This window comes from Stenella coeruleoalba (assembly GCF_951394435.1).
Source record: "Stenella coeruleoalba genome assembly, chromosome: 17".
NCBI classification, from domain to species: Eukaryota; Metazoa; Chordata; class Mammalia; order Artiodactyla; family Delphinidae; genus Stenella; species Stenella coeruleoalba.
This window is the reverse complement of record NC_137163.1, coordinates 72,266,051-72,810,879: the sequence shown is the minus strand read 5'-3', so window position 1 is coordinate 72,810,879 and position 544,829 is coordinate 72,266,051. Positions and strand designations below refer to the sequence as shown.

The window sequence follows — 544,829 nt, the reverse complement described above, 5'->3', positions numbered from 1 at the left end:
AATGAACATATGAAGAATGAGGCAGAGCAGCATGAAACCATTTGTTTGGGCTTTATAGATTTTCTAATAAAAATGTCAAGGTTTTTTCACACCATTTCGAAAATGTCATCAAATGCAAAACAGTTCTCCTTATGCCAATGATAAAGGCTGCATTTCCAATGGTAAATTCCAGCCCGAGATGCAATAACAAAGTTTCTCAGGTTGCCTCCAAGTCAAACCAGGGGTCAGGGTCGGTCCAGGACCCTTCGGGGTGACTCTTCACAGTAACTGACCCCTCCCAATAGAGCCCAGAACTCTCCTGACTGTGAAGTACTGGGGGAGTAAGGCTTAGTTAGCCCAGCGGGAACATCCCTGAGAACAGGGAGCCATGTTTGGAGAGTAAAGTATGTATCTCTGAGCCTCTGACTCAGGCTTTGTCTGCGGTAGCCGTTAGAGAACCTCTCCGTGGATTTTCTTGTCTCTAGACTCTCCTTGCAACCTGCCTCACACACATCCTCAAAGTCCTTCTTCTTATTAATTGTTATTATTTTAATGCATCTTTAATCAGGTAGCAGCCCAGCTCAAAGACCTTCAATGGCTCCTCCTTGCCTTTTTTTGGTCTTCATTTTTCATAACATTTTAACGTAACCCAAGAAATCCAAGATATTATCGTTACAAAGTATGATCCACATCAGAATAAGGAATAAGATGTTTTATATCCTATGTTTGTACTGAGCTTCAAATCCAGTGTGTGTTGCATAGTTACAGCCCGTCTCAATTTTAAAGTTAAATTTTATCAGTTATACTTCATCTTGCGTTTAGCTTTCGTAAGATTACATTTCTAAGAGAAGATTCACAAACCAAGTTGTCCAAACATACCTTAAACATTGCCAATAACTGAATAGAACATCAGGTTTTAGAGCTGACTTTACACTAGTTAAATTTGAATCAAATTTTAAAAATCTCATTCTCATTGCAGAGTACCATCCCACCGTAGGGCTGGACCATTCACTCCCCTTTGTCTTTCATATTAAGTGCAAACTCTTTTGACTGGTATTCTACCCCCTAATTCCTTTACAGCCTTATCTTCTGCAATTCCTGGGCATGGACCTCATACTCCAGCCAAACTCATCCAGCCTCTGTCCCCACCTTTCACATTTCCTGTTCTCCACTGCAGGGCCTTTGTCACCCCCTTCATCCAGGGCATTTTCCCTTCACACCGTCTTTGCCTATTAAGATCCTGTTGCTCCTTCCGGATTTATTTCAGAAGTCACTTCTTCCATGAAGTCTTCCCTGATTTTCTGAACTGTGATTCTGTCAACGGTTATCTCTCCTTCCTTTTTATCCTTCAAAGCACGTCGGTGCCTCCAATGAATCCCCTTTGACCTGTGTTCTAGTCTAATCCGGGATGCTCATCTCCTTGAAATTGAAGTAGAAGCGGCCTCCCACACTTTCCAGCCCCCTACACGCCATCAGCTGCACTAAAGCGTTCTCAGGTTGCCTCCTTGTGGGCCACCAGGATTAGGGAAGAGTGAAAGCTTTCCATTTAGAGTCAGTTTTCTTTTGGGGTTCATCTCTGTTAAGTTGACTGGCTAAAAGGACCATACGTGGAAAAAAGAAAAGAAACGCAGGGAGAGCAGCTGGGTTTTGACCTTGGTCTGGTCTAGCACATCAGATCTGCTGCCCCACATTTGACTTTGGTAGATGTCTCTTTCCTGGGCCCAGAGGCAGAGGCCAGGAAGGGACTTGCAAATATGCTGTCTTCCGTCCCTGGCGGGTTCTCTGCAGCTCAGAGGAAAACACTTAAAGGACAAAAAAAGAGAGGGGGTTTCTGAAGGGACTCTGTTTCACGTGTGGGACTTCTAGGGGGGCTTCTAGTGGACCAGGACTCTAGGGGGTCCTGGTCCAAACACTTCCTCTTGGATCCGCTGAGCGTGAGGGATTTTAAACACCGGAAGGGCTTACTTCCATGATCCAGGCAAACACCGGAATTACAGTCTTTGACTTAAAAAAATGTATGGATCTGGGGAGTGGCCAGCAGGAAGGCAGTAAGTTCTATATGTACTGTCTGGAAGGCATAGGGGTCAGCTCAACAGGCCTGCCACCTTCTGCATCCCAGGAGCGATGGAGTGTTGGTGGTTGGATTAGCGACGTCTAGGCAAGAGTTTTGCAGTGTGCAGGAGGAAAACTTGGAGAAGCGTAATAAAACAGCTCCCGGACAGGATTCCCGGGGGCAGGAAGCCACTGCTAGGATAACTGACGATAGCTTAGTCTGTTAGCCCAGAATTTGATGGTCTAGTCCTAGATCGACCAGTGTTTTATGGTAGAATCCTGAACATGTCCACCTCATGCCCGAGTTCTCCATATATAGATGGGGTTGTTGCCTGACATTTCTGGCAACCTGGCCAAACATTATGACTGATTTAGCTTCGAGCTTGAACGCCTTGCACCCCCTTCCTCCCTCCCCCCTCCTCCCTCCCTCCCTCCCTCCCTCTCTTCCTTCTTTCCTTCCTTCCACAGATATTTATTAAATGCCTGCCAATGACCGGGAGGATACAGCAGTGATCAAAATAGTCAAACTTCCTAACACATGCTAGCAACAACTAGACAAGAAAAAAAAAATTTTTTTAATAATAAAAAAATAAAATACTTATTTTATATATATAATAATTCTTGGGTATTGGTGTATAACACTTTTTGGGTAGTGATAAATGCTCCAAAGATAAATAAAGATGGGTGAAGGGACAGGGAGTTCTATTTGGGACTGAACAATGTAAAGAAGATTCATCTGTGGGGTGGCATTTGGGCAGAGCCCTGGAGGAGACTCGGGTGTCATTGGGGGAAGCGCAGTGGGACCTGCAGAGGGAAGATTTGAGTCAGGCAGTGTGCTGCCAGCTGTGTGACCCTGGGCAAGATGATAACTTCTGTGAACCTTGTTTCCAAGGTTTAAAATAAAGCTAATGACGCCTGCGGGAGATTAAAATGCCAGGAGGCCTGGAAAGGCTTGGCCTGCAGTACAAACTGGACCAGGGTGCATGCTGTCAGGCTAGCAGCCTGCAGCCCGGGTGAGCAGATTGCTAATCACCCCACTCTTCCTCAGGACCAAGTCAACCCTCAGTCTCTCTGGGCCTCTTTCTCAATCAATACAAACGGGAAACAACCCTTGGCCCCTCCTCAAAAGAATGCAAAAGGGCAGGTGAGGTAGCAAATGCAAAAATGCTTTGAACCAGCTCTTCGGATAAAGGTCTGCAGAGGATCAGAGCACGTGGGAGAGGCCGGCCCTCACCCCGCGGGACTTGGCGGCAAGGACTCCAGCACCAGGACGGGTCCTTTAAAAACGTGGGGTTTAGACCGAGACGGAGGGAGACAGATTTGCTAGCACAAGAGAGAGCTGGGAAGAGAGCCAGTCCCGGGGCGGAGGCGCAGCAGAAGGGCGGCTCCGGATGGCCGCCAGGAAGCAACAAAGCGGCAACACAAACAGGAAGCAGGACCGCTGGTGACAGGATGGGGCCCTGCAAGAGCCGGGAAGAGCCCGGAGAGGCGGCGGGGCCGCCGGGATGCTGGGGGAGCAGGCGGCCTAGGGCAGGAAGGGGCTGCCTCTCCGCGCGGGGAATCCCAAGTGAAATTGACGTCTCCATCTAAGCACGGAATAATGCACCCTCTTACACTTTTCTTAAAAATGCAACAGAAAGCTGCCTACTCTGCAACTCTCTTCCCGCCACCTCTGTCGGGAAAGGGTTTTTCTGCTTCCCTTTTACCCACTTACGTATCCACCTCCTCTTTAGTGAAATAGCATCGCACCCCGGGCCTGCCACCACCCTCTGCTGATTTCAGAGGCTCGGGGGAACCAGAGCCTACCTTATTATGGGAACCTGCCGGTAGGGGCATCTAGCAGATGATTGACTCCCAATGAGAACAGGATCTGCGTCTAGAATAATATGAGTAGATTGCAGATTGATTCATGGGACCAAGCACGGAGCAGCCCAAACTCCATTCTTTCTTCCGTTCCATCTCCGACCTCCTGTCAGTCTCAAAATTGATAGAACAGCCTGAAGCCATTGAACAGAGTTATGTGGGCAATCATCTTTCTAATTCTTGCATATAGGTGCCAATATGTCAAGAGGACCCAGGCGAGGGGACACCAGGGTGGCTTTATTTAACATGATGACAAGCAAACGCTTGAATAGCAAGGAGCTCATGAGCTTTGCAGCAGCAGGAAAAAAAAAAAAAGGCCCCTGCATGGATGCCTGCCTGCACTCCAGTAGCCCTGCACGGTGCAAAAAAGAGATTGCTAACAAAAAGGTTATGCAGCGGCTCCCCGAACAAATCCAAAGGTAACAAGTATGGATGGAGCAGATGTCAGGAGACTGAGCGCTATTTTGGAAAACTGCCGAGATATTTAGAAACAGCGCTTTCTTATTAACCCAAGCATAATGCTGAAGGTCCTTTAAGATAAAACTTCCCAGAGGCCACCTGTATTTGACATGGCGATAGGATGAATGCCTGAGTGTCCACTGATACTGGAAATGCTTTTAAGAACCAGCCTCAACGGATGGTTCTGGCACAAACAAATCACGAACTAATTTATGTATTCCTGCAGCTGCACCCCGGCCGAGGCGCACAGGCCGATTCACAGCTGACTGGCGCTGCCTCATTCTTTGCAGATTTGGCATTTAACTGTAATTAAGATTTATTGTTCACTAGCTTGCAGGTCAGGGCGAGCATGACAGTATGGGTAACTTTTCTGTTTACTAGTAAAATGTCTGGTAGGAGGAAGCCTCAAACCTTCCAAGCAGAACTTGACGGAAATAAATAGCACCTCTTCACTCCAGGACTGGCGCATGACCGATTTTAATCAGACACGAGGGTTCTCTTTAAAGGAGGGCAGGGAGACATCAGAAAGAGCTAGTGAACTGTACTGTTGCTTTTGCCCCAGAAGGGGACGGGCCAGAAGCCAAATCAATTACTGCTGATCTTCTGGATTTGGGGAAGGGATTGTATGCTTGGTGTGGGAGGGAGGCGCGGATGGAGACCTCGATGCCGACGAAGGTTCTGCAGAGGCTGGGACCTGTGAGCCTTCACGGCCCCTTCTTGCCACCGAGAGGAGCATCATTCCTCATCTCTCTGCGCTCTCAAGGATGCCCTTGGACCAAATCAGATGGCCGGAGGGGGAGGGAGGCAGGGGTTCAGCAGTCAGCGGCCGCTCATCTGCTTTTACAGTCTGTCTGCTGAGGTCCTGTGCAGGTGACCCACGACACAGTGGGTGTGAATGAACAAACGGTCTGTAAGCAGACAGATGAAGAAGGACATCTCATCCCTCCTGGTTGATTAGAAGGCAGAAATGCTGAAGCATAATGTCCTTCAATTTTCTAGCATCTATAATTTATTATCTATTATTGTTTGTCCTCCTTGGGGTCTTTTTGTCAGTGCCTACGTGAAATAAAACATTACTCACACGAACCAGAGATTTAGACCCTGATCTTGTTCTGTTTCTCTTGTTTCCTGACAGAGGACGGGAAAGGAAGAAAAATCCTCTGCTCTACGGTAGCACTGTTGACTCCAGAATATAATTTTATATGATCTTGTAAACTTATCTCTTTGTATCTCACCCTAAACTGTACATCATTCAAACTGTGGCTTACAAAAACGCACACAACACTTCAGGAAAAAATTAAGGGTAAATGAGTGAAAAATTGTGTGATTCCTGGCATTTTCTTGTTTCATGTTGTCTATTAATATTTGAGCTACCAGTTCATGGAAGTTAGAGAGGGTTAACTGTGGTCTGCAGTGACCCAATACTTCCCCGATTGCCTTAATTAGAGCACATTTGTTTTCCTCTTTACCAGAAAAGGATCTCAAGATTCTAAGAAGTATAAGAGATCTTTTGTTTTGACATTAAGAGGAGGCTGTAAAAGCAAGCATCTTTCCCAAAGGTAAAAGGGGGAAAATGGGTGTGAAATTCATTTTAACGGTGGAGAGAGACAAAATCTGAAAAAGGACTTAAAAGAAAACTTCCTAAATATTTTACCAACTGAAGGTGTTTTATAGTCCTAGATACCAGATTTCTAGTCTTGTGGAATTCAGTTCAATTACAGCGATGCTGAATCACAGAAGAGGAAAATACAATTGCAGGAGGGTAGATCTGAATATTTAGATCCACTTGTTAGTGGTGTTCTAACCATTTAAAGGAAAGCCAGACCTCCGTTTCACTGAAGTCACTATCATTCGTTTGATTTTCAGATCTTGCCAGTTTAAGTCAGCATTACTGTATCCCAGGGACACTGAGACAGGCACAGAGAGGTTCGAGAAGTCTCAACTTGACCATAAATGCGAGCCTAGTGTGCCGAGCCCCAGGACTCTGGTCCTTGGTGATGCCCTGCAAGGTGATCTCAGAGAACACAAATGTCGCTCCACAGCGTCCCGAGTTGCTGATCTAAGCAAAGCATGTTGATAAACTCGGGCTCCGGCTTCTCTGGATGCAGACGGGCACAGGAAAGGACGTGGAGGATGCTGCAGCCATTTAGTGGACAGGACGCTGTAGAGCCCGATGCTGTTCAGTCCAGACAACGGGAGGGGGAGAGAGGGAGCCGCCGTGGCTCCAAACAGGTGGGCAGCTGGAGGAGAGTCACTCTGCTCTCAGCTGGGGGCGGTTTGTGGAGGAGGGAGGTCTCAGGAGCTGGTAGAATGATTTCAGGAGACAGCTTGACGAGATGGGACAGGGCAGGATTCCAGGCTCAGGGACTCCTGCCCTGAACGAAGGAAATCTTGAAGGAGGGAAGATGCTTAGCTGAAGGGGCAGTGGGAAAAATTCCAAAGAAGGAAAAGGAGGACTTAGCAGAGCTGCTTAGATTCTCAGCGTGTAGGAGATCCTCACCCACTCAACACAATCACTGTTTCCCCATCTTTGCTGAAAACGTAATTACTTTGTTACATGGCTCGGGCATTTATGCTTTGTTTTTTAAGAATAATACTGTGCCCACATAGGTCGCCTCATTCTTAATGGAATGTTAAAGAATGAGACATGATTCATCAAAGAATGCCCGGAATAGAGAGAAAATGGGTCAGAACCCAGGGAAAATAACTCCATTGTTTGAAAATTTAAAAAATGTGTTTGGGGGGGGGCGCCCACGGAATAATTCTTATTTCCTGAGACACTAAGCATTGGGAATTTCCTTTTACAAGGAGGAGAATAAGCAATATCTTCAAGGAAGGAACATAGAGCCGTCAGAGATTTTAGGGCGCTTTAAATAGATACTGTGGAATTATCCCTTAAAAATGCTGTAGGAATGTTGACACCTACCAGTAGTGTGTGAGACTGGCTATTTCCCAATGTCCTGCCCAGGAGTAGAAGTTATCAGTACTTATGACATCATAGGCCAAGAGCTGGTGTCGTGTTTTATCCTGACCTTCTCTGATCGTGAGGACGAGTTCTATCCTAAATCAAAATCACCATCCAGACTGAAATCTCTCTCATCTATCTTGACCACTTGTAACTCTTCTGTGAATTGCCTGTTCAATCCCTTTGCCCATTTTTCTCCTGGGTTCTTTGTCATTTATTATTTTGCAGAAGTTCTTTGTATATTAGGGACACAAGATTCATGCAAAAGAATGCTCACACCATTGTACCCTGGGCTGCATTCAGTAGAACTACCTTTCTTTTTAAATTTTTGTTTTATATTGAAATAGAGTTGATTAACAATGTTGTGTTAGTTTCAGGTGTACAGCAAAGTGACTCCATTATACATGTACATGTATCTATTCTTTTTCAAATTCTTTTCTCATTTAGGTTATTGAGTATTGAGCAGAGTTCCCTGTGCCCTATAGTAGGTCCTTGTTGGTTATCTATTTTAAATATAGCAGTGTGTACATGTCAATCCCAAACTCCCAGTCTGGCCCTCCCCCAATCCTTCCCCCCGGTAACTGTAAATTTGTTCTTTAAGTCTGTGAGTCCAGAACTGCTTTTCTTTCTTTTTTTTAAAAATAAATTTTATTTATTTATTTTTGGCTGAGTTGGGCCTTTGTTGCTGCACGTGGGCTTTCTCCAGTTGCGGTGAGCGGGAGCTACTCTTCGTTGCAGTGCACGGGCCTCTCACTGCAGCAGCCTCTCCTGCTGCGGAGCACAGGCTCCAGGCGCGTGGGCTTCAGCAGTTGTGGTGCGTGGGCTCAGTAGCTGTGGCTCGTGGGCTCTAGAGCGCAGGCTCAGTAGCTGTGGCGCACGGGCCTGGTTGCTCCGCAGCACGTGGGATCTTCCCGGACCAGGGAATGAACCCGCGTCCCCTGCATCGGCAGGCGGATTCTTAACCACGGCGCCACCAGGGAAGCCCCTGGAACTGCTTTTCTTAATTTGCCAATTTAACAGTCTAAAAAGGCCATTTCAATGTTTGTGTCTATATTTGTTTGCTTATTAATGAGATTAAACATTTTTCATATGTTTATTAGAAATTTATATTTCTTTTGCAAATATCCCCTTGCCCATTTTTGGGGGGGAGGTGCTGACAGTGTTTTTCTTACTGGTTTGTAGGATATGAACCCAGGGCCTATTATTTGTGGTAAATAATTTGTCATTCAAATTTTAGGTACTTAGGTGTCCGTGAGCTTTGTTCGCAGGGGGACTTCTGGCTCTGTGGACTGACTGGGGAGAAGGTGTATGTTTCAACACTGGCTGTATTCTCCTTAAATTTGCAAATCAAACACAATTCACCATCCTGACGATTAATTTCCTTTTGAAGAACACCCAGTCTGGTCTATATAAGAAATGGTATTTCTTCTTGTAATGTGGCTTTGACCATGTACCACATAACATAGTAACTCTGGCCTTCTTGTGCGAAAGGTACATTTGCTTGTATTTATTACCATTGAGCTGATGAATTACAACGCCTCTGCCTTCTCCTCTGTCCACAGGAGCTGGGGGCTAGGGCAGGGTGGGCAGGGAGTAGGGATCGGCAAGTAGAAAGCAGAATAACCCCCTGCGGGGCAGGCAGGGAAGAGGCGTGAACTTGGCCTCGGATGCCGTCAGCATCTTGTTCCCTTTGTCTCTGCCTCTTGCTGACTTCTGACTTCTGTCCTCGTCTCATTCTCGCCCTTGGTTGGTTGGCCTTCTTCATGTGTCAGACAACATCTTGAACTTTTAGCCCCTGGAAAGAGGGAGACTCTGTTCTCTTTTCATTGAATCCTGCAGAAAGCACTCTCTTGAGGGCCCAGTTTGGGTCAGGAGGAGGGATATGCCAGATAAAGTAGAGGATGGCCAAGCAGATGAGAATTTCAGAGAAACAGCTCATTCTTTTTTAGTTATAAGTATCTCCCCAAAGTTGCATGGGCTATACTTATACTACAGAGTTATTAATTGATTGTCTAAGATTCAAGTTTAACAGGACATCCTGTATCTTTATTTGCCGAGTTTGGCAACTCTAGTCAGGAGTCTGCTTCTGGAACAGTCAGCTCAGAGCCAGGGAGCTGGGGCTCTGTCCACCCTCACGTCGGTTACCAGTGTCCAGTGGGCATGTCCTCGCTGCTGCCCACTTGCCAGTGGTGGGGTGTGGTGTTCCCTAGACAACCCAGTGGGTGTCTGCCACACCCACCCTACCTCGACTGGCTGTCTCTCTGTGCGGCTGGCCTTTCTGCCAGCTCCCTCCCGTGACTCTGACTGCCTGACCGCACCCCTTCTCACTAGCACTGTGCTCTGTCATTCGCTGTCACTGTGAACCCTCTCGGCCTCTGGTCCCCATGATGTGATGTAAGCCACATGAAGAGCAGGGTCTGTGTGTGTGTAGGGGGGGCTTCTTTAACGCCCCCTGACATTTCCTTATGGTGCCAATGCACACCTGGTTGTAATGAATTCAGCCCAAGGTCCCTGAATCTGGGACATCATTTTCCTGCCATCCCTGTCCCTGGACACCAACCTTACAGGAGACCCAGCACTTCTCCCCAGAGGCCACATCTCAGCACTTACAACCTGCTCACAAGGACACGTGTGTGCTTGCCCTTTCTGCTTGTCCAGCTGTGGCCTGTGCGGACACACACTTAGCTTTGGCACTTTCCATCCCAGACAGGTCACCACCAAGCCTCACGCGCATGCAGGGTAGCTAGTGTGTCAAGGTGACCCCACCAGCATGAGAATCCTGTCAGGACCATCAGAGACAGGCATGAGCTCATCCAGGGAAGCTGGATCCAGGATGCTCCAGGGTGGTCTGTTAACAGATGCTCCCACAGGGCGAGGTATCCAGGCCCCCTCCCCCATGCTCTCCTCCACTCCCCGCGGCTAGCTCGTGCTGACTCTCCCTCGCTTCCCTTCCTTTGCAAGAGCACTTACTATATATTGGGCACCTTGCGTACTTTTTCTTTTCATTTTAACAACCCCACAGCATAGCCATTTGTGTTTAAAAGCGAAGCCATTAGGAAATGAGAAACATTAAGGAAGCCCGGCCAGGGTGCCGGCAGTGGGCTTTGACCCCAGGTCTTCGGGCGGCAAAGTCTGCATGTGGAAGCACCGTGGGGTGCCAGCCCTCCGCAGATGCAGGGCAGGTACCGGGGTGGGTGGGGAGGGCAGAGCTTCGGGGTCGGTGTCCTGGGCAGGACTGCGCGGCCCGACTTGGCACCGCCTGTGCTGCCTCTTCCCATCCACGCCAGCACACCCCCCAATCCGGCAAGTCACCGCCTGTCTTCACGCTGTCCTTTGTTTTTCATTCATTACGCTGTAGGTTCACTGCCGCATCCCCACATCCAGGGAGGCATCCTGACTTTGCAAACCGAACCTGTCCCGCTTGCTCTGGAAGACCGTCGTCTGGAGAGGTTGCCCGCAGACTGCCGCGCTCCTCGCGGCTCAGGGCTCTTGGCAACTGCGGTCCCAGAGGTGGCGCTCCCTGCCGGGGAGGAACCTCGGCTTCTCCCTGACCTCCGTCTTCTTTTCCCTCGCCGTCTGTCTTGGGATCCCTCTCCCATTTGCATCGAGGGTCTTGTCCTGCCTACCTCAGGACGCCCCCACCCTGGGCAGGGAGAAAGCAGCGTGGCTTGGAGGAGGTAGGGGACAGACAGGCAGTGCAGGGTGGGCCGTGTTCCCGCCTCAGGCCTCACTCATCCCAGCCTGAGCCTCCCCGGAATCACCGAAGGCCGTAGGCTGGCAACCTTCCTCAGCTCCAGTGGCCAGTTACATCAGCCAATAAATACAGGTGGAAAGAGCAGAGGTTCCTTCCTGGCCCCTTTCTAGAACCTTCCTTGAACCACACGATTCCAATCCGCAGCTGCAGCTGGGAGTGTGTTTCAGGGACTTCATTTCAGACAACAGCCCCTCCTTGCTCAGCTCCAAACTGCATTCTGCATCTCTCTCTCTCTCTCTCTCTCTCTCTCTCTCTCTCTCTCTGGGTCCCTCGGTCATCCTCTTTCCAGGCTTCAAAAAGGGGCAGGGTTTGGGAAGCAAATCCAAACTCTGATTTTGTGTAGGGAGAAGGCTTTCACATGAAGAAATAAAAGAATATGCATTAATAGCTCAGAAAACAATGGTAATATTTAATTAACCTTTTGGAATGGCTTCTCTGCAAATCTGCACGTGTCAGCTCGTCTTCCGAACAGAGGGACTGTGTGTACCTCTGCCAAAATCAACATGCTGGGTCCGTGCTTTTCTTCTGTGGGGATTTCACAAGGGGGTGGGGTGGGGAGTAAGATGCCCCCTGCCCCTCCCCCCCCAAATCCGTTGTTTTACTTTAAAAATTCATGCGATCCAGCTGCCCTCGTCAGGGCTGGATGTGGCCTGCGGTGCTGCACAGCTGAGGACCCCAAGTCACAGCCTGGCTCTCTCTCCTGTCATTGCAGCAGACAGGCCGCGGGCTCCTAGGGGAGTGCGGGTCAGGTCTGATGACAGCAGAAATCAACTCCTCGCACTTGGGGCTCTCGAGCATCGTGCATGTCCACAGGACAAAGGGAATTCAACTCATCTGCAAGTGTCAACGCTCTGGCTTTTTTAGTGATCTTTTTTCTTTTAAAGGTGGTGTGCCCCTCTCATGGTGTGACATGAGGCATCATGTCATCCAGGGAGCACTGGGGTTGGCTCATTAAAATATCACCTGGTTGAAGTAAATCGGTGTGGATGGGATTGTTTAAGGTATTCCCCTCGTGGAGCTGGTGTGTCAGGCTGAGCACACTTGTTACTCCCATCACAGGCTAAATGGAAACACCTCCTTTCTTGCTCTGCACCCCATACCTGCTTTAATGAGCAGGTCTCACAATGTAATTAGAAGCCTGGGTTGATGGGTGGTAACTAATATATTTCATTTTCCGTTATCAACAACAGTAGCAGAAAGAATTGGGAAGGGGGATATTTTGCTCTTTGGGACTTCCAGAAATTAAAGAGTGTGCACATCAAGAAAACGGATGTGGAACAGTTGATTTGTATCCATCAATGAAGCAATAAGATGCATTTTGAAATGTTAAAAAGATTGCTGTAACTTATTTTTTAAAAAAACGGCTTTTTGCTGTTGCTTTTATTTGTTTTGAACCATCAAGGAAAAAAGTTGGGGGATTTTAAGAAACATGGCAAATCTGCCCAGCTTTGGGTAGAAAGGTTCAAAGCCCATGAAGACTTGATCAAGGTGGAAGATACACAGGTGATCAGATGAAGCAATTATTTGATTGCTAAGCTCCCTCCTTTCCTGATTGGAAGGACATAGCACAGTTGGGTACAACAATTGCAAAATGAGCTTATCTCTGTCACTCTAGCAAGATCAAAAGGTGTAGGGATCAAGAAATTAGGCTTGACTATTTACAAGAGCCAAGACATGGAAGCAACCTAAATGTCCGTCAACAGATGAATGGATAAAGAAGATGTGGCACATATATACAGTGGCATATTACTCAGCCATGAAAAGTGAAACAATACCATTTGCAGCAACACGGATGGACCTGGAGATTATCATACTAAGTGAAGCAAGTCAGATAGAGAAAGGCAAATACCATATGATATCACGTGTGGGATCTAAAATATGATACAAATGAACTTACTTACAAAACAGAAACAGACTCACAGACATAGAAAACAAACTTATGGTCACCAAAGGGGAAAGGGGGGGAGGAATAAATCGGGTATTTGGGATTAACAGATACACACTACTATATATAAAACAGAAAAACAACAAGGACCTACTGTATAGCCCAGGGAATGGTATTCAATATCTTGTGATAACCTATAATGGAAAAGAATCTGAAAAAGAATATATATATATTCTTTGCTGTACACCAGCACACTTTGCTGTATACCAGAAACTAGCACAACGTTGTAAATCAACTATACATCAATAAAAAAATAAAATAAAAACACAAGTAGTAGAATACTAAAAATAAAACAAGAAATTATGTTCGAATGTGTGAGATCTTCCCTGAGATGATGAGGACAGTGCCTTTCCAGAAGAAAAAGTAGCTCATCAGTGAGGGTCCCGCGTGGAGCAAGATGTGACCATCAGTGACTCACCTCACACAGCAAAAGGATGAGAGCATCTCAGGGACCATAATGAGCCAGAAGTGTTACAAATATCACGTCTTCTGGTAACAATTGCTGGGTCAAGAGCCAAGGACTTTTTAGTCCCTAAAAGCGTGGAAGGTAATAGGAAGTAAGCTTTCCTGGAGGTAAAAAGAAAATTCACGGTTTGTTTACCAGCCTACACTTAGAGACTGCTTAGCGTATTCACGCTTGTTCTCAGCACGTTACAGGCCTTATCTCATTCGATCCACGTAACAAACCTATGAGGTATTTACTGCTGTTAGCCTGACTTTACAGGTGGGGCCTCTGAGGCACAGAAGGGTTAAGAAACTTGCCCAGGGTCACACAGGAGCTACTGATCTGAGTAACAGTTGAAGAGCCGAGTTGAAGAGGAAGGTATCCATTGTATCCACTGGTCTATATCCATGGCTTTCTCTGTTTTATCTTGTCTTCATTGTGTTTAGTAATCGGCCTCGGCTGCTCAGCCTGACTTTCACAGACTCTGGTAGTGCTGAGTGTCTCCGATGTCAGGCTCTTCTGAGAAGCCAGCCCCACTCCTGCATCCACCCCAGGATGTGAGGCAGAAACAGGACAGATCTTAGATTTCGGGGAGAGCATATCCCACTCAGGGACAAAACCCAGCCAAACTGAGAAATGAGAGTGAGGAGGGCAAGGGGTTCTGTGTGTGTGTGTAATATCCCCTCCCCCTCCCCTCCCCTCCCCTCCCCTCCCCCTCCCCTCCCCTCCCCTCCCCTCCCCCCTCCCCCTCCCCTCCCTTCCTCTCTCCCTCCCCTCTCCCTCCCCTCCCTCCCCCTCCCCCTTCCCTCCCCTCCCCCTTCCCTCCCCTCCCCCTCCCCTCCGCCTCCCCCTCCTCCTCCCCTCCCCTCCTCTCCCTTCCTCTCTCCCTCCCCTCCCTCCCCCTCCCCCTTCCCTCCCCTCCCCCTCCCCTCCGCCTCCCCCTCCTCCTCCCCTCCCCTCCCTTCCTCTCTCCCTCCCCTCCCCTCCCCCTTCCCTCCCCTTCCCCTCCCCTCCCCCTCCCCCTCCCCTCCGCCTCCCCCCTCCTCCCCCCTCCTCTCCCCCTCCCCTCCCCTCTCTCTCCCCTCCCCTCTCTCCCCTCCCCCTCCCCTCCCCTCCCCTCCCCCTCCCCTCCCCCTCCCCTCCCCTCCCTCCCCTCCCCTCCCCTCCCCTCCCCTCTCTCCCCTCCCCCTCCCCTCCCCTCCCTCCCCTCCCCTCCCTCCCCTCCCCTCCCTCCTCCCCTCCCCTCCCCTCCCCCCTCCCCCTGACAAGGGAAGCTCAGCTTCAGGAGGGAATTAGAAAGGGAGGCAGGATGGCAAACCAACAGGGACACTTACTGGTAGACAAATGAGCACGGCTGCCATACTGGACTTGCACCATGTGGCCCAGTGCTCCATCAACCACTTTAGTCTGCAGACTTGAGTGCATGTAAGTAACTTAAGTAGTCCTGAGAACTGGGAAGGACCTTAACACAGGACCTGCGAGAAGGACCTGATTTCTAGCCTGGGCATGTTTCAGCTATCCAGAGTTCACACACAATATGGCGAGCTGGGCAATTTCTCAATGAGGAATAGCACATGGATGTAATTCTATGGGGTCCTGCAACCCAAAGTGTCTTATGTATGGGCCATGAACGCAAAGCGGCTTCATTCATCTCTCAGGAGGTTGATTTGGGGCCAGGGAGTAGCCTCTTCACCAAGGGCTCTTTCTGACGTTGAAAACCAGAGGCCACCAAAGGGCAATGTGAATAGCGAAGTCATCGGTGACTGCAGATGGTGGAACTCACCACCACACCAAGGGAATTCTTTGGTGTCCCAGGTATTCAAGCCTGTTAATTCCCCGAGCTGCTAAACGATCACATTTAGTGATTAGCACTCTTGGAAAATCTAAGTTGACTCCCAAGACGTGGAGGAAGAAAACTGTATGTGCATACAGAACAGTGGAGACTCTGTGTGTGTGTGTGTGTGTGTGTGCACTTGTGTGCGCGTGCACACGCATTTGTGCAGGCAAGTGGTGAGAAGCTGAGGGTTTGAGCAGTTTTCCGAGATTCCCCAGAATATGGAAGGCTTGTGATGCATATGCGAGAGCTGACAAGTACACCAGAAGGTGAGGAAATGGCTGGAAGCAACGCTAACGCCGCTCCATCTGGAAGGAGGGATACTGTTTAGTGCGTCTGGAAAGCATTATTTCTGCAAATAGCTCAACCTCTATCAACTTTCAGGCAGGGATCCCGATCTGCTGCCAAAGTGAGATCTCCCTGACGGCTCTGTGGTGGGAGCAGCTGAGCGAATGAATGGACAGCAGAAAGCAGGAACTCTGCGGAGATGGCGGCCGTGAAGGTACCACACGGCAAGCACCTGCCTCTCTCCAAAAGCACAGCCGGGGCTTCACATCACATTAGGCCAGGGCTGTGCTCGGGGAGGGCTGAGCCTGGTGGGATTTCTGGGCTCAGCAGCCATCTCCCTCAATTTCTCACCATTTCTGGGCTCAGAAAAGCCCCCAGTGTAGTTAGCCAAATGGCTTTCCTGCATTGATTTTGATACCCCTGGGTATCTTGGAGGAAATTAAGTCCATGTGTTTCTGATTCCGTTGCCATTAGCACATGAAAACGCTGTTTTGTGAGACTTATGGGATGCCGTGGGTGCCTTCGCACGGTGCTGCTAAATGCCGTAAAACCGTCTAGCCAGACACGAAGGTGCAAGAAGCCGGGTGCGTCTGTTGCCGCCATTTCCCTGCCTCTCCAGAAGGCGATGTGTTTTTGCATCCTTTCTGAGTGTAGCACAACACGTTTTCTCATGCCTGTTAACCATCTATCATCTCCAATTTGAATGAAGCCTTATTTGTGTGGATGATGAGAAATTGAACTTAACCACTAAGAGCTGGACAGGATTCCTACTAAAGCAGCCACCAGACTAGTACTGGTCTCCAAGTCCATGGGCAGAAAGGCTGGCGAAAATGCACCCCCAGAGAGGCCTGCTCAGGCTCTGGTCTGCAACCCTGAAAAGCAGTGAGTATGTGCTGGTGGGGAGAAAGTGGGAGAGTCCTGGTCTGCAAGCACGAGAGAAGGGCCCTGCGGCTTTCCGTCTCTGAACTTCCTCCATGATAATCATCTGGTCAAATGCCATGGGTTTAGGGCCCTCTCTAGGCCTGGCATTCTGTGATTAAAAACTGGCCCCTGTTTGCCCTTAGTTATCATATTCATTGCCTGATTTCATGTATTAAATCCTTAGTGTGTTCAATTCAATATTGAGGACACAATGATGAAAAGCGTGCTTTTGCCTTTGGAGGGAGGAGAAAGGGGCGGGGACTAATTTGTCGAGCACTGGCTATGAGTCAGACCTAGCACTAGGGGCTTTATTTGCCAATCTCATGTGATCTTCACAAGAATACTCTAAAGCAGGCATTATTGGCCCCATTTTGTAGATGGAATTGCAGGAAGGATGAGGAAGATTAGATAATTCGCTCAAGGACACAGTTTGTAAATGGAGGAGTTGGGAGATACAGTCTCTTATCTCTGACACCAAAGCTCTTGTTATTTTCTCTCCTCCTTACTGTTTCTTGCAGTTTAATGTGATCAATGTTAATACTGTGATCAGGTGTATAAAATGTAATATTTTATACCTGGAATCACAGAGGAGGGAGTCCCTAATTCCATTGAGGAAGTAATAGGAGATTTCACTTGAGAAGATATTTGTGTTGGGTTTTGAAGGATGAGCAGGAGTTGGCCAAGTGGAGATGGAACACGGGTTGGGGAATGGCAGAGGGAATGGTGTGTGCAAAGATACAGGGTGAAAAGGAGAGCAAGGTGTTTCGGGTACTGAAAATATAACACTCAACTCATTTCTGCAACAATGATGAATGCTTAAACTGCTGAAACGGTTCTGGTCATATTTCTCCTGTGGACCCACTTAAATCTTGAGTGTGCATTTTCTTATCAGAAAGATAAGACCTCCGGTCTTCTTCGACTTCCAGTCCAGGCTCATTACTTCACCTATTGGGCTAGGCAGGATGCCATCTTTGAGAGCAGATGACTTCTCTTCAAGTGCTGGGGTTGGCTTTGACTTGAGTCAGGCTTGACAAACTCTTGGTGCAGAAGGGGTTCCCTAAATTTTTCTCCACTTACGTTATCCTCAAAGATGCTTTGCTCTTCAGTTGCAATGGAGAAAGTTGAAAGCACAGCTGGTGGCAATTTTGCTTTGAATTTGGAGGTTGTGGAGCAAACGGGAAATTTCACGCTGCAGCCGTGGGGGAGGTCCACCGAGCTTTAGTAACTTACACGGTGTGTCCACAACCTGCTTCCCATGAAATTGCCTATCAGCTCAGGGGAGCAACTGGAGAGTGGCCATTGAGCTGCTTGTCTAGAAGGCTCTCTGGATTTTATAACTAGGCTGACTCCAGCACTTCATAAAACCACATTCTCCTGTGCTTGGACAGGTCGAACTTGGCCTGTACCCCCTTCCCACAGTCCCTTTGCTTTCTGAAGCAGTGTAATCGGCGGTCCACGAAGAGTGGTCTGATCCCATCATAAGGATTTCAGGAGGTCTCTCAACGTCTGGCAAGGGGTGTGCTGTGCTCCTGACTGAACACACTTGCTTACCTTGATCTAGAATTTAACCTGTGGCTGGAGTGCCTTTGGTGATGTGTCTGTGCTTTTAATAACGTCTAAACCGATCCTTTGGGTGCTGGTGTCAGCCAGTTGTGAGAATCCAGCCCTCCATTTAGACCTAGGGGACCTACTTCTAGTCCAGAATCTTGCCCTAAAAAATAAACTTCATCGTCTGTCAAGTGAAGAGTTCAGACTAGATAATCGCCAAGGACTGTCCAGCTCTCAAATGCCCCAAATTTCTCTTGTTCTAGCTGTACCAGAGGTTGAGAACCACTGCTTCCTCTCAAGGACAGGCTCACTCTCCCAGTATCATTCTGAAGCCAGTTACAGGTCCCACAGCCCCATTCTACCTTTCCCTCTTTGCTCCATTCAAACAAATCTTCATGTCCTTGGCTGTTTCTCAGAAGGATACTTTTCCCAAACATATCCTCACCCACATGGACATGAAACTCTCTGGAACCGTCTCCGTGGTCCTCGCATAACCCTCCAGTTGCACCTTCCAAACAGAATGCCAGTGTGGGCTTGACTACACTGCGGCTGTGTGGCTGGCTGGGTGTGGACGGTCAGGTTCTGCCCTTCCAAACCTTTCGCGAGAGCTAAGCCACGTCGGGGAGCTTGCAGCCCGCTCTCTCCTCCAGTGGGCATCGTTGGGAGTATGGGCAGCGTTAAATATGTTACAAACATGGAGGCTAACAACGACTGTCCTGGACCCATTCCCCTCCTGGCTCGCGCAGAGAGAGACCGGTCAGGTGGTGTGGAAATGTTGTTGGCAGGAAGCATCACTCCCTCGATTTGGGAATGAAGGACCATAAATTGTGGCTGCCTTCCAAACTGCCAATAAATAAGTAAATATAGAGAGTGTTGACATTGGTCTGCCTGCCAAACTCCAGGTTGTTTCTGTCCTCATATTGTGGAGCTATTGAACAGGCTGTTGAGAAGTAGCCTCCGTTCTACTTGGACTCTCTCCTGTTGGAGACCTGTCAGTCGGCTTTCTGGTCCTTCTTGGAGAGTGAGACAATCTGTCCAGCATGAGTTTATTCATAATGATGATCAGCAACGGGGTGAAATGGAGCCATTTCTAAGGCCACAGATACTTAAGCTATAGTTTGGAATAACCGCTGAGCTCCTGAGAGGGTGCTCGTTCAGCGTGCCGTGATCAGGAGAGATGGACTCAATTTCCTCTTGGTCCACAGACTCACAAGGGTTTTCACCTCTGCCTCCTGAGTTAGAGGATTTTGTGCACTGACTGAGTGTGAATTCAGACAAGATGGTGGCCGTGTTCCACGTAAGAAAGGCATTGAGAAGAAGCAGCTAGTTTACGTTCACGTGCCTAGTGCTTAATGGGTACCTGTCACATGAGAGGTGCTTAATTAATATTTGTGGCACCAATGAGTTAGTTTGGAGACGCACTGCTTCCTCTCTGCTGTGATCTACGCTCTCAGGCTGTTCCTGATTCTGAATTACTCCAGAGCTGTTCTTCCAGGATGTCTTAAAGCTTGAGATTTGTTTCTTTCAGAGGTTTCTCTTGCTACCTACTCACGTCCAGCCTTCTCCTTTGGGTCTTCGCCACCAGCATCCTGCAGGGCTCCCCATAAAGGTGGTTCCAGCCCACGCTGCACTCATCCTTTTCCTGTCCTGAAGCAAGGAAGGTCTCGAAAGTTTTCAAGGAAAAGGGAAAAAGGAAGGGGAAAGCAGTGAAACAATTTAAAAAGAAGAGAAGGGAGAAAACACATGCCTACAAATCCCATGTACTTCCTCCCTTCTTTTTCTTTTTTAATTGTTTCACTGCTTCCCTGTTCCTTTTTCCCTTTTCCTTGAACAATTTCAAGACCCTCCCATGACAAACAACTCACAAAATCTAACTGAGAAACTGAGGGAAGAGAAGGCAAAGGAAAGAGAAAGCAAAGAGGAATGAATAGCACAATAACTTCTCTTTTCTTAACACCCAACGGGGTTTTCTCCCTTGCTGCCTGGTCTCCGGAGCAGAGCCTAGAGCCTTAAAGGGCCATGCACACTTCAGTTTTCCACTATTGTTTTGACAGCTGAAGAGCAAAGGAATTAACCCTTTGAATCAAAGTCTTCTGTAGTTTGTTTGGTTACTGCGTTCCTTCAAAGTGTGATTTATCATCAGCCTATTAAGGTATGGTGTGAGGACACACACACACATATTGAATGGTACTGGGTTTTTGACTAGTTTAGAAATTACTGCATTCTTTTCACAGTCTCATGGCATCTGAGCTACCCAAAAGTTCCCATTAATGGTTTTGAGACAAGACTTTCAGGTAATTAGGGAGATTCTAGTTTCCAAGAAAGGCTCATCTCTTCAGAACCCCAGTTCCAAAGAATTGTGGATTATTGGTATCAAAGCTCAAGGGACAGCCTTCAATTGGGGGCTGCTATAGTTCATGGGCAGCTCATGCCACACCATAACAGTAAAGTTACATAAATGTGCCCCTTACCTGTTTCACATTTTAAAGAATATAATAAGCATGTTTGTGTCTATAAAGAGACGTAAGCCCCATGATGGTTGTGTTTTTTGTCCATTAGGGTCTTGAATATACTTGCACTATTTGTATTTTTAATGGTGCGAAAGTACCCAGAGGGTTAGTGGCAAAGGAAGAGAGTTGTAAAAATGGAATAAATAAATAAATTTGAATTTAAAAAATCTGAGTTTAGTGATGTCTGACTTCCTCTATTCATGCCATCGCTACTCTTGTTGCTTTTTGATTTTTGTTTTGCTTCTTGACTGTTGTTGTTTTCCACCAAAGCTGTCATTTATCGTGAGAACAAGAGCAGCCATGTGTTGATTTTTCTGGATCCTTTTTGGACACTGTCCCAGTGCTAATGAAGGCCCTTCCAAAGTGCTAAAGCGCTGGTGCCAAAATCAGTTATGCTGAAAACAATAGAGGAGAGGGGTACACAGACAGCGTGTGTATCCCCCCATGCATGTGTACACGCCAGGAGATATGTATATATTTTGTGATTTTTGAAGTTGCCTTTATTTATTTATTTATTTTTCACACTCGGAGATATCTGAACCGATACGTGTGTATGTGCACGCAGACACACATGCGTGTTTGCGCGCACAGAACGTGTGCCTTGGAGCTACACGGAGGGGAAGGCGGGGGCTGAACTTTTACCAAAGGACTTGTTTGCGTCTGCTTGCAGAAAATGCTCGTGGATCAAAAGATGAACAGAATCTCTGAGTTTTACGGTGTCCTCCTTTGTGGGTTTAGAAGCTATTAGAGATGCATATTCACCAACTTAAAAAAATTTAGACGTGAATGTAAATATTGTTGTAGATCTTATTTGTTTTATTAAGAGATGAGGATCCTACTTCGAGAAGCGCCTAGGAAGCCCTTAGCTTAGGCTCAGCTGCTGTGCTTATATTGAGAAGGTCTCCAACACTGGCCTTGGGGTACTTCTGAGGTGGTGTATTGCCCGAAAAAGGGGGAGATTTTGTTACTGGGCTCTCTCTCCCCTCCATACATTTCCCCCTGCCTTTTTCCCAACGTGTAATTATTCTTTCCTCGATTTGTTTACAGGGCTTGGAGATGGGGACAGAGTTCTCTGGCGACCATGCAACTGAGCAATCGCCCTAAAGAGGAGCATTTAGAAGCTATAAAACCTAAATGCCCTGCCATGCATCATCACACTGCAGTTATTCAGATTTAGTAAATTAAATTAAATAATCTCAAATTACTTGATTTCGGGGCTTTAAAAATTCATCTCTATGGTGCCCAGTAGTCAATTTCCTTTATTATTATTGTTCATCAAGTAGAATTTATGTTTTTGATGAATCAAAATCCTTGCTCGTTTCGCCGGCCCAAGCCGAGTAGGCTGTGTCGGAGGCTCGGTGCGCCATCTACCGGCCGGTTCGGGCACGACCGCCGTCTCCGGAGCTCCGGGAGCGGCGCCGAAGGCCGGTGTGGCCGCTTCGCACTCGTCACTGTAAACATCCTAGGCAGGACCGAGCTCTCAGCGAGTGTGTTAACTGCTCCCTTGGGCTTTGCCGTTGTGGGTCAACTTGAAGTCGCGGGGACAACCCAGGGAGATTTGCTGTCGAGGCCGGAGGAGGGTTTTCTGTTCCCGCTGCAAAGCCAGCACGGTTTGGTCTGCTAGCAGCTCTGCTGCTCCCATTCTTCTTTATTAAAGGCCAGATGATCTAATCAAACTGCTGTTTACCCGGCTGATCTGGGAAGCCATTCCTTCATTACCAAACGCCAGTCTCTGCTCTTGCACGACACTGTTTAAAGAGAACATTGATGCACAGAGACGGTGACTGCCGATATGCCAAGAGCATGATTTCCCAGATAGAGACAACGCTGAATCTTGCCATGTGCGATGTTTTAAAAAGTATTTTATTCCCAGGGAAATTTTTTCCCTTCAACACTCTAAGACAGAGTCGAATTCTGGCTTGGTCAGGGCAACTGCAAACCATCCATTGTTGTAGAGGTTGGTTTAAACTGTGTTCAATGTAGTCATCCCGTTTAGCAAATAAACAACCATCAAGTGATAATTCTATGTGTTTTAGGAGGGAAATCCCTTCAAAGCAGCGTTAACATGTTCCTTACTTCAAACTTCTCTGACACCTTTGCTTAATCTACGTTGCTTCACTAGAGTTCCGTAAATGTGCCACTCACGTGCTTTCACAGTTTTTTAAGAACATAGTAATCCACTTGTCCCAACGAGGGTCCCAAGCAGAGGACTCAGAGTAGGTATTTATGTGCGAGCCTTCTAATTTGTCAGCCACCTCCTTTCCCAGTCAAATGGTTCAACATAGCAACAGATGGTGTTCTGGGCTTTTTTTTGCTGAGTTTGGGATGGTCTATTTTGTGCTTTCTCAGGGAGATTTTCACTGTTATTAATCAATTCAAATGAGATGCTAGAACCGCCTCTTAAAAGTTAAGTTCACCTCACCAAGCCCCACAGTTCAGAGAATGTTTTTCTCATCCTCCAAAGGAACTCTCCTTCCCTCTCCTTAAAAGGAAGCCTCTCTCCCCACAGCACCATTCCCCACAGTTTCCAAGCATTTTCTTCAGATGTTTGTACAGGAAAGAAGTGTAAGGAAGCAGTTGCCGGGTTGGGAACAAAAGCACACAATTTATAGTTCTTCTGCACGTGTGAAGTTACAGATCTCTGGAGATTGTGCGACCACTTTATTTTCCAGGCAAGCGTCAAAACTAAGTAACAGCCTTCATTTGGTTCAAGCAAAGCAGACGGAACGGTGCTAGATGGGTTTGTTACTGAGCTTGCATTTAATGCAGAAAATCCCATTCTTAAAGGACGCAGGGCCTGAGAGCCTCCCTCCTTGCTACTCAGAAGAAAAATCAAAGACTCTTTGGTCGGGTCGTTAACGTTCAAGGTGGAATCACCTTTGCTTCATCTGATGACTGAAGGCAAACTCTTCTAAGTGTCTTGACCGTGCACTTCACGTTGTGTTGGTAGTATTACCAGGAGGATCCATTTGGGGACAGTTATGTCACGGTCCTGCTTTCGTGCAAGTTCCCCAAGGCTTCTCCAACCAGCCAGCACGCAGTCCGTGTGCCGTGGCCTGGAGTCACCCTCTTGCATCCTGGTCTACCTGCCTTAGCATTATGGCTTTCTAGCTCCTGTCTAATATAATAATTTGTTTCATGGGTTTTTTCCTCTACTGAATATAAAGGAGTTGGCAAAGAAACACGGGTATGCATTAGCTCCCCCAAACTCAGTCTTTAATCTGTTTGGCTTATTCTTTTATGGAGAAAACCAGAAACAAAGTGTCTAAAGGTTGTGCTATCTGACACCAGATTCCCTGTAGGAAGGAGGTATGGGCTGAATTGTGTCCCCTCCAAATTCACGTGTTGAAATTCTAACCCCCTAGTACCTCAATATGTGGCCTTATTTGGAGACAGCGTCTGTACAGAGGTAATCAAGTTAAATGAGGTCATTAGGGCGGGCCCTCATCCAATATGGCTGGTGTCCTTATAAGAAGGGAAGATTAGGACACAGACACACACAGAGGGAAGACCACGTGAGGACACAGAAGATGGCCATTTACACACCAAGGGGAAAGGCGCTTCTCTCAGGGCCCCCAGAAGGAACTAATTCTGCTGACACCTTGATCTCATATTTCTCACCTCCAGAACTGTGAGACGATACATTTCTGCTGTTTCCTAGTCTATGATTCTTCGTGACGGCAACCCTTGCAAACTCACACAGAAGGTGAGAAAGTTAATGCAGCTGTCGGTATATTCTGGTATTCCAAAACGACTTCTCTTATTTCGAAGAGTGGGAGGCTTATCTTCCCTGCGGGGAAATTGGTGTGTGATGGTGGTGGCGGTGGTGGCGGCGGTGGCGGCGGCGGTGGTGGTGGTGGTGGCGGTGGCAGTGGTGGTGGTGATGATGGTGGTGGTGATGGTGGTGGTGGGGAGTGTGTGTGTGTGTGCGCGTGTGTGTGTGGAGGGGGGTTGACAGTTCACTAAACGAGGCCTCAGGAGGTCTCCAGCCTGGCCCTGACCTAACCGCTGAATCCTGGGTAAAGCATGACACAGCACTGAAGTCTGTGCGGCATTACTGTCGTGTGCACAGTGTGGTTACTAGTGCATGTAGCTGTCTTCTATTTCGCTTCACACATCTGGACACAAAAAATTTTTCACGCTGACAGATCAGGCACTTCAAAACATAGTGCTTTATGCACCTTTTTTGCAGACCCTTAATATGATTTTGAACAGAGTTAAGCTCTATGGACCCGCAAACTGCATGCTAAGGTACCGTGGTCCCTCGGTATCCGAGGGGGATTGATTCCAGGACCCCTCATGGATGCCAGAATCTGAGGATGCCCAAATCCCTTATATAAAACGGCGTAGTGTTCAAATATAACCTGCGCACACCCTCCCGTATACGTTAAATCATCTCTAGGTTACTTGTAATACCTAATACAGTGTAAATGCTATGTAAATAGTTGACAGCACGGCAAATTCAAGTTTGGCTTTTTGGAATTTTCTGGAATTGTTTTTGAATACTTTCCATCTACTGTTGGTTGAATTTGCAGATGCAGGACCGGCGTATACAAATGGCTGACTGTCCTGATGTGCCCGTGTGTGGTGTCCAGACAGAAGGCTCAGGTGAGAGCTTTTGCTGGTGCTCTGAAAGGTGAGGCCTCTTCAGTAAATACTCCTTAGGGACTTGCCTGGTTCATCTTTTCAGTTTTTCATCGATGCAGCTGTTTTTCCCAGGGAGTACTTGGTCAGAGGCTTCGTTCTTTGCTGGACGCCGTGGGCGTTGAGTTTATCCTATACGGGGTTTGTAGTAACCTTCCAGAAGCTAACTTGTCTTGGTATCTGTAGAACACCACGAGCACAGCCACCACTCGGTACACGTGTTGAATTCGGGTTAGTGTCAGTAGATATGAGGAAACAACTACAACTGTAGGCTGGATTTGGTTTTTCTTTTCATGTTAGTAAATAAACATTTCAAAACCAAGTCAGATCATGAGAATTCAATTTCACTCGAGTGTAGAGCATTTTTGGACCTCCCTGGCGGTCCGGCGGTTAAGACTCTGCGCTGCCACTGCAGGGGGCGAGGGTTTGATCCCTGGTCGGGGAACTAAGATCCCGCATGCCCCATGGTGCAGACAAAAAAAAAAAAGAGAGTATAGAGCATTTTTATTTTTATTTTCTTTAGTGCACCTCACTACATAACATTGACTTATTAAAGACGTCCTGAAGTGTTTTTTTGTGGAAAAGTGGATACAACTCAAAATGGTTCTTAAAAGGGATGGGAAGGTAGTGGACAAGTGGAGCAAAGAAACACCTTTCAAGTGGGCTTTTACTAAAATTCAGGAGAGTCTTCTTTTTTAAATCAAATACTGTTACTAGTGTCCCTTTAAGAACCTGTGAGGTGACTAATGGATACAGGTGATGGTGACAGCCTTAAATAAACCTCCAGTAATAAACAAATCTTGCAGAGTTTTTGTAAGATTACCACCATCCCACGCCTGGTCCAATAGGGCAAGGAGTGCAGGAAGGAAATGAACGTGATCATATCCATCACACCGTCACGCCCACGGGCGAGACAATGTTTCAAGGAGACTCACCCTGTCTCCCAATAAAAGCCAACAAGGCTGTGCGTTAATATGGATCTTGTACTTTACAAACAACGATTCCCTTCCCTGCCTTACGTTGTGTTTTACACACACACGCACACACACAAACTATGGAATTGAAAAGGATTCGGTAGACATTAGGCATCTGCTCTAGGGGTTTGGAAACTGGATACTAAGCGGGGCTAATCAAATGTCAAAAGTTGGAGTGGAATGAATAAAATAGGTAAAATGAGTGTCTAACTCAAGATTCTATGTGTGTCACCTTTGCTTTGGGTCCGTATCACCACATAAATTTATAGTTTGACCCACTTAAAAATAACTCTCTTTTGCTGTTGAGATCTTTAAGGTCAAGTTCAAAAAGTGTCAGCACCACCGTGATTTACCATTTTGCGTTTCTTTCCTGAATATTTTCTCTAGTGTTGTTGTGTTTGTCTCTCTGCGCGTTCCCATTTGCACCAGAGAACTGATGGGCTGTGTGTTTAGAATACCCAGCGTCTGGTTGGAATATGACAAATATCTGCATGGTTGTCCATTTTTCACTTGGCATCAGCATGTTTGAGGTGATACACTAAATATGCTCATATGAAGTCATCTGACTTACAATATCGTTCCCCTCGAAGTCATCTGATTCTAACGTTCACATTCTAAAACACGATCTTGGTTAGCGGTGAATCAACCATTCTGTGATAAGCAGTCAAGAGAATATTTTCGGGGTATAATAGAAAAGTATTGATGGGCTAAGCTGCGAGCCCAAGATGACACCTTTAAAAACAATTTTTTTTTGGCTGCGTTGTCTCTTCGTTGCAGTGCGCGGGCTTCTCATGGCGATGGCTTCCCTTGTTGCGGAGCATGGGCTCTAGGTGCATGGGCTTCAGTAGTTGCGGCAGGCAGGCTTCAGCAGTTGTGGCAGGCAGGCTTCAGTAGTTGTGGCTCGCGGGTTCTAGAGCGCAGGCTCAGTAGTCGTGGTGCACGGGCTTAGTTGCTCCGTGGTATGTGGGATCTTCCCGGACCAGGGCTCAAACCCGTGTCCCCTGAATGGGCAGGTGGATTCTTAACCACGGCGCCACCGGGGAAGCACCCCAAGGTGACATCTTTAAAGATTAAGACATGGAGGTATTGATTGGACAAATCTGTTTGGCACGAGCAGATGTATAGATAGGGGCGCCGGGTGTTGGGAGAAGTCTGTGAATGCACGTATTAGAGAATAACTCACACAGTTCATAAATAATCATAGTTACAGTAAAGGCTCTGCCAGTGGCTTAGGGATCCAGGAAATGTGACTTGATGTTAACATTTCACTTTAAGGCTAGTTTAATTAATGCTGAATCATACAGTTATTCTTGTGAAAGTCCTGTACACATGACACTCCAAATTCATACCAAATGAATTTGTTCCAAGTGGGGTCATCACAGTCCACACCCAGTAACTAGTGACGACACGGCATTTAGGAGTCCAGGCGTTACAGTACTGAAGGTAGCAATTCCTGGCCACTCTGAGGTGTTAGGTCGTGTCAAGCCCAATTCTGGAGGTTCCCCGGCATTTCAACGTGACTTTCCCGGGTTCCAGATTTCTCTGCTGGCCACTTTGCCTCTGCTGGGCCAGATATGCTGAGAGCCTTGGGTCGTGGTCCCTTGCTCTTCTAAGGGTGCTGGCTGCTCAAGGAACCTCCTAAGTAAACTGTTACCAAAGAAATGACGATGAGCTGAAGCAAATCACGAAGTCCTATTTAACAGAGAACTTTCGAAGATTCCGGAACGGAGGGCTCCGTTCTTTGGTTGGTCTTTCTGATCCTCCCTTCCTGCTGCCTAAGCTTGTTGCATCCCGCAGCTTGCTCCGGCCTTCAGGGGGCTCCTGTAGCATCCTTCCCCTCTGCGTGGACTCACGCTGAGGCTCAGAGACCTGGAGGGTCTTCCCCAAGAGCACACATCTGTGAACCCCCAGACCAGGTTCTCATTTCTGGCTGCCAGCAGGGCACCTTGACCAAGCAGTGATCTGGAGTCAAATGGGGGGAAATGCAAACGTGTCTATTATATCAGAGGCCCCGTGTGATAAGCCACGAGATCAGAGACGCTTCACGGGAGTTAATTTCCTTCCTAGAGGAAGGGCGCCTGCATAGAGTTCTGGGCTTTCTAGGTCTGCTTACAAAACTCAGAATTGTTTCTACTTTGCTAAAAACAAAGACCTGAGGCCCTTGGAGCTGGTCCGTCGTGCATTCATTTGATAATTCACCAGTTACTGAGAAGAACAACTACGAGGTCTAAATACCAAATAGGTTTACCCTTCTCCCAGCATCTAAGCAGGACCCTTTTTGAGGAGCTCAGAGAGTTTAAATTACTTTGCATGAGAAGAGACCAGGAGTTGAGAAGACCTCCAGAGAAAGGCAGGTGAGAGGGCGAGGAACTTGGGGCAGCTGCACCGAGAATGGAACCTTCTGGGGAGAGACTCTTGCTGTGCGCTGTGATGTAAACCCCTCACCCCGGCCGCCGCCACTTCGTCAAGGAATCTTGACTAAAGACTTGCATCATTGTTCAATGCTTTTGGAGGCAGTGTGGCTTTGAATATGATTCTACAGAGAGCTTGATCTCAGGGTAAGCTAGCTTCGTGTGGTCCACCTTTAATGAAGCTTTTCTATTTCCTAACAAGCACTGTGTTAGGACCTAAGGCTGGAGAGTGCCTAAGACCCCATTTCTCCTTCACATTTGGGGCCACGGGAGAGGGGGCGCCCTGGACTTCCATGATTAGCTATTTAATGAACGTCGATCTCTCTCACCAGACTTAGCTTTACGAAGCCAAGACCCAAATCTGTTTTGTTCCCAATACCTGGAGGATAGTCCATGCTCAGTCATATTTGTTAAATGCAGGAGGGCTGTCTTAGTGCTCTAGGGCTGCTGTAAAAACCCCACAAACTAGGTGGTTTAAAACAACAGGACTGGGGCTTCCCTGGTGGCGCAGTGGTTGAGAGTCCGCCTGCCGATGCAGGGGACGCGGGTTCGTGCCCCGGTCCGGGAGGATCCCGCGTGCCGCGGAGCGGCTGGGCCCGTGAGCCATGGCCGCTGAGCCTGCGCGTCCGGAGCCTGTGCTCCGCAACGGGAGAGGCCACAGCAGTGAGAGACCCGCGTACCGCGAAAAAAACCAAAAACAAACACAACAGGACTTTATCCTCTCACAGCTCTGGAGTCTGTCAGCAGGGTTAGCTCCTGCTTGGGGGCACAGAGGGGGATTCCCTTCATCCCCGCACCGCCAGCGGCTGGCAGTGACCATCAGCCCTTGGTGTTCCTTGGATGGCAGGGCAGCACTCCAGTCTCTGCTGCTGTGGTCTCCTGGCTGTCCTCCTTCTTCCTCTGTCGTGTCACGTGGCTTTTCCCCCTCTGTGTGTGCCTGTCCCTGTGTCTCTTCTTATAAGGACGTCGGTCACAGTGGGTTAAGGGCCCACCCGACTCCACCGTGGCTTCATCTTAACTTACATGTGGAAAGACTCTATTTTCCATTAAGGTCACTTCCACCTCTGCCAGGAGTTAGGACGTCAACCTATCTTCTTGGGGGGACAGAGCTCAACCCACGTGGTGAATAACAGTGTGTTTCTGAGATGCGTACTTGGGAGAATCATGACCTGGAACCTAGCGTAGACAAGGGTAATTTCCAAGACCCACAGCTGTTCTCTGAGAAGTGGTCAGGCGATGGGCTGGGAGACACCGAGGGCCCATATCCCTCTCGGGTCCTCCCTGCTGCCCCCACTCCTCATTCGGACTCCCCGCCAGCCCTCACATGCTGCCCCTGGCTCTCCCTCCCTCTGTCCGGCCCCTCTCCTCTGTTACACCCACATGCATCCCTGCCCTGGCCCTTCCTTCCTGCCTCCGCTTCTGCTTCAACTCCTCCTCCAGATGTGTGGACTCCAAGGAGGGTGAAGAAGGGACAGGGGGCGCACCCCGCTCCCCAGTCCGGATGCGTGCCATGCAGATGGTTCCAGTGGCCATGAGCAGATGTCACCGGGTCTGGGGACCTTGCTCTGGCCTCTGCAGTCTGACCAGGAGATGACAGCAAATACGATCGCTCACACTTATTAAGCACTTCACGTGAACCAAAGGGGGTGCTGAACACTTTACGTGTCGCTTGATCCCCAAGTGAAGTAACTGGCTCGAGGTTACCTCGCATGTTAGAGATAAGTTGGGACTTTAACCCGGCTTTATTTGCCACCAGCGTTTGAGTCCCCCACCTGGCGCCGGTGAGGGTGTGGTCTCCCCCTGAGTGTCTGGTTTACTGTGAGGCCCCTGCAGCTCCCAGGAAACTGGGTCAACGGTGGAGGGAGCACAGAGGGAGGGAGGCGGGGCAGGGAGAGCAGCCACTGGAACGTGAGTGGAAGTGAAACCTGTCACTTCTGGGCTGAGGTTTTGAAGAATCAGGGACGACTTTACCACTCTCTTTCCCCTCGTCTGTCAGGAGATAGTGGAATCATGAGATGAACCAACCCAGCCCACGGGGAGCCCTTGTGTTGGGCTGTTACCTGGGTGAGAAATACATTTTGATTGTGTTAAGCCACAGAAATGTTGGTACTTATTCTTTCCCTTAACTAACATAGGGTGTAAAACAGGACAGAAGGTCCAGGGTGATTTTAGTTCCCACGCGGCTCAGCCAGTCTCACTGTCCAACTCCTACGAGCCACGTTAAGGTCCACGACAGTTTCCTGGGACAGAGGACACTCCGACACCGCTCCCCTGCGTTGGAACGTGTGTTTGCATCTAAGGTCTCTTTGCCATAATCACAGAAACCACTGGAGAGCTCAGTGAAGCTCTGGCTCCGCCTGGCCCCTGGATGCCCCCGTGGGCTGCCCGCTTGGTGGCAGGTGGCCTGGGCCTGCCTGGGCAGCCCTGTGCCGATCTCACGAGACCCGCGGGTCTGCCTCCGTTCAGGATTTACTGCTAACAGGGCCATAGTCTCCTCCAAACATTTCATTCAGAAATAGTTTCGGCCTTAGAGTAGAAATGTTCCTCTCCCCAGAACTTAGATCATCTTGGGGAAGAAGGAAGTGACAAGGCGCGGGCAGCAAACTATGAATTGACTAAGCATTTACCTGAAAGGGACTGAAAAGAAATCTCGAATTGACTGAATCATCATGAACTAGCAAGGCTACATTTTCCAACATCAGTGGGAAGGAGGAGCTTCAGAGGGAGTGAAGTTTAGTTTTGGAGAAGTGAAGGTCCTACGTGTTTGCACAGTTAAGAGCTCTTTACACACTCACACTTATCCTCCCACAGATGTAGCCGCTGGGAGTTGCTGGGCCAAGGCCTGGGCTCCTCTGGAAGACCTCGACGAAGCAACCTCGGGGCAGGATTCTGCCCAGGGATGGAGAAGGTGGCTGTCGACAAGACGCCCCTTTGTTTGTCCAATATTCATTGAGCACAAACTGTGTGCCAGGCGCCAGGCTTTCCAGGGTGCTGGGGAAGCCCCTCCCTAGAAGGACGGCTCCTCCACCCCCTAAAGTCCTCACATCCCTGAGCTGCACCCGCCTGAAGACTTCGGCCAGGTTGGCCGCCATGAAGGAGAGGTGCCGAGCAGTGGGGAGAGGCCAGTTTGGGGGTCAAGCTGCTGGGTGCAGATCTCAGCGGGGTTTGTAACTCTGGGCGAGTTACGAACCCTTAGGGCTTCTGCTTCTTCCTTTGTAAGAGGAAGATGCTAGTAACGCCTGCTTCGTTGTGGGGTTGCTGCGAAGATTAAATGAGATACTTTATTCAAAGCTCCGGAATATGTTTGCTCCAAGTCTGTCAAGTTCTGAACAACCCAGTAGACGGTAGCTACCAGAGTGGATAGAGAGGAATTTTGGTGAGAGCAAGGACAGAAAGTTTCTTCAAGGAGAACAGAACTGTATGGAATGGCGGCCCTCAGGGGAAGACCGAAGGCCCGGGGAGGGTGGGCCGTGGGCCGCAGGGTCGCAGGAAGAGGATAGAAGATGCGCGCCCTCTTCGCTTCTCTGGACCTGCTGCCCGGCGAGGCTCCCGGTCATCGGGACAAACACTTGGCGTTTGCTGGGCCCTTAGCACGGGCTTCTGGTGCCGTCTTCCTCACCCGGGGGCTACTCACCCGCCTTCTGGATTCCCCTCCTCCATCCGTCTCCACGTCAGGTTCATCCAAAGCCAGATGCTGAAAGGGCCAATTCTGTGGTTCTTTCAGAGCGAAGAGGCACCAGCATAATTCAAAAGGTCCCAGATTCTCTCTGTGCCTTTAAAGAAAAATCCCCATTTTCCGCCTCTGGGTTTCACACTGTTACTCCCTCGTTATTCTGGGTTTGGAGTAGTAAACGAACACAGGACTGCACAGCAGAGGAAATGAACCAAACGAATGACAAAGTTCCTGGCTATCGAGGAACTTGAAGTCTAGCAGCGTGAGTGGCATCAATAATTCAGTGCGGAACAGGTCCAAGGTGATTAGCAGCTTTTGCTGATGAAACCCTTTGTGGGACAGGTGGGGGTTTCAGGAGGAGCTAAAGCAAGAAAACACGAACTGGCGTCTGTTCTAAAGGAAAGGAAGAAATGAGGGGAAAGATACAAAATTAAGATGTGATGACCGAGAAGACAGAAGACTGAAGGTCTTCTGGATTTGCATAGAAGGATTCAAGGAAACAAAACAAAATCAAATAAGGGGGGAAATGCACTGGTGGGAGGTTTTAGTCTTCAGACAAAGATATTTGATCTTCACAGAGGTTCAGAGGCATCGTGTGTTCAGATTGGGGTGTGGGGAGCAGGTGTGCAGCCAGCCAGGAAGAGTTGGCCCGGAACGCAGAGCCTGGGCCTAGGGAGCACGTGTAGCATCGAGGGTGACGTACTCTGCTGTCGGTAAGACCTTCTTCCCTCCCGAGAGGTGAGACCATGACCTGGGGGGCGGGAAGGACATCAGGGTGACAGAACAGGCAGGGGGCTGAGGCATGTGTTAAAACATTCCTGCCCCTGTGGTCTTCATCATTCGAGCACCTACCGGCGCTCTCTTTTCTCAGACCAAGTGGAAGCCAGAACACGGACAGGGGCTGCTGCCTCTCTAGGGCTTTGCTATCTCACCTTCCACCACCGCCGTGTGTCAGAATCTCTTTCTGAAGCACTTCCTGTCACCCTCTGTGGGTAACACGTGTGCTGCAGCCCGACAGTAAGACGGTGCTGGCCGAGCGCTGATGACCGTCAACAGATGTCAATGACCAATTAGTTCTTGGGGGGGTCCAGGCACCCCCCCTCCAAGATTGCAGGCCTTTGGGCCGTAAAGAAAAACTGAATGAAGGGAGCTGGAGGATGGTTACCCTCTGCAGAAGCCCCTCCTCCATTTACGTGAGGTCTAGGAAGGGGGACCCCTGAGGAAGGGCTGAGAATAAGGGAAAGCCTACTTTTCCTTCTCCCAGTGCCTCTGGCTCTGAGGCCTCTTCTATCCTTAAGCAAAACTGCGGTGCAGTAGTCAATACGGGCCCCAGTGGGGAAACCTGACAGGACGTATTCCTTAACTGTGGCCTCGAAATACTATCGAACAAAGTTTCTCCAAACGCAGCTGCTTGAAACAGCAACCGTTTATCAGGCCTTACAAGTCTGAGGGTCTGGGCTCCAGGCGGAAAGGCTTCCGGCCGGAGTGTCTCCTGTCCTCCTCCTGGGACAGTAGACCAGCCCTGGCCCGTCCTCCTGATGATGGCAGAATTGCAAGAGAGCCGCCACTCCCCAAACCTCTGCCTGCATGACGTCTGCTGTCACGGCATTGCCCAGAGCTAGTGGCACGGCTGAGCCCAGCGTGGAGACGAGGGACGCGCACCCCGCCCGGGGCGGGGGGGGGGGGGGGGGGGAGGGGAATCGCATAGGGTGGGCCGCGGGGACTCCAGCTCCGCCGAAGAGGATGGTGATTCTACTGCTGTCTGTCACGTGCAACAGAAAGAGCTCCTGTCCTTTCTCCCTAATTTGGGAGGGACATCCCTGTCTCCAGGGTGTCAGTCACCCCCGGGGACTTTCTCCACCGGCCGTGATCTGAACAGCCTGAGGGTTTTCCGGCCAGAGAGCTCAGAGGAGACCCCTGCTGCACAGTGTAACCCCCGCTGCTGCTCAGCAAGGAGCTGCCTTAGGCTGGTGAAAGAGAGTCAGCTTTTCTGCTGCAAGTCGGCCTGGACCGACCTTGACAGAGGAACCCAGCCATAGAACCACCAGCCTTTCTGTTGGTGAGCAAGATGGACTGAAGTTTAAAGTCAGGAGTAAACAGCAAGACCCTGCGCACACCACGGTCTCAGAGCCTCGGGCGGCTCAAGAGGTTGGCGACGCAGCCCTTCACCTGCTCCTCTGGCAGGTCAGCTCCACCAGGCCCTCTCCTTCATCCCCAAGTTCAAGTGCAGAGGTTAGAGCCAGGGTCACATCAGGTTTCACCTCGGGCCCACAGCTCAAGGGTCAGAAGCCAACAGTTCTTGACTCAGAGCTGAGAAACCAGGAATGACCTTCCCACAGTCGGGATGCCCGAGAGTCGTTGGTTAAGAAGTTTTACCGATTCTCTGACCATCGCTCCCTCTTATGTCATCTTGGGAGCTGCTTCATCAACATTGTTGCCAGACAGGTGTAACTCTGAGTAAAACTTTCAGTGCGACTTTATTCTACCCACGATTGTTCTCTGGGGAAGTTGTGTTAATGATTCCTGCAGGAACCCAGTACAGTGTTTTCAAAAAAAGAAGCAGAGGTTTTGGAAAAAGAGAGGTAAATATAGGAGGTCCCCAAACTCAGGATACATCTGATAAACGTACAATAAGTACACAACTTGCCCTGAATTTCCAGATGTTTTAGACAATAGACAGTCTACTTTTGCAGACTAGTAATTGGACCTAATGCTTTAAGTTTAGAGGTGCTTCGTCGGAAAAGGAGTCTGGAAGTTAAAGATGAGCACTGAGCGTATTATTTGAAAATGTACATACGTATTTTTTTCAGAGTTGAACATGGCTTCTTTTCTTTTTTTTTTAACCGCGAGGTACGCGGGCCTCTCACTGTTGTGGCCTCTCCCGTTGCGGAGCACAGGCTCCGGACGCGCAGGCTCAGCGGCCACGGCTCACGGGCCCAGCCGCTCCGCGGCACGTGGGATCTTCCCAGACCGGGGCACGAACCCGTGTCCCCCGCATCGGCAGGCGGACTCTCAACCACTGTGCCACCAGGGAAGCCCTATTTTCTTTTTTTATTAAAGTATAATCAACATAAAACATTATATTAGTTTCAGGTGAACAATGTAATGATTCAATATTTTTATATATTGCAAAATGATCACCATAAGTCTAGTTAACCTCTGTCACCATATGTAGTTACACAATATTTTTTCTCGTGATGAAGTCTTTTAAGAGCCACTCTCTTAGCAACTTTCAAATATACAGTACAATATTATTAACTATAGTCATTAGCTGTACCGTATATCCCCATGACTAATTTATTTTATAATTGGAAGTTTGTACCTTTGGCTGCCTTTCCCTGTTTCACCCAGCCTCTACCGCCCACCTCTGGAAACCACTATCTGTTCTTTGTATCTATGAGCCTGGGTGTGTATTTGAAGATTCCACATACAAGTGAGATTATACAGTATTTGTCTTTCTCTGTCTGACTTATTTCACTCAACATAATGCCCTCAAAGTCCATCCATGTAGTCGCAAGTGTCGAGATGTCATTTTTTTGTGTGTGTGGTATGCGAGCCTCTCACTGTTGTGGCCTCTCCCATTGCGGAGCACAGGCTCCGGACACGCAGGCTCAGCGGCCATGGCTCACAGGCCCAGCCGCTCCGCGGCATGTGGGATCTTCCCAGACCGGGGCACAAACCCATGTCCCCTGCATCGGCAGGCGGACTCTCAACCACTGCGCCACCAGGGAAGCCCCAGATGTCATTTTTAATGGCTGAATAATATTCCGTTGTATATATACCACATCCTTTTTACCCTTTCATCTGTTGATGAATACTTAGTTTGCTTCCATATCTTGGCTCTTGTAGGTAATGCTGCAGTGCACATGGGGGTACATACGGCTTTTTGTGAAAATGTATATTTTAAAAAAATTAGCAAGCAAATAGTATCAAGCGAAAAAGCAAGCAAACAAACAAAACCCCCGAAATTCTTGGTCTTTAGTCTTTTCTTTTGAGGAGATCAGCACGTTTCCTACCCAGACCTCACTAGGATGATGAAGTGGGTGGGGGAGGGGAAAGTCTGAAATTCCTTCTTCACCGAAGCTGCACTTTTCTTGAGAGCTCAAAAATCATAGTGTCTCCGTCATTTCCTTCTTTTGTTTGCATTTTCCAGTCGGAAGTTCTATGTTTTTTGTTTTTTTATTCTTTACAAAGTCAACTGATCAAATAAGGGCAAGACACCCAAGAGTAATTTTACGATTTCTCAGCCTCACCGCTGGGAGAGAGATTGCCGACACTTGGATCCTGAAGAATAGGTGTGCAACGGCCTGGGCCCCTGTGACCGGCCCCGGGGTCCGACCTCTCTTACTATTACTGAGAACTGGTCTGCATTGTCAGGGGCTGGCCAGAATTCTGAGAGGGGAAAAAGGAAGGTCTGTTCAGTGTAATCTCTAGGAGATGCAGGTGTCTGCCCAGACTAACTCAGATATCATTTCCCTAAGGCACAGGAAGCCCTCCTCAGACTTGTTTAAAGGATAAAGACCAGGCAGAAACCCCAGCAATGATGATAAATGACTGCTCAAGGAGAAGAGTACTAGTAAACACAGACCATCCCCTCCCTCAAATTCTTGTCTTTTTTTTAAAATTACTGTTTATAAATATTGTCTTTATGTATAAACTGGTTTAACTTGACATCAATCATAAAAACATTTATTAGAATAAATTCTAATTCAATGACACTTTTTTTTTGCGGTACGCGGGCCTCTCACTGTTGTGGCCTCTCCCGTTGCGGAGCACAGGCTCCGGACGCGCAGGCTCAGCGGCCATGGCTCACGGGCCCAGCCGCTCCGCGGCATGTGGGATCTTCCCGGACCGGGGCACGAACCCGTGTCCCCTGCATCGGCAGGCGGACTCTCAACCACTGCGCCGCCGGGGAAGCCCCACTGAGTGCCCCTGATAAAATTTTTTGCGGGTAGGTTGGTATCATCTAGACCCAGTATCACGGACTTTCTCGGACTTTCTTCGTAAGGCTCCTCCCTCTGTGATTCCCCCTCATTCCCGCCCCGCCTCTGCTCCTTCCACAGCACGCCGAGGTTGTGCTCCTGTGGCGGTAAAGCGTCGTCACGGAGGATATCGGTGATTAACCACTTTCAGTGTATTTCGTAAGGTCCCTCAGGAGCCGGTGAACCAGAGCAAAGGAGGATGGAAGGGCTTACGTTGTTCCCCTGCTTGCCTGGGAATGGGAAAGGACGGCCAGAGGAAATGAGGTCTTTTGGAACTCCAAAATGGGAATTTGAGAACAATGCAGCCTCCCGGAAACTGTGGAGTGTCTTAAGGGAAGTTATCTCCTGTTACAGGAAGAGTGAGCGAGGCGCTGGATGTTGTAGGATCCCTGGCCAGGCTCTCAGGGCAGCTGCAGGGGCCACCATCCTGGGAAACGAGAGACTTCGTTTGGCAAGACTCAGACTTGGACTGGAGGTGGGCTTGGGGTTCACAGAAGCCCCACTCTAAGGTGTTTGTATTAAAATGTGAGCATTAAATTAGACCAGGTAGTTGATTATGACTTGGCTTTTAAATTTTAAGAAGCTGAACTAAAAGGTCTTTCCTTTCCTGTCCCTTCTCCCTCCCTCCCGTCCCCCTTCCTTCCTATCTTTCTTTCTTTAAGAGGAAGAGCTGGTAGAACTTTTGGTTCACGAGACGGGCTCTAGCTTGTACCCCGGCTCTGTCACTTTCTTGTCACGTGCTCTTAAGCAGGGTCCTTATCTCTCTCTGCTCCAATGATCTTTCCTGTAAAATGTGGCTGATAAAAAATGGCTGGGCTTCCCTGGTGGTGCAGTGGTTGGAAGTCCGCCTGCCGATGCGGGGGGCGCGGGTTTGTGCCCCGGTCCGGGAGGGTCCCACGTGCCGCGGAGCGGCTGGGCCCGTGAGCCATGGCCGCTGGGCCTGCGCGTCCGGAGCCTATGCTCCGCAACGGGAGAGGCCGCAGCGGTGAAAGGCCCGCGTACCGAAAAAAAAAAAAAAAAAAAAAGGCTAACTTGTAAATGTTAAAATGAGGATTATAATTTTTTTTGAATCTTTGGGAATGAAACTCTTCTTTCAGAAAGAGTGTCATACAATTTCAAATTCTGCCTTTCTTATTTAAGATTCCCCTCAAATTTGATTATTTAAAAATATCTATCATTTATATACCTTTCATTAGAAAAGGGAATGAAGTGATTTGAGGACATAGGTGTCACAACTACCAAAATCTAGGATATGAATTCTAGTTTCTATAACATACTTTAGAACAACTTCTTTTATCATGGACATCCTTTTATTTGTCTCCCCACTTGTCTGTTCACCCTTGCATCCTATCGGACCTCCAGCAGCCGTACAATGAGTATTTCTAAGCTCCCACCGTGTGTCCGACACTGAGCTTGACACTGGGCCTCTCCAGGTAGAAAAGGCGGGGGATGAAAGCCCCAGCAGAATCACAGCCAGAACACAAAACTTGCATTAATAGAGGGCCGACATTTTCAGTATTTTTAACATTTATACGAAATATGCCCTATACTGCCATAACACCAAAAACATGCATCTGAGTAGCAATAAACACTTAACATTTAAAAATATTTTTAAAATTTTATTTTTTATAATACCCATAACATAAAGTCTACCATCATAACCATTTCTATTTTTATTTATTTATTTATTTATTTTATTTTTTAACATCTTTATTGGAGTATAACTGCTTTACAATGGTGTGTTAGTTTCTGCTTTATAACAAAGTGAATCAGTTATACATACACATATGTTCCCATATCTCTTCCCTCTTGCGTCTCCCTCCCTCCCACCCTCCCTATCCCAGCCCTCTAGGTGGTCACAAAGCACTGGGCTGATCTCCCTGTGCTATGCGGCTGCTTCCCACTAGCTGTTTTACGTTTGGTGGTGTATATATGTCCATGCCTCTCTCTCGCTTTGTCACAGCTCACCCTTCCCCCTCCCCATATCCTCAAGTCCGTTTTCTAGTAGGTCTGTGTCTTTATTCCCATCTTACCCCTAGGTTCTTCATGACTTTTTTTTTTCTTAGATTCCATATATATGTGTTAGCGTGTGGTATTTGGTTTTCTCTTTCTGACTTACTTCACTCTGTATGACAGACTCTAGGTCCATCCACCTCACTACAAATAACTCAATTTCATTTCTTTTTATGGCTGAGTAATATTCCATTGTATATATGTGCCACATCTTCTTTATCCATTCATCCGATGATGGACACTTAGGTTGCTTCCATGTCCTGGCTATTGTAAATAGAGCTGCAATGAACATTTTGGTATATGACTCTTTTTGAATTATGGTTTTCTTAGGGTATATGCCTAGTAGTGGGATTGCTGGGTCGTATGCTAGTTCTATTTGTAGTTTTTTAAGGAACCTTCATACTGTTTTCCATAGTGGCTGTATGAATTTACATTCCCACCAGCAGTACAAGAATGTTCCCTTTTCTCCACACCCTCTCCAGCATTTATTGTTTCTAGATTTTTTGATGATGGCCATTCTGACCAGTGTGAGATAATATCTCATTGTAGTATTGATTTGCATTTCCCTAATGATTAATGATGTTGAGCATTCTTTCATGTGTTTGTTGGCAATCTGTATATCTTCTTTGGAGAAATGTCTATTTAGGTCTTCTGCCCATTTTTGGATTGGGTTGTTTGTTTTTTTGATATTGAGCTGCATGAGCTGCTTGTATATTTTGGAGATTAATCCATTGTCAGTTGCTTCGTTTGCAAATATTTTCTCTGATTCTAAGGGTTGTCTTTTTGTCTTGTTTATGGTTTCCTTTGCTGTGCAAAAGCTGTTAAGTTTCATTAGATCCCATTTGTTTATTTTTGTTTTAATTTCCATTTCTCTAGGATGTGGGTCAGAAAGGATCTTGCTGTGATTTATGTCATAGAGTGTTCTGCCTATGTTTTCCTCTAAGAGTAACCATTTTAAACTGTGCAATTTGCCGGCATTAACTACATGCAACCATGTAGTTTTTTGTGTAACCATAATTACCATCCATCTCCAGAACTTTTTCACCTTTCCCAAGTGTAACTCTGTACCAGTTAAACATTAAATCCTCATCCCTCCCTGCCCTCAGCCCCTGGTAACCACCGTTTTACTTTCTGTCTCTATGAATGTGGCTACTCCAGGTGCCTCATATTAAGTAGAATTACACGGTCTTTGTCCTTTTGTGATTGGATTATTTCACTTAACATACTGTCTTTAAGATTCCTTCATGGTGCAGCCTGTGCCAACATGTCGTTCCCTTTCATGGTTGAATAATTTTCCACTGTACGTATAGACCATACTTGTCATCTGTCGACGGACACTTGGGTTGCTTCCATCTTTTGGCTATTGCGAACATTGCTACTAGGAACACGAGTGTACGTTAAACACTTAATATTTTGATACTAGTGATTATCTCTTCTAAACTTGATAGCAAACCAACTGCTTAATGGTAAATAACAGGTAGTGAAATTTCAATTTCATAAAGGGAACTCATTTGCTCTTTCAACAAACATTCACTATCTTGGAGTGCTGGGTGCCGGGGGCCGCGTATTGGGTGTCCAGGGTGAACCCCACAGGCTGTTGTAGAGCCTCTGGTAACCTGAGGAGGCAGGTGGTAAACATATGAACATACCGGTCAGCATATAATTATTCTTTGTGATCAGCTCTGTGAAGGAAGTGAGGCACTGAGAGCGCATTGATGGGTGACCTGGCTCAGGTGGGTGGTCAGGGAGGGGCTTTCCAACAAGGTGACATTTGTGTTGCAGTCTGAGGATGAGAAGCAGCCAGACCAGCACAGAGTGGGAGGGAAGAGACTCCTGGGTGAGGACACGGTGCAGGCAAGTTCTGGGCGAAACTCCTCAACTGATTTTCCAGCTCCCCGTTTGCAATCAGTTCTGGCTGTGTTTCCGGTTGTCCAGTGTGACTCAAGTTCCTGACATTCCAGCAGCTCAGTTTTGGTTTATGAACCAAGCATAAAACTATGGCTATTGACATGCTTGAGACTTTGGAACTGCAGCATCTCAGTGGTAGATAGAAGCATGACTATCCTTCTTCTCCAGGCTGCACACATCCCAGCCCTGTTTGAGGCCTTGGGGCCCCCGGGGAGTCCCTAACAAGGATCTTTGCTTCCCATATGGGAGGCAGTGATAAGCAGGGTGAGGCTCTCAGGACCCTTTGGGAAGGAAAGTGTGAAGCATGACTCATATAGAGCCCTTCCTGGATGAAAAGTGCTTTGAAAAACTATCCATTTTTCCTTTTCATTTTATACTTTTGTTGACCTATAGTGGGAGAATTCTCAAATCAGGAGAGTTACTGTTGTGCAATGGATTGCGACAGAAGAAATCCTGGATTTCTTGGTGGCCAACATAAGGATTGGTGCTGATCAGTCCTTTAAGCAGCATTGGCAAGCATCTCAAGTCCACGTCAGCCTCCTCTGCCCTTGTGGTTGGTGTGTCGCTCCCCCGCTCAGGCCTGTGTATCAAAGCCACTTCCTCAGACCCACTTTGTGGAGAAGTGAGTGCTCAGCATGTATGCGTGGTGTTGGAGGTGGTCCTTTTGTGATGTGGAGTGACTCTGGACATGCACAAACACCTGTCTGTCTTAGATGACCCTGAGAGAGGGTGACGATCAAAGAACGTTTAAAAGCATTAAGCTCTTTTTGTTGTTATTGCTGTTACCTGTGTTATTTTTCATTAATGTGACCCCTTAGGGTACAGAAACATCTGTAGCTATATCAGTCTCAGATAGCTATAGCAGTCTTGGAAACACTTCTGTTTTGGTCATTCACTTTTCTCTTGATGTCATGCTAACTCGGTGCCCCTTGGTTGGAGGCTGGCTTGATTTGTTTGTTGAAGTATTATATTCTTTTGTATGTTCAATGCAGTCTTTTCCAGTTTTTTTGACCACAGTAAGAAATACATTTTGCTTCATCCAAAGTAACAGAACTTCACAAAACAATACTTATTCTTCCTACAAGAGATACAATTTTGGGTTGAAACCTGCAATTTGAGAAACACTGCACAATGAGGCCGTTGAGCCTTCTGTGGTTCATTTCTGGCGCACTGCATCCAAGTTCATCCCCAAAGGCTTGCAAGTTCCTTCAGTACAGGATGGTGGTTACTTTTCTCAGGACTCAGTCGATGGTGGTGTTTCCAATGGATAATGGTTGAATTAGGTGACTTAATCTCTCAGGTTTTGAATTCCTTGTACTTCCCAGATTGGTTTGAATCATATGAGAAGAAAGTTGTTTAGATGGGTACTCTCTGTTTGTGAGTTAAGATTTCCAGAGGATTTGACTTCCTCTAGTCAAAATTCCAACCAGCTTGAATCCCTGTTTTGCTTTTGATCTCCCTCATATGAACTGAGAATTCTTTCTCATATTCATCTCTCCTATTCCTTCATAAACAACTTTCAGGGGAGAGGTTGAGCCTTGGCCGCTTCACACGCCAAGAGCCACTGCAGTAAGAAGTGCTCAACAGCTAAACAGATAGGATGACTTGGCCAGCTGATGTTAACCTCCACCCTTGGCTTCCCCAGTGTGTGAGCAACGGGCTCATGAACGCAGTAAGCATGAAGGCAGAGAAGGAGGCTCTGCATGGGCCCCAAAGCATGGGCTTCCTCTCACCAAGGCTAATTTAGCAACTGTGCTGCTGGAAGTCAGATCTCTTAGCTAAGCAAAGCCGAGCCCCTTGAGCAGACCAGAATGGCGCTTGTGGTAAGTCTGTCACAAAGGTTCCCTCCCATTCTGGACGGAGCCATGATTCACACTCACTGGGATTGATGCACATTCTGGACATGGGTTGGTCTTTTCTGCCCACAGGACCTTGGTCATTAGACTGTGCGAGGGCTTACCGAGAGTCCATGACCCAGGATCACACACAACATCTCCTTAGACCAAAGGCTCGCTCTGTGGCAAAGGAGGTGTGGCAGTGGGTGCATGACCGTGAGATCATTCATTCGACCCTCTACCCCACCATTCAGAAGTTGCTAACATGACACAATAGTGGAAGAGCCTTTAAACAGAGCATCTGGGTCACACCTAGAGTGTGACCGCATGAAGGTCACACTCCGTGTGGATGAGGCACTGTTTCAGGATGCAGTCGATTTCTTAGGATGAGAGGTCAAAACCTGGCTCCGGGAAGCAGTTGTGGCTTTCTTCACCATCATTTCCAGCATCATGACTGACTTGGGTAATTTGTGTTTTCCGTCCACACAGTTGTAGATATCTTGGTTCCCAGAGGTGGATGGTTCCCAGAGGTGGATGCTTCCCCAAATCATTTCCCTCCGCTGACGGGAACAGCCTTGTCAAGAAAACTTTCACTGCCCTCCAGGTTGGGGGGCCCGTAGGCAATGACTGACGGATAAAAGGGTACACAAGGCGGGATCATTTGCATCACGGTCGGGGGAGTAACTCTGCAGTTCTGTCCCTGCCCTGGGGCTCCTTCCACCCCCCACCATGGGTCGGGCAGAGCTGGACTTCCTCCAAGACAACAGCCTTACTCTGCTCTTCTCTCTCCCTGCCGCGCTTGACTCCCTCCCTCCCCTCACCAGTTTTTCCCATAAGGCGCTCCCTCAACGAACCCTGAACACCTGGATCTCTGACCAAGGCTCTGATATTCTCCCTCCTTTGGTCCTTGGGCCTAGGGAGAAGGCATTCTGTTCATTATCCCATGAACAAAAATAAGAACCCTGGTGAGTGGACTGCTAATGGCAGAATTTTTAGAACTGAAGGACAAAATTTATTCAAGACCACCTCTTATTTTTACTTTAAAAAATTTTTTAATTTTAAATTGAAGTATTCAGTATAATTAATTTACAGTGTTGTGTTAATTTCAGGTATACAAGGTATCACAGACTCTTCTATAACTCAGCCCAGAAATAACCATCATGCTTCCATTGTCATGTATAGGCTAGAACTTGGGACATGGCCCACCTATAAGTGGAGGGGAGAACTGGATGTGGGTAAGATTATGAATTTCTACAGCAACGAACACACATCTGGCAAAGTCATCTTTTTTTCCCACTGAGTTTTCTTGGGTATATCAATTTCTCTCTTTTCCTCCACTTTTGGTGGCTAGCTCAAACCATCCTGACCCGATATAGAGAAGAGGAGAGATGGTGCCTTCACTACGTTCGTTCCAATTATAAATTCTGAAGCACTTGATTGATTTGATTTTGGCTAAATATCGCTAAATGATAGCAAAATCACCTGGACTACAATTTGAGGTTCAATTTGAAACAAAATGGTAGCTAACCAACATTCTACTAGGCAACTCTTCTGCAACAGCCTGCAATAAATTTTGCCTATGGTCAGAGGCTCTAAGGGCCCATGATTACACCAAAAGAGGTGCACCATTTAGAGAATCACTGATGACACCAGGAAAAATGTAAAAATAATTACAGATCCTTTGATATTAATGCACATTGTCGTAATGACTGCCATGACTGGCTCTGGGGCCGCATTCCACAATGAGCCTTTTGTGGGCCTGAGTATTGCATAGAGATGCTAGAGATGCCGTTTCTGTTAATGAACGTGTAGCTCTAAGCTGTGACAATGGCAATACTGTATTCTTCTGTGAGCGACTTCTGCTGAATTCACAGACAGGTGACACTGTGTGGGCACTAATGTATGTGGAGCTCTCTGTTGTAAGAAGTCTGCTATTATCTTTAACACAGTAACACTGAACGAGCCCTGGACTTACCAGTGGGTGCTGTTAGCTAAGACCGGACTTAACTCTTTTTTTTTTTTTCGCGGTACGCGGGCCTCTCACTGTTGTGCCTCTCCCGTTGCAGAGCACAGGCTCCGGGCACGCAGGCTCAGCGGCCATGGCTCACAGGCCTAGCCACTCCGCGGCATGTGGGATCTTCCCAGACCGGGGCACGAACCCATGTCCCCTGAATCGGCAGGCAGACTCTCAACCACTGCGCCGCCAGGGAGGCCCTCATTAAGGTTTTATTTTGCATTTCCCTGCTGACTAATTACGTTGATGAGCCCTCGTGCTTACTTGGCATTTGTTTGTTTTGTTTGTTTGTTTGTTGTTGTTGTTTTTTGCGGTACGCGGGCCTCTCACTGTTGTGGCCTCTCCCGTTGCAGAGCACAGGCTCCGGACACGCAGGCTCAGCGGCCATGGCTCACGGGCCTAGCCGCTCCGCGGCATGTGGGATCTTCCCAGACCGGGGCACGAACCCATGTCCCCTGCATCAGCAGGCGGACTCTCAACCACTGCGCCACCAGGGAAGCCCCAGACTTAACTCTTTGCCATCTGCTTTCGGCTGTTCCTTACAGCGCTGTGGGTGATTTCCAACCTTAGAAACTCCCATTCTTGTTTTTGATTCTATTTTATTTTTTACTGTGTTCACGCTCTCCTCCTTTCCTTGTGTGTTTCTATAACGACCCCCTTTTGCATCCAAATTCTTCTTTATTTGAAAATGCATATTTTGCCCATTGGAGGAAATTGCTGACTTCGTCTACATCCATGGAGTCTGAGGGAGATGCATTCTTGTGCTTTGCCTGCATCTCCCATCCCATCCCCCAGCCTCCAAGGGCTCCATGTGGCAGGATCATTTCTCCCAACATAATGCATTCTCTAAGGCGCGGTGACTGCTCTGGGCAGAAAAGGGACATTAAACATCGCCACTGATTGGACTTGGACACAGTTTGCTGGTCCCACAGAGGGGCCTGGGAGGCAGGAGAAACGCCCTGGTTCTCGGTGGCCTGATCACATGTGGCACACAAATGAGACACTTTCCGTGCACAGAGGGGAGAAGGCAGGTGCAAAGGCCCTGAGGCACAGTTGTGCTCAGTGAGCCAGAAGACCGGTAAGGGAGCTGGCGTGAGTGAGGGACAAGCTAGGGCGGCAGAGCATATCAGAAAGGAGATGGGGAGGGTGGGGTGAGGGGCTCTGCGGACAGCTGTATGAGTTTTACTCTGAGTGAGTTGAGTGCCGCTTCGGGTGCTGACCCGAGGAAGTCATCATCTGACTACCTTCACGGGTTCATTCTGATGGCTGAGACGAGAGGATGCCAAAGAGGACCAAGGGGGAGACGGCGCCCAGGTGAGGGGCTGTGACCATACTGGTGAGACGTGACATGACTCGGCCCAGACTGGCCAAGGCAGACGAGGTGAGAAACGGAGCTCAGACAGCGGTCGAACAGCCTGCACGTGGTGTGGGACCGAAAGAGTGGAGACAAAGACGTGGGGTGGGATTTTTCGCCTGAAGGACAGTGAGAATGGGGGGCAAGGAGAGGGCTGGAGGGCTGGAGTGGGCAATGGGCTGGGTGTTCTCCAGATGCCTGTCGGTCACCGCAGTGGAAGAGTGAAGTCTGGAGCCCACGAGAGGACAGCTCTCCAGAGAGAAACTTGGTGCCCGTGGCACAGAGATGGCTTTCGAGTTCACAGGCAGAAGAAGGTTACCATTGGGGGTGGGGGAGGTGCGGACGAGATAGGAGAGAGGTCAAGGCCTAAGCTTGGGGGCCTCCAGCATGAGGAGGCCAGGGCACTGAGAAAGGCCCGTTAAGGGGGAGACTGGGACCATGGGGTGAGCAGCTCGGTGTTTTGGGTGGTCCGTGACAATGAAGATAAGGCCTACAGATGACGGCTGCTGCCAGCAAAGGGGAGGCCACTGTTGAGCCCGATTCTGTGTAAAGAAAACCTGTCAATACACTTCAGCTGTGGCTCCGGCCCCTACCTTAGCCTCAGGGGGGGCTTGTGGACCCAGGTCTGGCCGACCACGGGGATCCCTTCCTCTGGCCTCGGTGACCAGTGCAGAGTGGAGCACACGGCCCAGGCTGGCCGGTTAGACCGCTCTCTGGCCATTTCCTCCTGGAGCTGTCAGGACAGACGGGCCCTTCCCCTGGGGTTGCTAAGCATTGCGGTGCAAGTCCCGGCCTCTAGCAGACGTCCTGCCTGTCGGGTGGACTCCCTGCTTCTGAGACGGAGAGAGACAGGTCCTGACAAGAGCATCTGGACCAGCTCTGGATGTAGCTCTGCCTGAAGCCCACTGCATCCTTGGACTCAGTGTCACTTCCCAGCCAGTAGCCTCTGTTTTAAGCTCACTGGAATCGGCCTCTGTCCCTTGCATCCAAGGGGATTTCTCTGACGCCCACTCCTTGGTGGTGGGAGACAGTGTGAGGGAGGGTGTGCTGCAGAGCCCCTGGCCAGGCAGAGGCCGACCAGACGGGTCTTTGAGCCCCTGGGCAAAGACACAGACAGTCCTCGCGGGGCAGGCCTCTGAATGAAGCCTTCCTAGGCAACCCCTGGATTCAGGACTCTCAGCTGCCTGGAATTGCATGGTGGAGGCTGGGCTGGGCAGGACCAGACAAGGTCACCTCCCCCCTCTTCGTGTGGCAGCCTCTGACGCAGGTCTGAAATCTGGGGCAGATAGGGTTGCAACCAGAGAAGCTGGGTGAGGGCATCGGGTTCCACCTGTGACCCAGGAGGTGGCGTCCTGCGGGGCACAGGGCTCGTACCGGTACTGGGAGTTCCCTGGGAGATTACGAAAGCCACGAGGGGAACTGCCACCAGCCTGGGGGCGGACAGGGCCAGCATCTGGGGAATGCAGATGAAGTAATGGGAGACCAGGGCACGGGAAGCAGTTGCTAAAACAAACTAGTTCTGCTGGCTGAGGTTTCTCCGGCTTGGAACTGTTTTTAAAGGGCCAGCCGCACACACATTGTAGCGTCTTAAAGACGCCAGGAGCAGAGTGTAATCCATGGGTGCTGGCTTTCAGCTCTGAAGATCCAGTGCCTCTTCTCCATGTTTTTACCCTTCTTCCAGGTCTTGGTGCAGATGAGTTGTTCAGTCCGTCTCATTGCTCTTCCCTGCAAGGGCAGATGCATGAGTCAGCCCTGGGAGAGCCCTGATCTTCTCCTCTGCACCCTGACCAGGTAAACGATGCTCCAGTGGTAATCCCTGGTTACCTAGGCTGAAGGCAGGACTTCGGAGAGCCCTGCGATATCTGCGCACCCAGGGTCTTGGTCTAAGTCCTGTGCATCTAAAATCACTGCCTCCTTGCTTGCTCCTGTTTCAGGATTTCTTATGTCCTTGGAGAAGACTTATCTTTCACACCAACCCTTTCGTCATCTAACGATGTTGAGCCTTCCTTCCAATAGTATACTTTACTCCCATCGTGCAATATGAAGGAGACCGACTCAACAAACCTCATTAAACGTAGTGCCACCCATTTGGAAGCTGTAGCATTTGACAGATGCTGAAATGAAATCTACTTGTTGCTCAGATAGTGCACGTTACCAGACTAAACACATTTGCAGGAAGGGTGAATTTAAAGTGTTTAAGAGAAAAACTGTCTCAAACAACCTCAAGCACTTTAAACCATCGTATTGCGCTCAAACAGTGGTTGCCAGGTCCACGTAAATCGTCTGGCTTCACACAAGCAGGTTTTTGAGGATTTCTGGAGGCTGCGGGCTTTCAGCTTACTGTTTATTTTCTGCAATAAAACTACCTAAATACCCTGTCATTCACCCTGATCGCTAATTTCCTTTGACCTTCTCCCACAATTGGTCTGAAAAAGAATGTTTTACTTTAAGACTTTACTCTCCAATAAGGTATATATATTGTTGGTGCCGTAATTGGACGCTGCTTTTCTAAACCAGATAAAGACAAGGTTTTCCAGAAAGTCTTTCCCCACTTCCTGTAGTTGGGACATGAAGTGCAGGAGAGGAAAGTCCTGAGGTTCGGAAGTCCATAGGTCTTTTTTTTTTTTTCTGGAAGAGTGGTTTTCATTCTCCCAGGTCTGGCTTTTAGGTTCCCATCTTGATCCTGGGAAGGTGAGCAGACCCGGCCTTCGGAAGTGCGAGCTGCTGTAACAGAAAAATCCCCGCATGGTAGCTGCCTTACGTGCCGCAAGTCTGTGTCCTGATCTCAGGACGGTCCGAGGCTGACACTTCCGGTCAGGCAGCTCTCCTCCACGATGTGACTGGAAGAAGCAGCTCCTCTCCTCTGTGACTCCACCAGGTTCGGTGTGTGGCTCTCAAGACAGTTCCCAGAGTCCGATCATTCCAGTGGCTGGAAGAGAAAAGCCCGTGGAGGGTCACAGGTGATGTGTGATCCAGACCCGGGATTGGGGTGGATCAATTCTGCTCATTTTCAACTGACCAGATCAGGACAGATGCTGGACCATGGCCACATCACCCTGCGAAGAGGCTGGGGGGTGCAGTTTAGCTGTGTGCCAGCCTGAACATGTAATGACGGTGTGGCCCTTCTGTGGCCACAGGCAAGAGGTTTTTGACCCTGGCAGTGGTCAGACTGTCCCTCCAAAGGATGTGGGATACTTGCTAGGGTGGGCCTCAAGAGAGGGCAGTAAATTAATTGCCTTGGTTTGCTACTGAGTTTCGCTTATCTCATAGCCTTCTAGATTGGAATTTAACATCTTAAAATCTCGGTCTGTAATAACATAGGGGAAAAAAAAAACAGCCAAAAAGGAGAGGGTCTATAGCAAAAGCAGTCTGCCTGACCTTGTTCTTTTTAGAAATCGTCTGAAAATTAGAGGCTCTGCGTCAACATGGCCTGAGGCAAACAGGATAGAGATCTCTCTCTCACTCTCTCTGTCTCTACCTCTGTCTGTGAGATCTGGGTATCATTTAGCACTGAGTACCTGTTTCAGGACGTCAAGCCTTGCCCAGACCCCCAGCTTCTTGACCCCCGCAGGTGAGTCAACTCCCACCTTCGGGCAGGTGTGGGAAAAGTTCTCCAGCCCATCACGTAGTAGCTGTGAAGTTTGGGCAACTTATTTAACCTCCTAGGTTAAATTATTCTGTAAATTATTTTCCTCGGTCCTTTATTCTGTGAAGATGGGGTTAATAGTTCCCATCTCATGGGACGCTGTAAGGGTTATGGCATATATTGAAGGAGAAATCACCTACCGCAGTGCCTGCCGTCCTGGACAGCCCATCACCACCAGCTTCCTTCCTGCCTGTCTCACGTGGGGAGAGGTAAACCACCAGGGCCTTTGTCAGGACGGTGGAGCGCCTCTCCTTCCCCGCCCTCCACACCTCCCCAAGACCTAATCGCAGCAAGAGTTCTTTCCATTCAGGCAGAAATCAGAGGGTCTGAGGGCGAGGAGGGAGTAGGAGCCAGACAAAGGCGCAATTACCCCCACATGACTGCCTATCAAGAATTCTGGCTGGAGAAAGGCTCTCCTGCAGTTTGTTTTGGATAATTCTGCTCCAAGAACCCAAGAGGGAAGGCCTTCGGTCAACAGGACCGCCGCGATCTCATTGTCCCAGTGAAATTCAACTTAGTCAACCTCTGGCATTTCCTATGCTCCGTCTCTTCTCTCACGTATCTCCTTGATTCATCAGCAGCTATTTACTCCAGCTAGCACCATTTCCGTTGATCTAGCCCTGCTCACACTAGCATCCTTCACACGCACACACACACACACACACCCCTCCAAGAAAAATCTCACCTCTAAAGGGAGGGTGGGTGGTACGCTGTGTTTCTCATGTAAGGCCTGAGTACATGATGGAGGAAGATGGAAATCACTCCCCCTGCAACCCTGCTCCTCCCCAACTAAGTTTATGAGAATCAATTATAATCCTTAAATCTTCTCATTCTTACATAGGCTTATTTCTTACTTAGCTCTGGTATCCCACTTTGAGCCAGTCAGAGGAAAAAAAAACTTTGCCTCCGTGATACCTCCCCACTATGCTCCCACAAGGATGATATTCTGGGATAAATCAGCAAAAGCCTTGGCTGTTTCCATAGTAATCCCAAAGATCAACAGAAGAAATTGCTTGAAGTGGATGGATAAAACTGTTAGAATAATCCTGCCCAAGCCCTCTAGAATTCTTTTATGATGCCTTTATATATCTCAGCCTTCTACCTGGGACGATTCCAAAGTGTTACCAAAACGAATGTGCTGTGCAGTTGGGAAGGAGCATGGTGGCTGCAAAAGGGGTTAGACTTGAAGACATCTTTTGGAAGAGTATTGAGAGAAAAAGTCCCATTGATGCTAACTGGAATTCTGGGGAAAGGTTTTAGGTGAGCTTCAATGGGGTGCAGATACAGTCACTTTTCTCACTCTGTTGAAAGTGTCAGGGAAAGAAAAATCACCCCATTGGCCAGGTCAGCATCCACCTGGCTAGAACTTTGTCCAGTGGGCTGAACTGGAGTGGGGCCTGGGGCCAGCAGGTTACAGTGAAAGGTGTGGTCTGGCAGGCAGGCTGAGGCTGGGGTGCAAAGTCTCTGGCAGTTGGCACTGTGGACTGGTAGTGGGTGGGAGAGTTTCATGGAATTGTGCCGGATGGGATGTGTTCACTGCAAAGAATCAAGACCAGAGAAGGAAGCTTGGTCGATGCTTGAGAAGCGCGTGAGCTCGAGGCAGGGACAAGAGCTGTAGATAAATCTCCTGAGTCTTGTTTCCCAACAGAAATCTTCCTCCCATAGTCTCCCTTCTTGTGGTCCAGAATATCCCAGAACTTGATAGTGACGTGACGAAAAGAAACTAGATGTGGAGGATACTTCCGATTGACCACCAAGTTCTGTTCTCCTCATTATCCATTAAAAAAGGCACATACTTTTAAAATTGAGGTAGAATTAACATACATTAAACTGCAAATCCTAAAAGTGTACAAGTCACTAATTTTGGCATATGTCTACAGCCATGAAAACATCACCACAATCAAGACAGAGAATATATCTATGACTCCAAAAAGTTTCCTTGTATCCCTTTGCAATTCCCCCATCTCTGTCCCTCTCTGCCTTATCCCCTTTTCCCCAGGTAACCGCTAATCTGCTTTTTGTTACAATATATTAATTTGCATTTTCTAGAATTATATATAAATGGAATCATATAGTATACACTCTTTTTAGTCTGCCTTCTTTCACTCAGTGAAATTATTTTGAGGTTCCTCCACGCTGTTTGTGTATTTCAAGAGTTCATTCACTTTTATTGGTAAGCAGTATTTCATCAGACAGGTATTATACAATTTGTTTATTCACTCAACTTTCGCTGGACATTTGGTTGTTTCCAGGTTTGGGATATTACAAATAAGGCTGCAGTGAATATTCATGTGTGAGTCTGTGTATGGACATACGCTTTCTTTTTTGTTGGCTAAATATCTAGGGATAGAAAGGATGGGTCATACAGTAGGTATACATCTAACTTTCTAAGAAAATGACAAACTGTTTTCACTTGCTTGTACCATTTTAGAGTCATATACTAGCCATGTATGAGAGTTCTAGTTCCTCCGTATCTTCACTGATAATCGATAACATCTATTTTTGCAATTTTAGGCATTCTAACAGATGTGTTGTGGTATCTTGCATGTCCCTAATGACTAATGATGTTGAGCACGTTTTCATGTGCTTATTTGCCATCTGTCCATATTCTTTAGTGTCTTTTCAGATATTTTGTTCACTGTCTTTGAGTTGTTGGTTTTCTAATTATTGTGTTGAGAGTCTTTATATGTTCATGATGCAAGACGTTTATCAGATACGTGCCCTGCAGGTATCATGCAACTTGTCTTTAATCCTCTTTAACACGGATGTGCATGCATTCTGCAGGCTCTCTTGTGGCTGGGTGTGGCCACGTGACTGAGTTGCCACTTGTGGAATGTGAGTAGAAGTGAAGTGTGCTACTTCTGGGTTCAGTCCTTAAAATAATGTGTGTGCTTCTCTGGACTCTTTTTTATGATCAGCTTTGATCACGCTGGTGAGAACAGTGCCCTGGGGATCAGAATGACCTGGTGCAGCAGGATCACTCACCTTTGCACTGTTGCATGGTGGAGAAATGAACTTCTTTTTTTTTTTAATTTTTATTTATTTAGTTTTGGCTGCATTGGGTCTTCGTTGCTGTGCACAGGCTTTCTCTAGTTGCGGTGAGCTGGGGCTACGCTTCGTTGCGGTATGCAGGCTTCTCATTGTGGTGGCTTCTCTTGCTGCAGAGCACAGGCTCCAGGCACCCGGGCTTCAGTAGTTGTGGCACGTGGGCTCAGAAGTTGTGGCTCGTGGGCTCTAGAGCGCAGGCTCCGTAGTTGTGGCGCACGGGCTTAGTTGCTCCTCGGCATGTGGGATCTTCCCAGACCAGGGATCAAACCCATGTCCCCTGCATTGACAGGCGGATTCTTAAGCACTGCACCACCAGGGAAGTCCCGAGAAATGAACTTCTATCTGCTTTTTTAAAATATTTATTTATTTTTAAAACACTCTATTTTAAAATTTTGGTTACAGTTTCATTTTTGTTTCCTTAACAAGTCTACTGTTTAATCTCTCAGGATTAAAAAACAATTATTAATCTTCTAAAGAACTGAACAACAAAGGAATGTCAAGGGGAAGGGCACAACTGCCCCATTCTCTGGGGGTATAGTAGCTACTCCAGTTTAACACCTAGCTTCAAAACAAAATGAATTTTTACATTTTCTAAACGAAATAATGTACAACCACCATCTTCATCTGAGCTTATTATAACTTTCAAACACAAAGCTTCATTTTAAGCTTGGTAAAAAACTTTTAACAGGAATGATGGCTGACCTTAGTATGTAGTGTGTATCTTACAGGAAATGTTTTTTAACAGTCACAACACAGTAATAATGCCATTAACGAAGTCCTCAATTTAGAATCTGGAACATTCTTCCATCAAGGCGGGGAGGGGGAAATTCAGTCCAATGAGTCTGTCTCAAGATCTTCCTCTCTTGTTTGCTCCACTTGTATTCTCTTTTCAGTAACTGGATTAATGCTTTGAGCCCCAAATGCGCTATATTTTTTATTACTGTAGATTACATGTTGTTTGCTGCTCAGTTTCCATTTGTTCCGCTTGCTTGCATTTTCTATCTGCTGCTTCTTTCTCATGTTGGCCTTTCAGCATATTCCTTCTATGTGCAGTCTGAAAGTTTCTTCCACCTTTTCTCTTCTTTTCACCTTCTTGATCATCTCCTTTCTCTTCAGAATCAGAGGTTGATGTAAGCCCTGTTTTAGCTAAATTTTTCCTTTTTTTTTTTTTTTTTTTTGCTGTACGCGGGCTTCTCACTGCTGTGGCCTCTCCCGCCGCAGAGCACAGGCTCCGGACGCGCAGGCTCAGCAGCCATGGCTCACGGTCCCAGCCGCTCCACGGCATGTGGGATCTTCCCGGACCGGGGCACGAACCCGTGTCCCCTGCATTGGCAGGTGGACTCTCAACCACTGTGCCACCAGGGAAGCCCAATTTTTCCTTTTTTTTTTTTTCTTCCAATTTTTCCTTTTTGATTCAACTTCTTTTTCCCCCTTTTTTTTTATCTGGCTCTTTTCTTGGTTATCTTCTTCCTTCTGGCCCTCCTCATCCATTTTAAGCTGCTTTTTAGGTTGTTTTTCCTCTTGCCCCTTTTTCTTACTTTTGTCTTCTTCAGGTACCATCACTCTCCGAAGGACAGGGCTGTTTTACCATTTTGGGTCTGCCTCTTGGTTTTGGAATCTTGACTTCTGTAGCGGCAGGTCATCCTCTTTCAGGACTCACTTTTAGATTAACAGATGCTGTTGCTGTAGTCACTACGCCTGCCTCCTCGGTTTCTACTTGTTTTTCTTCCTTTCTCTTTCTCCCTCTTCTGGCAGCTTTTGGAGTGGTTATGTCAACTGCTTTAGTCACGTCCTCGTTGCTGGCTTTTTCTTCATGGTCAGTATCTTCCTTTGAAACACTAGTTTCTTTTTCTTCAACTTCAACATCAGATGACGCATTTGATTGTTTAGTTGATGCCTGTTGACTTGAAAATTTCACTTTCGGATTGTTATCTATCTCCCATAAACCTTCATTAAAGCCTTTTCGCTTACTTGGTTTGCCGTACTTTTCCTTATTTTCTGAGTAAGGAAATATGTCCTTTGGACCTAAAAGAGCAGTCTCATGAGTTCCAAAAAAGAAAATGGGGAGTTTGTGGGTGGTTTTGCAGCTCCATCAGGAACTTCATCTACCTGCCGGGGCCGTGGGCACTGGGGCTGCGGTGGCGGGCCAGCCGCCTCTGCCCACGTCCACGCGAGCCACCTGTGCCACCAGCTGCCGCAGAGGCGTCTCAACGGCTCCGAATAGCAACCACCGCCGACACTGCCGCTGCCGTCACTGCGCCGCTCCCTATCTGCTTTTAAACCACTGGAATTTGGGGTTTCTTTATTAGCCCTTAGCAGCTTAGCTCTTACCCTAACTAATACACCAAGAGAGTCTCCCTTCCTTCCTGCCTTCCCCCCTCCCTCCCTCCCTTCCTTCCTTCCATCCTTCCTAGCTTCTTTGAGCACATTCCAACAGAAGTTTAGGTTGGCTGGTCTGAGAATGAATTCATTTTCTTAGATAAGAGAATAAAAATTTCTTGAGCAACCCGTAAGGTGCCGTGCTATGTATCTGGCCTAAAAAGAGGAATAAAACCCAATTCTTATACTTGGGAATACTTGAGAAACTGATGGTCCAATGAAAGTCTTTTGACTTGGTTTTGTCTCTAGCCAGTCTGGAATTATAGAGCTGTTCAGCGGTTTAGGGACAAGATTTTGCTGAGCTTCGAAGAAGCCAGAAAAATGCAGAAATTTCGTGGCAAATTGGTGTTTTTCTCTTGATATTCTGCAGAAAATCACAGTAAGAAGAAACTGAACTTTGCCCCCTCTGCCTGACAAATGAGAAGAAGGTATTCCTGTCTCAGTACCTGCAGTCCTGTATTTGATCCAAGTGTCCCCAGAGTAACTGAAATCGTGTTGTTGCCATTTATTTGGGTTCTTACGATGGGCCGTACACTCTTGATGTAATTCAACCACTTACTTCTCTCAAGAACGTAACTGATGTTTACAGATGAGGAAATACATTCAGAGAGGATAACTAACTTCTCTGTCACCATGGAGACAGTGGGGGATGGAGGCAAGTTTGAAACCCGTCCTGGTACCCAGAAGCCAGGGGCCCTCCTGAAAGCTCTGTTGCCTTCCATGGGAGCAGCTTTGCACTTAGATTATTCAGAGTCCTGCTTCGGGCTTTTGCTTTTCACGGGAGAAATAACCTCACAGACTCTGGGTCTGCTCCCGCTGCCTCCTCGGCCCCAGGCTGGAGACGAGCCTCTATTACTCAGAAGAACTTATGAAACTCCGTAGTTCTTTACATTCAAGCATCAGCACGTCTGACTTTTGTTTTCAATCCAGAACCTGCCCTGTTTTCACAGAACAAAAATCCAGATTCATTCTGAAAATGAAATGACGGTTGGTCCTTGGAAAACAACCCAGATCCCAGGTCCCCACTTTAGCACAATCCCGTCAAGGTTTTCTGGTTGGGTGATTCCAGGCCCTATCACACTGATAAGGGCTTTCAGACATACCAAAGCAGGGGAAAATGAAAGAGACCCTTTCTTTTTCTTGTTGTTCCAGATCAGATAACACTGCCTGATTAGTTCCTCCACCGTGAATTCACACCGCATGTACCCACACGCCAGCCCTCTGCGAAAAGGCCATCTGCTATATTGCTTCCTGCACAATAATTCGCATTTTGCCTCATGCTTTCCCTTCTCCACCTCTGTTTCCGGCTCCTCCCCCTGAAGTAGCAAAGTGCCCGCAAAGAAAATGTGTCAACAGGTGAAATTTATAGGAGTTTCTTGGCCCACACAGAAATGTGAACCACAGGTATCCCCAAAGGAGAGATTTTCTTACCCAGACACTTACCCTCTTGAATATGCCCTGATTCTATTCACATGTGGGTTCTCTAGAGACACCAGTTATCTCTTGGATGGAATCAGAGTGTGGAGCTCCCGTTTGGGAAGAGTGGCTTTGATGAAGGCCAGTTGGGATTATTTAGTTGCGGTTACAGAAAAGCCCAACCCAAACTGGCTTAGTCCAAAAGGGAATTTATTGACTCAAAAGCTGAAAGAGGATGCTACCTACAGACAGGACTCAATTCAGGGCTCAGGCTTACCATTGGCACCTGCCAGCTTTTAAAAACTTTATTCCTTTGTTCTGCCTTCCACTGCGTTGACTTTAGCCTTGGGTTTTGTGGGTACCAGAAAGGTCCCTGCTAACCCACTCATTCTCTTACGTCTTAGGTCAAAGGTTTTGAGTGAGTCTCTTCCCCAGAAGGTGCAGTGAAAATGTCATTGCATTTCATTGACTGCCTAGGTCACATATGACCCACGAAGATCAAAGGATGGGGAAGTGAGATAGCTGATGACTTAGGCCTTGGTCACAGGCTCCACTCCTGGGGCTCGGTGTGGAGTCCGCTTTAATGGGACTGCATGGAAATCGGGTACAGTCACCTGGAGGACTCCGGCACTGTTCCCTGCAGTGTGTCTTGCCTTAGAAGAAACGGTGCATAAGCGTCACATAATGTTTTGTGTCCACTGCATGAGCCAGCTCCATACCTTGAAAATAGCCAGCATCTGCTTACGCAAAATAAGAATTTACGGGCGTCCCTGGTGGCGCAGTGGTTGAGAGTCCGCCTGTCGATGCAGGGGACGTGGGTTCGTGCCCCGGTCCGGGAAGCTCCCACGTGCCGCGGAGTGGCTGGGCCCGTGAGCCATGGCCGCTGAGCCTGCGCGTCCGGAGCCTGTGCTCCGCAACAGGAGAGGCACAACAGTGAGAGGCCCGCGTACCGCAAATAAATAAATAAATAAATAAAATAAAATAAGAATTTACACCCAAAGCCAAGCTGATTGGAGAAAAGGTTACTTACTGGTTTAAATTCCAGGAGTCAGGCTAGTTTGCCAAAATTCTGATGCAAGTGGGTCAGTATAGACAACACTCAAAAATTCCTCAACGTCTACATCAGGACTGCCTTGTATTCTTCAAAGCATGAAGAGCCTCCACTGGTTCGGTATTGAAGACTGTGGCAATGAGCCTTTCTTATCGGTTTCATTGAGTTTTTGTTTTCTAAGAAGACTCTGATATTTTAGTGTATCTGTGGGGAGGAAGGTGATCTCCGTGTCTTACTCTTCCGCCATCTTCCCCTCGTTCCGACTCTGATATTTTAGTTATAAAGACCTCTGTAGCCTGATCAGCCTGGTTCTGGAGGGAGTGGAAGAGTTTATGGCAGAAACGTGGGAGGTTGTTGGAAGTATGTTGACTATATTATGATACACACTGCAAAAGATGTTCTCCTCTAATGCTCTTTCTTCTAGTCATTCGTCTTTCTAAATAAACATCTGGAATTAGGTTATTTATTCTTCTTGTCAACTCTCAACGTTAAATATTCATCCTTTTAGCCACTGAACAATTGTTATTGGTTATGAACCTCCTTTCTTCAAACACTTCATTGTTGATTGTGCATCGGGCCCTCTCTAAGCACGTCACATGCATTATTTCATTTATGCTTCATAACTACTGTATGACATAGAGACTATTATTATTATTCAAATTGTATGGAAGGTGAAACAGATCTAGAAGAGGTTAAATATCTTGCCCAAGGTCACCCCATTGGAGCCAAAGATTTTAAAACCATAGTATGCAAATAAAACAGAGATTTTGCCCCTGCTGCCACCAAGGTAGGGCACAGGAAGACAGACCTATAAATAAACAAGTGCATTTAATGTTGTGTTTGCTGTGATAATGAGCTACACAAGGGAAAGTGGGAGAGAGAGAGAGAGAGAGAGAGAGAGAGAGAGAGCGCAGTCATTTCTCTGGCCGGGGCTGCAAGATTTGAAATGGGTGTTGGGAAAAGTTCCCTTGAGGAGGCTAAGCTGAGGTGCACCTTTCCAGCTAGAAGGTGGGGGATGAGAAGAGCATCCCAGAGATCAGAACCCATGCAGGCAAAACACAGATGCATGATGGGGGAAACACAAGCTATCTGGCCTGGATGGAGCCTGGGGTTCAGGAAGGACAGACATAGGAGTTGCCAAGCGGGACCCAGTCCATGAAGGGCCTGGTTGGGATTTGGTCAGGAGAGAATGGGGAACTGTTGAAGGACTTTGAGGAAAAGGTGACAGTTATTCATACCTAGTTTTTTTGTTTTCTATTTTCTAAATTCCCAAGCTTAAATCTTTTTTGGGGGGGGGATTTTTTATTGTGTAAAATCAACATAACAAAACTTACCATTTTAATTGTACAATTCAGTGGCATTAAGTACATTCACAACATTGTACAACCATCTCCACTATCCATTTCTAGAAAATTTTCATTATCCCAGAGGGAAACTCTGTACCCATTGAACAATCATTCCCCCATTTTCCCGACGACCTGCTGGATCAATGGAAGTTGCGCTGAAAAACAAGAGGAAATAAACATATAGGTCCTCGATGTATGTTAGCACAAAGAACACTGCGCTTTGTGCTTTTTTAAAAGGAAAAGCATCAATGACGCTGCATTTTGGGCTGAGAGTTCACGCAGTGTCTGGGGTGAGCTGTTCCTGCCAAATCAGCCAGTCAACGGCGACGTTCCGTTACCACCAAGATGTCCCTCTGCGGTTTCTCATAAAGAAAGGCAGTGGGTGCCCCACGTGGCTGTCATGACTAAAACTGCTGGTGAACACCCCATGGCATCAGGTTAGCCAGCAGACACACATTGAGCACCTGCTGTGTGCACGGGGGTCAGGAGTCAGGTGCCGTAAACAGAGAGGAGTAGGCAGCGATCCACAGCTTTCGAAGGAATCGTAATGTAGTCGGGGAGAAGGACGAGGACACGGCAGCCTGTGACCTCAGGTGCGGCGGAACCACCTGACCTGTGCTGATTTACCTTTTCACTGCACTCGGTAGAGCTCTTTACAGCACTGAGCACGTTGTCATTTTACATCAGTTTGACCCTCTTCTTGTCGTAACCATCAGACTGTTCACCCTATAATGGCAGATGCTTCATCTATTTTTGTTCAGTATTGTCTCTTCGGAATCTAGCGTCGTTCTTGGCACGTAGAATGTGCTCGACAAATGCATATTGAATAAATGGTTGCTGTAATTATATATATGTGTGTCTATACACGCATACATACATATATAATACACATATATGTGCATACCTACATACATATACACACATATATGAATGCTACAACACATTGTATATGTATACTTTCACTGAACATATAAATATATATACATTCAAGGTATGGATAGATATGTACAAGTCATATTTTTTGACAAAAATGACTATCATTTATTGAGCACTTTAATTTTTATAAACGGAAACTTTTTTCAGTGTTTTACATATATCATTTTATTGAATTGTCACAAGAATCCTATGAGGATTAATTAGGTTGTTTACTTTTTCCAAAAGAGGCAAAGGAAGCACAGAGACGTTAAGAAACTTTCCGAAGGCCACACTATTTCAGTTAGCATCAAGCCATATGTTTTGAAAGCACAAGCAAAAAATTGACAATGATCCATTTTTTTAAAAAGCTGCCACTTTGGAATCAATAGCTTCTTCCAGGCCTCAGTGCTGTTCAAATATGGCCGAGACCCTGCGGCTGCAAAGCTCCACGAGCTGGGTATGTTAACTGCACATCTGGCACACGCAGCAGTGGGTGCAGAGCTGGGTTTGTGGCCCCCAGTAAGAGGTCACCATGAGGCCCCCAGTGCGCCCAGACAGACCCACAGTCTCCCTCCGCAGTCTAATTAGTTAGAAGACTATTTATAGACCTCAGCGCTCCTCTCAAGACAGACTCCCTCTCAGTTCCTACGCCCCCTGCTCTCAGCAGACTTCACCTCGTGAGTCACTGAGAAAATTGAGGGCATGCGCGTGCTTTCTGGTAACTTCTCACCCTCTACCTACAATTTACCTACACCCACGTCCGTCCTCCCAGCCTGCTCTCCAGCCGGCAAAGGTAAGGTGGCTTCCTCTCCCAGCCGTGTGAGCCTCTCCCAGGGTCCGTGTCCTACCCCCGCCCTTCTGGGTTCATCTCTCATCCCTTCCCGTCCCAGGAGGCTCTCCAATCTTTAGGTCCGTTTCCACGATGATGCCCGCTCTGCCTGTGAAGAGGCTGCGCTCTCACCGCCTTCCTGGATTCCTGCAGCGGCCTCCTAACCTGCCCTGCATTTCCATTTTGCCTCTTCTGCAGCGCGGTCACATGGAATCTTTTACAATGCAGGGTCACAGGCAATTCCCAGCGCACTAGCTCCAACTCATCTGCGCCTCACTATTTCCAGGAATCGTATCAGGATATGAGTAACTAAGGGTGATATTAGAGCCTCTCTACTTTTCCCTTCCTTCCCTCCCTCCCTTTGAAAGTAAGTCATTTGCATACATGAGTAGTTATTAATAGTAACACAGCTCTCCGGGTGCACCTTACAGCGGACTTCTTGACTCAGTCACCAGGCTTTGGCTCAAGCGCCTCTCACGCACCTCCACGTCATCCCCGCCGCTCCCTGGCTCTGCTCCCAGCACCCCTAGAACAGCAGGGTCACTGGGACCTCCTCGCTGCCGCTGATCTTTGTTCAGTCTTTACATCCGGCTTTTGACAGCGTCCACCCTGCTTGTTTTCAGACTTCCCCGCATGCTCCCCGTTTTCCTCACAGCGCTGGCGTGGTTCCTTTTTCCTCCGTGGATGCCTCTTGCTCGGCCTGACCCTTGAGGGCCGTGTCCGTGGGGTTCTGAGCAGAGCCTCCCTGTCCTAGCTCTCTGAGTTTTCTGTAGGGGGCTTTACCCCCTGGCATATTTTGTGTGCATTCCTTATGCATGTTACCCTTATCATTTTAGTTTCATTCGCTAGGTCTTTGAGAGCTTTAGCTGATCATTGTTGAGGTTTGCTTACTAGGATGTAGGTATTGATCCAAGAAGAATTATAGCTTGATTCTTCTAAAATCCTTCTTTTTTTTTTTTTTTTTTTTTTTGCGGTACGCGGGCCTCTCACTGCTGTGGCCTCTCCCGTTCTACAGTGTCAGTGTTTGTGTTTAACTTCATGGAAAAACCATCATGCCAATATTATGTCCTCTTTCAGCCTGTTGAAAGAGAGCCCCTATGAGGACATGTACACCCGTCAGGGGAGTTGTCCAGGTGTCCAGGTGTTGGGCTCACTCAGGTGCCAGTAATGACACTGGCTTCTCTCCAGTCTCCAAAACTCCAAAGCCCAGAGTGAAAGATGCCCCCCACCCACTGTTCCACTGACTGCACACCCCCAATCACCCCCTACTTCCCTGCCTTGTTCCTTGGTTTCCTCAGTTTTGCCCACTGCCCTCAACGCCCAGCTGGAGATATTTCCATTAAGATTCTATCCTTTAAGGACTGCCTCCCTCCTTCATGAATTTCTTCTTTGGTAATCTTACCCACTCCCATGACTGCAACTCTCAACTGTGGGGAGGAATTCCAGACCTATGTCCCTAATGGAAAACACTAAACATAAAGTATTTCTTTGATAGTTTCTCAAGTGCCTCTACTATTTCTTTTGGTTTAAGATGTTTTAATGATTATGTTTTAATTTGCCGAGGTTATATATTTTAATGACCCACATTGACTGAATATTTGGTATGGTAGGTGCTCTTATAAACATACATATAAAATAAACTGTACTTAATGTAGTCAGGTTATCTGATTCACTTAAAAAAGGAGAAAAACCCAGAAAGACACATCCAAAATTGTGGCAAGTTACATTAGCAAAAACTTGATTTAGAGTATTAAAGTTTAGAATGGAGATTTAAACACAGCTAATGGGACCATGGTCCATCCATTGCTTCCCAAATATAGCACCAAAGGGGTTTTGAATATGGTGCCCCTGCAATAAATAAAATCACATTTCTCAGCTCACATCTTAGCACAAAATAAAATAATACCATGCACTATAAGTATATGTTTGCTAATAAACATTTTATCTTCCAAAGGGAACTGTTAAGCTATCGTCTTTAGGTCAAATCTCTGAAACCTCTAGGAAAATCAAGCTTAGTGAAAAGGAACAATAAACTACAAAGTGAAATGATAAGGTTTTCCTTTATGGAAGTCTATATATTTTTGGTATTTGGCTATCATTTTTAACTGATAATATTATATTAATAATATGTTTTTATTGATAATATTATATTGATAATATAATATTTGATAATATATTAATAATATTATATTTTGGTATTTGGCTATCTTTTTTATTGATAATTTTATATTAGTTTTTAGCATTTCCTCTGAGCTGCATTCCTTTCATCTGATTTTTATATTTATTATATTTGTGGTGGTAGTGGAGGTGGGGTGGATAATAATAGTTGCTTTGTAGGTTTGTTTGTAAAAACAAATATGCATTTAAAGTGCCTGGCACTTAGTAGGCATTTACCAAGTGTTAAATGAATAAATAGTGGGTGTTCAGACAAAGGAACTATTATTCCCAGTTTGGCTCAACAAAGAGAGCTCCTATCAGGCTGTTTGATCTACGAGAATCAGGGGCAGGGCGGGGGGCAACTTTTGAAACAGAAAATCACATCCTCCCTTTAAAAATGCTCTTCTATGTCTTTTTCCTCTTGTTCAAGTGGGCACACGTGGTTTCTATGATCACGCTGTAGTCCTTACTTACACCTCTTCCAAAGTAAGCACTTAATCAATGGCCCAGCTCGTGGGGAAGGATTCTCAAGTACTTAAGGAATGGGAGGCACCACCAGCTGCTCAAGCAGCAGGGCATGGATTGATGGATTGATGCCAGACGGCGGCAGGTGGCTGTTTTCACATAGCAGCCCCAGGCAAATGAAAGAGGTGTGTGCAGATCATTCTCCCCAGAGGGTGTTCCTTTCTCTACAGCTGAAAGGGCAATGAATTGATCCAAAACAGGACCAACAGTTTGAAAGAATTATGACAGATCAGTCAAGCACCCCTAAGTTTATCTGGATCGAGATGCATAAGCACCCTCCAGGTGTGACCCCTGTAGAGGCTGAAAGGGGGGGAGCTGAGCGAACAGGACCATCACGTTCCTTAGGTGCAGGAAATAGATCCAAATTAAGATGAAATAACGTTTGCATGGGTCACATCTTTCTAACCTTAAACTATGATTGAAACTACTCTGAGTATGATGCAAACAAAAGTATCTCCCAAGTTATAAACACCTAATTTATGATGGCCCATAAGTATCAGTGATTGGTTGGGTACTAGTTTCCCTCAAATATCCTTGCTCCCCTCTTCACACATGCTCTTCTCAGAAAACACCCGGGGTGTCCTGGGCCACTGACTAACCATTGCCGCCTTGATTACAAATGGAGTATGGCGGACTCAGTGGCTTGGACAACAATGCTTCCTTCCCCTCCCTCTTTTTACAGCTCAGTCAATTCAAGCTTGGTTAAACCTGATCTCATATCCTATTTAACTTCCTTCTTTCCCTAAATCTTCCAATTCCTGCCAAATTAGGTAAGAAAAAAGTTTAATATTAGATTTTCTACCAAGAGTTTGAGGCTATGGAATTAAACAAAGAATAGTACCGTGTCTGGCCCTAACTGAGTTTAATATCTATCGTAGAAAATCATTTCTCTCTATGGACATCTATCTATCTATATACTCAACATGAAATGAAACAAAGTGGGGTAATGCTGATCTGACTCAAAAGAAAGTTATAAGGAAAAGTCAGTTTTACACATCTTTCATTTATTTGTTCTCTCTCTCTTCCTCCACCTCCCTCTCTCTCTCTCTCTCTCTCTCTCTCTTTCTGCACCATTTTACAGCAACTGGTCTGTTGATCCGCTTTTGCCTTATTTATATGACTCTGTTCTATTTTCTAGTTACACACTGGGATGGAAAATGCGTGCATGCTGGGTGGCGGCCTCTTTGTCTCCCATTTGCCTTTTCCCCTTCCCTGTGAAATGAGATATCCACAAGAAAGGGCTAAAATCACAGCACGTGTTAGCGAATGCACAGAGTGGCCTGTAATCTCGCTCTCCTTCTGTGCTTCCATTTCCTGACTATGGAACATATCAGCGAGCGTTTTTTTCTGCAGCGCTGGCAGGATCAAAAGTCAGGCAGAGACGGCCCAGGTTCCATTTCTATTACGAAATAATTGTCGTATCTGCATGATAATACACACATATATGCCTGCGGACTTATCTGCCTGCTAAGCATCCATTCACGCCCCGGAGATGATGAACGTGCCGGATGCGTCCCGGTTGCGGTGAGCTCACGAGACGGGCGGAGCGGGGCAGCTCGCCAGCTGTTTGGGTGGCTCTGTCAGCAGAATGCGTCATCTCAGCGACTCCTGCCGTACCAGCCCTGATACCAGGTCTAACCGTCCCGCTGGAAGAAGGCCAGAGGCCCTGCACTAAGATTTAGGCCCATTTTTCATCTTCAGGCAACAGTGCATTTCCTCTCTTACGCCCTCATCCAGCCAGGCCGTTACTGTGTCTCCCCAGGAGTGCTACTGCTGTTCTGCGGCTAGGGCTCCTGTTTTATACTTTACATTTGGTCCTTGAAATATTTACCAAAACGTGTTACTGGCCTCGGGCCAGGTCTTAGCCTAGAAACCAGATAATCTACTTTCCCCAGAATGAATAGCATTCAGCTATTCCTGAGCTCCCGAAAGCCAGCAGGCCCTCCAAAATTAAACACTCGCAAAGCTTTTTGCCAGCAAACCGGGGTTTGAAATCGGCGCGGGAGGGGGAGGGGAATGAGAGGAAACGCTCCGCTCTGGGGCGAGCAGTGTGCACGTCCTCGCTCCCGTGCAGCAGCGGGCAGAGCACCGGCGGCCTCAGTGGACCCCAGACCACGCCGGAGCCACGTGACGAGGCCCGGGGTGGCGGGTGGCGGGTGGCTAGGAGTCTGCGCGGCTGGCGTTGCCAGGCAGTGGCCAGCGCGGACGCTGGGCCCCTCCTTCAGCAGCCTTTGTGTCCTTGCGCTAGACTGAGCTGCCTTAGACTCGGGATCAGACCGCCCCCGCTGTCCTATTGTCTTAACAAGCAGTGCTGGGGCCGGGTCGGGGGAGCCGAGGGGAGTGCTGATCTGAAGTTTTCCATAGAACCCCCATCCAGGCTTTCCCGGGATGGATCCCAGACAGCATCGTGCCCAGTCTACCCGAAGGGGCTGCCTGTCTAAGGGGCGCACCAGGCAGCTGATAAAAGAAGCTGCGTGGTACAGGAAGGAGGGAGGTGTATTTGTTTTGCATTCTGCAGTGTGGCTTATGTTAACTGTCTGGGGGCCCAAGGCACACACACCACAGTTGCTCCCTTGTGCTGTGTCATGAGGCCCAAGTGATGAATTTTTTTCGCTAACGTGGCCTGATTTGGATTAGGACACCTGGGTGTGTGTTTGTGTGTTTATCTGCCACCTCTGGCAGTCGGCTCAGGGCAGGGCACCAGGCCACGGCGAGAGGCAGTGTCTTGGTCAGAGGGTGGAAGTTTCTAGTTTCAGCTTATATCTGTTTTTATGGCCATCTTGATTTGTGTTACTGGCTGGGCTTTCTACGAGCCTGAAATGCATGCAACCCGTCAGTGAAACCTCAGAAAGATTGAATCTAATTCATTCTGAAACTGGTTGCATTTTTCACTCTAACAATAAATCTAACAAATTCAAGGACACTTTCTGAATTCAAGAATTTTCCTTCCCTCTTTTTTGATGCTGGTCGACGAAACCCCCCATCGTAGAGACCTCAGGCATTTTTATGTATATTGGGCCATTCCTTCTATCTTCGTTTGCTAACCCTATTGGGCTAACGTTCCCCCAAATGTTTCCTAAAGAACTGGGTATCATTAGGTCAAAAGAGTCGTCTACAGGCACACCTCGCTTTATCGCACTTCGCAGCTATTGCCTTTTTACAAGTTGAATGTTTGTGGCAGCCTTGAGTGGGACAAGTCTATAGGTGCCCGTTTTCCAAGGGTGTTTGCTTACTACGTGTCTGTGTCACATTTTGATAATTCGCAAAATATTTCAAACCTTTTCATTATGTTTGTGATGGTGATCAGTGATCTTGGATGTTATTACTACAGATCTCTGAAGGCTCAGGTAATGGTTAGCGTTTTTTAGCAATAAAGTATTTTTAAACAAAAGTATGTCCATGATCTTTTTTAGACATAATGTTATTGCACACTTAGTAGACCATAGGGTAATGTAAACGTAACTTTTATATGCACTGGAAACCAACAGATTCATGAGACTCACTTTCTTGCCATATTTGCTTTATTGTGGTGGTCTGGAACTGAACCTGCAATATCTCTGAGATAGGCCTGTAAATGCATTTTTCTCATTAAATTCCAAGTTTTCCAAAACCAATACCTTATTATATGATAAACATTAAATGTTGAGATGAACAGCTGCAAATGCAAATTAGCCCAGTTAGGGGATATTTACGTTTAGAATTGTATGAAAACAACATCTGTGAAGGCTGAGGAAAAAGTAGGTAAGAATAATTGACCTAAGATCAAAAACATGCCAAAGACTAAAGCATTATTTCTCTGAAAGAAGTTATTTGGAAAAACTCAAAACATCTGGTTTATATTAGAAAATATAAGCATAGAAAGAGTAGCGGTCTTTGAGACATCAACTTTTATATTTCTGGAATTTTATAATCGCTCTGTCCCTATTTCTTTAAAAATAAAATGAAACTTCTGTTTTACTGTTTATGTTTGTTTCAGCTGGGGAGGGGCAGTGGCGTGAGGCTGGCAGGGGGTGGTCATGCCACAGATGATATTAAAGGAGACCCATATGATTGCTTTCTTTACTTTTCATATCTCAATTCCCTGGCTGTTCAATTTAGTTCCTGAGGTGCTGACAGCTGGTAATACGCTAAACTGCAATCCACCTTCCCCAAGTTATTGATATTTCCTAACTGAGGTTTAATGGTGTGACTTGGCTTAGGTGAAAACGTGCCAAGGTCTTGGGTCTCCTGTGTTTCATCCAGGTTTGTTATAGTTCCAGAAACATACCGCCAGGGGCTAGAAACCACGTTGCTGCCTGGTCCTTGCAAGGCAAATGGATATCAATTACCTATGACTTTCAGAATACCTCTACACAGACCAACAAAGGGACCCAGCAGTGATTCTTTCTTTGGGGCTGTTTATTTGTCCTGTTGACAAAAGCTGGTGAGTCTAAGAGACTGAAAATATCCAGTTCTGCAAAATGAATAGTGCTTACATTATAGAAGATAGTTCTAATTTATTTTAGCAAAAAGCCATTAGGAAAAGAAAAAAAAAGCCAGTGTATCTGGTACCAGATAGTAGTGATGGTTGCACGACAATGTGAATGTACTAAGTGTCACTAATTGTGAATTTCATGTTATGTGTATTTTACCAAAATCAAAATAGAGTCAGTAGAAAAAGTTTACCTTACTCTAGTGGCTGAGAGTGTTAATGTTGACTATCACTGTAGCTATGTGATTTCCAGTGGGGTGGCGGGAGCAGCAAGGGTGTAATATTCCAGACCTGGAGCTCTTTATTGCTGGCACTACATTTTATCAATGGCAAGTGGTAGATGATTTGAACATTCTTCTTAGTCTAGTAGTTTCTTAGCAATAAGGATTTAACAGTTGCGGTGATCACCGTCTGTAAGAAAAACAGCATAAGGTCTATAGTTTATAGTCATTTGTCATTTTGGGGAGATAAAAAAACCCAACAACGCAAATTGCCAGGCTCATTGGCTGCCAGTATCCCTCCTGGTTACCTGCTCCCAACACACGTACAGTAACGTTCATGAAGTGATTCAAAACTTTGTTCCTTTGAATGAAATGATCATTAAGTAAGAGAAAACGTTAAGTAAAGATAGAAAATGTAGTTAATCCGTGGAGAGTTGGTCAACACGTAGCTATGGACAGAGATGCAATGGAGGAGGAATTAAGAGGTGGATGAACATTTCTGAGTTCTACCATTTGGGATTCCTCTGGTTCCCCGTCCTTCTTCCCCTTGTGACTATCAGGGATATCGTATCATCTATTTTATCCAGTACATCAGAACCATAACGAATGAGCTGAAAACCATGGATTGCCTTCCTAAAATAACATGGTTTCATTTAAATTAAAGATATGTTTGTTGAGCGTGTACTGTCTGCAAGGCATTGTGTTAGATATTATGGGGGAATGTGGAGATGAGTATGGCACGGACTCTGTCCTCAGAAAACTAGAAATACCATAGAAAAGACAGGCGCCCGAAGGACAATCACACTCTAATAAAAGCGAGTGTTAAATGCTGAAAGTGAAAGTGGCCTGGAGATTCACAAAGGAGAGAGAAAGTGCGGCAAGAGCTAGCTATTTGTTGTGAAGTTGTGGTGTGTGTGTTTGGTCCTTTTATAAAGGATGTGGTTTGGGAAGAATGGGTAAGAATTTAGCAAACTGAGAAAGCATTTTAGGTGGCAGAATTGAAATAAGGCCAAGGCACAGAGTAGGAAATGCCCAGGTGTTGGGAAAATGCTATAATTTTAGTTTGGCTGGAAGTAGGTTGTCTGTAGGAGATCAGTAAGAGTTAAGATTAGAAATGTAGATTGGTCCTAAATGTCAGGACGAGGCATGTTGTATTTAATCCAGAAAGCACTGGGAAGACACTGACAGTTCCTGAGGAGGCAGCGAAATGATCCAAGTCATGCTTCACTGATAGTGGGGACTGAACTGGGATGGTTGGGAAGAGACCTGCAGGGTGGAAGCTGGTAGAATGCCCTGTGAAGAAGAGAGAACAGAAGGAGTGGGGACCCGGGCCAGGCCAGTGGCAACAGGGAAAGAAAGAGAAGAGGCAGGATCTACATTTGGTTTGGCAGCGAATCGGGTACAGGTGGATTGAAGAGAGTTCTGGAAAGATGGCAACCTGAGTGTGTCCAGGCTTCGTCTCCTGAGCCAAGGCTTGCAGAAGCCAGCAGGCATGCCAGGCTGGAGGGTGTGAGGACGGCCCCATCTCTGGCGAATTCCGAGGTTGATGGAGGATTTCTCCTCTGTGTGCTTGACAAGAGCCTGGAATTAGTGGGAAGAGCCTACGTGAGGCAAATAGAGTAAATTGTATCTTGGTCTGCAGAGATGAGAGTGTCTTGTTGTTGGTATAAACAAAAGGGAGGACTTCCAGCTTTCAGGCTGGCTTGTAAAAAGTTTGGAAGTCATTACTCCCATCTTCACAGCAAGAGAAAGACTTCAGAAACTGAAAAGCAACAACTCTTAACTAGATTCATCAGAGACCGAGGTCACAGGGCAAACCACTGCCCCCCAAATTAGAGATACAGATAGGCAGATACAGAGAATCACAGTTTATTGGAGTAGAGGTACCAGAGCAGAAACCTCCATGGGAATCAGTACCGGGTTCCTTTCACCCAGTACATCATACCCAGCTTTCAGCAAAAAATTACAAGACATACCAAAAGACACGAAGCAAAGTTTGAGGAGAGAGAAAGCATCAGAACCAGTCTCAGATATGGCAGACATACTGGAATTATCAGACTGGGAATTTAAAACAACTATGATTAATAGGCTAAGGGCTCTAATTCAAAAAGTGGACAACGTGCAAGAAGAGATGGATAATATAAACTGGGAGATGGAAACTCTAAGAACCAAAAGGAAGGCTAGTGATAAAAAAAAACCTCTGTATGGGGCTTCCCTGGTGGCGCAGTAGTTGGGAGTCCGCCTGCTGATGCGGGGGACACGGGTTCAGGCCCTGGTCTGGGAGGATCCCACATGCCGCAGAGCAACTAGGCCCGTGAGCCACAACTACTGAGCCTGTGCTCTAGAGCCCACGAGCCACAACTACTGAGCCCGCGTGCCACAACTACTGAAGCTTGCACTCTAGAGCCTGTGCTCTGCAACAAGAGAAGCCACCGCAGTGAGAAGCCCGTGCTCCACAACAAGAGAAGCCACTGCAATGAGAAGCCCGTGCACCGCAACGAAGAGTAGCCCCTGCTCACCGCAACTAGAGAAAGCCCACGCACAGCAACAAAGACCCAACGCAGCCAAAAATAAATAAATAAATAAATGACGTTGGGAGAATTTTTTAGTTTTATCTTGAGTCTGGTTTATACTCTAAAACTATGCAATATGTTGAAATTATTCATCTGCATAATAAAATGAACCCTCGTGAACCCACCATTTGACCCAAGAAATAGAACATGCCTCAAATCCTGAAGTTCCCTGTAGACCCCTGCTGCCCCACCCCCAGTCCGTCCTTCACTCTGCTACCAGTTGATCAATACCCTGATATTTGGTTTATTTTCATGACTTTCTTTTCCTTACAATTGTGTCATATGTGAGTATTCTATAATGTGTTGCTTGATTTGAACTTTATTAAATGGTATCGAACTATATGTATGTATTTTTCTATGACTTACTTATTTCACCTGCTACTCAGCTACTAAGCTTCATCCACATTGAAGCACGTAGCTATAATTTCTTCACGTTCGCTGCTGTACGGTAGTCCATGGTGTGAATACGTAACAACGTATTTATCGATTCTCCTGTCAAGAGATGCGTGGCTTCTTGGCATTTTTGCCATGATATACTACACTGTCTTAAACATGTTTAAAGGGGCCCATTTGCAAGCGTTCACTTAGGATATATACGTAGGAGTGGGATTGCTGGGCTGTATGGTATCACTTTTTAATTTTTACCAAACTGTTTTCCAAAGTAGTTGATTGCTGCTTTTTCAGTGTCCACCTTGCCAGCAGTGGGGGCCTAACTCAGGGAAGAAAGTCCTTGATGCCATTAATTTCAAAAGAAATTGTTAAAAATTTTCCAGGAAGCAGATTCCACAGCTTCATAAACCTTCCTGATGCTCATTTGGGGTCCTATGAGGAAGTTGTCCCTAATACCTCCTGCTGTAATTTGAGCACCTCCTTCCTTTTAAAATTATTCTCTATTTATTAGTCATGAGCATCGTCTGGACAGTCCAGTTTTTACTTTTTAGCACTCATTCTGACTTTTCCTGTAAGGAGATATAGCACAGTTGAAAGGTCTTTCGGATAATATCGTGTTCTAGTGTATAACTTGAGACTTAAAGACCTGACATACCTTAAATCCACATTTAAGAGCGGTGAATGATTGCATTCTGTGTGTGTGGTGCTTTATAACGTAGGTAGCCAAACACATCCTTCAGAAGTCACGTTTTCCTCCCTGTATTAATTATCCTGTCTGAGCAATCTGTGGCAGGCTGAATAATGGCCCATAGGTTTTTGAGAATGTCACTCCAGCAGAAACACTGACACTTGGATGGAAAGGGACAGAAAGAAGATGAAATAAAATAAGGCTGGTGGGCTCCCCAAATTCCACAGGTAGGAGACAGGCTGATAAAAGTACTCAGCCGCAAACATGCAGTACCCTTCAAGAAAAAGGATGAGGGACTTCCCTGGTGGTCTAGTGGGTAAGACTCTGCACTCCCAATGCAGGGGCCCCGGGTTCGATCCCTGGTCGGGGAACTAGATCCCGCCTGCTGCAACTAAGACCCGGCACTGCATACATAAATAAATATAAGGGAGGAAGGAAGGGAGGGAGGGAGGGAGGGAGGGAGGAAAGAAGGAAAAGAATGGCTTCGAGGGTGAAGCTGTGGGCTGAGCCAGAGACTCATTCCTGGGTCCCAAAATGTAATGGAGTTTGCCTCGTTGCATACTGGTTGAGACCCACATGCTCCCTTTCTCCTTTCAGTTCCACCCTTTCTGAATGGCATGCCTATAACTTATCCTGTGCATGTCCCATCATTGTTTCTTTGGAACATGTAACTCATTTTCTAATTTCACTAGTCCGCAGGAAGAGAGAACTTCTGCTTTAGGATGGATTATATGCAGAGACTCACCTGTACCTGATTTGTATTTCCTAGATGAGATTTGGGAGCTGCTGAGACTTGGATGAGATTTTGGACTTGAAACAGTGATGGGTTAAGACCGTTGGGAACCTTGGGATGGGGTTAATGCAGTTTGCATGTGGGATGCGTGTGAATCTTTGGGGGCCAGAGGGTGGACTGTGAAAGCCTGAGTAATGACCCCCTAAATATGTTCAGGCCCTCATCCCCAAAACCTGTGACTGTTACTCTACCTGGCAAAAGCACCTTTGCAGATGTGATTTGCTTAAGGATCTTGACATGGGAGATTATCCTGGATTATCCAAGTGGGCCTGATAATCACAAACATCCTTATAAGAGGGATGTAGGAGGCGTCAGAGACAGAGGAAAAGGCCACGTGAAGCAGATTGGATTGGATGTGGCCATTAGCCAAGGAATGTCAGCAGCCTCTGAGACAGGCTAGGACCTGGGACTTGGGACCCTTTGCTGCAGTGCTTGCACCTGGACAAATGTCTCCTCCGGCAATAGAATACAAAGAAACTGTAAGGGACTAAAAATAACCGTGTACGTGCACAGTAGGGGCAAATTATGGGCAACAAGATACAAAAAGAAGAGCCTGGAGCAAAAGCCGGGTACTGCTCACACCTGCTGCACACAACACCACCAAAGGGGTGAGCAAACCACCTAAGCCCCCCTCCGGCTGACCCTGGACTTGCCCCTATATAAGGAACCAGCTTGCCACTGCCTCGGGGAGAGAGCGAGTGAGCAGGGGAATGTGCTGCTTGTTCTCGCTCCCCGCTGCTGCAGCAGGAGCCCCAGTAAAGCCTTGCCTGAATTTCTTGTCTGGCCTCTGATCAATTTCTGTTGATTAAGGAGGTCAAGAACTCTGGTCGGTAACACCTCTAGAAGGTAAAAGAGGGAAGGAACAGATTCTCCTCTGGAGTCTCCGGAAATAACCAGCTTCTGCTGACACCTTGATTTAGACCCCATGAGACTCATTTTACTCTTCTGACCTCCAGAACTGAAAGTAATACATGTGTGTTGTTTTAAGGCATGAAGTTTGTGGGAATTTGTTATGGAGCCGCAGTAGGAAACTAATACACTCTCTGTTGGGCCAGGGTCCTTCAGTGCTCTTGTAAATGCAAGAATGTTAGCAAGAGCAGTTGTATGAAAAGGAGTGAGGGAGGGGACATTTTTCCTAGGAGGACTGTTTATTTCATTATACTTGGTGAATTTTCTTTTTCTCAAACAAAACCACATCTTTAAATGCACTACAAAGAAGCAACTAAATTATTAAGTCTTTCATAAAACAAAAGTTCTATAATTTAGCAGCTACTACCTGGGGTACAATACTTCCGCTTTTACTAAATATCTGAACTAATTCCATTTTTAAAATCCTCTCTCTAGAAGACCTAAGGCCTCTTAGGAAAGAAACTAACAATAACGTATAACATTATTTTTGCCAAAATGAAAGCAAGATCACATTATTGATATTCTTATGAAATCCTAATAGGGGAAAATGCCATGGTTAAAGCTCGCGGGGTGTTTTTGATGGTACTGGTTATTTAGGACAGGTTTGGGCAGATCTGGCAAAACATTGAAGTAAAATGAATGTGCTTTCGATTTTAGGAAGAACATTCTTTAGACTGAGGTCTTTGTTCCCATGTGTACTTGCTTCTTTTGACTGATCAGAGATGCACGCATACAACATTTAATCCATTTACATTTAATGTATGGACGCAGATTCTTTCACTAGAAAAGATTTGCAGATGGAGAAGTTTGAAGATTCTCTTTAGACAGCTAGCTTATTAGGTGGCATTTTTTTCTCTTAGCATTTGAGCTTTTTTGACTAAGTACCAGTTTGCTCTGATGGTACCTATATCAGTCACAGACCAGTCAGGAAACCGGATGTGTGGGTTACGCATGTGATGAAAGATCTGAGATCTAGTCAAGGGCAGTGGGGAGACCCACTGGTCTGCAAGAGTAGGCGGCTACCCCTGCCTTAGTTCCAGAGGCCAAGGGGCAGGCGTGGTGGATAGTTTCTGCTGCTGCTCCTGTAACAAATTCCCCTACGCTAAATGGCTATGATGACACAGATTTATTGCCTTGCAGTTCTGTAATTCAGAGGTCCACAGTGGGTCTCCGTGGGCTAAAATCAAGGTGTCACCAGGGCCTTCCTGGAGGCTCTGGAGGAGAACCTGTTTCCTGGAGGCTGCCCACATTCCTTGGATACTGAGTCCCACCCTCCATCTTCAAAGCCAGCAATGGCAGGTTGGTTCTTCTCCCATCACCTCACTCAAACATCACTTTTCTGCCGCCTCTTCCACATTTAAGGACCCTTGTGATTACACTGGGTCCACCTAGACAATCCAGGATAATTTCCCTATTTGAGATCAGCTGACTGACAACCTTAATTCCTCTTGGCCTTCTGCTGTAACATAGTCACAATTGGGGGAAATTGGGACATGAACATCTTTGGAAGCCATTATTTTGCTTTCCCCAAGGGGTATTACTGGGGCTGGCAGCCAGGGCGATACTGTGGGAGCTGGACCACCGCACGAGCTATGATCGTGGATGGAGAGGCGTGGGCAAGACACATCCCTCACAGTGTGAGGCGGGGAGAAAGAAATCCCTTGTCTCCTCCCTGCAAAATGGGAAGTTTTCCCCAAGTAAGCGTCTTGTACTGGACATCCAACTTCTCGTTTTTCCTTTCCTTTTCTTTTTCTTTTTTTAATGTGGAATCTCAGAAACCTTTTTATTAGGAGCAAGAGAGTATATCGTTCTTCTGTTTATACTTTACTGTGTATGTGACAACTATACACAACTTTCTGCAGTGCACCAGTGTGATGGAAAAAAGGCTAATCCTATTGAAGTCGCCATACTGACCCCATACAAATCCTTTCCTTAAGTCAGGGTCTGAGTTGTTTGTGTGGGAAAAATCATGTGATTAGAGCCAGTGTCCGTTGGCGTTTTTCATAACAATGGATAGTGCGATGATTTGTAATCCAGCCTCTATTCCTGTAGAATTCTTCCTGGGCACAGGCCGAGCGAGGTGAGTTTGGGTGAGTTAGCTTATTCAAGTTGCCCCAAATACTGGAAAAAAATAGCTCGTTATACTGTGCTCACTAATTTCAAAACAAGTCTTTTTTATGTCACTCTGCAGAAATCTACAGCAAATGGGATTCAAAGGATTACTGCATGAAGGAAACGTCAATGCTAAATCTATGGACAGTCTCTTTAGTACCGCGTGTCGCAAATTAAAAGCACGCACCAGGGAGAAGGTGAAGGAAGAAATAGTGAGGCACCTGGCCTATCCCTGTTTACCTTTCTTTCTGGAACACACTTGCTTGGTTGCTCTTTTCTTGGGGCCCTTTCCCCTCCAGCAAGAAATCACCGCGTTTATCTGCCATGGTTTGGTTTTCTCGGGCTACCTTAGCAATGCTGTTTCAGCAGCTGGCTGCTATGCCAGCATCAGGTGTCACAGCCACTGAGGTGACTGGGTGAATGGCCGTGCGTTTTCCCTGGAGAAGGAGGGACAGACAGGCCAGCTTTTGTCTCTGCCAGGAGAGCTCTGCTTGTGAAACTCCATCCCAGTCGGTGTGCCTGGGAGCATGGGGTGCCGGCCATTTGGCCATCGCTTCTTCTCTGCTTGGCCACCCACTCTGTGCACGGCCAGACACTTCTTTGAGGGAAGGAAAATGCATCTTTCTTTTCTTGTTTTCCTTCTGAACCCATGTTTGGTTTGAATTCTAGAGTCAGAACTTTTTTAAAAATAAATTTATTTATTTATTTATTTTTGGCTGCGTTTGGGTCTTCGTTGCTGCGCGTGGGCTTTTCTCTAGTTGCGGTGAGCAGGGCTCCTCTTTGTTGTGGTGCGCGGGCTTCTCATCGTGGTAGCTTCTCTTGTTGCAGAGCACGGGCTCTAGGCGCTTGGGCTTCAGTAGTTGTGGCGTGTGGGCTCAGTAGTTGTGGCTCGCGGGCTCTAGAGCGCAGGCTCAGTAGTTGTGGCGCATGGGCTTAGTTGCTCCACGGCATTTGGGAGCTTCCCGGACCAGGGCTCGAACCCGTGTCCCCTGCATTGTCAGGCAGATTCTTAACCACTGTGTCACCAGGGAAGCCGAGAAGTCAGAACTTTAAATAGATCCTCCTCTGCTGGAATTTCCTGTGGGTCCAGCAATCTTCTGCTCTGAGATATCTGTGTCAGAAGTGGGAGAGGGGAGTGAATTAGGGTGGACCTTAATCCAACATGACTGGTGTCTTTATAAGAAGAGGAGATTAGACACAGACACAGAGGGAGGACCATGTGAGGACGCAGGGTGAGGGCGGCCAACTGCAAGCAAAAGAGAGAGGCCTCAGAAGAAGACAACCCTGCTGACACCTTGATCTCAGACTTCCAGCCTCCAGAACCATGAGGAAGTAGATTTCTGTCGTTTTAATCCCCCAGCCTGTGGTATTTTGTTATGGCAGCCTTAGCAAAGCAATACAGTAACTTTCCCAAGGCTATACACGGGGCAAACCTGACTACAGAACCCACATTTTCAGTGTAAACCTCATAATTTTTCTATAAGTTCCAAGTAATACATTTAAGCATTAGTTAATATTCTGGAAGGACATGTTTTAAAATACTAGCTATGTCTCTCTGTTCCTATTTATAACGTACTTACCAAATTTTGGAAGTCGTCTCTCCCAAATCTGACTCTGTGCTGCCCTGGTGTCCAGTTATGTCTAAGTGAGCCGTGAAAATTTCAAAACAACACTTACTCAATTTTTCTTTAATTAAAGGGAAAGAAACAACTATGCAAAACAGCTTTTGGTTTTTAGGGGCAGAAGACAGGTTTCAGGAAATCAAACAAACAATAAGGTTTGGAAATTCCCCAAAGAGTGGGGCTTTCTGACTCCAGAGCAGGGGCGGGCGGCCTCTCCAGAAGTGGAACACTTTTTATTTTCCCAAAGGATCGAGAGCCTGGGCATGGGGGAGGGCTGAGGGGTTGGGGGGAGTCTCCCCAGGGGAGGCCTCTGAGGTGTGGGCCTGCGTGGTGTCTTTTTCCCAACAGGAAGCCTGGGATAAAAATGGGATGAGCAGACGGGGTGTGGACAGCCCTGACCTGGCCACCCCCCTGAGGAGCTAGGTGACCCTACTGGTTGATCCTGATCTACTGGTTGGAAATGTTTGCCCTAGAGGATCTTACACAACAGAGTATTTTGAGTTTTCCAAAAGACTGACCATAATGGCAGTCGGAGACCTGCTCTCCCCATGCTCTCTGGCTTACTCTGGGGCTTTGCAGTAATATATCAACACAGAGACCCCAGGCACAGGGAGCGGAATGTTTGGTGTTTCAAGCAAGGCACATCTGGCTTTTCATTTTTAATACTTCAAGAAGTTTATTCCATTCCATATATGTATTTAAAATATGTATAATATTTAAAAATATAACTTTAAAATATAATTGTATACTTTATTTATTTATTTTTATAAAAAGCAACGCTAGCCCACTTCCCTGGTTTCAGCTGTAGACAGTTCACGGCCTTTCTGAATTTTCACTGGGTTAGTAGGCTACTTCTTCACTGGTTTCTTTCTGAAATCTACGTGGGAAGGACAAGAGAACAGTAAACAACAGTTTTTGTTGCATTCATGTAGATTTGAGCAGAGGAAAAATAAAGGATTCAATACGTGGTCCAGGTAAAAAAATGTGACAGTGGTGGCTTGAGCTGTGACCTTGCATAGAATCAATACGCTGCTTCCCTTTCTGTCAGGCAGAGCCTACTTCTATGCTTCTTTCTTTCTTTCCTTCAGTAAAGGCAGTTACCTAATGATATTAAAATTTTAATTGATTATGCTGGATGTTCTGGAAATTGAAGCAGCCGGACTCAAACTCGCTCAACCCAGTTGCCCTCCAGCCGCCATTGAAGGTAAATGCGACAGCTGTAAACAGATGCTGCCACCTACAGGACAGAGCGGGGACGTGCGCAGCCACAGTCGCCCATCCTCAGCCATTAATCTGTATGACTTTTTCTTCTACCCACTTCCCAGTGTCATTCAAGAGATCAGAATCTTTTAAATTTTCTTTTAGCATACAAAGCGAAACCTCATATTCTGTAGGAAAAATTCTTCTTTATAATGAATCTTCAAATTCTGTAACACATTTATAATGAAGAGGATATAAATATTGAAAGAGGAGCCTTGAGAGAAGGATTTGTTCGACACAGTGTCTGAACCGGTAAGGCAGCCATTTCAAATTTTTCTTTATTTTTTCCCCCTCTTATATCAGAAGTGACTCAATAATGCTTTTCACTGTAAAATGTCATTTAAAAAGACTTAAATCATGGTTGGGACTTCCCTGGCGGTCCAGTGGTTAAGACTCTGTGCTTCCACTTCAGGGGGCATGGGTTCAACCCCTGGTGGGGGAACTGATATCCCACATGCTGCGGCCAAATAAATAAATAGACAAATAGATCTCTTAAAAAAAGATTTATTAAAAAATAAATGCAGTAGCCTTTGCTTGAGTTCAGGAAGTGGTCAGTGGCCAGCTAACTCCATCTCGGGTCAGTGCTATTAGAAAGCATGTCCTTCTATTGGATTAAACTGTGTTCGCCTCTTGAGCCTGGTCCCGTGCTTTGGAACGCCACAGAGAGAGCGGATTTTCTCTCTTCGCACGTATGAAGACGTCATCCCAGCTCCCTGGGCTTATCCTTCAGGCTGAAGACCTGCCTTCAGAGCCTTGATCCCTACGCCCTCCGCCCGCCCCCCGACCACCTGCTCCTCTGGCTGTGCCTGCTCGTCGCTGGTCCTGCCTGGATTGCTGTACTTGAGCATCCGCGGCAAACCCCTGTGAAGCTGATGGACAGCATCACCTCCACTCTGCAAACCCTGCTTCCTATTCTGTCCAACTCAGACATCAACTTGACCAGCAAAGAGAGCACTTTGCGCAGCTGGAGCGCTCCGAGGCCGCTAGGTGGCCATTTGGGAGAAGTGTGAGCGGGGTGATGTTTGACGAGCTCTCACAGTACGCTGCCTTTTCACCCTCAGAAACTAGCAAGGACGGCGCTGGTTGCTATTTCCCGGCCCAGGGTTTCTAGCGCACGTGGCTTGTGCGTTTCCCTGGGTGGTGTGAGAGGAGGCCGTGCTCTGGAGGAAGATGAGAGGGTCCTCTGTGTGCAGTCTGTGCTCTGGGTGAAGCTGGAAGGGAGGCTGTGACTGTCTCAGGCATCCGAGTCTCTCCTTTTGCACCCAGCCCCTATATTTCGGAGAAACTCATCTTCATGCCTGAACTCAAGGTCATTTGTTCTCTCTTCTCTGTGGAAACCTGCGCTAGGTGGAGGGTGGGGTCTGCTATCGTTTATGTCATCCGGTGGACGTAATTCACAGGCTAAGTGCTCTCCTCTACTACCGGCAGTAGTTGTATTTTAAGTTTCCTCTCTAATTTGCAAAGGGTTTTGTCTTCTTCTTAAAGGAACTTCGAGAATCCATGACCACGTGGGAGGATGGTTTGGGAGCAGTGGATCTCCCTGATCTACCCCTAAGAGTTCTTCAAAAAGAGTCTTAAAAGAGCTCACAGTGTGGGGGTGAGAGTTGCCCTCTTGGTGGGCGGTAGTGCACAGTCGGGGCAATAACCAACGCCTCGGGGTAGGAATGGAATCAGGCATTTACCCACGGTCATGATGAGCCCCCTGCTCGTGAGACAAGCTAGTTTGGTATAATCATGCAATCAGATTAAAGTCCCCTTTTAAGTTTTAAAATTTAAAAATGATTTGTATTTGAGTACTGGTCCTATGGTATGTCTGAGTTGTGGTTATTGTGGTATTGGGGGTCAACTCAGACCAGCGTTTCTGCTGGAGCTTTTCATTATGCATAATAACCCTCCTACTTTGTTCTTCTGTATCTTTCATCCAAAGCTCACATGCTCTCCAAACATCATTAACTCATTAATACTTGCAACCCTCCGGGGAGGTGGATCGGAGGCAAGGTGATTAGCCCATGTTCCAGACAGGGCCACGGAGGCACAGAGGATTTCAGTAACTTCCCCAAGGTCGCAGGAGTCAGAGCCGTGTAGTGTTCCAACCCCAGTCTGCCTCTTCTCAGGAGCAAAAGCCAATAACAGCTGGATCTCGGGAATTGTCTCTACCTGCTTTTGAATATCAGTGTGGAGCAACACACCGAACATCTTGCCAAAAACAAAGCCAGAATATTTTTTTCCTTGAAATGTAAAACCTGTGCTCCTTAAGGAAAAGAGATGTGTACATTAATCACCAAAATAAAATTGGGTATCACTTAGATAGAGCCCCAAAGTCCTCCAAGTCTTCTAATATAGACCCTTAAACTTTTCTTACATAGAATCAGGAAATGCCATTTGGCCAAGCAGAAATGAAACTTGAACTTCACAAGAGTTAGGATTCAGTTTGAAACTGAGAAGTACTGACATCTGTCTTTTGAGTGTGACAGACAACCTTTTCTCCTTGGTGTCACTTGAAGGCAGGCTGGTTTCACGTGGACTTCATTGTAGTTTCAGTGGAGCCAGAAGAGGGGGCCACCGTGTGATCTGGGTGGGCACCAAAGGTGCTAGTTAATGTCAAGAGAGCCACTGAAAGCCTGGAACCTGGGGTCAAAGGGCTCCAGAGACTGGCTTGAAAGGCAGAGCAGCAGATTCAGTGGGAAACCATGAGCCTTCTTGGGCCATTGTCTTTATTTATGGTTTATTTATTTATTCAACAAACATTCATCGCGTATCTGTTGTATGCCAGTTGTCGTCTGGGTGCAAGCGGTTCTAAGATGAATAAGACATAATGCTCATATTGCAGGAGTTTGCAGTCAAGGAGCAAAGATAAACAAGCAACAGATAATTATTATATAAAATAGTAAGTAATTGTAGAGACATTTACAAAGTCCGACTAAGGAAAATTAGCTTGAATGGCTCAGAGAAATCTTCCAAGAGGCGTTTCTTTCTTTTTTTTTTTTTTCCCCCAGTACGCGGGCCTCTCACTGTTGTGGCCTCTCCCGTTGCGGAGCACAGGCTCCGGACACGCAGGCTCAGCGGCCATGGCTCACGGGCCCAGCCGCTCCGCGGCGTGTGGGATCTTCCCGGACCGGGGCACGAACCCGCGTCCCCTGCATCGGCAGGCGGACTCTCAACCACTGCGCCACCAGGGAAGCCCCAAGAGGCGTTTCTTGACCATAAAGAGGATGTGTCTGAAGGATGAAGTTTGCTGAGGGCAGCAACGGAGCTAAACTTTCCAGGGTTATCCATTTGCTGAAGGTCTGTGATTAGGAGTGACAGCATCATTTACAGCAGCAGCAAGTGGTCACCGAATTCCTGATATACACAAGCCACACTCCTGGACTCCTGGGGAAGCAAAGACACTAGAAATGATTCTTGACCTCAGGCAAATTACAATCTGTTTGAGGAAACAGGAGATATGTTAGAGACAAGTAGCAATAGAATGCGATGTCTAGTTAGTCCCACTTGAGGACTCAGACAATACGCACAGTAGAAATCCAGAGAAAAGAGGGTGAATGTTGAAATGCTAGAATTAAGGATACTTATGGGGGAGATGGAAACTAAGTTGGGGCTAGGATGAGAACCTCTGATATTTAGTGAGAGGCATAGGAGAGATTTTAGGCAGAGGAAATAAAACGAAAATGATTGCGGTGGGGATAGGTGGGGGCATATTGAGTGGACCAAACACAGGCCATTTGGTGAGGAGGCAGGAGAGATGGGACCCAAGCATAGACAGGTGGGGCAGGGCTTTCATGCTCATTGACTGTGACGCCGGCAGTGCCCCCTACCCCTCATGGTGCCAACACGCCCAGCCACCACTGGAGCCCTTTACTTCAAGCTGTACCGTCAGACCTCACTTCCGGACTAGGAGGGGTGGGCTTTGATTTTGGAGAACAGAGCATCCAGAGGCTCTTGGGCAGGCAGGTCTAACGGGTGGGTTTAGGTTTGGCCGCCAGGGACTGAACACTCCAAGCAGAAGTGGCTTAAACAAGAAACACATTTCGTCCCCTCTCATGTCAAAGGCTGGCAGCAGATTCTCCAGGAACGGCATCCCGACCCCCCAGTCCCGCTCTCTCATCCCTCCACCTTGCAAAGCTCCCATTGCTGAGACCAGGTTTTGTCTCTGTTTTTGTAGTTTTTGTGGGTTTTTTTCCCCTCAAACTCCAAAGATTGTGTTTTTAATGAATATAGACATTGCTTGGGGTATAACTTTTCTAGTCCAGGAAACGCATTAAAAACATCCTCGTGTTTTCTATGATCACATCACCTGTATTTGGCTCCAGTTTTCTTGTTTCATTTGGATTAGGCTAGGCTGTGCTGCAGTAACAAATGAGACCATTTTTAACAAATAACATTCTTTTAGTGCTGCACTTAGGTATCGGAATGGGTTTACCTGATCGCAATGGCTGGCAGATCACCCTGGAGACTTACACACAGGCAATTACTTAATTGTTTTAAACTCAAAATGATAAATATCACTTTTAGTGACATTTCACAGTCAAGGCAAATCACATGGCCAAGCCAGATGTCAAGGGGTGAGGAATCATAACCCTCCACTGCATCTGGAAGGAGAGAACAAGCTGTCAGTGGACGGTGGTAGTGTCTCCACAAATCCAAGTTTTGACCAAGATCAAGTGTTAAGTGGTTTAAGTGGGTGCTGGAGGAGAAGCCGTATGTCCATTCCCCTGCCACCAGGGAGCAAGTAGGTGGGAAAAAGGTGCAGGCCACCCTTGAAGGAAAGGTTTTGCAAACTGCATACCCCACTCCTGCTTCTCTCCCATTTCCCAGAACTTGGTCATGTGACCACACCTAGCTACAGGGGAGGGTGGGAAGTGTTGTGTTTACCAGGCATCCACGTCCACAGCTGCCTAAGGAAGAACAGGAAAGTGTGTATTCAGGGACATACAGCAGTCTTTTTTCACCATGAGTAAAAGGACATTTTAAAAGAGATGATAAATGTTGTGTTTTTGAAAACACAGTACTTTGGTGGATTGAATGCTATTAATTATTCATGAGCCTCCAGTTTAGCTCAGGGCAACAGGAAAGCTAAGCCTGAAACACGGGAGTCGCCCTCTGCTACCCCCTTTTACTCTCCGAAGTTCTTAGTCACCTTGAATCCCACTGCAGGTGTGCGGATGACAAAGGACAAGTCTATTTCATTCCTGACCAAAGGGGTCTCTTCTGAAGTGTTTCCTTAGAGTGACAGAATTTAACTGGAATGATTGATAGACTTTTGAATAGTTTCATTAAGCAGGACAAGGACCTAAGGACCACGACAGTGACTACCATTGACAATGATCAGGACTCACAATGCATTGTGAGGGACTGATCTGTTGAATTGTTCATCGCTATTTCATTAATTGCTATTTTATTAGCCACTATTTTATGGCATAGGCAAAAATGATACAAGTTAAGCAAATGACTGGTCTAAATTCGTGAGTAAATTCCAGCACTAGAAATTACACCAGAACTTCAAATAGTATCCTAAAATTTTTTAGTATTTTGGAGAATTTACTTTGACTTTTCCACAAAAGCTTTAAATTTCAAGCCATGACTTATTTCTTTTAAATTGTTTTTTTTTCTTTTTTTTCAGAAACAGAAAATTGTAATTCATATAATATACAATTCACCCATTTAAGTGTACGATCAATGGCTTTTAGTGTATTCACAGAGTTGTGCATCCATTATGACAATCAATCTTAGAACATTTTCACCAGCCCCAAAGGAAACCTTATGTTCCTTAGCCATCACTCCCAATCTCCCATATGCTACCCCCTCCTCCAGCCTTAGGGAACCACCAAACTAAACTCTGTGATTTGCCTATTTTGAACATTTAATATAGACACATGGTCCTTTTTGACTGGATTCTTTCACTTAACATAATGTTTTCAAGGCTCATCCACGTTGTCGCCTGTATCTGTACTTCATTTCTTTTTATTGTGGAATAATATTTTATTGTATGTATATATCACATTCTGTTTGTCCATTTGTCAGTTGATAACCATGTGAGTTTTTCCATGTTTTGGCTATTACGAATGATACTTCTATGAACATTTGTGTACAAATATTCGTGCGCACATATGTTTTCATGTCTCTTCAACATATACCTAAGGAGTGGAATCGCTGGGTCACACGGTAGCATGACCGTATGTTTAAACATTTGAGGAACTGCCAGATTGTTTTCCGAAGTGGCTGCACCATTTTGCATGTAGAGTATGAGGGTTCCAATTTCTACATATCTTCACCAACACTTTTTGATTCTTGCCATCCTAGTGCATGTAAAGTGGAATCTCACTGTGGTTTTGATTTGCATTTCCCTGATGGCTAATACTGTTCATAGTCTTTTTATGTGCTTATTAGCCATTTGCATATCTTCTTTGGAAAAATGTCTATCTGGATCCTTTGCCAACTTTTAAACAACTGGGTTACCTTTTTATTAGTGAGTTGTAATAATTCTTATGTATATTTTTTCAATACAAATCCCTTATCTGATATATTATTTTCAAAAATTTTATCTCATTCTGTGGGTTCAATTTTTTTATCCCATTCTTGTCAATTTCTGCAAAGAAGTCAGCTGGGGTTTTGATAGAGATTACTTCAAATCTGTAGATCAATTTGGGGAGTACTGTCATTTTAACAATAGCCTTAAGTATTCCAAACCATGAACATGAGATGCTTTTCCATTTAGTTAGTTCTTCTTTAACTTCTGTCAACAATATCTTATAGGTTTCAGAGTATTAGTTTTACACTTATTTTGTTAAATTTATTTCTAAGTATTTTTTTTGTTGATGCTATTATAAACAGAACTGTTTTCTTAATTTCTTTTCTATTTTTCTCATTGCCACTGTATCAAAATACAATTGATTTTTGTATATTTTTCTTGTATCCTGCAACCTCACTGAACTTGTTTATTAGTTCTAGTAGTTTTTTAGTGGGTTCCTTGGGATTTTCTATACATCAGATCATGTCATCTGCAAATAGAGTTAGTCTTACTTTCTCCTTTCCAATCTGTATGCCTGTTATTTAAGATTCTTGCCTAATTGACTTGGTTAGAAATTATAACTTCTGGAGAGAATATCATGGATCATAGTGACAAGCTCCGTGCCTCTCCAAAGCTCTTTATTCCTAAATGCCATTACTGGGCTGAGCTGTCATCTGGGATTTACTACTAGGTCCCTAGGGAAGAAATATCTTAGGAAAATAGGAAAAGGGGAAAAGGAGAGGGAAAAGGAGAAGTGAGTGAAGGGAGAGAAACAGGAAGGAGGTAATGAAGGAGGAGGAGAAGGAAAAGAACAGAAAAAAAGAGTTGGCTCTGGGGCTGAAGTTTTCCTCTCTGAGCTCTGTGTAGGCAGTCGCGCCAGCAGTGATGCTGTTGGTTTTTGTGTACTGCCTGATCACCAGCAGGAAAGGCAGGCAGTGGTGCTCTAGCTTAGTAGAGGCTTTCATTTTCTTTGTGTAAAGCAAATGCAGGATGGGCAGTTTTAGGGAAAATAGCGTCAAGATGGCAAATGATGCAATGCAGGTTTCTGTGTAGAAAGCGGTGATTCTGTCCTTGTCAGTGACTTTGAGCCAGGAATGGAAGGGTAAGCCTCGGTTGTGTTGCTGCTCTTCCTTGCCCACTGGTGACCATCTGGTTGTAGGTGAGGGGTAACAGTGAAGAAATAGCCAAGGGGAGTGCATTTCAACCCAATGGCCCTACTCCAAATGTGGTTCTTTGCCAAGGACCAAAGGTAACCATGAGGATTATTGACTTGTGATTAATTCATTCAGTCTCTGGGTTGCGGGTGCTTGTTTTAATTTGGATAATCTGAAGGCAGCTGGATCCAGAAAAAGATTGGTATCTGAAAGGAGTATGCTTTTTCAGAGGCTTTGGGGTTATAAGGAAATATCCTTGGAGTATGTGAGATTCTAAAGAGAATTAATCAGAAAATGTGCACATCAGAATGTAGGCAGCACAAGGCTGTGAACGGTGCCACTTCTGGAATAACAAAAGGCAAACGGGATCCTTAAGGAAACGGGCTGGCTTAGAATTATGAATCACTGGCCCATTTCTTATAGTGATTAATGATGAGTCACTGTTTTAACTTTGGATGAAATAATAGGCTGCCTCCGAGGCGCTCCATTAATCATCATAAGAATTAGGCTTCTGCCAATTCATTACTGCAGGGTCGACATGTGCTGAACAGTTGACTTGAATTTCAGGAAGGGGTGAACTTTAGGCAAGGGCTGGCTTAAAGAATGGAAATGTTAGGGCTCTATTCTCTCCTGGATGGGTGGGAATTTATGAGTGGAGAATAGATGCTATTATATCGTCCCTCCACCAGACCCCTCTTCTAGAAGCCTAACAAAACTCCAACTAAGTCTTTTAGCTTTTTAGTATTCAGGGGCACAATACAATAGGTAGCCAACATAGATCATAAAACCTGGTTTTTTTTCTCTGCGTGTTTCATGTATTCAGAAAGTGATTAACAATCTATTAGACACTGGGATTTCGGAAGGCATGAAAGTAAGCAAATTGAGCCCATTGCTCTTTGAAGCACAAACTCAGCCTTGCAAAATTTCTGCTTTTCTAAAAACTTCTTGCTATAGATAATGAAAACTTGAGTTACAGGCAGCAGAAGGAAGAAACTTGGTCCATATAAACCAGGAGTCAGGCTGGATTCATCATTTGGTCAACTTCAGAGCTCTTGAGCGAATGGGAGGTTAAACAGTTGTTTCAGCAGATTAAAATTAATGTGCTTGAAAGGTATAGAGAAAGTGTGGCTATCTCTATTTTTGTGGTTGGCAGTGACGGGAAATCCAAGAGAAATTCATGTAGTCCTTGACTCCAGTGATTTGGATGGAGTGGAAGAAAAACTCACCCAAGTTACAAAAGCGATCTATTGCTACATCTTATTGTTATTAGCTGTAGTGACCTGTAAGAATATGAAACACATTCAAATCATCATTTGGACACTTGGTTTATTCTATATAATACAGATTTTTTCAGTTTTTTTTTTTTTTTGGTCAAATCAAAAGCATATGTGTTTTTTGAAGAAAACCCAAGAATTGGATCAGAATGTTTAAATTTATTTTAAGAGACATTTTTAAATACAGATTTTCTTAAGGTAGCTTTCATCAGTATTTATAGGAAGAAAAAACAATAAAAGGAATTTGAAAAACAAACTTGAATCAATTAGATGTACATAGAGAGCTTTTGTGCATACCTTACACACACACACACACACACACACACACACACACACACACACACACATGCAATTTTGCATAAAGCTTCTATCTTTGAAATCTAATAGCTTCTCAACTGATTTCTCTGACCCCAGGTTCTTCCTCATTCATTTCATTTTTCATAACTACCAGAGAGAACTTCTTATGATAGAGAATGTATCTGATACCTGCCTGACTTAAAACTCCAATGAGGAGGGCTTCCCTGGTGGCTCAGTGGTTAAGAATCCGCCTGCCAACGCAGGGGACATGGGTTCGAGCCCTGGTCCAGGAAGATCCCACATGCCATGGAGCAACTAAGCCCGTGTGCCACAACTACTGAGCCTGCATTGTAGAGCCCACGAGCCACAACTACTGAGGCCGCGTGCCACAACTACTGAAGCCCGCGTGCCTAGAGCCCGTGCTCTGCAACAAGAGAAGCCACCACAATGAGAAGCCCATGCACCACAACGAAGGGTAGCCCCCGCTCACCTCAACTGGAGGACAAGGACACTGGCAGTGGAAGTTCTGGGAAGTACTCCTTGCTGTGAGCCCTCCCAGAGTCTGCCATTGGCCCCACCAAAGAGCCTGGTAAGCACCAGTGCTGGGTCGCCTCAGGCCAAACAACCAACAGGGAGGGAACCCAGCCCCACCCATCAGCAGACAAGTGGATTAAAATTTTACTGAGCTCTGCCCACCAGAGCAACACCCAGCTCTACTCACCACCAGTCCCTCCCATCAGGAAGCTTGCACAAGCCTCTTAGATAGCCTCATCCACCAGAGGGCAGACAGCAGAAGCAAGAAGAGCTACAATTCTGCAGCCTGTGGAAGGAAAAGCAGACAAAATGCACCACATTCACAGAAAGACAGACAAGATGAAAAGGCAGAGGACTTTGTACCAGATAAAGGAACAAGGTAAAACCTGAGAAAAACAACTGAATGAAGTGGAGATAAGCAACCTTCCAGAAAAAGAATTCAGAAGTTCTTTAGAAGAAGTGAAGATGACCCAGGACCTCAGAAAAAGAATGGAGGCAAAGATCGAGAAGACGCAAGAAATGTTTAACAAAGACCTAGAAGAATTAAAGAACACCTAGAAGAATTAAAGAACAAACAAACAGATATGAACAATACGATAACTGAAATGAAAAACACAATAGAAGGAATCAATAGCAGAATAACTGAGGCAGAAGAATGGGTAAGTGACCTGGAAGACAGAATGGTGGAATTCACTGCCGTGAAACAGAATAAAGAAAAAAGAATGAAAAGAAATGAAGACAGCCAAAGACCTCTGGGACAACATTAAACACAACAACCTTTGCATTATAGGGGTCCCAGAAGGAGAAGAGAGAGAGAAAGGACCTGAGAAAATATTTGAAGAAATTATAATCGAAAACTTCCCTAACGCGGGAAAGGAAATAGCCACCCAAGTCCAGGAAGCGCAGAGAGTCCCATACAGGATAAACCCAAGGAGAAACACGCCGAGACACATAGTAATCAAATTGGCAAAAATTAAAGACACAGAAAAATTATTGAAAGAAACAAGAGAAAAATGACAAATAACATGCAAGGGGAACTCCCATAAGGTTAACAGCTGATTTCTCAGCAGAAACTCTACAAGGCAGAAGGGAGTGGCACAATATATTGAAAGTAATGAAAGGGAAGAAACTACAACCAAGATTACTCTACCCAGCAAGGATCTCATTCAGATTCGATGGGGAAATCAAAAGCTTTACAGACAAGCAAAAGCTAAGAGAATTCAGCACCACCAAACCAGCTTTACAACAAATGCTAAGGGAACTTCTCTAAGTGGGAAATACAAGAGAAGAAAAGGACCTACAAAAACAAAACCATAACAATTAAGAAAATGGTATTAGGGGGCTTCCCTGGTGGCGCAGTGGTTGAGAGTCCGCCTGCTGATGCAGGGGACACGGGTTCGTGCCCCAGTCTGGGAGGATCCCACATGCTGCGGAGCGGCTGGGCCCATGAGCCATGGCCTCTGAGTCTGTGCGTTCGGAGCCTGTGCTCTGCGACGGGAGAGGCCACAGCAGTGAGAGGCCTGCGTACTGCAAAAAAAAAAAAAAAAAAAGAAAATGGTATTAGGAACACACATATTGATAATTACCTTAAACATGAATGGATTAAATGCGCCACCCAAAAGACACAGGCTCCTGAATGGATACAAAAACAAGATCCATATATATGCTGTCTACAAGAGACCCACTTCAGACCTAGGGTCACATACAGACTGAAAGTGAAGGGATGGAAAAAGATATTCCATGCAAATGGAAATCAAAAGAAAGCTGCAATAGCAATACTCATATCAGATAAAATAGACTTTAAAATAAAGAATGTTACAAGAGACAAGAAAGGACACTACATAATGATCAAGGGATCAATCCAAGAGGAAGATATAACAATTATAAATATATATGCACCCAACATAGGAGCACCTCAGTATATAAGGCAACTGCTAACAGCTATAAAAGAGGAAATCGACAGTACACAATCATAGTGGGGGACTTTAACACCTCACTTACACCAATGGACAGATCATCCAGACAGAAAATTAATAAGGAAACAGAAGCTTTAAATGACACAATAGACCAGAGAGATTTAATTGATATTTATAGGACATTCCATCCAAAAACAGCAGATTACACTTTCTTCTCAAGTGCACATGGAACATTCTCCAGGATAGCTCACATCTTGGGTCACAAATCAAGTCTCGGTAAATTTAAGAAAATTGAAATCATATCAAGCATCTTTTCCGATCACAACGCTATGAGATTAGAAATCAATTACAGGGAAAAAAACGTAAAAAACACAAACACATGGAGGCTAAACAATATGTTACTAAATAACCAAGAGATCACTGAAGAAATCAAAGAGGAAATCAAAAAATACATAGAGACAAATTACAACGAAAACACAATGATCCAAAACCTATGGCATGCAGCAAAAGCAGTTCTAAGAGGGAAGTTTATAGCAATACAAGCCTACCACAAGAAACAAGAAACGTCTCAAATAAACAATCTAACCTTACACCTAAAGGAACTAGAAAAAGAGGAACAAACAAAACACAAAGTTAGTAGAAGGAAAGAAATCATAAAGATCAGAGCAGAAATAAATGGAATAGAAACAAAGAAAACAGTAGCAAAGATCAATAAAACTAAAAGCTCGTTCTTTGAGAAGATAAACAAAACTGATAAACCTTTAGCCAGACTCATCAAGAAAAAGAGGGAGAGGACTCAAATCAATAAAATTAGAAATGAAAAAGGAGAAGTTACAAAGGACACCACAGAAATACAAAGCATCATAAGAGACTACTACAAGCAACTCTATGCCAATAAAATGGACAACCTGGAAGAAATGAACAAATTCTTAGAAAGGTATAACCTTCTAAGACTGAACCAGGAAGAAATAGAAAATATGAATAGATAAATCACAAGTAATGAAATTGAAACTGTGATTAAAAATCTTCCAACAAAGAAAAGTCCAGGACCAGATGGCTTTACAGGTGAATTCTATTAAACATTTCGAGAAGAGCTAACACCCATCCTTCTCAAACTCTTCCAAAAGATTGCAGAGGAAGGAACACTCCCAAACTCATTCTATGAGGCCACCATCACCCTGATACCAAAACCAGACAAAGATACTACAAAAAAAGAAAATTACAGACCAATATCACTGGTGAATATAGATGCAAAAATCCTCAACAAAATACTAGCAAATAGAATCCAACAACACATTAAAAGGATCATGCACCATGATCAAGTGGGATTTATCCCAGGGATGCAAGGATTCTTCAATATATGCAAATCAATCAGTGTGATACACCATATTAACAAATTGAAGAATAAAAACCATATGATCATCCCAATAGATGCAGAAAAAGCTTTTGACAAAATTCAACACCCATTTATGATAAAAACTCTCCAGAAAGTGGGCATAGAGGCAATGTACTTCACCATAATAAAGACCATATATGACAAACCCACAGCAAACATCATTCTCGATGGTGAGAAACTGAAAGCATTTCCTGTAAGATCAGGAGCAAGACAAGGTTGCCCACTCTCGCCACTATTATTCAACATAGTTTTGGAAGTTTTAGCCACGGCAATCAGAGAAGAAAAAGAAATAAAAGGAATACAAACTGGAAAAGAAGAAGTAAAACTGTCACTGTTTGCAGATGGCATGATACTATACATAGACAATTGTAAAGATGCTACCAGAAAACTACTAGAGCTCATCAATGAATTTAGTAAAGTTGCAGGATACAAAATTAATGCACAGAAATCTCTTACATTCCTATAGACTAACAACAAAAATTCAGAAAGAGAACTTAAGGAAACAATCCCATTCACCATTGCAATAAAAAGAATAAAATACCTAGGAATAAACCTACCTAGGGAGACAAAAGACCTGTACTCAGAAAACTATAAGACACAGATGAAAGAACTTAAAGATGACACAAACAGACGGAGAGATATACCATGTACTTGGATTGGAAGAATCAATATTGTGAAAATGACTATACTACCCAAAGCAATCTACAGAGTCAATGCAATCCTTATCAAATTACCAGTAGCATTTTTTACAGAACTAGAAAAATCTTAAAATTTGTATGGAGACACAAAAGACCCAAATTGCCAAAGCAGTCTTGAGGGAAAAAAACAGAGCTGGAGGAATCAGACTCTCTGACTTCATACTATACTACAAAGGGAACCCTCTTGCACTGTTGGTGGGAATGTAAATTGATACAGCCACTATGGAGAACAGTATGGAGGTTCCTTAGAAAACTAAAAATAGAATTACCATATGACCCAGCAATCCCACTACTGGGCGTAAACCCTGAGAAAACCATAATTCAAAAAGACACATACACCCCAATGTTCATTGCAGCACTATTTACAATAGCCAGGACATGGAAGCAACCTAACTGCCCATTGACAGGCGAATGGGTAAAGAAGATGTGGTACATATATACAATGGAATATTACTCAGCCATAAAAAGGAATGGAATTGGGTCATTTGTAGAGACGTGGATGGATCTAGAGACTGTCATACAGAGTGAAGTAAGTCAGAAAGAGAAAAACAAATGTCATATATTAACACATATATGTGGAACCTAGAAAAATGGTACAGGTGAACGGGTTTGCAGGGCAGAAATAGAGACACAGATGTAGAGAACAAACGTATGGACCCAAGGGGGGAAAGCGGAGGGGGTGGTGGTGGTGGTGGTGGGATGAATTGGGAGATTGGGATTGACATGTATACACTAATATGTATAAAGTAGATAACTAATAAGAACCTGCTGTATAAAAAAAAAAATCCAAAATTCCTAAAAAATAAAAAAGATTTAGAGTGAAGGCTAAAGACGTTTGGGGAGCCAAACAGAAAAACAATGCTTGGAACAGGCTCTTCAACCAGACTGGGCGTAGGGGAGACACACAATGATGGTGGGAGGATTAGAGGTTAAGAAAAGGAGCGCGAGCCCGGGCCTGCTGCAGGCCCCGCGGAACGAGCTGCTGGCCTCTTGGCGGCGGATGGTGCTGGGGCGTCGCAGCCCCTGGCATGTTGACAAGCAGCCCAGATGCAGGCTGCCTGCCTGGACGGGCTGCTTGGAGGCACTTGGCCTTGTGGAGATGCCTGATTTTGTTCCCGGCACCCAGAGGAGACACAGCTATTGAAACCTTACTGGGTACACTCCCAGGTACTGTGAAGTTCATAGATAAGAATCAGACCAAGTCAGGTTTTTTTTTTTTTTTTTTTTTTGCGGTACGCGGGCCTCTCACTGTTGTGGCCTCTCCTATTGCGGAGCACAGGCTCCGGAGGCGCAGGCTCAGCGGCAATGGCTCACGGGCCCAGCCGCTCCGCGGCATGTGGGATCCTCCCGGACTGGGGCACGAACCCGTGCCCCCTGCATTGGCAGGCGGACTCTCAACCACTGCGCCACCAGGGAAGCCCCCAAGTCAGCTTTAAGGGATGTACCATGACATTGAGAAGAAAAGACCAGGCTTCTTATCTCTGGATGCCTAGAGGTAAGCGGAGGGCCAGGTACTCAGTGCTGATGGAATGAATGAATGAATGAGAAAATGGACACAGCTTCATGGTTGCATGTGACAGCGTGCCTGACGGAGGCAGTCCCGAATCTTTGAGAAGGCCGTCTCAGAAGGATGGACGGAGGCCGGCCGAACGCCACCCTCCCTCACTCCCCCATTTGATTATCCTCATGGATTTTGGACATTTTGATCATCTACGTCCCTGTTACCCTAACTGAGGAAGCAGAACATAAAAACTAGGTGGACAGTTTGAAACCGTAAGGGCTGGTCTGCACATTAGAGAGTGAGAAATTATCTAAAGATCAGTCAGAATTCAGGACAGAAGCCTTCCTTTGCTCTGCGGAGCCCAGTGTAGTGAGATTCTCCACCTGTGAGGACCAACCGGGAGCCGCGGATGGTCCCCTGTGAAGTCGACTATTGCAGGATCTTCATCTGCATCTCCCTCTGCTCAGCGGGACATCAATTAGCACAGAAACGTGTTGTCTGGATTGAACTGAAATGTCGTTGGAGGTGCTTTGGAAATATTTCCACCATTCTTTGCAATTTCCAGAGTTCAAGAGATCACCTTTTCCTTTGGATTGGGTGGAATTGTGAACCGACATCTTTCTATGTTCTCTGGTTATTTATAAGCTGAAATGTAATTCATTCAATCAATGTTTATGGAGTGCTTGTTCTATACTAGGCTCTGCTCCAGCACTTGGGATTCATCAGAGAACAAAACAGACAGGAATTTCTGCTCTTTGGGGTCTTATATTAAGTGTAATAAAAATCTGCAATGTTAGTTACAAACATACAGTAATGGCTACATTTCTCCTTTATATCAAAAGGAGTGACACTTGCTTCGTACTTTTCTGTGCCATTCATGGGTCATTGTTGACTACGTAGTTGATCTGTAATTCTGGTATCCAAAAGCTCTGAATGGATCTCTAGTTTAGTCTATTCCAAGTTCTCACACTTTCTCTGTGTCTGTCTCTTTCTCTGTGTGTGTATCTCTTTCTCTGTATATACTCATACTCAGATAATATGTGCATCCCTAAGAACATTTGGAAGAAAGGATGAAAGGGACACCTATTATTATACTTACATGTGTGAGCCTGGGTCAGACTATTAGAACTTCCAAGAAATCTTCTACGACCCAACCAGGCTAAATACAGTGAGTCCTAATCCAGGGGTTGTATTTTCCCCTGACTTTGTTTTTCCTTTCCACTTACAACCCTCTCGGCTGTACATGTCCTGCCTGTTGTTGCAAAGCTCAGCCCCGAGTCTGGAGCTCACTGTTCAGAAGGCTCTGTTTTCTTTAGTGGGCCAGGCAGCCCTGTTGATTCAGAGGCCTGCGGGCGTTTCCAGCTCTGTATTCTAGTTTGCTCATCTCTCTCGGTTCTGAGCCACGTTGCCTTGAGCAGGGGAACAGCCTTTCCTGTGAGAGCAGAGAGCATTTTCCTTAGCAAGATGCCTGGTTGGAGCGAAGGGGGTGAGCAGGGATTTTTCCCATCTATTTTAGGATTCACTAAGCAGTTTTCTCCTTGGGGTTTCTCCCCGCCTTGGCTAAGCGCTGGCCCGAGGACCTGGTGTGAGGGGGCGTAAGAGTGACTGCAGGGGGTCCCTTTGAGTGGCTGGTGGAGGCTGATGTCCTCAGGCTGGGGAGTCATACTGGGTCCACATTCTGCTTCTTCCAGTGATTTCTGTAACTTTCCTTATTCACACTATAAGGAAAATACTACTACTCTTAAAGTCTAAAGGAAGTAATTTCCATAAAAGAGCCTGGTACCTATGTGCTACTGGGGGGACGTGGTGTTGGGCCCCCCCTAGGGTTGCCAAATTAAGCAACTGAAAACAGGGTGCCCAGTTAAGGTGGAATTTCACATTGGCTGCTGAAGGCTCCCCAGTTGCCCCTTTGGCTGAGCAGAGCCGCCTCACCTGGGAAATTAAGGCTCCGCCATCCCCTCTCCCTGAAATGGGAGCAGCCTGTGGCTCTGACTGACTGGCAGTGGGCACAAAAGACCAGCCCCCCTTTCTCAAGGAGGGACCCCTCAGTGCAGTTTGCAGCCAGGCTCCAGAAGAGACCCCGTCCTGCATCTTCTTTCCCCTGCTCCCTCCCTCTGTCCCCTCTGGAGAACTGTTTCTTAATTTCCCAAGAATCCTTGTCTCAAGCCCTGTCTTAGGTGGAAAATAAATCTAAGACAGCTACCCATGAATGTGGACATTTTCCCCTTCCTATAATTAAAAAACTGTGAAGATGTATAAAAATAAGCAGGATTTTTTCTGAAGAAAATGCAATGATGCTTAAGAGAACATATTCAGGTATTAATATTCAGCTTTTGCTGTGCGAAAAACTAGAAAACTCGTGAACAGAAAGATCATAAATATTTGTCAGATTATTAAAATTCTCTACGTAATGACGGTTCATCACAGAAACAAGATGCTCTTCTTTCCCCAAAAGGCACTGTCACTTTTCCCAAGAGAAGGATGGTGGCTCAGTATTTTCTTTATCTTCTTGGAATTTACTTTTGGTGAAGATAGATGTGTTCGATGTGTATTATCCTTCGAATGTAGCATGAAAGAATTGGGAGTGGAAAAGAAACACAAGCAGGGTCCATTTGTGGTTTTATCTTTCACATTTAAACTTTAATTCAATTGAAATTCCTTTAAGATAACAAGTTCTAGCTATATTTATTGATCCTTTCCATGTTGATTTGAATGTTACTGTTATAACCTATTTGTTTATATATGGGCTCATTTCGGGTCTACTCTGTTCTGTAAATCTTTCTGCCGAGTTCTTTGCTGTTAGTACACTTTTTAATTACTGTGGCTTTAGAACATGTTTTAGTATATGGGAAAATGAGTCTTCCTTCTTTTCTGTTGTCTTTTTTAAAACTATTGGCTGTCACATATTCATTCTATCAAATAAGTCCAAAAATCATTTTTATAGGTTTCAAAATATTTCCTTGAAATTTCTATTGAAATTATATTGAATTTATAGATTATTTTGCAGAGACTTGGCATTTATTTTTGCCATAAAATCTGTCTAATTAGTAGAGTCTTCTCTTAGTAATCTCAGGAAAGTTTTTTTAAATGAGTCCTGCAGATTTCTTGCTAAATCTCACCTAGGCATTTTTGTTTTTGTTTTTTTTTCTATTATGAATAAGATCTTTTCCTCATTATATTTCAAATGGCTTTACAGAGAAGAAAAAGGAAGAAAAAACCAGAATCTATAAGCCCACCACCTATGTGAGCACCGTTATTATTTTGGTGTAACGTTCTCCATGCTAAACACACACACACACACACACACACACATGCACTCGTGCACACACATAAAGAGGTTCATATGTTTTTTTCCTCTGACCATTCCTGAATTCTTAGAATAAAACCTACTTGATCATGGTGTATTAATCTCGATAATATAAGCTTGATTAAATTTGCTAATGCTTAGTGTAGAATTTCATGCATTTCTATCGTAGTTAAGAATTGTTCAATCATTTTCTCTTTTTCAGTGCTATCTTTGTAAGATTTTATATCAGATCTCAGCTATGTTGATCAAATAATTGCAAAGTTTCCCATCTTTAAAACTTTGAAATAATTTGAATAGGCAGAGAGAGAAGTCTTTCCTTAAAGCCTTGAAATAACTAGCCAATTAAAGCCTTGCAGGTCAATACTACATGTGTATTTCTATAAAAGATTAGAAATAAGATGCTAGCGGCCTCACTCTTTCCAAAGATTTGGAACAGAGAAAAGTAAGAGAGGGGGGCTTCCCTGGTGGCGCAGTGGTTGGGAGTCCGTCTGCCGTTGCGGGGGACGTGGGTTCGTGCCCCGGTCCGGGAGGATCCCGCGTGCCGCGGAGCGCCTGGGCCCGTGAGCCATGGCCGCTGAGCCTGCGCGTCCGGAGCCTGTGCTCCGCAACGGGAGAGGCCACAACAGTGAGAGACCCGCATACCGCAAAAAAAAAAAAAAAAAGGATGACAATCAATTGTTAAAAAGTCACTTTAGTAAAATACCCATGTGTTTCAGAGGATCAATGTTCCTCAGTGGTTATACTTTCAGGTTAAAACCTTTGCAGACGAAAAACCCTCCAAAATTCACCATCCCTGAGTGGGTTTTAAAACAACGATTTGAATGAAAGCAACGAATACATAACCAAAGGACAAGATTTAGGAGGTCTTAAAAAAACAGGCCAGTACTTCATATGAGATTCCATGGTTAGTGACTGATCCCTGGAAGGAGATGAATCATTCCCAGTCATCGCGTGTTTGACAGCGCTGGAGTGGGTCGCTTTGTTTTAAAGGTGGTGTGTGCGTGTCTGGACAAGGCCTTCATTTCTTATAAAGGGAGCATGTTATTGTCATATGTTTGATCCAAATTCGTTATTTTTAACAGCCCCTTTATCTTGTCCCCTTTCTAGTCAAGCTTGTCTAGTTTTCTAGGACATGAAACTGCAGCGTGTCACTGTGGGTCCTGCAGACCCTTTAATGAAAGCACCAGACGGGCACTCACTGGTCTGTGATCTCGAGGAAGCCGCTTAGGACGGCTGAGCCTCCAGTTCTTCATGTTAGAATTCATCCACTCATTCCTTTAAATTCAGGGAATGGCCACTAGATGTTGGGTGTCAGACACACAAGGACAATAAGATACAGGCTTACTATTATTAACCTCGTGAGTTACGCTGTGGTGCAGAGACGCACATGTTCATGTCATGTGTGCCCTGAGCTCTTGGAAGTGTCCCTACACCAAGTGAGGGTGGGAAGTGGTGGTGATCGGTTCTCCTTGGGGACGAGAGGAGCAGGGGACATCAGAGTCAGAGGAGAGTGAATGTCTGGGAAAGTCCTCGGGTACAGTAATAGCAAACAATCACCTAGCACTTACTACGCGCATGTCCCGGACCCGGGTGTTGCAGGCACTTTTCATCTCTCTCCACACACCTCTTTGCCGGTTCCTATTATTATCTCTCAACTGAAGAGGAAACGGAGGCCCACAGAGATTAGCAACTTGACAAGGTCATGCAATCAGCATGACAACTTCAAGATTCTCCTCCAGGCAATGAACCTCAGAGTCTGCCTTTAAATGCTAACCCTTGCTGTCTTCCCGTTTCTCGGCTTTGGTGCTGCAAACACAGAGTGGGTCTATCTCCCCCATGGTGGCAACTGCATCCACAAGTGCGACAGTGTCCCGGGAGGGGGTGAGGGCTGGATGGGGGACAGGTTATGCCACAGCACAGCCGGCCTAGGGGAGTCAGGTTTTACCCGGAAGGGGTTACTCAAAACTAAAACTAAAACTAAAGCAATTACGTGCATTCAGTTCCTCATTTTGGTTTGTCTCTTCCAGATCTTATTTCTTTCCTCACTTAGTTCAAACTGACTGAAAAAGACATGAGTGATTTTTTTTTTCTTCCTTTAAAACACGAGATTAAAAGAACACATGATAGAGGCACATGGAATCATTCTTGGGAGAGTTAAAATAAACAAACAGGCAACAAACTTTCAACTATTGTTTAAATTCAGTCCAAAGGGATTTTCTAATCTAAAGAAGTCCATTGTTTTTTTTTTTCCAGGGTCAGGACAATGTCCTACTTAGTACCAGGAAGGTTTTCTGGGAGGGAATTTTAAAAAGCGATATGCAAATATCCCAGGGAGATTAATAGGAAGACACAGCTCTGAGACACACGCAATGAAAAACTATGACAGATAATATATTTTAGTTTGATTTTTCAACATTACATAAATGTTCTTAATTAATATTAAAACAACAATTAATGAGAAATAGCCTTGCTGGTTTGATAAATGGAGTAGAGTCTTTTTCAAGGACATTTTTTTTTTTTTTGGTCTGATTCCAAATGTAATATAGTTTATTGTGGAAGGTTTGGAAATGGATGGTAAGTACCCAAAGGAATGGAAATCACTAAGGTCTCGAGGCTTCCTCAGAGCCCCACATGAACTTTGTGGAGGTCTGTCCTGCCAGGCTAGCTGGCCCTGTACCATGGTCTCACGTCTCTCTTTCTCTTTATACATATATGTACACATAATAAGTGGGCAAAACTGTGTGCTATTGTCATAACTAGAATTATTTCTTACATTGTTATTTTACAAAATTGGAATATTTTGTACATCCAAATTTTGTGTATTCTGATGTACATAAAATATATAATTTTTGTATCCAGTGGAACTGACGGCTCTAAAGAAATATTAAAATAACCACCTAAGTTGTATTAATCAGGGGTTTTTGCACTGCAGGAACCAGAAGCCCTGACTGATTTAATTGAGGTCTAGGGAAAATTTCTCACTTTTGCACAGCTGGATCCAAGGGTTTAAACAACACTGTCGTCACTTTCTCTCTTCCTCTCATTTTTCAGAGCAGCTTTTTCCTGTTTTTTGTTTGTATGTCAGGTTTACTCTCTTCCTGATTCATACTTTTCTTTAAATTGCTGGAAAGTCTTGAGTTGACATTCCTACCATTCACGATCCCCAAACGGAAAGGGGAGTCTTTCCTTCTGAAGCCAAGAGGTGGCACAGAGGACTCTACACTTAGGTCGCATGTACATCCTGAACCAATCACTGGGCCCTGGGGGTATGTTCCGGGTTGGCCTGGGATCTCTTCCCCTCCTGCGGGCAGGTCCAAGTGGGCCTGCTGGGGGGCTTGAAATGAGCGTGGTGATTTCACCCCTGTACAGGCCCACAGGAATGGGGGAGGAGCTTGCCAAAAGAACCTCCAAGAAGAGGGTTGCAGGGGCTTCCCTGGTGGCGCAGTGGTTGAGAGTCCACCTGCCGATGCAGGGGACCCAGGTTCGTGCCCCGGTACGGGAAGATCCCACATGCCGCGGAGCGGCTGGGCCCGTGAGCCATGGCCGCTGAGCCTACGCGTCCGGAGCCTGTGGTCCGCAACGGGAGACGCCACAGCAGTGAGAGGCCCGCGTACCACAAAAAAAAAAAAAAAAAAAGAGGGTTGCAGACAAAAACTTCAGCAACAAGAGTTGTCTTTTATTTATTTATTTATTTTTAATATTGATTCAGTTTATAATTAAGCCTCAGATGTATGCGTTCTGGGATAAAAAAAGTATCTATAAAGTGGAGGAAACATACAATGATTTTTTTATAGTTTTGATTAATTTTTAACTGGAATATGCCTAATGAGCTCATAGAATATTCTATCTACCCTTGATAGCACACTGAGTATTTTAAGCCAAATTGATTAATCTTTGAGATAAACTACACTTTAAGATTATATACTTTTCTTTCATTGTGCATTCCAATCGGATATTCAATATCAAACAGCATCCTTGTGAAGTCAAAAAAGAATCCCCTCCCCTCATTCTTTTTCGAGATGTACAGTCTGTTCTACAAACCATGTGAAATAAACACTGTTAACCATTCTTTGTAATAAACACAACCGTCACTATTAGAGGACCATCCCAATGGGAGATGGTTTTAAATACACATAGAAGATCTAGGAAGCAACAACAGTGGGGAAAAAAAGAGTTATTTTGAAAACTCATTAACCAGCTGCTGTGGAGTGTTCAGTTGACTGATTTTATTATTTTTTTTAAACTAGCTTTTTGGGATCAGTATAATCAAATATCTGATTTTTTGAGTTCTTGCTGTATATGACCACCTAGATCTAAAGCTATTTCTTAGTAGTGGTACCTGATCTGTGCACAGATACACGCAGTCCTGAAAGAATTACTGTGCTCTAACTTCCTCTGGGAACTCATTTAGGCACCTGAGGGGGTAAGGCCTGAATTACTCCACAGGCACGTGGGTTAGATATTACTCTTCTTGATCTGTTAGATGCTTTCAAAGAAATTCCTTCCTGATCCCTCACAGTCAGAACTAGCCACAGAATTGGGTGTTTGGTTGTCTTTATCATCTGCTTTTTTTTTCCTGGACTCTTTTCCTCCATCTGTAGGGTGCCTTCCTCTAGATTCTTTTTTTCTAACTATTGTTCCATCTTCTTAATGGTCGCAGGCTCCTGCAATAGGAAGCCCTGATTTGGTGTGTTATGTAACATGGTATGAACTCCCGAACCCAGAGGAGAAAGAGGCAGAGGATTCGTGCCAGGGCAGCCACCAAGCGTGGCCTCCATCTGTGCTCTTTTGTCTCCACTCTGGGGCTTCTCAACCTGTCCCAGTGTTTCGTTCGGCCTCGACTTTCAATAGCTTCACTGACACGTGAATACACTCTGGCTTTCTGCCGTCTGTACCTTCCTTCTCACTCTCTAGCCCAAACCCCTAAAAAGCACGCTGCTGAATAGCTACTTCTCATATCAACCCACTTAGGAGACCCGTTTTTTTCTTTGTTGTTTTTGAGCGCACAGCTTGTGGGATCTTAGTTCCCTGACCAGGGATTGAACGTGGACCCTCAGCAGGGAGAGTGTGGAGTCCTAACCACTGGACTGCCAGGGAATTCCCAGAAGACCCATTTCTTTACCATCAAGAGTTGACCTTGCCCCAATTTGTTGGAGGAATAGATAATAAGCTCACAGTCCTACTGTTTCTTTGCTTGCTCTTAGGACAGAGCAGTTCCACTGCGCCCCTGTTAGTTTTTCTAAGTTGTTTGGGGGATTTCTGATTGATTAGTGACTGATTCTGTTTTTGTTGCCTTAGATACTGTTCAGCCTTTTCCAGGGTAAAGTTCAGTGAGTCCTGTTTCTACACCAAGAAGATCGAGATTCTGAAGCCCATCCAGTTTTGTTAGAATGCTAACCCTCAGCTGATTCATTTGTTGCAAGGTAGGCCCCAGGCAAGCCACAGAGAGAGATGGAATTGTTTGTAGCTAAATGGAACAGAGATAGTAACTCATGGTTGCTGGTGACCAGACAATTTCACATTCGTTATCTGTTTCAGAAAAGAAGAGGCACAGTGGAAGCTTTGCCTGTGGATGAATGAAATTTGGCCATTTTAGTTGTGTAGCAATTAGAGGACTTTGATTTGAGCACCTGTGACACAGCTATTAAGTGGAGGAAAAACTGCGTCTGGTTCTGTGTCCTGCCACTGCAGGGATTCTGACATTTACACTTTGGCTAAACCTGTGGTTACTGCTTTTTCCTTTAACTCTGTCTCCTTTTAAAATGCAAGCAAGTTGGAGTCGCTATCTATGAATAATCTTTTTAGAGTCAAGTATGGCTAGAGAAGCCCAATGTTACTTAAGGGCACGTGAAACATTAACGACTCAGAGAAATAACCGGTCAAATATAAGAAGAGAGAGGTGGTTTGTCTTGTTGAAGTTAATAGGAAATACTTTCTGGACCATTCCTAATGAGAGCAGTGGAAATGCATATTGAAAACCTTCCCTTTCCTCCTGTATCACTCGTCTGTTGCTGGGTAAGAAGCCAGTCCCAGGATTAATGGTATCTTTCAACAGTAATCATTTTATAATCAATCACGGTTTCTGAGGGTCAGCGATTCAGGAAGACTCCTCCAGGCTGACCTGCCTCTGGGTCTACCGAACGGTGCCGTCAGCCAGTAGCTGGAGCTGAAACAGTAGGAGGCTGGAGGCTTGTGCCGGCATACACCTCTCTCTCTCCCCATGTCGTCGCGAGGCCTCCTGTGGGGTCCTTCTACGCAGGCCAGCTTGGGCCTCATAGAATGGCATCCTCTCCGTGGTAGAACTTCCTAGCAGAGACTTAGGGCTTCCGTGTGAATGTTCCAGAGACCCAGGTAAAAACCACCTTGCTTTTATGACACAGTCTCAGAAGTCCTGTAGCACCATGACTGCCAAACTCGTTGGTCAGCCAGTGACTACGTTTGGGCTGGGTTCAAAGGGAGGGCATACAGACTGCTAGCTCTCCGTGGCAGGACTGTCAAACCACTTGCAGACATATTTTCAAAGCAGCACACCTCTCTAAGACAATGTTAATATATTCTTTGGTGTGACTCTAAACACATGCTTTTTTTAAATGCTCCTGATTGAACAATTCGTTTAAAGAGTGTGAAAGCACATGTATATTGCAAAGCTCCACTGTAGATCAGGGCATTTCACAAGATATCGTGAACAGTACGGCGCCTTTGTGTATATCCAGTTGGCCCAATTCATGCCGAGCGTCCTGTGGTTAGTGAATAAAGAGTTGCGGAGTGAACGGATGAACATATAATGCGTTAGTTCACGTATCTGTCATCAATCAAAAAAACTCTTACGCCAAATAGATTAGATGCCAACAGAATGAATAATAACGTGGCATCCTGGGTGAGGAAACATGTTTCTAAATTATAATTAGTATCGCATTTGTTTTTCTTTGTTTTCTTTGTACATATGAACGCGTTAAAAGGTAGTTACATATATTCACAATAATGCCTGATGGGGTGAAGGAAGGCAGAGGAAGACAACATTTTCTGAAGAGTTTTAAGAGGCTCCAGGGCAAGGGTTTGAAATGTACAGGCTGCAGGGCCCCCCTCCCTGACTTCACTGCTGATGGAAGGAACATTGGGATTCTCTCAGAAGCCTGGAAGCTAGTTGCCATGGGGCTCCTTGGTGATCCCCCTGGGCCTCTACCTTTCTCTGCAAAATTGATGCCAGGGCAGAGGCCTAAGACGTTTCCAAAATTCCAGGTGCATCAAATCATAATAATTTCACTATTCGTGAGGTTAGAAGGAGTTCTGGCTCAGGGCTTGTTTCAGGCCTGAATGTTCTGAACCCTTCTCTACTTCTAGGTTAGCCCTGGGTGTGCCCACCTGCGTACCTGGGGATTGTTCTACACAAGGGTCACGTGCCTAATCCCCAGGCAGGGGTCCCCGCGATGACTACTCCCCACTCTATGTCCCCCTCTGATGACCCAGTGTTTTTCTCTGGGGAGGTAATTTCCGTCTGTGGCTCTGCGCTGAGGTGTTATCACAGCAACGGTGTGCACATACCGCTTGACACCAGAGCTTTTTCACCTGAGCGTGTTTGCATTTGAGGAGGTTCCCTCTGGTAGCAGAAGGGAGAGTGATTCAAGACAGGAATAAAGACACAGACCTACTAGAGCATGGACTTGAGGACACAGGGAGTGGGAAGGGTGAGCTGTGACAAAGCGAGAGAGAGGCATGGACATATACACACTACCAAACGTAAGGTAGATAGCTAGTGGGAAGCAGCCGCATAGCACAGGGAGATCAGCTTGGTGCTTTGTGACCACCTGCAGGGGTGGCATAGGGAGGGTGGGAGGGAGGGAGCCGAAAGAGGGAGGGGATATGGGAACATATGTATATGTGTAACTGATTCACCTTGTTATAAAGCAGAAACTAACACACCACTGTGGAGCAATTACACTCCAATAAAGATGTAAAAAAAAAGAAAAGAAAGAAAGAAAGAACTGTGCTTGCTGCTGACTCCTGGTAGGCACCTGCATCGGGCAAGGGTCAGGCTAGAGCTTCAAATGCTTTCGTCCTTAGGACCCTGTGATTCTTTCACTCGTGGGGAGATTTCGTGTGTCCTTCTTTGCGGTAAGTGAAACCACAGTGTGAGAAACCAGCCCTAAATTGGCCCAGTCTTCTGGCCTGGGAGCCCTTTGGGAGGGATCTGGGCAGCTGGGCTGGGATCGGCTGCTGGTGGTGATGAAAAGTGACACAGGTGTTGTGGGCAGGTCAGGAGCGAGAGCCTGGAACCAAAGACACTCTGGCCAGGCCCAGAAAGGTGTTCCCGGAAAGCTCTGGAAGCTGGAGACGCACCGGCTGAGGGCGACTCAGTCATGTGAGGGGGGCTGAGACTGGTGGGACGGGGCTGGCGTTTGGCGCAGGTGGATCCCTGCCCCCAAGAAGCAGTTGCCCCAGTTTTCACAAAAGAGAAGAGAGAACCCTTGTCGGTGTCCTTCCTTCCATCAGAGACACTGCATCTTGTAGCACCTGCCCTTCTGTGCGGCAGAGCCCCGCCTACTTGTCAGTTTTTCTCACGGGATCGACCTGTCCATGGGCGTACTTAGTGGCGAGACTCCCGGGGCTGATCCAGGGCTGTTACCCCCAGGCTAGCGGCTGCTCAGCCAACTGGACGCCTCCGATGCCCTGGGAGCGGGCTGGGGTTCGCTCCTGTGATGGGGCCTCCAGTGTCCCTGCTGGGACTCGATGCCCGACTCCCATGATGCCGGAGGGGGTGGCTTTGGGTGCACGCAGCATGTCATTAGCGCAGCGTGACGCAGGGCACGTGGTTTCATCCTCCACGGGGGATGCATGACCCTCCTGTTGCCACTTAGCCAAGCACGAGATGCAGCTTTTGTGGGGTGCGCCTCACACAGGACACTCTTCCCTTTCAGAAAGGCCTGAGCAGCGTGGCTCTTTTTATGGAAATCAGTGAGATTCTGAATTGGAAGAGTGATAACTGCCAGCATCCAAGTCCTGCGAGAACCAGCGTCCTTCTACTGCACCGTGGGGGGGTCTCGTGTCAGCCTGGAGGTTAGAGCTTTTATGCACGTGAAGCATCAACTGAGGGCCAGGTGCTGTGCTTGGTCCCGGAGACACCAAGAGAGATTGCCCTCGAAGACCTAGTAGCCTATGGGGAAGGCAGACCGGAAAGCAAATAATTTCGATGGAGTTAAATACATGCCAGAGAGACAGATGTAAAAAGATACAGAGGTGGAATGGAGAGGAATCACATCAGTTCTGCACAGGAGGCAGCGCTAAGGAAATCTCCCCAGCAGACGTGGGTGCTGAGTGAGTATAAATCAGCCATGTGGACAAAGGGGCACGAATCCAGGAAGAAGACACGGCACGTGCAGAGGCGTGACAGCACAGAACAGCATGTTTCTTGATGTTGCAAGTCGTTCTTTGTGACTCGTAATCAGCGTGGCTGGGGGCGGGGGGTGGGCAGCAGCATGTAGACAGTCAGGCAGGGGGCAGGTCACGGGGACCTTTCTCCCTGCAGTGAAGCAACATCTTGGAGGGCTTTGGGTCTGGGAGTCACAGAGTGACTCTGCTAAAGAGTTTGGAGGTCACTCTGGCAAAATACGTTGGAAGGATTGCAAGAGGCGAGACTGGAGTTTGCTAGCCCAGGTGTAGGAGGCCTTTGTGATGCAGAGTCCTAGGGATGGAGGCTGGGGAAGGCACCAGCTAGGGGGACAGTTCAAGGGCGCTGTTGGGTGGCAAGGGTGGACACCACAGGCTCTCACGGCCAGCTGCAGAATATGAGGGAGAGAAGGGGAGAATGATGTTCTCGAGGTCTGAATTGGGCGACCAGGTGCATCGTGGTGCTGACAAGCCGGGAGAGATGTCTAGAAGTGGCTTGTTTCCGGTTGAGGTGGTCAAGTGTGTGGGGCAGGGAGAAAAAGTAGAGATAATGAGTTCAGTGGAGCTTAGCTTTGGACACGGTGCCCGTGAGGTGTTTATGGGTGTTCAGGGGCAGCGTCCAGCAGGCAGCTGGGTACACGTCATTAGCATATGTAGTGTATGGAAATCCAACTGCACCCAGCACATAGATACAGAGATAGGGAGGCCCAGGGAGAGGAGACACTAGTTTAAAAAGTGTTGTTTGTGCCACTCTGCTCACGAGCATATGCCCAGTGGGAAGCAGCCGGTGCAGGCATTATCCGTCCGTTTTCTCAGTGGAGCCAGGGGCCTTTCAGAGTGTGAGGGTCGGCCTGATGGTATTCTGGGGCAGGGGTTTAATGGTTCTAGGAATTCCCTGGCCGTCCAGTGGTTAAGACTCCACGCTCTCGCTGCCAAGGGCCCGGGGTCAAGCCAGGGTCGGGGAACTAAGATTCCACAAGCAGCGTGGCTAAAAATTTTTTTTAGAAAGAATATTTCATGACATGTGAAAATTATATGAAATTCAAATTTCAGGGTTTATAAGTAAACTTTTAGGGGACTGCAGCAACACTCTTTTTGCTTGGTGAGTTATCTATGGCCACTTTCACGATATACTAGCAAAGTTAAGAAAGAGACAGTTTTGCTCCCAAAGATTTTTACTATTTTGCTTTCTACAGATGAAGCGTGATGATCCCTGCTCTAGGGACTAAAGACACATTGCTTTAGTAACATACCACTAAGCACAAGCCAAACTCAGTATGCATTTGTACACATATGTTACTGTACATGCATGTATAGAAAAATCCTTGTATATTTTGTGAATGATTTAAGGAATTCTCAAGGGTATTTTTAGTTAGATGCAATTTTGCCACATATGCTGGCTTCAAAACATCTTTGCCATGTAAAGTATCTGGGATGGAGATATCTGAGAATCAATAGACTAAAATCTGTGTTAGTTTCCTATTGCTACCATAACTAATTGGCACAAACTTCATGGCTTAAAATGATACAACTTTATGCGCTTCCAGTTCTGGAGGTCAGAATTCCAAAACAGGTCTCACTAGGCTAAAATCAAGGTGTTGTCAGGGCTTTTCTGGGGTCCTAGGTAACACACATGACAACACATTTTCTTGCTTTTCCCACTTTTAGTGGTTGCCCAAATTCCTTGGCTTGTGGCCCCTTCTCCATCTTCGAAGCAGCAACCACAGTGGAGTCTTTGTCACATCACACCAGTCTGGCACTGACTCTTCTGTCTCACCCTTTTACTTATAGGACATTGGGTCCACTGGATAATCCAGGATATCCTTCCTATCTCAAGGTCAGCTGATTAGCAACTGTAATCCCCCTTTGCCATGTGATGTAACACGGCCACAGGTTATGGAAGTTAGGATGTAGACATCCTTGGAGGACCATTATTCTGCCATATTCCATGAATGGAGATATACATTTGGGAATCAACTGCCTTGGGGTGGTATTTAGAAGCAAGAGCGTGGATGGCATCCTGGAAAGTACATAAAACAAAAAGAGCCCTAAGGAAAAATCCTTGATGTACACCTGGATTTAAGTGGCACAAGAAGATGATCCTGAAAGGCAGACTGAAGTTGGAGGAGGGCAAGGAAAGTATGTAATCAAGAAAGCCAGGAGAAAAGTGGTCCAAGGAGGGGGGCAAATGCTCCCTTGAAGATTCAGATGGAAGAGTGCCCATTAGATTTGGCAGTTAGCAGTGGCAGTGTTGCCTGATGGCCTGGGGAGGCCCATAGTCCATGCACCTGAACCCTTCCAAACGCCTGCGATCTGTCTGGGGGTGAAGAGTGGAGTACGCCATGTCAGCCTAACGTGAATTGCCATTTTCCCGTTCGGTTCAGCGCGAGGGCTTGATTCAATTTGTGTCCATGAGAAGCGATCACAGGAATGCAATTTTGGCTGGGAATCCTGGGAAAGATTTTAATGTAAGAATTTGCCAGGCCTTTAGCCTCAGTAGCCTTCTTTAGACCCCGGTGAAAAGGACTCATGGTAACGGAGACTATGCGAAGGAGAAAGGGAGAGAGGAGACAGAGCACGAGAAAGGAGGGTCTGAGAAAGAGAAATTGGTCCTGGTGACATCATTCGAGCCCTGATCAAGCCAGGTTTAGACTTCTCGCTTTTGGAACCAATATATTTGTTTTTATCTTGCAATGTATTTGTGTTTATTTCAACTGGAGCCAGGCTTCCTGTCACTTAAACCAAATGAGCCCTAACACACCTAGAGGCCTCTGGAGTTTTTTGCACGTGCAGAGTCGGTGAGTAGAGGCGTAAAAATGCATTTCACGGGCTTCCCTGGTGGCGCAGTGGTTGAGAGTCCGCCTGCCGATGCAGGGGACGCGGGTTCGTGGCCCGGTCCGGGAGGATCCCACATGCCGCAGAGCGGCTGGGCCCGTGAGCCATGGCCGCTGAGCCTGCGCGTCCGGAGCCTGTGCTCCGCAACGGGAGAGACCACAACAGTGAGAGGCCCGCGTAACGCAAAAAAAAAAAAAAAAAAAAAAGCATTTCACAACAGAAAAGTAACTCTACTAGAGGTTACATGCCTTGGGGACCACTGTAAGTTAAGGATGAAGCCACTGGGGTTGCTCAGGGGGCGCTCCAGTGCCGGTCCTTACTCTTCTGGGCTCTCCCGCTGACTCTGGCTACAACTGCTCGGGGGCAGCGGTACTCCAAGTACGAGCTCCACACCAACAGCATCCGCATCCCTTGGCAACTGGTTAGAAACCAAAATTCTTGATCTCCCCAGTCCTACTGAATCAGGAACTCCAGGGATTTCGAGCCACAGTTGTCTGCATTTTAATGACCCTCCAAGTGATTGTGATGGACACCGAAGTTTGAGAACCACTGCTCTCAGGCTGCTATTTCTGACTCTTGCCAGGTATGGTATCACCGGAGGGTCATGTGGGATGCGTGTGGAGTTCAGTGGATGTTGATGTCGAAGACTTGAGATTTGATTTCCCCTGCTGACACTGTAACAGGGAAGGGCCAAATCTGATTATACGTTGGATCTGTTTCTTTCGCTTTAACCTTTGCTCTCTGCTGCTTTTGTTCAGGAAAAGGATACTGTCTCTACATAATGGCCTGCCTCGGGGCACCCTGCCCCTCTGCCTGAAAGCTAAACCAAAGTGCCTTTGTTCAGGGAAACCCTGTCCACCTGTGGATGGCTGCAACAAAGAAGAAATTAACACATCCCCTCCCCGAGGCTGGCCATTCCCAGCGATATTTGCAAAACTTATGGTTTTTACTTTACTTCCTCATCTCCTCCCCCTCTCTGTGCTATAAAAGAAACTGGCATCCAAACCCCGATAAGATGATTGTTTTGAGACTTTAGTCCGCCATCTTCTCGGTCTGCCGGCTTAACGAATAAAGTCGTCTTCCTTGCCTCAATTGATTGGCCTGTCGTGTGGCGGGCGAGCAGAGCGAACTTGGACTCGGTAAAAACGTGGCTCAGATTCTTAGCTCTAAGCTCCTGGTTCACTGCAGCACCATTTTGTGAAATAAAGTTGAGACACAAGTCTGGGTTTCCCTGAAACACCAAAGTACACAGATTTGTGAGCTTGGGTTCCTTCTCTAAAGACTGTAATAGTCGATTAGATCTCTTTAATCACCGCTGTTTAATCCTACTGATGCCTAAGGAAGTGTGACACAGGGACGGAACGTGATGAATGAAGTAGCATCTCAAATTTCCTAGTAACGTGGGGTATATGAAAGTGGACCTCACCTATATAAGATGGGAAATGAGACTCTTCAATTACTGTTCCCCATCAGACCTAGGACTTACCCAGACTGGGAGCTATGAAGGGGTCTGAATTATAGGTGACCCTTAATATTCAAGGGGGCCTGTTTCAGAGGTGGAGAAATCCACCGGTACTCCCAAGATGGAGAGGAGAATGATCGTTAGACGGGCTAGACCACTTCACTCAGAGGTGGGAGGTTAGTTCCTGCTTGTGCCAGGTGCTTTGGCCTTTCTTCTCAAAGCAGAGCAAACGTTAACGTAATGCGAAAATATAGGCTTAAAGTCATGGAGCCCGGCTCTGAATCTTAGGGCTGTCACTTAGTTGCTGTGTGACCTCAGGTATGGAACCAAATCTATCTGAGCCTCAATTTCCCATTGAGAAAATGGGGAGCGTGATCTCCTGTGGTTGGCATGGGGTTCAGCAGTGATGTGAACGGCACTTGGCACGTACAAGGGACTCAGGCAATTTTCCTCTCTCTAAGCCCCTCTGCGGAGCTCCCACACTCTCTTCTTTCCTTGTGTGCCTAGTGTCCTAATAGCTCTCTCCTGGGTCTCAATTCTTGTACTCCTGCCAGACCTGTCCTCTGCCAAGTTCCCACGTCTCCAGAACCTCTCTCTCCTCTCCTCCAAAAATCACTTCCCTTTTCACAGGTGGCTAGGCTTGGAGTGGCCAGCATCATCTAATTTAAAAAGTTGAAGGTCCAGGTGAACTGGACTGGCCTAAGCCTCCCAGGAGGTGACGCGGTGTCCTTCCCAACCACCACAGGAGCAGATTAAGTCATAAGGCTCTCAGCTGGCAGGCACAAGGAGATGGATGGGGCAGGTAGGTGCTTCTGGGACCCCTCTGGTGTGTGCATTCTTTCCTGCCTTCATTCATTCACTCATGCAATGAACATCTGGTGAGTCTCAAGTGTCTCCAGGTACTGTGCAGGCTGTACGGGATGGAAAGATGACTCAGTCCTGGAATTCAAGAAGCTCATACACAGAGGGCAGACAGACTCCTAAGCAGACACTTAGGAAACTCCTGAAGGAGAAGAGGCCTTCCGGAAGGCTTGAGTCTGGATAAATAAACAGATGAAGGGGCCAGGAGAGGGTCTAGTAGGTAAAGGGATTAGCACTACCACTGGCAGAAATCAGACACAGGGTGTGCACGGGAGAGCCCCAGGGGTTCCATCGCTGGTTTGTGAAGCTTGAGAAGATGCTTGAAGAGGAAGCAGAGAGCTGGGCAGAGGCCTGCTGACGTACCTAGGGAGCCCCTTGAAGCATTCACTGGGCAGGAAGTGGCTGATCAGAGAGAACTAAATTTCTATCTAACATTTCTGGAGTCCTTACCCCATGCCTAGCACTGTACGAAGAGCTTTATGTTAATTGAGTCATTTAATGTAGATTTCCTTGGGTTGAGTGGAGGATGGACTTGGGGAGGAGAGAGCTGGCGGGGGAGAGGCAAGTTGGGGTGTCTGACGGGGAATAGTGCCAGGAACGCAGCCTGAAGGGCGGGGACAGCAGCCGGCCAGGCGGGCGGGGCTGGGTCCCCTCAGGGAGTGCTCCTTGGCGGGGATGGTGGTTCCCAGCTGGGGTGAATGTGTGGTTTATCACTGGACCCTGAATCTGGAAATTTTGTATATAGGCCCCAGGTGTTTTTTCGCTCTTTCCTAGTAGCAACCCTTCCCCACGCCCCCAACTCACACGTATCTTCGTTCCACAAGCAAATCTCTTTCAGGCAGGAAAGTCCTCGGCGGCAGTGGCTTTCTTCATCTGTGTACTGACAGCCTGGGAGCGGGTGGCAGCGGCCACGCGGCGGAAAGAAAGAGCAGCTGAGCATCCATCCGGTGAGGTCCGATGCCCTCGAAGGCGGTGGATTTCTGCTGTGCCCCCTTGTATGCAGCTACACACCCCTTGGCGCCGTCTCCCTTCCCGCGTAGGTGACCCCTCTCCGTTCAGCCGCTCGGTGGCTGCGGGCCTCCGCCCAGCAGAGGGCAGCGTTGAGACACCGACGGCGCCGGCGCCCGGGGGCCACGCCAGAAAGCCGAGCGTCAGGACCCACGCTCGCTGCAGGCGCCAAGCTTTCAAGCAATTCCCCGGGAGCCCTTCCAGCCGCGTGACGGTGCCCCGAAAAGGAGCTGGTGACAGGAATGAAATATTCAACAAATCTGTTCCGCAGAATGAAAATGAGTTGTCGTTTAGCATTTTATCATCTGGTGACACACTCTTCCCGCTTAAGGTTGGTGCAGGAGCCGGTGAACGTCGGCCGCGGGCCCCCAGCCCCTCTCCCCAGCGCCAAGCACCCTCTCTGGGGCCGCTGCCAGCGGCGGACAAGGGGCAGCGGACCCGGGACCCGGGCGGGCGGGAAGGCAGGCGGCTGCATTAAGGAGCCTGAGGATGCAGGCACATTTCCAGAGGCTGTGCTCTAGAAGGCAGCAAAGCGTCACAGCCTGATGAAGGGAGAGAAGCAGAAAGTGAGGGGAGACAGGCAGCCTTGATCTTTGCATTGGCGACAGGTGTCTCCTCTCATACTGATTCCGTTGATTAGCAGAGAGAAACGTTTAGCAGTTTCTTTGTCCTTCATCATCTCCATTGACTTGCCGTTCTTCACCCCTGCTTGTGACTGTGCTGCAGCAGATTCCTGGGCACACCTTCGAGGCTGAAAGTGACCCTGAATCCTCCCCTATTTGGCCAGAAGGGTGAGACTCATTCTGTGTCCATTTTCTGCCTTTTACTAATTTCATCATTTCACTTATTTGAGCTCATCAGAGCTCCCGTTTTCTCAGATGCAAAATGGGGTAATAATAAGAGTTGTTTCGTCATGTGTGCACATGTACATAAAGTACAACGAGGTGTCAAAAACACCTGCAGCATAGTAGGTCCTCCGAAATATCAGCCCTCCCCCTACTCCTCTGCTTCCTCTTTTCGGTCTCCTTCTTTTCTTCAAATAACCTCATCTAAACATGGAGACAAGTGGAACTTTTACTCTATGACCTCAGTTGTATTTCAACTCACTTAAGAACAATCGCAGCATTCAGAAAATAGCATGTATATGATACATATTTCTAATATTTTATTTCTGTATTTATCTATTTGTTGAATACTGGTGTATTAACCAGTATTTTGACTATATATATATATATCATCAACATGACTGTAGGGTCTTTATAAAGCCCCGAGTTAAAAGCATACTTTATATATTGTTTGGGGGACATACCTAATTAGGTAGGCGCAACCCATATTTGAGTTCCTTTCCTGGTGATGGGATGGATCATAAGATCATCAGCCCTTGCAAAAAGGTGACTGAAACAGGACTTCCTCCTTTTGAGAATGTCCCCTTCACAAGATGGAAGGTTTCTCAGTCAAGCTTAAAGGAGAAGGGGCGTTGCTTGTCCGTGTGGAATCCCCCCCCCCTCCTCCCCGGCCTGAGGCAGGAAGTGAATCACGTGTTCCCGATAAAAACCCTAAGACAGGCTTAGGGGAAAGAGCGAATCACAAGCGAGGGCTGGAAATAACCGGACTTCGGCTGGACCCCTCACTCAGTGAAAACAGAGCTGCCGATAGATTTTCCACTTGTTTTGGCGACAGTTCTATTTCTAGGAAGTTAAAAGAAGCAACAATGGCTATTGCTGCTGTGGAATTATTTCAGATCGAAGAGGGAATACTTTGTAATTATAAAAACCTTGGGTGTGAAAGAGAATGTCATCTGAAGCTTAAAGAAATTTCTTACCATAGTGCTTAGACCAGGCACATATGAATTTAGAAATTTAATTTTCAAAATATCCTAAAAAGATAGGTGTAAAATCTCATTTTTTTCTTTTTTAAAGATTTTTAAAATTGCAGTAACATCGGCTTATAACATGATGTAAGTTTCATGTGTAAAACATTATATGTCTATTTCTGTATACCCACCAAAAATTTAGTTTCCATCCATCACCATACAGTTGACCCCCTTTACGCATTTCGCCCACCCCCCTGCCCCTTCCCCTCTGGCAACCACTACTCTGTTCTCTGTGTCTATGTGTTTGTTTTCATTTGGTTTGGTTCACTTTTTTTTTAATATTCCGCATATGAGTGCCATTGTGCGGTATTTGTCTTTCATTTATTTCTTATATAGGTTTCCTTTCTATCACTTTCCACTTTACTCTTGGGGAACTTCTCTATATCCTCAAATAAAAGGTATGAACAAGAAAAACGATACACGAAAAGCAATAAATGGAGAAGTGTTCAATTCCTTTTTTCTACCTCAATTTTTTTTAGGGATGAGAATCTTACTGGAAATGGGGGAACTGATGACCATAAAAGGAACCCAACATTAGATCAATGATTGTAAAAGCGAGGCTGTTATGGGTTCTAAGTTTCTAAGTCTCTGGCCCCAAATGGATTGCACCTTAGGACATTGAGAAAAACCCTTCATTTCCCACTGCAGCAGCACTGTCAGCAACCTCTGGGGGATCCTGGAACATGATCCAGGGATTAAAGTTGGAATTTTCAAGGGGAAAATAAAAATATGTGTTCCATAAACTGGTGAGCCCATATGTAGAACAGCAAGATTCTAGAACACGTATTTAGAACAGAGTTTCAGAAGGAGAGTTTTTGAGAATTCAGATTCAAGACTCAGCACCGGTTTAATACCACAATGGCCTTCTTTCTTTGTTCGCTGGGTCTTGAATGAATGTATAAGTGTATTTGGATTTCAGCAAGTGTCTTGCATATTTCTCTTTTCTGTGGACTGGCTCATTATATTTTAGTTGGGTTGATACTGCTTGACTGTCCACAGTCCTTCCCTGTCCCCTCCTGGGAGATGTTTATATCATGAGTTGGATCTGAATGTTGGTGTCATGCTTATCAAATCTGAGAGTGAAATGTAGGACAGTTAAAATCCTAATGACAATATCTGCACTAAAAAAAAAAAGAAAATATCGGGCTTCCCTGGTGGCGCAGTAGTTGAGAGTCCACCTGCTGATGCAGGGGACACGGGTTCGTGCCCCGGTCTGGGAAGATCCCACATGCCGTGGAGCGGCTCGGCCTGTGAGCCGTGGCTGCTGAGCCTGCGCGTCTGGAGCCTGTGGTCCGCAATGGGAGAGGCCACAACGGTGAGAGGCACGCGTACCACAAAAAAAAAAAAAAAAAAAGAAAAGAAAATATTAATCAGGTAGCAAAATGGCTTTAACAGAAAAAGGGTGAGACCCAGGTCCTCCTCTTGACTACCCCTCCCCACCCAAAATGACAAAGTGACAGGATACTAGTGATGACACTCGGCAACAGCGCATGTGCTAGACTTCCTGTACTTAGTTGGCTGAGGGCTTAATGGGAGGACTAATGAATACAGGTTGTCAAAGCCGATGGCCACTTTGGCACCCCAATGTCTGGAAGCACAGAAGTCTAGTTAATGGTAGGATGGAGTCCAGAACAAGAGAGTGAGTGCATGGACCCACCCCTCCTGTATCTGTCAGACCAAATTTAAAGTGGACTCTCCAGTTTTGAACACTATATTTTAAGAGCAACACTGAGGGACAGATTTGTACGTTTGAAATGATAGAGGAATATCGATGTTTAACCAAGAGGAAAGAAGACAGCTGTGTCTGCGTGCGTGAGTGTCATGGTATCTGTCTTCAAATTTGAGCAGAGGCCGAGGCAAGAGGGCTGGAAATATGCTGTGTGATTCCAGGAACATTCACGTTGCAGGTCATATGTCGCCTTAGCCCTTCATAACCCCTCACAGAAAGCCCCTCCTCCCGGGCCCACACTATCTCATCATCCTGTTTCATTTCCTCTATAAGGCTTAGCACGAGTTGAAATTTTTGTTCATTTGTTTTCTTTTTTTTTTTTCTCTTTATCCATCAAACTGTAATCCCCGTGACGCAAGGGCCCTTCTCTCCTCTTCAATGCTGTGTCCTGGTGCTCAAGCCAATTTAAACAGCACAGAGTAGATTCTTAATCAGTAATAGCTGGAAGATAGAAAGGAAGGAAGAAAACATGAATGGATTCCAATGGGCAAAAATAGACGTAGTGCATAGAGTTAGGAAGAGACTAATCTAACTTAATAAGACATGGGATGTTCCAACGATTGCTGGTGTCTGGTCTTGGAACCAGTGTTTTCTGGGGATGGTTCCCTGTGCCTTGATATATTCAAAGAAAACATTGCAGGCCAGGACTAGAGTGAGAAATGGATTCAATGGCCTCTACAAGCGGGTGAGATTAAGCTAAAAATATTTTTTTATATTTAAAATTTCTCCTCCTCTTTAGGAATCCAGCGTTGTGTGGACTTACCAGCTTAAACCATGTGGATTTAGACCTCCGGCTGCGAAGGCGCACTCACGGCCGCCGGAGAGGAGAAGAGGTGAGTTGGTGGCCATGTTCAGAATCTGTGACCGTCACGCTACTGGAAATCCCACTTCCTGGGAACGCTTTGAACTTTCTGTTTCGGTTTTTTCAGTTGGGGAAGGTGAATAATAATACCTTCCTTACAGACATGTTGTGACCTAATTAAATATCTCAAAAGTATTCCTATGATGCCCAGATAAAAGGCATCTAGTAAAGGCCAAACAACGCTCTTGTTCTCTCTGCAGACACTTCCCTGTAACTGTCCTCACCACAGCACCTGGCGTGTGTGTGTGTGTGTGTGTGTGTGTGTGTGTCCTGGGAGCAGATAAATGTAAGGCCGGAAGTGCTTTGTCAGTGTGATGGGAACCGTTGAAAGACTTGACTTAGCTGCCGTGTTCCAGTTTCACTCTTCTTCATTTCTGGTCCAGCAAGACAAAGCTCTGAGCCACACAGAGGGTCAAGGTCATGGCGCTTAGTACTTCCTGCATTCGACCAGGTGCTCGAGTGGCCCTGGGTAGCTCTGCTGTTCCTTTCCACACTTTTCTAAGCTTGATCTCCTGAGGCCAGATGCTGGGGAAACCTGCCTTGTCCCATTCTGTGACCCGAAGTTTCTGTGGATTACATAGAAAGCCTGGTTTGGATTCTACCCCTACCCCCAAGGGAGGTTCAGGTGGGGAGCCCGCCCCTGACTCCCATTACAGACCCCAGTCGGGCCGGGCTTCGTCTGATGCTCCAGGGGTAGGGCCCTGGGTCGCTGGGCCCAGGATCCTTGGCTGCAGCGGGCATGTGCCCTCCAGAATGTCATGACGACCCTCTCTTGCCCTGAGGTTCCACCAGAAGCCCCAGCCACTGTGATCTGCCTGTCCCCTCAGTTGTACAAAGATGTAACTCTCACAGGGCCAGTTGGGCAAATCCCTGGAGTTGGTGTGCAGGCACTGTGGGTGATGCATCCTCTTTTCATGGAGGTCGATACCCTGGGAGGATGAGATTCCGGGGCCGCAGAAAGCCATCTTTCCCACCCATCAGACAAGCCATCTGCAGCAGGAGAGGAGGCTGCTCCACAAAGGAAAGCAGAATGAGAAATGGAGCCAGAGAGAGCTGGGTGGCATTACAGGGCCCTGGATAAGCCAGGACATAAGTTCTCGGTGGTGGGAATCAATGCGCTTCCAGACCATGTTTGAAAAATTAGATTTCTGTCTCTTGCAATGAAAAAATCCTGTCTAGTACACTGGCTGCCAGGGTTAGAGGAACACAAACTCTTGTACCTACGTGCATGTAACAGGAAGTCGATGTCGAGGTGAAGAGAAGAGCTGGGCTTCTGCGGTGTTAGTACAGCAGCTTGGGTGAATTAGGAAGGTAGGTTTTCAAGTCTGGTGCTGTTCAGAGGATTTTGGAATAAACCAGAAAATGGAAAGGGGCCAGAATGAGGAAACTAATATTTACTGAACATTTACTGGCTTTGGACCCTGGGCTATGTTCTTTGCTATGTTATCTTGTTAATTTTCATGATAATCCTATGAAGTAGATATTCTCCCCATTTTACTGATGAGAAAACTGAGGTGTAGTGGAGTTAAGTTGCTCTTTCAAGCACCCACAGCTACAGAGAGGCAGAGCTTTTACTGAAGTCAAGATCAGTCTGATTTTGAAGTTGTTGCTCTTTCTAGAACCCCCGAGGGCTTCTTAAAGTGAGAGATTTTGGCCTCAAAGAGGGCTGTGGTTCCTGTGGAAAGATGGGAAAGTGTGAGGGGATGGTGGGGAGCAGGGCACGAGGGGGGCCTGTCACGTGACCTCTCACAGGGCCAGGCACATATCAAGTGGTTCACAAATATTTCCTGGAAGGAGTACCTTCCAGTTCTTGCATTTTTCTCCCCCAGGAAGGGTGATCCACTTGGATGCAAGCCCCTTCCTTGCAGATTTTCAGATCTGAAATCCTTGAGGTCCTGGTTTATTAAAGTTGAAAGGATGAGACCAGGCGCTTGCAGAGGAGGCCGGGGGAGGGGAGGGGAGGGGAGGGGAGTGTTCAGCTGCCCCTCCCTGTGCCTCATGGACCCGCGTGGGGTAGGGGCGAGATTTCACTGAATGTCCCCCACACTGTCTTTCCTCTTCTATTTCTTCTTCTTCTTGGCTGCTGCGAGGCTCAGATTCTCTGTAAGTATCTGAAAAAGGTGACTATGAAAGTGAAGAATAACGAATGCTACCCACCAGAGTGTTTTCCTAGGGGTGGTGCACGCGAATTTTCAAAAATTGGTGAACACTGTTAGCAGAAGAGAGTCTGGAGACCCCTTCTCCCACGGGCCTTGGTTCTTGGTAAGGACGCAAAGAAGAATCTGAGGTCTTACCCGTTGCAAGAGAGTTTACTGAAGTTAAGGAGAGAACAGAGAGAACACCTCAAAAGAGAGGTGGGCCAGGCCAAGGAAGGCAATGGCCCCCAAGGACTGGGGTGTAGAGCTTTTTAGGCAAGGTTTTTGCGTAATCCAGGAGGTCGTTGATTGATAGTCTTAATTGACGGCTGCAGGTTATATAACAAGAGGCTCTGCTGTGCATGTTCTTCCCATAATGCAGTCTGTTATAATTAGATGTATGTATTCATAGAATATTTATGAACATTTAATGAGCCCAAAGGTTATCTAAGGACGTGATAGCTTGAGATGTGCGCATGTGCCAGAGTGAGGACCGTCCCTCCAGTCAGCCGGCGGGGGTGGGGTGGTGGTGGTTGTTTCGGTCCCCTGACCATTTTGGAGGACGGATGGGGTCGTGTTTGGGGCGGGGTTGGCAAAATAGCTTGGCGGGATTAGGTGGCTGTTGGACATTCCGCCGAGGGGCCCACCTCTCGTTGCTCATGGCTAACTTGCTGCCTAACAAAACCAGTGCAGTTGTCGGACAACCCTGCGGAAGCGCTTGAAACGGGTAGATTTGCGTTTTAGAAATGCCATTTCAAACGCTCACTTACGGACTTTTTTTTTTTTTTTTGGTACGCGGGCCTCTCACTGTTGTGGCCTCTCCCGTTGCGGAGCACAGGCTCCGGACGCGCAGGCTCAGCGGCCCTGGCTCACGGGCCCAGCCGCTCCGCGGCATGTGGGATCCTCCCGGACCGGGGCACGAACCCGTGTCCCCTGCATCGGCGGGTGGACTCTCAACCACTGCGCCACCAGGGAAGCCCACTTATGGACTTTTGATGTCCAATCAAGGGGCTGCAGTTGAAATCTGAAATCCCAGTGTTTGCGGGAAAGCGGTTGCGTGGCTGGGCAAGCGGCTGCCTTTCAGAGGCCTGTTGGAAACGTTTGCACGCGGATGAAAGGAGCAGTCTCGCAGACGGTGGCTGCAGGTGGGGTTTGCTCCAGGGGCAGGTGTGTGGAGACAGTCGGAAGCGCTGTTGTGGTTTGTTCTCTGCGGCTGGCAAGGTAGACATAAAAATAAAGTCCTCCAATAACGAGGATAAAGTAAACGAGAGAGGAGGTTTGTGCCTCCGGGCGGGGGGAGAGCCTTGAGGGGGACGGGTCGCTCCTGGAGGAGGGTGGCGGCCTCGGGGTTCAGGGAGGAGGAGGGTGCTGCCCACGGGACCCCTGCCTCGCGTCTGCATGCAGCTGTCCCTAAAACATCGTGGGTCCGGCTTGTCCTGGGTTTCCGGGTGCTTCCAGGATACTGAGGGAAAGGATGAATGTCGGCCACCTGGCGGGCTCCTGAACCCGGTGTCCTGGGGGCATTTCCAGGTAAAATTGCACCAGTACGGTTAGATGGAGTTCAGATGTGCAAAAAACAAAAAAAAACCTAGTCCTTTCAAGATGCTTTACAAGGCATTTTAAGCTAGATCCCTAGGCTTTTAAGAGTGACTCTCTGGGCAGCTGGAAAAAAAAAAGTCTGCAAATCAGAATTTTTTTCTTCTCCACAAAGAAAGCAAAAAAGGAAACCCCAAACAGCAATGACAAGAGGCTCAGCTCCATCCCTGCTTTTGTCGTTGTTCAGAATAATAACACGGAACCTGAGATCTTTTTTCTTCCCCCCGGTGGAGCACGTTACTTTATTTTTTACGTAAGCAGAAATTGATTTTTGTCTGTTCTGAATGAAGCTGAAATGAAAGAGGCTGTATTCAACAACACCATCAGATTCAACAGAGGAAATAGCGTTTCTTTGCCAAACATTCCAACTGAAAAATCAGAAACAACCATGTCATCATTCTGGCCTGAGAAATGGTAGCTGCCATAAGCGTATGAGGGCACCGTATCACTTTGGGGGGGGCGGGTGGTTGTAACACACAGCTTGATCTGGCAAAAAATAAAACAAATGAACCCAGAGCAACACAGAGGAAGGTAGCCTACATCGTGGGTAGGAACAGGCATTGAAGCTTGACAGTCCTCTGTTCAAACTCAGGATCAATTAGCTCTGTGTCCACAAGCAAGTGGTTGAATCTCGCTGCGTCTCTGCTTCGTTATCTCGAAAAAAATAATGAGGAAACCTCCCTTGTACCGTGGTTGTGATCATTAAAGGAGGTGCTGCCTCTGAAGAGCTTAGCACAGTGCACGGCACAGTCAGTGCCCAGCAAATTCCTTTCCTGCCCGTCTCCAAGCACTCAATATACTTACAAGGCCCCTACACTAAGACTTTGACAACCATAGCTGGAAGGAAGGCTTTCCACCAGAACTTCAAAGAGACCTATCTGCCATGGATGTAAAAAAAATTACTATTCTTAAAATGTCAGCTTCCCTATGATAAGAATCACTTTAGAATTTATGAGGAGGAAATAGGAAAGTGAAAATTGGTCAGGCTACTTACTCCTTAATTCTGATTTAGAGCAGCCGTAAAACTCTAAATATATCTGCTCAGTGCCCTAGCACTGAGGAGGTTTCCAGGCAGTTTTCTAGAAATGAGAGTAAATGACTGTGTTTTGGATCAAGAAGCCCCACACGGCAGAGCTTCATGAAGAACCTGGGACCATTCCTCTTTCAGTGGGGATGGAAAACAACAAACTGGGACTCTGTCCTTTGCAAATGCCAACAGCTCTTTTGATTGATTTTCCCTCTCTCTCTCATCATCAGAGAGCTTGAGAAGCTAACGTGAGAATCAGGCCTCAGGTAGAAATGCCCCCTGGTTTGTGCCAATCACCTCCCCAGCTTGAAGGCTCCTGGGTTTCATTCACTGTTGGTTTCTTCTCTTCGAGGACAGGGCAGCTCCTGCTCCGGAGGGTTCACAGCAGACCTGGTATAGTCCTTGTACAGATGAGAATCAATTTCTCTGTGCCCTTCCCTTCCTCCTGGTAGGAAGGGGCTCTTTTTCACATAAACATATTAAAGTAATGGTAAGTCCACATAAAAGCATTCAAATGATTTTTAACCTGGGCACCAAAGCCATTTAATGGAGAGAAGAAAATCTCTTCAACTGGCAGTGCTGGGGTAGCTGTGCATCTGTTTGGAAAAATAAAGAACCTTGTTCCATCTCACACCGCACACAAAAATCAACTGAAGCTGGATCACAGATCTACGTGAGAAAGCAAAAATGATAAACCTCCTAGAATAAAACACAGACATATCTTTACAACCTTGAGGTGGGTATATATTTTCTAGAGAGGACATAAAAACCACAGACCATAAAAGGATCAACATTAATAAATTAGACTATCAAAATTAAAAATTCCTGTGGGTTAAAAAACACCACCAAGAAAATTGATAGGCAATTCACAGACTGGGAAAAATAATGCCCAACACATACATATGACAGATGACTTGTATCCAGTATATCAAGAACTCCTGCAACTCATTAATAAAAGAGACCACCAAATAAAAACTGGACAAAAGACTTAAGTATTTCACAAAAGATGATAATGAAATGGCAGTAAGCACATGAAAAAGCACACACGATCCTTCAGGAACGCAAGTGAAAATCACGAGATACTGCTGCACACCCCCTAGAACGGATAAAATGAGAGAACATGCCGCAAGCAGAGCTTTCGTATATTGCTAGCAGGAGCCTAAAGTGGTACATCCTGTTCGACAGTGTTTTAAAAGTTAAACTTACAACTACCCTATGACCTAAGTATTTATCCAAGAGAGATGAAAACAACATGTGCAAGCATGTTTATAGCAGCTTTCTGTATAACAGCCCCAAACTAGAAGTATCCTGCTTGCCCATCAATAGAGTGGATAAGCAAACTGTGGTACATCTAAGCAAAAGGTACCTCAAAGCAAAAGGAACAAACTTATGGTATACGCAGCAAGATAGATGCACCTCAAAAACATTTTCCTAGTGAAAGAAGCCAGACCTCCTCACCAGCCAAAACCTAAACGTATGATTCTACTTACATAAAATTCTAAGTAAAGCAAACTATGTTATGGTGATGGAAATCTGATCAGTGATTACTTCCAGGGAGCGAGAATTGAGTGCGGAAGGGCAGACAGACTTTTTTTGGGAGCAACATCAATGTTCTGTGCTTTGATGCACATTCGTTAAGACTGAGTGGACAGTACACTTAAGATCTGGGCATTTCACTGTGCATAAATTAAACCTCAATTTAAAAACGAAAGTTATCAGGGGAAGGTGGTCCAAAGGTACAAACGTTCAGTTAGAAGATAAATAAGTACCAAGGATATAAAGTACCACATGATGACTATAGTTAACTCTGCAGGGTGATATATAGGAAGGTTATTAGAAGACTAGACCCTAAGAGTTCTCATTACAAAGAAAAAAATATATTTTTTCTTATTTTGGTTTTTCTTTTCATTGTATCTATGTGAGATGATGGAGGCAAACTAAATTTATTGTGATAAACATTTCATACTATATGTAAATCAAACCGTTAGGCTGAATGCCTTAAACCTATCCAGTGATGTATGTCAACTATAGCTCGATGAAACTGGAAAAAAAGTTCAAGCCACAGCCAATTGGTCATGGGTTGCAAAAGAGAGCTTTGTTCGTCTGGCAAGTGCTTCCTGCAGAAGACAGAGCAGTGCATAATGAGGGGCTGGACAGCCTGGGCTCTGAGGGCAGAGCTCCCCTCACAGGTCTAACCTAAAGGGGCGGCAGCAAAATGAGTCTAGGTCAGAGGGTGGGCGAGGGTAGGAAAGAAAGGGGTCAAGAGAAAGACCTCATTGGCCTATCTGCCATGGCTTCTGAAAGGTTGGAAGATGAAGGTAGGAATCATAAAGAAATACGCTGCAGTAGCATCTGGACCCGATTGGCTACTAGTAAAATTGCTTCCTTTGTGCTCTCAGCCTGTGCTTACAAATGACTTCACTGGGCCGAGTCCCGGGCCTAGGAGATGCTCAGTAAATACTTCTCGAATGTGTGTTCTTCTGGAGGGGCCTTCTTCCCCACCTGAACCTACCTTACATACTTTAGTACCTTAAACGCTTCTTCCTGGCTCACCTGCTAGTCCCGGGGCAGGCAGGAGAAAGGCTGGGGTGCAAAGGCAGGCCCAAGGAGACAAGGCTGGGCGAGCTTGTGGAAATGGCTCATGGCTGTCTGAGTCTGCTCGGGCTGCCATGACAACACGCCATGGACACAGCACTCAAACAGCAGACATTCCTGTCTCACAGCTCTGGAGGCAGAAGTCCAAGATCAAGATACAGGCTGAATTGGTTTCTGGTGAGGTCTCTGTTTCTGGCTTGTAGAGAGAGAGAGAGAGAGAGAGAGAGAGAGAGAGAGAGAGAGAGAGCTCAAGCAAGCGAGTTCTGGTGTCTCTTCCTTTTCTTATGAGAACACTAATCTTATTAGATCAGAGCCGTACGCTTATGCCCTCACTTAACCTTCATTACTTCCAAAGGCTCTATCTTCAAATTACAGTCACATTAAGGGGATGAGGCTTCAGAGTATGAATTTTGGAGGGACACAATGTTCAGTTCACAGCAAGTCCAGAGGAGTGACCTTTGCAAAGACTCCCGGGTATGGGGGAGATTTGCTCCTTCTCTGCTGGTGAATGGCTTTTAGACAATAGCCTCTTGTCTCCATTAACCAAATGGGATTTGAATCAGAGAAAAGCACTTTTATTTCCTCAGCCTCCTGAGCTATCTAGTCTTTCCACCGGGACAGCTCCTCTCCAGGCATCCAATCATTTATCAGAAATGAAAAAGCTTGCTGAGAATGGAAAACGCTGTAAGACAAGGCATGGATCTGAGTCCATAAGAGGAAGTCAAGGCTTCGTGCATTTAACTGATTGCCAGGAGGAGAAAGAATGGCTGGTGTGACAGTCCTCTGGGGCTTTGTCACATGAGCAACAGAAAGAAAAGTGGGCTGTGTCCTGAACAGAGCCCAGAGGGGAGGAGTAAGCCGACATTGAACCATTGTCTACACTCGGAAAAGGAATTCAGAGCAATTGGAAGCAGCTTGATTTTCCTGAACATTCTCCAAGAATTCTTTATAGCTCCTTTCCGCCTAGACTTAGGTTTCTTGCTGACACCGTAAGTGACTGACACTTCCCCAGGCTGGACTTTTTATCTCACTGTTCGCTGTCCGTGGAGCTGAGGCTGGTGTGTTTCCATTTCTTCTCTGGCCTGACTGGTTCTGGAAGGAACTGAAAGTCTCCTGCAGAAGCAGAGCACAGATTGGGCTTCAGAGGAGGCTGGGAAGGCCCTACTCGAACGATTCTTGGATTCAGAGTCGTTCAACCTTGAATTTTAAGAAATGCATATTGATGACAAGAATTAATTGCAGTGGATTTTAACCTTAAATTTTAAGAAACGCATATTGATGACAAGAATTAATTGCAGTGTCTCTAAAATCAGTATCAATAGTATGTCAATAAGCCATTAAAAATATCTAAAATCAGGGCTTCCCTGGTGGCACAGTGGTTGGGGGTCTGCCTGCCGATGCAGGGGACGCGGGTTCGTGCCCCGGTCCGGGAAGATCCCACATGCCGCGGAGCAGCTGGGCCCGTGAGCCGTGGCCGCTGAGCCTGCGCATCCGGAGCCTGTGCTCCGCAACGGGAGAGGCCACAACAGTGAGAGGCCCGCGTACCGCAAAAAAAAAAAAAAAAAACAAAAAAGAAAAGAAAAGAATCAATGTCATATAACAAAACAAATGTGAAGTACCACATGTCACTTTGTTTAGCTACTTGTCTATTAAAGCAGTTTCCACTGTATGTGGGAATCCAGCTTCATTAGGCTTCCATGAGGCCAAGTTATCCCACGAATAGATGACCTAATGGACTTAGCGTATTTTATTTGTTTTCTCCAAGAGTTCTTCGCCACTAAAAAAATCCAAAACCAAACCAAACAAAAGCAAAATGGGAGTAGCTTATGGATGTCAAGTTTGTAAACTACAATTTAAGGATGTATCTGTTTCAGTAACTGCTAAGCCAGAGGAAATGGTTGAACTTTCCATAAAGAATAACTGCTTAGGAAAGAAATTTTGGAGGTAGATAGAATTGTTCATTTGGTTGAAAGAACTAGAAAATCTGCCAAGTTTCATGAATTCATACATCACGAGGAAATTACTTAAGCTTAATGAGGATAGTGCTTTTTTAAAAAATTAAAACATTAAAAAAATTGTAGTTGAATATACATAACATAAAATTTCTTATTTTAACTATTTTAAAGCATTCGGTTCTGTGGCATTAAGGTCATTCACATTTTTGTGCCACCATCACCACCATCCAAATTCAGAACTTTTTCATCCTCCCCAACTGAAACTCTGTACTCCTTAAGCCATAATTTTGCATTCTCCTCTCCCCCAGTCCCTGGTTACCATAATCTTTATTTAAAAAAAAATTATTGGAGTATAGTTGGTTTACAGTGCTGTGCTAGTTTCTGCTGTACAGCAAAGCGAATCAGCCATACATATACATATATCCACTCTTTTTAAGATTCTATTCCCATGTAGGTCATTGCAAAGTATTGAGTGGAGTTCCCTGTGCTGTATAGCAGGTTCTTATTAGTCACCTATTTTATATATAGTAGTGCGTATATGTTAATCCCAATCTCCCAATTTATCCTTGCCCCCTTTCCTCCTTGGTAAATGTAAGTTTGTTTCCTACATCTCTGACTCTATTTCTGTTTTGTAAATGGTTCATTAGTACCATGTTTTTAGGTTCCATGTATAAGTGATATCATATGATATTTGTCTTTCTCTGTCTGACTTACTTCACCCAGTATGACAGTCTCCAGGTCTATCCATGTTGCTGCACATGGCATTAATTCATTCTTTTTTATGGCTGAGTAGTATTCCCTTGTATATACCTTCTGTATATATTCTGTATACCTTCTCTATACATTTTGTATACTTTCTGTATACATTCTGTATACCTTCTGTATATATTCTGTACACCTTCTTTATACATTCTGTATACCTTCTGTATATATTCTGTATATATTTTGTATACCTTCTGTATATATTCTGCATATACCTTCTGTATATATTCTGTATACATTCTGTATATATTCTGTATATCTTCTGTATATATTCTGTATACCTTCTGTATATATTCTGTATACCTTCTGTATATCTTCTGTATATATTCTGTATACCTTCTGTATACCTTCTGTATATATTCTGTATACCTTCTGTATATCTTCTGTATACCTTCTGTATATATTCAGTATACATTCCATATACCTTCTGTATACATTCTGTATACTTTCTGTATATATTCTGTATACCTTCTGTATACCTTCTCTATATAGTCTGTATACAATCTGTATATATTCTGTATACCTTCTGTATACCTTCTGTATATATTCTGTATACATTCTGTATACCTTCTGTATACCTTCTCTATATAGTCTGTATACAATCTGTATATATTCTGTATACCTTCTTTATACCTTCTCTATATAGTCTGTATACATTCTGTATATATTCTGTATACCTTCTGTATATATTCTGTGTACCTTCTGTATACTTTATATATTCTGTATACATTCTATATACCTTCTGTGTATATTCTGTGTACGTTCTGCCTCTCTCTATGAATTCAATTACTCTAACTACCTCATAGTTTTAAAATTGAGGTATAGTTGATTTACAATGTGTGTCTGTTTCAGGTGTACAGCAGACTGATTGGGTTATATATATCCCTCATATATTATTTGTTGAGCAACTTCTGGGAGCTGTGAGACCCATACTGTCTCATGCTCCATCCCCAGAGCAGCTGACATCTCAGGTGGAAGAGTCCTGCTTTGCTCTTCTGATAAACTGTCGGGAGGTGGTGTGATTCAGAGCTGGCCTCAAGTTGCACACACATCACGTTTGCCAGGAGATAGCATTAAAATACAGACCACGGGGCTCCCAGGGCTCTGGTACCAGGCTCTAAAAGACTCTCAGGGATTCTGATATACACTCAGGTCTGAAAGCTACTGAAAAAGACAGAGAGACCTGAGCTCACGGTCTGGCTCTGTCACTGGCCAGTTGTACGACCTCCAGTGATTGACCTGCCGACTCAGCCTCAGTTTCCCAACTGTATATTGGATTTTGGTGAGGAGGAAGTGATTGTGAAGTACTTGGCTCATAATTCGACACCATTTTTATCCACATAGAATGTGTGAGGGAAGAGGTTAGTTATGTTTATCAATCATGATTCTCAGCTCTAACTCTGTTCACAGGGAGGGCGGGTGGAGACAAATCACTCAGCCCCTTGGCTTTCCAGGCAGCCTGTCTACCTGGTCTTGCAGTTCCAGCTTTCTGCCACTGGAGGGCCTTGGAAAGATGCTGACATTGCTCAGGGAGTTAGGCGAGCACAGGCTGGCGGTGGGAGGGGACACACCCTGGTTATCGCAGGTGGATGGAAGCCGGGGGAGAGCGGTGGGCTCAGGTCTACAGGAAACTCAGATTCGTCCCTGTAACCTTTCATCTGGGTTCTCGGTCCTTCAACAAAACTATAAATGAGAGCTCAGAAATTAGCAATGCCTTCAGATAGTTTGTTGCATACAGATAGATCAAGTGACTTTGTGATCCATTACCAGTACATTTGCTAAGGAGGGATATTTACTGGCTTCACAAAATGATGGGTTTTTTCCAGACACACATGCTGATGTAGTTTCAACTGTGCGGCAGAATTCTGTAAAGAGCCTATCTTTCATATATTTTGGAGCAAGGCATCCAGGTCATTAATTCTGAAGAAAGGGTTCTGACAAAATATGAGATACATCAGAACAGTATTACATCTTACTCTTTCCTGGCAAGAGCTGCAGTCGTTTCAGAAATTAGCCCACATTTTTCACATCAATGACTAAGGGTATTTTGGAGTGTTTGAACAGGAAAATCAACAAAATATAAAAGTTATCAGAACATATCTACCAGATATGAAAAATAATTTAGCAAATTGACTGCTCACCCTTTTCTAAAGGGATTGGAGAAATTTTCTCACACATCCTCTTTGATTTCTAAGAGACAGCTGTGGGCAGGTGTATGGTCCCATTAAAAATAGGGTGGATGAGGCTGAGTGCTTCTTGTAAGATTATCCAGCTTACAAGATAGGTAGGGTGGTGCAAGACCCTATATCAATCAGCCATAAAAAGAAATGAAATTGAATTGTTTGTAGTGAGGTGGGTGGACCTAGAATCTGTCATACACAGTGAAGTCAGTCAGAAAGAGGAAAACAAATACCGTATGCTAACACATATATATGGAATCTAAAAAAAAAATAAATGGTACTGATGAACCTAGGGGCAGACCAGGAATAAAGACGCAGACGTAGAGAATGGACTTGAGGACACGGGGAGGGGGGAAGGGTAAGCTGGGACGAAGTGAGAGAGTGGCATGGACATATATACACTACCAAATGTAAAATAGATAGCTAGTGGGAAGCAGCCGCGTAGCACAGGGAGATCAGCTCGGTGCTTTGTGACCGCCTAGAGGGGTGGGCTAGGGAGGTGGCAGGGTGACGCAAGAGGGAGGAGATATGGGGATGTATGTATATATATAGCTGATTCACTTTGTTATGAAGCAGAATCTAACACACCATTGCAAAGCAGTTCTACTCCAATAAAGATGTTTAAAAAAAAAGACCCTATGCCAGTTCTCCTAAATGGGGGGTTATCTTAATAAACTTCTCCGTCACTAAGGTAACAGCATCCATTTCTACAGGCACTGACCATATTTTCAACCGGGTAACTCTCAGGGAGACACACAATGAATAGACTGAATGACAGTTGTGTGGACCAGGCTCGAGGGGCCCCTCAGTATCCAGGGCTGGCCTCGGAGCCCAGCAGCCAGCTGTGAGGCTAAGCTTGTTCTCTGGGTGTGGAGGTTGCTGTCTTGACTGCCCAGCCTAACTGCCTCAAGCTTAGAAAGTTTTATCCCATCCTCATAGAAAATACTTACTGTCACATTTCTATAGTCCTTCAAAAAAGCTGCAAAAGAAGATAGACTCAACTATGATAGAACATTGGCTATCATGTGGCTTCGGGTGGGCAAGCCATAAGCGTGAGGACCTGCTTAACGACTTCAAGACTGGCTTCAAGTGCAGTCGTCTAGGGACGGGAAGACCACTGCCTGACTAAGGCAGAGGCAGTGGAGATGGAAGAGGGAGATGAGTCCCACTTCCGGCTGTCTGAGTGGGAGTGGTGAGAAGGAATGAGGAGTGAACGGTGACTGCCATGTTTTTGGACCTGAGTGACTGGGTTAATGTTAACTGAGCTTTGCAAGAGAGGAGGAAGGGCAAGCGTTGAGGAAAAGATTATTTACTTTTGGACATATTTTGTCGGTACCTGTGTTGTCTAAGATAAAGATATTTGGGAGGCAATTGGATAGATGATTTGAAGGTCAGTGTCATAGACCGAATTCGGAGAGGATTCCCAATGACTCATGGCCTTGAATAACCTCTTCTTTGGAGTGTGCGTGTATGGGGTGACCTGTAACTTGCTTCTGTGACCAAGGTGATGGGATGTGGCTTCTGTGGTTATGTTACATCCAAGTCTCAGGTGATGCCAACGCCTCTGCAGATCTTTCAGAGTGGTTTGTGGGTGGTACACGATCCTGTTTAAACATCTCACCCTGACCTTCTAGCACATCTGGCCCCAGTGAAACGTCTACCATCATTAATGGTCCCTTTGTGTCACTCTGTGACTTTTTTCTCTCCTGTGGCTTTGAAAGTTTTTACCTTTATTCTTGGTATTCTGCATTTTACTATGTGGATTCTCCTTGTGGCTTTTCTTTGTTTTACTCACCCTCTGAGGCCTTCTGTACGCACTCTGCTGTGGACAGCTCTGAGCCGTTACCCATTTCATTCACCCCTCTGCCCTCCCATCCAGTCTTCTGAACAGAGTTCCTGTTAGAAGCACGAGGAAGCTTCTGCACCCTCCTGTATGTCTCTTAAACTCTCATGCGTGCTTTTTAGCTTCATCTCTCTCTCTGTACAGCGTTCTAGGCAAATTACTTCATATCACATCCTTTCTTCCTTTAACTTTGCCCTGTCATAGGCTTATCCAGTTTGTTAACTTTGTAAAAGTTAATTTCCATGTCAACATATATTATTATTTCCAGGGGGCAATTGGCTAATCTGCTCAGTTTTTTTTTTCATACTTTTATGGTTTGATTAAATGAGTGTTATTTCTTCCTTTATCTCTTTGAGGTCCTAAAACATACTTATGTTAAAGTCATTTCAGATTGGTCTCTTAAGTATTCCATTTTGCTGGGAGCAGGGTTATTTGTCAGACTTAGTAAAAGCCAAAAAGCAAAACCCAGTTTTCTTCTGGCTGGTCATTTTTCAGATTACCAGTTAAATCTGAATTTTAGATAAACAATGAATAACTATTTTTAGTATGAGTGTGTCCCATGCAATATTTGAGACGTACCTATGCTAAGAGATTTTCATTGACCTGCATCGTATCTGGCAACTCTGCGCCTGTCCTGGCACCTTTGGGGATCTGTGATCTATATTTTTAACACTATGCCCTGGTGATTGTGATGTGTATCAAACTTGAGAATGACAGGTCTGCACTATACTATCTCTCTAGTTGGGTGGAAGCTGGTTTGTTGGTTATCTTTCTTAGTGTTTAATTTTTCTCATGTGGTTTGAAATGATGGTTTGCAGTTGCGTCAAAATAGGTTACTTTCAAAGTTTTTCCTCTGTTTTTCCTTCCTTGTCTGGTGGCCTTAAAGTTGAGTCCATCTGGTCTCCTGAGATTCCCTGTCCAGAAGCAGCTCTTACACTATTGGCTGGACCCTCATGGTGAAGCTGGGTTTATGGCATATCCGGTTCTCAAGCCAGTGGGCACTTTGACCCAGAACCAGTCGGCAGTTTTAGTTTCATTTATAGCTGTGCCCATTTCTGATCTATGTATTGTTTCTTCTGTTTTTAACTGCACTCAAGTTATTCAAATTACGTGTGTGTGTGTGATGTCACTAATGTGTTTAAAACAAAGTGGGGAGCTTATAGTGTTAAATCAACAGCATCTTTACAAGAACGCTTTATGACTATATTCTAATTCTTTAATCAATGGCTTAGTGGCAACCGAAATGTATAATGAAGAATTTTGAGATATGGTTGCTTTCCGTGAGTTAAACTAATGAAACCCACTAGGTGAATGGGTTTGGCCATTTGTGGAAAAGAATAAGAGAATAAGTCATACATAAGAAATGTGTGACTCAGGAGTTAGGGAACAGCCCAAATCCAAGGAAGCTGCCAGTCGAGAGAGGCAAGATTGAAATAAAAATGCAACCCAGGAAGGTTAGATCTAATCGCTTGAAAGATACTCTGAAGGAAAATTGCAACACTGGTGGGACTGTCATCCCTGAACTCGAATGGGGATCCCGTGGGCCAAGAACTGGTGTTTCCAGTGCTGTCAGGCAGAGTACCCTGAAGAGACCCCGCAACTGCACATCCTCACGGTGGGCTCACCTTGCAATGAGGATGGATGTACCAAGCTATGAAAATGTTGGTGAACTAGCCTTGAAGTCATCCATTGGTAGGGGTTGAATTGTGTCCCTCCAAAATTCCTGTGGTGAAGCCCTAACTCCCAGGACCTCAGAATGGAACTGTAATTGGAGATAAGGTCTTTAAAGAGGTAATTAAGGTACAATGAAGTTGTATGGGTAGACCCTATTCCAGTCTAACTGGTGTCCTTTAAGAAGAGGAGATTTGGACACAGACATATAGAGGGAAAACCATGTGAGGACACAGGGGGGATACGGCCACCCACAAGCTAAGGAGAAAGGCCTCAGAAGAAACCAACTGTGCTGACACCGTGATCTTGGACTTCTAGCCTCCAGAACTGTGAGAAGATAAATTCCTGTTATTGAAGCCAACTAGTCTGTGGCATTTTGTTAGGGCAGAATTGGAAAACTAATATATCCGTCCAACTCTTCGCACCCTGATTTCCAACTCCTGGAGTAACTTTCTGGCTATAATCTGCCCTCCCTTGCAACTATGATAATGGGGAAAGAATTCACTAACCGGACCTCATGAGAATCCCAGCCCACTTCTCAGCTCTATCGCCCACCGTGAATTAGTTGACCGGCTTTCTGGTTAATGCAGCAGTTTGACAAGTATGTTTATGATGGTTCAGTCTTTGAATCCTTCTTTTCCTTGTGAATGCTGTAAAATTGAGTTTCTGGGCCCACAGAGCCGTTTTCACACTGGAAATGTTTTGACCGTGTTTCCTATTGTGTGACATAAAGTAAATATTCAGCTTTTGCAAAAGCTTTTTTTTTTTTCCCTAAGAAATGTGCCCCATCTCTTACCTCCTGAAGCTTTGTGGTCCAAGATGAGATGGAGAAATGGGATACGGTTTGGGTACAGAAGTCAGGTATTCAAAGGACATAGTTTAAAAAAAACCTTAAAGGTTAGAAGTTCGTTTTTAGACTGCATTAAATAGCCTAGCAGTCGCTTTAAATTGGCTATATACAAATAGTAGCATCAAAACTTTTGCTGTAGCAAGGCTGTGTGGCACACAGATCGGGGGAACAGACATTAAAAACAGCCGAGGGACTTCCCCGGTGGCGCAGTGGTTGGGAACCCGCCTGCCAATACAGGGGACACGAGTTCGATTCCCTGGTCCGGGAGGATCCCACGTGCCGCGGAGCAACTAAGCCCGTGTGCCACAACTACTGAGCCTGTGCTCTAAAGCCCACTAGCCACCTAGTGGCTCTGCCGAGCACCTACCAAGCCTGCGTGCTGCAACTACTGAGGCCCGTGCGCCTAGAGCCTGAGCTCGGCAAAAAGAGAAGCCACCGCAGTGAGAAGCCCGCACACCGCACCGAAGAGCAGCCCCCACTCGCCGCAACTAGAGAAAGCCCACGTGCAGCAATGAAGACCTAACAAAGCCAAAAAAAAAAAAAAAAAAAATTAAAAAACAGTTGAAGAGGTGAAAAACTGTACCAAAGTCACACTGTGCTCCTGAACTTGACAGTCTATGAGTTAAAACTCATTATATTGGGCCAGCCTCATGAGCTAGCTTGTTTACCAATGATCAAAGGTAAAGTTTAGTCAAGGTCTTTTTTTAAAAAAACTATGATTATGGAGAAGAATCACTTGGCTTTTCGTTTACCTGCAGGAGCCTAGCCAGAAGAGGCTTGGAAACCTCATATCCCCCCCTTTTTCCCAATGATGCTGAACTCATAGCATTGAAATTGAAAGTGCTTGTGTGCGTGTGTGTTTCTGAGTGCCATCCTCCTCACTTGCTTAAAAGTTTCCAAGTCACTGCTAAGAGAGGTGGAATTCAATTGACAATGGGAGAGCTCAGTTGTCCTCCAACTTTAAAAAATTGTACACGCCTTCAGAATGACGGTTATGACTTGGTCAAGGGAAATCGAGGCTGACCTGGGGAAGGAACTAGCTCCCATGGCTGTGCCACTGGGGAGAGGAATGTGAGTGCTGTTTCTACCCAGGGAGCTGACCTGGGGTCAACAGATCGCGCTCTCCTCCTGCCTCGGCGTCATTCCACCCCCTGTTCACTCCACTTCTTGGGTCCTTCCCAGGTGCGTGAACATGTAAACTGGGTAGTGGACACTCAGTCCGAGTTTGTGAATCAGATTCCAGCACAGGAGGATTTGGGGGACATAGAACATATCCCCTTGGCCTTTACTTTCCCCTTGGTAGGCCTGCCCTGGGGCTTGGTAGTCCTTTACCATCACGCTGAATTTCGAGTCCTGCTAATGGAGAGCACCCCTAACTGGAGGGTGTACTGGCTTGTCTCACAGGGCTGTAGATTAAATGTTAGCACTGGCTCCTTACTGTTTCAATTCATTAGGATCTCATGGTCACATGACAAAAACTGGGTGTCAAGGGAATATGATTGCGAGTCTAGAATCCTTAGGACTAGCTTGGAAGATCCCCCCAAGAGCCTTTGCCTCGCTGGCCACAAACGTGCGCTGGAAGCCAGTCTGCTCTCTAAATATACCTGCCTGGCCTTTCCACCCTCTGGTCTGTTTGGAGGATGGAATTGAGCAGACCATGCTAGCATCCGCCTTACAGCTTCCCCACAAAGACAGCGATGCTGCCTTAGGAGCTGGGCTCTGGGCCACAAACACTCTAACATTAATGTGCTTAAATAGAGAAAAGAGGCTGATTTGTGGGGATCAAGATGGGGAAACCAGATTGATTTTATCACCCCTCAAAACAGGATTACAAGATGGACGTTCAGAAATAGCATTTTACCCAAGGGAGTTTGACAAATGTTGTAGACGTAATGAGGATTTGAATCCAGTTTTCTGTCTCCACTGGGACGTGCACAAAGCAGCCAGCCTCTGCCCTGACATAGGCCCTGGCTTGGGTGCTGGCATTCTAGCATCCACGTCCTGTGACATTAGGGCAAGGTTCTCATTGGCATTCTTCTGTGATGTCAGGACACAACCTTTAGAAACATGTACTTTCCACCTCCAGGCTATTCTAAATATGTTTTAACTCAAAACAAAAGCACAGATTTAAGCATCTTTAACCTTCCTTAATTGTCCATCACGCAAAAATGTCTGCTCATCGCTTGTCTGGATCTAGATTTTCCCGCCTTCTCTTTTCTCAAATACTATCCTAATTAATCTCAAGTTCTTGAAATCTCAGCTCCTCTAGAGCTTTTCATTACCTTTTCTGAGGCTTTTCTACCATTTTCTATCCCTTTTCCAAGAGTTGTGTTAAATAGCATCTCATCAGTGTAGGTGGATTTGATCTTGATTTGCAGAAAGTCCCTCATAGTTACAGATTGGAGAGTTGGGGTTTCAGATGTTTCTAGTTCACCAAAGTATGTATGCCCCACGAATCACAAGAAAGTCACGGCAGGGGCCAAATGAAGGGGGCTACAATGCCATTTGCCCCCCTTTATATTTCCTAACAGACTGGTGGATTTTTTTAAAAAAAATTTTATTGGAGTAGAGTTGCTTTACAATATTGTGTTAGTTTCTACTGTACAGCAAAATGAATCAGCTATACCTATACATATCTCCCCTCTTTTTTGGATTTCCTTCTCATTTGGGTCACCACGGAGCATCGAGTAGAGTTCCCTGTGCTCTGCAGTAGGTTCTCATGAGTTATCTATTTTATACACAGTATCAATAGTGCAGACTATTTGGTGTTGAAGGGAGAAAAGTAACACCAAATGGTGGAAGGAAGTAGCCTGTGAGAAATGCTCAAGTACGTTTCCTCTTCTAAAGTATAAATGCTGCGAGTACTGCATTTTGGATCAAAATTATGCCTCAAGTCACCATTTAGCTTCTCTGTTAGAATATGGTTGACTATATTAGCCTCGTGGTTCAGTGCTTTAATTAAGCACCTATTACTTGCCCAGGCACTAGATGGTATACAAACAAACAAGAGACAGCGGCTGAGCTCAGGAGCTCACAGTCTTTGTAGGTGGGAGAGATGAACAAGTAAACAGAGCACCTCTCTCGATGTGGTTAATTCATGTTCAGTGGGGTCACAGGACGGGGTCAGGGCACGGGGAGATGGGAGGAGATGGTCCTTAACCAGACTGCAGGGCATTTGCTTTCTAATCCTCTGTAAATGCACCGTGAATCCTCATCTATAACTTTGGGAGAAATACATATTTGTGTTTTACCAGAGTAATTTTATAGTTTTGAAAACAGAAGCTTAAAAAACATGAAACCTTCATGCCCAGTAATTATGAACTAGGATCGACCATCATTTATACTTGTCAAATCCTGAGAAACGAGTTAAAAAATATCACACATTGTTATTGGTAAGTGAAATCTTTGGCACTCTCGTTCCAATGTGCTGAACATGTTGGGATTTGAAAGCGAGATGTTTCCACTGGATTCTCAAATCCTGGTAAGGCAGTTTCAACTCTGAAGGGATTCTTCTAAACTCATATCACAGTTCCCTTTACAGTTTTACAGGTATTGAACCACTAGGATGAAACCTGAACCAGAAGAAAAAAAAAATCCTATTTTGGCTGGAGGGGAATGAATTTTGTAAGTCAGTGTGTGTATTTCAGGCTATTTGCACGCGCTACAAATAGTCAGAGCTACTTATCTGGACAGCACATCCTAGGGCAAAATGACTAGTTGGAATTAATGGAATTTTGTCATCAACTCAGTCCCTTGGCAACCCCTGGGCTATCATTAATCCCCAGGATGCATTTGCCTGTCCTGGTAGTGCTTCCTCCTGGGTAGCAATTGCTAAATGTAATGCACAGGAAAATGTCATGTCCACTATTTCCAATTATACCATGAGAGATGGTGTAACCAATTGGGTTTCTAATACTATCCCTAAAAGGCCATCTTTGCTTAGTTCTCAAGACATTTCCTGTAAGCCTTTTAATAAGGAGAATCATGAATTTCCCATTTGAGATACATGGGTGATAACTACTGACGTTGACTACAGTGCAGATAATCTCTAGGTTTGTTTTGGCCTCACAAGTGTTGCACTGGAGCAGAGATGCTTACTGAAGTAAGATTAATATGTTCCAGAAATGAAAAAACTGGTCAAATAGTTTTTTAAAAACCTGTGGCTCTTTTCAAGATGGCTAAATCAATTAGTGAAGAATAGATGTTACTTTTAAAAGGAAAATCAGCCCACAATTTATTGTTCAACGGTACTATTAGAAGTTGTTTTTTTTTTTTTTTCCGGTACGAGGGCCTCTCACTGTTGTGGCCTCTCCTGTTGCGGAGCACAGGCTCCGGACGCGCAGGCTCAGCGGCCATGGCTCACGGGCCCAGCCGCTTTGCGGCATGTGGGATCTTCCCGGACCGGGGCACGAACCCGTGTCCCCTGCATCGGCGGGCGGACTCTCAACCACTGCGCCACCAGGGAAGCCCAGAAGTTGTGTTTTTGAAGAGTGACTACATTCTTGACTTGGAACATATAAGACACTCAAAATGTTTTATTTTTAAAATGAAAACAAAATGTCCATACCCTTAAGATCATTGAAGCTTTTCAACTTGAGCCTTGGCCCTTAAAACTGGAAGACAGTTTTCACATGCAGCACTTTATTTTTGTTCATAGCTGGTGTTGTTTTAACCTGATCAGAGTGAATGGGTGAAGAAATACCAAGTTCTCCATCTCTTCGGCATGCATCTTGATGTCTTCTTGTAACAGGATTTGAGGCAGAACTCAGTTTGCCCTTAAAATCAGTAAAATTTAGAGTGAAGAATAATTTTGGAGTGTTCCTCATGTGGACTTTCTAGATCAAAATCACCTCCTCTTCACTGGCGATCATGCAGGCCATACTGTGGCGCCTTCTCATTTAAACGCTAGGCCTGGGGAGGGAAGAGGCTCAAATAGGTGGGGATATGGGGGGAAGGTAACTGGTTCTATTTGCAATCGTTGGTCTGGTGTCAGAAAATGAGGATTAATGTCCGTCTAGTGAGGACATCAGAAGGTACTGCGGTCTAAAGATGGCACAGCTGAGGTAATGCGTTTCTCTTTGGAAAGTATTTAGAATGAATGAGAGTTCGTTGTTTTTTTTTTTTTTTGATTAATTTTTATTGGAGTATAGTTGCTTTATAATGTTGAGTTAGTTTCTGCTGCACAGCAAACTGAATCAGTTATACATATACATATATCCACTCTTTTTTAGGTTTCCTTCCCATTTAGGTCACCACAGAGCGTTGAGTAGAGTTCCCTGTGCTATACAGCAGGTTCTCATTAGTTATCTATTTTGTATATAGTAGTGTATATATGTCAATCCCAATCTCCCAGTTCATCCCACCCTCCCTTCCCCACCTTGGTAGCCATAAGTTTGTTTTCTGCATCCATTTCTGCTTTGCAAATAAGTTCACCATTTTTCTAGATTCTACATATGAGTGATAGTATATATTTTTCTTTCTCTTTCTGACTTACTTCACTCTGTATGACAATCTCTAGCTGCATCCATGTTGCTGCAAATGGCATTATTTTGTTCCTTTTTATGGCTGAGTAATATTCCATTGTCTACATGTACCACAGCTTCCTTATCCATTCCTCTGTTGATGGACATTTAGGTTGCTTCCACGTCCTGGCTATTGTAAATAGTGCTGCAGTGAACAGCAGGGTGCACGCGGCCTTTCAGATTATGGCTCTCTCTGGGTGTATGTCTAGGACTGGGGTTGCTGGCTCCTATGGTAGCTCTATTTTTAGTTTTTAAAGGAGCCTTCATACTGTTCTCCATAGTGAGGGTTCCTTTCTGATGACCTGGGCTTCTAGAATTACAGGAGTCCCCCCTTATCTGTGGTTTTGCTTTCCATGGTTTCAGTTACTTTGGGTCATCCACGGCCTAAAAATATTGCGTGGAAAATACCAGAAATAAACAATTTATAAGTTTTAAATTGTGCGCTGTCCTGAGTAGCGTGATGAAATCTCGCTCAGTTCCGCCTGGGACGTGAATCATTGCTTTGCCCAGCGATTCCTCTCCTTGAGGCACTTAGTAGCCAGTAAGATTGACTGACACAGTGTGGCAGTGCTTGTGTTCACGTAACCCTTATTTTACTTAACATTGGCCCCGAAGTGCAAGAGTAGTGATGCTGGAAGTTTGCATATTCTCTCACTCTGCCTACTTTATAAACTAAACTTTATCATAGGTATTATCTGTAGGGAACAACATGGTATATTTAGGGTTTGGTACCATCCACGGTTTCAGGCATCCCCTGGAGTCTTGGAATGTACTGGCTGCGGATGAGGGGGTGACTACCGTACATGAAGAACACCTGTCATATTATGAAAACTTGTTTTTCCTTGCTCAGCTCCCATGTTAAATTTAGCCTTTCAGGAGCAGTTCTATATTACAGCAACACCTGGTTCTAATAAATAAGTTCTGATAGTAGTTGAAAGGCATACTACAAAACGAAGTGTTACCAGTAGGCCCATGACATCCATGTGTGTCCGGAGCTGTGTACTAATAGATGAACATCCAGGCAGATTGCCTTATAAAACAAGATTCTATCATAGACCAGTGCCATATTGAACGAATTCTCATTAACAATGAAGTCCACTTGGCTGTGAGGAACTAGCCCTTTAAGGATTCAGTGAGAACTGCTATTCCTTTCTTGTGTGAGCGATTTTACAATCTTTCTCATCAGGCCCACAGCTGTAGAATCTGATTCTGGCAAAGTGTGTAATCGCATTTCCAGCAAACCTTTGATGTACCCTGAGCTGAAACCACACCATTACATTTTCATGAGAACTTGATGCTCTTTGCTTCATTCTAAGCATTTTCTCACATTTCCTTCTGTTTAAATAATCTAACTTAAAGAAAAATACCTTGAAGGGATATGCGTCATTCTTTTTATATTAATTCCTGTTTTGGCTTTTGCCAAAAAATTAGTATTTATTTTCCATAAATATGACACATTCATTCTCGTGTTTACCTTTTTCCCGTCGTGATTGTATCCAAAACAAGACACTGAGAGGGAAGGCATATGTTGTTCGTTGACAAAGGTCAGGTGCAGAGGAATGAGTTATTTTGAGACATTTTATATTACAATGCGTGGTACCCAAATGTTAAGCTTTTACAGTTCAAAGATATCTGGGTGCCAAGGAGGGTGATGTGAGAGAGGTTTTCTTGAACACAGGACTATTGGTACTAAAACTGTGAAATGCTTGGCCAACCAAGGCTGTTGTCCAACCTGTGCTAAGACAGTGACTAGACTAATGAGACAGGAAGGATCAAGACAGAGAAATCCTGTTTGAAGAGGTGTTTCCTGTTTGGAAAGAAAATACACAGAAATCGAATACCAGAAGTGGTGGGAAGATAAAAAACTGGTACCCTGACAGACTGAGGTCTGTGGGATTCTGTGTTTAGTACCAAAGGGAAGTGACTTTTCTGAGAAACAGCTGTTTCTGGTTTCCCTGAATTTCAATGAGTGAGTTAAAACCAACAGTTAAGTGGTTTGTCTTATCCACTCACTCATTAATTTATTCAAAAACATTTATTAAGTATCTTTTTCCTATGCAAGACATTGTCAACAGAAATACCGTCATCCCTTGGTACCCACAGGGGATTGGTTCTAGGACCCGCCATGGTTACCAAAATCCGCGGATGCTCAAGTCCCAGAGTCAGTCCCTGTATCTGCGCTTCTGCATCTGCGGATTCAACCAACCTAGGATGGTACAGTCCGGTATTCACTATTGAAAAAAATTCTGCATATAAGAAGACCAGCCCAGTTCAAGGTCGACTGTAAACCAGAGAAGGAACAGCATGCGTCCTGTGGTGAGGTGTACACTCACCACGCTGGCTCTTACCTCATGCTGAGTACCCACCTGTGTTCTCCTTTATTCCCCATAATAACTCTAATTACTGAATTCCATTGTTAGTTCACTTTCTAGGTAGAGAAACAGAGGCTCAGAGACAAAGGAGCTTGCTCAAGGCAGAACGGTGGGATTTAAGCCACTAGAGTCTGAAATGAAGCCCCCGTGACACCATGCCCCTTGAAGCAAAACCCGGGATTCAGTGCACCGCTGAGCGGCGGAGCATTTGTGTGGTACCAGGCACGTTTCTAACAGCCTTCACGTGGGTCCTCTTATCTGATGTTTACATCAGCAAGGAGAATGCTGGGCCATGCGAAAAGGGCATTTTTCTCTAAGATCTGGGAAGCTCTGTAACAGGAATAAACTAAAGGGGGGGCCAGTGACAGATGAAGTTCTCAAAGGCTGTGTGCTAACCCCGGACAGGAACTACTGTGTAGCCAGTTTCTGCTTTGCTTTTCTGGGTGAATAGGTTAAGTATTCCAAATGTCAGTATTAGCAGATGGGCAGCATGTAGCACAGTGGTTGATCACACAGACCACCTCGGTCTAGATCCCAGCTCTCCACTCCCTGGCTGTGTGGCCTTGGGCCTGTGACTAACCTCTCTGAGCGTCAACAATCTCATCTGGAAAAGGATCATGAGAAAGACAGCATCCTCCTTAGAAGTTATTAGGAGGAATCCTTTAGGTAATAGTTAAAGCGTAGGATAGTCTCTGGAATACAGTAAGTATTGCTTAAGTATTAGCTATAAGTATCCAAGTTCGTTCAAAGTGTACTGTAAGGCAGATATCATCACTACTATTTAATCTTAATTGTGTACTTTGTAATTTGCTATTTTTGTTCACCTTCTCTTTTTCCTGTTCATCTACTCAGACCTTCCACTTGGGTTGAGCAGAATTAGCCACGTGGCTTAGTACGCAAAACTGGACAATGCCGTTTACCTGGAGATCCAGGACCCGGAAAAGCTATCTTCCCTAAAAGCTATCTGAATCCATAGGGCCAGCTGGACCAGGCCCCCTGTTAGAGTCCACTGGGTCCCTTGCTTCCACTAAAAAGGGCATTAGAATCTCTGGGGGAGTTTGAAAAATACTGATGCCCAGGCCTCCCCAGAACAATGAAATTAGCATCTCTTGAGAGTAGGGGCTGGGTCTCAGTTTTTTTCTTTTTTTTAGAGAGCCCCAGGTGGTCAATGCTGAGACCCACTGCTCTAAAGTAAATCGACCCCCGTAACTCCCCTACCCCCTTGGCACACAGAGAGTTTTCATTTCTTGAGTGTAGCGAACGCTTTTTGAATTCACCTATTGTACTATTTAAAGTGCAGTGGAGGCAAGTGACAGGAAACCGGGGAGCATCCAGGTCGCCTGAAAACTCGCTGGAAATACAGATTCTCAGGCCCCACTCCAGACAACTGAATCCGAAACTGGGAATGCACACTGTTTGCACAAGCTCTCTAGGTGCCGACGCTTGTGCACACTAAGGTTTGAGAACCTGGCTTAGACCAGTAGGGACCCATACCTAGAAATGAGGGCAGGGCCACTTCATTCAACACAGGGATGGGTGTGTGCGAGGGCAGATATGGGAGAGGCAGTCATAGCGACCTCCTGTATGTCTTTTGCTGCCGTAGTTAGATGCTTCCCGACCCTTGTGGTCGACGGAGCAACCAAAGAAGGAGCCCTGAGAAAAGTCTTAGGATCATTTTAAAAGTATAGTTTGCATCGGGGACCTCCAGGCATCTATATGGAAGAGGTCTGTCTATTAGGGTCAGCCACATCTGGGGCTCTTGTGGATACGGAAAGCTTTTGGACCTTTTAAGAATGAGAAGCTTGGGTCAAAAAGAAGTCTTATTTAACCCTCACGTTTTCCCAGACTAGCTTCCTTCATTTGAAAGGTTCGTTCCCCATAGAAAGTCTACTAACTGGGAGCTGCAACCCAGATCTGCAGTGTTGGGTTGGTTTTTGGACGCCACCATGATGTAATCCGTAGTCTCTTTACTGTGTGAATATCCATGGATCTAGAAACTTTCTTAGTGAGAGCCTCCCCAAACCCCAGTATCAATCTTGGGCTATCCTTACCCCTGGACTTTCTGACCCAACATCAAAAACATAGCAGTTACCATGGCAACTACCTGGCCATATTTTCACATCTCCCCCTATGATAAGTAGGGCCTCTTGAGCAAAGCATAACAGCATGAATTATATTATTTATTGAGAGGTTGCATTAAAATAAACCACATTTGATCATGTCTTTAGCTCTTCGCTTAATTTTGCGGATTCTTTTCATTTTTAGTCTTGGCTTCCTAGAATCTTTGGAAAGTAAAATAATATATAAAAATTATATAACCCCATAAAGCTTTAACAGAGGGTAAAATACGTTGGTTATTTTCTAGCATGTCTGAAGAAGATAGTAATTGTTTAATATCTTTGATTAATAAACCATTGCTTATTAATCAACTAATATTAATTAATCAAACAACTTAGCAGTCATTTGAACATGTAAAGGTTTGAACCTTTATAAGGAAATCACTAAAGAGGGAATTATGGACATGTTTCTCTCTTTCTGCTAAGTGAAAAAATTAGGAAGTAGGAGATATTAGTGTATCTACCAGACAAATTATGCTAGAGTTTGTCATTTTATACTTCAAAAGGCTAAATGAGAATTTACGGAGTGTCTACATATTATGAATCCGTTTGCATTGTGAGGTATTCAGGACTGCTAGATATCTGTCATTTACATGTATGAGATTTTGTGGAGGACAGACATGGAAAGGACTTATTTTCTTATTTTTCTCCCCATCGTTTCTGTCGGCCGTTCTCCATCAACCATTTCTCATTTCTTCATGAAGTCTCAGGAAGAACCCATAGCTTTTTACAACTTTCGGTTATTTAAAAATCTAGGTTGGTATCGTCTAGTTTAAAACTTCAGACTCAGTTCTGGCTTAATGCTGATCCCTTTCCCTTCTCCCAGAACCAGACCTCTTCCAAGCCTGCCACCAGCGCTGCCTGTCCCGGCTGAGGACCCCCAATCTCTCATAGCCGGGGTCTCCTCTCCTGGCAGCCTGTCCCCTTGGCTGGGGAAAGGACCTGCTTCATCCACGGGGTCCATTCAACCTGGGTAAAACACGCCCATCCCCCCTCCACCCTGGCCCCGCCCTCACTCCGGTCTTTGCGTGGCCGTGGCCAGTGGAGCAGTCTGTTGCCCAGGGCTACGCATGGCTGACATCCACTCGCAGAACGAGATGCCAGCCCCTTCTCTCTGCACACCCAGTGCTTGGTAGGGTTTTCTTGGAGACTTTCTCTCCCTTTCTTTTTGAGAAGATTCCCCCAAAGAGAGAGCGAGGAAATGGTTGGAAGTGTGAGTCTTGCACTGGGGGTAAGTGATACTCTTTTCTTCCCTGCGTACCCAACTCAGGAAGGGGAGAGGAAAGGGGTAGCGGTTGGATGGATAGCAGAGCTGATGGCTTGCTTCTTAGTCCAGGATCTCACCTCAGGCCCCCGGCACCAGGGAATTATTGACCCTAGTGCAGAAGTCTCTCTCAGCCAGGGAGTGGGGAAGCAGGGTGGCTGGATCCTGTCCCTGGTTGGCTGGAGGGACAGGGCCTGGTCTGACGAGCCCTGTCATCCTTTGTCCTGCCCTTGCTGCTGGAGTGTCAGCGTGGCTCGGGGTCCCTAGGTCTGTGCATAAGTAACTGTAGATAATTACTCCAAAGGAAGAGGTGAATTATCCCTGCTGGGCCCGCCTGTATCGACAGAGCATGGACATGCCTTCTATCTGAGTCCAGGCAGGCGGGGGCCCAAAGCACATTGGAGCTTTGCTCTCATTCAGCTGCTCCAGCAGGAGGGAGAGTGTGCCTCCCTGGCAGTCCCACACAGGATGGGAGTGCGTGGGTGGAGTTCGGGGATCCTGGCATTTTAGGAAGAACTCTTTCGCGTCAATGACAGGCCATACTAACTGCTCACTGTAGGCTGCCTCCGCTCCCGCAGTGGAGAGAACAGCCTTTCACTCTTCCCCAGAATAGCAAGGCAGTGTCTGAGCCCTCGGGGCCACAGGCATAACCTTCACAAACAGAAATCAATGAGAATCAGGTGGGAAGTGGTATCCTCAACACATTTCTGATGAATAATAATTGTTTATATTTGCAGGGGCTTTTTATATGCTAGATTTGGGGCTAGGAGTTCAGGGTAGGCAGCGTGTAGACACATGACCCTGTTCCCAAGTTGTGGACAAGTAGAAATGTATCTCCAGTCCCCCTAAGCCAGGGGGAGTCGAACAAGATGGGGCGTATACATTAAGAGTTTCTGTCACTTTATACACACCATCTCATTTAATCCTCACAACCACCCTGCGTGATTGGATACTTTGATTCTCCTCAGTTTCTTCAGATGAGAAAGCTGAAGCTTAGAAGTATACATAACTTGCCCCAGATCACACGGGTGGACAAGGACAAGCCAGGGGTCAGTCCCTGGTCTCTGGCCTTGGATGTAAACTTCTAACGCTTGTGACACTGCCCAAGTCTTTACCAGCTTAGCAGACGTGGGTCTCGGCAGGAAAACGGGGGTGTTCAGAGCTCACAGACTTCAGCATAAATGGTGCAATTTTTGCTAGTTTTTATAGTTAGGTCTTTAAAAAAAAAAATCAGAGCCGATAGAATAGCTGCTGTGGTTCTCTTCCACCCTAGATCTCTAAGGAGCAGGTGGTTTTCTCTGCATGGGACACGCCATTCTAGGTCACTTCAGAATAATCATTGTTACCCTAAATGGAGTAAGCTGAGTGTTGTTTTTAAAATGACCAATCTAATTGCAGCTCATAGATGGATCTGGTAGCCACTTAAATAGCAAGTCTAAGGAGCTGGGTAGAGGGAAGCACTAAAAGAATTTGTGGAAAGAGCATCTCAATGACTCGACTGTCCTGTAAGCAATTACTGTTTAGATTGCAGAGTAAAGGTTTCAAAGGTTAAAATCCAAGCACATGAGCAGAACACAAAAATGTTCCAGTTGCTGGAGGATCTGTGGCAGCCCCCAAACTGAACAGAGAAACGACCCACAGATAGAGGATCCCAACAGAAGCCCAGCAGAGCTGCATTGAAATGCCCTCTGCCTTCTTTTTTAATGGTCTCAAGAGGCAAGAATTTCAAATCACAGATGCATTTACCTAGTTCTGTGTTATTATCAATAACTATGATTAAAGCTCAAGAAAATGGAACTCGAGTGGACACACTTTGTAGTTTTTGTTTTGTTTTATTCAAATTTAGCAAAACTCACCATTTTATTTTCTCAAAGCTTCTGAACATGTCTTTCAATGAAAAGCAGCAATTATAAATTTTGAGGGCAAGATTTTGTAGAAAGTAGAGAGGAGGAGCGTGGGGGGAAAGGAGAGTTTTTGGTTTGTCTACGCACAATTCCTCTTCCCAGGCTGGTCTCCACCAGCGGTGTCCAGAGACAGCCTGCATTTGTAAGGATGTCGGAACCCACAAATATCAGGTGATTTGACTTGAAGGTTAATATAGGACTGCCTTGTTCTCTGGCACATTCTGTGTCCTGAAGCTGAAACAGAATGTACCAACCACTTCTTGTGGCTAGGAATGGAGACCATTGGGGCCAGGATCTTTGGAGACTTTCCTTCTTTGTTTACAGTCAACATGGCGATGTGCCCTCTGGCACGCGGTCAGCGGGGCCTGGCACTCCCAGCAGTCAGGTTTCCGACCGGTGAAATCAGAGGCTGGGGTCCGATCTGCTGAGTTGTGCTATTGCTGTCAGGATCTTCTGTGAGGCTCCTGGACCACTTTCCATGGTCGGTGAGGAAGCAAAACCGGTCGGGAATGAGTTGGCTGTGGCATAAGTCCCGGTACCTGAGCCAAGCTCCCCTCCGTTCATCTCGGCTGTGCTGACGCAGGGTTGACATGAGGCAATGTGCCGCCAGGGCCAAGGGCAGGGAGAGAACAGTCGGCCAAGGGCACGAGAGCGGGGAAGGGACCGTCCTCAAGCCTGAGGGAGAAAGGGTGAGAGAGAGCCGCGAAGTCTGCCTGAGGAGTGTTTACAGGGAGGCAGTCGACATGGCGACAGCAGGCAATTAGGGATTCCCGAGTGAGAGCGGGTAGAGGACCTCCTTCTGAGATGTGGCCTGCGGGGGCGCGATGTCCCCCGCCCCTGCCACTTGCTCAGACATCCCTCTGGGACCCAGAAATCCAACCAAGCACAGACCTCTGGAGTCGAGAGTAAAATTTCACAAATGCAGCCCTGGCATTGTTCCTTGGCGGACGGCTTTTTCTTTTCGTGAAATCCCATCTCTTCTCTCAGCGTTCAGCACCTGCTCTGTTCCTTAATAGCTCCCCAGGGCCTAGATCCAGCTGGGCTTCACTTACAAAAACGAGAAGGATTACAGGCTTCTAAACAGAAAGGATGGTAGAGATCATCTAGTTCACTGACCTTATTTTACAAATGAGGAAATGGTGGCCAAGAGAGGCTGAGTTACTTCCCTGGGGTCACACAGCTTGTGCAGGGGGCAGAGGGGGGATATCAGCTCAAACGGATGAGCCCTCACTTAGCCTGTGAGGGGTCAGCGGAGCCGAAACCTGCCTCCTCGACACTGTTCTCTCCACACTGGTGGGTGGAGGACCATTAATTAAGGAACACAGTATAAGTAAATGTTATTAATGTGGCCAGAGGACCCAGAAACTCTCAGATCCTGCCTTCAAGTAATCATTCCTTTATATGAAGTCCCTAAGAGAAATATATCCATGGGCCAAATGATCAGTAAGGCAAAAGGGAATATTTTTAGTTAGCCCAGGCTCTGTGCCAGACGTAAGAGGGTTCTATCAGATTAAAGTCAGAGCTGGCCTAGGCAGCAAGCCCCCGGCCAGAACGATGCAGTCCATTTTTAGGAGGTTGTTTGGAAATGCCAGTAGGGAGCGTGGAAGAGCAAGGCGGCCCATGGAGACGGAAGTTCTCCTCTGTTCTGAAAATCTTGATGGCACTGAGCTGGACACCAAAATGGCCCCGGGGGCCATTTTTTCAAACTTGTTCAATTAGTAATTTAAGAGCTGAGGGTGCTGAGGTCTAGAGAGGTAAAGTGACTCCTCTCCCAGCTTTGACAAAACTCTGGGAACCTTCGGACAGACCATGGTGGAGCAGCCTGTCCAGGGGGCGGTGGTTTGATGGGATCCTTTAGAAAACTGAGAAGCTGCTGGAGGGCCCGAAGGGGAGCGAGACCCGCGGTCACACCTAAGCAGCTCAACACTCAGAGACATCCCGACTCGAGACAAAAGGCAGAACCAGGTCCTTCCCCTCTCCAAAGGCAGATGGACTCAAAGACAGGTGAGGCCCGGAGGCTATGCGGCTGACCTTCCGGGAGCATCAGGATAGATGATGGGACCTGATGGCAGGCAGTCCTGGGAGTCGGACAGAACTCCGAAGCGCTGAGTGTTTACCTGGGTCATTCGGGCAGAGACTGGATGAGTTAAAGAGGCACTTTAATGACTGGTTTGATCTGACAGATCCTAACTTGTAGGGTTCTTCCTATCCCGTCCCACACGACTTCCTGACCGAGCAGGGGGTCCTAGAGATCTGAGCGGGTGTAATGAAGAAGCTATGAGATCATCCGAGACTGTGCCGTGCATATAAAAAAAGGGAATCAACAGTTTCCTGTAATTCTAACGCTCAGAAAGGCCCTACCGTGAACATTTGTGTCCCTCCTTTCCTCTCTTTTTCTTCTTTCTTTCCTTCCTTCTCTTTTCCCCACAAAGAGATGCTTCATTAAGAGGCTATAGCTTGGCTCCTAGAGCAAAGGTGACAGCTGTTGCCGGGCCCCAGCAGCAGACTCGAGCTGGGGGTAACCCAGAAAGGCTCTGCTTTGGTTCTCCCCGCAGCTGTGTTCCAGCCAGTTCTCTGGGTAGGTGGGTTTTCTCTGTTTCTCGGTGCAGTGGTGGGCCACCCACCATCATGTGCTCCTGTGTGCTTCCTGACACTCAGCCTCTCAACTGGAGTCACGCTGCACATAGTTTAAAAAAAAATCTTTGTTTTACTTAATATTAAATTGTGTGTAATTTCTCACGTAATTAGCTTTTTTTTTAAAGGGAACGCTATTTATTTATTTATTTTTTTGTCTGCGTTGGGTGTTCGTTTCTGTGCGAGGGCTTTCTCTAGTTGCGGCGAGCGGGGGCCACTCTTCATCGCGGTGTGCGGGCCTCTCACTATCGCGGCCTCTCCCGTTGCGGAGCGCGGGCTCCAGACGCGCAGGCTCAGTAGTTGTGGCTCATGGGCCCAGTTGCTCCGCGGCATGTGGGATCTTCCCAGACCGGGGCTCGAACCCGTGTCCCCTGCATCAGCAGGCGGACTCTCAACCACTGCGCCACCAGGGAAGCCCGATTAGGTATTTTTAAAGAATATTATTGCAAATGAAGATAGCATGATTTATTGACTCAATCTGCTGTTGTGGCTGTTGAAGCAGTTTCTAATTTTTCACCCTGATTTGTATTTTTATACATCAGTCTTGGTGGATAAGTATGATTCTGTACGGTAAACTCCGATGTTCTTAGAAGGGACATGTTTAAGGACAGAAGTCTCATGTTTAAGGATACCCATATTTTAGTGGTCTTAATACATTCGGCCAGATTTCTTTTTGGAAGGAGCAAGCCAATTCACACTTCACACTGCCAGACACTGACAGGGTCTCCATCTCACTGCAATTTCTTCAGCATTTTACCTTTGCCATTTTGACAGCTGGAAAATTTGTTCTTTTTATTTTAAGAACTCTTCTTTTTTTTAAAATTTGGGTGCACCGAGAGGCCTGTGGGATCTTAGCTGCCCAACCAGGGACTGAACCAGGGCCCCCCAGTGAAATCGCCAAGCCCTAACCACTGTATCGCCAGGGAATTCCCTAGAACTTTTTAAATAGCATGGTATTGGCTGCTATATTTGTTTCATTTTTAAACCCAGCTTATTTTAGATTTTATTTTAATGTGATCATTTAATAAGGATGTACTGTTGCTCGTTGTTCCCTGGGATTGTAGAGCATAAAATGTAGACAACTGGATATATCAGCCCTAAAATATTTCTAAATTTTGTTAAAATCACCTGTGGAATTTGCATATATTTCCTTTATTGTTAGTGTGTGTAGAAAAACAGGCCTTATCCAGAGATCAGTTATGTTCTAATACATGTATTTTTCAGTCTTTTAAGACAGGGGTCCCCAACCCCCAGATCCACAGCCTGTTAGGAACCAGGTCTCACAGCAGGAGGTGAGCGGCTGGCGAGTGAATGAAGCTTCAGCTGCCGCTCCCCATTGCTCCCCATTGCTCCCCATCGCCTGCATTACCACCTAGGCCATCTCCCCCCACCCCACCCCCATCCGTGAAAAAAATGTCTTCCACGAAACCGGTCCTTGGTGCCAAAAAGGTTGGGGACGGCTGTTTTAAGATACAGCTTTTATGATACTAAAGCTAATTGTGAAAGTACCTCCTCTGTGTCACTCCTTATCCAAGCTTTCATGGAAGATTTAATTTCACATGCAAATCAATCCTGCAAAACGGATACCCTTATTATCTCCTTGTCTAGAAAGTGAAGGCACTGAGACTTGCAGGGGTTAAGTGACATGCCTACATCACTAGCCATCGAGTTACAGAGCCAAGGCCCTCTGGCCAGTGACAGGGCTTTTCCCCAGGAAGCAACGCAGTTTTAGCAGGGGAAGACTAGACCAGCCAACACTGAAAAGCAGAGATGAGATAAAGATGGACAGGGTCTAGCGTGCTCCTTTCTGCTTAAATGACTTCACACCCGTGTTAGAATAAAACCAGACTCCTCCACGTGTAGGATCAGGCCCCTGCTTTCCTCCTGTCTGACCTCCATCCCACCCCCCCCCCCAAACTTTATTCAACTCACATCGACCTTTTTCCTGTTTCTTTAACAGGCCAAGTTCATTTCTGATTTAGGGCCTTGGCCTGACCATGGTAAAGTGATCATTTACCATTTTTAGTACTCTTGTCTTGACATTCACATTATCTAATAAATATTTGCTACGAATTTTTGTAGTTTTTTTTTTTTTTTCTTTTAGGGAGGAGTTGGACCATTCTGGGAATTCAACTTCTATGATACGATGCTTCCCTTTCTAGGGCCTTAGGGAAGACAGGATGAGATCACAGAATAGTGCAGCTGGAAGAAACTTGGATTTCCTTCCATAAACAAGGATATAGGTTCCCAGAGAGTTGGGGGATGTGCCTGAGACTGCGCAACTAAATTAACAGTGTGCCAAAAAATTACTAGGAATGTGATCTTTTGACGGGATTCTGGTACCTTCAAATTCCCAGACTTCTCATCAATTTTCTCCATTTATTCATTCTTTAAGCAAATGGTTATCAATCAGTTAATATGTTCCAGGAACCACACAAGGTGCTTAGGGTGTAGTAGGGAGCTTTACAGACAAAACCTCAGTACGTACAGAAGTCAAATTCTTGTTTGTGTGTGTGGAGCAGTGAAGGCGATAGAAAATAACAAACAGAGGTACAATATAATTTCAGGTCTTGATCAGTGCTATTCTAGCTCCTTTATAAGCTTCTCCTTACAATCATTTACATTCTACAGGTAGATCTCCACCTGTCTTCTCTTAGGTGTGGAATGGTATGATGTTTGGTTTCAGGGGCATCTTTTCAAGTAAGACAACAGAGCAGGAGTAGAGGTCAAATAAATCTCTAAGGAAGCACCTTGTATACTATCTGTCAAAAATAACAGAAAGATTTGCCACTGAAGTGTTCATAATTTTTAAAAAACTCTGAAAGTTGACCTTGCTATAAGAAAATAGACCCTGCTGAATAGAAGGGAGATATATACTTTGGAAATCTAAGTACCGTCTTTCACTTAAGGAATACATCATTCAACTTCCTTTCACACCAGTTACTTATTATTGCTTTGAGAATAAGGTAGCTAAAATGTGAATTTTTTAGTTTTATTTTTTATTGTGGTAAAACATACATAACAACATTTACAGTTTTAACCATTTTTGAGCGTACAGCTCTATGGTGTTAAATACATTCACATTGTTATACAACTATCACCACCATCCATCTCCAGAACTGTCGATCACCCTGAACTGAAACTATACTCGTAAAACAAAACCTCGCCATTTACCCTGCCCCCAGCCCCTGCTAACCACCATTCTACTTTCTGTCTCTACGAATTTGTCTAGTACCTCATGTCAGTGGAATCATACACTATTTTAAAATATTATTTTTAAAACTGACCTACTCTATATAGGAATCAAATAGTAAATTACTAGCACAAGTTAACTCTGTTCTGACCATTGTCACTGATTGTGGTTTTTATGCATTTTGCTTATTAAATCTGTGAGGTGGTGTTAGTGAAGGAGATGATTTCAGGTCATTTTGACAAAATAAGTCACTAGAGCCCTCTCATGACATACAGGGCTTCTAAGTGAATTGAAGAAGGCAAGTTTCAGACCAAGATCAACTTAACTACTTATGTGTTATGGTTATTGATTTCCTAATTGGAAATATAAGGTTTTTTTTTCTTGGCCATGCAACTTGCAGGAGCTCAGTTCCCCAACCAGGGATTGAACCCGGGCCCCGGCAGTGAAAGCCGGGAATCCTAACCACTAGGCCACGATGGCACACCCAGGAAATATAATTTTATAAGAGCTTTAGGTCCTACATCGTGTGCGTTCGAGGTGATGCTTCTGGTGCCAATAAAAAAATTTCTCTGATGTTCAGAATTATTTTCTTTCCTGAAATAGCACTAAAAATGGTTTTGAGGGCTTCCCTGGTGGCGCAGTGGTTGAGAGTCCGCCTGCTGATGCAGGGGACGTGGGTTCATGTCCTGGTCCGGGAAGATCCCACATGCCGCGGAGCGGCTGGGCCTGTGAGCCATGGCCACTGAGCCTGCGTGTCTGGAGCCTGTGCTCCGCAACGGGAGAGGCTGCAACAGTGAGAGGCCCGCGTACCACAAAAAAAAAAAAAAAAAAAAAAATGGTTTTGATTGATCATAACACATGCATTTTAAAATGGGCTAAAATTGATTACAGCGTACTATTTGATTTAAACAAAACCCAGATTGTAGGGATAACTCCAACAAAGGCATTAGCAACATCGCTTTCATTTCCTGTGTCTGTGCTAATTGAGTAGACAGATTTTTCCTTTTAGCAAACATACTGATAAAACATCTTTAGCTGCTTTGCCACCATTAATTGATGGCAGGCAGGCCTTCAATGCCTATAAATTTGATGTATGTTCAGCAAAGCCACACATTTTAAATCTTGACTTTTAAGATTTTATAAGTGTTAAATATGTTTTAACTCACGACGAGAAGTGCTTAAATTACATATTACTCAAGCAAACTTGAAGAGGTTAGGGAAATCGTTTTGGATGCTTTCAATTTTCTGTCCTCTAATTGAATTAACTTTGGAAACGCTCCTGTCTGCTCACAAAGTTGAAGCGAGTGGATTTTGTACCCACCAGTGCAGGTCGCAGGCTACAAACCCAGTAAGATTTGTACCCGTGTTCCAAGAGTGCTTACTGAGTATTTTCCAGCAACTTAAAGGGCTGGGAGACTGGAATTTAGAAAATAGATATGCTTGTGTGCCACTTACTGGCTCATACTAACCTGAATTACTATGTGTTCACGTGTTCTGTTTCTCTTCTGGAGGAGACTCGCTATTCATTGCTATTTTATTAAATATGTTATTTATGGTTGTCAGTGGTGATGGTGATGGTGGTGATGAGGATGATGATGACTTTTACCGAGAAAGCCAAGGACAGGAGAAAAGACCAGATGGGAGGAAATAAGGGCATGAAGAAAAGCAAGGGGCAGAATTTCTGGGCGAGCCAGCCAGTCCTGTCACTCTGCTCTGCTCGCACGGGCCATGTTTCAGTTTTGCAGGCACTCTTGCCTCTTTCTTTAGATGGAAACAAATCTCATTTTAATTGTAAAAGCCTTCATTTACAGTGAATTTAACAATGAACAAGAAATAGATAACTAATAAGTACCTACTTATAGCACAGAGAACTCTACTCAGTACTCTGGAATGACCTATATGGGAAAGAATCTAAAACAGAGTGGACGTATGTATATGTATAACTGATTCACTTTGCCGTACACCTGAATCTAACAAACACGACATTGTAAATCAACTCTATTCCAATAATTTTTTTAAAAAAGAAGTAGACTTGCTGGTGAAGATGTGGAGGAAAGGGACCCTTCCTACACTGTTGGTGGGAATGTAAACTGGTGCAGCCAATATGGAAAACAATATGGAGGTGCCTCAAAAAATTAAACATAGAACTACCGTATGATCCAGCAAGTCCACTTCTGGGTATCTAAAGGAAATGAAACCATTATCTTGAAGAGATAGCTATACCCCCATTTTCATTGCAGCATTAAATAGCCGAGGTAGGGAAACAACCAAATGTCTGTCAACCGATGGATGAATGGATCAAGAAAATGTATATATATATATATATATATATATATATAGACAATGGAATAATATTCAGCCTTTAAAAGGGAAGGAAATCCTATCATTTGCAGCAACATGGTGGAACTGGAGGGCATTATGCTAAGTGAAATAAGCCAGACAGAGAATGATGGAGTGGCATCACTTATTTGTGGAATCTAAAAGAAAAAAAAATAGTCAAACTTATAGAAGCAGAGCTTTGAAAAGTGGATGCCAGGGGCTGAGGTTGGGGAAAATAGCGAGAGGTCTGTAAAGAGTAAAAATCTTTCCGTTATAAGATGAATAAAGTCTGAGGACATAGCATATAATGTGGTGACCACAGTTGATAACACTGTACTGTGTGAATGAAATTTGCTAAGAGAGTAGAACTTAGATGTTCTCACCAAAAATAAAAAAGGGGGGGTAAATATGTGAGGTGATGGGTGTGTTAATTAATGGGGGAATCCTTTCACAATATACACGTATATCTAATTATCGAATTGGTACACTTTAACTATCTTATAATTTTACATGTCAATTTTACCTCAGTAAAGCTAGGAAAAGAGAAGTGAATTTGCAGATTTTTAATTAACCAAATGCAAAGAAAAAAAATCTTGGTATTTGAGTAGTCAACATAAGAACATTCAGCAAGAACACAGCCCAACTCAGTTTTCCAAAGAATTGATTATTTTATATTTTAAAAGATTTCTTTTCTCCTACATCCTAGAAAGTCCAAAGCAGTGTCATGCACCTGGCAAGGAGAGGAGAAGAAAATGTTGTCTCATATTATTGAACAAGTGCGTACACACCAGGAGGACCACTTTGAATCAGGTTTGAGCCAAATCATACTTAACAAAGGTGGCCCGGGGAAGGGGTGGGCACCAAGAGACAGAAGCATCCCATGAAGCACAAGCCCAGCAGAATCAGTTCTCACCCCTGTGACCCAGGCATTATACCCGCGACGCCAGCACAGACACAGCTGTTACTTACTGCTGTCCTTGCCTGGAGCAGCTGAATGGCTTTCACCTAAACCATAGAGAACATCCTTGGTAAGTGCATTCAAAATCGCCACTGTGTTTATGTCATAAAAGGGAGGTATAAGGAGACATTACTTAGATTAGAATTGCTCTTTGCTTGTCTACTGAAATTATTACATAATTAACATTCTTGTTCCCGTAAGAGTTTATTCTGCACAATAGAATGTTTTGAAGAAAAGCAATGCCGAACTTTGGTTTCATTTGACACATGCCAAAGCTCTAGTGTAAACCTAGAGTAGGAGAGCAACGCAGAGTCCCTAACTCTGGGGCGCAGCAGGTACAAAACATTTAAAAACTTCCAATGTCTGAAAAATTGCATATTAAAGATTCCTAAGCCAGGCGTAGTCAAGAATTCTACAGCCAGACTATTTACAGTAAGTCCCCTACATACGTGTGAGTTCGGTTCCGAGAGTGGGTTTGTCCAATTCGTTCGTAAGTCCAACAAAGTTAGCCTAGGTAGCCAACTAACACAATTGGCTATATAGTACTGTACTGTAATAGGTTTATAATACTTTTCACATAAATAATACATAAAAACAAACAAAAAATAAACATTTCTTAATCTTACAGTGTAGTACCTTGAAAAGTACAGTAGTACAGTACAACAGCTGGCACACAGGGGCTGGCATCGAGTGAACAGGCAAGAAGAGTTACTGACTGGGGGAGGGAGAGGAGGCGGGAGACGGTAGAGCTGAAGGGTCATCAGCAATAGCAGACGGAGGGCGAGGTTTAATTTCACTCAGGCCTGATGGTGAGGGAATGCACGGTCGCATCTTTGAAAGTTCACAACTTGAAGGTTCGTATGTAGGGGACTTACTGTACAGCATTTTAGTCAATGTCTGTGTTTAAAAAAATCATTCATAAAGTGATTTAATATATCATCTCTGCTTAAAAACTGCAGCATATCATTAGTGAATAACTTCGGAGTGCACTGAAAATGAAAACTTCATTTTCAATTTTAAGAATGAAATACAATACCAATTTAACTATTGCTTAACTACCTGGAAAGTCAAACTGTCTTTCCTAGGCAGGTTTTCCATTTGGGCGAAACCGCGCACATGAGAGGTAGCGTCACCCACAGAGGGACTATTTTATGGCAATCATAGCACTAAAGCACAGTGGCTGGTATATACTGTATACGTCACAACGTCAGAGGGGTTCCTGACCTTGGCATACTGGAAGTCCCCAAAACACAGCAGATCGGGTAACCCTGAAGTGCAAAGATAATTCTCTATAGGAAGGAATCGCTATCGTGGTGTCTTCCTTGATGGGAACATTGGTGGAAGGCAGTTATCACGTGCACTCCTGGGTGGGGTTGGGTTAAACTTGACAGAAACGGCAGCAGAGGTGCTGAGGGCAAAACCAGAGATGTGGTAACAGAAGAGCGAGACAGTGCAGGCAGCATGTGGTCACAGCCATCCCGAGGAGAGAGATTCCAATAGCCTGCCTCAGGAAGCATCGCCTGTGCATTCGTCTTCTAGCTTAGCCTTTGTGAACACACACTCACGGGGCTCCAGAGAGCACTCGGCACCGTGCGCAGCTGCACGGGTGTTGACGGTGAACAGCAGATGTGAGCAGGCCGGTGCCGGTGCCGCAGGCAGCCCGGGCTGCAGCCGTCGGCACGGCGCTGCATCGCTGCATGCAGGGGTGCTCTGGCTCCAGCTCCCCAGCTGCAGCACCAGGCTTACAGGAGGGGCTGCGGTATCGTCGCCTTGGCGGGGTGGCCGAGGTGCAGCTCTGCAGTAACTCTACGCCCACCTGATCCCTCCCTTCACACGAATGTGGTCTCTGCCCAGAGCACACGATCGAGCCCCCTTTTCTGCTTTCTCCTCCTCCTTGTGCTGTCAGCGTGACTGGCACCTCTCCCCTGCCCCCTCGCCCGGCTAAACTGGGGCGGCAGATCCCTGTTTTTAATCATTATCTGTGCACTTAGGTGCTAGACCTTACTTATTAGGGTGTCCAACCCCTGCCTTTTATAAAGGCTATGAATAGCCAGAGAGTTAGGAAAGTGCTTAGAATTGCTTCCTTAGGTTAACTGTGGCGCCCTGGGCTGTGTCTGTAACGTCTGAAAGGTCAGGGACATCTGAGAGCCCACGTGCCTGTAAGCAAATCTGACTATTTATTAGGTGAAAAAGCCAACGCACTGTCCAAAGGAAGGAACCAGACCGCGTTCTGCCTTTCCTTCAGCTTCCAGCAAGCAGCTGCTCTCCGGGCCTCTTCTTCCCATACGCCAGCTGAGTGGGAAGAAGTATTTTTACCCCTCTCTCTCCTTCCCACTTCGCCATGCCAGGGATGCGTCATTTCTTTCTTTACCCCTCCGGTGAAGCTGTTGGTTAATAAGAGCTGGGGGACGGGTGGGAGTTCTGATCTTCAGGGCCCTCGGGTCTTGTGTGGAAAGTGAGGGGTCCTTTCCGGTCCAGCTCAAACGTACCGACAGCCTCTGAGCACCCAAGTTCTGCGTTTAGTTCTGCTGAGTCTTTTTTCTTTCTTCTCTCTTCTACTATCTTAATGTGGAAGTGCTAGCTCCCCAGAGGAAACGCCCCAGCCAGGAAGTGGATACGGGAGAGAAGTAAGGGATGCTGGGGAGGAAGTAAGGGTGATGAGAATGGAGACACCAAACACAGAGGTTTGCAGCCTTAACCCGCATGAAGACGACACGAGGAGCTTGCATAAATTCAGATCCCCAGATCTCCCCGCCTACTTGAATTTGGATTCAGTAGCTCTAGGATGGAAGTACTGGACCCCAGAATCTACATGCTGGCACCCTGATAATATCATAAAAGTGAGTCTTGCATGTTTTCCTGTCCTACAAGAATCAAGTACCTGTGGCTTGAGCTCCCTGATCTAAGTCAGTGCTTCCAAGTGATGTGTGCTCAGATACTGCTTCCCAGGGGGTGGCCCAGGGACCCTTGGCCAGCCTCGTCCATTTCCCTTGCTGTGTTTTCCAAATACTGTCATTTGTTCTGAGTGTGCTGATGTGAAAGAGGTTGTGAGGCAGTGGCTAAGCCGTACTGTTTTAGAATCCCATACAGGCTAACTATCCCTTGAGTAATAAAGTTAATTTCAGAGGAATTATAAGTAAACTGAACGAGGAGAGTAGAAAGGATATAGTTTGGGGCCAGGTTGGGGTTCAGGAGAGGTCTCTGCACAACGTCCTTGTCCACTGCACCAATCCAGAGAGACAGAAAGCCCTGGCGAAAGGGAGGATGCCACAGTTCACATTTTTCAGACAAGGGATGCTCTCTTGTTGTGTCTAATCACTGCTTCTTCTCTTTCTTTCACCTTTTGACAGCGGTTCTCACTGCCTTGCGTTTTTAAAGCATGTCGTAGGATGCTGCTTGACTGTCCAGGAAGATAGTACTCACCCATCAGCTGTACGGGTTCACAGGCACGTCTGGTGAGAATTCAGAGGGATTTTGTTCTTTGTTTTGAGGTCAGAGGATGGCATCATTGTCAGTGACAGCACATCTGCTGAACTTGTCTTTGACATCAGCATCTGGAAAGATAGAGATCAGGTGGCCTTCCTCTGCCAACCAGAGCCCATGCCGCGTTCAGACAAGTTCCCCCTCGTATATGATTTTCAGCCTCCCAGGCTGCAGGCAGTGTCGGGTGACAGGGTGGCCAGTGTTCCGGGTACTCTCACCCTCCGGTTCCTTGTCCTTGACTTGTCCTTTCCTGACTAGTGTCTGCCAGAGGGTTCAGGGCAACGGTAGCAAAGAACACTTGTTGCTCTGAAAGCCCGTCACACCTGCTCCGGCTGGAGGTGCTGCAAGGGGTGGAGGTGGAGGTACCAGTAATTTAAGATGGTCTTATTGGCAATTTAGTTAAACCTGCTGTGCTGTACTGTCTCAAAGCAGGAAGGTAAACGAACGTTCTAGTGACTGAATCAGCTGGCACTTGAAAGGGGGGGGACAAGAGAGAGACACCTCCCCGGAAATCTTGACAGGTGAAAAATGACCCAGAAGAATCCTTTGTTAAAGAGTCAGCTTGGCTGGCACAGGTACTAAAAACCAACTGATATTTGCTATAATTTGCTTAAGATTTCTGCTAAAGTCCCTGCCCATTTCACCAGCACACAGAGGACAGGGGATGGGTTTTACATATTGTTGTTTTCTACCTACATGCTTTTCTTTGACTATCAACTCTCAATTATTTGTAATATCGCAAATACACAATTATGGTTTAAAAAAACCCACAGATTATTTTTGGTTGACTTTTACACGTCGTTTTATATTTACATATGGAAATGGGTGTGCTGCATGCTTGGAGAATTCATGTTTAACAAAGTAATGAAGCCCGACTGGGCCGATCGCCCTCTGCAGGTGTTGGCCGTCTGCCCAGTTCCTGTCGGACTCCTTTTATGGGCTCTTATCTATAACCCATGATGTCCTGGGATTCAATATTAGCAACCCTTGGACATTTGGGCTAGGAGGAGAGATGAAGTTAAATGTTTGCGTTTCTACCTTTGTCTTTTGACAGAATGAATGGGAGTTGCAAATGTAGTGAAGCACACTGGCCGTGCTGAGCAGGCTTGGTGCCGCTGAAGGGGGCAAAGGATTTGGTAGCACATGATGTGGGTCTGAATCCCAGTTCTGCTACTCAACAGTATAGCCCTAAGCAAGTAATTTCGTCTCTCAAACATCAGACGCTCACCAGCTAAGGGTCATCATCATCAGTGGCCTGCTTACCTCCTGGGGGGTGTGTGAAGGTCAAAGAGGATGGGAGATAGGAAACCATTTAGTAAACTGCAACTCGGTCTTTTATATTTCAAACAAACAGTCTAGGGCTCCAGTGCTAGTAGGTCTCCTACACGTTAACAAAGTGGTATCTTAGCTTGAGCAAGCGGTCATTCTCATAGTGATCAAGAATGAGATTTTCTATACACAGAGAGATAGTCCGCCCCCAATAAATTGCAAATTAACTTCCAGCTTACTTCAGAGTTTCTTTTCAAGCTGCAAGAGTATGAGAAGGAGGCATCAGAACAGATATCCTCATGCCGAAATCAGGAAAACTCGAATAGAGGCTCGAAGCCAGTGGTGTAGCTTCTACACCTCTGACCTGCCCAGGGTGCAGATCTTGGCTTTTTCTCCTCTCCCACCCCCAAACCCTGAGGTGATCTCATTTAACCCTGTGGTGTTGAATGCCATCTATATGCTGAAGATGCTGGAAGTTACAGCTCCAAATTGAAACTTTCCCCGAGCTCCAAACATATACCCAGTTAAATTTTCAATACTGTCACTTGGTTATCTAACAGGTACTAGAAAATTAACATGGCCTATACTGAGCCATTGATCTCCTCTTCAAGTCAAGTCCACTTCCCATCGAGCCTTAAATATTTCAAGCAATGGCAGGACCAATAGCTCAGATCAAAATTACAGGAATCATGCATGCTAGACTCTGCCCTGGAGCCTACCAGGGTTCAAATCTCAGCTCTGCCGCTTATTAGCTCTGTGACTTTGGATAAATTACTTTATCGTTCTGTGCCTCAGTTTCCTTATCTGAAAATGGGAACCATACAGTACCTATCTCTTCATGTTTTTTGGTGAAGATAAAACATATGTTAGTACACATCAAGCACTCACAATGGTGCCTAGAGCGTTGTAGGTTCTATGGAAGGGTTTGCTGTTGTTATCATTTCCTCATGCCTTATCTAAATTTCATTAGCTCTACTTCCAAAGCATACCTTAAACTGGATGACTTTTCACTATCCCAGTACCACAACCCCAGTCCAGACCATCATTCCAGCTCTGCAGAATTCCCGGGCCCTTCCTACTCGCCTCCCTGTCTTTGCTCTCCCTCTGCTCTGTCCATCCTCGGCAGAGCAACCAGAGTCTGGGCTCCTTACCTGCAAGTCCCACCTGTTCTAGTCCTGCTTTCCTTTCCAATCTCATTCCTGTTCCCTACCTCATTCAGGATGGTCTAGCTGCCATGATGGCTCATCTGCATCACTTAATTCTCAGCTCAAATGGCATGTCTTCTAGGAGACCTTCTCTTGTCTCCACCATCAGAGGCCTCCTCTACCAGTCACTGCCCACCATCGTCATATCCTCCTCTTTTCTTCATAGGCTTAGCAGGATCTGAAACGACCATATTAATGGACAGGCCTAGAGGTCCCTGTTCATTTCATCCCATGGAATCTCAGGTCCTTGACTGCGAGGACCCACTTTGTCTACTTTGTTGCCATCTGACAGTGCTAAACTTTACCTGATGCTTGAGAGCCTGGAAAACAGTAAAGTCTAAGAAATCCCCCCATCCTTTGTATTTGAGAAATGATTTGCTTGCAAAGAACCATCCTTCATCATACACCATGATCAAGTGGGGTTTATCCCAGGAATGGAAGGATTCTTCAATATATGCAAATCAATCAATGTGATACACCATATTAACAAATTGAAGGATAAAAACCGTATGATAATCTCAATAGATGCAGAAAAAGCTTTTGACAAAATTCAACACCCATTTTTGAAAAAACTCTCCAGAAAGTAGGCATAGAGGGAACTTACCTCAACATAATAAAGGCCATATATGACAAACCCACAGCCAACATCATTCTCAATGGTGAAAAACTGAAACCATTTCCACTAAAATCAGGAACAAGACAAGGTTGACCACTCTCACCGCTATTATTCAACATAGTTTTGGAAGTTTTAGCCACAGCAATCACAGAAGAAAAAGAAAGAAAAGGAATCCAAATCGGAAAAGAAAAAAGTAAAACTGTCATCGTTTGCAGATGACATGATACTATACATATGGAATCCTAAAGATGCTACCAGAAAACTACTAGAGCTAATCAATGAATTTGGTAAAGTAGCAAGATACAAACTAATGCACAGAAATCTCTTGCATTCCTATATGCTAATGATGAAATATCTGTAAAAGGAATTAAGGAAACACTCCCATTTACCATTGCAACAAAAGAAATAAAATACCTAAGAATAAACCTACCTAAGGAGACAAAAGACCTGTATGCAGAAAACTCTTAAGACACTGATGAAAGAAATTAAAGATGATACAAACAGATGGAGAGATATACCATGTTCTTGATTGGAAGAATCAACATTGTGAAAATGACTCTACTACCCAAAGCAATCTGCAGATTCATTGCAATCCTTATCAAACTACCAATGGCATTTTTCACAGAATTAGAACAAAAAATTCACAATTTTTATGGAAACAGAAAGACCCCAAATAGCCAAAGGAATCTTGAGAAAGAAAAATGGAGTTGGAGGAATCAGGCTCCCAGACTTCAGACTATACTACTAAGCTACAGTAATCAGGACATTGTGAAACTGGCACAAAAACAGAAATATAGATCAATGGAACAAGATAGAAAGCCCAGAGATAAACCCACGCACATATGGTCACCTTATCTTTGACAAAGGAGGCAAGAATATACAATGGAGAAAAGACAGCCTCTTCAGTAAGGGGTGCTGGGAAAACTGGACAGTTGCATGTAAAAGAATGAAATTAGAACAAGCCCTAACACCATATACAAAAATAAACTCAAAATGGATTAAAGACCTAAATGTAAGGCCAGACACTATGAAAATCTTAGAGGAAAACATAGGCAGAACACTCTCTGACATAAATCACAGCAAGATCCTTTTTGACCCACGTCCTAAAGAAACGGAAATAAAAACAAAAATAAACAAATGGGACCTAATGAAACTTAATAGCTTTTGCACAGCAAAGGAAACCATAAACAAAACCAAAAGACAGCCCTCAGAATGGGAGAAAATATTTGCAAATGAAGCAACTGACAAAAGATTAATCTCCAAAATATACAAGCAGCTCCTGCAGCTCAATATCAAAAAAAACCAAACCACCCAATCCAAAAATGGGCAGAAGACCTAAACAGACATTTCTCCAGAGAAGATATACAGACTGCCAACAAACACATGAAAGAATGCTCAACATCACTAATCATTAGAGAAATGCAAATCAAAACTACAATGAGATATCACTTCACACCAGTCAGAATGGCCATCATCAAAAAATCTACAAGCAAAAAATGCTGGAGAGGGTGTGGAGAAAAAGGAACCCCCCCTTGCACTGTTGGTGGGAATGTAAATTGATACAGCCACTATGGAGAACAGTATGGAGGGTCCTTAAAAAGCTGAAAATAGAACTACCATATGACCCAGCAATGCCACTACTGGGCGTATACCCTGAGAAAACCATAATTCAAAAAGAGTCATGTACCACAATGTTCACTGCAGCACTATTTACAATAGCCAGGACAGGGAAGCAACCTAAGCAACCTGTCAACCTTTATCCATCGACAGATGAATGGATAAAGAAGATGTGGCACATATATACAATGGAATATTACTCAGCCATTGAAAGAAATGAAATTGAGTTATTTGTAGTGAGGTGGATTGACCTAGAGTCTGTCATACAGAGTGAAGTAAGTCAGAAAGAGAAAAGCAAATACCGTACGCTAACACATATATGTGGAATCTAAAAAAACCCAACCAAACAAAAAATGGTTCTGAAGAACCTAGGGGCAGGACAGGAATAAAGACGCAGATGTAGAGAATGGACTTGAGGACACGGGCAGGGGGAAGGATAAGCTGGGACGAAGTGAGAGAGAGGCATGGACATATATACACTACCAAACGTAAGGTAGATAGCTAGTGGGAAGCAGCCGCATAGCACAGGGAGATCGGCTCGGTGCTTTGTGACCACCCAGAGGGGTGGAATAGGGAGAGTGGGAGACAGACGCAAGAGGGAGGGGATATGGAGATATATGTGTACGTATAGCTGATTCACTTTGTTATAAAACAGAAACTAACACACCATTGTAAAGAAATTATACTCCAAAAAAGATGTTATTAAAAAAAAAGAACCATCCTTCCCCAAAATGACTTAGTTCATGGATGCTAAGACACAGACCTTCCAAGTTTCTATTCTTTGCCTTATAAATGACTAGCTGAACTACTTGTCTCTACTGAGCAATTGGATCGAAATATTTATTAACCAAACTTTGGTTAATACTCTCTCCTTCCCCGAGACCACGGAACTGTAGCCACCCTCATCCTGAGCCAGCAGGCGGGTGAGAAGACGTTGGCTGCAGGGCAAACTGTTCTCTGATCTACTGTCTGATCAGACCACTCCTTCACCCCACTCTCCCACACAGATGCTTTCGAGCCTTTTCACTCCTCCCTGTAAAAGGAAAACCCTTGTTTAACCGTTGAGGTATTCACAGATCTTATGGCCACAGCTTCCTTTCTATTGTAATATTCCTCTTCTCCTACTGCAATAATTCTTTTCCTCCCTTGCCATAATCTTTCTGAATAGGCTCTCTTAAATAAATCTGGAATTGTTTTTTTATTTGACAGTTTCTGGTGTCTGAAAGGTGCCTGGACCATCGTAAGTGCTTAATGGATATCTATTATGGAATAAAAATAGAGTGTCATTTGGGATTCTAGTCAAAATACTGCAGCTTCTGTATGGCAGCCCTGTGCACGGTGGATCTGTTAGGGAACCGCTGACCAAAACCGCCCGCCTTGGCCAGGCACGATGGTAACCACTTGCCTGGGCTGTCTCACAACAGGAGGTCCCGATAAGGAACACGGTGCTTGCACGGTGCTACCACCGAAAACTAACCGGGAGAATTCGAGAGGGGTGGAAAGGAGGGAGGAGATGCCAGCCCATAACATATCCTACCAACCTCCCAGAATCCTTCTTGCTGGAATCCATCTTGGCTGAGAGAGGCGCATGCCACCCGGAAGGATGCTGAGTCAGACCAGATAGGGGCAACAAGCAAGATGACTGGCCAGAGACAACCCGGAAACTAACCCCATGACCATAAAACCTGAGACTGTGAGCCACGTGCCAGAGCAGTTCTCCTGGGTTCCTTACCCCACGATCTCCGCCCAGGCGCCCCTTCCTAGTAAAGTCTTTTGCTTTGTCAGTACGTGTGTCTCCTCAGACAATTCATTTCTGAGTGTTAAGACAAGAGCCCACTCTTGGGCCCTGGAAGGGGTCCCCCTTCCTGCAACAAATCTAATGCTCATTGCTTAATACCCCCTCCCACCACCAACTGCTATGAAGCACACAGACAAGGCATTCAGGCCAAGAGTAGGTGGCTGATGGTAGAAATGGAATTGCCATTTACCCAGCCACTTCTTTCATTCTTATTCACTTGCAGAGAAAATGCCTGCCCTGGTCGTCTCCAGAGTTTAGTTCCCTCATTCTCCACTCTAGCCTTCATTGTGTACCACCTGGACTGGGATGCTGGATAAAGTTGCTGAATAAAGATGGGTCTGTCTTTGTATCTGCAGGAGGCGAACTACCCATGTAACCCAGGGCTATTATTATAAATAAAATTTCCCACTTTTCAAGCAGATATTTAGCATCTTATAACTTTTGTATCAAATTTGTGTTGTATTCTTGGTTACATTTAAAAATTAAAACCAACAGAAACAAAACAGAGTAAAATAAAATACTCACTAAGCCCTAAATACTGCCACCCCAACACACACACACAATCTTCCATTATTTTTACATTTTTCTTTGCTTTAGATCACCCGTGCTTAGTCTCAGTCTGACTATAATTTTACGGGAAAAATTATCTTCAGCCTTGAAAGATAGAGCAACTCCTATATTTTCCATATACTGTTTAAACAGCTATGATTTAAAAAAGCCAAACTTTCCACACCAGTTTAGTTTTTCCTCTTCTCGTGACTAACCTAAGCATCCTTCTTAGTTGCAAATATATTAAATGATAATCATGACTGAGGTACATAGCTAATTTGCGTTTATTGCCTTCTTACATGCATAACAAACGAGCTTTGCAAGTTGGTATGATTATGTTTCAAGACCCATAAACTATTCATTTTATCGTAACTGTATTGTCAATTTTGAGTTAATTTATTTAAGAAAATTCTGCTCAGTGCTCTTAAGGAATCTATCTCAGGACTGGGCATGGAAGAGGGCGTCAATTAACTCTTTATTGGTGGGTTGATCATGGAAAGAGACTCTGCCATTCATGGGCCCTGGTGGTTACTCAGCACAATAAAAAATGCTGACACCAGCTGTTCTGGTGATAAGAGAGTCATTCTGAACTTGTAAGAATTAGAAATGGCTAATTATTCCGGATGAAAAATTTTAAAAGCAACATTCGGTTTATTTTAAACATTTCACATGTCAGGCAATCAGGTAATTTGTTGAGTACCCTCATCATGCTTGGTGTTGCACTAACAGCCAATGGGTGATTAAAAAAATGGCATAAGAGCTCTTCTTTCAACACTGTTTTAAAGAATCTATTTTTATTTTGTTGCCATTTGCTTGGATTAGTTTAAACATTCTTTGAATTTATTTTCCTTACATTACTGATGTGTTCCTTTATTCCAGCTGAAATTGGCTCTATTTCCCAGAGTTTAAATCTTCTTGACAGTTATTGATAATGCCATTTCTCTACCCAGTGAATCACTTCACCCAGGACATACTTAATTCCTTTAAGCTTTTCTCTTCTTGCTTTCTTCTCCTCCTCCATCTTAACCAAATTCTGATTACTGAGCTCATTACAGTTTGTTTCCAGGTGTGTTTTAACATGTAGCGAATCTGAAATGTTTTCATTGAAGCAGGGAAATTGCTACCTTCCTCATTCATCCCACTGCTACCAATTTTCAAGCCCTAAGAATTTATCTCCATTTTGAAGATACATCATGGCAAAGGAGGACACAATCACTGATTCTTTTTAAGTTTGGATGGCTTAAAACTAGCTTAAAACACATCCTTTTTCTCCAGATAAACTTAAAATTTGGCACTACTTTCTTCAATTGATTCACACTTGTAGTGTCTTATGTCTTCAAAATTCATATTATAGACTCTGTTCAATTCTCCAAGTACGAATAAGGTTGTCAGGCAGCTTCAAGACTGCAATCAATGAGTAATACATACAGAGTGCAACGAATAAGTTAATTTATGGAAGGGCTCTCTGGTGATGAAAAGAATTAATGAAGTTTCCAAAGGTGCCCAATTTGTAATCTGGGGAGAATCTGATGCTGAGAGATCTTGACTTCAAGCCAAAGAAACAAAGACTACAGGCCTACGAAAACCGGAGAGGGAGAGAATTATTATCTAACTCAGAGATTGCAAACAGCAGAACTCCAAACTTCGTCTGGCCTACAGATTGTTTTTATTTCTTTAACTTTGGTTTTGAATGCTTTTAGGAAAGGCAAGCTGATATGTCCACCACACTTCCCACCATCAACACTGCCCGACCCCTGAGCCCATTCACACATTTGTATTACCCGCCTGGCACCTCAAGGCATTTCAGTCTGTGACCCAGTTTTCACAGTAAGGAAATGAGAAAACTGGAGGTGAGTGATTTGTTCAAGGTAACTGATGAGCAATGTGTTTCATACGCGGGTTACTTCACCCACATCCTGACTGTCCATCTAGAATCCTTTGTACTTCAGCCTTGGTTATATTAGTCTGAGATTAAAGTCAGAACCAACTAAAAATCTATGAATGAAATCACAAAAGTAGTTTAGAAGAAGGAGTTATGAAAAGGAAGCTTAGTTCAGGAGGTGGAGTAATTTAACCAAGCTGAAGGAGAAAGCTGGGTTTTGTGTCTTATACTCAACACCCTCCCCTACACACACACACACAGGGTTTATTGCTTATTTTGCAAAATGAAGGGAACAGCCTGTGAAAGGTGATTAAGTTATGGCATTTCTTTCTGTAAGCAAAGAGTCAAAATTTCCAAATAAATTTGTAGAAGGTGCTTGCCTTTAAAATGCCATTGGTCCTTCAAAAGAACAACCCAGTAGATTAACATACATTAGTAAAATCTTACGGCACGCTCAGAAATTATTTCCTCATAGCTATCATATTACTCATGCAAGATTTCCTTATGTCAGTACGTCTTCATTTCAAAAAGATCATTGGGGTAGGTGAAAGAGGCAACTGTGCGTCTTAACCAGTCATGCCATTAATGCAGTAAGCAAGCTCCACGATTACATAATAGGAACATAAAAGGGAACAGAGAAGGGTTTAGTTTGGGGAATTCTGGGCTCCTTGCACTTTCTGACTCAGAGCTAAACATTCGTTAAGAGAACAATGCTTCTGGTGGTTTTCTAAGACATTTAGAATAAGCCATTAACAATTAGGGCAGGTGACCACAGAATGAAGGGCAAGGTTCAGGTTGGTAATTAAAATACACTGCAGCAACATGGATGGACCTAGAGAGTATCATACTAAGTGAAGTAAGCCAAACAGAGAAAGACAAATATCATATGATATCCCTTATACGTGGAATCTAAAAAAATGATACAAATGAACTTATTGACAAAACAGAAAGAGACTCACAGACAGAAAACAAACTTATGGTTACCAAAGGGGAAAGGTGGAGGGAGGGATAAATTAGGAGTTTGAGATTAAAATACACGCGCACTACTATATATAAAATAGAAAACCAACAAGGATCTACTGTATAGCACAGGGGACGATACTCAGCATCTTGTAATAACCTATAATGGAAGACAGTGTAAAGAGTACATATATATATTTACACATATGTGTATGATTGAACCACTTTGCTGTACATCTGAAACTATCACATTATAACAAACCCTAATCAACTATATTTCAATAAAAATTTTAAAATGTATTAAAAAATACCTTTCTCTTCTTTTTTGTTTACTCCTTTTTTGTCTTCTGAGGGGTCATCCCAAAGAGTCCCAGCAGGAGATCTATATGAGTGAGAAAGATTGCTTGAAAAACTCTTGCATTTATGCACCAGTAAAGTTTTCTTTCTGGCAATATTCTCTTCTGCTTTTAGATTTTGATTAAGCTAGACTCTTAGTTCTAAGCCATCCCCGTACTCTACAGCATTTTTTCCTGTCTCTATCCAGCTCTATGCACTATAACCGTTTGCTCACATATTCAGCTCCCTCATCTGCCTCTTCTCACCTCAAGGACAAGGAATTATGCCTTAATCAGTTTTGTACTCCTGGCACCTAACACAGTATATGTGATGTTATTAAAAGAAAAAGAAAAAAATGAATGAGCAAAACCACACCAGATAATAACTGTCTGTGAAGGAGCCTGCTTTCTTTTTTTTTTTTTTTGGCTGTACACAGGCCTCTCACTGTTGTGGCCTCTCCCGTTGCGGAGCACAGGCTCCGGACGCGCAGGCTCAGTGGCCATGGCTCACGGGCCCAGCCGCTCCACGGCATGTGGGATCTTCCCGGACCAGGGCACGAACCCGTGTCCCCGTCATCGGCAGGCGGACTCTCAACCACTGCGCCACCAGGGAAGCCCAGGAGCCTGCTTTCTTAAAACTCCACGTTTTAGTTAATACATTGAAACATAGAAAAGAGACGCAATGGTTGAGCTGCAAGAATCGGGGAGGCCACCTTATGGAGGGAATGGTGCCCTCAGGGGAAGGGAAGTCGGCTTAGACCCATGACCCAAGCATATCAGGGGGCTGAGTGGCTCCCATTGACCTCTGATGTCTTCTCTGTCCCCTACCAAGTTGTCCCCTTCCTCTGGTGTCTTGTTCCTTACCTTTGCCACCTCTTTGATGCTTGAGTGATCTGTGGCCATACTGATTTGTCTTGTAGATCCTCCTTTTTTAATTCCACCATAACAGACTAAACTCCTCGCTACCCATATTTTTACTTTGTATCTGTCAGTCTCTTCAATCTGATTGAAGTCTGGTCTTGCTGGCTCAGGAGTCCCTCTGTCTCTCTGACTTTCTCTTTCTCTCTCTCACTCAATCTCTTGCTCTCCATCTCTCTCCCTCCTTCTCCCCACTGATAGAGCATTTACTATGTACCAGGTGTGTTCTAGAAGCACCAACATTGCCCGTAGATCTGGGTAATGGGAGCTTTTGCCCTGGTCATGTGCATAGCATCCCCGTGGGATGAAATGCTCATTGGTGCCCAGGGACATGTCCACCCAGAGTCTGCACCCACCCCCCCTCCATGTCCCAAGTACCTGTAATGAAAGAATCCCCTGCCCCAATGGCCCCAAAGCTGCACCTGGGGCTTGTGTGGACCTGTTGCAAAGGCCCTCCTTCCTGAGCATGCCCGTGCTGTTGGTCGCGGGGTGAGGCTGGACGAGCTTTGCTGTGTGGGATACCCACATATGTGTCCATGAGGCCCCTCATGATACAGAACCCAGCCCGGGGTGTATGTACAAGGGGGTGATCTGTGGGTGGGGGGATGCCTCTTCTTTTATTTGATTCCCACTTTCAGCTCCCATAAATGTTAGCTCCTGCTATGTGCTTTACATATATTGCTTCATTTGTTCTTCACAACAGCTCCATGTGGGGGGAATCAAGCTCTTACGGGGAATTAGAGGGAATTTACAAGGTCTTAGGTAAACTCATTTATCCAACAAGTATTTATTGATCGACACAGTGGTGTGCAAAAACAAATGGCCTCTCCTCTCATGAATCTTCTTATGTCCACTGAACAAACCAATAAAGACAGCCCAGTAAGCAAAGACTGTGTCATTGTACACTTACTAAATAGCAATCACGTGGACTGTTGCACTAACCCAGTCTTGCGTTCCTAGAAGACATTTAGGCTCAACCTCCACTACGATTTCAAAAAGGTCCTTGTAAATTTGTCTTCTTTTTGTGAACATTTTTTTCGTATGTCCTGTCTTCAAAGCAGATGTTCAAAATGTCTCTGCTTTTATAACCTAGAAGTGTTGGACACAACTTTCCAAGTTCTCTGGTAGTGTTAGTACCACAGACTACTTTGGTTATCTGTGGTGCTGGATGTCATCAGAGATTTTACATATGTACATATTTATATCTATCTCTATCTATCTACCTATATATCTACGTATATACACGCATATACATATATACAGGAGCCTTGAAATCACTGAAGGCAACTTCCCTCCTCCAGCTCCCACAAGCTTAGGACTGGGCCCCTTGGAATGACTTAGAGGGTCTCCCTCAGAAGAGGAGATCATCTTGGAATCACTAAAGGTGCCTTTTCCCTGGACCACCAGGGTGCTTGTCTCCAGCCTAATCCCATGCTCCTGGGGCCTGTGGGTCAGGCCGGTGCTGCGCAGTGGAGCACAGGCAGCCCTGCTTGGGACAGAGGCCACAGCGATGGGTCAGGCACCCTCCCTGACTTGCGCCACTGGTGTAGTAACTGGTTCCCAGAGATAGAATATGGCTGTGAGAAACACGCCCGGGCAGCCAGTCAAACTGCGCCATAACTCTTGGGGTGGGGTGGGCCGGGGCCAGCACCATCCCTTCGGACTGGGTTAACCTGGGGGAAGCGGGGACTTCCTGCTGGCAAGGTTTTGGGAGACATATTTAAGTAACATAGGAGACTGGTGACCCTATTACATTTAGAATTTGTGATGCAGGTCATATAGGTTACATTTGGGATGAAGAAAAGTGGGGCTTAAAAAACCTGAATTGTGTTTCCTAACCCCCATCTCCTTCCTTCTTACAACACAGCTCTGCCCACAGGACTTCTTATTCAAAGCCATCTCCTCTTCTGCAGCCCACCTCCAGCTTTTGGCCCAGATGTGCCTTAGTTTCCTCATTTCTCCCAAGTCTTCATGCAAAAACTCTGCTCCTTTCTACCTTTCCCTTTGCTTCTTTCCTATTCTCAAGGACCAGTTCTCTTTTTCCTTATGGTCTTCCCAAAGAATGACTTGCAAATTTAGAAACCAAACTCTTGTGGTTGCTGAAAAGATCTGCAGAAATCATTCCGCAGCTATTCCAATTTTGCAGAAAGGGGAACTCACAGTGGCTGGAATCCATTTAGAGCCGATTTGTAGCACTAATTTCCCAAACCATAACTCTAAGATATCCACTGAAACCCTTGAGGAACTGGAAGGATGTAAACCGTAACTGTATCACAAGGATATAAATTTGAAATATCAGTCCAATAAGATATACATATGTAAGTTGAATGTTTGGTTGATTATTTATTTATGATATGTGTCTATAATATATATGTTAAACACAGTGAGTTTAGGACCCAGTGGATACTTAACCCACTTTCTGAGTCTCAATAAAATTTTTGGTAAGGTTACTGTGAATTTCAGAAATAATACTAATAACTTTGAAATTGCTTAATTTTTATTAGAAGAAATGAAGCCTCATCTAGCATGATAGTATTTGTCATGAAGGCATAAAATTACATGAATAGAAGACAAAAGTGAATTTTAAATATCTTATTTTAAATAGGATAAGAAGTCAACATACTTAAATATTTTCTGTACATATTATTAATCATCTTATTCAAAGCATGGGGCAAAAGGATTAATTTTTAAATTAAATGGATAGTTTCAATATGCTAAATAAATAACGAACCCAATTAAATACACACTTGCTTAAGTTTATCCCTTGTATTAGAATTTTTCTTTTGGAACTCAAAATGATATCCAGTTTCTGCTGAATCCAATTAAAAAAATCATATTGTTGACTTTTGGTATTGAAGAGCTATTTTATCATGAGTTTTATATTAAAATGTTTTATATTAAAATAGAAACAAAAATAAATGAACATAGTAAGATCATTAAATATCTGCATTAATGAATATCACATTTTAAAGTAAAAATACTTTACTTTAAGGTATTTCTTTTTTTTTTTTTAAGGTATTTCTTAAAGACACGAGGGATGAATTTCCCTGCACCTTCACTAATGGCAACAAAGCCCCTTATTTGCAAATATAAGAGTTCAAAAAATAGAGGTTCTGGAGTAATTTTTATCACATACTTTAAAATACGCTTGCCTCATAAGCAGTTATTTATGACCAACATGCACATGTACATTTCAGTCTTCTTTCATTAAACCTCGCTTGAGACATGCATGTGCTTTTCAGTCTTGGAGACAACTAGAAAGGCTCCCCAGACTAAACCCAGAGACTTGGATTTGTCCATTTATTCTAAACAGTGTCTTTCTCTTGAGCAGAATAAACGGCATCGTTACAAAAAATTTCTAGAAAACATCAAAGAAATGTGGTTCTTCCTTCACTCCTGAAATAAGGCATGAATTGTTGGACTGTGTAAGAATGAGTAGGGTGAGTGCAGGGCTGGTCATGACCCAAAGGGAAAGGGAAAGAGTCTGGGGGTGTTACCAACCGAACTGTATCTCCCCCTAAATTCATATGTTGACGCTCTACCCGCCTATGATTGTACTGAAGATAGAGCCTTCATGGAGATAGTGTTAAATGAGGTCATAAGGATAGGGTTCTAATCCGGCAGGCCTGGGGTCCTTATAAGAAGAGAAAGAGACTACAAATGTGCATGGAAGTAGTGAGAAGGCAGTTGTCTGCAGCCAAGGAGAGAGGCCTCACCAGAAACCAACCCTGCAGGCATCTTGATCTCAGACTTCCAGCCTCCAGAACTGTGGGACAATGAATGTCTGTTGTTTAAGCTACCCAGTCTGGGATACCCTGTTATTAGCCCCAGCAGACTAATGCAAGGGTGTCCTTCCATTTACTGGTTCATCCCTTTCTGCGTGTCTGCCGTACTTCCAACCCCATCCCACTGGATATTCAAGGTCCTCTTGCTGCATCCTGTCTCTCCAAGGCATCCGCTGATCCCCTGTAATTCCCACCTGCTCTCCTGACTCCAGACATTTATGGTATTCCACTCCTAAAAACATACTGATCCTACATCTCAAACCCTGAGAAACTTGCCAAATAAGTGACTGGTTTGCCTATTTTTTAGTTATTAAAACTTGCAAAGATGTACACGAACGTGTAGCAACAAATAACTAATAAGCCATGAAGTTCTGAACACCTTTCATGTTCTCCTTTGAGAAGAGTATCTATGTGTGTTCCATTACAATTATGTCACCCGCTATCACCCTGGCCACAACCAATTAGAACAGGGCTGGTCCTGAGCAAAAGGTGGCTAGCAATGGGACAGCTTATCATGCTGCCTCTGAAAGGATTTTACCTGAGAGGACACTCCTCAATTGATAATGACTAAATAAGCCAATCAGATTGTGGTTCTATGAAAGCTTGAATGCAACACACAGACAAAATCTCAGTAGGCATAAAGTATAAGTAGCAGAAGTCATGAGATAAAAAGGAGAAGAGAGAAAGAAGCAACTGGTAGAAGCAGAGGGAGTGGATGGAGAAGCCAAGAGAGAAGCCGCCTAAGAGACCACAAGGGCGACACTGAGATATGACACTTTTTAGTTCCCCAAGAGGCCCCATCCCCCAATTCTTGTGGGATTCACATAGTACCATAGAAGAGTGGTTAAGAGCATTGGGCTTGGGAACAGACATGGATTATGCCCCCAGCTGCCCAAATAATTCAACCATGTACTTAAACTCTCTGTGACTCAGTTTCCCTGGTAAAAAGAGGGCAATAAAGTACCCCCGTCATGGGATTGCTATGAGGATTCAGTGACATATTGCTTGTAAACTCCTTACTGTATTGCTTATATAGAGTAAAAGCTTAATAAATTTTAGCTATTATTATTATTATTATAAACTGTGTATACTTATAATAAGCTCCCACCTGATGAAGTAAATGAAGTGTGGATCTATTCCTTGCAATGCGAAAGACACTAAGTTATTATGACACAATGAATAACCTCTCTCTAAAAGACACTTACATTTTGCAGAGGTTTGGTGGGGATTAAGCTGTATAATTTCTAATACTCAACTGCTTATTTTTGCCCTAACAAAGAGGAGACGTGTGTGGAGAAGTTTGGGATTCCCCAAAGTAATCTGGCTAAATGGTAAGAAGTCTCACAGGCAAATCCTAGTATGGGTAATGCCAGTTAAACTCACTAGTACTTCTTATTTTCTCCTCCTAAGGTTGGGCATTCACTACGGGGGCCAATTTTCAGGGAAGCAGACATTTCTCATAGGACCAGGTTTCATAGAGAAATTATGGTCTGAGTAGTAAGGTCTCCTCAGACTCTTTCAAAGAAATCAGTAGGATTAACCAGAACTACTTAATAGCAAAGATGAAAATTCAAATTCCATTCAAATGAACTTGATGGGCTAGTTCATGTGGCTCAAACAGTTGAGGGAAGAGTTTTGGGAATCAAAACCTTGGAACAGGAAATGCGGCCCATAGGACTCTCTTTCCACAGGTTTTCTTTTTTTTCTTAAATATAAATTTTTATTTAGAATTACAGCAAATACTTCAGTATCACAAAAATAGTATAAAACTTCGAGAAATATACCACTAGTTTGGAGTGAGCATTTATTTGCCCAATTACAACATGCAGACAAACACAGAAAACATGCGCAAGTGTGACATTTCCATCCCCAGAGCAGCAGTTGGTTACACCACCCCGGACAAAGAGTCACATCGTCAGGGACTGAGGTCAAGGGCTCCGGCAGTGGTGAAGTAGGAGGGGTGTGGACGTGCATTGCCCCCACTCTTGCTCAGCCAAAGGCCGCGAAGTATACGTATAGAGATAGAGACAGAGATAGATATATAGATATAGATACAGATGTAAGTATGTATGTGTGTATATATATGTATAACCTATTGGTAATGTTGCTCTGGAGAACCCTGACTAATACAGAAGGAGTTACCAGCCCAGTAGTCATTTCCTTCTGAATTCTGAATCTGGATCTCCTCCTCCTTTCCTCAATCTCATAATTAAACATTCTACTTAAATGAGAGGTACTTGCTGGGGAAATGCCACCTTACAGCCCAGCCTGACAGACTTAACCATGACTTCCACTAGAAGCTGAGCATCGACTCTCCATTGCTTTTTACGCTTTTTCTTTGAGAATCCAAGCCATCTTTCAGTGACACCTGACTAACTCCCTGGTGTGACTCAGGGAGTGAGTGGTCCATGGAACGTCATGTGAAGTTCCCTACAGCAGGGTACTTTCTGCTTTAAAATTGGCACCATCGTCTGATGGGATATGGTCAGTGAAACCAATATAAAACACAGGCCAACTAACAGTCCTTGAATACGATTCCCGCATCTGTAGTGCACACGGGATTGGCAGTGTCATCCTCAGAAAAGGATTCAAAAGCAGTCCACACGCAGTGGTAAGCTTGAGAAAAGGGCGCAGCAGCAAGTCTGGTACGTCTGCCTGTGAAATCCAGGGATCCTCTTTCATTTCTACTCTGCTGTCATAGCTGGCACCCTGGGCACCTTTCCAAACATTCTCAGCCTCATATGCTGGTGTAAAGTCATGGGAAGCTTTAGGCTGCTTTGTGGCAACATGGACAACATATATTACTACCGGAGCCCCATGAAGGCAAGGAGGCTCTGATGACATGGATGCAAGCGTCTGCAGAAAGCATTAATATAGATGCCACTCTATTCCAGGCCATCCTTTTTTTTTAAAATTAATTAATTAATTTATATTTTTGGCTGTGTTGGGTCTTCGTTGCTGCATACGGGCTTTCTCTAGTTGTGGCGAGTGGGGGCTACTCTTCATTGAGGTGTGCGGGCTTCTCATTGCGGTGACTTCCCTTGTTGCGGAGCATGGGCTCTAGGCATGTAGGCTTCAGTAGTTGTGGCTCGCGGGCTCTAGAGCGCAGGCTCAGTACTTGTGGCGCACGGGCTTAGTTGCTCCGCGGCATGTGGGATCTTCCTGGACCAGGGCTCGAACCCGTGTCCCCTACACCGGCAGGCTGATTCTTAACCACTGTGCCACCAGGAAAGTCCCCAAGCCATTCTTATGTACAAGAAACTCCATAACCATCATGATACTGTTTGTGCAGTTCATTAATCTGGGAACTGCTCAGCCGGGTGATTCTGGCCCAGGGCGTCCCATGAGGCTACGGCCGAGACGTCACCAGGGCCACAGTCATCAGAAGTGACTGGAGCTGGAAGATCTGCTTCCAAGGTGGTGCAGTCACAGGCTGGGAAGGTGGTGCTTGTAGCTCATGGGAGGCCTCAGTTTCTTCCCACACGGGCCTCTCCAGAGGCTGCCTGAGTGTCCTCATGACTCTCTGGATGACTTCTCCCTGTGCCAGGTGCCTTGGGAAACAAAGATGAATTCGACATCCATTTTGACCCCAAGGAGCAGACAGTCCTGAGACAGTCTGAAGTCACCAAACTGTGCCTTTCCTGCTTGAGCTCCTTTCCCTCTGGAAGACAATAAATGGTCTCAAGATATTGCCTCTCAGGTTAGACCTTTCTTCTCTGAGTCTTCCCAGTACTTAAAAGGACTACAACCAGAGTCATGGCCCCGTCCACCCAGCGCACGGCAATGGCGGGAGCCCGGTCTCCGGCGAAGCTTTGTGGAAGAGACGGGCTTGGAAGGATGAAGAGGATCTAAAACATTGTTGAGGGCGAACGGGAAGAGGGGCGGGGGGGCGGGGGCAGGACATCTGCCGCCAGCGACGCCACAAGATGATATACTCTCCAGAGGTTTTCAAACTCTCATGGGCTTCATTTCCTCCTACTTCGTTTACCCATTGTGGCACTCTACAGCAACAATTAATCAAATTGTCACGTGTCCGCCCACGTCATGGTCTGGACAGGAATTTCAGATAGTGGGGGGAGAGGAGTTTCTACAAAGGTATATAGTCCAGACAGAAAACCTGTGTTTACTATAGTAATTCGCCTGAGATCCCACAGCTAGTAAGAAGCAGAGACTTGAACCAAAGCCTTTGAACTCCAAATCTCATGCTCTTTCTTCAATCACACTGATGTTGATTACTGAGTTCTTTTGTTTTCCAGTCATAGAAAGTAATAATTCTGATAGCAGTGGTTATGCTTCCTTGTTTGAAACATAGTAGACATTCTCTACAGGTTGAATGACTTTACTCTTTCTGTCAAGAATGTCCAACCTCGAGCACTTCCTACTGTTTGATCCTGCGTGATGATTCCCTCCGATGAGTATCAGAGTATAATGGTGCCTTGTTAGGTCTTTGTTTTTAGTCTCTCAAGCATGGACATGAGCTTAGGTTTGCACTTCCCTATTAAATCCTACTGCACATCAACTACTGTCTCCCGTGTTCCCAGCTCCATGCATTCAAGTAGGAGCAGACAACTTATTCTGGTCCATGGGCTATGAGTAGAAATGATACATGTCACTTCTAGGTCAGAGCAGGAAGAGTAAATGTGAATTCTCATGGACTCGTTCTTCCTGTCATGATGGCTTTCCAGATGATGGGACTTCCCTAAGTCTGACTTTGAGGAGCAGAGCCCTTCAATCTCCCCTGCATCCCGTCTGCCTGTCAACCAGCCCTGAGCCTCCAGCATGAGAAATAAGCTTTTGTTGTGTGAAGACTCTGAGATCTTTGGATTTACTTATCACTGAAGCATAGCCTACCATCTCCTGGAAGTGAAGTGCTGTATTAAAAAATAAATTGTGTAGTGTTGACTTAATGGTTGGCAATATGTGGTTAGGAGTCTGATATCAAAGGTAAGGAACATAGTCCGTGTTATGCAGTGGTAAAACATTTGGCAAAACTGTCACCTGCAATAACTTAGTAAGTTTGCATATTTAAAGAACTCAAATTTCTAGGGGAAAGTGAGTGAAAAACAAAGTGTGGTAGAATGTCTTGGTTATTATTTGTTGTGTTTTACAAGATAGTAAAGAGAGAAAGAAAAGGATGACTGGTTTTATAAGTAGAAATACAAGGAAATAGAGACTTCTAGAAATCCAACACTTTACCATGTTGGAATAGCTGACTGATTTTTACTCCCAAAGAAAGAGTTAAAATTAAGAAAGAACTTGAGGAAAAGTCCATTAAAACAGATATTTTTGGCAAGAATAAGATTAAGGATGTTACTTCGTGGTTACTTAAAACCTCTCAATGGTTTAGACTTTTTCCCGAAAAAGATCAGATAAAGGATCTGGCTTTACCACTTACTACTCCAGAGAGGCTCAAATATACTGAGAGGTAAAAAATGTATTGAGGGAGTAAAAAAGCAAATAAATATAGCAGCTCTGAAGTCTATGTCTCCAAAGAACTATACTGTGGATATTATAATATGAAACCGATTAAGCCAGACAGACAATGCACCTCTAAAGTATTCAGAGAATGATACTTTCAAAAAACCTATGAACTTGGAATAAAAAATTCATGAGCCTTAGAGAACTGAAATAACTTGTGTGCCCCCCTCATACCCCTATGGAAGGTAATGGTCTGAAAAACTGTATCCCCTAAGGAGATTGAAGTATATATCTTCCAAAATATTGTAAAGGATGCCTCATCTTGTTTGTAACCACTTGCTCACACCTGCCTTACATGCAAAATTGACTAGACGTGAACTTAATTTGATCTTAAGTTTTCCCACGTCACTCCAAAGGAAATGGGATACTTTGATGAGCATATGGTCACCTTGCCCAGGACAGATTAGAATACAATGATCTATGAACACTCCAGTTTAAGGATGCAACACTGAATGTTGTAACCTTGAATCAATGGAATGTGAGGTATATCGATACCGTCCAGGTCCCAGTTGGAAGATACACCCGACCTGCCACAGCAGTGATGGAGCAACCTGTGACATTGGTTCCCTGAATCTCTCCAAGAACCCTTGAAATGACAACAAGCAGAAGATATCTGGTAGTGGTCAAGACAGAGAAAAACTGACCAATTCAGAGACACAGTTTGTAAACCACTTTACCACCTTTTTAGCTTGCTTACTCATTTAGACTTTGGAGGAAATAAAGGCTGGAATTTATAAATGTTTAACTATGTGGTCGTGTGGTTTCTTGAGCGCATACTGCTACTCAAAGAACTGGATGTTTGCTGTGACCCAAGTGAAATAGAAATTGAAACTAAAATTGGAAATTCAATTTCAACTAAGGGCATATTCTGTAATTCCCATTTTGGATGCGGCCAAGGTGTATAATGGAAAAAACAGCAATCTTTCAGATGTGGTGCCAGGCGTCACAGAGAACAAAGGAATAAGAAGCTTTTCCCAGAGACCAGAGTAAGACTCTAATCAAAAAAACCCTCTAACCCCCGGTGTAGGAGGTCTTGGCCGCACCCGTTCAGTGTGAATTCAGAATTACTGGGCTCAGTGACTGCCAGGTATCCTCCCATCCTTCCCCTTCTAAACGGGAGTGTTTGTTGTGGTTACCCTGTCCCTCTCTTACTGTTATATGTTGGGTATGTTGGCAGATGGGTTGCAAATTATTTGCATTTTAATACATCTTTAGGACAGAGGATCACATCTGGATAAGACAACTCCTTAAAACCTAGAGATCTGAAACTTGGAGCTAGATGTAGTGAATAAATTAATCTTTGGAGATGGGTTGAGCATGTTCTATGTGTGTTAAGACATTTTTGGTAACCACAAGGGTAGACTGTTGTATAAATATTGACGCTCATCAAATATCCCTGCGCTTGCACACATTTCCCAGCTCCCTTTTATATAGGCAGGGCCACGTGACTTGTTCTGGCCAATGGGCTGTGAGCAGAAAAGATGTGTGTTACTTTCAAGCAGGTCTAAGTTCTCCATGCATGGTTCTTCCCTGCTGTGCCAATTCCTCACCTGGCCCTTAGGTGACTAGACGGAACACAGCTCCTCTTCCCCCCAGCCCCCAAACAAGTATAAACAAGGAAGAAGACACTGCTGTGGAAAGCCACTGGCAGTGTAGAGTTAATTTGTTCTTTCAGCATTACCTAGCCTATCCAGACTAATACAAACTCTAAAACTTCAACATTGGCATGCATGTTAGATAGTAAAAATATCAGTGACAATCTCTTATAATAATAAATTGAGGGCTTCCCTGGTGGCGCAGTGGTTAAGTATCCACCTGCCAATGCAGGAGACATGGGTTCGAGCCCTGGTCTGGGAAGATCCTACATGCCGCGGAGCAACGAAGCCAGTGCACCACAACTACTGAGCCTGCGCTCTAGAGCCTTCGAGCCACAACTACTGAAGCCCGTGTGCCTAGAGCCCGTGCTCTGCAACAAGAGAAGCCACCGCAATGAGATGCCCGCGCACCAAAACGAAGAGTAGCCCCTGCTCGCCGCAACTAGAGAAAACCCGTGTGCTGCAACGAAGACCCAGTGCAGCCATAAATAAATAAATAAATTTATAAAAATAAATAAATAAATAAATTGAGATGTACATTACAAAACATACATAAGGAGAATGAATTATCCTTATGGCTAAGTAAAATATTTTTACTTTTGCAATTTGACCTTAGTCTTTATACATTGCCCAGTCCTTAAACATCCAATTGTCTAGAAATGTGCTATTTTACCATTGTAATATCATCCTAACATCCCTCTTATAAATATCAAGATTTCTCTGGGTATTATCCCATCTGCCTGGACTCTTAAGACTTTAGTGCACTCCCACCTGGATACAACGTTCATCGGTCACTAGCCAACCACAGAAAGCACCTTCCCATTAACCGAACCTAGACCACAGCAAATCCAACATTAACAGGGTCCTTTAAGGCAGTACAGAAATGAGTTAACTAACTTAGGAATGTCAGGCATGAGGTCAGGGACCAGGAAAGATGCTTGTGAGCAGATGAGCAGACTACACTTGAACCCTTGGCATTAGCTGCTTATACACAAATGAGATATGGAGGAACCCTGCAAACAAATATGTAGGCAGCTGAGAAATACAAGAAGCTGAAATGGAGGGTAAGTAGAGCGTGCCAAGTATCAGAACAATATCAATCAGGGTGAGGAAAGAAAAGAAACCCATCACAGAAGCCTCTGGTTAACAGTTATCAAGCAAAGGCTCTGAGCAAAGATAATCTGGATCCTGGAAACAAAAAGATCCAACACAGTGAAGACACATCTACTCGGTAAAGGGCAGTTCTTCTTACACAGAAATTTTAAGCAGTGTAGAATGGTATTATGATAAACAATACAAGGATAATATCCTTAAATACAAAGTGAAATGGTATACTTTCACTGGCACTTTGGGAAGAAGTAAATCTTGTAATATAGTGAATATACCTGTTCTAATCATAAATAAAAGTGAGGTTTTTTAAAAAACAACTATTTTTTTTCACTCTGATCAGTGCAAGTAAATTTTAAAACTGTTTTTTAAAACTTTCAGAATATAAGACTATATACTGGCAGCCAGTAGCTTTCGTGGTTACTCTGCCCATCTCTGTAGGTCCTATCACTCCATCAGGCAGGAACACTCTGGGTTTATGTCTCAGCCTCATACAAGTGGGGAGAGTTTTCTTCTATAAAGATTTCTCGGGAAGGAGAGTACACACACCACACACACACATATATGATTTTTGTTTCTACAAATACAACTTGGCTAGATTATCACTGATGTCATTCAAAAGTCACAATGGACAGTGGAAAAAAAAACTGAAAGAGAACAGAGGCTGAGCAAAGGTAGCCAAATTCATTTGAAACTTTGAAAAAGTCTTCTTATATCATAGGCTAATGAAACACTTATGTCTTGGTCTTGGTTTATATTTCTATTAGTGGTTATAAAATTGATGAAAGGAGGAAGAGAAGCAGAATAATTAACATTAACATCTGAGAAGAAAGGGAAGTCTACAAAGCTTTTAAAGGGGTCATGATCAAGAAGAAGTGAACAGTATTAGACTGCAAATTATTAGAGAAAACTTTTCTCTCCTAAAAAGTTCCCATTTAGTGCTACTTTGCAAGTCATGTCCATGATTAGTTATACTTTTGAAGATGTCCCTTTAAGCTGATATGTGATGGAAACTCAGTGGCAACCTCACGTCGTTTTGGTGTACTATACCTTTTTGGATAACTTTTTATATGAAATTCATAGCTTTATAAAATGTTTTAAAAAATATCGGTATGTGGGGGGGTTATGTCATTCATTCATTCATTCATTCATTTTTCTATTTCTCAAATATTTATTGAACTTCTATGACATTCAGGCATTCTTCTAGGTGATTGGGAAGCAGTCCTGAACAGAAGAGACAAATTTTCTACCACGTGGCGCTTACATTCTATTGGAGAGATAATATACAGATAAGTAAATAAACACATAATGCTATGTCAGCGTTGGAAGAATTCTGACAATTGTAAAGGCTGTGTGAAATACATGATAAAAAGACTGCATTAAAATATTTAATGTTTCTTTTTTTATTAGTAAATGTGAAAACTTTATAATGGGGGTACTGTACCTGCTATCTTGCTTTTTCTTCACTTACCATTTTGTGAGCATGTTTCTTTGTCTATAGTAGTCTTCAAAAATATGTTTTTAATAGCTGCAAATATTATAGGCTATATACAAAAATGTGATTCTTTCATTATTTTTGACAGTTTCTATGGTCCTATAAATTAAATTTATGTACATAAATCCTTATCTGCATATCTGATTCTATCCCCAGGATAAGGTGCATAAAGTGGAATTATTGGGTCTAAATGTATGTATATTATGACTCAATGTATGTTGCAAAATAGATTTATAGAAAGGTTACACTTCCTCACCGTTATCTCAACAACATGAGATATTAAGTAGATTTAAACCCTCAGCCAAAATCCACTATTTTAAATTACATATCTCTTTACAGGAGAGGTTGATTAAAAAAAAAATAGGTTTATAACGCATTCACCTTTCTTTAGTGAATTCTTTGTCATGTGCTTGTCCTTTTTTTTTCCCCTTGGGCTGATAGTGTATTTCTTTTGATATATGAGATATTCTATGTATGAATCATATATTTGTTGCAATTTTTTCCAAGTGGTCGTTGATATTTACATTGTTAACGACATTTTTACATTCAGAAGTATTCTTATGCACTCAAACTTATTGCCCTTTTTTCTTTATGATTGCTTCTATCCCTCTGGTGCTTAGAAAGCCTTCCCTATGCTGAAATCAGTAACCATATTTCTTATGTTCTTCTAGTTGTTTTTCTAAATTTTATTTTACTTTCTTATTTAGCTCTTTAATCTAGGTGGAATTAATTTGGTACGATGGGGCTTTAATTTGAGGCTTTTCCAAATCGTTCATTTTCTTACCACCATTTGTTAATGAAATAATCCCATCCTTTCCCCTATAGCTTTGTAATACTTTCTCATCTGTTAAATTTACACACACACACACACACACACACACACACACACACACACACGTCTTGTTTCAGCGCTTGCATTAATCTGTTTAAAAGGTTTTCTTTTTAAAATGTGTCTGTCGGGGGGTAATGGTAAGTAAATACTTTTTGTCCCAGATGTTACAAAATTACAATAATTCTTAGTATTGTCTTGACGGAACCGAGGAAACCCAACGTTGCGGAGGCATTTAGGACCCAGGGGAAAGCCAGGCTCCATATAGAAGGACAGAGTCTCGGGCGCACACGCCTCCTACCAAAATCACAGCCCCTAAGAGCCAGGGCTCTCATTCACAGCTTTCTAGAGAAATCTGAGCCCGAACCTGCCAGAATAGGGGATCTCACCCACTCAGCTCAGCAACGAGGACACCTGCAGAAACACATTCCCAAAGCAAGGCTGGGCGGCCGTGTGAAGGTATTTGTTGCCTTTTTTCTCCCTTCTATATTTGCAGCGCCTCCCCGCCTTTCTCCGCTCTTGTGATGCCATGGCTGCGGCGTTTCAGCACTTCGGTGCGTGGACAGCTCCCATCTGCAATCCCTGCTCACTCCATCCCTCTCGCACCCCACTCTCCACCGCCTCCGTGGTCCATCCTCCCCCCCGGCGCCCGCTCAGCCTGCGCTCCTTACACCATCAGCCCCCCATCTCCACCATCACCGTCATGATCTCCACCATCACCAGCGTCGTAACTACAGTCAACACAACTGTGCCTTGTCACTTAGACAAAGCCGCAGGTCCGCAGGATAGAGGAAAAGAGCCCAAGTTTTCAGGCATAGAAAGGAAAGTTCAGGTGGACTACACCCCTGAAAACAAAGAGAGACGCCTGCTTGAGAGAACGGGAAAGTGAAGACAGTAGAGAGAGACCCTGGGCAGGGGGACAGATGGGGCACTTGCCAGACACCAGCAGTTAGCCAGCTGCCTTTCAGCAGATTAGGGACTGTTTAGTTCAGGAAATTAACATGGCCTGCGGTACAGTATTATTCCGGTGAAATAGCTGTATAAACTCAATCCATGTTTCTGGTTTTCCAGTGGAGAATCACCAGGAAGCGGCGGAGGGGGGGTGACTGATGACTCATATTCACCCACATGCTGGTTTTCCTTCCTAAGCATTTATTGCAGAAACTCTGGAATTAAGTTTTTTACTGAAATGTTTTGTAAAATGGAGACCCCAAAGGTTAACTCTGTGTCCAGAATGAAAATTAAAATGATCATGATGATAAGGACCTAACAAATAGGGCTCTCTTTGGAAAGTGTTATTGTCCAAATGTCTCTTCCTGTCTACTTATTTAATTTCAATTTTCCAATCTAAAACCTCTCTTTGAAGCAGAGAAGATAGATCCCTTGCCCAAATGGCCAAAGTAGTAATGATATTCAGAGCAGATGGCCAGGCTTTGTTCATCCTAGTCAAGGACTGACTCGGATTTGGAAGGCGAGATTTCTGTGTGCTTTCTCAGTAATCAGGCGATAACACCATTTTCCTATAATAGTAAAGGGTAATAGAGTGGGGAAAAAAATGGAAAAGGCATTTTATGTAACTGTGTTCTACCAGGTTCTGCTTTTAGAGTGCTAAGATTTTCTATCGTAGCTGAAAGGAAGTTAGGGTCTTCAAATGTCTTGAGGGTACAAACACAAGTCATAGCACCCCTTTGATTTAGCCAGGATCATCTGTTTATAAGAGCTAACAAACCTCAGAAAATAAGTGCCTGAGCCTGTCATAAATAAAAACCTTTTCGTGGGTACTCATTTAATCAATTGTTACCAGACAGCAAAATGCTGGCGTTTTTAGCAAAATGTTTTTCATAAAATCAACATCTTTAGTAAAAATGAGATGGATTATAATTTCATATGGGAATAATGTCAGTCACATGTAACAACCAAGTTTAAACCAAAGCACAGAAAAGGTTGATTAAAAAATCCCCGTTGTACATTTATTCTGCCTCTTTAAAAAGAAAAAGAAGCAAGTTTTGTCTAAATCAGCTTGCTCATTATCAGAGGCATTGTCCAAAAAAAAAATAGTCACAAACAAGGAACTGCTGGAAGAAGTTTTGAGGAAAAATTCACATCAAATACTCTTCTTGAATGAGGAATAGTAGCATTTTGTCAAAAGTTATTTACTGCTATGAATTAATTCTATCTGCATCTTAAATACACTCACTTTTGAATTCAAACCAAGAAAACTAGTGAAAATACCTGGTGAAATGGATTTTAGAGAGGAAGGAAATCTGGTTATCTATATATTGTCCTTAGATTGGTAATATCCACAGTAAACTGGACTTCTCAAGTCCCCAAGCAACCAGATTCTTAAAACTCCCTTATCTGTCTGCAAAGAACGGTTCAGCCCAGACAATTTTTAAAAATGTATATACTGCCAGTTCTAGCTGCTTGAACTAGAAACTCAGGCCAGGAATGTAGTGCCTTCAATGCTACGTCTTCCTGTGCCTCATACGATTTCCTGTGGCTGGGGAAATTTCAAAACAATGCTGCTTCCATGAGATTTCCAGGCATCTGTCTCAGAAGCAATGCTTTTCTTTGACTAAGATATTATACTGAGCTCATTAATTTTTCTAAAGTGCCACTATCCTGGCTTCCCCTTTTGTTTTTTTTATTAAGGGATATTTTGCTTTTTTCATATTTTCAGTAACAGAACTTTCTCATTTTTATGATGGATTTAAAGGTGAACAGAAAACACGCTTTCCAGCAGAGTGGCATCATAACATTTTTGTAGACATGTTCCCAGAGAGGTGCATCATTTAGAATCATGGAGTATCAAGCTGGAAGGTCATTCATTCCCAAATGGGGGAATCGAGAACTCCAGAATTGGTGGTGTCTTTTCACTTCTGCAGGTTTCACAAAGGGACACCTTAGTAACCCTGAGAAGCCTATTCACGATTTTACACACTTCCCCAGCAGAGGCAACCTTAGTAAATGGATCCAGGCTGACTTGGATCTTCTCTGCTTTCCCGTTAAATGGTGACCCAGAGGACGTAACACAGCAGAATGGGTACACAAAGTATGAAATTCGGCCGCATGCAATCAGCCCAGAAATACCCCTTAAGCTAAGAGGGATCTTTTCCCCATTACATCTTTCTCCCAAATTTTTATTGTTTTGATTATTGTTCATTTTATCCAGTTGTTTATTTACTGGACTAAATTTCAGGAGAAGAGCCACAGTATTACTCTAAGACTGTAGCCTCCACCATCAGCCCCGAGTGTACATCTCTCTAGAGAAAACTGTGGTTATTTTTCAATCCAAGTTTTTCTTAGCTTAATGGAAGGTTTATCTTCTTTGGCTTGATTCTTCATGGATGCAGAAATCAGCTGGTCACTCTCCTCTCCATAAAAAAGCTTTCATTTATTCAGTTAATAAGTTCATTATTCTCCACTATTTCTGCTGATTCCCACAGCCCCTTATCATCTTGTCTCTGGCTGGGTAACCCTATTCTCCCCCTTTACAGACCTGCTATCACATGAAAGTTTCTGTGCGGGGGGCTAAATTCTCTGTGAGCTTTCTTCTTCCTGACTGCTGAGCCAGTAGGGTTTTCCCCATATGTGTCTGAGATGATCCACTCTTGTCTTCTGGACACTTTTAGCCACATCTCCAATTTGTAGGTATCGTTCAGCCCTCTCTCCATCTACTCTCCTTAGAATAACATCATGTCAGTTCAGCCTGTGTTATTGCTCAAATGTCTTACGTAAAGTTCCACACCTGTATGTGTGTCAAGTACATAGTGTACTCAGTGTTCACTAGTTTGTAGTTTTGGAGGGAATAAGAGAGAATCCGTGGGCCTGGAATTGGTACTTGGGAACTCCAATCCCAGGCTCTATAAATAAAAAACATCTAGTCTTATGTGTGGACAAAATAAATCAAACTAAACATGTAAGATTTGTCTCTCTTTCCTTTTCTGTCTCCCTCTCTCTTGCTTTCACTTGCTTCCTTCCTCCTTCCTTCCTTCATTGCTTTTGGTTGGTATATAGAGCATGCCAGCATGTTTGAGAACAATTAATGAGGTGATCTTTTATGAGTGTCAGTGCTCCAAAAGGAAGTGTCAGTGCTCCAAAAGGAAGTGTCAGTGCTCCAAAAGGAAGTGTCAGTGCTCCAAAAGGAAGTGTCAGTGCTCCAAAAGCACACTGGGAGTGCTTTTACTCTCCTCTTGGACAAAGTAGCACTGCTGTCCGCAGACAGAGTGAGCTCTGAATTCAGGGGTAATTAACCTACCTTCTCAACCCCTTCGATAATCAATCCTTTAGGTCAGCGCTTCTCAAACATTAATGGGCATCCAAATTGACCGGGGACTCTGCTAACCATTCAGCACGTCTGGGTGGGTCCTGACATCTGAGATCCCAGCAAGCTCCAGGAGCTGCGGATGGTGCTCAGCATGGACCATATACTTTGAGAAGTAACGGCAAGGAACACATGCCTTCTTTTTTTTTATTTTTAACATGCCCACTTTTTTTTTTTTTTTTTTGCGGTACGCGGGCCTCTCACTGCTGTGGCCTCTCCCGTGGCGGAGCACAGGCTCCGGACGTGCAGGCTCAGCGGCCGTGGCTCACGGGCCCAGCCGCCCCGCGCCACGTGGGATCTTCCCAGACCGGGGCACGAACCCGTGTCCCCTGCATCGGCAGGCGGACTCTCAACCACTGCGCCACCAGGGAAGCCCTTTAGTTGCTATTTTAAAGGGAGCCAAGGGAGTCTATACAATGAATGTTTATGTGGCAAGGGCAAGCCCGGGGCTACTACTGAGCTAAAGGCAACAGAAAGTTGACCATGAGCCAGGGGCTAAATGCTGGCCACACTACACTTTCAGATGATTAAAGGTCTCCCCTTTATCCTTCTAGACTACTCTCCCTGCCCCGGGTATAGACAGCTCATATCTGCAAGTTGGCTAATGTTTGATAGAAAGTCAATGGATTGGAGTTCAATTTGTTACTCACAAGGCTTATGTTCCCTTGCCAGTACTTATGCAGAGAAGTCCTACAAACCCTAATGGTCAATCTCAAATTCATCACTTGGAAATAAGATTCCTTTCTGGTCAGCATCATAGAATATTGTAATCAACCGACCTCTGAGATTTAAATATAGGCTCCACTGGCAGTAAGGGAGCCTATCATCTTTCAGGAAAGATTTCAAATAGAACTGTACTTAAGAAAAGATTTTTGCTCACTGTGACTTTTGATTTTAGTTTTGATATATCAGCAGCATCTATTTTTATTTCATTCAGTGTAAAAGTCCCTTTCAGCACTCCTAGGGGGAAATACATATTCAGTTAAAAAATTAGAAGTGAGGGCTTCCCTGGTGGCGCAGTGGTTGAGAGTCCGCCTGCCGATGCAGGGGACACGGGTTCGTGCCCCAGTCCGGGAAGATCCCACATGCCGCGGAGCGGCTGGGCCCGTGAGCCATAGCCGCTGAGCCTGCGCTTCCGGAGCCTGTGCTCCGCAACGGGAGAGGCCACAACAGTGAGAGGCCCCCGTACCACAAAAAAAAAAAAAAAAAAAAAAAAATTAGAAGTGAGATTTTAGAAAGATGAAGAGCCATAAGGGTTAACCTAATTCAATATACATTTAAAATTTTGAAACGCATCTTTCACACTTACTGATGGCTGAGGTAGTTGACTAGACTTTCATGTGGAAAGTTTTATCACTGAGATTCATTCTTCATCTTTTTCTTATAAAAGAAACCCATGAAACAAATATAGGTATAGTTTCTCATTTTGTATCTGTATTAATTTAAATTGATGTGTATTTAAAATTGTTCTTTGTATTATCAAGAACATTCAGAAGCAATAAATATTTGAGGTATTGTTCATTAGTTATTGATGTTCTTATGTTTCAAACAATATTTAGGATTTATAGATTTCATCTTTCTGGTCATGACAACAATATACTCTTTCCTCCCAAATTTGGCCAATTTTACATCCCTTAAATGTTCTTCCTTAGGATTGATGGGGTGTAGGTCTGTGCTTGCTGTGTGAGTGAGTCTGAGAGCACTGATACCCAGGCTGGCAAAGGGAAAGCACCTATTCTGAGAGGCAAGGTAGGGCAATGGACAGAACACAGGCTTTGAGTCAGGCAGGTTTGGGTATGAATCTTTGCTCTTCCACCTATACTTAATCTATCTAAATCTCAGATTTATCCTTTTATCTAATAAGTAATAACCTAGCTTTAAAGGTTGGTGTGGAGATTAGACTATATAATACCAAAGCCCGAGGCACGTAACAAGCAGTCACAAATACTTGTCTGTTTTTTCCCTCACTTTTAACACTAGCTCATTATCTGACTTAATGCCTGGCGCTTAGCTGTTCTAGGCTTCAACATCCTTTTATCTACCTGGAGACAACAGAAGTATGATATCAACAAGAATATTACAGTAAATGTAAACTGGAGCTTTTCATTTTCAAAGCACTTTAACCTACATTATTTCACATGATTCTCAGCATCTCCCAGGGAATTATCTTTTTTCTACCTATTGCAGAATCATTGTAATGATGAAAAAAGATAATTGATGTAAAATGCTTTGAAATAATGATACACATATGTACATATTTGTAGATAAGACATGGTTATTATTATTCTGATTGTTATCCTATATTTAATGTGTGTTTCTAAGGATAATGAAATAAATGAGAATAATAGATTATAAAATAACCAAAATAGATTTCATTTGAATTATTATACTTTCTGAAATGATTTTTCCACCTAGACCCCTTGGTTCATAAAGACTAGGGTATGTGTTTATAAGTGTGTGTGTGCACATACACCTTCTTAAGATTGAATTCCGTATGAGGAAATACACAAATACGTATTTTTTCTAATGTAAATTTGAGATGAAGTATGAATCTGGAATCTACGGATGCCATGATTTCAAATATCATGATGTGGAGACTCTCCTTTCCTCCCCCTCACACAAAAATACCACTACCTAAATTTCTAGTTCATTAGAAAAAGCATGGATTAGGAATGGAGGTAAGCTTCTAGCCTGGGCTCCCCAGAGAGTATAGTGAGTTACTCTTCATGTATTTGAAACAATCTCTAAATAAATAATCATTTCGGACCCAACCAGCAGTGGAAGAGAGAGTTTCCGGGGCTCCTAGGAACCTGCCTAAAGTGCCCCTTTGGGTTATCAAGCACATTTCAATGCCCAGGCTATGCCTGGAGCTCTACTAGGCATGCCGAAATATCAGTCCTTCAAGCAGAATGGCAGGGCCTCGGATTTGTCATTTTAGCCACAGGAAAATACGTAAAGGCAGAGCAAAAATCCATGATAGCCGGAAAAGTCACATATAGGTAGATTTTAAATAGTTCCAGTCACCCGCTGATGAAATATGAGGACAAGATGGTAACTGGACATTTGTAAGGTATGGCGTTAGGCCACCTAAAAATGTCTGTTGACCCCTTAGGCACATTGAGGCTTACAGGATAGTGAATTTGGAAGGAATTTTAGGGAAGGAGAGTGAGGTTCTGGCAGGGATGGTAACTTGCTGAAGGTCACATAGGTCTTAAGTGGTAAATACTAGAACCTCTCTGCTACATATAAGGATGGAATAGCACAGTCATAAAGAACATGGGACAGCAGAAATATTACTTAAGCTTAAACCCATTTCTGACTCTTGGTAACTGTGTAGCCTAGGGAAAGTCATTTACCATCTCCTGTGCCTGTTTCCTCAGCTGAAAAACGGGGACAATAATATACTCATCTCATATAGGTGTTCTAAGGATTAAATAATATACTATATAAAAAAGAGAGTATGCAAGTGCCTGGGACATAATAAACACAGTTATAATAAATAACAAATTGAAGCAATTCTTATTACCACCAGGACAGAAACCGCTCCTACTTCTTCAGGTGATACCTAGTCCAATGTATCCTTTATACTTGTTTGACCAATTCAGAAAAGTTGAATGAGTACCAAATCCTTCATGTGAACAAAAAAAATTGCAGTTGAAAATGCTACATCTGGAGAACATTCTTGTATAGCATAGCATTTTTAGTGCCTTAAATCTTATCAATTGAAGCTGTTATTTTTAGTAGCAGTCTATTCAGACTTCTGAAATGAAGGATTTGCCTTTAATGGAAAATGTCTATTTCATCCTAAGTATGAAACCCAGTGACCCTGGCTTGGGTATTCTCCCCAGCAGCTTCCACTGTATGCTGAGCACAGAACAAAGATATAGACTGAAACAAATTTATTTCAGAGATTGTAGATTGGAAGCATAACTATGTGTGGAAGTGGGCCATGAAAAATGCAACCTCAACTCTCCCCTTGAACTCACAGTCATTTATCTTGGAAACATTGTTGAGTTCCCTGAACTGCAAGATAAGTAACTTGCTCCCAGCAGCTTTAAATATTCTGCCAGGGACGAGCCTTTGCTATGCCTTGTGCTCTGAGCGCGCTGTGCCGTGGCTGGAACCATGAATATCACCCAGCATACTTCAAAGAGGCAATGCTCTGAAGTACAGTGTGCCTAGGCTAACTTCTTCTAAGAAAAAAAATACTTTGTAGATGAGGAAGGAAATTGAAAGGCGGCTGCCACACCCTCATTTAAGGAAAACAGTCCTAGAGGTACCCAAACAGAAGGCGAAACCACTTACTCGTTAAAGCAACATTTTGCCTACTTTATTAATTGGTTCTGTATGTACGTAGATATATGACACCTACTCAGTGTAGGCACAGTTCCAGGCACTGAGAATAGGCAGTGAACACAACAGAGTGGCTCTGCTCATGTGCACGGACCCTCTGGCGATACTCAGATGAGTAAGATCCAGGTAATTAATGAGATTCTGTGCAAGGAGTTCAGAGTGAGAGGGGAGAGAGGAACATGGCAATAAAATGTGGTGTGGTCAGGGCTGGAGGGCTACCTGTGACCTCTGAAGGTGAGGGAGGGTTCGTGGAGAAAATGATCTCCAAGATGACTCCTGAAGGGGAAAGAGGAGTTAATCAGTGGTTTTTCTAGACAGAGGGAGCATCTTTTGCCAAGGCCCAGAGAAGAGAGAAGAAACTACAGGTGTCTCGGTGTGGCTGCATGGCTGGAGGGTGAATCTGGAGAGACAGATAGGGACCAGATGATGAAGAGTCTTGGAAACCATGTCACAGAGTTTTATATTTCATCCTAGGACAACTGGAAGCTATTGATCACTGTCAATCAAGCAGTGACATGAGCAGATTTCAATTGTAGTACAGAGAATGGACAAGAAAAGGGCAAGGTTGGTCGCAAGGGCACCATAGGGAGAATGCTGCAGAACTAAACAGATGAGTGGAGACGCGGTCTAAACAAAGACAGTGAAAATGGATGGAAAGAACAGGGAAGATTTAAGAAATATTACGGAAGTGATTGCCTGGATGTGGGCGGTAAGGGAGAAGGTGGAATAATAGTTGACTCCCAGGCTTCTAGCGTGGGAAACTATACAGAGATGATGTCAGTCAGTAAGAGACGGAGGTGGATGAGCAGATTCAGGATGAGGAACTACGATTAGTTCAGTTTTGAACATACTGCGTTTGTGGCGTCTAGGGGACATCTAAGTGGGGGTGATCAGTGAGCAACTGGGATGTGTAAGTAAGCCTGAAGATCAGGAGACAGCTATGGACTGAAGTTATCCACATGCAGGTGGTTAAGTCACGGTTGGATCCTGGAAAATACCATGTGGACGTGGTGAGCACAGAAGAAGATGGAGCAGGAGTGGATAGAGGTTAGGAGAGAAATAGGGTATATGGAATCACAGAAAAGAGAGGGAAAATGGGAGAGTTTTAAGAAGGATGAAGCCATCAATATCAACTGCTGATGGGGTCACCCATAACAGGTTACCAAAAAGTGTCTATTGGAGGTAGCAGCAGAAAGGTCATTCACTAGTAGAATGATCATCTGTCTGGGTTTGCTTGCAAATGTCCCCATTTATGCCTGTTGTTGAGCATTATTGTTATTAGTGACCCCTGGTGCCTAAATTTGGATAATAAATTATACGATCATCCTGGTCATTGGTTGGTGAGAGCAATCAAAGGTAGACTGCAATGGGTGTAGAGATGAATTTTGAAGCGGTGTGGTGAGGCTAATAGAGAGGGAATTTTAAAATCAGATGGATGTCGAACTAGACGGATTTTAAAGATTCTTCCAATCCTGGGACTAGTGCATAGCACTGTTTTCCTTTACTATTCTAAGTCCTTAAGAATCAGTGAGAATCAAGACTCCGTTATACTTCTTATTTTCACACATTACAGAGCTAAGTGCTACTTTCTTACAAATTAGTTTACAAGACCAGCATTTTGTAAATAAAAAGTTTTACTATTCTATATTCATTCTTGAAAATGAATACTAGTTACCTGAACTGACCTTCATCTCCTCCATATCACAAAGGCAATATAAAGCAGCAATGTGTGAGGTGATTGTCTCCCTGAAGAAATTACTGCTAGTCCTAAATTAAGTAAAAGAATCATTTTTGTCTTTAAAATTATTTTGTACGATATGGCATTAATAATTAGGTTGGAAGTAAATATTCTGCCTCTTATTGCATATACTGTTTGATCTAGGAAAGCTAGGAAAAAAATGCATGCCTGCAAGTTTTTTTAAACCTAATATGTTCTGATTTTTAGAACTTCTAAGTTAGACCAAACCAATGTCTGAGAGAGCTTAAACACTTATATTAAAGACGCAAATAATACGAGCATTTGTCTGTATACCATTTAGGTAGAAAAATCCAAGGGGATTAAAACACTCAATCATTTAGTATGATAATCTCTAGTTGCATCCGTGTTGCTGCAAATGGCATTATTTCATTCTTTTCTATGGCTGAGTAATATTCCATTGTATATATGTGCCACATCTTCTTTATCCATTCATTTGTCAATGGTCATTTAGGTTGTTTCCATGTCTTGGCTATTGTGAATAGTGCTGCTATGAACATAGGGGTGCATGTATCTTTTTGAATTATAGTTTTATCTGGATATATGCCCAGGATTGGGATTGCAAGTCAGAAAGAGAAAGACAAATACCATCTGATATCACTTATATGTGGAATCTAAAATATGACACAAATGAACCTAGCTGTGAAACAAAGAGAATCAGAGACATAGAGAATAAACTGGCGGTTGCCAAGGGGGAGGTGGGTGGGCGAGGGTTGGATTGGGAGTGTGGGATTAGCAGATGCAAACTAGTATATATAGCATGGAAACACAACAAGGTCCTACTGTAGAGCACAGGGAACTATATTCAGTATCCTGTGATACACCATAGTGGAAAAGAATATGAAAAAGACTATGTATATGTATGATGGAGTCACTTTGCTGTACAGTAGTAATTACCACTACATTATAATTCAACCATACTTCAATAAAAAATAAATTAAAAATAAATAAATAAATTCATTTCACCAAGGGAAAAACAAAACAAACAAAAAACAATCATTATCATGAGTAAAATAGTATCTCAGGACAACAGAAAAGTTATACGAAAAAATGACTTGTAAGTCCATATGGATATTGGGTTAGGTAGGGAGACAACCAAGAGTTTCAAGTTCCCTTGCCTTTTGTTTTTAAAAAAATAAATTTATTTATTATTTATTTATATTTTTGGCTGTGTTGGGTCTTTGTGTGGTGCACGGGCTTCTCATTGTTGCGGCTTTTCTTGTTGTGGAGCACAGGCTCTAGGCACATGGGCTTCAGTAGTTGTGGCATGCGGGCCCAGTAGTTGTGGCGCACGGGCTTAGTTGCTCCACGGCATGTGGGATCTTCCCGGGCCAGGGCTCAAACCCGTGTCCCCTGCATTGGCCAGGCGGATTCTTAACCACTGCCCCACCAGAGAAGTCCTCAAGTCCCTTTGTCTTTAGTAGAATAGTAAAACCACTTGTAAATGTCCGCACATGAGACCCTTTCTCACTGCTGTTGAATTTGATGACTGAAGGTCAAGCTTCCAGCCATAAGCCTGTCCTTTCCTCCCTGCTCCAGTTTACTGAGTTTAGTTTTGAGTAATTAGGTACTGTGGGGTGAAAATAGGGTGACTTTTAAATGTCCCTTTTTATTGTTAAGCTGCAAATGGCTGCCTTTAAAACAGGTGGGGGAGGGCGTATTTCTGTGAAAGAAACTGAGAAAAGAAGCTAATGGGAGGCCATAACGTCTCTGGATAGGAGGCCTGTGAACGGCCCCATAAAGCAGGCGGTAACAGAGGAGGATTTTTCTCTCTTCTTGGGTGATTCATAAAAAAGCAATCTATTACTAATCTGACCATACGCTATCATGTTAACTAGTCAATGTAACTAAAAACTTCCTAAACGTATTGCAAATACTTGCATATTACACACTGAAGTTGTCAATAATAAAATTAGGCCAAGTATCCTCTTTTAAAGAAAATATACCCTTTATTCTTCTAATCAGATCTGCAGCATAATATACTGCTTTTCTGAGTTCCAGTTAACTTACCCAGACTTTCTTTGTATCATCTCTGTTTGTTTCTCTTGTGTGCATTTGTTTTGCAGTAAGCAATGGCCTCGCTTTTGCTTCTCTCTGGGATGGCCGCCACCACATAGGACCTGGATGTCCTACTGCTTTCCAGGAACAGAAAGAAGACCCTCTATTTGTCTGTTTCAGTGGCAGCTTGGTAGTAAAAAAAACTGTTGAATGGGCCACAATTTCAGCAGACCATCACGTGAATGGGACCAGTCTCTTTTCTTCCCGAATATCAGAAATTAAGTGCTTGGAAAGGAGATTTGGCCAAGATGACCCATTTACAGGCTGGACTCAGCCCAGAGACTATAGAGAAAGCTCGCCTAGAACTGAATGAAAACCCAGACGTTTTACACCAGGATATTCAGCAAGTCAGGGACATGATCATCACCAGGCCTGACATTGGATTTTTACGCACAGATGATGCCTTCATCCTGAGATTCCTCCGAGCCAGGAAGTTTCACCAAGCAGATGCCTTTAGACTCCTGGCCCAGTACTTCCAGTACCGCCAGCTAAACCTGGACATGTTCAAAAACTTCAAGGCTGATGATCCTGGCATTAAGAGGGCCCTCATCGATGGCTTCCCTGGAGTGCTGGAAAACCGCGATCACTATGGCAGGAAGATTCTTCTGCTGTTTGCAGCCAATTGGGATCAGAGTAGGTAAATGTAGATAGTGTCTTTATTTGTTGTTTCTTTTTCATAAGCATTGTCACTGCATGTTTGGGGCTGTATGCCTTTACAGATAACGGGCTATTATTTAAAAGTATATATTCTACACGTCCACAAAGAGAATTTTAAGGCCACAGGTCTTTTACTGTCATCAATAGGTGATTACAGATCCACAGCGATGTTTTGGAACAAAAGAATCCCAGTTTTAGAATTGTAAGAGACCTCTATTCATCAAAGTGGGTCATTTGTTTTAATAAAATTGAAATCTGGTCTTCTAGGAGAACCATATATTCTGTCTTTAGGGTTCTCATCTTTAACAACAACAAAAATGGATGCAGTAGATGGCTTTAAGTCAAGTGTTTTTAACACATGACCTAATTTCTTGGATCCTCTCCATGACTTTAATATCCGACCTTTCTTCTGCGTGCCAGACCTTCCCATCCAAATGCCTGCCGGCCATTCCTCCCGCAAAGTCCTATAAAGAACCATAAACTCAACACGTCCCAACGGAGTGCAGCATCTTTCCCGCTCTCCCCACTCTTCCATCCCTCCAGTCTCTCGAGCCAGAAATCTGGGTGTCTTCCTGGACCGCTCCTTTGCCCTTGCTGCTCACATCCAATTAATTGCCAAGTGCTACCCCTTTCTTCTTAAAACCACCTCAAATCTCTTCACTCTCTTTGCCCCCATGGCTACTGCCCTAGTGTAATTTCTCATTATTTTCTCACCTGCATCACTGAGACAGCCTCCTGACTGGAGTCCCTGCCTCTGGTCTAGTCTCCTCCGAGCCATTGCAGTCTTTACCATCATCAGAGTAACCCTTCCAAAATTCCATGACGTCGCTCCTCTCATTAAAATTCTTCAGCGATCTGCAAGGTCTTCCAAGTAAAGCTCTGTATGATCCAACTTCTGCATCTCCTGCTCTTCTTCACCCTCTGCCCTTTTTCATGCTGTCTGGTTGGAAGTGTAAGCCTTGTCTTAAATAGCTGAGGTTTCAACGTGCCTCCAAGCCTCTGGACTTGCCCCACCAGCTACTTAAGGGAGGGATCAACCATTTCTTATGCCAAGTCCAACCATCTTGGACATAACCTGCCTACTGACTCACACCTATCTCTATGGTTCTTCGGGAAGGTAGTCTTTACCTACCTTCCATCCCAACCTGTTTCAGTGAGGTGCCTTCCTCTGCTCACATATTTCCGTTAAAGTAGTTACAGTTGGAGTATAAGAACCACTGTTATTTTAGTTAATATTTTTGAAAACATACCACATACTCTGCTAAGCATTTATATGTACATATATTATCTCATTTAATCCACTCAAGAACTTTGCATGATGGGTGTTCCTATGATCCCTATTTTACATTTGATGACACAAGGTCTTGAGAAGTTAAGTAACTCATTCAGTGTCACACAACTAGTGAAATACAGAGTGGGGTTGACTTGAGAGCAAGTTATCTTAACCTAGCTTTACTGTAATTGTGTGTTTGCTTGTGTGTTCTTTCTTATCCCTCCTCCCAAGACTGCAGGTTCCTTAAGAGCAGGAGACTGTGACTTTTTCATGTTTATCTCTTGGGCACATGGTCCAATAGGCAATAAATGTTGAATACAAAAGAATGCATGAATTAATCTCCAAAACTTCACCTGTGGCTTGAGCTCTCACAGGGGGATCATATTGAAATTATGGTATTTGGGGAAACATACGTTTAACTTTAAAAATATACCAAAGAGCCCCTCCCCCAAATATAATTAAAAGGAATTTCTAGGGTGCCCCTTTAGTGCCTCATGTGACTATTCCTCCTCCTAAAAATGATGATTCGTATGGGACACCTTAGGGACCACTGGCTGTTTTCTGGCTGATAAACTGGAATAGAGCAATCTAACCCTGAAAAGGTATTTGAATGTTTTAACACTCTCAGCCTAGAGATTGTTCAGGTCTGCACCTAGGCCTGGGCTGCCCTGCTATGTCTCTGTTCTGTTATTCCATAAGCATTAAGGATGAGCCTCTTGTTACAGTGCTCTACTGATGAGAAAGATTTCCAGGTCTTTACATTCTCGCATATATCATCCACTCAACAAACATGTGACAAGTGTAGACTTTGTGCCAGGGCTTGCGCTAAGGCACAGGACATGATGAACACGATGAAAATACAAGGTCCCTCCAGCAAACAACCCCTTGGGCCACCCACTGTCCAGTTACGGTGCAAACACATAGACAGCTAACCCCCATCTACCACAGGAGAATTCCTTTTGAGTGTCCTCTTGAAAAGGGCACATGAACATTTTGGATTTCGAAACAGAAAAATGTGATGATTCTGGAGAAGGATCATGCTGAGGTCATCTGTGCTTAGTTGAACGTGTTGGAGAACTTGTCTCTGCTAAGATGGAAGATGCACAGAACACCAGTAAGCGATGATTTACACGTGAGGGGATAAATCATCAGGAAATAGCCTGTTTTGTATTAGTCTTTGGTCTGTATGTACCTCAACATGTGTTAAGAAGCAAGAAGAAACAAGCCTTTAAGGGAATAATTCAAATCTTTATGATTAAGATAACCTTGAAAGAGTTACTTCACGTCTCTGGTCCTCAGTTTCCTCAGGTGTAAAATAAAAAGCTTGAACTAGGTAATCCCTGAGATATCTTCTAGCTCTAATGGCGCATGAATGTGAAGCTCATTCAGCCTGATCCTATGCATGGAGAGGGATTTTAAAATTCACTTTATAGGCTCCTGATTCACTAGGTTCTTTGAAGTAATCCTTTCTTCTCTCTCTCTCTCTCTCTCTCTCACACACACACACACACACACTCTCTCTCTCTCTCTCTCTCTCTCTCTCTCTCTCTCTCTCTCTTTCTTCCACCCCTCCTACCCCTCCCAAAGCTGGGTCTACTTGAAGCAGTTTGTTTCAAATTGTAGAATACTATTTGTTCCAAACCGCTTTGGCTTTAACAAGAAGGTGAACGACAAGGCTACCTTACTGATAGCCAAAGATGATTAGAAGCAAACAAACCTCAATTTGAACCTGGATACTGTCATGTGATTTACTGGTTATATGACCTGGGACAAGCAGCCTCTTGATGGTTATTTAATAATGTAGTTGGGAGGACTGAATGAAACAAGGCATTTAAGGTACACAGCGCATTGCTTGGCCCATAGTAAACAATTAATGTTAGCTTCTAGTATTATCACAAACACTATTAAACCTCCCACTACAAATATAACAGAGCACAGATGGTAAATAAGGTAAAAATAGAGACAGGCGTACAATATTTGAGAACAGAAGTGGGCCGACGAGTGTGAGCTGCCCCTTGCCCATCCTCAGCAGTTGTTAGCTTTCTCCCCAGAAGTGTTCCCTGTCACACAGACCTAGCCTAATGGAACCTTGAAGGGCTGAAGAGTTAGCACAGCTTTGCAGAATGATTACTTGACTCTCGTGGGGAGCCCGAGATGACTGGAAAGTGATTTGAACGCCTTATATAAAAGGTTTACTGAGATTAAAATGGTTATTAATATTTATTAAAACGATGTAAATCTCATTCATCTAGACCCAGACAGCCTGAGTAAGAGCCCAGAACAGTGAGTGATGAGGAGTGCTACCCTCCAGGGGCGTGTGCAGGGCTAGGTGTGCCCACAGAGCACAGGAGCCTCCGAGCACAAACTGGCCTCCTCAGCCGACTTCTGTCTTTCCTGAGGCTGCCGGGCTGAACCGAAACGGGTTAGATTAAATCAGCGCCCATCTACTCGTTCATACAATGCAGCTGGCACCTCCAGGGTCAGCAGAGTGTGCATTTCAGCTCAGCAGCCTGGTGTGTAACGGAGACCTAAGGAAACACTCTTGTTCAATGAGCCTTTTGATTTTTTCACCCAGATTCATAACAACGTTGGCAAGAATTCCCAACTTGTCCCCTAAGATCTGATAAAAAAGACGTCTATTTCTTGTTTCTTTATGAGCTGCATACTTGCACGGGGCCACACAGCCTGATCTGCCCAGGAATGCCCTTCCCACCAAGGGGAAAACGTGAGCACAGAAGAACTCGTCTATTTTTTTCTGGATTTTGCTCAGTTAACAAAAGAGCTAAAAGTGGGTCAGGTTATTTTACTTTCTGGAGCCTCAATATTATCAAATGGAAATGGATCTAGTACCTGGCATGTGGAGCTGTTGCAAGGATTAACCCCAAGTACTCTAGCTGATGGTGTCCAAGGGGCAGAATCGGCTAGTGATTAAATGCACAAACTCTGAAGCCAGATGGCCAGCTTCAAATTCCAGCCGCCTCCTAACCAGCTATGTGATCCTGAGCAAGTTGCTTAAATTCTTATTATCCTCAGCTTCTCACCTGTGAAGTGGGGATGACCATGATCACAGATTAGCTCTAGTCAGTAAATGGCAGCTCTTTCTTAAGAAAAAACCTCAAAGCAGGCAAGTATCTAGGATATCAGGTCACAAGATGTTGTTTCTAAGGGCAGCAGAATTTGATGCCATTACTAACTTGCCTCCTCCTGAAAAGTATAGACAATACAGCTAAGACCCCAAGCCACCATGCTCCAAAGTCCTCCATGGTAGCTCAGCTGTGGCTGGCAGGCTCTAAGAAGTCACCTGCTCTTAGTGTCCCTACCTGTTATGTTTACTGTAGTCTCAGGATATCAGAAAAGCATTGGCGGGGAGCAGTCCAGGTAATGCAAGCCCCACAATAGACTCCAATAGTATCTGTTGGTGCCATGTGCAGACCAGCTGGTCCCCAAGTACCTTAATGGGGGACAAAACAATTGGAAATGCATTGTAAATCAAAATATATAAAATTACACTGGACATTCTTTTGTCAGTGTACTGTTTGTTTCCCACAACTGAAAGCTCAAAAGTCAGCAGCCAGGGCTTCCCTGGTGGCGCGGTGGTTGGGAGTCCGCCTGCCGATGCAGGGGACGCGGGTTCGTGCCCCGGTCCGGGAAGATCCCACATGCCACGGAGCGGCTGGGCCCGTGAGCCATGGCCGCTGAGCCTGCGCGTCCGGAGCCTGTGCTCCGCAACGGGAGAGGCCACAGCAGTGAGAGGCCCGCGTACCGCAAAAAAAAAAAAAAAAAAATCAGCAGCCAGGTGGAAAATTAGTTGCAAAGTTGGTTCTTTGAGGAGGCTGAGGCGTTTTAAGGAAGAGCCACGTTAGGGTAATTCAGCAGAGAGAAAAGGCAGCTGATGGACAGCTTGATTACTACCTTCGAGTATACAGAGTTATTATAAGAAGGCAATGAATCCTGTAGACTCTCTTTCCCCAAGATACAGAACCAGGGACAAAAGATTTGCACGGAAGCACAGCCATCTGGATTGAAGATCAGGGAGCCTGAGCCACGGCTTCAGCCCCAGGGCTGGGACAAGGGTGAGGGGTTGGTGCATTTGCTTGGGATGCAAAATTGAAGGGGGCACCGAAACACTTCATTAATCAAAGTAAAGAACATTGTCATAAGATATTTTTTTAGAATCAAAATTAACGCAAACAAAACTTCCTGACGAACAGAATATCCAAATTTTCAAGAAGGCAGGATAAGAATTATTGAGTTTTCCTTGTGCTTTGCGTTCCAGTATGGCTCAGCACAGCATTGCTCAGGCCAATCAGATTTCTCCAGGGAAGAGCCTTAAGTTGGTTCCTAGTCAGTTATATTACAGTGTATAATTCTGTACATCCATACTCTATACAGCTGTTAGGACCTTATGGTTCCCAAGCATTTCCATGTACACTTTCTGATGTGATGCTCATAACCATTTGAGGAGTTTCAGTATCACTAAGTTACAAATAACAAAGAAGAGGTTTGGGGAGGAGAGGATACTTTCTAAACACGGAGCATTATGACTCATCAATGGAAAAACTTAGACTCAAGGCTTCCAATTCCAAGCTCATTGCAAAGACACTTGCAGCTGACTGCTCAGCTCCTGAGTGATTAGATATTTCAAAATATCCACGGAGCTTCTGAAAGGCTGGAAGTGGATTTCCTGGTGGTAGACAAGGGTGTAGATGAAGACGACCACAGTGGAGAGGATCTAAGACTTAAGAGCAGAGATTCTCAAAAGAAGCACAACTGGATTTGAAGCTGCTTAGTTCTTAATGTGCAGGACTGTGTCCAGCATTGGGAACGTCTAGCATCCCCTGTCCCAGGTACCGTCATCACCTGAACGACCACCTTCATATTTCCAAAGCCCTTAGGGGAGCTAGAACCCACTGTGAGAACCCCTGATGGGGCGTGTCTAAAAACGTCCTAACATCAATGTCACTAACACCCTTTGTTAATTGCCTTTGTGCCAAGTGTTTGATACATATAATTTATAATTCCTACCATAGTCCTGCAAGGATCTATGTTATGTGTGTAGGTAATCTATAAAAGAGATGAAATGCTTCTCTTGTCTGTCAATAGAAAGACTATGCCTTCCCATGAAACCCTAGCTATGGTCTCATTCCTACCCTGAACTCAAAGCTTCCAGAGCTTCTTACAATCAAAATCTGAATCACTGGTGTGTTGCTAAGTGGCAAAGCAGCCCTGGGGTCCAAATGCAAGATTTTTCACAGCCTCCTTTCAGCCCCCTCTCCTAGCCAAGAAGCCCAGGGTGTCTCGGTGTAAAAAAACAAAGCCATTCCTCGAGAGTTCCCAGGGGCTCAGACAGTGAAGGATGAGCATTGCAAGTTGGGTGCACCAGAAGTTGAGATGAATCTGGAGGCTCAATGGGGAGGGCCCGTCTAGTCCCTAATAAGAGTGGGAAGAAAGGGAGTGGAGAGGGACCCATCACTTCAGTTTGAGCAAATAAGAAGATGGGTGGGGCGCTGAACAATAGACATGCTAGTCTTTTTTTAACTATGTGATCAGTATTTTATGAAATGCAGTAGCATTAGTAACACTTGAAAAATAACAGTATACGTAAGAGCTGGGCCTGTAATGTATTCAGGCTGCAGAAAATACTAGGGCCCGTGTGCAGTTTTTTGACTCCTCATGAGATGGTACTTATGAGAATTGGGTCCATAGGTTAGGGACCAGTGATTAAGAGTATGGTTCAATCCCAGCTTTACCACTTGTGAGCTATGTGACTCTGGGTGACGTAGCTCTTTAAGTTTTCGGCTTTCTCAAATGGGACCTGGCAGTGACCCTAGCTAAGGTTGCTGGGAGGATCCGAGATAATACAGGCAAAGCACTTGGCAGAGCCTTTTTTTTTTTTTTTTTTGCGGTACGCGGGCCTCTCACTGTTGTGGCCTCTCCCGTTGCGGAGCACAGGCTCCGGACGCGCAGGCTCAGCGGCCATGGCTCACGGGCCCAGCCGCTCCGCGGCATGTGGGATCCTCCCGGACCGGGGCACGAACCCGTGTCCCCTGCATCGGCAGGCGGACTCTCAACCGCTGCGCCACCAGGGAAGCCCTTGGCGGAGTCTTTGACACACCGTTAGCGTTCAGTGTATGGAAACAAGTACTGTTACCACTTTATAGCGTAATTATCTACTGTAAGACTTGCTGTTGTTTAGCGGGATGAATCCAAGGTTCACGCGTTCCTCCATGCACTCCAGAGACGCGCTGAACAGTTAGAGTTGGCCAGCTCTGGGCGAGTTCCTGAAGGTCCAAAGGAGCTCCGCATCCCAGAATGGCATCTCACACAAGCCCCCCGCCCCCCCCTCCCAGTCCCTCCAGGTGTGAAACGACAGGAAGATGAATGATACTAGGGTACTTGACCTTCCTGCTGTCACAATTCTGAAAGCAAGGACACTGCCATGTTTACTTTGCAACGAAGAAATCAACCGAGGATCTATCTGCTCTCAGGGAACGGGCGCTTTTCCACTCACACTTTTTTCTGGACAGGCGTTCAGCTTCTCCTCGTCGCCTCACGCCAGACGTGATGGAGCTAAAGGATATGCTGGCGATCCAGCTCCTTCAGACGTCACCGGTTATTGCTGAGCTGTGGCAGCCTCCAAAGGGCTGGCGTGGCCTGCGTCTCGACACCACGGTGGTGGGAGATGCGCATTAAGTGGGTTTTCTCTTCTGAGTAAAACCCTGAACTAGTGGGTGGGATGTAAGTCTTCAGACTATAAATAAGCCACTTGATGGAGGTTCACCTTTAGCTTTTGGAAGAGCATAAAAGAGCTTTTTTTCTTTTTTAACAACTTTATTGGAGTATAATTGCTTTACAATGGTGTGTTAGTTTCTGCTTTATAACAAAGTGAATCAGTTATACATATACATATATCCCCATATCCCTTCCCTCTTGCGTCTCCCTCCCTCCCTCCCACCCTCCCTATCCCACCCCTCTAGGTGGTCACAAAGCACCAAGCTGATCTCCCTGTGCTATGCCACGAAACTGAGTTATCTGTAGTGAGGTGGATGGACCTAGAGTCTGTCATACAGAGTGAAGTAAGTCAGAAAGACAAATACCGTATGCTAACACATATATATGGAATCTAAGAAAATAAAAGAGCTTTTCACAAGCAGCGGGGGGTCCACACCTCGTTCAGTTTTACTGTCCTAAGTATAAGAATTTGTGAACGAGGGGCCAGATTTCCAAAATGTCAGTGCTGAATGTTGGGTAGCCAAGGGGGAGGCAAGTCAGGTGGACTTAGTGCTTCTCACCAGGGCCATGAGGCAACCCTCCTCCCCAGTCCCAGGCCCTATCGAGGCAGGTTCAGGAAAAGGTCTAGCTCTCTGTTCTTCCTACAGAAACATTCCCAGCATCGTTCTGGGAGTGATTAGTTTTCCAATTGTTGTGACCTTGGCAATGGGCAAAGTTGAAAGGAGAAGGAGAAGGAGAGTATCACAACCACAAAGTCAGACAGTGTTGAGTGCTTACCCTGCGGCAGGCAGTAATGCTCTTAGGTAGTCACTATTCATATCCTTATTTTGCAGGTGATGAGATTGAGACTCAGAGAGGTTAGGTGACCCATCCAAGGTCACACAGCTGGTAAATGGCTAAAATGAGCTGGATCTCAGACCTAATTCCATTGTTCAAATACCGTTCTGTATAGCTCACCACTAGAACGCATTTGCCAAACTTGGGGGCCATTTGATCAGACACTCTGGAGGGCTCTCAGCAAGGTATGAGTGAGCAAGCCTCTCTTGGTCACTCAAGGTCCCAAACACTTGAAAAGGCTCTCATAGCTTAACAGGGAAGTCCTGTTGCCACGTCCTCCAATCTCATAGAAACCTGGCAAGTCAAACGTTGAAGATCCTGTCCAATCTCAACCCTAATTATTTGGCCATAATAAGAGTAACAACAAAAACAACTTTGACTTTTTAAAAACCCCAGCCCAACAAAGGAATCTGGATACTGCTTGGAATATGTCACAGAAAGTGGTCCTAGTACGAGTGTGATCTAAGATAGTGATCGAAAACGTCATCTTTGCCCACCTGTTCCTTCCACTAAGATGAGTCAGCTTTCAGTTGGCAAACAGAACCCCAGCTCCACAGCTTACCAGCTCTGTGACCTTGGCGAGATACATAACTCCTCTAACCTTCGGTTTGCTCACTGTCTGGTAATAATCGTGTGTCCTTGGTAGAGCTGTGAGGGTTAAATGAGGTGCTAGGTAGGAAGGGGTCTGACACAGACAGCCATGTCCTTTCTTCCATCATTCAGGTGGTTTTCCCACGTCGATCTAATGTAAAATGCCCAAGATACAATTTCTCATTCGGTTTAAAGACCTTATAAGATGGACCACATCTCTGTTACGTGCTTCTGAAAAGCTGGTGATTGATGTGGAAATGAAGCTAGAAGAGTTTACTCTGCCTCCTCAACCTGCTGGATGAGTGTACGGCTCGCCACGTGGGTTAGTCAAATAGTTCCTCAAATATTTCTTTTAAATCCCCTTCTTCCTCCGTAAGAACTCCTTGTCAGACATTCTTCAGCACTCACACTCTAATTCTGCTTAGTCGGGGGCTCAGCTGCTTCCGGCCCACTGTCAACATCCCCTTCGACTGAGCTCAGGTCCTTGAAAGCATGCCCGTTAGAAGCGTCTCCCGTGTGCATTGAATGGAAGGCAGAGCAGTGGGGTCTCTGCTCTGAGATAACACAGCAGTGCACGCTCCTGCCTAACTGGGTGGCTGCTCCTCGGGGAGCTGTCAGATGTCACACGGCTCCTGTAACATTGTTACAAAGGACGGGCAGGTTTGCAGCAGGGGGGGAACCAGGAGAGCAAGCTTTCATTGACAGCATATCTTTCCAGGCCACCTGCTCCTCGCAAATTCTCACTTACAAACCCAGGAGTTTAAAAGACATGACACTCATTACTTTGTAGATAAGGAAGTCTCCTCTGATGCCTGGAAATTTGAGGGTCTAAGAATAAATTCCTCCTGCCTGGAGCGTGGCCTGGATAAAGCGGCCGACCCAGAGCTTTGCTCACTTACTCGACTTGAAACGCTGCTCCGGGGGGGGCACAGCCTGGGTCTGCTCTTTAAAAGCCAGCGGTAGTGAAAGAGGGCACGGAGAAAGGGCGTTTTTAATCACGGTGCTGTCTGTGTGCTGCGTTCACGGTGAGGTTTTCTCAAGGGCGTAGCTGACTTCCCGAACGAGTGCATTGCGAGCTATGGGGCCTTTTCTCGTATGATCTGAAGCTCTTCTGGGCAGTTCGCTGCTTTCCCCAGTTCTCCATCAGCCGGGAAGCATCTTTTGATCCCTTTACAAGAAGCACACTGTAGAGCTTCCAAGGAAACCCCCCAGTGCCTGAGCCCTGAACCTCAGTCCTAGCACCAGCGCCCAGCTCTCCTGCCCTTATATGGTTCCTAGATAATCGCTCCTGAACGGTGATATACGGAACCTTAAATAGCTGCTGGGGATGATTAAATGCCTGCACTTCGCCGAGGTTGTAAATCAAGCTCAGAAGCCATTTATTGTGAGTCCCATAAAGCAGTAGAAGTTATTGCCACTATGCTGAGAAACGCAGCATCAGACAGGAAAATAAAGAGAAGGGAAATTTTGTTGTGAGGGTTTTAAAGTGATGTGTTGTTTTTTCTTTGCAAATTCTCTTTTCGTTTCTCATCATTTTTCTCTTCTCTTTGCCTCTGTTTCTTCCCCATCTCTAATGCTCCCTGCTGAGTGTCTCCGAATCTAATTTCAAATCTGGCACTCCCGCAAGTAACACCCAGTGTCTTCCCGGCTGAGCGTGTGCTAATAGTAGTAATGCTTCCCAGGCAATGGGCATCTCCTGTGCCACGTTGTTAATTTAATCCTCCCAACAATTTATGAAGGAGAATTATCTTCATTTTAAATAGAGGGTGTTTAATCTGGACAAAATCACAAGACTGGTTGGTGGTTTGATTCTGAGTATTTCTCTCTCTCCTTCTTCATGATACCCGGTTATGTTTGGGCTCTGCTTCTGGGGATTGTGTCACCTAATCTCTGATTGCTCACAATTTATTACAAATTCCCTGCTCGGGAATCCTTATGGGCTCCCTAACAAAACTGATTCAGTCTCTTTGCCACACATTTTGCCATAGAAAACCTTAAGCATCTGGCATTACTTTCCTTATCCAAAGGACATCTTCCACCTGAGTAAGCCTCCTCTCCCCCTTCCCCCCTCCTCACTCATGGAAGCTCTTTCCCACCTTTGCTTACCTAGTGCCTACTATTTAGTTTTCGTTTCCATGATGAGGTGAGCATGGGCCCTAGGAGCACAGACAAGAGGCATCTAACCCACTGGGAAGCTGGGGCCTCAGAGACATTTTCCCGAAGCCATTATCTGACTTGAAGGAGAGGGAAGACTGAGCAGGTAGAGGGGAGGAATGTGAGGGGGGCCGTTTGAGGCAAAAAGACCACAGAGTGCAAGGATCCAGGGAAGAGAGAGCTAGCCTTGTTGGAAGAGCCTCAGTTGGTCCCATTGAGCATAGACTATAAGGGCTCACGTGGAGAGAGATGTGGCTCAGGAGGTAAGCACACGCCAGGAATGAAAGGCCCTGCTTGCCACAAGGAACCTGGGCTTTATGCTTGAGGCCAGATCAAGCCCTACTCCTCTTTCAAAGCTCTTCTCCACACTAAGAAGCTTTGTCCACGGCTGGGGCAGCAATGATCTCTTCCTTTGTTCTTCCCTGAATGCCTGTCACACTCATCTTCTTTGCTGCACACTTCTCCATGCTTCAGGAAGCTTCTGGAGGCAGGAGGCTGTGTCTTTTTCTCCTTGGTATCCACAGGTACGGAGTAGCGCTCCCTCTTGACTGCCGGGGAGAAGTTTGGAACAATGGAAAGTCCAGAGGGGAGAAGCTCTTTGTAGACTCTTCCCAATGACAATATTCTTGTTAAGGGGACCAGAGTTGTGTGCAGTTGAACTTGAGAATGGAGGAGGAAGAGATGAGGATGCTCTGTCTACCGCCTGCCCAGTGATCCTCAGCATGACATAAGGGGGACAGAGAATGTCCTAGAAGCAGCAGGAGCAGCCAGGACGTGGGACGGGAGTCACTACTGCGGGGTCTGTCGTGGCTCCATCCGCTGTGCGATGAGCTCAGGTGCCGATTTCCTCACCTAATAAGGATGTGGAAGTAGACGACTTGCATGGTTTTCTCTCAGTTCTTACATTCTGTATTCCGTGCGTGTCACTGTGCATAAGACCGAGTTGAGAGAAGGTTTCGTGTTATAGAAGCGCCCATTGTTCAGGGTGCTTCCTTCCCTGCAGAGCTCAGGGGGCGGAAACCCGACTCCCCGCCTCATTCTTTGCGAGCGGCGTCTTATTTCTACTCTGGACCCTCCTCAGCCTGACAGGTTTGTGTGGCTGATGTCGCTCGCGCATTTCCTCATGAGTTTCTGATGAGCTAATCCATCATATAATTTTATAGCACGCATACTGATTAGTAGATCACACCACCACAGCTAGAGTATTTCCGTTTGATATTTGATCTGTGAAACCCCCCAGAATAATACTGCAATGCCTCATTTACCTTACGGCTTCGTAAGGGAAGAGGGTATCCCATCCAGAGAAGTTAAATCTTCAGATAGTTGAGGGTTGCTTTTTAGAAGCCAATTTTAAAATGTTATTTTATACAGTTGTGTTTTTTTTTACAAAAACCACCTTAGAATGCATTATGTACTGCCTACCCTTGTCAAATATAGTGTAATACTTTTTTTAAATGAGGGGCTTCCCTGGTGGCGCAGTGGTTGAGAGTCCGCCTGCCGATGCAGCGGACACGGGTTCGTGCCCCGGTCCGGGAAGATCCCACATGCCGCGGAGCGGCTGGGCCCGTGAGCCATGGCCGCTGAGCCTGAGCATCTGGAGCCTGTGCTCCGCAACGGGAGAGGCCACAACAGTGAGAGGCCCGCGTACCACACAAAAAAAAAAATAATAAATAAATAAATAAATAAAATGACAAATGTTGACAACAGTAAATATAAGTTACCATGCCCTGGGCTGTGAAATAACTATCGTGATGAGGATTCTTGGAACATATGGGCTTTGTTCCCATGCTACATGGCCCAGACTGCCACGCTATGTGCACTTTCTAATTCTTTTGTTTGTTTTGTTTTGTCTTTAGTACCTCTTTCTTCTCTTAGCTATTAATTGGCTATCGTTAGTGGGCTTGCTTCAAAACCCTTTCTCCTAATTTTCTGTGGATTAGGAAGCCAGAAAACTGAGCGTGTTGAATTGTATGCTTTGGGTGAAGATCTATGGGGAATCCCAAGAAATAATGTAAATGAGCTGCAGCAGTGCGTGAATTTTATGGCATCTCATCTGTACGCTCAGAAATACAGTTCTGCCTAACGCACCAGCAGGCAGGGCACGAAGCACCTTCTGATGCAGATTCCATCTGGAGCTGTGCAAAATGGAAAACTGGGCAGTTTTTCTTCCAAGGTTTTTCCCATCTTGGATTCACATACTACGCCCCCCTCTGACTTGTGTGTCTTTCTTCTCTATACTATTTGCCCAGCCTAACAGAAAAGGACCTATGTGTTCATCTACACTTGGACTAAACCTGTTTTTACCAAAGTGGTGACTATCCTTTATATTTTTATGTTTAGATTTTTCTAGCTATTAAATGCAAGCTTTTGTCTCTCATCAAGAATATACTGGGCAACATAAAGTAGCTTAGCTCTCTGTTTATCTTTTACTACACCCTGTGTCTTTCCTGAACACCTACTCTAAGGCAGTGGGGATCCAAAGAGCACTGTCCCTGGGCCCACTCCCTTTGGTCTCCTCACTTGAGCTGCCACCCCCTTCTCATGTGTCATATGACCCTGACCCCACCACCATGACCAAAATATAATTTTTATATGTATAGATTTAAATTTATACTGCTTTGGTCTGTTCACCCAGGGATGGGGACAGGAACACGGACACTGGCAAAGCATCATGAGCTCATAGACACCTTAGCCGGGGAGAAACGTGGGAGATGCCTTCTTCCTTGTTTTCCACAGTGTCTAAGTAATTGCAGCTGCTGGGTAAGTGAGACACATTGACCTGGCTCATTTTACCTGAGGGCAGAGACTTTTGGTCTACATTTGGCCACTGGGAATCTGTAAATCTCCTGACATTTTAGACCCATGTGCATTTGGTATAGAAGGTACCCAGCTTCCATCAGATTCTCAAGAGGCTCACAGCCAAAAGTTGTTTAAGAACCCCACATTCGATTTACTGATTTCCCTGTGCATACAGTTCTGCGATGCCCTGGGGAGCAAAGACCCTACTTGGATAGTATTACGGAAGGGCTGCCAAATGGGCCTGTCGCTCTATCCTAAACATGGAGGGCCATGTGGCTGTAAGAGGAAGCATTACTGTTACACGTGAAACAGACAAACACCAAGGATCCACCGCAGAGCACAGGGAACTATATTCAATATCTTGCAATAACCTACGATGGAATAGGATCTGAAAAAGTTATACACACACACACACACATATATATATATATGCATATGTATATATATAACTGGAAAATAAAAGAGTAAGCACTGATGATAATCATGACAATAAAGTATTAGGACATTGGAAATCATCCACAATGCCCCCACTGAGCTATAACCACTTTTTACACTGAGAATTGAAGTATATTTTGCACACATAGACACACACACACACACACACACAATCAGGCTTATACTGGATAGCAGGGTAGCACTATGATATAGAGCTCAAGAGCTGTGGCTGGACTGCCTGAATGTGAGTCAGAGCTCCACCACATACTAGCTGCCTGAGCCTGGACGAATCACTTAAACACTCTGGGTCTCAATTTAATCACCCATAAAATGAGGAGAGTAACAGTATCAACCTTAAAGAGTTGTAATGAGAATGAAAATAGTTCATACAAATAAAGGCTCAGAAAAATGACTGACCCATACTTAGCACTCAGTAAGTGTCAACTATTTTTTGTTGATTTGCTTTTTTCAATTCAGTAAATTTCTTTAATTGAAGTATAGTTAATTTATAATACTATATTGGTTTCGGGTGTACAGCATAGTGATTCAATATTTTTATAGATTATACTCCATTTAAAGTTATTACAAAATAATGGCTATATTTCCCTGTGCTGTACAATGTGTCCTTTTTTGCTTATCTATTTTATACATAGTATTTCGTATCTCTTAATCCCCTACCCCTATCTTGTCCCTCCCGCCTTCCTTCTCCCCACTGGTGACCACTAGTTTATTAATCTGTGTTTTTTTTCAGTTAAAATTATATCATGGTTATTTTATTAGTTTACTAAGCACGTATTAAGCACAAAATTATGAGTGGATAGTTTAAAACTCAATTAATGCTGAGCATTAGGCTATTTTCAATTTTTGACCAGTATAAATAATGGCATAATGAACATCTTTCTATATAAATATTTCTCTACATCTTTGGTTTTCCCCCCTTAGGATAAATTCCAAGAAGTTGAATTAGTGAGCAACGAAAACTCATATGGCTCTTGTACATATATAGTTAAATTGCTTTCCAGAAATAAGGTTCCAGTCTCTATTCCCCCCCAGCAGCCTATGAGAGCTCTCCTCTCTCCTTGCTGTACAATGCAACGTGTTGTTATGCATACTGTCATCAAAGCACTGCTTTCTGTTGGTCTGATCAAGTTTTATTGTTTCTTCCTTTTCCCCACTTCCACCCTTTGGGTTTGAAAGTTATCTACTTCTATTATTTTACATGTTATTCTCCAAATTTTAATATGGATGCTTTACCAGCAGATTTTGCTAAAAAGTTAGAGGTCGATCTCTCTATTCTTATCCAGGATAAAGAAAAAAGAAAGCTCTAACTTCTCTCTGAACTTCCCCGTATTTAAAATCACTGCTATCTATTGTTTTAGTCCTACCATGTATTCAAACCCAGAGTTATTGTTATTGTTGTTGTTATCACTTGACAATTAATGCCTGTTCAAATTTTCCAAGGTGTTTTACCAATTTCTTTGCTCATTGTTGAATCTTTTTTTTAAAAATTAATTAATTTATTTTTGGCTGCGTTGGGTCTTGGTTGCTGCACGTGGGCTTTCTCTAGTTGCGGCGAGCGGGGGCTATTCTTCGTTGAGGTGCGCGGGCTTCTCATTGCGGTGGCTTCTCTTGTTGTGGAGCACAGGCTCTAGGGCTCGCGGGCTTCAGTAGTTGTGGCACCCAGGCTCAGTAGTTGTGGCTCATGGGCTCTAAAGTGCAGTCTCAGTAGTTGTGGCACACCAGCTTAGTTGCTCCGTGGCATGTGGGATCTTCCTGGACCGGGTCTCGAACTCGTGTCCCCTGCATTAGCAGGCGGATTCTTAACCACTGCACCACCAGGGAAGCCCTCATTGTTGAATCTTGCACATGACTCCTCTTTGTGAATTTATTTCCTTCTTGCTGAAGTGAGTAGCTGTGGCTAGTAAACTCTCCTAGCCACCTCTGTACGTATGAAAATGTAATTTCTTCTTTACTCTTAAATAATATTTTAACTGGGTATATGGATCTAGATTAAATATTGTTTTCCCTAAACACTTTGAAGATATTAATTAATTGCATTTTGGTTGCCTTAAAAAAGTGTATTGTCAATCTGATGTTTCTTCATAGGTATCTGTTTTTTTCTCTCTGGTGTCTGTTTTATGCCAAAACCATACTGTCTTGATTATGATAGCTCTGTAATATTAGTTTGAAACCAGGAAGTGTGATGCCTCCGGTTTTGTTCTTTTCACTTATGATTTCTTTGGCTATTCGGGGTCTTTTGTGGTTCCTTACAAACTGTGGGATTGTTTGTTCTTGTTCTGTGAAAAATGCCATTGGAATTTTGTTAGAGATTGCATTGAATCTGTAGATTGGGTAGTGCTTTGGTAGTGTGGACATTTTAAAAACATTAATCCATGAACAGAATATCTTTCCATTTATTTGCGTCTTCTTCAATTTCTTTCATCTTTTATATTCCAGTGCACAAATATTTCACCTCCTTAGTTAAATTTATTCCTGTGTTTGTTTGTTTTTGCTGCTACTGTAAATGGGATTGTTTTCTTAATTTCTCTTTCTGATAGTTCATTGTTAGTGTATAGAAATGCAATTGATTTTTGTATATGGAGTTTGTATCCTGCAAATTTACTGAATTCGTTTATTAGTTCTGACAGGTTTTTGGTAGAGTCTTTAATATATATAGTATCATATCATCTGTAAACAGAGCCTCTGTCTCCTCCTACCCTTACCATGGACTTACATGAAAGCCCCATTCCATGTCATGCCCAACGATAAGCAGGCAGAAAGTGCCTAGCTGAAAGTGTTTATTGGGCGCCATTTTAAATCTTTGTGAGGTTTAGCGAAGTACCAACAGGCACAGCCTTGATTTGGTCTCTATTTTGAAGCCATTTCTTACACTGAGAATTGTTTGCTAGCGGGAGAGGCTGAGAATAGGAAATAATTTTATTTTCCAACTCAACAAATCCTGGGTCTTTCATACTGAAGAGTTCCTTCTTTAGTTCATCTCTCCTTTGACATAATTTATCATACATGACCAAAAAGTGCCAGTTGACACTTTCAACTTTTTGCCATAGTCACAGGTTCTTTCGGTACATTTTCTGTGCTGTACGTTACCCCAGAAAACGGTCTTGCAAATGTTCCATCACCGATAACACAAACTGGCTTTCTCCAGTCTCTAATAGCAGTTTCCTCACTGCTCTTCCAGCCTTTGCTAACAACAGTTTCACTGCCTTTCAGCCTTCACCTGCAACCCAGAACTAAAACCAGTGCCACATGTTTTAAGTTTTTGGTACAGCACAACTCCATTTCCCAGTATCAATCTGGATCTACTGTCTATTATGCATAGCAAACTGTACCAAAATTTAGTGTCTTAAAACAACAATGATATATTATTTCTCATGATCCTGTGGCTTGACTGTGTAGTTCTTTGCTGGTTTTGCCTGGGTTCACTTACATGCCTGCATCAGCTGTAGGGTCAGCTGTGAATTGGGTTCAGTTGTGACAGCTGGAAAGCTGGGCTTCTGTCTCCAAGCAGTCTTTCATCTTGGGCTTCTATAGTGGTTACAGGGTTCCAAGAGAGAAAGGGCAAAAGTTACAAGGTCTCTTGAGACCTAGACCCTGGAACTTACATGTTACTTCTCCACATTCTATTTGTCAAAGCAAGTCATGTGACCAGCCTGGTTTGAAGAGGTACAGAAAGAGACTCTCATTTCTGGTTGAGGGGTGCAGCCCAGTCACGTTACAAATGGAGCTGTCTCCTGAGATGGGAGGTCTTTGTGACCATTGAATAATGTATCACAGAAGCCAGGTCCTGTTAATTTTTATATTCTTTGCAGCAACAAGCATATCATCTAACATAAATAAGCGCAATAATAGATATTTGTTGAAGTGAAGGAGGAAGAAGAATTTAGATTAGTAATTCCAAATCTGATGTTCTTTTTAAAATAGACTTGGCATTCAGATACTTTCAAAGGCATTTTTCCCCCCCGATGATTTAGAAGGATTGCACTCCACATAATAAATGTGGCCATAAAAATGCTGATTTTTATCTTTTAATACTTGAAATCCCTAAGAGCATGTTCAGTTCAGTTAACGGATTTTCGGATTTTCGATTTGACAACTCTCATGAATACGATAGTCAGGCTATCATAAAAAAGTGAGCTAAAGGAGATCTCTTTGTTCCGGAGGCAAGAACAATTCACACACATGAATATATGCCACCATATATGTCTGTGTAGAGGAAACTATTAGATGGAGAGAGCATGAGAAATTCAAAGAGAGCCCTTCAAGGAAGAAATCCAATTTTTTCTCTTTAGTTAAAAAAGGGGGGTGGGGCAGGACGAAGAAGCATTGTTTCTATATATTGCAATAAATTTCATCTTGAAATAATCAAAGGAACTTTAAATCCCGGCAATTTAAAATATGGTAAAAGTTGAGCATAAACATGTATGTACTAAGAGCACAGTGTTTCTGTTGTCATGACAATGCTCTACTGTCTAATATCTGAGCCTCGTTTTACGTTTCTGCTTATTAATGGATAGAACAGAAAATTTCCAATCACTTTTAGAATTATTTGTAATATAAATATTTTATCTCTTTGAAGTTGAAACTCTGTATTACCTACTTTCTCAGAGCATTGCATTTAGTTGTTCCTCAAGATTTAAACTGAATTAAAGCACATCGAACTTGTAGTTCCAATTCCAACTATGACTTAAAAAGTTTCAACTTTTCTGTATGATTTTATTCCTGTGTGCACACTGGAAAGAACCATTTTTCAGATACTTGTGAAGGCATTTTTCTCTTCCTCATTTTTTAAAAAAATTTATTTTATACAGGAACATAGTTGATTAACAATGTTGTGTTCGTTTCAGGTGTACAGCAAAGTGATGCAGTTGTACATGTACATGTATCTATTCTTTTTCAAACCCTTTTCCCCTTTAGGTATTACAGAATATTGAGCAGAGTTCCCTGTGCTGTACAGTGGTTCTTTGTTGGTTATCTATTTTAAATATAGCAGTGTGTACATGTCAATCCCAAACTCCCAGTCTATCTCCCCCCGGCTTCCCTCCTGGTAACCATAAGTTCATTCTCTAAGTCTGTGGGTCTCTTTCTGTTTTGTCAATAAGTTCATTTGTATAATGTTTTTTAGATTTCGCATGTAAGTGATATCATATGATATTTGCCTTTCTCTGTCTGACTGCCTTCACTTAGGATGATAATCTCCTGGTCCACCCATGTTGCTGCAAATGGCATTATTTTAGTTTTTTAATGGCTGAGTAATATTCCATTGTGTGTATGTACCACATCTTCTTTATCCATTCCTCTGTTGATGGACATTTAGGTTGCTTCCATGTCTTGGCTGTTGTAAACAGTGCTGCAATGAACACTGGGGTGCATGTATCCTTTCAAACCATGTTTTTCTCTGGATATATGCCCAGGAGTGGGATTGCAGGATCACCTGGTAGCTCTATTTTTAGTTTTTGAAGGAACCTCCATACTCTTCTCCATAGAGGCTGCACCAATTTACATTCCCACCAACAGTGTAGGAAGGTTCCCTTTTTTCCACTCCCTCTCCAGCATTTATTGTTTGTAAATTTTTGATGATGGTCATTCTGACAGGTGTGAGGTGATACCTCATTTTAGCTTTGATTTGCGTTTCTCTAGTAATTAGTGAAGTTGAGCATCTTTTCATGTCCCTCTTGGCCATCTGTATGCCTTTTCTGGAGAAATGTCTATTTAGGTCTTCTGCCCATTTTTTTCTCTTCCTCATATTAAAGGGGTGTCACAACATAGTCAGATCACCTCCACCTAAGTGTCCTTCCCTGCTCCTGGGTCAGGATTAGATTCAGTGGCCTCCCCCCAGCCATCATCTTTTATTAGTAGTATAGGATTCTCCTCTAAACACACACGGTGCCAACCCTATCTTAATCTACACAGATGCAGTAATATCCACCATGTGCCTGGCACTATGATTCTAAGAAGGGAAAAAGACAAGTCGCTGTTCTCAAGATACGTGTTGTTTAACTGAGAAAAGAATACTTACGTAAATAACCATAATCTCGGTAATAATAACAGCAGCCACCATGTTTTGCACACCTGCTCTTTGACAGGTACTTTACATACATTATCTCCATTCTTCCAAAGACATTTCTAATTACACATTCATTACGCCCAGTTTGCAGGTGGGCAAACAGGCTCCGGGAGTTCTGTGAACTTGCCCAGTACCACTGCCGTAGTAAGTAAATGAAGCAGGAATTCTAACTCAAATTCAGTGTCAAAGGCCACGCTCTTTCTGGGTGGCCTTCTAATCCAGGGAATAGTTGGATCGGGACACCTGGCAGAAAATCTTAAAAGTGCCCCAAATGAGGGTACAGGACCTCAGCTAGCAGTGAGGAGGAGAGAAATTATTGTTGTCTTTCCTAATAGTGCCCATTTGTGGCTTATGTGGAGATGGGGCTTGAATTGGAAGGTGAGGGTTGACTTGGACACACAGGTTGGTCAGGGTTATCGTGGGCAAGTTAGAGCCGGGTCAGGTGGGCAGGCTGTCCTGTCCCTTCAACATAAGTTGCCTGTTATCACCTTCAAGCTTGTCCTGGCCAATCTTACTCTTTTCTAAAAATCGCCTTCTTTATCTCCATGCAAGAACTGTCTTTTCTTCCTTCATTCATCAGACAAATCCCTTACTTCCATAAAGCATCTTTCAGACTGCAGATTCCCTGAAGCCTCAGAAGTCCTCCAGCGTGCGAGTTCATTTCTAATCTCACTTAGATGGATTTCTATGGGTCTATCATTTGTGTTTTCATGTTTTCCCACTTATGTGGTTGTCTCTCAGCGGGAGGTAAGTCTTCAGGTAACAAAGATTTGTTGTTGGTTATTAACTCCCCTCCCTCCTCACCCTACACTCTATTTACCATGAACATTTGCTAACTCAGAGGCATATTATGAGGAATAAGTTAAGGCAATAAAATAAGTGAATGACAAATCCATGAAATCTTTGCAGAATAGTGCACTGTGTCTAAAATGGAATTTTCAATATTATGTCTGCAAGTTGGACCTGTACATTCTTTTCCTTTTATTTTTTTCTATTCTAAAAAATTTTGGGTTCCTCCCTTTTGATGTTTCTATATTTTCTCTTCATTTTTTCTCATTCATTTTCCCCCAGTATTTCCTTCTAATTATCTTTTTTTAATTTAATTTTGATTTTATGAAAGTAATAATGTAATCTTCTTTTTCAATTTAATTGTGATTTTATCAAAAGCCAAATTATAATAGCTTTTGAACAGTAGACAGCATCTCCTTACCTCTCATTATCTCTATCTCTAACTCCCTTGTACAGAGGCAAATGTTTTCAATCATTTTGACTGTATCTTCTAGTATTTACTTGCAAATTTTGAAGTGACATGCATAAATTGCTATTTGTTTATCATTTTGGTTTAAGTTACTATTTAGTGATTCTGCTAAGAGAATTTAGTGATTCTGCTAAGAGAGTTTAACCCCAACTTGCACATCATTTTCCCCTCTTCCCAACTTCTTAAAATCGTGAAAACACAATTTGGGACTAAATCAGTACTTAGTGTTTATATTTTTATAACTATATAAATCATATTCATAGCTGACCACTTAAAAAATGATTATATTTTAATGTTTTTTAAAAACATTAAACATTTAAAAACATTAAAAAACATTTAAAAAATGTTTTTAAAAACTATGATGACATTTCCTTCCTTATACAACATTTTGTTATCCCTTAGGTTAGTAATTGCTTTTATAAGAGATTACTTGATGTTCTGTGCATCCAGCACTGCCCTTTGCCCTTGGCCATGAGCCTTAGACTCTGGCTTTCCTCCATCCTTGCCCCTCTATGTCATGGGATCCCCTGGCCAAGGGAGCCAAGGGGACAGGGACATGTCCACCTGGACGCTGTGCCCCTCTGCCCTCCTAAATGTGGCTTCTGAACCCCTGGACTCCAGAATTCCCTGCCCAGATGGTCCCACGTGCCCTTTCAGGTCCTCCTTGCAAAGGCAGATGTTCTCACTGTGTGCACACTCCAAGGCCAAGGGCTGATGGAGGCGCAGGTGTGTAGCATCCACACGTGTGTGCAAAACCCCTCATGGTAAAGGAAGGGGCTGGGTCTTTTTCATTTACTCAGTTGAACATTCCATGAGCCCTTCAATATGAAAAGCCATGTGCTTAAGTCCAGGGAAACTTTCTTATTTTATTATCACTTTTAATTGTTAAATCCCCTTCTCCTTTTTCTCTAATTTTTATTTTTGTAACTCCTGTTATGTGAATGGTTGATTTACAGGAGTTAACTTCTAACTTTTTTACTCTTTTCTTCCACTTTCTAAATTTGTTTTTTGTTGTTTTATCTTTTTAAGACTTTATTGATGTGACTTTCTTACCCTTCTCTGCATTTTTCACACATGATATCACACCTCTCCTTGCTAAGAGTACTCTTGGTTGTGTTGTTAACAATATCTTACTCTTTTCCCCCACAGATGCAATATTTTCATCTCTCCGATAATATTAATTATAGTCCTCCTTCTTGCATATGCTCACCTTCTCTAAGTTAATTTGTTTCCTCACTTGTCCTTGATCCTTGGCTAAGTCATTTTTAAGAGTGGAGGCACTGAACACCTGTTGGGAAGTTCAGCCTGCATGGGAGGGCCCCGTGAGCTCCGCGGTGGCATGACAAGGTAGTCAGCTGGCTTTTTCCATGGAGGCCTCCCAATTGTCAGTATCTGTAGGTCTTTTTTCCTGCCCGGTTCAGCATCCCCAGAGAGAAGTCCTCCCAATCTCCTGATCAGGGGTGCGGGCGGTGCCAGCTCTCTGGGAGCTGAGTGTGGGGACGGAGGACAAGTGCTTCTGCAGTTTCAGAAACAGACTTTCAGTGAACCCCCTGCTTGGCCCGTGGCCCAGCCCCAGCTGCACATAGCATCCGGGAGCCTCTCTGTTCCAACTTCCGGAGGGTAAACTGTCCTTTTCCTGAGTGGGATCTAGTATCTAACTGCTCCTTTAAACACGTTCCACGAACTCCCCTGGTTTGAGCCACCTGCCCCATCCTTCAGAGGAGACTATCTCCTGAGCATTTCCAGGAGCTCATGGTGCAAAATCGACTTGCTTCTCGCTGGCTTCCTTCCTCTGGTCTGTTACGTCAGCAGCCACTTGTCCATCTGCTTCCCAGCTTCCAAAATTTGATAATATCTCTCATCTGCCATCATCTCTCCATATGTTCTCTTTGTTCCCAAGGTTTACTCATTGTTAAAAAATTCTTTTACTCTTATGTAAATAAGGTCTTAAGTGGAGAGGAAATAAAATCATATGCTCAATCTGCCATGTTTAACTGGAAGCTGTAAGAGGTTTCTTTCATTTTGTTCATATATTTTCTTTATACTTTCCTGCAAGGATATTACAATGTTAACATTTAAAATACCTAAGAGTTTTTTAGTCCATGCATTTTTTTTTTTTTTTTTTGTGGTACGCGGGCCTCTCACTGTTGCGGCCTCTCCCGTTGCGGAGCACAGGCTCCGGACGCGCAGGCTCAGCGGCCATGGCTCACGGGCCCAGCCGCTCCGCGGCATGTGGGATCCTCCCGGACCGGGGCACGAACCCGTGTCCCCTGCATCGGCAGGTGGACTCTCAATCACTGCGCCACCAGGGAAGCTCCCAGTCCATGCATTTTTATATGCATTTACTGATTATGTTTTTTATTACACTGCTTAGGAAGCAAAAAAGTTTTGAAATACCCTTTGAATTAGGGCAAGAAGAAAGATATGGCAAAGTTTGAAAGTTTAATAAGGTGCATATCCAGTGACAAATAGGTAAAGCATCATAGTAGGAAGTAATTATAATCGGAAAACTCCTTTAGAAGTTAAAGCCCAGTCATCTAGTTGTGATACTTGACAGAGTCCTGTGAAGATCCCAAAGGTACTGACTTAACAGTACTTGACTAACTGGAGCTTGCAAGAAAAATAAAACAGAAAGGAAACCTTAGGATTAATTATTCATCAGAAACCTTAAGTTTCAAAACTAGCAAAAGCAACAACAGCTTAAAAAGTTTACCAAGTGCTTACTGTGTGAGAATAAATATATGGTCAAATAAAAAACAAATCTGGACTTAGTAAAGAGAGACTTCACTCAGAAAAGATTATTGCAAAGGGAGGAAATAATTTTGTTTTACAATTCAGGATTTAAATAAGTTTAAGTTATTTAAGTTACTTGTTTTAAACTGCACAATGCTGAAGCCAGTCTAAAAAAAGATTTAGACACAACCCACTGCAAGGTAACTCAATGAGTTGCTTTTTAGTTAAAAAAATTTTTTTAAACAGAAAAAAAAAAAACCCAACAGATCACAATGTACACCATGCAGCCACCCTGCCCAGCATGTGGAAGCCATGGGAGAAGGTAGCAAGAGGAACTGGGACGGACGGCAAGAACCTGCAGAAAGAGCTTCTGCACACAGATGACGCGGAGTGTAGAAACATCCTAAGTTCCCTTGGGTCCCCCTATTGTAGCAGGGGAAGGGAGACCACTCTGCACCGAAACTATCACAACATTGTTAACCAACTATACTCCGATACAAAATAAAAAGTTAAAAAAAAATAAAACCACAGTTTAATAAAAAAAAAAAAAGCAATAGGGAGACCACTCTGAACATAAGATCTGCGAGTATCTCACGGGTTAAGCAGACAGAGTTTTCTGGGGAGGAATAAACAAGGCTAGAAAGATCTGGATGTGGGAAATGGGATGAAACGATGGCCAGATGGAGAGGAAATCAGAGAATGTATTATCCTGAGACCAGGTGAGGATGAACCAACCTTCAGGGTCCAGGGAAAGGAGAGAATCTTAACCAAATTTGGTTAACAAGCATTCTGCTCCTTTGATCAGTGGGGACCGGCAGTTCAGCTAATCATTTATGAGGCAATGAATGGGGAGCTGGGGAGTCTGTGCCTGTCACAGGTCAACAAAGGAGGGAGCGTCTGTGTGAGTCTGATCTAAGCCATGCGGGCAGGGTGCTTCTTTGCAGTCAGTGCTTTTTTCCTGGAGCACAAAGGGTGGGGAGATTGCTTAACCTCTGCTGTTTCCCAGGATCACAGAAATTGGATAAATTTCAACATCGTCAATATAAATGAGCAAGATGGCTACCCCTGAAAAATTAAGTGGCTAATGAAGGGGATACCTGAGTAAAGTAATTCCATAAAGTGTAGTAAGTGCTGTCTGTCATAAATAAGTATGTTGGTTGCCATGGCAATGCAAAGGCGAGGCACCTCACGTGTGGGGAGGGGGAAGGGCAGACAGCGATGGCTACGCGCGATCTTAGTGAATGACCAGGATCTATCCAGGTGGAGAGAAGGGCATCAGCTCTGAACCAGGAAATATCGCTTATGTCCAAGTGGACTAGGAAAAGTCATCTTTTCTGGCTGATGAGAGATTCTTCTCCTCCTTAGGAGATCAAATAATAACAAAACAGAAGTCTATCACTCACAGACGGAAATGTGAGTCTCAAGTTGGATTAAAGCCCGGAAATTCTCAAGGATGAATGTATGGTGAGACTTTATACCCTGAAGGGAAGCTTGAGTGGTGTCCCAGCAACTGCTGGAAGCAGCTCTGGGTCTGGCTGTGGGTCCCTGACCCAAGCTGACAGCTCAGAGTGGGAAAGAGGGTCCAGCAGGCGTGGAGAAGCCCCAGCCCACCCGCTTGTATTCCTCACTGAAATTGTTAAGCCAGTTTTCTTCAGAGTAGGAGTCTATTTGTAAATATGCAGTAAAAACCTAGGTAACACGTATAAATTATCTAGAGTTTATTTTACAATGTAAGGCTTTGGTTGTCTCTCAGCATCAAACGTCACATTCTAAAACGTGTCAAACTTCTGCTTTACTCTGTTTGAAAAAGAGACTGCAGCAAAAGCAGATTTTTTTCTCTTTTGCCCCAAACACAGAGTAGAGCCTTTAGGGGATCAGATATCCAAGCATCCTGGGATGGCATGCCTTTCCCTGGAGGGAACTCACCCAGCAGGCACACCAAGTGTGGTGGATAAAGGGACTCTGACTCTTTAAGGGGTCAGAGGCCAGGGTCAGGGCACAGATGGATGCTGTCTGAAAGGAGAGGTACAGCCCCTCGGATAGGATCAGTGAGGAATACAAGGAAGGAAGGAAGGAAGGAAGGAAGGGAGGGAGGAAGGAAGGAAGGGAGGGAGGAAGGAAGGAAGGAAGGAAGGAAGGTAGGAAGGAAGGGAGGGAGGAAGGGGGAAGGAAGGGGGGAAGGGGGAAGAAAGAAAGAGAGAAAGAAAGGAAGGAAGGAAGAAAGGGAGAAGGAAAGAAAGAAAGAAAGAAAGAGAGAGGGAGGGAGGGAGGAATAAAGAATAGGAACTCTCCTAATTTTCTGGAAGTGCTGGGTACATTTCTAATTGGATGAATTTCAATATCGTATGTGGAAAGCAAATAGAAATTTTGTTTCTGAATAATCTCTCTTTTTTAATAGTTTCAATACTTTTTAAACTCTGGGGTAGCATATTTTCAGGTTGGCAGTTTTGGGGATGGGAAGACACTTCGTAGGTCCTGGGTTTTGCTTTGTTCTGCTTTGTAACCAGGTGTCCGTTCTGTCAGCTCAGCGCACACATCACAGGCAGGATAGAGGCGCTGAAGATACTGGCCTTCTCTTAAAGGTATTGTGGATACAAACATACACCTTTCAAGTGCACTGAGAAGAATAAGTTAGGCCTAGCGGGTAAACAGTAGAAAACATTTCCTCTCCGGCTTGTTGATGGTGTTGGCGTTTTTCATTCTAGCCACTACAGCAGCATGAGTTCTATTCCACACGTTGAGAAGCCCGTCATTCTGTTTAGAGAGAAAGGGGTCTGCAAATTGTGCTGGAACTAAAACTGGATGGAGGCGTGAAGCTGTTAAAGATAACAGACCTGTGTTAAAGCCCACAAATGAATGGAGGGCCCTCTGGCCCGCTGCCCCGCTCTCTTTGTGCTCTGGGGGCCATTTTCCGTACATACAATGTGTTCACAGCTGGCTGTCTGGTCTCTTTTGGGGCCTTCGTGAATATGCATGTCCCGAATCATAGGCCTGGCCCGCAGGCTGGGAACTCCCACCCATGCCTGTATCCTCCAGCATCTCTCAGGAGGGTCCCTCATCAATTCTGCACCCACCATCTGGTATCGTTGGGCGGTCAGCTCTCCAGGCGCCGCGTGCCTCCGTGAATTACAACCCGGGAGGATTTGTTTTGAGCGTCACTCAGATGAACGTTCCCCTGGGGTTGAGAATTGTGTTTCAGACAAAAACGTATACACGGGAGACAGTCTGGCAGTATGTTCCACCTTTTAAGGCTGGAGGCGAAAGCCAAGGTTGTACCAGCAGGTTGGGATAAAGCTACCAGAATCTAACTGATGGCTTTGAAGGGCATTTGAAGAAGACTTGGGTGTGAACACTCCTGAGCGAAAACAGCTGCTGTTTCCTCATTCATACCCAGACAGTACGGTATGAATGGATGCTGAACTCACTGCCGTTTCCTGGAGGGCTTTTAATGCTTAGCATCTGAAGAATGGCGGATTCAAAGAGTCATGAAAATGTGTTAGTTGGCTTTCCAGCGGAAAGCGATAGAATTTCTAACCTTCAGTTACCCAACTCCGAAAACCCCAGATTCCTGAGAGGTGTTTGCAGGGATAGTGCCAGGTGGTGGTTTGCCCCAGATCTCTCTGTTCGCTCCAGTGGTGAACTGGGCTGCACCTGCTCTTCTCTCCTTGGAGCGTCCAGCGGACTCCCCTTATTAGCACCCTCCCCCTCATACCCACGTCTCATCCTGGCTCCACTGTGCCCCTTGCAGAGGGGGAAGAACTCTCCTCCCCAACCAGAGGGGAGCTCAGGGCCCTTCTAATTGCATCACTGGGCTGGTGGGAGGAGAGAGAAAAGAGAGCAGAGCAGAGCCCTGCCGAGAGGAGAGGGCTCTGCCTTGGACTCAGCAGGGAGAGAGGTCTTAGCTCCTCTGTGACTTGGCCAGTGAAGTTTGATGTCGGCATGTACTGCCAATTCCCATCCTACACAAAGCTCCCTGAGCTACCTATCTGCCTTGCTTGGCATCCTGTTCACCACTGCATTTCTCACGCGAGATCTACGGCTTGGTTTTCTTCTTGGTCTCTCCCTGAATGGTAAAAGCTTGGAAACCAAAGCTGTGCTGCCCTCACTTCTGTTGCCCCTGCATCTGGCACACTGCAAGGCACACAGAATTCAGTTACCCTTTGCTAAACAAATGAGTGATATTTTGCACATCTTTTCAAAGTTAATTCTGTCACCAAAATCCTATGAATTTGGCACTCTCATTGTGATGATACAGACAAGGAACTTGAGTCACAAAGAAATTAATAAACAGTAACAAACTTGGCCAAGTCAAGCTGGTAAGTTCAGATGCAACATTCATACCCTACTGTCTGGCTCCAGAGCTCCCACCCTTCACCACTATGGCCACAAGTGGACCATCCCGAATACAGTGCAAGATTGATCTCTCTTTAATTCAGTGGGACCAGATGGGGCACGGTGCTCGGCACATTGCAGTAGGATTAGACTCCATCTCCAGGAAATGGAGCTGCCTAGCTCTGCCGGATCACCTCTGTCTCCTCTATGACCCCAGAGCGATCTGCTCAACCCCCTGCCCCCAGTTCTGGCATCTTGCAGTACAGACTGGAGTATGTGCAAGCTGACCTTCTATCTCAGCTGCTCTAGAATTGAGCATCGGGCCATAGACGTGGGTGCTCCATAAATGAATGAATAGCCAATAGGACCTGAGACACGCTTCCCCTTGTTGAAGGAACCGGCTCTCATTTTTTCCTTGGTTCCAATATTTGCCTTGACTTTTTAGCTATAAGACATACTTCTTTGGTCAGTATTCATTTTTTCCTCCTGCTTATTACATTGAGGTTTTGCAAAAGGCATACCGTTTGGGGTCTGAACTACCTAAGAAAAAGTGCTATCCCAGAGAGAGTGAAAAAGTACCATATGGAACGGATATGGAAAATTACACCCGTGTGGCCCACTGCTGCCGAAGGCAAATGTGTGCTTTGTTGGCTCAGAGCAGCTCATCTGCTGCTGTGTAGCATCTCTTCAGTGGTAGTTTTCTAAACTATCATATTGAAGGTTTTTAATAAAAACGAATCCCTTTATTAACCTATATTAAAGAGAACATTGCTACAGAAGAGCAATGCACCTGCCAACATATCCATGAGAGCCAAGATGAAGCAAGTTCAACTTTGCTTCTCATGACCGTGTGACCTGCACCCTTATCAACCACATTTTCCTCTATGATAGTTCTTGTAATTGTATTTTTTCCATTACTGACAATTACCTTTATGAAAATTACTTATAAAATCCCATTTGCATTTTAATTTTTATTCTCAAAGCAAGGACTAGGCTGACATTGCATTGTTCACGACCCTCATATGAGTGCCCCATACTAGATGCTTTCACAGGCCGAGGGTCGCTCAGAAAGATCACGGAGCACGTGGGCCACCCTTTTCTAAAAGCAAGGGGTGCTCAGGGTTCAGGAGCAATGTGTATAGTCCTGGGTGAGAAGGAAACTCTTCATTACGTTTGGAGGACTGGATGTCCTCTAGAATATCGTGCCAGCTTTTTTCTCTCTTCCCTGTTAGCTGCTTCTGGGTGTGTGTCTGGCTTGATGGCATCTGCAGATATTTTTCAGCTGTTACAGGAAAAGAACAGGTCTTTCAAAGGCCCAGGCTTGACTAAAACAGAATGGAAGTAGAAAATGGGAAAAGGAGGAAAAGAAGAGAGATAGAAGGAAAGGAAGAGGTAGAGAAGAAGAAAAGTGAGTGAAGAGCCTTGTTCCTGAGCTGGGGAGGGCTGTGGATGGTGACAGCAGGTGCTGGAGAATTTGGATATAGCGGCTGGCAGGGTCACCGGGGGCAGGGCTGGGGAGGGTCCTGAGCTTGGGCTGTAGGGCAGGTATTTCAGGAAACTCAGCCCAAATCAGCTCAAGAGTGACTGACTCCACTGCCCTAAACCCGTATCCATTCTTGGTTATTTTGGACAATGAAGAGAGAGCACACGTAACTCTGTGGTGAAACACTTCATAACAAAGCACACTGGTCCAATGGCTTAGGGTAAAATTGTGTCCATCAAATCTTAAGGAACATTTATTTAAGAATGAAAGAACTTCCAATGTACCTGCATAGGGCATTTTGCTGAAGTTATGGAATAACTTATGGAAGTTAAGTATGGAATGGAACTCAGTCTGTGCTTCTTAACTCAGGCTACCTGGGACCTGCCCCCAGATGATTATATCAGAGTCTCTGGGCATGCGGCAAGGCCATCAGTATTTTGGAAAAACTCCGCAGCGGTGAAGCCAGGGCTGAAACCACTGCCATAAGGAGTCTCCGCATGGACATGTAGAGGACACAGATGAGCAAACAAAACAGAGAAAAGTCAAGGATGGGAGCCTTTCAGAGGCCCTTAAAGCCTGTGTCAGTATGCCTGTGCTCACCAAGATATAACAGGGCTCCTACCAAACACTAATGATAACCTTTTACATGCCTCTAATTAGAAAAAAGGCAGCATAAAATTAATGTCCATTTATCATCGCTTTCTCACTAGCAAACCTTCAAGATTTTGCTCCCCTGAGGTTTCCTTGTAAACCGGGAAGCAGGTATTTCTCCCAGGTAATTTATTCATGTGACAGACCCTGAGTTCCTGCCCCGAGCAAGCCACAGTGTTATGAGCGTGACAGATGGAAGTCCTGTGCTCACGGGGCTTCTGCTCTAATGGTAGAAACGGCTGTGAGACAGTTTATCACACGAATAATGCCCCATGTAATTTTTTAAGCACAAGTGTGATAGTTGTTCAGGAAAGAAGAACGGGATTCTAAGGAATGGAAAGCAAGGGCCCCTGATCTGCTCTGGGGCAGAGATTTGAGAGGAGATCTGAAAGGGCCAAGGTTAGCATCCCATATCAACAGCGGAGTCTGTGCAGATGTCCTCAGGTGGTAAAAGGCATAGTATATTCAGGGAACTTAAGAAGGCCAGTCAGCGGGAGGCTTACAGCTTGGGTGGAGAGTGGTACTCACTCCTACAATTGTGCTTTCTTCTCTTGTTAAATGTACGCACCCTTGGCGTTGCTGCACAACTAATTCCAAGGGGGCACAGGTCACAAAAGGGGGCTGCAGCAGCACCAAGAATGAGCCCCAACTTACACGCACTGATGTGGAGCAGGGCTGAGACAAAGCCACGCGGAGGCTGGTAGGTCATCCTGAGACACAGCAGGAGGCGGCCGTTGAGAGTTTGAAGGAAAGGATCGGTAGAATAAGGTTTGTCTCTTAAAACATTTCCTCTGCCCGTTGGGCTGAGAATGGATTAGAGGGTGGTAAGAGTGAAAGCAGCAGAGGCCAGTCCCAAGGCTATTTCCTGCAGAGATGAAGGTGACTGGAGGAGCAAGGTGGTGGTGGAGATAAGGTGACCTGGACAGACTGCCAAGTTACTAGGACATGAAATCAACAGGGTTCTGTGACTGCCTGGGAATTAGTGAGAGGAAGGGGAGAAGGGTGAGGTCAAGGATGCGTCTCAGATTTCTGCATGTGAACCTGTGTCTGGGATAGTGCCTGAGATAGGAAGGAATACAAAGACGGAATGGGTTGTCGTATGGTTCAGAACACACGCCAGGAAGTTTTTTGTTCTTTCTGTTTGATCCCCCATCTGAGTGCTCAGAACCTTCTTGATCTGCCACTTGGAGTCAGTAAAAAAACAATTTGAAATGATTTGCAATTCTGGTGTACTTGATTCCAAACTCCCAAATGTTTCTCGTTTGAAAATTCCAAAGAGAAAAAAATATGAATACAGAATTAGCCTCCATACATTAAAGTTTCACAGGGCAGGAATCACCAGGTGGTGAAGGATCAGTCTGGGTAGTTACATCAAGCACTTCCTGGCCTTCTAGCACTTTCCAAACACAACACAGGTGTGCACTACACTGCCTGCGGGTTTTTTTTTTTTTTTGAGGTACGCGGGCCTCTCACTGTTGTGGCCTCTCCTGTTGCGGAGCACAGGCTCCGGACGCGCAGGCTCAGCGGCCATGGCTCACGGGCCCAGCCACTCCGTGGCATGTGGGATCTTCCCAGACCAGGGCAGGAACCCGCGTCCCCTGCATCGGCAGGTGGACTCTCAACCACTGCGCCACCTGGGAAGCCCACTGCCTGTGTTTTTTAAGCCCCATCCAAATAATCCCTGAACTGTATCATTGAGGCACCTGGTCTCTTTGCCATGCAAGAAATGTAAGAAAGGTTTAATTTTGCCTGCTGCATAGGTTAATAAGTCTGTGAGGGTATTCAATGAACTAAAACACATAAACTGTGGCTCCTCTCTACTCACCCTCTTCCTCAGTGTTTTTGACCATGGAAGACAATCGGGGGTCCCACGTGGGTCATTGCTCACTTCATTTACCAGAGTTCTAGTTAGCACCTTGCACTCGGTGCGTTTCCTTCGCTTCTTCTATTTCCCAAGTGAGCTATTTCTCTTGCAAGCCTGTGTCCGTGGCATTATCTGATGTTGTACTGGAACATACTTTTCTCCTTCTTGTAAAGCACGGCGATAATGCATTGCAAGAGGGAACCATTTCAATGAACCATTAGAAGACTTTTGGTTCCTAAAGTCTTTATTACTCTGAAGATAAGCTAATGGTGTAATCTACCATCTTGTTTAAAGTACGCACGCATTCAAACAATCGTCAACCCCTAGACAGCTTAGAAAATGCATATTCTTCTCCTCCCCCTCATATCATTATGTTTTTGTTTATATGAATTGAAATCAAAGGTAAAGCAAAAATGAGCAAAGCAATTACCATGTTTAGCAGAGGAAATGAAGCTGCGGGGAAGCCTTTAGTTAACTGTGTGATTCCCAGTCACCCACATGGCTGTGATGGGAGCAGAGTTACAGGGGCATCTGGCCTTTTCTTATGAAGGCTTCCTCACTTCTCTCTGCTTGTGCAGCTGAACAGAGATGGTGTGCTGCTTGCCTGGTGGGCTGCCGTGGTGGGCTGATGGAGATTTCTAGAAAAGTTTGGGATGCATGAGGAAGTTGGTAGGGAATAAATGCATGTCCTCATCTGTCCCAGAAAGATGTAACTGGCACCATGGCTTGTCCTAGTAAGTCACGTTATGGGGTATATGCTGAACCTCATCCTTCCTCTGTACTTGCTCAGGTCTGGACTCCTCCAAGGAATCCCACATTGTCAGGGCATCCCAGGAAGGTCTAAACCAAATAGGGTCTTCTCCGTGAGGCCTTCACCCCATATCGAACAATCTCCCTCCCCCATACAGGGCTGTAAGTGAGCTACCCTGGGCTCAGAAGGAGGTTCTGGGGCTGTGGGGTGTTCTCAGGCTGCTTTAGCTCCAGTCCAAGTGTTACTCACACAGATGTTTACGGAATGACTTCTTGATGCCAGGCACAGCTCTAGGCTCTGAGGATACAGCAGTGAGCAAAATGCATGGAGATGCTCCCCTTGTAGAGCTTCTATTTTAGGGGCTACCTAACCATGAGGTTCTGACAAATACTCAGCGCTGAGGCTCTGGCTTTCCTGAGTAGGGGAGGCAGGAGTAGCCAAGAGCCAGGCTGAGCCCTTTCATGGAAACCCATCATCTGGGCAGAGCTGGTGTGTCTGGAAACGATGCCACTCTGAGAGCAAGGCCTGACACTTTTCACTGTGTTTTCCTTTGATACACAAAAGAAAACTCCAGGTTACAGAGAAAGACAGATGCATACAAAGGCACCAAACATAACTTCAGATTAAGAACCACTGCTCTGGGAAGAAAAAGCCTTAAAAACCAGTCTCTTCTGACTTCTCTTCCAGACAAAATGATACAGATGGGCTTCTCTTTGCTCCTCTACACTAACCATAGCTATAATCCCTGGAAATAGCACGGAAGACAACCAGACAACCTTGCTGGAAGGTGGCAAGGAGAAGGTAAACTGGTTTAAGACCTCAGGACTGGAAAACAGCATAGCCCTGGGTTATCTTACATCCTTACCCATGGAAGAAAGTGACCCAGGGTCAATGTTTCCTGGCATCCAACTGAGCAACAGAAGGCAGCCCAGGTGGCCTCATTCCTCCCCCTGGGATCTAACAATACTCTCTCCAGTGACATAAGGTGAGCTGTGCATCATGAAAAAATAGAAAGTCTCAGCAAAAGAATAGAAGTTATAAAAAAGAACCAAGTGGAAATTATGGAACTGAAAAATATAATAAAAGAAAATTTAAAAACTTTGCGGGATAGTCTCAATAGTAGAATGGAGAAAAAGGATAGAGTCAGTGAACTTGAGGACAGATAAATAGAATTTAGCCAATCTCAACAGATAGAAGATAGACTGAAAAAAACTGAACAGAGACTCAGGGATCTGGGGGACAATATCATAAAATCATATATTTGTATGAGTGGAGCTCCAGAGGGAGAGAAGAGAGTGGTCTGAAAGAGTACTTGAAGAACCATGACTGAAAACTTCCTAAATTTGGTGGAAAATACAAACATACAGATCCAATAAGATAAATGAATTTCAAACAGAATAAAACAAATTAAGACACATCATTATAAAATATTTGTAAACTAAAGACAAAGAAAAAATCTTGAAAGCAGCCAGAGACCCATTACATATACAGGGACACTAATTCAAGTGACAGTGGATTTTTCATCTGACCATGGCAGCAGAAGGAAGAAGCATGGCATTTTCCCACTGCTGAAATAAGACAAAAACAGAAAGACAACTAGAAAATCTTCAAAAGCATGGAAATTAAACAGCACACTTCTAAATAACCTATGGGTCAAAGAGGAAGTCTGAAAGGAAATTTTTAAAAGCATATACAATTAAATGAAAACGAAAAGACAACGCATCCACCTATGTGGAATGCAGAGAAAACAGTGCTGAGAGGGTTAACTTATAGCATGAGATGCTGCCATTAGACATGAGGAAAGAGCTCAACTCATAAACCTAAATCTCAGCCTTAAGAAACTAGAACAGAGAAGAATGAACTAAACCCGAAGCAGTCAGAAAAAGGTAATAATAAAGAATGGAAATCCTTGAACTTGAAAGTAGGAAAATAAAGAGAAAATCAATGCAAAACGTTGCCTCTTCCAAAAAAATCAATAAAAATTATAAACCTCTAGCAAGACTGACAAAAATTTTAAAAAGAGAAGACACAAATCATCAATATCAGGAATGAAATGGTGATATCACTACAGATCCTACAGCCTTAAAAAAGGAAATAAAGGACTACTATGAACAACTTTATTCTCATAAATTCAACAACTTAGAAAAAATGGAGCAATTCCTCCAAAACTACAAAGTAACACAACTCAATCAATATGAAACAGATAATCTGAATAGCCCCATAACCTTTAAAGTAATTGAATTCGTAATTAAAATTCTCCTGAAAAAGAGTCCTCCAGGTCCAGATGGTTCCACTGGAGAATTTTACCTAACATTTAAAGAATAATTAACACCAAGTTTACATAATCTCTTCCAGAAAAAAGAAAAGGAGGAACCATTTCCCAATTCATTTTATGACGCCAATATTACCCTGATGCAAAACCAGATCAAGGACTTCCCTGGTGGTCTGGGAAGAGTCCACATGCCGCAGAGCAACTAAGCATGTGCGCCACAACTACTGAGCCTGCACTCTAGAGCCCGCAAGCCACAACTACTGAGCCCGTGTGCTGCAACTACTGAAGCCCGCGCGCCGAGAGCCTGTGCTCCGCATCAAGAGAAGCCACCACAATGAGAAGCCCGCGCACCGCAACGAAGATTAGCCCCCGCTTGCCGCAACTAGAGAAAGCCCGCGCAGCAGTGAAGACCCAGTGCCCCCCAAAATACATATAAATATAAATAAATTAATTTAAAAAAAAACAGACCAAGACAGTAGAGAAAAGGAAAACTATAGATTAATACCTTTCACGAATTTAGAATCAAAAATCATCAAAAAATTTATCAAACTGAATCCCATGATATATAGAATTATACACAATGACTAAGCAGGATTTATTCCAAATATACAAGGCTAGTTCAACAATCAAAATTCAATCAGCACAATTCACCACATCAACAAGGTGAAGAAGAAAAATCCTACTATTATATCAACTGACACAGAAAAAGCTTTGACAAAATTCAGTACTCATTTATGATTATTTTAGTCTAACGAAAACTCAGCAATTTAGGAATAAAGGGGAATTACTTCAACTTGGTAACGAGCATCTACAGAAAACCTACAGCTAACATTATACTTAAGGGTAAAAGACTGAATGCTGTCCCCCTAAGATAGGAAATAAGGCAACAATGTCCACTCTCACCACTTTTATTTAATATAGTATTGGAAGTTCTCAGCCACTAAATAAGAGATAGGAGCTAACACTACACACCTATCAGAATGGCTAAAATAAAAACAGTGACAACATCAAATACTGGGAGGAATGAAGAGAAACTGACTCATCAATACTGCCAGTGGGAACCTAAAACAGCAGAGCATTTCTGGAAAACAGTTTGACAGTTCTTTGTAAAAAACTATGCATGCTCGGTGCTTTGTGACCGCCTGGAGGGGTGGGAGGGAGGGAGACGCAAGAGGGAAGAGATATGGGGACATATGTATATGTATAACTGATTCACTTTGTTATAAGGCAGAAACGAACACACCATTGTAAAGCAATTATACCCCAATAAAGACGTTAAAAAAAAAAAAAACTATGCATGCAATTACCATACAACCCAGAAATTAGACTCATGGGCATTAGTCTCAGAGAAATAAAACTGATATTCACATAAAAGCATATACACAAATGCTTAGAGTAGCTTTATCTGTAATAGCCAAAAACCAGAAGCAGCTCAGATATCCTTCAAAAGGTTTAACAAACGGTGGCAAATCTATACCATTGAATATTTCTCAGAAATAAAAGGGATAAGCTATAAATGCAGCCACTTGGATGAAACTCCAGATAATTATGCTGAATGAAAAAAGATAGTCCCCAAAGGTTATATACCATAATGTTCCATTTATTATAATACTTTTGAAGTGACTAAATTTTAGAAACAAAGGACAAGTTTAATGGTTGCCACGGTTTAGGGAGGAATGACAAGGGTAGCATGTAGGGCCCTTGCTGTGATGGGTCTGTTCAGCATCTTGACTGGGATGATGAACGCACCAACCTATATGTCTGATAAAACTGCACAGAACTAAATGCACATATATAGACACACACAAATGACTAAAACGGCATGTGAGTCTGCAGTTATCTCAACTGAAAAAATATTCACTTCCTCCCTCTTCTTCATAAATATAAAGTTGTTCCCACCCCCTCAATACCAATAAGTCCATCTTGGCACCAGTTTCTGCGGAGCTTCCATGTAGTGTTTGACTCTTTCTCAATAAGAGCACTTGCGGCACCCATCAGTAGGTCAGAATCAGCAATGAATTCAAGCCTATATTGGCACATCATCCTACAAAATAGTCTCTCCAGGAATATCTAACCAGAATCTCACCAAGCCTGTGGACCTCTTTCCCGTTTAAAAAGAACAAATTAAATGGCATGACGAGAAAACAAAAGTGTAGGACATTCTACAGGACAAGTAACGTGGAAATCATTAAAAAAAAATTGACGTATGGGACTTTCCACTTGCTTTTAGCTGTCCACACACATACGCATACATACGCATATGATAGATAAAGCAACTATGCCAAATGTTGACAATTGTTGAATCAAATGATGGGTGTATAACTGTGGTTATTCTTTCTACTTTTTTGTTTGCCAGGACATTTTCTTAGTAAAAAGTTGGTGGAAAACAAACCCCGCTGGCCACGTGGGGATGGCATGGTCTTTCAGGTGCCTTCCCGCTGTGATATTCGAACACTGACATTCAAATCTGGGCACTGATATTTGTTAGCTGTGTCTTCTGAGCCTCGTTCTTTTCTCATGTATAAAGATGAAGGCTTTGGAACAGTTCTAAAATTCTGTATATCTTAAGGTCAGCAGAGAAGTTGATTCTAAATCTCTCAATAATCCATTCACACCATGAACAATCCTTATTGCCAGCACATTTTTTCTTTCAACATGAATCTTTCAAACAGTAATTTAAGAAATTTCTCTCTTCTTCTGGATCCAACAAAGAGAGAAGGAAGGAGAGAAAGTGTTCTTCAAATATTTGAAGAATGTTCTTTGTTCGCCCATCACCTACCTCCCTTCTGAAGCTAGTCATTTCTAGCAAGTCAAATCAATATACCATTATATCGTATACCATGTGCAAGCCTCTTTAGCCTTTCTGTTACCAAGATTCAGCCGTATTTGACTTTCCTCTGTACCCTTTTCCGAAGGCTGTCAGGCCAAGTTTTAGCCAATTTGCTCCTATTGCTCTGAGCTGCCCGACCAGTGTGTCTTATCCAAGGATAAGTCCCAAATTTGATCAGAATTCCAGGCATGACACCATCATTCCCCTTCCAGGATATAAAGCTGAACATGATTATGAAGATTTATGCTGACAGGTGTGTTTGCCCTCAAAGCCCAGCTTCAGGAGCAGAGAACTGAAAACCCGTCTCTCCTCTCAAGATCTGAGTATCCCAGGAGAGAGGCTGCCCGAGTCATGCAGGAAGAACAATGCAACGGAAGAGATCTAAAAGCTATGCGCTTAGGGTACACTGGGCATGTGGATTTTAGTGTCCATCCTAACAAACAGAAGAACGTATGAGTCATTTTCTTTTGTAGCTGCTCTTAATAAAATGTCCATTTTTATTTGTTTCTTTTTAAGAGTAGTTTTAGAGTCACAGTCTAATGGAGAGGAAAGTACAGAGATTTCCCATATACCCCCTGCTCCCATACATGTAGCCTCCCAGTCATCAACATCTCTCATCAGAATGGTACGTTTGTCACAACTGATGAACCTACACTGACACATCATAATCACCCAAAGTCCATAGTTAACATTATGGTTCATTCTTGGTGTTGTACATTCTATGGGTATGGACAAATATATAATGAAAGGTATCCATCATTATATTATTATAAAGATTATTAATTATCTGGGCTAGACCTGGATAACTTGCTGCAACTTCTACACCAGCATTTGCTGCTTCACCTTGCACTTTGATGGTAAGGACATGGCTTCTTTCCTTAAACCTCATAAACCAGCTTCTGCTGGCTTCAAACTTTTCTTCTGCAGTTTTCTCACCTCGCTCAGCCTTCACAGAATTGAAGAAAGCTGAGGCCTTGCTCTGGCTTAGGCTTTGGCTTAAGGGAATGTTGTGGCTGGTCTGACCTTCTAACCAGACCCCTAAAAGTTTCTCCATATCAGCCATTAGGCTGTTTCACTTTTTTTTTTTTTTTTTGCGATACGCGGGCCTCTCACTGTTGTGGCCTCTCCTGTTGCGGAGCACAGGCTCCGGACGCGCAGGCTCATTGGCCATGGCTCACGGGCCCAGCCGCTCCGCGGCATGTGGGATCTTCCCGGACCGGGGCAGGAACCCGTGTCCCCCGCATCGGCAGGCGGACTCTCAACCACTGCGCCACCAGGGAAGCCCCTCACTTCTTTTTTTTTTTTTAATCATTCATATGTTCACTAGAGTAGCACTTTTAATTTTCTCCAAGAACATTTCCTTTGCATTGGCAACTTAGCTAACTGGTGTAACAGGCCTAGTTTTTGGCCTGTCTTGGCTTTCAACATGCCTTCCTCACTAAGCTTAATTATATCTAGCTTTTGATTTAAAGTGGGAGACATACGACTCTTACTTGAGCACTTAGAAGCCATTGTTTGGTTATTGGTTACTGACCTAATTTCAATATCGTTGTGTCTCAAGGAACAGGGAGGCCCGAGGAGAGGGAGACAGACAGACAGTGGAAGAGCCACTCAGCGGAGCAGTCAGAACACAGACTTTTATCCATTAAGTTATTATATGGGTGCGACTTGTGGTGCCCTAAAACAATGAAAATAGTAACATTACAGGTCACTGATCACAGATCATCATAACAAATAGAGTAATAATGAAAGCGCTTGAAATATTGTGAGAATTACCAGAAGACACAGAGATACGAAGTGAGTAAGTGCTGTTGGAAAAACGGCACTGATAGATGTGCTTGATACAGGGTTGCCACAAACCTTCGATTTGTAAAAAACGCCGTGTCCACGAAGTGCAACAAAGCACAGCTCAATAACGTGAGGTCGGCCTATGCTGCGTATATACAGGCATACAGGGGTCAAGACTATTGTAATAGGAGAGAGTGTTTGACAAGGGACAAGTGGAGGTTTATGGCTGATGGGCAGGGAGAGGGAGTGGATGGACAATTCCTAAGAGGAATTTGGTTAGGTGCCAAGGATGGGGGTGGCGGGGAGAAACTTGGTTTAAGATATTAAAGGTGGGGAGAGCTCAATATTCTCAAATTTCTCAATATTGTCAATATTCTCAAATCCTGGCTTAGCAGGACTTTTTGGGAAAACTGGGCTCTGCAGGCCAAGGATGTGGACCAAGGAGGAGGCCTGGATGAAGAAAACACTCAGAGGAGCCTGACTAAAGTTTGGTCCAGGTGGGGCTTTTTGTCAACACTCCGCCACTTCCTGTGGCAGGAAAGTAGCATCTGACTCAAGGCTTCAAGAGTGAGGAAGAGCCTGGTGAGGAGGAGGGAAAGAGTAGTCCAGGCACAGAGGAAGAACGCGCGAGAGAGAAGCCCCAGAAATGCTTGACTCCACACACCGCTCAGCCTCCCATCCGAGCCAGTGTTTCTTCCTTTGTTCTGTGAGTCTCAGAGCTGTGACAGGCATACTAGACCCAGGAGTCAGGAACCCTGTTATGACTGTGCAACCAACTGCTCATGAGGTTTCACTGAGCATCTCTGGATCTGAACTTCACCGTGTAAGACAAGGAAGTTACTGGCATTGGGGGTGGGGACCTTATTCTGGGGCCTGTACTGCACATTGCAGGATATTTAGCGTCAGTGGCCTCTGCTCAATAAATGCTGGCAGTGTTCTCCAAATATTGTAAAAACCAGCAATGACTCCCTCCCATATGCATAACCAGATGTCCCCCAAACTGGGGAGGGAGTGATCCTACCTTCTGCTGAAAATCACCTACAAGATTCCTTGTAGCTCTCTGTTGCTTCACCCTATTTGAATTGTAAATTCATTCCGGAAGAACCAACCTCGTCTTAATCCATTCTCCCTCCCTCCAAGCTTCCCCAGAGTCCAGAGAATTAAGTGGGTGGGTAAGTACCATCCCATATTCCTCAATGTGGGTGAAAGAGACAGAAGATTCCAGCTCTTTCCTCTGGGAATGTTCTTACGAGCCAGAACTAGAAATACCCTCCTTGTGCCTTGACTAATAGAAGAGGAATGGGTAATAACCCACCACTTTGTAGCAGATGAGAATCAAAGCAAGAGGGAAATTTTGAGATAAAACTTTCCAGAGCCTGAGCATTTAAATTTTTTCCTCTTTGGAAATTAAACTACTGATCTTTCTAAGTCGTCCTTTACAATCTCTGAGATTTTGTTAGGATAAATATAGGCAATGAAATCCTCCTACAGCAAAATTCCAAGTCCTAAAATGTTGTATTTTCTCTTTGTGTGAGAAATATATTTAAAATACATAAATCGTGTCTCTATACATATGTAATACATTTTCCAAATTCTGTTCTGCCATTCAGAGTAGGATATTTTGGACTTATGTTGAAGATAAATGTATGTTGATGTTTTACAGTATCTCCTGCAGTGCAGCTACTGTTAAGTGGCAGCAATAAATAATAACCACTGGCTCTAATTGCTTAGAGAATTGCCAAGTGATAATCTGTGATGTAATTAAGTAAAGGAAACCAATGTTGTCTTTAACCACCTCCATAAAATGATTCCCTACAGAGGCATCTGACCTTCCATAAGGAAAGTTACCTTAAGGGGCAAAATTAACCCTCTAAGCACACTCCCTCAGCTAGCAGAAGTCAACCAAACCCTGCGTTGGTTTTGTTGCTGTTGTTAAATGAACTATGTAGAGCCTACGTTTATTTTTTAATGAATGTTTCAAGAGTTACCTTTTGTTTTGATTCTGATTCCCCAAATAAGCAGGGTAAAAATATGAGCTTGTGTTTTGACTGGGGGTCCGTAAGTGAGTTCATGGGAGCTTCCAGGCCACTGGTTTGGGAAGAGGGTGCAGGGAGAGGGCACTGCTACTCTTTCATCTCCATAACCCACCACCTGAATTGGGCTGGGTTGGGGCCCAGGGAATGTGCATGTGGAACTTCTTCTAGGAGAATTCTAGAAATTCCCACATCTCTATTCTGACATGTCTGGTCCCGCCAGGTAACTATTATAGGCAGAGCACTCAAGGTCCCACCTGTCTTCTGAAACCTCCAAAGGGGATTTTTCTGGAAGAAAAGTACGTGGGGTTTGCAAAAGGCTTGTTCCTTCTGGGCATGAAATATATTTATCTTAGTTTCAGAAGGATGATCAAACTGCTTGTCATTATTGCAATCTGTGAACCATCACAAGCATTATAGGAGTTGATCAAGACCAAAAAGTCCTACTGTCAGACTAGCCTCAGGGGTGCCAAAGCTCAGAGACAGTATAAACAGTGGTAAGGGGCTTCCTGAGCCTGACAGCTGTGATGGTCATGGGAGCCTTATATCTTTCTCTCTCTGAGAATCCAATAACCTTGAGGTGTCTTGAGGAAGATGAAACAGCTCAAGGGTGATAGCCAGATAGAGGATGCCTATCTGGAAACCAGCCACCAAGTTGCATTTCTATCAGAGTAGATTATAAAGCTCTCCTGAATATATTATCTACAAAAATAAGCCTTTTCTTTCCATTATGTAATGATCTCCTTGTGGCTCTCTCCTTTTAATCCTGCATACCTTTGATTGCTTGCTGTTGTTTAAGTAGCTTATGATTAGAAGGCTAGAATTTTCAAAAGGGGAAAGGATAAACCAACTTTGAAAACTTCAATCAGATTGCAGACTCTCTGAATTCAATCAGTCTCTATTGAAGCTTCTGATGTGAACTACCCATATTTTTCAGGGTTGAGACTCCTAGTTACAGGCAACTAATTTTAGAACCTTGGGACTTCTCTTGGTTTTAAGATCTTGCTATCCTGTCAGAATACACTGATCTCTTCGTTAAGTACAGAGGTTTGGAGTTTTCATTGGAGACGGGCAATTTTATGAATTAATTAAAATTATGAGATGCTGCATACTTCCAACTCAAGTCACAGGTATGCCTTCCATGAAAGGTAACATCTATAGAGCTTGCTAATGCACTATTTAGTTCAAACTGTCTTGCACACAGTTTGTGATTTCAGAAAGGAATCTTGATTGCAAGAGTGACTGCAGCATATCACTCAGAGGGAAGGACCTCAGGAGGGCAAAATCATTCAAAGCAGTGTAGTCCCACGGGATGTATGTTTTCCTAAAATGCCTCCTCACCTTATTGTCCAATGTCTTATCCTGAAAGTGATTTTATGGCTATAAGAGCCAGACAGACTTAGAGGAAAGAATATTCCATTTCAAGCAGTGGCTAGTACACTACCATGAACTCCACGCAAGAGCTATAAATATCAATTGAATTCCATTGTAAGTAAGAGTGATGTGGCCATTCATATTCATTCACCCATGTCAGAGGAGATCTTGCTGTTTGTGACCCCCGTTAGGCTGATATAATCATAGCTCCACGTCTAGTCTTAAGTGCTTCCTTTGCATTCTTGAGACTCTTCCTAGTTTTTACTTTTCTGAAGCTCTTCAGCCCAAGAGTTACCAGAATAGATAAGCATGAAACTAGTTTGTCATAGTCATTTAGTAATGGATGGACTGCCCAGAGCTGACTCCCATTGGGGTGTTTTTTCTTCCATGGCTGCTGCTCCTATAGGCCCTGGCCCAATCCCCATCTAGAGGGCTAATGAAATAAACCTCTTCCTTGCTTGTATTTCGGCTGTCTTAAAGTGGTGTTTTGGGACCAGTTCTTTCCCAGTGAGCTAAGAATCTTGTGGTATACTAGCCTTCTTATCTGTAGACATCTGTCTAGCATTTATTATTAACTGTTCTAGATTGTAATCTTCTTACCGCCCACACTAACCTTACGTGAATACAGCCACGGCCCTCTCCTAAACCAAAATTAATCCTTTTTTTAAAAATAAATTTATTTATTTTATGTATTTAGTTTTGGCTGCGTTGGGCCTTCGTCGCTGAGCGTGGGCTTTCTCTAGTTGCGGTGAGTGGTAGCTACTCTTTGTTGCGGCGCGCAGGCTTCTCATTGCGGTGGCTTCCCTTGTGGAGCGTGGGCTCTAGGCACGCGGGCTCAGTAGTCGTGGCTCACGGGCTCAGTAGTTGTGGCTCGCGGTCTCTAGAGCGCAGGCTCAGTAGTTGTGGCGCACGGGCTTAGTTGCTCCCGGCATGTGGGATGTTCCCGGACCAGGGGTAGAACCCGTGTCCCCTGCATTGGCAGGCTGATTCTTAACCACTGCGCCACCAGGAAGGTCCCCCAAATTAACCTTAAAGCCTGGTTTTCTTTCCAATTCTTGTACACATGGTACTTAGTAGCATATTATTTTATAAATATGAGCCACAATGGAAAAAGGGCTTAAGGACCTACATCTGCCATCACTGCTCCTATCAATGAGCGTAAGAGACACTGAAGAGGAAGAAAATGTACCCAGTGCTGCTCCCAGAGTGGGTTTTGTCTATTTTCAGTGTTTCAAAGCCTCCAACAGGTTGGTTCAACATGTTTGCCTTCGTTCATTTACTAAGAATCATTTATTCAGCATCTACTATGTATAGGTACTGGTGATTGACAGGGATTCAAAGACAAACACTACACACTTCCACCCCTGATGGAGCTCATAGTCTAGGTTAGAGAGGCAAGTGGTCCCTTCTTGCAAAGAGAACAGGAAATATTCTCTTCTGCAGACATGGCTTCTACTTAGGGTGGTATTTCATCACTTGAGTGGCAGGAATGCAGACCCCGCACAACTGTGCACTTCTCGGCACCCCCTTGACAGCCCCGAAGTCAAGTCATATTAATAACTAATATTAATATTGTGCGTTGCTGTCCTGGGTGCTGATCCTTACCGTGTAAGAACTAGATACAACTATAGCACCTCTAACTCCCCTCCTACCCAGCAGAGTTCCTTTTGTCCTTAATAGTACCTCTGACCTTCCTCTCTTTACATCCCCATTCAGCTCTCACTATATTGCAATGGCCTCCTCTTAATTGGACTCTGTGTCTTCAGTCTCCTAACTCCAATCCACATAATCTCTGTTACCAGTTCAAATCTTCCTACAGCATAATTGCTGTTGCTCCCTTACTCTGCATAAACAGCCGGTAGTTCTCCCAGCAAGCAGGATGAAGACGGATCACAATTCTAACCTTGTTTCTATTCCTTTACACTTGCCCCAGTGGCACTGGCAAACTTGCCATTGCTCCCAATACAACAGTCTCTACACTCTCAGAACTTACTGTTTACGTGGCTCCTTCTGCCCTTTTCCTTCTACGTCCAGCATCCAAACCTTCCCATTCTTCACAGCCCAACTGAAGATGTTCTGAAACCTCCCAGCCATGGGTGACCTTGCCTTATAACTCCCAAACACTCTGCGATTCCTATCACTTTCCACCTGATACCACGTTCACTTATGTAATAATGAAAACCAACATGACCATCAACTCATTCCATGGATAGAACAAGTCAGTTGCTCTATGACTTTGTGTACATTAGCTCATGTTATCATTACCAGGGAGGTAGGTGCTAGGATCCTCTTTCTACAGATGAGGAAACTAAACCACAGAGAGATAAAACTCACTCGCTAAGCTTACACAGAACAGCTGAGATTTGAATCAGTCTGTTAACTCCAAACCCTATGCTTTTAATGACTGTGCCTCACTGCCTCCCATGTATGTATTTTTTAATGTCTTCTACTGGTTTCCATCTACTAGCAGAAGAGTAAAAAATATCCTTTTATCTTATGTGTCTTCCACAAAGTAAAATTTTGTCATATCTTTGAATAAATGCCTTCCTGATTCCTTATCCGGTTTTAGGTACTTCAAAACTTTTAAAATAAATCATTGAGTGATGATAAATTTCATTAACTGTTTAAGTGAGCAGATAGAAGCATTTGATGTTCATTTCATTCTCTTCAACTCTTGGGAGAATTTAGAAGCACTTGGACCAAACGTAATAAAATATTGTTTTTATTTATTCAAACCAGCTTCTCATTTAAAATTAAAAAAGCCCGAATGGAGGCAACCCTAAAAGATGAATTCATTGTTTGTGTACACACACACACACACACACACACACACACAGATGATTTATACACTTGCTCACCATAGAAACACAAACAAGGAGAAACCCTGGCAAATTGGAATTTGAAAACTTTCGTTTCAGTTTCCTTTTTACTGGTGGATATGAATACTCTGCATTCTTGTGTCTATATCCTGAGATGGATGGGCCTGTCAGGATTGGTCTAAAGAAACAGTCTCTTATCTTCATACTTTACTTGAGTGAGAGAACGCTGTTTTCACCATTTACATCACTATTTTCTCTATACTAGTTCAAAAGCCGGGCCCTGTTCTTAGACAAGAACATTACCCTTTATGTTCTGTCCTCCATAAGCAAATGCTTGAGTTGGAGGTGAGTTGGGGCTCCCTCCCACCCTTCCTCCTCCCTCCGTTTCCCCTTTTTTCTTCCTTTCTTTCTTTCCTCCTTCCTTCCTTTCCTTCTTTCTTTCTTTCTTTTCCTTTTCCTTTCCTTCTTTCTTTCCTTTCTTTCTCTCTTTCTTTCTTTTCCTTTTCCTTTCCTTCTTTCTTTCCTTTCTTTCTCTTTCTTTCTTTTCTTTCTTTCCTTCCTTCCTCTCTCTCTCTCTTTCTTCTCTCTTTTTCTCTTCCTCCTTCCTTTCTTCCCTGCTTTCTCCTTCCTTTTCTTTCTTACTCCTCTTAATCATATGAGCTTCATCAAACCATATGAGGCAGAGTTAAATCCCAGGCTTCTGTTCTCTGGGAGACCATCCCTGCTAAGACAAGTAATTAACTGATTGACTTTCCAGCTAACATTCAGGGTAATACATTTAAGATTAAGGTCTTGCAAATGTTAATTCTACCACAGCAAAGTTAAACATTCTGGTTAGCATCTTCCTTGACCTAATATTATCTGAACACAATTATTTATTTTACTTTTTCTTGATTACCTCATTGAGAAATATAGATTTGTTTGCCTAGATGCATAATGATACACAGACACCAGCCAGCTGAAACCTGCTTCACATACAAATTATTAGAACCCATTTAGGAAAATATATCACCCGAATTCCCATGCCAAACCACTTATCAAAGACCCTCAGCCCTAGAAGAGGAGAAAATAGGTTCATCTGGACAGAACACAATGGAGTTTTGCACATTTCCTATTGTCCTGCTGCCATCACCACCACGAAAGCAGTGTAACCAAAAGGGGTATCTCTATATTCCATGCAAGTACAAATACTGCCTCCTATCCTATTGGGATGAACTTTCCAATTCACCAAGCTCTTCGCACATGTAATTCTGCATAACCACGCAACAGCCCCCTACATGGAGAAACAGGAAATCACCCCACGTTGGACTTCAGTCCTTCTACATAGAGTTGCATGCTTGTTGAGTGGCAGAGCCAGGATGTCAAGCCCTTGAGTATAGACTCTTTTGCCACTTTACTCAGAGGGTTCTTGCCATATCTAGAGGCCAAAATGCATCAGAAGAGTTGCAGAGGGAGCACATATTCCTCTCCATGTTGGTTTAGGCAACGTTATCAGAAAAGGGGCTAAGTAGGAACTGTGAAAGTCATGCTGTGGTTATTTTAGTAATTCACTTTGAAAGAAACTTCAAATGGGATGAAGAGATAAAGAAACATACTCAGATGCAATGTTTCTGCACCTGCTGCAAATAGATATTGGTGGCAAACCATCTGCACAACTAGTTTGTGGTTTAAGGAGGACCCTAAAAATCTCCAAGCAACAGTCATAAACACAATGATATTGACTGTAAAGTGAAGAGGTTTCAAGAACTGGCCAAAAGAGCTTTAACTACTAATATTAACAGACTTCTTGCTGTTATATGCAGAAGAATTAGCACAGAAATAGGCACTGTGATTTCAGAATTAACTAAGAGGCTTCCCACCACTTTTTCTGAGAAATAGTGTCACTGGCAACCACATTATTTCTTTAAGTGGTTATCTGATCACAGGTAGTCTCTTTTTTCTTATATGCGTCTAGCCCTGGGATCTAGGCTCTAAAATCTCCACTAAAAATTCAAAGCACAAAGGAGTCACTTCTTGAAACTTAAATATCTTCTTAGAGATAAAACACTATTTTGCATCTCATTTGTATTACGCTGTGGACTTAGACTTTAAAGCCTCGGGTGGCAATGCTGGGTGCTCAATTCATAAAAACAACAGTAGAACTACAAATGCATCCATTTTCATAATCTCTAATTGCTCATAATATAATGATGAACCTCCACCTCTAAACCCTTAATAAGTCCTAATTAATACAAAATTATCCCTTTTTGAGAAAAGTTCTTTACATGTCACTGGCAATTTGCCATTCACAGAGCTTTCGCACATTTTCACATTTGAGCTTTTAATTATCAAACTAAAACTGATCTAATCCATAGCTGACTATGTAAATGCCTTGCAAATTATAGAAGAAGACTGAAAAAATCTGAATATCCACTTGTCACCTGTTAGTTCATTTTGAGATAAGTGCCCCGCGACACTGAGAGAATTGCGATTGTAGGCAATACAGAAAATAATTCCCTCCCCACCCCGCCCCGGTTTATTAGAGTTAAACCGTGCTGTAAGTCTAAATGAGTTGGTAGAATGAGTAAATTCTGGAAATTCTGGAAGAGATTCATGGAAACTTACCATGGCAGATTACGAACTCCAGTAAGCAGTTTAAAAAAATTAACTTTTTACCTAGAACAATTGTAGATTTACAGAATTATTGTGAAGATAGTACAGAAGGTTGCTCTATCCCCTGCATTGGGTTTTCTTTATTATTAATATCTTACATTAGTATAGTGTATTTATTACAACTAATGAACCAATACGATACATTATTATTCACTAAAGCCTATGCTTTATGCAGATTTCTTTGGTTTTTACCTAATATCTTGCTTCTGTCCCAGGATCCCATCCAAAACATCCCATTACATTTAGTCTTCATGTCTCCTTAGGCTCATCTAGGCTGTGACGGTTTCTCAGACTTTCCTTGGTTTTTTATGAACTTGACAATCTTGAAGAGTACCGGTCAGGTATTTTGTAGAATGTTTCTCAATTAGAATGTGCCTAATGTTTCCCCCTTGACTAATCTGGGGTTATGGTTTTGGGGGAGGAAGATTACAGAGGTAAAGTATGATTTTCATCATCATATCAAGGGGAACTACTCTCAACATGATTTATCTCTGTTGATGTCGACCCTAGTCACCTGGCTGAGAAAGTGTTTGTCTGGTTTCTCTCGTAAAGTTACTCTTTCTCCCTCCCTTTCCACACTGTACAAGATCTTTGAAAAGAAAAGTCACTATGCTCAGCCCACACTTAAGGAGTGAGAAGCTACGTTCCACCTCCATGAGGGCGGAGTAACTATATAAAGTATTTGGTATGTCAAATTATAAAAAGCTGAGAGGATTTCACAACTCAAAGATATCATAAATAAGAAAGAGGAAATCCATTTGAGGAAGCCAGGAAGTAAGGAGTTCAAGCTAATGATCAGCTAAGATATAGGGGGCGGTCACACCCCTCAACAGGGGTAACCCTCATGACTTGAGACCCATCCCATTCAACTTTTTGCTGCCCAACTTTCTAGTTCTTCTAGAAAAGTGAAGTGTTCAAACATTTGGAAACTATAGTGAATTCCAAAATTATTTTACTTTTCTCCTGGGATCACCCCGTAAGTATAATACTTCATTCATTGCAAATGCCTACCCGTCAGTAAGGTTCTGGTCTTGAAAACGTATAAAATAGTTTTCAAGTTTCCAAGAGTCAATGTTTCTTTCTTGGGAGTGAATACAAGTGGATATGTGATGGAAGAGGTGCTATCTCTCATTTACAGAGGAGTAAAATGCGGTAGCAATTAAGCGATTTGCTAAAGATCTTCATAATCAATGATGTCTGTCTTCACTGTTCAACGAAAAGGGCTATCTCAAAATTCTCCAAAGATCTACTTGTTGTCAAATACAATAGCCCTTTCTCCTTCCTTATTCTCCTTCATCTTTCTGTTGCGTCTGACTTGGTTAACGACCTTATGGTATTGGGTAGCTATTAATTTACAACAAACCATCCCCAAACTCAATGGCTTAGAAAAGCAATGATTTACTGTTGCTCACACATCTGTGGGGCAGCTAGTGTTCATCTAGGCTGGGGTCAGCTGGGTGGCTCTGCTTCTTTCAAAGATCTGCTAGCTGGCTGGCTGGCTGGGGAGTCATTCTTCTCTTCAGTCTAGCAGTCTAGCTGTGGCATATGTTTTTCCATGGCAACGGCAGAAAGCAAGAGAACAAGTAACATCTGAGGTCTCTAAGAGCTAGGCCCCAAATTGGTACACTGTCATTTCAGTCACATACCATCAGTTAAAGCAAGTCACATGGCCAAAGGGCAAGAAATACATTCTCATCAATGAGGTCAACACATAGCTAGTGTGTGGATGCTCAGATAAGTGAAGAATTGGGGTCAGTAATGCAATCTATCATATCCTTCTTGAAACACTAACCCCCTTTTTAGAAAACACATTACTATCATGATTCTCTCACTTTTTTTTTTTTTTTTTCTATAAGCGGGCCTCTCACTGCTGTGGCCTCTCCCGTTGTGGAGCACAGGCTCCGGACGCACAGGCTCAGCGGCCATGGCTCACCGGCCCAGCCGCTCCGTGGCATGTGGGATCTTCCCGGACCGGGGCACGAACCCGTGTCCCCTGCATCGGCAGGCGGACTCTCAACCACTGCGCCACCAGGGAAGCCCTCTCTCACTTTTTATTTCCTTAACCTTTCTTCGTTCAACCTCAGAACTGTATGTAAGCTTTACATAAGGCTTAGCTTTTCTGAGTTTCCTGATTCTCTCCATGTGTGTATTCTTGCTAAGAAAGCTTACGCAGGATCAGACTCTCTAATTCCCTAATGTCATTTATAGTTTACCATTGGGCATTTCCATATTTTCCTTTGGAACTGCCTAAGCTCACAATCTTTGGTCTCACGCTCCACTTAGATCAATGTTTCTTCCCAATACAAAGCTGTATCTCTAGAAAAGACTCGGGTCTTTAGATCCTATTTGCCATGAATCCAAAAACAAAACTCAAAGCCCTAGTGAAAACTGACCCTACATTAATAGGATTTGACATCTCTAAAATTTAGAAGAGAATATATGTAAAAGAAAATGATGAGAACATTATTAAAAACCACTTCCTATGAGACACGGCTAAAGTTACTAATATATATATATATTAATCTAGAGATTATATAGGGCGTCATGTCCACCATGTTTAGATAATTTAGTGTGTGGTATAGGAAGACCTGAGGTTCTCTTCTTTGTAGCAGAACTATACTCAGTGGGTGGATTTCGGGGAGGAAAAGTTTTGCTTGATATAAGGAAGACCTTTTGAGTAAGAAGAACTGTACAGAAACAGAATGGGCTAATATCTGTATTTTTCACGTGTCACTCCTCTTTCCTGAGATGTCTTACTCTTTTGCCCACTTATCCAAAATTCTATTTACCCTTCAAGGCTTAGCCCAAGCTTTCATTCCTCTGTAAGCTCTTCCTAATTACTCATTTTATCAAACCCTTTCAACTCATTTTGCTAATCTGCTACCCCACCCCAACTAAATTAAGGGCTCTTTGAAAGTAGAAATATGACATACTATTCTATAACTTCAAGTATTAGACAGAGCTCTGAGTTTATAACAGCCACTCAGTAAATTCTTACTGGTTTTTTGTTTGTTTTGTTTTTGTTTTAATGAAGTACAGATGATTGACAATATTGTGTTCGTTTCGGTAGTACAGCACAGTGATACAGTTTTAGGATTTTTTGCAGATTACATTCCATTATAGGTTATTACAAGATATTGAGTATGATTCTTTGTGCTGTACAGTAAATCCTTGATGTGAATCTATTTTATGTATAGTAATTTGTATCTGTTAATCCCATATTTAATCACATATTTTCTGATTTCCAAAATCTAGAATCATTAGCTTTGGTTATAATTTGAATCAGATTGAAATGCTCAGCAATCTGTTCATTTCATCTGGTTTCACAAGATGATACAGCTTCTGATTGTAATGATAGCCTGAAGGAAGTAACAGATTTTGCCATCACTTGACATCCACAGAGTTTAGAGATCCTTTAAGAGCTTAAATTTTTAGCTCAAATAATTTGCTGGGAGAATTAGCAAAATATGCCATCATTTCTTCGTGTCTGAAAATTATTTAAAACAAAAATCAACTGGTGACTGGGAATATATGATGTGGAAGAACACATACAACACTAGAGAACCGTCACTCTAGTTTGTATTCAGGTCTACCTGTTGTCATAGTTACTGTTGTACTCCAAGCGATTTCCTTCCTGAATCACACTCTGCAAACCTTCAATGAAAATAAGCTATTCTTCTTTATTTTTCTCTATTCATGAATTGAGGCTAAAAAATAGCAGCAATTGCACAGTTGTTTTTACACTCTGAGCAAGATTTTAACGATACAAAAAGAACAAGAGGTTTAATCAAAACAAGTGCCTCTGATGAAGGCCTTACCTCATTTTTTCAGCAATATTCATTAAGTAGCTAGATACGGGGGCCGCAACTATGATTATGGCCCAGGAAGGAGAGACAAGTAAGGGATGCATTTCAGTGAAATGCAATCAGGTCTGTGGTGGAAGCAAGAGACCAGAGACCCAAGGAAACACAAAAGAGAGACATCTTGTAAAGTTTGGGGTTCTGGTGCAGTCAGATCAAAGGGAGGTTCCATCCTGTGATTCTCAAAGCATTGTTCCTGTGAAGTTTAGCAAATGTATTTTCTGTCACTTTGGGTACAGGACACTGGTGTTACCCTGCAGGCTGGGCTCACGGAGCAGAGGACAGGCAGCCAGTGCTTCACACACAAAGTCCTATCACCTGCTAATATTCATGCACAGCCTCTCCTTTCTGCTTTGGCTGCAGGAACTCCTTCACAGACATCCTCCGGGCCATCCTGCTGTCATTGGAAGTCCTTATTGAAGATCCGGAGCTCCAGATAAATGGTTTCATTTTAATTATAGACTGGAGTAATTTTTCCTTCAAACAAGCCTCCAAACTGACACCATCAATCCTCAAACTGGCCATTGAAGGGTTGCAGGTATGTTCAATGAATGTACCATATGAGATAGTATGCGACTGTGTGCTCTTTTCTTATTGCAACCCAAGTAATGTTTGCCTTTGAGAATGGAAAAAGAAAACTTTGATAGAATCCACCTGTGAATACTCTGTATTTTTACCCCAGCCTGAGTTGAGATGATTTTTTTAAAAAAATTAGCTTCCATTTTCATTAACAACTCTAAACTACTGTTACCACGGGCACAAATTACCTACCGCTGCGATTATGAATAAAGCTTGGAGATGTTTAGCCAAATCCACGTGAGAGTTCACACAAATTAAAACCAGAAAACATCTACTTTATGAGTGTGCCCTTCTATTGCAGTGGCATGGAAGCTTCCCAGGGTTTCTGGAAGCATCTTTGCACATGAAAATATACCCGGTGGGTCCTCACTTCTCCGAAGGCAACGTGCTGAGGTGTTTGTTATAAAGTAAATCATGTCAGTGCAAAGGAAGCATATGGAACTCTACTTCCTGTTTGTATGACCAGTTGTCAGGACTTTGGGGAAGGGGTTTTTGTGCTGTGTAGAGGTTAGGGTAGTCAGTTCCTGGGGTCCCTTCTACTTTTAAGGACCGGTGATTCCATGAAAAGTAGCAAACTCAGAGCTAAGCAACGCTGCTTAGCTTCCTGGTGAGGCATTATCATTGTTCAGGAAGATTCAGAATCAGCATAGACAAAACTCAAGTCCATTCTTCATTTTGTAGGAAGACTGACTCCCAACAGACGGCAGTTACACGCAGCTACGTAGATCACAAACTATTTGTTAATTCTCAGATCAAGCAGCCACTACTCAAGCTCTTCAAAGCACAAGACTGGGAAACCCATTTCCATCACCCGTCGTACTCTAGTGTGATGAGTAATCGATGGGCCTGTTTCTTAAACTGTGGCTGATTCACATTTGGCTCCCAGCAAATATGCAGCACTTACAGGGCCTCTGGTAAACTCATGTTTATTGAATGGAACTTATTTTGTTGAAAGGGTTTCCTGTTTCAGAAGAGGAACAAGTACACACTGTCCCAAGAATGCCACATTACCCTGGGGAGTTACATCACACAGTGTATCGGGGGCACATTTTTAAATTTGCTTTTGCATTTCTAGACTACAGAGTATCCTGCCTTGCCTTAAAAAAACCCTCAATCATAGACTTGTTTGTCCTTTACTGTCCATCACTTTCTCTTAGCTCTCTTTTTCTCCAGCGTCCTCTCATCTAAGCCTCTGAACATCTGATCTTTCTCTCCTTAAAGCTTTTATCAAAGGGAGATTTAAAGTAAGCTGCAAGGTTTATTTCATTCCCTATAATTATGCTGGCCATATTTCCAGGATTTTCTGTGGTGTAGTACAAGCTTCATATAATTTTATCTTTCTAAAAAGAGATAATTCATTACATGTGTAAGTAGCTGTGATTCAAATTCTATGTATTTATAAGATTTTTCATAAATCAGGAAGAAAAATGTACTTTTTCCAACCCTGTGTTCCAATTTTTATTTCTGGAAATGTGTGGATTATATAACATGTCCCCTGCCAACTTCTCTAGGCTAATGTGGGTCTTACTGAGTTAATGCATGTGAATGTGTTTTAAAACATAAAACTGTACATAAGTTTGTAATATATTTTTACAAGAAATACTAGATGACCTTTTGTGGGGCAAAGCGAGTCATATCTGGGCCTTCTCTCTTCATGTACCAGGGTCCGGGTTGAACTCCACAACGTCCTATAGCTCTGGTTAAAGAATAGCCTCTACTGGGCGAAGGGGAGATGCATGGGGTCAGGGTCAGAGTGGAGAAAAAGTACTTCCTCCTCCCAGCATCTCACAGAGCAATGGCCTGGACCTCTCTGTTGCTAAACAAGGTAAACTCCCTTGACTGTGGGAAAGCATCAGGCCCGTCAGGCTGTCTGGACTGGGATGCAGCTTTTTCTGTGAATTCTGCCTGCCCAGACCCTGAAGACCTAAGAACTCTTAAAAAGGTGCAGACCCTCCTGCCAGGAGAAGCTGAGCTTGGACGCAGCTCCTCTGTCTGGGATATGGGCTCCCTGTCCTAACGAGCTTGTTGGCTTGGTTCTTGCCCTACAGTGGGTGGTCAGCTCTGGCCAGCCACTGGCAACTTCTCGCTCCAGGCTATCCTCTTGCGGGCGTTGCGGGAATTCGGACACCACGGTCACCTCTCTACCAGCTCTCCCGGGGACCTTATATCACTGCAGGGATTGCTTCCATCCACAGTGTAACCACTAACTGCTTATGGCATTTCAAAAAAGTCCTAACTGATACTAGCAGAATTCATGTCTTTGTGGTCACACGGTGGTACAAGGAAGAGCCCATACAGGTCTCCACTTGTCAGCCATGAAAGTTCAAGATAAATCTCATAACACCACTGGCATGGGTAAAGGCCATGGACTTTACTGGAGAAAAGGAAAGGGTCAGTGAGAGATGAGAAGTCACTGCTGTTCTTTTTTCCTCTGCACCATCAGAGAGGCCCAAAGAGGTTCGAGTGTCCTGTAGACATGCAGGAGATTGCAGGGGAGGGAGACCCTATGTTCCAGTGAAGGGAACTTGCTTTCTCTGCTGTCCTGCCTTTTGTGGGGTAGATGTGAGAAAGTAACCTGGCACGGGGGTACTCATCAGACTACTTTTGTGCTAGGCCATCTGGTTTGGGGTTTCAGCTGTTCATAGGCGTTATCTAGGATTACCTGCTGATCAACTCCTAGAGAATCTGGGGCCCTGAAATATGGCAACCCCCTCAACACACACAGATAGTACAATACCTCGTGCAGGAGAAGGGGGTGGGGTGTTCAGGTTGTGAGAATTTAGAATCATTTTTGTTCAGTCCTTCACCTGCATCACAACCTAGTTTCAAAACCCTAAGTTTTAGCTCTATTACCTCTGTTCTTAGTTCTCTACAAAGAAAGTTGTTCAGTGAGACCCTCAAGTACTAATTGTTCCAGGTTGGGTTCTCTGAGGAGCAGATTCTGACACAGAGATTAACATGCAGGAGACTCATTAGGGAATGCTCTTGGGGTCAGCACCCGCAGAAGGGAAGCTACGAAGAATGGTTGGCAGCAGGAGGAGTTAAGCTGGGATTCAGTCATTTCCAATGAAAGCTTCAGGTGTTCTGAAACTGAGATGACCCTTCAGAGTTGGCCCTGACTGGAGCCAAGGGACTGGACCTTTATATTCCCACATTGTTCAGTAACTGGGCGCAGGCTGTCCTGAGAAGTGGTTGTGAGTTTGGGCAAAGCAGCTCTCTTCAGCCTGGGGCTCCAGAGGCTGGAGCTATTATCTGAGAATTTTCTCCTGGTAGCAACCTCAAGCAGCTGGGAAATAAGTACTCAGTCCTAAAGGGGGCCTGGCAGCATATCAGAATATCTACCACAATAAGCAAAAGACGTTTAATACCCTGTAATGTCATGTCGAGAAGCTTCCTTTATTTTGAACCTGGATGTTTAACTGCTTTTTTTCTTGGTTATATACAGTCCCAATTATCCCCAAGTGGAGTTGATCCCATGTAATACAGAGGTGATGGGCACTGGGCTAGCAGCTTGGTGACAGTCTTCTGTGTGGGTCTACCAGTTGTATTTTAATGCTTTAAATGGCAATTATAAGTTAGTAGAAGGAAGGAAATAATAAAGATTAGAGCAGAAATAAATGAAAAAGAGACCAAAAAGAATTTAAAAAACCAATGAAACTAAAGGCTGTTTTTTTTTTTTTAAAGATAAAGAAAATTGATAAACCCTTAACCAGACTCATAAAGAAAAACAGAGAGAGGGACCAAAAAGTAAAATTAGAAATGAAAGAGGAGAAATTACAACAGATATTACAGAAATACAAACAATCATAAGAGAATGCTATGAACAGTTATATACCAACAAATTGAACAGTCTAGAAGAAATGATTAGATACCTAGAAAGATACAATCTTTCAAGACAGAATCAGGAAGAAATGGAAAACTGAACAGACTGATTACTAGTAATGAAATTGAATCAGTGATCAAAAAACTCCCAACAAGCAAAAGTCCAGGACCAGACAGCTTCACAGGGGAATTCTACCAAATATTTAAAGAAGAGTTAATACCTATCCTCCTCAAACTATCCCAGGAAGTTGAAGAGGAGGGAACACCTCCAAACTCATTCTACAAGGCCAGCATTACCAAAACCAGACAAAGACACTAAAAAGAAAGAAAATCAGAGGCCAATATCCCTGATAAACATAGATGCAAAAATCCTCAACAAAAATATTGGCAAATTGAATTCAACAACACATTAAAAGGATCATACATCCTGATCAAGTGGGTGCAAGGACAGTTCAATACCCACAAATCAATCAATGTGATACACCACATTAACAAAACAAAGGATAAAAATTATGTGATCATCTTAACAGATGCAGAAAAAGCATTTGACAAAATTCACCATTCATTCATGATAAAAACTCTCAACAAAGCTGCTATAGAGGAAACACACCTCAACATAATAAAGGGCATTTATGACAAACCCACAGCTAACATTATACTTGACAATGAAAAGTTGGAAGCTTTTTCTCTAAGATCAGAAACAAGACAAGCATGCCAACTCTCACCACTTCTAGTTAACAAAAGTTTTGGAAGCCCTAGCCAGAGCAATTAGACAAGGAAAAGCAATAAAAGGCATCCAAATTGGAAGGAAGTAAAACTGTCACTATTTGCAGATCACATGATACTATATATAGAAAACCCGAAAGACTCCACCAAAAAACTATTAGAACAAATAAATAAGTTCTGTAGATTTACAGGATACGAAATTAATATACAGAAGTCTGTTGCATATCTATACACTAATAATGAGCTATTAGAAAGAGAAAGCAAGAATACAATCAAATTTTTAAAAAATAAAATACCTAGAAATAAATTTAACCAAGGAGGTGAAAGACCTGTATGCTGAAAACTACAAAACATTAAGGAAAGAAATTGAAGAAGATGTGAATAAAAGGAAAGATATTCCAAGCTCATGGATTGGAAGAATTAATGTTGTTAAAATATTCATACTACCCAAAGCAATGTGCAGATTCAATGCAATCCTAATCAAAATATTTATGGTGTTTTTTACAGAACAAAAAATGACCCTAAAATTTGTATAGAATCACAAAAGGTTCTGAATAGCCTAAGCAATCTTGAGAAAGAACAAAGCTGGAAGTATCATGCTCCCTGAGTTCAAACTATACTACAAAGCTACAGTAATCAAAAGAGTATGGTATTGGCAATGAAAAGAGATACTGATATCAAATGAACAAAATAAAGAGCCCAGAAATAAATCCATGCACATATGGTCACTTGATCTATGACAAGGGAGACAAGAATAGACAATGGGAAAAGATGGTTTCTTCAATAAGTGAGGCTGGGAAAACTGGACAGCTATATGTAAAAGAGTAAAACTAGAACATTTTCTCACACCATATACAAAAATAAACTCAGAATGGATTAAAGACTTAAATGTAAGACTAAAACCTATAAAAATCCTTGAAGAAAACATAGGCATTATGCTCTTTGACATTGATCTTCGCAATATTTTTATGGATTATCTCCTCAGACATGAGCAACAAACGCATAAATAAACAAATGCGAGCACATCAAACTAAAAAGCTTTTGCACAGCAAAGAAAACCATTAATAAAACAAAAAAGCAACTTACTGAACAGGAGAAAATATTTGCAAATGCTATGTCCAATAAGGGGTTACTATCCAAAATATATAAAGAATGTATATAACTCAACATAAAAAAAATCCAATTAAAAAATTGGTAGAGGACCTAAATAGGTACTTTTCCAAAGAAGACACAGAGATGGCCAACAGGCACATGAAAAGATGCCCAACACTGTCCATCATCAAGGAAATGCAAGTCAAAACCACAAGGAGGTATCACGTGACACTGTCAGAATGGCTATCATTGAAAAGAGAAGAAATAACAAATGTTAGCAAGGATGTGGAGAAAAGTACATTGCTTGTGGGAATGTAAATTGGTACTACGGAAAACAGTATGGAGGTTCTTCAAAAAATTTAAAATAGAACTACCACATGATCCAGCAATTCCATTCCTGGGTATTTATATGAAGAAAACGAAAACACTAATTTGAAAAGACACATGTACCTCAATGTTCATAACAGCATTATTTACAAGAGCCATGATATGGAAGCAACCTAAGTGCCCATCAACAGATGAATGGATAAAGAAGACATGGTAAATATACACAATCGAATATTGCTCAGCCATAAAAAAGAATGAAATCTTGCCATTTTCGACAACACAGATGGACCTGGAAGGTATTACGCTTAGGGAAATAAAGAAGACAGAGAAAGACTGCATGTTTTCACTTATATGTGCAATCTGAAAAACGAAGCAAATGAACAAACATAAAACAGAAACAGACTTACAGATATAGAGAACAAACTAGTGGTTACCTGAGGGAAGAGGGTCAGGGAGGGGTAAAATAGGTGAAGGGGATTAAGACATACAAACTACCAGTTATAAAAAAACAAGATGCAGGGATATTATATACAGCAAGGTAATATAGTTGATATTTTACAATAACTTCATATGGTGTATAATTCATAAAAATATCTAATCACTATGTTATATACCTAAAACTAATATAATCCTGTAAGTCAACTATACTTCAATAAAAATCTTTTAAGGGCTTCCCTGGTGGCGCAGTGGTTGAGAGTCAGCCTGTTGATGCAGGGGCACGGGTTCGTGCCCCGGTCCAGGAAGGTCCCACATGCCGTGGAGCGGCTGGGCCCGTGAGCCATGGCCGCTGAGCCTGAGCGTCCGGAGCCTGTGCTCCACAACGGGAGAGGCCACAGCAGCGAGAGGCCCGTGTACCGCAAAAAAATAAAAAAATTTAAAAATGGCATGTGCATAGAACTTTGGTTATGTATTTCACAGGCTGAATTAATGAGTTATAATAATAATAATCATGTACAAGACTGCTCTTTAAGGGGTAATCAGATGTTTTTACATCAAAAATTACCTTGCATCAGCCAGTCATGAAATTCTAATAGTGTATACAGTATATATTCCTCCTTTAGGACAATGGGGTATGTCATTGTTTAGAATATTAAGTTGTCCCAGATACATAAATATTCTGTGAATATTAGTTCAAAAAACTCGAGTTAAAAATACTAATTTTGAGAATGCCTAGAAGTCACTTTCTCTCACTCTGCTGTTTCATTTCTTAAATGTGGTCAATAATGTCTAAAAGAGCCGTTATATCTATTCATTACAACTTGTTTACATTTGAATCAAAGAAGTAATATTTATGCCACCACTTTAATAGAGCAAAGCATTACTCTCAATTCTGCTGGGGAATTCTGGCAGGATAAGCAGCCTGCTGAACTCCTGTTCTTGAGTTTTGCACCGTTTCCAAAATCAATTTTTGGAATTATTTCTTGTGAATCACTGCCACCCAACCATTCCGATCCGCACGCAGCGTTGATCAACGTTCAGCCAACCCAGATACTTCAAGAATTTACTGTGCCGAAGTGTTTCACTTAGGAAGAGCTATAGCCTTTTGTCCCATAGGCTATTTACAAAATATCTGATTCCCTAAGGACCCAGATGTTTGTTAAGGGTTTAGAGAAGCTTACTTTTCACTCACCAGAGGAGATCTAGGAAGCACGCTTTTTGTTTTTTTCTCATTTCTGTGCTTATGTCAATTTCTTCCAGCCAATCAGACACTTTATCAGTTCATTAACTCTTTGTTCCAGTTTAAGGTTTACTGTGTGACTTTTGTTGTCATTTTTGTTAAAAATGGTTTTATAATACTTATATCTACTTTGATTTAAACTCTCCCAACAGCTTTGAGCCAGTCTAGTGTGGAAGGAGGTTCATTGCTTTTCCAACTCTTAACCCAAAGGCGGGAGGGGATTGCGGGCAAGGCTCAGAGGCTCAGGCAGCTGGGAATCATCCATCTCCTGGGTGTCCCTTTCATTAAACTGTTTCCAACCTTCATCCGTTCTCTCTAGCCTCCTTTCCACATCCCACTCCTTCCCACATTCTGATTTTCCATCTCTTTTCCAAAACATACAATATGTTCACTTGCCCTTGGGGAATCCAAAGTGCTCTATTCACTTGAAAGACTAGAACAGTAAAACGTCCGTCAAGTCACCGGGAAACCTGACAGTTCCTGAGGGTAAATGAATGACCGGTGTGATTAGAAATTTGTAAAGGCTGGTTGGGCAGATGCATTTCGAGTTACAAGTAGATTCACACCAAATCAACAGTCTATGACTCAGACATGCAGACATACTGACTTGCGGTGTATTCATTCAAAAGAAAAGGTGAGTCTGGTATTCTTCTAAACCAGATGACAGCAGAGAACAAAGCAACCTGGCTTCCTGAAGCTACATTCTAGGGTTTTATTATGCAGTGTAGTCCACAAAACAGCAATCTCAACATCACCAGGAGCTGGTTAGAAATGCAGACTCTCAGGCCCTACCCCAAACCTACTGAATCAATCTGCATTTCAAGTTCCCCAGGTGATGTGTACTCACATTACAGTTGGAGAGCACTGCTCTAATAGACGGTATTGCGGTATAAAGCGATGGATCGCAACTGTAAGTACACAGACTCCCCAGAGGACTTGCTACAACACACACGGCAGGACCCCACTCCCAGTTTCTGATTCTGTAGATCTGAAGAAGAGCCCATGAGTTGACCCTTCAAAAACCTTCCCAGGTGATGCTACTGCTGCCGGTACAACCACGCCTTGGTGTAGGTGAGAGCAGAGTCCAACTATTTGGGCTTCAGTCCTGAATCTGCCACTTTAAGACCTCAGGCAAGTCATTTAACTCTTTCAGTTCTGGTTTTGTTGTCTGTAAAAATGTGGTGTCAAAACAGTACTATCTCATAGGTTTATGGTAGAAATTAAATAGTGAATGAAAAGTGCCCAGGCCATAGTCAGTGCTCACTGAAAGGCAGAATGCTACTGAAAGAATGAAGAGGCCAGCCCTTATCTGTGGGCTCCTGTGTCTCTAATTCACGAACTTAAATGAAATTGCTCTCCATTGCCTCAGCTCTGAAGTTTGACCTCACCAGCCTGTTCACTGACCCCAAACAAGTGAGCTACCTTCTCACCTCAGTTAATGACTTGGGTCCAGCTTGGTGTTACTCGTTCAGACTGTGGCACTTGAGGTGTTTTTTCTTTCTGTTTATGTGTTGTGATCCTTTTAATTATCACCAGAGTCCACTCCCAAAGCCTCTGTAGCTGAGTGATTAATGGGGTCAAAATTCACCTCTTTCATCCTGGAGGACTCTTTTAAGCAGTAACATTTACAGTCTTTGATGCTTACAGTTTTCATATATTAAAGAATATTAGATACAAACAACTGAAGGAAAAGGATATTTGTATATATTTTGCCAAGAAGGTTCTTAATTCATTCTGAACACTCCAGGGGTGCCTGAAGAACACTTTCTCTCTAAACAAACTACTTTCTCAGGCCACAAAGCTGTAATTCTGAGTTTGCAGTAGTGCAATATGTTATTATAGAAATATCAGAGGAATAAAATATCCCTTTTAATGCTCTACCTTGTTAAATATCAATTAAACTCAGGAAGACGATTAGAGGTAAAGACATTCTGGTGATCCAGATGGCAGACAGGATGGCCCATTGAAAACAGTTCCAATTATATAGGTCTATCTCTGGCATATTTTTGATAACTGGTTTTTCTGGACTCTCATGCATTATAGACCTAGCCAGTGCTCAGATTCATCCATTCAAGAAACAGTTACTAAGACTTGACTTTGAGTCAGCCACAAAAGTAAACAGATACAGTCCCTGCTCTCAACAAGTCATCATTCAGAGTAGAGGCAGATCTATAAACAAATGATGAAAACAATGTTGCATGTGCAGGAAGGGTCATATGTACCGGGTTAATAAAATCCCAATCCAGGCAGGAGGAGTTAGGAATGGCCTCCTGGGTGAGGCCACACCTCCGCTGATTCTTAGCAGATGACTGTGGAATAGCTACATGAAGGCAGGGTGGGAGAAATTTCAAGTAGAGGAGATATTATGGGCAAGACATCACTCACTAAGAGAGAGAAGCAGAATTAATTTCATAATCCTGGCGTGCACAAGGAAGGGCCAGGCAAGCAGCTTGTATGCCCCTGTGTCATGCTAAGGAGCTTGGTCTCTTTCTGCAGACGTTGGGGGCCACTGAACATATTGAAGCAGGATGACACCGCAGATTGGTATTTCATCCAGGATCAATTTGGTAGGTATGAGCAGGGAAGATTCAAAGGCAGGGGAACCGAATAGAAGACAACTGCAATCATTCAAGTAAGAAACAACCAAAGGTGAAATTAGGAGTGATAAAAGGATTCAATAAGGACATAGGAAGTAAAGCAAAGCAGTGCTTGGTGGCTGGATGCTTGAGAATGGAAAGCGGAAGCGCAGGAGTTGAGGATGAAGCTGGGTGTGCAGCTCCGGTGAAGGGCGGAGGTGGTGTCGACCCACGAGATGGTGCAGACGGGAGTGCGCAGGTGTGGGAAGAGAATGAGTGTTGGACATGTTGAGCTTAAGATGCCATGGGGTATTTAACTGTTTATGTTAAGTATAAGCTGAGGGAAGAGGTCTGGGCTGGATCTATAGAGTTGGTGGTATTTGAAATCATAGGAAAGATCATTTGGAGAAAAACTATGGAGTGAAGCCAGTGACTGAGAAAAAGAACCCAAGTGAAGAGCAACAAAAATGACCAAGTTAGACGAGAAGGAGCCCATGAAAGAGAAGGGGCAGGTTGACAAGGAGGACGAGCTCATTCATCAAGAAACTGAAAGGACAGGGCTTCTCTGGTGGCGCAGTGGTTGAGAGTCCGCCTGCCGGTGCAGGGGACACGGGTTCGTGCCCCGGTCCGGGAAGATCCCACATGCCGCGGAGCGGCTGGGCCCGTGAGCCATGGCCGCTGAGCCTGCGCGTCCGGAGCCTGTGCTCCACAACGGGAGAGGCCACACAGTGAGGGGCCCACGTACCGCAAAAAAAAAAAAAAGAAACTAAAAGGATGGGCCTTCAAGAAGGGAAACTATTTCAGTGTAGCCGTGGGAATGGCATCTAGAAAGCTCTGGTTTGAGGAGGGCGGTGGAGAAACGGAGATAACTCTATCAAGAAGAATGTCCCACAGACCCAGGGGGGTGGGTGGACTGAGGAGAGGGACCAGGAAGATGGTTCTGGAAGGAGTATGCCGCCTTACTTTTCCACTGGACAAGAGTTTTCAGCAGAGGAATATATTAAGGGCCTTCACGCAGCTGTGGAAGATCAGTCCTGACAAAGAATTGACCTCTGTGAATTGTTTAGTTCCAGGATGACATTCCTCAGCACACCAAAGATGAGATCTCTGTACTGACTTCATTTTCAGACAGGCTTTTTCACATTCTTGATAGGAGCGAGGGGACTGAGGGTGCTCTAGACAGATGAGATTATGAGCCCACCCAAGATGCTAAACCCAAACCACAGAGACTAAGAATGTTGGAGGGGGGCCCCCCCAAAGATGGTGGGAAATGACAAAAATTTTCACTTAGAAACGTAAGGTAGAAATCAGAGGGAAGTTTTCTTGCAATCCGCTACTTGCCATCCAATGTAGCAACTAGGAATCAGGAAGTCGAGTTTTATTTCTGTTTGGCAACTGTAATTCCATGGATAACCTTGGGAAAATGGCATCACACCTGTAGACCTAAGATTAGTCATCAGCAAAACCCAATGGGGATTGGATGAGGGCAGTGGTTCTCAAACTTCATCACGCACCACAATCACTGGAGTGTTTGTTCAAGTTCTGATTACAGGGTCCCAACCCTGGAGTGTCTGATTCAGTAGGTCGGCACAGGGTGAGGGCGTGTTCGGGTAGGTGAGTGAGAATTAGCATTTCCAAAAAGTCGCCAGGTGATGTGATGTGCTGGTCCAGGGACAACTCTTGACAACACTGGACTAGATAATTCTTACAACCCTTGTAACCACCCAATGCCACAAATCTATAACTTTACCTTCATGGATATAGCCTTAGTGCTTATGTCAGGGACGGAAAATAGGCTTGCCCTCCCACACCAAATCTAAACAATCCGAATGCAGCTCAGGTAAAAAAGAATGCTGGCACTGATTGGTGATGGTTCCTTTCACTGTGGATGGTGAATGTCAAGGCTCCCACATATCTTTTTAGCCCAAAGATAATTTTTCAAAGTGTAGTAGTTTGTTTTTATACTTAGAATAAAGATTTTTTTAAAATAAATTTATTTATTTAATTTATTTTTGGCTGTGTTGGGTCTTCATTGCTGCACGCGGGCTTTCTCCAGTTGCGGCGAGCAGGGCCTACTCTTCGTTGCAGTGCATGGGCTTCTCATGGCGGTGGCTTCTCTTGTTGCAGAGCACGGGTTCTAGGTGCGTGGACTTCAGTAACGGTGGCGCACAGGCTCAGCAGTTGTGGCTTGTGGGCTCTAGAGAACAGGCTCAGTAGTTGTGGCGCACGGGCTTAGTTGCCCCTAGGCATGTGGGATCTTCCTGGACCAGGGATCGAACCCATGTCCCCTGCATTGGCAGGCGGATTCTTAACCACTGCACCACCAGGGAAGTCCCAATAAACTTTTTATTGATATGTTAATATACATCCAGAGAACTACCCAAGCTGTAAGTGTGCAGCCAAGTGAGTTTTCAGAAAATGAAAACATTTAAGTAATCAAACGCAGATTAAGAAGAAGAATACTGCCAGTTACCCAGAGGCCTCTCCTTCCCCCTCCCAGTAGCTGACTCCCAAAGGTAGCTACTATCCTGACTTCCCACACGGTAGATTCGTTTTGCTAGAGTACAGTTTGATTTACCTACCCCCCATGTCCAGGTGTTCCCGAGTCAATCATTCTTTCCTGCATCACAGCACTTGGTGTACTATCTGCTTGTACTTTTTTCATCAAAGATCTAAACTATTAATGTTTGGAATTTAATAAATAAGATTATTCTTGGAAAATACCAAGGCTAAGAAATGCAGTAGCACATTGTCCTTGTGGAATTTAACTATGTGACAATTGTATCTCATAGAATACAGAATATGCAGCATCAAATAAGTGTCACAAAATAGCTACATTAAGAGAATCTCTCTAACTTTCCCTTAGAGCCCGTTTATTTTCTTAATTTGGCCATGTAGTTTCCAAACTTACCACATATTAGAAGCCTGTAAAAGAATTTGGTTGAGGGGCTAATTCACATTGCCGTATAGACTATATCAAGAAATAACAGTTGTCAGCCACGGAAGAAACACAAATAAGATAAAAATTTTACTATTGAAACTAGAGAGCACTATAATTGAGGTCGTTTCGCATAGAGCTTAATGTACCTGAGACCATTGTATACCATGGAGCAGATATGATGTACACAGCCATGATCCTGAGCTACCAAAAGCCTTAGTCACATTCAATAAGCATTATTGAAGACACCATGGAAATGTGTAAACAGTAGAGAGATTTTCATCTAAAACAGTAATAATGTGATATAGAAAATTTTACAGTTTAAGAGACAAATCCTTAGTCACTTGTATCACATAGGAATCCCAGAAATTATTATTTGGACTTCAGAGAAGTTTTACTATATAGTGAAAATAGCTTCCACATTGCCAAGACGGAGCTCTTTATATTTTATTTTTTTTGGCCACGTCATGTGGCACATGGGATCTTAGTTCCCCGACCGGGGATTGAACCCACGCCCCCTGCAGTGGAAACGCCGAGTCTGAACCACTGGACCAGCAGGGAATTCCCATGGCTGGAGCTCTTTAAAAGTCTGTCTAATAGATTCCCTGAAATGGAAGAACAATAAATGCCCTCAGCACCTCCAGCTGTTGAAATCTGTAACATTCCCTAAACTCAGCTTCCACTCCCAAACCCCACTCTTGGGGGTTCATTATTCATGTTCAGTATAAAAAAATCTTTTAAAAATATTGGTGATACTGGTAAATAAAAATAAGAAAATGCAAATTACACACAACCCTATACAGAAATAAGACCTTTTAAACCTGGGCATCTGGTCTTTTCACTTTATAGTACACAGTGCACACAGTGAACCTCAGCCATTTATAATGACTGCATAGTATTCCACTGTTTAGTTATATGATAATATATCAACCAATTCCCAATTGCTGAATGTTTAGATTGTTCTCAATTTTTTCAGTATTATGTAAATTCCTGACATGAATGTCCTTTTACTAAATTTTTGGCCACATGAACTACTGCCTTAGGATTAATTTCTAGAGGTGAAATGAATCTTGAAGATGCTCTACAGAAGGTTTTTTTGTTTTTTGTTTTTCATATTCATCAGCATTATATGAAAGGGTCTGCTTCTGAACCAAAATCAGCACTGGGTATTAAAAATAAGTTTTGATCTATTTGTAACCTCCCCACTATGCCTCCACCACACGGCCCCTTTTTGTTTTAATTTGCTTTGATCACTTTGACTACTACTGAGGTGGAACATTTTCCCATATGTTTATTAGACATTTTTTATTAGCTGTTTTTGTGTATCACTTGTTAATGTACTTCAACCATTTTTCAGTTGAGGTTTTTAAATTGCTTTATTTCTAATTTTGTAAGAGATTTCGATTACCTAAGGAAATTAACATTTGCCCACGTCACAAACATTTTTCCATAATTTGCATCTATGATGACTAATGTTTATTTTTGCTGTTCTTGTTTAAAGCAGTTTAAGACGTTTATATGATCAAGTCTGTTAAGTGGCCTTTGCTAGGGCTTAGAGTCTTTTCTTTCCCAAATGTTATATAAAATTCGTATTTCCTTCTAGACTTAGATTTTTTTTTAATTTAACATTTTTATCTATCAGAATTTACATTTGAAAAGGCATGGAGGAAGGGATTTCACTTAATTTTTTTCTCGGTATTTTGATTTGTCTTAATCCCAGTTATTGAAGAATGCCTCCTGAAATGCATTTTAGCAGATGGATAAATCAGTGATGAGGAAATATTAAAGAGAGTGATGGCAGAGCCAGTTATCCTTTAATACTTTCTGTGAAAAGTTTGAGCTAGTTTTTGATAAGTATGGGTAACATGAATTGGCAACGGCTGGAAGAGGAGATTCACTTTAATTCAACAACTATTTATTCAACTTTTCACGCACCAGAATTCCAGGCAGGCATAGGTGGTGGGACCAGCTGGTCAGGCCCCCAGGACAGGACAAATATTAGCTAGGTGTTCCTTCCATACCACATAGGAGAAAATGAAAAATGAGGGGTGTTGGCCAGACACAGGGCAATCGTTGTTGCGCACAAAAGCTGGACTGAAGACTTTGAAAAATATCTTTCACCGCTAAGGAACTCTAAAAAGGCAGTCATAAACATGATTTCTCCTGCTTCAATAATACTAGAGTGGAGTTTAGGAATTTCAAGATGTTTGATGGAGAGTATTAACAATGTGAAAAAAATTAAATGGTTAAGCTAATGCCAGCTCAGCTGAAATGTCATTAATTGAGAGGAGTAATCCCTGATGCCTTAATCCAGAGACTCATTAAGGATTTGGAAGAAATTATGAATAACTTGTTCCATTAACTGGATGAGGTTTTAATTAAGATATTCTTAGAAAAAGAAGAGGACAGGGCAACGTTAAAGTGGATTTTCAGACTTTGGAAGGGGGAACTCAGTTTTGAACGAGATCTAGAGAAGAGAAGACCTGACTCAGAAGTTAAGACAGACATAAAGCCTGAGAACACTCTGAAATATTTTTCTCTGGTCAGAGCACAGTATTGTTGAGTACTTTGGTACAAAGTTCTATTTCTTGATTATTCTTGTGTTTTCTTTTTCCTATAGATACTCACATTTCTTTATATTTGTAAAAAATTGAGTGTCTTAATTACAACACCTTCCATAAGAAAGTTAGCTAAATATAATAATTCAAAGTATAATAGACACATAGAGAAAATAACCAACTATGAGCATAAACTAATATTCAATATTTAAGAGCAACCATTAGTGGCTCTACTCTGCTCATCCAAGTTTATTTACCAGCGCTGCCCAAAACTACCCCCCCTTTCCTGCACCACTTGCCTAATTTCCTCCCTGATCACAGATGAATTATAAAATTCCCCTCTCTCCATTCCCATTCCCCCGGTACCTCAGCTTATAATGTTGCCAATCCCCCTACCCTTTTACCTCTTAACAATCCTCTCCATCTTTTATGATTAGTATGATGTCACGTTGCTAGACCAAACCTTACTTCCTCTGTGAAGATTTTCTCCAGATTTTCTAATTCTTTTTTTTTTTTTTTTTTTTTTTGCGGTACGCAGGCCTCTCACTGCTGTGGCCTCTCCCCTTGCGGAGCACAGGCTCCGGACACGCAGGCTCAGCGGCCATGGCTCATGAGCCCAGCCGCTCCGTGGCATGTGGGATCCTCCCGCACCGGGGCACGAACCTGTGTCCCCTGCATCGGCAGGTGGATCCCCAATCACTGCGCCACCAGGGAAGCCCCAGATTTTCTAACTCCTGATGAACGTTTCTTCCCCTAAAAACATGGTTTCTTCTAGACCACTGAATTTTAGATCTAAAAGAGAACTTGGGAATGGTATTGATCAGTAGGTCTCAATATTAGCATGCTTCAGAATCTACAGGAAAGTTTAAAAAAAATACTGAACCCCTCTACAGAGTTTCTGATTTCCATAGGCCTGGGGTAGTAAGGTCTGAGAATCTGCATTTCTACCAAGTTCACAGATAATGCTGACATTGCTGATATGCTCCTTTTTGAGAATCACTACTATAGCATACATTATGTTTTGCTTTTTTTTAGATTCCACATATAAGAGAGAACATACAGATACAGGATTCGCCTTTTTCTGTCTGACTTGTTTCACTTAGCATAACGCCCTCGAGGTTTATCCATGCTGCTGCAGATGAAAAGATTTCCCTCTTTTTATGGCTGAATAATATTCCATTGTGGTGTGTGTACGTATATATATGGAATCAATTTTATATATATATATATATATATATACACACACACACACATACACACCACAATTTATCCATTTATTCGTTGATGGACACTTGGGTTATTTCTGTATCTTGGCTATTGTAAATAGTACTGTAATGGACATGGGGGTAAATATACCATTTTGAATTAGTGTATATCTATCTATCTATCTATCTAGTTGATATACATATATATAGTATGCGTACGTGTATATGTGTGTGTGTTGTATGCATATATACAGATATATAAAAATTGATCCCAATTCCAATTCCAAATGATTTTATCTCAATAGTTTTCACATTTCCATCTTCTTTCCATCTCCAGAGCTGCCACTTCAGTTTGGAACCTCATCAGTTCTCTCCCAAAAGACAGAACATTTTTTAAAATTGTTCTTCCTGCTTTGCTCTAGGCTTGCTTTGATTCTTCTAAAGGTTCCATATTGTCTTCCTAAAAGTCAAATCTGTCTTGTAATATACACCATTTCCTTTTGTCTTAATTTAAATAAATATTTTTCATGATAAGTTGAAAAAATAAAAATTTACTTGAGCTTATTGGAAAATTTCAAAAACATGAAGAAGAAAATAAAAATCAACCAGAGAGAACCACAATTCACATTTTGGTGTTTTTCCTTTTCACCTTTTACTGAGATATAACTCACATACCATATAATTCACTCATTTAAAGGGTACATTTAATGGGTTTTAGTATATTCACAGAGTTGTGTAATCATCACCACAATCTAATTTTAGAACATTTTTATCACCCCCTCCCCCAGAATCCCATACCCATTACCAGTCACTCCTCATTAATCACTTCCTCCACTCGCTCCAGAGCTGTAGGTAACTACTAATCTACATTCTGTCTGGATAGATCTGCCAATTCTGGATGCTTTATATGAATGGAATCATATAATATGTGATCCTTTGTGACTGGCTTCTTTCACTTCACATAATGTTTTCAAGACTTATCCACGCTGTAGTATCTATCAGTACTTCATTCCTTTTTATTGCTGAATAATGTTCCATTGCATGGCTACCCCATTTTTTTTTTCCATTTATCAGTTGCTGGCCATTTGAGCTCTTCCCACTTTTGATGATTATGAATCATCTTGCTATGAACATTCATGTACACATTTTTTTCCAAAGTGGCTGTATCATTTATATTCCTCCCAGCAATGTATGACAGTCCCAATTTCTCCACTCCTTGCCAACCCTAGTTATTGTCTTTTTTTTTAGTTATATCCATATTTATTGGTGTGAAGCAGTATCTCATTGTGGTTTTGCTTTGCATTTCCGTAATGACTATTGATACTGAGGATCTTTTCTTGTGCTTATTGGCCATTTGTATACCCTTTTGCAGAATTGTCTATTCAAATCCTTTGCCAATTTTTTATTGGGTAATTTGTCTTATTATTATTGACTTGTAACACACATATATATTCTGGATACAATTCCCTTATCTGATATATCATTTGCAAATACTCTTTTCCCATTCAGTAAGTTGTGTTTTCACTTTATTGATAGAATCCTATGAAGCATGAAAGTTTTAAATTTTGATAAAGTCCGATTTGTCTTTTTTCTTTTCTTTTCTTGTGGGTACTTTTTGTATCGTAGCAAAAAAAAAAAACAAAAAACCTTGTGTAATCCAAGGTCATGAAAATTCACTCCTATCTTTTTTGGGGGGTGTCTGTGATTCACTTTGAGTTAATTTTTGTGTATAGTGTGAGGTAGGGGTCCAACTTCAATCTTTTGCATGAAGATACCCACTTGTTCCAGCATCATCTGTTGAAGACTACTCTTTCCCCATTAAATGGTATTGCTTCCCTGTTTGAAATCAATTGACCATTAACATATAGATTTCTTTCTGGGCGCTTAATTTTACTCCACTGATCCATATATCTATACTATGCTGGTATAATATTGTCTTGATTATTGTAGCTTTGAAATAAGTTTTAAATTGTGAAATGTGAGTCATCCAACTTTATTCTTCTTTTTCAAGATTGTTTAGGCTATCTTAGGTCCCTTGCATTTTCACATGAATTTCAGGATCTGCTTGTCAATTTTTGGGGAAAAAAAAAATGGAACTGGGATTTTGATAGGGACTGAACTGAATCTGTAGACCTGTTTGGGGAATTCTGTCATCATATTAACTTATTGACATATTCTGTCATCATATTAACATATGTCATCATATTAACATCTCAGATTAACATGAGATATCTTCCCATTTACCTAGATATTTAGGTTCTTGCAAAAATATTTTATAGTTTTTGTTATACAAGCTTGTACTTCTTTTGTTAAATTTATCTCTAGGTATTTTATTCTTTTTGATAATATTTTAAATGAAATTAATTTTTCATTGCTAGTATATTGAAATATAATTAATTTTTGTACATTAATCTTGTATCTTACAACCTTGCTGAACTCATTTATTAGTTCTAGTAGTTTTTAAAACTGGATTCCTTAGGATTATTTATATACTAGATCAGGTCAACTGAAAACAGATAGTTTTACTGTTTTTCCCATCTGATGACTTCTTTCTTGATTAATTGCTCTGGCTACAATCTCTAGTACAATATCGAATAGAGGTGGTAAGAATAGACATCCTTGTCTTGCTCCTGGTCTTATGGGAAAAGCATTCAGTCTTTCACCATTAGGTATAAAGTTAGTTGCCTGTTTTGTAGATGCCCTGTATCAGGTTGAGGAAATTTCTATTCCTAGTTTGGTCAGTCAATAACCATCTCCTTTTAAAATCCTTCAGTAGATCCCTATTTCCTATCAGATCAAGTTCATGCTCCACAGCCTGTGACTGCAGATCCTCCTGGAGCTTCCCCTGCTTACTTCTCCAGCCACATCTCTGGATACTCCCTCTGCACCTCCTTTTCCAACCTCATCTCCAAAATGTTGAGCTCTACCTATTGTAAACTGTATGTAGTTCCTAACATTCCATGTTACCTCATGTCTCTTTGTTTTATCTTCTGCCTTATCCCTACTCTTTAGTTCCTAATTATACTTCAAGACACAGCTCAAGTGCCACTACTTTCAAAAAGATATCAATTAACTAGATCTGGTTTAGGTGCCTTCCTCTGTATTCTTACAACACACTGCACATATTCCTATGCTAGAGTTCACATACTATTCTGCATTGTTGATTTAAGTTTCTGCCTCTCCAAGGAGGATAAATTTCTTATCGTCAGGGGCCATATCTTAACCATCTTTCATCCTCAGTGCCTGGAACTCACTCAGTAATTTGATGGACAGATGAATGGATGGATGTTGAGATTTATGTCACTTTTTAATACTGAGCATACATATATGAATAAAAAGACTCACACAATCCTAAAGTTCTTAGCAGCCATAAAAAGCAAGAGACCTTAAAGGTAAATGGAGTTGTTCCAGGGACCATGTAATATAAATGCAGGAAAATATGGATGGCAAATAAATAGACAAGTCAAGCAAAAAAACCAAAAAGCGTTGAGTTTACAGACCTTGTCTCAATTACTGGAAACAATGGTCTCTAGGAAACACCTTCCTAGGGACGCTGATGCCCCATTTCTCCCACTGCTCGACAACAATATCCACCACTAGTTATTATACATTCAATTCAACTCAAAAAATACAGTAGCCTATATCAATATATCAATCTACCATGTTCATGCACAAAAGAAGTAAGAGCTGTAGCCTCTGACTGTAATAAAAGCAGGTTTCACCAAATGGTGAACGCTCACACACAAGATTCAGTGAGACATTAGAGCAGTCAATAATTAAATGTCAAGATGGGTAGTGCAGACAACAGCATTTCAGTGGAGAGAGACTCGTTCACTCACGATTATTGATTGTGCACTAGCAGTATGCTAGGTACTGGGTTGGATGTTGAATATATAATGTTGAATAATTCAGAATCTGTGTGTTCAAGGAATTTATAGTCTAGTGAGGAAGTAATGCAAATTAACATATAACTTATATTTATTCATTCAGCAAATACCATCACAGATACTATCCTAGGGGTGCTCATGATACAGCAATGAATTAAAAAGACCAAACTCTCCGTCCAGATACAGCAAACGTTCTAGTTGGGAGAGGAGGACAATAAGTGGGTAGATAAATTATATAGTATGATAAAAAAAATAAATACTATGGAGAAAACAGATTAGAGTGATTGAGACTGCTGGGGCATAGATGAGATGGGGTGCAATTTAGAGCCCTTGTGATTGGCCTCATCAAGAAGGTGACACTGGAGCTAAGACTTGAAGGAGGTGAGGCTGTTAACCATACAGCTACTGAGGGAAGGATGCTCCAGGCAGAGGGAGCGGGCAAGCCAGCGCCCTGAGGTGAGAGTGCCTGCGGTATTCACAGAACAGCAAAAAAGCTCTAGTTCTGAGGTTAAGTGACTAAGAGCAGCTGTAGGAGATGAGGTCAGAGAGGTTGGGTGCCCTATGGGCCTTGGAAGGACTAGTCTTAGTAAAATGAGGAACAACTGGAGGTCTTTGAGCAGAAGAGTGATGCAATCAAATATTTAAACAGATCACTCTGGCTGCTTGTGAAGAATAGACTGACAACACAAGAGCACATGCAGGGAAACAGGTTGGGAGATGACTGGCAACATTTAGGCTTGAGGTTATTCTAGTGGCTGAGACAAGAGTGAAAACAACAGAGGTGGTGGGAAGATAACCAGACTCTGGATATATTTTAAGTTAGAGCCACCAGAATTGGATGTATGAGTTTTGAAACAGAGAGGATTCGAAGATGAATTCAGGGTTTTGGTGAGGGCTAACACCTAGGAGAATGGAGGGGAGGGCAACGCCTTCAGGTGAATCCGATCGGGGATGGGGTCGGGGAGCTCAGAAGTTCAGTTTTGTACACTGGAAGCTTGAAACCTTCCAAGTGGAGATTCATGTTGGCAGCTGGATATGTAAGTACCAAAGCAGAGATGAGCAGAGGATTCTATGGGAACGTGTAGGAAGGGCACCCATATGAGGCTTCCCGAGGAAATGACAAACACTGCCTCCCGAAAGGGGGCTGGTGTGATCCAGAAGGCTTCAGCGAGTGAAACGGGCATCGAACAATAGGAAAAAAATGGCTACAGAGAGAGTAGGAAGAGAATTCCAGACATAGGAAATATCTAAGCAAGATCCTTGGAACAGGAAAAAGCATGGTGAGTTTGTGAGAGTAAGCAGAGCCCTGCCTGGGGTGAGGAGTTCTTACTGGAAACACTGGAGCATAAACATGGACCAGATTTGGGGGCGCCTTGAAGACTAGGCTCCTTGTCCTGAAAATCAGCCCTGGCCCACTGATCAGCTTCGGGTTCCCTCTCCAACCAGTGTTCACATTTCCATCTCAGCACCGGCCCAGGGTATCCTAAGAGTCTGTTTACTTTTCTCTTGGCCTCCCTAGATTGTAGTTCCTTGAGAGCAAAGACCTTATATGTTGATTTTTATCTACCACAATGATTCATTAGTGGAATTTTAATGTTTTTTCAAAGAGTGAATTGTATTTGATACACACACCTCCTTATCATATTTTCATTTCAATGCCTAGGGGGGATTTTAATTAAAAGAGAAATCCTTGTCTTTATTGAATAGGTGAAAGGTCCATTACAATTAGACTACCTTGTAAGAGGCAGCAGACGAGAAAGATTTCAGAAAACAGGATTTTTCAAAACAGCAACTATCAACTGGAAACTTGAAGCAAAGAACACAGGTCAGGTTGTTATGAATTAATTAAAGAGAGGGAAACGGTGGTGGATTTGCAGGAAGGGCATTTGTCTACGCTACTTGCATACCTTATAAGGATGAAAGAACTAACGCGCTAACTGTACCTGATAACGAGAACTTTGGCATCTGGTACTCATCCCTTCAGAGACCTGTCAGAAGGGCCCTGGGCTCAGCCTGCCCAAAAGAGACCCGGACAGCTATCTTTTGCAGGGCAGGAGATTCAATGTCAAGTTCAATCTCCAGCCCTGGCGAAAAGAGTAGGATGCACTATCATGTGTGCCTTAAACCAGCCAGTTACCACGATCTAGGGGTTGGCCACCGGGACCCAATCGCGGCTCTGCTCAACACGCGCTAAGGGGAAATGGCTGCTGCTTGAGCCGCCAACTGGGTATGCTGGAATGTCACAAAGAACTCTCCAGGGGCAGGGAACAGAAGCACTAATTCATCTAAAAATATTACCGTGTTAATTACTGTCCTAGCCCTGCTTCTAGCCCTGACTCTTCTGACTTAAAAATACTATCACTTGTTATCCTTGAAATGACAGGATTGCTTTGTTCATTTAGGAGAAAGTGTCTGCTGAAGCCCCAAATCTGAATACCCGTGGTTTGCCTTTCAGTTGTTCTTTCACCGAAAAAGGGTGTTCCATGTAAAAAGAAGCCAGTTCACAAATCAAACGATGACACAGGGCATTTCTTCAAGACAACCATTATGCCTCAGTGCCCAGCAGAAGTACTGCACCTGTACTGCCCATTTCTCACACGGAACATTAAAACCATTTGTATTCAAGGGTCGAGACTTCATAAAGTTACTGGTTTTTACTACTTTACCAAGGATACCCTTAAGTGGAACTGACACACATTTTTCTCCTGGGGCTGGCAATGTGGAAGACCATGAGTTCTAGTACAATTTGGTGCCACTCTCTTGATTCCTGTTGCATCATTGGTGCAAACAGCAACAGAGTGAAAGAGGCAAATAATCTTAATACGATTATGAAAATAATTTTGAACTTGTGGTCCCCCTAAAAGGGTCTCAAGGATCCCTGCAGCACGGCAGACCACAATTTAAGAACTACTGCTGTCTACAAATCCTTGAAATTCTTGGGTCAAAGGCTATAAATATTTCAAGGTGCCCGGTACATATTAGAAATTGCCTTTCAGACATGATCCACCAATTGGCATTTCCCTCTGTAAGGTATGGAAGTCCATTTTATCAGATTAACCCTCTATGGAATTAAAGCTCCTATGTCCTCTTTACAGGTAAGATAAAGAGTCCAAATTTTAACTCATAGCTCTGTGTGTCTGAGGGGAAAGAGTAATTTCTCTTCAATTTCTGTTACTTCTCCCAACTCAGCTATCTCAACCATGGAATACATTGCTCACGTGAACTCCAAACCATCTTCCAAAACAATATGTTACAACAGATCCATGAGTTTAGAGAAGAAAATAATGATAAAAAAATAAGTGCATGGCCCATTACTTTCCCTTCTCTGTGCTCCAAGAAAACGCTTTTTTTCAGTAATTCACTACACAGAGACTAGTCATCAGTTGTGTTTCAGCTCCTTTGATCTGAAATGTGATTTTTAGGCATGTGTTCATTAAAATAAAATTGAAGGCTAAAAGAGTTAACATATAATCCTCAGAATGGAAGAGAACCTAAGATAGCTCCTAATTAACTGACTGATTACATGCAGTTTGACATATAATTCTCTCCAGATAAGATCATCTTAATCAAAAATTCTCCAAAAGACAAGATTCTGTAGTTTCAAGGATTTTACAGTATATTGAACATCATTATTACTTGTGATAAATTTAATAAAATAAGATTTATCCTGGACCCAGATCAAAAGGATTTGGTTTCCCAAGGTTCCGCGTCACAATGTACACTGCATCACACAAAACAGCCCACAAGAGTTGTGCCTCAAAGGCTCAGTGGTTGGCAGAAAACTCCAGAGAACATTTAATTGGTTCCCAACATATGAAGAATACCCATAACTATGTCTAGACACCCAATACATGTTTGTGTTCCTTTCCAAAACCTGGCTCACTATCTGTAATTTTAGCTCATTAGAAAAGGACATATGTTGCAGAAGGAAAATACTTTTTCAAAAAAAGGATTTAAACCTCATTAAAAAGCACAGATATTATTTGTATTTTTAAATGTAACTAGGTATGTCTCCAGGACTATTAATATTATAAATGTAGCCTTGTGGTTAGGATTTACTAAACCAACACATCAGTTAACTCTAGTTGTTTATACAATTTAAAAATCTATCTTCACACTGATAAAAATGGCATTTGAAATTGGAATAAAGCACCTAAAGAAATATTGTATTGTCGATGACAAAGAATTCTGTGCAACTGATTTTTAAATCAGTTATTGGAGGAAAACTAAATTCAGTTCAGCACAAGTTCCATTGATTCTCAAGAAAAATTATGTGTATAACAAATAACTCTTCTGAAAGTCAAATAAGCCTTTTAAGTTAAATCAGCTTTTCAGTGCACTTTGGGCCTTCTTAACCGATACTAAAATTATAGAAGAAAGCTGGTTTTTTAAATCAGAATTTCTGAGATATCAGTAATTGTCCTAAGTGTGATAAAAACAGTGATGACTAAACAAGTAAGGGTCAACCTAGAGTATTTTCTTTGCCCGATTGAGTGTTTTAAAAGGTCATGCCCATGTCTCAGAAGAGTTTACTTGAATTTATTCATTCACTGAATAAGAATTTGCTAATTTCATCTGCTAGGTTTTATGTATAAAACCCAATTAGACGTGGACTCTAATCCTTCATTTATTCATTCACCAAATATTTATGGAGGTCTTATTATGTGTCAGACCCCATTCTAAGCACAAGAATATGTGGGAGGGCAAGACAGATCAGGCCCCTTCTCTTCTGGAATCTGCAGTCTATTGGGTGGTGGGGAGAAGAGGGTTAATAAATGATAAAAAAGTAAACAAGTGAGTAAAAAAGACCATTTCAGGCAGTGATTAGTGCTATCAAGAAGGTAAAACCAGAGGACGCGATAGAATAATGGTTGGTGCGGGAGGGCTGAGGAGCTTTGCACCTAAATGACACAGAGAAGAAAGTCATTCAAAGATCTGGGACAGCAATTTCCAGGCAGAGGACACAGCAAGTGCAAAGGCCTTTAGGAGAGTTTAAAAAAATCGGATCGGGAAGACAGGCAAGTGGAAGCTTTCTCCTTCCTGCAACTCCGCACCTCACCTCCTCCAGGTGCGCCCCACGCCATGTCAGAACCTGACTCTCATCTCTAGACCTAGAAATCGACCCACCAGACCAGGACACTGTCAGGGTTTCGTACACCTACAGCAAGTCACAGACTTTCTTTATCTACATAGATGCATTGAGGAATTGTTATAGTTTGCATGGAAGCGTTATAAAATCACACTATATATAAACCACTGTTTATAACTGAGGAAAAGCAGCTCAGGCACGTAAGTGCAAATACCTGGGATCCTGGAGCTATTCATCTCAATGAGAGACACTGCCTTTACTTCAGTCACCCTTGGGCTGAAACATGACTGCTGTAGATCTACTTGGGTGTCGTTAGCAGGTTGAGAGCAGTGACCTATAGAGGAAAACAGTGCATTAAGAAAAGCTGACGCCTCAGAGACAGATATCTAGAGTTATTGGCAAACGGCGGTCTCCAGATTGTTGACAGAACACCTCAAATCCTCAGGCCACTCATCAGCACAGTTATTTATCTTCTTCTCCAAGTCAAAGGAAGAAACATGTCAGGCTTAAAAGCCCTAACGGGAACAGAAAACAAAAGAGGAGACAGAGTAATTTGTAAGAAGCAGTTTTGAGTTTTGTTTTGGTTTTCATTAAGAGGACTGTTTCAGTGATACTATCAAAATCAGACATATTTCAATATGACTGACACATAATATATATGTTTTGAATAGGCAATCCATTCACACTGCATATAAATCAAACAATATAAAGGGGTATTCATCAAATGTTTCTACTTCATTCCTATCCTTCATTTCCACAAGGGTAACTTCTTTTCTTAGTTCCTTGTGTCTTTGTTTTTTGTGTAACAGAAATAGAAGTATATATTCTTATTTTCCCCTTTTTATTCAAATATTCCATACTCTGTACAGTATTACCCATCTTGCCTTATTATTTAAACAATATGTCTTGAGGATTTCAACATATCATTTCATAGAAAGGACATCTTTCCATATCAGCACATAGAAAACTTTCTTTTTATTTGCTTTTTACATGTTCAGAGTATTCTATTATATGGATGTACCACAGTTTGCTAAACACAGTTCTTTATTAGTGGATATTTGGTTTAATTCCAATCTTTTGCTATTACAACCAATGCAGCAAGGAACAAGTTTGTACATACAGTATTCTGCACATGTACAATTATATCTGCAAGATAAATTCCCAGAAGTAGGAGTTTTGTATAAATTAAAAATTATCCACTTGTAATTTGGGTAAATATTCAGAAATATCCCTCCATGGGGGATGCACTGCAATATCCACTATCATCAGTCATTATGAGAACACCTATTATCCAAGGCCTTGCCAAGGCCAGAATGTATTTTCAACCTTTTGGATTTTTGACAGACTGACAGAATGAAAAATGTTGTCTCAGTGAAATATTAGTTTGCGTTCTCTATGACTGAGGTGGAGCATCTTTTCATATGTTTAAGTGGAATTTGTCTTTCCTTTCCTGTTAATTTTCTGTTCATAGCCTTTTCCCTTTTCCTCTATTATGTTGTTGGTTTTATCAATTTACATTAGGGAGATTAGCTCTTTGTCATATGAATTGCAAATATTTCCCATAGTTTTCTTTCAGTTATCTTTTAATTTTACTTGCAGGATTTTTTGCTTTGTTTTGGTTTTGCTAGATAAGAGCATTTTTAAAATTATAGTGTTTATCAGTTTTGTGTGGTTTCTGGATTTTCTCCTAAAATTTCATGGCTTATTTTGCATTTACATTTTTGCAGCTTATCCTACTGCACAGTGTGGGTTTCTGCTGTTGTTTTCCTAGAAGGCTGTCTGGTTCCAACACAATTTATGGACACATTTATTTCCACCCTTCTGATTATACTTGCCACTTCATCATACGCCATATATACTTGGGTCTCTTCATGCATAAATACCACACCGCTTTAACTACTGAGGCTTAAAAATGTTTTAATATCCAGTAGATTTAGCTCCTTTGAGAAATTCTACTCGATATAAACGTATCGGCTATGAAAAGAAATAGATCTGATCCTCCGAAGCTGACTGTAGGATTTCTTGGTTCAGAAGCCACGTGGCCTCCCCGAGAGCCGCCTCCTTCACTCTGCTTCTACTCTGCACACCTGCGCCACCTCTCCCCATCAGATTTACCCTTAAACCCATCAGATTTACCCTTAAAGCTGCTGTTTGTGGGCACAAAGAACTGTTTTCTCCTCCGTTCTCTGTGCTTTTATTTGTAAGATGGTAAATGCAGTGATTTTGAAAGCTTTCAGATGTGCGAGGACTTACACCTGCCCTCCAGGCTGTTGGATCTAGATCCTAAAAGTTGTTCTGGGGAGCAGATAATCATTAACTTTTTATAGATGGATTAGAGAAATGTAGGCCTCCAAGAATATATTTTGGAGATAGAGACATACATCAAGCGGGTCAGGCAGAAAGGAAAACGGGGGCGGGGCGGAGGAAGAGAAAAGAAAATGAATTGGGAAAAAAAGTGCTTTTCAGGCTCCAGAGCTTGCTGGACTTGGAATCCCAGAGCAGCGCCACCCAGTGACCGCCGTGTCCCAACCTGACACCTGCAGAGACAGGAGGGAACGGGCCGCCTCTCCGCCCTTCCGGAGCCGGGGAGTCAGAGACAGAGACACAGACGGAGACAGAGAGGTCGAACCTCAAAGAAGCACACTTAACAGTTCTCACCGGTCCCGGGGCAGCTCCAGGGCCTCGGGGGCCGCTTTTCGCCGGAAGCCACGGAGGGAGCAGCGCCCGCGTCCCGCGCGCGCAGGGGGCGGGGCCGAGGAGGGCGGGGCGCAGGCGCGGTCCGGGTGGGAAGGCGGTGCCCCCGGGGCCCACCCCCCGCGCCCTCCCGCCGCTCTGCCGCCCAGGGGCCGCCCCACGCGCGCGCGCACACACACACACACACACACACACACACACTCACACACACACTCACACTCCTCTCACACATCCCTTCACACCCTCACACACTTCACACCCCTCTCACACCCTCACACTCCCGTGTGCGAGGGGGAGACCCTCGCACAGACACCCCGTCATACACTCACACGCTGCCCCTCACACACTAGCACCGCCTTCACACACTCACACGCACTCACACACTCACCCCTTCACAGAGTCGCCCCCTCGCGCACTCACTCTCACTCATCACTCCTTCAGTGTCCTCGTTCTCACTCGCTCTCATCCACTCTCCCTTTCTCTTCCAAGTCTTTCCCACTTTGCTCAGAATGATAGCCCTTTGGGGGGAGGAATGAGAAGAAGCCTGCCTGACCCCAGGGCTGAGCGCAGCTCTGTCCGGGCTCTGTCCTTATCCAAGAAAAACAGAGCCACGTGTTTCCGTGCACCTCAGCCAACATTGTGGGCCCCGAAGGAAGCAGCTGTGCGTCCAGGAAGGCTCAGCCCCCGAAGGGCCCTCACTGTGCATCACCCGCTCCCACCCTTGTTAGCAAAGGGGACACGGCGTTCTCTGTGGCTCATACCACACTGGGTCCTGGGGGTACAAGCAGGGAAAGACAAAGTGCTACCCTCAGAGAAAGTGATGGTTTGGTGGAGATGGGAATAGGTAAACCAGTAATTAAGGCAAAACACATGTTTCAAATTATCTCTAATTTTAAAATCGTATTTAAAGAGCACACACATACTATGAGACGTGCCATGAGAGCCGTGGAAATACTGTGAAGATTTAGAAAAGCAAACGACCACACGTGCTGGGGGTCTCAGTGGAGGTTTTGTGATAAGGAGGATTGACGGGGACTTGGTGAATCAGGAGGAATTTTCACGGAAGCCCTGAGCTGGCATCTGCCTGGGGTTGTAAGAATGAATTACTGGTGGGGATGGTGCTGAGAGGCGATCGTGGTATCGTGAGGAGTGGAACTTACTTGTGCAAAGCCCAAGTGTCCTCAGGGATAGTGGTGTCCCAATTCCTCCAGCACCGCCAGGCTGCGTGGCTCCGGGGCCAGCCGAACCCTTTGCGCGAGGAACCCTGGGGCCAGTGTGGCCAAGACTGGGCCACACAAAAGGGGGTGCAGAACTAAGGCTCAGACCTGGGTTTGAGTTATTGTTCAGAGGGCCTTGAATGTCATTGAAGGAGTTAAGACCTAGTTTAGGAAGTTTGAAATTTCCCTAGGCTTTTCTAGACCTTTCTGTCAGAATTATATATAGTCTCTAAATTGCAACTCTTTATTCTCCTTTAATTGTACCTTTTTTTATTCCCCACTAATAACAGATACCTATTACTTCCTCTTTGGTTTTTGCCCTTCTGATTTACATTCAGAAGTTTTTGTGTATTTTTGGAATTAATATTTTGGTTTAGTTTGTGTGTAAATAAGGCCCTGATGCTTCAAGGCTATGACAAACAATTTTGCCATTTTGCTGTGGCCCTTGAATTCGGGGTACTGCAAGTCTGGCAGTGTGGCGTGTTACTTAACCATGAGCAGGCTGGCTGAGCCCAGGGTCGACTTCTCAACCCCTTTGAGTTCTGTTTGAAACTCCTGGTCAGATTTATTTTGTGGGGCAAATTACATGCTACAGCAACATTCACAAAATGCAAAGGATATACAGTTAACCCTTGAACAGCACAGGTTTGAATTACAAGGGACCACTTATTCTCGGCTTTTTTTCAATAGTAAATACTAAACTGCTACAGGACTGGAGTTGGTTGAACCCCCGAATTCGGAACTGCCCATCTGGACGAACCTCGGATATGGAGGGCGAACTACAAATTATACCAGATTTTCTACTGCGTGGAAGGTTGACGCCCCTAACCCTCGCGATGTTGAAGGGTCAACTGTACTCCATTAATATTGCAATAGAATTGCTTTTGGCTACTCATAGCTAATATGTCTCCTTGATCACAAATACATACTTTGAGGGATTAATGATGCCAGTAATGTAATTGCCATTCTGAACATGGAACTTACTGGAAACTTAATTTCTAATTTTGAATAACTGATTAGTAACTTAACCCTGGGGGGACCTAGTCAATCAGCAAACACTGAGCATTCTGTGCTAGGCCACCAGAAAATAATAATAATATAACATAATGTAAATTTGCTCCGCGGCATGTGGGAGTTTCCCGGACCAGGGATCAAACCGTGTTCCCTGCATTGGCAGGCGGATTCCTAACCCCTGCGCCACCAGGGAAGTCCCTCCTAGGAGATTCTTAATTGTCTTTCAAATGGTAATGGCTAAGTCATTCCACGGTGTAGACCTCTATTCAAAGTCATCAGAATGATCAGTTGCTCATCAGGAATGTCTGGACCCCTGTGCACAGGAAGGCAGAGCTGCTGGAACGCCAGCAGAGCTACAGAATTCCAGGAACTGGAGGACTCAGCTCTCACAGAGCCGTCCGTGGCTGCCAGTACACGGTCCATGCTGTTTGCTCTCCAGATAAGCAAAGCGTTTCCAACAAGTGGCCACCAATCTTCATCCTCAAAGTGATGAAGCACACGAATTGTCATTAAGAAGGGGACAGACTAGCAGCCCCAAGATGGTGCACAAGATGATCCACCTGCTCAGCCATAAAAAGAAACAAAATTGAGTTATTTGTAGTGAGGTGGATGGACCTAGAGTCTGTCATACGGAGTGAAGTCAGTCAGAAAGAGAAAAACAAATACCGTATGCTAACACATATATACGGAATGTAAAAAAAAAAAAAAAAAAAAAAAAGGTTCTGAAGAACCTTGGGGCAGGACAGGACAGGAATAAAGACGCAGACGTAGAGAATGGACTTGAGGACACGGGGAGGGGGAAGGATAAGCTGGGACGAAGTGAGAGAGTGGCATGGACATATACACACTACCAAATGTAAAATAGATAGCTAGTGGGAAGCAGCCGCATAGCCCAGGGAGATCAGCTTGGTGCTTTGTGACCACCTAGAGGAGTGGGACAGAGAGGGTGGGAGGGAGACGCAAGAGGGAGGAGATATGGGGATATATGTATATGTATAGCTGATTCACTTTGTTATAAAGCAGAAACCAACACACCATTGTAAAGCAATTACACTCCAATAAAGATGTTAAAAAAAAAAAAAGATGATCCACTGATGTATAGGAAGAAAAATTTCTATTTTCTAACTTCGTAGATTTTATCCACGCATTCAATTTATACATAAGTATACATTATCAAAAAGTTTGGAGACCCCTGAGCTAGACCCCGACAAGTACAAAAAAGCCTGGTCAATCCCTTAACCTACTTCCTTGTGCCAGAGACTGGCTACTCTGCCCTGAGAGACATTTGATGACAGCTGGGAGCTCTTAGAGGGTCTCTGGACTTGGTAGAAGAAAAGTAAAAGAAGTTATGAAGAGCTTGGTGCATTCAACGTGGAGTCCGACATCACATCCAGAACCAACTGGCCTTCTGTTTATCCTTTCAGTCAAAACGTCTTATCCCTCAGTACATAGAGTTTTACTTCGCTTCGGTACACTGCCCGCAATCCTAACAAGTTGTGATGTGTTTGTTCTATGGAAAGGAAACAGCTGCTTGGGACAGAAATCTCACTGTCCTCTCAACCAGAAGGTTTGGAATGGAGCCTGGCTCTGTTTCTGGCCTTATCACTTGAGGAAAACCCTTGCTTTCCCCACATTCAATTTCTTCTCCCATAAAAATGAGGTATTGCTAATCTCAACTTCATAGGATTATTTTTGTGTTTTTTTAAGCGTAAAATTTTTACCTGATATCTCCCAAACTACAGAAGCACTGCATGCTTAGTTTACATAACGAAACAAGTGCTAACAAAACGGTATGAAGACAAAGCTGATTTTCTCCCTTTCCCCCTCATGCCCTCCCTCCTGATACAGGCAAAACACGCAGCCCCAGTGTACACCCTTCCACCTCTTTCTCCTTGCTCATACGAACATAAATAAATAAAGAGGAATTTTTTGTATTAAAATTTATGATATATACATTATTCTGCAACAAGCTTTTTTCCTACTCTATACATTGTTTTCAGAAGCAAATGAAATCAGATTCCTAAAAGAGCTTGGTAAACTGCAGTCGCCACTCAGCTTCCTCTTTCTAACACCAATGAGAGGTAAACTGAGTGAAAGAATAGGTGAGTTTACTGAACACAAATGCAGTCAGTAATTTTGCTGCACAGAATCCAGAGTTGTCCCATCTGTCCAGCCTCGGCAGAAAGTGCCTCAGTGGAAGCAGTAGGAGGCCCCAAGGCTGGGGAAGAGGGGCCCCAGGACTACCTGATCCATGGCTGCCCCCAGCACGAGGCACCCTGCAGGTGACTGACCAATAAGAGTGGGATGACAATGTAGGAAGAATTGATGAATAGACTAATGAATTTAAAAAGGAACAAATGAAGGTACAAACAAGACTACAAATGGGACCATTACTTTAAGAAGTGTTTTCGTGAAAATATGGAAGGAAATAATGAGGGAAAATAGGGAATTTTCTCTAAGAGATCTGAGGATACCTCTGAATAAGCAATGGAAAAAAATTGGCTGACTCATTGAAGGCTGGTGGCCTCCGGGGACCTGTAATTGTTTCACCAGCCAAGGGAACTCCAAAGCTGAGCTGGAAATCAGGCTTCTCTTTTACCTTCTTACGTTAATCTAGAAACAGCAAATGCTGGAGAGGGTGTGGAGAAAAGGGAACACTCTTGCACTGCTGGTGGGAATGTGAATTGGTACAGCCACTATGGAGAACAGTATGGAGGTTCCTTAAAAAACTACAAATAGAACTACCATATGACCCAGCAATCCCACTACTGGGCATATACCCTGAGAAAACCATAATTCAAAAAGAGTCATGTACCAAAATGTTCATTGCAGCTCTATTTACAATAGCCAGGACATGGAAGCAATCTAACTGTCCATCAACAGATGAATGGATAAAGAAGATGTGGCACATATATACAATGGAATATTAATTACTCAGCCATAAAAAGAAACGAAATTGAGTTATTTGTAGTAGGTGGATGGACCTAGAGTCTGTCATACAGAGTGAAGTAAGTCAGAAAGAGAAAGACAAATACCGTATGCTAACACATATATATGGAATCTAAGGGGAAAAAAAAAAGGTCATGAAGAACCTAGGGGTAAGACAGGAATAAAGACACAGAACTACTAGAGAATGGACTTGAGGACACGGGGAAGGGGAAGGGGAAGCTGTGACAAAGTGAGAGTGGCATGGACATATATACACTACCAAATGTAAAATAGCTAGCTAGTGGGAAGCAGCTGCATAGCACAGGGAGATCAGCTTGGTGCTTTGTGACCACCTAGAGGGGTGAGCTAGGGAGGGTGGGAGGGAGACGCAAGAGGGAGGAGATATGGGGATGTATGTATATGTATAGCTGATTCACTTTGTTATACAGCAGAAACTAACACACCATTGTAAAGCAATTATACTCCAATAAAGATGTTAACAACAAAAAAGTGCACCTCAAAGCATTACCAGAATGAGCAAAATGTGCCCTGCATTGTGTGGTCCCTCCTCCACCGGCCCCGCCCTGCAGATGAGACCACCTCCCACGGGTCCCCTCCCTGGTACCTCCTCTCCTAGGCTGTGGCATCAGGGCCAGGCGTTTATTTCTCTATTAACTACTGTCACCCCAAAACTCATATGAGTAAGTGTCAAACTGCTGTTAACTTGTGCCGAGTTACAGCTCTTTATTATGTAGTAGTACTAAAAATTAAAATATTCTTCAAGTCAGGCCATTTAGAAATTTTTCTAATTCGCAGAACACGTTAAACTAATGATGCTAATTAGCTTACTCAAAACAAAGTCATCATGACTTTTACATCTTTTCTAGGGCAGGACCAGCATAGATAATATTCTATAGGGATTTCTCCCTGCAAGGGACACAGGCTTTCCTTTCTCACCTAATTATAAGTATCTTCCAAAATGCAATCTGTGTGGCGTTATATAATTGTGCTTAAAAACGTTTTTCAGTAAGGGGAATGTGTCCTAAATCTAACCAAATATATATCAAAATATAAATGTTCAATTATTAAACGGGAAAATTTACTGTGCTCCACGTTCTACAAGACGGGCATATGTGTACTGCCCACACGGATTTTATAAAGATTCTAAGTGTACTGTGAAGTCTGTTTATTGGCCACCAAACACATACACACAAGCAAAACCTAATATTTAATGATACAACGAGTAACAGCCATTTTCTTAGCCTGATTCAGATTAATGGAATATGTTTTCTTTTTTTTAAAGAACGATTTTCTTATATAAGTTCTCTGAAAACACTATTCAGGGAGATTTCATCTGTGCCTCCTTGTCCTCTTGCCTCTTGATAGAATTATTACCTAACAGCTAGTAGAGGCATCCAAATACATGTGCTGACTAAACAACTACGTTTTTCAAATATTACCAGCAATGTTCCCTTTCCACTACCTAAGAGGAAACCATGTTTGACCAAAGTGTCTCTCAGGAGAGCGGACTGAACTAAGACGGAAGTGTAATTTGAGCAATACCAAAGGATTAGAATGGTTAATTTGCAAATATGACAACATTGATTTTCTGTATGTAGCAAAGGCGTCTCATTTACAAATCAGAAGTAATCTGCAGAGACTTGGAAACATTCAGCAATGATTTATAAGATTATTACGCGAGACTCCAGAACACAGAACGTCTCTGTCTATACTCAGACACATAGGCACACAGACACACACCACATAAAGCCATCCGGCATTATACACAGATATACCTGTTGAATTCTGTATCACAATGGAGAGGACTAATTAGCAAATTTGTAAATGAGCTCCTGTTTTTTTCCCCAAAGTTGTCAGACGTAATAATTAATCTGTTTTCCTAAACTGTCTGCCATTATTATCTACACGAGTGCCTCTCAGTGAACACGGGGACTTCACGAAGGTTTTACTCTTCCTGCAGAGCCAAGACTCCAGGGCACCAAGGGTTGTGGGCAAAGCACAGAGGTTCCCCTGACCAATGGCTGCGTTGGGCAGAGAGTACCTCACAAAAGACTCCCTCCTCATTTGTTCGTTCTATATCACCAGCAGCAAATAACCATAGACATGAATGTACAGACACCAAAGTGGCTTGGACTAACCTCTAAAGTAAGATAATTAGCAGATAATTCATTTGTTCTCCCGCAGCAGCAGAAGCTTTGTTAATCAGGCAGTAGGTTCCATAGATTTGCCTTTAATTACTTACAAAAAGGCACATGTTCTCCTACATCCACGAATAGTCCAATATCACAAGTATTAGACAATATGTATAAAATTGCTGCAGTTCTTTGTTTTCTTGGATCCTTCCCCTATCAAACTGTGTCTCTCTCAAGGGAGGCTACCCAGTCACTTTATCACTGTGTCTCTAATACCTCCACCCAGACACGGTGGGTCTTGTTAGATTATTGATGGCAAAGAGCTGGAAGCACATATGAGTTACTCTGGAAGATTCGTGTGTTTTCTTTTTCAATGGGAACTGTTCACATAAAGGAAATGCACAGGGAATGTATCCTGAAGATTAAATCCCTACATTTTATGCAGTGGAAATGCACTTGCTATGAGCTCCTTATCCACGTGTATATGAAGAATATCGTTTAAAAATGACTACTTGCATCTTGGCAAGGGGCTCCAGTAGTTTTTGATCATCCTTGTGCAGCTGGTTCAACGCCTCAAATGTCCAGTTGAGCCTGCACGTAGCAGCAGCGGTTACATTAACCTAGGTGTGAGACCTAGCTCTTAATGCCCAGCTACACAGTCTGCCTGTGGTCAGCTGGGATTCCCCTTCCAGAAAGCAGTCTTGGTTATAAAATGGTGTTAACATTTCAGAAGGACTGAAGGGTTTAGATGAACACCTCAAACCTCATTCTTATAATTTCCCCCCAGTTATGACAGCAGTTACAACAAGTTAGTGAGCAGAGACTGGCCATGCCTCTCTCTTCACCCCTTTTCATTACATTCTTTGTTGCCTTCAAAAGGCTGACCTTTCTTTAACTGAGTTCTTTGCTGTTCATCCTCAGGGAAGAGAAAGCTACATTGGGAGGGGGTGATATATTTTTATTTCACCCAATATATCCAAAAGAGTGTGATTTCAACATAAAATACAAATTTTAATCTATTAAAGAGATGGTTTAGATGTTTAGTACTAAGTCTTCAAAATTTGGTGGGTATTTTGTACTGACACCACATCCCAACTTGGATAAGACACATTTCAATTGTTCAATAACCACGTGTGTCTAGAGGCACTGGACTGCCTATCAGCTATAGTTCATTGAAGCTTGCACTGGATGCCAGGTAGATAGAGAACTGATGGTAGTTCTGGGCCATAAATGTTAGAGGAAAGTCACTATAGCTAGGAAAGAACGTCCATTTTTCCGTTTGCATCAGGATTTGTGGTCAAGATGAACACAGTTCTGTTACAGCTGTGTAACTCTCTTCCAATTTTCGTCTGAGAGAGCCCCAGGTCTTGCTGTAGAGGAAACAGATCTATACAGCCCGGGATGTAGTGTATACACAAGGTATTAGAGAATTTCAAACCTTTCTGTTGCTCACTGATTCAGCCAGTGATGAGACAGCTCTTCAGAATCCTAGAAGAATACTGCTACTCAGTTTTCTTTAAAAATGTTCATTGGATGAGAGACCAAATGAACCAATAACCCAACTACCCATTCTCTGATACACAGAATATTTGCAGCTCTCAGCTAATAAGTTCCTGCTCATTTACATGCTGGTCTTCAGTTTAAAGTGCTTTCATATTTCATCAGAATAATTTTTTCTCTCTCATAAGGTCATAATTTTCATGGGATTATAAGTCTCCTTATGTTCAAGAATAAAACTAATTGATTACACTATGCACAATAAGCTGTATTTGGATTCTCGAGTTATAATGTATTTCATCAAGACTGAATCTCAACTATGATTAAAAAACCCAGCTGTATTGAAATATAATTCACGTACCACAAAATTAACCCCTTTTAAGTGCCCAATTCAGTGAGTTGTAGTTTATTCACAGAGCTGTCCAACCATCACCACTGTTTAATTTGAGAACATTTTCATCACCCTACATAGAAACTCTGTACCTAATGGCACTCACTACTCAGTACCCCTGCCCCCAAACCCCATGTGGCTTCATTTCAATTGGAAAAGTCACCTCAAAGGCTGAGTTGAATGTTTTTGTGATTAGAATAGACAGTGGACTTTTTTGGTGTGGTGGTTTCTCTTATTCATTTGTTCTATACATATTTATTGAATACTGTCTGGGGTGTAAAAGAGGGAAGAGAGTCGACAGTTCTGCGTGTGAGATGTGGTTCTTCTCTGAGATAAACTCGGAGTACACAGACTAGCTCTCTTTTCTGTGCTTGATGGATGAAAGAGCTGATACAACTCCATTTTGCATGAAGCTAGAGTTTTAAGCTGGTAGAGCACCATCATTTGGTATCTCTGGCCCTAAACAGCTGTGAATACATTTTCACAAGTTTATTTAGAGTTAGAACCTGGCTCCAAACAGGAGACCACAGGATGTAAGTGAAGAGTTTTGACTTGCTTCCATCTCACACTTGGCCTCGATTCTATTCTATTTCAGTGGGAAACCAACCAGGGTATAGCCCATGAACACCAATCCATCATTTCCTACACTCATCATCCCGACACACACGCCCTCTTCCTGGGGGTCCGTAGTGCCACCTTAATATACTCAAAACATTCTTATGGGCATTAATTTCTGTTGCATGAATTCTCTGATGTAGGAAAGGCTTACCTGACAGTCAATTCCCACAATACCTAGCCACTTCTAGCTCATGATTTTATTGCTTCCTTGTATGTTTGCTAATTGTGTTCCGTGTCTGTCTTATCTTCCTAAAGAGAATGAGGTTGCCTTGAGAATAGAGACCAGTGTGTCCCTGTTCCGCACCACCACTGTGTCCTGTTGCTGTTAATACATGACGAATCATGGAATTGGTTTAGCTGTCAGGTAGAAAGCTGTGGGTTGAGCCACTGTTTCTGCTGACTCCCATTTTATAATAGTTAAATGGAGAGCTGGGCCCCTGACAACTGGTATGGCTATGTCCCTGCATTTGGTGTCCAGCCCAGCACCCTCTTTCACTGGATGTGCCTTGTGTCTGAGCACCTGCTGTGTGCCTGGCTCTGGGCCAGGTGTTTGAAAGCAGCATCCCTCCTCTGTGCTCCCCTGTATCCTCATGTCCATCATTGCGTTTACCCCATGGTACCACGCGGGCTGTGTTTTCTGTCTCCCTCCCTGGGCTGTGAGCACCTCATGGGCAGAGTGGAGTTTTACACAGAGCCTGGCGCACAGCAGGCTCTCAAATTAATTTTTGTCACGTGAATAAATGACTTAAAAGGCAGTTGTTAGCAGCTCTCTGACTAGCCAAAAAGACAGCACACACACATCTGAAACAATGAGAGAACAAGACAGTATCACTGAAAGGGTTAATTGCGCACAGCCGACAACGTGTAAACCGAATAAACTTTAGGTGCCCATATCGTCTGGTATAGAAGTAAAACATGTTTGAAAAGTATAATCCAACCACTAAAACTCGTTTTACAGTACATCAGATTTTTATCTGCATCTTTTAAAGAGCTTTAAAGGAGATGTAACTTACGTTCAACAACAACACTTCACGAAATCACCTTTCTTTGTCTGCCCATCTTCTTGTACTCCTTGCTTCTCTGCAGCCTCTCACCCCGGTCCCCAAGTCTCTCCCCTCACTCGATGGGCACCTATTTTGTAGGCATCTGCCCCTTGGCTTTTTTCTCAGTGCCAGACTCAGCCTCTCTGGCTTCCTTGACTCCCTCTCTTTCACTCATTATCCTAAGTCTGCACTGCAGAAAAGAGCCTGGAACCAACCCACTTAGCAAGAGCATCCTTCCTTCCTAGAAGTGGGTGGAGGTGGGGAGAGTGGTAAAGAAGGTTTATATGGGTGAAGATTATGAATACTCCAGTAGTAATTTCGTCCCTGTTACCAGTGAAATAAGATTAAGAAATGCAGAGAATCTAACAGGACTGGTAAAGAGCTGTCCTCTCCATTTGGGGACACGTCACTTGATGTTGTGACATAAACGGCAGCAAGTTCCCAGACGTTGTTTATGACACTTAACCTAAACTTGATGGGACGTCTTGCCCCCTCCCCAAACGCAGAATACGAATCGCTCGTCTCAGGAAGGGGTTCTCTGGTCTTCAAAATTCTCTTCGGTCCTTCTTACAGGAGTTTCAGCTCCCTGTTTCAACACAATCTGTGGCCAGGGGTAAACAGAGGTCCTACCTGGACGGATCACACAGGTGTCTTCTGTGCTGATGTGGAGAGCTGAATTCACCAGGCTCCTCAAGCTAAGTAGGCCCTGCGAGGGTTCAAGTCCATTGCTTTGAAATTCCACAGTGTGAGTCTCCAACCCAGAGGCAAAAATTCAGTAACGTCATAACACAGCGTCCGTGTGTCAGTCAGGGTCCAGCCAGGAAAACAATAAGTATTTTAAACAGAGGTAACTTAATTTAACACAGGGAATTGGGTACACCAATCTGAGAAGACAAACAGGGATGATGGGGCAAACTGGAGATTAGCAGGAACCGGAAGCAGAGACCTACCTGAGGCTGAAAGACAAAGCGTTCCTGGGACCCAGCGGCGGAACCCACACAGACCTGTCCCAAGGGAACAGAAGCCTGGAGGAGAGGCCACCCAAGCTGGAACCATGTGGGGGAAATGCCCTGGTTTCTCCCCCATCCCACCCACCTCCGAGTTCCCCGTTGGCTGAAAAGGAACCTGGGAGGGTGGCCTGGGTGCAGGGGCAGAAACCCTGCACTCTAGCTCAGGGAGGGGAGGGTGAGTGATGGACCTACCCTGGGGTAAACAGGCCCAGGACACACACAACCCCCGTGAGATATCACTGACAAAGCTGGGGAAAATAAGGATGCAACGGAAAGACAGACTTGGCATGCAGAAGCAGCCAGGTCACCTGGGCATGCCCACACCTACTGCCACGAGAGGGGACATGCAGGGCCTATGCCGGTTGCCAGACACGGCGGATGACACACTCTGATCCAGTGAAGACTCACAATCGCCTGCAGAGTTTTACCAGCAGCAAACTAGGCCCAGAGAGATGAAGCAACTGGCCCAAGGTTGTACTGCCTGTAGCTCTGGAATCAGAGCTCACTGAAGGCGCGTTTGCATCCACCGTGCTGCCCCTGAAACACAGTGTTGGGTACTCAAAGGTGTCGATGAATAGGGGCCTTTCGGCGACGCCACTGGAGGAACAGAGCTGGTGCCGAGGCAGGGAGAGCTGGCGCTCTTCCACCTTCCTCTGCAGGCTTCCTTCTCAGCCCTACAGCTCTCCTCTGCCACCGACACTCACATCCTCCGCTCCGCCCCCATCGGCACCCTCAGCGCACAGACGCACACAAACCTCCCAACCGAAACAGCTCCAGATCTGCTCTCGGGCAATAACGGGAGAAAAATAACTGAAGTGTTACCCTGACAGTGGCGTCCTTACTTTACCAGGAGGTCGGCTCTATGGCAGAGGCCTGATTCTTTAATGATGGATCTGCAGCTTGTAGAAGGGGGTGGGGATTTGCTCTCACCCCTGAGGTGACGCCCACATAAGTCACAGCTTGCTGACAAGGCTGACGTTGGAATTTTTTGCTGTTGTTGTAAATTTGAATTCATTTAATCCTAAATTTGGGAGGCCTCAATTATAAACACGGAAGAGAAAAGCCGAAAGATAGACATATACCAATTACGCACTGGGGTCTGTGGTGCGTGTGTGTGTAAGGGGAGAGAGAGCAAAATAAGAATTTTTATCCTGAGTTAAGAGTCCATTACAGAGCTAGAGTTAGTGGATAAAATGTTAACTAAAATTAAGTACAAAGGAGGAAACATTATAGTATCCTGAGGAAGATCCCTAGAATCTTTTCCCGCAAGTAGAGGATTCCCATTTCTTAAGTCGAAGTCCACAGAGGGGATGTGGCTAGGAGAGCAAATCTGAATACTGTGTGGATACAAAAAGACACATTCTTCCCCATGGAGCTGATTGAGACACTCCCTGACGATCAGATAATCCCTGAAGATGTTATCCTGCAGATATGTGCGTGTGTATGATAGCATTAAAAGAATTTTCTTGAAGATAATAGGTAATTCTGGAAGCTCTAATCTGAAATGGAATACCTTAATGATGTAATTTTCAATAAATTAGTGGTTTTGCTGGTATAAAATATAAAGTACTTATAAGAATTTGTGTTACTAATAAAAAACTGGAAAGCCATTTTCCCCAAGGTATTTTATAATGATGGAGGTAGAAAATATCTAATTTTATCGGGAATAATCTTCTCTCATTTGGCCCTTAAATTCCTGAAGATTCTCATAGCTGAGTTAAAAGCACAAGCAGTAGAATTTAGAATCTAACACGTCCTGCTGGTGAGCTGTTACTCCCTCTGGGATCGTTTCTATCAGTTTTAAAAGAACTGTCCCCGTAAGCTGCTGTGTCCATGATAAAAATCACTCAAATATTTATAATGGTCAATATTTATTAGAGAACTGATTGAGATTTTTTTTTTTTTTTTTTGGTATGCAGTCCTCTCACTGTCGTGGCCTCTCCCGCTGCGGAGCACAGGCTCCGGACGCGCAGGCTCAGCGGCCATGGCTCACGGGCCCAGCCGCTCCGCGACACGTGGGATCTTCCTGGACCGGGGCATGAACCCCCGTCCCCTGCATTGGCAGGCGGACTCTCAACCACTGCGCCACCAGGGAAGCCCAACAGATTGGGATTTTTAAGTTGTACCCTTAAAATAGCACTTAGGCCACTGCAACATATAAATAAGTGTATAAAGTCTACAGAACTGCCAACACTCTTTTGCAGATGCATTTATAAATCATAAATATATGAATGCATGAGATCCAAGATGCTTAAGTCAAACCTTAAAGTTCATGGCACCATTTGGGTACTCGTGTTGGGATTTAGAGAGAATTTCCTTTAGGTAGTGCAGTAAGTGGTTGTAAGACAAACTAGGCCCCATTCCACATGGCAGACACATGAGCTTAAAGAAGTAATGAGGTAATTTTTCAAAGAAAGGGAAAAAAATTCCCCAAGATCAGTTATTTGCCCTCCACGTTCAGGGTGTGTTTTTTGTTTTTTTCATCCAGGAAAGCAGCAACCCTATCTAGGCAGTAAGAAGCAGTATATTCTCTGCCTGAGTGAAAGGAGACTTGGGCTCTGTTCAGGTCCAGCCTGGCTCTTCTCTGGGATCCCAGGTCATAATGACCTGTCAGCCGTCTCCACGGGCTCTGCTACCGTTGGTGCCCTGCTCTCAAGGTGACACCAAACCAGTGCTTAACGTGGTCCCGTTTAAAGGCAAGATTCTGCTCTATCCTAATCTCAGACGAACGCAGGTACTATTTAAACTCTAATGGGTGGCGTGGTTCTTTCCCCAGACCTGAGGTCAAGTAGTTGGGATGGAAATATAGACAGATGTCTCAGGAGGAGAGGCAGTTCTGTTCTTTGTTCCTGCAAGAAGTTGCAGGGCGTCTCTTTCTAAAGATCACGGGTAAGCTGGGTGAAATATGACTAATACAGATTTTCAAGTGACTAAAGCACAGTTCAAACTTTAAAAAGAGATAAAGTAATATCTTGAAATCACATGTTTGCTCCCTGTAACTATATGACTTTCATAGTAGCTTTCTTTAAAATGGTATCTGACAATATTCAAACTGTCACACTGCCAACTCAAGTCTGACCGATCCAAGTACCTGAAGTACATTGTTTTCTGACTTACACAGAGAGGTGAGGAAGTCCAATATGTTCCCTCGTGGATTTTCTAGAATATTAGTTTTGGTTAATAGATAACCTCCCCCAAATGGATCTTATGTTGTAAAACGCATAGGAAACAAAAGGTTAAACAAAGTTCAATGGGTTCCTTTGCTACCAGACTTTTTCAAAGGCTTTAATTAAATAGACCAACATGTTCTTTAACTTCCTAAGAGAAGGCCAAGAATGCGGCGTTTCACTTGGAATCCTCTTTTTGTACGAAGAGACCCTGCAGAATAATATTTTGCAGTACCTATTTTGGGAAATGCTAGTTTAATGATCCCTTTCTGTGGGGGTGGTGAGGATGCTCCCACCACGGGCTTTTTGCTCCTGTTTCCTTTGCCTGAAATACTAGCCCCAGGCAGCCACATGGCTGGCTTCCCACATCACCTTTACTCGGAGGTGACTTTCTCAGTGAGGCCTTCCCTGATCAACTTTTTAAAATTCAGGTCCCTTTCTCAACATTCGCTAGCCTTCTTCCCTATTTATTTTCCAACGTGGCACCTTCTAGCTTTTTTCCCCCTCTATCTTTTGTTTATTATCTCTCCCTCCCTCCCAAATAGAGGGTAAGTTCCTTGAAGGCAGGACCTTCCCATTGCCACACTCAAGGGACAGCTCTCAGCCGGCATTTTATCCAGCCTATTATTTTATTCAACACCATCGAACGCTCCGTCAACTGTGAAAATACTGAGATAGTCTGAAAATGCTCCCTTCACTCAGCCTCCAGGACACTGTCCTCTTTCCTGCCTGACTGGCCACCCTTCAGATATCTGTCCTGGATTCTTCTCACATTTGTGCCTTTAAACGTGGCAAAGCGGCGGGCTCAGTCCTGAGATTTCATCTCTGCTCTAGCTTCACTCACAAAGCACGTGGATGCGAACATCATCTACAGGCTGATAACTCCCAAGTCATTTCGGCAGCCCAGATGTCCTGACCCGTCGTGGTAGTGGCCGAGCTCATCAGGGCTGGATAAGCTATGCTGAGTTTGGTTTTACTAAGAGAATGAACGTTTACTTCTTACCTGCTGTCCTTGGTAGGCAGCTCCACTAAGCACGGATCTCTCCTCCAGCAAGTGGCTCATAGGCTGGGGCTCCTTGCATTCTGGGGCTCCCCCATCTTCTAGGGCATCAGAGTTCTTCATTTCCAGCCATGTGGAAGAGAGAAAAAAAAAAGCATGGGAGATTCACACCTATTTTGTTTGCGTATAGAAGTGGTGAATCTTACTTCTACCTACAGTCTTACTTCTGCCTACGTTCCGCTCTCCAGAACTTGGTCATATGCCTCATCTTGTAACATGGGGGCTGGGAAGTGTAGTTTAGCCAGGTTCCCAGACAGGGGAGAAGACCAGGGTACAGGTGAGCTCCACCAACTCCACTGCTAGGAGGAAGGGGCAGTACCACAAGTGAATTTCATGGCTTTGTCTTAATAGAATCCTCCCTGCTGTTTTGGAGATAGGTTACTCCTAGCTTTTTTTTTTCTTTTTTTTTTGTGGTACGCGGGCCTCTCACTGCTGTGGCCTCTCCCGTTGCAGAGCACAGGCTCCGGACGCGCAGGGTCAGCGGCCATGGCTCACGGGCCCAGCCGCTCCGCGGCATGTGGGATCCTCGCGGACCGGGGCACGAACCCGTGTCCCCTGCATCAGCAGGCGGACTCTCAACCACTGCGCCACCAGGGAAGCCCCACTCCTAGTTTTTGATATGGAGAAGTGATGTATATCTAGTAATTGGAAAATAAATTGTGCTCAAATACAAGAAAATTTTCAGCTGACTCAAATCTCGTACAGAATGAGGCCATGTTAAAATGATTCTATCTATGCTATAAAAGTACAATGTTCCCTCATAAGGCAGGGCCAGTATGGAGAAATTCAAGTTGACCTTTAAAACTTCCAGCATGCTCATTAGGAACACTTGTTCATTCTGTTCTAATAGCAGCTGAAACTCTTTAAATGGTAGCACTTTCAGACCATGAGGACAGTCCTCTTGTAAATGTCATCTAAAACGCTCGCAGCTAAAGCAGGATTAAGAAATTTTAACTTGGATTTGAGATTTATGCTTTGAAATGTTCATTGTTTTATCTCAATTAGTGAGCATATGCACCCTTAAAACCCTCATGAAGATGGTCGACAATCCAAGTTTTGTGACATATATAGTTTGTATGAACCTACAGTAGGAGATAAGAGCTTCAACTATAAGAACTGACAGGTCTGGATTCAACTTCATTCAGTTTCTTACTTGATGTGTGAACTTGAGCAAGTTTTTAACTACTCTAAGTAAGATTATGTTTCCTCATCTGTAAAATTGGGATATTATAGACACTATAACACATGTATTATACCTACATAAAATTGTCATGGGTATGATATGAGATAACATATGTAAAAATTCCTGGTAGATACTAAGTGCCCAATTCTTAACTATTAAATTACCTTTACTGACTTCAATGTTTTCTCTTAAATTATATCTATTAAGACTTTAACATCTTACTACACTTACTTATTACGAGCTTAGTTACAGACCAAAGATATTTTCGTGGTTAAAACTTTAACATTTGCCAGAAGGTTTGCTTCCAGTGACCTCTGTGTTCCTTTGACCGCGTTTCTTTCTCTAAGACACACCATGGTTTTGTGACCGTAAGGCCTAAAGGGTGAAGCACATCGTATCTTCCGGCACTGATTGCCCGTGCAAATCAGTGATTCAACCAATCTGGATTTCTGCACTAATTGGCTTTTAAATAATGAGCAACGATCATCTATTTACCACATAAGGCCCCTGAGGGAAACTTGAAGATGAAGTATTGTGTACTTCATAGTCAACTAGAAGCCCTTTTATAGGTTACTGTGGTTAGAGAAGCAGGAGGGATTTTTCTGGCAAATTAAATTTTCTTTGCTTGAGCTCAGCTCTGCTGACTCAGAGTGACCAGGCTGGATGGATTTGCAGCCTACCCCTTCTCTCCTCCCAACAGCGGTCACCTCCTTGAGGACAGTCACCTCCTTGGTCACCTTGCCTGGCCAGCAATAAGATTGCCAGAGTCCAGGAAGAATGCAGTTCTCCTCTTTGGCGCTCTATTAAGTAGGAAGTAAAAACAAAACAAAACAAGAAACAGTTGGTGTTCTTGCTCTATAGACTTTCCTACCAGGTGTGAGGCAGATATCAGGGTAATCAAGATACTCTTTAAGCTTACAGTCACATTTTCTGTTGTCTCGGCAAAAATTTGACAGGCACGCACCATGAGATAGATGGTTTCTGATCTCTTTCCCTTCCGTCCTTCCTCCCTCCCTCCCTGCCTCCTTTCCTTCCTTTTAATTTCTTTAAAAATTTTTTTAAATAGAGATTATCTGTAAGCTCATTCTTAGAAAACAGTGGGGCTAAGAAAAATGTAGGGTCTCCTGGTGACAAATAAACGCTTGAAGACTCTCCAACGTAGTCACGTCTATTTATTAGTCACCAAATCTTTGGATAGCTCTTTTATAGAAGGCTTTCTTATTTGGCCTCTGCAGCACGTTCAGCTTTCCCTGACCTTCACCTCCGGTTATCTATGCTGTTTATTAGCTCTGCTCTAAGAAACTATCATAAACCACACAGGCTAAACTCTGGTCTGTGTCTTTCTCTCAGACGAAGCATCGCAGTGTCCCTGTCTCTCCCACCAGACAATGAACGGATGGGACACAGAAGTGCACATCCTGTATCCCTGCACCCCTGCATTTCACTCATATGCTGAGCTCAGTAACTGCAGGGTGAACTGTTGACCAGAATGGAATATGAAAAATATCATCAAGGAATCTTGTTTAGGTTGTAGCCAGGGAAGATTCTGAGTTTGATCTGCTCGTCTGAACTGGTTTGACAGAAGGCCGGTTTTGCTTACTCTGTTTAGGAGAATTGCCAAAGCATTATAACAGTTCTAGGATCTGCAGATAAAAAAAAATTTCATCCTTTAGCATGCCCTGATCTGAACCTGCATAAAAAGCCCCAGTCCTTCCTACCCTCAAGAGAACACTGGGTTGGTACAGCGTCTCAGAAATCAATGATGCTTTCTAGGAGCACATATTCAAAGAAAGTCCATAGCCCGTAATCAGCTGGAGCTATCTCCCAGCGGCGTCCGAATACGCATGCTCTTCTCTCTCATGCTTGCTACTGACTTGCTACGTAAAGCATCTGGTGTGTCGCTGTTACTGCATGAGCTCTCCATTTCCTTGCCAATAGGTGGATATGTGACTTTCACACTAATGAGTACCACATGGTGTAACAGAAACCCATCACCATGAAATATAGCATTTTTAGAAGGCTCTCTTGCATCAGGGAAGCCCATTTATGCTGCTGAAAATGTTTTTATTTGTCTGCTTTGATGTGGGAAATGGGTGTCATTAGTAGGACATGAACCAAATCCCAACTTCATGCTTGTGTCCTCGTGTTGCCTTCAGACCTACATACATGCAGTTGGGTGAATGAATGGAGGCCTTCAGCCAAGGTCCTGAAAGACACTCAGAGTCACCACGGGGAAGAAGCAGACGGTCTAAAACACAGCTCATGTCCTCATCCTCTCCCTCTTTCCTTCTTTGCCTTTGGTTTTCCGAGGAATCTTAATAGATGGGCAGAGGGCATAGTATCTGTGAATTTGAGTGGTCCTGCTCTGGTTTCCACATAAGTGCAGTAGAAGAAGAGAGGAAGGATGGGAGTTAGAGACAGCCAGACTGAGCAGAGCTCCCCAAGCCTTGCCAGGCAATGTGATTTTGAGGTCAGGTGTGTCTTGAACCCTGTTGGAAGTATGTTTGCCTGCAGGCATTAGAAACTTAGTGAATATCGCTAGTAAGTGCTTTATTATCCAGCAGGAAACTCGGCCAACTGCCACCAGTAACATCTGTAACTGATTGTCAAGGAAAGAGAGAGGAAATAGTTTCGGCTGTACCGTGTTGCTCCTAAATCTTGATCAAACACAAGAAAAGGCAGCTGAGTGACGCTTGAATCGTGCGGTGTGAAAATGAAGTGCAAACGTAGTGCCCATTTAGAAATGAAGGATTTTTCTAATGGACTGCACGAATCACTTAGTGCTGCTCCAGACGCCCAAAGAAAAGAGAGGAGAGCCCCTGAGAGTGTCCTGCAGTGTATCTTGTGCCTTACCGTTTACCTTGGCATTCTTTGTTTAACACTTCACATACGGCAGAAAAGATTAGCCTTGGAAAAGCTTCTACTATACTTAGAAAAATGGCTACTCCTACTGGGGAGTTTTGAAATATTCACAGTAATCATATTCCTTGATTTTATTTTGAGATAATTGTAGACTCACACGCAGTTGTAGGAGAAAATACAGAGCGAGTCTGTACAACCTCTATTCAGCTTCCTCCACTGGTAGCATCTTGCAAAACTATAGAGCACTAGCACGACCAGAATATTGACATCAGTGGAGTCAAGTTACAGAACACCTTCATCACCACAAGGCGCTCTCTTGTTACCCATTTATCAGTCTCGCAGGGCGTTAACAGTTATCCTCTCCCTGGGAATTCCTTCTAGGGAGCTGATCTTGATTCTTTAATTAACCTCAGTCCTAAGCCCAGGTACCTTGCACGGCTCTGAAAGAGTCATGCCACAACCATGATGCTGTGACTCTGGTTCACCCTCTTATTTTCCACAGTAAAGTCCCATCTCCAATACTCATTCCACAGTTACATTTCTGAACAATAGAATGTACAGTAGAGCCTCCTCTATCTCCTTCTCTTTCCTAGTTGATTTATCCCACTCAACTGGCTTTCCCAATTTCTTAAAAAAATTTTTTTCCCCACATGTTCAGACCTATTTCTTATCACCCCACCACTCTCTTGGTCACTGGCTCCTCCTTCATTCATTTCTTTTCAAACATCTTTATTGGAGTATAATTGCTTTACAATGGTGCGTTAGTTTCTGCTTTATAACAAAGTGAATCAGCTATACATATACGTATATCCCCATATCTCCACCCTACTTCCTACACTCTCGGGTATCAGATCCTTATTTTAGTAACCCTTGAATGCTCTGATTTTTATCTGGTGTAGGAAAATAAGGCAGATGGGTGAGAATAACCTTCTCTGAATATTCAGAGAGCAAAGAGGGGATCCTAGCTTCAGATTTCCTGGTCAATCATTGAGCCAGTATTCCATTTAGGAGGGATTTAGAGGTAGCACTCTTTGAATGTGGAGTTAGAATATTAGTTAGTTTGGAAGATATGCTTGTAGATTATCTAGTGAGAACATGTATTTGAGTGACTTGGGGTTTAGAGGAAGGATTGATTATAGCGATGTTAGCACTCCAAGCTACCTCTTGTGTCACCACTATTCCAAAGAAAAATATTAGAGAAGCATGACTGTAAATTTAAAAAAAGGACACCAAGGAACACAAACCTGACCTCAGCAGCCGAGGGCATGAGTAGAGCTCAGGGAGAGAAGGAGGGAGAAGGAGTCAAAGTACCAGAAGGCCGTGGCGATGGCCATTTCTGCCAAGTGCTTCAAAGAATATAATCCAGTGTTTGTCCTGTAGTCGACACTCATAAGTATGTGCTGAATTGAAGAGGTGCAAGGTCTGGGGCTTCCCTGGTGGTGCAGTGGTTGAGAGTCCACCTGCCGATGCAGGGGACACGGGTTCGTGCCCCGGTCTGGGAAGATCCCACATGCCGCGGAGCGGCTGGGCCCGTGAGCCATGGCCGCTGGGCCTGCGCGTCTGGAGCCTGTGCTCCGCAACGGGAAAGGCCACAACAGTGAGAGGCCTGCGTACTGAAAAAAAAAAAAAAAAAAAAAAGAGGTGCAAGGTCTGAACTGATTGTTCAGTGAGGAATTAAAGACAGTAAACCAGTCATTACACAAAGGCAATTTTCTGTCTTCCCCTCGCCTCTGTAAACTCTACCTTGTATTATTTGATATTATTCCACGAGTATCAAGCAGGCCGTCAGTTGTCCAATGTAAAAACATGATCCCCTTTAGAAAGCAAAGAAGAAAAGGAGGGAATACCGGAAATGAAGGGAAGGGAAGAAGGAAAGGAGAGCTTGGGTAATCATTAGTGCTGTTCACCAGCACTTCTGGTCTTTTCTTTACTAGCCACATGGTAGAATTATACTTCCTGACACCCTAGAAGTCAGCCACGTGTTTGGCCTGTAAAATGTGACAGGTGAAGCATGTCACTTCTGGCAGCCAACCTGAAGAGCTAAGGTGCGATTCCCCACGCTGTTTCCCTCCGCTGTGGCTGCCCTGTTCCAGACGGGGAGGCTGCATCCCTGGCCAAGAACAAGTCAAGCCCGGCTCCCGCCAACCCTGCAAGGATATTCTGTGTGAACGAGAAGGAAATCTTTCCAGTTCTAAATGATAAAAAGCTGGGGTTGTGTGTGACTATAACATAACACAGCCTGTCCTGAATCATAGAACATAGTAAGTAACATAGTCTTTCGCAGTAGGATGGTAGGTGTTTTTTCTTTTCTTCTTTCTTATCTTTTTGTATGTTCTAATTTTTCAAATAATTTTTTAAATCAATTTTGTACTCTTCTAGAATGGGTATATTTTTTGTAATAAGGAAATAAATTAATTTAAAATAAACTAGGGAAAAGATGATTTTAATGATTTGAATATGTTTATAATTCAAAATTATATCTTTATTGATAAATGCATGAAATACACAGAAATTAATGCCACGTTCTTGAACCTGGGGTATGTTTTTGGAGCAGACTCTGTAGTCACCAAGAACTCTGAAAAACAAAATGTCACACTGTCATGGAATCAAGGTTTACCATCTTGAGACAGGTCTGCTCCAGCCCCTAAGAAATGCACCTTCGTGAGGGTGGTGGACTCCTTTGGGGTCCTGGGAGACATTTGTGTGACAGACAACTTCCTATTTATCTGTGGTTTGCTAATGAGATCAGGCAAAACGACCAAGAATGATGGGCATTGCTCAAAAGAGCCCTCTGTTTTCTAATTTTCCCTTCCCTCATCCTTCCCTTTGCACAATACACACACACACACACACACACACACACACACACACACACACACACAATAATTAATAATGCAGTCAGGCTCATTCGAGGATAACCACACCATTTGCACATTGCCCTTATTACACAGGAGAGCCTTGTTACATGTGGTTATCTGCACATATTCGTCTGCCGACCTGAATGAGATCAATAAGATCCCATGCCTTCAAGATGGCAGACTCCAAGCCAGGGCCAACCCACAGACAACTGATGGGTCTCAGCCCTGTTTTCTTTCAATCTCTTCTGACACAAATCGAAGACGGTGCTGCTGTCTTTGAGGACTGAGATTCCACAGACAAAAATTAGGAGTCTCTAGATATTTTGTAAAGGTTAACGTTTTCTTTCAGATTTTACCTAGTGCCTTTGCAGTAGTATTTACAGAGTTTTCTTCCACTTGACCAACCTAGAAATATATTATATAATAGACTCTCAATAGAAATAAAAACCTTCTTGTTGGTCCTATTGAAAAATGTTCATTGCAGCTCTGTTTACAATAGCCAGGAGATGAAAGCAACCTAAGTGTCCATCATCGGATGAATGGATAAAGAAGATGTGGCACATATATACAATGGAATATTACTCAGCCATAAAATAAACGAAATTGAGCTATTTGTAGTGAGGTGGATAGACCTAGAGTCTGTCATACAGAGTGAAGTAAGTCAGAAAGAGAAAGACAAATACTGTATGCTAACACATATATATGGAATTTAAGAAAAAAAATGTCATGAAGAACCTAGGGGTAAGATGGGAATAAAGACACAGACCTACTAGAGAATGGACTTGAGGACACAGGGAGTGGGAAGGGTGAGCTGTGACAAAGCGAGAGAGAGGCATGGACATACATACACTACCAAACGTAAGGTAGATAGCTAGTGGGAAGCAGCCGCATAGCACAGGGAGATCAGCTCGGTGCTCTGTGACCACCTGGAGGGGTGGGATAGGGAGGGTGGGAGGGAGGGAGACGCAAGAGGGAAGAGATATGGGAAGATATGTATATGTATAACTGATTCACATTGCTATAAAGCAGAAACCAACACACCATTGTAAAGCAATTATACTCCAATAAAGATGTAAAAAAAAAAAAAAAGAAAAGAAAAGGATAGTAAAGCCCTGGTTTACAGATAAACTCTTTGCTCTTTTTCTCCTTCTACAGCTCCAGAACCCATGTTTAGCATGTAAGACAATGAATTATAGTTATTTTTAGTTCTGGATAACAAGTTCAAAAGGCCCTAAAAGACTGAGGTTATTGCTTAGTGCTCATTGCAAAGAAAACCTTCTGGGAAAGGTCTTGCTTTTTAAGAAACCAAAGAATTTTTAGATCCCAAACTGTACCTGAAAGAGAAAAGAAAACCTTATTAAGAACTTCTACTTTTCTAAATTTACATTTGGAATAGTGAGAGATTATGACAAATGTGCAAATTGGTATAAATGGTCTCTCCAACCTTTCTTGGTGGTTTAAGTTTTTTTAAAAATAGAATAAACAAAAGAAAAAATACATACCCCTCAGAACAAAGACCTTTTACTGAAATTGTCTAGTTTACCCTTCAAAATATTTAATTCCTTTGTACTCTGTAAAATGTCTAGATAGAGGCAAAATTATTATTAAACTTTTTGAAGGTTGACCTTTAAGCACAGGTCCATGTACTTACATTGGAAACTAGGTCTCAATGTAGAAGGTGCCCATGGAGCCTATAGACTCAAAGGGTTCTGAAAAAAGTTAATAACCCTCATTCTTTGTGACTAAAAAAGACCCAGGCAGGGCATGTCATACACCGCAAGGAGCAGCTAGTGGCCTGAACTGTTAGCTCAGATAACGAGGCTCCTTCTGCCTTCATCCCACCTTGCTAACATTCTACAAAGATGTTTGTTGCAATGAAATTGATTGCCAGCACACTTGGCAATTCGAATTGCATTAGATGTTCCTTCTTTGTTAATGCCATTAACCACACGAATGCAATCTTTGGAAGCTCTATATCAGGAACTCAGGACCTGGTGCTGTGGGACTAGTTCAGGTTTTATGGTCAAGGTCCCTTGTTCTGTGGATCTAATTAGCATGCAGAGCAGCTTCTCGGCTTCTAAAGTGTAAGCTTATGCCCTGAGCTGGATTCTAAAATTGAAAGCGTTTTTTAAAATGCTCTTATTTCCTGATATTTACAAAATGTGTTCAGGTGCAGAAAAGGAGGACCTCAATTAGGGGAATCAACTAGCCCATCAATGAGCAAATGTCTGTCCCTGGGACCTACTGTGTGGATCCCAGGTTGAAGTAAGGAGTCAATTCTGAAATCTGTGAAAAGGAGCCACAGATGTTGGATGCTGTCAGACTTTGGAGGATTTCAGAGAGCCCCATCCCTGAAGAGCCTTTGAAATCCTATTCCAACCCCTCCCTACACAGCTTCAATCACCCAGAAAGTTGAGTTACTGTCATGATCACCCAGTGGAGAGGGCTGGAGCCGGAGAGCAGAGAATGAGGGTAAAGGGTACAGACAGCCATCTTGTAGGGCTCATGGGAACTGAAGCCTTGGTGCCCTGACACTACGAAGAATCCCAACTCCTTCACTATCTGGGCTGCAAACGCTCTGGTGTCATGTCGGAGGTCATATAATTGTGACTTGGAAAAGACAGGCCTGATGTATGATTTCTCAGTTGTGGAGCCTTGGGGGAAGAGGGAGGCAAGGGGAACAGAGAAGACCTTAACAGCTGGGAAGTAAGTGTGTTTCCTGTCTCTCCCTCCGCTAGCTGGTGCTTCAGTCTGAGAGAAGAAGCAGGCTGCTCCCCTCTAACCTGTGATGTGCGCTCATTGGTGTGCGTTTCTTTCTTTCCACCCAGGACAGCTTTCCTGCCCGCTTCGGAGGAGTCCATTTTGTCAACCAGCCCTGGTACATTCATGCCCTGTATACGCTCATCAAGCCATTCCTTAAAGACAAGACCAGGAAACGGGTAATGAAAACAAAAACCCAAAGGGGGGATTCAGAGGCACAGTTACAGTTAAGCCTGTTCTCTCCCTCTCTCTCTCTCCCTCTCTCTGTATTTTTCATTGTTTTTTTTTCCTGCTTTTCTGTAGTCCCTGAGCATTTGAGCCTCAGCTGGAGTTTGCAAATGGCCTGGATTTAATCAGTAATTGAGTAACTGAGTTATTTTACAGTCCGGGTGACAAACCAAAGGAAACATGGAAGGCATGCAAATACCAGATGCCCCTTTTACTGTAAATGCTTGTGGGAAATATGGAGTCAAGCAGCTTCCTGTTCGTGGAATATTTTAAGAGCTAGCATTTTGTCCTGTGAATATATTATTGCTACGAAGAATACTGATGATTCGTATTTTTCCCCATGGCTCTTGGGTCATAGCTGCCAGCTCCATCACCTTTGAGATTGGGAAAGCATTCTTCTTTGGAAATAATAGAGCTCGTAGGAAGAAGGCTTTTAAAATCTTGATTGTGTCAGCTGATGACATTTGGGAAGCCAGCCTCTTCCACCAGAGCTGGGTATTTTTTCATGGCATTCTGATTAGCTGAGAAACCGAACATTTTTTAACCACTCGGAATCTCAGTTTCTTCATTTGTAAAATGGAAAAACTAACACCCACATCACAGAGTGGCTGGAGTAATTTAATGAGACAGATCGCATAAAGCCATTCATGTACTAGAGACTCCATGACACCCATTTCTCTTTCCCATTTAGCTCTCTTTTCTTGTAAGCTTTCCGATTTCAGCTATCACCTGGCTCAGGGACATCACCTCTTAAAGGAACCAGGGTCAGTCTTACAGTGCCTTACATAGGCCTCTATGCCCCAGGGACCCCGTGCTGGGGAAGAGCTCTGAGTATTCGGGGGGGAATGACGATGTGAGGGACACCCTCCCATACACACTCTGCAGGTTTCCTAACTCCTGGACCTCAGATGCTTCCAGATCCTTAGGAAACACGGCAGTAGGGTATGGGATACGGGGTAATTCCGCTGTCCCCAAATGAGTGTGGAACTGGGAACTAGAATTCACCAGCCCCAAGAGGCAGAGGCATTCTGGAACATTCTGCAATCTGTCTGGGGTTCACGACAGTGATACGGGCAGAGAAGTACCCTAGACTGTTCCCAGTGTGGCTTCATGCTTTCCACTGGCTTCATTTTCTGCTTAAGAAGGATCCAGTGGGAATTCCTCCCACAAAGCAATCGACATTTGTGCTATGCCATTGAAGGGGGTTTCTGAAGCTCTGGGTGCAGAACAGAATCTGACAGGTGGGGATTCCACCTCCTACCTGCTGAATTCCTCCACCCCACAGGACCCCCGGAGAGAGGGCCAGTTTCAACAGCGCTCCTTCTCCTCTAAGAACTGGAAGTGTTGCGTGGGTGGGTACCAGGGCCAGTATTTTGCTCCAGCTTTTCCATGCTTCAAATACTACAATTCCTCCAGTGAGACATTTTGCAAAAGCCAGAATATGTGAATTTCTTCAAAAAAATTCTTGTTAAAATTCAGTCATAGCCAACAATCCAGTGTCAGAAAATGTACATTGTTTTCTGAAGTGCTACAGTATTCTTGTGAAGAATTTTAACACTTAGCTTCTTGTCCCCTTCCTCCTTAAATGATGTCATTACATCACAAGTTAAAATCAGTACAACAGAACAAAGTAGCAAGTATTTATTATGTACTTATATAGTACATTACAATAAACAGGCACACCACGGAGATATCGCGGGTTCGGTTCCAGACCACCGCAAAAGGCGAGTATTGTGATAAAGTATTCTATTAAGTGTGCAGTAGCATTATGTCTAAAAAAATGTTCATACCTTACCTCTTGCACCATTGGTGGGAATGTAAATTGATACAGCCACTATGGAGAACATTATGGAGGTTCCTTAAAAAACTACAAATAGAACTACCATACAACCCAGCAATCCCACTACTGGGCATATACCCTGAGAAAACCATAATTCAAAAAGAGTCATGTACCAAAATGTTCACTGCAGCTCTATTTACAATAGCCTGGAGATGGAAACAACCTAAGTGTCCATCATTGGATGAATGGATAAAGAAGATGTGGCATATATATACAATGGAGTATTACTCAGCCATAAAAAGAAACGAAATTGAGTTATCTGTAGTGAGGTGGATGGACCTAGAGACTGTCATTCAGAGTGAAGTAAGTCAGAAAGAGAAAAACAAATACCGTATGCTAACACATATATATGGAATCTAAAAAAAAAAAAGGTTCTGAAGGACCTGGGGCAGGACAGGAATAAAGACGCAGACATAGAGAATGGACTTGACACAGGGAGGGGGAAGGGTAAGCTGGGACGAAGTGAGAGAGTGGCATGGACATATATACACTACCAAACGTAAGGTAGATAGCTAATGGGAAGCAGCCGCATAGCACAGGGAGATCAGCTCGGTGCTTTGTGACCACCTAGAGGGGTGGGATAGGGAGGGTGGGAGGGAGACGCAAGAGGGAGGAGATATGGGGATATATGTATAGCTGATTCACTTTGTTATAAAGTGGAAACTAACACACCATTGTAAAGCAATTATACTCCAATAAAGATGTTAAAAAAATTATTAAACAAATTCCTCATTAACAGTCAGAAACTTTACATGTTCTATTTGTTCTCCTTGAACTTGTGTTTCCATTATACTTCCCCCACCGAATCATAGCCTCATATAACATTTTTTTATACTGAAAAGCATTTTATCGGTCACCCTGTTACATTTCTTTGCAACAAAAATATGTATATAAATTTAAATTACTCTTTGATTACCCATGGCCCTAATGCTTTAAGTATCAAAAATTTTTCTTTTAAGTTGGGTAATCATAAAAATGCTATTAATGCACAATTGTCCAAAACAATGTAAATATGTTATAAATGTTAATAATTATTAAATTTTAAAAGTAAAATTTTTATTAAAAAAAGTTCATACCTTAATTAAAAATACAAAACAACAAAAAAAGTGTAATAGTTACATCGAGGATCACTGATCACAGATCACCATGACAAATATAATAATAATGAAAAAGTTTGAACTATTGAGAGAATTATCAAAATGTGACCCAGAGACACGAGGAGAGCAAACGCTGTTAGAAAAATGGCACCAATGGACTTGATGCCATGTGCCTGACGTAGGGTTGCCACAACCTTCGATTTATAAAAAGCATGATATCCGTGAAGTGCAGTAAAGCACAATCAACAAGGGATGCCTGTAGTATGTAGTATGTAGCATAATATACTTATATGGCATATTATTATACTCTATGTATTTTAAAAATCACAGTTACCCTTCATCACGGTTAAGTATGGGGGTGTGTGTGTGTGTGTGTAATTGATGGCCCTATACTTGAGTACAGTTTACGCGCATTAAGCCTGCAACTTGAAGAAGTGTGGGAACCGATGTCATTATACAGATGCCCTTTAGATAAACTTTCAGGAGTCAATTCCTAAATCGCAGGCAATGGTAATCATCAACTTGTGGCTTATCCACTTTATAGATCTGTTTGAAAATGTTGTTATTTGGGGGTGTTTTCTCCCCTGCTTGACTAATTTCCATCACCATCTATCATATGCTTAGAAGATGCAAACTTGTTTGTTGAGGGTGTTGGCAAATCCAGACAAAAATAGAAAATCGTTGCAAAAATATCTCACGGTAAATTCTCAGGTCCCAGTTTTCAGTTCCACTGACTAAGAATTCACTGAGCTTTTTCCTTGTGCCCACACCACCCTGGGAGCTAGGAGAGTGTTAAAAGAGAAAGACGACACTGTCCCTTTTCCTGAGCATTCTTTTCTTGCTATGGGGAAGCAAGACATAAATGAACAAATCAGAAAAAACTAGAAGTCATCACACAATGAAGAGTTAATTTAGGGAAGAGGGGAGAACCAGAGTGGGCAGGTGCCACGGGGACAGACTGAGAAAGAAGTTGCCACTGGGTGTAGGCTTGGGAAGGATGGGGAGGGTTGAGGAGGGTTCAGAGGGTACGCCGGGGGAGAACACAGCAATGTGGAGCTGTGTGTGAAGCATGACTCGATGGTTTCGGATGGGCTGCATCCCTACTCTTTTCATCAGCAGGGATAATTAAGAGATGACGTCGTACGTGTAAATTTGGGCCATGGCCAAGTAATACCCAATTTGTTCATGAACTTCATTTTTAAGGACTATTAATTCAGGCCCTTTTCTGAGCAATAAATTAACATTTTATGCAGACTAAGCTACAGACACAAAATTGAACGCCTCTTTAAACCCTGTGATCACCAGCAGCGCATCCACTTTGTCACTGCTAGATTGTGTATTCGATTAAATGCTTGGTCATAAGTTTTGGATGTTTTCCTTGCTAATTATTTTTTCTTTCCAGATTTTCCTGCATGGAAACAACTTAAACAGCCTCCACCAGCTAATACACCCTGAATTTTTGCCGTCTGAATTTGGAGGAACCCTTCCTCCTTATGACATGGGAACCTGGGCCCGGACGTTACTCGGCCCTGACTACAGCGATGAAAATGACTACACTCACACCTCCTATAACGCAATGCACGTGAAGCACACATCCTCCAATCTGGAGAGAGAGTGCTCACCCAAGCCCATGAAAAGGTAAGGCCTGGGTTAGCAGAGCCTCCCAGTTAGAGGTCCAGAGGCATTTTGGATTTGGGCCTATTGTGGGTTAAGTAATTGAAGATCTTTATGGGCACAGAACTTGAATAAAATAAACTGCAATACATTCTCAGCTGATTTCACCAGAACTGAAAGTAAATGGGGGTTGGCTGGCCCAGAAATACAGTTGTTCCCATTGTATGATAGAAACAGTAAAAGGCTGGGACCTCATTCATGTCATGATTACAGCCCTAGTCTCTACGGAATCTGTTAACTCACACAGAATGAAATGTGGGACCTTTGAGATCCATTGAATGAAAAAGCAATCTGCTAGAAAACGTTTCTATCATCGATGCATTTGGAACCATTTATTGAGCATTTACACTCACAATTTTCATCCTTTGTTTCCTGGAGGTCCCCTCGCAGTGCGCTCAGATACATCTGCATTTTGATCTGGGCTCAATCTGGCATCCCTGCTATTCAAGGAAAGGGATGATGAGGATGAGGATGTTTTTAATGTACTATCTGGGATTCCAGTCTCATTCAGCTCATTAATTTTCCAAACAAACATTCGTGTCTCAGCTCTGGAAGAGGAACTCCTAGCCTGATGATGGTGGAGCCATGGTTCCTTCTCAAAAGGCCAGAGATTACCATAGGCAGAAAGGCACATTTTCTTTTTCCTTGTACAGCGAGTGAGCTGAATGGGGCCTCACAGCTAAACCCAGCCTGTGATGCAGGCGCACCAGCCACCAAATCAGGCGGAGTCACTTTGAGGAAAAGCAGAGCCAAAGTGACTTTGAAGATACACAGAGTGGTGTAGAAGCCTGGCCTTATCCATTCGACAGGTATTTAGCGAGAGCTCCTCTGTGCTGAGATCACAGGCCCCTGCACCTCATGGAATCAAAAGACCAGTGTGTGCAAAGCACCTCAACGCAAAAAGTGGCAACATTGCAGCACCACGTAGAAGAGCACACATGTGACATTTTAGATATAAATTCTATGCCGACTTTCTAAGTTGGCACGACACGGCAATGATTGTGCTGCCTTCAGTGTGTATTTACATGTAAAGATGTTTGTTCCCAGGATGGTTTTTTTAGCTAGAGATAACACCATGCGTCAGTCAAAACTGGCAAGTTTTGTCACTTCCAGTAATTTGGGGGGCTTTGATGCAGCCTGATCATAGATAGAGTTTGGCTGAGTATATGCAATAACTCCTGTTTTCATTCATTTATTAAACCTTTAGAACTTATTAGGAATCCAGAAACTTGTTTGTAGAGGAAGAGGCCTTAAAGACCTGAGCTGCACCTTCACTCATGCCAGGAAGGAGTGGCCCCAGCTTCCAGGGAAATGGTCCACATCACCCAGCCTGTATACCGGGCGATCAGAGGGGCCAGTGCTTTGGGGTCTTGTCCAGCTACACAGTGGAAGGGCTGCTTTTGATCCCTTTGACAAAACGCCTTTGTCCCTATGTTCCCTAAAGTCCTCTCCTCGATCCCACATGGAAGAAGTAGGACGATGTCAAAAGACATTGTGAGCCATCCGCTTTTTTGGAGGGAGTGGGGAGAGGGTGAGGGAATGCTTGGATCGAGTTCAGATTTCTGAGCCAGAAGGAAATTTTTGGCCATGTTGTTCCCTTTTGGGTCCTGCCTGGGTGGTTAAAAAAAAAAAAAGTCGTTTTAACTGTTTTCAGCTGTCAATAGAATTGGCCGTGACCTTGGTGACCTTTCAGCATGTACTCCTCGTCTTATAGGGTGAATGCACGCGTTTGCTGGATAACCACTCATTTCCGGCAGAAGTAATACATCATCATGAAATACAACCCATACGAAAAGAATGAGGGGTGGCAGTGTGGAAACAGGAGGACCCTTGTCTTCTAAGCAGTCGGGGCAAAAAAGGGCCCATTTTACTGTGTGGCCCGGGAACAGATGTTCCATATGGAGGTTACGTTCAGTAAAATTACATAATGCGTCATTTCTTAATGAATGCCCCACAGTCCCTGCTGCCCTGTAAGTTGTCTTGTGACTGGTTTATAGCTCAAACAGGATTGAACTTCGTACTTTCGGGGTGTCACTCCTCTTCAGGCAGCTCATGCCTGACATATCGTCACTTCTAGAAGCAAGGACCTCACGGGTGCGCCACACATGCCTGGTGTTTTATGTCGGTTATTGGATACTGAAGTGTTGTGTGGGTGCTGACAGGAAACTGTTAACATATCTTAAAGAACCGAGAGAAATAGCTGGCTAGTCTCATCGTTACTTGTGCATCCGGCTGAGGTGATGTCCTGCTTTTATACAACTTGCTTTGCTGGGGCAGAAATGGGGGTGGTGGTGCATCTCCTTGCAAATGCATCCTATTGAGCCATGCAACATTAGAATGGAAGAAAATCTATGATGAATTCAGTCCATAAGGACATGAATGAGGCCAGATAAAATATGGTGGGGGGGATGCCACGTTCTCCTCTTTTTTAACGAATGACATGACAGATTATGAGATAAAGAGTTCTAAGCTCCTGGCAAAGCCAGGAAGTAGGGTTGAATTAGAGGAAAATGAACAGACGTGGGTGTGACTGGGTGTAGTTTCAAGTGCAAAGTGTTTGGCTACTCACAGTGTCTGTTCCGAAAAAGACTCCTGTTTGCTGAAGACTCATAGTCAGATGCAATTACTTGGAAAGGGAGATGTAGTTTAGGCAAGAAAAGCAAAGAAAGCTTATTTCTTGTGAACATATTGCTGTTGGTAGGCAAACATTTTGCCTGATTCCAATAACGCTGATGCTGTGTGTACCCAACATCTAGCTAGCAGTGGGTGTCTCGTATAAGTTTTAGTGATCGTATGGATGAAAACAAATATTTGACATGATATGTGATAAAAATCTCTTGGAAGTGTCAATCATAAAAACAATGCGCTGCTTGCATAGAGAATTTCAACTCCTTTTCGGGTTTAGGCAAACCTGCCGTAGATCCTATCTGGGCTTAAATTATCCAAACTGCAGTGTTCGAGTTCTCACGTCAAGGCCATAAGTGAGCATTGTTGAGCTTTCAGCATCTCATAGGAAACTCCTTCAGGGCCCCATTTGGGATGCAGCTGCCTGTGTCCCTGTGATGACGGCAGTCAGCCCCGCTGGCCCGGCTTCCCTCTGCTCCACTGCTCTTCAAGACGGGCCTCAGGGGCTCCAGGCACGTGTCACCGCATCCTAACCACCCCCGCTTGCTTCCGCTTTGAGACTTTGAGGCAGTGTTTACAGTTCTCTTCTTCTCACTTGCCTTTTTTTCCCCCCCAGTCTCCCCTCATGGGACTAGATGTGGGTTCCGGTCACTTCCTTCCACTGATTTTTCTAGTTATGTGATGTTAGGCACACGTGGAGTGTTGGCTGCCTCAACTCTAAAGTGGATATAACCTCGGGGGTCGCTGTCAGAGTCAGATGGCAGCAGGGGGAGACAGTACCCAGGACGTCCTACAGAGGAACAGGATGCTAAGTAGTAGCTTTCCTTCTCCAGCATGGTTCGTAAGGATTTCGTTTTTTAGAGTTTTAACTTCTTTCCCAGTGGAAGTTTCTCACTAATGCTGGAAATTCCCAACTCCCTAAGAGAGAAGCAGGCAGTGATCAGGTGTGGTGGCCTGAAGGGAGATGTCTTGAATTCCGGGTTAGGAGTCAGCCTTACACTGGCCATCTCCCTCTTCTTTGCCTTAATTGTGCAGAGGGCAGGAATTTTGTACCCTTGGAGCCCTGCACCCAGGACGGTCATGCACAGTGGGTGCTGGACACAGAAGGCAAAGTCAGGGCGGGGGGAATTAGCGACACAGACCCCTGCCTCTCCTCCTCTCTGTCTGCCAAGAAGGTCTAGGCTTCATAGGAGCACTGATTTTCCACTCATCAACCCATCCTGGTGTAAGCCTGCCCTCTTGGGCTTGGATAGCAGTTCTATCCTTATTGGTCTTTATTAGTGTTATTCCTTCCTCTCTGTCCCTCTAATCTAACTTATTATCCATGGAATCTTAAGTGTAATCTTTAAAAATCATAATGATGCCACCCCTTTGCCCCACATCCTCTACAGACTTCCCACTGGTTCCCTGCATTGGATGAAGGCTGCTCCCCTTTATCACAGGCCCCTGCCACATTGGCTTCTGTCCACCGCCTCCAGGGCCTCCCTGCTCCGAGATGTTCTCCCCTGGCTCGTGGCCCACACTTTCATCAGGGCTGGCTTCTCCACCCACAGCCCTGGAGGGAGTTCTTCACCCTCCCCATCCCAAAGACCCCTCCCTTCCCATTCTGCTCTCCTCTGTCACTGAGCACTGTTTTCATTAAAAAATTTTTTTTAATATTTATTTATCTGGCTGCGCCAGGTCTTAGTTGCGGCATGTGGGATCTTTAGTTGCGGCATGTGGGCTCTTAGTTGGAGCGTGTGGGATCTAGTTCCCTGACCAGGGATTGAACCCAGGCCCCCTGCATTGGGAGCGCAGAACCTTAGCCACCAGACCACCAGGGAAGTCCCTGTTTTCTTCTTAATAGGGATCACACTCCCATAATCACACATCTGTTGGCTTATGTATTCAATCTCCCTTCTATAGACTATATACCCTCTCAGGGCAGGGGCTGTGCTGTTTTATTCACCAATATGTACCCCGTGCCTCACAAATACCCTAGTAGATAATAGATGCTCAATGCACATTTCCTGAAGAAGGAAGAAAGAGGGCAAGGAGAGAGGCAGGGAGCAAAAAGGAGAAGGGAAATAGGAAAGAAGGAAGGAAGGAACTGTATGGCAGTAAATGCTGTTAGAGTGACACTTTGTAGAGTGACGAGGTTAATAGTCAACCACGCATAATGGAGTAAGACAGTACCATCGTCTTATCTGTAATCAATGTTTGATCAGAATTTGAAATTGTCTCTAAGGGGATCTATAACTAACTCCTTGGTCTGATTATTTCTCCCAGTTACTGAATTTTCATTAACAATTAACTTTTATAATACTTATCTTTTTGAAAATGTTGTTCATTTATTCATTCAGCAAATATGTATTGAGGACCTACTAGACACCAAGACATAGTACAAGATAGAGTCATTAAGAGACCAGGATCTACATCAGATTCTGTGGGTTCAAATCAGGAGCCATGGGACCTGAGTACCTATCTGTGACCTTGGTTTCCTCTCTCCAAAGGGAAAAACTATTAGCTCTGCCTTATTGTGCTGTGAGGATGAAGTGAAGTGTTAGCTGCTGAGGATAGAGTGGTTGGAAGGGCAGACCCTGCCCCTGCTCTCTGAGTCCACAGCCTATGAAGGGAGACAGACTTTAAACACATCACTGTACAAACAGCTGGTTTATTCTCACCAGGACAAGTGCTTTGACAATGACAGTGTACCATGAGGTGCATCTTGAGGGTCCTAATCTGGTCTGGGAGGGGTGCTGGTCAGACAGGGCTTCCCTGAGGAAGTGACGCATAAACTGAGACTTGAGGGTTGAGAAAAAGGTTCCCAGGTGAAAGGAGAAGTGTGGAATTGGGAGCAAACACCCTGCATTTGGAAGGAGCAGGGTGGTTCCTGGGACGACTGTGTTCTACCAATTATAAGATGTATTTTTTTAAATTAAAAATCTCTGAAATCAGGACCTGTCTTACAAATGATGACATCTTAGATTCAATGAAATACAGAATTAAAACAAAAACAAGAACAGAAAAGCCCAGAGAGGCTGGAGAGCAGAAAGTAAGACGAGAAGAGGTGGGGGGGCCATGCAAGACCACATAGGTCTTGAGAAGGATGTTGACCTTTATCTCAAGAGCAAAGGAGAGTCATGGAAAGGTTTTAAGCAGGGGAGTGACATGAAAATATGAATTTATGAAAAGGCTCACCCAGCCTTTTGTGAAAAGTATGAACTGGAGTGAGGGATGGTACACGCACGGAGACTGTCTGGGGCTCCCGCAATAGTACAGGCAAGAGATGGCGGTAGTTGGACCGGGGCTGTGTGAGTGGAAGCAGACAGAAGGTGGACTCAACGATATTTAGTGGGTCGAATCAACATGACCTGATGATAAAGTCATTATGGGGAACAGAGGGAAGAGATTTCAGGAATGACTGGAGGTATCTGGCTTGGGTAACTTGCTGGAGAACATTTCTGCTTCCCAAGATAGGGAACTTGGAGGAGGAACTGAGTGGGGAGAAGGTCATTAGAGCAGACTACCCCATCCTTCCTGAAACTCTCACTCTACCCCCTTGGCTTCAAGGAAGCCACTTCTGGTTCATCCTACCACTCTGATGTTCACTCTGGAGCTCTCCTCCGTTCCCGTGGCTTGCATCCCTTTATGCCTTGGAGCCCCTAACTTATGTTCATTCTAGAATTCTCCTCTGAGCTTTAGAACCGTCTAAGCAGCTGCCTACGTGACTACTCTCACTGGATGCCACACAAGCCCTCACACTAACCGTGTCCAAAACTGAACACATAACCTTCTCCCCAATCTTGTTGGTTCTACCCACTGAACACAGATCTAGATGCATTACTCTAAAATCTGACTTTTGTGCTATTTTGAAAAGTTTAGTTGGAACCAAAGTATAAAACAGTGATCCAAATTGAATCACAGTAGTCGTTCATCTTGGAGAAGCATCCTCACTAAAGGAACAAGACCCCCTTTCCCCAGGCCCTCTCTGTCACAGTGCCCTGATTCATTTGCTTCCCAGCACTTCTCACTTTCCGGAAGTTTCTCGTTTGCTTCCATCTTCCATGCTCATTGTCTGTGAACAAGGCTTCTCTGACTGCATCAGTCCCGTGGTCCAGCACTTACAGTGATGCCCAGCTTGGAGACAGCACAATCCTGACTTTCCAAGGGTGTTTCCAACCTGTGTGTGAGCTGTTGACACTGAGTCTGGGCAACTCTCTGAAATGAGAGTATACAGAGCTGCCAGAGTGACAGGTGTTTTTATATTAATTTGAATCTCTTCCATGTGAAGACCTTGAAGGCAGAGATATTTCCCCTTCCTTATTTAGCATATAGTACATACTCAAAACTTTTTTGTTTTAACATCTTTATTGAAGTGGAATTGCTTTACAATAGCGTGTTAGTTTCTGCTTTATAGCAAAGTGAATCAGCTATACGTATACATATATCCCCGTATCTCCTCCCTCTTGCGTCTCGCTCCCACCCTCCCTATCCCATCCCTCTAGGTGGTCACAAAGCACCGACATGCTCAAAACTTTTGAAAAAATTTATTGTGTGACATGAACAAGGACAAAATGCGAAGTGGGAAAGCAGGATTGCTCAGCTTTGAATTTCCAGAATGTTTTCCTGCCCCTTGAAATATTTCCCAGATTTGAAGGTAGATTTTCCTAAACCGAGAGCTCTTCCCCAGTAATAAATTTGGCATTTCCTGAGCTCTTCTGACTCTTTAAGATATTGCATCAATGAGTGAACAGAAGCAGGAATCTGGTTTGAATGAGCCACACCTGACAAATCCTTACAGCTCTTCTCGAGGTAGGTGAAAGCAGATTTCCTTTTAGGCGAACCTGGGATGGGAAGGTTCCTTACTGCCCCACGATGATTTACCCAGGTAGTGACAGCTCCAGAGCAATGCTTTGAAAATTCTCATGTGAGCCCAAAGCACCGGGATCTTGTCAAGGTGCAGATTCTGATTCAGTGGGTCTGGGGTGGGCCTGAGAATCTGCATTTCTCACCAGCTCCCAGGTGGTATGGGTGCTGCTAGTCTGGGGACCACACTTTAAGTGGCCAGGCCCTAGACTGGAATATTTCCCCACATGCCAGACTGGACACAGATGTTCCTGGACTTATTCCAAGGGTTGTTGAAAAACTGAGCCTTTCAGGTTTTGAGAATTTTTAAAAAATAGATATGATTAAAAATAGAGAATTTTAATAGATTAAAATTAATAAAAATAGACAGTTTCTTATCCCCATGCTATAGCTCAAGTAGATGAAGCCCATGGAGGTTAAATGATTTAGCCCAGATCACAGGGCTGGTAGGTGGCAAGATATTGTAAATTCAGTTCTCTTCATTCCAAGCCCAATGCTCTGTCTCCTTTATCACATCTGTTCTCACACTTTTGCGTATTCCTTCCTCCCTCCCTCCTTTCTTCCTTCCCTTTCCTTCCTTCCACGGGAGCTTACAGAGCACCTTTTCGGGGCATTTGCCTTTGCGCAAAGCACTGCAGCTGTCTTGGATGTCTGTTCCCGTTCCCGCCAGCCCGGATTGTACCCTGTCTTTAAGACACAGTTGAAAAGCAACTTACTCTGTCACACTTTCATGTACTGTGCTGTCCCCAAATCCCATTCTGAGTGGGGAAGCTACAGCGACTCAGGAAGAAAATTGATATTCAGGCTAATGTAGTACTATCAAAGAAGGTCCATTAACGTCCTGTCATTTAGATCCATTTAAGTCATCTGACTCAAAAACAGACTTACAGAAGGTAGTTTTTATCGAGAACCCTAGCCATCCTTTTCAGACTCAGGTGGAATGAGTCATCCTCATGGTCTCAGCTGGTGGCAGCCTCTGGCATTTCTCTACCTGCTTCGGAACACCATATTCTAGTTCTAGCAAAGGAACTCCACGGAGGCTGTGCACCATCCATTTCACAGGGAGAAGAAGAATTTGGAAAAATTAGGGATGCTCTGAAGGTGCCTGGCGGCTCTTCGTGCCCGTCTAATTCTAATGAAAGATGAGTGCGTTCAAAGCAGGTGGTACCAGCACCTGTAGCCGTTTGCTGTGTTGCTATTTCAAGATAGGATCGGTAGTATTAAAAAACTCTCCAGAAATATCTGCAGGTTGAAAATGGATTATTTGAACCATCCTCTGAGCGCTCAGGACACCTGAATCCACATCGGAGTTATCTATAGCAATGCATTCTGTTTCTCAACATTTTGGAAACCTGCAGACACACAGAATGTGAGCTCATGGCAAGGACAGTCATCTGGTTCAGCCACAGACTGGTCCTAAGACATCAGCAGACCTCACTCTGCTGCCTGGGGTTCCTCTGAAGGAACACAACACATGCTAATTATGACCTTGAACACTCTCATCCTCAGGGGCACTAGGGCGACTCTGCTTAAAGGAATGCTTTGGGAAATTGCTCGGTAACATTAAGAATATTTTTATAATTAAACAATCCTCTTCTCTATATCTATTTTCTAAATTTGCATTCTTTTCTTTGGTTTTCTTCAAGACGGCAGGCGAGGGCTGCCTCTGTTACCAGAAAGACTATCAGCTGTTCATACTCAGAGATCATATTCAGAGAAGTGTTGGTAAAATGATGTCTTTCCAACTGAAATAATTTCTCCTTGAAAGAGCTCCAAGAACTTTATTGTATCTTTTATCTCTCATAGCCCTCTAGAGAATGTGGTAATATCCTGTCCTCATTGTACCGGTGAAAAACCGTGAGTTAACATGACAGGAATGCATTGTTTCATAAAGAGCAATAAACCATTTTGCAAATAAATGAAGCGGAACATCCAACTGCAGCTGCCAGTTTCCGCCGTGGCCTTTCCTGGTCTTTCCTTCCATTCCTTCCTCCTCGTCTCCAAGCTCCTGGTCTGATTTGTCTTCTGGCAGCTGAGCTCTGTTCTCAGATAATCTTATCTGCTCCCTTTCTCCATCCTAATGGACTCTCCATGTTGACTGATTCCAGTTCTGCAGAGCTGTTCCCAGGTATCTGGGTGAATGCTGTACATTTCAAAGAAAGGATCTTGAAGTGTTTGTTATTAAATTCTTTGCTGGTCATTATAGATGAAGATACGATTGTACAACATGTAATTATCAGAACACTTATTTTTCCTGAATGAAGTTCTGCTATTTTCTTTTCTGATTTCATCACTGTGCCTAAAATAAAGTTTTAATACATAATAGACGATTTTGTTCACCACTGGCTTCGTCGATGCCAATAGAAGAAATGCTTCTCTGAGAACTTGAATATTAACAGTTCTGGATATATGTTAGTATCCTTTGGTTTCTTACCAAGTTGTAGGTATTTCTTGTACAGTATAGCATAGTGTTTAAGAATGTGGGTTATAGAGTCACATGGGTTCAGATTCTAGTTCCACAACTAACTGTGGAAACTTGAGCAAATTAATTAACTTTTCCAAGCCTCAGTTTCCTGATCTGCAAAGCAGAATTAACAATACTCACCTCAGTGGAGAAGAGGGAACCTTCCTACACTGTTGGTGGGAATGTAAGTTGCTGGAGCCACTATGGCTATACCATAAACAGTATGGAGGTTCCTTAAGAAACTAAAAATAGAGTTACCATATGATCCAGCAGTCCCACTTCTGTGCATATATCTGGAGAAAACTCTAATTTGAAAAGATACATGCACCCCAGTGTTCAAAGAAGCACTATTTACAATAGCTAAGACCTGAAGCAGCCTAAATGTCCATCAACAGATGAATGGATAAAGAAGATGTAGTATATATACACAATGGAATACTACTCAGCCATAAAAAAGAATGAAATAACAGCAACATGAATGGACCTAGAGATTATCATACTAAGTGAAGTAAGTCAGACAGAGACAGACAAATATCATATGGTATCACTTATATGTGGAACGTAAAATATGATACAAATGGATTTATTTACAAAACAGAAACAGATTCACAGACATAGAAAACAAACTTATGGTTACCAAAGGGGAAAGGACCAGGGGTTGGGATAAATTAAGAGGCTGGGATTAACATATACACACTACTATATATAAAATAGATAACCAACAAGGACCTACTGTATAGCACAGGAAGCTAAGCTCGATATTTTGTAGTAATCTATAAGGGAAAAGAATCTGAAAAAGAATATATATATATATATATATATATATATATATATATATATATATATATATATATACTGAATCACTGTGCTGTACACCTGAAACTAACACAACATTGTAAATCAACCAATACTCACCTCAGAAAATTATTGTGAGGTTTAAATAAAGATAATGCAGGCTAAATAATTAGTGCAGAACCTGGCATGAAATAAGTACTCCATAAATGGTGTGGTTGTTATTGTTGATGGCCACGATGAGATGATGACAGTAATTATAATAACCAGCCTTGGGGATGGGAAACTCTCCTGTAGGTGATAATTCTAAAAATATCCAATTAAAGTGTGTGTTGAAATCTTCCTTTCCAAAACATTCTGAAACTGATTTCAGATGTGACAAGCAAGATTTGCTGGGTGTCAGCTGGAATTTTTCTGCACACTGGAAAACCCTTGCTGGCTCCAGAGCAGACGGGAGCTACTCTGCAGCAGGAAACTGTGACCTGTGGACATGTAGCAAGAAGTTCCTTTAAATAAACTAAAACGCTTTACAATGACACAGGAAAATCGTTATTAAGTAGCACCTGGCAGCTCTGAATTCAATATTTAGAAGCTTACGGAAATAAAAATATTTTTAAAAGGTAAATCTTTTTGACTCATGAAATCTACATGTATTGGGCATACACAGACTTCAGGAAAGGCTTTCCAGGTCTGGCTAAATTTTGTCATTTTTAGTATTGTTATGGTTTTCTAGAAGGAGGTAAAGACAAATGCTGAGATAGAGAGGAACTTAGACTATCTGAGCAAATTAGCTTAAAGTCTGAATTGTAGAAATTTGAAAAATGACGTCTAATTATTTTCAAGAACTAATGGGTGATTTAACCCAGTCTCGTAGACTTCATGAAATCTTGGGGTTAAAAATAGCACTTTGTCTGAGATCATTTTACAGTTGAAAAATGTGGGATCATAGAAGCCAAGTGAGGTGTTCCATAGAGCCCTAGTTCGTGACAGCAAGTTGGTGACGGGGTGATGAGAAGAGGCACTGAACTCCCAGTCTAGTTCTCTTTCATCAGCTCAGCTCTCCAAGGACCCTTACAATGAACGGCAAAACACATCTGCAGTGGTCACACAAAGTTAATATTAATTTTGCTATATGTTCAGAAAGGACTTATTTCTTTTCCTTCAAGTAGGTTAAATTTCTTCCTAAAATCTTTTCATATTATTTATTCATTTAGAGGTAAAATAATGGTATGTGTTCACTCTCATCTAAAGGATAACAAATTAACGGAATCTAGACTGATGAAGTTTCTTTCTGTTTAGAATTCAAGCAACGACAGCGATACTCAGAAAGCAGCTCTCATGTCACCTCGGGCTTTGTGTGTGTCAATGTGAGGGTTAAATGAGTTAACACATGGAAAATAACTCAGCACAGTGAATACTGGCAATGACAGATCATAATGTTGTTGCTGTGGTCCTTTGGGATGACTATGAATTTCTAAATGAGGATTAGTATATTACTCTGGCTCAGCTACAAGTGTGATGGAGGGAATGAGGTCTTAAATAACATGGCTGTCCAACGGAAATATAATGTGAGCCGTACATGGAATTTTAAGTTGTCTTGTAGCCACGTTACAAAAGTAAAGAGAAACACGTGAAATTAATTTCAATATGTTTTAACCAATGTGTACAAAATTATTATTTCAATATAATTTTTAAAGTATTAGTGAGATATTTTACATTCTTTTTTTCCCCCACTGTCTTTGAAATCCCATGTATACATTATCTTTACAGTCCATCTCAACTCAGACCGGCCCAGTTTCAAGTCCTCAATGGCCACATGTGGTTAGGGCTCTGTGTTGGACACAGCTGCTCTAGTCCTATGTACACGTGAGCCCAATTTCATCCTTTCTGAAAGTGCCTTTTCTCCTGGCTCTGTCCTCCTTGCTATAAGATCAGTACCCATCATGGTTAAATAGAAATACGTTATATATTTAAATTTGAGTTATACTGCACATAGGCAAGACCTGAGTTGAATGTTTGGCTCACTCTAAAAATAGTTCACTTAAAAAGCAATAGCATATTTCTTTTTCTTGGACTGGTTTCTTTATATTTCAGTAAGTTGTGGCTAACTATATTGTCAAAGTAGAGGGAGGTTGACTTTTTATTTCTTTACTTTAATAAGGAAAAGCTTTGCTGACATGAAAAATACTTAGGTTTACCTTTTGTTAAAGTGCTTTTTTGATTTATGATTCGTGGATTATTTACTAGTTCAGTAAATATTAATTGTTTCGTGTTGCCTGAAAGTATGATTCTAATACTGAAGAGTTTGGTAGCTGGACAGAAGAATACATGTGTTACAACTATAACTTACGACTCCTTATCAAGGACGTTATCAAAGGCATTATAGTAGAAGGAAACCCCATATTGCTTTCCATAGTGGAAAACAACAACAAATAGATGTCCTGAAAGCTACATAAATAATTGTTAATCAGATGGGAACTTCTGTGTTACTTCTGAAAATTATAGGATATAAAGTAAAATAATCAGGTTAGCTTTCATGTGGAATAGTCGCATCACTTATTTTGAAATTCTAAAATATGAGCCTGGATCCATTCTCAAATCTTAGTCGCACTTAGTGTCAGGTTACCCGACACATCAAGCAGGACACACAATTTTCTCTTGTAAGTTTAATCATGAGGCTATGGGAACTTGGAGTTGAATTCATGCTTCGTGACCCAATGTGTCAATGAACTAAATATGCCAGGCCTTAAATTTCTTATCGGCAAATGCGGAAGAATAACAAGGGCTAGAAATGTAGGAGCACGTCACAAGCTGACGCTGGGCTAGACACCTGACTTGCTGTAACTCATCTAATTCTCATCACCCCCATGTCCCAGGTTGTGGGCACTATGCTATTTCCATTTTACACATGAGGGGGTCGAATTTGCCCAAGCTCACAAAGCCAGCAGTGGAGCCATCATTCAAGCCCAGGCAGGCGCTCCTGAGGGAACTGCCTTGATAACTGAACGTACAGGGGAGAAACAGGGGTTAAAGAGAATTACTTAGAGGCATCTTTAAAAATATCTTTAAAAAAGCCCCCACTCTTTCTGTTTAGAGGTTCTTATACAGGTTCACTAAGATATTAGGCAGTTCTGCACTATTCCACAAAACCAAGCCCATCACTAACTTTAAGAAATAAAACCAGAAGTATGGAATACTTCCTGATGAAGTGACGAGGTTGGTCCCTGGAAGAGAAATGGGGAGGACCTGAGATGAATGAGGGTTTGACTAAATAGCCTCTGAGGTTCCTTAGAGCCCTGGCCTTCAGTGACTCTAGGTGAATGTCTGGGGTTGAAGGGCGGAGCTCCTGTGCCCTTATTTGGGGTCCACAAAGCCCAAGCCAGGCCATGGCAGTTCATTAGTAAGAAGAATATGTGGTGACAGCTGTTGAGATAAGGTAGCTAAGTGAAGTTCTGCAAATAAGCCTCTGACTGAGAACAGAACTCTTAGTTCAACTGCAAGTCTGTGCAGAATGGACTAGCTCATGGTGAACATTTTCCATCTTTATCTTGTTCTTTTTGGAATTTAATTGCCTTTGGAATCAGTAAAAATTAAACCATGGCTATAGATGTTTGATGACATGCAGTGGAGAAAGTTCCAAATTTTGGAGAGGAAAAGGGGAAGGTAGAAAGAAGAAAGGTAGAGAGAATTGGGGCGGGGGGGGCGGGGAGAGAGAGAGAGATATAATAGCAGGAAAACAAAATGTGGCTATGAAGGCAAGAATGAAGCCTTTGTGAGGATAGTCTGCTATAGCACTGAGATAATGATGGTTGAGATAGCTCAAATAACTCCTCTGCTTGCCCTTGGGGTTAAGCTGGCTTTCACTGTTGGAAAGAGGACCCAAGGGAAAAGTCTGAAATGTTTATTTTAGCAGAAGTGTTAATCTTCTTGGGAGAAGGCAAATCCACCACATGGAGGGATTACCACTGAGCGTGATCTGGGCAACTAAGTCGCAAGGCAAGGGGTCCTCCAGTTAATGCACAATTCCTGAGCTCTCTGTTTACAAGTGGTGGAGACATTTCTATCAGTGAGCAGTGGATCGGTCTTCCCAGAGAGTACCGTGACTCAGCTAAACGGACTGAGGGCAAGATTTAAGCAAGGTGTTTCTCTTGGCTTTATTTATACTAGATTTTGAAAACAGCAACATATGCTTTCTGTTTTTCCAGTGAATTTCAAACACTTCATGATGAGTGTGTTCCTTATATCAAATGTTCATTGTGTGACCAGGTAAATGGCATCATGTCATGCCGGAAGTAAAGAGGCTATGGTCTCCTTCTCATCAGGAAAAAAGCAAACAAGGGGAAAAAATGTTATGTTTGGTCCCTCACGGTCGGTGCCTCAGAACTGTTCAATTGTTACTCACCACTCACCCAAGACAAACAGTCTATTGGCTGAGATAACAAAACTAGCATTCTGTGTCCCTCTGTCAGTCTGGGTATTAAAAAATCCCAAACAGATCCAAATCTGATGCCAAGTGGAGGGAAGAGTCACCTGAATAAGGACTGTGAATGATGTCACTGGGTGAATGATAGCTTTTTCCTTCCTTCCTTTCCTTCTAGAGCTAATGCTTCCCCTCCCCCAAATGCCCTGTTCTCAGGGTGCCTATCACAGTAATCCCATACCTATCTGTGCGTTTATGACTGGGTAACTGAAGCAATAGTTCCACTAAAGAATGAGGGGTTCTGAACATTTTCTCACAGTCCCTGGCATATAGCAGAGGACACTCACAAGCATTTCTTACCATGAGTGAGTGGAAATAAGTGATTGTTGATTGAAAGTTCAATATTTGAGAATTTGTTGATTTTTTCCCCCCAGAGTGGCTCCCAAAATAGGGGAAGGGAAAGTCTGGAAACAAATCCAATACTCGTGAAAATCACAGACAATCATTTGGATGGATAACAAATTTCTAGATCCAAAAGGATAGAGATACAGTGGTAATATAAGCCAAATTAAAAAAGATGAAATACTCAACCACGCACTTTCAAGATGGGGGAGAATCGACTTAACAGCAGCATGTGTAAATATAGCTAATATTTCCCTCGGCTTTATTACGTGAGTGCCAGAAAGGTTAAGGCAATTCTAGGTGCATTTTCTATGCTTCAACAGAAGCATACAAAAAAAGAAGAGAGGAAGCGATAATTTCATTCCCTTTTGAGGTGACGTCCTGAGGGCAACCAGTTGATGAAGAGATGCAGGAGAGTGGTAATTTTAGAAACCTTGGCTCAAGAAGAGTTTGGTTAGTTTTAGTGCGGGCAGAGAGAGGGCTGGAGAGCACTAGAGAAATACTTAAAGGGCTGTTACGTGGACCAGATGGATTACACATACTCTGGTGGCTCCAGCAGACGAAACCAGAAGCAGTATAGAGAAATTGCAAAAAGACAGGTTCTAGTTCAGTGTAAGAAAGAACTTCCTAGCAGAGCTCCTCCTCTACGAGCATGGAGGAGTAGATTTCTTAAGTCAGATGTATTCAGCAAGAGGCTGCGTGGCTCCTGACTGAATATGTCCTAGTGGGTTAATCTAGTGGGTCGCCAAGGTCCCTTCTAACTCTGTGGCTGTGATTCTCTTGCCATGTTGTAAAACAAAGCCAACTGGCATGAAAGGAGAAGAATACACTTCAGTAATAAAGGACCGGCCTTGAATATCCTTCATCTTCACCAGGGCCTGAAGGGCAAAGCAGTTAGGCAGCTGTCCAAGGTGCTGCATGGAGTGGCCTGTGTGGGCAGTTCTACTTCTCTGTTTTTCAGTTTGTTTTCATGCCTTCTGGGTTTTCAGCTTTTCTTCTTCTTATATAAATCAATTACCCACCCCCACACGTGTATGCGTACACACACACACACACACACACACACACACACACACACACACACACACACACACACACACCACACACCCCCCCCCCCCCCCAGGCCTTATTTAAAAGCAAAGACAGAAATACGTAGGCAATGTGTAAAGGAGCTGAACTACACTACCTGGGGCTTCTCTACCCTGTCCCAGGAGCAAACGAATCCATTTCATTTTCAAAGGTTAGACTTGGTACCTAACGTTGGACTGTTTGACGGGACTGACATTTAGAGTAGCTAAAAATCTCTGCAGTGTGAGGTAGACCCAGGAACATTGTGAGGGTGATACACCTGTCCTGTTCTCTATTCTCTATTTGTGCAGCCTTTCCTATGTTACTTGATTTTTTTGGTCCCTTAGTTTTTCCCACCCCCCAGATGGAAGCAATAATAGCATCACTCCTTAGGGGTATGAAAATGAAGTAACTTCATGCATGTAAAGAAGTTACAACTACACCAGGTGCACAGACAGCGAATATTAGTGTTATTATATACTGTGTTTGGGATCCCCAGATTTGATAATTGGCTAGAGGGACTCACAGGACCCAGAAATGTAGTTACACTCACAGTTAAGGTTTCTTAATAGCACAAGGATACAGATAAAAATCAGCAAAGGAAAAAGGTGCAGTGGGTGGAGTTCAGGTACACTGGACCACTTGCAAGCTTCCAGTTTGCCTCCCGTGCAGTCACACAGAGAGAGCTCAATTCTCTCAGCAATGGCGAGTGACAACACATGCACAGTGTCACCAACCACCCACCCATGCCTTGATGCCCAGGGTTCTGGGTTTTATTGGGGTGGGGGGGGTCCGTCACATAGGCATGCAGAGCATGTGTGACTGACCTTAGCCACTCGGTCTTCAACTCCTCCACCTTCCCCAACAAGAAGTCCAACTGACAGGGTGTGACCCAAAGCTCAGGCAAACGAAGACACTTTATCAGTCAGGATACTCCCAGGGTTCAGAAGAACCAGTCAAGGGACAGTCCTGAAGACTTTTGGAATGTGGAGGGTTTGGGTAACTCAGGCCTACTGAGTTAACCATTTACCGCACATATATGTAAATCTTGCTTATTTGAACAACCCAATTCAACCATTTTCTTAATGTTTTGAATGGCTTTTTTTTTTTTTAGTATGTGAACGTTTATTGAATGTCTACTGTGTGCATAGCTCTTATCATCTTCTCTCTAGAAAGCTAGAAACTAATTTCAGTTTCAATCATGTTATAAACACAGGAAATTGTTATTACTCTAGTATAAAAGGACACACCAGAGACTAAGATCAATGCCATTGTTGCAATAATGGTGATAACACAGTGCCCCATAAATTTTGACTACAAGTACATGTCAAGTGCTTTAGGTATGGTATTAGTTTTAGTCTTTCTCAACAACACTGGAAGGTAGGTAACAGCTCTGCTTTACAGGTGAGGCAATAAAGGTCCAGGGTTCTGAAAACTCCCCCAGGACTCCTCAGTCAGTAAGGGGTCAAGAATACATCGACCATCTGATTCCAAATCTCATGGTCTTAACATCATACATGATAGTTTCCTATGACCTTGAGAAACAAAGGCTCTCAGAAATACTTTGAAACATTAAAAATCTAACAAAATTTAGGAGACTTTATACATCTCAAGATCCACAGAATGTTTAGACAGGGGGGCAGAGTTGTGGCTAGAACACGTGTTCATTTTACCAAAAGAAGAGATTCCTGCAAAGAAGATTCCAAGATGCCTCGCTCCCTCCAAATGTGGTGTAGAAGACACAAAAGCAAGGAACACAGAGATACAAAAGGGGGGAGAAGTTATATAGCTATTTTGAGTGTCTTGGTTAATAAGGGGGACATAAAGTCTGAATGCCTTACAAGATTCCAAAATGGCTGACACCATGACTTATTTGTAATCATATCTTTTTCCTTGCCCTGTTATTAGATCTCAGTCTGTGGTAGAAGCTGGGACCCTGAAACATGAGGACAAGGGAGAGAATGAGAACACTCAGCCACTCCTGGCTCTGGACTGAACCCTGGGCCACCCTGTGCTCTGGACATCCCCAGCCCTCAGTGGTAGCAGCCACCAGGAAGCACATGTGCAACTGACCCCACAATGCGTGCGTTCGGCTCGACACAAGGGCCTCCTCTCCTGCCACCCGGTAATGACTGTCACCAGCCATTGGTCTAAGCAGCCAAAGTTGAACAAAGACTTGAGAGATGCTTTATTTTTCAATGAGGGAATTGGAGGATGAAGCAAGGCAGTTATGGAAACAGATTCCCCCCATCCCATATTTATAGTATTAAGTGAATTGAAAAGAGAAAAACTAAATCTGACGCACACACTTCATTAGGATAAGGATCTTTCTGAGGCTTTGCAGAGACTCTGTCCAGTTTTTGCAATTTAAGATTAAGTGCATTTCCAAGTAGATACATAAGAATTAAACTGTGCAGACACAATTGTCAAGTTTAACGTAGTGCAAAGCCCCAAGACAACAGTATCTCCAGTGATTTCCATTCCTATATTGAAATACTTTCTTTGACCTCATCACCAGCATCAAATTTCAAATTGTTCAGCCTAAGGGCACGTTCTCGTAGGTCTGGCTGTTTGCAGAGCTTGTTGTTGTTGTTTTTTTTGATATCCTGCAAAAATGATTTTGATATCACATCTTTGATCAGGCCACCAGCTGATTATCATGAGCTAATTTTAAACAAAGACACAAACTGAAAGATCTCTATTTCATCTTAGCAATGTGACTTCCCACAGGGGATGTCTGTCTCTAGAGGGTGCGCGGGGGTCTCATTGAAAATACATGTCACTGATTAATGAATCCATTCAAGTTGCCTCACTTGGGTCACTACAGAAAAGAAAAGTGCTCCCCACGTTCCCTCACCTCCTCTTGCAACCAGTTAAAGGTGTGGAGAAAGGGTCTGGCTGTTGCCGAGAGGGTAGGTGTCAATCATGGAGGAAGACCCCTAAGGATGGTGAAATACGAAAGAACTGAAAATAAGAGAAGACCAGGAATGCAGGATGAAATGCCAAAGATCACTTTATTTCTTTGTTTATTATCCTTAGAAATGGAGTCCCCAGCTATCCATTCAAAGGAGATCAGATAAAAAATAAGCAGATTATCATAAGATATGATATCCTTACTTGTGCCATGTTTCCCAAAACCAGGTGTATGTTCTCAGCTATCTCTTATTCTCCCAGCCATCTGCATGACATGGGCCTTCGTTAGTATGACCAGTTGGTGCTCAATGTCAAACAAAAAATATTTTAGTTGATAATGAGCAGTAAAATATGATTTTACACGTTAAGTACTTGAGAGGGTTACTTGTTGGCTAAAAAATTCAAAGGAAAGAGGTGATTCAACTGGCCATAATCATCCTCAATAGATACTAATCTTAATCATGTATTACGTCTCTTTCTTAATGGATCTAGTGTTATAATTTTTTTCTACTGGTAGAAAATAATAACAGAAGTGATTTTTGTATTCCACCCTTGAAATAAAATTGAAAGAGAATTTAAAATATTTCTTAACCAACTGCATCACAGTATAAATAAAACCAATTCATTTCGTGTAGACATTTCAAATAACAAAAAAATAACACTGAAATAATTCTACCAATGCAATGACTGAAACACTTTTCTTATATACCACAACATAGGGAAGAAAGATGAAGAATTAAAGCAAATTGGAAAACCCATTTTATTACTTGCGTTTATCAAATAGTTGTGGGATCCAGTATTTCAAATGCTACTGGAGTCTATTATTGCCAACATTCTGCAGCAGTAATAGCTCTGGCTTTCCAATCGGCAATATTTAGAATCCTCCTGTAGTGACCCGATTTTAAATACCATACTATAATTACTAAGTTAAGAGCTAGTTTTGACTCTATTCCATGATTTCATTAAATGAATCAAAGATGATGGTTCAACAGTGACAACTTACACTTTGAGTTTCTTTATGTGTATGCACTATACATACAAGAACCAAATTCAGTAAGTGACATGAATGTTACCACATGAACACTAGATTGTATTGTTCTTTGTCAGTCATTTCTTCTGTTCAATAAATACTGAAGGACACAAATGCTTTTTTATTTTTCAAGAGTTTGCTTTTTCTTCTGGATTTCGGTAATTAATTTTGACATTTTCCCTCACATGCTTCTTCATCTATTTTAGTGAGATTTTTCAACATTGGCAAAACAGAAGGAAAGAGGACAAATATTTTACAAACTCTTTGACTGGAAGCTGAAGTCCTTAAAGACAAGCAAAGGGGGTTCATTTCAATATTAAAGAATGCTTTCTAAATAAGATAAAGGAAGCATCTTTCTTTGTCCTTCAATGGAAAAGAAAGCACAAGTGTTTTTTCTACCTGCGAATGAAATCTGGTAACCTATGTGTCATTTCTCCAGCATTTTTGTTCATATTGGCTTAAAATTCAGTGCATGAATATCATTACATTCTTATAGCTAACATTTCTAGTTAGCTTTGATTTAAAAAACACAAAATTTAATGCATCAATATTCCACTAAATTAATGACGTGGTCATCTTCGGAACGAGTAGGCAACTGTTCTTTCTATGCAGTAGGAAATTTTAAAGCCGAACTATCAATAATGATTGCCATCTCAAAGTGAAGCTCAAATGGCAGAAGTTTCTCAAGCCAGGGAGATGTCAGAGTCTTCCAAACAATTTCAAAGAGGAAAGCGATTTTTACATCCTACACGCAGGACAGAGATCCTGGCATATTCTTGGTCTTCCACTCTGCCATCCTTCATAGTTTTACAAAATTTTGATGGGAATCCTTTCAACGGCCTCATCACTCACAAGGATCCCCAACAGAAAACACTCTGGATTCCAGCCCTGTTTCATAGACGCAAAGAGACCAGGAGCCAGGTGTCCTAGCAGCCCCCTATCTACCTGATCCCAAGAGAAAATTTTCACTTGGAGAAATTTTACTTTTTGTTTTCTAATGCCTAGTGCTTGACATTAAAAAAATTTACATGCGTCATTGTTATAACTCATTACAAAATGACTCCAAGTACTTCTTCAGTGTAAAAAGTTCCTCTTAGAAATAAATACCATTTTGACAGTATCTCCACCATTCACATAGCGAGGAGAGGAATTAAGACATGAGCTCTCAATGGTGACAAAAAAGCAAAGAGACGCAATGGGTAGGGAGCAGTACGGTTCATGAAGACATTGGCATAATTATGTCTTTCTCCTTTGTATTAGGAAAATAGAATCGTTTTTTCATATGAGTGCCTTTTACTAAAAATAATTAAAAGAGGGACGTCTGAGTTCATCAGGAAAGTTACGATTAAGCAGAACTAAAGCGTTTATACAGCTTGCCATTAAACTCAACAAAAAAAGTAGCGGTGTGTGATGACAAAATCATCCTGCTTCCCTAGAAAAATATAATTGCATAGAAAAATTACAAACTAAAGCAATCCATTTACAGTTTCTACATATACTCTCATTTACACTGATTTCGCCTAAGTGGAAAAAATATCTTTGGCCGGCAAGGTAGAAGCTATCATGGGTGCACCTGGAATACAGGCATCAGATGGGGGCTGTCATGGATGAAATACCACAGGTATTTTCTAAAAGAATTGCAGCGAGGCATATATTCCCTTTAGTGTCATCCAACCCTCGGAGGAGGTTTAGAATTTTTCAGGCTGCAAATCCAGGGAATTAAGGGCTGTGGTGTTTGAACGTCTATGCCCACATCCAAGGTGACTGAACCAGAGAGGCAGCCTCTCTCCAGCGTGTCCTGAGCCTGCACAAAATGCTAAATCGCAGGAAGGCTGCGTCTCTGATGGGGTGTCAGCTCGGGGTGCCACACATCCACGATGAAGATCAGCCGGAAAGACGTGGCATCCTGCCACACCTCATGCTCAAAGGAGTCATCAAAGATGAGCACCTTGCCTTCTTCCCATGTCCTGGAACAGAAAAGCATGGAAGCTTGTGATTCAGATGCCTGAGGATCAATCCACGTCTGTGTTCAGGAAGGCTCTCTCATGATAACCTTTGCAATGGGACCAGGTAAGTGAAACACAGGATGTGTTCTTTCCTCGGTGATTAAGAAAGAATTTCAGGATTCTTACCATGAACATCAGCTTTCACGCTCAGCACTGAAGGTATACAAAAGGCAGGAGACTGGTGATAAGGGTAAACTTATTCTTGGTACAAACCTAGGCAAGGCTTGTTTAGTCGGGCGAGCACTCGAAAGTGTGCCCCAGTGGCTCATTCCCAAGGTGACCTCCCAGTCAATGGCTCCACGGTATCCTCCCTGGCATTTCAGAGATTGGTGTGGAAGTACAGTGACTGGGTCTCAGGCATTTTGATGTCCCATAGGCATGGTGTCTGTGCATCTCCAAATGATTCTCTTTTCAACCCATTCCATTTGTTAAAGTTCCATTTTATGGAAGGGCGGATTGTTTATACTCCTAATGTTATACGCTGTGCAAGTGGGTTATCCATGGAATATTTGAAATGAATGCTGCAAAACACCCTTTAGGGCTGACAGCACTACTTCACAAGATACCTGTAGAGGAGCTAAGATCTAAATATGGTGTTAGTCTAAATAAGACAGCCGAGAGAGTAAAATGCAGGGCGCAATCATACGATGCCTTTCAAACCCAAGGAAAGTTTATTATTTCTGCTAATGTTTTCTTCTTTTTCGAATAGGTATTAATTGTCAATACGGTAAATGCTAAGTTATGTTTCTGAAATGAAGTTTTTACTAGGAAATTTTTTCTAGATATCAAAATTCCTCTCAAGTAGTTAAAATCTTACTTCCTGGATTAGCAAATAATTAAAATTATAGGAGAAAACGCTAGCTTGATTTCAACTTATTGCATTATCATAAAGAAGTTTTCCTTAGGGAAATGATTTGTCTTTTTATGTTCATTACCTGGTGATTAATCAATATTAAATTAGATAATATTATCTAATATTATCTAATGTTACACACGGCAAGCTTTCTCAACCTTGGCAATACTGACATTTTTGCCAGGTAATTCTTTGTTTTGGCGGGGGGCGGGGGCTGTCCTGTGCTCTGTGAGACGTTTAGCAGCACCTCTGGTCTCCGCTAGATACTAGTAGCACGCCCTTACAAACTGTGACAATCAAAAATGTCTCCTGGGCTTCCCTGGTGTCGCAGTGGTTAGGAATCCGCCTGCCAATGCAGGGGACACGGGTTCCAGCCCTGGTCTGGGAAGATCTCACATGCCGCGGAGCAACTAAGCCTGTGTGCCACAACTACTGAGCCTGTGTGCCACAACTACTGAGCCTGTGCTCTAGAGCCCACAAGCTACAACTGCTGAGCCCACAAGCCACAACTACTGAGCCCGCGAGCCACAACTACTGAGCCCACGTGCCACAACTACTGAAGCCTGAGCACCGGGAGCCTGTGCTCCACAACAAGAGAAGCCACTGCAATGAGAAGCTCACACACCTCAACGAAGAGTAGCCCTTGCTTGCCACAACTAGAGAAAGCCCGCGCACAGCAACGAAGACCCAATGCAGCCAAAAAAAAAAAAAAAAAAAAGTCTCCAGTCATTGCCAAATGTCCTGAGTTGGAAGGCAGTGAAGTGGGAGACAAATTTGTCTGAGACATATTAATGAATCTGACACTAAAATTTCCAAATAATTTAAAGTAACAAATATCTGCAAGTTAAAAGCTCCTTGAAGTTGGGAACCAATCCTCTGTTCTGTTACCCATTCTCTCCCCAGCCCCACCTCCTGCGCTGCCTCACACACCTACCCTGATGTCTTTGTTTTAACTGAAGTATAGTCGATTCACAATGTTGTGCAATTGCGAGTTTATTGTTTATTTTTATTTTTTGGCCACGCCGCACAGCCTGTGGGACCTTAGCTCCCTGACCAGGGATGGGGCCCACAACCCCATTAGTGGAAGCACACAGTCCTAACCACTGGACCGCAGGGGAGGTCCCACCTACCCTAAAGTCTTGCACTCAATAAATGAGTTGCTTGGCTCTTTGATCCAATTCCTCTGAAGGGTCAGGGTCTACTGGAGTCCCATCCAAGTGTAACGAAGGACAAAAATATATAGACTCAGGGGCAAATGACTGACTATGTATTCATTACCATGCAAAGTCAAATTTGAAAAGAAAAGCAAAGTTAAGAAATGAAAAAAATGACAAGAAAAAAGAAGCAAAATGATCCCTAGCTTATACAGTTTGGTGGTCATTTCCTCGGCCTTGTTATCAGTGGGACTAAGCAATGTCAGTGACAAGCCTACAATACAGGCAGAAGACAAGGGGGGAAGGGCATGCAAAAGAAAACAACAGTACATCCATGTTCACAGCAGCATTCCTCACAGTAGCCAAAAGGTGGAAGCAACACCAGTGTCCACTGACAGATGAATGGATAAACAAATGTGGTCTATACATACAATGGAATATTCCTCAGCCTTAGAAGGAAATTCTGACAATGCTACAACATGGATGAACCTTTAGGCCATCATGCTAAGTGAAATTAGCCACTCATGCAAGGACAAATACTGTATGATTCCACTTATATGCAGCACCTAGAGTAGTCAAATTCATACAGAAAATTCAAAATTACTTTGGCATCACTCTCTATGAGTAATCTCCCTCTATTTGAGAAGACTGAAAACTTCCCAGGGGGTGCAATATCAAAACTCCCTAAGAGAATCTGTGACATAATGCTTGGTGCGGCAATGACAAGTGATTCTCAACGTTTTCTGAGTGGTAGAGAGTTTAGAACCTACTTAAAGTACTGGAAGTAATTAAGACAACTAAATTGAACATTCTAAGTTTGCACAAAATGACATTTTTCACTAGATTACGGTAAGTGTAAGAAAGCCAAAGATTTAGGAATGCTGGATGTGAGAAAAACCTTAAGCATTCCATTCATTAACTTAAATTCCTTATAAATTGGGAAAAGCTTTTAGCGCTGGTTCATTCATGGCATACCAGTGCCTGTAAAGGTGGAACTTAAGTTAGCGCTGGGTTGTGGCTTTGCAGATATTTTGGGTCAAATATGGACTAGTGTAAACCACTGATTAAACAATTTTTTAAACGTGAAATCTGGGAGGTATTCCAAGGGGCTGGATTCCATTAGGGCCATAAAATTCTATTAGATTTATACTTGCCTTTCTATTTTCTTTCAGACACTTTCCCAGAAAACAGTAAAGATACTCAATTACTTATTGTAGATTCTTAAATGTAGATACCTTCTGAATAGGTAAAAAATGATGTCTTTCAATCACTTATGAGAGCTAGAATGACTAAAAGTGCAGCCCTAATTGGGAAGGACAATAAAACTCCATCCAAGTGACATGCAGACTAAAGTGACTTGCGTTCAACAAGAGATGTGTCACCTGTCTGGGAAAGGATGAAGGTTTTCCAGAACAAAAAGAGTCAGAGCTCAAAGATGTCAAAGGTCTTGCACCTCTTCTGAGTGAAAAACAAAGACACTCATTGCAATGCAAAGAAAATAGTTTTCAGGCCACTCGCTTTGAGAGCAAATCTCCGCCACATACATTTAAGTTATGCTGAGATTATGACAAGAAAAGGACCCTCTGGAGAAAAGATTTTCAGAGCAGCCTTGGAAAGAGGTCCTCCTGGAGGCGTTCGCCCAGCCTTCCTCTGCGGGTCCAGAAAGGCAGGATAGCAGTGGGCAGCTGCACCCCATCCCCAGATGGCTACCTCAGCTTAATTTTAGCATTTCTTACTGTTACGAGAAGAACGTCTCTCCCTGGTTTGCCAAAAGATAGAAGAATATCTGGTCACAAGATAAACCAACATTGTGTAATTCCTCAATTTCTCAGATTATTATAATTAATGATAATGGTATAATGGTGGCAGCATAAACCTAATAACTATAATTTTGCCATAGAATTACCATCACCATTAATAATGCTAAATAATGACGCTACGTGCCAATAGAGTTTTCCACCTAAAAACTTTATAGATTATATCTCAGTGATCTTTGCTAAAAGGTTCTGAGGTAGACAAATGACGCGGTTCTAATTTTTCAGCAAAGGAATCACATGCAAGCCAGTTCGGATGCCTGCGGTGACACCGTGATTCTGTGGAGGAAGCAGAAAGGCACTAGGCTTGCTTCATTACAGCCGGACCTCTAGCTCAAGATCGCGGTTGTAGGAAACATTCTCAGCGCCTATAGCTGCGATGCTGAGGGGGCCTGAAAGGAATTTAAACAGGCTGACTGGAGTACAGAAAAGGGTCAAAGGGCTCAGGAATCAGGCTGCTTTAACACAGCTCTTATCAATTCTGATCCATTGAAATCCCTCAGTTTCTGACTGCACTGGAAAGCCTGGCACATCCTGGAATTGAAATTAAAACTGCATTATTGCCACTTCCTCTTTTTTCTCTCCTCCTAATACAGAAATACACATGCACATACCTTCTTTGTCTGTCTATCTATCTATCTATCTATCTATCTATCTATCTATCATCTATCTATCAGGATAAAGCATTTTTCTGGAAGCTAGGACACCTGTGTTCTTGTTCTGACCACTGCTAACTAGCCATGTGGCTGTGATAAGCATGTCACCTGTGGGCCTCAGTTTCCCCATTTGTGCAATGATGGAGGAGGGCAGGAGGGCCTCCAAGGCTTCTTTCAGCTCAGAAATTCTCTTAATTCTCTGAGCCAAGCTGTTGGCTGGGACTTTAGTCTTCATATTGCATTTTACAGGATGCATTTCACAAACTGTCATCTGAGAAATGGGTATGGTATTTGCTATTTTGTTGGATGTCAAAATAGTAATTTCAATAAAAGATGGCTAAATTACAAAGAAGCTCTTTTCCCAACAGCTTCTGTATATATGCACCCTAGTATCTCTCTCCACCCCTCCTGGGGGGGCTCGTTCCAGCCAGGCTGCCGCGGGGATTCTCTCCCCTCCAAGTGGGCCTGGGGCTTCGGCTCCGCTGTGCAGCCCCTGCACTGCCTCTGTAACGGCTTTTGACTCCCCCCTCGTGGTCCTCGGTTACCCAGTAGCAGAGGGCTCTGTAACATCGCGAAGAAAGCCAAAAGGGGAGGACAAAGAAAGGGAAGAGGGAGAGGAAACCTCCCGAGGCCACAGAGCTGGGATGCCTCTGGCCCCTCTCCAGGGTGGCGGCACAAGGGGAAATGGAGGGGGTGGCCATCCGCTGTGCCCTGCTGTGCCCCCCTGCCTCAGCACCCCTCCCAGCCCCAGGCCTATCACATCATAGCCCCCCTCTGCATCTGATCCATTCCTTCACCAGCCCTAGCCCTGCACACCCTCGACTTCCCGTTTCCCCCTCCTTCCTGTCTCCTTAGAGCACCCACCCTCATCCCCGCCAGAGTGCGCACTGCAGGTTCCAAGGACCACCTCCGACAGTACAGGAGTGCTTGGTCTCACGCCCTGGGAGGTAAGGGGCAGAAGTCCCCATTTCTGCAGCAATCAGAGACGAGCACAATAAAAGCTCAAAAATACTGAGCATAGTTACCACGTCACACTCTGTAAATACAGTTCTGAATGTATTTATACGGATCACTTTAATTCTCAAAACGACACCAAGACATACTTTTATTCTTCCCATTTTACAGATGAGGAAATTGAGGCTTAGTGAGGCCATGCAAGTTGTCTAAAGTTACACTTCATAAGAGGGGAAGCCAGGATTTGAATCCAGGTCAGGAGACTTTGGTGCTCTTAATTTACTTTCATGAAGATACAGGATGTTAAAATCTGAAGTGAAAACTCAGGATCTGTTTTCCCATAGAAACATTATTATAAAGAATAGATACATGTATATGTATAACTGAATCGCTTTGCTGTACACCTGAAACTAATACAACATTGTTAACCAACTATTCTCCAATATAAAATAAAAAGTTAAAAAAACCAATAGCCACTGGTGCTACAGCCCTATTAACAGAGACCATGAGTTAGGAGGCTTTTAAGGGCTGGCCCAGGAACCTCCACATCATTTATTACTGCCATAGCAAAATGGATCTCAACTTTCCAAATTCTCAACCATCAGTTCAATGAACAAATGTTTGGACAAAATCTGTTTTCAATGTGGGAAGTGCCGTTTCCCTGTCGAGACGCAGATATTCATCTGTGTGTATGGATAGCCATAGACACCCCATGCTAACCAGGACAGTAGAGATGGCAGTGGTGCGCCTATGAGCCAGGACGCAGCAAGGAGAGCCTGCAGCCACCAGAAGCCAGGAGAGAGTCAGGGGACAGGGACTGCCCCTCAGAGCCTCCAGAAGGACCCAACCCTGACCATACCTTGATTTCGGACTTCTGGCCTCCAAAATGGTGAGAGAAGACATTTCTGTTGTTCTAAGTCATCCAGATTGTGTTAATTCGTTACGGCAGCCCTAGGACCCTGATACAAATATCGACACTTGCTAAGCTGAGTGACCTTGGGGAAGTTACTCAGCCTATTTATACATCCGTCTCCTCAGCTGAAAAGTAGAGATTTTAATACTCCCAGTTACGTGGGGTTGCTGTGAAGGTATGCAGAGGGCTTCGGACTGTGCTTGACACATAGAAAGCACGATGCATATTAGCACTAGGAGCTTCCTCGTCATGAATATACATTATACAGGCCCTGAGAAGCGTCTGAGCAATATCTCTGAGTACCGAAATCAAAAATAATATTTACTTTCTTTGTCGTGCTTCTCTGTGTTTCACAAATTATGTAGCAGGGGCATGCATCAGTTTTGTCACCGGAAAGCATTTATTCATTTTAAATGATCATTTTACTTATTGAGATAGACAGCTGCATACCTTCAAGCCCATCTTCAGATAGAAAGAGCTGTGCTATGATTTGCAGTGATGGACTCTTTAACCAACACGCACGCCCGCTAGCAGGAATCGCAGTGTGATGATTAGTACCTGAGAACTACAAGGCGCAAATTGCTACTCCTTCAAAAGTTGAGAAGCTCTGAAAAATTGCTTCCACTTGCCCATAACAAGGAAGCCTGATGTCCTGGTACGTGTGCTTCTGTTTCCACACTAATAGTGCTTCCATAATAAGTGTGAAACTTCCCAGATTTCATATTACGTATGATTTCATATCACATACAGATTTCACGTTCTGTCCTCAGAGTTTATAAACTGACTCTACTATTCAGCTCTCTAGCTATGTTCACTAGAAGCATTGCACAGTGCTTCAATTTCATTGACCCATTTCTCTCATGAAAAACACTCTTTTTGTAATGAAATACTTAGCCTGACCCGGCCACCCTGGAGTTAAGGATTATGAAGGATGAGAATGTAATGCAACATAAAACAAGTACCATAGAAGGGACGTGGAGAAGGAGGCTGACCAGCACTGAGGAGGGAGAGGAAGGGCACCGATGCTTCAAAGCTCCCTGGGGACGAGACAGCGTGAAACAATCCATCCTCCGCAAAACCGCCGCCCTAGCCCATGAGAGGCGGGGTGTGGACGAGTGCTTTTTAGTAATCACCGTGGATTTGTAAACTATACCACCTGCAAAGTATTGTTATCAGCAGCTACTTACTGCCACCTGAAGGAGGCTGGCTTTCAGCCCAGTGGGAATGGAGGGGCTGCCCAGTCAATGTTCTTATTCAAGATCACCCTACAAGTGAGCCGTGGGGCTGGGCTTACAGCCCTTCCCTGCTTCTGGCGGGTGCAGACAGTTCCCCTAATCACATTCCCAGCTTCAGTTTAAGACCCTAAGTTGGTATACTTAAATTAGGTCTGAAGCTCCTCTCCATCTTCACGGCCCCTGTGATTCTTATTTGACCTCCAAGGAGTTGACCTCGTCAAACTCTGCCTCCCCCAGCACACCCCCACCTCCTCTCTGTTTTCCCTGGGTCCCCTGCCCCTCTCCCCTTTGGCAGAGAGACCCTGTAGACCCGAACGGAGCTCAGCAAGGCTCCGTGAGCTCCTTTGCATCTTGGAAGAAACTTCGCCCGGTCTGGCCATCTCTGATTCCCCCTCCTGGCTCTTCCAGCTCTGCCCTCTGCTGCCCCAGCTCCTTCTTGGCTCTCTTTCCTTTTTCTGCCTCCGAAATGTCAATGTGGCCATGGACTCTCACGTTTCCTCTAGAGCCTCCCAATAAGCCTGCTTCTAAAACCTTTATGTCTAGACTTGACTTCTCCCCTGAGCTCCAGACCTCACTATCCAGCAGACTCCTGGATGTTTTCACTCCTGTGTCCCAACAGCAACTTAAACAAATAATATGAAGACCGGACTCATGATCTGTTCCCCTAACCTGCCTCATGCCTCCCAAGCTCTCAGCATTTGCTAAAGCATCAACAACCCCCGACTGACCAAAATGGAAACTGTCGCATCGTCACGGACACCCCTCCCTTGCCCCACACGCTCGAGATTCACTCGAGTCAATCTTCATCACATCTCCTGCCTCTGTTCTTTACTCTCCCTTTCTTTCCAGGATCCCAATCCCTGCCCTTCTGGGGTGGGCTACTGAGGCAGTCTGTTAACTGTTCTTCCCAAATGCCCCATCAGACACACCCAGGGTTTCCAGAACGCCTTCCTAAAAGAGATCTGATCCCACTAGTTTGTATTCAAAGCCTTCCATGATTTAGCTTCTAATCCACTCTCTCACTTTCCAACCTCATTCTGTATGTTAAAGGAACGAAACAAGGAGGCCATGAGACGGAGGTAGCCTCGTAGCAAAGCAAAACCTACCCCGGAGTCAATTCACTGGAATCTGAGAAAGTGAAACTTAAGAACGACCAATCACGATTAGCAGCAGCCTTTCCCAAACGAGGCAACCGCTTACACCACAACCAGTCAAATAATCTCCTTGCTTTGCTTCAGCAGCTCCTCTATGAAAACCTGGCCCCCAGCGCGTGCCGGTGGAGCGCTCCTAACCACCTTTGGTTTGGTGCTACCTGATTCGAATCATATGTGTTCAAATAAATTCTGGAAAAATTTACCAGAATTTAAAGGTCTGTTTACCTCTTAACAGTATCCCACACTCTTGGCTGCTGAAAGCGCTCAATATTCCTCACACGTGGCTTGTAATTTTTGGCTTCCGCGCCTATGCTGATGCCGTTTGTTCAGCCTCGAGTGCCCCTCCCTTCCAGCTTTTAATGTGCAAATCCTTCCTGTCTTTAAAAGCCACCACTGTCAGGTTTCCCAATTCTCAGCGCAAATGAGCTGCCTGCCCACCGACCACCTGCAGCATCCCTGCCTGAGCCTCTCTTATGACTCACGACCTTCGAGCTGTGTTTTCTCCGACTGGACACCTCTGGTGGGGGAAGACCCCCATGTGAGTCGTCTCAGAACCCCTCACGGCACGGTGGGCTGCTGCCCCAGGCCCGGGGCAGGCAGGTGTCTGCCAATAACCAAACGAACGACCAGTACCCTCCTGCACACCCCCCCAGCAGACCTCCACCAAGGGCCGCGAACGACCAGTACCCTCCTGCACACCCCTCCAGCAGACCTCCACCAAGGGCCGCGAACGACCAGTACCCTCCTGCACACCCCTCCAGCAGACCTCCACCAAGGGCCGCGAACGACCAGTACCCTCCTGCACACCCCTCCAGCAGACCTCCACCAAGGGCCGCGAACGACCAGTACCCTCCTGCACACCCCTCCAGCAGACCTCCACCAAGGGCCGCGAACGACCAGTACCCTCCTGCACACCCCTCCAGCAGACCTCCACCAAGGGCCGTGAACGACCAGTACCCTCCTGCACACCCCTCCAGCAGACCTCCACCAAGGGCCGCGATACACGCGTGAGAAGACAACTTGGTTTCTGCCCTCCAGGCACTTACAGCTCAGTCCCAGAGATTAGACCAATATATACCAATTAATAGAAAGCAATGGAAATAAAAAGCAGAATCACTGAGAATACACCCTGTAAATACTCTAAGAAGTCAAAGGAGAGGTTCCTTTTTAGGAACAAAATTGGATCTTAGTACTAGGTTAATTTTGGATGGGTGAAAAGGCGGGCATTCCAGGGGAACAGAGTAATAGGACCAGGACAGGCAAAGGCATCAAAAGAAGTTGCCCTGACATTAACCATGTCCCTTCTCAGGCCGGTACCCGGGCTAAGTGCCTTGTAGGCATTATTTTGTTTAATCTGGACAACAACCCTGCAAAGCAGATAGCAACGCTGCCGATTTTATAAGTAAGCAGGCTGAGGCCGCAGGGGATTAAGTGACTGGCCAAGGTGACACAGGATTAGTTGGCACAGCTGGGATCTGAAAAGGCAGCCACGTCCACTGCACCATGCTGTGTCCTCTAGAGCAAGACATATAAATATCACAGGGTGTTTTCTTCAGGAAGGAGACTCTTTGTACTGATGCATAGTTCAAGGTGTAAAGCAATAAACACAATGTGTAACATGTGTAGGGTTTAGGACAAGTTAGCTGACTGAATGCAAGTCTGTCCATCTAGAAAGAGAAGCAAGAAGGTTCGTCAATCAGACAAGAATGCTCTGGGGAGAAATGATTAAGGAGGGCAGCCCTAGAACTGGGGAGTATCTCCAGACCCACGGAAAGCGCAGAGGTGGGACACCGACTAAGAAGCTGGATTAATACCACCCACTCCAGTCTACTTCAGTGACAAAGAAAGAGAAACAATCCAACCGAGCACAGCTTTGTCGTAACGAACATCCATCCTCAGAGGTGACGAGTAAGAGAGAAAGGGATGGGAGGAAACATACTTGGTCTCGTTGGCACACCGGATCTTGCAGCCTTCCTTGGGAATCACCAAGCCCAGGTGCATTCGGAGCCTGCAGTTCGTGGGTCCCGTGTGCGGCCACACGTGGGTTCCCGGGTGCATGACGGAATATTTGATCTGCACAGAAAATGTACCACCCTGTTCATCCATTTACCAAGGTGTGGGAGAACTGCTAAAAGTACAAAATTACTGTCAATTCAGATTAGTGCCTCTGCAGTACTCGGAATTTATATCCTCGTCTTATTTCTTTGTGAAGGAACTAAAAGTAAGGACTCCCATTTTCCACAAAGCTATAAACGCTGAACATTTTCCACCCTCAGTGCTGCCGTCGAGGGCATGACATTATGTTTTATTAAAAAGCAAGTGAAAAAAGAGGCATTCAGTGGGTCAAAGGAAATAACCGTTTCTTTGTAAACATGAGCATTCCCATTTATTCCCCTAATAACTGACTGTGCTCTTCCCAGCACAGAAAACATTCTTGGTACCTGTCCTCTTCGGCATCCTGTCGTCTCGGGGAATTTATCTAGTAAAGCACAGGTTTTACGAGCTCCTTTACAGGCATTTTCATTTTTCCTTCCTAGAACAATAAATGATAAAACCACTGTTAGAAACAAATCACAGTAAAGCTTTAACTCATCCCGTTTTGACCACACACAATCTATATTGTCCTCCTTACTGTAAGAATGAGAAGGCCGAGTAAACACAAGAAGACAGAGTGTCCTGTTCCAACAAACACTGACGGGCACAGCAAGGACCAGAGCTCTGCACCCAGCCTTGGACTACCGTATTTGACTAAGGATGTCTAACGGGCAAGGCATGTGCTGAATACTTATTTTTCCCCCTGTGGCAGGCAGAACAACGGCTCCCTCCTAAAGAAGACCACATCCTAAGCCCAGGAACTCGTGAATAGGTTACGTTACGTGGCAAGGGAAAATTAAGGTTGCAGGTGACGTGGAGATTACTAATCAGCTGACCTTTAAAGAAGGAGATTATCGTAGATGAACTGGATGGGCCCAGTGTAATCACAGGGTCTAAATGTAGAAGAGGGAGTCAGTGCCAGAGTGATACAGAATGAGAAAGACTTGAGTGGCTACTGCGGGCTCCAAAGACGGAAGGGGACCACAGCCAAGGAATGTGGGCAGCCTCTAAATGAATGCAGCCTTGATGACACTTTGACTTCAGCTCAGTGAGACCCAGAACTGTAAACGTAAAACATCTGAGTTATCTTAAGCCACGACATTTATGGTCATTGTTATAGCAGCCACAGGAAACTCATCCACCCCCCAGCCCCCAAGGAAGGAAAATGGCCTATGTTACACTTCTGACCTAAAAGTGCATTTTCTAGGACTATATTCTACTCACCCACACATTAGTTTTCATTGAAATTTAATGTATTTTCCAATGTACATCCTTTATATGCTGATAAGAATAGGATTTCAGTGACGAGGGGAGAGGCCTCTGAGAGATGGGGGTTTCTCTGAGGGCCTGGTCAGGAACACAGATTTTGGGACATAGTCTAAAGCACCCTGGACTAGGCAAATTCCTTCACCATCGACAAAATCACTGTTTCTTAAGAAAGATGTGCTTAGGAAGGTACAGCATCATTTGCTCTCACGGACGAGGAAAACAATGGGTTTTTTTTAAAAGGTAGAGACATTGTAATTCCCTCTTCAGGATTCCTACAAGGTACTGATACATCTAAGCTGAGTTCAAGTTTATTTAATTAATGTTAGTTGTGTCCTAAGATAATTATATACTGAGAATAAAATGAGAGTTAACAAGGAATGTATCTTACCGGCAGCATCCTCAATCAAATGGACCTCGATATTTTAGAAAACAACTTCTATATTTGTTTTTCCTAAGTAATCTGTCTCTTGAGGAAAATGGTAGTTGCTGTTTTTAGTTACTAATTGAATATGAGTTTAATGATAATGTCAGTTTGAACCAACAGATTCTCGTACACGACATCATAAAGAATGTTCAAGCCCTAGCTTCCCATGCCGTCCTAAATGCAGGATCTGGGGATGACTTAGCGGTAGTACCAGTTGTGGGTTCTGTGTGTTCAGGCAGCAGCTAGGTGAGGCCTGGGGCCTTGAGGAGCGGCTAGAGGTGTCTGGATTTCCCACGGGCACAGTGGTGAGGGCTGAGCACGTGTCACTTGGAGAACACGTGTGTCTTACCCGAATGAGAGCTAATAAATGGGGAACCTAACAGCTTGGGTCACTAGGATTGCCACTTGGTGAGGAGTGAATCAGAGAACATCTCTAGCCATTTAGCCACATAAATCTTTTCTAGTCTGTAAACACAGATTCTCTGTAGGGGAATCTTATCATTCGTGGATTGCCGGTGGTAGTTTTAACTATTCACGTGTGATTGGGAGGGTTTAGGAACGCAACTACACTTCCATGGTGCTCAGCACGGGCCAGGGACCACTCACCTGATGCCCACACACCAGGGAGGGGGACACTATTAGAATCGTATTGTATAGAAGAGGAAGCGAGGCACGGAGAGGTCACACGGTAAGTGGCAGAGTGGGAATTCCAGTCCAACTGGACCCAGAGTCCATGTTCTTAATGGCGACCTAAGGATGTCTCCATTACTGTTACATAATGTATGCTTATTATGTAATAAAAACTAGAATTGCTATCATTCTTCTGTATGTCAGACCTTTGCTCACTGATCCTGGTAACAACCCCATACTCGAGGCACTATTTTCTTTTCTTTTTTTCTTTTTTTTTGGCGGTACGCGGGCCTCTCACTGCTGTGGCCTCTCCCGTTGCGGAGCAAAGGCTCCGGACGCGCAGGCTCAGCGGCCATGGCTCACGGTCCCAGCCGCTCCGCGGCATCTGGGATCTTCCCGGACCGGGGCACGAATCCCTGTCCTCTGCATCGGCAGGCGGTCGAGGCACTATTTTCATCGTCATTTTTCAGCTGAGGAATCTGAGGCTCAGAGAGTCAGGAACAAGCCCACATCACACACTAACAAGTGGTGCAGCCAGGACCCCAACTCGGGATCCTCGGTCTCCAAAGGCTATGCTTTAAAGCATGATTTTCACTATGTCACGTCTTGGATTTGAACATAACTGTGCAGAGCAAACCATTCCGCGGAGGAGAAAACTGCCCAGCAGCTGAACTCAGTGTGGTTTTGTTTTTAATTTATTATTTTTCACACAGTTTAAAGTAACTTTCAAGAAGTGATAAACTTTGTTTCTTTGGGAAAAACAGCCCCAGAAAGAGATCTAACTGCTGATGCAAATCTGAAAGAATCAACTGAATATTTCATCTACATGTGAAGAATACACTTTAAGAGGGATATCATGGAGGTGAGATTTTTAAAGGTTCTGGGTTGTATCTCTCTGAAGTTTCAAGGCTTTACTGCTGGGATGACAATAGGTTCATCTTGCATGACAACTCTGATCAGTTGACAGTGGCTACCTAGAACACTGTGTTGAGCAGGATTCAGAGGTTCAGCTTGAGCTCATCCAGAAAGGCTACTGGGATGGGTTAGCACCATCTCCCATGGGCTCTGGAAGAAAGTGTGACTGTGCATGTGTGGCATATTTGTTAACACTATGTTTTAGCGTTCATCGTTAAAACAATAAACGAGCAAAACAGATGTTCTGTAACATTCACACAGCAATTTGAAAACATCTGTGGGGAAAAATTAGTTATGTATATTTGTTGATTCGGTCTTTTTTTTTTTCTCCAACTCAAAAACGTTGATCATTTAAAAAGGAATAAATATACTTCAGAAATGGTTGGGTTACTTAGAGAACTTCCATGATTCCCACTTACATATGGATAGAAATGAAGCTTGAAGCCATAGCTTCAAGGCCTTCAAGATTCCAGCAGCATCCTTTCCTAACTAGGCTAGACAACCTCTAAGTCTTCACAAGTCAGATCCTCATGGGCCTCCTGTCTTAATCTGAGCTCTCAGTGTGGCTAAGAAACGACCCCGCCATCTCCCTCCCCTCATCTTCCTGACCCCTCCTGCTGCAGGATTCCCTTCCCTCTGTCTCCAGGCCAACAGGGCATCTGCCTTCAGGGGTGCCACCCTGCTTCTACGCAAGCTACAATACTAGCTGCCTTCAAAATTCTTTAAACTGTGAAATTTGTTTCCAGAAAACAGTTACTGGGTTTCTCACAGAAGCCTGGAACCACAAACAAAAGACCACCAAGAACCTTAATAAAACTTCTTAAAAGAGCAACTATGGGAGTTGTATTATTTTATGATGATAAAATAAAACGAGAAATTAATTTCTATTTAATTGACTGCAACTGATTGGAAAACAGATACTTATAAAACACAGACACACACTTCTAAATTATTTTGAATCGAAATGGAAATTGAGATAAAAATGAAGTCGTTTCTGGGGGGAATAATACAAGTGAAAATATAAATTATAGCTTAAGGAAAGTATCCAAAGCTAAATCTAGAGATCAGTCCATAGCCTTAAATGCTTTTATTAATGAAGATGAAAGAATGAAAATAAACTTACTAAGAAGTTCTGATTGAAAAGTTTAGAAAAAACGGATAAAATAAACAACAAAAAGAACATGAGGAGGAAGAAAAATATAAAAGCAGGAATTAGAAAAAAATCAAAATAAGGTGAGATATAATTTGAGGTTTTTAAAGAACATACTAGATCACTTTGTCAAACTTAAGGAGAGAGGAAAAAAAAGGAACATGCAAATTCCACTCAGTGGGAAGAAGAATTTAACAAAGATCAAGGAAGTAAATATTTTAAGAAATTACTCTAATTCATGGAAAATCAGGTATAATCAAAATATATGAAAATGTATAAGTTCACAAATATTGTATGATTCCACTTCTATGAAGTGTCTGAAGCAGTAAATTCATAGAAACAGAAGGTGCAACGGTGGTTGCCAAGGGCTGGGGGAGGGCAGTGGGGAGTGTTGTTAATGGGTACAGAGTTTGAGTTTTGCAAGATGAAACTCAGGTCTAGAGATTGGTTGCGTGAAAATATGAATATACATGACCCCACTGAATGTACACTTGAAAACAGGTAAGGTGGTAAATTTTAAGTTATATGTACTGTGCTACCATTAAAAAAATTTTTTAAATACACAAAAACCTTAAAAGTCAAAATGTTGCCCCCAATGAAACTGTCTCCATTATTTATTTCCTTTCTTGTTTAACACTTTTCTATGCCCCATAATGCTTTGCATATTTCAACCTTATTAAAGCATGTGCTTTGAGCAGAGACTATGGTTTCCGGAAATTACTGCCAGGATGCATACTATTCTCAAGATTTAGTGTAGGAAGCCATGAAGCATGAGGATGTTGATGGAACGGAGCCATCAGATGAACTGGTGAATGCTTACGGCCAACAGAATTGACTCATTTAGTGAGATGCCAATAGACAAAATTAGCATGTTGTTCACATATTGACCTTATCACAGCTCTATTTAAAAAAATCTTGCTGGCAAAAAGCTGACACAGTCACTTGAAATCATGTGATGTCTCTTCTGTTGGACATTTCCCTGAAAATAGTACTGAAGTCGTTCTTCTTTCTCTGACGTGTAAATCTTAGTATTCTGAAAGCATACCGACATAAACAACAGTGCTATTTGTCCCATGATATAAACCAACTGCTTATCATCCTCTCAATTTATTTTCTGCAGCTAAAGATGTGTGACACATGCTGTTTAGTCTTCAAAATAGATTTACTTTTGTTCAGCTACCGTTAACCCAGGTTAACTTGAATTTTCCAGAAGAGAATTGGAGAGAGCTTTAAAGATAAAATTCAGTGCTCCTCATTTCGAGGACAGATTGATATATTAACTCATTGGACACACACAGATTGAGGCCCTGTCTGTGTACCCGGGCTTGGGTTCAGCTCAAGGAATATTAGGTTGACTGTGAACCTCTTCCTATTCTTTTTTTTTTTTTGCGGTACGTGGGCCTCTCACTGTTGTGGCCTCTCCCGTTGCGGAGCACAGGCTCCGGACGCGCAGGCTCAGCGGCCATGGCTCACGGGCCCAGCCGCTCCGCAGCATGTGGGATCTTCCCGGATCGGGGCACGAACCCGCGTCTCCTGCATTGGCAAGCGGACCCTCAACCACTGCGCCACCAGGGAAGCCCTCTTCCTATTCTTGATGAGCTCAGACACTAGTTATTATTGACTTGTCACTCTGGTTTGTCACCACCCCAACGGCTCTCACCGCGGTGGTATCATTTTGGCACGCAACATCGTCTCCAAGGTACAGGAGCAAAAGAGGCTCAGGAAAGCTCCTTTCTAAGGCGTCGATGAGCACACGGTGGGCTCTTCAGTTACGTCTGTACGGTAGGGTTACTCTTTGTAACATATCATTTAACAGGAAAGACCAGGAAAATCAAAATACAACATATATATATATATTTATCCAAATACACACATCCATATACACACTCATATATTTACATGCACACACACACACACACACACACACACACACACAGATGAGTGTTCCTACATAGTTTCAAGAAGCAACAAATAGATTTTCATAATCTGGGTTTCCCAGGTAGTTTCCTTTAAGTCAGGGAACCCTAGCTCTGGGAGGTATTGGCAGAAGTCCCCCCTTCCCATCAGGTTGCAGAGAATGATCTGGAAGTAGCACGCTCACCTTGCTGCCACAGTGTAAACTGGCTCCAGTCACCCTTTTCCCTCAGGTTCTCATCTTCAGGCAGAAACAGGCCCTGGGCTCTATCCATCACTGCAAGGCCTTCATCTCGGATTAACTTCCAGTTTCTTTCTAAGGACTAGAGGGAAGATTCTGGTTTTACTGGACTGAAAATATGCCTGGTAAAACACCTTATAGTGACGTTCAGCTTTTTGTTTGTCTGATTAATAAGTAATGAAATGTTCCCTCTCATCTAGATTACTTATTTCAATTTCCTCTAGGACCTCTTGTCAAGGGTGTAAAAAAACCCACCTAATAATTAGTTTTCAGAACCAAGTGCCTCCGCAGCATAAATGTTTCAGTAATTCCCAGGAACCGCCGAGAGCAGTTCCGTCTAACGTTTGTTTTCACGTCTGCCTAAAGGTCGTTTTTTCACAGACCCTAACCAACCGAGAGGACTAATCTTGTTGAGCATCATTACATCAGGACCCTGCCGTACAGCCCACATGACACTCCAGCGTCCAAACTGGAATACAAATCACAGACTAATTCCACCTCCCAATAGAGGTCCTCATAAAGACGCCATTCAACGTGGTAAATATTAATTAAACTTTCAAGAACATTGGGAAAGTGTCCATTGGAGCATGTGACGTGTTATAAAATTAGTAGCAAAACAAAGCCAATACATATCCTCGTGTTTAGAATTCAGCCAAACAAAAACATTTCTTTGACCTCTCACTTTGAGGGTGCCTTAGGCTCTGTCAGTAAGTGCCTGGCTGGTGAGGGTAGATCCCATGGGAGGAGAAGGACAGGCTCTCCTCCTGGGAACCCTCACTGCACAGCGATACTGATGAGCAGTGGAGATGGCAGAGGGGTGGGTGCTATGGGGGACGGCAGGCCAGGGCAAGCATCCGGAGTGGCAGCCTCGGGGGAAGTACTATCAGGAGAAAAAACGAAAACGGCATGAAAGAGGCTAGGTTACACAGAGAAACCGGGATTTGGAAACATTCATAATTTCAAACATTCCTACGTTGCATGGGAAGTGGATGTGGTCGTGGAGTCTACGGGTACCCGGATAGCGAAGAACACAACAGATGATTTCAACGAGAATCGGGGCTCAAGAGCAAGGAAGTAAAGCTGATGAGTTACAAACACATATAAAAGATGGAAGCAACAATTAGCGTGCTCTGAAAATGGACCGAGTTGCCTTATAAAACAGGGGTCTCGGGCTTCCCTGGTGGCGCGGTGGTTGAGAGTCCGCCTGCCGATGCAGGGGACACGGGTTCGTGCTCCGGTCCGGGAAGATCCCACGTGCCGCGGAGCGGCTGGGCCCGCGAGCCATGGCCCCTGAGCCTGCGCGTCCGGAGCCTGTGCTCCTCAACGGGAGAGGCCACAGCAGTGAGAGGCCTGTGTACCGCAAAAAAAAAAATAATAAAATAAAATAAAATAAAATGAAACAGGGGTCTCTATCTTTTGAAGTATTCAAGAGAAGGCTGGATGACCAATTACAGGTGGGGCAAAGCACAAGAGAAGGTGTAAAGTGTTTTTACCAACCCGTGCTTTATGAATTAACGATTCAACGTAGGAAAACCAAGAAGGAGCCAGGAAGACGGCACGAGCAGAGGACTCCACCAAAGACAGATACACTCAGAGATTTGTGTGAAGACACGGTACCAACTTCAGCCAAACCCCGGGAACGCCTGTGACACTCGGTGACCGCATTAGGTATATTCCAATATTCTAGGGCAAGCGGTAGGTTTTAAGATTAGATACTGATTTTATACCGCTTTTTTCCCCCGTGTTACTTTGAGTCTATTGACATTTCTTTTTTAAAAAATTCAGCTTTGAGGCTTAATTAACATATAAAATTGTAAGACATTTAAAATGTAGATCGTGGTAATTTGATATACATATACATTGTGAAAGGAAACCCCCCACCTGATTAATTAACACATTTATCACCTCATATATTTATTTATTTGATACTTTGGGAGTGAGAATATTTTACTTCTATTCCCTTAGCAAATTTCAATTTACAATACGGTGTTGTCAACTACGGTCTCAATGTCATACATCAGGTCCTTAGACCTTATCCATCGTATAGCTGGAAGTCTGTACCCTTTACCCAAACCTCTCCCTACTTCCTTCGCCTCCAGCCCCTGCCAGCCACTTTTCCACTCTCTGTTTCTATGAGTCTTACTTTTTTTTTTTTAATTGAGATTCCACATTGTAAGTAATACCACACAGTATTTGTCTTCCTGTGTCTGGCTTATCTCACTTGGTGCCCTCAAGGTCCGTCCAAGTCACAAATGGCAGGATTTCTTTTCTCGTGGCTGAATAGTGTTCCATTGTGCGCGCGCGCACGCGCGTGTGTGTGTGTGTGTGTGTTACATCTTCCTTATCCACTCATCCACTGATGGACACTTAGGTTGTTTCTATATCTTGGTTATTGTGGATAAGGGTACAATGAACGCAAAAGTGCAGATATCTCAAAATATTTTACTTTGAATTACATTTGCATTTCTCTGGATATAGACCCAGTAATGGGACTACTGGGTCACTTGGTAGTTCTATTTTTCACTTGTTGAGGACCGTCCATATTGTCTTCCACAGTAGCTGCACCAATTGATTTTATATTTCTATGAAACCTACCCACTGATTTGTGTCAAAATCTGGAGCTGCTCTTATCATCACCATGCTCTCTGCTGGTGTGGATCATCTGTCCACAGATAATCTTGAAACCATGCCCCATAAAGTTAAAAAAACCACCCTGAAACTGTGCCCCATTGGGTTAACAGAAACTTGGTGACTAACAGAAATTCTTGAGTTTGTCTTATAGTTTGCTATATATCTGCTTGCAGCCTACTTTACTACCCACGCTTGCCTTAATTATTTTCTTGCAAATTGCATACCCTCCAAGCTTCATGTTAGCCTAAACAATAAGACATTTGCCTGAGTTGTTTTCTAGGCACTTGGAGTCAGCTGTGTCTAGTTCAAGCTCCAGCTGGCTAAGGCTGGTTGGGACCACTGACCCTAAAACTGGGCCTGTATAGGTGTCTGATGAATGACTGTTTGATGTCGAGGACCAAAACCTGCACACTCAGATCATGCTAAGTGCCTCCACTGTTATTTTATTTTATCTATTTATTTTGTTTTATTAAAAAAATTTTTTTTCTAGGCCATGCCATGCAGCATGTGGGATCTTAGTTCCCCGACCAGGGATCGAACCTGTGCCCTCTGCATCGGGAGCATGGAGTCTTAACCACTGGACCACCAGGGAAGTCCCTCCGTTTTTACGCATACATTCCATGAAGAAGCGTGTAACTTAGAAACACCTTGGGCAGACCACTGATTACCTCACCTTTTCCCTACATCCAATCACCTTTCCCCACCCCTAAGATCACCCTACTTCTTTATCCCATAAATATCTCAAGCTCCTTGCCTTCAGGGAGGCAGATCTGAGACTGGTTCTCCCGTCTCCTCCCTTGGCTGCCTGTGAATAAATCCTTTCTTTGCTGCTGCGAACCTGGTAAACGAACCTGGTTTGGTAACAATTTCAATATTATTTCATCCCAAGAAGGTAATTCATCAATAGTAAGTCAAAGACTGCATTGCAATTAAGAGATACTCAAAACCCCTCACTTAGGCAGGTCCCCAGAGTGAGAGAAGACCACGGTTTTCTCAAGAATCCCAAGATCATGGAAAGAGAATGCACCCCAGATGCATCTCCCCAAATGTACCTAAACTGCCAACGCTCCCCGCAGCTACTGTAACTTATTCAAGTTGTTAGATAAATCTGTCTAATTCATGTTCAACTGCCACAAAGACAGGGGAGAATCACCTCTCTAACACTTGAAATTACTTCTCGAATGAGGTTATCAGTGCCTGATTTGGCAGGCAGGCTCTCACCCTCTGCCCTCCCAGTACTTCAGTGGCTTCTTTCATTTCTTTTGAAGGCTGATTTTAGGGGCATCTTTGGAAAGAGCTGATCTTTTGTTCCTAAAATAGGCCACAGAGTCCTAGGGAAAATGTTCAAGTGACTGCATCACTAAATAAAATGTTTAAATTTTCTTTAAGGGCAGGCTGTCTTTTACATGTGAAATGTCGTTCCTGCCCCCTTCCGCACCCCTCTCCCCAGGGTCCCCCCAGGGAAGTGTCGCTGCAGAGGGACTTTTCCGGGAATAGTGATGACTTTTTAAAAAAACTTTCTTGTTTGCCCCTGTTATACGTGCCGCAGGGGTGCTGAAGGACAGTCTGGCTGAAAGGAGCAACCAGATGCAGGGTCTCCCGGTCGGTCCCAAGCTGGAAACACTCTTGCGGCAGTGCCACCGACCTGCTCAGTACGCTCAGTGCTGAGCAGACCCTGCACGGACATTTATTTTCATCATGAAACAGCCACTCAGCATTTCCTCTTTAGAGTTCAGTAGTTTGTCGTGGAATTTGACAACTGGAAGTGTCTGTACTGTGAGTGCAGTGGAGACTTTTCCACTTTAGGGATGACAGAGCACTTGGGCCGGTGACTGAGCCTAAGGTCTCACAATCTAGCACCAGAACCGGCTCTGAGGTGCCCCCTGATTATCCCCGGGGCACCTGTGGGAGGAGGGTGTCAGGCTGCGGTGGGCTCGGGGCCCTGCGCCCCTCTGGGGCAGCAGAGCGGCCGTGGGTCCCCGTCTCCTGTGACTTACAGGGTACACACTGGGCACATACTGGTGGAACAAGGTGTCCCTGGCTGGGAACTGGGTGTGTCTCAAAGGGGGCGCACGCTGACAACTGGGGAAAACTGGGCTAACCAGATCACACCAGTTCTACCTGGTGACATGATGAAAAACACAAAGGTCACAACCATCACGATCCCCTACGTGTTCAACAGAAACATTTTTTCTACTCAAGTAAGGATTCTGCTTGGGGGTGTTTTTCAGCTTTGGAAAGACGTGGCAGGGTCTCTTTTACGGGCATCAGGGAGAAATCTGGAATGGGACCCGGAAATGGCATTTTCAAGCACAAACCAATGAACTGCACTGTGAAACATTCACATGGTTACAGGGGATTAAAGACCAAACCTAATTACGTGTGTGCTCCTGAGAGAGAGAGAGAAAGGGAGGGGGGATGGGGGGAGGGGTAGGAGGAGCAAGAAGGAGGAGGAAAGAAGAAATGTACTTTCTCTACAGTAACATTATTAGTTGTCTGACTCGGCAAAAAATTCCGCTTTTTAGGAAATTCCAACAGGAACCTGAAGGCTTACACAGACCGGGCCATGCCTACATTTTTAAAGGTTTCATTTGACCTATTACTTCCTTGACCCTAAATTCATTCATTTCATGAAACTGAAAAGAGAAACTCATAGGGTTAGTATTTGAGTTGGTTGCCCAGAAGACAACAGCTTCTGATTCACGTTTCTTCTTCTGGCTACACAGGCTTTAGAAAACAGAGATTCGCTTGTTTTCACGGTGCCTCATGGCCTCGTAAACCCGTCATCAGCACTCGCCTCTCAGTTACACCTCAGCTGTATTTGGCGCTCAGTCATCTAGAGATGGACTTCCCGGTTTCAAGCCTCATCAATCCCAAACTGTGCGCCAGCTCTCCTTAACCCACACCCTCCCTCCAGTTCAGGGCCATTTCCTCCTTTCCCAGATATTCTGCTCACCCCGCTTGGACGGCACACTTTTCTTTCCACATCAGATTAAGTCCTATTTTTAAAGGCTTCTCCTAACACTGATTTCTTGCGGAAAGCCTTTAGAGGAGCAGACTAATTCTTAACTATTTCCCTTACTATTTCCCTTCATTCAATTAAGACACACACATTTTTTTAAAAGTCAAATATTACTACAAGTCTTACAATGAAAGCAGCAGTACCTTACTAAGTTTTCCCCAGAGTCCAACCCCCAACTAATCCCTTTAAATATTGTTTTCTCATATCTGCCTGCTTCTATCTAAGTAATCTGTTTATATTTTGCTATCTCTTGATTTATTAATTCTAGACTTGATCTCTCATTTTCTGTCAGGGAAGGGAACAAGTTAACGATTTGATGTCTTCTTTTCCCTCGTCTCCATCTAGCAGTTCAGCTCATGTCACAAACCTTTCATACATCTGGGTAAACTCACATCTGGGTTTTACTGAGTTGTAACAATTACTCTTCATGTCACATGCAGCATTTATAGATTCTGCCTCCTTTGCTTTGGCTTAATTCTGTAATGGCCTTATCACTGTTTCTTCTTTATAGCCCTGCAAGGGTGCTGTAAAACCTCTTATACTGTTCTACGCTTTGCCAAAAACATCATGTAAGCTATTACTTTCTTTCTCTCTTTCTCCGAAGATAGCCCTCCAGGAGCCACCTGCCTTGCTCTGCTCTGAACTGGTCGGTGTCTGGGCTTTTGCCGGACAACTGTCATCAGGGAGCTTCTCCTGACCTCTGCCCAGTATGAGGCTCCCTAATTATTGGATTCTAATCTGGATAAAGGATTATCTGTGTTCTTGAGAAAGGACACACCACAGGTAAAACTGAATTTCTAAAAATGTCTGAAGCTATTCTTTAAAAAACAATTTTATTGAAGTATTTACAATGTTGTATTAATTTCTTCTGTACAGCAAAGTAATTCAGTTATACGTGTGTGTGTATATATATATATATATATATATACACTTTTTCATATTCTTTTCCTTTGTGGTTTATCGCAAGATATTGAATACATTTCCCTGTGCTCTACAGTAGGACCTTGTTGTTTATCCATCCTATATATAATAGTTTGCATCTGTTAATCCCAAACTCCCGATCCATCCCTCCCCTATACCCCCTCCCCCTTGGCAACCGCAAGTCTGTTTTCTGAGTCTCTTTCTGTTTCGTATATATGTTCATTTGTGTTGTTTTACAGATTCTGCATATAAGTGATATCACATGGTATTGGTCTTTGTCTTTCTGACTTATCTGAAGCTGTTCTTACACTTGATTGAAGGCTTGACTATGTACAGAATTCTAGGTAGTAAATAATTTCTACATAGACTTTTAAAAGCATTGATCCATTGCGTTATATAACATTTAGTGCTGCTGTTGGGAAATCTGATGCCTTTTGGCTTTCTTTTTTCTTTTCCCCTCTAGAAGCTTTATAAAAGTCAATACAGTGTAGTGGTTAGGGGTGTAAAACATGGGAGCCAAGCTGCCTGGTTTGAAAATCTGACTGTGCCACTTATTGGCTGTGTGCTATCGGGCAAATTACTTAACCACCCTGTGCCTTAGAGTCCTCACTTATAAAGAGCGTAAAATACTACTACTTCCCTCAGGAGTCTATAAGAAGATTAAATGTGCTAAAAGTAACTGTGCTATATATGGATAGAGCTATGATGATAATGATGAGAATTTTAAGATCTTCTTTGTTGATTTTTTTTTACTTTTTTTTTTTTTTTTTTTTGCGGTACGCAGGCCTCTCACTGTTGCGGCCTCTCCCGTTGCAGAGCACAGGCTCCGGATGCGCAGGCTCAGCGGCCATGGCTCACGGGCCCAGCCGCTCCGCGGCATGTGGGATCTTCCCGGACCGGGGCACGAACCCGTGTCCCCTGCATCGGCAGGCGGACTCTCAACCACTGCGCCACCAGGGAAGCCCCAAATTTCCTTTTCTTATAAGGACACTAGTCACATTAGATTAGGGCCCGCCCTAATGACCTCATTTTAACTTTACCTCTTTAAAGGCCCTGTCTCCAAGTACAGTCATATTCAGAGGTACTAACGGGATTAGGAATTCAATATATAATTCTTGAGGGGACACAAGTAACTTGTAACACTATTTCAGGTTCAGGTTAGAACTAGATCCAGCTAAGAAAGCAAATAGCAGATGGGAAGGGATCAGGAATCAAGTAAGTCTATAGCAGCAAAATAAAGCATAGTCATGGAAGAAGTCAGGAAGAGTGACACTTTTAACACGTGAACAAACCATAATACAGGAATTCACAGAGCTCAGGTTAACATAAGCAAGATTAGGTAAGTAACTGTGTATGACTAGCTGTTAAGAAAAAAGGGAATTGAGAAAATATAGACACTGGCAACTGAGAAGTCCCAGAGATGTGCGTGTACTTTGAAAGGTTCTGACTCTAAATTAAGACAAGGCATGTGGTCGAAGACTATTCCAGGCCAAGTGTACGCATTCAGTTGGAGTTAGAACGCGTTGATAATAGTGGTGTGTTACTAAAATGTATACCATTTTTACCTCATTATCTAAGAACATGCTGGCTCTAGTTAATTATTTTAGGAATTACAGATCTGATTTTTTAAAGTCAGTTTACTTAAATCTTCGCTAAAACATGCTTATACTTTACACTGTGATGAGAAGACACGGGTGGCAGTGTCCCCTGCCTTAGAAGGAATACACCAGGTAGAGGGGCGTCCTCCTGAGCACCGAGCTGAAGTGATGAAATCCAAGCAAACACCACAGCGCGTGCAATGCTCTCACAGCAAGCTGATTTTAATAAAATCTCTAGGGAAATTAGTAGCATTGAAGGAGCAATCTCTTGCTGGTCCTAGTGCATTTTTTTTTTTTTTTTTTGCGGTACGCGGGCCTCTCACTGCTGTGGCCTCTCCCGTTGCGGAGCACAGGCTCCAGATGCACAGGCTCAGCGGCCATGGCTCACGGGCCCAGCCGCCCCGCGGCATGTGGGATCCTCCTGGACCGGGGCACGAACCCGTGTCCCCTGCATCGGCAGGCGGACTCTCAACCACTGTGCCACCAGGGAAGCCCCCTAGTGCATTTTAATCAGACCTCCTGTTTTTCAAGTTTGAATATAAAAATAAAGGAAAACATCTGACATTTCTTATCGTGGAAATAAACAAGGACCAACCAAATGAGAAAAGCAAAGGCTATTTATTCAGACAAGCAAGGGAGTCTGCCACGATCACCAGTGTTTTGGCAGAGACGTGGGAAAACTTTCTAGTGAAAAAAGAGAAGGATTCAGGGGTGCCCTGATTGGAGGCTGTTGGCCTGGGGAAGCTGTAGGCAGGCTGACTAGAAGCTGGGTGTTCTGGTGACTGGTGAGCGGAGCATATTTGACTTTCTCTGGTGGGTCCTAAGTTGGAAGCGGGGACAAAAACTAGGAAAGCTGTCAGTTATCAATCAAGTCCTGGCCATTTGGGGCAGAGTGTGATAGAAGTGATTGTTTAGCTTTCTGGATTGCCACTGGAGATAGTAATCTGGCCTCCTGCCAGTCTGATCTACAGTAGGCTCGCTTCCTGGTTTATTTATTGTAGAAAAGGGGTTCGTTTCCCTGGCAGGCTGCTGCAGATTGTAGGTCAAGGTTCTATTTTTATAAATGGTCTGGCCATTGCCGCTTAGTATATACAGTCTCTCGTATCCTTACTGAACGGAAAGGATAGCATAAAGTACGTGGCACAGGGCAAGAGAAGAGTCTTGGAGGACTGAATTTTGCTCTTTCTAAAGAGTGGGAAAAAAGGGGTTTCTTCTCCTAGGAGAAAGGCAAAAAGATAGCCCAGATTGCCAGGAGAAGCAGCCAGCCTGAGGGCTTCAAGGACACAAGAGTGCAAAGGAGACCCACATTCCTGTACTCTAGCCCAGACTGGCAGGGATGCCAGCCAACATTCTCAGTCAGAGGAAGGTAAAAGGGGAAATAAAGTTCTGTCGTCCCTTCCCTGCTCTACCCACGGGGAACGGTGCAGCGGGCTAGGTCAGGAGGGAGTAAAAACCCCAAAGCCCCTAATCTCAAGGGGCTGCATGTCTGACAGAGACTTTCTGTTTATATATATAATAAACCACTTGATAAACAGATAAGCAAGTTATCTATAATGTGTATGTGCGCATGCATCCATCCGTGCATATGTATATTAAGATACAGATCATGACCTACTGAAACAGAGCAGGACCCTGTGGTCCTTGCCCACCATGTCCTCTGCCTGCCTTTTGTCTGTGGAAAAACTTTAGCCAAAGAGTACGTTTAATCAGAGAAGTGAGAAAATGCGGAAGCAAAGAAAAGCAGTCAAACAGGACAAAACAATAACAGTTTAGTCAGGAAGCAAAGTCAAGGACCTTTAATTCCTCCTCAAGGGCTACAGATAATATTCTGAGCCCTATCCTGTGAGCTGCCTTGTAGATACTGAAACCCTCACCGGGTGGAAGAAATTAACTACACGATGAGCAGACTGCAGCCATGACATGAGCTGCCACAATTCCGAGAACTGGCCTCAAGGAAATGGGAACAAACCGACCCGGAACTGAAGAGTAACTGTACTTAAACCAATCAAGATGATGCTTGTCAGACCACCACGTGACCAATTTCAAGATGACTGTCAGAGCTGCCTGTGCTGTTTCTGCGCGCAGCCCCTCCCTGCCCCCTGGCTGTCCTTTGGACAGGAGTCCGCTGCCTCCACACACCTCGCCCTCTCCCCACCCCCATCCCCGCATGCCAGCTCTTGAGCGGTAAGCAGCCGGATCCCGCTTTTGGTAACACCGCTTGATCAAAAATTTTGGAACGGCAAATGGCGTACTAACCTACAGATGCAGCTTGCAGTGTAGTGCCCGGGTCTGTAAGTCAAACGCTGTACTGCAAGCTCCCGAGGTGGACCAGAGATAAAGGCAATTTTTAGGCATTTTTGAAAAAACTGACAAATATTGAAAACTCATCAATTTTGCTTTGAGAAAGAAAATGACCTTTGAGTTTGAAATAATTCAAAGAATTTCTAATATTTCACCCTTTTGATATGTTGCTATAACTGGCATCTTAGACCCTCCTGTAACCGTAGCAGAGTGTCAGCTCTTATTAAGGGCTCACACTTAAACACACACGGGAACATCCACGATGGTGGTGTTTTGTTGTGTTTTGTTCTGTTTTTGCACCTTGTAGGAGAGGAGGAACTGAGGCAATTATTTTGCATTTGGAGAGAAAGAAACCGAGGCCCAGATGGATGAAATGACTTCCTTAAGGTGTCAGAGCAGAGAGCAAAACTAACCTGCTTTTGAAGTTCACTTTTAAATCACATAACCATCGAATTCTGTAAATTCTCTGGACTCTTGTTGTCATTTTTAGTGAAAATATCATTGGAATCCAAAAGTCGAAAGTCTGATTTAGAAAAATAGGATTAAACTATTACGTTAATCTTAAGAAACTGCTTTCAGCACTTCTTTATAGGATGATACTTACTTTTCTATAAAATTGATAATCCTCTTACTTTATAGCTTAATTCCACTGTAAGTCTGACATTTTTGCTTCTGTCTCAATCCAATTCATTTCAAAAGCAGTTCAGTGAAAATATTCAAATATTTAATCACACAGATACGAATGTTGAACCAGAATTCACTCCTGTATAAGTCCTATTTTTGTCCAGGTGGCATTATTCATACACAACGGGTTTCTGAATTAATAAAAGCCAGAGTCTGAGAGAAAATGCCAGGAAGAGTATGATTCAATCAATCATTCTTACGCACTGTGTCACAACACTGGCAAGTTTTACTGGGCACTTCTCCAACTGTAATAAAACTACCGTATGAGGAGGGAAAACTTATCAGCGATGCTATATGCTTCTATCAGAGCAAATGCTGTGAAAACCTCAGAAAAAGCATGCAAGGGTTTCCCTTTTTCCCAGTGATGAATGCAGAGTTAAGTAGCAGGGAAAAAAATAGAAAAGGGTTATTTTGAACTATGGTTTTCAGTTGCTATTGGCTGTTGTGCTCTCCATGTTACTACAGCGGTTTCAAGGCATGCATGTTTACATCTAAATTAGCCATGGAATAATTTGGATCAAAAAGCTAATCTCAAAAAGAAGAAGAGCAAACTTCTTAACTATGATGGCTTTCCTCTCACTGGAAGAGATTTCTTTTCCCTTTTCTATTTATAACCTAGCAAAGACATTAATCTATTTTTGTTTCAATTTCTACGTTAAATACCCCCAAAACACTTAGGGTTTTCATATTTGTTATTTGGGCAAAAAAAGTACTCAATTTTAATGAACATATGCCTAAAAGAGAAAACTCTACTGGGATATTTTTCTCTAAATTTTTTTCATCAAGTTGCACAGCCTCTTAACACCCCCAGTGCACGGAATTGCCAAATTGCAAGCTACACTATACGGGGAAACAATGACAATTCAACAAAATGGAAAAACACAGATGATAACATTTTACTGAACACTGTCCCGTGCCTTCGAGAAAATTGCACTCTACAGCTCACTGGAACATACAATGAAAATAATTTAAATGAAAATGTGCTATGCCTGGCAGTTAATCATGACGTAAGGGCCAGATCTGGGTAAGTATTCTAAAAGGATTTTGGCCAAACATGGCAGCTACCCCATCTAGAAGGTTCCCACCTTACAGTAGGAATGCCTGGGTGATGATCCTTGATCCACAACAGTCGAATCTGTAATTTGAAAATGGAAAAAAATCTTGATATGCAAGTGTGTGTCAGCTAAATGGTTCTGGGCCCTGGGTTCCTCACACAGAAAGTTCTGCCTCGTCATACTCACGACTGGTGAGTGGTCACCCGAAATTACTTTAAGTCATAACATATACAATATTAACATTACTGCAAATCAAGGTAGTTAGTAAAGTAAAGCTAACTTTACAATCACAACCCACAGCTGTCACACACTCTGAGATTCTATGCTGCTGGGGACCCTGGGATTAATGCCCAGGACTTGCTTTTTTTCTTCTTAGATGAAGCAGAGCTTAAAACAGGTAGGGCTGAAATCAAGCCCAGAGAAACAGAATTTTGAAATAAAGATTTTAATAATCTTTTTTTTTTTTTTTTTGCAGTACGCGGGCCTCTCACTGTTGTGGCCTCTCCCGTTGCGGAGCACAGGCTCCGGACGCGCAGGCTCAGCGGCCATGGCTCACGGGCCCAGCCGCTCCGCGGCATGTGGGATCTTCCCAGACCGGGGCACGAACCCGTGTCCCCTGCATCGGCAGGCGGACTCTCAACCACTGTGCCACCAGGGAAGCCCCCAGAAATAAAGATTTAATTGGCTAGAAGGAGAATAACACGAGACGTAAGAGCAGACCTCAGTAGCTTTGAGGGTGTAGTGAGGTACCAGTGAGGGCACGGACTTGAGCATAAGAAGGCCTCAGTTCCAATCCCAGCCCTCACCTATTAAATATAGGGCCTTGGGCAAATCTCTTAGTTTCTCTAATCCTTACTTACTCAAACGTAAGTGGGTACAATGACACCTATCTTGAAGAGTTGTTGTAAAGATGAGAAGTATTAAATACCAAAGTGCTCAGCACAATGATTACAAATAGGCATTTCATACACGATGGCTGTTATGTTATTATTTCAATAATACATAAAATTTCAAAATGTGCTTTCCAACTAATTTTTTATAAACTAGAAAATACTTTCCTATGAAAACAAGGTAACACATAAATTAAAATTATAAATGATAACAGTAACTAATGTTTATTGAGCACTTCCTACCTACTTATTAAATAAACAGCCATGGAACAAGCACTATTGCCAGAGGCACTTTGCAGATAATGAAACAGAAGCATGAAGAAGTGTTGCTCAATGTCACATGGCTAGTAAAGAATGAGACCAAAAATTCAAAACCAGGCAGTGTGGCTACAGAGCCAACGCTCTAAACTGCTTCACTGTATTGCCATCCACGGCCGAATGGATAAAGAGGATGTGGTGTATATACAGAGAGAATGGAATATTACTCAGCCATAAAAAAGAATGAAATTCTGCCAACTGCAGCAACGTGCATGGACCTAGAGAGTATTATGCATAGTGAAATAAGTCAGACAGAGAAAGATAAATATTCTGTTATCACTTACATGTGGAATATAAAAAATAAAGCAAACAAATGAATATAACAAAACAGAAACAGACTCACAGATACAGAAAACAAACTAGTGGTTACCAGCGGGGAGAGGGGAAGGAGGAGGGGCAAGATAGGGGTATGGGATTAAGAGATACAAACCACTATGTATAAAACAGATGAGTAACAAGGATATACTCTATAGCACAGGGAATTATAGCCATCATCTTGTAATAACTTCTAATGGAGTACAAACCGTAAAAATACTGAATCATGATGTTATATACCTGAAACTAACATAATATTGTAAATCAATTATACTTTAGTGAAAAACCAAACGAAACAGACAAACCAACAAAACCCGGCAATGTGGCTATGGAGCAGATGCTCTAACCTGCCTCACTGTACTGCCTCACTGATGGTTAAGTTAGGTGTTCTTCATCAACCCCCAGAAACCTGTTTAGTTTTCAACATACTTGAACCACAACATATATATCACAGTTTCCCAATTTTAACAGATTTACTGAGACATAACTCACATACCATAAAATTCACTCAATTAACTTTTTACAATTCAGTGGTTTTTAGTGCATTCACAGACTTGCGAGCCATCGACACTATCTAATTTTAGAACATTTTCATCACATCAAAAAGTAACTCCTTACTCATGAGCAGTTGCCCAGCCTCAGGCCCTCTCCTCAGTCCCTGGCTCTCACCCCTTCCTCTCTCTGTTGATTTGCCTCCCGGACAGTTCATATAGATAGAATCATGGAACACGTGGTTCATCCATGCTGTACCATGGACCTTCTTCCCTTTTTCTCGCCATTGTGTAATACACTACATTTTGTTTATTCTTTCATTCATCATTTAGATGGACCTTTGGGTGACTGGCCACTTTTTTTCTATTATGAATAATGCTACTAAGAACATTCAGGGACGCATTTTTGTATGAACATATGTTTGCATTTCTCTTGGGGATACACCTAGGAGAAGAATTGCTGGGCCTTAACTCTGTGTTTAACATTTTGAGGAACTGCAAATCGTTTTCCAAAGTGGCTGCACCCCTCTGCCTCCCCACCAGCAAAGTTCCAGGGTTCCAGTCTCTCCACATACTTGCTACCACTTGTTAATGTTCATCTTTTTTGTTGCAGCCATCCCAGTGAGGGTTAATGCTATCATATTGTGGTTTTGATTTGCATTTCCCTAATGACAAATGTCATTGATCACCTTTACATAGGCTTCTCGGCCATTCATTAACTTCTTTGAATAAGTGTTCAAATCTTTCCCCATTTTTTAACTGAGTTATCTGTCTCTATATTGAGTTATCAGAGTTCTTATTATATTCAGAGTTCTTATTATATCATATATATATGTTAGATATATGACTTGCAAATATTACCTCTCATTCTATGGATTTTACTTTCACTTTATTGATCATGTCCTTTGAAGCACAAAAGTTTAAGTTTCGATGAAATCTAATTTATTTTGTCTTTTGTCACTTGTACTTTCAGTGTCATACCCAAGAAAACCATTGCCTAACTCAATAATGTTATGAACACTTCTATGGTTTCTTCTACAAGTTTTATAGTTTTATCTCTTACATTTAGGTCTATATCCATTTTGAGTTTGTTTTTATATATAGTATGAGGTAGCTTTATTTTTTGCATTTGGATATCCAATTGTCCCAGGACCACCTGTGAAAAAGACAGTTCTTTCCCCTTTGCATTGTCTTGGCACCTTTGTCAAAAATCAATTAATCATAAACGTAAGGGTTTATTTCTGTACTTTCAATTCTTATTCCACTGATCTATATGTCTATCCTTACGGAACTATCACACTGTCTTGATTACTTTAATTTGTATGTAGTAAGTTTTGAAACTGGCAAGTCTAAGTTCTCTAACTTTGTTCTTTCTCAAAATTGTTTTGGCTATTCGTGGTCCCTTGTGTTTTCATACGAATTTTAGGATCCGTTTGTCAATTTCCATAAAAGAAAAAAAAGCCATGTGGAATTCTGATAGAGATTGTGTTGAAACTTTAGATCAACTTGGGAAATATTGCTATCTTAATATCAAGTTTTCTGGTCCATAAACATGGAATGTGTTTCCATTTCTTTAGAGGTTTGAAATTTCCTCCAATACAACTTCATAGTTTTCAGTGTACGTCTTGCACTTCTCTGTAAGATTTATTCTTAAGTATCTTTTAAGAGTTGGATGATGACCCCCAAATTTACATGTTGAATCTTACTCCCCCAGTACCTCAGGATGTGACCCTTTTTGGAGATAGGGTCTTCACAGATGTAATAAAGTTAAAATTAAGACATTAGGGTGGGCCCTAATCCAATATGACTGGTGTCTTTTACAAAGGGTGTCCTTTATAAAAAGGGAAAATTCATAGACATACACAAACAGGGACAATGCCATGTGAAGATGATGGCAGAAATTTATAGGTCACACAACTCCAAAGGTTGCCAGAAAACCACCAGAAGCTAGGAGAGAGGAATGGGACAGATTCTCTTACCGCCCCTGGAAGGAAGCAACCCAGCTGACACCTTGATCTTGGAATTATAGCCTCCAGAACTGTGAGACAATTAGTTTGTGATACTTTGCTACTGAAGGTATATCAAGCTAATACAGTATCTTATATTCTTTTTTGAAGCTACTGCAAATGGAATTGTTTTCTTAATTTCATTTTGGGAGTGGGTTTTTTTTTTTTTTTTTGCTAGTGTAAAGAAATACAATTGATTTTTGTATTCTGATCTTATAATAAAATACAGAATAAACATGGTCTAGGAAGACTCACTTAATATATGTTTATTGAAACCTCATCGAAAATTTCTTTTCCCCAGTAAACCAAATTGATCAGTGAAGTCTTATAGGTCTTAAAGAACAAGATGTTCTTTAACAAAAAAATTATGAAAAATGTAAAACATATACTTAAAGATGGAGAAAAGAGTATAAGAAACCTCTATATATCCATCACCTAGATTCCAAAATTATCAATATTTTGTCACTCTTGCTTTTCCCTTCTCACCTCTCTCCGATGAGTGAATGTAGCTATACTGCCTGGTGGGACAAACAGCCCACGAGTTTTGCCCCTGGGTAACCCTACCCCACCTGAACGGGAGTGAACTGAGAGGAGGTATTTGCTATACTAGTACAGCTGCCTGCAATCCAGACCAGCACAGTGGCCAAACTTAATGTCCTTTCCAAGGATGGAAAAGTTAGGGTATAAATGAAGAAAAGGAGAAATAATAGCTGAAGGTAAGAGGATGAATAAATAGGGTATGTAATGAGGGAAATCCAATATTACATTAACACCTCGAAGAGGCTCAGGGCAAGATATTGTCTCTTAGCTCAGCTACACCAGATGTCTGAAAGGGTAAAGCCATATGTTGCCAAGACCACTCCTACTTCTGGAACTTACGAGATCTAACGGAGGCCTGCCAACCTGAGGGGCCTCGCCCTGGGAGGTACTTGCATATATTGTGAGAATGGACTGGACTCATTATTATTGACTGAATGAGATCTAGTAATGTGCCCACATCTGTTAACTGTTAGGATTCTTTTGTTAGAAGGGATCTGCGCTCAAAACCCAGAGGGTGGCTTCCGATAATATAAGAAATATATCTGGTCTTTGTTTCCAGTTCCCGGCATAAACCTCCCGAAACCCATGAAATTTCCTGAATAACTGGAGTGACTTTTGTCATTCATAAGGACCCCTTTTGAGCACACCTGAATTTATGCTAATAAAACGACTTAGCACGGGGCCCCAGATAGCCTCCGGATGGGGCTGGTCACCAGAAAGACCAGGTGATTAGAAGGCTGGAACTTCCAGCCCACCCACCACTGGGAATGGACATAGGTGTTGCAGATTAAGCTCTATAAATCTCTTGAACCACAAGATCTGATGTGCTTTTGGGTGGGTGCGCTTGTCCACAGGCCAGGAGGCTGTGTACCCCAGTTCCATGAGGACAGGAGCTCCCGCACTCAGGACGCTTCTGGACTTACGGGTGAAAGAGTGGTGAGAACCCTCCTGTCTTCCACTAGGCCAGACACCAAAGAGATTTGTAAAAATACACGACAATTCCCATCTTCTTACTTCACTTTTTTTGCTTTGAAAATGTATTTTTTAAACTTATTGATGTTAACATGTAATGGAGTTATTATTTTATTTTCATAGAAGTCATATAAAGATTAAATTTCCTTTCAGTTTTAATTTCTAAAAATTATATTTATACATATAATCCCCCAGCACACACACACACAACTCCTTGGGGTGCTCAGTAAGTTTTAAGAGTGCAAAGGGGTCCTAAAGCCAAAAGATTTGAGATCTGCTCTTCAACAAATTTCTTTCTTCACCATCTCACCTAAACTCTTTGGCTGATGGGATGAAGACCCCTTTTGCCGTATTTTCTGCAAATGCCACTGGAAAGAAAATCTGTCTCCTCCCTGACATTCCTTTCCATGAGAAGCCGTCTTTGAATTTAGAGGACGAGACAGACAAGGACTCGACAAAGTTAACACTCACCTTCACTAATTCCGTGTAGCCCGTTTCCTTGGGGGTCCACCACGGCTGGGCTTTCAGTCCATGAACGTTGTAGAGTGAGCGCTGCCACACAGATGCAAAGTGGCCCCTCTGGTGCCCAAGCTCGTACCACTTATATGCCTGGAAGAGTTCAGAAAGACTGAACTCGAAACGAAGCAGTTTTACTAATTTTACAATTAAAGTCCCTAAAAACAAGGTCTGACTTTTAAATAAAGAGCTTGCTAGTCAGGTGCCCAAATCTGTTACACTGGCAAAAATACTGTTATTGATTGGGTCTCTGATTATGACCTATTATTTTAAATAAATGTGTGTTTTTTATTTTCACTCCTAGGCTGAAAGCTCTCTGAACACAGGACTCCACTGCACTCACTGGTCTCCCCGGAGTGTCCAGCAGAATCTAGGACTTTGTTGAGTGGATAAATCATTTAAGACACAAAAGGGGACTATGTTTCTATTTTAGCTTTCATTTCTTAAAGTCTGTGTTTCCTTTCAAAGGAAAGGAGTACGATTTTCATCATTTCTTCACAGATACCTGCATTTACTGAATTGGGATGTTAAGAAGGACAGCAACTTCCTTGTTCTGTTTTTTGGCCACGCCTGGTGGCATGCTGGATCTTAGTTCCCTGACCAGGGATTGAACCCGTGCCCCCTGCAGTGGAAGCGGGGAGTCCTAACCATTGCACCACCAGGGAATTCCCGGACAGCAACATGAACAGTCTTCTCACGTCCACATGAAGAAGGCTGCCCCAAGGTAACAAAGTATAAATCCTCCATTAAAGAAGCAGACCGAAAGAAAATATTATTCTGAGTTAGCAGTAAATAGAGTGATAGCCCACGTCAGATTTTTTTAGAAGGGAATTTGTGTTCCTAGTATTTTTTCTTCCTGCCATAAGGGATAACATTTGCGGTTGCAGGCTAGCTGTAACATGATACACAACTTGCCTCCAAGAAGACTAACTAGCCTTTTCAGGGACAGCTGGCTGCAGTCTGCAGCTCCACACGTACCCTTCAAAGGACGCCCGAACCATATCCTCTCCCAGGGGCCCTCCCCACATGCCTCCTGCACCGTGCTCACCCCATTGTCTTTAGACGGGAAGACGGTTCTAGGAGAGTGCCTAATGGTATCGCTTCCATTATTTTAATTCTGATCTAATGATTACTTTTGAAGAGTGATTTCAAATACATATTTTGATCAATGACAACAGGCAGTTAATATCAGGCAGAGTAAGAAGATAGAAGAATATCTTCATAAAACCCCATCTTACTTTAGATGTAAGAAATAGTAACTTTTAAGTCTCTTAAAATTCATAAGTCAAAAAATTTCCTTCGTTAGAAAAATCAAGTGTGATAGCAGAACCACTCCTATTTTCAGTAACACTTTTCAGCTTACTGCTAGCTTGCGCATGCGTAATTTCATTTGATCTTTCCAATAACCCCAAATAGCTCCACTTTACAGATGCTCGATCTGAGATTTAAAAAGACTAAATATGTTGAATTATCACCCAGGGCAATTTATTGGCAATTTATTCCTCTTTCCTTCTATCTTTGTATCATTAAAAAAAAAAAAACTATCACAAGGGATCTTCTTACTTATCTTTCTCAATAATATCTCAAATTAAGAATGTATATACTAATCACTTATATGTTTTCCTTGAAATACATGTAAGTGGTAACCATAAAGTAATTTCTTTAAAAACGGCTCATGGTTCATTGATTTCAAAAAATACAGCATTTTACCTTTGAAATTGAATTGACTATTTCAGTTATTTTTGTCCAATTTAAATTTAGGGTCTTGTTCCCTATAATCTTCAGTGTTAAACAACATTATTAATTACAACAGATGATTTTTGGAAACTCTTACAGTCCATTAGATTTTTAATCATCAGCAATTCATTTTAAGGACTGGGCATATTGTTAGAGTAGTGAGAAAAATTCTTATAGGAAAATATATTATATTATTATCATATTATATTAATATACATATTATAGAAAAACTTATAACTCTAGTTCAGGAGTTACAAGTCTTAGATTTCAAGTCTTGGCCTTAACACTCACCAGGCTGAATGTCTGGGCAAGAGACTTTGCTTACGGGGACATGTTTAACTGCCCATAGGAGCTTTTCTGACACTCAAAGTGCATCAAACAGGGCCCTTGGTTTTACACCCTCTGCCATTTAACTTTTACAGAAACAAAACTGTGAAATGATATATTCGAAATAAAAAAAAATCATCTTCAATGATACCTTCAATTATATAGGGGACCCAATGAATTCAGCCAGACTGCTTTTTTTTTTTTTAAACATCTAGACTACCTCACAATAAAAGTTGCTAGAAAATCCATGATCAAGTTGTTAGAATCCTCTGAAAATGTCCTCTTTACAGGAATACTAAAATAGACAGAAAGCATAGCTGGGCACCTTGTTAAATATGGTCTATATCAATGTCTACTATACTTCAAATTAATGCCAGGTATAGTTTACACACACACACACACTCACTACATAACTACATAGAAATAGTATGTCAAGAGAGTCTAACTCAGAAAAGCCCAGGCCACGTTTGGGGCCCGTGGTACGTGACCCCAGCCAGAGCCTGTTCTGCCTGGGGCGTGGTGCACAGTGGGACATGGGACACACACTTGTGATGAGAACAGGTGGTTCCACTGGCCTGGGAGAACCATGAATGCCATCGTTTGGGAAGAGGGCTTTATTTCTATTTTGCACCATGGGGTTCTTGAGCCCAAGATGCCTGGAAGAAAGTAAGACTAAATCAGGAAATGACAGCCAGGTTCTTGCAGCCATCACAGAGGTGGACGGTAACAAAGGCTGGAATGAGAACACCGGCCAAGCAAGAGGGAAGATGAGATGGACGCCAGACCTCCGAAGAAGCTGACTGGCCTGGCCGGACTGGAGTGAGGAGGGGGCTTGTCACAGCAAAGGGCGGAGCTAAGCTGACTCAAGTCTGGATCCTGGGAGCTGGCAACACCATCCAACGAGAGCCAGAACCCAGGAGGAAACGTCCTTTAGAGGAGAACAAGTGAGTTGTCACTGCGGCATCGTGTGGAGAAACTAGGCAGGCAGTAGATTGTGGACTCTGAGTAGGAGACGGGAGCTCAAATGTGGATTTGGGAGTTACAGAAATTCTGGGAAAAGCTGAGGCTGAATTGCTACGAGAGTATCACGATTGGTCTTTCTCCCACTTCCTGCCCATACGAAATGATCCCGTGAGAAAAGTCAAAACAACTTTATTGTCAGCTTCTGCAGCACAGAGGCTGTGGGTTTGCTTCTCTTTTCATGCCTGGAGCAGAGCTTAAGAGCATGAAGGAGGGTTGCTTCCCGGTATGAAAACTCAGAGCGCGAGAGTCCACTCAGACTCAACATCTAATATGGAGAATATGCTAACGTGGGATTGCTATAGGCTTGTCTCTCCTATAAGGATGAATCTTTGTGAGCATTTAAATTCAAGAACTGTGCTGTTCTTTGCGTCTTAATGATAATTAAGCTGATAGAACAATCCCATAGGTTCAAATCCCAAGCTCCCAACAATGTGTAGTAGTGAATTCTTTGCCCTTGAAGTAAGGGCTGTTTTCATCTAAGATGGGAGAATAAATCACAGACTTCTTTTATCTGCCTTTGTCCTGGACCATGAGATGTTAAAAGGTAAATTAATTAGTGACAATTACATTTAGAGCCATCACATATGAACACTTATCAAGTGTTAGACACTGTAGCAAAATCTTTCTTATCGCTCTCATTCAAAGGAGGTACCAGGCATTTACATCTTAAAAGAATGAAGGAACACAAAAGTGAGTACTAATCAGCAATTTCTTCTCCCTTCTTTCTCTTTGCCTCTCATTTCTCATTCTATTCCAGCTGATTGACTGGTAGGTCAGAGGGGGAAAGGTATAGATACACAGAAAGGTATAAAGAAAACAGTGTCAATTATCCAAATTTCTGTTACCCGAAATTGGTTCCTGTCACTAGCCGGCAATTACCCCATCACAAAACCCCTTGCTCCAATGAACCCTCAGTTGTCCAAATGGTCCCATGTTCTTATTAATTTTAGAAACTCGAAGCTATGTTATCCTTAGATGTCACTTTATTACATATATGGAATGCATGGTTACAAAAAGCCAAGGACTCACTACAGCCTTTGATCCCTGACTCTAAGGACAGCCCAGCCTAGAGCCATGCGATGGTGAAGGACAGCCCAGCAATGTTGTGTGAACCACAGTGGATGGTGAGAGTTTGGGAATTTACATTGTATGATGTCATGATTAATGACCAAATGTTATGTTTAAAGAAGCTGACACTGTACTCAGAAAAAAAGGAATAATCACAAAGAAAACATGTGATTTGCTTTAGCTACTATATTTTCTGTGTCAATAGCAGTCATTATCATAGCTATAGGTATTCATCTTCAACTTGGCATTAAATATTTTGGAAGGTAAATTACACAATTAACTACTGGGTTCAGTGTGCTTAGGAATCAGTTGAATAAAGACTTCATTCTAAAAATAACTACTTTTTAAATTCCAAAATAAAATAAAAATAAATCTAGGCAAACTGTAAAATTATCTCAAAAATATTTTCAATATTTCAAACACATCTCTTCATTTCATAATTTTAAAAATATTTTTTCAAGGCAATATCTATCTCTATAGATACACACACAGACATACACACAGGCACACTAATTTACAGGCTACTCATGATTATTCAGATACTTCCTTGAAACAAATTATAAAAGTCAAATCCCCAAAATTCTTTATAGGATTTAGTAAGAATTGTTAGGTTGTTACAAAAAGTTTAAATCACCACCTTCAAAAGTTTACGCTTAACACATTTTTTTCAATTGTAACTCTCTCATAGAAATACTTTCCCCTTCCTCTATCTTCTGTTAAAGAGAACAAAAAGTTCACGAATGCATTACCTCTTTGTTTCCAACTCTTTGCATGGCATCCCCCAGGTGGAAATAAAATCGCCCATCATCAGTGCCAGGATCCCCAGATTCTATTCCTTCCTGTAGAAAGGACAGTGTCAGTATTTATGAAAGAATTAAATACCAGATTTAATTCATTGATTTACTTAATGTTTTCTAAGAATCAGAAAATCACCTCAATATTAAAGTTTGGCAATTAGGTTACTGGTCAACATTTACAATGCAAAGCCAAAAGGAGGTGATAAATTTCAACTTAACAATATATTCATCATCAATTAACAGTGGAATACCCCACAAAATCAGTATGACACTTTGTGAACTGTGTCTGCAGGAGCAATCGTATTTCAATATCTCAAAGGATTTCTTTGTCCAAGTTTCTATCACACTTATTTTGCTCTCCAAATCTGACCATATGTCATCTAGAGGCTTTTTTATCCCTGAACCAAAATGGTTAGTTGCTCATAGATGTTTGAAATGATAGAGACCCAACTGCAAATAATATTTTTTTTCCACTCAAAACAAATGTGTCCTCACTTTTCAATGAAATCTTTGACAGAACATACAACAGGGTTAAAGCCAGTTGGAATCTTTAATTTTATTAAACACCTCCTATCCTAAAACACTCAGCTGATTTGCATCCCCACTGTCCACAAAAGAACTGAAATTTAAATTTATGTAAAAATCAGAAAGAGAGAAAATATTAAAGCAAGAGAATGAATTTAGAAAAGTAAAAGAAGGATGAAGATACAACGTATTTAAATGTCTAAAAAACTGCATCTTTGAGGCCTCTTCACAAGGAGTCCGTTATCTTTTACTCAGAAGAAATTTTATTTGCATAATGTTGGAAAATAGCACAGAACAGAAGCATCACTCATGAGAGGAGAGCTGTGATCTCGGCTCCTGACTGACTGACACTCAAATAAACGCCCCTTTGCTCATTAACTAACCAACCCTGCCCTCCACTTCCTCACATCTGAGCCAGGAGAGTACTGTTAGGTCCTTATTATATGAAAGGAAATCTAAGGGGAACACTTTAAATCAGAAAAACCCACATGCCCACAGGGTCATGGTAGGGAACAGGCAGGTTGCAGAGGCCCAGTGACAGCCAAGACAGACTGAGGGGTGCATGCCCACCCCAAGGGGACACCATTGCTCAGCTCCTGTGCTGAGAGGTGGGCCACATGTGAACTTTCCAGAGACACCAGAAATCTGCATGATTATATAAAATGTTCAGATTTTCAACTAAGGCAAGCAATTAAAATTGTTTTTAAGAGAATTATGCTGGCCAAATAGAACATGCAAGCTACTTGCAATCAGTGGGTCGCTATTTGGGATCTCGGATCAAAGTCATGTGAAAGAAAGAGATCACAAAGGTGGATCACAAAAGTACTAATTAAAGTTCACAAGTAGTCAATCAGCTACCTGGCTGATATGGTAGCTAGTAGCTAGTGTTACTATTTAAATTACAATTAAAATTAAAAATTCAGCTCCTCAGTCACACCAGCCACATTTTAGATGCTCAACAGTCACGTGTGGCTAGTGGCTACCATATTAGAGGATACAAATAAAGACCATTTCCTTTGTGGCAGTAAGTTCTGTTGGAGACCCCTGAGCCAGACGAAATGTGATTCTGGTGAACTTCAATTTTTATGTGAGAAAAAAATGATAGCATATTTTAATCTGAGTCTTTAAGGCTATCAGGCTCTTGGGGATTTGACCTATTCAGTCTGCATTTGTTACCTCGCTTTGTAAAGGTTTCCATAAGCCCTGTTCAAAGTCATTTCAATGTATAATTAAATTGTAAAAGTAACAGTTAACACATTGTCCATATTTTAAAATATTTTACCAACTAATAACAACTGCAGTTTTAGGAATTTCTTCATAAAAGTTTTTCCAAATAGTCTCTGCTCACATGGTTGGTACTTCTACCTCTGATACTCTTGACTATGCTGAAGGTCCGCACTGTCTGTGAATGTCATGGTCCAAGGGTGCACATTTCAGCATTGACAAGAGTCAGCAGTGCATGCCAATCAATCTACAATACACAATCAAGGGTGTCCAACTGACTCAGAGGGATCAGAAGAGGAAAATGGAGGGAGTTACCTTTAGATAGGGGATGCTCTCAGCGATCTTGTTCTGTGCCTTCAGAATAAAGCCATAATGCACTTTAGCAAAACCGTCATCAGGCGTCACATTCAGAACCTAAACTCAAAGAAAACAAAAAGCTATTGTGATGGACTATGAATTCTACAAATGACCATCAAAACAAATTTTAATTAGCTTTGCTGTACAGTACTTGGACTGCATTATGACGTTATAGCTTAAAATGCTATAGTGTTTTGTCTCATTGCAATACCTTAGGCTTAAATGGCCCCAATTCCCCTCAACTCAAAATGTTCTCCAAGAATGAAGAAATGAATGAAAAGGCAATGACCATTAAAGCATCGCTTTAACAATGCAAATCAGCAAAACCTCTGTCAATTTCATGACTTCAGTATTTTTGTAGTGATCAGGAAAAACTGCTTTAGGGGGCTTCCCTGGTGGCGCAGTGGTTGGGAGTCTGCCTGCCGATGCAGGGGACACGGGTTCGTGCCCCGGTCCGGGAAGATCCCACATGCCACGGAGTGGCTGGGCCCGTGAGCCATGGCCACTGAGCCTGCGCGTCCGGAGCCTGTGCTCCACAACGGGAGAGGCCTCAACAATGAGAGGCCCACGTACCACCAAAAAAAAAAACAAAAACAAAAAACTGCTTTAAATTAGCTTTACTTGAAGTCAACTCCAAATGGTTATTATACATTTCTTTATGTACATGCTTTATACATTGCCTTAATTACGAGAAAATTTAGATTTGCATTGAAAATATATCACGATCCATCATAAATTTCTTGAACACCCAGACTATTTTAAGGACTGAGGATAAAGTGGTGACCAAATCCAATATTCTGTGATAAAAGCCAGGTAAATATTTAATATCAATCAGATCATGGTTTATTACCGTATGCATTTACTATGATTAAAGATAAATTATGCAAAATGCCTCTAAAGTAAATATTAGCAGTGAGAAACCAAAACAACATTCAACTTGGGAAGCTGCTTTAGACCAAGAGTGAAGGGTGAAGAAAGTTTGAGCTGAACGCATGTAGAGAAAAGATGACCATCCTACAGCTTCTCTTCATCCTTGAGCCTGAGCAGGAAAAGGGAGTCATGGGATCTTTTACACAGAAGGAGTAAGTGTGCTGGGCAGGGACCCCATACTCTCGGTGAGTCCACAGTGCACCCTGCCGATATTGTAGTGTTTTCCAGCTTGCATCTGCGCCTGTACCTCATCCACTAGCAAATCCAGCCAATGACACCATCACAATATATTCAGAGTCAAACTCCTTGTCACCTCCTCCACCGCTGCCATCCTGGCCCAAGTCTATCCTCTCTCTGCTACCTTCTTACAGGAGCCTCCTAACTGCCGATCCTCTGAACCCCAGCCCCACTCTCCTGTAACCCATTCTCCACGTGGGTCCTGAAAGGACACACTAAATCCTAAGTCAGATTTTATCCCTCCTCTATGCAAAACCCAAAGGGGTTCGATTTCACTCAGATTTCACTCAAATCCAGTGATTCCCAATTATGGGACCAACGGCAATAAAAGGAGGAAAGCACCACTTTGTGGGTGGACCCAGTCTCGAGACTGAGTATGAAATCACTACACCTGACAGCATTTTAAAAACAGAAGGACTCATATCGTCTCTACTGAGTAGGGACATCTGCATGTTGATGCAAAGTGCACCAGCCTGAAAACCACTGATCCCGAGGCCTAAAGTAAAGAATAACGAGTAAACGTGTTCATCTTTCTTTTACAGAGGCATTAACTTGGTCCAGCTTCAAAGTTCATTTGGTATCCTGTTTAACTCGTACCAAACGACGCCCCTCATTGCTTGAAGGAGTCATAGTTCTCTAGATTACATAGTTACTTGCGACTTAGCAGTTATTCATTAGAGCATCCATTATAAGGCAGACACCCTTTTAAAAGTATCCTTGCTAGAAGATCAGGCAGTCAGTGCCCTCTGAAAGGTGAGTCATTTATTCCATGTGCTCAAAAGGCTTGCGTTCTGTAGTCTCTCTCTAGTTTGGTCTTTTAGTAAAAAACGTATAAGATTATGTGTTTTTAAGTTCATGAGTTTAAGCTCGTAAGTTTTTCAGTTCCTTTTCCTATCATAAAGAACACTTTTAGAAAGGCTGCTTGTGGACTGATAAATATCAATATATAAATTTTAAAAAGATCACAAGTGGGCTTCCCTGGTGGCGCAGTGGTTGAGAGTCCGCCTGCCGATACAGGGGACGCGGGTTCGTGCCCTGGTCTGGGAAGATCCTACATGCCGCGGAGCGGCTGGGCCCGTGAGCCGTGGCCGCTGAGCCTGCGCGTCCGGAGCCTCTACTCCGCAACGGGAGAGGCCACAACAGTGAGAGGCCCGTGTACCGCAAAAAAAAAAAAAAAAAAAAAAAATCACAATTATAGGTTGAAGGTTTTGATGTACCAAGTGTTAACTAAAATTTAAAATCTTCTGATGAAGTGGAAAAAAAAGGAGATAAAAAAATTTAGGATATGTCAACTATAATGAGACAAATTTGATTTAACTTAAAGAGATTGAGTGATTAGGTGTATTAAATGCAATTTACAAATAACATAAGAACTTCATGTTCAAAATAATTTGATTAATTGTTAGTAGCAAATTGCTGCTTGCTTACCTCTTCATAAACCTTCTTGGCACTATCATTATCTCCTATCAAGAGGTACCCCACTCCAAGGTCATTCTTTAAGGAAGTATCATCAGGAAATAGTTGAACTAATTTCTGCAGAGTGAGCAGGGAACCCCTCATGTGACCTGATTGGTGGAAAGAAAAAAAAATAGAAATAAAAGCAGATTCTGTACACCTCTGTATTGAGACTACAAATCATAAGAGACTACTCAACAGAGCCTGAGGACCAGCTTAAATCTGATTCTATATACTGATGGCTAAGTACCTATTAGAATTTCATCCTGCAGCTGCAGAGGCATCAGTCACTCCCATAAATAGATACTGAATATAATGCTGATTATAAATCCTTTAAAGACACTCCTATTTTCTAAATTTGTCAACATTTCCCCTTTTATGTCAAATTCCCTCTTAAGAAAGTTTTAGTTACCAGTTCCTTATTGAAAAATGTATACTGGGGTATTTTTGATTTATTATAATTAAAATTAGGACTACAGGACAGGCAAATAAGAGTACTATGCTGTCCTCTTCTCTCAGCAATGACCTAGTCCTGGAGCAAAGGAGACATCATCCAGTATTAGGGGACCCTCTGGTGGACGACAGGGGCCTATGCACACACGAGTCATGAAAACCCAGCTTCAAGTCGTTTTTAAGGCTGTTGGATGCACGTTGAAGATTTCAGGAGCCAACTGTCATCACTCCTCACCACAGTTGGAAAGACAAATTGTATAAGGGAGAATGTGCAAAATGAGAGTCCACATGACAAAATTAATTACCTAAAGGGCTTTGTTGACCACAAACTGAAAAGCAGACAAGACATGGTAGGACCATCGATAAGCGAATGCATTTGGACGCTCCAGTAATAGAAAAACTGTTCGGCATGAAACACCACCAACTCACCCCATGGGCCGCTCCCCGTTCCTCACCAGTCTGGGATGGTGTACCCCTCCTCCCCCACCTGCCCCACTTGGGCTCACTTTTCTGATGCTTTTAAACTTCCCCTGTTGAACCACAAATTTATGGTTACCAAAGGGGAAGGGGCAGGAGATAAACTAGGAGTTTGGGGTTAACATATACACACCACTCTATATAAAATAGATAAACAACAAAGGACAAAGGCCCAGGTGAGAGTCCGTCCTGCTGCCATGTCCTCCCCGCCCCTTCCACTTTTTTTTTTTTAATATTCTTTCCATTATGGTTTATCACAGGATACTGAATACAGCTCCCTGCGCTATACAGTAGGACATTGTTGTTTATCCATCCTATATGTAATAGTTTGCATCTGCTTCCATGACTTTGTTTTGAAAGTTCTCCTCTCCTGAGAAGACTGCCCTCTCAAATGGTAGCCCAACTTCAAAGGTCAGCTAAATGCCACCTCCTCCAGGAAGCCTCCCTGTACCACTGCAATGAATACTGACTTTGCCAACCAGGAAGAGGGGAGTGTGGGGACTGGCGTCCAATCTCCAAATCTTCTCCCACTTTGAATCGCAAGGGACTTCACCACCTAGTCTGCACACGAGTCCCTCCTCTAGTGAACTTGCCTCATTCTCATTCGGAGGAAAGACTATATTCAAATACCGAAGGACTGTTTCCAAAGAAGGTTAAATCTACTGGTGGGCTGTCTTTCCTCTGGGCCAGGAATAGGGTGAGGCAAGAGAGGCAAAGTTGAAGAGGGCACCAAAAATTCAGTCATCAAGATGCATATTTTATACATTTAAAAAAAAATTAAAATTACTGTAAAAAATCCGCAGCGCTAAGCAAGCCACGTCAGAGCCCTAGGAGAGACGACAACTCAGTGACACTGATTCTGCGCCCACGGCGAGTGCCTCCATGCAGCCCCAGCCTTGCCTTTTCCATCCTGTATGCGTGCTGTATGTTTTCCTTCCCCAGGACTGGCCCTTATGAATATAAGTCCATTCTTCTAGAATAAGACCATTCCTTCTAGTTTCCAATCATCGCTTAGGTTCTACTCCTGTCACAGATTTTACTCATCTACCAAAGCAACACAACTACCTTTAATTCTTCTCCTTGATATAAAGTTCAGTTGACTTTGGATATTACTTTTATGAGCACTTCCTAGTGTAATCGAGATAATTTGTCTACACAACTTATCCAGCCAGCAGACAACCCACCTTAGGGGTTACACATGGCTTAGATTCTTCCCTCCTGGCTTACCGATGGCGTTTTAGGTGAGAGAGAACCAATCACTGGCCTGGTTATAATGAAGTTAGGGTACAGGCAGTCTCCCTTGCCTTTGGCACTGGGATCCTGGGTCGGTTAGAAAGGATGCTTTATGCTGCTCTTTTCAAAGCATTTGCAAATTTACTTAGTGATTAAAAAATTTTTTTTCTATCATTTTCTTTAGTATAGAGTCAAAACTTACAGGTAAAATTTTTAGAGTGCTTAGAACTCCTAACATTCCTCCATAAAAACTGTTGCACCGATGATTTCAGCCGCCATGAATCAGTCGGTTATCGTTAAGAGAGAAAAGAAGAATTTGGCATGATAGGAAGTTTTTGACTGCAGACCTTTTAATTTATTAGCTATGATCCCTTAGGCAACGTATCCAACCTCTCAGAATTCCATTTGCCTCCTCCTTAAAGTGTGTGTGGGGGGGATGGGTAAGCGGCAAAGTACCATGTGCATCTTTGTAATTAAGAAGGATTACTCTTTCAGTCTGACACAATCAGAGAAGTTGCCTGAAATTAGTTATAAAACTCAGGTTTCCTTCCATGTAACTAAACTCTTCCAGAAGTATACACAGCCTGCAGGTCTTTCCAGATAAAAGCACGCCATTGATTGCCACTGAACTGATTCTTACTCCATTTCACCTAGAAATTGCTGTCTGTCTGACCGCCGCCTCAAGCTCAGCTTCACCAGGTCTGCGGGGACGTCAGGCAGGCTGGCCACCTCTTGGTAGGTTTGGATGGCCCTGCGCAGAACCTCATTGCTCCTCCTTTTCTCAGCCAAATCATCTTCACACTAGAGGGAGGGAGAAATGTCCCAGGACAAGCTGTATTTGCAGTTGCTCAGAATAGTTATGAAAAGTCGACTTTGGGACATGCTTTAAAGTAATTCAAGACAAATTCAAATTTTCTTTTTGTCAAGGATTAAAAAAATAAAGGAAAGCAACATAGCATGTTATTTTAATAATATGAAGAAAAACTAGCTACTAAGCTACAGATGAGAAAGGCTATCATAAAAGCAAGACTAATATATGTGAGGGCTGATGGAATTTATATCCTGTTATACATCTTTAATAGACAGAACTCCAGTCCACAGTTCCTGTTCTTTCACTAGGTTATTCCTGTGTTCATTCATTCCTTCAACAACTATATTCTGTTCTAGACAGGTGGCAGACAAATTGAACAAAACAGACAAAGCCCTTTTCTCATTTTGCTTCGTTCTAGAAGGGAAAGTCAAGATACAAATAAAAGTATCATGTGTCTTGTGGCCGTAAGTGCTGTGGATAAAAATAATGTAGGCTTCTGTGTACTGAGAGTGGGGTGGCAGGAAGGATGCTAGTTTAATCGGGATGATCAGAGATGACATGAAAGTAGTGAGGCACGAAAATACCTGGGAGAAGAACATTCCAGGCAGAGAGGACAGCAAGAGCAAGGGCCCTGAGGCAGAAGTGAGGAATAGAGGAAAGGCTGGTACGTTGAAGGGGAGCTAGGAGGAGACTGATGGGGGGTGGGGCATCGGGTAATGAGGAGCCTAGTAAGCCACTGCCAATCCCACTACACTAACTCTACACGAGAAGGGAAGACACTGACGGTTTTTGACGTGATCTCCTGTATGAGTCGAAAGGACACTGGCAGTGATGTGAAGAATAGACAGAGGTGGGTAAAGGGAAGAGTGGAGATCCCAGTTAGGACATTCTGGCAGGAATCAAGACAAGGGGTGATGGCAACTTGGACTAGGGTAGCAGTAATGAGGTGGTAAGAGGTGGTCGGATTACAGGTACATTTTGAAAGTCAAAGCCAACAGACTTGCAGATGGTCTGAATGTAGAGTATAAGAGAAAGGGAGAGAGAAGTCAAGGATGAATTCAACATTTTTGGCTCGAGCAGTGACCAGTTGGAACTGTCATTCCTGAGAATGGGAAGCTAGAGCAGAAAGAAGCAGGTTTGTAGGAATATGGGATCAGGAGTTCAGTTTGGGACAAATTTAAGCTTCAATGTCTATTAGGTACCCAAGTGGAGATATGGATAGAAAGGTGCCTACATGTGTCGGGTTCAGGAGAGAGGTCAGAGCGAGAGAAACGCTGGGGAATCATCGAGGATAGAGAGGGTACTTAGAGCTAAGAAGCTAGATGCAGCTGTGAGTGTAGACAGAGCAAAGAAGAGGTCCAAGAACAGAACTCTAAAGAGCTGCAAGATTTCAAGGTCATCAGAGGTCAGAAAGGACCAGGATAGGACCAGCAAAAAGGACGGAAGCAAGAGAGAAGAAAATAACAATTTAAAAAGTGGTATTCTGGAGGCCAAGTGACAAAAGGTATCGAGAGGGAGTGATCAATTGTATCAGAAGTGTCTGTCAGGTTGAATAAGATGAGAACTGAAACTAGATCACTCTGGATTGGGGACAATGTGATGCCTCTGAGGGTCCCAGCAAGAGCATTTCCATGGGGCTGCTGGGGACCCACAGCTGAGAGGCTCAAGAGAAAACAGGAGGGAAGAAGGTGAACACACCTCTTTCAAGGAGTTTCGGCGTAAAGGGGAGCAGAAAAATGGGCCAGTAATTGGAGGGTAATGTGGAGACAAGGGAGTGTTTTTTAACAATGGGAAATATTACACCATGTTTCTAAGCTGATGCAAAAGACCCCATAGAGGGCGGAAATCTGATGATGCAGGGGACACAAAAATTAGAATGATGTCCTTCAGCAGGTGAGAGGGGATGGGAAAGGGACCAGAGCAGTTCATCTATGCTAACATCCACGAGAACAGGGACTGAAACATTAGAGGTAGGAAGAGAGGGGCGACCTGTAAAAGGGTCATCAAAATCTCATCAGAGGGGGCTTCCCTGGTGGCGCGGTGGTTCAGAGTCCGCCTGCCGATGCAGGGGACACGGGTTCATGCCCCGGTCCGGGAGGATCCCACATGCCGCGGAACGGCTGGGCCCGTGAGCCATGGCCGCTGAGCCTGCGCGTCCAGAGCCTGTGCTCCACAACGGGAGAGGCCACAACAGTGAGAGGCCCGCGTACAGCAAAAAAAAAAAAAAAAAGAACCTTACAAATAAAAAAAAAATCTCATCAGATTTAGTAGACTACAATTTGAAGCATACCATTTGAGAAAAAAACGATATAGATGCTAAAAGTAGCATGTGTAATTTTTTCTCAGAATATCCTATTTAACATGTTTACCTTGTTAAAACAAAGTGTGTGCTGTAGGCAGTATGTAGATGCCTGCAGAAACAACACGAAGTCTAACTCCACAGCTTGAGGACACAGTAAGGAAATGATACATCTCTCCTCCACCCCAAAATGAAAAACTAGCAAGAATCAGCACAAATTGATAAAGTAAGATACCTGTGGGAAGCTTTTCATAAAATACCACATCAAAGAAAGAACCTGTTAATATGTACTGATAAGGGTAAGTTTCCCAAGATGATAAGGGCTGGAATTGAATCAGTGGTGATGGACAGTGGACAGTTTTATGATAAAAGAAAATTGACAGGATGAAAATCTCTAGATTAGAAGAGGGCAATTCACCTGTGCTTGAAGGGGGGGAAAAAAAAAACTTCAGAATATACAACAATCTGTTCATATCTGCAAATGGTCTCCAGAGTAGACTTATCTACCAGGAGAGAAAGTCCAATGTCAATATCCTGTATTGGTCATCCTGACTGCATGGCCTTCTATACATTCATACGCTGGCTTTTCTGTTTAAGCATCAGTTTCTTGTGAGTTTGGCTATGGTGAGTTAACTCCCCCAAACATGGTCGTTCATAGATGACGTCACAGAATGCCAGAGTCCTAGAGCTGAGAGAGCCCTTCTGAGACCACCTTGTTCACCTTCTTCATTTGGTAGCCTCTTCACGCTACCAAACAGATCCTGGAACTGGAGGGTCTCTTCAAGGTTAGTTCAAGGGCAAATGTCAACCGAGACATCATTCTCTATATAGAGGGGAATAAATATCTTAACTAAACTCAATCTGAAATGAGAGACAGATGATACAACTACATGCCTTGTTCCTTTCCCTCCTCCATCCTCAAGGTTCTTCATTTTAATGAAGTATAAACATTTTAGAACTTCCGGAAATGGAATTTTAACATGAGTGTTAAAATAGTACATTTCTTCAAAGTCTCTTAAACAAAACTGATAGGCTTTGCTTTGAATATCAAAATTGATTGATATTGATTAGTTTAGCATCTGTAGATAAAGGATTTGCCCTGAGAGGGCAAATGTCCTTACAGGACATTAACATCAGAAAGACGTTTGTTGGTTCAAATGAATTCCCCATCCAACCTTCCTATTTGTGGCAGGAAGATGCCTGGAGATGCCTGAGATGTGGCATTTTCTGCCTGAGAGGCACTAATGGTTTGTGTAAGATAATAAAGTGAATTGAGCTCATAATTTTGCGTCTGATGTTCAAGGAACTTGGTCAAAATTGGTTTTCACAGTAATCCAAAGAATAAGACACTATCAGTGCTACTTTTTTTTTCATGTATTTTATTATTTATTTATTTATTGGCTGCGTTGGGTCTTTGTTGCTGCGCGCGGGCTTTCTCTACTTGCTGCGAGCGGGGGCTACTCTTCGTTGCGGTGCGCGGGCTTCTCATTGCAGTGGCTTCTCTTGTTGCGGAGCACGGGCTCTAGGGCATGCGGGCTTCAGTAGTTGTGGCTCACGGGCTCTAGAGTGCAGGCTCAGTAGTTGTTGCACACAGACCTAGCTGCTCCACGGCTTGTGGGATCTTCCCGGACCAGGGCTCCGATCCGTGTGCCCTGCACTGGCAGACGGATTCTTAACCACTGCGCCACCAGGGAAGCCCCAGTGCTACTTTAGAAATGACAGATACTGTAGTTTCTATTTAACTTAATGTTGCTGAATTTGAAAAATTTGTTGGGATGTTCCAAAGTAATTGTTTAATCTGCTAACAAAGAACGAAAAAGTCATCACGTACTCCTCCTTACAAAATCCGTCTTCTGTTGAACTTTTATTTTTAAAACTCCTACAAATTTAAGCTTTCTTTTAAATTATTCTATTAGAATTTAATTTACCATGCTTAAATTTTGCATTAATATTGATAACACCTTGTAGCATAATAGTTTAGAGATAAAAAATATTGCTGAGGCATAAATCTCAAATTCTGACCGTAAATAAGGGTATAAATATAGCAAGTGCCGCGTGTAAAAGTAATGCATTTATTTAGACCTTGGTACCTGCAATTAACATCACATACAAAGAAAAATTCTAAAGCATGAACCATTTTTGCCATGATGAGCATTTGGCCCAATCATTATTCTTTCGAATTAATATGCTTTTCCATAATCAAATGACTGCCGGGACTAGTGGCAAAGCACATCACTTATTTGAATAGGCACCATCTTTTGGTAATAAATATATTCTCTCTTGCTTAATAGCAATACAATTTAGCAATTTTGGAGGATTACTGACCAAATTAATTTATAGAAATGATACAGTTGCTGTCTGCTAAACCTAGTCTGTATTGTACCATGGATAAAAGGAACTTCTTTGCATTAAATTTTCACAAATTTAATTTATTAAAACTGAATTAATACAAATTTAATTAATAAGTTTTTAAGGGGGAGATAGGAAGAATTTGAGCATCTGGATTTCGAGTGGTTGCCACCTTTAGTTCAGAGCAAAGCACACTCGTTTTATCTCCAGATGCGTTAGTTTCCGTGTGAGTGTCACCCACAAGTGACGGCATTGCCCCCTCCAAAGGGGTGTTGTCAGCTTCTCCTGGGTCTGGAAAATTTCTGCAGCTCTGCATCTGCCACTTCCCAGCAGGGCTGACAGTCTCATCCCCCCAGGCAGGGCTGGAGGAGCTTTACTGCCTGACATTTGTACATCAGCCCTGGCTTTTACCCAGAGTTCCAGACTACATATCTCCGACCGTCTATTTGACACGTGCACTTGCGTCTCTAATAGGCATCACAAACTTCACAGGACCAAATGCGAATGCTTGATTCTGTACCGCCCCAAACCTGTTCCTCCACCTGGCACTATCCTTTCCTTAGATGGCTTAACCAAAAACCCTGAAGTTGGGAATTCCCCGGCAGTCCAGTGGTTAGGACTCCATACTTCCACTGCAGGGGGCCTGGTTTCCATCCTTGGTCTGGAACCCAGCAAAAATCCCAGCGGAAAATCTGAAGTCACCCTCCAGTCTTCTCTCTGACCCTTACATCTAATCCATCATCAAGACCTCTCAGCTCTGCCCTTGTCCACTGCTCCGTCTCCATGGCCACGACCACAGTCTGAGCCAGCGCTTCTCGAGGGCACCTGCAATGGTCTCCTATTCTTCTGGCTTCTACTTGTGCCACCAGAATCCATTCTCCACCAAGCAACCAAAGTGATCGTTATTAAAAAAAACAACCAGGGCTCCCCTGGTGGCACAGGGGTTGAAAGTCCGCCTGCCGATGCAGGGGACACGGGTTCGTGCCCCGGTCCGGGAAGATCCCACATGCCGCGGAGCTGCTGGGTCCATGAGCCATGGCTGCTGGGCCTGCATGTCTGGAGCCTGTGCTCCCCAGCGGGAGAGGACACAACAGTGAGAGGCCCGCGTACCGCAGAAAAAAAAAAAAAAAAAAAAATCCCAGTTTGTTTTTTTTGCAGAAATTTACAACTTAGTTCTAAAATTCATATGCAAATGTAAGAGATACAGAATATCCAAAACATCTTCAAAAAGAACAAAGCAGGGGCTTCCCTGGTGGCGCAGTGGTTGGGAGTCCGCCTGCTGATGCAGGGGACACGGGTTTGTGCCCCGGTCCCAGAAGATCCCACATGCCGCGGAGCAGCTGGGCCCGTGAGCCATGGCCGCTGAGCCTGCGCGTCTGGAGCCTGTGCTCCGCAACGGGAGAGGCCACAACAGTGAGAGGCCCGTGTAATGCAAAAAACAAAAACACACAAAAAAAGAACCAGACGGGCACACCCACGCACAAACCCTCCAAGGGCCCCCAGCGCACAGAGAATACAACCTGAGGGGCCCTGGTCCCGCCTGCCCGTGCCACCTCCCTCAGCACGCCCCTGCTCCTGTCCTTCCGATCAAGCCAAGGCTGATTCCCTGCATCACGGCCTTTGCCCCCCTTCTTCCCTCTGCCTGGACAGCTCCTTCCTTGACCTTGACATGTTTCAGCCACTTGTCACCTCCCTAGGGAGGCCTTTGCTGATCACCTTATTATCATAAGTGTTGCTGTGTCACTCTCAATCACACCACCTACAAACAAAAAATCATAACAACATGTTCTTTATTCCATGACCTTCTTTTCTCTAGAGCATGTATTATCATGTAAGATGTTCTCAGACATTTGTTTTTAACCCTTCTAATATTCTTTAAATATATATTTATTTATGAAGACTTTCAGGGGTTTGCTCAAACATCACCTCCTCGGTGAGATATTTTCCTTCCACCCTATCCAAAATTTCACCCCCCTCACACAGCCTATGGCTGTGCTCTTCTTTATTTTTGTCTCCTGACAAAGTATCCAGTAGCAAGCAAGCGACTTTCTTCTATGTCTCATGCACTGTCTTCTCCATTACAATGAAAACACCATGTGCTTTGCTGATGGCTGTGCCTGCGATGCCTACAATAGGCCTACCACAGAGCGGCCTTTCACTACAAAAAGCTTGAGTAAGAAACTTTTAAAATATCTTCCACTGGAATATAAGCTCCACAAGGACACAGACCTCGAGAGTGTTCTTCATGATAAATCCCAGGACCTAAAACAGAATGTGGCCCACAGAGGGTTTCCCAGCTACAGAAGGACGTGGAAAAGCTTCATGAATTGAGGAGCTGGAGGATGGAGAAAGTCCAATGAGAAAGGAGAAGGTAGTGGTTGAGAATCCGTCTGCCAATGCGGGGGACACAGGTTCGAGCCCTGGTCCGGGAAGATCCCACATGCCACGGAGCAACTAAGCCCGTGCACCACAACTACTGAGCCTGCGCTCTAGAGCCCGAGAGCCACTACTACTAAAGCCCTCGAGCCTAGAGCCCGTGCTCCACAACAAGAGAAGCCACTGCAATGAGAAGCCCGCGCAACCCAACGAACACCCAATGCAGCCAAAAGTAAATAAATTAATTAATTAAAAAAAAAAAAAGAAAGAAAGGAGAAGGTGGGGAAGGCGCTGGGGAGAAGGTAAGGGGTAAGAAATGAGTCAGCTGACAGACACTACACAGAGAACAAAGTCCATCCCACTTTATATTTTAAAAGTCTCTTCTAAGCACACTTTGCAACCTCTAGTGATAAAATGAGGTTCTTAAACCTCTAAGGAGGCTGAAGTAAAAACTAGGTGGTGGGTCTAAATGGAACAAAATGAGGGTGATGGGAAATCAGTGACTAAAGTGTTATTCTTCATTTTCTTTTCAAAACCGGAGAGAAGCCAGATGGAGGGGGAGCAAAAAATGTTACTAAATTCATGATACAAAATAGCAATAATTAATTGTCTTATTTAAAACTGTATTTCTTGCTTGAATTTATGTATATGCATGAGAAATTGATTCTCTATACAAGTTAGAAAGGAAAAATAAAATGCAAATACTGGGTTTGAAAATCCAATTATACAGAGCATAAGGACATCAGAACAGTGTCCTAAGTAGCAAGGTTTCAGCATACCTTTGCTTTCCCGTATCGCGCTCCTGGACTCTGAGGGTACTTCTGAACCAGTTCTTCAAACGCATGCACTGCTTCCTCAATTTTTCCCTGTTAGGAAGAGGCAATTATATACATACAATAAATTCAAATGCATAATGTTATTCAATATAGTCATTTAATATTCACCAAGTAATTTTGTCAAAATTTCCTGGACTCCTTTCTGAGTTTAAGACAATTTTATCCTAAGATTCTAAATAATTAACTGCATTATGACAAACAGAAAACTAGAAATGAACATAAATACACTTTATTTTTTAAAAGGCAGACACCTGGCAGATGATGTACTAGAAATTGCACACACTACTATATATAAGATAGATAACTAATAAGAACCTGCTGTATAGCGCAGGGAACTCTACTCAATACTCTGTAATAGCCTCCATGGGAAAAGAATCTGAAAAGAAAAGAGTGGATACATGTATATGTATAGCTGATTCACTTCGCTGTGCACCTGAAACTAACACACCATTGTAAATCAACTCTACTCCAATAAAAATTTAAAAAAGAAAAACAGGGCTTCCCTGGTGGCGCAGTGGTTGGGAGTCCGCCTGCTGATGCAGGGGACGTGGGTTCGTGCCCTGGTCCGGGAAGATCCCACATGCTGCAGAGCGGCTGGGCCCATGAGCCATGGCCGCTGAGCCTGTGCGTCTGGAGCATGTGCTCCGCAACGGGAGAGGCCACAACAGCGAGAGGCCCGCGTACCGCAAAAAAAAAAAAAAAAGAAAAGAAAAACAAAGAAATTGCATTTTGTCTCTATATGTACAGTTCCCACACGCACTCTTAAAAAAGTTTAGGATTTCAGTTGGGGGAAGCATACTGCTAGCAGCTAGAATGCCTGGGGTCTGCAATGAGAAGGGCACTGTCGGCAGGGAATAAGCACGCAGGATGACAGGGCCACTTGGCCGCCAACGTTGTCACCCGTTGAACATGAGGGTTGATGCGGCTCACCGGGTTGCTGGGGCACCCCACTGCTTCCTTGTCATGTGACGCCCCCTCCCCCCAAAGCCCACGCGGGCCCTTAAGAAGCTGGTCCAAGCACCTGCGGTAGGTCTCTGACCACCACTGTGCAAGCGGAAATGGGGGATGTGTAACAGGTAAGCTTGCTGAGGGTCTTGGCATGGGGGTGAGGCACCCTCTCCCCTTCGCAGTCCATCCACAAGGAGGAACACACATCCCCTGGTGTCTAATGGAAGGCAGCAGGTCAGAATATTGGAACCGTGCGATGGAGATGGATTTTCTGAGTTGAACTTTACCACCACTTCAGCTGCCTATCAATCTGTAAACCCATTCATTCCGCGCTTAAATGCAAGCTCACCGTGGTTTGTACGTTGTCACCCTCACTGAGTGAGTTTTCACAGCAACAGAGTTTACGCCTCAAACGTGGCTGGGCTCAGCAAACCATACATCACTACCTGATCATTACTGATACCTACTTCTCCACAACTTGACTAAATAGAGCCAGGTAATATTCATATTTTAAAGTTCCTTAAAATCATGGAAGAAGGAGGTTTCTTATTCCCTGTTACATGCCCATCAGCGGCGCTGAGGGTCTGGGAGACAGTATATGCACAGAGGAGTGGCCATGAGTGCAGGTTCCAGAGCCGGAGTGACTGGCTAGACCCTGGGCTCCACCACTTAGGAGGCGTGTGACTCCTGGCAACTTACTTACGACTTTGCCTTATATGCTTCATCTGTGACACGGGTACAATGAGGGTACCTGATCACTTTGTTGGGCGGCTGTGAAGGTCAAATCTGATAACATATATAAAATGCTTATAGCCGCTGCAGAGCGCATGGAAAGCAATGAAAAATGGTAGCTATTATGATTATTACTATCGTAGCGTGGGGAGGATGTGGGAGCCCACATGAGACAATAAAGCATGCCCCAGGTAAGTCTCTCATCTGATGGACAGGTTAATGCAAAGAGAATGAGGACTTGAAGGCTGAGATAAATCAAGTCAGGAACATATTCTCTAAGTTATATTTGTTGTCAGAAATCGTTGTGTCGCTATTTAAAATATGCTGTGTCTCTCACGATATTAACCCTTTTAAAGGCTTTATTTTTTGAGAGCAGTTTTAGGTTTGCAGCAAAATCGAGAGGAAAGTATAGAGATTTCTCACATATCTCCTACCCCTACACATGCACGGCCTCCCCCCATAATCAACATCGCTCAGCACAGTGGTACATTTGTTACGATTGATGAACCTACAATGCCACACTGAAATCACCCAAAGCCCCTAGTTTACGTTAGGGTTCACGCTTGGTGTTGTACTTTCTGTGGGTTTGGACAAATGTATAATGACACGTATCCACTGTCTCCATAGTTTTGCATTTTCCAGAAAGTCATATAGTTGGAATCATACAGTAGGTAGCCTATTCAGATTGGCTTCTTTCACTTAGTAATATGAATTTAAGCTTCCTCCCTATCTTTTCATGGCTTGAGAGATCATTTCTGTTCGGTGCTGAATCAGATTTCATTGTCTAGATGTACCCCGGTTTATCCATCCATTCATTTACTGAAGCACATCTTGGTTGCTTTCAGGTTTTGGCAATTATGAAAGCTGCTATGAACATCCGTGTGCAGGTTTTTGTGAGAACGTAAGTTTTCAACTCCTTTGGATAAATACCAAGGAGCAAGGTTTCTAGACTGTATGCTACGAGCATGCTTAGTTTTGTAAGAAACCCACCGAACTGTCTTCCGAAGCGGCTGTACTACTGTGCCTCCCACCAGCGGAGAGTGAGAGATTCCGAAGCGCCACACGCTCACCAGCATGTGGTGGCGTCAGTGTTCCAGATTCTGGGCTTTCTGATAGGTGTGTGGTGATATCCATTTTGTTTTAAATTGCATTTCATAACATAGGAGGTGGAGCATCTTTTCATATGCTTATCTGTCACCTGAATATCTTCTTGGGTGAGCTGTCCTTTAAGGTCTTTGGCCCATTTTTAAATTGGGTTGTTTTTCTTATCATTGAATTTTATGAGTTTTTTTGTATATTTTGGATAACAGTTTCTAAAACCACCGTTTTATTTCTTCCATGATTGATTGTAAGGGATGAAGAATTCAAGTTAAATATCCTTCTCCGTGTGACTTTCTTCTAACTAACCTGTATGAGTTTCCTGAGGCTGCTGTAACAAATGACCACGAACTCTGTGGCTTAAGAGAACAGAAATTCATTCGCACATGGTTCCGGAGAGCAGGAGTCCAAAATCAGTTTCACTGGGGCTGAAATCGAGATGTGGGCAGGGCCGTTCTTTCTCCAGAGGCTCTAGGGGAGAATCTGCGACAGCATTTCCTGACATCACCCCGATCTCCACTTTGTCTTCACGTTGCCTTCTCCTGTTTCGTCTGTATCAGATTTCCCTCTGCCTCTCTCTTATATGGAAACATGTGATTGAATTTTGGGCCCAACTGGATAACCCAGGATAATCCCCCATCTCAAGACCCTTAACTTAATCATATCTGCAAAGACTCTTTCTCCAAACACGGTAACATGTACAGGTTCCAGGGATTAGGACACAGAATATCTTTGGACGGATTACTTTTCGCCTATCACATGACTTACACAGCTTAAATCGCAAATATTGAGGCTATTTCTGTGAAAATCATGCTAAATGCACCATTTCCAGATTTAAACCATAGGATTAACAATATTCATAACAACTCTGCGAAAGTATTTTTTCCAGCTTAACACTCCCTTAGTTGGCCATCAAGGTTATAAAAATAATGGAATACATTGCCTCTGTCCTAGGCACCCTTTGGATCCCTTAACACACATGCGCTATGCCTTTCCTAAGGGACCATCAGTCCTGCCCTCACCTCAGCTGTCTGGCAAAGTTAATGTGTTTGCTTTTAGTCTGAAAAAACTTTCCCTTCCCCAGGTTCTTGCTGGAGAATATAGCTCCAGATACTATTACACAATTCTTCTTAAAAAACTCAACCCAGGATAGAGGGCTCAGAAGAACTGCCTGAAAATCATCTGTTCTTCAACACAGCTTACATTTTGTCCTAGGACCAAGACAGTCCACTGGAGAGACATGTACTTGCCTCACCCCCCACCACCCCCGGCCCCTGTTCTGGCATGAGGTCAGCGGGTGCGCTGAAGGACATTAAGACACACCCCATGGAGGTCACGTAGAACCCGCGGGCGAGACATTAGGGAGGAGACCGTGCCATCCATCCCTAGGCCCTTTATGAAGATCTATGGCATAAGGTTCCTCTCTGGACTTGGTGCAGAACAGCTATTCTGAGGACTACTATCCGTCTGACAGTGTGATCTACACCTCTTCCTTGCTCTGCCCGCAGTTTACTTCTTTCCCAGCCCCGTTTAAAGCCTGTGGTGTGAACTTTCGTGTGTCGCACTTACTCTGACTTTATAAAGTTTTCCCTTCTTTCTCTCTTTTTCTCCACTTATAATACAATAATAAAAACTAATTCCAACAAATGAACAAATATTTCAGTGTATCATTTCAAATCCTTCTTCTGGAGCATAAGGAGGAGTTTTAAGCAATAAGTATTATTTTAAGAAATTGATGATTGGGCTTCCCTGGTGGCGCAGTGGTAGAGAGTCCGTCTGCTGATGCAGGGGACATGGGTTCGTGCCCCGGTCTGGGAAGATCTCACATGCCGCGGAGCGGCTGGGCCCGTGAGCCATGGCCTCTGGGCCTGCGTGTCCGGAGCCTGTGCTCCGCAACGGGAGAGGCCCATGTATCGCAAAAAATAATAAAAAAAAAATTGATGATTAAAATATGATCCATGCATTTATGCAGGAAAACTAAAGTGACCTCGTACTTTCATGTCACATAGTTTCTGAAACATGGGTGTGGCCTGAGACCAGGCCTCCTCTGACCATTGCTGCCTTATGGCCGTAGCAATCCCAGTATAGTCGGCTGCATTATTTGAAACTACCAGCTATAAAAACAACCCTAAAAAATTTAATTACGCTGATGACTCAGTCAATAACATGGCTCCCTGCTGTTTCAGAAGCAAGCATTGCCTCTGTGGGCCCTTCTTCCTCCTTTATCTACCCTGTTAAGACCCATGGTGCTCCTTGAAGGAAGCATCAAAATTTCTCCAGATAAGCGAGAACTGGAGAATACCCCATGGATTGTTCCAGCATGTTTATGCTTCACTGACTTATCTGCCCCTTGATAACTGAGCCCTTCTCTACTCTTCATTATAATTACATACAAATCCTTCTCTAAAGCTGTTCGTTTGTTCTTTATTCCTAAAGTCACCTGTGAAATAGGCATCCATTTTCATCAAGGGCATGTAGCATAGAGAAAGTGGAGAATGCCAAACAAGGTGATAGAAAAAGAAGATTCCTGCTTCGTTTCTATTAAGAAATGCAAATTTTCATCAAAGAGTAGTGGCTGCATTTTATAAAGTCAAACAAGACAGACACAGAAATCATTCGATGTTAATTTAGTGAACAAAGACTTCGCTGCAATATTCTTTGGAGTTACTACCTTTGTATCAGCTGCTGACCAGGGTGAGCCAGGCTTTGGTTTGGGAACCGTGCCTAATGCTAGTTACAGACGTCACCATGCTTGTTGGGACTTTTCTAGTAAATATGGGGGGAAGCACATTCTCGTCCCACTTCAGTGCCTAACTCGGGTGTTTTTATTGTTGTCGCTTACCTATGACAGTCCCCTTATTCCTTTTTTTTTTTTTCAGCTAATGTCTACTGATTAAAAACCACATTACAGGAAAACTAATGAGTATTAGTTTAAAATGCAAGTATAAATTCAAGTACAGAGTAGAGAAAGAAATTTTCATGAGAAACAACTACAGGCAGACCTCAGAGATCTTGCAAGTTTGGGTCCAGACCACCACGATAAAGTGAATACCACAGCAGAGTGAGTCACATGAATGTTTTGGTTTTCAGTGCATATAAAAGTTATGTTTACATTATATTGTAGTCTATTAAGTGTGCAATAGCGTTATGTTTAGAAAACCAATGCACATACCTTATTGAAAAATACTTTATTGCTAAAAAATGCTAATCATCATCTGAGCCTTCGGCGAGTCCTAATCTTTTTGCCGGTGGAGGGCTTGAAATTATTTCGAGAATTACCAAAATGTGACAGGGAGACCCGAAGCGCGCAAATGCTGTTGGAAAAATGGCACCGGTAGACTTGCTTGATACAGGGCTGCCACAGACCCTCCATTTGTAAAGACCGCAATATCCGTGAAGCACGATAAAGTGAAGCACAATAAAATGAGGTGTGCCTGCAGATGATTCAGCGAAGGTGTCATTAGATACGTTATAATAAATATTTGGCCCAATCATGACATGAGTATGATGGAGTTAAGAGAACAGATAACTTCAATCTAGGGTTAACTGACTTTCCAAAAACTGTAATATCCAGAAACACACGCAAATAATATTTCAAATTAACTGATGACAAGGCAAAACTTCAGTCACCCTGGAAACTGGAGGTGCGTGAGGTTAACCCCAAGTGAGAAGAATCTTAAATCTAATATCATTTCACCTTAACAGTAACTATCCTAAGAGCATTGGACTAACCTATGTTTTCTTTTTGCATCGCGTTGCTTTAAAATGAAAACCCCTACTTGTATGGTACTTGCAGTACTGATGCTTCTTTTTTAATCTCTTATCTCATTGGAAAAGAGCACGTATTAGTCTCATTTTTTAAAATAAGGAAACGGAGGCTCAGAATGACTAAGTGAGCTGCCCAAAGCCACCAAAGTAGACAGTGATGGGAGGGGCTGACACCCAAGTCGGCTGGCCTGACGGTAAAGTTCTATTTCTCTGTGGCCATTACAGCTGCCGTTTTTTCTTTTCATTTGATTCACTTCACATGGAAGGCTGACGTGCCTGGGGAAAACCCACTCTATTCAAAGGTTGTTTCTCTTACAGTTTTTTTTTAAAACAAATCCAGAGTGATGGCTGAGTTTATTTAACCAAGAAACCATCGCATGTTCCTGCGGAAAGCAAAACCACCACCTACCCGTTTACGGAGTTTCTCTGCAGCATCGAGTTCAGCTTTAATAGTCTTATCAAATTTATTTAATAGTTTAGGCTTCTTTTTCTTCACTGAAAGAGAAAAAGAGGTTTTAAATTTTTATTTTATGTTTTTGTCTAGAAATAGTTCTTGAGAATAGTGATTTACGAAAGTAGTAAGAAACCTAGCATTGGTCCTGAGCCTATAACTGGAGAACCAAGCACAGTCCTGGCTCAGCTCCCCACACGGCTCTCCCAACCCCCAGGATGACCCAGTCCGTAACTGCCAAACCACAGGGAGACGGTCAGGGCCCTTTTTCTCAGATGCTCGAAGGTGTTCTTGGGAGACTGGGTGCATTCTGGTATCCTGAAACTCTCAGGATAGAGACCTAATTTCTGGAATGAAAATGGTAGGTATGATTTCTAAACTCTTAGGATCAACTCCTTGGCTAAACCCAAAAGGCTGCTTACAACTGTCTCTGAACACACCCACAGTGTTTCCCGATCAGATAAAAGTAGGAAATTACTCTCAAGGGAGCAGGATTTCTTAGTCTAGGACTCAAGACCCTTCCATTGCATCCTGGGCCTAAATTCCAGCATATTCCATACTTTAGCCAGACGGGACCACCCCTCGCTCCCCAAATAAGCTTCCTGCCATTTCTGAGGCTACTTTCTCCAAGTAAAATGGCTTATTCCTTGTCAGCTGAAAATACGCCCCTCCTTCAACAACCAGCTGAAAACCACACTCACTCCACGTATCACTCACAGAAGTGCTCTGTTTTCTCTCTCTATCACACGACTGAAATCCTCAGCACCATGTATATGACTTTTTTTTTTTTCTGTGGTTCTTCCCCCTAATATATGGGACTTTTATGTACTTATCTTGGTCCCTTTTCAAATCATAAGTCCCTGCAGAGTGGCACCACGTCTTTGACGCAACCTGAATTTCCTCCTGCTGACTCACCCTGAGGTCATGACCAGCAGGGGAGGGTTGGGGCCTTCGGGGTGGACCCAGAGCAGGTAATCCTGTCTCAGGGCTCAGAGCATGACCAGGTGTGACCCTGAAGGGTAAGCCGGATGTTCCAGGTAGAGAGAAATGAGAACAGTCAGAGGAGAACTTCCTTAATGCTCTGACATTAAACCAACACATTCAGTTCCTTGTGCTCTGTCCCCAGGTGCAGGAGGAGGGGTTCTCCCTCCTAAGGTCACTCCCCCCTGCCCCACAGGCCCGCACTCTGCTGCCTCCGTAGGCCTCCTCACTCTGGCTTTCCTCTGAGCCCCTGTCCACGTTTCATAGCGCTGAAGTCTCCACCATCCTAAAGCCAGCAAACCAACCAACCAGGACGAACCTCAGCCTCCCCACCCCCACTCGCCATCCTCTCCCCCCTCCCCTCCCTCGTGGCTCCCTTCCCACCACAGTGCTTTGTCCTCACCCACCACGGAGGCAAAAGGGAGTCATCCACAAGGAAGGAGCCTCAGTGGTTATGAGTCAGATGGTAGGGGCCTGAGTCCCAGCTCTGTCCTGTCCCAGATCTGTGACCTAAGTCAAGCTGGTGGTAGACTTTTCCGACTCTCACTTCCCTAATCTATAACATGGGGTAGCGTTCTTGAGAATTAAATAATATTGCATGTGGGCAACTAGCACAGTGATCAACATACAGTAAGTGCTCTGTATCTGAGAGCTAATAATGCGTGTGGCCATCTCTGCAAGTCCCCCTGTTCCTTTTTCTCCCATCCAACCTGGCCCCCCTGCAGCACCGGACACGGCGGACTCCTCCCTCCTTCCTGAAAGGGTCCCTCGCCTTGACTTCTGTGTTGCCCGCTCTCCTGGTTTTCCTCCTGTCCCCCCAGCATGCTGTGCTCATCAGGGTCAGTCTTCAGCCTCTAAAGGGCTTCCACGGTTTAATTTCCAAACTGAGCTCCATGTTAACTAGTTACTTTTCTCCTGAAATACAAAAATCATAAATCCAAGTGCCTACACAGAGGCTTCAAGCTCAGATCCAAAGTGAAAATCGCTACTGCTCACAAATCTGTTCTGTCTCGGATTTGCCCTATTTCAGAGGATGGCGCTGTATTCATCTGTTTCCAAATAACAAACCTGGTCAGTCTGTGACCAGAGTAAAGAAGAAGGAACGTGAGGAATTATCCGAAGACTGAAAGTAATCGCTACTATTTTTTTTAGCACTCACTGTGTGCCGGTCTCCAGGCCATATCTCCTTTTATTCCCTCAACCTCTTGGACATGGGGAACTTAACTTCACAGATGTGGCCACTGAGGTTTCAAAGCGGTCAGTCCCTTGACACCTCCCCTATGGCCGTTAGCATGGCTGATGCCATCTTGGGCCTGACAGTTCCTCCTGTCCTTCCATTGACACTACCCAGGACTGTACTGTGCAGTGAATCACTTCTCTGTTGTCAGGGGCTTTAGAGTTAAGAGATATTGTTTCATCATCATTAGGACCAGGTGGCCTCTATGCTCTGTTAGTCTCCAAACAATGATGGAGACCTTTGCTGGCGTATTCCGGGCGCCCACAAGACTAGTTACCCACTCATAAATCTTGACTTAGGAATACACGCCGTATTTCCAAGCACCCCATACCCCAGGTTAACTATCAAATTGTCCCAGTGGCCATAGCCTCTGCGAATGCTTCCAGATCATTTTCTGCCCAATCCCACCCTGTGAGTAAGTTACCCTGTAATAAGTTGATCCACTGATTACACGGGGCTTCCTGCCTCGTTGTTCGGTCTCAAGATGCCTTCTCAGTTCAGTGGGCACTTTTTGTTCCGTCCGTCCTCCGACACCTCCCCTCTCCCATCTACATTTCCCACCTGAATGGTTTCCAAAAACAGGGAAGTTTCCTGAGTATCTTAGCCTCCTGCCTCTCCCCACAGGGGAGGTGGTGTGACTTATCTGATCACTGAGTTAGGGGGAAGCAACAAGCTTGTGTAGCTCAGTCCCACCCCTTCCCTTCCCCCAGGACGTGTACCACTCATGTGCTGAGCGGGTGCCACATCCTGCAGGGAGGGGTCCCCACCCACATGGCGGAACTAGGGCTGCTCTCCACAGCCTGGAGTGGGCGGGTATGTCCAATTCTCGGGTTCAAGATTATGAAACCTATTATTCCTGCTCATTTAAGTCCCATTCTTCAATTTGACTTTTATCAGTAATAAAGCTGACACTTTGATCACTTTTTTCATTTCATTCCTTGTATATAATATAGTTTCAATGTTTATGGGAGTAGAGTTGATTTACAATGTTGTGTTAGTTTCAGGTGTACAGCAAAGTGAATTGCTGATACATATATCCATTCTTTTTTTAGATTCTTTTCCCACATAAGCCATTACAGAGTATTGAGTAGAGTTCCCTGTGCCAAACAGTAGGTCCTTATTAGATATCTAGTTTATATATAGCAGTGTGCATGTGTCAATCCCAATCTCCCAATTTATCCCTTCACCCCTTCCCCCTTGGTAACCGTAAGTTTGTTTTCTACATCTGTGACTCTACTTCTATTTTGTAAATAAGTTCATTTGTACACTATTTTTAGATTCCACATATAAGTGATACCATACGATATTTGTCTTTCTGCGTCTGACTTGCTTCACTCAGTATGACAATCTCTAGTTCCATCCATTTGCTGCAAATGGAATTATTTTGTTCTTTTTTATGGCTGAGTAATATTCCATTGTATATAACTCCTAGGCATATACCTGGAGAAAACCATAATTTGAAAAGATACATGCAGCCCAATGTTCATTGCAGCACTATTTACAACAGCCAGGACATGGAAGCAACCTAAATGTCCATTGACAGAGGAATGATAAAGAAGATGTGGTACATATATCATTCCTTATAAATTTTTAAAAATTGGTATTCTCTTTTATTTATTCCATTTTTCTCTTCTCCTCCCCCCAAGACCCAAGACCCCCTATTGTTGAAAAATATGTCTAAAGCAGAGACTGAAAAAATAGTGACTAGTGGGCACATGCAACGGCATGCCATGACGTGTTAGCTTACGTGCTGAGGACACGGGAAATGAACCGACATTTGACTGAGATGGGGATTTATAAATGGTGGAAGTTAGTGTCGTGTCACCCAGCACTGAGTTATGTCTCGCAATTGCTCGCTTTGGTTTTGCAGAAGTGTCTGTCAGCAGGACGACAGCAGGACCAGGAAAGCCTGGCGAGCACCTGAGCAGAGGGTTACTGCTGGCATCAGGACTTTTCCCAAGCGCATCTCCCCTGTTCCACCGTCAAAGTTAACGTGAGGTTTATTTACAGGGAGGAAAAAAAGCTATTGGCAGCTCAGGACATCCAAAATACATAGTTAACATTAAAATATGTTTGTTAAATAGCCACACTGTACTCAGTGCCAACACATTTCAGTATCATCACGAAAAACAGAATATTAAAAATCTCGAAGCACTCATTACCAAGAGAAATTACTTTGTCCCATAAAATTTCTTTTCACAAACCTTCCTATTTAATAGCTGTTAATATTGCTCCTCTTTTTGAAATTCAAGTTTATTCCTGTCATGACTATTTTTAAGTGTATAAAAAGCCTAAGGCAATTTTTCCAACTGTGAAAAAACACAGATCTGTTCCTTCTTGTTCTGGGGAAACATGTGGTCTTATTGCAGAACCAGGAGTGGGGTCTCAGGGCTTGTGACAGGATGGAGCAAACTCTCTCAGGCTCTTTGGGCCTTAGTTTCTTCTTCTACAAATGGTTCTCTGAACAAATCCTGCACTTTTAATTTTCAGTTGATTTAAATCACGTTAATAATCCTTCAAAGTAGACCGACGAGTATTGCCATGGGTTGTTAATTTTGTTGAATTTGGATTTTTAGAAGTGGTTTAGGAACCAGATGTTTATGTTTTATAAAACTTTGAACTTTTCTTTTTGGTCACTGCCATTACAAGTATTTTGTCCTTTTCCAAAACCACAAAGAAAGAAAAAGAAGTGACCCGTTGCATTTCAAATCCTGACTTCCCTTGCCGTGGTTGAAACATTAAGGGCAAATGAAATGGAAAAGGAGGGAAATAAAAGAATAATTAAAGGCATGAAAAAAGACTAACAATACACATGTAGATTATATAAAAATTAAATGTTGACTCCCTTTGCTCTCCACTTGGTCAACGGAAGAAGATGTGTTCATACTATGGTACGTGAGGAGAAGCTGACCACCAATGAAAACAGACACAGGATCTCTGCATCTCTCTCTGTCCCTGACACGCTCTGATGCTAAGTGACGAAGGTGCACGGTCTGCCATAAGGTAGACAGAAAAGCGACTTTCCGGACCTGTCTCCCTGCTTCCAGTCTGTTCTCTCTCTACATCGTCCTCAGGATCTTCCTGAAACACAATCTGTCCATGTTACCCCGTCGCCATGGATCCCCAAGCACATAAAATAAACACTAAACTCCTTTGCGTGCCGTCCCAGGAATCCTGCTCTTGGCTCTCTGCCCAAGAGAAATGATGACAAGTGTCCACACAGTGACTCATATGCACGCATTCACTGAAGCACTGTAACAGCCACAGGTAGACAAAACCCAAACGTCCATCACCTGCTGGATGGACAGACAGTTTATAGCAGAGCCGTACAACGCAATGCGACTCAGCCACGATGAGAATACGTGCAACAGTGTGGATGCCTCCCAAGGGCATCACGTTAGGTGGAAGAGGCCAAGTTCATAAAGCTACTAACTGGATGATTCCCTTTACACAGCATTTTAGAAAAGGATAAACTGTTGGGAAAGAAAACAGAGTAGTGGTTTCAGAGGCTGGAGGTGGGAAAAGGGGTTGACTCCAAAGGGCATGAGAGAATTTTGAGATACAAAGTCCTAGATTTTAATTGTGGTGGAGAAATTGTGACTAGATGTCAACGCATATGTCAAAACTACACACCACAAAAGGTGGATTTTACCATATGTAAATTACACCTCAATACCTGACTTGACAAGAAAGTTATAAGGAAGAGACAAGTCACATGATTCTCAATGAAGACTCTCGGGAATTCCCTGGAGGTCCAGTGGTTAGGACTCCGAGCTCTCACTGCAGAGGGCCAGGTCTCGATCCCTGGTTGGGGAACTAAGATCCCACAAGCCGAGCAGCATGGCCAAAAAAACAAACAACAAAAAATAAAATCAATGAAGACTCTTATGATAGGTATATCAGTAAGAGAAGCATTTGGGCATAAAAACATCGTTCTTTCAAAAATAAAATTAAATCTGATTTTGAGCTCTCCGCTGCCAACCATGAACCTATCAGGAGGTAATTTGAACTTACTCAAATTCAACTATGCTTAAGAAGCTCCTCCCTGCAAATATAAGAAAAAAGGAAGAAAAATTCTCTCCTTATTTAATATCCCAGCTACCTTTTCTGCTCCTGTCTCTTTCTTATCATTCATTCCACCCTCCAAGCACCCTACTTTTAATTTTTATTTTTTTTTAAAAATTTGACTACTCTTGAAGTATAGGAAACCATTGCTGCTCTTCTGTGTGTGACTCTAAGCAGTGGAGGGGGCCCCAGGCTTTGGACTGAGACCCACATTTTTCACTGGTTCATTCATTCATTCAATTCAACTACTTGCTAAAAAGCCACCATGTTTCAAGGATTGTGCTAAGTGCTGGGGATTCAACAGAACATTCCTCAAGGAGGCTATTGTCTCACTGGGGAGAAAGCTGTAAATGGATAATGAATGCTTAGAGGAATGAGGGTAATTATAAGGGCGGACCAGGAGTGCTGCTAATCTTTTTGGGAAGGGGGAGGGAAAGCTTTCTGGGGAAATCGAGGACCTAAGTATAGACCCAGATAGAAGCAGCATTCCCAGCAGAGGAAAGAGTATTTATTTTGTAAATCAATCCCAAGTTTGGGACATTGTATTTTTCACCATTAGTTATTTTTCTTTATTTTTCTAAAAATCTCCTCCTGCTTGGATACAATGGTTTGGTGCAATATATGTATTCTTATTATGGGAATCCGGGCTTTCCAGAATTTTGGAAAGCTCACAGTGGTGGAGGTATTGCTCAGGGACCCCGGCCACTGACTTACTTTCTCCCCACATATGGGTACGTGGCCTTAGTGACACTGAACCTGCTTTAAGAGCCAGAAGAGGCCTGAAATGCACGTTCAGGGAGTTTTAGTTTTGTAGAGAGAGGATGTACACCCCAACTGTAAGAGGTGGCACAGCAAGAATGGGGCTTTTGAAAACATGCAAGACCAAGAGTGGACAGCTGTAGCCCCGCACCCCAGCCAGAGGCGGGATTCAAGATGCCCACGCTGAGGGACAAACCAGCCGCTCTGCCCGGGGCTGCCATCTGCTTTTGATACAACACTGTAAGCTGATTAAGGACCTTAAATTAACTTTACTGGGAGGAAGAGAGAGAGAAAATGAGAACTTCTCCCACCAACTCAAAACCTATCTGAAACGTTGTATTTAGTCAAGAAAAATACATACATCTTGAAGTAAGCCTTTCACAGTTGTTTCCTGGAAGCAGGTTTACTGCCTTTGACAAACTGTCTCCTAGCCACTCTGTCTTCACCTCCTGTTACTTACCTGCAAAGCAGTTACATTTCCTTTACACAGACTCTCAAATTTCGCATGAACTTGTGACACTTCCGTGATCTTTCTCATGGTGTTTTTTTTTTGGTGGTGGTTGGGTGTGGGAGCTTGGAAAACCCTTCCCTCTATTTCTACCAAAGAATACTCTCTTTCAACCTTCAAGGTCTAGTTTAAATGCTATTTCCTCTAGCAAGTCATCTAAAGACATCCTCGTGAAAAAACAACAACAACAACACTTTCTCCTCTGTGCTCATACAACACTTTGTTTCTAGAAATAGCAAAGTTTCAGGCCGTGTGTAAGTTGGCCATGTGGTTATATGTGATGTACACTCTCTTCCCCACGCCACCCCCCATACTGCTGGATTGTTAACTTTTGTGAGGAAAGAACTGTGTCTTCCTCATAATTTATTTCCAGCACAGCACATGGTCTGTGCCATGAAAAGTCTTCAATAAATGTTTCTGAATGTACATAAATACATGCAAGCACGAATGAATCAGAATATTCCATGAAATCTTGCCATGTGCTACAACATGGACGGACCTAGAGGGTGTTATGCTAAGTGAAATAAGTCAGACACAGAAGGGCAAATACTGTGTGATTTCACTTATATGTGGATCTGAAAAACAAAACAAACGAACAAACAAAATAAGACAGAAACAGACTCACAGATACAGAGAACAAACTGGTGGTCGCCAGAGGGGAGGGAGTTAGGGGGTGGCTGAAAAAGGGGAAGAGGATTAAGAGGACAAACTTCCACCTGTAAAATAAATAAGTAACAGGGATGGAATGTCACATAGGGAATATAGTCAATAATATTGCAACAACTTTGTATGGTGACAGATGGTAACTGAACTTATTGTGGTGATCATTTCATAATGTATAAAAAATATCAAATCACTATGTTGTACACCTGAAAGTAATATGTTGATTATAACTCAATTAAAAACAAAGATATTCCAGAAGGGGATATCCATGTCAATTTGTAACTTAGGTGTATCAGTTATTTAAAAAACAATCGGAAAATTGTAAACATCCAAGATAGAGAATGAATTGAGAATGAGAATAGCATGCTTTATAAAGAAGGTCTAGTCCAAAAAGTGTCAACAGACAACAAAAGAGGGGAGGGAGGAGGAAGGTAAGAGAAAGACACAAGGTAAGTGCGAGACAATCCCCACTAAAGATTTTATAGAGAACACCGATATTTCTTATTCCATTCTAGTTTTTCCATATATTTAGAATTCAGAACACAGTGGCAGAATATTAGACACAACTAACCAGTAAGTTCTTGGACTGCAAAGTTCAGCTGATTTTAGTAGAACATAAAAACTACACTAAGCAGCTTGCTTTTTATGTTCTGAGTCTTGCTTAGTGCCTTGTCAAATTATTTGCTGATAATAATAGTTGACATTCATTGATCACTGACCCTGCTAGACATGTGCAACTCACCCAGGCTGCACAAATTGTCAACAGTAGGAGCCAAGACTGGAGCTGGGGGTTGTCTTGACTCCAGTGTCTATGCTTTTGACAACATTTTGTTGTATACCCAGCATCTGGCCCAAAAGTTCAGACACCAGGGTGTTCCTGCATGTTTGGAGAGTGATGACAGCGTGGAATTAAGGATCAGTATAAGTATTATGTTGTGTAAGGAAGTAGCTGAACTTTGTACTACTTGTCTCAGAGGATAAAGGCAGTTAAACAATCACAGTGATTTCCCTTCATTCTGTGTCTCAAAGACCCAGCGTGTACACATTACACAGAGACACCTGGCTTAGCAGGAAGGTCACAGGGTATGGAGTCTGGAGGCCAGGGTGTGAGCCTCACTTCTGCCTTTCTTAGGTGACTTGCTTAGTCTCACTTCCATGAAACAGGAATAACATCTGACCCCTACCTACCAACCATAAAGGAACATAAACATAAAATATCATATAAATATTAATCATGACTTCCGTCTATAATACCTTATTTTCATTTCCTTTCATTTCCTTTAAAATTCTGCTCTTTAATTAAATGGGAGATATTACCTTATTAGTAAACGTTTGAGGAACTAATTTTTTTAAGATACCAGATTTGCTCTACGGTCAAACATTTCTCTGGCAGAGATTTTGGACAACTAATAACTTTGCCAAACCATTCCTACAACCTGTTTGTATTTCCTGGGTCAACAAAGGACTAAGGAGCTATGGGGCCCCATTGTACTCCCTTTGCTTCTAAACCCTACTGTGTTTTCAAGCAGGACCACATAAAACATGAAGGGTTGCTTTTTGTTATAGGTATCCAAAGGTGGAATTGGATAAAAAATAATCTAAAGAGCAAAATGATTTAAGGGAAGGAAGAGTAAGACCAAAATAAGTCATTGAAGAAAAACGTGCTCTATATCTGAGATACGGCCTGAAGCTTTGAAATAATCATGTAATGCTAATTTCAATATTATTCATGTTAAATAGCAGTTAAACCACGACAGACCCCACTACATATTTTAGTCTTCCTATGTTACAACTGGAAGTTAATTTTGCTTTTCTTTTTAAAATCAGTGATAGATTTCAGTGGAAGAAAAAAAACCTCCATGCTAAATTTGTCTGGCAGTGAGGAAATCTAAAAATTAAGGCAAATAACAAAAAAGAAGGAAACAACAGAGTGAAATATTCAAGACTTCAAGAATCCAGTACTAGGGTTTTTGATGAAATTCCTCCTGCTGGGTACAGGGAAAGCAAGCCCAGATCCACCAATGCTCCTCCAAGGCACAGGCAGGGATGTTGGTGGGAGCTCTCAGTTCTTTTCTCTTTCATTTACAAGTGGGAATTGTGCAAGGTATTCTATTGCTGTGCTTCACACGAGGGTCTGAAATAAATCTGCTTTCATATCGATAGTGGGTCATGTTATTGGCTGTTGGGAAACCCAATCAGCAGACAGCCACAGAAGTGCTTCTGGCGGGAGTCTTTGTTATCACTGTGAAAAAGGAAAATTAATGTGTTTGATCCAAAAAGAGCCCCTTCTGAGCCCACTTCCTCTAATGTGATATATCCACCTTGCAGGTATATAGTAAGGGGAGAAGAGGTAAATCTTGACAACTCAGGGGAGACCGTCTTACTTGCCAGCCTTTACTGATGACTGGAGGGAAGAAGAAAGGCGGACCCTTCCTTTCCTCCTACATCTAAGGAGTAACGGACTTTTGTTCTCCTGAGTCAAATATCAAGTACATGCCAGCAGGAGCTCAATATTCAAAGCTTAAACCACAGTTAACATAAATGTTTTTCTGCTGAGAGACACTAACTAATACAACACAGTAAACATTATATAAAGGGCAATTGTTTTCCTCTGCCCCCTCTGTTGAAATAATGTGGGATTCAGCTGGGAGCAGTCAATGGATCCAGCAAGTATTCCGGTTTATTAAATGTAGTCTGCTGTCTCCCCATAGGGTTATTTTAATAAATTATACATCACTCTCCTTCTAGAGTAATAATCCTTTAACAGATGTGACCCCATATGTTAAGTTAGAAATTTCAGAGATGCTAAGTGATGTGTTTTCTATACATAACAGAAACCCCTTCAGTGCCAAGGCAGTCCACAGGCTTACCAACAGCTAATTCAGACATTAAGAATTTCATCTCCATGTTCACTGTTCCATGAGAGAATAGCCACCTTCCCCAAATTTTATTTTAGACACAATTCTAACAATCTTGATCTTCTGGTTCTAGAGGCTAGCACCTTTACCTTATTATAAGTATATCAGAAAGAAGTGAGGGTTGCTTGAATCAGATATACACTCAGTAGCAGGATGTAAAAGCCAACAGACTGAAGTAAGAAAGACATCAGAAATGAACCCAGCTCAAATAGCATTCCAATATGGGTCAAATTGTGTACAGGTAAACAGTGCTAACGTATTTCAACAGCCCCAAAAGGTATCTCTGCACAATAACTGATGTTCATTAAAATGGGCATGACAGTCTCTAATCACCAAAGAAAGTTAAACTGTGTGCGGCATACAATTTAAAAAGGCAGAGGGGCATAAAAAGTATTTTAGAAAAGTAGCTACCAACTTTTGTTAGTTTTGTTTAAGTGGTGCTTAAGGGTCTTTAAAGTCATGTTTAAATATCTGTTTCCGTGAAATATTGATTTCCCAGTAATGTCAAATAACACAATAATTCTCAAGCCTGTCCGCACATCAGTATCACCAGGGGAACCTGAGACAACACAGACAATCCCAAGCGCCATCAGATAAGAATCATGAAGCGGGTGGGTTAGGGTTAGGGTTAGGGTTAGGAAGCAACAAGACACTCTACTAAAAAAAAGTAAGTATAGGTAACTCTGCTCTGCAACATCTCAGATATATCTGAAGATTAATATATGTCACACACATGAATAATGTAGGTATTTGTAAGCTTAAGTTTCTAACACTACCTTGATTTTTACTTGATTGTTCAGATGTCAACAAGGATGTACACATCTGATTGGTGTTTGTCAGCACTGATACTGGTTTTGATGATTACATCTTTTAAGACAGAAATTACATCTGGCTCACATTCTTTTAGACAACATCAAAGATTTCGCCAAACCCAAGTGGATATCTTTCAATACAATTTGATCATTGCAATGACAGAAATCCCAAGAGTGCCTCTGGAGTTTCTCCCTGTGTGACAGAAGTGAAAACCTGATATTACAGAATGTATTAATTTGGATTTGTAGGAGTACGGTAGACATGATAAGATGACCACAAACTTTCAACAAGCAACCCAACTGTAAAGATCTGGATCTCTGGAGAATGAGAGATAGTTGTGTTTACTCTGGCAATAGCAGGATGATAAAGTGACAAACGATTTCTGATATTTTAACAAGTAGAAAATACATGTTTAAATGGCCAGGTTTTAATTACAGACAAATGTGAATATGGATCAATAACAGAGACATAAACCTATAATTCAACATATTGAAAAATAAAGCCATTGCCTTTCTGAAATATATGTAGTGGAAATAACACAAAGAAAGAGATGTTATTTTCAAATACTAAGGTTGAGAGCATACTTTTGAAACAAAATCAAATTTCTAAATACTTCCATATCATACATGAAACAATGGCCTGCAAGGCACTTACATCAGATAATGAAGGGCAGTGATCCCTGAGAGACAGAGATCAAATTTTTCAAAACCAGTGATAAAAAGAGAACTCTAAATGTAGACAGAGTAGACATGTTACATACAGGGGAACAAAAATATGAATAACAGATTTCTTAACAGAAAAAAATGAAAGGGAGAAGAAGAGAGTGAAGCAATATTTTTAAAGTATGGACAGAAGAAAAAGTCAACTGAGAATTCTATACCCACCAAAAATGTCTCTCAGAACAAAAATATACAAAAGCTGAAAGAATTCATCACCAACTAGCTTGCACTGCAAGATATGTTAAATGACATCCTTCAGGCAGAAGGAAAATAAAAATAGCGGGAAATACAGATCTACACACACAAAAATGAAAGGACTGGAAATGGTAAGTGCATGGGTTAACATAGTTTTCTTCCTTATTATTTAAGTCTTTAAAAGATAATTATTTCAAATAAAATAATTGTTTAAACAAAAACAATAACCATGTTGTGTAAGCTTTAGAGAATATGTAAAATTAAAACGTCTGACAACGATAGCACAAATTCTAAGGGGAGAAGAAAGCAGTTTTTTTGCAAGTCATTTAAGCTTTTTTTAAATTAATACTAGACGCTTTCCAGAGTAACACAAAGTTAAACAAAAAGCATAGTTTCTATGATATTAAGAGCTTTTTTTAAAAAGATCACCTTGACCACTTAGTATTCTTTTTTTCACAGGTCAGAATATTGTGAGTGAAGAAAAATATAAACACTAAACAGGCTAATTTCAAACCCCATATGTGAAAGCTGGTTTTTAAATAATGAGAAAATGTTGGCGTTGTACATCTACAGTCTGTTGAAATGATGTTTGGTGAACAAGTCCGCGGGAGGTACTCATGGAGATTAAACAAGGACTCTTGGTCTACAAAACTTCCTCTTTAGCCTCTCTAGGGAAAATTCTTTGGACATTCAGAGATGCTCCACAATTTTTGTGAATTCTTTCCTCTCTATCCTGTGCTAAGTCAACAGGAGAAGAGCTTTGCTCTGAGAGAGAGGCAGGGCCCACTGGCTAAGGACATAGACTTAGCATAGCAGCCCATTTCCTCACTTCACGTTCTGTCGTTACTCTCTGAGCCTCCCCTTCCTTGAGAAGGAAGTATATTATAATAAGGTTCTATATAGTGTATGTGAAGTAGTATAATATTATTTGAAGGTAGATTGTAATGAGTTAAGGATGTATTCCATAAACTCAAAAACAATCACTAAAGTAACAAAACAAAGAGTTATAGTTAATAACTCAACAAAGGAGACAAAATGGAATCATAAAAATTATTCTATTACTCCAGAAGAAGAGAGACAAAGGAAAAAAAAAAGGAACAACGAAGAGATGTGACAAAGGTCATTTCATAAGGATAAAGGAGTCAATTCATTAGGAGAACATAATAATCTAGATGTTTATGCATCTAGTAACTGAGCTTCCAAATGCATGAATCAAAAACTGACAGAGCTATAAAGAGAACAGAAAAATCTACAAATCCATCAGAGATTTTGGTATTGCTCACTCAACAACTGATTAAAAAAGGAGAGAGAATATCAGCAAGGATAAAGAAGATGTGAATCAAAGTATAAACTAAGTTGACCTAACTGATATTTCTAGAACACTTTCCCCAACGACAGCAAAATACACATCTTTACTAGGGCACACAGAATATTTTCCAAGCTTCCAACTTAAAAAACTAAAAAAAAAAAAGAAGAGCAAATTAAACCTAAAGCAGTAGAAGAAAGGAAACAATAAAGGTCAGAGAAAATATCAATAGCTTAGAAAGCAAAAAAATAATAAAATCAATAATATTAAAGCTGACTTTGAGAGGAGATAAATAAACTGACAAAACTCCAGCCAGACAGATCAGGAAAAAGAGAGAGAAGACATAAATAACCAATATCAGGAATAAGTCAGGTGATGCCACTACAGATCCTACAATTATTAAAAGGATAATGAGAAAAAAAAAAGGACAATAAGAGAATATTATGAACAATATTATGTGTCAATGAATTCAACAAATTAGATGAAATAGACACAAGTCTTGAAAGACACAAACTACTAAAGGTTACTCAAGAAGAAATAAATAACTTGAATATCCTACATCAATTAAAGAAATTGGATTTGTAATTAAAAACTTTAGCACAAAGAAAACTCCAGGCCCACTCATTTCACGGGTGAATTCCACCAAACATTTGAAGAAGAAATAATACATAATACATTAATTCTCAGAGAAGAGGGATTGCTACCCAACTCATTCTATAAAATCAGCATTACTATGAAACCAAAACCAGGCAAAGACATTACATGAGATGAAAACTACAAACTGATTTTCTTCATGAACATAGACGTAAAAAATTCCAAACATAGTTTTAGCAAAGTAAATCCAACAATATATACAAAGGATAATGCATCATGAGATTTATCTCAGGAATGTACACAGTCGGTTTAATATCTGAAAATCAATCAATGTAATTTATAATATTAATACAATAAAAATGAAGAACCATATGATCATATTATTAGGCACAGAAACAGTCTTCGACTGAATCTAAAACCCAGTAACATAGAAATAGAAGGAAACTTTCTCAATCTTATAAAGAGCATCTATGAAAAATTTACAGCTGACATCATACTTAATGGTGAAAGGCTGATTTTTTTCCCCCAAAGATCAGGAACAAGACAAAGATCTCTACTCTCATAAGTTCTGTTTGAAATTCTACCAGAGGTTCTACCCACTGAATCAGGCAAGGAAAAGAGAGAAAAAGCATCCTGATTGAAAACAAAGAAGTAAAACTGTCCTTATTTAGAGGTACTTAAATACTTTGTACAACATCTGATAGAATCTGAAGAAAACTAATGGAATATGTAAGTCAGTTTAGGAAGGCATCAGGATAGGAGATCAGTATAGAAAAATCAATTTTCTTCCTACATACCAGTAAAAAACAAGAAGAAATTGAAATTATAAACTAATACCACTTACATTTGCATCCAAAAATATAATATACTTAGGACTAAATCTGACAAAAGATGTGAAAGATCTGTACATGAAAAACTATAAAACAACGCTGAGAGAAATTTTAAAAGCCCTTAAATAGTGAGACACACCAAATTCAGAGACCAGAAGCCTCAACATTGTAAAGACCTCAGTTCACCACAAGTAAAGATATAGATTTTATACAATCTCAGTCAAAACCTCAGCACGTTTTTTATTTGGTAGAAATTAACAAACTAATTCTAAAATTCATATGGAAATACAAATAATCTCTACTATAACCAAAACAACTGAAAAAGAAGTTTCAAATTCTATGATTTCAAGATTTCCTATAAAACGAGATGAATCAAGACAATGTGGTATTGATATATAGAGAGATAAACAGATCAATGGGACTGAATAGAGTTCAGAAATAGAGCCATATGTATAAGAACATTTTCAATGGAGGTGCAAAGGCAATTCAGTGGGAAAGGAATAATCTTTGCAGCAAATTCTCATGGAATACTTGAATCTGAAAATCTGCTCTGACCTATATTTCTCCACTGAATTTATTTGGTTATTTATTTGGTTATTGTGGATTCTTTTTTTTTCCAAAACTTTTTATTCAAGTAGAGTTGATTTACAATGTTTTATTAGTTTCAGGTGTACTGCAAAGTGACTCATATATATATATCCATATATATATGTTCTTTTTTTTTAACATCTTTATTGGAGTATAATTGCTTTACAATGGTGTCTTAGTTTCTGCTTTACAACAAAGTGAATCAGTTATACATATACATATATCCCCATATCTCCTACCTCTTGCGTCTCCCTCCCACCCTCGCTATCTCACCCCTGTAAGTGGTCACAAAGCATCGAGCTGATCTCCCTGTGCTATGCAGCTGCTTCCCACTAGCTATCTAGTTTACATTAGGTATGTAAATCATTTGGTAACAATATTCTATTGTATATATGTGTCACATCTTCTTTACCCATTCATATGTCGATAGACACTTAGGTTGCTTCCATGTCCTGGCTATTGTAAGTAGAGCTGCAATAAACATCGTGGTACATGACTCATTTTGAATTATGGTTTTCTCAGGGTATATGCCCAGTAGTGGCATTGCTGGGTCATACGATAGTTCTATTTTTAGTTTTTTAAGGAACCTCCATACTGTTCTCAATAGTGGCTGTATCAATTTACATTCCCACCAACAGTGCAAGAGGGTTCCCTTTTCTCCACACCCTCTCCAGCATTTATTGTTTGATTTTTTCATGATGGCCATTCTGACTGGTGTGAGGTGATACCTCATTGTAGTTTTCATTTGCATTTCTCTAATGATTAGTGATGTTGAGCATCCTTTCATGTATTTGTTGGCAATCTGTATATCTTCTTTGGAGAAATGTCTATTTAGGTCTTCTGCCCATTTTTGGATTGGGTTGTTTGCTTTTCTGATATTGAGCTGCATGAGCTGCTTGTAAATTTTGGTGATTAATCCTTTCTCAGTTGCTTCATTTGCAAATATTTTCTCCCATTCTGAAGGTTGGCTTTTCATCTTGTTTATGGTTTCCTTTGCTGTGCAAAAGCTTATAAGTTTCATTAGGTCCCACTTGTTTATTTTTGTTTTTATTTCCATTTCTCTAGCAGGTGGGTCACAAAGGATCTTGCTGTGATGTATGTCATAGACTGTTCTGCCCATGTTTTCCTCTGAGAGTTTTATAGTGTCTGGTCTTACATTTAGGTCTTTAATCCATTTTGAGTTTATTTTTGTGTATGGTGCTAAGGCATTCTTTTACATGTAGCTGTCCAGTTTTCCCAGCACCACTTATTCAAGAGGCTATCTTTTCTCCATTGTTTATTCTTGCCTCCTTTACCAATGATAAGGTGACCATATGTGCATGGGTTTATCTCTGGGCTTTCTATCCTGTTCCATTGATCTATATTTCTGTTTTTGTGCCAGTACCAAACTGTCTTGATTACTGTAGCTTTGTAGTATAGTCTGAAGTCTGGGAGCCTGATTCCTCCAGCTCCATTTTTCTTTCTCAAGACTGCTTTGCCTATTCAGGGTCTTTTGTGTTTCCATACAAATTGTGAAATTTTTTGTTCTAGTTCTGTGAAAAATGCCATTGGTAGCTTGATAAGGATTGCATTGAATCTGTAGATTGCTTTGGGTAGTAGAGTCATTTTCATAATGTTGATTATTCCAATCCAAGAATGTGGTGTATCTCTCCATCTGTTTGTATCATCTTTATTTTCTTTCATCAGTGTCTTATAGTTTTCTGCATACAGGTCTTTTGTCTCCTTAGGTAGGTTTATTCCTAGGTATTTTATTCTTTTTTTTGCAATAGTAAATGAGAGTGTTTCCTTAGTTTCTCTTTCAGATTTTTCATCATTAGTGTATAGGAATGCAAGAGATTTCTATGCATTAATTTTGTATCCTGCTACTGTACCAAACTCATTGATGAGCTCTAGTAGTTTTCTGGTGGCATCTTTAGGATTCTCTATGTATAGTATCATGTCACCTGCAAACAGTGACAGCTTTACTTCTTCTTTTCCAATTTGGATTCCTTTTATTTCTTTTTCTTCTCTGATTGCTGTGGCTAAAGCTTCCAAAACTATGTTGAATAATAGTGGTGAGAGTGGGCAACCTTGTCTTGTTCCTGATCTTAGAGGAAATGGTTTCAGTTTTTCACCATTGAGAATGATGTTGGCTGTGGGTTTGTCATATATGGCCTTTATCATGTTGAGGAAAGTTCCCTCCATGCCTACTTTCTGGAGGGTTTTTATCATAAATGGGTGTTGAATTTTGTCAAAAGCTTTCCCTGCATCTATTGAGATGATCATATCGTTTTTCTCCTTCAATTTGTTAATATGGTGTATCACATTGATTGATTTGCGTATATCGAAGAATACTTGCATTTCTGGGATAAACCCCACTTGATCATGGTGTATGATCCTTTTAATGTGCTGTTGGATTCTGTTTGCTAGTATTTTGTTGAGGATTTTTGCATCTATGTTCATCAGTGATATTGGCCTGTAGTTTTCTTTCTTTGTGACATCCTTGTCTGGTTTTGGTATCAGGGTGATGGTGGCCTCGTAGAATGAGTTTGGGAGTGTTCCTCCCTCTGCTATACTTTGGAACAGCTTGAGAAGGATGGTTGTTAGCTGTACTCTAAATGTTTGATAGAATTCACCTTGAGGTCATCTGGTCCTGGGCTTTTGTTTGTTGGAAAATTTTTAATCACAGTCTCAATTTCAGTGCTTGTGATTGGTCTGTTTATATATTTTCTATTTCTTCCTGCTTCAGTCTCAGAAGGTTTTGCTTTCCTAAGAATTTGTTCATTTCTTCCAGGTTGTCCATTTTATTGGCATATAGTTGCTTGTAGTAACCTCTCATGATCCTGCAGTGTCAGTTGTTACTTCTCTTTTTTCATTTCTAACTCTACTGAGTCTTCTCTCTTTCTTTCTTGATGACTCTGGCTAATGGTTTATCAACTTTGTTTATCTTCTCAAAGAACTAGCTTTTAGTTTTACTGATCTTTGCTATTGTTTTCTTCATTTCTTTTCCATTTATTTCTGATCTGATCTTTATGATTTCTTTCCTTCTGCTAACCTTGGGGTTTTTTGTTCTTCTTTCTCAAATTGCTTTAGGTGTAAGGTTAGGTTGTTTATTTGAGATGTTTCTGGTTTCTTGAGGTAGGATTGTATTGCTATAAACTTCCCTCTTAGAACTGCTTTTGCTGCATCACATAGGTTTTGGGTCGTTGTGTTTTCATTGTCATTTGTTTCTAGATATTTTCTGATTTCCTCTTTGATTTCTTCAGTGATCTCGTGGTTATTTAGTAGTGTATTGTTTAGCCTCCATGTGTTTGTATTTTTCACGGATTTTTTCCCTGTAATTGATATCTAGTCTCATAGCGCTGTGTTTGTAAAAGATACTTAATACAATTTCAATTTTCTTAAATTTACCAAGGTTTGATTTGTGACCCAAGATATGATTTATCCTGGTAATGTTCCATGAGCACTTGAGAAGATAGTCTATTCTGTTGTTTTTGGATGTAATGTCCTATAAATATCAATTAAATCCATCTTGTTGAATGTGTCATTTTAAGCTTGTGTTTCCTTATTTATTTTCATTTTGGATGATCTGTCCATTGGTGAAAGTGGGGTGTTATAGTCCCTTACTATTATTGTGTCGATTTCCCCTTGTATGGCTGTTAGCATTTGCCTTATGTATTGAGGTGGTCCTATGTTGGGTGCATAAATATTTACAATTGTTATATCTTCTTCTTGGATTGATCCCTTGATCATTATGTAGAGTCCTTCTTTGTCTCTTGTAATAGTCTTTATTTTAAAGTCTATTTTGTCTGATATGAGAAATGCTACTCCAGCTTTCTTTTGATTTCCATTTGCATGGAGTATCTTTTTCCATCCCCTCACTTTCAGTCTGGATGTATCCCTAGGTTTGAAGTGGGTCTCCTGTAGACAGCATATATATTGGTCTTGTTTTTGTATCCAGTCAGCCAGTCTATGTCTTTGGGTTGGAGCATTTAATCCATTTACATTTAAGGTAATTATCGATATGTATGTTCCTATTACCTTTTTAATTGTTTTGGGTTTGTTATTGTAGGTCTTTTCCTTCTCTTGTGTTTCCTGCCTAGAGAAGTTCCTTTAGCATTTGTTGTAAAGCTGGTTTGGTGGTGCTGAACTCTCTTAGCTTTTGCTTGTTTGTAAAGGTTTTAATTTCTCCATCAAATCTGAATGAGATCCTTGCTGGGTAGAGTAATCTTGGTTGTACGTTTTTCCCTTTCATCACTTTAAATATGTCCTGCCACTCCCTTCTGGCTTGCAGAGTTTTTGCTGAAAGATCAGCTGTTAACCTTATGGGGATTCCCTTGTATGTTTTTTGTTGTTTTTCCCTTGTTGCTTTTAATATTGTTTCTTTGTATTTAATTTTTGGTAGCTTGATTAATATGTGTCTTGGTGTGTTTCTCCTTGGATTTATCCTGTATGGGACTCTCTGTGATTCCTGGACTTGATTGACTATTTCCTTTCCCATATTAGGGAAGTTTTCAACTATAATCTCTTCAAGTATTTTCTCAGTCCTTTCTTTTTCTCTTCTTCTTCTGGGACCCCTATAATTCGAATGTTGGTACGTTTAATGTTGTCCCAGAGGTCTTTGAGGCTATCCTCAGTTCTTTTCATTCTTTTTTCTTTATTCTGCTCTGCAGTAGTTATTTCCACTATTTTATCTTCCAGGTCACTTATCCATTCTTCTGCCTCAGTTATTCTGCTATTGATTTCTTCTAGAGAATTTTTAATTTCATTTATTGTGTTGTTCATCATTGTTTGTTTGGTCTTTAGTTCTTCTAAGTCCTTGTTAAACATTTCTTGTATTTTCTTCATTCTATTTCCAAGATTTTGGATCATCTTTACTATCATTACTCTGAATTCTTTTTCAGGTAGACTGCCTATTTCCTCTTCACTTGTTTGGTCTGGTAGGTTTTTAATTTGCTCCTTCATCTGCTGTGTATTTCTCTCTCTTCTCATTTTGCTTAACTTACTGCATTTGGGGTCTCCTTTTCTCACGCTGCAGGTTCATAGTTCCCGTTGTTTTTGGTGTCTGCCCCCAGTGGGTAAGGTTGGTTTGGGGGTTGTGTAGGCTTCCTGGTGGAGGGGACTGGTGCCTGTGTTCTAGTGGATAAGGCTGGATTTTGTGTTTCTGGTGGGTAGGACTGTGTCCAGTGGTGTGTTTTGGGGTGTCCGTGACCTTATTATGATTTTAGGCAGCATCTCTGCTAATGGGTGGGGTTGTGTTCCTCTCTTGCTAGTTGTTTGGCATGGGGTGTCCAGCACTGTAGCTTGCTGGTCGTTGAGTGGAGCTGGGTCTTAATGTTGATATAGAGATCTCTGGGATAGCTTTCACCATTTGATAGTACCTGGAGCCGGGAGGTCTCCAGTGGACCAATGTCCTGAACTGGGTTCTCCCACCTCAGAGGCACAGGCCTGACACTCAGTCAGAGCACCAAGCCCCCGTCAGTCACACAGCTCAGAAGAAAAGGGAGAAAAAAAGAAAAAAAGAAAAAATAATAATTTATTAAAAAATTTAAAATTTAAAAATTAAAAAAAATATTAAAAATAAAAATATTAAAAAGTAATAAAAAAAGAAAGAAAAAAGAGAGCAATGAAACCAAGAAACAAATCTACAAATGGTAACAGGTGCTAAAAACCATACTTAAAAAAAAAAAAATGGACAGACAGAACTGTAGGACAAATGGTAAAAGCAAAGCTGTACAAACAAAATCACACAAAGTGCACTGCCTCAATTTGGGATGCTTCATTGTCTATCCACAGATGCAGGTACATCAAGTTGATTATGGAGATTTAATCCGCTGCTCCTGAGGCTGCTGGGGGAGATTTCCCTTCCTCTTCTTTGTTCACACAGCTCCCAGGGTTCAGCTTTGGATTTGGACCCGCCTCTGCGTGTAGGTCTCCTAAGGGCGTCTGTTCTTCGCTCAGACAGGACGGGGTTAAAGGAGCAGCTGCTTTGGGGGCTCTGGTTCACTCAGGCCGGGGGGTGGGAGGGGTACGGATGTGGGGCAAGCCTGTGGGGGCAGAGACCAGCGTGACATTGCACCAGCCTGAGGCGCGCCGTGCGTTCTCCTGGGGAAATTGTCCCTGGATCACAGGACCCTGGCAGTGGTGGGCTGCACAGGCTCCTGGGAGGGGAGGTGTGGACAGTGACTTGTGCTTGCACACAGGCTTCTTGGTGGCGGCAGCAGCAGCCTTAGCATCCCATCCTCTGTATGGGAATCTCTCTGCTTTGCCCTCCACACCTCTGTGGCTGTGCTCTCCTCCATGGCTCTGAAGCTTTCCGCCTCCGCCACCCACAGTCTCCGCCTGCAAAGGGGCTCCCTAGTGTGTGGAAACCTTTCCTCCTTCACGGCTCCCTCCCACTGGTGCAGGTCCCGTCCCTATCCTTTCGTCTCTGTTTTTTCTTTTTTCTCTTGCCCTACCCAGGTACGTGGGGAGTTTCTTGCCTTTTGGGAGGTCTGAGGTCTTCCACCAGCGTTCAGTGGGTGTTCTGTAGGAGCTGTTCCACATGTAGGTGTATTTCTGATATATTTGTGGAGAGGAAGGTGATCTCCGTGTCTTACTCCTCCGCCATCTTGAAGGTCTTACTCCTCCTTCAAACTATCTTGACAAACATTTATGAAGTACCTCACAAGGTATTATGCTGGCTAATGAAGAGGATACAAAAATGAACTGTATATAATCCTGCCATAGACTGAATGTTTTTGTCCCCCTAAAACTCATATGTTGAAATCCTAACCGCCCAGGTAATGCTGTTAGGAGGTGGGGCGCTTTGGAGGTGATTGGGTCATGAAGGCCCCATTCACGAATGGGGTTAGTGCTTTGTAAAAAAAGACTCCACAGAGTTCCCTAGTCCTTTCTATCAAGTCAGGACACAGCAAAAATCTGCCATCCACAAACCAGACTTCTTACCAGATACCAAATCTGCAGGTGCTTTGACCCTGGACTCCCCAGCCTCCAGGACTACGAGAAATAAATTTCTGTTAAGCCACACAGTTTATGGTATTTTTGTTACAGCAGCTTGAAAAGACTAAGAAAAAAATCTCTATTCTCAAATAATTGACATTAGAAAGTAAAAAAAAAAAAAAAAGGTAAATTAATGACTAGAATAGACTATTGAAAATTATTAGGCAAAATAAGAATTATAAAATACTTTGGGAACACAAAGAAGCAAGGTATTACTTCTAATAGGAACAATAAGGTAAGAATTAAGGAAGAATTTGGTGTTTAGCTGAGTCTTGAAGCACAGATCTAACTTGGGATGAGACAGAAGCGGAGAAAAGTCTTCCACAGAAAGAGGAAAATATGGAGGTGGAAACCTGAAAGAGGACAGTTCAGGGATCTGTGGGAAGTCTGGTGGAATTTCACAGGGCTCTGGGTGAGGAATAGTGATGATCAAGGCTTCACAGAAGGCTCAGAGTCAGATTATGGAGTTTCTTGAACAGTCGTCTGAGGAATTCAGACTCTGTTCCACAGGCAATGGTTACTGATGGTTTTAATGAATGATCATAAATAACCTGCATTTTAGGAAGTTTCTCTTGTCGTGAATACATATAAGTGGAAAGGTAAAGAGTACAAGAAGAAGTGATTGTGGAGAGAAGGGAACCCTCGTATGCTGTTAGTGGGAATGTAAATTGGTGTAGCCACTATGGAGAACAGTATGGAGGTTCCTAAGCTAAAAACAGAGCTACCATATGATCCTGCAACCTCACTCCTAGGTATATATCCAGAAAAAACCACAACTGGAAAAGATACATGCAATACAATGTTCGTAGCAGCACTATTCACAATAGCCAAGACACGGAAGCAACCTAAGTGTCCATGGATGGATGAATGGATAAAGAAGATGTGGTACACACACACACACACACACACACACACACACACACACACACACACACACACAATGGAATATTACTCAGCCACAAAAAAGAATGAAATAAGGCCATTTGCAGCAACATGGAGGGACATAGATTACCATACTATGTGAAGTAAGCCAGAGAGAGAAAGACAAATATCATATGATAGCACTTATAGGTGGAATCTAAAAAAAAAAAAAGATACAAATGAACTTATTTACAAAACAGAAATAGACCCACAGACATAGAAAACAAACTTACGGTTACCAAAGGAGAAAGGGGGGTCAGGATAAATTAGGAGTGTGGGATTAACAGATACACACTACTATATATAAAACAGATAACCTCAAAGACCTACTGTATAGCACAGGGAACTATATTCAATAGTTTGTAATAACTTATACGGAAGAATAATCTAAAAAAGAATATATATATATATATATATATATGAAACTGAATCACTGTGTTGTACACCTGAAACTAACACAACATTGTAACTCAACTATACTTCGTTAAAAAAAAAAAGTGGAAGTGATTGTAAGAGTCTGAGGAGAAGCTGTCACAGGGCTGAGGGAATGGCAATGCAGGGAGAGAGCCAATTTCCTGCCTAAATGAAATGGTTAAATTTTAGGGAAAAGAAGATTTGAAAATAAAACTCTTAGAAATAATTTCATTTGCCAATATCAAAGAAAAAAGCTGTAATTTCTCACCAGTAAGACTTAGATCCAAATCTATCTTCACTTGAATAAAAATGAATCTACTAATTTCACTGTGTTTCTAGATGATCATGTTTTTTTAACAGAATGCACTACTCAGCATGCTGTCACTTAGAAGGTGGTGACATTCTAAAACATGACAGATGACTGTCAGCCTGAAAGATAGGATCTATGTTGTGATTCTTTTTATGAATAACGTGTAGCTTATTTTTATGCAACGGCACACTGCATGTTTGGGTTTTAACAGATGGTAAACTCTTTTTACCAGGGTTTTAAACTTGCAAACTGGGAATGAAAACTATTTATACAGTACACACTTTAGCTGATCCTATCTTTGGACACGTTTAATTAGAGAGTGAGCTACCAATAGCACAATCAAGCAGACACACGGGAGAAGCAGGAACTTGCTTCCTTGCTGAATACATTATTTTACCCCAGCAATTAATGGCACGATTGAGTTTTATAATAAATCCCTTAAGCATTTAGCTTTTTAAGTTAGCTGTTTTCCAAAGCAGTGTTAATAAAGCTTTAACACCCGAGGCAGAAGGAAAGCACATGGGGTTCATGGAAGCAGTTAAAAAGCAAGATGCAGTATGAATCAAGATGCAGTATGAATCAAAGTGACAAGGCAACAAAATAAAAAGCTCACCCAAGTTCATTAGTTTTATGCAGAAGCTATAATTTGCAATTAATGCTACTTCCACCTTGAGCAGAGTTGATATTATATAATCATGGTAGCTAACTGACCCTGAAGGCTCCAGATAAATACTACATAAATAGTTCTAGAAATAGGCTCTAATTTAATCTATTTGGTGAACCAGGAAAGGAACAAACAAAAGGTACCATCAGTGTTATTGAAGAAACAAAGGAAAGTACTTTAAAAATCACTGGATATTAAAAAAAAAAAAGAATTATAATTTTCCCCCAAAGTGGTAGTTGTCAAGAGTTTCAAAATGGGACTCTAATCAATGTCAATTGTTTCATAGACAGCATTCCTGTGATACCCTAGTAGCACTGCTCTTGGAGTTAAGATGAGCTGGCTGTATGCAGAAACACGTAGGAGTTGTTTTTCTTAACCCATCATCCCTGTCATTAAAAATACTTAGGGGGCTTCCCTGGTGGCGCAGTGGTTGAGAGTCCGCCTGCCGATGCAGGGGACATGGGTTCGTGCCCCGGTCCGGGAAGATCCCACATCCCGCGGAGCGGCTGGGCCCGTGAGCCATGGCCACTGAGCCTGCGCGTCCGGAGCCTGTGCTCCGCAACAGGAGAGGCCACGGCAGTGAGAGGCCCGCGTACCGCAAAACAAAAAAACAAAACAATAACAACAAAAAAATTAGGTATCTGAATTCTCAGGTCTATGCAAAGAGACCTGCACGGATACAACCCTTGTTCGCTAACTGAGGACCAGCCCAAATGTCACCCTCTATGAAGACGTCCGTTCTTTCCACCTACCCTCCCACCCCCAGTAGTGAGTTATTCCCTCCTTGGTGCTCCCACCGCGTTTCGCTCATAACCTCTGCCTCCTTATATCGTTTGCTTTATTTTATTTGCTCTGTTTTCAGGGCACTCCACAGAGCATGGCAAACAAACAAAGCTGAAACACTGGTTAATTTAATGAATCGTCCCTCTTAACTAGAAGCTGCTGTCCCTTGACTCAGTTCCCACGCTCGTTCTTTAAGAAGTCAACACACATAGGGGTGAACCGGGACTATACCTTCACCCAACACAAGTGAATCTCCGGTAAAAGAAATGTATTAGGATATAGGCAATTCCTACCCTTACTCCCTTCATCCACATGAGCTGACTTCTTAAGAATTAACTCAAAGGCAAAATCAGTCTTCTCTGATTCTACCATAATCAAATGGACAAATGTACTTATGATTTGAAATAAGTTTAGAATTTACAATATAAGTTGCTGCACATTTGCCTTAAATGATTAATATTTCTAGTAGTGAACAATTTGGAGGATGTATGAAATGGATTCCTTTAACTACCTCAGTGATTTTTTTTACGACTTTAACAGAAAAGAGTTTATAAAAAGTTCTCCCTGGCCATCCAAGAAGGCATCCACGGCAGTGAACCACAATGCCGAGCAGCTTCTGTGTGTAAAGCACAGCTGGGCCCCATCAGGAGAGGGCAAAGCATGAGACAAAACAGTGCAATATATTTGCTCTCTATTATTACGTTTATATTTTTCCCCAAACATTTTCATCCCATACAGGAACATATCTTCAATCAATGATATGTCCTAGGTCCCCAGATGTTTTATAACCTGTACATGATGAGGGTTAAATTAGTAAAACAGCAAAAATCCCAAAGAGAGCAGTTTCTGCCCCTGGCTGCTGCAGGAGGGTGGAGAAAGAGGACAGTAGGGCCAGAGGGCTTGAGCACAGTCTGCCTGGAAGTGGGTCTCTCCTAGTCAAAGGCCAGAGAGGCAGTCAATGTCTTCCCAGGTGGCATCTCTGTAGCGTTGGAAGGGCTGAAGTTGCTTCCAACATTTGCTGACATCAGTGCGATAGTAACTAGTGGTAACAGAAGAAGCTAGACTTGGGAAAGCGTCATTGTTCTTTAATACCTGAAGTTTGAGTGCGGGTGGATGGCGACTGAGAATTCATTAACATTTTTCTCTTAGTCCCGATTTAAATTTGCAAGGTTTAGCAAAGGAATGGGCCCATGTGAGGTGAGAAGAGGGTTTGCAGATGAGACAGAACATGAGCCGCAAAAGAGGAAAAGGGTCCAGAACCAAATTCAGACACAGACACCCTGCCCAGCTCAGCATCCTACCAACGCCACAATGAGGAAGTAGCCGGTTCTCAGACCTGCGCCGCTGGGGTAGGGGTCGCTTACCATTTGTGGCTCGTATATTTATCTTTAGGAGAGCTGTTTAATAAACTTAACGATAGTTCTTTCCATAGTATAGGTTCAGCTCCTCTCAGATAATCCTTTTGTTGTCTTTATATTAAAGAGTCCCTTCAAATTGGATTCAAATATTATCAAGGAATGGTATCGGAACCAAGTGGACCCAATGAAAAAGTTCTAGTTAAGAGGATCCTGGTGCACAGACCAAGCTGACCAGGTCATCAGCATGCCTTACCTAGTACTTCTCAACCTGTCTGCTCATTATAATGACTGAGCTCCAGAGCCAGGAAACCACAGTCTCTGGGAGTGGGACCCGGGGCACTTCTGAAAACTCCCACATGTGACTCTAACATGGAGGCGGGGCTGAGAAATGCTGCATTACACACCGGTGCCTACAGGGAAGCCAGTTGTGTTTAGGTGCCTCCCTGGTTTCAGTAGCAGTTCATTATCCATATACCAGCTTCCAATGTTCTGGATGGAGGGCGAGGAGGCCAGCGGGGGGTTAAATCAAAGCATTAAGGCAGCTGATAAACCTTGAGTGTCGCTGATGTCCCTGCACCAACCCCGTGCCCTGCTGCCATCACCCTGGACCTAAGAGTCCATGGCAGGGCTGGCGGTGGGCTCTACCCTACGCCAGGGCCTCTGGAGAATTTCAGTGCTCCTCTTCTATGTGAAAATACTTTGTCAGCAAACATCTTCCCACTCCCAGCCTTTCTTGTGGTCTTTTCCCGAATCCCTGTGAGAGTTAGTGGCTTCTCCCCATTCCTAAGATATATCTGCCTGTTGCCTACTGGATGGCCTTCCGACACCACCTGCTGCTCGTGCCTGACTTTCCTGAGTGTCTGTCTGACCTTAGGCTCCAGCCACTCCCATGCTGCTCTGTGCCACTGCTAAGCAGCCTCAATAACAGCAAAGGGCTGTAGGATCTAAGGAGATAAAGTAGAAAGAACATTCTAGCAAAGGAGAAAAGCATGACTGACACGGTGTTAGGGATAAATAGACCAGCTTCCCAGGCAGAACGTAATCAAATCCCCCAAACTGAAACAGAAAGGATGTGATTTATTTTCACTATTACTAATACTTTGTTGTCAACACATATTTGATTTTTTAATGAAAAATATAAACATATGGCAAGAATTACTGCTGTAAATGTCAGTACAATTCACCATTATATCAGAAGAATGAAAAATGCTGGGAGGAAGGACTCTGTAATCAGACTGAGATAATTCTCAGTAATATCTTTTTCAAACTAAGGCACTCTCCAACTTGAAGTCTTGTTTAAGTAAATGAATCTATTCAACTACCAACAGCACTGTCTTTTTACGGCACATTTTTTGAAAGCTTAATTTTAAGCTAGCTTGGGCATATGTAGCTAATATGTCACTCCTTAATATACTTCGGTATACAAATAGACAATGTGTTAATACACAAAAAATGGATTATTCTGATGCAGCGTCTCATTTCCCATCAGTTAAAAGAAAATTTAGATCCTAACGATAATTGTAAAACACACTAATATCGGAGTTTTTTCCTTAAGAAACCTATTTTTCTTCCCTGCTCACGTTGTCACAATCATTACAGAAATGAGCATTGTAAAATGTTGAGTGTTCAATGGGAAACATTAGAATGGGATTTTAATGATAACAAAGAATTTGCCATTATTGTCCTGTGGTGTATTTGACGGAAGAGCCACTCTAGTGGAAACAGGTGCCTGAATTATCACTCGTACTACAATACAGTTAAAAATCATGAAATGAAAAATAAAAACAAAGCAAATGTGTATTTCAACACAGCTAAAAACCTCTGCTTCACTCGCTGAGACTGGTAATATATGCTGAGCTTATTGAAATCACTAAAATTGCTGTAATTAAACTTCTCTCTAAATCAGACTTGTATAAGAGTCAGAAATCTCCTATAATTAACTTATCTGGAGAAGTAATCAGACAATAACTGCTGGTATATTTTAGGAACCACTAAGACTACTGTAGCTGTTGAATGTAATGACTATAATAAATCTCTAACAGCAGTTATCTCATAATGTCTTTTCACAGCTGCAAGGGTGGAAGGGAGATTGTTTTTTCAAAGCTTTGCCCTGAGTCGGCTTGAGTGTGTTATTGCTACATTGCTCTTCTACATTAAGGGAAAATTCTGAAGCCATAGTGGTGTGGCCTGAACTGAACCACCAGCCTACGCTACATCTAAATGGGTTGTGGTACTAATAATGAAAAACTTACAGTGTTTTAGGGACTGCTAAAGACAATGAACCAAAGCACCTCCAATCGACAGCTAAAAGACAGAAGACCTACATACACTGACGGTGCAGGAACTGAGTTCAAGGCAGTGATGACTTGGTCATGCCCATGTACGTCAATGAAAAGGACCCTAAGAGACCAAATAATTGAAGCTTGATGACAGGTGTCTCCACAGTCAGAAACTACAGTGCTTATCTCAATAAGATAATGAATAAATTCTTTGCTGGAAGCATTTATTCTTTGCCTCACTCTTCCCAAGCTCCCAGAAACAAAATCATCTGAATCAAGGTTGTCCAATGTTTTTGTACATACTTTATTATTTTATAATGGCAAAGTATATGAAAGCACGGTGATATTGTTAGACCTGTTCAAAGTACCAAAACAGACCAGAGAACACCATTCTCTCACGTATTCATTCATACACTCATTTATCCCAACCATTATGTACCTGTAAGGCATGGTACATGAAGTTAATAGATTAAAAACCAATTGGGAAAATATTTTGGTAATACAAAAATCCAACAAGGGGTTAATATCAGTAATACACATGAAACCACTGAAAATCAACAAGAAAAATTTTTTTAACTAAAATACGAAGAGGCAGTTCACAGTCAGGGAATCCAGAATGGGTTGGAGATATCCAGCTTCTTCAATATTCAGAGTGTTAGTATTCTATATTTCACTCATTAAATCAATGAAATATCACTGAAACATTAAAACAATTATTTGAAGGCACTAGAACATGACTAAAGACAGGGAGAAACTTAAAAATAGAAGAGTTTATTCTTGAAAGATTGTTTCTACATTGGGTAAGAATGATGAGTTTGTGGTTTTCTTGCATGGGCAGTGTCCTTCCTCACTGAAGGGCGTGGATGGCGGCATTCAGAGCGACAGAGCAGATAGAAATTTAAAGGAGAAATGTTGGAAGCAGGAGAGCCACAGAAGGACTGAGATCCTGAGAGTAAACTCTGCCCAAATCCCTGGCTGATGGTTAACTTTCCATCTTCATGGGTAACCCCAGGGAGGCTGGTGAAAAAGCAAGCAGAAACTCGAAGAAGATGCATTCGTTATACATGACTGCAAAACAAACTACCCCCAAACTTAGCAGCTTACAACCACCATAAACATTTATTATCTTACACAAGTTCCTCCTCCTCCACAGACCTGCCTAAAGGGCTGCTTGTGTGTTCTCATAACATGGCTACTGGTTTCCCCCAGAGCAAGTATCCAAAGGAAAGCAAGGGAGAAGCTGCAATGTCTGTCATGACCTAGCCTTGGAAGTCACACTCTGTCATTTCTGCAATACCCTCTGGGTCACACAGGTTCGCCCTATTCAGTGAAGAGAGGACTACAGAGAGGCATGACTGCTAGGAGGCAGGAATCATCGGGAGACTTCATGGCAGCAAAAACTATGGCAGAAATCGATCTTCAGAAAACATAACTGCTTCTGGTGAAATCTGTAAGTTTGTTGTGTCTTGCCTGAATACATTTCTCAATACACACACAGTTTGAGTAGCAGAAAATAGATGTCCTCCTGGCTTGAGATATAACTTGCGCAGAAGGTAGCGCTGGCAAAGCAACCGGAAACTTAGACGGGGAATCCCACATGCAAAGGGAAATCTCAGAAGCAAGCCCCGAGATCTGAGTATGAATCCTGCCCAAATCTTCAGCAGACCAGTAAATTATGCAGGCACAGGGCACCTCGACTGCCACCCACCAGAGGGCTAGACTTAAAAACAGCAGTTAGAAGCCAAAAACCCTGAGCAGAGGCAGTCGCTGCTTCCTACTACAGGGGAGACAGATTTTTTCCGTTTGAGCCCAAGCAAATTAACTGTGTACAAGACACCAACAACTCCCAGAGGAAGCAAAACAAATTCCAGAGATGCTACAACATATAACATACACAATCCAGCTTTTGACCAAAAATTACTAGACATGCAAAGGAAAAGGACTCTCCTGACTCAATCAGGATACAAAAAAGGAGGCAATAGCGACTGCCTTTGAGTGTGCCCAATACCAGGGTTAGCAGAAAAACACTTCAAATCAGTGATTATAACTGAAGACAAAGGATTACAGGAAAAACAAGGTTTTCATGAGTGAACAGACACAAAATCTTGACAGTGAAATGGAAACTACAAAAAAGAAGCAATTGGAAATCTAGAGCTGAAAAGGACAGTAGCTGGAATGAAATTTTAACTAGATGGACTCAACAGCAGATTTGAAATGGCAAAAGAAAGAATCACTGAACTTAAAGATAGAGCAATAGAAATTATGCAATACAAAGGAAAAAAATGAACGCAGGTTCAAAACCTGTGGGGCAGTATCATGCAGTCCAACGTGTAACTAACTGGAACACCAGAAGTAGTGAAGAGAGAAAGAAGGAAAAAAAATACTTGAAATAATGGCTAAAAAATACTTAATTCACAAGATCTTTTTGATAAGGATTACATGAGAAACTATGTGAAAATAACTTGAGACATAGTACATTGTAGACACAAAGTTCATTCATACTTGGATATTCTGTTTATAATTCTCCCTTCCCACCATTTAGGCTATTTGCATCTCATATTATCACCATCAGATGAAGAGGCAATCAAAGGAAATGGAATTAACCACATTTTTTTGTACTACAACTATTTTATTCAGCTCCTACTATGTAATGGTTAATTGCCACTGGAGAGATGTAATGGTTAATCTGATGCATCAAATTAACCAGGCTATGGTACCCAGATATTTGGTCAAACTTATCTGGATGTTGCCGTGAAGGTATTTTTTTAGATGAGAAGATACTTTTTAGATGAGACTAACATTTCAATCAGTCGACTTCGAGTAAAGCAGATTTTTCTCCATAATGTCAGTGGGCCTCATCCAATCAGTTGGAGACCCAAAGAAAAAGACTGACACCCCTCCCACCTCCAAGAAAGAGGGGATTCTGCCTCCAGAATGTCTTTGTCCTTGAGCTATAACATCAACTCTCTTCTGGGTCTCCAGTTTGCCTGCCTGCCTGCCCTGCAGATTTTAGACTTGCTGCCTATACAATGTTATGAGCCAGTTCCCTAAAATACACCTGTGTCTGTGTTTCTCTCTAAACACACACACACAAACACACACACACTATTGGTTCTTTCTCTGGAGAACCTTGACTAATACAAGGGTGGAGGAGGTCATGGTTCCCACCCTTAAGAAGTTTTGTGTGTGTGTGTGTAAAAATTAAGGGGAAAACTCAAAATACATGTCAAAAATCTGAAACACGAGGTTTCTTGGGAACAGAGAGGAGAAGTACATCTTCTAGCCTCAGGTAGGAGATGGGGGTGTAGTCAGGGAAGGCTTCCTGGCAGAGGTCATCGCTAAGCTCAGTTCTGAGGAACAGGAGTTTGTGACTGTGAAGTGGGGAGTCAAGGAAGCGCATTTTGAACAGAGGAAAGACATAAGCAGGAGCCAGACCCTGAGACGCTTCAGGTGCTGCTGTAAGGAGTCTGGTTTTTAATCCTCAGGGCAATGTTCTCCATTTTTGCTCAAATACGTTATATACAGTTGTAAGAATCCCAGGAAAATCTTCATGGAGACAGACATATTGATATTTTGAAAACATGAAAACTTCTTAATTAGGCTTGATTATTGCCCTTGTTGGCTCTCTCTCTATTTTCCTTATGATCACAGAAAACTCAGAAATATCCACATGAGGTACTGGTTGCATTCAGCTGATTTAAGGGCAGCAATATAGCCACCCCAGACTTTTCTCTAAGTTGCATAAAAAACGTCATTTTTTAGTGTAAATGTGACTTGTTTTCTAGTGCCATCTGGTGTTTTGCTGAGGCACTATTACTTTTAAAAGAACACAAATAGTAACCAGGAAATCTTTAAATGCCTTCTTAAAGACGTTCACAAAATTTAGTGAGTAAGCATATCCTTAATTGTAATGAATAATATAGTGGGACATTAAATATTAGTCTAAATCAAAGGAGAATTTCTGGAAAAGACCCTGATCCAGAAGCAATTTTATCTAACACAACACACACACACACACACACACACACACACAGAGACATACAAACACATGCAAAAGCACATTCCCTTTTTGCAGGCATGGGTGTATTCTGTTGCTCCTCAAATTTCTTTAAAGGCTCACAAATCCTGTTCTAATAACTGACATTTGACATGTATTAAATCAGTAACACACTGCATACTTTTAACGTTCAATGAATTTGTTAACGCACAGCTTTTTAAGAAGTCACGTTTGACTCCTTTCTCTCATACCCCATATCCTAACCATTAGCAAATCCTACAGACCTCACATGGGAATATATGCAGAATCTCACCACTGCTCGCCACATCTACCCCACATCCTAATCCCAGGTGTCACCATCTCATGCCCAGACCACCGCAAGCATCTTCTAAGTGGCCTCCCTGCTTCCAATTTTGCATCCCTACATCCAGAATGAGCCTTTTGAAACATAAAGCAGATCATATCAATCTTCCTCTCAGAATCTCCCAATGGCTTCCCATCTCACTTGAGATCATATTCAAAGCCCTTCTTCAAAGTTTTATGTGATTTGGACCCTATAACCCCTCTGATCTCACCCCCTCCTCTCTCTCTCCCTTCATATTCCTCACCTGCCACATTAGCCTCCCCACTAATCCTCACACGTGCTAAGCACACCTCCCCGAGGGACTATGAATATGTTTTTCATATTCATATTCCACCCTTGGAACTCACTTCTCCCAGGTGGCTGCAGAGCTCACGCCCTTGCATCTTGCATCTCCAAATGTCACTGTCCAAGAGGCCCATCAACAGAGCAACACCCCAGCCCACTGTCATTCTCTGTACTCTTTTCCTCTTTTATATTCCTTTTCATACTTATCACTGCATATTATATTCTATTTTTTTAAAATTATATACTTCCCTACATACACATACACTAAAATATAAGTTATAAGTACCACGAGAACTGAGACTTTGTTTTTATTGAATGTTTTAGCCCCAGTGCCTAAAACAGGGCCTGGCACATAGCAGGTACTCAATATGTTCTGAATAAATGGATGAATAAAAATAACTGTTTGAACTGGACATTTCATAAGCCATTTTTGTGTTGCATGACTTTGTTACTCACGATCCCATTCTGTGGCTGTGGAATATGGAATGTGTGGGAAAAGATGACATCCAGTGGGGAGAAACTGATATAGCAATTTTAGCTAAAACAGATGTAAATAAACTGATTCAATTTAAGAAGCTGGCACCTCCAAAGAGGGCCTGTTTTGGAATTAGCCCTATTCCACACCTATGACTCTATCAAAATATACTAAACCTGATTCTCTAAAAGAAAAGGATCATATAATTATTAATTCTAAGTAAAAATAATATCTTCCCCCTCTCATCCGTGGTTCTTTGATAAAGAACTTGAGGGAGGTAACGCGGTAGAAAATTAGACAACCTGATGGTTCATCCTGAGACAAATTTACAATTACTATTTTAAAAAATCTCCATGTCTATTATTATGAAATTAATGTCTGGCTATTAAAACATTCAATTTTTTCACCACATATTCCAGAAATGGAATATTTCCCCTTCCCTCTGCCCTTCCAGTTAACAGCACTGTATGAATCTATCTGAGTAAAAAACGGATGGAATTCCCAAAGCTGACAATTTGCTCAAATAGGATTTTCAGTAAATCTGGGGTAACATTGATTCATTATGTCTTTTAATCCTAAGACTCTTCTTGGATGTCACAATCAATAAAAGACTTCAGTTGCCAACATCCCTCGGTTGGTACTGATATAGGTATTAATATAAGTTCTACATGATGGAGTGAGAAGCCGGTCAGGTGCAGCTGCTGCGGATTCTCTCCACAGGTTCCGTGAAGAAATAGCCAAGGGAGCCCACCTCCCAGGCCACTGGAAAGATCGCTTTAGGCTCAGAACCCTGGGAGGGTAAAGCTGTGCAAAGGGTACCAGAGGGAACCGGGCAGTGCAGAGGGACACACAGCCCCAGGGAGGAAACGGAGCCCTGCAGAGTGAGCAGCCTGAGGTCACAGGAACGCTGTGCACAGCGTCTGGAGCAGGGTTTGTCCCTGTTTACGTCGGCAATAAGTGACCTCCACAACCCAGCCTCCCGTCTCTATCTCTGCAAGTAGGTGCTGGAGTGAGCCTCCCAGAAGCCAAGCAGTCAGAGTGTGAAGTGGAAAGGCTCTGCTCTGCACAGGCACTTGCATGGGCTGGGCGTGGCGCCCCACTGCACAGAGAAACCAATCCTGACTCTGCCATGGTCTGGCCCCTGACTTTCTCTCCAACTGCCCTGCACACACTCTCAGCTTGTTAGGGGTGCTCCAGCTTCTCAGGCCTTCGCTCCCGCCTCAGGACCTTTGCACAGACTGTTCTCTGCTTGGAGTGCTCTTAGCCAAGTCTTCCCACAGCGGCCTTGAGCACATCATTAACCTCCTCAGAGACCTTCTGAGAGTGAGAACCCGATGCGTGAGGGCTGTAAACCACTGGAAAGGACTTCGGTTTTACCCTGCGGAAGATGTGAAGAGGCTGGAGGCATGTGAGCAACATGATACGACTTAGGTTTGAAAACGGTCACTGTGGCTACTGAATTGAGAAAGATTATAGAGACAAAGCAAGGCCAGTTAGGAGGCAAGTGAAATAATCAGGCAAGAGATGGTGGCAGCTGGGACCCAGGTGGCAGACGGGAGAAGGTGGCAGGAAGTAGCTGGATTCAGGATCCATTTGGAAGAGAGGACGGGGTTTGGTGATGGAATGACAGGGAGGCAGGAAAGAGAAGATTTGTAGGAGGAGTGTATTTTCAGGGGAAGGTCAGGAGTTCCGTTTTATACTTTTTAAGTTTGTTGCGATTATTTGATACCCAACTGAGGGCACCAGGTAGCCATCAGGTAGACAGCTGGACATACCTGTCTAGAGTTCAGGGAAGAGGCCCAGCCTGCAGTTAAAGCAGTAGTCTTTGGCATAAAGACATATTTAAAGCCATGAGATTTGATGGGATCATCAAGGGAGTGTGTGTAGATGGAGAAACACTCTGAGGACTGATCCTGGAGCCTCCAATGCTTGAGGGTCAGGGCGAAAAGGAGCAACCACCCCAAGAGGCTGGGAAAAAGCAAACAGTAGAGAGAGGAGGAAAGTCAGAAGACCGTGGCATCTTGCAGGCCAAGGGAAGGAAGTGTTCCGGAGGACAGGAAGTGATCAGTTCTATCAAAAGCTGCTGATACCCTCCTCTCTGCTTTGTCTTTTCTCCTTAGTACTCATCACTACCCAACAGAGTAAGTCATGAATTTAGTGGAAGATGGGGGAGGTAAGGCAGCATGGAGAGCTTGTGTGAGTAGATGAGCAGGTGAAATCCCAGTCATCTATATATAAAAGCCAGCCAACGGTTTCCAACATGGAGGAGAAAACTGCGGAATTCAGAAGTTATTTAGAAATGCATAGGTGTAAACAACTTAAATGTCCATTGACAGACATAAGGATAAAGATGTACTACTATGTACAATGGAGTAGTACATATCTACAATGGAATACTACTCAGCCATACAAAACAGTGAAATAATGCCATTTGCAGCAACATGGATGCACCTAGAGACGATCATACTAAGTGAAGTCAGAAAGAGAAAGACCAATACCATATGATAGCACTTAAATGTGGAATCTAAAATATGACCCAAATGAACCTATCTATGAAACAGAAACAGACTCACGGACATAAAGAACAGACTTGTGGCCGCCAAGGGAAAGGGGGGTGGGGGAGGGATGGATTGGTAGGTTGGGGTTAGCAGATTTAAGCTATTATATATGGAATGAATAAACAACAAAGTCCTACTGTATAGCACAGAAAACTATATTCAATATCCTATGATAAACCATAATGGAAAAGAATATTTAAAAAAACAATATATATAAATGTATAACTGAATCACTTTGCTGTACAGCAGAAATTAACACAACATTGTAAATCAACTGTATTTCAATTAAAACAAAAGAAATGCATAGGGAAGTACTAGAAGAAACAACTAAAAATGGATAGGGAGTAGTAGGGTAGAAGAATATTATTTTTCTTTATAAGTCACACTTTAAAAATTAGACCTGTATATCACTTTAATATAAAATTAAAAACAACTAATCAGAAAAAAAAATGCATGAGCTAAACGCTTGGTTCCCAGCCTAAGGGCTATAAAATAATGGCCACAGGCCAGTAACTCCATATACTCAAGCAGTATTTACATACTGAGTAAGTAAGATCTTGGACCTTACTCGAACTGTACCTTTTAAGCGTAAACACTTCTGTTATCACCACAAATTAAAGCCATTCCTGAAACTCCAATAATGTTTAATCATTGACGATTTTATCATTCAATTGACTCTAAAAGTATAAACACTATTCTATGATCATCCATATAATATTTATAAATTTAACTATAAATTTAATAGCTCCTCACTCTAATGACCTTTGTGAGAGTTGAATTAAAATGCTACACCATTCTTAAATTTATTAGAATGCCTCTGTCATAAGTTCTCAGAAGGCAGAGATGACGTTTTCTATGGATGTAACTGTTTGCATGCCTTTCTTTCCAACAATTCAGAGTTCCTTGAAAAAAGAACACGTTCTAATAATCTTTGGATCTCTCTACCTTGGATCTCTCTACTTAGCACCTTTGTCAACAAAGGTGACAATAATAATTAACATTTCCTAAGTGCTTTCCCTGTGCTAGGCACTGCTTTAAGAACTTTACATATATTTTCACTTAATTACTATTGTGGAAACAGTTCCTGGAAGTTGGTACTATTATTATTATTCCCATATCACAGAAGAGGAAACTGTGGCACAGAGGCTAAGTAATTCTCAAAATGCATGTACAGTGAATGACAAAACCAGGATTAGAAGCCAATCTCTCTCCAGAGCCTTAGCTTTTAATGTTTATGGAGAATATTAATGTCTGTTGATAAAATCATTGAAATAATAAACTCACTGGCAATTTATTTTAACTAGTGATATAAAATAAAATCATGTTATTCATGGATAGTATTGATTCAGTAACTCTTCCCTATGTATACTTGAAACGTTCATTTGATAATCTCACCTTTTTCTTTTTTTTCTGGATCATCTGTTTTCTTATTTGTTTCTGAAAAGACAAAGCAAAATAAGTACTGTGAGAGTCATGATTCAATATCTCAAATTACAGGACTATCTTTAAATGAATTCAAATAAATATCATTTAAGAACAATATTTCTGGGATTAAGAGATACACACTCCTGTATATAAAACAGATAAACAACAAGAACCTACTGCACAGCACAGGGAATTATATTCAATATCTTGTAATAACCTACAATGGAAAAGAATCTGAAAAATTATATATATATATGACTGAAGCACTTTGTTGTACACCTGAAACTAACACGACATTGTAAATTAATTACACTTCAATTTAAAAAAACAGAAAAATATTTCTGGGCAAACCATTCAATTTTCCTAAATCCTGAATTCTTTACACATGCAATTTGTTATAAAATATTAAAAATCTGAATAACTTATAAAAGTCGCCGAGCAGTAAGTAGGTATTGGGCACCAGGCTGAATGTTCCTGGTCTATAAGGGGTGGAGGGTCACCTTCACCAACAGTAAGTGCCCCTGTGGGTGCAAACTGGGTCAGGAGAAGCCCTCCTCAAGGCCTGTCCACTATTTTTATTGCCTCCTAAAGCCATATACTACTTTATAATAGGCACTGTGTGCTTTCAAGGAATGCGGCATGCCACCCTACTGAGAACACTAGCCTCACTCCTCAAGCACTTCATACATCCACAGGTGACCCAGTGGGGATGCCCACACTGAGCCCAGGTGTGCTATAGCTCACCTGCTGAGGAGAGGCTGTATCAGCCTCTCACTAAGTTCATCACAGCTAGTGTCTCTCCACCAACGGATGGAGCTGCCGAGCACAGCAAAACCCACCAAGAGCCTGGACAGGCCGAAGAACACCCACCACAGACAGGGAACAACAGCACATGACCTGACTGTGTAAACAAGCTCATTTCTGCATTTATAACCTCCTATCTGGCCTTTGGTTTAGTACAAATTAGGATCTAGTTAATTTTCAAGGTAGACCAGTTAATTTCTGTCCCAGTAGGTACTTATCTAGCCTTTGAGAATTCCTAGGAATGATGTGTATGCGTGAGTTCCAGTGGGGATGGGGCAGAGTTTGGGAGATTGATTAAAAAAATCATAGATTCCAGGGATTTCCCTGGTGGCGCAGCGGTTAAGAATCCACCTGCCAACGCAGGGGACACAGGTTCGAGCCCTTGTTTGGGAAGATCCCACATGCCACGGAGCAACTAAGCCCGTGCGCCACAACTACCGAGCCTGCGCTCTAGAGCCCGCAAGCCACAACCACTGAGCCCGCGTGCCACAACTACTGAAGCCCGCGCGCCTAGAGTCCGTGCTCCACAACAAGAGAAGCCACCGCAATGAGAAGCCTGCGCACTGCAACAAAGAGTAGCCCCCGCTCGCCGCAACTAGAGAAAGCCCATGCGCAGCAACAAAGACCCAACGCAGCCAAAAATAAATTAATTAATTTTTAAAAAGTCATAGATTCCATCCTTTCCCCAGAGTAGATGTGAGAGGGTGCGGGTGCCATGCAGGGTGCGTTCAGGGTTGCAGTCATGATCATTGGATTTTTTCATCCCCAGTTTCCCACATTCATTCATATAAACCATTTCATTTTCTGGAGGCGAGAAGTAAATCTGAGGCAGGCTCCTGATGCAAGGGGGATTTTTATCCATCGAGTGTCTTTCTCCTTTGAGACCGCAGGTGAGAGGAAGCAAACTGACTAAAAGTGTGCCAGCTTGGTGCCAAGCACAAGGCACGTCTCTTGTCTCCCGACACCCTCCGCAGAAGGTCTTATCTCCTTCTTCGTGCAGAGGAGGAAGCGGAAGCTGAGAAAGTAGAGGGCCCAAGTCATCAAGGTCAGCGGTGCACACAATCCCAAAACACGCTCTTTCTCCTGTGCCAGCCTCTACTTTTGCTGCAAGGGAAACGAAGGCAAAGAGAAGTGTAGGTCTTGACTTTTGCAAAGAGTGGGTTTTATAACGATGGCTGTATACACACTAGCCAGTGCTTCAGGAGGTATGAGGATATAAAATAAAAAAGACTTCTAGGGCTTCCCTGGTGGCGCAGTGGTTGGGAGTCCGCCTGCCGATGCAGGGGACGCAGGTTCGTGCCCCGGTCCGGGAAGATCCCACATGCCGCGGAGCGGCTGGGCCCGTGAGCCATGGCCACTGGGACTGTGCGTCCTGGAGCCTGTGCTCCGCAACAGGAGAGGCCGCGACGGTGAGAGGCCCGCGTACCGCAAAATAAACAAATAAAAGACTTCTGGATCACTACTGAACTTTCTAGAATTTCTGACCTTATTCATATATACCGTCCTTATCAGTCCAGGCAGTACATCGGTTACTAAGCTGCACTCTTGTAGGCATCAGGGATACAGGATAGAAGAAAAGCATCAAAAGTCTCCATCTCCAAAGAGCTTTCTCTCTGCGGTACCAGCAATGCCTGCAGGAGGGCTGGGCGTCTCCACACCTTCCAGTAATCTGTTACCTGACACATGGCTAGTGTAATTTTAAAAATCACGCGTAAAATGCAAGTTTCTAAGTTGACTAGAGAAGACGGGTAGGTGCTGGTCATGAAGAAAAGTTTAGGGCTCTCCACAAATCTTCCTGCCCCAGGGGGGAAACCAAGGAAGGAGGAGTGGATTGCACTGGTCACCTTTTAAATAGGTGTGGGAGGGCCCTGGCCAGGTGCGCTCCCAGGAATCAGGGCCACCGTGTTTGTATCTCCTGCAATGCAATACCTAGGGCGGGCGAGAGGCTGCCCTAAGAAGGCCTATAGCCCAATCATTCCGGCCCCGGGGCGAAAGCTGTGGGTTGTGTCCTCTTCTGCCCTACCTCACATCAGCATGCTGAGATCCAAGACTCGTGTTTGGGTGTGGAAAATACACAGAGCAGGGAATTTTAGCTTCTCGGGTTTGCAGTGCTTAAATTTAGCTTAGGTAAAGTTTTCTAAGAGATCCAGCTTACCTCACTAGCATTCTGCACAGTAGAATAAAGCGTAACTTTGCTTTACTTTACTCTTTGTACATAGGCTTCCCTGGGAGACCTCAAATGGCCCTCGATGCGCCAAAAAGGAAAATGATTTATTAAAATTTAACTGTCTGCCAGGCATTGTTCTAAACACTTAATGCAGATGATCCCATTTAACTCGATCAGCTCTGAAAGGTAATTTTAATTCTGTAGATCAGGCAACTGGCTTAGAGAGGCTAAGGAATCTTGCCAAGGGTTGCAGAACAATTAAGACGGATTCAGAAGGCCACACTCTACAACAATACTACGTTAGTCATGCTCTGTATATTCCAACAGTGGGCAGTCCATACATAAAAGGGAACTCTACACTCAGTCCAACCCAGAAAATTACAATCTCACCGGTAACTCGAATTTAGTGTTTAAATACATACACGAAAAGAAAACGATGTTACACATTCTCTAACTGTACTAACGTTACTTTTCCTTTTTCTTTTGACAGTCCAGAATCATTTTTAAAATCAACATGAAATGAATGAATAAAATGCTGAAAATCAAACATTGTTCAAATATATGGGACAGCACGGCACAAATCTGCATGGAACAAAAACATTATGACGTTCCTTTGCTGACGATCCACAACTGCAGAGCTCAGTTCTCAGAAATCTACAAAGCGAGTCAACGTGTCAGAATTTGAAGCTGTTATTAAAGACAATCAGTGTGGCAGATATAACGGATCGCTGAACTACTGCCTACAGCACGTGTGGATGTGATGAGGTAACTGAAGATAATCGAGAAAAGTTGCATTTAGACTTTCTTTTTAAAACTATACCACATATGAAGATTTCAAACTTACAAAACATTGTGTCGAATACAAGGTCATTTTCATTTTTATGAAAGAAAACGATGTGGACTTTGATATAATTTAATGAGCATTTCTGGTATACATACTATATATCAGATACTGTGTTAAAAAATGGGGATAGGAAAATAAATGACTCATTCTTTGTTCTTGAATAGCCCACAGTAGAGTAAGAGAGACAAAATGACTGCACCATGTGGCAGAGCCCAGCTAGTCGCTCTCCTATGTCCAAGTGGACTACTTCCCCAGGCCACTGCATCTAGACGGGGCACATGGCCAGTCTCACCAGTAGAATGCTGACACAAAAGTGATGTCTGCCACTTCCAGGCCAGGCCCTACGTCTCCTGTGGCATCCTCCACACTCTCTTTGTTCATCAGTTAGCACAGTGCAGGGGATCTGCAGAAAACTCCAAAGCCAAAAGGAATGGTGGACAGGTGGTTGTATGGGTCAGAGCCCACACCTCCCACCCGGAAAGAGAACCCTTTGCTGGGATAAACCACTGTCCTTCGGGGTCTGTCTGTTAAGTTACTAGACCATGACCAATAGACAGTATAATGTAAATGTAGTTTTCAAAATGAAAGCACAGCACAGGGAGCTCTAGGAACACGAGAATGAGGCCCCTAAGTGATGGTGAGGGGGGAAGGGAGGGAGGGAATTCCTAGAGAAGAGGCAACTGGAGACTCATCCCAAAAGATAAGCAGGATTTACCTGGGGTGGGGGAAAATGTGACAGAATACTACATTGCATGTACCAATTTAAAGGGTACAGTGGAATAGAGAAGGTACTGGACCGGTAAGCAAAGTGGGTTTTCACCTAAAAGCAATGTAGAGCCATTCAAATACTCCCAGCCATACTCCAGACATGTTTGCAGCTGTAAAGTCCTCAATGGAGAACAGTCTGGAAGAGTTGGGAGCTAGAAAAGGCAGAAAGGCCAGTTAACCGGTCTGCTGCAGTTCCCCATGGCAGGAATGAGAAACGCAAGGTCTGGCGCAGAAAAGAGGAAGCAGATCAAAGAGCGCATGGAAGCATCAAAGGAACTTTCTGACCAACTAGACAAGTGGTAGAATATGGAGGATGAGAGGTCATCAAGGAATGAAGGATTTCCAGGTTTCTGGATTAGATAACCAGGTGAATGGTGGCATCAGAAATGGAGAAATAGGCTACAGGAGAATGGGGACGAGCAGATGTACAGAGAACAGGCTGGGCTCGAACTGTATATGGGACATCAAGGAGGTGAAGTCCACAGGCTGGTGGATATTGAGTTCTATCAAGTTCAAGGCTAGACAGGTGTGTGCTTGAGGGTAGCTGAAGCCATGGAATGGATGAGATCCGATTGAAAGAAAGGCCAGAACCCTGAGGCGACAGCACACAAGGAAGCAGTATTGGGGGCACACTCATCTGCTGGGAAAGGTGGTGATGGAGACTACAGCACGATGATTCCTTCTAAAGAGGTGTCCTCAGCTCCAACTGATGGCTGCCATGTGGGAGAGTAAAGCGCAGTGTTCTCAGAGCTTCCGATTCCTTTTTCCCTTCTCCCGGGTCTTCAGGTACCGCTGCAGCGCCTGCTGCGTGAGCTTCCGGACACGCATCTGGCCCTCCTTGCAGGGCACCACGGTGCCGGTCCTGCCGAGGCGCACGGTCACTTTCATCCTGGCCCCCGGCGACCGGGCCGGGCTGGGCCGAACAGGTGTCTGGGCCGGCGGGCGCGGGCGGGCACAGAGACCCCGGGGCGCCCTCCGGGCCGGGGGCTTGCAGCAGAGCCCCTTGGCCCCGGGCAGGCGGGAATCGAAGAGGAGGCGGCAGCGGGGAGGGCGACCCCCCAGGTGGCGGGGGGCCGGGGACGCCGAGGTTTAGGGCCCCGGCCCCGGCCCTGGTGGTGGCGCGCGGGCCTGCAGTTAGGAGGAAACTTTTGCGCCGGATCCCAACTCCTCCGCTGTGCGCCTCGCTCTGGGCTCCCGCCTACTTCTTCTTTTTCAACACTATTTAACATTATAAGGAAAATCTTACTAAAAAGAACAGGATCTTAATCTTTTAAAAACCGTCATACAACCATTAAAAAAAATCACTTTTGCATATTCAATTATTCTGAACGCAATCATATTCCAGCTACTGCGCTAATCTGCCTACTGGCCAGTTCTTGTTGGCAAAGCTAATCTCCATCCAGGCCTGTGTGTCCTCCCGAGTTCCTTGTCACACTGGCATCTGTTCACCCCCCAAGACCCAGACCTGGGGCTCCGCTTCTCCCTGACCCAGTCTTCACTAAGTCACATGGTCCCCCGTCCTCTCTCTCCAATAGCGCTTCCCCAGGTCAGGTCTTATCACAACATCACCTGGACTATTACTCCTTAGTTACCTAACTGCCCTCCACCAGCTTGTGGCCGCCCTCCAATGGCTTCCGCCCTCCACCTGGTGCCCACCTGAGCACTCTAGACTCTAGGCCATGAATGACCTCAGCCAGCAGGCATTTCAGCCTCTCTGACCCTCAGTCTCCTTGTCTGCAAGCAGGGTAATAACACCCATGTGCTGGGAAAACTCGACTCCCTAACTCAGCACTTAGCAGAGTAAGTGCAGTCAGGAAAAGTGGTCTGCTTAGCCTGAAAGTCTTTTTCTAAGAGTTTCTTCTGGGCATATTGGAAGAGAAAACAACACTTTCTAGAACCCCAGAAGCTTCGTCCCTATGTGTCTAGTTTTCCTTTTCTGCCCACAGAATGAAGATCAGAAGAGAACCTTCTGTATCCTATGCTGCCCTTCCAGCTGCTCCTTGGTCCTCTCAACCAGGCTGAAGTTAATATCCCCACCGTGTGATGGTCAACAGAGGATCAGAGGGTACAGGGGAGGGGAGTGGCCGCACCAGGGAATTATCAGAACTTCTAGGTGCCGGACAAAAACCTACACAGGATGGATGCAGGGGCTATTTCATTTTCATTCTGCTCCCAAAAATGTAGCATAATAGTAAATGTGAAACAAAATAAATAAACATTACCTACAAGAAATAGGTTAAGAAAGAGGTTGAAGGTACGCCTTTGTGATTTTAGTCATCAAAAATGCTATAATATTCTAAAATACTAGTAAGTATAAAATGAACCAATTTTGTTATGTAACAAAACAAAAAATAATATACTTCAAAATAAGGACAATGTAGAGATGAATTCTGCATTTTATTGCACTCAAATAACATTCAACAGAAGATGATTACATTATTTTTAGAAAATCCACTGATGCTGCCCAGCTTGGCATATATCTGTAAAGACAAGTCTCATTCGTTGAGATATTTGGAATTAGAAAGTATTTGAAGTTGACCACAGCATAATGAATCTTCAATGTCCAGAGTTCTAGAGATGATTATATACAAAAATCCAGCAAAATTTATTCTACGCAGTTATCAGTTCTATGTCACTCCTAAGTTCCCCTAAAAAAATATGGCTTTATAAAAAGTAGTCTTCTATAATTCACAATACGGAGTAAGAGCTTCAGGAGATTCTGAGTAGCAACTCTGTATTACCCAGATCACAGCTTTAGAAAATTATTGCTTCTTTACTAACATATTACTTTGGGTTTCACTACACTACGGTTCAGCATAACTTACTACATTGTACCGATGACCTCTAATGAGAAAAATATAAAATCTCTTTGATTTTGACCCTAAAAGCAGAAAAAAATGCCACTTTATCTTAAAACAATGTGAACATGATCAACAGCTCCCCGGACACACAAATGAAACCACTTCTTAGAGTTTTTTTTTTTTATAGCTCAGGGTCCTTTCAAAATGAGGGTGTAGCTACCTTTTTTTTTTCTAACAAATGAGTATTTTCATCACGGCGGCTATTTCTGAGCCACAAATTACTCACACTAAAAATAGAAGAAATGCTTCAGCGTGGAAAGGAAAGGGCTCAAACATTGTCAAACAGCAGCGGGCCTCTGGCCTGTGAGCACTTTTCACACAGCCTACATCACCCAGCCAGAGGCCCTGTGGACTTTTATACACGGAGCAGGCTTCGGCGTTGTACGGGCGTTACTTAACCAGCCAAAGGCAGAACAACCTTTACGTTATGCACCAGTAATTGATAAGAGACTTTCTAAAATTTACACAGATACTCACGGGACTACAGCTATTCTACAATCACTCTGAGGTGTGGAAAAGCATTTTTGCATGATATAACAGGCCATTCCTTTCCCCTGCGTCCTAACAATAACGTTCCCCCCTTATTTTGAAAAATAAATTAACCATGATAATTTAAACTTTTATTGAAATTTAAAATTTTTCTAATTAACAAGCTAAAAGCTACAGGAATCTCAAATGTTGAGCTTTACCCTGAATACTCGAAGCTAATGTAGCCATTTTTTATAAAGGTATTGCTGCAGATATATACAACGCAAATCTTCACAGCTAATAATGACCCCATCAGTGTCTTTAAGACACTCTTAGTGGTTTTAAATCATGTTTCACACAGTGTATATAAGTCAGCCCAACACAGTTAGTGTTAATTACGGATAAGAGATATTAAAATCCTGCCATGACAATTGCTGCTACCTCATCAATACGATTATTAACTATTGTCTGAAAAACACATAAATGCAGGTAAGACTAAAAGCTGTGTCACAAAAGGAAAAAGAAAAGAAATCCAATGGATCCACTAAGGCTATCAGAAAAGGACATGCAGGAATGTAACATCACATGTGATTTCTGTTTCTAAAAAAAAATACACTAAAATGCCAGTGGACTATGGTTCATTCAAAACATCTTTAGTGTTCATTCCCAAAGATCTTGGTCTGCTCAGAAATTACTTCACAAGATCTATCCCAGCCATCTTTTGCAGCGTATGGGTAAACTGGTCCTCCTGTGGTGGTAGGGGCAGCCTTTCTGAAGCTTTAAGTATCTGCAAAGATAAGGGGAAATCTAAATTAAAGGACCAACTAGACATAGACTGCGAAACTGCTTCATTTTTACTCTACTTTTAAAAAACCCAGCAACAGAAGTAAATGCTTTTTTTTTTTTTTGTATTGTTGTTGTTTTTAACAGCAACAGGGTAACAGAATGATTCACTACCTACAGTAGTCCCTGGGGGCCCTACTACTATGAAAGTAGTTCCTACTGCTTTCATTGCAAAGCTAATGAAAATCAGAGGTTCTCTAGAGCATCTGAGAATTACAACTGAATTTAAAAATGTCAGTCTTTTGCGAAATACAAATTAAATTAAATTTCTCCCATCAATGTTTTCACTGTATTAAAAAGAAATGCAATAGAGGGGGGGAAAGTCTAGTATGGCATTTGAAACACAAATATAGGAAGGATTTTCAAGGGGCAAGAGAATACTGAAGTTGCAGTTAAAATATATTACTTTAATAATCTTATATCAATTTTAATGTTATTGAAGATATAAGTGGTTGGTAAAAAAAGTATACACTATTTTAAAAGAAGTAAAATTCATTCCTGTCCAACTTTCAACAAATATTTTCTTATTCCGAACTCTAGTGTCTGATTTATTTTACTACCACAGCACTGGATCTATGTTACAATTAGAGTAAAAAAGGCGTTTGTGCACATAAAGGCCCAAATTCTGATATAATTTCTAAAGCTGGATTGTGATCCTTCCTTCCTCCCTCCCTTCCTTCCTTCCCTATGTATCTGTCTACATGTGTGCATACGTGTATGTGTGTAACCAGAAATTTTTATGTAAGCAGAATTATTTCGTGCTAATGAGAAGGAACTGGAAATTATACGTATACTTTTGTGCATCCAACGGAAATGAATGTTTGTCTACCAAAAGACATGTATAAGAATATCCACAGCCGCTTTCTTCATAACAGCCCCAAACTAGAAATAGTCCCTGCAGCCATAAACACAGAATGGAATTTTAAATGGAATATTACAGTAAATAGCAGTGATAAAACCAATAACTATAAATATCAAACTGGATGAAACTCACAGTCATAATGGTGAGCAACAGAAACCAGTCACAAAAAGAGAGTATATATATGTGTGTGTGTTTACTTGCGGTTCTATTCAATCAAATTCAAAGACGGGCAGATCAATCTATGATGACACGGGTCAGAACAGTAGTTATCATTTGTGGGCGCGTTACTGGGGGAGGGGAGAGGGAGAGACCTCCAGGGGCTGGAAGAACTCTGCGTAGTGGGTACAAGAATGTATCACACGTACAAGTCCATCAAACTGTACCCTCAACATGTGAGCACCTCCCTGTGTGTAAATTACACCTCAACAGAAAGAGTTTTAAAAGATGGGTTTGACCTTAGGTTCTCTTAGAATTTAACCGTTAGCTGGATTGTGAGGAATAAGCACTTCTGTAACCTGTGCAATCAAAAATCCTGGAGACCCTGGGAACTTATTCAAAGAATAACAAGGCAAACAACGTAAAAGCTCAGTTACAGTTCTGAATGACTCAAGTTATGCCCCTACATATTTGAAGTCTCCACTCGGAAGTAGTCCACCAAGTTGCAAACCCAGAGTCTCCAAATTCAGGCCAGTGGTCTCTGCTACCCTCTGTTCCTCTCGCCTTCTGTATCTCCATTAAGGTTCCATCATTCATCCATTCAAGCCAGAAGCACAGGAATCAAGCTCGACTCTTCCCCCTCAACCAGCCCCTCTCCCACCAAATTACCTCCACCGCCAGGGTCCGTGAAATCCGTCCCTGCTCTGCGTCCCTGCCACCAGTTCCAGGTCCCACCACTTCTGCTTAGATGAACACATCTGCCCCCTGACTGGTCTCCACCTCCCCACAGGACCTCCTCTGTTCAAATCTGGATCTGATCACACGACTACCCGGCTTGGAATTTTTCTGCTGCTTCCCTGCACTTTCAGGCCCACGTTCAAATTCGCAAACATCGTTTACGGGATCCTCGGAGAAGCGCCGCCTGCCCGTCCACACTGTCTACTTACACCTGTACCTGGCACACCACCTTGGACTTTGTGCTGCACGCACTTGCCGTGCCCACCCCCGACGTGCCAGCTCCTTCACTTCCAGCAGCTCCTCAAGGCTCTGCTCCAGCACGACCACACGTGGGAGGCCTTGCCTTACGCTTGCACTCCAGGCCCCAAAGTCGGGTTAGTTCCCCCTCCTCTGGGTGCTGCCCTGTGTACCACTCTGAGAAGCTAATGACGCCGTATTGGTTGCTATCCCCAGCTGTACACCCACAGGATGGGATTATCACGGCGATGAGTATGTTACTATGAACTTTAATACGCAATATTAAGATTGTATAACCTAGTCGTAGAAAGATCGGGGAAGGCAAAGTAATCATCAGTTAGATTCCGAGGGCCAGGAAAAACCGATACCCAGCATTTTGCAGAGGGCCTCAGTTTGCGTTTTCCACTGAATAAGGAATTTTAAAGATTGAAAGGTAGTAAGGAAATGGGTCCCACGATTGTTTCCTCAGTTCCTGCATCACATAATTCAACACTGTTGCAAAAGCAGTCACCTTATTGTACAAAATAGAGACCGATTTATGAATATTATTCTTTTGTAAGATTGAATAATTTAAAACATGTAATATAAAGTAAGACTAAGAATAGGAGATAAGCAAACCCAGTGCAATCATTACAAATAATTATTGCTGACCCTCCGCCTCACATCCTCTTTGGTGAAGGTCAAACTACAGCCGTGCAGTGCATCACTCAAATTTTTATGACACCAGAATGTAAGACAAATGCATTACAACTGACAGGTTCCAACTCCTTGATCAGGGCTCTCAGAATTTAGCTTCTCTTGATCCAGCTCAGAGATCAGGCTAATTAATTACTAAACAACAAGAGCCACGGCCACCATTTACTGGGAGCTCGTTATGTGTCAGGAAATATGAATCCAATCTTCATTTTCATTTACTTCAGCTGTTAAACATCTCATCAAAAAAGGCACCTTATTCCAGCCCCCCAACCACTTAGTATTTTGTATTTATGTTCCAAGGAAATTCTTGGACTGCATTTATAAAACACCAAAGTAGAAGCACAGAACTTTTTGGTCAGAAAATATTATTACGTTTCATACCTTCATTCAAGTCAGGTAAATATTAAAAAATATCAACTATAACTAGAAAAAAGTCAGTGTTGCAGAAACTCGTTATTTTTAGGAATACTTAGAAAACAATTTTCTTGAGAGGAATGGACAGTAATCAAAATGCAAATTCAGTAACCTGCCCTGCATCCTCAGGTTAGAAACAAGGCACTCTGTGAAGCATTGCTCAACAACGAAGAGGAAATTACAGAAGCAGGGCAGAAACATCAACCTTCCCTGCTCTGTGCATCTTTCCCAAACACAAAATATACTCATATGCCCAGTAGTCATCTTGTAAAAGATCAATTTCTCCATGGATGTCTTTTCTCACTCATATCACAATACCAACAATGCAGCTCCTTTAGTATTCGTATGTATTTTAAATGTACAGCACACCACAACTATCAAAATCTACAGCATCCCAACTGGTAAATAAGCAAATATGAGCTGTGGTGTAACTAAAAACACTCTTCGATTAGAAAAGGTTGTTCTCCTCTTGAAATTTAGTATTTCACTAAATTTTGGAAGGCACAATTATTTCTACCAAAATCAGTAATACGAATGTACATCACTGCTACAGAATTCACATTAAGCATCATGTGAAAACCGTGAGTAAAAATTGAACCAATAAATGACACAGAAAGAAAACAAATGGAAATAAAACAGAGAGACAAGAAGAAATACATTTGGGAAAGAGGTGTTGGAAAATCCTCTCCTAATGAAACATTTTTTTCCCACTTTGAAAGCAAGAGGTTTCTATGTTAATTTCCGACTGCAGGTATGGTTAATGTCATCTCTGAAACGCATCTGAAAGCACAGGCCTTGGTTGAACTCACTGATGATGAGTTTAAACTCACTGATGATGAAAGGGACATACGGGGGAAGGGAGGAAAAAGCAGAGGGTGTAACACAGTGGGCTGGCAGGAAGGACTGCCTGGGTCACGCAGGGCACAAGGGTGCTCTCGGGGAAGACGGGGGAGGAGGAGGGCCAATGTCACTAATTTAAACACTATTAATCTTTTATCTGAAGGCAAGTCTGATTCCACATCCTCCATCAGATAGCCTGTCAATCAGAACAAAAGGAAAAAAAAAAAGCCTAACTTCCACTACTAGCACCATCTATAATGGAAGCCTACCTAACTTCCACTACTAGCACCATCTATAATGGCAACAATCATACAGTACTTTGATCATGAGTACTCCTCAAAGTCTAGCTCAACAAATATGTACTAGACTCAGTCTGATGTCTATTTCCCATTACTTTGGCTCAACTGACGAAAACACGGAACAGTTTCTTTTTAAATTTAGGTATAATTAATCCTCCTCTCTCAGGAATTCTACTCTTCATAGAATTATTCCAACTAGTGTATCAGCAGCATCTTTTAAACAAAAAAGGAAAAAGCGATACATATGACAAAATCCATACCTGGTGGTACTTCTCGCTGTTCCTCCGCATGGGGCACGTGCACCTCTAAAATAAATAAATCATAAATCATAAAACACTGAATTACAGATTGCTGACCAGTATTTAAAATACAGACCACTGATCTTTAAGTTACAGTGATCATTTTTACAGACTTTTTTGGGTGTTCAACTGCAATTATCATAAAACATTAGGTTTTTCCACCATCCCAACACAGAAAAATTAGCTATAACTTTGTAAAAGGTTGTATATTTCTCAACTGTCCTGAACTACAGGCTTTAAAACATTATCTGCCTAACTGACTGACCTCAAAACTCAGTCTGGCAAAGGAGATATGAACTAAAACCTAAGTTTTCACCACAATTTTGCATCAGACTTGACAAGAAAGCTGAAGAAAGACATTTAAAGCATCTCATTTCTTCTTAATGGCACAAAAAGTCAAATTGAAACCGAATCTTAAAAATATATCACTATCTTTAATAAACTTGTTTTTGAAAAATAATACTCAAGGTTAACATATTCTAAAACTAGCCAGAAATGTGGATATGAAGGTTAACATCTAGTCTTTTTCCTTGGCTACTTCAACCTACTTACAACTAAAGAAACTGTAAGCCTCCCCACTCAACAGTATAATGATATACTGACTTGATTCACTCTATAAAATTACATCACATATTTACATCTTCATCCCTACCAACCCCTGTAACATTACCGTAATCGAGAGGTAAGATTGTATCTGCTTTCCCTTTGCTCAAGATTTTTAACAGGCTTTGGTCAAAAGGAGGAATTTTTATTAGCATTTTCTAAAACTCAAAATATTTATGCAGCTATTTTAATCATTTTTCTTCTTGCATTACTTTGCTTCTAATTTTAAGAATGATACATGCTCAAAACAGTTGGAAATATTTTAGATAAAAGTAAAAAGGAAACAGAAAACTATCACACATATTCTCCCTGACCCCTGTTACGCTTCTGGAAGAGTTCCTTCTCCTAGTGGCAGCACCATGAATGTTCACTAGCTTTCGGTGTTGTGACTGGCTTGTTCACGGTTTGCCTATTTATTTGGTTCTTAATAATCTAGAGACATGTTAGCACTTTACCAACTTGACCAATATTTTTCTCAGAACTTCTTTTACTTTTGTCATTTTAGGTATATTTGAAAAACTTGTATGCATCGTAAAGTATTAACCACATCCGTTGTTATTTTCATCCCTGATGTGATACTGAGAGACATTATCACTGTGATAAATTTTCATCCAAATTTGTTCTGAGAAAATGTACATTTAACAAACTTATCTGAAATGTATTTTGGTAATGATATAACAAGATTTTTTAAAAGAAATAATTCGTTATATTAGCACAACCTGAAAGTATTGCCTGTTGATAGAGCCTACTTTGTCTTACTCCAGGACTTTGTAAACCCACTTCAGTATGGCTTTGACCCCCATCAATCTACTCAAATGGCTTTTGCTGAGATCACCGACATTCTCCACATTGCCAAATGCGATCGATGCTTTGCAAGTCCTGAAATTCCAGTGGCAGTAGCACAGAACATACTCTCCCTTCCTTCTGCTCTTTCCCATCCTTCCCTGCTGGTTTTCTCACTGGCTATGCATGCTCCCTCAAACGTCACAATGTTGGGATTCCTTAGAGCTCAGTTCTGGAACTGCTGGTCTACTCCCTCTGCACTCACCTCCAAAATGATCTATTTCCATGGAATTGGCGCCATCTCCATGGGGATGGCTCCAAGCATTCACATCCATCTCAGATCTCACCCATCGAGCTCAGATTGGCATATCCGACTCCCTGCTTGACGCCTCCACCTGGGCATCTCACCCATCTAGCTCAGATCGGCATATCCAACTCCCTACTTGACGCCTCCACCTGGGCATCTCACCCATCTAGCTCAGATTGGCATATCCAACTCCCTACTTGACGCCTCCACCTGGGCATCTCACCCATCGGGCTCAGATTGGCATATCCAATCCCTACTTGACGCCTCCACCTGGGCATCTCACCCATCGAGCTCAGATTGGCATATCCGACTCCCTACTTGACGCCTCCACCTGGGCATCTCACCCATCGAGCTCAGATTGGCATATCCGACTCCCTACTTGACGTCTCCACCTGGGCATCTCACCCATCGAGCTCAGATTGGCATATCTGACTCCCTACTTGACGCCTCCACCTGGGCATCTCACATAATTCCTGAACATAAAATACCTAATATGGAATCTTTGATTTTCTTCCCTAAACCAGGAAAGAATATCATTTCTTCTCAGTAAACAGCCCTAACATCCAACAGTTATTCAAAGCAAACCAAAGGCCCCTTTATTCCTCTTTACTTCACCACCATCAGGAAGTTCCATCAGCTGTAATTCTAAAATACATTTCAAGTTTAAAACTTGCCCCTCCATTTCCACTTCATGGTCTTCCTCCAGGCCACCATGATCCCTTCTCTGGATTAGGACTCAATAGTTTCCTAACAGGGTGGCCCCTGCTTCCCTTCTCGCTCCATCCAATCCATTCTCTAAGATACAAGTAATCTTTCAAAACATAAATCAGATTATGTCATATCTCACAAGTATTTCCATAGATTCTGACTGTACTCAGAAAAAAATCCAAATTCCTTACTAGGTCCTCCAAGGCCCCAAATGATCTGTCCCATCTCTTTACTGCTTAAGCCAATTCAAATTCAGTTTTCTGTTACCTGCAGCAGAAAGTAACCTTACTGACACAGAAGGGTTTAAGCACAGGACTGACATAGCCAGATGTGTACTTCTGAAGAGCTCATCCTAGCGACACTGTGAAAGATGGATTTGAAGGCGACAAGCGTGGAGTTAAGAAGACTAGACTAAGAAGACTAGCTAGCAGGCTACAGCCATTGTCCAGGAAGTTGATGAGGGGCTGGACTAGATTACCAGAGCTTCAGAGGAAAGAATAAATTTGAGAAATGTTTAAGGAGACTATTCAACAGGACTTGGGATTAGCTATAGAGAGACGGGGAGAGGACACAACACCCACATTTCTGGTTTGGGAACCCGAGGACTTATTGATGCAACCAGCCAAGATGGGGGAAGACAAGGGAAGAGAAGTTTGGTGGGCGAGTGACGATGACAACACTCCTCTCGCTGTGCACTCAAGTGCCGCAGGAACATAGAAGCTGCGGGCTGGGCCAGAGGCGCACAATCCAGAGCCCCACTGCCCAGCAGAAGGAATTCCCTGAGCAGCCTCTGTTACGCCCTCTACTGGCTGATCAAAAGGTTAGGAAAAAACTGTATTTTTTTTTTCAGTTCATCCCTAATGCTTTTAACGTTTTTATTGGAGTATAATTTCTTTACAACGGTGTGTTAGTTCCTGCTTTAAAACAAAGTGAATCATCTATACATAAACATACATCCCCATATCTCCTCCCTCTTGCGTCTCCCTCCCAACCTCCCTAGCTCACCCCTCTAGGTGGTCACAAAGCACCGAGCTGATCTCCCTGTGCTATGCGGCTGCTTCCCACTAGCTATCTATTTTACATTTGGTAGTGTATATATGTCCATGCCACTCTTTGTCCCAGCTTACCCTTCCCCCTCCCCATGTCCTCAAGTCCATTCTCTATGTCTGTATTCCTGTCCTGCCCATAGGTTCTTCAGAACCTTTTTTTTTTAGATTCCATAAATATGTGTTAGCATACGATATTTGTTTTGCTCTTTCTGACTTACTTCACTTTGTATGACAGATTCTAGGTCCATCCACCTCACTACAAATAACTCAGTTTCGTTTCTTTTTATGGCTGAGTAATATTCCATTGTATATATGTGCCACATCTTCTTTATCCATTCATCTGTCGATGGACACTTAGGTTGCTTCCATGTCCTGGCTATTGCAAATAGAGCTGCAGTGAACATTGTGGTACATGACTCTTTTTGAATTATGGTTTTCTCAGGGTATATGCCCAGTAGTAGGATTGCTGAGTCGTATGGTAGTCCTACTTAGTTTTTTAAGGAACCTCCATAGTGTTCTCCATAGTGGATGTATCAATTTACATTCCCACCAACAGTGCAAGAGGGATCCCTTTTCTCCACACCCTCTCCAGCATTTATTGTTTGTAGATTTTTTTTTTTTTTTTTTTTTTTTGGCGGTACGCGGGCCTCTCACTGTTGTGGCCTCTCCCGTTGTGGAGCACAGGCTCCAGACGCGCAGGCTCAGTGGCCATGGCTCATGGGCCCAGCCACTCCACGGCATGTGGGATCTTCCCAGACCGGGGCACGAACCCGTGTCCCCTGCATCAGCAGGCGGACTCTCAACCACTGCGCCACCAGGGAAGCCCTATTGTTTGTAGATTTTTTGATGATAGCCATTCTGACTGGTGTGAGGTGATATCTCATTGTAGTTTTGATTTGCATTTCTCTAATGATTAGTGATGTTGAGCATCCTTTCATGTGTTTGTTGGCAATCTGTATATTTTCTTTGGAGAAATATCTGTTTAGGTCTTCTACCCATTTTTGGATTGGGTTGTTTGTTTTTTTGATATTGAGCTGCATGAGCTGCTTATGTATTTGGGGGATTAATCCTTTGTCAGTTGCTTCATTTGCAAATATTTTCTCCCATTCAGAGGGTTGTCTTTTCGTCTTGTTTATGGCTTCCTTTGCTGTGCAAAAGCATTTAAGTTTCATTTGGTCCCATTTGTTTATTTTTGTTTTTAGTTCCATTTCTCTAGGAGGTGGGTCAAAAAGGATCTTGCTGTGATTTATGTCATAGAGTATTCTGCCTATATTTTCCTCTAAGAGTTTTATAGTGTCTGGCCTTACATTTAGGTCTTTAATCCATTGAGTTTATTTTTGTGTATGGTGTTAGGGAGTGTTTTAATTTCATTCTTTTTTTTTTTTTTTTTTTTGGTGGTACGCGGGCCTCTCACTGTTGTGGCCTCTCCTGTTGCGGAGCACAGGCTCTGGACATGCAGGCTCAGCAGCCATGGCTCACGGGCCCAGCCACTCCACGGCATGTGGGATCTTCCTGGACCAGAGCACGAACCCGTGTCCCCTGCATCGGCAGGCGGACTCTCAACCACTGCGCCACCAGGGAAGCCCTAATTTCATTCTTTTACATGTAGCTGTCCAGTTTTCCCAGCACCACTTACTGAACAGGCTCTTTTCTCCACTGTATATTCTTGCCTCCTTTATCAATCATAAGGTGACCATATGTGCGTGGGTTTATCTCCGGGCTTTCTATCCTGTTCCACTGACCTATATTTCTGTTTTTGTGCCAGTACCATACTGTCTTGATTACTATAGCTTTGTAGTATAGTCTGAAGTTAGGGAACCTGATTCCTCCAGCTCTGTTTTTCTTCCTCAAGATTGCTTTGGCTATTCGGTGTCTTTTGTGTTTCCATACAAATTGTGAAGTTTTTTGTTCTAGTTCTCTGAAAAATGCCATTGGTAGTTTGATAGGGATTGCATTGAATCTGTAGATTGCTTTGGGTAGTATAGTCATTTTCACAATGTTGATTATTCCAATCCATGAACATGGTATATCTCTCCATCTGTTTGTATCATCTTTAATTTCTTTCATCAGTGCCTTATAGTTTTCTGCATATAGGTCTTTTGTCTCCTTAGGTAGGTTTATTCCTAAGTATTTTATTCTTTTTGTTGCAATGGAAAATGGAAGTGTTTCCTTAATCTCTCTTTCAGATTTTTCACCATTAGTGTATAGGAATGCAAGAGATTTCTGTGCATTAATTCTGTATCCTGCTACCTTACCAAACTAATTGACTAGCGCTAGTCATTTTCTGGTAGCATCTTTAGATTCTCTATGTATGGTATCATGTCATCTGCAAACAGTGACAGCTTTACTTGTTATTTTCCCATTTGGATTCCTTTTATTTCTTTTTCTTCTCTGATTGCTGTGGCTAAAACTTCCAAAACTATGTTGAATAATAGCGGTGAGAGTAGACAACCTTGTCTTATTCCTGATCTTAGAGGAAATGGTTTCACAAAAACTGTATTTCTAATACAAAAAAAGGCAAAGCCAAGTTGCATATTGTGAGGTTAGTTCTTTTACATAAAACAATATATGTGGGTTGGGCTGGATGAAGTTCTTTCTAGGGATTCTGAGTTTCCATTTTCTAATTCTAATTGAATAAAAAAACAGACTCAGTTATATTTTCCATAGAGAACTGAGTAGTAGGAGGTGGGAGAAAACCTGAGTGCCATCCAGCCTGCTCCAAGGATGATCAGCTTAGACAGAGCGGCCCACAGCTCCTGTGCTGGGGTCTCTCCCAGCAGCAAAGTGGACAATGAGGGAAGTTCTAGCATCCCCTCTCCTCCTCTCCCCTTCCCCCTCCCCATCTTCTCCAATTCAGTTGACTGTACTTTGTCTAACCAAGCTCAGAAGCAGTAACATTTAATCTGAAAACTGACAATCAGTGGATCATAAATGAATTCTAAGATTAATCTCATGAGCAAAATTCCCCATGACATGTTCCTTGTGAGCACACAGACTCCAGGGTCAACTGCCGGCCCCAATGCTGGATTGAAGACCAGCCCGGCCACTCTAGCTGGAACCCGGGCAGCCACCTGACCTCACCTCAGGCTCTCAGCCCTTCATTTGTAAAGTAAGTACAATGCTATTTGCCCAGGTTCCTCTTCAGTGCCTATGGTGAGAAACAATGGAAACAGTATATGGGAACGAGCTTTGCAAACTGTTATGAACTTCAGAAATCTAAGTCGTGTCGAAGCACGACTATGTAACATACGTAACAGGTTTTATTTTTCTGAAACAAACCCTTCAGGTTCAAAAAAAGGTTTTACCAGCTGAGTAACAATGTAAAGGACGCAATTATGAACACTGTGGTTCATGTCTCTTTTTGAATTATGGTTTTCTCAGGGTATATGCCCAGTAGTGGGACTGCTGGGTCATACGGTAGTTCTATTTTTAGTTTTTTAAGGAACCTCCATACTGTTTTCCATAGTGGCTGTATCAATTTACACTCCTACCATTTCAACCCCCCTCTGCCTAGGGATAACTCCTTCTCACAAGACCACCTCCTCCTATTTAGGGTGGCCCTCCTCACCCTAACAAGTTACTTTCTACTACACGATCCTGGTTTTATCTCCATCACTGCACTTCTCATAATCTTTAATGACTTCATCATCTCTTTGGCCACTAGAGTTCCAGCTGCAGTGAAAACAGAATTCCAACTCTCTTATGCACTCTTGCCCTCCTAGCCCCTGAGCACTGTAAAGACAGCAAATAGTGAGGTGTAATAAGTGCTTGCTGAAGAAATGAACATCATTTTAATATAAAAAGTGAAATCATGTCTATAAAATTAACTTACCTTCTAAAATTGTGTTTGAGTCATCTACAGCATTATCTAAAAAAAAGCAAACATGTCTTACATTAACTCATCTTCACTAGGTCCTTAAATGAACATTTCCACTCAGACCTAAATTTGGCTCTTTTTAGATTGGGGCTTCTTATAGAGACACTCACTAGAATATCAACTTTAATTTCTAAATTATATTCAAAGAATACATCAATCGGCTGGCATTATCCCTGCTGACATAAAACTTACACCACAAACAGGGAATAAACATATCAACATGATCCAATGACTTCCTTGGTGACTTGAGAATGTCTTGTATTTCTGACTAAATCTATCTTTTTATTTCACATCTTTTTTGGAGTATAAATGCTTTACAATGTTGTGTTAGTTTCTGCTGTATAACAAAGTGAATCAGTTATATGTATACATATATCCCCATATCCCCTCCCTCGTGAGCCTCCCTCCCACATTCCCTATCCCACCCCTCTAGGTGGTCCCCAAGCATTGAGTTGATCTCCCTGTGCTATGGAGCCTTTGTTCCACAAGCTATATTCATTTTCACAAATACAAGGGGAGCTGACTTGCAGGAAACATCTGCTTAGACAAATACCTTACCTGAATTTTCTGTCCCTTCATTTTCCGATGGCTCAAACGCTGCAAAGTACACAGAAAAAATAATCCTTGAGCACTGTGTCACTCCCATTAAAACACAACATTTGCGGTATGGTTCAATGTCTAATTTATCTTTGAACCTCTGGGTCTCAGTCACTGGGAAGCGGCAGGTTACAGAGTAGAGCCAGGAAGAGTTTGGTCTGGAGTAAAACAGGCCTGGTATTCAAATTGCAGGGCAGCCACTTTTAGCCAGAGGAGCAATTATATATGCCTCCTTCTTGTAAAATGGGGAAAATTAAAGTTCCTCCCCAGTCACTGTTTACCTGGATCCAGTAATTTGTTTACCCCAGGGTGACACTGAATTTCATTTTCTTATTTGCTTCGTGACTGCAGTGGAGGCTCTGAGTTACCCGTGGCTCAACCCGCTTTTCACTCTGGGTCCAAGTTTTTACCAGGCAGATTCTCTACTTTGCTTAGGGAGCAATGCTCAGATCTTTAACCTGGGGCAAATGGCCTGCCTCCAGTCCCTGAGAGAGAGAGGGTTCTGCGGCAGGTCTTAATCCACTACTTTAACCACGGTCCAGGCTCATCTCTCTCTGCTCCGCTGCAAAGGAGGCCCTTGTCTCGGCCGCCGTCTCTCCTCATGCCTGGCTGGTTCACTGCTTTCCTAGTCAACCTGATCCCTATTTTTCCATCTTCCAAAATGCCTGAAAATTTCTGCTACCCTAAGAGCAAACTGTGTTTTTTTTCTAGCATGGTTACAAATATATTCTCCTTGTTCATTTAATAAAGAAAAAAATTTGAACATCTACTGTGTTTCAGATATTATTACTAGTGCTCGGGTAGAGCAAGGTATAATTTTTAACAGATCATTTTCTATCCTTTTGGTGGCATTTGGAAGACAAAGGAGCAGTGAATGTTTGCCCACTCTGTCACCCTGAACGGTGCCTGCATTTAATATGCTCAAGTCTATCAACTGAAAAACAAATAAACAAGTCTTTTCTTTTTGTTGTTACTTTAATTTTATTCATTTATTTATTATGTCCTTTATTTTTTATTGAAGTATAGTTGATTTACAGTGTTTCAGATGGATAGCAAAGTGATTCAGTTATACGTGTGTGTGTGTATTCTTTTTCAGATTCTTCTCCATCATAGGTTCTCCCTGTCCTCTCCTTCCTCCATTTCACAGTCTAATTTCTTCAGAGTCATTTGCACATGCTGTCTCCTCACTTCCTCTCCTCAACCCACTCCAGTCTGTCTTCCGGCCCTGATAACATCCCTGAAAATGCTCCCCTAAGACCTCCCACGAGCACTCATTTAAACCCAATGGACACTTCCTGCCTTTACTGTATCAGGTCTCCTAGCAGCTCCTTGTCCTTGGACTCCAATGTGACCATACTCTGCTTTGAGTCTTTCCTTTCTCCTTCTCAACCTTCATCACATCACCTTTTTCTTACCAGGCATTAAATGTTGCTTTTTGTCAAAGTCCAGCCATAGATCCTCCTCTATTCCTGCTCTCTCCTCTCTCCTTAAATGATCTCAGCCTTTGGCTTCAATCACAATGCACATTCTGATGATTCTCAAACTCAACTACGAATAGACTTCTGAGATCCAAACACCATCCATCGGCTAACTTGGTATCTCCCCTTGGATGGCTCAACAGGCACTATCAGGGTGTATCGATTGTACTCGTGACCTTCTGGCCCCAAGCCTGTTTTCCAGTCTCACCGTTTGAGGAAAAAGCACCCCATCCACCGGGTGCATAAGCACAACAGTGGATGTGGTTCCCGACACCTTGCTCTCTCTCCCCAGCTACACTTGCACATCCATCCCCACCAACTTTATCTTCTACTTCTCCCCTTTGTCCACTTCCATTCACCTTCACTGCCACCACCCTGGTTTAAACCACTATCATCTCTGTCCAACTTCTGTCCACTGCAAACAGTTCTTGCCAAGGTTACCGGTGAGGCCTCCATAGCCCGAGATCCAAGGCAGGTCTTCAGTGCTCACTTGGGTGGGCTGAACACCCCTTTCTTAAAACTCATCTCCTCTGATGCCTCGTTTGGCAGAGATGTGACTCAGTGAACATCAAGTTTGGATAACTGCAGTAATCTAACTGGTCTCCCCACATCTACAATTTTTTTTTTTTTTTTTTTTTTAAGCCACGTGGCACAGCTTGTGTAATTCTTAGCTTCCCTGCAGTGGAAGTGTGGAATCCTAACCATTGTACCACCAAGCAATTCCCTCCCCACATCTACTCTTGTCTCTCCAATCTATTTGCTACGTTTTAGACAGATCAATCCTTACAAAATGCACTGCCCTAGAACAGTGTTCCAAGGTGGAGATGAACGCCCTTGACCTCTGGACCCAGACCATCTCACAATCTCAGCCCCAGTCTCTCTTATGCTCAGCACTCCAGACACACCTTCCCATCAGCAGCTTCATTCTACGTTCCAGCATCCTTTCCCCTGGCCTTGTCAATTGTTCTACTCTTCAGCTCATACTTCAGCCTTCCCTGGTCCACAAACTAGGTAGGGCCACTTTATACTCTTGTTGTACACTATGCTCATTCTTACCAGTACTTAATGTAATTGTAACTGAATACTAAACTAAAATGATTTGTATAATTTCTACCCCACTGCTAAAATACACAGTCCGTGAGAATATGAGCCATGTGTGTTCTTCACTGGAACTGCCCCAGTGTCCTACATTTTGGACACAGGCTACATGATACATATGTAGTATATGTAGTGTATGAATAAACAAATCAATTAGATGGTTAAGACTGCACTGTCATTTGCCAGGTGTTTCCAATGTAGGCTTAATGCTTTCCAGGACATTTTTTATGTGGAAAGCTGGTTCCCTCTACAGCCTTAACAAGCTTTATGTTTTCCAGGTCCTAGAATTTGGAACGTTTAATACAGAATATATTCTGTTCTCCGACTGAAAAACGGTTTTCTTTTCACCCGACTTACAGCTTTATATGTGTGTGTGTGTGTGTGTGTGTGTGTGTGTGTGTCTGTGTGTGTGTGTGTATAATACATATATATTTGGTCACTTGGTTTCCCTATCTGGGTTCCTGAACTGCACAATGGTATCTTTTCAGCACATAATGAAGAATCCTTTGTTCTCTTAGATCTATTTGATTTGAAAAAGTTTATGTTCTATAACAAGGTGATTCAAAGTATCTCATCAAAACCTGATGACCCCTCAGGTCATATTTTTACCCTGTTAACATTTTAAATTATATTTATTATGACATTCTTCCTATGAAAATATCTTTACTTTCACAACATCTTTTTTAGCATTTTATCTAATTTACACTTCTTGCAAATTTGATTTTAAAATTCTCTAGATCTAGTCTGCAACTTGCATTCCAAACATGTTCTTTCCAGCATATTTAGAAAAGCACCACAGTGACTGGCAGAAATGAGAAAACTATCTCAAATCCCACATCTACGTGCAACTTCTAAATTCCAAATTCCTATTTTCTCCTTCAAATTCAAAATTGAAAAAAAAAAAATCTAAATTCAATTGTAGTGGCCAAGTTATAAAAAAAATATATTAGTCCCTAGAGATAGACTGCAGGATTCTTCCAATGGGATCCTTCATATCCCATTAGGAACAGCCACTGTGGATGGTGATCTTGGTAGGGTCTAAAATTTTAAAATCACATGATTAATAAATCAGCATCTTAGATCTACATGCAGCCCTTCCTAATTTTCTTCACTTGAGATTCACCAACTGACATGAGACCACAAATGTTTTGGAAGTAGAGGCTCTATATTATTCATAACTGAAAGCCAAGCCCTAAAACCATCCAGCACATGGGAAGTCCTCCATATCTGACTCAAGCACTACACATTACTTCATCCTTCTTGTTTCACAGACAGTTATACCCAATGGGCTTCTTTCCTTCTACAGAGTCATCTTTGAAGATATAAGAATAAAAACGATCCACCATTGGTATTTTATCATTTCTTAGTCATGTGGACTTATGCAAAATTACTTACATTCTCTGAACCCTACTTCTTTCATCTGGGAAGTAGTGAATACATAATCTACTTCACGGAGTTTAATAAAACAGCATGAGAAGTGCTGGGGCAACAAGAGGAGCTATAACTGTCTAAATCAGAATCTGATGCCAGAACTATTTTCTTTATGCTGAAGAAAGCCCGGAATGAAGTTCTGCTCCACCTTTCTCCATGCTGGCAGATCAGTCATCTTCATTTAACTAAAATTAATCTGCAGAAGCAGCTAGAGTAGTTAAACTCTGACTAAAGTAGTCTTTCAAGCATGGGACTTATTTTTCATTAAAAGAGAGCTATGATTATAAAGTAATGAGATGTGTTTTCTTGAATAATTTGTAACCACTTCCTAAGGCACCTTGCAAAGAATTTAAGAAACAATTTAGGCAATGGCAGAACCACTGGAATAGGTAGACAATCTCCCCAAGTAAACTCTTTGAGAACTACCCATTCATTTGGATCTTTTAAGTTATGGTATAATATTTATAGCTAAAATACTACTCCCCATACTTCACAAACTCTGAGTAGATTTTAAAACAAGCAGGTAACTTAAGGTCAAGAAGCATTTTCAGACCTTGCTCATCATACTCTTGGTAGGTGATGTCATCTGCAAAAAAGAGAGTAAAACCAAAATAAGTATCAGTTGTTTAATAAGTATTGCTTATTACAATATTACTTGAGTCATTCTGTGTAATTGCTTAGCTAAAAAACACAACTTAATCTCAAATACAGAATTCTGTTCCTTTAAATATTAATGTTTGCACAATCAGTGAGAAATGCCTCTGGCCAAAAAACAAGAGGAAAGGGCAGGTAAATTATTTTCATAAAATTTCCTCAGATTGGCAGGGGGACCTTCAAGATGGCGGAGTAGGGCTTCCCTGGTGGCGCAGTGGTTGAGAGTCCGCCTGCTGTTGCAGGGGACGCGGGTTCGTGCCCCGGTCTGGGAAGATCCCACATGCCGCAGAGCGGCTGGGCCCGTGAGCCATGGCCACTGAGCCTGCGCGTCCGGAGCCTGTACTCCGCAACGGGAGAGGCCACAACAGTGAGAGGGCTGCATACCGCAAAAAAAAAAGTCTACAAACAATAAATGCTGGAGAGGGTGTGGAGAAAAGGGAACCGTCTTGCACTGTTGGTGGGAATGTAAATTGATACAGCCACTATGGAGAACAGTATGGAGGTTCCTTAAAAAACTAAAAATAGAACTACCATACGACCCAGCAATCCCACTACTGGGCATATACCCTGAGAGAACCATAATTCAAAAAGAGTCATGTACCACAATGTTCATTGCAGCTCTATTTACAATAGCCAGGACATGGAAGCAACCTAAGTGTCCATTGACAGATGAATAGATAAAGAAGATGTGTCATATATATACAATGCAATATTACTCAGCCATAAAAGGAAACGAAATTGAGTTATTTGTAGTGAGGTGGATGGACCTAGAGACTGTCAAACAGAGTGAAGTAAGTCAGAAAGAGAAAAACAAATACCATATGCTAACACATATATATGGAACCTAAAAAAAAAAAAGGTTCTGAAGAACCTATGGGCAGGACAGGAATACAGACATAGAGAATGGACTTGAGGACATGGGGAGGGGGAAGGGTAAGCTGGGACAAAGTGAGAGAGTGGCATGGACATATATACACTACCAAATATAAAATAGCTAGCTAGTGGGAAGCAGCCGCATAGCACAGGGAGATCAGCTCGGTGCTTTGTGACCACCTAGAGGGGTGGGATAGGGAGGGTGGGAGAGAGACAGAAGAGGGAGGGGATATGGGGATATATGTATATGTATAGCTGATTCACTTTGTTATAAAGCAGAACCTAACACAGCACTGTAAAGGAATTACACTCCCATAAAGTCGTTAAAAAATAAAATAAAATAAAATAAAACTGAGGCATTGTTGTCAAAAACAAAAAAAATTCCTCAGATTGGCATAAAGCAAGACATTCAAAAGAAACATTAGGAATTAATATCCTCTTCTGTTGTGAGGTGGTGGTAGATGAGATGAAATATGAAAACTGATATTCTTTGAATAATCTAATTTTGTTGCAAAGCAGAAAGTCTTGTATTAGGTGTTAAAATTATGTCTTTCACCCATCAAAAGAAAAGTCACCAGGTTAACAGAGCATTGCAGCCATAGAGCTGGAAGTATGTTTAATAGCTAATGAAAACGTCCATACCTGCTTGTTGATACATTCTTCCAGCATCATCTACCACTGGTTCACTGGAATCTAAAAAGAAAAAACATACATTTTTGACAAACCTGAACAAACCAAACACACTGCTAGACACTATTCTAAAATATTTACAAATTAATTCTAAACCTCACAAATGTGTAAGATAGACAGTATTATCATTATTTAATAAAATTTAAGCTGAATAACATTCCATAATTTTCTCTCCAGTCACAAAGATAGGAAGGAGCAGGGTTTGTACCCAGTTTGGCTCCACTAAATCATACTGCCTCATTCATTTCCAAATATTCTTTCCAGTATCCTCTCTACAAAGATCAAAATCCCAACAGTGGTCTGAAAAACACATCCCCTTTTCCCCCATTTCTTCATGTAATATTAAACTATATTCAGAAATGTATATAATATATGGGCAGCCAAAAATGGCTGAGTATTATAAAGAGATTTCTATGTTGTATCAGAGTGATCATTAACCTTGGTTGAAAATGACCTTGGCCACTGCCTCAAACAGAAACATATATCACGAACCTGGATTTTCCTGTTCATATATTATGTCTTCCATATCCTGACTGTAGGCTGGTGAAGCTATAAATTAGGAAACAATTAGGAAATTACAAATATGTCTCAGAAAAGGATTACACTTGATAGTTAAAACAAGACAAGCACAATTTCTAGTAAAGAGAGAAATCAAATCAAAATGATGCTCAAACTTACGTTCATTCATGAAACAAACAGGTACTAACTGTGCTAAATGCCAAATACAAAGGTAAATAAGAAAGTCTCCATCATCAGTGTAATTGAACCACAAAATCGTGGAGCTATATTCTCATTTAGCTTATGCAAATTCAACTATATTCACAAAACAAAAAGTGAGGCAGAGACACAGAGAGAGCAGTGCAGGGGAACCCTCCTCCCAGGCACCCAGCAGGCACTAGCCTGAGTGAGCCTGAGTGAGGACACACATCCCCAGTCCGTAACTTGGACTCAACACCTGAGTACCCCCAGACTGCAATGTAATTCTAGTGTTTACAGGTGCCTATTGTTGAAATAATATAGGTCCTAAATGCCAGCCAACAATATCCTGTGGTCCTTAAGCACAGAAAGAGGGATCTATTCCAACACTGGAAGAAAAACCAGCCAACAACACAGGCTTATGGGAAGATGGTGTGTCCATCTCCAGTGTGGTCATACCTTCTGGGGACACGTGACATGTGACAATACACAATTTTGACCATTCACTCACTTGCTAATTTAAGACTACAAAACATGCAATTATACAGTATCTTTTTTTTCTTTTTTTTAATTAATTTTTATTGGAGTAGAGTTGATTTATAGTTCAGGTTCTTCCGTAACATCTTATGAAAAAACCCAAACGAACTTTTTGGTCAACCCAATACAATGTTGTGTTAGTTTCTGCTGTACAGCAAAGTGAATCAGTTATACGTATACATATATCCACTCTTTTTTTAGATTCTTTCCCCATATAGGTCATTACAGAGTATTGAGTAGAGTTCCCTGTGCTATACAGTAGGATCTTATTAGTTACCACTTTGTATAGAGTAGTGTATCTTTTGTTCTCTTACGTTTCTATTTTTTTCCTATTTTATTTATTTATTTATTTATTTATTTATTTTTATTGACGTATAGCTGGTTTACAATGTTGTGTTAATTTCTGCTGTACAGCAAAGTGATTCAGTTATACATATATACATTCTTTTTTGTATTCTTTTCCACTATGGTTTATCACAGGATATTGAATATAGTTCCCTGTGCTCTACAGTAGGACCTTGTTCTTTATCCATCCTATATATACTAGTTTGCATCCGCTAATCCCAAACTCCCACACTATCTTTTGACCTAATAATCCCACTACTGGGAATTTATCCTCAGGAAGTAGACTTTCAAAAGCACAAAAACTATATTCATATATATATATGTGTGTGTGTGTGTGTGTGTGTGTGTGTGTGTATGCACATACATACATATACACACACACACATATAAACCTGTGATATAATATGTATTATATAATAATTAACTATGTATGGTGATATTTGATATAAAATATATTAAAATTAATGTTATCTCTTTCTCATGATGCTCTTTTATAGGAAAAGACTCATTCTAAGCAAAAAATAATAGTATTAAATTAAAATCTCACCTGTCTCTTCTACATGGTAGCTATCTTCAGTTACTGAAAAGAATAACATTAAATAAATATTGTTACTTTCATAAAATGGTATGTTTATATATTATATATGTATATTCTGAACGAATGTTTATCATTGATTTTATTTTGAAAGCAAATAACTATTAAAATAAAACACGAAAATATCAATTAAATGTCTGCTAAACACTTTATCTTTCACTAGAACTACGCTTAGAAACGTCTCACACATTCTCTTATATGATCCACTTAACAACCCCACGAGGTTGACAAATAATATAACGTGGGATAAAGAGGGAGAAAAATTTAGACAGAGTAACACCGTGGTGACAAAGCTATGTCCCCATCACATTCCACTGTGCTGTTCTATTTTCTAGACACTCCTGCCATTTTCTAGTGCAAAAGCACGCTGTCTCCACACGAGAACACAAAGGAAGAACCCAGAGCCTTTATACGTTTGGGGAGCTAAAAGGTAAATGGGTTGATACCTTCACCCGCATACCGCTGATGGCAAAGTGCTGCCACTCATGTGACCCTTGTTATTTAACAGCCACATGGAGTGTAAATAGTTATAACTTCTGAAGACTTTTTTTTTTAATTTATTTTTTGGCTGCATTGGATCTTTGTTGCTGCACGCGGGCTTCCCCTAGTTGCGGCGAGCAGGGGCTACTCTTCGCTGGCGGTGAGCAGGCTACTCATTGCGGTGGCGTCTCTTGTTGCGGAGCACGGGCTCTAGGCATGCAGGTTTCAGTAGTTGTGGCTCGTGGGCTCAGTAGTTGTGCTCGCGGGCTCTAGAGCGCGGCCTCAGTAGTTGTGGCACACGGGCTTAGTTGCTTCACGGCACGCCAGATCCTCCCAGACCAGGGCTCGAACCCATGTCCCCTGCACTGGCAGGTGGATTCTTAACCACTGCACCACCAGGGAAGTCCTAATTTCTGAAGACTTTTAACAAGCAACTTTTATGTTCAAACTGAATCTATGTCCCAATTAAAAATTAGGTCAGAAAATAAGGTTTCTTCAATTTATGAACTTTTTACAAGTGTTTCTTCCTACTCCCAGTCTATAACTCCTAGCCTCAAAAATATCAAATGCCTTATGTTTCAGATTCTTTGAGGGTCTTAACTGAAATTTTTTGTGTAAGCAGCACCTAGGACACCAAAATTCTGAGCAACTGTCAATCTTCCTGAGCTATCCTGGCTGAAGATGGGAAACAGCAAGAGATTCCAGGGAATTGTGGAAATCATTTCATCAGCATTCGTACTCAGAACTTAGAAAAGTTTTTCCCACAGAAATCATGATATGCATGATAACTAAAGGCCTAAAGTTCAAAAGCTAGTCTGTAAATGCCTATTTTCTTTTCTTTTTTTTTTGCGGTACGCGGGCCTCTCACTGTTGTGGCCTCTCCCGTTGTGGAGCACAGGCTCCGGGCGCGCAGGCTCGGCGGCCATGGCTCACGGGCCCAGCCACTCCGTGGCATGTGGGATCCTCCCGGACCAGGGCACGAACCCGCGTCCCCTGCATCGGCAGGCGGACTCTCAACCACTGAGCCACCAGGGAAGCCCTGTAAATGCCTATTTTCAATGCACAATCGAACTGGAATCAAACACAAGTTCAAAAGCATTTTGAACTTACATTTTCTCCCCCAAATTATGCATTATATACAATTCTGTAGGTTCGTATGGAAACCAAACCATCTCTTTTAACGTTATTTCTATGGAAAAGTGCATTTTCTCAACAACAGGCATCAATATAAGCTTTTGGAAATACATTCATTCATGAATTAGGAGCTGTCTGCTTCTCAAGTAGTTCCCCAATATATTAGATATTGTGAGAAGTAGACATACTTAACATTTCCATAATGTTTATGCTTTAAAATAGTCCTTGCAACCATTTACCAACTGCATCTTCTGAGGCTACCTGACCTCTCAATTCTTACGTGGCCGGGATGAGTCCTGTGTGTTCTGCCTGATTCCCACTGGCTCTGAGCACAAGCCTTAACCCGTGCAGAGACAGCAGAGCAGAAGTGAGGGGAGGCCCAGGAGACAGGAAACAGCTGAACCATACCTGGGCTCAACACTGGCAGCAATTATGTATCCCCTGGAGAGCTTTTATAATCGTCCATTTTGGGGGCCCCGTACCCCAAACACTCTGATTCACTTTGATCAGGGTGGGTCACCGGAATTCTTTTAAAAGCTCCCCGGGGGATACTAAAATGCAGCCAGGATCTGAAGTGGTGTGGTGGGATACCAGCCCATCTTAGTGGATCATGTTCATCAGAGGTTGTCTCTCTGAATCCACGACCCTATGGCTCCAGACCTTCCTACCTTGACTAGCGCTGCGGATCCGATCTACCGCCTGTTTCTTACCATTCTGTCCGGCTCTCTGAACTCAACTTAGGCTGAGCTAACCCTTGAACCCTACCAGGCACCTCCAGTCTAGACCCTCGGCGGCCGGTGGTGCTGTGTTGTTACACGGGTCCTACAGACTCTGACGATTACTACACAGCGGGGTGCGTCATGTAACTGTTCACTTTGTGTTGGTGCCACGAACCACTCCCCCTGGTTTCAGCATAGGCTTGTTTTCCTGTACCACTCTTTAGAAATACAACATCCCTCTTAAATAAACAAGGTTCCCTTAGTACTCATTTTAAGTATAAAATGATATCATTTATATATTTTAAATAAAATGACAAAAATCAGTCAGAGTACAAAACTTGTGGCTTAAAACCACTAAGGTTTTAAAGGACTACTTTAAGAAAAGAGTACAGAGAATAGATACCACAAGAACAAAGCATGTGGACTTAACTCAGCAGGGCTCCCAATAATCATGGTAGCCTCACATTAAAGCAGAGCAGAGCAATAAGTATACGAATAAAAACTTTTCTATATGTCAGTAGTGAATAGCAATAATTCTGACTTGCCTATTGCAAATAATACGAAGTAAACTACTCAACTGATATTTAAATAACCAGCATTTAATTTAAAATATTGATATACACAGATGTCAGCAAACTGTGGTCCATATGTAGTCTACATTGGGCCTGCCTCCTGACTTTCTAATTAAAATTTTACTGGAACACGGCTACACTTATCCAATTAGGCATTGTCCAGGGCTGCTTTTGCACCGTGGTAGCAGAGATGAGTAGTTGGGACAGAGGTTGCATGGTCCGCAAAGCCTAAGATATTGACCGGCCGGCCGTTTACAGAAAAAGTTTGCCAATGCCTAGGCTATGAACTGTATTCTACCCACTGTAGTAATAGAGTTTATTTTAGAACAAGAGCCTGTGATAGATTATCAAGGTCAATATTTCATCAGTTGTTTGAATTTCTTACAACAAATGGTACTCTAGGAAGGACAGTACAGTAAAAGTAAATATGCTGAAGGATTTCACTTACATCCTATAAGAAATGTATGTATCCTTAGAATTTCCCCTAACGTACTTCGAGTTAAAAAATTGGGATATCTATTTATTTTAGGGAAAAGACTGATTTTAACTGAAGTTTTCAACTTAAAAAAAAAAAACTTTAGATAAAAGCTAAATATTGGTTTTAAAGGTGTTTAAGAAAACTTCAATAATCGTAATTACAAATTACCTATTGTGTTTTATTCTGAAACCAAAAAATTGTGTTCTACCTTCATGCACTGCTCCAGTCCCCACAGGTTCATATCTGTCATCTGTATCACTTTCTGCAAAGATACCGTCTTCGGGCTGCAGTTCTCCTGCTGGTCCATCCTGTTCTTGGTGCAGGTCCTCTCCTTGAACAATGATAATGAACAAAGTGACACAGGTCTATAGCAAGGGCCCCAGGCAGCAGCCCACACAGACACAGACGCCCCAACTGAAAGGCTGCCACATACCCACTTCAGCTGCTCGGCATGCCCCGCCCCTTTTCTGGGCCACTGCACATGCTGAAACTCTGTCCTCTCTCTGGCCAAGGGCTAGTGCACCCGAGGGGGTAACAGGTCTTCTCTCACTAGAACATAAACTCACCAAGGACAGGGACCTCACATATTTTAGTGACTAAGCATGCCCAGCCCCTGGGGCCATGACTAGCCATAGGAAGTTCTCAATACGTATTTAATAAATGAATAAATGAATTCAGAATTCTTACTATATTTGCCTCTTCAGTTATCACTAGGTCAGAGGAAAGGTCACCTTGCGACCTTCCACTGAGAACTGACGTAAAATTCCACATAACAATCTTAAGTAACTCTCTGCAAATATGCTATTACAAAGAACATTAGGCCACCAGCTAAACCGTATGCCCCGTCATCCGCATTGGTTCAGCTGCATTATACTCTGCTTCTAAAGGTTCCTATGTTTAGCCTTTAAGTTATGCTAAGATGCTCATTTTCTCTTCTGAGACTTTCACGATACACTGAACCATTCTGCTTCTCTTGTGTAGACGTTGGACATGCTGCATAACTCCACTGCCACATGGGTTAGCTTGTCATCATGGTGTAAGACGTTCTCCCAGTAGTAACTTGCCATGGCCTCGAGCAGAGGATGCTCTGGATGTAGCCCTTAAACGAGAGAACTCAAGGGAACTAGACTCAGGTGTGCAGTGCAGTATTGCTCTAGGAGTGTGCGATCTGGAATATCTGACTCCAGACCCAGGTCTGTCCCTAGACCAGCTGTGTGACCCTGGGAGAGTTACTTAATGACTCTGTGCCTAAGATTTCTCTTCCATAAAAAAGAAATAATAAGAGTACCTACTCACAGCATTGTTGTGAGGACTGAAGCACTTAGAAAAAAGCCTGGCCCATAATAAGTATTTAGGTTTTATTGTTGCTGTGCTGCTTCTGCTGTCGTTAATATTTTTACCATCATCATCCCAGTAATAACAATACTACTACTTCTACTGCTACGGAGCTACCCCACACACACACTGCAGGACAGAGTCCTTGGTCACTTCACTTCTGGTGTGGCCCAGTGATGTTCTCAGGTGTTGCTGGACTATTAGGCCCTTTTCTGTCGATACTTTTTGTCTTCTGTCTTCTCATCACAGCCTGCTATCTTGTTTCTCCTCATTTGAGATTTTCTGCTTCTCAGCAAACCAATCACCAATTCTTCCTGTCACTAACCGTACAACTCTTTTTCTTCTTTTCTTCTTGCCATGTTCCTTTTCCCTTACTCTCATTTACTCAGTCTAATTTTACAGTTTTTATGTGAGTGGGACTGAGCTCTTTCAGCCATCTACTCAATGGAAGCCCCTGCTCTCATAGGGAGACCAACTGAGCACCGTACACTGTCTGTGAGTCTCCACGGCCCAGGGACAGCCTGCCGTGAGGAAAACAGTCTCCTGAGAGTTTGCTGGACCTCACCGGAGGCACTGCCATGCCTTCCTGCAGCTGCTGCACCAACCCTATGAGATAGCAATTATCCCACTTTGAAGTATGAGAGGCTTGAAGAACTTGACTAAAGCCACACAGCTTATAAATGCAACTGCAGGACCCAAACCTGACAGTGAGATACAGAATAACAGGGACAGAGAGTCTACTCTAGAGATGGTGTCAGGGAGGCCAAGTTTGGTCTGATAAGATGTGAAGACTGGAACACACACACGCACACACTAACAGAAGGGAGAGCAAGTTAAGGGCCCCACAGTAGGGACAGGTCTGGCAATGACCTAGAAAAAAGGGAAGGCCAGGTGAGCTAGAGAAAAGTGACCAAGGGGAGAGAGACCAGGCCCAGACAAGGCACAGTGGGCTCGGCCACATCAAACAGGGGGTGCAGAGGAGCAAAGATGGAAACAGGGGCCCAAGTGGATGGGAAGAGGGGATGGTGGTAGCTGACACACGGCAGAAGTCAAAATACGTTTTGGAGGCAAAGCTGAAGGGATTGGCTGATGGATTACATATGAGGGGAAAAGAGGAGAGAGAAATCAAGGAAAACTCCCAGGATGCTAGCTTAAGCAACTAAGTGGATAGGGAGACCATTAACTAAAGACTAGAATAAGAGTAAAACATTGTTGCAGGTGAGCAGGCGAGCTGTGAGATGGAAAGGAATCACGAATTCAGTTTTAGGAACATTTTAAGTCTGAGATAAAACATACAAATGGAGATAAGAATATGCAGTTAGACAGTCCAGGAGCTTAGATGAGCGTGAGGGCCGTAGATACATATTCAGAAGCAATATTTAATATTTAAATAATATTTAAAGTCATAGCCTGTGATTTTCTAAGGAGAAAGTCTTGATAAAGAAGAGGTCCAAGGAACACAATCCAATGCTAGCCTGGCTTCCTCTCTCCTGTCTGGCATCCTGCACCCACCCACCTAAATGTCTACCACATCCTTCACTTCCTTCTTCCCCTACCTTGGGAACCTTTGGTGAAATTTAGTTTGACCAACCATCTCGACTCACTTGGGTCACGGGTACCACCTCCCATCTGATCTCCCTGCTGACATCTCCTTCACCTTATTTTTCACACTGACAGAATACACAACACTCCTTCCCACCCTCCAATGGTTCCAACTCCTCTTAGAATCAAGTAAAAACACCCTTCCCTTCATCCCTCCACCTCACTTCAGACCCTTTTGACCTCTGGACTTCCACACATGCCATGCCCTTTGCTTAAACATTACTCTTTACTCATAGCATTTGCCTGGCAAAGCACTACACCATTCTCCAGCTCCTAAATCAGTATGTCATTTTCCCCAGGAAGCCTCTGCTAACCCCACATAGCATCACGTGTTTCACCATCACAGCACCTACCTCAACATATTGAAATCAATCATGTATTGAGATTGCATCATCCTTGTGTTAGGTTAAAATAAAAAATAAAAAAAAGATATAGGAAGGGAAAGCCTGCGTTTGCTTATACAGGCAGATACGCTCAGGTGAAGTAGCTTTTCTAGCTGAGAAGAAACTGGTAATAAAAGGACACAGGCTCCTAGACTCCTAGCAGCCCAGGGCAAAAACCTACAACGCAGCCAAAGCTGGTCTCCCCAAAGGAGCACAGATGGAGCTGGATGGGATGCTTTACATTTAACCCCCAAATACCTAAGACTGAGTAAGATACTTTAGCTGGCCTGCAAAAGCCCAAGTTAAATGATAGGGAATTCTGTCTGTTTTTAAGAAACATTATTTTTTTCCTCTAGGACTACCTTCAACTCACACCAAACCACCGGAAGTATCAGGACACCACGTGTTCTGCCCTCTTCAAAATCCTTGTTACATTTTGGGGTTAGATTCTGTGCTTTTATCAACAGATGCTTCAAGAAACAGTCTTATAAAATCTTAAAAACACTGGTTTCTATAGTATCATTTAATATTCTCGGTACAGAACTTAACATAAGAAACTTTTTAGATTCTTTAAGTAAATAGCATGTTTACTTCTTCTCTAGTAATGTGACCCACATAACTTAAAGTCTCCCCTTTTTTGCTTTGGCGGCCACCCAAGCATTCAGTATAATTTGAGGGCTGAAGACAGCTCCAGGAGAGCCCACTACAGCTCGCTTGGTTCTGTTCTATTCCCCTCCTCCCGGCTGCCGAGGTATTTGTTCCTGATGTATCACTGTTCTCTGTTTGCTTATTCTCTTAACAATAAAATGGGGTAAAATAAAATGAGTGTAGTGTTATTTTAGAAATACCTGTCCTCCAGTAGCTTTTTTAAAAGCCCACTTAACTATTATTTAAAGTTCAAAATAATGTCCAAGTCATTTAAGGTAATTAACCATTATTTTAGTAATGCATGAAACACAGATTTTAATTCATACCATGTTCTGCGTATACCGTTTCACCAAGAAGTGACTGAACTTGTTCTTGTACTTCATCCTCAATATTCGGAAGCCCTAAAATAATTAAAACATAACTAAGTAGAAAAAATCTAGACATTAATGTAGAACATGAGATATGGCCTCCCCATATACACATTAAAATGAATATATTGGACTAATCAACTGTGTACCCTTTTCCTATCAGCTTAGCCCATTTTTTAAGTTGGCAAATAGGGTAGATATTTAAAGTTGGGTTTATTTTGACAGCAGATATAAACGCTAAACAACTTCATAAGATTTTAAAACATAGGAAACTAACTCGGGTTCAGGTTTCTCTTTAAAAAAAAAACCTCACTCAGAGCAAAATTATTTCAGTTTCTAGTTAACAAAATTCACACTAACGATAGAAAAAGCAAATGGGAAGGGCAAAGCTTTCAGAAAAGGAAGTACTGGGAAATAAAGATAAAATGTGGAGGAAGAGGTCAATAAAATTAAAGTACATGGTCAACCACTGTCTTTCCCAATAGTCAGGAGAAAGGGCTCCCTGGCTGGTATGAGGGCTGGGATGGTTGGTTGCCTGCTCCCAGAAGGTGTCAGGAAGCGTGAGTAGAAGACCTTACAAGACAATCCTCTCAGCATTGGAGAACCTCATCTGACAGTCACATCTGTCATAATGTAAATTACAGACGTGAACAACGTTAGTAATGACATTGCGACTACACTGTGGTGCTTATCGGATTATCAGGCTTATTGCAATATCATACAACAAACAAGAAGCTATAATTACATTGACACTATTATAAATTTTCCGTCTAACAGACATCATCTATGTTCACTAAACAGAAGTAGCACCAGACTTAGTATCATGAATGCCATCAAATGAGATAATGCCAACGACATCAGTTATACTGACAAACTAATCTTCAGTGACAAAAACAGAATAAGTTAATCTGAACTTCAGACTGAAAAAGGTGTAAGACTCTACTATGCTAATTATACTACAAAACCATTTCTAAAGCACAGAGTGCCTTCTATTTTTATAGATGTTGATATTTCACAAACTACTTTTATACATATTCTCACAGAATTACAGGAGACCTTCCCAATCTCCGTTCTTCCCTCACACAATGCCCACGATAGCTTCCTAGCAGAGTTCCCAGTTTTACAACTGCTGACAGCAACAGAAAATATAATGTGAGTAAAGAGAAGTAGAGATTGGCACTCTGTTCCTCTGCTTAAACCCTTTAATGGCTTCCTCTCCCTGAACAGATGAAAATCTAAGTTCCTTGAAGCCCCAGAAGGAAATGCAAGACCTCCACAATCTAGCCTTCACACGCCTCTCTAAAATCATCTGCTACCAGCACCGGCTTAGAACTTGGTGACTGCGCCATGCTGTGTAATCTTTCCACGAGTCTCTGATGCCCTCCTTTCCCCTGGGGAAGTTGAGTAAAGGCAAAAAAAAAAAAAAAAAAAACCCACCCAGCCTGCAGTGAGTTAAAGACTAAGTGTAAATAAGGCAAAAAAGCAACTGCAAATTCTTCTTTCAAAAGTGTAGCCAGTACAAGGAGAGAGACTGGAAGGCAGATGGAGAGAACTGTGGGGATCAAAGGGGTGGTTATTTCATTGTGTTTTAATGAAAGATATGTACCTCTGTTTATAGAATAGGTGGGTAGTCAGAGAAGACAGAAGGTAAAGACCTAGGTAAGAGGAAGGTTGAGAAGGCAACATTTAAACTAAATCAAATATCACCAAGAAGTTGAAAAGGATATGAGGTGATAACTGAAGGACTTAGGAGGACAAGTTATCAGTAATATGCAAAGAGTAATATGAACAAAGAATAAAACAAGGAGGAGAGAAAGCAAATAGTACATTTCGGAGTAAGTACCAGCTTTGAAAACTAAGATTTTTTAAAATTATAGATTAATCTAGCACAAAGTAAAACTGAGGTGCTAAATCCAAATATACATTCAAATTATAAACCTTAAAAAAAGAAAAAAGAAAAAATCACTCTTGCTCTGAAGCCATGGTATGATTATCGCAATTCTACAGGAATGGGAGAGAGACAGGAAATTCTCCTGGGATTATTTGAGCAATAACAAAAAATAAGAGCAACATATTGATTTTTATTAAAAGGAAGGAAGGTAAATCAAACAGTATTCACCAGTACCTAGTGATAGTCAGCCCAAGTATTGATACCACCTGGACTCAGTAATAAAGTTGCCAGTAAACATGCAATGTCATACCTAACACTTCCAACAGGTGGCAAGATGAAACCAAATTTTTGAGAACTACTGGGTAAATGAAAAATGTACAGAAATTAAACAGTACTTTGCAACAAAAATCAAAGCACGAATAGGAAATGATAGTAATGGAACCAAATTTCATTTACCAATTTATTAAGAGACTTCAGGAGTCTTCATCCTATGGGTCACAGGCCCTTGAGTGACTGGGGAAATACTTGAAATGAGCTATGAATTCATGCAGATGTAAAACAGGCTGCACAGAGGATCACACGGAGGCCTGAGAAGCCTTTTGTTGCAGACAGGAGACTCATATTAAAAAGACTGGAAACACCGTAGACCTCCTCTATTAAATAATGTGACAAAACTAGTGCAACGGTACGTGTGTAATTTTACTTTCAATGTAATATGGCACAGTAGTCCTGGACTTGGAATCAAGAAACAGAGCATTTAGTTCACAATGTTTCTAACTATGTTCAGACAAGGAGAAACCTCCTCTGTGCCTTGGATTCTTGAGCTCAAAAATTAAAACGATCCTGTATAAACTTTTTCTAGAAAAGAATAGAGTTCACTATAAAATTTCAGAAGACAGAGAAAGCATTTCATTATTCTGCAAACATTGTGAAACAAAATGGTGGGTATAACATGACTGTGGACACTGCTACCTGGGATACCTGGCAGCTGAGGTGCAAGCAGTCAGAATTAGAGGAGAGCTTACCTGGCCCCTCCAGGACCTGATCCTCCAGCCAAGGGTACGGCTCGGCCTCTTCTGGTGGGACTGTTGGCTTTGGAGCAGATCTTTCTTTAAAGCCTGCATTTTTATTCACAAAGTTAACTTAAGGTTTTCTTTCTTTTTTAAAAAAATTTTGACATGTTAAACCAAGTAAAATAATGTTTCCAAACACTTCATCAATACTGCCAGTAATTCAAAGTTTCCAAGACTTTATATTACAGGAAAATGTTGATATGCTTAAAAACTGAAGTAGGAAAATAGTTTGTTCTCTAACTTCACCTGGGCCTTTAACATCTCTTTGCCTAAATGAACTTTTCATTTAAAAAATAATAATAAATCATTGTGTGAATATTCACAAATCTCGAAAATATAGGCACTAAAACAATAGGCAAAGTAAAATAAAAAGCCGTTATCTGAACTTGCCAATTCAGTTTGAGTTCAGTCTCCTCTCGTGTTCGTAAGTGACTAATTAGCTTCTAACTCTTGGACTCCGAATTCAGCAATAAGACAATTAAGAGACTCTGGAACCTTCTACTGTTATTTGCATGTACTCCATATTTTGATTTATATATAATTAATTATTCTTCTTGAAAACGATAGTTAAATATGAGAGGAAATAATACATAAGTCACTATGTACAATCTTCTAAAGGTAACATTTATGAGCAATATTATTCCATAAAAAATACGGAAAAAGTTATGTTCTTCCTTTTTTTGTCTTAAGGAAAATAAGACATCGGGGTAAATTAATATGAAAGATGATTTTTAAAGTCAATGCTGGTCTAAAATCTATTATACTGCTAGTTCTTTGATATTTTATATGTAGCACATTAAAGTACATCCTCAATTAAATACAGCTATTTAGAAAACTAAATTAGACTGTCATGAGCCTGACAATTCCATTTACCAAACCCTGGGCTCTTTGCTACCCCACCGAGAATCTTGTACCAAGAGTAGCTACTAAAGAGCATGTGTTCTGCATGTCAATAGCTGGAATGAAAAGGTCAGGAGAGAACTGAGAGGTCTTTTCTAATCTTAAGCAGCTTTATACAACTCATTGGAGATATGCTATTGCAGTCTGGAAAATCCTCATTTCAGTGTCACTTACTCTTCTGTTTTGGTTCTTTATATTTTCCCTTATTGTTCGCTTTTCTATATCTCTTCATTTTTCTCCCACTGACAAAAACACCCTCCCACCATCCCCTCCCAAATCCTAAAAAGACACTGAAACAGATTCACAGGATCCCACCTCATCATTTATATTTCCTCTAGTTACTTATTTCTGATACGACCTAGCCAAAAAACCTAACGTTAGAAAACAAACACCAATACATAGAGTCGTGTTCTACTCCTAACTATAGATTCCTGAGAAAGCATACACAAATAGGCACAGACCCTAACTGTAGTTCACTTTCAGGGCACGGGGGTAAGGGATGAAGGCTTATTAAAACATCTCATTTCAAATTCCAAATTCAGGGCTGAAAATTCCCATGACCTTTTCCACTTAAATAAGCCATGCTTACGTCTCTTAACTATTACTGGAACAGGTATGGACTTACGGCCAAGTTCTGCTGAATGAACAGGCTAAACTTTGAGTCTTCAGAATCAAGTCATTTATCTTTGCACTCTCAGCATCTCAGAAAACACCTGGTACATAGCAGGTGCTCAACAAACTGCTGCAAAAGGGCTGAGCACACCCCGTGTGTGACTGCTCTGCTCTTTAAAGGGCTGCAGACTCTCTGCAGGGCCAAGGCTATAGCTGCACCAGCGAGGCTTAGGGCTGTAGAGGAGGCAAGGCGGACTCACATCAATTTCCCTGCTACTATTTACCAACGAGATGCCTATTTGTGCTCTAGCAGCATCCACCATTTCAGTACCACAAGCCTAATTTACCCGGACGGTCTGGTTTGTCTTTTGTCCTGGTAAAATGACTTCACTCTCAAAAGCATCTCAGTTTGGATGAAAAATTACAGGGTCATTCTTCACGAATCCCATCTGTAGCAGGCTTTCAAAACTGTGCTCCATGGGTTCAATAAGCAGTTAAATATTCCCCCATCAAACAATAAAGATTTAAGCTGCCTGAAAATCCCGTTCTTACTGGATTCTGAGAAAAGTTTCATTTGAAAAAAATTTTGATCCTAAAAGTGCTTGAAAACAACTAGTACATCAATATTCAGACCCACGATGCCCCTAATAAACAGCTTTCTCTAAATCAGCTGGGAGCTATTTGTCTCTAAAATTGACATTGTAAAACGTGAAAAACAACGGGAGAAAGCAGAAGCGCATAACAAGAGAAAATATTGAGTAGCTTTCTTTTCTGTCCAAAGCAGCAGCTGAATTGTAAATGTACTAATACCTGGTCACAGCTATTTTCCAGAGGTGAAATCAGTGCAAAAATATTTTGTAAACTTCAAAGAAGCTGAAGATCGCATTAACACATCTCTTTCCCCAGACCCTTATAAACGTCCTAATATTTAACAAAAACACATTTTAGAATAATTCTTATTGTTTTGATAACCCATGTGGAAGCTTTTACCGTGATGTTTCCAAAATTTTTTCTGTTACCCAAGTCCATTTTAATCCATGAATCCATGAAGTATTCCCCAGAAAATAGTGGTAAATCCACGTCTCATACAAGATTTTAGGCAAAAAGTAAACAAAAATTAAACAAGAAAAATAAATAAAATAAGGCAAATGAAAGGTTTTCAAATTGGATTTATTATGAGGTACACAGGGCAAGGATACAGCTCTGAAACGAATCTTCAAAATCAGGTTATGAAATGAATGTATCGGTTCTGATGCTGATGTGGCTGCGAACAACAGAACGCCGACTCACGCTGGCTCGAGCAAGAAGGAAGTTTATTACTTAACAGCAGGTGGGCTGGCTCTCAGCCCTGGCTTCATCTTCAGGGTGGCAATCCGGGCTCTCCCAGCTGCAAGCTCCTCTTTCAGACAAGATGATGTCCAGAAGCAAAGGACCACCTCTTGTTCTGCTTCTCTTAGGCTTGAGGAAATCCTTCCTGGAACTTCTCACCATTCTTCCCTTTCAGTTTTAACAGTCAGAACCAGAACCCACTTCCATTCCTAAACTGGCAAGAGCAGCAGGATGACCACAGCTGTTTGACAGTAATTATCTAGGGTTGAACGAACGTTGCACGTCAACCACGACAGCTCCTGCATGATTTGGAAAACCAGCTAGTTCCCTTAAAACACACCTTGTTTTCAGCTCTTTGAGCACATGAGACAAATTAGGAAAATTTTTTTAAATGTTTACATTTAATAAATGTATAAATTTTCTTCCAATTGTAATTAAAAAATGGAGTAAGTTATAAAAAGTAAATGAAGTGAGCACTTTAAATCAACCATTCATAGCAAATTTAATTACCTGATACAATTACTGTAGCCTAGTATCAGCTTACTTCATTCACTACTACCCAACTACACCTGACCATAATGGGAAAGAATAAGCGGATTTTCTTCCCATTCTGGGAAATCAATAAACCACAAAGGCACCCGTACTAACTGGCCATGCTAATCCTTGCTGTTGTTCTTGGCTTGTATAATCAGCAGGTACAATCCTGGCAGGTATCCCAAGAGCAGCCCTACTGCCAGGAACTATAAGAGCTTCCCTGACACACAGTAAGAGCCATTCCAGATTCAAATCATTTTCACGTGACCCAAGGTGGACAGACAGGCTTCAGGAAGAGGATGACATAAATCTCAAAAGAATTAAACACTGCCAGAAAGATTCCTAAGAGCCTGGTTTCAGGACCAATGGAGGGACTCCACAAAGATGGGGTTGGAGTGGACTCAGTTTAACATCTCACAACAGGAGACCATGTGTAGGAGCTTAGGAACAGCAGCCAAGAGCGCTGCCTTTGAATCCATTTGAATCCCATCTTGAACACATTACCACTGCTACAACTTTGGTCTCCACAAGTATGGAAAGCGGATAAAATAGTAACTCATTAGAAGGCTTTTAAGAATTAAATGAGATAATTTAAACCCAGAAAATACACATCTTCCCCGTCAGTTAATGTTTTCCTTTATTTCTTCTAAAGAAACAAATCTACCTCTCCCTCCCGCCTGCCTTGCACACATACTCACAACAACATGAACAAAGCTTAAGGCAACTTACAAGGTGGTTAAAACAATTAATGAAAAAGCTTCCGGGTTTTTCCTTAACAAAATTTTTTTAAACATTTTTCACCTTTCTAATATTACTAACAGTGTATACAGACCTGAAATATATTTTAATTATCTACTTTATATGTTAACCATTCAATAAACATCCATTGAATGCCTGTTAATGTCAGTTACTATGATAGGTACTGGACATAAATCATAGTCTAATAACAAAGTCCCAGAAAGAAGCAAAGTGAAGAGCATGATAATTGCAAGGCACACAATCCAACCACCTGGGAGGATCAGAGAACGTGAGGACAGATGTGATGACTTAGCTGGATACTGCAAGAGAGGCAGAAGGCAGCCCACCACAGTGGGAGCGTGTTGTACGCAGAGGGGAAGTGGGCAGGACAGACAATAGTCCAGTTTATTTTTTCTCCATCTCCTGTTTATCTCAGAGCATTTCATTGTAGAGACTGTATCCGCAGGGCCTAGGACAGCCCCCAATACACTGCAGACACTCTGAATATTTCTTCAACGAACCAATAAATGGGCAATAGAGATGACACAGCATGTGGGTCTTTATTTCATTATCAAAAACAACACAGAAACTTTAAGTATATGCCTTCCTCTAATCTTAGAGAAGAAATATTTGAGGCAAGGAAGAAGTGACAGACCTCTACGATGTAGAGATGCTAATAAACAGTGATAAATACACACATGAAGTGAAATCAAATGAGGTATGAAATGAGAACAAAGAAAAATAGATGATTTTCTGCTCTGTAGGGCTTAGAAAATGGAAGCTTTTGCAGAAATTGATTTCTACGTAAAAATGACATCCCTAACCAGTAATAAACATCTAGTTCATGTGGTTTTATCCTCAGGCAAATGGAGAAGGTAGGCCCTGACACTAAAGATTGTTACTGAGGATTTTTTCCAAGTACCCCGAACAAGATTTGCATGAGAATAAGCCTTCTGGGTCTGCTATATAATACTCACCCTTCAGTTTCCTAAGAACGAACACTTTCTCTTTAGACAGAACCAGGGGAAAATGTAAAGAGTTTAACAAAATAAACCTAACTCACCTGATAACTAAATGGCAGTATTTATCAAATGGCATATTCTCTTACATTCCTCTAACTGCCTAAAGTTATTGTTGACCAAGGGTTGGGATGAGTTCTCTCTATTCCCAGGGCTCTAACTCTGAGCTACCCATTCAGGCTCATCCCATTCAACCCTTCATATCTGGGCGGCAGCAGGAGGCATCGGGTGAGGAGGAGAGAAGGGGAAAACAGTTCCAGAAGTGCCTGCCTTTGGTGCGGATGAAATACAGGGTATAAATATTCACCGTGTGGCCTGCCCCACACCTAGCCCCCCTTCTCCCGGTAAAAGCGCACTGATTTCGTTGAGGGACTGGTTCTCCATCATCCCAGTTTTAAGGGTGGCACTCGCATGCCCTTGGTCTTGCAGTCACAGCTTGGTTACCCCATCCCCCATTCTGTAAGAATTAGGAATAAATATGAGCACGGGGGACTCCAGGCTGCCTGAGAAGGAAGGCCACCTCCTGAGAGAGCCCAAAGATGGAGAGAGAGGTCCAGACCACTGTCTGAGCACCCAGAGCTAGCATAACCGAAAGACAAAAAGCGCAACTACCCCTGGGCTTTACGGTCATGTGAGCCAATCAATGTTTTCGGTCCACGTAAGCTAACTGGAATGGATTCACACATGTAACCAAAAGAACTCTGGAAAATACTTAGAAGTAAATCTAAACGTGTTCCTAATGTCCTGAGGAAGAATGATGAATGCTTTTTCCATAGAAACATAGTTACACCGAGACTTGCAGAACTGGAAATTAGGAATTGAATAGGTTTTTGTGGACTGGATGGAAAAACCTCTAAAGACCATAAAATCGCTTCTACGGAAAAACGTGTTGTGGGTACAAAGCAAACTTATAAATAAGTTTTTCACACTTAGACTGGGTATGAAATTTCTCAATTATACCATATACTTAAGACTACACTTTATTTCTTCATAACTTTTTTTTAGGCTTTACATTTCACATCTTGTGTTTCCATGTTGTAGCAGTATCCTTTAAATAACTAAGCATTCTTGCAGTTTTATACATATGTAACATTTAGAATTACTTTTATTTGCCCGTTCAATGATCTCAGTAAAACAAAGTAGGACCCAGTACACCCATTTTACAATGATACGTTAGTTACAAAGAATAAAGAACTTAACTATTTGTCTCACAATCTGTTGATAAAAGGAATGGGAATCATAGCCACAGTGCTTCCAAACTTTTAACAACTGACTGAAACAACTTGGTAGAATTATTACCATCATTCTGACAAAAGAAAGGGAAGCACGAGTGCTAACAACGTACCAGCCACTCACGCACAATCACCTCGAGGGAAAGGAGAGAAAAACCAGCATTTCCAAGATGCATTTTATGGTGAACTGAGTAACCGATTTGGAGAATTGTTACCAATGGGCATTAACAGAAGGAACAGTGGAAGACACAGGAGAAAGGAATAAAAGTCTGGAGACACAGACTAAATCAGCAGACCCATTTCATGGAAAATGACATTTACAGTTAACTTAAATCACCAAAAAAATTTTGTTTCCTTTGGCCGTGCGGCATGTGGGACCTCACTTCCCCATCCAGGGATGGAACCTGTGCCCCCTGCACTGAAGCACTGAGTCCTAACCACTGGACCGCCAGGGAATTCCCAAACCGTTAACATTTAAAATCATACTTGTTTGCTCTCTTTCTTTGTTTTCTAATGGAAGTATATACAGGGAGTCCCTATTACCCAAGTAATCATTATGAGAACCTCTGAAGTTACAAAGTTGGATGGCTACACAGGCCATTACACTACAAAATACTCTCTATGAGCCACTCTGGCAGAATTAATTCCCCGGGATTAATTCAAACTTTCATGCTAACAGATTTATGTCAATTTCTTTACCAGTCTCTCCCTCATTTTGAAATGCTGTGGGACCACCTATACACAATGCAAATCATCCATAAAGTAAAACTGAAAATCTTGAAAAAAATAAGATTGCAAATAGTTGATTACAAGCAATGTTAGAAATAACTGAAATTCACACACAAAGCCATTAACCAATGAAAACACAGAAATTACACATCACAACTGAAGGAAAAATATCAATGATTATAAAGTTCTTCCAAAGAAAGTATTCTGAACACTATAGGATAATAGATTCCTGGAAAAACTGATAAGCTCTCAAATATTTTTGTAAAACTGACCGTCTTTACGAGGACTGCTACTCACATGGGAAATATTACCATACAAAGGAAAATTATGCCAAGAATGTCATTTTTTAGAATTCTATGCATCATCTCTTAGTGTAGCTTAAGTAATGTTAGTGATATAACAAAATACATTTATACTCAGTATTTAATTTTCACTTTTCAGGACTTTTTCTGACTCCCAACTACTTCAAGTTATATAATTTTTGTCCCTGTTTTTAGTTGACATTTCAAAAAGGTGACCTTTCTGGTTTTAATTATCCTTACATAAAAATATGAAGCAGCAGAATATAGAAATAACTACATACTGAATAAAAAAGTAAGTAAAACTGAGAAAGCAAGCATAATTTTAACCCATTAATCATGACCAAAAGCATATTTCCACTAAGTTTTTTAGGTGAACAGTAAAAAACTGCATCTGAGTAAAGTGTCACCTCAATTTTCAATAAAATTCAGTTGAAACCTTTATTTACTGAAGAAAATGGAAGGAAAGAAAAAAAAGAAAGTAAGCCAATTCCCAGTTCTCAAGAGCTCTTGAAATATTTTTAATATTTTAGGACAGAAGTTTCAATTCAATTCTTGAGTTGTTATTCAAAGGGAAACTCAATGATAGAACTAAAATATTTCCAGATGCTTTATTAAATAGCAACAGATAATGCTTATATGCTTATGCTGATTAGGGTTAGTCTAAATTTTTTTCACTAATTTCTTAGAATTTATTAGCATTTATGTACTTTATGCCCCACAGCCATTGACTGTCCTTCAAAAACCAAGGTAAAAATTATTAGAATGCCCTCAGTAAAGGTCATTATAATTTGCTGCCCTTCTCTACAAGGGAGGAAAAAAAAAGTCATCTGTACAGAAATTAACACTTAAAATTTGATACATAAATTTAAAAACTCAATCTATTTATCTTAGCAAGACCTAACATCAGTATATATTTTTTAAAGATTGTAATTTTATGTGGTCGGTGGATATAGTTTTGCTTCTCGTTCTGTCCAGTTCTCAGAGTCTCCCTCTTCTTCTCCCAGAAACTCTTTCCTGCAGGAAGCATTTCATGTGGTTTGAGAGGGAATCCCTCAACCCACACCCAAAGCTTTGTGCACAGGAGCCAGTCTGTCCCCCGACTACAGGAATGGTCACAGATGCTTCCAGGCCCAACCAGGACAGCCAGAATCTCCCAGGACTTTTCTCCCAGGGCCAGCCCAGAAAACTGCATCTTTGTACAAGGATGGCTAAGCTAGAAAAATGTGTCTGGGGCCCCCGGAGGGCCACCTTCCTCATCAAGTGGTAGCACCTCCGTATAGAATAAAGTCAAGTAGAAATCAGCAGGGTCAAGATTTGAGAAGAGAGCTAGGAGGAAACAGCTGATTACAGGTCTGTACTTGGGATCTACTCACCTCAAGCCAGTGCCCCCGTATTTGCCACCAAATGAGCCATAAAATTCACTGCGGTTTACTGTGCTCCTATAATCAAACTATAAAAATAATAAAATCCAGACGGATCAACATAGGAAGCCCCAAGTTAACCCATGTGACAATTTCTTTGGGACTCAGTTTTTAAACAACAGAATGATAGGATTGGATTAGAGATATTAGACTAGATATTCTCTAGGCCTGCCCCCTTGCTGGATAATTTTATTATGTCTGTTGGAATTTTTGTCAACTAAATGTACAGGTGCTTGATTTTAAGCAGTAAAAGGTGCCAGCATATTAAAAAAACAAAAAACACAAATACTTTTAGAAAATTTGCACTTAACACTCACTCACTTCTGATTTGAAATATCTTTAATTAGGCCAAAATCTCTGTTTTTAAAGGCTCTTCAAAGAAAAAGGTGAAGAATTATTTTAAAAATCAAATAAAAATTTTGTGGCAGCACTTACGATGCAGTTACAACAAACCAGGTTATTCTTCTCAAATTCAGTAACTGAATTTCACCAGCAGTCACGGTTACAGAATTAAGACTTCATGTAGAACAGCACAGACCATTTGTAGAAATATATTTCTTACAGAAATTTCATTTTATTAAATGTTTTCTGAACTCAATTTTGATCTCAAATTTGCAACTCCTTAGAAACGGTAAACAAGTATGATACAATCAAATATGAAAAATATATGCCATTCCACCAGTATAACTGAAAAATTGTGATATAAAATGAAAGGATATCCTAATTTGAAATAATTAAAGCCTTTCTATAACTATTCTGAGTCTGTAAAGATGTCATAAATAGGCATTCTAAAATTGTTCTTCTACATAAAATTCTCTCTTTTATCCAGGACTGTTTCTAGAATTCTCTGAACACAGTGAACACTAAGTACTGGGCAACAGGAGAAGGTGGGGGAGGGATGGTTGGAGCGGGAGAGGCAGGGTGAGGAGTGAGGCAGCACAGCGGGGTGAAAAAGGAGGTAAAGCAGATGGTAAAAGACCAGGAGGAGAGATGAAAAGGAGTTGAATGGGAAAGAGCCTGAGGAAGGAGCAGCCCCCTGAGAGGGGGGCAGGGGGAGGGGGATGGTGCTGGCTGGGCCTGGGGACGGAGACTCACAGGCAACTTCACAAGAGCCCGAGGAGATGCCCTGGGAAGAGCTGGGGGAAGGAAAAGGGGATGGAGAAAGGAAGTGGAGAAGGAAAAGGGTAGTTGAAGAAGAATGGGAAGCAGGAAAGCAGGAAGGCGAAGGAGGGAAGAAAGACAACAGCTAACAGAGAAGGTGGTAACCTCCTACCTGAGTATTTATCATTCCTGAAACTTACAAATCACGCTGCATATAAATACTATTTAAAATTTTCATATTCTTGCTGAACTCCAGTGAAAATATTCTGTATTAATAAATCATTACAATTCATATTACACATATACATTTACCCGATACACGATCAATAAGTTAATAAAAACAGACGTTATTACATCATATTTTTATTACATATTGTTTTAAAGCTTCATCTTTTAAATTTCGAAGCATGAGACGGGTTCCTCAATTTCAAAGAATTTACTTGGTTGAGCACCAATAAATATAGTCAATGGCTAAATGACACATCTTCCCCAACCAGAGCAATACCAAGTTTTCTATGCCCTTCAGCAGCAAATCACGATGAAGAATGTTACCACTTCCTGGGACGCTGCTGCAGCTTCAGTTCTTTCTCTTCTCGTTGCTCCCCTTTGCTAAGTGTGCCTGTTTGGCAGAACTTCTCCCTGCTTTTCTATCATCTTTGTCTTTGGGTGCCACTTTACCAGAAGAATCCTTGATATTCGTTGATTTTTTCCTATTTTCCTTGGCTTTAGTACCTTTACCTAGTCCCGCTTTCTCCTTGTCTTTGTCCTTTTTAACCCTAGGCGACTCTTTCCTGGAGAGAACTGAATCCGCAATTTTCTTCTCCTTCCGGTCATCCTCCTTTTCTTTCTTGCCCCTTTTCCTCTCTTCATGCTTACTTTCCCTCCTTGACTCAAGCTTCTCTTTTTCCTTCTTGAGCTCTTCTTTAGTGAGTTCTTTAACTTTCCGGTTTTCCAATTAAAGGGAAAAATGTTTATTGAAAGTCATCTCTTAATTCATAGACAGCAACTTAGTGCAAAAGTATTGTCTTTTTTTCTATCTCCCCACACACATGAAATGATCATTCAAAAAGTGACTTTCATCCACTAGTTTTAAATTGGCTAAAAACAGCTGCAAACCTCTATGAAGTATCAGCTATAAAAGAAATGCTAGAAACTTGCCATCACTTTCCCAGCTGGCAATATAGTATGATTTGCCTCAGAACAACGTTAACATGCAATATTAATAAAATGAGTCCAGCCATAAAGGCAGCACTTTACACAGAGCGTTAACAACTCACATGTCACAGCTATGACAACATAATTAAAGGAACACTGACATAATTAAAGGAACACATTTTCCATAGCTTGCAAGTATTTGTACAAAGATAATTTAAAAGTCTTTAGCTCTAACAAAAAAAGTATGTCCTTAAAATATCTGTGCTTGCATTCCTTGGAAACAAATATAACGCACAAATGAAAAGTTAAATACCATTTAATTTTCTTAGTTTAGAAAAACACAATTTCCATGAGTACAAAATTTTAAGTTTGTTATCTACAGTGTCTAAGACGACAAGGAGAACTTCTTTTCTGTTTCTATTCAACATTATGAAATCAGTATTCCTTTAAGTATATTTCCCGTTATTTTACGTAGAGCCACTCCAAGCCAACATCTATGCTGTCCATGCTCACAGAAGAGAGAACAATTAAACGGAATATACAGGTGATTCCAAATCTCACGTGAGGTGCTGCTTTCAACCTGCTTTACATCAAGTTGAACACTGCTGCTAGCAAAAGCTTTGAATTTCACCTCCTTGATTCCTCATTAAGAAATCATACGAGAAGCAAGGTGTTTACTGTATAACGTAGCATTTAAGCAGAAACAAAAAAGAGAAAGATTTCTTTAATATAATAAAACGTGGAAGATGTTTCTGCCCATCAGAATCATGTAAAACTCAGAGTACAAAATGTTATTCGATTCTTCCTGACAATTTTATTAAAACCTTGTAAAAATACAGAATAGAATTCATAAATCATCAACCATCCTCAAAGTCCTCATTCTTTTCCAACGCCGTTCAGAGTAACATAGATAAGTAACACTGCAAGAGCAGAAGGCTGGTGCAATGCTGGCACGTGTTACTTTGCACACAGTTTTTAAAGTATTAAATCTTTAATGTTGAATTTGCCTCTCTAGATCAAGGAGTCAAATTATACTTTATTGGCCATTTATTTCATAATTACTTACATAAGAATAAAATGGTAAAAATTCTGGTTTTCTTCCCGGGAATTATTCAGGCGGGATATCAAAGTTAAAACATTAAAAGTTCCTAATCTTAAAGTTAAAATACAAATCACAAAACCCTGTAAATCACATAGTAAAAGTCTCACCTGTTAATGTTTCACCAAAATCCAACTACATACAATGTGCCAAGCACTTGAACACAAGAGTATTACAAGTTTATGAAGAAAAGCATGCACTTTCCCCATGCCCCTCTCCCTAAAGTACAGAAATCTTTACAGTAAACGAGAAAAACCAAAGGAATATAAAATAAGGCTGCAATAATAAGCTGTTAGCCTATACAAAATGGTTGACAGGTGTAATAATTTTTAATGAGTCAAAATATCAAACACAGCAAATTCTATACCGGCATAATGAAATCTAAGTTTTCATTTTACTGAAAACTACAAGTGTGGTCCCACTAGCTTTTATTGTGCTCTAAGACAGCATCATCAGAGCTTTTGGAAAAAGGAAATCAATCATTGATGAACTCATCTTTATTTCCGACAGTACCTCAAAAATTTAGACTAAAGAAAAGTTTTAGAAGGTAGATAGGATGTATATACTGTAAATTTAATGTGTAGTTTAAAGACTGTTCCGAGGTTTTGATAATCTGAAAAAGGAAATTACTTAAAATTATAGGCCCGAGGCAGAAAACTCTTTAATGAAACCTTGATAAAACTACTTACAACCAAAGGTGTACCCAAACCAAAAAGCAATAGTGTTTAGCATTAGTAGCTGCATCTACAAAACATTATCTATAAACTGTCATGCATTTTCAAGCATTAAACTTGATTCACTCAAGGCTAATTTGAAAAAGAGAAAATACCTTTAGCCTTGGTTTTTCTCTTGGCTACCCCACCAGGTCCTTCTGTTGGTGTTTACAAGATGAAAATATGTTACAAACAGAAAATATTAAGGTAATTAAAAAATAAGTATCTATAAAATAGTTTAAATTGATGCAACTATTAAACAAATTTACTTAAATTCACCATTAAAAAAATACACTCCTGCAACATACAAATATTTATCATTCATACGTCATTTTAGAACCTTACTTTCACTACCTATAACCGAAAAATGCATTTTAAAAACATCATTGATCTAATCAACTTCACAACCTGCCTTAGGTCTGAAAGAATTGATGGCTTTAGAAATGTCTAATTACCACAGGAAATGGCATTTCCCTCTCAGTGGTGCCTGGATGTCAGTGGACTTCTGCTTGGACACAGATGATCAATTACAAGCACCAGGGGTGAAAGGACCTGGGGACCTTATTTCCCTACTCAATTATCACTGCCACTCAAAAAAAGGATAGTATATTTTGATAGAATTTTACTCTTTACTGTTTGAATAATCATGGCTTTTCTCCCATAGTTTCAAACTTTCTTTATAAAAAATTACATAAATAAGAATTATACCATTATGGAGGTATATACTAACTTTTTTACTCTTCATCTAGAAACTCTGCAAAGGCTTTCTATTTCTTCTCTAGGCAAATGAAAGTTCTGATGTGTTTATTTTTAACCTTCTAACAAGTATCAGTACCACATACCTCGCCGTACACTTTTTCCAGCCAGCCTGTACTTAGCATCCCAACCAACTGATGTTCCCAATTCTATCTCCTGGTCACATAAATGTTATTTTACACTCAGGTATCAGCAAACTTTCCAAAGTGGCATTCCAGGCTGCCAATCCATTTCCTGGGGACACCAGGGTAGGAGGTAGGGTGATTTCTGCTCATCCCCTGTGGAGGCAGCACCATGCACAACCTGTCACCTACAACTAAGGTCTGAAGTGTCCCAAGAAAGCCCCTCAGCCCTTTCACACCTATTCCTGCTGGAAACTGTGGAAGCCCCTCGGTATGTTTCTCAAAACCATAATCACACTCCCACTGCCAGTATGAGATTTTTTTACTCCTGTTCTGTTGTTTGAATCACCCTCCACTCCTAAATCTCCTCCCCTCTCTCTGTTCATGGCAAGTTGTTTCCATCATATGAGACAGTTCATTTGAGAATGGCAACTTATTTTGGTTGAGATATCATCACTGTCATTCTGGAAAAAAAGTGTTAGCGTACCTTACCAATGACTACATTAAAAACAGAAACGTGAATTAACTGTTCCCTGTGGCTGTCTGTATCTATCCAGTTACTCGACATGCATACATAACCAAAACCAGTGTGTGTGTCTAACAACTATTTTTCACAGACAAAGCCCAGTTCTTTCTTAAACTCTAGCAAAAACAGCATACCACCGTGTAATACCGAACGCTATCTTGGACCACTCCCCAAGAAAGTTTATTTAGGTAAAATGTCAAACTTATTCTTGCAATGACAACTTTTAAATACATGGGTATTATCCAATGTGCAAAAGAAATTAGCGTAACGCATTAAAATACACTTTTAATGGTGCTAATGTCCCCTCCTGATGGGTATTATCCAATGTGTAAGAGAAATTAGCGTAACGCATTAAAATACACTTTTAATGGTGCTAATGTCCCCTCCTGATTCCTGCATGTTCTTGACTGGGGAGGCCTGGATTTTCCCTTAAAAAGCAGAATGGTGGGAATCAGACTATCCCCCTACCCCTCCACTATTATGATATAGTCAAAAGAGCTATATTGATGAAAAGGCTAGAGTTAACATAAATAAGCCAACATATTAGATCAACATCAGATTAGCTGATCAGAAACATGAAAATATAATAAGTACTTGATTTAAAACTTTTCCAGTTTGGGTATAAATCCCTAAAGTGATACAAATTAACAATGTGCCACTGTACTATATGAAATGCCAAAGTATCAACCTAAGCTGTCTTTTCTGAACTTAAAGAATATATTCAATCATTTTTCAATATTTTTGACATGACAAAGACTGAACTAATAATTTAAACAACAATCATCATATTCAGTCTCTGAAGGAAAGAGTATAAACATGAAAGAAAGCACAGCACTTGGAAAACAGAAGGTAATACAGGAGCCTGTAAGTAACAAAAAAAGAGGGGAGAGTCAAGAAAACGCAGGGAATGAATGAATGAATGAATGAATAGAAAATGCAGGATTCTAAAAGTCAAAGTAGCGGTTGTAGAAAGGAAGGAATGAACAAAGGGTTAGGATGAGGACACTACTGAATTCTGTTTATTAGTAAATGTCCCATATAGAGTTTTACAAGGAGTATAAGAGGCGGTCATGTTACAATGAGAAAACAGGTAGAAAGAAGGGTGAGCAAAACCCCAGGGCTGCTCATCACCGCCTCTCTTCCCTCCTTAGAAGAAAACTGATCATCTATGGGGTTTCCCAAGATTCTCAGTGGGCAGAAAAGGAATAAGAGTTTGAAGAATTTGATCTGCATTCCTATGTTTTGAGGGCTAGGAAACAAAGGCATGTCTAAGGGTAGAGAAACTGAGTCAGCGGGAGAGAAAGGAGGAGGCCAGAAGCGGGAGGTGCAGACACAGGGCAAAGGTCAGCTGCTAAAAAAATGACCAATGAGAGAGGAAAGAACGATTCAAAACACTTCTCAGAGTAAAGAAATGCTGTGCAGAGTAGAGAAATGATAATGGAACCCAAGCCATTAGGATGTGGCTACGGTCAAAGAGAATGGCAAAAAAAAAAAAAAAAAAGTAATCACCATGTTGTTTCCTTCTTTTTTGCCCTGTGCGTTTATTCTGATGGTTTTAAGGTGATTACTGTTAACAGCTAAGTTGACTATTTGGTAATCCTTACACAGAAATTTGGAAAAGCAGGTCTTATATACCTGCTTAGAGCCTGAGGGTGCTGCCTAAAGGTAAGTGACATTATTTTGGCAACTGCCTCAGGGCCACTATCCCACACACATTTTCGAAGTGAAATGTTCTGTGTGTAATTAAAACGCTGCATCATGGTTGGACCTGCGGTTTCACCACAATTTTAGAAGACTGGCTCCATTACAGAAACCCAAGTACTATAGCTGCTGCAGGCTTTCAGGAAGTCGGGCACAGAATTGGTCAGCTGAGTGTCATGTCATACTTAGGTCATCCCAGTCACTCCCACCATCCCTGGTGAGACCAATGAGTCACTCTGAGCCTCAGTTTCGAAGCTGCCTGCTGCCCTGTACGAAGCATCATAATTTATTTCAACATTGACTACAGATGAGGCCCTGAACGCCTAAGAGAAGATTCTGCGAGCTAGGCAGACTTGCTCTAGAACATAAGTCTAGTCTTGGCAAAACTCAAGTCAAGACGCTACACCATTTTCCTTTTTATTTTTAAATAGATGGCGTAACAATATTATCACAGACGTTTTTGAAAAAAGGAAGCTACAAACCTTCCAACCCTCTGGGATGAGGGAAGATCAGAACATCAGAGGACTGAAAGACTAAAAGTTTAAGAAGGGATTACATCCAGAGACTGAGAGCTTGAATAAAGATAAAATCCAGACACAACTACGAATGAAATAGCAGAAAGATCATGCGAAGACCTCAGCTAGCACAGGTCAGTTTATTGTCTGAACTTCAAAGTGTCATTTCTCTTGGAAAACAAAATACATCCAATAATTTTTTTCACTTATTTAAGCTGTTTAAAAAAATAATCAGCGTTTTATTATGCAATAGGTAACTCCTGACGTTCTCACTCACCAGGACTAACCCCAGCAAATATTTCATAAATAACCTATGTTGGGCTCAGCTTTGAAAAGGGATTCAAACGCAGCCTAACCTGACTCCCAACTTCAGACAGTTCACAATTTAGTTAATATCTACTCCTGTGTATTACAGAGTTATGGCAACAAATAACAGCACAGTGTTCCATCTATCGACTTGTGATAATAAAGTCTGCGTCACTGGATTTTATAAAAGTGCTCCAAATATGCATGGTGATCAAAGACATTTCCACAGCTCAAAACACAGAAAACGTTTTACTTGTTTTATAGACCAGAATCTGATTTCGAAAGGGTTGCTGAGTATCAAGCCCCCAAAGGTATAACTGCCAGGTGTTCAAGTTCATAACTGTCTATTCTTCTATCTGCCTTTACTAATACTTCAAAGTTATAAACGTCAGGCCAAACGAGGAAACATTTTGCCCCGTCTAGCTAACCGTAAATGAAAACAAACCAGAATTCAAGCAGAGAAAACAGTTTTTCTTACACGCCTGGATACAGCTCTATAAGACAGGGAGGTAATTTCTAGAATAAAGAATCAAGTGAAAAAGGTGAAAAAGCAGGATATCACCCAGCACATTAAGTCCAAGGCATCTGCATGACGCAGTGAGCCGGCAGCTGGGCCTCAGGGATTTAATAAGATCAGAAGACACCTCTCCAACTGACTTACACGTCACCCCTCACATCCCAGGGGAAATAAGAGCTGAAAGAAACTAAAGTGCAGAAAACAAGTCCCCTGAGTGCCACTTCCTTGTTTTGGTACCAAATTCCAGAGAACCCGGCGCCTTTTCAGTTGGACAAACGGCACTTTCCTCTGAGGAAGGGCAGCTCGGAGGAGACAAGGGCATCTGAACTCAGAGCACATTCCTCAAAGTGCCTTTGGTTGTTCCAAAGTGGAAATGCAGAGTAAATACAGTACAATGTAAAATTCACCATAAATAAACATTCAAACGTACAGATTACATTTTTGCCTTTTTAACTAAGTTCCTAAGCTTAAAAGACACAAGCTAGGAAAATATTTCTATGATCGAACAGAAAATTACACAATAAAGCCTTAGAAGATTAAGAATTGTAACATACATAATAAACCAAATGTAAGCAAAGCAACTTTGGTCAGCTTCAAAGTACTCTGTACCAGTTTTGCAAATAACTTTATTTTCTCACCAAAGCAAGCCTTAGGCACAAGTTGAAGGCAGTCACAGAAGTCAGGGGTTCACCAGCTACCTGGATTTTACCTTCATCAGAGGCTTTTCAAAAGGGCTGATCAGAAGGGATACCAAAGAAATGGCAAATTATAATCTCACATCCTTATTTTTCACTTACAAGGATACAGCATAATTAATTTCTGTACATAAAATGTGCATTAGTAGCATGACAAAAAAGCAGAGCCTGATGAGAAATTAATGATTCCAAACATTTTTAATACACAAATTTAATTATTTACTTCTCATAAACTGATCAAACATCTTCTAGGGTTAGTTACAATGAAGCATGAAGAAACAAGACTGCCTTAAAAAACAAATCTCAGACGTTTGTCTAAGAGAATTTCTCTGAGTGAGACCTCAGACTGCTTTTGAATTTAAACCTAATGAGCTCTGATATGTCACAGTACTCAAATTCAAAGTGCAAGACATGATAAATACAGGCAAAGACTGCATAAGCTTTCAGAAAGAACATTATTAAATCATACTCATTTGTTCCAAAATATTAACATTCCAAAATCAGAAGCTTTGGACTGTCAGAAACATTAACAGAATGAAACATAGTCCCTGAATAATCAGGAAAAGACAAACTAGGGTTATAATAGTTATTTAAGCGTTAGGAGATCACTGTCCAATGTACAACACGTGTATCTTATTTCCAAAAGTAGCTACTGAATAATGCTTTTTTAAACTAAGATTAGCAAATTGGACAGTTTTCCCGACACATGTAAGTGCTGAGTCAAGGGGGAAGTTGATGCGCTTCCAGGGTTCTGATTCGAGACTTTTACTTTCAGGCTCTCATTTTGATAAGCCTGCAAGAGCGAGCTCTAAAACAGAAACTAAATTTGTCATATTCCCTTCCGAAAAAATGGGTGAATAATCTACTTTCTGAAAGCAACTTGATTAAATGGGAAAAAATAAGAATAAATATTTGAAAAGTAGAAATTATCATAGTTAAATAAAATGTTAAAAAATGCAAATATTTTCCAATTTTAAGCTCTATAAAGAACCAAAGCTAGGCTAAGTTTCACAGAGGCTCAAAGAGATGTAAAAACATGAAACACCACTCCCAAAAAGGGTAAAAGAAATCAAAGGTCTTGGATCTTATCACTCTTAAGCTATAAGAGCTCTGTTTGAGGTGGGAAATGAATGAAATCTCATTTTAAGAAATGCATGTTACATATGTCTAATACAATTGTTTTTGCTATCATTGTTTTTGCAATTCATTTTAAATGAATTGATTCAAAGGTGTTTTTAAGGTTTTCTAACGGCAAAAATTGATTCTCCTAAAAAGAATTACCACTTTAATAAATTTAATTTACAAATATAAAAACCATATATACCTAATATACCATATATACCTAAGCCAAAGTTGATGGTCAATTAATAAGGTAATACAGGAAAAAATGGAAAAAGACCGTTATTTAGGATGAATAATTTTAATATGTACAACATTATTTAAGATAACATACTGACATTTTCCTTCCTGTGTAATATGCCTCCTTTAAAAAAAATACAAATTACTTTCTCTGGATGTCTATTTGGAAATGAAATTTAAAATAAATTTTGCTTTCACAGACAGAAAGATTCAGACACACTACTATCTGAATACAGTAACTGAACTACCCTAAGGCAAAAATATGAGGTTATTTTCAAATTATTTTAAAAGCACCATTAATACAGAATTTTACACTGAAATTTGTATCAACCTGTCTGACAAATCAACCTAAACAAATTACAATTAAAGAAAAATATCTGCCTTTTAAAGGACCATCATTTTACACATCAGTCATGTTAAAGAACAACAGAGAAGCACTGAATTTATGTATCATGCTAGAAATATTTTTATAATTAATTCCACTATAATCATCTTAATGAATAGCGTGTTAGAAGGACAAGCAGCAAGGGTTAATCACAAAACAATGTGTTATTAAGTTTCTGAATTTAGTTCAGCGAGTACATGAGTTGAAACAAAACGATACAGAAACCAATTATACTACCAAGAACATCATTCTCAATGCACTTTGTGGACCAGTAGGAGAATGAGGGGGTACCGCTTTCCTCAAGTGGGAAAGCCAAGCAAGGGACTAGCTAGGCGCTGTACTGGGGAAAAGATGACACAGTTGCCTTGTATTGTCCGATCGCAGCTGCCCCACTGCATGTTAAGCCCTGGATGAGCAAAGGAAAGAAAGAAAAAGGAGATTTTGCTTCGGGGGTTCACAAGCCAGTGACTTCAGTCCCTGCATCAAAGTTACTGGTTATGTAAATCCAAGATGACGCAAGTCTTTCCCTGAACCCCTTCATTCTGTGACGTACCATCAACGCCATCTGTGGTCTCGCTTTCTTCTTCTTCTTCTTCTAGCATTTCAAAAGGAGTCATTATATCATAGAGAAATGAGAGGAAACCATAAAACCAATCTGAACTTTCCTCTGCTAAAATATTAAGGACTTCCTCAAGAGAATCAATATTTTCATTACTGCCATCTTTGGTCAGGCCTACATAAGAATAAAGGAAGAGAGAAAGAGAAAATAAGGAGAGCAGTTAGGTGGAAAAAAGAAGTTGAGGAAGAGTGATCTTAAAAAGGATGTGCATCATGGTCAAGGAAGTTTACAGAAAAGGTATTTTGGAAAATAAAGAAATCGGTTAAGATGCACACCTTACAATCAACTCTCAATCATATGGACTAAAGGAAAAGCAATTTGACCAATCCTCACCCTTCCTACCAGCCCCTAACCGGGTTTGCCTTTCTCTCATCAGAGAATTGAGAGCCAAAAAAACCACAAAATTGTATCAGCCAAAACAGACTGACCAACTTCAACGGGAAAAGTGAGTGAAAGTCGTATGAGGATAAAAAGACACTTCCGACAAGCCCCACATTTGCCCATGTAGCACCCAGATATTATCGAGAGTTGATTATACAAACACTTACATATATCAATAAATATTCACTGAAAACAGAAATGTTCATTTCCTCAAACTTTTCCCTTTAGGAGCTGCAGTTAGTTTAGGAAACTCTGGAATTGATATGACTAGCAGGGTAACTGTTCAGCCTCCACAGAAGGGCACCAACGTGCTCAAATTATACCAGATAAACAACTTAAATTTTAAAACTAGAAAATGTTAGCTCTATAATGCTCTGGTTACCGACTTGTGGTCCTGTCATTCTGACCAATAATAAGAGTCAGCTATTAATAACAATTCGCTCAGCCTACCAATATGAGATGTGATCAAGGCCAGTCACCTGCAACAGGAACATTCCAGAGTTCTCTCCCTATCAGCTCACGGAATTAGCTTCTACTGCAAAGATCCCAGACCCCCATATGGAAAGAAAGCAGTGTATATATCGTTTTTATCATTTGTTTTTTTCCTGTGAAGAACTGGCTTTGGGTAAGACTGGTCTCTTGGGTCCAGTAGGTATCAAAGTCCACCAGTAGAACTGTCAAGTTCTATACAGTAAGTTCCATAATTTTGAGGAGAAAAAAAAAAAGACAGGCTGTGAGAAATATGCACATCTACGATTTTAGAGCTGTTCGGATTATAACCACCGAATCTGGTATTTCTGGCTCTGACAACACAGAATTTGTCCACACAGCATAACTACCAGCAATCAAGATTGGCAGGTAAGGGATAATAATAAGACAACTAGTTTAATGTTAAAGATGATAGTGGATTCTCCCCACATTAGTCCATAGAAGAACTACATTGCGCCATTCTTCATGCGTTGGGGGGGAAAAACCCCACAAACTTCAGTCGGTATTTAAATTATTTTTTGACCAACCCAGCATGTTTCTTCACTGAACTGAACAGTTGACAAGTGCTGTGAACAGAGATCTGTATTCCCACCCAAGTCCCTGTGGGAATAACACTATTTCTTCTCCTTGTCCAAAAACTCTACAGCTGTATACTTAGAATAAACATTTTTCTTTTTCTCCATTTTCCGATACAAGTACTTCCAAGTATTGAATATAAAATACAAAACTTTACCACCCTTCAGCATGACAGGATGAAGTATGCAACGAATATGCAAAAGTATTTGAGCAAAACTGATTACCCAACTATGCAACATTTTTGTGGTTCTTAAGACAAAAGTACTAGTCCAAAGAGAAAAAGAAAATATGTTCTGGGTTTATAATTCCTTATCCTCTAAGAGAAGGCCTGAACCAAAGAGCAACATGCGCCTGCCTTTGGGCAAGATCCAGCCCCCCCTTCCCTACTGCTCACTCAGGCATCTGTCAAGTCCACAAATGCTTGTCAAGGCTCCAGAGACTGCCTTCCCTTTTGTTCTCTGGCCATAGCTGGTAGCAGCTAGGTGGAAAAGGATAACTATGTAATCCACAGGTGGTGTTAGTCTAAGAAAATGCTACTCAGAATTTAGTCCTCTTTCCTATGGATTTATTTGGGAAACAAGTTTTCAAAGAATACATTATGAGACAATGTAGCTTTCAATCATCCAAACCAAAATCAAAGACATTTTAGTTTAGATAATTGGGCCACAAAAGTAGGAAGGAATGTAAACAAGACCAGGCTTAGAATATTTTCAAAGTATACTGTAAGGGCCGTGGCCAGAAGTAATAAACTTAATGATGCCTATTGATCTTGATTTACTCCCAGATTTCATTCTCTTTATAGTTCATAAGAAAAGCAAACTTTGAAATGTAAAAGAAATGTAAACATGAATGTGTACATTTCCTCAAACTGATCAAATTTAGATTATGTGCAAATTTAAGACTCCAGAAAGAAATACTAATGAGAGAAATCCAAACCTATGGAAGTTCAGCATAACTATTACCACACCTGCCATGCCAAGCTCTCACCCAATCTCTGACTTTCTACTTTCATCCCTCCCCAGGGATTCCCTCTGCCTTAATCCAAGGCCCTTAACCTTGAACTGCTTCTCCAATGAGAACGTACCCCAGAGATCTGGCTCCTTTTAGGGTACACACTCACTGAATCTGCTCCCCCATAATCTCTCCCTGAACATACAGAGCCCAGCAAGGCAAGAATTTCACCTGGTTCTTGCAACCATCCACCAGTAATAGAGGCACAACTAGGCTACAATAACCTCACAAAGTAGAAAAGAACCTTAGTCATAAAATTCAATTCCCATCAAGGTTATATTTCATGCAGAGAATTCAAACACTACAGAATAAGGTCAGAGGACAAACAGCTTACATTAGTTTCTTTCATCTTTACCAAAGCCACAAGCCAACTGCGAATTTGTACATACACACAGTAAAATAGTTTATCTTAGCCTTTGCGCAGTTAATAGTCAAATGACCAAATGAACACTCAGATTCACCAGCTGAGTTCTGTCTCCAAGTATATGATTCTTGCAAAAGGAACAAGTTACCATTTGCCCATACCACATATGTGGCTACCCACAAATGGCAATGTTCTAAATTACAATTAATTAAACTCTTAACGGTTGCTTAAAAATATTAAGGGGAATACATTTTTGAAATCTAAAATACTAAAAATCAAGTTATTAATGTAAGTTTGCAATAGAAATCAATGTGTGCTGTAGAAGAAATAACATGTTTTTATTTTTAATAGTTGACATTTCCTGACAGACCAAGATAGCTGATTTTAAGCACCTGCCCCCTTAAAAAAATCAACAAAATACAGTAGATAAGTAATATTATTTCTAAAAATGAGGCAACGGCTCACATGAAGTTATTTTTAAATAAAAAGCTTTGCTATTCAGAATCTGTCGTTTAAAGAAAAGTAACAAAATGAAGTAATAAACCATTTATAGGCAGGCAAATTAGCATCATTCTGAAATAAGGTCTATGTAATCTTCTTTCTTACGCAGGCCTAGGATTATAGTCTTCTGAGAATTTACCATGTTTACAGAAACCCAAATTTAGATATATAATGACAAAATTGTATAGAAAATTCTATTACGGTTAAGACAGGAAAAGAAATTTCATGGGTATAGGAAGCTTTCATTGTTAAGTAGCAAATATACTTCTCACTGAGCAGTAAAAGAAAACAATGTCAAAATTAAGATGTTTTATTACACTTCAATACAGATGTATCTCCCATTTTTTTCATATCCATAAAATATACACAAAATTGTGTGTCTAGGAAGAATCTGTGCCATTATTCTATTAAGCTTAGTATGTAAACCTTGCCATATTTGTTATTTTTCTAAAGACTTTAGTGTAAAATGTTTTAATGCATATTACGCTACATACTAAAACAAAGGAAAGGATGCTGTTTAACAAGCAGAAATAATATCTCACCAGGCCAGATTATATAAAATTTGCATATTAAAATTAGCACCATCCTTTCTAGTATGAGAGTATTTTAAAATTAAATGAAGGAATATCACATCTTTATCTATTATTAAAAAAATCTCAATGATAAAGATGGGTAATTCTGGTGATAAAAGAGAAGGGTCCAAGACTTAAAAAAAAATCAAGAAACCTGGCCAAAGACTACTAGTTTATATTTTAATGTTACCTTTCAAATAGTCATAGGACATTGTAAGATGTTTACTACCACTATTTTATTTCAGAATGAATTTATGTAAGCCTTCAGAAATTTACATTTTCAAATGGACATTGAATTATGTCAAATGATGCTAAAGAATGGTCGCCATTACCATATGTGAAAGCAGACTAGGACATTATCTACATGTTCAAATGTTATGTTCAGGATATAAAGTGCTTTAAATCTAAAAACACATATGAAATTATATTACTTATATTTGTGCAGGAGCTATATACTTATCCATTTGTAACAGTAAATTGAAATGTGAGAGTTTATAGAAAAATAATTAAGCCATTCAATATCCCAACAAGAATGAAATAAATGATTTAAGTGGGAAAATATCTTTCATAAAATGGAAATGACTGACACAAACATTACTAAAGCTAAAATATTGGGTTGGCCAAAAGGTTCATTTGGCCAACCCGATATTATTTTGCTTCCAACATTTTAGCACCACTAATTAAAAAAAAAAAAAAATGTGTACTTGCCTAATAAAACTTTGGCATCATCTACATCAAAATCTCCATCACCATCAGCATCATAGATTCCCAGTTTTCCTACAAGAGGGGAAGGAAAGACGGATATGGGAACAAAAGGAAAAACAAATTTAGTAAGGTGTTACTATTTCTTACAGTCCTGCATATCGGCCATTAATGCAACCAATCAATGCAACTCTTTGCTCCTTTTATCCTTAAAAGCCGTGCTAATGATAATCTCACTTAAAAATGAAGGCAGTTCACTTAGAGATTGAGGAAATATTCACCTAACAAATCTAAGAAATATAACTCAGATAATATTTTCTTTAAGGGCTTAACAATACCCAGAGATTTAATCATTTCAGAGTAGTTTTTTTTAACTTTACTGCTAAAAATATTTTAGGTAAAATTTTCAACATACATAAGGAATAATACAGATCCATTTCTAACAGTTACATGAAATTTAATGTTTCTAAAGTACAGAAGTTCCTCACACCATTAATATTCAAAACAAAAGAACACCCACTGAGCCTCAAATAAAGACCATATATAACATCGAGTATAAGTACTAAAAATAAGAGGATGATTAATTTTACGTTTCATAATAATGATTTATGACAGAAGCATCATGAATCAACCTTTAAAAACAGACTTCTGGAAATAAAGTATGTAAAACTGGCTTTTTGAAACTACAAAGGAAAACTTACACTTATCCTACTTAAAAATGTAATTAGCACTGGCCACCTACTACTGAGAAAAAAAATAAGGCTTAGAACAGACAAGCTGAGAAGACAATACTAGCAGACTTCCTCCTTCAAGAACAGTAAATGTGTATTTTAACTTTATCATCTCAGAGCACTATTCAGCATTTCAAATATAAGTCAAATACATTCAGTTCCCTAAAAACATCCTAAAATCAACACAGTTTATAATTCATCATTGGACAATGGCTGTGAAGAGACTTATTAATTTAACATTTTAAACAACAATATTTTAAATAGCAATATTTAAACCACATTTACAAATACAGCATCAGTACTAAAACACCAGTTGGCAGCATTGCCACCATTTTTGTTTGTTTAAGCAATGCTTTTATTTTTACTTATTTTTTTTGAATTTTAGAATTTTATTTATTTTTTTTATACAGCAGGTTCTTATTAGTTATCTATTTTATACATGTTAGTGTATATATGTCAATTCCGATCTCCCAGTTCACCCCACCACCACCATCCCCCGCCACTTTCCCTCCTTACTGCCACCATTTTAAAATAAAAACTAAGTTAACTCCAATAAAGATGTTAAAAAAAAAAAGGAAGTTAAAACATTGCACAACAGCAGGAAGATCTTTGGGAGTAGAGTTGCTATGACCAACCTAGACCCTCCCAGAGCCCTGTTCCACTTAGGAAAATATTGTTAACCTGCTATGTAGAAGTCTGATTGACAAAGCACATACACGTTGAAAGTGACAATAACAATAATAATGTAGACATAAGGAAGTTATCATTTCTATAGCTAAGAAAATATAAGTGAAAAGCGCTGGTCTGCAGTTGAGGCTACGTATAGCACAGAGTTCAAATAACAATAAAAAGACAGAAAATACTATACTTTCTCACAAATTTAAGAGGGAAAATTGGTCCTAGCACTTACATTCTCTGATGCAGGTGATAACTAAAATAGTAGCCCAAGGATGAGGTTTTAGAGACTAACACAAGTAGACTTAAAAGGCATCTCCAATAGCCTACCTTGAAGTACCTCTGATAAGTTATAACGGAAGTCCTTTGCTTTGGCTGCATGCATACAAAAACACGAAAATTGTTACTTGAGCTTAAATGTACACATCTTCTAAATCTCTTCTTTTGTCTGATAGACTTTGCTTCGCAACATCATCAACATAAGTTAACAAAAGCACAGAGCTACTCAGAAGTTCATCTCCAAACTAAAATTCTTCCTCTATCACTCTTACCAATCTACTCGGAGGCACTTTCCTCGAAGTACAATAATAAAAGTAAAAAGCTTTAACAAAAGGCAGATTACATGTGTGTTTTGTTATTCTTTGCCTTTCCCCCCGGAAAGATGGCTGGCTATAAACTAATAAGTAAAGCAAAAGTGCAGAACGGTCTATGGAAGGGAGGGGATTTTCCCTGTGAGACTGTACATACGGAGAAAAGTATGCATTTTTTTCAGTGAAAAAGTCCACATCTTTCACTGGATTATTAGAAAGGAAGGCCATTTACTCACAACAGCCCGAAAGTGGAAATAACCCCTATGTCCATCCATGATGAATGGATGAGCAAAATGTGGTGAATCCACACGATGGAACATAATTCATCCATAAAATGGAGTAAATACCAAACCCTGAAAACATCACACTAAGTGCAAAACAACAGACACGAAGGGCCATGTATTGTATGATTCCATTTATGTGAAATGTCCGGAATAGGCAAATACACCAAGTGTATTAGTGCTTGCCAGGAGACAAGAAGGAGAGGGGGATGGAAATATTCTGAAATTAATAATGATGACAGCACAAAATTATATGTTAAAAAACAGTGAACTGTACATTTTTACACATTTACAATATTGAATTTTATCTCAATTACAAAAAGAGACTTGGTCAGGTGAAACCAAAAAAAAAGTATGACTCCAAAAATTATAAAGAATCATTAACGTAAAAAACCGTGAAAAACTGCAGTGATTATGGGGAGAGAAAAGGAAATGGAGAGGAAAGGAAGACAACTATCAGAAATAACACAGCAACTTCCTCAGAACATCCTACAGGCCACACCTACACATGCACATGCACGCACACACACACTCACATCCACACACAACAGTTCCAACAAGGACACAGAGGCGTGTGCTTGGAAATGCTCTCTTCAAGGCAGGGTCTTGCAAATTGTGTTTATGATCCATTCATGGGTCCTTAAATAAATTCAGTGGCTCCTGACAAGTATTTTAAAAATTCATAATACAACAAAATAGAATAGAAATTATAGAGTACTGCATGTCGTGAGAGTACGTACTGTTAAAACTTTTTGGTGTGATATATAGACAATATAAAGCCTATTTTTTTCTATGACAGATCATGTTCAAAGAAGTTGAAAGTACCACAGCGAGGTAACCCTGATAACATCCCCTTTTGTTCCTTCCCTACTGAGAACCACTGAGAGGCTACAGAATTGACAGTACCAATAAGAAACAATATGAAAATCCTTACCCAGCACTTCCTCGTAATCAACAAGATCAAACCAGACCACAGCTACCGATGTCCAGACTCCGAGCAATGCAATGACCATAAACCACGTGAAAAACGAACTTCCAGAAAGTCCTCCTTTCCTCCCATTCTTGTGTCCTCCATGCTTTGTCTCTGTTAAAAAAATAAAACAGACGGACAATGTCATTATATAAGAAGAAAACACTTTATTGAACCTCTTTTCACTGAAATATTTCTCCAGGAATTTGTGAGTACTTCCAGTGGTAAATCACTTCAAAACTATCAATAGTTTTCACTTAAATTCTTAAATCATGTTACACAAAATAAAGATTTTAAAAATGGAAAAGACTATGCTTAGCGTCAATACCACATAAGTATGACCCTAACTTCTAAGTAACGAGAGAAATAAACTACTAATGGGCTAGCGATTTTTTTAAAATAAAAATTGATATGTGTATTCCTTCCAAGTTCTTTATCTAAACGACCTAAATATAACCTCCTTCAAAGTTCAGAGCATATCAACAACTTAAAGAGATCATAAATGTAGCCAAAGCCTTTATTTTTCCTGTCGCATTTAGTTTCTGTAGAATCTTGAAAACTGTAACTGCCATAGAAGAAGCTCCCCGCAAAACGCTTCATATTCTTAGCCAGAGACACAGAGATAAAGGAAGGAAACTATTTATAGGAAACAGAGGTCAGGGAAGAAGAGAAGCCAAACAGTGCAATTCAGTCCACCTCCACAAGATCCACTGGGACCCAGGGGAAAAGGGAAAGGTTTTCATAATTGGTCTCGACGTAGGATACAGTTTTGTAAAGTGCTGTCCACCAGAAGTGTCATATCACATTTGATATGTTTAATATACTTTATACTCTTCTGGAAATACTCGTACAGCCAAAAATAAACAAAAATAATGATAGCCAAGTAATATTAAGAGAAAATGGTCAACACTGTCCTTAAAAGGACCATAAAACTCAAATTTCTCTTAAAAAGGAATATGATAAATATTAAATATTAATAAATAAATTAGAAGAATATGTCATATCTCAACATGCCCTTTGGGAAAAGGAAAAATTTATCAAGCAAGTAGGAAAGTAGGATGCTATCTTCCGCTGGTGGAGCACATTACCTCCTCTACGTGCATGCGATTCTCACAAGGGTCCTGTCAGTGTTTCTCAAGAGGGTGTTTCTAGGTTTAAACAGGACAATTCTTCATCCTGTGTGACTGTTCCTCACACTGCAGGGCAGCTGGCATTCCTGGTTTCCTCTGGTCCCACAGGTAAGTAGCTCCCAGCGATTACGACAAACAAAAACACCCCCAAATATTTCCAAGTGTCCACTACAACACTGGGGGTAAAGATGGGAATAATCATCTCTGTTTTACAGAAAAATGATGAAATGGTTCACCCAAAGCCACCAGCATAAGGTGGGTCGAGCCAGGAATAAGCCCTGACTTCTATGGTCCTGAATTCCTTGCTCCATATGAATGGGCCAAATTACATGATTTCAGATACCTCACTAGCTCTCATCTAAAACCTGCTTCCTGATTCCTAAATCCAGTTCTAATTAGGGAATACTGGTAATAATTTTCCAGTGGGTTAAATCAAGAACATACTATCAATTCTTCTTGTTAAAAAGATATACATTAAAAAAAAAAAAAAAAAAAAAAAAAAAAGATATACATATTTTTTAAACCAACCACTAGATCAACTTTTCAAAAGGGGTCATAAAAACTGAATCAGTCTTGGAGTGTGTACGTTATGTTTGTGGATATACACACTCAAACATACACATATTTACTTATATACCTATATTTAAGTATATAAATTGGTGAACTAAAATAAAACAAAATTCCTTCTTAAAGAAAAAGTCAATTTCCTTTTCTAGTGTTCTTTAAATATTAACAGACCCATCAATAAGGGCCAGATTTATGAATAATCACATGGTGAACTTACAAAAGTATGCTTTACCAAATAAGATCCGGCCACCTGATTCGTTTCTTTTCTTTTTCTTTTTCCTCACATGATCTATTAAAAGTCTCCTAAAAGCTGGCTATATAAAAACATAACTTACACATTTAAAAAAATACCTGCTGGGCACAGATCACAATGTTACTTATTAAATCCACTTAAAATAGGCTCCACTGTTTTATTATCTGAACATGGTCACCGGAGTGGAGACTGGGTGAAAACTGTCTGCAGTGCTGGTGAGGGAAAATGATGATTTCCAAAATTTTATGTGTCTTAAGGATAGAAGTTATACGAAGAACAATATAAAATAAAGCACCACTATAATTTTTAAAAAGAAAAGAAATAGCTTCTGTGGGAAGGGGAGCGCCACAGATTCAGTAACAGTGTTGTATGTTTAATTTACTGAACTTCTACAAACATGAAGACATTGTTTAAGACTGTATGCAGGGGACGCGGGTTTGTGCCCCGGTCCGGGAAGATCCCACGTGCCGCGGAGCGGCTGGGCCCGTGAGCCATGGCCGCTGAGCCTGGGCGTCCGGAGCCTGCGCTCCGCAACGGGGGAGGCCGCGGCAGTGAGAGGCCCCCGTACCGCAAAAAAAAAAAAAAGAAAGAATAATGCCTTCTAAATATGGAACTATAATAGTGACTAAGGATGTTCCTCCCTTGGCTACTTATTACCTAAGAATCAAACTTAAACTTTTTATTTAAAATAAGTGCTAAAATGGCAGGAAAACTGGGTTCTTGTCTTATCTCCTCTTGGACATTTTGTAACTGATTACCAGTCTCTTGTACTGTTCCTGATTAACTAGAAAATAATAAGGCCAAATAAATATAGTTCAACATTTTATTCATTCATTTAATGTATTTATTCAGCACATATGTGCCAGACATGACTCAGTTGTTTACTCAATAATTAAGTTTTCAAAATGTGTACCTCAATAAAAGTACACCTCAGACGATGCTATTTGAAATAAGCTTATAAAGAAATAGCTAGTAAAACAAAATAATCATTTGAATTCCAAGTCCAATTCTTTCTCCATTTCTATCTCTTTCTTAAAGCAGAAACAGAGGGGGAAAATTCCTGAGATTCTCAAAAGGAAAGTATCATTTATCCAAGTTGATTCGTAATACTCGTCTAAGTTATTGACCTGCAACACCAAATACAAGTAAAAAGTGGAAATGAGTTTTTAAAAAAATTATATAAATGCATATACCAAAACAGAGAGAAGGGATTAGGAGGGTAAAGAGAGAGAAAACCAAAGACAGTAAAGAATACACCTTTACCTAGAATCTATTCCCATTTATTTTAGACATGATGCTAACAACTTCAATCAAGTTTCCTAACTCACTGCACAAAACTAAAGAAGAGACCTTAGAGACAGCCTCCCCCAAAGGAGTTAAAGCAACAAGTGCTGATGGAGGGCAGGCCTATGAAATGTCTGAATACAGCACGAGTAGACACAAGAACCTGAAGAGTGGCAGGAGGCCATTTACGATTGATGCTCACTGGCAACCCTGACTAGTCCTTAACTATTAAACTTACAGTCCTTAACTATTAAAGTAATCTTTAGTACAAGGTAATCATGATATCATATTCATTCTGTCATTACACTATTGTTTTAAAACTGTTTAAGAATGCAAGAAATGTACAATAAATTCTGGAAAGATTTTCATTCAAAATATTTTTTTATTAAATGGATTTATCGCTTAAAAAGTAAACGTCAAAAAAAAAGAGTAAATGTTATTTAGCTAGAACATGAAATAATTAGCATTATTTTATCCAACCCTTTATAATGTCAAATACATGAGGTGTTACTCCAGTAGTATTAATCTTTTTACTGTTAATATTTACCAATTCCATAAAGGAACAAAACAGTAAATTATAGAAAGGAGTCTTTCTTGAGACATCTTTTCTAGGGGAAACTTTTTAATTGACACTAAATAGCACACTCTTGGTATGTCACTTTGTAAATATGGTGTACCTAGTCCCAAAGGGCAGATAAGTTTCTGTCCAACTAAACTGAAAAAAGCAGAGTAAGATAAACCCTTCGAGAGAGTTTAAAACTCCCCAAGCACACCTGAAACCAGTACTGTGTTCCAAACATATTCTGGAAGAACATCTAGTAGTTGTCCCTCTTTTCTAAAATCAGAATAAATCTAAGAATTTTCATTTGATTTCTGGCTCCATAGTCAACCTATATAGTCCCAGGGATTAATCAAAAAGATTTTTTTTTAATGAGGGTTAAGAATATGGCAAGAACTATGTGATTCACTTTTTTCCACATTGACCCATCAAATCAGAAAACGCTCTCACATACTACCGAACACAGAAAATTACCATGGTGATCAATGGAATGTGTCTCCCCAAAATGAAGCCTGGGCTAGGGACCATCGGAAATTTTATTTATTTGGTTAGAAAAGGGAAAATAGAAGATGCCCCCCCAGCACCTGAGCACAAGTCAGTTACTTAACTGGAAGGACAACTAAGTGAACTACAAATAACCATTCATGAGATTTGGTAAGCATTATGCCGGTGATTTCATATTTATACACAAATTCTACTCATTTAAAGTTAACATAAAAGCAATTCATCAAACTGGTTATTTTTCTGCATTACAAAATGTCCCCCTTTAGGAGTCATGAACTGTTAAAAGTGGGTCAGAAGTAACAGCTGACTTTGCCTCACTATGTACGTTAAGCAATCCATGCAGAAGAGGAGAAACGCCTTCTAAAAGAACTGAAAGTCCGCTAGATATCTCCTATTCTTCTTCACGGCTCCATGGGCCACTTTATCAGAAAAGTCAAGTAAGCCATTCTAACCATTTATTTAAAACGGTGTTCAAAGCAGAGATACTCATACTCTCTATACTAATAATAGAATCCTTCCAGCCGCTGCTCGGGCAGCTGAGAGTTGGAAGCAGTCTTGAATATGTCTATTTTATTTTTCTTAAATACATTTTCAATATAATGAGCCAATATAGCTTGCCTTCAATTAAATGAAAAGACAATCTTAACTTACAAAGAAAAGCAAAAACAAACACATACAAAAATGTAAACCAACACATCATTAAAGAACACTCGAAGGTTAATGATTTGATTTGAAAAACAAAAAAAAAATCCCAATGTCTTTTCTTTGCATTTATTGCCTACTTCACAAAAATTAGGTCCATTTCCACATATGGTAAGTCTCTGCTTGAGCCAACTAAGTGTGCTCATTAATACAAGAAGGGACGTATAAAGCCCTTAAATTTCCTATAATTTTACATGAGATCTGAATGCACACAATTCTTTACGTTCACTGTAATTAATGTCTAAGACCAAGACAGACAACATGTTTATTTTTCTGAAGTTTGTAAAATGTGGTCTCTGGTAGTACGATACAATAAAAGATATTCTAAGTTAAGACACTAAAACTTAATATTCATATTACAGACAGATTAGTCCATGAAAAATTAAACTATTTTGAAACATCGAGGTCTCCAGAAGTTCAAAATAGAAAACGTAGAAGATGCAGTCAAAGCACTTAGCCAAAAATATTTGAACAGCGCACAACTGAAAACCAAGCTAAAAATCGTCGGCTAGATCCCAAGTCACTTTTAACCCAAACAATAAAAATATACCTTTACCTTCTGCCATTTTGATTTCTTCAATCCATTAATAATATATATGGAAGAAAAAAAACCAAAGCCCTATGAGCAGGTATCAGGCACACCACAGGCCCTTCGTTACTAGAGCTGTGGACTGGCCAACAGCTCCTTGGGCAAGGCCTCTAGAACTGAAATTGGACCTGACTGCAAACTCTGCTCACCAGTTATTTTTAGAGGCCTTTTCCTCATGGCCAAATACTGCTAATCACTCAGGCTGAAATACTCTGCTAACAGTCCGACTGCTGGGATTCCTTTCTGGGTTGGTCCTATCCGCCAATTCCAAACCCTAAAAAATACCAGGCATGCTGAAAAAAAAAAAGGAACAAATGCACTGCCAGTTTGGGTGTTTTGGGATTCAGGCTTGAATGGTTTTAGCAAGTACCAAATCATTCAAAACTGAAACAAGTCTTGCTATAAAATGTGGGCCCCAGCCCTGCAACGGCTTAAATTGACCCTTCGGAATCTAATCAAATGCCTAAATGAAAAGTCCATTACATAGTTTGTTTGAATGAAACAGAACCCTAAATGGTAAGAAATGGATTAATGCTCTAGAATTCTGATTCACAGGCATTACCATCCCAAGACTAATTCCCTCAACAGCAAAACTAAAGCAACAATCAAAAACTTTTTCCCTAGGGAATTCCGTGGTTAGGACTTGGTGCGGGGGCCCGGGTTTGATGCCTGGTCAGGGAACTAAGATCCCGCAAGCCGAGTGGCATGGCCCCCAAAAAACAAAAATGTTTCCCTAGAGAAGGAGAGACAGAGAGAGCTGTGAAGGAAGCATGGAGTGAGGAGACAGGGAAAGAAGGAACTCTTCATCAGTAAGAGTATCACCTAGGAAACACTATCTCAGGGAACTGGGAAGCCATTGTACAACCGTATTCTGATTTTCTTCATCTTCCCTCCAGTCCCCTCTCCAAATATTCTCTCTGGGGAAATAAAACCAGCCCAATTTATTTACTGATTTAAGATTGGCAGCTCACAGAATTCATCAGAGCTCTGATCAGTTCCACTAAATCAATCTAGCACAAATTGTCTCCAGAGTGAGGCAGCAACCTTTCAAAGTTCTTTGTGAGTCTTAATTTTTTCAGTCAAACAATGCTTCACATGCAAATGAAACAGTTAAATGTTCTGAAAAGGAGTCAGCAACCTAAGATACCAGTATCTGATGGCTCAGAGCTGGGACAGAGTGAACAGGGCAACTGGGACAACTAATCAAAACTGACCAGGGTCTTAGGTGTTCTGACCAAGAGCCATTCCTTTCCTCAAGGATCTGTCCCACTGAAGTCGGTGCCTGCTACAAGGTTGAGTAATGAATCATCTGTTGACAGGGGTTTAAGATAGATGACCGACCAGCACACAAGTTTACTAGACAAATATTTCAGAAGCTTCTTGTGTTGTTTTCAGAGGGAGAGGGAAAGTGACAAGAGGCCCTTCTTGAGAGCACTGGAAACCAAGCCACCACACTTACACGGCGGGTAGCCGGCTTCAGACTTAGGAGACCTGAATTCAATTCCAGCTGCTTCATTACCTTTGATTTTAAGGAAGTCATCAAACTTCTGGGCCTCGACTTCGTTGCCTATAAAAAGTGTCTTGGGGACTTCCCTGGTGGCGCAGTGGTTGAGAGTCCACCTGCCGATGCAGGGGACACGGGTTCGTGCCCCAGTCCGGGAAGATCCCACATGCTGCGGAGCGGCCGGGCCCGTGAGCCATGGCCGCTGAGCCTGCGCGTCCGGAGCCTGTGCTCCGCAACGCGAGAGGCCACAACAGTGAGAGGCCCGCGTACCGCGAAAAAAAAAAAAAGTGTCTTGGCACAAATGGGGTGCAAATATTTGTTGAAGTCATGCATGCAACACATTTCGACTGAATCCCTCTGGACTCGTGCATACGTCTCCTCATCTCCAATTCACAGCTCTTTTCATGATCCTAGCCTGCCACCAAGACTGCAGGGGCTGCTAGGGTTTCCTCTTTCCCTTTATGGGCCTGTACAAGGCCAGCTGCACCCTAAATTCTGGGTCTGGGGCCAAACACTGAACTGAGACAAGAATTACAGCTACTAAGTACGGGTATGCCTCACCACTGAGGCTCCTTCCACACAGCTGCAATTACTACTCCTCCACAAATCTTTATCACACATATTCACACATCCTAGAGTTAACCTACTCCTTTGTTTTTTGCAACAATTTTACAGTTATTTCAATCAAATCTCTTCCCTCCTCAATTTTGCAATAATGGCATACCTGTTACTCTGGATAGGGTGATTAGGATGAATGAATCTCTGAAATAACATTTAATCCATCACAGTGCTTAAGGAAAAAGAAATCCTGATTTGCAAGTAACTATTTCTTATAATAACAATTCATTTTTATGATGGGAAATGTTTATAAAGGCTTTTAACTAAAATTTGCATATTGCAATCATATTTTTAAAACCCTAACAAAGAGAACTACAGTAGTATTAACTATTCCTTGTAGTAGCTGCTGAAACTAATAGCAAACTCCTAGGTCCAAGCAAAGACCAAACTTCTGCAATGTGCTCTACTACTCTCAACCTGACACAACTGGAGACCACAAGAGTCAAGATCTATGTCCACGGAGTCCAGCGCTCTCCCTGCCTCCCAAACTGACCAGGTGAAAACCCATCAGAGTTCTCATGAGGTGACAGTGATGACTCCCTCCACTCCCCCAAGCACCCAATCAAAAGTGCTGCTCAAACTTTAGAGTCACCTGGAGGACTGGTCAAAACAGATGCTGAGTCCACCCCAGAGATTTTGATTCTGTAGGTCTGCAGAGGGGCCTGAGAATGTGTATTTCCAATAAGCTCCCGGGTAATCTGATGCTGCTGGTCTAGGGACCACACAGAAAGAGAATCACTGCACTACTGCCTGCACTAGCCATCCCTTATTCTCAGGGTCTGGAGCAGGGGAAAGGAGCTCTTGCTTTTACCAAGTTCCAGACCATCATTCCTTACCACCTAAAAAAGAAAAAAACAACAGAACCCTGTTCCCCCAAGGTCCATGCTGTCCAATTATACTACCCTCCACCTGCCCCATCACTGTCATCACCTGTGTGCGGTGACCTCTCCTCTCAGTGAAACCTTCTTCACCTCAATTCCAGCCATAACCATGGGATTTCATGTCCAGCTGTGTGGCCAGCATGTCAGGTTCTCTTTCCGTCATTTCTTTATCCATCCAGTGACCTTGTTCCCTTCCGTTCTACATCCACACTAGTCCTTACATTCTCACCATGGACCTTACCACAAACCCAACCTAACTCACCCTCCTAATCACATCTTCGTTCTTGCTGAAATATCTCTGCAGCTCTCCTAGCACAACCGTCCTAACAGATCCCGCTAAGAAAGCTCTGCTTGTTCGGGGGCATCATGAGGACTGCAGGATACCATGAGATAGCGAAAATACAGTTCTTTAAAACAAAAACGAAAACCCTCTCATCTATATATAGTCTCCAAAGCAAACATGAGCATGTCTTATCATTCTAAACCCAATATTAAACAGCCAGTATCACAGAAGTAACAAAAGGCAACTCAGCAGACATTGGATGAAATCTCCTCAAACACACCAGCTCCGCTGTTCCCAGGTAGAAGGGACACTACCTCTACAGGCAGAGGTTTAGGTTCTATGGAATACGTAAGCAACCACTCTGATCACGACTCTCCCGTTGTTCCAGCTTGTTTACTCAACGATTTCTTCTTAGGTCCTGTAGGTCTCTTGCTTCTCCTTTTTTCCCACCCCTCTTCATTCCCCTCCTGCCTTCACATCTTTCTAAATCCACCTTAAGAGCCCATAATTCGTTATTTAAATCACTCCCAGCCTCACTAAGCTCCCTGCTGCTCTACCCTTTTCACTGTAACAATCTGCCATCATTGGCTCCCCGGACAAACACAGCTATTCCACAATGACTACGTCAAACTTATCTGCCTCTAAAGTAGTCTATCTTTGCAAACTCAAAAAAAAAAAAAAAATGCCATAGCTCTTAACCTCACAGAGAAGACAGAGCCATCCGCCGGAAGCTGTCTGCAATGGCTGTGCTCTACCAACTATTACAAGCCGAAATTCGCGTGCATTCATTCTCTGCTTCCCTCCTAAATCCTCCGTGCCCCTTCCCTCCTCAGCCACCTTATACTCTATCTTTTCCCTGTCCTATTCCATCAGCTCTCTGCCTTTACGGCATCTTCCCTCAGCCCCACAGCTATAGCCCCTGCCCTTCCACCTCCCTGTCACAGGTGAAATTCTCAGCAGGGCCATCATGTCACTGCTTTCGCTCTCCAACCCCCTATTCACCCCTTAGAACCTGGAGGCTGCAATCTGGCTTCTGCACGGGCCTCCAGTGTAGTGGCACCAATGTCACACCAATGACATCCACGTCACTAAAGCGAATCGAAAATTTTCAGTCCTCATCTAATTTGTCCTCTCAGAAGAATTCTCCCTCCTTCTTAAACATTCTCTTCCCTTGACTTTCATTACTCGAGAATCATCTTCGACCTTTGTGGAATTCTAGTTCCCAATCTCCTTTCCTAGCTCACCCTCCTCCAGTTGACTTTTAAACATGGAAATTCCAGAAGCCTTGGTCCTATGGCCTTTCCCTAGTTTATTTTAGCTACCACCTTTTCTAGATAGCTTAATTTTTTCTCTCCTTCAAGCTCACATACCTGTCTACTCAATACCCCATGTGAGTGACTTAAGGACACCCCAAACTCAACTTATACAAGACTGGACCCATCATCTTTCCCACCTCCTCTCCAGTGTTCTAAATCTCATAAGCACTTCCATCAAGCCAGTGACTTAAACCAAAACCCTGGGATTCATCCTAGATTTTATTCTCTCCCGTTTCCCAAACACCCATCTCCCAAATCAGTTTCTACATCAGGCCAATGGATTACAACTATGCCAAGATTTGAATTCTCCTCAGTACTTGGGTCACCCTTGCCTGTATGTACCCCAGCATGATATTTTTAAAACTTTTTCTTGTATGCGCCATGCCATGAAAAAGTGGGAAGTTGTCTCAAATGACCCATATTTCTGCCTCTTTCCTACAATCATCTAAATCCAAGTTAGCATCATTTCCTAGACGACTACAATACCTTAACATAACCTTTAGTGCCCCACACAGCAGCCAGAATAATTTTTTAAATCTGATTGTATCCCTACCCTGTTAAAAATCCCTCAATGGCTTTACAGTATTCTTAGGATAATATTAAAATCTACAATGTGGCCTTTAAGACCCTACTCAACATGGCCCCAGTCTATCACTCCGGCTTTAGTTTCGTGTCCTTTCCCCAAGCTGTCTATACTCCAGCCACAAAAAACTCACCATGCTCTTTCCAGTCTCAGGCTCTCTGCACACGCCGTTCCCTCTTCCTGGGATGGCAGCACTGTGGTCCCAGCCTAGCTATCTCCTCCCACTTGGCTTAAATGGAAACATTTTCTAATATACTCTCATTGTAGAATGTACTTCTTCAGAGTGTTCTTTCATTGGTAATTAGACAACTACAATAATTAATTTCTTAAATTCTTTCTAACTCCAGAATGCAAGTTTCATGAAGCCAGGGACTGAACCTGCCTTGTTCATTAATGTACATTTGCCCTGCACCTAATTGTTAAATAAGTAGGTAAATTCTTTCTCAAGTCCTTGATATTATATGAGTAATCAAACCTCTTCCTGCCTACACTTCAGAAATAAGAGAGCAAAGGGACACAAAAAATGGTCCAACAAATGCCAAGTCACTTCAGGTTTCCTCATCTCCAGGAATTTAATGATCCTAAAATTCATTCATAAGAGGAAAAGACCTATAAATCATTAAGAATGAGATATTTCAAAAAAGAAGCCCAGTGCCTCCCGAATACTGGTGATGAACCCAAATCGGTCCATGACCAAGTCTTCATTGCTCTGTGTCAGATAAATTCCTCATTGATCAATCTTGGGTGAATGACACCCAGCTTGAACATAAGAAGGCCTGAGCACGAAGGAGATGTTGTAGCCCATTCATCAGGTCCAACAGCCAGACACCTGACGCTCCTAACACCTCTCCTGAATGGTCCTGTGTGGAAAAGGCATGAGTGGCTGGAGGAGTGACAAGGGGCTGCCCTGGGTTTTAGAATTTAGTAAAACAAAATTGAGAAAGCCATTTCCATTCGTATCAGGACAAATAAGGGAAAGAGAAATATTAGCAACAGCTATCTAAATCAGCCTCCAGATACTTTTTGGAATCTTTATTATTCTTTGGAGCCCCAAGCTGGGGAACCACTGCCCTAGCTTGTGCCTCTCTGTATCACCTCTGCTTCACTGCAGAAGGGAACACCTGAATCGGAACACGGGTCCATCAACCCCACCTTATGAATCTGTGATGGGCCAAAACTCCACCGGTAAGATGCTAAAAACATAATAGAAATGGGAGTTAATTCCAAAAGCTCACACCAGGCCTAATGAAAGAGTTCTTTAAACTCCGTTATTCCTTCTAGAGAGAATTTAATAAAGAAAGAAGACTTAGTCTCACAGGAAAAAACACCCCCAACCTAGTCAATCATTCATCTGTGTGGATGGCTATTAGCACGGTATTGAAATTCAGAGAGTCTCCTGTTGAACCTAGAGTGAACCTAGAGTGGAAAAATGTATTTTTAAAAACAAAAAAGTAAGTTGTGGTGTCCATTCAGAAACTGAGGTGGTGAGGTGAAAAGTTGTTAAAAAACAACAACAACAAAAAAAGTTCTTTTTTTCAAAACTAAAAACAACAGAAAAGCCTAGCCTACCCTTTTAGCTCTAATTCCAAGGCAATGAGACTAGGTCACAAAGCCCTTATGTGTGACCACCACCAATTTGCTGCTGTGTCCCACTTCCACCTTAACCCATCTAGACAGCAAAAGATGGGTTCCCCACCAGTCCCCATCCTTCCCACCAGTCCCCACTTTCTAGGGCAAAAGAATTCAGCGTTTACAACAAAGTGCCCTATAGATGCAAATAGGGCGGGAAGACAGGGAGTAAATAAAAGCATTAGCACAAAATATAGGGAAAATTCACACGTAAATTACAAAACATATGGGTCTTAAAAACTATAGGGCACAGGGCTTCCCTGGTGGCGCAGTGGTTGAGAGTCCGCCTGCCAATGCAGGGGACACGGGTTCGTGCCCCGGTCTGGGAAGATCCCACATGGCGCAGAGAAGCTGGGCCCGTGAGCCATGGCTGCTGAGCCTGCGTGTCCGGAGCCTGTGCTCCGCAACGGGAGAGGCCACAACAGTGAGAGGCCCGCATACCGCAAAAAAAAAAAAAAAAAAAAACTATAGGGCACAAAGCTGATGCGATTATGCATCATACTACATTTTTTGGGGACAGCCAACAACGTTTTACTAAATAAATTAATAATGATGAACCTGATTTAAAAAATAATAAAAAGCAAGAATAGCTGCAATTGTGAATTGCATAGTGAAGAATTAAACTTCAGCCAAAGAGAGCTCTGGCTCTTGCCCTTGCCTGCTTGGAGGTCCCTGGCATGTCCTGCCTGACAGGAGTGATTTGTTTGCTTGGGGTCTTTGGTCACCGAACAGTCTTAACAATGTGATTTACGATGAAGCTTTGGGACAGGCTGTGTGGCTGTATCGCTTAACGGCAGCCATGCTCGCAGCATGTGATGGAGCCCCAGTAAATACCTCTGGGTACCAAAGGCTCGGATGAGCTCCCTTAGTTGGCAATACTCCGTGCATATTAGGCAATACTTATGTCCCTGAGGACGATGGGAGCTCTGTGTTCGGAACCTTCCTACTTTGTCCTGAGTCTCGTCCTTTAGCTAGTTCTAATTTGTATCCTTTCACTGTAATGCAACTGCAGTGATGAACAGAGCACTTTCCTGAATTCTGAGTCATTCCCAGGAATTATCAAACCTGAGGGTGGCTGTGAGGACCTTCAAATTTGTAGCCAGCTGGTCTGAAGTGATGGCAGCCCTGGGGACTGACCCTCCCGCAGCAGAGCTGATCAGGAGCAGGGAAAACCAGGGAGGAATGGCTGCAGAGGAAAGGCAGCGGCTACCAAGAAGTCTGCACCCCCGCAAGGTGTCAGCTTCCCCTGACCCGAAGAGGGCAGCAAGGGAGAGCAGGGGTTTGTACCATCTCGCCAGCATCGCGCCCCAAAGCGCTGACTGCCAAGCATGTGACTTCCCAGAGCAAGAGAGGGTGACGTGTTCTGCCAGGAGTGGATGCCCAGGAGGGCTGGAAGACATCGCATACCCTGGGAAGGTCCCACCAGGCCTTCCAAAGAACTCACAGAGGAAGCGTTTGGGCGCCTGCCACTTGTGGGCAATGGGGGCCAGGTGATCTTATCAACTAGCAGGAGACTCCGATAGGGCCCAGCGAGGGGACAGAGGCCTTTCCCTCTCTCCCTCTCCCTTCCCTAGCACCCCTGACAAGCTAGAGCCTGGAAGAGGCAAGAAGGGCACTGCCCCAAAGCAGACCACGTGGAGAGGACGCAAATACCACTTCCCCACTGCAGGCCCTCCTGCCTTCCTGCCAACGGAGACGAGAAATTCTGCATTGAAAACGAGATCTTATTTAAAGCACACAGGCTTTTAGAAATGGAGAGTGACTCGGGTGTTAAGGAATCTGTCCCAGGGATGGTCAAGAGCCTCTGCTACCCAGAGATTAATCTAGTCCGACTAACCACAATGACTGGAGGAAAATGAAGCTTCATGCCGGTACCCCGCCGGACAAAGCCTGCTAAGTAAAGCAGCCACAAAACGCGGGCTGACCCGTAAGACACTGCCAGCCCTTGACCATAGGGAGCCCACAGAAATGGCTATTTCAAAGGATCAAAAAACAATGCATGACTAGTTTCAAGATATTTGATTACAGAAAGTTCCAACACACAACAAAGGTGAAAGAATGTGACGTAGGATATCCGTGTATGCATCACTCAGATGCTACAATTAACGTTTTATTATCTGGCTTATGGCATGTCTATTCATCCCTCCATATCCATCCGGTAATCCATTTTATACGTCTAATACATTTCAAACTAAATGACAGACATTAACACACGTCCCCTAAGTACTTTAGCTTCTATATCGTAAACCACAGTCCAACATTTATCATTTTTACATACGATGTACATAAAATGAAATGCCCTAATTTTAAGTGTACGTTCCCTTAGCTTTCACAAAAATATATACTGTGTAACCCAAATCCCTATCAAGACACAGAACACTAAGGCCACCCCTAAGTGCTCTGACGGCCCTTACCATCCACATTCCACACCAACCCCAAATGCAGGGACAGCCCCACTGTTCTGCTTTTTTTCCACTGTAGGTTAGTTTTGCCTGTTCTTGAAATGTCATAAAAATGTATTACTTTTATATATTTTTTAAATATATCACCAAATCGGAAAATGCTGAACCTGGACAGGGTTTCCATGCTTTACATCCTGAAGTGTGACGTCTACTTCAGCACTTTTACACAATCACTGGACCTGTGACACAACCATTCACAGAAGCCACGTCACTGGCTCAAGCACTGTGCCAGTGAAAAGGACAGTCATGAAATCAAAGTCCAGGATGTCAACTCAATGTCTGTTAGTGGCAGACATCACAGGGGAAAAGCAAGATAACTTTGATTACTTGAAGGACTATTTTCATTAGCTCCTGTGAGTCACAAAAAGTTTCCCAGCTAGTTATGTTCCCCTCAAATTCGACTGCATGGAATAAATCTAACGCCTCTGCCACCCAACAGCCCTGCCAAGACTTCAACCTCTTCTTTCAAAAACTAGTGTACTTGTGTTTTTATCGGCATGTTTTCCCCCAACTTCCCATGACTCGCGCATTTAAATTACCGGTCTGTTGTAAAGGAAGAAATCAAAGTGTCTCTTTACTGTGATTTTCACCTTATCCGTACCTCGTAAGAGCTACAGAATATCACAAAAAGCAACATATCTTAGAGGAAAGGCATCTGGTTTACTCACGAGACTTTGTGGGAGAAAATCTATTTTAATAATAAAAAAAATCTTTAAATAAAAGAGAGACCAACAATTCGAAGGTGGAGGTGGCTGTTTAAAGGGTACCATTGGAGTGAATTAGGAAGATTTGACTACGGACTTTAGTTAACAGTGCTGTGAGTAGTGTTAAACTTTCTGTGTGTGATAATTACATTGTGGTTATATAGCAGCATATCCTTGTTCTTAGGGAAAACGTGCTGAAGAATTCAGGGGTAGAGTATCATGATTTAATTAAGTGGTTCAGCAGAAAAATGAATAAATAAATAAAATGGTGTGTGTGTGTCTAGAGAGACCAACAGAAAAGGCAAAGGCATCAAAACAACTGGTGAATCTAAACGAATCTTCTCATAACTGTCTTGAAGGTTTGAATTTTTTCACCCTAAAAAGTTGGGAAAATCCAGATTTCCAGGCTCATTCTAGTCCTAAAAAGAATCAGGTACTCCAGAGGGTAAGGGTTAAAAATCTGAAATGCTAAAATCTCCCAGGTTAATTCATGATTGGATTCTGGATAAGTAAACAAGTTTGAAATTTCAAAACTTCAAGTTTTAAGGATGCTTCTGGAGACTCTTAGAGGAATCTCAACAGGGAGTGCAGTTAGATAATACCGCATCGCTGTTGCATTCCTTAGGTTTGAGAACCCTACTGTGTCCTTAGGAGATGCATATGGGGAAGGAAGTAGTAGTTAAGCCGGTTAAAATGTCATGCTGACTAACAGGTTACCTTCAAAGAGGTCCCAAAGAGAGAGAGAGACAGAGAGGAAGGAAGGGAGGGAGGGAGGGAGGGAGGAAGTTAGGAAGGAAGGAAGGAAGGGAGGAAGGAAGGGAGGGAGGGAGAGAGGGAGGGAGGGAGGAAGGAAGGAAGATACACAAACAGCAAACGTGACCAATTGCCAGCAGCTGCTAATCCAGGTGACGAGTACACGAGCCTTTCAAGGTACAAATCTTTTTGCTGTTAACTAGGTTTAAAAGTTTCAAAACAAAAGGTGGGATAAAAATAAAAACAAAATTAAACTGATTTTAAAATAAATAAATAAATAAATAAGAGAAATCAAGGATCGAGTCAGTCCTAAACCCAGCAGTAATGAAAAGGACACCGATTCTGCCTCTGGCCTCCAACTTATGACAAACCAAAGGGGAAACGGTCTCCTCCAGGCAAGTTCTGCCCACAGACCTCCATCTGCTGGCTGGACATCTCCGCCGAATGCCCTGAGCTGTGCCTCCCGTTCACCTGGGAGTACAAGCCTAACTCCTCTGCAGCCTCCTGACGGGGGCGCGGGGAGGGCTCCATGGGGGCCAGCATCCCAGGGTGCTCACCCCTCCCCACACCGAGCTAACAGGACACCCTCGGCCCAGGGCCTCATTGGAAAGGCGCTCCCCACACCCCACCGCCTCCACCCCCGCCCCCAATATGCAGGCCCTGCAATTCCGGAGGCAGCCCGCCCTGTGTAGGGCGGGACGTTCCCCTCCCTCACCTGGCCGCCGATTACACTCACGTGCAGGGGGATTCCTTGTCAGACACATCAGGCGGGCAGCACCCACACCGGGCTAACACGACACCCTCGGCCCAGGGCCTCATCGGAAAGGCGCTCCCCACACCCCACCGCCTCCACCCCCGCCCCCAATATGCAGGCCCTGCAATTCCGGAGGCAGCCCGCCCTGTGTAGGGCGGGACGTTCCCTCCCTCACCTGGCCGCCATGTGCAAGGGGCTTCCTTGTCAGACACATCAGGCGGGCAGCACCCTCTGAGACCGCGAGCAATTAAAAACCCCAACCCCAGCAAAACAAAACACTAGGCCTTCTGGAAAAGACACCTCCTGCTTCAAGCCTGTCCCAGCTTATCCGCAGCAAGGAGTTCATTTTGCAGAAGTGTGCAACCACGTCAAAGTCCGCCTTCCCAGCCAGGTTGCCTGCGTGGTGTCTGTCTCCCTCCCGGGACTAACCGCCCTCACCTGTGCGCCACACACTACTTTAAGAGACACTAGCTGGGCCGGACGCTCTGAAAACTGACATCCACCCACGAAATCAGCGCTCTGTGGGTCCAGTGCCGCAGTCAGCTGGGATCCACACGGTCACAAGACGGATGCTCTACCATCCGAGGCCCAGGGGGACTCTCAGAGATGGTGTTGAACACCTTGGTGAAGTCCGGAAAAACTACAAGATTGTATCCCGATCACCTGTCCAGAAAGCTTACCAGAATGCACAGCGAGAACCTACACTTAGTAAACCCGCAGCGTCCTTTCTATCCACTGAAAGATAAAAGTTTTGCTCCTTTTTTCAAACATCTTTATTGGAGTGTAACTGCTTTACAATGGTGTGTTGGTTTCTGCTTTATAACAAAGTGAATCAGCTAGACATATACATATATCCCCATATCTCCTCCCTCTTGTGTCTCCCTCCCTCTCACCCTAAAATTTTTAATCCTAGAATTTGTCTAGGATTGTCATGAGACATCAGTTTAGAGTTGCCCTGAATCTACTTTTCTTTCTTCAGTACAAATGGGCCATTTGTCCTTCGAGTGTCTTTGTCACCTCTTCTAATTCCACAGAGTTTAACTGCCCAGAAGACGTTAGCTGGGGCTGTAGTTTTGAGAGTCCTGAAAAGCCTTAGCGGGTTCGCATTTTAGTCTTCCTTTCCCTACTCCCTGAACCATGCACACTTCGTTCATCCGAGTATTTACTGCTCTGCAGCCCATAGGACAGTGACCTTCCCAGAGGCTCGTGTTAGATTTGACTGCTGTATTCCCCTTCCCACGGAGCACAGGACCCGGGACATAGTAAACCTCATTAACTTCACTGGACAATTTACATGGTATTCCCACAAAAAAACAATGCAAATATAAATATTTTGGGGGCCATCTAGATGGTAAAGCAAATATAACATACATGGAGTATTCTGAAAACAAAACCGGACCACAGTCTGGCTCTGGGTGAGGGACAGGAATGGCCAGGGCAGGTCCAGCTAGAACCTCATCGGCTTCGTCGACTCGGCTGCCCTGCCCCACACCCCAAGTCTGTCCCTTTCCTCCCAATCCTGCCCCAGTTCAAAACCCAAGTGATGGTCAATGTGACCACCTGTTCTGTTCAGGTGCCCCCTAACTCTGCTCTCACTGACTCATTTTTACTCTAACCTCCCTCCCTGACCCCTGCCCCAGCTCCAGCTTCAACAAACTCACAACCTCCCTCTCTGGCTGAGGTCACCGGGAAGAAAAGTCACCATACACCCCGCTTGCCATCCTGCGCTCAGGCTGCACTGCAGCAAACTATTGCAAATACTGGTCTCTTGGCTGTGTTCCCGAATAACCCAGCTAGGCTGCTGCCAAAGTTCCTAGGAGTATGACCCAATGAAATCTGACCGGCTAAAAAGGCTGAAGTCTCCAAGCTTTACGCCAGTTCCCGAGAAGCTAATGTTCAGGCAGAAAGCACAGGTAGGCTTTTTTAAAAAAAAAAAACAAAACATCTTTATTGGAGTAAAATTGCTTTACAATGGTGTGACAGTTTCTGCTTTATAACAAAGTGAATCAGCTATACAGCACAGGTATGTTTTACAGGTGCTGTCCTGACTGGGGTCCCTTCCCTAGCAGTGGCTAAATATTTGTAATACCATCTCGGATAAAAGTCTTGTTCTAAATAGAACATTTCTGCTCAACATGTAATTCGGATCAGCAGAATAAGCTTCTCTCAGCTTTATAAACGAATGTAAAGATTTTAAGACACAAAGTAATCAAAATCACAGGATGGTAAATTTTAAAAGGCTTCCACAATTTTCTCCATGCACCTGAATATGCATTCATTCAACAAATACTCTTGAAATCCCTGCCCTGCACTATAGCAATGAACAAGAGAGGCCACTTAGCTTACAGTCCTGTGGAGGAGAAAAACAAATAAAAATAAATTAAAAATTCATTTTGGTAAGTACTATATTAGGGTAAAAGAGTATATGGATGCAAGAGGGAGAAGATATGGGGATATACGTATACGTATAGCTGATTCACCTTGTTATAAAGCAGAAACTAGCACACCACTGTAAAGCAATTATACGCCAATAAAAATGTTAAAGAAAAAAGAGTATATGGGACAATGTGGATGAAAATAATCACTTGGGAAGAACCATCCTCTTGAATTCAAAGATATATAGCATTTTGAGGGACAATCTTCTTTATAAATGTTAGCATTGTTCATATTTTTTATTTTTTAATTAAAATTGACAAACTTTAATCTTAAGTCAAGAAGGAAATATTGATAATTCTTACAAAAGAATTTTAAAAGCCAAAACCGAAAAATAAAGGGAACAAAAACTTAGCAGTATTTCGGTATTCACATAAATAATTTTAGTCTATCTATGAGTCACATTTAAGAATAAAGTGAGGGGAAATCAAAATCTTGCAAAGTAAGCAGAGCTTTTCTAATTTCACAAAATTCAGAACAAATAAATGCCTGCTTTGCTCCAACCCTCCTCCCAGTCAGAAGGTACAAACTCTGAATGCTTCCTACTGGCCGAAGTACCACAATGCTTCCTACAAGTACCAATGCTTCCTACAAGTACCACAATGTTGAAACTACCAGCAAGGACTTGATCGATTTAAACAATTCTCCACATCGTAATAATTTTTATTTCTTTAGCTCCAACACATATAAACATCAAGAGGACTTTGTGATCTGTCTTATGGCCCATACCATAAACCTAAAAAATAAAATCCACCTACGCAACACATAATTTTGGAGCACTTATTACATTCAAGGCAGCGTAGAAGACACAAAAACGCAGCCTACATATTCTCAGTGCCCTTTTGATCTATGAGAGGGAAGTAAGACTTTCCCCTGTATTTGTTCATTCTAATATTTACTGAGCACCTACTACACCCAATCATTTAAGCCCTGGAGATAAAAAGAAAACGAAACGTGGTGTTTACCTACACCAAACATTAGGAGTAACTCTCCCAACCCTAACAATTACTCTAGACCAGGGTGAGTAAACTGTGACCCACCTCCTATTTTTGTACGAACCAGGAGCTAAGAATGATTTTCACTTCTTAAATCAGTTGAAAAGAAATCAAAAGAAAAATGTAATAACACGATCATGTGACCACAATGCTGACCCCTGATCAGAACAACTGTGGCAACCCCTCGGCAGCCAGCGATGGTGAGACAGGTAGGACTGAGCCAAGGAGCCCTGCTCTAAGCAAAAGAGAAAAAGCCCCCTTCTTCTGCTGAGCGTGAACAGGGAGGCAAGCAATCCCAACGGCCGCCGGCTGCCATCCTGAATCCCGGAGTGGCCAGCCTCAGGATGGCAGGCACCCACACTGAGAGGGCGCGTGCCCTGAGGACATTTTGAGCCACTGATCCTACCACATTCGGTATGATCACATCGCATCTTTTTAAATGAAATCAATTCCTAAACTCTTTACGGGAGTTTGCATCTGATGTCTGTTCCTAACACAGAGCTGCCCTTACAATCAAGCAAGAATGAAAGAAAACAGATCATCACGGTACAAAAGAAAATGGCTGTTTTGGTCGTGGTGGTATCACCCATATAGAATAAGTGTAGTTAGGAAACGCTTACTACGTGTCACTTTGCAGCCAATCTTCGTAAGTATGATATGAGTATTATTATCTCCATTTGAAAGATGGAGAACTATTTAAAGGTGCTTCGAGAGGTTTGTTGACGTACTAAAGGTTAAAACTGAGTGGCGGCGCTAGTACTTGGGTCCAGTTCAGTCTGATAGTTTGTTGTCAATGATTGGGTCACACTTTCATCTGCTGAAGGAACCCGTGAATCAATGAGGATGCTAAAACAGTTGACTGCAGAGGGCGCTACAGAAGCTCGTGCTGGGGGAGGGGGAAGTGGGTTGCAAAACCCAGTCTCTGGGGAGACGATGAAGGGAGAGTAAGAAGAACTCATGGAGGAGCTGCATCTTGAAGGACGTACAGGAGCCACATAGGGAAAGAGGAAGCGAGGAGCTGTCACGGAAGAAACAGCAAGTGCCCATGCAGAGACGACAGAGAGCGACTAAATATGGCTTAATTAATATAAATATAAAGAGAGCGAGGCTGGGAATGGCTAGAGAGGGTAAGAGAGGCAAGACCATGAAGCGCCTCCCAGATGGTGCTAAGAAATCTAAACTACACCTTGAGTACCCGGGGGAACTACTCAAGGTTTTCAAATAAGGAAGGGACATGATCTAACTTCCAAATAATGAAGGTGACAATGACAGAAGGATGAAATAGGAGCAGTTATGAGTAATCGAAGCAACAACTACCGGGGATCTAAAACATTCAACTAAAGTAGCTTTGGAGTCAGAATTGGGATCTTGACTCCAGCTCCGACTTTTACAAGCTCCATGATCTTCGGCAAACTGATCTAAGCTTCCCTTTCTTCATCTACAAAAAGGGAATTTAGAGGATTACTGTGGGAATTCAGTGCTGACATATAAAGAAGTACACAGTGTCTGACACATAGTTAGCGGTCAGTAACAGGTGCTGTTTTTCCTCTGTCACTACCGTTATTAAGTGAAGAGTGTGTGGCACAGGATTAGAACCGTGCCCAGCAAAGAATCCTCAGGAAGATTATCCTTCAGGAAGCAGATAAAGAAAAGGAACAAGAAGAGCCCAGTGGATTTGGGCTTAGTCTCTGCTGATTCCAGAAAGACCTGAGGGAGAGAAGGCAAGGAGCCATACTACTCACCTGCAGAATCTGGCTGGTTAGAGGAGGGAGAGTACAAGATCTTTGTGTCTTCTGTTTTCTTTTTCATGTAATGAGAAAGACTAAAGAAGGGGGTCCAGGCTGTGGGAGGGGGTGGAGGAGAGTTCTCAGGGAGAAGGTAAGTGACGGTTCAGGTCTCTGAGAAAGTGGTGCCCACTAAGGGTCCTCGAGAGAGATCCAGGACTCCGACCACAGCCTTGGCCTCCCTCTTAGGTGGGTGGGGGCCGAAGGTCCAGGAGAGCTGTGACTGCCAAGATTTTAAATCCTAATTGTGGTGCTGGCTCACCTTCACTCACCCACCACCCCGCTGGGCTTGCGCCTCAGTCTGAAGAAAGAAAAGGAGCTTTACTGAACTACGCGTTCAAGACCTACTTCAGTTGCTGGGTACTTCCATGCCCAAATCAGAGCAATAGCTTGCTGAGATTCTCAACTGGTCTGGCTTTGCAGCCACCATGGGTCCTAGACCATGCCTCCTTATCAGCCTCACATCAGTTGCCCCCCCAATGCCATGCAACTCAAAGGCCAACCCCACCCACCACTGAAGCGATGAGTACTCCCCTCAGGATGTCCTCTGGTTTCCCTGCACAATGGGAGGAAGCCACATGCCAGAACTGAATGGAAAGTAGTAGGTCCTGAGCTCAGAAAGTTGAAGATTTAAATAGCTGGGGCTGAAAACACCGGTAAACATCAACTAAGAAACCGCGGAGAGCCTGCAGGGCACTGTTGAGGGGCCAGGGAGACGGAAGGTCTTGAATGTACATAATTTATTCCAAATCAGTACTTACTTAAGCTGGTGAGCAGCGCTCTGTCTTACTCAATCTCATTCTATCCTTATTCATCATCTCAAATGTCTCATGGAGCACAAGACCATTCCAACAACTGACTTACTAACACAAATACTGCACTACCTCTAGAAGAAAAAATAAATATAAGTTGCTTATAAGCTTCGCACCTTCACATACATTAATTTCACCTTAAAAATGTCCTACTCTACATAACCTTACAGAGCAAAAGGGTAATTTTGTTTCACACATAAATCGACTAGTACCACAGAGGTCATCAGTAACTGTATCTTAGATCTATGTCAGCCCTCGAGGCCTCCAAGTGTATTTACTGGTTAACAACTAAATAGACGGAGTAGCTAAAACCCATAAAATAATCAAATAAATCTGAAAGTGCCAGAAAATAGAGAGTGCAGACATAGGTCTACAATTATATTGTCATATGGTTTTTGACAAAGGCACCAAAACCAATCCACTGACGAAAGCCAAGTCTTTTCGACACATGGTACCATAACAAGGGGATACCCTAGGGAAAAACAAAACACGAATCCAAAATTGATTTGGGATGGATCATAGACCTAAACACAAAAACTACAAAATTTCTAGAAGAAAATATGGGAGGATAGCTTTGTGACCTGGGAATAGTTAAAGCTTATTAGACAAGATACAGAAAACAGAACCATAAAAAAAAAAAAAATCAACATTAAAAATACTCGCTCTTCAAAATATTTTATTTAAAAAATGAAAAGGCAAGCTATAGACTGGAAAAAATATTTGCAATATATATACCTGAAAAAACTTCTATCGAGAATATATAAAAATTCCAGCTCAATAACAAAAGGACAGAAAAGCAATAAAAATGGTCAAAAAAACCTACACAGAAACTTCACAAAGGAAGCTAACAATGTATATGGCCAATAAGCACAAGAAAAAGTACATGACATCAGAGTCACGAGGGAAAGACAATTTTAAACTACAATGAGAAGCCACTGAACACCCACCAGAATGGCTAAAATTAAGAAGACTGACAATCCCAAATGCTGGTAGATATAGAACTACTAAAATTCCCACACAGTGTTGGTGAGAGTTAAATTAAATTGTATAACCACTCTGGAAACACTTTGGCAGGTTTTTATTTCTATTTTTTAAATAAAACTAAATATACACCTACCCTGTAACCCACTAATTCCTCTCCTGGGTATCTGCTCAAGAGAAATGAAGAAATATGTCCACCAAAAAAAAGAAAAACTACTTCTCCAAGAGTACAATATTCATAGACTTTTCTTCATATTAGTCCAAACTAGGGAAAGGTCAAGTGTCCATCAATAAAAGAATGGATCACACATTGTGCTATGGTCACACAACGAACTACCTGGCAATGAAAAGGAACAAGGTACTCATACCAGCAACATATGCTGAGTAAAAGAAGGCTTACACAAAAAGTACTTACAAAATGAAGTTCTAGAACAGACAATACCAATCTACAGTGAGAAAAGTGAGCACAATGGTTGCCTCTGAGGGCTGAGGTGGTAGCAATGAAGAGGGTTGAGAGAATTTCCTGGAACCATGGAAATATTCTCCATCTGAGGTTGGGTTACACAGATGTATACATTTATAAAGACTCCTCAAATCATACACTAAGATTTGTGCAATTTACTGTATGATAATATTACCTCAGTGGGGGAAGGGGGCAGGGGACCATAACAAATGTTGAGTTCTAATAACAGGCATGCATACATGTTTAGGAATGAGGTATACTGATGTCTACATCTTACTTGGAAATGCATAAAAGAATAGATTAATTGATGAGTATGATATAAAACAAATATATGAAATGTTAACCACTGTAAAATCTGGATGGGATCATTATACAATTCTTTTAGCTTTGGTGTATATTTTAAATTTTTCCTAATAAAATGTTTGTTTAAAAAAACACAAAGTAATAAAGTACTTAGATTAAATCTAATAAAAGAGGCATATCACTTTTGGATAAAATTATAACAATTCATTGTAAGACTTAAATAAGTAGGAAGTTACACTGTGTTCATGTACAGGAAGACTCTATATAAATGTGTATTTGTCCCAAACTGTTCTATAAATTCAATACAATCTCAGTCAAAATCCTGAAATTTTTTCATGACACTTAACTTGAGCAGATTCCAAAAGGACACAGGCAAGGAAATGTCCAAAAACATCCAGGATAATGATGAAAAAGACAGGGCAGAAGGACTTGCCCAATTCCACATGCCAGGAACAAAACAGAGCCACAGGTATCTACACACCAGAGGTGATACAGCAGATTAGTGTAGAAAGAAGACACTTCAATTAATGGTACAGGAAATTTTCATTCATATGAAAAATTTCATTCATTCATATCAGGAAAACTGAATTGGTCATTTTGTGTCGGTATATGCACAGACAGTGGCTGCCATGACTGGACGGCTTTCTGGTTTCACTACTCGGGTCAAAGAAGTAGCTTCTGAATGTGAGTCTACGCACTGTGTCATCCATAGAGAAATGACGGCAGGCTGAAAAATGTCACCTGAACTTAACAACGTTTGCAGGATGTGATTAAAATTATCAAGCCCATTAAAGTACATGCCCTTAACTGCACGTCTGTTTGCGCAGCTCCGTGAGGAGATAGGTGCAGAGCACACACGTCATCTCTTATACACAGAAGTGACATGGCTTCTAAAGGCAGATCCCTGGCCAGAGTTTCGGAGTTACGAGAGCCACTCCAGAGATTTTAGAAAAACAGTCACCACTGGCAGCACATTTCAGTGACACAGAATGGGTCACAAAACTTGCTTACTTGTGTGACATATTCCACCTGCTCAACGAACTCAATCTGTCACTTCAGGGGAGAATGACAACTGTATTCAAGGCGGCAGATAAAGTGGCTGCATTCAAAGCCAAACTGGAATTATGGGGGCGATGAGTGAACATTGGGATTTTTGACATGTTTCAAATATTAGCGGAGATTTTGAAAGAGACTGAGCCAGGGCCTTCTTTCTCCCAGCTGGTGTATGATCCCCTATCTCAGCTTTCAAAAGACTTTGAGCGTTACTTCCCAACCACAAAAGACCCCCGAACTGGGAAGGAATGGATCCGCACCCCCTTTGTGAATAAGCCAGGTGAACAGACTTCCGTGCTAGAAGAGAATCAACTGCTTGAGATCACAAATGACGGTGGCCTTAAAGGTATGCTTGAGACAACTTCAAATCTCCATACGTCTGGATTAAAGTCAAGACGGAATATCCTGAGATTGCCACGTAAGCACTGAAAAGCCGGCTTCCGTTTTCAGTGTCCTATCTTCGTGAAGCAGGGTTTTCTGCAGTGACAGAGACCAAAACGAGATCGCGGAGTAGACTAGACACAAGCGACACACTTCAGGTGTCACTGTCTCCCATCACCCCAGATGGGACCATCTAGTTGCAGGAAAACAAGCTCAGGGCTCCCACTGACTCTGCATTATGGTGAGTTGCATAATTATTTCATTATATATTACAATGTAATAATGATAGAAATAAAGTCCACAATAAATGTAATGTGCTTGAACCATCCCGAAACCATCCCCCTGCCCCCGCACCCCGTGTCTGTGGATAAACTGTCTTCCATGAAACCAGTCCCCAAAAAGGTTGGGGACCGCTGCTCTAGAAAAACACTTAGACATTTATAGGATGGATAACTCTAAGAGTGTTCAGAGCAGCAGTTTTTGAAAGAAGAAAAATGAAAACAAAGTGGTCTTGGACTCCAAAATGGCTCCAGAAAAAGTAGCACATTCATACAGTGAAGAACTATATATATGAAAACAAAGAGCCAGTTTGGTACAATCTCAAACAGTGTCGAATTAATGGGCCAAGTATGAACCTATTCATAAAACTTTTAACGTGTACTAAACAAGTGTATATGTATGTATGTATATATATGTATATATTTATGTTTCTATACATAGAGATATAGATATACTTCCTAAGCAATTTTCGTATATATGGCATTTAACAGCAGATATATTTTATGCAAATGGATATACAATATATAATATGCAACGTAACATTATACAACATATATTACATATTGCAAAGAAATGCATGACAATGATTATCACAAAATATTTAAGAGCGGTTGGAAAGGGATAACACAGGACAGGAGAAACCAAGAATTAGGTAACATTTTACCTCCTCATCTGTATGGTGGATACGTGGTAACCACTGCATTGCTCTTTATATCTCTGTAAACGTCTTAATATGTAATATTTCAAATAGATACAGTTTTAAAGAGCAGCACATAGAAATATTTGTATTCTGAAAGTTAGAGAGATGGCACGCTACCAAAAAGCATAAAGCATGAAACAATTTATAAATACTTTATAAAATTCAGTAAGTGACAGCCATCTTATTCAAACTGATTTGATTCAAAGAATGGAAAAGTTAAATGTTAGGTATTCTTTCAATCAACACTCACAACACAGATTTTTATTTTCATGTAAGGGAAAGAAATTAACTTCTAAATAAAATTTACCTGTGAACCTAAGACCAATCAAAGACTTTCCAGGAGACCCATTCAGGAAAACTGAATTAAAACAGAGTGTGAAAGATAGTGTCAGAAACTGTATATTAGCAATATAATAAACAAGAACCAGAAGTTAGAGACAGGAGAGAACAAGACAGCACCGAGTCTGCACTAGGGAAGGACAGCAAAGGCTGTGAAACCTACATAAGATATGAGAAATGGCAGCTATACAATACTGGTGACAGAATAAAATTATTTTCTCAAGTCATATTTTCTTACTCAAAATTAAGACTGTTGCTTGCTGGCTTCCGTACAGAATGAGTCACAGGGTTAAATCTGTAGGAACACATGCAGGAGAGAAACGCTGGCACCTCTCCAAGTACAGCAATAATGGTTTCCACTCTAACCAGACACCCTCCCGCCCACCACCCCCAGTCCCACCTGCGTTAGAGCACAGAGAGCCTCTATGGCACATGAGACCATGCTACAGCCAGAACGACTAGGCAAGCCACCTGGAACTCGCAGGGGGCCAAAGAACAGCCCCAGTCCTTCAAAAGATCTTATGTAAATATCTTTTCTAAAGATTTATTCACCAAGTAAAAATGCTGGAGAGGGTGTGGAGAAAAGGGAACCCTCTTGCACTGTTGGTGGGAACGTAAATCGACACAGCCACTATGGAGAAGAGTATGGAGGTTCCTTAAAAAACTGAAAATAGAATTACCATATGACCCAGCAGTCCCACTACTGGGCATATACCTGAGAAAACCATAATTCAAAAAGAGTCATGTACCACCATGTTCACTGCAGCTCTATTTACAATAGCCAGGACATGGAAGCAACCTAAGTGTCCATCGACAGATGAATGGATAAAGAAGATGTGGCACATATATACAATGGAATATTACTCAGCCATAAAAAGAAACGAAATTGAGTTATTTGTAGTGAGGTGGATGGATGGACCTAGAGTCTGTCATACAGAGTGAAGTCAGTCAGAAAGAGAAAGACAAATACCATATGCTAACACATATATATGGAATCTAAAAAAAAAAAAAAATTGGTTCTGAAGAACCTAGGGGCAGGACAGGAATAAAGACGCACCCGTAGAGAATGGACTTGAGGACACGGGGAGGGGGCAGGGTAAGCTGGGACGAAGTGAGAGTGGCATGGACATATATACACTACCAAACATAAAATAGGTAGCTAGTGGGAAGCAGCCGCATAGCACAGGGAGATCAGCTCGGTGCTTTGTGACCACCTAGAGGGGTGGGAGGGAGACGCAAGAGGGAGGGGATATGGGGATATATGTATACATATAGCTGATTCATTTTGTTACACAGCAGAAACTAACGCACCATTGTAAAGCAATTATACTCCAATAAAGATGTTAAAAAAAAAAAGATTTATTCACCAAGTAAGCTCAAAATTTCCTTTGAGTCTAATGGGTTATCTACAGCAAATCTGTCCTCAGGTGTCATCAATCTGATGAGAACTAAATTACACTCACTGATTTGCCATTAAAAGATATCCACATCAGTCAGAGGTAAGCAAGACAACCCCTGAAAAACAAATATTAAATGCAGACCAAATGCCTGAAGCACCCTCATTAAAAAATAATAACGACTGACGAGGAAATACCCCCTTGACTCCCAGCACTACCGGGAGGAAGTGAAATGGCTAAAGCGCGCGCCTCTGGAATAGGTGCCCCTACAGCGGCACACAGAGATGAAGACAGGAAGAAATGAACATCCTAACAGGCAGGGACGCTGGGGCAGAAAACACAGGAGCCAGCCTGAGCACACTCACGTCTCCTGACAGATGGCTGAGGCTTTCCCCAGAGATCTGGGTAAACTGCAGATGGGTTCTATGTACATACAAGATTTATTAAAGGAAGTGAATTTTAAAATGTTCTGTATCTTAGTACAGAATGAAGTCAAACCACGTGGGAGATGCAGAAGTACCCAAGACACAAACTAAGTTGCATATTTTCATGATATTAAAACAGTAGGCACGAGTAGCATCAAAAGATTGAAATATATCTGAGCTCCAGTAACAGAAGATAGCACAGATCTGGGAGGGGTTAGAGGGTAAATCAGCAACTCGAAGGGTGATGTGCATATGGGATACGTACACCCCCAGAGGTAGACAGAAATGTGTCAAGTGATACTCAGAGCCCAGTATAAACATGACCTCTAGAACATCCACTTCACTTAAACAGATGCTACACAATATAACAGAAAATGATTTCTTTAAATAAATCATAACGTTTCAAGCATGCTGTAGCCTGCTTCGCTCTACAGCCTTATATATTCTCCAAAGTTTTATACTCACCTTTACCATTAGAGGTACTTTAATGAAAAATGTGAGGAACAGGAAGGCATGTAAAATTGATTTTAGGGCTGTCACAGCTCTGAATAATTCTTTCCATTGGAGACCAGGATTAGAAATTTTGAGTGACCTGCCACATGATTCTTAAATGGATGCGAATCCAGGTCATCAGACTTTCCCAAACTACACTGCATTGTCTTTCTGGAGAAAATAAGGTTTATTCTACTGGGACCAGAGAACGCAGGGGCTAAATTGCCAATACTAACTAAAAATAGAGTGGAGAGCCCACATGACCCTTTATCCAACTTACCCTGTTGGTAATCTGCTGAAAATCAGAACCTCTCATTTCCTAGTAATCTCTCTGAGACACACGATTTTAGAGCAAAGCTAAAGTATGGAACTCTCCTTTTACTTCTTAAGCCAAAAACAGGTTGTTAAAATTGTGTTCAAGAATTCCCTCAGAACATTTTTTAGCCCTTGGTTTCATACAATCTGGCCAGGTGGTCAAAACGCTGTTCATCTGAACACAAAACAGCACACAGTTCTTACAGTGGAAGAATTATGGCGCTCCTATGTTTTCATTCTAGAATGACTGGTGGAGGATTAAGCAACTGGCCCTAACTGACATTCTTTGGCTAAAGAAGGAATTTCACTAAGGCCTCCTCATTCAAGGGCACCATCAGCAATGTATTGTATCTGTTAATTACTAAGTAGTCTAAGAAATACTGAAAGTAAAAAGGAAGGAAAAGAATTCTAAGTGATTAACACCCATCAAATATCTGCAAATGTATAAATTTTACAGTCTATCAATGCACTTAATTCTGAATACAATAAGCCTAAAGAAATAAGACTGCTAGCGGCCAACTCTTACTACTAAATCCAAAACCTTTTGTTAGAGATTTTTAGAGAATTAAACAGCAGTGGCTGAGCATTTTTTTAAGTAGATGTCCATCAATGGGTTTGAGTAAGTACAGGGCTGATTAAATTTTAAAAACGAGTTGGTGTTACATAACCTGAAGCTTCAAATTGAAAGAGGAAAAATTGTTCTACAGTGACACCTACTGGTAAAGCATGATGTAGTAGCACGACACTATTAGACAAAATAAACAGATGTTTCCATTCCTGTAGCAAGTTAGAAGCTACAGGGAAAGACTGATTGATATTCCAAAGGGAAAAGCTAAACAAAAACATTATACATACCAGTGTCTGTAACTACAAAATAAGTCTCATTATCCTTTTTAACCAAGATTTTCAAATCAATAAATCTGAAAGAGGTTTCCCTTGGCCTCAACTGGCTGTGCAAGTCAAGATTTTATATGCAAGTTAAAGGTAAAATGTCCAATTTACTCATGTTTGTTTTATATTTTAAAGAATAAAACTGGAAAAGGTAAAACTGAGCTCTGCAAAAAACTAGATATTTAATGTTCTCAATTTAAGTTGAAGAGTTAAACAAAAAACAGACACCTGCTTTAAAAATCCAAGTGTTATGTAAATCCCCAAAGTCACAGTTTCAAAGCACCACTTTTGAAAAAAATGACCAAGATAAACAGAAGTCCAGATAATCACATTTTCCCTAAAATGCATGCTTCTAAGGACTGGGTCCTTTTTCCACTGTACTTTCATGCACAGATTTAAGAAATAATAATGTTTAATGTGACCAACGTCATCATCAACTTCAAACTCTCAATGCAAAACATCTCAAAAAACACACTATTTGAGCCCATGTACTTCTCAAACTAAGATTTTCAAATACACTGTTTCACACATAATTTTAGTAAAAGAAAAGTTAATCGGTGTTATGACAAAAAGAACACTTTTCTTAAATAATTAGGTGTAATATGCCACAGAGAGCCAGAAGGAAACTTAAAAGATAATCTACTTTAAGATTACCATAATATCTTATAAAATTAGAGAACCTAAAGTCCAGTACTATAATATAATGATCGAATAAGAGAAAACCTGGGTTTAGTCTTGGGTCACCCATTAACTAGTTCTGTTTCCAAGAAGTACATAACCTTTAATGAGCCAGACAATCTTTCTGGGCCTCACCGTAACACCACAGCTAAAATTTCTTCAGCTTCTATGATTTCCCCAGCACATGGGATTGACTTGGGCATCAATGTCTACACATCAGTGACCCAATAAACATAGCAACGAAAGAGAAGTGGCTCGATCTTTCCGGTACACCCTACTATAAGAAACCAATATAAAAAGATTCACACTACAGTGTAACTGCTCACAACTGAGAGAATCCTCACCATCTTCAGCGCCTTCCGCCTGGCACACAGTCAGAACTCACCATTTACTCAAAAAAATGCTGCGGAAAAAGAATGCTCATTATGTAACACGCAACACTCCAATACCAACTCTCTGTTTGGGGATTTTTCTGGTAATACAGATATTTCTCTCTTTTACATGTTCTCTTTTATACACTACGTCTGTTTCATAACAATTATAGAATTGATGTGTAAAATACTTAAAAGGCTGTAGATCCTCAAATACAGACAGAACTTGCTCTAAAATGCCTGAATATGAAAGCTGGAATATATTCATTTAGGTCCTAACATTTCCTAAATGTATTACCTACCTTTTAAAACTGGTTTAGTTCTTGAACCACTGGAGGTGGGAATATAATACACAACTTCCTAATACTAATTCCCACCAACAACAGGCCATATAATGAAGGAACTGCTTCAGATAGTTAACCCACTCTACCCACGACTGCAAAGGACAAAATGGCACAAAGATGTGCTTTCCTTGTAAACAGCTACAGAAAACTTTTGAAAACAATTAACACTAAAGTCTTATCAGCTTTCTCTGCTTGGTGCTTAAGCTGCCCAATGGGCTCTTCTCATTTAGAAACTTTAAAAAGGGTAGCCAGGGCTTCCCTGGCGGCGCAGTGGTTGAGAGTCTGCCTGCCTATGCAGGGGACACGGGTTCGTGCCCCTGTCCGGGAAGATCCCACGTGCCGCGGAGCCGCTGGGCCCGTGAGCCATGGCCGCTGAGCCTGCGCTTCCGGAGCCTGTGCTCCACAACGGGAGAGGCCACAACAGTGGGAAGCCCACATACCACAAAAAAAATAAAAATTAAAAATAAAATATAACTGAACTCAAAAAAAAAACGGTAGCCAGAGCTGCCTGAGACAGTGCATCTACCCGTCTGCCTGTTTAAGTCAACTGACTGGCATTTAAGGGCAAGTGGCAAAGGAACACAAACTTTTACTTACGCCAAAGGAAAATTAACATGCCTGTTTTGAAATTCAAACTGTACTTTTTCTCTACAAATATTAGTTCTCAGAGTGTAAATTTATGCAATGATTTTAATTGCACTACCATTTAAAGTTATTCATCCACTAATCAAATAATTTATTGAGCAACTATTAAGGGCCAGACGCACTCTAGGAGCTGGGAATAGGGGTGAACAAGGAGTGGGTGAGACAGGAAGGCAATACACGTGAAAATAAATAATGTCGGATAGTGGTAAGTGCCATTTAAAAAACAGTTCTTTAAAGTATGACTATAAGGCTTCCCTGGTGGCGCAGTGGTTGAGAGTCCGCCTGCCGATGCAGGGGACACGGGTTCGTGCCCCGGTCCGGGAAGATCCCACATGCCGCGGAGCGGCTGGGCCCGTGAGCCATGGCCGCTGAGCCTGCGCGTCTGGAGCCTGTGCTCCACAACGAGAGAGGCCACAACAGTGAGGCCCGCGTACCGTAAAAAAAAAAAAAAAAAAAAGTATGACTATAGTATTCTGATTTACTTTCTTGATACATATAAATACATTACTTGTAGACCTCAGGAAACAAAGAATCTAAAATCATTTCAAAGAAGAAAGTTTACAGCTCACATTCAATACACATGTGTACTGCAGTTTCAATATCCTAAATATGAGTCAAAGGACGTATAAAAGAAACCGAGAACCACTGAAATATGAGATGAAACAGATTTAAAACATCTGTTCTCCCACTTTCCTGGATAAGCACATGGAAGAGAAAGGTGAATATCCAATAGATTCTTTTAAAAGACAAAGGGAAAAAACAGAGAAGCTCGCCCAGTATTCGCACCATAAGAAAGCTACATAAAAGCAAAAGTATCTAAGATAATCTTCGAGAACATTCAGATCACTCCCACACACTCACCCCTGCAGCCCTCATAGAATATTCTCCTTTGAGTTGCTCTTAAAAGCTGCTGGTTTGGCAGGAACTTATTTTCTCTGACTTTGGCTCATTTCCAAACTCCCCAAAATATGCACGGCAAAGGTAAATTGTTTCTCTTACTCCCATCACCAATTACACGGCAAGCCAAGAAAGAGTAGATCAAAAGATCTCCATCTCGGCTGCGCACTGCAGGTGAAGGATCGGCCGGGAAGGGGCTCCCCGGCGTGACCAACCCGAGGCCGCGGACCCCGCTCGGCCCGGCCCCTCCAACCCGCCCGCCAGGCCCACCGAGCGCGGCCTCCGCCCCGCGGCCAAAGGAGGAACGACGCGGAGGATGGAGGAGACGCTCCGCGGCATCTCGTGCGGTGGACCCGCAGCGCCCGCCGCCCGGGCCCCATCCCCAGGGCCGGCCCCGGCCCCCGGCCCCGAAGCGCCTCTGACCTTTCCGGGCCCCGGGGCTGCTGCTGCCGCCGCTGGTGCAGCTGCTCGGGCTGCTGGAACTGCTGCTGCTGCTGCTGTTGCCGCCGCCGCCCTTGGCATTCTTGCGCGGGGCCATGGCGCGCACCGCTGGAGCAGGCGAGGGGTGGGGGGGTCTCCCTCAGGGCGTGGGGGACGCGGGCGGCGCGGGGCGCGCTGACTGCGGCGGGCGCTGCAGCGGGTGCGAGCTGCGGCTCCTGCAGCCGCGCGGGTGTCTCGGCACCGCCCGCAGCGCCTCTAAGGACTTTGGCCCGCGTGCCACCTGCGCGCGCCCGACCCTCGTGTGCGCCGAGCCGGTGACTGCCCTCCCGAGGCGAGAGCGCGCCGCTCTCCCGCACGAGGCCTCGCCCCTTCTCGCCTGAGCCCCGCCCCCTCCCCGCCCGCGGAAAGCTGAGTGACGGGACATGAAGCCAATCACAAGGGCTCCTATGAGGGGGACGGAACCCGGCCGCGCTCCCCCACCCCCTACAGATTTAGGGCTGTTCTGGCGCGACGCAGCCGCCTGCGAGCGCGAGCTGCTTTCGACTTTCCAGTCTGTCCCGGTCCTTTAGAACGTGGCAGACGTGGAAGGCGAGAGGGCTCTCGCGAGCGTTGGCGGACCCTGTACGATCGGGATGGGGCGGGGCGCGGGGGCGGGGCGCTGGGGGCGGGACTGGCGACACGTGTGCAACGTCTGGACGGAGCCCACCTCCTCCCGGCCTTTCTCCTGGAATTTTGTTCATGTCCCACGTCTCTGTGCACACAGACGCCAACGGATGCAACCCACCCTTCTTGCGAAAAAAATTGTATTTCGTCAGTATTAATGTCAGGACATTTCTGAAATGGTGATGTTAGGACTAATTACATGCTTAAGCCATAAGCAGTTGATCTGTTCGGTTTTAAAGCAGGACTTCACTTCGTTTGTGCCATCAACATTTTCAGACGATCTTAGTTAAGAGGTGCAAATGTAAATGTAAAGCAAAAATTCATTTTCTTGCCCTGCAGGGCACCCTCTGTCTGAAATCTCTCTCCTCCGAGCTGCCGTCTACGTTTCTCTTCCCTTGAGGCCGCCAACCGTGGGTCCCCCGTGCAGTCGCACATTTCCTGGGCCTTCAGCTGCTTCTGAATTCCACACATGGTCTTTAAAATATCTGGGTCCCTGGATGAGCCAGACGGGGATTTGAGGTCAGGGACATCGTCATCATCTTTTAGTGTCGCCAGTTGCCAGCACAATGCCTGGTGCGTAACAGAGAAGCCAGACATGCTTGGTGATTTGATACATTTCTGGTAACTGCTTAACACCTTGCCCCAATTCTTGACCATGTTTCCGAGCACCGCCTGGGAGTGTCTCGAGAGGGCGGAGGAACTAGAGACATGGTTGCAGAGTAGCATCTGCTTTTATTCCTCTTCTCTAGCCCTGCCACCCCGCATTGGCAGGTCCCTGGCCCCATCCGCCTCTTCTGATTCACAGAAGCCCACCGAGGGTTGTGTTGCATCATGAGGAGAAGGCCTCTCTCTCCTTTTTGTGAAATAATGCTAGATAGTTACCAAGGTAGAGCAGGGGCAGGGAAGCTCACAGAGTTTTTACTAAAGCAGCTCTTTCAGCTTTTAGCTTACCGTCTCCTTCTGCCTTCACACAGCTTTTCCCCCTACAGGCCCCCTTATCAATGGGAGGGGAGAGTTGGGCTAAGAGACAAATCTAAGTGAAAGAACTTAATATAAAATCATAATGAGAACTAAGTTGAGAAAACAATGCTCAAGATATTTGAACTCAAATTCTGACAAAACCCTTTCGTTGTGTACCTTTTTTAGGGATGAGGTAACTCAGGCCCAGAGAGGTTACATAAAGTAAGGAAATCACAGAGCCCGTAAATGATGGAGCAGGGATATGAACTTGGTCCATCTGGCTCCAGAGTGTATGGTCCAAATTATCCTTCCAGGACAAGGCTTAGTTTTGAGCAGAGAATGTCTCGCCGGCTCCTTCTTCTCTTAGCAGATTTCTCCCAGAAGCTGCTTTGGTCCTACCTGCAAAGATAGGTCTGAAAAAAACCTGATGGTGGGTACTTAACAAGGTCTACCTCTCTGAGGAAATCAAGTTTCATTGGTAACTGACTCCACAATGTTGTGAGGTGATGTTTTGCTCCTGCATTTCCAGAAACAAAATTTGGTACCATTGAGAAGATACATAGCTGTGTATCTTACAAAGACAAAATAGAAGCTTTGTAAATACAGATAACAGGAAGTTAGAGGTTTCCTCACTTCCTCCTTCTAATGCAAGAAACAGTTACAATGATATTTATATACTCAGTATTATAAAATAAAACTTATAACAATATTCATGACATTAGATACTGTCAGTTACACACAATTTAGTTTCAGGGACTAAACTCTCCCAAGCTAAGTGCCAGTATTATACATTTTACATCTGTTTTTACTTCCCTTTTTATGAGCATTAAAAAACACAAAGCTGGGCTTCCCTGGTGGCGCAGTGGTTGGGAGTCCGCCTGCCGATGCAGGGTACGCGGGTTCGTGTCCCGGTCCGGGAAGATGCCACATGCTGCGGAGCGGCTGGGCCCGTGAGCAATGGCCGCTGAGCCTGCGCGTCCGGAGCCTGTGCTTTGCAACGGGAGAGGCCACGGCAGTGAGAGGCCCACGTACCACAAAAAAAAAAAAAAAAAACTGCAAAGCTTACCTTGGATCCATGAATCTCTTTACATAGGGCCTTTTCTCAGCATTGGGGTGGAGAAGATTAGGAAGTCAAGTTACCTCCGAAAGTAAACAAAAGGTCAAAGGTCTCTTGTTAGCCTATCCTCATTTTTGTGATTTCTGAGTCAGCTGTGAATGAACCCTGGGTGAAGCAATGTTAAAAGGATCATAAAGACAAGACTTAACTAGGACAATGTATTAAAATACTAATTTAAGAGAGCTTTTGAACTAGGCCAAATGTGCCTTTCAGATATTTCCATAAACTTTCCATTGGCTTTACCACTGGGATTTGCAAGTGAGAACCTGAGGACAAGATTTGTCCTAGTTGGTTTTTTTCCCCCTCGTGTTGACCCTTCGCAACCTCCAGTTAAATGCTTTCCAAATTAAGTATTTCCAGACTTGTGTATACCTACTAAAACACTGTTTTAAAGTCGCATTTTACCTGCTTCCTAGAAAGTGGCTCTCATTTGTAAGCGGTCTTCCTAAATGAAATTGTATTATTGCAAACTAAAAATGAGTATTTCCCTGTTTTTATTTTTCATAGTAAATTCTTCTCTAGTGGAAAAAGTGAATTTCAACTGATCCTGATGATTCAGTTGTGTGTTTTCATTTTACATTAGTAGAATGTGTTGCAATGAGGGCCATGTCGGTAAATACAAGAACACTTTTAAAGCATTCTGTACTCAAAGGGTTCCCAAAGCAATTATTCCCGTACGAGTTGTATCTCAACAAGTAAAGGAACTGGCATTTTCATCAAACAGCTTGACTTTATATTACTAGAGAAAAAATAAACCTGGCTAGTATCTGTATCATAAATACATAGAATGAATTCATATAAGAAGAAGTAATTTTAAAATCTAGTCAAAAATAGATTAGACTTGGAAATACTGTGTTATAATATGGAAAAATAATCTGAAAACATATTAGCTAAGAAACTTATAGTTCCTTTTTTCATTTCAATTCTTTACATTTTCTATCAGGATTGGTTGTACTTAGTGCCAAATTCTCTTCGTAAAAAATAGCGTTTAAGTAATAGCTGTTGCTAGGTCTTAAGTTTCCTAGTCTAGGGAACTCATAGAACTAATTGAGTCTTCTTATATCTCAAAATTAATGCCAGAAAGAAACTAAGCATGGAGAAAAATCAAATAATTAGAGAATAACTACTGATTATACGTATGGCAATTCTACGGTATATAAAAGGAAATATTAATGTGATTTAGGAGTCTTTAGAAAGCATTGGAGAAGTGAAGAAAAGAAAAAGAAAGTGGAAGAATCTCAAGGATTCAATTTCTCTGCAAGGTAATTTTACTTAAACTATATTTGCCTGGAGGATCTAATAGCATGTGTGTGTGTGTGTGTATAACTAATATAATAATTTCTATGTCTTTCATGAAAACCATTCTCTTGAGCTGGAAACAGGTCCCTTATTCAAAGAAAAGTATCCTGAAACTAGTTTCTAGGGTCCTCCAATTTCATCAAGTCTAGCTACATAAAGAAGAGTATTTGTTGCTCCACAGAGCAACCCAAAGCCCTTCTTCCTGGACCCACACTTGGGACTCTGAGTAAAAATACAAGGTGGAAGGGTGGAAGGATGGCAGATTCAGCATGACTGGCAAAAACTGGCGTGCCTCTGGCTCAGATCTTATAGAATAACAGCTCCGCAAATACATAAGGCACGATGCCAGAGACTGGCCAAAAATATTTTCTACTGGGAGTCGGGGGCACGGAGCCTTGCAGCAGTCAGCAGTGCCAGGAAGCACGACTGATGCAATCCATCTCTGGGGCCCATTGCTCTCCCCACTTAGAAGCCCTCACTCCAGGCCAGGGATCCCTCTTTTCAGTTATTCTAGTAGGAGTGGAGGGGGGTTTCTTTCAGTCGTCACCATAAGCGGGTTGTAATCAGGTTGTGTTCCCATCTCTACGCTGGACCACAGGGCCCTACACATAGTAGGCTGGCCGCTGGGTCATTGGGGGCTAATGGAACAGCATTTTGTGATACCTTCTCTAAGCTTCCATGCTCCAAAAGGATTACCGGCCCCCAAGGCCGTAATTCTGCAGCTGCTCTGAACAGTTTTCAGTTGTCTCCTAGACGGCCAAAAGCTGGACCAGAACCTGGAGAGGGAAGTAGCATCTTCCCTACCCTTTGTGGAATCAGTCCCGTGACGGTGACTGATGGATGGTTTCCCCACGCGGTGTCTGTCCCTCCCCCACCATTTGCTTAATTCCCCATCCCACTCAAAGAGCCCCTTACAGTTACAAGTGCTCTAAAGAGGGTCTCTAAGGTTCACGTCTTCACCATCTTTGGGCCACAGCCACTATCAGTCCTTTTCTTCTAAGATAACAGGGACGGAGCCACGAGAGTCCCGAGGCCAGAGCCTTCAGCCCACCTCTGCATCCCCAGCGCGCTCTCCTGGAGATGGGGATCTTGGCATCCAAGGCCTTCCTCTCTCCGCCGTCCCCTCCTGGGTGACCTCCAGGCTTTGGAAGAATGGGGAGCTGGACTTCCAACGACACTTGGGGGAACTTAGTTGTCTGCCTGGCGAGCAGCAAACGCACTCATCGTGTCCTTCATTTTGAAGCGGGTGCTTCAGTTCCTCAGATCCACATCCTGCTATTTTCGGAACTGTACAGGCCAGGAAAGATTTGGACATTTGCTAATAGGGTAACACGTGCTTCAGGGATTTTATTTCCCTGCAGTTTTTGAGATTTTGGCAGTTTGCCATATAGACATTGACAATATT

The 544,829-nt window shown here is 42.8% G+C and overlaps 3 protein-coding genes and 1 pseudogene across 15 annotated transcripts; 2 read left to right on the top strand and 2 right to left on the bottom strand.

Moving 5' to 3' along the window:
* Window positions 1-54,002: 54,002 nt before the first annotated feature.
* LOC307176393 (PC4 and SFRS1-interacting protein-like) lies at window positions 54,003-58,158 on the bottom strand (annotated as a pseudogene). The gene is made up of 3 exons: window positions 58,148-58,158; window positions 54,485-55,244; window positions 54,003-54,244 (listed from the first exon to the last, which is right to left on the bottom strand). The product of its transcript is annotated as a PC4 and SFRS1-interacting protein-like (transcript).
* A 53,594-nt stretch (window positions 58,159-111,752) lies between these two features.
* LOC307175835 (uncharacterized protein) lies at window positions 111,753-179,575 on the top strand (the record flags this gene model as incomplete). 4 transcript variants are annotated; one of them, XM_079901414.1, is made up of 6 exons in its annotated part: window positions 111,753-111,790; window positions 112,688-113,188; window positions 117,199-117,292; window positions 155,967-156,070; window positions 156,187-156,288; window positions 158,794-158,863. In XM_079901414.1, exons 1-5 carry the CDS (start codon window positions 111,782-111,784, stop codon window positions 156,274-156,276), a joined length of 798 nt encoding a protein of 265 aa, XP_079757540.1. In that variant the 5' UTR covers window positions 111,753-111,781. The 4 variants fall into 4 exon arrangements, with proteins under 4 accessions (XP_079757540.1, XP_079757539.1, XP_079757541.1 ...); XM_079901413.1 differs by lacking the exon at window positions 158,794-158,863 and adding an exon at window positions 157,304-157,434; XM_079901415.1 differs by lacking the exon at window positions 158,794-158,863 and having other exon boundaries at window positions 112,688-112,796; window positions 112,890-113,188; window positions 156,187-156,276.
* Window positions 125,743-539,760, bottom strand: ASPH (aspartate beta-hydroxylase). Of its 9 annotated transcripts, XR_013824502.1 has the most exons (30): window positions 539,368-539,760; window positions 504,856-505,005; window positions 501,651-501,719; window positions 476,616-476,708; window positions 473,658-473,732; window positions 469,572-469,694; window positions 465,933-465,965; window positions 464,300-464,356; window positions 463,760-463,810; window positions 462,144-462,176; window positions 457,545-457,583; window positions 456,942-456,977; window positions 449,621-449,665; window positions 436,334-436,375; window positions 397,332-397,417; window positions 390,320-390,406; window positions 382,356-382,506; window positions 379,516-379,652; window positions 376,879-376,977; window positions 374,767-374,856; window positions 369,818-369,955; window positions 351,549-351,684; window positions 345,407-345,498; window positions 344,905-345,038; window positions 297,106-297,219; window positions 278,585-278,704; window positions 169,909-169,979; window positions 159,642-159,772; window positions 156,230-156,265; window positions 152,291-155,990 (listed from the first exon to the last, which is right to left on the bottom strand). XR_013824502.1 is itself a non-coding variant. In XM_079901409.1 (26 exons), the coding sequence occupies exons 1-26, from the start codon at window positions 539,480-539,482 to the stop codon at window positions 334,043-334,045; spliced, it is 2,343 nt and encodes a 780-aa protein (XP_079757535.1). In that variant the 5' UTR covers window positions 539,483-539,760; the 3' UTR covers window positions 331,207-334,042. The 9 variants fall into 9 exon arrangements, 4 of the variants coding, with proteins under 4 accessions (XP_079757535.1, XP_079757534.1, XP_079757536.1 ...); XR_013824503.1 differs by lacking the exon at window positions 152,291-155,990 and having other exon boundaries at window positions 156,065-156,265; XR_013824500.1 differs by lacking the exons at window positions 152,291-155,990; window positions 156,230-156,265; window positions 159,642-159,772 and adding an exon at window positions 125,743-125,787.
* CLVS1 (clavesin 1) lies at window positions 197,594-330,648 on the top strand. The gene is made up of 5 exons (XM_079901412.1): window positions 197,594-198,267; window positions 252,257-252,431; window positions 306,894-307,004; window positions 311,393-311,628; window positions 330,192-330,648. The coding sequence occupies exons 1-5, from the start codon at window positions 197,813-197,815 to the stop codon at window positions 330,277-330,279; spliced, it is 1,065 nt and encodes a 354-aa protein (XP_079757538.1). The 5' UTR covers window positions 197,594-197,812; the 3' UTR covers window positions 330,280-330,648.
* Window positions 539,761-544,829: the final 5,069 nt, after the last annotated feature.

Bases quoted from the DNA above. Each gene is read 5' to 3' on its own strand.
- ASPH (XM_079901409.1), bottom strand. From the start codon at position 539,482: ATGGCCCCGCGCAAGAATGCCAAGGGCGGCGGCGGCAACAGCAGCAGC. The intron at 505,006-539,367 runs GTCAGAGGCGCT...TTTTTTTAACAG, and splicing joins CAGCCCCGGGGCCCGGAAAG to AGACAAAGCATGGAGGACAC. The intron at 376,978-379,515 runs GTAAGCAAGCAG...CTTTGAGTTTAG, and splicing joins CCAAGAAGGTTTATGAAGAG to GTTCTGAATGTGACGCCTGA.
- CLVS1 (XM_079901412.1), top strand. From the start codon at position 197,813: ATGGGACCAGTCTCTTTTCTTCCCGAATATCAGAAATTAAGTGCTTGG. The intron at 198,268-252,256 runs GTAAATGTAGAT...CTTTGGCTGCAG, and splicing joins GCCAATTGGGATCAGAGTAG to GAACTCCTTCACAGACATCC. The intron at 252,432-306,893 runs GTATGTTCAATG...CTTTCCACCCAG, and splicing joins TGGCCATTGAAGGGTTGCAG to GACAGCTTTCCTGCCCGCTT.